The sequence below is a fragment of the Colletotrichum gloeosporioides genome (assembly GCF_011800055.1).
Source record: "Colletotrichum gloeosporioides strain Lc1 chromosome Unknown consensus_74, whole genome shotgun sequence".
Classification (NCBI taxonomy): domain Eukaryota; kingdom Fungi; phylum Ascomycota; class Sordariomycetes; order Glomerellales; family Glomerellaceae; genus Colletotrichum; species Colletotrichum gloeosporioides.
This window is the reverse complement of record NW_025544719.1, coordinates 330,557-872,403: the sequence shown is the minus strand read 5'-3', so window position 1 is coordinate 872,403 and position 541,847 is coordinate 330,557. Positions and strand designations below refer to the sequence as shown.

At 55.1% G+C, this 541,847-nt stretch overlaps 146 protein-coding genes across 146 annotated transcripts; 77 read left to right on the top strand and 69 right to left on the bottom strand.

The window, feature by feature from the left end:
* Positions 1–1,639: 1,639 nt before the first annotated feature.
* On the top strand, positions 1,640–2,676 carry GCG54_00003597 (uncharacterized protein; the record flags this gene model as incomplete). The annotated part of the gene is made up of 2 exons (XM_045403669.1): positions 1,640–1,738; positions 1,795–2,676. The coding sequence occupies 2 exons, from the start codon at positions 1,640–1,642 to the stop codon at positions 2,674–2,676; spliced, it is 981 nt and encodes a 326-aa protein (XP_045259857.1).
* A 2,897-nt stretch (positions 2,677–5,573) lies between these two features.
* On the top strand, positions 5,574–7,066 carry GCG54_00003596 (Secondary metabolism regulator LAE1; the record flags this gene model as incomplete). Its single annotated transcript, XM_045403668.1, has 8 exons — positions 5,574–5,639; positions 5,719–5,765; positions 5,818–5,952; positions 6,003–6,069; positions 6,129–6,169; positions 6,223–6,706; positions 6,782–6,942; positions 7,003–7,066. 8 exons carry the CDS (start codon positions 5,574–5,576, stop codon positions 7,064–7,066), a joined length of 1,065 nt encoding a protein of 354 aa, XP_045259856.1.
* Positions 7,067–8,371: 1,305 nt separating this feature from the next.
* GCG54_00003595 (Aspartate aminotransferase) lies at positions 8,372–10,031 on the top strand (the record flags this gene model as incomplete). The annotated part of the gene is made up of 3 exons (XM_045403667.1): positions 8,372–8,488; positions 8,736–8,805; positions 8,932–10,031. 3 exons carry the CDS (start codon positions 8,372–8,374, stop codon positions 10,029–10,031), a joined length of 1,287 nt encoding a protein of 428 aa, XP_045259855.1.
* A 327-nt stretch (positions 10,032–10,358) lies between these two features.
* On the bottom strand, positions 10,359–11,463 carry GCG54_00003594 (uncharacterized protein; the record flags this gene model as incomplete). Its single annotated transcript, XM_045403666.1, has 2 exons — positions 10,359–11,270; positions 11,323–11,463. 2 exons carry the CDS (start codon positions 11,461–11,463, stop codon positions 10,359–10,361), a joined length of 1,053 nt encoding a protein of 350 aa, XP_045259854.1.
* A 434-nt stretch (positions 11,464–11,897) lies between these two features.
* GCG54_00003593 (54S ribosomal protein L24) lies at positions 11,898–12,710 on the top strand (the record flags this gene model as incomplete). The annotated part of the gene is made up of 1 exon (XM_045403665.1): positions 11,898–12,710. One exon carries the CDS (start codon positions 11,898–11,900, stop codon positions 12,708–12,710), a length of 813 nt encoding a protein of 270 aa, XP_045259853.1.
* Positions 12,711–12,971: 261 nt separating this feature from the next.
* GCG54_00003592 (Tryptophan synthase) lies at positions 12,972–15,343 on the bottom strand (the record flags this gene model as incomplete). The annotated part of the gene is made up of 4 exons (XM_045403664.1): positions 12,972–14,903; positions 14,960–15,030; positions 15,089–15,176; positions 15,296–15,343. 4 exons carry the CDS (start codon positions 15,341–15,343, stop codon positions 12,972–12,974), a joined length of 2,139 nt encoding a protein of 712 aa, XP_045259852.1.
* A 1,129-nt stretch (positions 15,344–16,472) lies between these two features.
* On the bottom strand, positions 16,473–18,656 carry GCG54_00003591 (Plasma membrane fusion protein PRM1; the record flags this gene model as incomplete). Its single annotated transcript, XM_045403663.1, has 1 exon — positions 16,473–18,656. The coding sequence occupies one exon, from the start codon at positions 18,654–18,656 to the stop codon at positions 16,473–16,475; it is 2,184 nt and encodes a 727-aa protein (XP_045259851.1).
* A 1,047-nt stretch (positions 18,657–19,703) lies between these two features.
* GCG54_00003590 (uncharacterized protein) lies at positions 19,704–19,868 on the bottom strand (the record flags this gene model as incomplete). The annotated part of the gene is made up of 1 exon (XM_045403662.1): positions 19,704–19,868. One exon carries the CDS (start codon positions 19,866–19,868, stop codon positions 19,704–19,706), a length of 165 nt encoding a protein of 54 aa, XP_045259850.1.
* A 268-nt stretch (positions 19,869–20,136) lies between these two features.
* On the bottom strand, positions 20,137–20,427 carry GCG54_00003589 (uncharacterized protein; the record flags this gene model as incomplete). The annotated part of the gene is made up of 2 exons (XM_045403661.1): positions 20,137–20,299; positions 20,369–20,427. 2 exons carry the CDS (start codon positions 20,425–20,427, stop codon positions 20,137–20,139), a joined length of 222 nt encoding a protein of 73 aa, XP_045259849.1.
* A 1,982-nt stretch (positions 20,428–22,409) lies between these two features.
* Positions 22,410–24,334, top strand: GCG54_00003588 (Far upstream element-binding protein 2; the record flags this gene model as incomplete). The annotated part of the gene is made up of 4 exons (XM_045403660.1): positions 22,410–22,455; positions 22,519–23,939; positions 23,990–24,170; positions 24,225–24,334. The coding sequence occupies 4 exons, from the start codon at positions 22,410–22,412 to the stop codon at positions 24,332–24,334; spliced, it is 1,758 nt and encodes a 585-aa protein (XP_045259848.1).
* Positions 24,335–29,627: 5,293 nt separating this feature from the next.
* Positions 29,628–30,050, top strand: GCG54_00003587 (uncharacterized protein; the record flags this gene model as incomplete). Its single annotated transcript, XM_045403659.1, has 1 exon — positions 29,628–30,050. One exon carries the CDS (start codon positions 29,628–29,630, stop codon positions 30,048–30,050), a length of 423 nt encoding a protein of 140 aa, XP_045259847.1.
* An 870-nt stretch (positions 30,051–30,920) lies between these two features.
* Positions 30,921–31,831, bottom strand: GCG54_00003586 (uncharacterized protein; the record flags this gene model as incomplete). The annotated part of the gene is made up of 3 exons (XM_045403658.1): positions 30,921–31,306; positions 31,360–31,569; positions 31,684–31,831. Coding segments are annotated over 3 exons (744 nt in total), but the record flags the coding sequence as incomplete, so codon positions are not given.
* Positions 31,832–34,167: 2,336 nt separating this feature from the next.
* Positions 34,168–36,494, bottom strand: GCG54_00003585 (uncharacterized protein; the record flags this gene model as incomplete). The annotated part of the gene is made up of 3 exons (XM_045403657.1): positions 34,168–34,941; positions 35,141–35,836; positions 36,072–36,494. 3 exons carry the CDS (start codon positions 36,492–36,494, stop codon positions 34,168–34,170), a joined length of 1,893 nt encoding a protein of 630 aa, XP_045259845.1.
* A 2,981-nt stretch (positions 36,495–39,475) lies between these two features.
* On the bottom strand, positions 39,476–40,817 carry GCG54_00003584 (uncharacterized protein; the record flags this gene model as incomplete). Its single annotated transcript, XM_045403656.1, has 2 exons — positions 39,476–40,558; positions 40,614–40,817. 2 exons carry the CDS (start codon positions 40,815–40,817, stop codon positions 39,476–39,478), a joined length of 1,287 nt encoding a protein of 428 aa, XP_045259844.1.
* A 43-nt stretch (positions 40,818–40,860) lies between these two features.
* On the bottom strand, positions 40,861–41,644 carry GCG54_00003583 (uncharacterized protein; the record flags this gene model as incomplete). Its single annotated transcript, XM_045403655.1, has 2 exons — positions 40,861–41,146; positions 41,199–41,644. 2 exons carry the CDS (start codon positions 41,642–41,644, stop codon positions 40,861–40,863), a joined length of 732 nt encoding a protein of 243 aa, XP_045259843.1.
* Positions 41,645–42,868: 1,224 nt separating this feature from the next.
* GCG54_00003582 (uncharacterized protein) lies at positions 42,869–44,116 on the bottom strand (the record flags this gene model as incomplete). The annotated part of the gene is made up of 1 exon (XM_045403654.1): positions 42,869–44,116. One exon carries the CDS (start codon positions 44,114–44,116, stop codon positions 42,869–42,871), a length of 1,248 nt encoding a protein of 415 aa, XP_045259842.1.
* Positions 44,117–46,306: 2,190 nt separating this feature from the next.
* GCG54_00003581 (Pepsin A) lies at positions 46,307–47,757 on the top strand (the record flags this gene model as incomplete). Its single annotated transcript, XM_045403653.1, has 2 exons — positions 46,307–47,188; positions 47,248–47,757. 2 exons carry the CDS (start codon positions 46,307–46,309, stop codon positions 47,755–47,757), a joined length of 1,392 nt encoding a protein of 463 aa, XP_045259841.1.
* Positions 47,758–51,333: 3,576 nt separating this feature from the next.
* GCG54_00003580 (ATP-dependent RNA helicase HAS1) lies at positions 51,334–56,222 on the top strand (the record flags this gene model as incomplete). The annotated part of the gene is made up of 6 exons (XM_045403652.1): positions 51,334–51,442; positions 51,531–52,120; positions 52,168–52,281; positions 52,328–52,842; positions 54,314–55,658; positions 55,722–56,222. The coding sequence occupies 6 exons, from the start codon at positions 51,334–51,336 to the stop codon at positions 56,220–56,222; spliced, it is 3,174 nt and encodes a 1,057-aa protein (XP_045259840.1).
* Positions 56,223–61,190: 4,968 nt separating this feature from the next.
* GCG54_00003579 (uncharacterized protein) lies at positions 61,191–61,488 on the bottom strand (the record flags this gene model as incomplete). The annotated part of the gene is made up of 3 exons (XM_045403651.1): positions 61,191–61,212; positions 61,264–61,322; positions 61,378–61,488. The coding sequence occupies 3 exons, from the start codon at positions 61,486–61,488 to the stop codon at positions 61,191–61,193; spliced, it is 192 nt and encodes a 63-aa protein (XP_045259839.1).
* Positions 61,489–64,226: 2,738 nt separating this feature from the next.
* Positions 64,227–64,688, top strand: GCG54_00003578 (uncharacterized protein; the record flags this gene model as incomplete). The annotated part of the gene is made up of 2 exons (XM_045403650.1): positions 64,227–64,491; positions 64,564–64,688. 2 exons carry the CDS (start codon positions 64,227–64,229, stop codon positions 64,686–64,688), a joined length of 390 nt encoding a protein of 129 aa, XP_045259838.1.
* Positions 64,689–66,398: 1,710 nt separating this feature from the next.
* On the top strand, positions 66,399–69,831 carry GCG54_00003577 (UBP9-binding protein; the record flags this gene model as incomplete). Its single annotated transcript, XM_045403649.1, has 6 exons — positions 66,399–66,432; positions 66,569–66,737; positions 66,819–68,070; positions 68,117–68,327; positions 68,375–69,591; positions 69,640–69,831. 6 exons carry the CDS (start codon positions 66,399–66,401, stop codon positions 69,829–69,831), a joined length of 3,075 nt encoding a protein of 1,024 aa, XP_045259837.1.
* A 241-nt stretch (positions 69,832–70,072) lies between these two features.
* GCG54_00003576 (putative mitochondrial carrier C12B10.09) lies at positions 70,073–70,957 on the bottom strand (the record flags this gene model as incomplete). Its single annotated transcript, XM_045403648.1, has 1 exon — positions 70,073–70,957. The coding sequence occupies one exon, from the start codon at positions 70,955–70,957 to the stop codon at positions 70,073–70,075; it is 885 nt and encodes a 294-aa protein (XP_045259836.1).
* A 565-nt stretch (positions 70,958–71,522) lies between these two features.
* Positions 71,523–73,781, top strand: GCG54_00003575 (tRNA(Ile)-lysidine synthase; the record flags this gene model as incomplete). Its single annotated transcript, XM_045403647.1, has 1 exon — positions 71,523–73,781. The coding sequence occupies one exon, from the start codon at positions 71,523–71,525 to the stop codon at positions 73,779–73,781; it is 2,259 nt and encodes a 752-aa protein (XP_045259835.1).
* Positions 73,782–74,070: 289 nt separating this feature from the next.
* On the bottom strand, positions 74,071–76,740 carry GCG54_00003574 (uncharacterized protein; the record flags this gene model as incomplete). Its single annotated transcript, XM_045403646.1, has 2 exons — positions 74,071–75,744; positions 75,823–76,740. 2 exons carry the CDS (start codon positions 76,738–76,740, stop codon positions 74,071–74,073), a joined length of 2,592 nt encoding a protein of 863 aa, XP_045259834.1.
* A 2,290-nt stretch (positions 76,741–79,030) lies between these two features.
* GCG54_00003573 (Calcium-binding mitochondrial carrier SAL1) lies at positions 79,031–81,688 on the bottom strand (the record flags this gene model as incomplete). The annotated part of the gene is made up of 6 exons (XM_045403645.1): positions 79,031–79,583; positions 79,726–79,891; positions 80,001–80,827; positions 81,079–81,286; positions 81,386–81,466; positions 81,526–81,688. The coding sequence occupies 6 exons, from the start codon at positions 81,686–81,688 to the stop codon at positions 79,031–79,033; spliced, it is 1,998 nt and encodes a 665-aa protein (XP_045259833.1).
* A 689-nt stretch (positions 81,689–82,377) lies between these two features.
* GCG54_00003572 (RNA polymerase II holoenzyme cyclin-like subunit) lies at positions 82,378–83,386 on the top strand (the record flags this gene model as incomplete). The annotated part of the gene is made up of 2 exons (XM_045403644.1): positions 82,378–82,537; positions 82,593–83,386. The coding sequence occupies 2 exons, from the start codon at positions 82,378–82,380 to the stop codon at positions 83,384–83,386; spliced, it is 954 nt and encodes a 317-aa protein (XP_045259832.1).
* A 576-nt stretch (positions 83,387–83,962) lies between these two features.
* On the bottom strand, positions 83,963–84,822 carry GCG54_00003571 (UMP-CMP kinase 2; the record flags this gene model as incomplete). Its single annotated transcript, XM_045403643.1, has 4 exons — positions 83,963–84,082; positions 84,153–84,341; positions 84,401–84,717; positions 84,768–84,822. The coding sequence occupies 4 exons, from the start codon at positions 84,820–84,822 to the stop codon at positions 83,963–83,965; spliced, it is 681 nt and encodes a 226-aa protein (XP_045259831.1).
* Positions 84,823–85,158: 336 nt separating this feature from the next.
* Positions 85,159–86,274, top strand: GCG54_00003570 (Radical S-adenosyl methionine domain-containing protein 2; the record flags this gene model as incomplete). The annotated part of the gene is made up of 1 exon (XM_045403642.1): positions 85,159–86,274. The coding sequence occupies one exon, from the start codon at positions 85,159–85,161 to the stop codon at positions 86,272–86,274; it is 1,116 nt and encodes a 371-aa protein (XP_045259830.1).
* A 931-nt stretch (positions 86,275–87,205) lies between these two features.
* On the top strand, positions 87,206–87,985 carry GCG54_00003569 (uncharacterized protein; the record flags this gene model as incomplete). Its single annotated transcript, XM_045403641.1, has 1 exon — positions 87,206–87,985. The coding sequence occupies one exon, from the start codon at positions 87,206–87,208 to the stop codon at positions 87,983–87,985; it is 780 nt and encodes a 259-aa protein (XP_045259829.1).
* Positions 87,986–88,863: 878 nt separating this feature from the next.
* GCG54_00003568 (uncharacterized protein) lies at positions 88,864–89,904 on the top strand (the record flags this gene model as incomplete). The annotated part of the gene is made up of 1 exon (XM_045403640.1): positions 88,864–89,904. The coding sequence occupies one exon, from the start codon at positions 88,864–88,866 to the stop codon at positions 89,902–89,904; it is 1,041 nt and encodes a 346-aa protein (XP_045259828.1).
* Positions 89,905–90,387: 483 nt separating this feature from the next.
* Positions 90,388–91,389, top strand: GCG54_00003567 (uncharacterized protein; the record flags this gene model as incomplete). The annotated part of the gene is made up of 1 exon (XM_045403639.1): positions 90,388–91,389. One exon carries the CDS (start codon positions 90,388–90,390, stop codon positions 91,387–91,389), a length of 1,002 nt encoding a protein of 333 aa, XP_045259827.1.
* A 313-nt stretch (positions 91,390–91,702) lies between these two features.
* On the bottom strand, positions 91,703–92,249 carry GCG54_00003566 (uncharacterized protein; the record flags this gene model as incomplete). The annotated part of the gene is made up of 2 exons (XM_045403638.1): positions 91,703–92,046; positions 92,147–92,249. 2 exons carry the CDS (start codon positions 92,247–92,249, stop codon positions 91,703–91,705), a joined length of 447 nt encoding a protein of 148 aa, XP_045259826.1.
* A 1,133-nt stretch (positions 92,250–93,382) lies between these two features.
* Positions 93,383–93,649, bottom strand: GCG54_00003565 (uncharacterized protein; the record flags this gene model as incomplete). The annotated part of the gene is made up of 1 exon (XM_045403637.1): positions 93,383–93,649. One exon carries the CDS (start codon positions 93,647–93,649, stop codon positions 93,383–93,385), a length of 267 nt encoding a protein of 88 aa, XP_045259825.1.
* A 2,582-nt stretch (positions 93,650–96,231) lies between these two features.
* On the bottom strand, positions 96,232–97,503 carry GCG54_00003563 (uncharacterized protein; the record flags this gene model as incomplete). The annotated part of the gene is made up of 2 exons (XM_045403636.1): positions 96,232–97,031; positions 97,086–97,503. 2 exons carry the CDS (start codon positions 97,501–97,503, stop codon positions 96,232–96,234), a joined length of 1,218 nt encoding a protein of 405 aa, XP_045259824.1.
* Positions 97,504–104,979: 7,476 nt separating this feature from the next.
* Positions 104,980–105,604, top strand: GCG54_00003562 (uncharacterized protein; the record flags this gene model as incomplete). The annotated part of the gene is made up of 2 exons (XM_045403635.1): positions 104,980–105,249; positions 105,317–105,604. The coding sequence occupies 2 exons, from the start codon at positions 104,980–104,982 to the stop codon at positions 105,602–105,604; spliced, it is 558 nt and encodes a 185-aa protein (XP_045259823.1).
* A 748-nt stretch (positions 105,605–106,352) lies between these two features.
* Positions 106,353–106,745, top strand: GCG54_00003561 (uncharacterized protein; the record flags this gene model as incomplete). Its single annotated transcript, XM_045403634.1, is given in 2 exon segments — positions 106,353–106,465; positions 106,484–106,745. The coding sequence occupies 2 exon segments, from the start codon at positions 106,353–106,355 to the stop codon at positions 106,743–106,745; spliced, it is 375 nt and encodes a 124-aa protein (XP_045259822.1).
* A 1,637-nt stretch (positions 106,746–108,382) lies between these two features.
* On the top strand, positions 108,383–108,956 carry GCG54_00003560 (uncharacterized protein; the record flags this gene model as incomplete). Its single annotated transcript, XM_045403633.1, has 2 exons — positions 108,383–108,500; positions 108,739–108,956. 2 exons carry the CDS (start codon positions 108,383–108,385, stop codon positions 108,954–108,956), a joined length of 336 nt encoding a protein of 111 aa, XP_045259821.1.
* Positions 108,957–113,524: 4,568 nt separating this feature from the next.
* Positions 113,525–115,333, bottom strand: GCG54_00003559 (uncharacterized protein; the record flags this gene model as incomplete). Its single annotated transcript, XM_045403632.1, has 2 exons — positions 113,525–114,759; positions 114,817–115,333. 2 exons carry the CDS (start codon positions 115,331–115,333, stop codon positions 113,525–113,527), a joined length of 1,752 nt encoding a protein of 583 aa, XP_045259820.1.
* Positions 115,334–117,147: 1,814 nt separating this feature from the next.
* GCG54_00003558 (putative kinetochore protein spc25) lies at positions 117,148–117,991 on the bottom strand (the record flags this gene model as incomplete). The annotated part of the gene is made up of 2 exons (XM_045403631.1): positions 117,148–117,695; positions 117,766–117,991. 2 exons carry the CDS (start codon positions 117,989–117,991, stop codon positions 117,148–117,150), a joined length of 774 nt encoding a protein of 257 aa, XP_045259819.1.
* Positions 117,992–118,541: 550 nt separating this feature from the next.
* GCG54_00003557 (uncharacterized protein) lies at positions 118,542–119,175 on the bottom strand (the record flags this gene model as incomplete). Its single annotated transcript, XM_045403630.1, has 2 exons — positions 118,542–119,121; positions 119,171–119,175. The coding sequence occupies 2 exons, from the start codon at positions 119,173–119,175 to the stop codon at positions 118,542–118,544; spliced, it is 585 nt and encodes a 194-aa protein (XP_045259818.1).
* A 1,044-nt stretch (positions 119,176–120,219) lies between these two features.
* On the top strand, positions 120,220–120,984 carry GCG54_00003556 (uncharacterized protein; the record flags this gene model as incomplete). The annotated part of the gene is made up of 1 exon (XM_045403629.1): positions 120,220–120,984. One exon carries the CDS (start codon positions 120,220–120,222, stop codon positions 120,982–120,984), a length of 765 nt encoding a protein of 254 aa, XP_045259817.1.
* Positions 120,985–126,217: 5,233 nt separating this feature from the next.
* Positions 126,218–128,788, bottom strand: GCG54_00003555 (Transcriptional activator ptaB; the record flags this gene model as incomplete). Its single annotated transcript, XM_045403628.1, has 6 exons — positions 126,218–126,709; positions 126,768–127,088; positions 127,136–127,435; positions 127,485–128,171; positions 128,224–128,423; positions 128,494–128,788. The coding sequence occupies 6 exons, from the start codon at positions 128,786–128,788 to the stop codon at positions 126,218–126,220; spliced, it is 2,295 nt and encodes a 764-aa protein (XP_045259816.1).
* Positions 128,789–132,868: 4,080 nt separating this feature from the next.
* On the bottom strand, positions 132,869–135,562 carry GCG54_00003554 (Target of rapamycin complex 2 subunit bit61; the record flags this gene model as incomplete). The annotated part of the gene is made up of 1 exon (XM_045403627.1): positions 132,869–135,562. One exon carries the CDS (start codon positions 135,560–135,562, stop codon positions 132,869–132,871), a length of 2,694 nt encoding a protein of 897 aa, XP_045259815.1.
* A 1,101-nt stretch (positions 135,563–136,663) lies between these two features.
* GCG54_00003553 (uncharacterized protein) lies at positions 136,664–136,984 on the top strand (the record flags this gene model as incomplete). Its single annotated transcript, XM_045403626.1, has 1 exon — positions 136,664–136,984. One exon carries the CDS (start codon positions 136,664–136,666, stop codon positions 136,982–136,984), a length of 321 nt encoding a protein of 106 aa, XP_045259814.1.
* A 242-nt stretch (positions 136,985–137,226) lies between these two features.
* GCG54_00003552 (putative transporter C3B8.04c) lies at positions 137,227–144,884 on the bottom strand (the record flags this gene model as incomplete). The annotated part of the gene is made up of 10 exons (XM_045403625.1): positions 137,227–137,833; positions 137,881–137,989; positions 138,040–140,481; positions 140,552–140,588; positions 141,398–141,525; positions 141,574–142,351; positions 142,403–142,747; positions 142,800–143,967; positions 144,032–144,378; positions 144,759–144,884. The coding sequence occupies 10 exons, from the start codon at positions 144,882–144,884 to the stop codon at positions 137,227–137,229; spliced, it is 6,087 nt and encodes a 2,028-aa protein (XP_045259813.1).
* Positions 144,885–145,201: 317 nt separating this feature from the next.
* On the bottom strand, positions 145,202–147,085 carry GCG54_00003551 (MFS transporter fsa7; the record flags this gene model as incomplete). The annotated part of the gene is made up of 4 exons (XM_045403624.1): positions 145,202–145,450; positions 145,511–146,080; positions 146,174–146,633; positions 146,784–147,085. 4 exons carry the CDS (start codon positions 147,083–147,085, stop codon positions 145,202–145,204), a joined length of 1,581 nt encoding a protein of 526 aa, XP_045259812.1.
* Positions 147,086–148,264: 1,179 nt separating this feature from the next.
* Positions 148,265–150,245, top strand: GCG54_00003550 (uncharacterized protein; the record flags this gene model as incomplete). Its single annotated transcript, XM_045403623.1, has 4 exons — positions 148,265–148,508; positions 148,598–148,654; positions 148,732–149,060; positions 149,136–150,245. 4 exons carry the CDS (start codon positions 148,265–148,267, stop codon positions 150,243–150,245), a joined length of 1,740 nt encoding a protein of 579 aa, XP_045259811.1.
* Positions 150,246–152,167: 1,922 nt separating this feature from the next.
* Positions 152,168–153,927, top strand: GCG54_00003549 (uncharacterized protein; the record flags this gene model as incomplete). The annotated part of the gene is made up of 2 exons (XM_045403622.1): positions 152,168–152,614; positions 152,692–153,927. 2 exons carry the CDS (start codon positions 152,168–152,170, stop codon positions 153,925–153,927), a joined length of 1,683 nt encoding a protein of 560 aa, XP_045259810.1.
* A 121-nt stretch (positions 153,928–154,048) lies between these two features.
* GCG54_00003548 (Geranylgeranyl transferase type-2 subunit alpha) lies at positions 154,049–155,689 on the bottom strand (the record flags this gene model as incomplete). Its single annotated transcript, XM_045403621.1, has 3 exons — positions 154,049–154,428; positions 154,479–155,343; positions 155,456–155,689. 3 exons carry the CDS (start codon positions 155,687–155,689, stop codon positions 154,049–154,051), a joined length of 1,479 nt encoding a protein of 492 aa, XP_045259809.1.
* Positions 155,690–156,332: 643 nt separating this feature from the next.
* On the top strand, positions 156,333–158,828 carry GCG54_00003547 (Meiosis-specific APC/C activator protein AMA1; the record flags this gene model as incomplete). The annotated part of the gene is made up of 4 exons (XM_045403620.1): positions 156,333–156,894; positions 156,942–157,303; positions 157,770–158,246; positions 158,307–158,828. 4 exons carry the CDS (start codon positions 156,333–156,335, stop codon positions 158,826–158,828), a joined length of 1,923 nt encoding a protein of 640 aa, XP_045259808.1.
* An 840-nt stretch (positions 158,829–159,668) lies between these two features.
* Positions 159,669–160,653, top strand: GCG54_00003546 (uncharacterized protein; the record flags this gene model as incomplete). The annotated part of the gene is made up of 2 exons (XM_045403619.1): positions 159,669–159,865; positions 160,008–160,653. 2 exons carry the CDS (start codon positions 159,669–159,671, stop codon positions 160,651–160,653), a joined length of 843 nt encoding a protein of 280 aa, XP_045259807.1.
* A 1,252-nt stretch (positions 160,654–161,905) lies between these two features.
* Positions 161,906–162,862, top strand: GCG54_00003545 (putative rhamnogalacturonate lyase C; the record flags this gene model as incomplete). The annotated part of the gene is made up of 1 exon (XM_045403618.1): positions 161,906–162,862. The coding sequence occupies one exon, from the start codon at positions 161,906–161,908 to the stop codon at positions 162,860–162,862; it is 957 nt and encodes a 318-aa protein (XP_045259806.1).
* A 3,096-nt stretch (positions 162,863–165,958) lies between these two features.
* Positions 165,959–167,683, bottom strand: GCG54_00003544 (uncharacterized protein; the record flags this gene model as incomplete). Its single annotated transcript, XM_045403617.1, has 5 exons — positions 165,959–166,692; positions 166,747–166,967; positions 167,015–167,069; positions 167,125–167,550; positions 167,641–167,683. 5 exons carry the CDS (start codon positions 167,681–167,683, stop codon positions 165,959–165,961), a joined length of 1,479 nt encoding a protein of 492 aa, XP_045259805.1.
* A 1,893-nt stretch (positions 167,684–169,576) lies between these two features.
* GCG54_00003543 (uncharacterized protein) lies at positions 169,577–169,998 on the top strand (the record flags this gene model as incomplete). Its single annotated transcript, XM_045403616.1, has 2 exons — positions 169,577–169,765; positions 169,864–169,998. The coding sequence occupies 2 exons, from the start codon at positions 169,577–169,579 to the stop codon at positions 169,996–169,998; spliced, it is 324 nt and encodes a 107-aa protein (XP_045259804.1).
* A 367-nt stretch (positions 169,999–170,365) lies between these two features.
* GCG54_00003542 (Plasma membrane ATPase) lies at positions 170,366–173,508 on the bottom strand (the record flags this gene model as incomplete). The annotated part of the gene is made up of 5 exons (XM_045403615.1): positions 170,366–170,490; positions 170,542–172,762; positions 172,839–172,991; positions 173,051–173,202; positions 173,313–173,508. 5 exons carry the CDS (start codon positions 173,506–173,508, stop codon positions 170,366–170,368), a joined length of 2,847 nt encoding a protein of 948 aa, XP_045259803.1.
* Positions 173,509–192,355: 18,847 nt separating this feature from the next.
* On the bottom strand, positions 192,356–193,483 carry GCG54_00003541 (Citrate/oxoglutarate carrier protein; the record flags this gene model as incomplete). The annotated part of the gene is made up of 3 exons (XM_045403614.1): positions 192,356–192,410; positions 192,468–193,140; positions 193,258–193,483. 3 exons carry the CDS (start codon positions 193,481–193,483, stop codon positions 192,356–192,358), a joined length of 954 nt encoding a protein of 317 aa, XP_045259802.1.
* A 2,246-nt stretch (positions 193,484–195,729) lies between these two features.
* GCG54_00003540 (Citrate synthase) lies at positions 195,730–197,391 on the bottom strand (the record flags this gene model as incomplete). Its single annotated transcript, XM_045403613.1, has 5 exons — positions 195,730–196,028; positions 196,086–196,829; positions 196,886–197,079; positions 197,146–197,210; positions 197,275–197,391. 5 exons carry the CDS (start codon positions 197,389–197,391, stop codon positions 195,730–195,732), a joined length of 1,419 nt encoding a protein of 472 aa, XP_045259801.1.
* A 2,897-nt stretch (positions 197,392–200,288) lies between these two features.
* Positions 200,289–202,985, top strand: GCG54_00003539 (Rpb7-binding protein seb1; the record flags this gene model as incomplete). The annotated part of the gene is made up of 6 exons (XM_045403612.1): positions 200,289–200,408; positions 200,484–200,729; positions 200,991–201,093; positions 201,181–202,255; positions 202,308–202,476; positions 202,527–202,985. 6 exons carry the CDS (start codon positions 200,289–200,291, stop codon positions 202,983–202,985), a joined length of 2,172 nt encoding a protein of 723 aa, XP_045259800.1.
* A 1,836-nt stretch (positions 202,986–204,821) lies between these two features.
* GCG54_00003538 (PITH domain-containing protein) lies at positions 204,822–205,691 on the top strand (the record flags this gene model as incomplete). Its single annotated transcript, XM_045403611.1, has 2 exons — positions 204,822–205,072; positions 205,277–205,691. 2 exons carry the CDS (start codon positions 204,822–204,824, stop codon positions 205,689–205,691), a joined length of 666 nt encoding a protein of 221 aa, XP_045259799.1.
* Positions 205,692–205,863: 172 nt separating this feature from the next.
* GCG54_00003537 (uncharacterized protein) lies at positions 205,864–209,269 on the bottom strand (the record flags this gene model as incomplete). Its single annotated transcript, XM_045403610.1, has 3 exons — positions 205,864–207,025; positions 207,079–209,098; positions 209,149–209,269. 3 exons carry the CDS (start codon positions 209,267–209,269, stop codon positions 205,864–205,866), a joined length of 3,303 nt encoding a protein of 1,100 aa, XP_045259798.1.
* Positions 209,270–209,881: 612 nt separating this feature from the next.
* GCG54_00003536 (Mitotic-spindle organizing protein 1) lies at positions 209,882–210,236 on the top strand (the record flags this gene model as incomplete). The annotated part of the gene is made up of 3 exons (XM_045403609.1): positions 209,882–209,962; positions 210,030–210,107; positions 210,168–210,236. The coding sequence occupies 3 exons, from the start codon at positions 209,882–209,884 to the stop codon at positions 210,234–210,236; spliced, it is 228 nt and encodes a 75-aa protein (XP_045259797.1).
* A 395-nt stretch (positions 210,237–210,631) lies between these two features.
* On the bottom strand, positions 210,632–212,629 carry GCG54_00003535 (putative RING finger protein C2F3.16; the record flags this gene model as incomplete). The annotated part of the gene is made up of 2 exons (XM_045403608.1): positions 210,632–211,521; positions 211,684–212,629. 2 exons carry the CDS (start codon positions 212,627–212,629, stop codon positions 210,632–210,634), a joined length of 1,836 nt encoding a protein of 611 aa, XP_045259796.1.
* Positions 212,630–214,963: 2,334 nt separating this feature from the next.
* GCG54_00003534 (Dolichyl-phosphate-mannose--protein mannosyltransferase 2) lies at positions 214,964–217,306 on the top strand (the record flags this gene model as incomplete). Its single annotated transcript, XM_045403607.1, has 3 exons — positions 214,964–215,101; positions 215,175–216,609; positions 216,663–217,306. 3 exons carry the CDS (start codon positions 214,964–214,966, stop codon positions 217,304–217,306), a joined length of 2,217 nt encoding a protein of 738 aa, XP_045259795.1.
* Positions 217,307–217,739: 433 nt separating this feature from the next.
* On the bottom strand, positions 217,740–218,534 carry GCG54_00003533 (Ras-related protein Rab-2A; the record flags this gene model as incomplete). Its single annotated transcript, XM_045403606.1, has 1 exon — positions 217,740–218,534. The coding sequence occupies one exon, from the start codon at positions 218,532–218,534 to the stop codon at positions 217,740–217,742; it is 795 nt and encodes a 264-aa protein (XP_045259794.1).
* A 1,953-nt stretch (positions 218,535–220,487) lies between these two features.
* Positions 220,488–222,816, top strand: GCG54_00003532 (Choline transporter-like protein ctl1; the record flags this gene model as incomplete). The annotated part of the gene is made up of 2 exons (XM_045403605.1): positions 220,488–220,500; positions 220,562–222,816. 2 exons carry the CDS (start codon positions 220,488–220,490, stop codon positions 222,814–222,816), a joined length of 2,268 nt encoding a protein of 755 aa, XP_045259793.1.
* Positions 222,817–224,817: 2,001 nt separating this feature from the next.
* On the top strand, positions 224,818–225,930 carry GCG54_00003531 (uncharacterized protein; the record flags this gene model as incomplete). Its single annotated transcript, XM_045403604.1, has 3 exons — positions 224,818–224,918; positions 224,983–225,803; positions 225,857–225,930. The coding sequence occupies 3 exons, from the start codon at positions 224,818–224,820 to the stop codon at positions 225,928–225,930; spliced, it is 996 nt and encodes a 331-aa protein (XP_045259792.1).
* A 455-nt stretch (positions 225,931–226,385) lies between these two features.
* Positions 226,386–227,265, bottom strand: GCG54_00003530 (ER membrane protein complex subunit 7; the record flags this gene model as incomplete). The annotated part of the gene is made up of 3 exons (XM_045403603.1): positions 226,386–226,630; positions 226,686–226,778; positions 226,848–227,265. 3 exons carry the CDS (start codon positions 227,263–227,265, stop codon positions 226,386–226,388), a joined length of 756 nt encoding a protein of 251 aa, XP_045259791.1.
* Positions 227,266–228,101: 836 nt separating this feature from the next.
* GCG54_00003529 (Homocysteine synthase) lies at positions 228,102–229,843 on the bottom strand (the record flags this gene model as incomplete). The annotated part of the gene is made up of 7 exons (XM_045403602.1): positions 228,102–228,254; positions 228,314–228,377; positions 228,433–229,025; positions 229,082–229,441; positions 229,506–229,589; positions 229,631–229,709; positions 229,794–229,843. 7 exons carry the CDS (start codon positions 229,841–229,843, stop codon positions 228,102–228,104), a joined length of 1,383 nt encoding a protein of 460 aa, XP_045259790.1.
* Positions 229,844–231,879: 2,036 nt separating this feature from the next.
* On the bottom strand, positions 231,880–232,470 carry GCG54_00003528 (uncharacterized protein; the record flags this gene model as incomplete). Its single annotated transcript, XM_045403601.1, has 3 exons — positions 231,880–232,148; positions 232,205–232,333; positions 232,398–232,470. The coding sequence occupies 3 exons, from the start codon at positions 232,468–232,470 to the stop codon at positions 231,880–231,882; spliced, it is 471 nt and encodes a 156-aa protein (XP_045259789.1).
* A 4,756-nt stretch (positions 232,471–237,226) lies between these two features.
* Positions 237,227–239,450, top strand: GCG54_00003527 (Long chain acyl-CoA synthetase 7 peroxisomal; the record flags this gene model as incomplete). The annotated part of the gene is made up of 3 exons (XM_045403600.1): positions 237,227–237,650; positions 237,707–239,294; positions 239,348–239,450. The coding sequence occupies 3 exons, from the start codon at positions 237,227–237,229 to the stop codon at positions 239,448–239,450; spliced, it is 2,115 nt and encodes a 704-aa protein (XP_045259788.1).
* A 1,380-nt stretch (positions 239,451–240,830) lies between these two features.
* GCG54_00003526 (uncharacterized protein) lies at positions 240,831–244,162 on the top strand (the record flags this gene model as incomplete). The annotated part of the gene is made up of 3 exons (XM_045403599.1): positions 240,831–241,136; positions 241,206–241,340; positions 241,403–244,162. 3 exons carry the CDS (start codon positions 240,831–240,833, stop codon positions 244,160–244,162), a joined length of 3,201 nt encoding a protein of 1,066 aa, XP_045259787.1.
* Positions 244,163–247,998: 3,836 nt separating this feature from the next.
* GCG54_00003525 (High-affinity glucose transporter) lies at positions 247,999–250,509 on the bottom strand (the record flags this gene model as incomplete). The annotated part of the gene is made up of 5 exons (XM_045403598.1): positions 247,999–248,342; positions 248,396–249,108; positions 249,161–249,643; positions 249,706–249,783; positions 249,848–250,509. Coding segments are annotated over 5 exons (2,280 nt in total), but the record flags the coding sequence as incomplete, so codon positions are not given.
* Positions 250,510–254,993: 4,484 nt separating this feature from the next.
* Positions 254,994–257,137, top strand: GCG54_00003524 (Regulatory protein GAL4; the record flags this gene model as incomplete). Its single annotated transcript, XM_045403597.1, has 5 exons — positions 254,994–255,088; positions 255,151–255,446; positions 255,504–256,198; positions 256,264–256,742; positions 256,816–257,137. Coding segments are annotated over 5 exons (1,887 nt in total), but the record flags the coding sequence as incomplete, so codon positions are not given.
* A 30-nt stretch (positions 257,138–257,167) lies between these two features.
* Positions 257,168–257,983, bottom strand: GCG54_00003523 (putative uridine kinase; the record flags this gene model as incomplete). The annotated part of the gene is made up of 3 exons (XM_045403596.1): positions 257,168–257,345; positions 257,401–257,717; positions 257,780–257,983. The coding sequence occupies 3 exons, from the start codon at positions 257,981–257,983 to the stop codon at positions 257,168–257,170; spliced, it is 699 nt and encodes a 232-aa protein (XP_045259784.1).
* A 531-nt stretch (positions 257,984–258,514) lies between these two features.
* Positions 258,515–260,339, top strand: GCG54_00003522 (High-affinity glucose transporter; the record flags this gene model as incomplete). The annotated part of the gene is made up of 3 exons (XM_045403595.1): positions 258,515–258,628; positions 258,682–258,967; positions 259,021–260,339. The coding sequence occupies 3 exons, from the start codon at positions 258,515–258,517 to the stop codon at positions 260,337–260,339; spliced, it is 1,719 nt and encodes a 572-aa protein (XP_045259783.1).
* A 246-nt stretch (positions 260,340–260,585) lies between these two features.
* Positions 260,586–262,219, bottom strand: GCG54_00003521 (Pseudooxynicotine oxidase; the record flags this gene model as incomplete). The annotated part of the gene is made up of 3 exons (XM_045403594.1): positions 260,586–261,159; positions 261,225–261,848; positions 261,927–262,219. 3 exons carry the CDS (start codon positions 262,217–262,219, stop codon positions 260,586–260,588), a joined length of 1,491 nt encoding a protein of 496 aa, XP_045259782.1.
* A 954-nt stretch (positions 262,220–263,173) lies between these two features.
* On the top strand, positions 263,174–263,638 carry GCG54_00003520 (uncharacterized protein; the record flags this gene model as incomplete). Its single annotated transcript, XM_045403593.1, has 1 exon — positions 263,174–263,638. One exon carries the CDS (start codon positions 263,174–263,176, stop codon positions 263,636–263,638), a length of 465 nt encoding a protein of 154 aa, XP_045259781.1.
* Positions 263,639–264,037: 399 nt separating this feature from the next.
* Positions 264,038–265,804, bottom strand: GCG54_00003519 (Choline transport protein; the record flags this gene model as incomplete). Its single annotated transcript, XM_045403592.1, has 3 exons — positions 264,038–264,956; positions 265,084–265,500; positions 265,554–265,804. 3 exons carry the CDS (start codon positions 265,802–265,804, stop codon positions 264,038–264,040), a joined length of 1,587 nt encoding a protein of 528 aa, XP_045259780.1.
* Positions 265,805–266,433: 629 nt separating this feature from the next.
* Positions 266,434–268,083, top strand: GCG54_00003518 (Vanillin dehydrogenase; the record flags this gene model as incomplete). The annotated part of the gene is made up of 3 exons (XM_045403591.1): positions 266,434–266,957; positions 267,041–267,434; positions 267,493–268,083. The coding sequence occupies 3 exons, from the start codon at positions 266,434–266,436 to the stop codon at positions 268,081–268,083; spliced, it is 1,509 nt and encodes a 502-aa protein (XP_045259779.1).
* Positions 268,084–268,721: 638 nt separating this feature from the next.
* Positions 268,722–272,086, top strand: GCG54_00003517 (putative beta-galactosidase E; the record flags this gene model as incomplete). Its single annotated transcript, XM_045403590.1, has 6 exons — positions 268,722–268,753; positions 268,798–269,627; positions 269,681–269,810; positions 269,868–269,976; positions 270,032–271,802; positions 271,869–272,086. 6 exons carry the CDS (start codon positions 268,722–268,724, stop codon positions 272,084–272,086), a joined length of 3,090 nt encoding a protein of 1,029 aa, XP_045259778.1.
* A 321-nt stretch (positions 272,087–272,407) lies between these two features.
* GCG54_00003516 (Mitochondrial GTP/GDP carrier protein 1) lies at positions 272,408–273,724 on the bottom strand (the record flags this gene model as incomplete). Its single annotated transcript, XM_045403589.1, has 7 exons — positions 272,408–272,491; positions 272,552–272,806; positions 272,862–273,039; positions 273,105–273,352; positions 273,426–273,467; positions 273,528–273,565; positions 273,661–273,724. 7 exons carry the CDS (start codon positions 273,722–273,724, stop codon positions 272,408–272,410), a joined length of 909 nt encoding a protein of 302 aa, XP_045259777.1.
* A 510-nt stretch (positions 273,725–274,234) lies between these two features.
* On the bottom strand, positions 274,235–276,392 carry GCG54_00003515 (DNA-directed RNA polymerase III subunit RPC3; the record flags this gene model as incomplete). Its single annotated transcript, XM_045403588.1, has 4 exons — positions 274,235–275,383; positions 275,432–276,172; positions 276,270–276,332; positions 276,384–276,392. 4 exons carry the CDS (start codon positions 276,390–276,392, stop codon positions 274,235–274,237), a joined length of 1,962 nt encoding a protein of 653 aa, XP_045259776.1.
* A 781-nt stretch (positions 276,393–277,173) lies between these two features.
* GCG54_00003514 (Cytochrome b-c1 complex subunit 2) lies at positions 277,174–278,755 on the top strand (the record flags this gene model as incomplete). Its single annotated transcript, XM_045403587.1, has 4 exons — positions 277,174–277,434; positions 277,524–277,698; positions 277,759–278,597; positions 278,660–278,755. 4 exons carry the CDS (start codon positions 277,174–277,176, stop codon positions 278,753–278,755), a joined length of 1,371 nt encoding a protein of 456 aa, XP_045259775.1.
* A 2,608-nt stretch (positions 278,756–281,363) lies between these two features.
* GCG54_00003513 (uncharacterized protein) lies at positions 281,364–284,401 on the top strand (the record flags this gene model as incomplete). Its single annotated transcript, XM_045403586.1, has 4 exons — positions 281,364–281,478; positions 281,530–281,908; positions 281,966–284,136; positions 284,190–284,401. The coding sequence occupies 4 exons, from the start codon at positions 281,364–281,366 to the stop codon at positions 284,399–284,401; spliced, it is 2,877 nt and encodes a 958-aa protein (XP_045259774.1).
* A 3,658-nt stretch (positions 284,402–288,059) lies between these two features.
* GCG54_00003512 (uncharacterized protein) lies at positions 288,060–289,482 on the top strand (the record flags this gene model as incomplete). The annotated part of the gene is made up of 3 exons (XM_045403585.1): positions 288,060–288,529; positions 288,585–289,022; positions 289,083–289,482. 3 exons carry the CDS (start codon positions 288,060–288,062, stop codon positions 289,480–289,482), a joined length of 1,308 nt encoding a protein of 435 aa, XP_045259773.1.
* An 816-nt stretch (positions 289,483–290,298) lies between these two features.
* GCG54_00003511 (putative RNA polymerase II transcription factor B subunit 1) lies at positions 290,299–292,319 on the top strand (the record flags this gene model as incomplete). Its single annotated transcript, XM_045403584.1, has 2 exons — positions 290,299–290,440; positions 290,491–292,319. 2 exons carry the CDS (start codon positions 290,299–290,301, stop codon positions 292,317–292,319), a joined length of 1,971 nt encoding a protein of 656 aa, XP_045259772.1.
* A 448-nt stretch (positions 292,320–292,767) lies between these two features.
* On the bottom strand, positions 292,768–303,257 carry GCG54_00003510 (Spastin; the record flags this gene model as incomplete). Its single annotated transcript, XM_045403583.1, is given in 8 exon segments — positions 292,768–295,774; positions 296,277–297,474; positions 297,523–297,703; positions 297,752–297,892; positions 297,940–298,110; positions 298,159–298,337; positions 298,388–302,527; positions 302,546–303,257. The coding sequence occupies 8 exon segments, from the start codon at positions 303,255–303,257 to the stop codon at positions 292,768–292,770; spliced, it is 9,729 nt and encodes a 3,242-aa protein (XP_045259771.1).
* Positions 303,258–305,106: 1,849 nt separating this feature from the next.
* On the top strand, positions 305,107–305,998 carry GCG54_00003509 (Cytochrome c oxidase polypeptide 5; the record flags this gene model as incomplete). Its single annotated transcript, XM_045403582.1, has 3 exons — positions 305,107–305,338; positions 305,651–305,844; positions 305,915–305,998. 3 exons carry the CDS (start codon positions 305,107–305,109, stop codon positions 305,996–305,998), a joined length of 510 nt encoding a protein of 169 aa, XP_045259770.1.
* A 448-nt stretch (positions 305,999–306,446) lies between these two features.
* Positions 306,447–308,949, bottom strand: GCG54_00003508 (1 4-alpha-glucan-branching enzyme; the record flags this gene model as incomplete). Its single annotated transcript, XM_045403581.1, has 8 exons — positions 306,447–306,485; positions 306,536–307,184; positions 307,215–307,550; positions 307,609–308,288; positions 308,355–308,467; positions 308,524–308,623; positions 308,683–308,807; positions 308,862–308,949. 8 exons carry the CDS (start codon positions 308,947–308,949, stop codon positions 306,447–306,449), a joined length of 2,130 nt encoding a protein of 709 aa, XP_045259769.1.
* Positions 308,950–311,221: 2,272 nt separating this feature from the next.
* GCG54_00003507 (ATP-dependent clpX-like chaperone) lies at positions 311,222–313,031 on the top strand (the record flags this gene model as incomplete). Its single annotated transcript, XM_045403580.1, has 2 exons — positions 311,222–311,889; positions 311,945–313,031. 2 exons carry the CDS (start codon positions 311,222–311,224, stop codon positions 313,029–313,031), a joined length of 1,755 nt encoding a protein of 584 aa, XP_045259768.1.
* Positions 313,032–314,031: 1,000 nt separating this feature from the next.
* Positions 314,032–317,215, top strand: GCG54_00003506 (2-oxoglutarate dehydrogenase; the record flags this gene model as incomplete). The annotated part of the gene is made up of 2 exons (XM_045403579.1): positions 314,032–316,618; positions 316,674–317,215. 2 exons carry the CDS (start codon positions 314,032–314,034, stop codon positions 317,213–317,215), a joined length of 3,129 nt encoding a protein of 1,042 aa, XP_045259767.1.
* A 1,206-nt stretch (positions 317,216–318,421) lies between these two features.
* GCG54_00003505 (ATP synthase subunit beta) lies at positions 318,422–320,387 on the top strand (the record flags this gene model as incomplete). The annotated part of the gene is made up of 7 exons (XM_045403578.1): positions 318,422–318,432; positions 318,513–318,657; positions 318,734–318,755; positions 318,833–318,918; positions 318,988–319,030; positions 319,085–319,639; positions 319,696–320,387. The coding sequence occupies 7 exons, from the start codon at positions 318,422–318,424 to the stop codon at positions 320,385–320,387; spliced, it is 1,554 nt and encodes a 517-aa protein (XP_045259766.1).
* Positions 320,388–323,656: 3,269 nt separating this feature from the next.
* Positions 323,657–326,139, bottom strand: GCG54_00003504 (uncharacterized protein; the record flags this gene model as incomplete). Its single annotated transcript, XM_045403577.1, has 2 exons — positions 323,657–325,467; positions 326,052–326,139. The coding sequence occupies 2 exons, from the start codon at positions 326,137–326,139 to the stop codon at positions 323,657–323,659; spliced, it is 1,899 nt and encodes a 632-aa protein (XP_045259765.1).
* Positions 326,140–328,481: 2,342 nt separating this feature from the next.
* Positions 328,482–329,862, bottom strand: GCG54_00003503 (INO80 complex subunit 2; the record flags this gene model as incomplete). The annotated part of the gene is made up of 3 exons (XM_045403576.1): positions 328,482–328,724; positions 328,790–328,896; positions 328,950–329,862. 3 exons carry the CDS (start codon positions 329,860–329,862, stop codon positions 328,482–328,484), a joined length of 1,263 nt encoding a protein of 420 aa, XP_045259764.1.
* Positions 329,863–331,633: 1,771 nt separating this feature from the next.
* GCG54_00003502 (uncharacterized protein) lies at positions 331,634–332,831 on the top strand (the record flags this gene model as incomplete). Its single annotated transcript, XM_045403575.1, has 2 exons — positions 331,634–331,924; positions 331,977–332,831. 2 exons carry the CDS (start codon positions 331,634–331,636, stop codon positions 332,829–332,831), a joined length of 1,146 nt encoding a protein of 381 aa, XP_045259763.1.
* A 451-nt stretch (positions 332,832–333,282) lies between these two features.
* On the bottom strand, positions 333,283–337,365 carry GCG54_00003501 (uncharacterized protein; the record flags this gene model as incomplete). Its single annotated transcript, XM_045403574.1, has 1 exon — positions 333,283–337,365. The coding sequence occupies one exon, from the start codon at positions 337,363–337,365 to the stop codon at positions 333,283–333,285; it is 4,083 nt and encodes a 1,360-aa protein (XP_045259762.1).
* Positions 337,366–339,718: 2,353 nt separating this feature from the next.
* Positions 339,719–340,719, top strand: GCG54_00003500 (Ras-related protein Rab-11B; the record flags this gene model as incomplete). The annotated part of the gene is made up of 5 exons (XM_045403573.1): positions 339,719–339,739; positions 339,856–339,868; positions 339,957–340,346; positions 340,411–340,491; positions 340,586–340,719. 5 exons carry the CDS (start codon positions 339,719–339,721, stop codon positions 340,717–340,719), a joined length of 639 nt encoding a protein of 212 aa, XP_045259761.1.
* Positions 340,720–342,007: 1,288 nt separating this feature from the next.
* GCG54_00003499 (Ribosome biogenesis protein BRX1) lies at positions 342,008–343,523 on the top strand (the record flags this gene model as incomplete). Its single annotated transcript, XM_045403572.1, has 10 exons — positions 342,008–342,135; positions 342,203–342,253; positions 342,310–342,366; positions 342,428–342,537; positions 342,589–342,618; positions 342,748–342,781; positions 342,850–342,887; positions 342,940–343,043; positions 343,095–343,235; positions 343,302–343,523. 10 exons carry the CDS (start codon positions 342,008–342,010, stop codon positions 343,521–343,523), a joined length of 915 nt encoding a protein of 304 aa, XP_045259760.1.
* A 1,274-nt stretch (positions 343,524–344,797) lies between these two features.
* On the top strand, positions 344,798–346,168 carry GCG54_00003498 (uncharacterized protein; the record flags this gene model as incomplete). The annotated part of the gene is made up of 2 exons (XM_045403571.1): positions 344,798–345,652; positions 345,701–346,168. 2 exons carry the CDS (start codon positions 344,798–344,800, stop codon positions 346,166–346,168), a joined length of 1,323 nt encoding a protein of 440 aa, XP_045259759.1.
* Positions 346,169–347,356: 1,188 nt separating this feature from the next.
* On the top strand, positions 347,357–349,643 carry GCG54_00003497 (Histone deacetylase clr3; the record flags this gene model as incomplete). Its single annotated transcript, XM_045403570.1, has 2 exons — positions 347,357–349,268; positions 349,324–349,643. The coding sequence occupies 2 exons, from the start codon at positions 347,357–347,359 to the stop codon at positions 349,641–349,643; spliced, it is 2,232 nt and encodes a 743-aa protein (XP_045259758.1).
* Positions 349,644–350,377: 734 nt separating this feature from the next.
* GCG54_00003496 (uncharacterized protein) lies at positions 350,378–352,659 on the top strand (the record flags this gene model as incomplete). Its single annotated transcript, XM_045403569.1, has 2 exons — positions 350,378–350,400; positions 350,739–352,659. The coding sequence occupies 2 exons, from the start codon at positions 350,378–350,380 to the stop codon at positions 352,657–352,659; spliced, it is 1,944 nt and encodes a 647-aa protein (XP_045259757.1).
* Positions 352,660–353,500: 841 nt separating this feature from the next.
* On the bottom strand, positions 353,501–355,915 carry GCG54_00003495 (uncharacterized protein; the record flags this gene model as incomplete). The annotated part of the gene is made up of 1 exon (XM_045403568.1): positions 353,501–355,915. The coding sequence occupies one exon, from the start codon at positions 355,913–355,915 to the stop codon at positions 353,501–353,503; it is 2,415 nt and encodes an 804-aa protein (XP_045259756.1).
* Positions 355,916–357,861: 1,946 nt separating this feature from the next.
* Positions 357,862–360,137, top strand: GCG54_00003494 (uncharacterized protein; the record flags this gene model as incomplete). The annotated part of the gene is made up of 3 exons (XM_045403567.1): positions 357,862–359,367; positions 359,418–359,963; positions 360,018–360,137. 3 exons carry the CDS (start codon positions 357,862–357,864, stop codon positions 360,135–360,137), a joined length of 2,172 nt encoding a protein of 723 aa, XP_045259755.1.
* Positions 360,138–360,528: 391 nt separating this feature from the next.
* Positions 360,529–362,367, bottom strand: GCG54_00003493 (Pre-mRNA-splicing factor; the record flags this gene model as incomplete). The annotated part of the gene is made up of 1 exon (XM_045403566.1): positions 360,529–362,367. One exon carries the CDS (start codon positions 362,365–362,367, stop codon positions 360,529–360,531), a length of 1,839 nt encoding a protein of 612 aa, XP_045259754.1.
* A 1,113-nt stretch (positions 362,368–363,480) lies between these two features.
* Positions 363,481–365,273, top strand: GCG54_00003492 (putative transporter C83.11; the record flags this gene model as incomplete). The annotated part of the gene is made up of 2 exons (XM_045403565.1): positions 363,481–363,945; positions 364,002–365,273. The coding sequence occupies 2 exons, from the start codon at positions 363,481–363,483 to the stop codon at positions 365,271–365,273; spliced, it is 1,737 nt and encodes a 578-aa protein (XP_045259753.1).
* Positions 365,274–365,859: 586 nt separating this feature from the next.
* On the bottom strand, positions 365,860–367,460 carry GCG54_00003491 (uncharacterized protein; the record flags this gene model as incomplete). Its single annotated transcript, XM_045403564.1, has 3 exons — positions 365,860–366,840; positions 366,897–367,295; positions 367,356–367,460. The coding sequence occupies 3 exons, from the start codon at positions 367,458–367,460 to the stop codon at positions 365,860–365,862; spliced, it is 1,485 nt and encodes a 494-aa protein (XP_045259752.1).
* A 1,398-nt stretch (positions 367,461–368,858) lies between these two features.
* Positions 368,859–370,412, top strand: GCG54_00003490 (uncharacterized protein; the record flags this gene model as incomplete). The annotated part of the gene is made up of 1 exon (XM_045403563.1): positions 368,859–370,412. The coding sequence occupies one exon, from the start codon at positions 368,859–368,861 to the stop codon at positions 370,410–370,412; it is 1,554 nt and encodes a 517-aa protein (XP_045259751.1).
* A 544-nt stretch (positions 370,413–370,956) lies between these two features.
* On the bottom strand, positions 370,957–379,052 carry GCG54_00003489 (Nonribosomal peptide synthetase 4; the record flags this gene model as incomplete). The annotated part of the gene is made up of 4 exons (XM_045403562.1): positions 370,957–371,962; positions 372,122–372,339; positions 373,219–378,513; positions 378,585–379,052. The coding sequence occupies 4 exons, from the start codon at positions 379,050–379,052 to the stop codon at positions 370,957–370,959; spliced, it is 6,987 nt and encodes a 2,328-aa protein (XP_045259750.1).
* Positions 379,053–380,880: 1,828 nt separating this feature from the next.
* Positions 380,881–381,713, top strand: GCG54_00003488 (Puromycin N-acetyltransferase; the record flags this gene model as incomplete). The annotated part of the gene is made up of 2 exons (XM_045403561.1): positions 380,881–381,268; positions 381,409–381,713. 2 exons carry the CDS (start codon positions 380,881–380,883, stop codon positions 381,711–381,713), a joined length of 693 nt encoding a protein of 230 aa, XP_045259749.1.
* A 1,551-nt stretch (positions 381,714–383,264) lies between these two features.
* Positions 383,265–385,346, top strand: GCG54_00003487 (Acyl-CoA synthetase family member 2; the record flags this gene model as incomplete). The annotated part of the gene is made up of 5 exons (XM_045403560.1): positions 383,265–383,276; positions 383,424–383,859; positions 383,908–384,184; positions 384,235–384,941; positions 385,003–385,346. The coding sequence occupies 5 exons, from the start codon at positions 383,265–383,267 to the stop codon at positions 385,344–385,346; spliced, it is 1,776 nt and encodes a 591-aa protein (XP_045259748.1).
* Positions 385,347–386,144: 798 nt separating this feature from the next.
* Positions 386,145–387,059, top strand: GCG54_00003486 (Methyltransferase ustM; the record flags this gene model as incomplete). Its single annotated transcript, XM_045403559.1, has 1 exon — positions 386,145–387,059. The coding sequence occupies one exon, from the start codon at positions 386,145–386,147 to the stop codon at positions 387,057–387,059; it is 915 nt and encodes a 304-aa protein (XP_045259747.1).
* Positions 387,060–387,294: 235 nt separating this feature from the next.
* GCG54_00003485 (uncharacterized protein) lies at positions 387,295–387,636 on the bottom strand (the record flags this gene model as incomplete). Its single annotated transcript, XM_045403558.1, has 1 exon — positions 387,295–387,636. A coding segment is annotated over one exon (342 nt), but the record flags the coding sequence as incomplete, so codon positions are not given.
* A 1,797-nt stretch (positions 387,637–389,433) lies between these two features.
* Positions 389,434–390,831, top strand: GCG54_00003484 (putative lysine N-acyltransferase C17G9.06c; the record flags this gene model as incomplete). The annotated part of the gene is made up of 1 exon (XM_045403557.1): positions 389,434–390,831. One exon carries the CDS (start codon positions 389,434–389,436, stop codon positions 390,829–390,831), a length of 1,398 nt encoding a protein of 465 aa, XP_045259745.1.
* Positions 390,832–391,250: 419 nt separating this feature from the next.
* Positions 391,251–392,635, bottom strand: GCG54_00003483 (Apoptosis-inducing factor 2; the record flags this gene model as incomplete). Its single annotated transcript, XM_045403556.1, has 3 exons — positions 391,251–391,291; positions 391,354–392,367; positions 392,437–392,635. 3 exons carry the CDS (start codon positions 392,633–392,635, stop codon positions 391,251–391,253), a joined length of 1,254 nt encoding a protein of 417 aa, XP_045259744.1.
* A 2,190-nt stretch (positions 392,636–394,825) lies between these two features.
* Positions 394,826–399,011, top strand: GCG54_00003482 (Leptomycin B resistance protein pmd1; the record flags this gene model as incomplete). Its single annotated transcript, XM_045403555.1, has 3 exons — positions 394,826–394,948; positions 395,003–395,924; positions 395,974–399,011. The coding sequence occupies 3 exons, from the start codon at positions 394,826–394,828 to the stop codon at positions 399,009–399,011; spliced, it is 4,083 nt and encodes a 1,360-aa protein (XP_045259743.1).
* Positions 399,012–399,895: 884 nt separating this feature from the next.
* Positions 399,896–400,594, bottom strand: GCG54_00003481 (Autophagy-related protein 8; the record flags this gene model as incomplete). The annotated part of the gene is made up of 3 exons (XM_045403554.1): positions 399,896–399,953; positions 400,012–400,361; positions 400,406–400,594. Coding segments are annotated over 3 exons (597 nt in total), but the record flags the coding sequence as incomplete, so codon positions are not given.
* A 2,109-nt stretch (positions 400,595–402,703) lies between these two features.
* Positions 402,704–404,954, top strand: GCG54_00003480 (putative oxygen-dependent coproporphyrinogen-III oxidase; the record flags this gene model as incomplete). Its single annotated transcript, XM_045403553.1, has 2 exons — positions 402,704–403,723; positions 404,127–404,954. The coding sequence occupies 2 exons, from the start codon at positions 402,704–402,706 to the stop codon at positions 404,952–404,954; spliced, it is 1,848 nt and encodes a 615-aa protein (XP_045259741.1).
* A 218-nt stretch (positions 404,955–405,172) lies between these two features.
* Positions 405,173–406,332, bottom strand: GCG54_00003479 (26S proteasome regulatory subunit rpn-8; the record flags this gene model as incomplete). The annotated part of the gene is made up of 3 exons (XM_045403552.1): positions 405,173–405,763; positions 405,810–406,081; positions 406,146–406,332. The coding sequence occupies 3 exons, from the start codon at positions 406,330–406,332 to the stop codon at positions 405,173–405,175; spliced, it is 1,050 nt and encodes a 349-aa protein (XP_045259740.1).
* A 1,512-nt stretch (positions 406,333–407,844) lies between these two features.
* On the top strand, positions 407,845–408,929 carry GCG54_00003478 (adenylate kinase; the record flags this gene model as incomplete). The annotated part of the gene is made up of 4 exons (XM_045403551.1): positions 407,845–408,001; positions 408,083–408,135; positions 408,207–408,361; positions 408,470–408,929. The coding sequence occupies 4 exons, from the start codon at positions 407,845–407,847 to the stop codon at positions 408,927–408,929; spliced, it is 825 nt and encodes a 274-aa protein (XP_045259739.1).
* A 1,347-nt stretch (positions 408,930–410,276) lies between these two features.
* On the bottom strand, positions 410,277–413,268 carry GCG54_00003477 (uncharacterized protein; the record flags this gene model as incomplete). Its single annotated transcript, XM_045403550.1, has 5 exons — positions 410,277–410,293; positions 410,349–410,511; positions 410,608–410,694; positions 410,848–413,112; positions 413,227–413,268. The coding sequence occupies 5 exons, from the start codon at positions 413,266–413,268 to the stop codon at positions 410,277–410,279; spliced, it is 2,574 nt and encodes an 857-aa protein (XP_045259738.1).
* A 2,580-nt stretch (positions 413,269–415,848) lies between these two features.
* Positions 415,849–416,242, bottom strand: GCG54_00003476 (uncharacterized protein; the record flags this gene model as incomplete). The annotated part of the gene is made up of 2 exons (XM_045403549.1): positions 415,849–415,948; positions 416,019–416,242. Coding segments are annotated over 2 exons (324 nt in total), but the record flags the coding sequence as incomplete, so codon positions are not given.
* Positions 416,243–417,239: 997 nt separating this feature from the next.
* GCG54_00003475 (uncharacterized protein) lies at positions 417,240–418,067 on the bottom strand (the record flags this gene model as incomplete). The annotated part of the gene is made up of 1 exon (XM_045403548.1): positions 417,240–418,067. One exon carries the CDS (start codon positions 418,065–418,067, stop codon positions 417,240–417,242), a length of 828 nt encoding a protein of 275 aa, XP_045259736.1.
* A 567-nt stretch (positions 418,068–418,634) lies between these two features.
* GCG54_00003474 (40S ribosomal protein S23) lies at positions 418,635–419,187 on the top strand (the record flags this gene model as incomplete). Its single annotated transcript, XM_045403547.1, has 2 exons — positions 418,635–418,881; positions 419,009–419,187. 2 exons carry the CDS (start codon positions 418,635–418,637, stop codon positions 419,185–419,187), a joined length of 426 nt encoding a protein of 141 aa, XP_045259735.1.
* A 266-nt stretch (positions 419,188–419,453) lies between these two features.
* Positions 419,454–420,683, bottom strand: GCG54_00003473 (4-hydroxybenzoate polyprenyltransferase; the record flags this gene model as incomplete). Its single annotated transcript, XM_045403546.1, has 1 exon — positions 419,454–420,683. One exon carries the CDS (start codon positions 420,681–420,683, stop codon positions 419,454–419,456), a length of 1,230 nt encoding a protein of 409 aa, XP_045259734.1.
* An 826-nt stretch (positions 420,684–421,509) lies between these two features.
* Positions 421,510–425,877, top strand: GCG54_00003472 (uncharacterized protein; the record flags this gene model as incomplete). Its single annotated transcript, XM_045403545.1, has 1 exon — positions 421,510–425,877. The coding sequence occupies one exon, from the start codon at positions 421,510–421,512 to the stop codon at positions 425,875–425,877; it is 4,368 nt and encodes a 1,455-aa protein (XP_045259733.1).
* Positions 425,878–426,303: 426 nt separating this feature from the next.
* Positions 426,304–429,744, bottom strand: GCG54_00003471 (Nucleoporin NIC96; the record flags this gene model as incomplete). Its single annotated transcript, XM_045403544.1, has 2 exons — positions 426,304–426,624; positions 426,679–429,744. 2 exons carry the CDS (start codon positions 429,742–429,744, stop codon positions 426,304–426,306), a joined length of 3,387 nt encoding a protein of 1,128 aa, XP_045259732.1.
* Positions 429,745–432,252: 2,508 nt separating this feature from the next.
* Positions 432,253–434,673, bottom strand: GCG54_00003470 (6-phosphofructo-2-kinase 1; the record flags this gene model as incomplete). The annotated part of the gene is made up of 5 exons (XM_045403543.1): positions 432,253–433,110; positions 433,163–433,324; positions 433,380–434,055; positions 434,166–434,502; positions 434,643–434,673. 5 exons carry the CDS (start codon positions 434,671–434,673, stop codon positions 432,253–432,255), a joined length of 2,064 nt encoding a protein of 687 aa, XP_045259731.1.
* A 7,527-nt stretch (positions 434,674–442,200) lies between these two features.
* On the top strand, positions 442,201–443,565 carry GCG54_00003469 (tRNA-specific adenosine deaminase subunit tad3; the record flags this gene model as incomplete). The annotated part of the gene is made up of 2 exons (XM_045403542.1): positions 442,201–442,454; positions 442,509–443,565. The coding sequence occupies 2 exons, from the start codon at positions 442,201–442,203 to the stop codon at positions 443,563–443,565; spliced, it is 1,311 nt and encodes a 436-aa protein (XP_045259730.1).
* Positions 443,566–444,458: 893 nt separating this feature from the next.
* GCG54_00003468 (Ribonuclease H) lies at positions 444,459–445,970 on the top strand (the record flags this gene model as incomplete). The annotated part of the gene is made up of 3 exons (XM_045403541.1): positions 444,459–444,825; positions 444,897–445,317; positions 445,418–445,970. 3 exons carry the CDS (start codon positions 444,459–444,461, stop codon positions 445,968–445,970), a joined length of 1,341 nt encoding a protein of 446 aa, XP_045259729.1.
* A 1,770-nt stretch (positions 445,971–447,740) lies between these two features.
* GCG54_00003467 (putative Na(+)/H(+) antiporter C3A11.09) lies at positions 447,741–449,602 on the top strand (the record flags this gene model as incomplete). The annotated part of the gene is made up of 3 exons (XM_045403540.1): positions 447,741–447,858; positions 447,925–449,087; positions 449,144–449,602. 3 exons carry the CDS (start codon positions 447,741–447,743, stop codon positions 449,600–449,602), a joined length of 1,740 nt encoding a protein of 579 aa, XP_045259728.1.
* A 5,780-nt stretch (positions 449,603–455,382) lies between these two features.
* GCG54_00003466 (Protein MGA2) lies at positions 455,383–459,765 on the top strand (the record flags this gene model as incomplete). The annotated part of the gene is made up of 3 exons (XM_045403539.1): positions 455,383–456,042; positions 456,091–459,555; positions 459,607–459,765. 3 exons carry the CDS (start codon positions 455,383–455,385, stop codon positions 459,763–459,765), a joined length of 4,284 nt encoding a protein of 1,427 aa, XP_045259727.1.
* Positions 459,766–461,527: 1,762 nt separating this feature from the next.
* GCG54_00003465 (uncharacterized protein) lies at positions 461,528–462,991 on the bottom strand (the record flags this gene model as incomplete). Its single annotated transcript, XM_045403538.1, has 1 exon — positions 461,528–462,991. One exon carries the CDS (start codon positions 462,989–462,991, stop codon positions 461,528–461,530), a length of 1,464 nt encoding a protein of 487 aa, XP_045259726.1.
* A 1,537-nt stretch (positions 462,992–464,528) lies between these two features.
* On the bottom strand, positions 464,529–466,228 carry GCG54_00003464 (Developmental and secondary metabolism regulator VE1; the record flags this gene model as incomplete). The annotated part of the gene is made up of 2 exons (XM_045403537.1): positions 464,529–466,009; positions 466,075–466,228. The coding sequence occupies 2 exons, from the start codon at positions 466,226–466,228 to the stop codon at positions 464,529–464,531; spliced, it is 1,635 nt and encodes a 544-aa protein (XP_045259725.1).
* A 9,740-nt stretch (positions 466,229–475,968) lies between these two features.
* On the bottom strand, positions 475,969–478,324 carry GCG54_00003463 (uncharacterized protein; the record flags this gene model as incomplete). Its single annotated transcript, XM_045403536.1, has 3 exons — positions 475,969–476,006; positions 477,920–478,001; positions 478,052–478,324. 3 exons carry the CDS (start codon positions 478,322–478,324, stop codon positions 475,969–475,971), a joined length of 393 nt encoding a protein of 130 aa, XP_045259724.1.
* Positions 478,325–479,701: 1,377 nt separating this feature from the next.
* On the bottom strand, positions 479,702–480,599 carry GCG54_00003462 (uncharacterized protein; the record flags this gene model as incomplete). The annotated part of the gene is made up of 2 exons (XM_045403535.1): positions 479,702–480,412; positions 480,468–480,599. Coding segments are annotated over 2 exons (843 nt in total), but the record flags the coding sequence as incomplete, so codon positions are not given.
* Positions 480,600–483,679: 3,080 nt separating this feature from the next.
* Positions 483,680–487,003, bottom strand: GCG54_00003461 (uncharacterized protein; the record flags this gene model as incomplete). The annotated part of the gene is made up of 3 exons (XM_045403534.1): positions 483,680–484,699; positions 484,752–486,541; positions 486,601–487,003. Coding segments are annotated over 3 exons (3,213 nt in total), but the record flags the coding sequence as incomplete, so codon positions are not given.
* A 3,073-nt stretch (positions 487,004–490,076) lies between these two features.
* GCG54_00003460 (Nuc-1 negative regulatory protein preg) lies at positions 490,077–492,552 on the top strand (the record flags this gene model as incomplete). Its single annotated transcript, XM_045403533.1, has 4 exons — positions 490,077–490,774; positions 490,898–491,418; positions 491,806–492,433; positions 492,489–492,552. The coding sequence occupies 4 exons, from the start codon at positions 490,077–490,079 to the stop codon at positions 492,550–492,552; spliced, it is 1,911 nt and encodes a 636-aa protein (XP_045259721.1).
* A 752-nt stretch (positions 492,553–493,304) lies between these two features.
* Positions 493,305–493,780, top strand: GCG54_00003459 (uncharacterized protein; the record flags this gene model as incomplete). Its single annotated transcript, XM_045403532.1, has 2 exons — positions 493,305–493,451; positions 493,604–493,780. 2 exons carry the CDS (start codon positions 493,305–493,307, stop codon positions 493,778–493,780), a joined length of 324 nt encoding a protein of 107 aa, XP_045259720.1.
* A 3,842-nt stretch (positions 493,781–497,622) lies between these two features.
* GCG54_00003458 (Protein transport protein bet1) lies at positions 497,623–498,628 on the top strand (the record flags this gene model as incomplete). The annotated part of the gene is made up of 4 exons (XM_045403531.1): positions 497,623–497,633; positions 497,926–498,144; positions 498,223–498,316; positions 498,422–498,628. The coding sequence occupies 4 exons, from the start codon at positions 497,623–497,625 to the stop codon at positions 498,626–498,628; spliced, it is 531 nt and encodes a 176-aa protein (XP_045259719.1).
* Positions 498,629–499,444: 816 nt separating this feature from the next.
* Positions 499,445–500,722, bottom strand: GCG54_00003457 (uncharacterized protein; the record flags this gene model as incomplete). Its single annotated transcript, XM_045403530.1, has 2 exons — positions 499,445–500,608; positions 500,687–500,722. 2 exons carry the CDS (start codon positions 500,720–500,722, stop codon positions 499,445–499,447), a joined length of 1,200 nt encoding a protein of 399 aa, XP_045259718.1.
* Positions 500,723–508,919: 8,197 nt separating this feature from the next.
* On the top strand, positions 508,920–515,485 carry GCG54_00003456 (putative glutamate synthase; the record flags this gene model as incomplete). Its single annotated transcript, XM_045403529.1, has 5 exons — positions 508,920–509,044; positions 509,099–509,152; positions 509,211–509,251; positions 509,305–515,284; positions 515,347–515,485. The coding sequence occupies 5 exons, from the start codon at positions 508,920–508,922 to the stop codon at positions 515,483–515,485; spliced, it is 6,339 nt and encodes a 2,112-aa protein (XP_045259717.1).
* Positions 515,486–520,951: 5,466 nt separating this feature from the next.
* Positions 520,952–523,478, top strand: GCG54_00003455 (uncharacterized protein; the record flags this gene model as incomplete). Its single annotated transcript, XM_045403528.1, has 5 exons — positions 520,952–521,056; positions 521,127–522,201; positions 522,252–522,433; positions 522,484–523,328; positions 523,391–523,478. The coding sequence occupies 5 exons, from the start codon at positions 520,952–520,954 to the stop codon at positions 523,476–523,478; spliced, it is 2,295 nt and encodes a 764-aa protein (XP_045259716.1).
* Positions 523,479–523,843: 365 nt separating this feature from the next.
* Positions 523,844–524,761, bottom strand: GCG54_00003454 (uncharacterized protein; the record flags this gene model as incomplete). Its single annotated transcript, XM_045403527.1, has 1 exon — positions 523,844–524,761. One exon carries the CDS (start codon positions 524,759–524,761, stop codon positions 523,844–523,846), a length of 918 nt encoding a protein of 305 aa, XP_045259715.1.
* A 1,032-nt stretch (positions 524,762–525,793) lies between these two features.
* Positions 525,794–527,022, top strand: GCG54_00003453 (D-xylose 1-dehydrogenase (NADP(+)); the record flags this gene model as incomplete). The annotated part of the gene is made up of 2 exons (XM_045403526.1): positions 525,794–525,848; positions 525,905–527,022. The coding sequence occupies 2 exons, from the start codon at positions 525,794–525,796 to the stop codon at positions 527,020–527,022; spliced, it is 1,173 nt and encodes a 390-aa protein (XP_045259714.1).
* A 2,282-nt stretch (positions 527,023–529,304) lies between these two features.
* On the top strand, positions 529,305–530,324 carry GCG54_00003452 (tRNA (carboxymethyluridine(34)-5-O)-methyltransferase; the record flags this gene model as incomplete). Its single annotated transcript, XM_045403525.1, has 1 exon — positions 529,305–530,324. The coding sequence occupies one exon, from the start codon at positions 529,305–529,307 to the stop codon at positions 530,322–530,324; it is 1,020 nt and encodes a 339-aa protein (XP_045259713.1).
* Positions 530,325–531,288: 964 nt separating this feature from the next.
* On the bottom strand, positions 531,289–532,613 carry GCG54_00003451 (uncharacterized protein; the record flags this gene model as incomplete). Its single annotated transcript, XM_045403524.1, has 2 exons — positions 531,289–531,997; positions 532,084–532,613. Coding segments are annotated over 2 exons (1,239 nt in total), but the record flags the coding sequence as incomplete, so codon positions are not given.
* Between the last annotated feature and the right edge of the window lie 9,234 nt (positions 532,614–541,847).

The following is a 541,847-nucleotide window of genomic DNA, read 5'->3' as shown; positions in this document are numbered from 1 at the left end:
ATCCAATCATGAGTGTGGTGAACAATTAACCTGGGCGGTGACATATTTATGAGCAAATGTAAAATACATGTCTCCAGCACCGCGGCCGAATGGGCACATTCGGCGCCGCAAACGGGCACATAAAGCGCTCACGACACCATAATGACGACGTAAACTGCTTGACAGCTTATCGCGCATGAAAGATGCGAACAGCGTTCCAGATTCACGTTCTCCGGCACAGCTGCAGCGTACGCGTAATGATCGCACATCAGCAAGACCCCCTTCCGTGCCTCGAAAAAGGGGATCAAATTGTTCAACTAGCCAGGAATGCACTCAATCCAATAATGGAGGGCGTTCCACGTTTTGAGGGAGACAACAGGAATGAGAAAAGCGCCGTGGGGGACGAACCTTGCCAAGGGGGGATGGATGTGACTAGGGGGGGAAGTATTGTCTTAGACGGTCGGTGGCTTCTAATGGCTTATGTGGGTTAGCCACTTCTTGACTCGATCGCGCACTGCAGCGAATTTAAGCTCCCTGACTAGAGAGATGCGCATGAAGGCTATGCGACTTAAGAGATTGTGGCTTGCTGAAAATGAATGGTGAAAATGGCGCGTTGATGACTAGCCCTCGCCAAGGGGAAAGGAAACGGCCCTGGGACAGCTATGATGATTGAAAGTGAGCTATGGGAATTCACAAAAGCATTTTCAAGCAGACAGGATAGGGACTACTCGATGCTGTTGTTTACCTTGATCATTGCCATGAGGACGACCTTGATCATTGCCATGAGGACGATACTCGGCAAACGTTGACGTACAAATGTACACCGCAAGACTCCTGCTTCAGATCCAAATTAGAGCACTCTAGCCTCTTTGGCTCGGGGGAGAAGTGATATCCAAGATATCGCACAACGGTAGCCGCCCAGGTCTAGACCGGCCAGCCAAGATTGGTGATGAAGTGCCAAAATGAGACAACATCAGCATCGAGGGAGGTCAAAAACAAATGAAACGGTGTATCACGGAATCCTCGAAGAAGATCTCCTATCTTTCACCAGCTCCTTCCAGGCTTTGAAGTGCATTCCTGGACGGTGCCCCACTGCCAACTTAGCTTACATTCTCAGCACCATCGCATTTCTCTCTACTGCTCCAACGCGGCCGTTCCAGAATGCCATGAGCATCCCTCTAGTCCCCGAGACGTGAGACGTTTAGTTCCCGCGAGAGACACCTGGGAGAGGAACACATTTAATCATGTTCATCGCGCAAAGCCACTTGCTGAGGAAGCATTAAGCGTATCGAGAGGGCGCTGGCGAGAGGCCGGAAGCATTTTGTGGCGGCGATGGTCGCGAATGAGATCCCTATCTTTCAGCCTCTGCATCAGCCCTCCATCACTAGACAAACGTTGTTTAGCAGAAACGGGGACCTCGTGTCTTAGTGATTAAGGAGATAATTGAGAACAGGCACCATGGCACGCGCCGGCCCACTTGGTCGTGGGAGTCGCCAGGGCGGGTTCGAATGGCATGTGCCGGGAACCAAGACGTATTTAACGTCTTGAACAGCCCATCAATCCGGCCACACGCGTGCAAATGTCCCCGCTTGGGTGATCTCTTTGTTCTCCCATCCCTCGACTCAATCCTCCCCCGAGATCCCCCCGTCCGGTCGACACCATGGGTCTCGGAAGCAATAGCCGTCCGAACCCTCTCGTCTTCGTGGCCGTCTTCTTCATGTTCCTGTTGATGACGGGAACGTGGGATTTGCTCTTCAATGTTGGTCTTGCCATCTCCTCCCTCGCCTCATGCTCAGCAGCTGACCCGAACTTCAGCACCACGACGGCACCGCGGCACCCTCGAGGGGCGATGACCGCCCTCACGCCGGAACCCAGCTCACCAGCCAGCGCATCTCAGACCTCGACGTAGAACCCCTCTCATACGAGGACCCCGAAGCCGTGAAGCCGCCGCCGCCGCCTCCTCCTCCCCCGGCGCCCAAGTACACCGCCCTCCTCGTCGAGACCGACCCGGCCCACGTGCCCAACATCGTGCCCATCATGATGCACTTCGCAACCGTCATCGGCCCGGACTGGCCCATCTCCTTCGTCACCGACTGGGAAAACTACGCCGCCTGGGAGGCGCCCCCGGCCTTCCGCCGCGCCGTCGACGCCAACCAGATCATCGTCAAGTACCTCCCGCCCAACACCACCTTCCCGACGCACGAGTCCGTCTCCGCCTTCCTCGTCGGCACCTGGCTGTGGGACCAGTTCCAGTCCTACGCGCGCGTGCTCATGTTCCAGGTCGACAGCATCGTCTGCGCCAACTCCGCGCACCGCCTCGAGGACTTCCTCGAGTGGGACCTCATCGGCGCGCCCATCCGGCCCGGCTTCGGGTTCGGGTACAACGGGGGTTTGTCGCTGCGCAACCCGAGCATGCTGCTCGAGATCGCGCGCGACCTCGAGGCAAGGGTGGCGAAAGATCCGGCCGTGGCGGGCGAGGTGAACTACGAGGACCAGTGGTTCTACCACAAGGTCAAGGAGAGGGGCGGGAAGGTGCCGGAGGCGGAGGTCGCGGGCAAGTTCTCGGTCGAGACGTACTATTTCGAGAAGCCGTTGGGGTATCACCAGGTGCAGAAGTTCCAGCAGGATCACCAGGAGGATATCGACATGTACTGCCCTGAGGTGGCGATGATTCTCAAGGGCTCCCATTATAGGTGAGATGGGTTGTGGTAGGCTTGAATATCAATTTCTCAACGTTCAAATATTCTGTCGCATCACATGATTGCTGAAGACCTGGTGGAATAAACATATAGGCCGGGCAACGTCAGGATCCGAGCAACTCGGCATTACAAAAGGCTATTATGTTGCTGGTAAGCGGTTCAGCCCCTACTCCATGTTTTGAGAATAGCGTAGGTGTTGTTGTGTTCGTCTTTGATGTCCCCTTTCGTCTGAGGGATGAGCGTAACCATATGCGTGTTCCTTGATTTGAGTAGATGTTCGCACATAGATCTTTCGACGTTAAGGTTTATTTTCTCTCCTAAAAGGATGTCTTGAGATTTCAAGTGCGAACCCATCACAGGCTATCTATAGTATGTGATATCTTAACGGATCCGTTGCTTCTCAGGTGCTGATGAAGCACTCGTGACAAATTATAACGCCTCAATTGATAGACCCTGAGGGCAGATTCTCATCCTTACCCCGCCCGTTGCGAGACACGTTCCAAATCCGGAAACTATCGCCTGATGTTGTGTAGATGTGGCTTTGGTGATGCGGCTGGCCTGGAACATTATGAATCCTACAAACAGTCGCATCCAGTCGGGGCAACGTTTCTGCGTGTCATAGATTGGCCCGTCTGCGTGCAAAAGTCCCAAGTGAGGCGGATGCGTTGGTTGACCGGACTTCTCGTATATGCACTAATAGTTGAGCATACTTTGCATCGACCTAGTTTCCGATAGGGAAGAAATCAGTATAAAAGCGGCGGTATTTCATGCTTGCCCATGGAAAGAAAGATGACTACAAGACTCTAACAACGAATGAATCAACCTGAGCACAGGTATCAAAGTTCGACACTATGGAACCACCAAAGGCTCCAGTAAAAGTCGGCGAACCAAACTACATGACAGCCAAAAACAACAGTGAAACTCGCAACTACAGTAAGTAACTCTGGTGCCCAATGGTAGAAGATAATCCAGCAATGATCCTTCCATATCCACTTCTCTGGTGCAGCGCTGCATGGATCCTATGAATGACATATTGACAAAAGTTCGTCAACAGTTTGGGCAGAGGTTCGGTCGCGCAAGCCTGGTTCAGACACCTTTGTTTACATCGTACCTCCTCAAATCATCCCATACATCCATACGGCTGGGCCCGAGACACAGCTGAACTTCCTCTGGACACCAAAGCCGGACTATTGCCACTTGACACTGCAGTTCGTTGGTAGATCGTACTCGCTCCGCAATGTTCATCTGACCATTGCCCCCGGGACACCTCTCGGAGACAGACGGACGAAGCTGCAGGTAGAGCGAAGAGATGACAACGGCCAGGCGGAAGGGCCAACGACGACGCCGAATCTCGTCAATGACACTGTGAATGACGAGAAGCTGAGAGCTGCCTTCCGCGGTATTCTCGATGCAAAGATAAGATACGAATGGAAACACCCAATCTTGGGCCATGTCGGATACCTAAATCCGACCTCCCCTAAGGGCTTTGAGTGGCGATCGGGGGCTCAAGCCATCGTCTTACAGCAATGCCAAGCCATGCTCACAGAACTGCAGAGAATCATGGTTGACTTTGGGATAACTGGTGCCATTCCAAACAAACTGAAGAAACCAGAAGATCAGCCGCATTGATCTAAGATCCAATATAGCCAGAATTACCTATCAGTGCAACACCAGACTATGTTAGTGCTCGGTCTGCATAATTCATTGCTCTCCCTCGCCTTGAATGGATCTTTGCTCGTGAAACACATCAGTTAATCATTTAGAGCACGTGTCCTCTGCAGCCTGCAGGGTAGAAAGCTCCCGCGGCGTCCCTCCGATCTAGCTTATGAGGCTTCATTCAAGCTCCCGGTATGTCTAGGCAAAAATAGTCTTTTGGATACCTTATCTTTCTATAAAGTCCTCGTCTCCTTCAGAGGAATTCGATTGATCCTTTTCCTACTTGCTATACACTTGATGCATTTTTTTCATTCCAGACAGAACCTCTTCATTTGACGAAGGCGATCCGTCACGTCAACAACTACGTTCCAGGGGAAGGACTGGGGACATGAAACAATAAGATAAACGATGAATTCTCTGCCTCGAAATGTCGATGTACGGTACCAGCTGCACAAATGGAATCGTTAGTCGGTATGGATTTAGGTTAGAATGCTGCCTTTGATATCGTCCGTAATGAGTTCACAAGAACTTCCGACGAAGGCCAAACCATCGGCCCGACTCGGCGTCAGAAGCCGGTCGATCCAGAGGAGAGAGCGCATCGAGCGAAGACTATTCGACAGCCTATGCGGAATGAAGGGTGGTTCAACTAAACCAAGGTGAGATAATTAATTAACCCAACTTCAAAGCTTGGGTGAAATGTTTTCTAATTACGTAGTAATCAAAAGTCGAACTTGGGAAAGAGGGCTAAAAGCCTGTACCTGAGTTCGTGGCCGTAGCACGTAGCTGTTTGGAAGTATGTCTGTCAGTTCGATTGGGACTGCTACTTCTCGTGGCAGCAAACTTCTCGACGAGCAAGGCTTTGATTTGCTTCGTGTGGCTACGTAACGGACCACCGTGTCGGAACAACCAAACCACCCAATCAACCCAACACCTCGCCATGTTGTCTCGGAACCCACGCAGAAAGCGTTGCAATCAACACCCAATAAGGCTTCGTTCCCCGCTGGCCTTCCCGAAGCGGCTCAAATGCTCCAGCCGAGTGCATGGTCAGGGTTGTGTAATTCGTCCGGGGAATCGGCCTTCGTCTTGGCGAGACTGGGCCCCGGTCTGTAGGATGCAGAACGCCAGAATGCGAACCAACAACAAAAAGAGGGGTTTTTCTGTGCGTCGCGCGAGAGTCTTTATGCTTTCTTCTTTCGCAGTCGAACACTGGAAATCTCAAATCGAAACTGTGACAAGATGATGGCCTCAACAGAGCAACCTGCTGCGGCTACCGGCCCGCCTGCAGCTGAGGGCACGATCGCGGCGGTGAGTGTGAAGACAAGATGAGGCGGACGATGATGTGGTGGTGAGAGGGTGAGGCTGGGCTGACCGCCAATCGGCGTAGGACCCCGCGATTGAGACTGAGGATGAGACTAGAGGGGACGCGGAAAGGTATGGCTCTGGAAAGATCACAAGAACGTTCTTGCATGCTCATCTAATCAAGTGTCGTCACGTCGTCTACGGCGTCGCTCTCTGAGAGCATCACCGAATACCGCCGCCTTCACGGCCGCACGTACACCCAGAAGACTGATTACTACGGCCCCAACGACGAGAAGCACGGCGAAGCGCTCGAAATCAAGTGAATCCCATAGCTCTCCGTGCTGATGCTTCGATTGCTGACCCGAGCAGCCACTACTGGATGACGCTGTTTCTCGACGACAAGCTCTTCCTGGCGCCGATTGGCGACAAGCCGCAGGTGAGCTCGGGATGTGCATCACTTTTGAAGAAGAGCACACTGATGAAATCACGCACCAGAGGGTTCTCGATCTCGGCACTGGCACCGGCATCTGGGCCATGTGAGTTCATCCGCAGATGCGCCAGATGAGAGCATGCTGACTCCAACATCCAGCGACTTCGCCGACGAGTTCCCCTCGGCAGAGGTAATCGGCGTCGACGTCTCCCCCACGCAGCCCACATGGGTCCCGCCCAATTGCAAGTTCCAGATCGACGACATCGAGCAGCTGCCGTGGACCTGGCCGGCGGAGCACTTCGACTTCATCCACATCCGCAACCTCGAGGGCTGCGTCGCGGACTGGCCGGCGCTCTACGCGGAGGCCCTGGCGAACCTGAAGCCCGGCGTCGGGTACATTGAGATCAAGGAGTTCGACATCGACGTCAAGTCGCAGGCGATCCCGGAGCTTGACGATGACCACGTCTTCAAGCGGTGGGGCCGGCTGTTCTTCGAGGCGTTCGACCGCCTCGGCAAGACGGCGAAGCAGCACCGCGACCACGGCATCAAAAAGAACCTCGAGGCTGCGGGTTTTGTGGACGTTGTAGAGAAGAAGTGGCCCGTCCCGATCGGACCGTGGCCGAAGGATCCCATGCTGAAGGAGGTGAGTCTGAATTCCTGTGCATGAGTCTGAGGCTCTTGCTTGATTGATCGGAACAAGTGATGCTAACGGAAACAGGTCGGCGCGTGTCTGTTGGAGTTTCTCGACCAAGGTCTCGAGGGCTTCGGGATCTTCCTCGCCAAGGAGGTCATGGGGTGGGAGTACGCCGAGATTATGGTGTTCATGGCCGAGATGCGGAAGGCCCTGAAGGACTCCAAGCTGCAGCCTAGAGTTGACGTGTAGGTGCTTCCCTTATGATGAGCACAAAATTGCCCATGCTAATGTGATTTCCTCGCCAGACATCTTGTCTACGCGCGCAAGCCGGAGAAAGCCAAGGAGGAGACGCCGGCTGCTGCGGCTTAAGCAGCGTTTTGTCTTGTGCCCAGTGTTGAGGGTACTGCAACGAACTAGAGCTTGCGTGGAGTCAATTGATAGCCACGTTGTAGGCTTTTCTTCCATCACTAAGTGATAAGTGAACAGCAGCGGTGCAATTCTTAGGCGTAGACGTGAACCATCAAACCAAGAAATGGAACCAGAGAATGCCTGAAGTGAATGAGAGCCGCTATATGAGATGCATCGTGACATTAGCGAAACCGAGGCGTTCGGGGTTCATGCCGCGCACACGGAGGGAAGCCGGTGCGTTCGCGCGGGTGCTGGGTCGGCGGACCGGATGGTAAAGTCCGAAAAAGCAAGGTTGCAAACTCCGAGCACGCAAACTCCCATTGAAGCGAGCGAATGAAAAGCGACTCATCTGAGCAGCAGCGCCAGGGGGAGGGTTCACAATCCCGATCCTGGGGGGCATGACGAAGCGCAACCTCGAGACGAGAGCCTCAGCTGAGAACGGTCAAAAGATCCGAAGCCGGACCATGTGTCCAGACAGACTGAGAGAGGAGGGTGCCGGATGCGCTCCAGTCAGGAAACAGCGGCTCAGAGTGGTCGGAATTGGCTCCCCGTGGGCCCCCATGTGGGATTGCGCACAGACCAGCAGGGCAGTAAAGGCGGAAGGCGGCGATACAGAAACTCCGCTTCCCCGCGATTGCACGATTTCAGTGGGGGCACCGCATGACTCGATCCACAGCCGCCTGCTCCAGTGGTGCATCGCTGATGAGAGGTTTGAACACTGAAGCTCCAGCGATGATTCTCCAGCGAAAAGGTGGGGTCACAAGGGCCGGAGTCGCACCGGACCGGTCCCCTCCTCCTTCAGTGGAGGTCACAGTCATGGATGATGGAAGTTCCCCCTCCAACAGCTGAACAGCCAGGCAGGTAGCTCTCTTCTGGCGGTGGTGCTTGCAGTTGCTGCTGGTCAGGTAGTAGGTGGGCTGTGGCCCGACCGACTAGGAAGCACCACGCACCACCCACGGGTTCAGGCGCAGAGTCACAAGTCAGCCCATTCCAACCTACCTATCCACCCGCGCCATACCCGTTCCTTGCTTCCATTGTGTCCAGTTCTTTCAGAGTGACTCCCACCCCCCAGTGCCCAGTGTGACAGAGTCCCGTCTGCAGCTGCTTTTTCGGCACTTCGCTGTCTCGGAGTCTTTTTTTTTGTTCGTCACCCTCCTCCGAGCAAAACCTCGACCTCTTCCCGAACTCCTCCTCCTCTCCATCCTCAACCCTCTTCCCTTTTTTCTCTCTTCATCTCCCGAAAAAGAGAAGAACACCAGATCCAAGATGCTCTCCACCGCCAGAATCGCCACCAGGCAAGCCGCCGTCCGCCGTGCGGCCGCCCTGCCCGTCATGGCCGCCCGTGCCGGCTCGACCTGGGCCAACGTTCCCCAAGGTCCTCCTGTATGTCTTATACGCCCCGACTCCAAAATGCCCCAATTGAGTGCGCCACGATTGCTAACGAATTCCTGCAGGATGTAAGTTGAACACCGGCATTTTGCGAAATAGCTGTCTCCGCCATGGAGAAAAACCGAACTCGTTTGCTGACCGGCCGATTTTTGCTGCGACAAACAGGCCATTCTCGGTATGACGCACCCTTCCCGCGGCTTCTCTTTTTTTGTCCCGCAAGCAGCCACGAACTCAATTGAAGCTAAAACGCTGCCAAACAGGTATCACTGAAGCCTTTAAGGCCGACACCTTCGAGCAGAAGATCAACCTCGGTACGAATGCCCCTCCACCATGACGCACACCCCAGCCGGCGAGCTCTGGACAAGCTGTCACGAGCTTCACCTCCACACACAACCCCACGATGCTCAACCACCCCGACAACCACTAACAACCCCCAGGTGTCGGTGCCTACCGCGATGACCAGGGCAAGCCCTACGTCCTGCCCTCCGTCCGCGCCGCCGAGGAGAAGGTCGTCGCCGCCAAGCTGAACAAGGAGTACGCCGGCATCACCGGCGTGCCCGAGTTCACAAAGGCCGCCGCCGTCCTCGCCTACGGCCCCGACTCCTCCGCCCTCGACCGCCTCGCCATCACCCAGTCCATCTCCGGCACCGGCGCCCTGCGCATCGGCGGCGCCTTCCTCGCCCGCCACTTCCCCGGCGCCAAGAACATCTACATCCCCACCCCCTCCTGGGCCAACCACGGCGCCGTCTTCACCGACTCCGGGCTCGCCGTCCACAAGTACCGCTACTACGACCAGAAGACCATCGGCCTCGACTTCGAGGGCATGCTCGCCGACATCAAGGCCGCCCCCAAGAACTCCATCTTCCTCTTCCACGCCTGCGCCCACAACCCCACCGGCGTCGACCCGACCCCCGAGCAGTGGCGCGAGATCTCCGACGCCGTCAAGGCCGCCGGCCACTACTCCTTCTTCGACATGGCCTACCAGGGCTTCGCCTCGGGCAACACCGACACCGACGCCTTCGCCGTCCGCCACTTCGTCAAGGAGGGCCACAACATCGCCCTCGCCCAGTCCTTCGCCAAGAACATGGGCCTTTACGGCGAGCGCGTCGGCGCCTTCTCCATCGTCGCCCAGGACGCCGAGGAGCGCAAGCGCCTCGACTCCCAGGTCAAGATCCTCGTCCGCCCCCTCTACTCTAACCCCCCCGTCCACGGCGCCCGCATCGCCTCCACCATCCTCAACGACGCCGCCCTCAACAAGCAGTGGCTCGGCGAGGTCAAGGGCATGGCCGACCGCATCATCACCATGCGCGCCCTGCTCAAGGACAACCTCGAGAAGCTCGGCTCCGCCCACGACTGGTCCCACATCACCTCCCAGATCGGCATGTTCGCCTACACCGGCCTGACCCCCCAGCAGATGGACGCCCTCGCCAAGGACCACTCCGTCTACGCCACCAAGGACGGCCGCATTTCCGTGGCTGGCATCACCAGCGGCAACGTCGGCCGTCTGGCCGAGGCCATCTACAAGGTCAAGGGCTAAGCGCTGCCCTTTTGCAGATTGCACAATTTCCACCAAAAAAGAGATATCATGGGGGTTCTGTTGACATGGGGTGCTTCGGTTTCCAAAAGAACAGGGTGTGTTTCACTGTAACGAACACGAAAAGGGGAGAGGCCTTCTCTTTAAGCAAAGCCAGGACTGAACCGGGCCGGCGGATATAGAACGTTGGCGCACCATAGGTAGACCACACACGCATTCCCAGCTGTGTAACAATATAGCGACGTCTTTTGTAATCTGTCTCCCTAGACCGTGACCTCTGCTTCTTTCGTGATCTCTCCAATTTTTGTGTAACTCCAATATCCATAACTCTCACGCCTTCCCCAACCTCTCCAAGTCCCTCATCGCCTCATCCCTCTCCCTCTCCAACTCACGATACTTCCTCGCAATCTCCCTCATCGTCCTCTCCTTCCCCCCATCCCCCCTCCCCTCCTCCCCAACCCCGTACCCCTCCAGCTCCGCCTTCAAATTCGCCACCGTCCCCTCCAACCGTATCCTCGCATCCCTCAAATGCGCCTCATAGTTCCCCAGCGCAGCCACCATCTCAGGCGAATACACCTCCCTCACGACCCCCTCCCGCGCCACCTCCGCCTCCGCCCGCGCCCGCTGCGCCTCCAGCCCCGTCTCCGCAGCGCGCATCTCCAGGCTGCGCGCGACCAGCCCGTGCTTCGCCTCCAGCGCGCGCACGAGCAGCGTCAGCGCGCCGGCGTGCGTGTCCAGCAGCTCCGTCAGCGCAGCCGCCGCGCGCAACCTCTCAGACGCCAGGGCGTGCCGCGCGGCTGCGACGTCGGTCTCGAGTTTGGCGTAGGTCGCGTTTAGCCCGGGCACGGTGCGGTGCAGGAAGGAGGGGTTCGTGGACGGGTTGGCGATGCGTGCGAGGGAGACGGCGGAGGTGTGGAGGGTGGAGGAGACGAGCTCGCCGAGCTGCGGGAGGAGGGATTGCAGCTGGGAGAAGGGCGGGTTGGAGAGCAGGATGGCGGCGGAGGCGGGGTCGAGGGGGGTCGGGGAGGTGAGCAGCGGCGGGAGGAGGAGGAGGAGGTCGAGGAGGGGCTCTGGGAGCTGTTGTTGCTGTTGCTGGGGAGGCTGTGGTGGTTGTTGGGATGTGGATGTGGATGTGGGACGCAGCGAGCGGTGCGCGGGTTTCGGGTCCGGGGGTGCCGTGGTCGAGATGGCGGATGTGAGGAGGTGGTCTTTTGCTGTTGTGTAGGTGTGGTCTGCTAGTTCCTAACATGATGTCAGATTGATTTAGAAAAATCGACGTCAAGGGTTTTCGTACATTTTGGATCGCGGACTGTTCCTTGGTATACGGCTTCTTTGACGATCCGTCTGGGTTCAGGATGGCCGTCGTGAGGGTGTGATGCAGCGCCGCGAACTCGGGGTTATTTTGGAGGACCGACTCCTCCACCGGGGGAAGCATTGTGACTTTCCACCTTCTTCTTGACCGAAATAAAAGTGATTGATCTGTGGTTGTCGGAATGTCACTGGATCTTAGTCTCTGCTCCTCGCTACGTCAGGTTGGCGTGGGGTTTAAGGCTGTACACTGACAGACTGGCTCCCGGCCCAACGATAAGGTCGCGAAACCCACACGCAATCAGCTGATTCCACTTTAACCCAGCTCCCCGTCGCCGCCCCCACCAAACTACCCCTCCAGCCAATCAAACCACCCAATTCCACCAGCGGGCGGAACATCAGCCCGCCCGAACGGAAAGCCGCAACTCCAAAAATTCCATTCCCTGAACATCACGAAGCACCACCAGCGCCGCCCGCCACCCGACGACGATACCCTCCCCTCCCGCCTGCCCTCGAGGCAACCTCCTCCACCGCACCCGAACCTCACAACCTTCGCCCACGATGCGCGGCCTCTCCCTCCTCCGCCCAGGGACGCTCCCCACACCCAGCACCCTCACACCACCAACCCTCCGCCAATTCTCCTCAACCCCCGCCTCCCTCACAAAAACAATCCCCATCAAGAACCTCCCCTCCGACGCCCTCCCGCCGTACCCCTTCGGCCCCCGCCTCATCTACAAACAATCAAACAACGGCCTCTACGGCTCCGCCCGCATCCGCGTCGGCAACAACGTCGCCCCCAAACACAACCAAACCTCCCCGCGCACCTGGCGCCCCAACGTCCACCGCCGCCGCCTCTGGTCCGACGCCCTCGGCGCCTGGGTCCGCACCCGCCTCACCATCCGCGTCCTCCGCACAATCCGCAAGGAGGGCGGCCTCGACGCCTACGTCACCAAGACGAAAACCGCGCGCGTCAAGGAGCTCGGCCCCAGCGGCTGGAAGCTGCGCTGGATGGTCGTCAACTCCGCCGCCTGGCGCGAGGCCGTCGGCGGCCCCGAGCGCGCGCGCCTCGGCGTCACGCAGGAGACGCTCACCACCAGCAACGGCGAGCCTGTGCCGGATTACTCCGCGCTCATCCCCATCCGCAACTGGGCCGCCATCCGCGCCGACAGGGCGGGCGAGGACCCGAACAAGCTGTACCACGACCGCGTGGAGCACATCCGCGTCTCGCTGGAGGTGCAGGAGGCGATGAGGAGGGCCGAGGCCGGCGGGTTCGCGCTCGGCGAGGAGGCGCAGGAGGAGCAGGCGCTTGACGAGGCGTACGAGGAGGTGCACATTGAGGGGCAGAACGCCGGGCCGTCTGACAGGACGATATGATTCGGTGTGCCCGCGGAAGCAAGCAACTTGGCACGAAGAGAGGAAGAATTAAAAAGAACTCATTGTATCATATGTACAAAAACCTTCTCATGAAAACTACGGAGGAAACTCCCCCTTATGTCTTTTTGTGGTCTACAATGCTATATTCCCGAAGTTGCCCATGAAAACCCATCCCCGTAAAATGGATATCCCCTCGTTACGCCTGCAAATGTTTCTGTGTCCAATCGTCGTGAAAAGCTCCCCATTTTTAACACACCCCATCTAAAACCGCAAGTCCCAACCAATCTTGGGTCCCAGCTTCGGCAGCTCGTCCGCCACGCTCTGCACGTCCTTGTCGCCGCGGCCGCTCAAGCAGATGACGATGTCCTCGTCCTTCTTCATCGTCTTGGCCAGCTCGATGGCGCCGTAGATGCCGTGCGCCGACTCCAGCGCCGGGATGATGCCCTCCAGCTGCGACATGAGGCGGAACCCGATGAACGCCTCCGCGTCCGTCGCCGCCACGTACTTTGCGCGCTCGCTGTCCTTCCACGAGCTCAGCTCGGGGCCGACGCCCGGGTAGTCCAGGCCCGCGGACACGGAGTGCGTCTCGGCGACCTGCCCGTGCTTGTCCTGCAGGATGTACGTCTTGACGCCGTGCAGCACGCCCTTGCTGCCGCCCGAGAGGGTCGCGCTGTGCCGCGCCGTGTCGATGCCGTCGCCGCCGGCCTCGACGCCGAGCAGCTTGACCGACGGGTCGTTGGCGAAGGGGTAGAACATGCCGACGGCGTTAGAGCCGCCGCCGACGCAGGCGACGACCGCGTCGGGCAGCTTGCCGCGCTTCTCGAGCATCTGCGCCTTGGTCTCGGTGCCGATGACGGACTGGAACGTGCGCACGATGGTCGGGAACGGGTGGGGGCCGATGGCCGAGCCGATGATGTAGTGCGTCGTGTCGAGCTCGACGACCCACGCGCGCATGGCCTCGTTGACGGCGTCGCGGAGCGTCTTGCTGCCGGCCTCGACGGCGACGACCTTGGCGCCCAGGAGCTTCATGCGGAACACATTGAGCGCCTGGCGGCGGACGTCCTCGGCGCCCATGTACACCGTGCACTCCATGCCGAACTTGGCGCAGACCGTGGCCGTCGCGACGCCGTGCTGGCCGGCGCCCGTCTCGGCGATGATCTTGGTCTTGCCGAGGCGCTTCGCCAGCAGCAGCTGGCCGAGGGCGTTGTTGATCTTGTGGGAGCCGGTGTGGTTGAGGTCCTCGCGCTTCAGCCAGATGTTGGCGCCGCCGGCGTGCTCCGTCAGGCGCTCGGCCAGGTGCAGGTGGCCTGGGCGGCCCATGTACTCGTAGTACGAGCGGTACTCCTCCCAGAAAGACGGGTCGTCCTTGATCTTGTTGAAGCCCTCCTCGAGCTGCGACAGGCAGTCCATGAGACTCTCGGGGACGTACTGGCCGCCGAACTCGCCGAAGCGCTCGGGGATCTTGCCGTGCATCGCGGCGAGCTGCGCGACCAGCTCGCTGTCCTGGTCGGCGGTGATGTGGTCCACGGTCGGGTTCTGGGGCTCCTTGGCGGCGGCCATGGCCTCCACCATGCCGACCTCGCGGGTGGTCTCGGCGCCCTCGGGGCTGTTGCGGCCGCAGAGGTACGCACAGTACTTCTCGACGTCGTTGAAGAGCTCGCCGGGGGCGGCCTTCTGCAGGGTAGTGATGATCTGGGAGCCGACAACGACGCCGTCGGCGAGCTGGGCGACGCTGAGGAAGTGCTCGCGGGTGCTTACACCGAAACCGACGGCGGCGGGCTTGTCGCCGCTGTACTTCTTGACGCGGTCGATGAGGTCCGGCAGGTTGGCGTTCAGGGAGCCGAGAGCGCCGGTGACACCCTGGCGGGAGACGACGTAGATGAAGGAGTCGGCGAGCTTGCAGAGAATCTTCATGCGGGCGTCCGAGGTGGCGGGGGCGATCAGGGGCACGTAGGACAGGCCGCCCTTGGTGCAGAGCTTGCGGAAGGAGATGGCCTCCTCGGGGGGCAGGTCGACGACAATGAAGCCGTTGACGCCGGCGCTCTTGCAGTCGTTCAGGAGGCGCTCCTCACCGTAGCTGAGGAGGGGGTTGTAGTATCCCATCAGCATCACGGGCGCCTTCAAGCCCTGACTCCTTGCGTCCTTGACCATCTGAAGGGTGGACTCGATCGTGACGCCGTGTTGCAGCGCAACCTGCGCATGTTAGTCCTCGCTGCGCCCTCAAAAGCCGCTCGGTGGGTGCTACTCACAGTGTTCGATGTCTGGATCGTGGGGCCGTCGGCAATTGGGTCGGTGAAGGGAGCGCCGAGTTCGATCACGTCTTGCGCGGTGTCAGTAACTGTCCTCTTCGACGACCCAGCACAAGGGGCAAAACTTACCAGCGCCACCCTTCTCCATGGCCAGCAGGACGCCGGGCGTGTCCTGCGGCGTGGGGTAACCAGCAGTAACATAGGTAACAAGCGCAGACTATTCAAATCGTCAGTTTTCCGTCCTTGTGCTCCGTCTCGGCGGTGACGGTGTCGACCGCGGGGTCCCCTCGAGTGCGATCGCGGGGCACGAGACCGGGGGAAACAGCAAAGACTCACCCTGCCCTGGGCCTTGCAGCGCTGGAATGTTTGCCTAAGACCTTCCATGTTGAATATGAACCTGTCAATGGGGTATACGGAAGAAATTGACTCGGTGCTGTCGCTTTGTGGAGGATGAATTGGAGGAAGTTCGAAAGGCGGTGGTTGTTTTATGAACGGTTCCGACAAACGTGGGGGGAGGGGACCGGGGAGTCACTGGTCGGAGGGAGGCGGGACGGTGCTAGCCAGAGTCGATGGAACACGGACGGGAGCTCCGACTTGAGCGCAGGGCTGCTTGCTTAGGTGTGGTATCTGGGGTCCAACCCGCTGGAAAGTCGGACGCTGCCCGCCGTAGTGACGCCAGATACAGCGTCCTCAGAGCCCCCAGGGACCAGCTGCACCCCACACCCGCCACCGCACCGATGCCGGCAAGCGGCCTGTTTGTCCAAATCCTGGCCTCCTGAGTGGTTCAATTGAGCTGCAGGCCCCTGCCCCGTCCTCCAGCGGCGGAGCCCACCACAGCGCAATTCGCCTCGGCGGCGGGGCGGAGATGCCCAAAAGAGGTTCAAAGACATCACTTTGCCGTCTGGCCCATCGCCGCTCCGGCAGGCAATGGCTACGGACTCCAAATCATGTCCCACACATCCAACATTGTGGGACGCCTCGGTACGTCTATCCCGAACAGCTCCGTCTCCGACGTGATTAATGTTATTACTCCAAATCCGCAGGCGAACTTCACGTCTATTTCATCACGACACAGCGGCCAATAGGACACCCGATTTTTTTTTTTGGTTGCAGCTAGCAGTATATTCAATCTTCAACTACCTAGTGGTATATACCAAATAGACATTCTGGTAGCTAGCAAAGCTGCCACGAACCAAATCATTCCGGTGGAATCAAAACGCAAAATATGAGAACCGTTGTAGAATCGAAAACAAACGGTGCGGCAACTGAGCCGTTGGTATCTTTGAGTCGACCTTTCCTCCCTGTTCCCACCATGGGGTAAATTCCACCATGATCCAACGCCTTTTATCTCATGCTCTTCGTATTATTCAGACCTGTCGTAAAATGAGGGGTATCTCTCGGCTAAGGTCCAGCCAGGCCGGAGGTATTAAGGTCTCCAACCTCTTTGTAATTTTTTTTTCTTCTTGTTATGTTTTCTGCATGTTCGATATTCTTTGTCGACATAGATACCGTCTTAAAACTTCGTAGATGACGCCGTGTCAAAGTGGCCGTATGAACTCGACCTCTCGTGGCCTTCCATGGGCTGTGCGCGTCCCATGCTGGTTTTCTTGATCGTCTTTTCGTCTCGGATGTCTCTCGAGTAGTGCTCGTCATCGACCGCAGAGTGATCGCTGCCAAACTGCGGGAACCGCGAGTCGTTGCCGTGGGATCTCGGCGGGCTTCTCGGGCTCATGGCCGGACGGTCGTCCCCAGTATACCTCAATCCACCCTCAGCACGGCCTTTGTCTGGCACGACCATGCCCACCAGCGCGCGAATGACACCAATGAGGACGATGATGACGTAGATGAGGAGGATACCGGTAGAGATGAGGGCTTCCTGGATGATGCCGCGCTCCAGCCAGTCGGTGACGTGGGTGACGGCGCCGGTGACTTCGTCGGTGGTCACGGACGATGGCGAAGCAAGAAACGTGTTGAGGTCCGAGTCGCCCGAGATTGACTCTTGAGCGCCGAGGCTGAAGGTGTCGTTGTCGAACGTGGGGAACGAGATCTGTGAGTGGTCGTGGACCCACGTAAGACCCTTCTGGACAGCCTCGACCTTCAGGCCGATCGTGCAGCGGACAACGTCCTTGATGGGGTTGATCAGGATGGTTCCGTTGAAGACAGTCTCAAGGCCGAGCGTCATGGTGCTTGTGAAGGTGTTCAGGGTGTCGTTAACCGCTGACGTCGCGTTTGTGACGTATCCAAGCATGTCGTTGTTGATCTCGTTCTGGGTGTTGAGGATGACGCCGTTGGCATCGTCGGCCCACTCCTTTGAAACGCCCTCGAGTGTGTTGACAACCTCGCCGGCAAAGTTGCCGACCTGGTTGGCCAGGGCCGGTACCTCCTTCTGGACGGCCTTGAGGATGATGTATTGGCACAGGCAGGAGAAAAAGCCAGCAATGGCAAGAGCCAGGACGAAGAGAGCCGGAAGAGACGTGGCGTAGGCGATGGCCCAGCGAACCATGATCTGGCGCTTGCCCTTGAAGTGAGAAGCAATCTTGACGCCATAAGTCGCAGTCATGGGGCGGGAAGCAATGTAAACGACATCCATCGAGTCGTACTGGCCGTTGGCAATGATCTTAGCCGTCTTGCGCTCGCGTCTCCAGCGCATAATCTCGAGCCATGCCATGGGGGCGATGACCAACACGGCCAGGATGGAGAGGACGACGATGAAAGCGATGCGAGCCTTGGTGATCTTGTCCCTCAGGTTGCGGAAGAAATCAGAAATGTTGTTGTTGTTCGAGCAAAACGTGAGTGCCTGCTTCTGCGCGACGGGAAAGACAGAACGATCGAACTTGTAGCCAGCGTAGGCGTCGTTGACGGTCTGCTTGAGCAAGTTGAAAGGGAAAGAGATGGCCTCGGCAGTCATGTTCTGGACCTCTTCAAAAGTGGGGAGGTCGTCGTTGAGCTTGTTCAGATCGCCGACGAAGCCGCTGGTGTCAATCTTGATATCGCGCAGCTCGTTGACCGGGCCGGTAAAGTCGACCTTGGGAAAGTCTGGGAGAACCTTGCCGAGGACCGAGTCTTCGATGGCACTGGCTGCCTTGTTGATACCGTCTTGCAAGCTCTTAGCCTTGTCGTCGATGGTGTCGGTAATGGAGCCAATAGCCTTGTTCATGGCGTCGGTGACCTTCTTGGTGACATCGGAAGCCACGTCGAGACCACCGTGAACAAAGGCCGTGATGAGGCAGGTGTACATGGAGGTCATCATGTTGATGACGAAGATGATGAGGTTCTGGACACCGGTGATGACCAGACCCAGCACCGCGACCATGCCGTCGAGCGTCTTTTCGATGCCCTTGGCGGACAGTTCGTTGACACCGACGGAAAGGTAGTGGGGCATGGAAGCCATGGCGCTGCCGATATCCTCCACCTTCGTACAGGCAGACAGTGCCTTTGCGTTGGCCTCGTCGACATTGTCGTTCAAGCTAGCGATGAGGATGATGATTCTGAGCAGGACGAGCAAGAGGAGGATCGTCCAGCGGTTGATCCAGATTTGCGAAAGTCTGGCACTGAGGCCGAGATAGGGCGTGATGTAGGGTGAGGTGTCGGCTCGAGCTTGTTGGGTCTTTCTAAGCTCCGACATCTCGAGCGAGTCCGACCTCAGGGAGTCGGGGACGGCCGGGTAGGCCTCTTGTTGTTTCCGCGAGGTAAACATCTTGAGTCTATCGATGGTGTAAGTTTTTTGATGCAAAATTTCGTGGCCAGCAGAAAAGTAGAAGAAGAAAAAAATATGTGAAAAGTCCAAAAAGAGAGGAGGCGGTTGTGGTCGACAAGCAGAGAGGATTATGTGTCGAAGGTGGTGGTGACTGAATTAGGTGAATCACTCGTCGAGGCAAAGACAGAAAAAAGAGGAAAGAAGGAAATTGACAAAGGAAACTCGTCAAGCACTGGCACTGAACAAGCTCTCTATGAATCCATTGTGGGGTCTTTGAGGTGCAGGTGAAGAACACTGAGTTTGGGTTGGGAGAGGTGTAACAGAGAAGGGAGTCGTGAATGGGAAGGAAGTACAATAAAAGGAAGGCACGACTAACACGGCCGAGGTCGAGGCCGCGGGATCACGCAGCAGCCGCGCAGAGCAGCAGCAGCAGCAGGGGGACGGGGATATGGGTCCCGAGATCAAAGAAGAAAGACTGCTTACTTGATTCACACCTCGAAGCAGAAGGAATAAAGCCTGCAAAGGCCCTTTTGGCCGTGGCCTTGAGGAAATTGGACTTGGCCCAAGCCTTTGTTTCGTCCGTTTGGCGGCACCAGGCAAAGGCAGAAGCAGGTGCGGGTGCGGGTGCGGGTGCAAGGTGAGGTGGAGGACTTGGGTGAAGCCTTGTTAAGCGCGCTCAACGGCTGCTCTCAGCCAACCAAAGACGCCGTCCGGGGTCGCGATGAGCGGCTGCCCAAACGCTGCTAAGGCAAAGCGATATTTCCGGAAGACGGGACGGGACTCTCGATGCTGTGTAGCCGTATCAGACCGCACGGAATAGATTGACTCGATCGATGAGGCTCGTATTGCGGCTCCGCTTGGCGACCGAGCTGGAGCTGATGTGAGAGACGAGCTGAGAGTTGAGTCGAGTTGAGCTCGCTTGGCGAAGGGTAAATAATAACTACGGGGTGTGTGCCGAGTTGAGTGTGTTGCTCCTACAAGAGTCTCGTCGAAAGACAAGGCTCGTTGCTTGAAACTTGACTTGCGCAGTGAGGTGGTGTTGTGGTATCACGAGAAGCAGAAGCTGCACCAGCATTCGTCTAAGCCAGCAGTCGACGGCTTCGTGAATGGGGCGAACTCGCGAGTGATATACAAATGGATGTTTGAGTCACTGAGCAAGGGGACACCACGGAGCGACAGACGGATGGTGCCCATCTTTCCAAAAGTCGCCATTCGGGGGTGCCAGCAGAGGGGAATGGCATTTTAACAGAACCCGGTCTCGTTCGTAGGCTCCGGTTCGTTCAAAGCTCTCCCGGCGAGAATGCACTCTGACGCCATTGGCAAGCCGGGGGCATTTCTGCGGAGAGCTGCCCACCTTCAGGGCATCTGCAAGGTTGTTGGGCAACGGCGCTGCCCACCGTGCCACCCTCGCCGGGCGCCCTCTCGACCTCCTCGTTGATAACCTCGTGGACAGACACAGCACAGGCTGCCCAGTCAAGATTCAAGCCCAGTCGCATCCCCGTCGCGAGTCACGCCAGGTGGTGCCGGTGGCTGTGCCGGGCCTCGCGAGATGGGCTTTGGTGCGATGCGGGCGAGAGAAACGGTGAGTTGTCCTGGCTAGGGTGGTCTGGAATTCTCTGAATTTGCTGGATTTCCGGGGAGTTCTGCACGAAGGGTCATGGTGACTGGGAAGAGGAAAGCAGGAACAGAGTAAAGATCGTCAGCCAGCGAACGAAAAGAGGCGGCGGATGGCTGGCGCCTGCAGGGGGACCCCCATCGTCTGAACAAACATTTTGTCCAATCGTCATGCGGATGCCGCCATTCGGCTCACGCCGCTAAAGTAGGACCCCTGTAACGAGATGGCAAGAGGAGAAAAGACTGGCTGGCTGGGCAAGCGACGGGCAAGAATGGGACCGGACCCTTGGTGTTTTGGCGAAAAGTGTGGATGTGTTTGCTGGGCAGACCTTTCCACCAAAAGGCAAGTCGGCCGATGGCGATGGGTGCGGTGCGGGTGGGCGATGGGGCATGGTTGATGATCAGTGCCAAGCATTTGCCACTACAACCACGGCAGGTCAAAAACCGGTTTGCGACAGGAACGGTCTTTTGGAGGCTGATCTTGGTCAGACGGCAGGAAAGCTTAAGGCAATCCCACAAATCGTGCCTCCCTTGAAACGCCCAGGCAGTTCGTCTAGATGGGTTAAGGTACGATAGGGTAAGGCAAGGTAGAAAAGGTACTAGAGACTAGGCTGGTCCAGCGCAGGCAAGTGCAGGCCCAGGTGCAGGCACGGCAGGTACACCTCTGATAAGGCAGTAGTGGCACCTTGACTTCATTCACATTCCGCCTGCCAAGTTTCTTCCTCCAGTGCTTCTGCCCCGTCCAGTCCAACCATTGCCTATCGGAAGAAAGGATGATGGAATGTGTCCGGAGAAAGCATAGGTAGTCGCACAGCCGGTTGCATTCTCCATGGACCTTGCTTGCCCGCTCAGTGTTCCATCGATGCGCATTTCCATCGGAGGGTTCTTGCGGCAACTGGCGATGGACCCACCAAACAAGAACTCACCAGTGCCCCGTGCTTCCTTTTGTTCTGTGGGGTCGTCTCAAGTCTTGACGCTACGAGAGAATGATTGGCCGCTGGTGGCCTGCGCTCTGCGACGTTGGGCGCTTCGCTGCAGACGCTACGGACGACGAACCGCCAACGATGAGGACGGCGCTTGCGGTCTCTGGGACGAGGCCGGAAGACGGGTATTTAGATGAGATATTTGGATGGTCTCCTCTAGCTACCAGGCGTATCTAGAAAACCTCGTATCGTAAGATGATGGTCTATTCAGCCATTCGGTCCAGTCTCCCAGCAGCTATGCGTGGCCTGCTGCACCACCATATGGCTGCGGACTGAGTCGCCTGAGACTGACTGACTGACTGGCCGCATCTTGCATGCGAGGCATGAATTGGATCGTCTGCAGTGTCGCAAACTCACGTGGAGTTTCTTGCTCACTCAGGCGTACGAGTGGCAGTCATCCTAGCTCCTCATGCTCTGAGCCGGAGTTGACTGCGCCTTGCGTGACCGAATCCAGTCAGTCGACGGAAGCTCTGAACAGAGGTGACGTAGGTGCCTAGCTTCCGGAGCACAGAAACTTGGCCGCACTTTTCTCACCGCCGGCCTTGGAAGGCAGCTGCGCCGCTGAAGAAGCGACGACTTGGGCGAGGGCACGTGCGCCTTCCCATCTCTTAGCTAAGCAGATGCACGGGCCAGTATTCAATCTTCTGTCGGCAAGGAGCAACATAAGTCCGCTCCTTCCAAATTTTCACTAGTGGCCACTCTCCAACCTCCTGCCCTGCCTCAGGTCGCCCCTGCCCCTGGACCCTCCTTCCTGTCGCGCATCGCAGCTGAAGGTAGGCGCATTCTGTTTTCGGCAGGCGGTCTCGTTCAGACTTCAAACCTTGCAACTCTCACCCTCAGCTTGCCCTGCCCTCTTCCTCTCCAACCGACAACATCAGGGCATTGTCGCGGGTTTCCAACATCAGTACGGTCATCATCGCGTCGTCCAAGAAGAATACTGCATTGATTTCTCTTCCTCTGATATCGCGACAATAAAGAGATTGCGGCGCTCCTTCATCACCTGACCAAGCCCACTCGTAATCCACATCCCATTTCGTATCCTGTCGCACTGAAAATTCAACTCGCGCACCCACGAGACCTTCAACCTCACGACTTCCTTTGACCTGACAAGTCACCATCCTCTCTATTGATCGTGAAGCGTCAAAGAATCGCCAACATGGCCGAACCGCCCCGCGACATCTCGTCCATCCTTGCTGCCCTAGGTAGGTACCCGAAACATGACCCGCGCCTTGTCTTCATCCCCAACTAACGACTCGCCTCGATAGGCGCAGCACAAAGAGGCACGTCCTCGACACCCACTCAATCCCAGCCTGGCATGCCGCCTGGATACCCTCCTCCTCCCGGCGCCCAACCTCCGTCATACCCTCCAATGCCACAGAGTGCGCCTCCTTACGGCCCAAGCGGAGGGTACCAGCTGCCTCAGCCCTCCGCGAGCGGCAGTCTCGATCTGAGCTCTATCCGGCCCGTCAACTCTGGCACCGTGAGCATCGCCGACGCCATCGCCCAAGCTAAGGCCTTTGCCGCTGAGAAGGGCGTTGCCTCCTACGACCGACCTCTCGTCTACTCCAACGAGCCTCCGCGCCAGGATTCTCGCGGAGGTTACCACCGCAGCTCGCGATCTCGTTCGCCTCCCAACCGTCGCGACCAGTTCCGCGACAACTTCAATCCGTACAGAGATGAGCGACGCGGCGACGAACGTCCTCGCGATTACGGTCGCGAACGGTCCTATAGTCCAGGCCCCCGTGGTCGCGCTTTCTCGCCGCGCAACTCCAACGCCAGAGAACGGTCTCCACTCCGAGCCAGCGGTGGCGGTGGCGGCGATGACAATGCCGAGACTATCCAAATTGAGTCCAGTCTCGTTGGACTCATTATTGGTCGCCAAGGCGAGAATCTGCGCCGAATAGAATCCGAGTCCAGCTGCCGAGTGCAGTTTCTCCCGTCCAGCGACAACGGTCCCTTCCGCCAGTGCAAGATTACCGGCCCCAGGGCTCGACGCAGTGAGGTGAAGACCGCCATCAACCGCATCATTGAAGACAGCGGCATGGGCGCCATCAACCGCGGCGCTGCGAATCCGAAGGGAACTCCTCGCGACAGCCGCGGCGCAAGTGCTGCAGCAGCAGCCGCAGGCGCTGCTGCTTTGAGAGACGGCGAAGATTGTATGCAGATCATGGTTCCCGATAGAACCGTTGGCCTGATCATTGGTCGTGGCGGTGAGACGATTCGCGATTTGCAGGAGAGGTCCGGATGCCATATCAACATTGTCGGCGAGTCCAAGAGCGTTAACGGCCTTCGGCCTGTCAATCTCATTGGCTCGCAGGAGTCTGCTGCTCAAGCAAAGGATCTCATCATGGAGATTGTGGACAGTGATAGCCGAAACGACGGCCAGCCTGCTGCCCCGGCTAAGAAGCCGCCCAGGCAGGATGGTGGTCATCAGAGAGATGCCGGCCCCCAGGCTGGAGGTCCCGACAAAATTCACGACGCTATTTACGTTCCTTCCGAGGCTGTCGGTATGATCATTGGCAAGGGTGGCGAAACCATTCGGGACATGCAGAACGGTACCGGGTGCAAGATCAACGTTGCCCAATCCTCAGGACCAGGGGAGGTCCAGCGCGAAATTGCTCTCATCGGCTCGCGCGATAGCATCGCCCGTGCGAAGCAAGCAATCGAAGAGAAGGTTGATGCCGTGGTAAGTTAGCATGGATACTAAAGGATCATACAGATGCTAACATGTCGCAGCGTCAGAAGAACTCTGGAGGCGGTGGCGGAGGCGGCGGTGGTGGTCGCGGTCGCCAGAACCAGGATTACAATGACAGAAGCTACTCTCAACAGGGATCTAACCCACCAGCATCAGGATCGACTAATCCCCCAGCTGCGCAAGCTCCAGCCGGAGCCGATGGCGCGGACCCTTATGCCCAGTGTGAGTGATGTCGACGTGTTCCGGCACCCGTGATAGTGGCTAATGAATCAACAGACGGAGGCTACCAGAACTATCTTGCCTTGTGGTACCAGTCCCTCGTATATCAACAGCAGCAAGGCGGCGCAGCAGGCCAGCCAGGTGCTGCACCCCCGGGAGCTTCATAGAGGAGGCACTGAGCGTGCGCCCACTTCGTGGAGACCATGCCTACGTGATGTGATTGATCACTTGCCATGGACTCGACATGATGCTTCCTTTCGCGTTGCGTATATTGAAGCGGTGCACATGCCCTTGACTCCGGCGTGTCGCATCGCATTTTACGATTCATTCTCATCCTCGACGACTGATAACTTTCATCCGCTGGACTTGCAACAGCACAGCGTCCTACTTGTTATACTTGGACACACACATCACCAACCGGGAATCGCAAACAAGGAGGAAGATGTCGGACTGCCTATGGTCCTGCTTCGCTGACTTCCGATGCACTGAACTCACTCGACACTTGACGATGATGATGGCACTTCTTCGCTTGCACATGTTCCTTGACTGGCATGACCGGGACCCTCGACCCTGACATGGACACGGTGCGTAATGACGCTTTGCGACGACATGGGTTTCCTGCCAAATGTCCTTGATGCACGCTCTTTTCGCCTGTGTGACGGCTGGAACACTATTTCGGACTTGGACACTCCAAAATCTGACACCGGTGGCGTTCGTCGTTTATCGTGGAATATTTTCCTTCGCAGGTGGCTATGGTGAAGCTCCGAGACTCCTGCTGGTCATGATGCAAGATGCCGCTTGGGCTTTGGTGCCTGAGGAAAGCTGCAACTGCCACTATCGGCGTAAGCGATTACCTCGACTGCCGTTCGACTCGTTCGCCGAGTGATTCCATCACGCCAGCATCGTATCGCGGTTGATTCTCTACGTGGGTTTGCGTCGTCAATGTCACCTCAACTAAGGCCATTTGACGTCCTTCATCGTATGGATGCGTATTCCGTCCAGTGCAGCTCTATGGTCTTTGTGGACATGAAACCAGACCGTCTCTTTTCCTTTCTCATGCTACAGCTGAATTTTTTGATTCCCCATTTCCATGTTATCGGCGGATGAGGTTGGCACGGACAGGCGGGTTGACGATGGAAAAAGAAAAAGCACACTGTATAATAGTAATTCCGCCTCAATCGAGTCTCATGATTTCACGCGTCAACACGCGCTTCGCTCACTCGTCCACAGTGTCTAATGGAACGCAGGGCAACACGTCCGGCTCCTCGGCAGCATCAGAGATGTCGAGGCGGGTTGCCGGTGCGAGATCTAACATTCCTCCCGTGACGCATGCATTCATCGATGCCGCTGCTTCGTAACATTCGTACATGGTCCAGGCCCGGGCGGCGTCTTCCAGCGCAAGACTATTCCGCAATTCCTTCGCGGAGGTTATTCGCGACATTCTGTGGCATCGACGACTACGATTAAAATCAACTCCGACCACCTGCATGATCTGAGAGGGTCTGATCTTTTGTTCTTTCACATGTGAAAAATCCTAGCAAGCACGATCTCGACACGCGCAGACAAACATCATCATATGCAGGTCTCCGATAAGCGACGACGCAAAAACACAGACAACCGGGCGGATCGAGCAACGGGGCATCTGCGGATAGCGATGGCGAGGCAGGCCGCTTTTTCTGTCAGATCTTTTGTCGTTTGATGCCCAGACCCTTACATCGACTGCTCATCGTTTGCTGCACGATTCGATAATCAGGACATGCGACGAACGAAACGCACAGTCTGTCTTTTGTTCCTGTTTATGTACGTGCTTCCAGCCGACAGTCACTTGCAGCTGGAACTGCAATGTCATACATCCGGTGGGATACGTCCGTCTGCTCGTCGAGAAATGGGATCTGTGAGTGAGATAAGGACGTGAATCTTTCTGTGAGTAAAGGCACTCAACCAGAAGCACACTCGGACGGTTCGTCGTCGCGCGGCGGCTATCTTAGCACCTCATCGCTGCATCTGCAAGGTAAATCTGTCAAGCCACGCTCATTTTCACAACCTTAACCTAACCAATCCTTTCTCTCCCTCCCTCTGTCTGTTCTGTCGAGATACACTTTGGTGACAAGGGCGAAAGATCGTGCCCGCGCCCCATACAACCTGTCAAACCGGGATCCCCTCTCGCATGAACCGGCTTTTTCAGGGTAGCTTTTCATCCACTTTGGGCATCCGCGCGCGCGCGCCGCAGCTGTCAAAAGATAACAGCGGAAGGACGAGGCGAATCAGGAGCGAGATGATACGGGAAGCTCAGACTTGGGGGAGGAGGAGTAGCTCTCACATGCCAAACGCTTCAGCTCGTCTGCTCTGTGTGGAACTTCACGCACTGGCGGGATCTGGAAATCATGTTCAAAAAGTGAAGATCTGGCTGATGTGCCCACGCGTAAAGGAAGCACGCCAGCGTCTTGAGTTGGGGAAGCGTGCCATCAACGTGCCCTGCCAATGTGCGCAACATCAGGTTTCAATCCAAAGAGCCATGGTCCATACTATCATCTCTCTTCCTCTCATTAAAGCGTCCTTCACTCCTCTGCATCTCTAACACTCCACCCCGTCCTGACCTGGCCCGGCGTGCATCACGGAACCTGCTCCCGAACGGCACAGACATCTCTCTCACATGCAAGAAACGCGCCCGCCCAGACAGGTGCCCTGCCTCTCCATCGTACAAACCCAGAGTGAGAACTCTATCTAGCATGCACGTAGACACCACGCGAGACGTTGACCGCAGAAGAAGCAAATCTCAAGCCTGATGTTTCTGCGGCGGCATAAACACGATAAGCGAACGAACGAGCGTCTGTTCGATGACACCACGACCTTGGCCCAAAAACAAAAAACGAACCATTCTTTTGACGTGAACTACGAGGTGTCGTTTGTGTGTAACAAACGGCCGAACGACACGACACGGCTTGGCCTTCATCTTTGATGTTGTTTTCTATCGCCCAATGAGAGAGCTGCTCCTTCGTTGTATCATCGTCTGCGGTCTAGACTTCTCATACAACACAAATCCCGCCATCCTCCGACGTGTGCCGCATGCAACCCCAATTTGTCACCAATTCCCAATCCCAATGCCCACCACACGCCCTCTCGCCTTGCAACATCGCCTTGCACAAATTTGCATTGGGAGAATAACAAATTGATCCCCCGCTATCTAATTAGCGGCCGAGAAGGACGGGATGCACAATCAGAGACACAACCTCATCACCCCCCGCAAGACATGATCGAAACAGGCAATGTCCGTGATGCCACGTGCGGCGGCCGACGCAGTGAGCTGCTGCTGCTGCTGCTGCTGCTGGTTGCCATGCGCCGGAAGTGTAAAGGGCGCTCCCGCGCCGCCCCACGAGAGAAGCTCAACCTTCTGCGACGAAATACAGATTAGTGATATTGGGACATGCGCAAAGGTAAAAAACATCATTTTCGGTTCCCAGATGGACATGTGAGTTGCAATCGCCAGTGCGACGCTGCTGGACAGAAGGACCACCACCCAGGTTGATTTAGGGTTGTGGTGCTGTGTCCATGATGTATCCTGGTCAGGCGGCCCGGGCTCAGCCAAGACGGACGAACGAACCCATTGGAATTAAATATAACATTGATATTTCTCAAATTGCTGTGCCGCTCGAGATATGAGCAGGAGGGCAAAAACTGGGGGTTGCAAGCTTGGCTGTCATTCTGGCGGGGGACAGACCAGACAGGGAGGGGGGCGGCGGCACTGAGGCGGGTGGGTGGAGGTTCTCGGCCGTTTGCGAGACAGCTTCATCCTTGTCGCAGCAGCCATGCAAATCTGCCATGCAGGATGGTTTGAAGCATTGCTCGCCGCATGATCCATGCTCATCCTGACATCCGGCCCCCCTTTCCCTTCCCCATCGAACGCGTCGCCCGCCTCACAGTTCCTTGTCCGATCTCTTAAGCTCGCATCCGTGATTACTGTGTACATGTCCAGGCATCTTGCAAACCTTTTCTCATTGCTGTCAGATGTGTCTACCTCTCACGAAGAAGGCGTACGCATTGCATCTGCACATACTTCTGACAGAGTTGGCGAGCAACACTCTGACCGGAGGAAACCCCGGCGAACCAATACCCACCCACCGGAAAGAGGTGCCGCAACGGAGCAAAGGTCCGAAGTCAGAAATAGAAGAAAAAGAGGGTTTAGACGTTTTCTATCGATGAACAGAGAGAACGCTTCGATGGATGGTTTTCCGGCCGTTCGTGGGAAGAGCTCCATTGTCTCAGCGCCGTTGGGCAAGCCCCGTCCGCTGCCACTCTGGCCATAAATCACCTTATCTCGACTCAGAAATGGTATGTCAGTGAGTTTTCCGGGGCAGACAGACAGGCAGGGCTAGGCCCGGAATGTGCCATCGACTTCGGCCAGTGTATCCCGTCCTGGCCTACATTGTCTTTGCCTTAGCTCCAGTGTCTGAGGGTAGGGCTCACGGAGGTGGCTTCTCCCGCGCGGAGATGTCATTGGATCGCCGAGTGGTGGCAGCAGCAGGAAGAGAGACAGAGACAGGTCCCTTGGTGCTTTCTTTCTTTCCCCGACCGCACACATTCTCGTTACTCAGACACACACACACATAGGCCTAATTACATCGAGGTGCTGACTGACACTGTTGATGTACATCCGTCAATGGCCGGAGCAAAAGTCAACTGGCCAGGCAAAAAGTGTATGTCCACGTACCTTACCCTCCGCGAAATGGCCCTAGCATCCCACACAGGGCAAACCAGGAGGGAAAGCTTTTTCATCCTTTCCCTCCTACGGCCAAGTGCCGTGGGCGTGTGCTGCAAGACGGTTGATGGGGTGCGGGTGCATGTGCCTTGCTGCATCCGCGGCCACTGTCCGTCTCCTTGCACGCGCGCCGGCGCTTTTTCTTCTGATTTATTGTGAGAGATAATTACTTTTATGAACCGTAGATTTGCTTTTTTCGACTTGCTTCCGTGTCTTGTGTCTTGCATATTGCTCGATCAATCTTATTCCTCTCTGCGGCTGATCGCGCGATTCCCTCCTCCACTTGCCGACACCCACACACCAACACATGCATCAACACACCCCTCACCCCTGCCACGGCACCCCCCCTGCTCCCGTCCCGTTTTCCGCGAGATGTGCACCAGGTGCTAAGGCCCCCCTTGATGTCGATCCCAGAGCTGGCTGGCCCTTGTCGCGCTTTTTGAAGGGTGCCTTTCGCCCCCAAGTTGAATCGATTCTTCATTTCTTCCGCTGCTGTTGTTTTATCTTTTCGAGATTATCTGGCCAAGAGACGGTCAATTGATACAATTGGCATACCCATCATCGCTTGATCCCCCCTTGATTCCGCCGGCACCTGTCGTCGTCGTCGTCGTCCTACCTATCCTCCTCGACGGCACATCCATCCTCTCTCTCACCACTATCCTCGTATAACGACAGCAACAAGCCATCGGAACACACCAGGCGCAATGTGCCGCCTCATCCTCTTCGCGGGCACATGCACCCGCTGCAACCAGTCCCTGACGTGGGCCGAGCTCTCCCAGCAGCTCTCCTGCCTCGAGGCCAAGAACGCCGACGAGTTCGGGGGCTGCCGCCGCGGCGTCGACGTCGAGACGCACGCGTTCGACCAGGAGTGCGACGCCTGCGCCGGCGAGGACGAGGGCGTCGCCGGGATGGATTTCGGGGAGCAGCAATATCAGGCGGCGCAGTACCACAACCATCAACAATATCACGAGTATGCCCAATATCAACTCCAGCAGCAGCAGGGTCAACAGCACGATTTCGGGTCAGCATCATCACATTCAGCAACTACAGCACCGGGGTCGATGAATAAGCGGTCTGGTGCGAGAGACGAGGGGGAGGGGAGGAGGAAGAAGAGGGCGAGGACGTGAGTTTCGGGAGTACGAGAGGCTCGATTGGGAAGGTTATGATGATGATCTTTATGGAAGTTGGCCGAGAAAAGGATTCGATTTCGGGATTTGGGCGATGGCGTTTTTTGAAGGGACACGGTACAAGGACACCGGCATTCGGAGTACATTGGCAATGGAAGAAAGCGTTTTGAATTAGGGAGCGATGTTGCATTTTGGCATTTCGCATGGATACCAAGAGGACAGGCAGGGACGCATGAAAACCACATCTCGGAGGATAAGCAGCGAGACGGGATGTTTCTCGTTCATTCGCAAGGCAGCAGCAAGATGCAACAGGGAATTGATGAGCTGTTGAATGCGATCAGAAAAGTGTATGGGGGCAAAGCGACGGATACCCTTAGGGCCGCGGTCTAGGAGGCCTAGCCTACGTTAGTGGCGTGGCGATCGGGAGGGGCTGTTAGTGAGGGGAGCCGGCCGGCTTGGCTTGCGGGTGATCCCCACGACATGCGCATCTCGATGGAGGTGAAGTATTACGGCATCTCGCTTGGCGGCAGTAACGGCAGTTGATGAACAGCTTAATCAAAAGTTCGATCCAAAGCCAATGCACTTCGTGCTGATGATGTATGGCCCACTTAGACACGTCTTCAAGATAGAATTTCCATTGTTCTACGGCAAGTCTCTAACAGCACTTCATGTCCCTCCAGATGGACCAGCACCTCCAGGTTATGTCCCGCGACTTTCACTAACCCCTGACGGCCACTGGCTCCAGTCTATGTTTGTGGCATCCAGCAAAGGGTTTCCTTCCATTAAATCCCATTCAACCAGGTCTGGTTGATCATCCTGCTGTTGTGGAAAGTAGTCGTCTTGAACTGAGAACACTGGCAGCCCAGGCACTTGCATCTGTGGCATATCCCAAGACGGGATTCCAACGTTGAACGACGCGCCATTATCATGGTTCTCTAGGACCCCAAGATCCGGATTGTTCGCGTCTGACACATGGGCATCGATATCGACTGAGACCGGTCCATGCGAGGCGGCTTGAGGAGTAGCCACGTCTTGCTCGTCACGTCGATCTTGACTTTGCTGGTAAGAATGCTCCAGAAGTGGCTCCAAGTGGCGGAGGAAATCATGAAGTCGGCCCATCAAATCAGGAACAACATTGTCCAGGGCTCTAGCAGCTTCTGTCTCAAGTAGCTCACGCAGCCGCGGCGGAACCTCACGACGCACGTGTTCAGGCCATGACTCTGCTTGAGAGAGTAAAGATGTGTCTATGTCATAGTCTAGAAGGTATGTCAGTGATAATTAAGGCAGTATACTCCATAGTATCACTCACAAGGGGTCGGAACCTTATTATCCATTACATCAAAGAGTAGCCTGTAGATTTCTGTCCAAAACTCCCTCTCCGACTTTGCTCCTTTGGTCAAAATCTTCAGTCTTGAGGCTGTTTTATGGTTAAACTTGTCACATGGCTTTTGGATGGAGACAACTTTGCAGGGAGGTTCAGCCCTGGAATGGGTGTCAAATGCAGCATCCTCTTTCAGGTCTTGGTGACACCTTCTACATCTGTAGAGCGGTTTTTCGTGACACCGCAGTAAATGTTCTCTTGAGTCATGTTAGACCAAATTCCACAGAAGACTCAGTCACAATAGAAACTTACTTGACTCGGCGGACTGATTTCCACCCAGGTCCCATACAGGTTTTCTCTCGACGATATTTCCAGGGGTTCCACTTGAAGTAGGGGCAAGCGAACAACACTGGTGAAATCCTATTCTCAGAGGGTCTGTGCCGTTTCTTCGATTGGCCATCATCGCCGCTGCTGTCGCCATCACTATCATTTCTCTCTCGGCCCCGATCCTGCGCATCACGGCTTGGATCTCCCTTTGCTTCTTGTCTGGATCGCTTCGTGGTGTTGGAAGACCGATAAACTGCTTTGCCTTTGGCCTGTGACCGACTTGTCCCCGTATCGTCCGTGTCCATTGCGCCAGGAGTCTCGCATGTCCCATATGCTTCCTCCAGATATGCGTCCAAATTCAGGATGAAGTTTCTCATGATATCGTTAACAATCTCTTCCCGTTTCTCGTCCAAGGTTTGGGGCCTTCCAGAAGACGACACAGAAGTACTTTCTGCCGAAGAATCTTCCGTATCGCTTCCGAGACCCCTGTCAACTTCTGTCTCCTTAGGTTTCTCCTCGGGTATCGGGTTATCAGGCAATGATGCGTTCTCATTCACCGATTGTCGCTTGGAGCCGTCTGTCCTATCTTCCGAATACGTCCCATGAATTGGGCCAAGTGGTACATCTGACTTCGAAGCGGTATCTCTTAGGTTACTCTCGCCGCGATAAAAGAATCCGCTTGTACCGTCGTGACTGAGACTTCTTTTGAGTCGTAGTGGACCTTTGGCTGAGAATCCTGGTTGATACTGTCGAATGGGCAAAGACGCAATGGTTTGGTAATCACTTGTCTCGTCGAATTCGAAGCTTGGGTCCAATGTTCGAGTCCCTCTGCTGAAAATCTCCGCAGGCAGAATTCCCAGACGGTCGATGCAGTAATCTGGATCAAACCGCCCGTTTGCCAAACACTTGAAGATGCCCGTGATGAGATGACGGGGTGCAAGAAGCCTCTCACAATTTCTGAGAACTGCGCATAGAAACATCCTACTCGTCTCGTCACCATCGTCCACCAAGCTTGCGTTCTTCCAGATGGCGAAGATTGTGCCGAGAATGAAGGGGTGTTCGTCGACGATGATTCTTTCCAAGAGAACATCATCCGAAAGGTATTTCCAAGCAGGCGTAGACGTGATTTCCGGCATTGAACTGGTACGTGTGGCTTCGATGGCCTCAGTTGCTCCATGTGCCCAACTAAACAATCGCCAGCCGTTTCCGACATGGTCTGCGCTGTCCATGAAAACTTCGCCAGATGCCATCGCCTCTTTCATGTATTGGATCATGAGACGCGTCAACTTAGGATAGTCGGCTGCTGAATCTCCTCTGTTATCATTACTCAACAGATTGGTCTCGTTGAAGACTTCCAACTTGTCCGTATCTTTCCCAGACCCTAGAGAGATGGACGCTTGCGTAGAATTCTCCAGACCAGAAAGGGCCGACGATTCCAAGGCCTTCGTAGTCTCGGGGCTATGAAGCCTGTGGTTGCTCGCTGAGTCTTCCGGGCTCGCAGATGATTCCGGTTCACCTGTATTATATTTTCGCATCTCCCATTTCTCTAATCTGTACACCAGTTGTCTCTTTCTAGAGAATATGTCAGTTGAGAAAAAGGGGATGCTTGCACATATAACTTACGTGACTTGAATATAATGATGGTTTTTCAAAATTTCCCTTACCTCTTCCAAAGTTTTAGTTGAGTACAGCTCAGTAATAATAGGTTTAAGTCTCTCCCACTCGCCCTGAGGCTTCCTGCGAGCTCTTGTCTTGTTATTCATTGGTGCGCGGGGTGTCCTGGCGCTCTTCTCCATCAGAAAAGAATGCGTTTCGACGTTCTCTACCGTAGGAGTAGGGCGGGATTGTACGTGTAGTAGCTCAAGTAATACTGAAAAGTCGTGGCAAACTTCTTGAGATATCACGCTCGCAGCTTGATCGTGGTATATTGGGAAGTGTTTAATGGAGATGGCCATGAATCTATAAGACTGTTATGTGCGCAATGCGTCTTGCGCGCAAAAGCGCACTCAACCGCTTTCTATCCATGCTCAAATCGGCATAGCCAGTCAGGATCCGTGACGTGTTACGGCGCTTACGAGTTTCACGCGGCGGAGATGATTGGTAGTTGTCATCTATGCGGGGACTGAACCCGGGGGCCTGACTGTGCTGTGATTGTAAGGGCGAAGATGCCATTGGATGCAACTTCCTCCAAGAAAGCGTCCTTGTGGATTGCGCCGCGGTTGTCACTGCTGAGAGAGGCTTGGAAGAACGCTGGTTCTTAGTTGAGAGACTTCTACGATTATCCATGGATAGTACCGAGTGGCATGCCCGAAAGCCATCTTGCCTAAGAACATGTCAGGGCAACGATGTAAAAACGGCATCCGAATCTCTCATGCTCCTCTGCACTACCCCTGACTTGAGAAATGCAAGCTCACACCGTCCACCACCCCAAGATGACCTGGCCCTGACATTGAAGGCGCTGGTCTCAGATCATGAAGTCCAGCCCAGCCACTCACAAAACTCCGACCTAGGTCGTGGCATTGGTAGAGCAGGCATTTGCAGTCTAACGATCTCCATCTCTTCACATGGACATGCGGGCGTGGCCCAAACCGCTCGGCCAACAATGCGGCCCTCTTCGTCTACCAGCAGGCAAATGCCGCCTGGGTTGGTGTGAAAATAACCGAGCCCCGGAAATCGATACATTGTCATACCGTGAACTTGCGCACGATCATTCTCGATGAAAAGTCCAGCATCATTGACCGAAGCAGCACCACATGCTGCACATTTGACCCAAACACGGAAGCGGCGCCAAGTAAGGTGTAAGATGTTGCCGTGCCTGCCTTGGAAGTCATAGCGAGATTCTTCTCGCTCTGCCCATGTGTCTAGGATTCCCAGGGCGTCGATTATGTCAAATATATCATAGGGGCTCTCTTGGGGCCATGGCTGACCTAGTGGGACCTTGGATAGCGCGAGTATTGTCTGCTCTAGCTTTTGTCGGCGGTCGCCTGTTGACAAGGCTTCCATCATATTCTCCTCCGATTCAAACAATAGCCGCGAACCAAACGCCTCTGCAAAGCTATCCACGTTCGGCGTTGCAAGATTATAGGCGCAGAAGTGGGCAAGATGATCATAACGCCCATCCCACAACTCGGATTGATACACATTGCCGGCTCTTTGCATCTTGATCAGAACATCTCCATTGTCTGCAACGCGGAGAGCATTGTGGTGTTCTGGCTGTGATGTCATATGTCCCAAGGGAAATGCCTGCGACATATGTTAGTTTCTAATTGACTTTTTCTGCTGGCTTGAATATTGGTAATTGCGTGATGGCATTCTTCCGCTTAAAAATAGATGATGTCGAAATAAAACATCTCAGCGGCTCATGATCTAGGAAAGAGGCATGTGCAACATACAGAAAAGAAAAAAGTAGGAGAAAAAGCCGAAGAGATGCGTAGATACTGACATAGACATCATTGTAGCCCTCGTTAACATTGTTGGCTGGCATGTTTCGGACATCCAAACCATCATCGGGCCCAAACTCCGGCGTCACCAGCAACGGGGTATAGTCGCCATCTCTCAAGCAACGATGTGCCAGATTGAGGTACATTTCGTCCCAGTCGCAGCCGGCTAGCTTCGTAGTCGAGTAGCCGGTGATAATGCCTTGAAGGGCATAAAGGAAATCGTTCTTATCGCGGCATCCCCGACGAGACAGCAGAGCAAAAGCGAGACCGAAATTACGACTTTTCGAGTTCGCACGACACAGATCGAGTGACCCTAGATTCCAGGGCATGATGTTCTTTCCAATCTCAAGTCGCTCTTCGAGATCAGTACCCCCATTCTTCGCAATCTGCTCGCCCCAAAACTGATTCAGCTGCGGCTGATAGAGTTGCACCGAGTCCTCGCCATGCAGTTGCTTCTCTGAGTCCATGACCCGAACCTTGGTGCTTCGGATGTACTCCATTGCAGTCCAGACACGGCTGTACCACTTGGCGTTGCAAATTCCAATCATGCCCTCCAGACGAGCTGCCTCCTCTGTGGCATGGAGGAATTTGTCCACCATCGTCGGCGTGACATCGTCTAGATGAACGACAGTTAAAGTTGAGCTAGCATAGATCTTGTGCACCGCCTCGAGGATGTATGTTTTGAAAGTCGGCGACCACTGCCTTTGCTCATTAGCAAATCAAAGAAAGCTAGCAGGGAAGCTATCCTAAAGAGTGCGACTGGACTGTAGTACTTAGAACTCCAGTCTCTCTAATTTGATCGACCACGAAATTTGTCATTGGCCATGAAAAGCGTCGATTTCTCTGCGTGGGAGCTGCTTGGATATTACCCCGCACGCTTTTGTGTTGCAGTCTGCAGTCCACTCGCACCATGGGATAACTTGTACAACGTACCTGAGGCACGCTGATATAGTCATGCCACACTTCAATGTCCTGGCCTAATGCTTTAGAGATGTTCTGAGCTATCTCCGTCGGAATGCGGAAAACCAGACGCTGCAGATCCGGGCTATCGAGCCCCAAGCACTCTTGGTTTTGAATTTCCGAAATACCCTCATGCCAAACATGGGAAACGGTGGCATATTGAACATTGCCCTTTAGCAAACACGACAGATGACGATCGTGTAGTATCAATTCATGGTCGTCTGGGGTCCTGAGAATCCTGGTTTCGTGTTGCTGTTCCTTCCCGGGTGGGAGAACTTGAAAGGTTCGGACCATTGCCTCGCCAGAAATAATCTGCCAACACGCGCAACACCGGACACCAGGCTCATTGCCAAGGCGCCAGATATCTCTCAAGTCTGAGTACGGCTGGTTCGACATTTTCCGGATTTAGAGCTTAGGCTACTAGATTGTGTATGCTTGTAAGACGATCGCAACGGTCTCGGGCGTACAGAGGTGGACTATGCTTGCGTCAATTTCACAGGCTGTCAGCAAGGCTTCGGGAGAAAATTGCCGCATGCCCATGCTCAACTTCGCGGCTTAGGTATGTTCAAGGATCAGAATCCTCACAGTGAAGTGGGCCCATCGGGTGAGTCTCCAATATCCAGTGCATACGAGGTGGCACGTAGCCTCACCTGGTCACCTTCGTCACATTAGTACCGAGTCTAGTTGGACCGTTTCCCAATTATGCATAATCCGTTCATCCCGAGAGCCTGATACCCCTGCATGCTGACCACCAACAACTCGCTGCCAAGGCGCAGCCTGCTTCTTTCCCCAGCCTTCGTCCTTGCGGGTTTGCTTCCCATGGCAGGCTGTCCTTTGAATCGGGAATCTATTTATACGTTTGATGGGAATTTGAGCTCTGTTGAACAAAAAAGGGGCTTTCGTGTCCACCTGACTCACAATCTTTTCCTGATATATTTTTTCCCAAGTTCATCCCCAAGCAAGATCACTTTTGTTTATCAAACGAATGAACAAAAACCTACTTTTTGTTTCTATACACCGCTCTGAATCTCTACCAACATGGTGAATATAGAAATGAGAAGTCATCCCTATCAAAAGCTTCCCGAGACAGTTGCAAATACTCAAGTCAGAGCACCTCACACATGTCACCAGAACGTCGGACGGCAGCGTTGGTCGCGTCTGATCTCAGAGTGGTATCTTCTCTTTTTATATGCACTATTCTGCGTCGTCTTCGCGTTCAGCATGTGGAAAGGTCTTGATGGCAAGTCTTTCGCCGTTTCTGGACGCTCACTACGACTCGACAGCTCATTCAGACTCACCCAAACCGACGTGTCCACGATAATCTCAGCTTGCCTTGTCGCTGGAAGAGCCCTAGGCACTGCGTGGCAGGGCCTTGCTGCGTGGAGGTGTATCTTTATTCTATTTGAAAAGACTGGCCTCTCTCTCGAAGATGCTAATGTCGTGGGTTCCTGGAAGCTACCACCGTGGTCAATTATACGGTCAAGGTCATCATCCCGGCCAAATGGAGGTACCACGAGACTTCTTGCAATACTGTCTCTCCTTCTTGCCTGGCCTGAACAGCTCGCCAGTCCGCTGGCGACCGGCTCCGTGTCTTGGGTGCCAATCTTATCTTACGACACGGACTCAGTGAAGGTCATTTCTCTGGGCTTGGCGTCGCCTGGCGACGGATGGGCCAAGTACAAAAATGGCCTCAACATCCGCCGGGGCCTGGTCCAAATGGCTGCCGGATTCGCAAGCCCGAAGGCAATGACACCCCTCGAGTACAACAAGGGGTCCTTGACCCAAGCGCGTCGCATGGGAACTTTCCTCGGCTCTTACACCAACGGTACGGTAGTTCAGAATGCCACGGTGCCCATCTTCAAGATTGAGTCCTTCCAATGGATCACCGATGAATCGCAGATACCCCCAACGATTCTCCGGACCTTGCAGGATCCTAAGACCAAAAATCTCAAATTCGCCGAGGACGAGACGCAGATGACAAACGCCTTAGGGGCAGCAACTCTTCTGAAAGACCAGCCCTGGAAAGTGCCATCCACGGAGGCATTGCCCGAGGCAATCGAGGTTTTGAAGAAAGTTCAATATGCCTCAATCTATGTGTTTTCCGGAGGGAAGGAGGAGGAATACGATTGCCATAAAAGCATCGGCTACACCAATAACACCGAATTTGGCCCCCGCCGCCTGAGATCCATCTTGTTAAAAGCCGTCGCGAAGACCGTTCCGATTGCATCGCCGTTGCCAAGCTCAGGATCAGTGCAGGAATAACACACTGCAACTAACCGGGCCCAACGTCCAACAGTTCGCCATGCTTCATTGCCTCGAACATCATTATTTCCACGAGCGAAGAGGTGTTGCCAGACAACCTCACCGGAGAGACATTGGCTATGATGCAAGAGGTTCACACAGTTGTGGCATCTTTACGTATGAATGACCCAGAAACCTACATGGGGGGACTGGAAGATGCCCTGCGCGATTCGCTCGTTCGGATCTACCAAGGAACATGGAGTGCATTAACAGAGGCTTTCTCACCTAGCACCTTCCCGGGAGGGATCGGAAGACTCGAAACCAGAGGTTGGGAGCCAGTGGAGGCTCTTCGGGCGGAGGTTTCGCCTGTAAGGATTCTTTCGTGGTTAGCTACTAGTATTAGTATGTTGTTCATCTTTTCTAGTTTCTTAGCGTTAGTTCTCGACGCATTCTCTGATGGAAAGACGATAAGCAACCCGGTAATTGCAGCTGTTATGTTAGACAGCTCTGGGGTTATTGAAGCGGATGATACTGGTCTTTTTAATGCGGTGGATATCAGTAAGGATCGTGGGAATGATACTAGCGGAGACTGCGCTTAGAAGTCAGAAACGGGAGGGCTGGGACGAGCGACTACAAACATCCGCGATTAGTACCGGAGGAAACGTCGGCGGCTTATCTTAAAGTTAGTTGCAACTGCTAGGAGGAACTGCATGTATCATCCACGTTGATCATCTGTATTTCTTAAGCTTCTGCTCCGGACTCGGTGACTTGCGACAGCTTACTTAGACTTTGAATTCATTCCTACACCTTCTTGCAGCCGAATACGACAGGTTTTCTTCGTGATCCTCCGTCCTGCGAGCGAACACTCCTCTCATAGATGCTTCGAAATCGTCGAGTGATTACGAACTTGAAAAGCTCAAACATATGAAAGTCGTGGTGTTTGGGATCATGGCGGTATCACGAGTTGGTTACGTCTATTCAACCAGAAGAGATAATTAATGCAGCCCATTTCTCCTTAATGATATTCCTCTGCGCATTTTGAATGCGAGAAACAAGAGTAGCGATGCCCCTTAACCACTTCTCTACAGGTACATGAATGATGCTTGCTCACGATCTTCCTCCACGACTTCTACTACCTAGTCGTCATCAAACCATCCGCCAGGAATGCGGAGCGGCGGGTTCTCGATAAGATCCCAGAATTCCCCAGCGAACTCATACGCGTCAGTATCCCAGACAAGGTACCAGTCCTCAGGTCGAGGACCGTATTCAAACGAGACCAGCCGCATGTTAAAAGCCTCGTCCCTGTAGCTCCCTCGCAGCAACTCCGAGCCCCGCCGGTGTCGAAGAGGACAGCTCGAATAAAGATATATGGCGAGTTCCCGCCTACCGTACTCCGCCAGATCTATGCCCACAGACTGCAAGTCCTCTAACCAGAATTTCATGGCTCGAGACACCCCCTGTATCATCCAACGTGGTTCGCGACGTGCGCTCATATATCCACAGTCAAGACGACATTTATTGGACAAGCCGCAGAGAAATGGCGTCACGTCGTCTCGCATGAATGTACCCAACTCAGTGAGCTTCGAGAGAGAGATTCCAGCAAGATACCATCGCACAAGTTTCCGCCAGAAATAAAACTTGTGAAAGCGTCTGAGGCCGATCTTTCCCTCGGTTTTATCTCTACGAACCCACGGGCTGTCCCAACGACCAATAGGCGTCTCTATGAAATACTTCTCTGCAAGCCCTTGCAGACTTAACCCTCTACCTGGATTCAAGAAGCTTTTGTCATAATGTCCTTCAACTGCCCTCAAAGCAGCTGGAGTAATACCAGCGCTCAGGCTGAATTGCTCCAGTAAAACTTTTGGACTGACTTTGGACCACGAAAGGTATGCAAACCGAGCTTGAGGAGGCAACTGCAGGTACTCTTGGTATCGGTCCCCGGCCATTATTTGTATAACACCAGGAACCCTCCAGATGTAATCAGGAAAAGCGTATCTCTTGGACCTCCGAGCGCCAGAGAACATTACGTCAATCTCTTCCTCAAGAGCTCCCAAATTCATCATAATCTTAACAATTCCGGTGAGCGCCGTGTCGGAATAGCCGTACATTCCGTAAATATACTGAGCAGCTGATTGGCCATCATCGTTGGTTTCTTCAGGGCTCACACCCCAGCTTAGTAATGCTTTGAAGGTGTCTAATTTCCCGCCGTATGCTGCAACCTAAGTCTTTCTGTTAGCTTCTTCTGAAATTATGTATAGGATATAGTCATTGTACATGAAGTAGTGTTCCTCCCTGCTCATCACGATCGAACAGGGAGGCGTCTCCCACGGCTAGAGCCTTCTCAACATCCACGAGCTTGCCATATCTGACATCGTTGAATGTTTTGCTATAGCTATGTCGCTTAATCCATGGCTTTAGACAGATTTGCCAACCGACTTGGGCGCGGTACGTCTGCAAGTCAAAGACCCTTTGGGACATCCATCTTGGGAGCTGTAGGCGGACTTGGTGCACTACGGATATGTTAGCGCAAGCATTCATGTCGAAGTTGTGTCTCAATGAGCTTGCCGGTGCTATTTGGGAAAAAGGAATTCTGAGATTGCTTGTAGGTGAAGCCTCCGAAGAAAGGCGCCTTTTGCCACGGAAGAGGCTTCGGGCCCACCTCGTAACCCATTGGGCGTCTCATTTCGAACCGATCGGAATTGCTTGTGTCGGTCTGCCCCTCTTGCGAGTCATCCACAACAGTGTCCAGTGAACTTGGTCCCGAATCTTGAACCAGTTCTACTACAGGCTGAGACTTCATAAAAGCCCTACAAGAGTCAGTTTCTATTCACATTTTGAGCGAAGGTTGATGACACCCACATCATATAGCTGTGCTGCGACAGCGAGATCAGGTGCAACGCCCAACCGATCCGTTCCTGGTACTTCCGAATGTCCTCCTTCTTGAACGAGACCTTGAGCTTCGTGATGTTCCTTCTCGATCGCTTCGCAGTGCTGATCCTGGCCTGCATGTCCTCGGCCAAGCTCTCCAGATCATTGACAGCGTCTCGACAGTATTCGATGCTCGCATACAAATTGGTGGCATTGTTGGAGTAGACCTTGTGTCGCTGCTGTTGCACGAAATCGGCCTCCATCCCCGCCAGGACGGGCTTCAGGATCTCTAGCTGTCTCATGATGCGGTTCATCTCTTCGGGGATGTCCTGGATCTCGTCCCACAACTGCTTCAGCTTCATGACGCTGAGGCCGAATTTTCCCGCCAGCTCGGCGACTGCAATCGCGCTGCTGACAACACCGAGCACTTCTGCCATAGTTGCCGTTTGATTTGCGCAGTCATGAAGGTACCTTTGGGATTTCTCTCGAGACTTGAAACCTTCGACGCGCCTCCGGGGATGCTGCTCCCGACGACGTGACTTTGGAAGATGGCTGGGAAGTCGAACAACGAGTGATTTGGGGGGGAAACCAGTCAATCAGGGCTGGAGGCGGGGTTACGTTCGTAATAAGACCCACGGTAAGGTCGCGCTGAGAAGGCCTACCTGCTGAGCTGTAGCATCTAAAAACCAACAGCATTAGTGTTGCAGATACATGCATGATGCGATTGCATTTATGGCGTGTGATTCGATGGCGGCTGGCGGCTGGCGGGACCAACAGGGGACGTCTGCCCACCTTGTCAACCGATTGAAATTATCACTGGGCAATTCAGAATTTGGGCGAGTTTATGAATACGATATGTTGGTCCTTTATCTGGGTACGTATACTGCGAAGCTACTGGACTGAGAACTTACGGAGATGCTTTTACTGCTTTCCCCCCCAGTGTGAAACCCCCTGAACGGGCTCGAAACTCCCTCAACATATCGATTCCTTATTATCCACGCCGTTAGCAAAGGATTTAGCTGAGTTGTGAGAAACAATGGATAATGAGAAACTCTTGGCATCGTAGTCAGCTTTGACCTGACGGTAATCTAGTGCAGAAACTCAGACGGATCGTGATCCGCTCAATCCCTGTCGACATACCTTGAGTTTGTAGTTCCGACGCAGCCCCCCTGCACAAAGACCACGGCAAATTCACCCTGTTCGCGGGCACAGTTTGGGCAAGACTATGAGTATTTGACCTGGGCCCTCTACCGGTCAAGGAAAACATTACAGAAACCCCATACGCAAGCCCTCTGAAGATCATAAAGTCGATCGCGCGCCCTGGCCGATTGTCTGGAGGCGTGCAGTTAGAAGGTCTGTTGCACTAAGCAGGTGAAAGTCACTGTGGACTGCCAGAGGCCATCGACATGCCTTTAGGCGGCCATATACAGGGGAGTAGTTCTTTTGGTACTCGTTGGGCCCATCCATCCCCTGAGGACATAGGTCAAGCGCATGACGAACCGTCTGACAAGACGTTCAAGTATGCCGTACTTACTGGTGCCTCACACAGAAGCACAACCAACACTGGTGTGGGTAGACAGCTGTATCAATCTAAATTATGTATAAACGAAAGTATGTAGTTCTATGCATCATTCCCAATACACAAACGCAAGTTGCATGGATCACTGAATCGTTGGAGGCGGCGTCGGTTGCTTCTTCCGTCTCGGCGGCTCCACCTTGACCGGCTCCGGCATCTTCGCGACCTCCGCCTCTTTAATCTCGGCCTCCGTGACAACCTCGGGCTGCTTGACAAGATCAGACTCCTCCGCCAACTCGATCTTCCTCACGGTCTCATTCTGGTTGACCTCCGGTTTGACAGGCGTGGGCTGGAGCACTTCAATCTTGGCCGGCTCCGGCGCCTTCGCAACATCAGGCTTGGCCTCGACCTCAGGCTTCACCGGCTCCTTCACAGTCTCCTTCTCAACAACCTCAAAATCAGGCTCAATAACCTTGGTTTTTGTCTCCTCCACCCGGGGCGCCTCCGTCTTCACCTCCCGCTCCATCACAACCCCGCTATCCCTCCGCCCATCCCACAACTCCCTCACAGCGCCCCAGTACCTCTCCCCGTCCGTCCTCGCGTGCGCCACATGCTGGCTGCCCTCGAACCTCTCCCTGCCCACCCTGAACCCGACCTCCCGTGCCTCGTTGGCGTGCTTCTCAACATCCCCCCAGTAGATCATCTCGTCCTCGCGGCTGTACAGATACACCCGCCGCTGCTCGCTCTGCAGCAGCGCCTTCTGCTTCAGCGCCGCCCACATCCTGCCGAGAAACCCGTGCCGCCCGCCGAACGGCACCTGGAAGATCCAGAACCAGCCGATGAAGACGTGCACCAGCGGCGCCAGGAACCGTGGGAACACCGCCGACAGCGCGCGGTAGCTGCGCATCCAGTGGAACCCGCCCGGGCACGAGTCGTACACGCTCACGTGCGGCGGCAGGTTGTCAAGCCCCCGGCCCGCGCGGTCGGCGGCGGCGTAGAGCTCGAAGAATTTCGAGAGGTTTGATGCGCCGCCGTTGGAGAAGACGTGCAGCAGCAGCTGGGGCCGCTTCGTCTCGCCGGGCGGGGTGGCGTCCGCGAGGGCCCGCACGACGGAGACGGCGGGCTTGATCTCGCGCTTGGCGATGCGCACCGAGAGCGTGTGGATGAAGGGGCACTTGACCAGCAGGATGCGCGCCGTCGGGTAGATGGCCATGTAGCGCGAGGTGTACTTTGCGATGTGGACGTCCTGGGCGGACATCCAGGCGAAGATGGCGATGAGCTGCGGGGAGCCCGGGTCCGGGGCTGCCGATGGCGGCTCGTAGAGGAATGTGTTTGGGGAGAGGGCCCTCATCTGTGGGAGAGCTCCTTGGGTGGATAATTGGTTTGAGGCCATGCTGGGTGATGTTTTGGCGCTCGAATGGCGGCCTCGGATGTGCTGGAGTGAGATGGGAGATGATGGTGAGTGGGAGTGTGGAGGGAGTGAGGTCGGATATAAAGTAGTGGACCTGAGGTCATGGACGAGACACTAGTTGCATTTAGACGCTGCAAGTTCAGCCTTAAGTTGTGTCTTCTTGGGACGTGTAGTCATGGCAAGGTTGTTAAGGTTGGCAAGGTTACCCCTTCCGGCAACTGCCTCGGCTTGAAACCCCTGGTCGGCGGGGTTGCGAATCCATCCTCAACGGTAATCTAGAGGATTCTCTGAAGGATCGCTGTTGAGAATGGGTCTACGATTCTAGGCGTTCACTGATTGCAAATCGTAGCGGGGAAATGGCGCGGATTGATATGGAAATATGAACCCAACGGGCCGGCGGCAAGACAGCAACAGCCGTCTCGGCGAGATGGGGTAAACGCTCCGACCACTAGTCAATGCAGGCCGATGAAGCTGGCGATTGAGCAATCGTCAGGCTTGAACGATTTCATGAGTTGACGTTTAATTAATTTAAATTTGAATACGGTGTGGCAGCTCTTACCAAGCCGTTGCATGGCAACTGTTCGTACGAAGATGGCATCAATTGTACCACAGAGACGTGCTGCTCAGTTCAAACCATGTGAAGGACAGACTGTTTCAGCCGAAGTTGTCAACGGTATCCCAGCTAACAAAGTATTGAATCACCAGTCAGCCTCGTTTCCCGTACTAGTCAGTTCAGTTCAGATGAAGTTCCATAGGTGACATGGAAGCAGTCGTGACAGGCCGGGAAGAACATTATGTCTACGAGCGCGGCAGGGGGAAGGCTATGCGGACGATGTGCCATCTCGCATACCGCATGAATGACAAACACACCACACCTCGCGGCGTCTGGCAGGCGTCTATCTTACTTAGCTGTGGCAAGGAATGTTTGTCCCGACATGAGTCTGCACCACGGCCGCCTTGGCTGCAGCTGCCAATGTGCCAGAAGACCCTAGAAGAGGCAGAAACCCCAGGCGCCTCGCCGTTGGAATTCTTCGTTCCAAAATTTTGATTGCCCATGTCCTGACGGCTGTGTCCTGACAACTCGCCCCTGGATGGCACCTCGGACGGCAGCTGCAGGTTCCCGTTGAGCGTGGACACCACAGCTGGACGTCGGACGTAGACATTGAACCGAGATTGAGAGCTGCGTACGCCGTTTTGGACCAAATCCAGGACTGTTTGAAGGTTGGTACATTGTCTGGATTTTCCCGACAATCAATCGACTCCATGGCTGTTAAGAGACGGCGATTAGTATAGATGCCGTTCAGCGAATTCAACATTCACGACCGGCCAGTCGTTTGAGCAGTGATAAGTGAACGGTCTAAACCTTGAGTCGCATCACAGCTCGTGTTGTGAACATGTGCAACTTCAGTCGGGTACATATTCGCGGCCAGCCCCGTTCGTTCCGTGATCCCGTCAGACGGATGAGAGGACTTGAACGGTTCCAAGTCCAAAGGCCCGATTGACTTGGACGAGTTTGGATCATGAGGTCGGGGCGAGTGCGGTGAAGGAAATGAGTCCAATGGCAAACAAACGGGTGATCGGTAGTTGTTGACTCCCTTTAAAGTCACGATGCATCTGATGGAGGAAGACTGGGCACGGGTTAGCTCCGTCATTTGAAGATGAACCAGAGAAGGAAGACGTCTGGGTTTACCTGAGGCAGCAAGGACATGTATCACGACAAACAGGGAAGCAGTTGCCGTTTCCATGAGCTCCTCCCGGATGCGACGAGGTTACCGAACGAGACAGGCGCAGGGTCGCCCCTATCGTGACTTCTGCGACGGCAACCACCCTCTCGGCCCCTTCCCCCTTTCGCGAGCCACGCCTTCCCGGCGACACAGATAACTCAGGAGGAGGAAGCGACTTCCCGACGACTGCCTCCCGTCGTCAGATGCCGCACTGAATCTGACGCACCTTCCATCTCTCTGTCCTCGACCCCTCCTTATTACCTCCCTCCTTCGTTCTAAGATTTCGAATCTCGTCTTTTACAACCCATCACTCCTTTCTCTCCAGCTGCCTCACCCAGAGACTCCAGCTATTGAGCCACTCTTTCGTTCACTCTCTTGTTCATTCTCTCGTTCCACCAGACACTCTTTTCTTGTACATTCCTTCCAGGTCTCTCTGCCATCCATCGCCATGAGGGTCGCCCATGTCCTCTCCTCCCTCGTGGGAGTTGGTGTGCTCACCACTAACGCTGCTGTCATCGACAAGCACAAAACCAACAGCATCGAAATCATCAGCCCCCTCAAGGGCATCAGCTTCCAGCGTCTCAAGGCTCATCGTGAGCCTATCGCTGAGGATGTCCTCGGCCGTACCCAGCCTCTCAAGGCCTTCCGCGGCAAGATTGCCGGCCACAACGCCGCCACGGCCCTGCAAGCTGCTCAGCCCAAGGACCTCTCCAATGCCTACCAGAACATCACTGCCCTGACCCCCTACGGCACCCAATACTCCATCGAGGTCATCTGGGATGGAAAGCCCCTCAACATGCTGTTCGACACTGGCAGCAGCGACACCTGGGCTGCCAGCACCAATCTTTCCTGCGTCAGCATGACGGGTACCGTCGCCTACCCTCAGGAGGCATGCGCCTTTGGCCCTGACCTCATTGACGGATTCAAGTACGGTCCTGTAGAGGACATCCATTTCGCCCTCAGCTATGGCTCTGGCGAGAAGGCGTCGGGCCCTATGGGATACAGTGACATCGAAGTCGCTGGCATCGTCGTTCAACAGCAGCAGGTTGGCCTTGCCAATCTCACACACTGGTACGGCAACAACTACACAAACGGCATCCTTGGTATGGCCTACCCTTCCATCACGAGTGCCTTCACTGGCGATGCCACCGAGAAGCGTCCTGCCTTCCAGGTGCCGTACCAACCCTTCTTCACCAGTATGGTCCAGCAAGGACTCTCTGCAGACTCCTTCAGCGTGGCTCTCGTCCGCAACTCCTCTGGTGTGATTGCTTGGGGTGGCCGCACTGGCGTCACCATCTCGAGTCCCACGGCCTACACAGACCTCATCATCGTAAGTCGCCTTCCTCGTCTTCCCTTCACTGATCGCAACCCCAGCTGACATGCCGAAAGACACAAATCAACACTGAGCGACCAGAATCCGCCTGGCAGTACTCGTACTACACGATTCTTGTCGACGGCATCAGGTGGGGAACAACGACAGACGAGAGGAAGTTCCCCTACATCGTCGACACGGGAACCACCATGATGTTCGTCCCTCCTCCTGTCGCAGAGGCCATTGCCAGATCTTTCTCCCCCAGCGGCATCTACATGTTCCAGTACGGCTCTTACTTCGCGCCCTGCGACGCCGTTGCTCCGCGTGTCGCGGTGGTCATCGAGGGCAACAGCTTCTGGATCAACCCTGTGGACCTCATCTTCCGCAACATGAAGGATCAGCTCACTGGATACTGCCAGATCGCCATCACAACTGGAGCTACTGGTCCATATGTCCTAGGATCCGTCTTCCTGCACAATGTCGAGGCTTATTTCGACGTCGGCGCTGCCCAGATGCGATTCTACTCCCGGCAGACCTTTGGTCCTACGCCCGAGGCCTCAATTGGTCCGGATCGTGTGTCGGTCTAACAAGTTCAAGAGTCCCGGTTTATTTTCTGACGAGTAGAGATAGGTGTGGATGAGATGCATCAGTTATCATGTCGCGCATCAGAATTGTCGAGAGATTGATTTGCTCCAAGCTTCTGGGGTCTGTGGGACCAGGAAAATTGCTTTGCCAGAGATGTGGTTGTCGGTTGCTAGATACTTAGGTTGGCAGAGTTCAGTCTAAGCATGCCACTTGCCTCATGTTTCCTTTGATGAGTGATTCTCTCGATTCATGGTCCATGATGGAGCTCCCTTGCCTCGCTCAGTGACATTTTGGGTAAGTGGACATCATTGTAGCTAGGCAGTGTAGCTTCCCAGATGCATTCACAGAGACGGCAGGCAAGCAAACCTAGCGCAACTGGCGTTCCACAGTGGACAGTGCTGAAACCAGAGGGCGACTCGGGACTTATCGGAGTGGCGACGGAGTGCTTATCGCAGACACAGTAGCCTTATCGATAACGGGTGTGACCTCACCGGTTCATGGGTACGGATTTCTGCCACTTCATTCAACAGTTCGTGATCCAAGCCTGTTGCAACCCTTCGCCTTCACCGACTCGCCCTGCCTGACGACACCTGGAACCCCCTAGAGGACACAGGTACCCCTTCTTTTGATTCCTCCTCTGCCTCCTGACTTTCAATCCTTCCATCGCATCTCTCCTCGCCCTCACGATCGGCCGCCCCTTACCGCCCGGTGTGTGCTGCGGTTATTCGGCACTCGCTGCACCGACCGACACTTGGTGCCCTCCGACATCCTCCGCTATTCGTCGGCAAAAGGAAATTCCAGCAGCATCTGGAAGTTCGACACCGGGGCAAAGCTTCTGACAGCAAGGCCAAGAGCGAAGCGTTTCCAGAGCCTCGGAAATTTTGAAGCTTTCCAAATCGGACCAGCACCTCAGCCAGTATGGGTATCGGAGTAATCCCGGCGGGTGCGCCCCTGGTGGACGGCAAGCGACAGCCCAGGAGGCAGCATACCTGGAGCTTCAGCAAGGTACGATCAGTCTTTGATTTCCTTCTGTTGCTTTGTTTCGAGAGTGTTTGGTTTGAAATTGTATTCCGATTTGTCTTTCAGCTTTGTCACCTTCGGCCACCCAGGCGATCCTCGGTGAGGTGCGGCTCAGTGAGAGTCGTGCAGCAGCCACTTGGCTCTCAGAGCATCAGAGCCTCCGATGTTCAGGGACTCGATTTTCCATCCTTGCCGTCACTCTCGCCCCCAGCAGTCTTATTTTTTCCTCAATTGCGCCCAGGCGGTGTGAACAGTCACGCAGGGGGCTCGCTGGCATCTGAGAGAAAAACGACCCCTGAGAAAAGGCCCTGCTGGTTGATACGATCTGGCAATCGTGCCGATTTGCTGGGCCGCCCCCGTGTCGCGTCCCGGCCGGCTGGACTTGCTGGTTCGGAGCAGAGCCACCCAGCAGCATAGGCCCGGCTGGGCTAGAGTGGGGGTGCAACAACAGGATAAAGGAAAAGCCCCCTGACGCGCGTGGTGGTGAGGATTTACCAGCTGCGCAAGTGCAGCAGTATCAGCGGTGTAAATTCTCAATTCCCATAATTTTTTTTTTCCGTCGGCCCAGGTCAGGAGACCCCTTTGGACCGGATGACCTTTTCCCCTGGCGAATTGTACGTGGGGGGATGTCAGGTGCTAGTGGCCAAGCTTGGCTGGCTTGCTCAATTGAGCTGCTGTCTGAAGGCCTTTTCCGTTCTCCTGGCAGAGTGCTGCTGCTGCCGGCTACATGTTTGCACGGCCGGCGTTGTCTCGGTAGTGGCCGGGAATGATCGGACGGAAGAAAAGAATGCATGTTGGCTGGGAGCAGAAGCAAGAATTGGCAAAGTTGTCGAAGGAACAAGAAGTTCTTATTGTTTCTGGAAGTTGAATTGGAATTTCAGTGGTTTACTCTTTTCTGTTGCGACATGAGGGATTCCTTCAGTTTTCGTTTGCAGCTGTGGCTCCGTCATCACCAAAGGCAATTGCAGCATGCGCACAGTAATGCATCCCGGCATCTCTCCTGACGAACCGGCTATGACTGGCGAGTCGGATGGGAGTGTATTTGGCCGTGGGCTGATCTCCACCTCGGCTGTGTTCGGTGAGAGAGCGAGACTTGAGCAAAAGTGCAGGAATTAGCTGGCCTTCACTGGCTGATGAGCGCTGCGAGACGTCCCGTTGAATGCGGGGACGGGGAGCTGAAGCTTGGAGCTGTCACGTTGTGCATATTTCTCAAGGAGATGGAGGCACGGTAGAGGTTCTGGATGGGCTGCTTAGTGGCTGCCCGCCCACCCCCAGGCTGGAAAAGTTCAGGGACCGGAGAGAAGCGGGCACAGGAACGCCAAAATGAGGGGCATCGGACGGGGGGATTGGAGTTGGCATGGGGTCATGATGGAGGGGCGGGCAGGCCACGCCGAGGCTTCACCTTGCAGGACCTGGACTGCCTTACACTACCTTACCTAAGTTACCTTTCCTAAGTTCATGTCAAGACGGCGGTGCACAGCAGGAATGGGCCAATAGTCAGCAGTCTCTGCAGGGTGGTGATCTGGTGCGTCTGCTGCTGCTCCTGGGAATCCCGATTGCAGGGAAAGGAAACATGGAAACATGCAAGCAGCGCTCTGCAGAGTGCGACAGCTGTGTCCGTAGCTGGTGCGCCTAAGTCTGTGAATCCGCCCCAGTGGGTTTGACTCTCGGTTCCGCCATCTGTCTGACCTGATGAGACACCAGACTGATGCGACGAGGTGGGCTATCGTCTATTATGGCGGCAGCTGTTCCCTTTTCTGCAGTTGCCTCTTGCCCGGTGTCAAGTCTAGAATCCAGTCCAGTCACTGCTAAAGCAGCAGTTTGGATTGACTCTAGCCTAGCCGGTGGTTCGCAGCTACCTACCTTTCCTTACCTCAGTCACTCAGTCACTCACGCTACCCTCGGGATAGCCTCTCGGCGTCCCCTGCTTCCTTTTACGTACCGCTCTCTCAGTCCCCTTCCGTTTCTCCAGACTCGTGCACGCTGCTCGCCCACTCACTGCTCTCTTCCCTCCACCCTCACATCACAGTGCTGCCATCAGATCACTTTACTCTCAAAACTGCCCCCTCACCCCGTGCATCTCTTTTCAACTTCTCTACAACATCAAAACAGCCACACCTGTATTCCCACGCTGTCAACGTATACCGTATACGGCCATACATACGCAAACAGACAAGGACCCTGACCTGCCGTCCTGGGAGTCCTACCTCACGCCAGCGCACATTGTCTTTCCCTCTGTCCCCTGCTAGCGGCTCTTGCAGCACCTGGGAGGTAGCTGTCGTCGGGTCGAGAAGTGCCTCCACCCCGGCTGTGCTCCAGGCCACCGCACCCGCCCCCGAACCTCACACCGGGGGGTTCCGCCTTTTCTGGGCGTAGAGCTATCGCCTCTGCTGGAAGCATCACGCGAGCTGCCTTCCGTGCCCGCCGCAACTTCGCGCCTTCTTGATCCTGCTGTCTCTGTTCGCTTCTGCATGGTCTTCTTCACGCGTCGCTCCTCGTTGTTTCTCTCGTCGTAGCAATATCTCAGAAATAAACGTGCACGTCGACGAGCCGTCAAGATGCCATCAGCCAAGACTAACGGCATCGGCATCCAGGTGGAGGACCTCAAGATATGTGTCGTCATGGTCGGTCTGCCCGCCAGAGGCAAGAGCTTCATCGCCCAGAAAGGTATGTTTACAACGCCATCACACAAGCTTCGGCACGACTCGCGCTTCGGGGCCCCCAACTTTCAGGAAATCGTTACTGACCTTTCCAGCGCAACGGTATCTGGGATGGCTCTCAATCAAGGCCAAGACCTTCAACGTCGGCAGCTATCGCCGCCAGGAAGATGCCCACCCCTCGGCTGACTTCTTTGACTTTCACAACGCCGAGGGCGAGCGGAGACGTCGCGCCGCCGCCGAGAAGGCCATCGAGGACATGCTGGCTTGGTTCCGCCAGGGCGGTGTCATCGGCATCCTCGACGCCACCAACTCCACCAAGGAGCGCCGCAAGTGGGTTCTCGACATCTGCACCAAGGAGGGCATCGAAGTCCTCTTCGTCGAGAGCAAGTGCGACGATGAGAACCTCATCATGGCCAACATCCGCGACGTCAAGCTCACCTCCCCCGACTACCAGGGCCAGGACCCCGAGGAGGCGGCCCTCGACTTCCGCAACCGCATCCGCAACTACGAGAAGGTGTACAAGTCGCTCGACGAGGACGGCGACGAGGATGAGTACACTTACCTCAAGATCATGGATGTCGGCAAGCAGGTCATCATCAACCGCATCCAGGACTACTTGCAGAGTCGTGTCGTTTACTACCTGATGAACCTTCACATCCGGCCTCGTTCCATCTGGCTGTCAAGAGTGAGTCTTTTGTGAGTGGTGAGTGGGACCACACTGACGCGGAACAGCACGGAGAGTCCATGTACAACTTGGACGGCCGCATTGGCGGTGACACAATGCTCTCGCCTCGTGGTGAGCAATATGCCAGGAAACTTCCCGAGCTCGTCAGGAAATCAGTCGGCGTAAGTAAGCCCGCACTCGCATCCCACCCCATGCTCACATCCACAGGACGACCGTCCCCTCACCGTTTGGACCTCAACACTGAAGCGCACCATCGCCACCTCCCGCTTCCTTCCTTCCGATTACAACCAACTGCAGTGGAAGGCTCTGGACGAGCTCGACTCTGGTGTGTGCGACGGACTGACCTACCAGGAGATCAAGGACCGTTTCCCCGAGGACTTTGCCGCACGCGACGAGGACAAGTACAACTACCGCTACCGCGGCGGCGAGTCCTACCGCGACGTCGTCATCCGGCTCGAGCCCATCATCATGGAGCTCGAGCGCTCCGAGGACATCCTCATCGTAACCCACCAGGCCGTCCTGCGCTGCATCTACGCGTACTTCATGAATAAGTCTCAGGCGGACAGCCCGTGGATGAACGTGCCGCTGCACACTCTCATTAAGCTCACCCCGCGTGCCTATGGAACCGAGGAGGTGCGCTACGAGGCCAACATTCCGGCTGTTAGCACCTGGCGCGGCAAGGGCTCCACGGCCAAGCATGAGAACCCGACAGCGGAGTGTACGTGAACCAGAGCGAAATGGATATGAATCATGATGAGAAAGAGCAAGTTTGACTAAGGCTGGATGCAGGAAAAAATAAGTTGAGGCGATGAGCGGATCGGCGTATGGGGGCCATCGGGTCCCACGAGAGCGTGCGGCGGATTTCCTTTTTCTTCACTTGACGACGACAATGTCCTTTCCATTCCAACTCGGCATTCTCTCATCCCACGGCGTTTAAGGAACAACGAAAAGAAAAATACACGCGCAAACAGGAACATTTCCGGCGGTAAAAACGCAGGGAGGCGGCATATCAAAGGCGGGGGTGTCCGACAATCATTCTCACATGGAAACATCATGTTGCTTACTGGCCTCTGAGCGGTCGCCCGTCGTGCTCTGCGATGGTCTCGTAGATTCGGACGTAGTGTGACCCCTCGAAATTGGCCCTTGTCAATGCTTGCTTTTCTTGCTGGAGATCCAACGATAAGTCTAGGATTCATGAAAGTCTCTGGCATGAGGCGGCCGGATGCATATGGTTCTTGGTGGTGGCGGGGGGGGATAGGCATAGAGGTTCTTTTGGGACCGAGGTTCACGGAGGGCTTTCTTTTATGGTTGATCCCTTCGTTTCACCCAGTTTATTTCTCGTCGAGAGTTGCATCTATGTAACAATGACCGTTGCATATCTGAGATGGGCGTCGTGCCTAATGAGAGGCTAGTTTGTTCACTTTCAAGTCTACAATGCCATTAGTGTCATAAAATCAGAGACGTGGGCCTCTGTCGAACGCGACAGGCGACGTCATCTTGTTCGTTTCGTAGTAATATACCTGCGACTTTCGCCATGGAGCATTGGATTTGATTGCCGTGTGTTTAATTGGGCGATCTGCCGGGGAATTATCAGCTTGCAGACAGTCGCTAGCTACGGTGCTTGTCGCCATCTCCCAGCGGTGCATCAAAACGATCCATACACTTTGCAAAGCCGGAACATTTAACCCAATCTTCGCAAAATGGCAAACGTGGAAGAGGATGATGCCTCCCTTTTTTTTTTCTCACGCATCCAGTTATAAATCCAACATAGTTGACCATTGCATACGTAGTAGCTCTGTTCAGTTGAGAGGCTCTCAAGGTGGAAAAATGGGCTTGAAAAGCAGGCAGATAACGGCAGTAAGGTTTCTACTTCCTTGGCCCCCACAAGACAATAAAGGCTCGAGATTTTCCTTCCGCAAGAGTAGAATATCCTCAACTTCCTCAACTACCACCATTCCCAGCTCAACTTCAAGGCCAGCGACGGCGTGATAATTAGACAAGTGAGAGGGCCCTGATTGAGGTACGTACCTTCTCATCCCTCTGATCTGCCCCGCACTTTACCGGACCGGATCAACCACACCCGCTATCGCAAAAGGAGCTCCACTAAATTTTCTCCGCGATAAGAAAAAATTCCCATTGAGACCCTCCAAACCAGCGGCTCGCAAAAGTTGCAGTCCTCCCGCCCAAGCGCAGCTTCCTCACAACCACCACCACACACACAGCCGCAACCATGGACGCCGCCGCCAGCAGCAAGAAGCGCAAGCTCCGCGACGCCAATGGCTCGAAGCCGTCCAAGAAGCGCTCCTCTTCCGGAGCAGCACCCTCCCCCGCCGCAAAGTCGAAGAAGCTGAAGCGCACCGCGCCCGCGCCCGCCTCCGACGACGATTCTGAGAACGAGGATGCCGAGGAGGTCGAGTCAGAAGAGGAGGAAGACGCCGCAGAGACCGCCGAGAACTTCAAGGACGCAGAAGACGACGACGGCGCCGGCTCGGACCTCGACGACGACGTCAAGGCCCCCGCCGCCGCTCCCAAAACCGCCTCCTCCGCCTCCGACCTCCCCAACGCGGACGCCCTCTCGCTGCCCCAGGTCGGCGCCGAGGCGCACGACTTCGCCGAGCTCAACCTCTCCGACAAGACGATGAAGGCCATCGGCGAGATGGGCTTCACCAAGATGACCGAGATCCAGCGCCGCGGCATCCCGCCCCTGCTCTCCGGCAAGGACGTCCTCGGCGCCGCGAAGACCGGCTCCGGCAAGACCCTCGCCTTCCTCATCCCCGCCGTCGAGATGCTGTCCGCCCTGCGCTTCAAGCCCCGCAACGGCACCGGCGTCATTGTGGTGTCGCCCACGCGCGAGCTGGCTCTGCAGATCTTTGGTGTTGCACGGGAGCTGATGGCGCACCACTCGCAGACGTACGGTATTGTCATCGGCGGCGCGAACCGCCGCGCCGAGGCGGACAAGCTGCAGAAGGGCGTGAATCTTCTTATTGCCACACCCGGCAGATTGCTCGACCACCTGCAAAACACGCCCTTCGTCTTCAAGAACCTCAAGTCGCTCATCATCGACGAGGCGGACCGCATCCTCGAGATCGGTTTCGAGGACGAGATGCGCCAGATCGTCAAGATCCTGCCCAAGGACGACCGCCAGACGATGCTCTTCTCCGCGACGCAGACGACAAAGGTCGAGGACCTCGCGCGCATCTCGCTGCGCCCCGGGCCGCTGTACGTCAACGTCGACGAGAAGCAGGAGCACAGCACCGTCGCGAACCTGGAGCAGGGCTACGTGATCTGCGACGCGGACAAGCGGTTTTTGCTATTGTTCAGCTTCCTGAAGCGCAACCTCAAGAAGAAGGTGATTGTGTTCTTTAGCAGTTGCAACTCGGTCAAGTACCACGCCGAGCTGCTGAACTATATCGATCTGCCGGTGCTGGATCTGCATGGCAAGCAGAAGCAGCAGAAGCGGACGAATACGTTTTTCGAGTTTTGCAATGCGAAGCAGGGGACGCTAATTTGCACTGACGTTGCTGCGCGTGGATTGGATGTGAGTTCCTGCTCCCCCCTTTTTCTTGGGTGAAGAGACAATGTGCTAATCGATGCTCGACAGATCCCCGCCGTCGACTGGATCGTGCAGGTCGACCCCCCCGACGACCCGCGCGACTACATCCACCGCGTCGGCCGCACAGCCCGCGGCGCCAACTCCAAGGGCCGCAGCCTCATGTTCCTGCAGCCCTCCGAGGTCGGCTTCCTCACGCACCTCAAGGAGGCGCGCGTGCCCGTCGTCGAGTTCGACTTCCCCGCCAACAAGATCGCCAACATCCAGAGCCTGCTCGAGAAGCTGATTACCCAGAACTACTACCTGAACAAGAGCGCCAAGGACGGCTACCGCAGCTACCTGCACGCGTACGCGAGCCACTCGCTGCGCACGGTGTTCGACGTCAACAAGCTGGACCTGGCCAAGGTGGCCAAGAGCTTTGGGTTCGCGGTGCCGCCGCGGGTGGATGTCACGGTGGGCGCGAGCGGACGGGGGGAGAAGAAGGTGCAGGGAAGGCGGGCGTATGGGAGCCAGCCGAAGCAGGGGACTGGGGGGTATTATAAGAAGAGGTGAGATGAGATATGCTGAGAGATGTTTAGACGGGAAGGGGAACAGATGAAAAGAGGAAGGCAAGGCATCCAACTGTGAAAATAGCACGGCGTCGAGTTTTTTAAAATGGTAATTTGGGACTTTTTCTATTCATGAGACGGATCCTTGCTGATGTGACCCGAGCTACTCGCGGAGGGGGTGTTGAGAGACGTATATAAGGGCAGTAGCTCAGCAAGACCATTTCTTCCCAAGCCAATCTTGTCGGGTGTGAGATCACTGACGAGGGGAAAGATCGAGACAGCTCAGGTGAGCATTGCTCCTTGAAGCCGGCTGCATGACTGCCCCTGCAGGCAAGGACTTCGCGCACTCGCTCGCTTGCTCGCGGCGACGGACGGCATCTCCAAACGTTGCTGCTTTATGTGTATTTCGCAGCGGTACACGAAATAAGTGCATGCTGCACATAAACACAGGTGAGGTACAGCCCTCTCATGCGGCGTATGGTCCATCAGCAGCCCCACGCGGACGCGGCGAGGACTCCAAGTTTCCCTGGCACAAGCAACTGCAAGAGCATTCCTCTTACTTCTGGCTCCATTTTCTGCGTTCCAGGGAGGGGAGGGGCTTTTATCCTCGAAGTCTGGACAGCTGATGAAATCCGAGGTGAATGGTGAACGAGGCTTCGTTTCTGCATATAAAAGCCCGGGGCAACTGGCCGTTTCCATCTTGCAACAATGGACGCAATTTGTGGTAGACATATCCATGCACATTGAGCTTGGAGCAACTTTCCGTAGGCTTCTGTCTGACCTGAAGTCGTGGAGTTAGTCTCTCGGAGTGAGGGAGCAGAGAGCCAGCTCGGTTGGCTCTCGTCGTCCGCCTTGGGCTTTCGGCGTGTATCGTCGGGGAATATCTCAAAAACACGGAGGTAGATAACGGAGGTAGATAAGAGGCCGTACCTGCCGTGGAAGCCCTAATCTGGCCATCGTTAGGAGCCAGAAAAGGTGACATATGGTGCCGTTTCTTTCTGCTACTGGGTGCCGTGGAAGGATTCGATTTTGTTTTGCTCCATCCAATTACGTGTGACTTGAGGTGCTATATATATTCCTCTGGAGTTAAACGTTTTCTGTTAGCTTGTGGACTTGAACGACAGCCGCGTTGACTGACCTGTACCGTCCAGGCATGGGGTAACTGGTATATAAGACGGTTCCTTTTCACCGTCTGAAGAAAGTGAGTAATCGGCACTATTCTAATCAGTATCTTGTTCGTCCGTAAAGTGACCTGTCTCGCAATACCCCAGCACCATCTTTCGAGGCCAGCTTACCCGTGGTAATGAATACTGGTAAGAATACCTACCCTGTAACGGACGCCAAGGGTAAGACTACTTCTTCCATTGCTTTAGGTTTTACAAGTAACATTCGGCATGAGGCATATCGCGATGACAACTGAGTCCGACGACCTTCGTGCGGTGCGGACGATTGCCTCAGACGATGATGCCTGTGTCGTCTTCTTTCTAATGACGGGCTGCTGTTGGATTCATTTATAGCCGATCTCAGAAACAACTAGGTAACGTTGACAAAGCCATTGTCTTATAGGTAGACGCCTGTTTCGGGGGTATAAAAGCGTGTCCGCGTGGCAAAGTCCGTCTATTCTTCCACAAATCCATGTTACCATGATACCCTGCCAAGCTACAAAGGCTAATTCCAGGTGTGCGGCTCGCTCTACATTCCAGACTACCAAAAAGAAACATCGTACTCTTAGTAGTCATAGCGTGACAATAGCTCCTCTCTGTAACCACATTATTCGTCTCTCACATACACGCAAAACGTATGGGACGAGGGACGAGGCACAGGCAGTGACGATTCTGAAAATTGTAATGGCACCTCTTTTTCAGCTCTGGTTATGTCCACGCGGAAGAAGTTGAGGCACAAACAAAGGAGGCACTTCCAACATAATTTAGAGTTCAATTACCTCGCAATTCGAGCGGTTTTTATAAGAATGGTAAAAGCCTTTGACCGTCGTGATTGGGTACGGAGCGCGTCCGGGCCGGCCCCACATCGGCCACCGGAGCCGGATAGTGGCCGGTCTGCCGGATCGTGCTCCGAAACATGTCGGTAAGTTGCTACAAAGATAGTAGTTGTTCGATTTAACATAAAACCTCTCCATCGTCTCGTACAATTTAAAACCCGCAAGTAAGCCACGACCAAAACCAACTAACTCACTGCGTGGCGACAGCGTCCTGCTGACGAGTACCGCAGGCGCTGATCGGGTTCCCTTCACGAATCTTGCTATTTTAGGCAAGAAGCTCACTCCTTTGATTTTGGTCGACTACAGAATGTAGTCGAGATTGACAACCAGTTGTTCGGGGCGGACGGTATGCCTCGCGTGTAAGTCTAGTCCAGTCGACCGAAAGACATGGCTTAGTCTTTACGTCTGGAACCACCATTTGACCTCTATTTCTAACCTTCCTCTCTTTTCTGACGTTCCTGGCTCTACCAGATGGGCTTAATGCAGTGCTACTCGCCCAAGATCGAGATGGGAGAACACGGCTGCCGATTCACTATTTGCTCACAACCAGTTGCTGGTCAGCCAAGACGGGTTCCAGACCGGAGTCGCGGTGCTATCTTTTTATGATTTTAATGGAGCTTTCGGCTTGTAGTGTCAAGTTTGATGAATCCTGACGAGCGCTTTTGCCAGCTGTGGCAGATACGCTTCTAAGCTGTGTGAAGGAAAGACAACCGATGATCAAGATGATGAACAGGTCAAAAGAATGTGACCAGGCTGTCTACTGACAGTAGCTTCGAAGTTGTGCAAGAAACTGCAGCCACGCACGGTGTCATTTGCATCAATTCCGACGTGTTACTTACTATCGTGCTCTCTACGTCAAAATTGGTCACTTAATCCCTGATTATCGTGCAGCGTATTGTTTCTCCCGCCTCAGTTTCCAAGGGAATATAAAGTTGAAGTCTAGATTTGAATGCTGTCACTGCAGCCAAATTCCATCGGAATCAGTCAATGTTAATTCTGCAAATCTATCTTTGTGGCTTCTGTTATCATGGCGTCATCTACTGCCAATTGTTTCATGCATTGAGTCCTCAAAGTGTAGCTCAGAAGCCAAGTATGTGGAAGTCTTTGGTGTCTTGGATGTATGCAGGTAGGTATGGTCAAGTAGATTGTACCAACGAAGACAGCGCTGCAGGAAGGGTTCAGGGCATACACTGAGCCCAATATGCTGGAATATCTGTGGTCATCATGATGCTTTGGCTAGCTATGCTTGTCTCGGCAAATGTCGAAGCTAGATCGTCACATGATTCTTTCAATAACCCCCCGTTGACCGCTGTCGCAGAAACCTTGATATACCAGTAATTACTTCGCGTACTACTTTGAGTTTCAGACTTCTCCTACATAAAACAGACTTTCTTATGCATTTCCCACAGTTGAGCCACACAATATGAGTGCTGAACAAGGCAATGAAGTCTGGTAGGCAGCTAAAGGTTCGCGTATCTCCATTCACTATCGCCGCACGCTGTGTTGTAGCCGCGCGTCCCAGTGTAACATACTTATGGGTTTCTCCATTCTACGTTTATTTCTGTCGGTCTGTGCTTATTTGGGAGGTAATCAACGAAGACTGAGTGTATGAAACTGAGGCAAGATTGAGAGTTACCTAGCCAGGGGTTGCACCGGGACTCGATGAGACGCAATTGCGGCTTCACAGGTCTGAATGATGGAGAATCAACGGCAACAGAAAACCCGGACATCTTTGGTCTGTTGTCTCTTTGAACTTCGAGGTTTCTATATTTATAACTCCCAGAGCGCGCTCGAGCTACGCGTTGCGCACCTCGTGGTTGCTTCAAGATAGCTCGGATGTGAGGTCTTAGTGACCGCCGTCATCCTTCCCTGACGAGCTTGAAAACTTCATTTCACTGTATTATGCCCTCTTTTTGGATGGATTTCGAGTGCAACATAGGCGAATGTAGAGTTCGCTCTGTCCTTTTCGTTCCTGTTCTCACCGCCGGCATTACTGCTGGGAGATCTATTTAAAGCTTCTTGTGAAGCTTCTTTTTGGTGAAAGCAGGAGAAATCTGGCCAAAATCTCGCGGAGTCCACGAAGTCGGTATACACGTTTTTGCTGGTGGCTCAAGAGGCGACCCCAGCAGGGCCGGCGCTGGCCGGGTGCGGAGATTAGCCTTGAGTATGTCATGCGAGTGACCCGTCAAACGTCTCCAGACTCTATTTTTGGTGTATCATTCGACCTAATAGACGACAGATGGTGACGTCTGAGTCTGAGCATTATGTCTTCCCAAAGGTATTCTTGTTCGCCACCCACGGCCACGTAGCGTTTTTGGCTGAGAATATCTGCGACAATGGATTGCAAATCAGATATTTAGTTAGGAAAATCAGAATATCTAGTGAAGTTCTTGTCAAATAGGGCCTCTGCGATAAGGAAGCTAAGTAGACCTCGAACCCTCATTTCTGGCGAGGCTTTCCTATCCCTCTGGCAGGATATATAGATGATTCACTTTCCTATACTTTCAAAACCTCAACAATATTGTGCGATATTACACCCGTCTTTGGACCGAGTGACTTTTCATCAGCCAACCTCGGCCACCTCTACTGAGTCGCCCGAACGGACCTTGTCCATGTGTTGTGTAAGGAGACAGCCAATCATATTGTCGTTCAGTAGCAGTTTTTTCCGCCCCGTATTCATGACCACACAAACGACGTCTCAAGATGGTTGAAAAAAGGCCTCTGTGCGATATCGTGGAGCATCATTCCATGACGCAAACCAGCAGGCGATTAGTATGGTTCATGTCGGCAGCAAGTTCCAACAACGCCGTTCATTTGCGGGTGGCTTGAGTAAAAGAAGCGGTGCAAATCGGGACTTAAATATCTTAGATCATTTGAGTGTGAGATGAAGACTAGGTACAAGTGTTTCACGAAGTCGAAGGTCCTAGTCACACCCTCCCCACCTACTTCGTACCATTCATCAACCACATGTCTCTATTTGCAGTTACAGTAAACGCTGGAGGCAGTCAGCAAAGTCACACAACAAACAATGGCCGGGGAGACTTACTTGGACTGAGCAACACCGGGGCCGGAGCATCCGTCATACGCGCCATCCTGGCTCGAGCACTGTCCAAATTATCAGCAACACATACAACAAGACATTCGAGGTGTTCAAACGCACAGCTGCAGGGCACTCCGCCTGGCACTGAGTCTGAGTGGTGTAAACCTGGCCGGTCCAAGCTAAGACGGCAAGGGGCGAGGTGATGAACAACAGAAGCGCGGAGGATCTCATGGTGACAGATGGAATAGTTTTCGATATGATTTGGAGGAAGAATATGATTTGCGCGTGCAGGATGAAGACCATCTGTCCGAACAGCGACGACGAACGACTCCTATTTATCATCGCCATCGGAATTCCCCTCCCCGAGGAGATCTTGTAAACTCCCCAAACTCCGCAAAGATGACCCGTATCAACAAAACAACGATTCATGCCGCCAGCCCCCGTCCCGCTATTTCCATATTTACAAAAACCCGAGCGGTGTACGAATTCCATATAGTAGAAGGACTGAAAGTCCATCTCCTCGGGGAATAGGGCGGATCCCATCCAATATGACGGGAAGCTAAAATTGTGGGAAGAAGCCCACATGAAATACCGAACGCGACACCGAGCGATCCGATTGATGCGTTGCTGGGGCCGTCGATCAAAGCCGTGACTCGTCTATTTTCTTGAAGATCTTTTCTTCGCAGGTCTTTCTTTGCAGTTGCAGTAACCGCTACAGAGGTAATTAATTAGTACAATGCCCCATACCACGAAAACACAAATGCATAGGAGATGAGAGGCTAACTGGGGGTTCCAACTGTCGGTGCTGATGGTGCAGTTTAGGAAATCATAAGTATAGCTATCACACTAGGTTTCCCCCAAAACCAATATTATCAGTTAAATTCTTTGACAGAGATCTTGAACTCGACTGGATGGGCGTCGTTACTTACAGATGCAGGGCAGGCTTCCTGGCAATCATTGATGGTCTCGTATGCCCCCACGATGAAAGCCGATGCGGCGAGGGGAGAGGCGATGAACAACAGGACGGCAGCAGATCTCATTTTGAAATGTTCTTTGGGGCCTTTTTGGGTGAGGCGATATGATGCAAAAGAATGTAGTAACGAATGGAAACGAGTGTTGGGATGGCGACGAGAGGACGAAGACAATGAAGCTGAGAACGACACATCGCAAGAGACGACTTCTCCTCCTCTTATCTACCAGCGATCGAGTCCCTTCCTGCAAGAAAATGTAAACTAAGTGACTCCTTAATCTACCTATTGTTAGCAACAAATCATGCCCCGTCGTCATTGCCGTTCGAGCGGCGCCACTATCTCGACCCGGCCGGCGAAAAGCTGGAGTAGGTCCCGGTAAAGGGGTCCGGCTCCCACACGGCAGGCCGGCTCCCACACTAAACACGGAAGCTAAATATATGGGACAACGCCGGACCTGATACCGGGCAGGTCCGATCTGAAGTGCGAGAGCGGGAGGGATGATCGGATGGATACAGTCTATCGTGGGACTTATTGTCCCTGCAAGACATCGTCGGAGGGCGGTTGGCAGGGCTGAATGAGCTAGGGTACGTGGCGGCGCCCTAACAGTTCTATAATCTTCAATTTTCGATAGGAATCCTGCTCTGGTCTTCTCTAGAGATCTTTGCAGGACTCCTGGCCACTCACTGAGGGAAGTAGAGTCGCGATAAGGCAATGGCTATGCTGAAGGGCTCACTGTATTCGAGGCGCTGGTGCGGGCTCCGCTTGACTCGTGCCTTTGCGGACAGCCCGCGGGTTGTGGGGACGGGAGTAAGCTGTGGGAGAAGGGACCCGGGGACCGCTAGATTTTCGGGGCTGGTATTGGACCCCGGGCGTGATTGTGAGATTGTGAAATGGCATCTTGGATTGTCGATGTCGCTGCCGGCACGCATCTCAACTTATATTCTTTGGTCGATGAAAAGGCTACTTCGTTCACAGGCGGAGTGCGTACCCGTAAAGCTCTATTAATATCGCCATTTTGCATTGTTAAATTGGTCGCAGGGAAGGGGGCTTCGGGCGCTAAGAGGAGAGTTTGAGCTGTCCAAAGCATGAGGATATAAGCTTAATTCGGGGCGATCACGACATCGGCAGCCAAGACACCATCCAAATGCGCTTAAATTGCTAACCATTGTTGGTAGGGACAACGACGATGTCGAATTTCCTTCGGCTTAGAGAAACGGCCGTTGTTGAGAACACCCGGCGGAATAAGAGAGCATGACGCCATGGACTTTCAGTGTGGTGGACCAGACTCGGACTGTTCGGGTGAATGAGAGTGTGTACCCTCATACTCAAAAATTGTTGGCTCAGAAATGGATATAAAATGAAAGAGTCTGGTCCATGTTCCATTTGCATGCTTCGCCAACTTTTGTCGAAACACATATCTGCCCCTAATGTTCAGTTGGTTCTCGGTGGGAGAGTCGGCCACAGGAGGATCTAAGATCTTTTAGTCAAGGTACTTCAGACTTCATTGCATCACAATAGGTGAAGTCAAGTGATGTTTTCAAGAGTTGTGAAGTCTTCTTTCCGTGTCTGGTTACCTGGGCTGACCTGAGGTGGTTTTCAAAATTGCGACCATCAGCTGGCCTGCCCTTCATTACTTTTTTGTCCCCCCTATGTGTGTCCTGTAAAGAGCTTTTGTAGGCGACAATGCAATGAATGTCGTATGTGAATGAATACCCAGCATGCATTCACAATAGCATGGTCATAGTTCAAGCTCACCTCGAGCTCACCTTGAGCTTTTGCCTGCTTGTCACTCCTTCCGAATTGGCAACAGCGCAACGACAGCAAAACCGTCACCACCACTTCAACAAACCTTTTTGCTTCCCCTTGCCCTCGAATTCCATACCGATCCGGTGCTCAAAAGAAGACACAACAGCAGCTTGAGGACTCACGATACTGACCTCAACCTCCGCTTCCTCTCCGCATCTCACCCGACCTCCTCAGATCCTTCCAACCGCTACGATGTGCATCATCATCTCCACCCTCTACGTGGAGTGCATGCACAAGCACTACCAGAACACCTTCAAGTGCGCCTCGGCCCGGGGAAGCTCCCTCTTCCAGTCGTCGCGTAACTTCACCCTCGAGCGAACGATCCACCTGCCCGACCAGCAGCCGAAGCAGATCCCCCACCCGCTCTGCGACGGCAACATCAAGAAGGCGACCCGCCCCGTTACCGGCCGCTGCAAGACCTGCATTCGCGAGGAGAAGGAGCTGAAGCAGTTGCTTGGTAAGAAGCTATCGAGATACCGTCGTTGAGGCAGAGGAGAAGGCTAGAAGCTGGAGCTGACGATGAGTGCAGAGGACGCCCGCCGTGCCCGGGATGCCGCTCCGGATGATGCGGTCACTGAGAAGAATGCTCGGAACAGCGTGCTTGGACTGCAGCAGCTCGTTGCGGCTACGAAGCGTATGGATCTGGACGATTAAGATGGTCGCCTCAGCTTTGTCGACATCGGAAATGCGCCCCTACATGCTAGACAACGCGGCGTTCGATTACATGTTGGCGGGATAATTACGGAAGCTTGCGATGTTTCGAGGAGCATCGAGATATCGAGCGAAGAATGGCTGTGGCATGGATGCAAAAAGGCATAATTGGAATTCACGATGGAGTTGGGAGTTGGCAGAAGCGAATGTGACACGGACGAACAACGCGGGGCGTCTTGGGCCGGGCTCTCGGGGCAGGGGCGGTTTGAATGACAGCCCCACATGGACCTGCCACTTGCAGAGCCAGCTTTTCGGGGCAGGCAGGACCGGCTTTACGGCGACGGTGGGCAGCTTCCGTTGGAGACATTGATGGCATGGCAGGCGTTGGACCGACCCGAGCAGAAGGAAGGAAGGAGGGGGATCGGCGGTCCATGCTTTTTTGCGGGTGGCTCTTTCCCTTTTCTAGCGTTTATTGGCTGCTCCCCAGCCACTGGCATTTCTGTCATTCGGACACTAGCAACCTGCCACCTTCTAGAGGGACACTAATGAACCGACAATGCGCATCTCTGTGCTTCTGGAACGTGACTGGAGTCTTGGGGTTGAGCTTGATCTAGGTGATTGAATGGTTCGTCGAATGGAGATGGACTAGTTCCCAGCGCCATGTTTTGGGCCACCGATGCATGTTGCACAGTTCTTCAGAGGGGACCTGAGGGGGAGACATTGGGAGGGTCCTGATGCTGATGCAGCATTGGACCGCACCTGACACCTGGGACCATTGGGGGCGCTAGCGGCGAGCCAGGCGTGTTTGCACGAATCCAATGGATGATACGTGCCCCCGGTCATGTCATGCTGATTGATGCTGAGGTGGTGGTGTTCTCTGTAAGGTACATACCTTGCCTGGCTGCCATGCCTTGCTAGCGAACCGCATGAATGGAAACGCAAAGCTTGCATGCAACCAGAACCAGAGCTGACATGTTCGTCCCGTCGAGTCGAGTTCATGCCAGCGATATGCGATCTGAAGGGTCCAATAACTGATGCGTGGGTTCCTGGGGCATTGAGGGTGCAGGCAGACAAACTCAATTGCTCGAGTAGATTGATTGATTGTCCAGGGGAGCGGAGGGAGGAGCAGAGATGCAAATGACGACGTCTCGCTTCCCGTGGAAAGATAAAATCGGTACCTTCCCTCCCCTGCCCACCTCACCTGGCTCCTGCATCTGGCCAAACCCACCCCGCCCACTCCTCCTCCACGCGCACTCACACTCAGAGGTAGCAAGCACGCTGCACCTACCTGGTACCTACCCCGACCTCAGGTCGCAGCGATGGATGGATCCTTCCCAACACCACCAACAGCACTCGACATGCGCCAGCACCTGCACCTGCACCTGCACCAACACGATTATGGGCACCACCACCACCACCACCAGTGACACCGACACCGACACCACACGGGAGGTGCGCCTTGCCTAGCCTCGCCCACCCCATCCTCCCGCCCCGTCTGATGTGCCCATCCCATCCACCCGCCGCCTGCCCATACATCATACCCTACGTACCCTTAACCGCCAAACCTCCATCTTTGCACCATCACCATCGTCATTCCAGTACCATTGCTTCTTCTGCCTGCTTTGCTTTCCATAACCGTGTTATCGCCTTCCCATTGCATCCTCAGCTTCTTGCATGCGTAATCAGTAATTCGGCCCCGCCCTACCGCTCGAAATGGCCAAGAAGGCGCGCCAGAGGATCAGCTACGGTATGTCTCTCTGCCACTCCCGCTGCGCCGGTGCTGTTTCGCTGTCGCCGCTCGTATGCTGCCGCCGCGCTTGTCGTCGCATCAGCCCCGAGCCCGACAACGTAACCCCGCACGTCCACGCGGTCGAGCGCATCAGACCTCTGCAATCGCGAGATTGTCGTCCCTGCCGTGCTCCCACCGTACATCTTGGCAGTCGTGCTAATCGTAGATGTCCCGGCAGTACTCGAGCTTCCAGCTGGTTCCCAGGGCGGCGGCCACAGACTCGGCGTCAACGGCCTCGCTGTCGACAAGGACAATGGCATTCTGTAAGCACCCGATACACGATTTCCACGCCTCGAAGCCCACCTTCCGTCGACAGGCACTGACGGGCTCGATCCGATATGTAGATACTCCGGCGCCCGCGATGGCGTCGTCTGCGCCTGGGACCTCGGCCTCGACCTGAAGGGCGGCGCACCACCGCCCGAGAAGAAGCCCAAGACCACCTTTCGCTCCCAGACCCAGGCGCATATGTCCTGGATCAACGACATTGTCCTCGCAAACAATAATTCCGCCGTCGTCACTGCCTCCAACGACCTGACCGTCAAGGTATGGCGTCCACATTCCGAAACGAACGATAACGCGGCCAAGATCGGCGAGCATGCCGACTATGTCAAGTGTGTCGCTACACCCCCAGGCGGTTCAGTCAACTGGGTTGCCTCGGGCGGTTTCGACCGCAAGATATACCTGTGGGATCTCAACGGCGGTGGAAAGACTCTCGAGATTGATACCAAGGGGGATGAAGTCGCTGAGAAGGGTTCTATTTACGCTCTGAGTGTCGGCCACAACATTATGGCCAACGGCGGACCCGAGTCGGTGGTGCGCCTTTGGGACCCCCGATCTGGCCACAGGGTTACCAAGTTTGTCGGTCACACGGGCACTATTCGCGGCATCTTGCTCAACGAGGCCGGCGACAAGGTCCTGACTGCCAGTTCTGACCACACCATCAAGCTCTGGAGTGTCACGGCCGGTCGCTGCATGTACACATTCACAATGCATGAGGACAGCGTCTGGTCACTCTTCTCAGATGACCCTGAGCTGGGCACCTTCTACAGCAGTGACCGGGCTGGTTTCGTAGTCAAGACGGACGTGCGGGGAAGTTTCGAGGACATTGACGAGGGCCTTTCGGTTGCTGTCGCGCACGAGTCTCACTCTATCAGCAAAGTCGTCGCTGCGGGAGACTACATCTGGACGGCGACCAACACCTCATCCATCAACAGGTGGTCTAATGTTGATACTGGCCCAGATCTGCAACTCCCTGAGGCATTCAGACGGCAGAGAGCCGCTTCGACGGCTTCAAGACCCAGGCAACCTTCGAGCCCGCCTCCCGCGGACACCTTAAAGAAGGAAGTCTCGCCAAGGTCGATTTTGAGAATTTCCAACACGGCAGCTTTCCCTATTCCGACCAATCCTCCCCCTGAGACAGTTCCTGTGGCAGGCGCAAATGCTCCGCAGGGAACGGAGCCCATACCCATAAACCAGAACCCCGAAGAGACCATCGAGGGCCAATTCGGATTAGTCAAGCATAAGCTATTGAATGATAGGAGAAGAGTCTTGACGCTGGATACGGCCGGCGACGTTCTTCTCTGGGACCTGATAAAGGTGCGTTGGCTGGAAGGAAGTTAACGACAACGGCTAATTTGTGTAGTGCGAGCCTATTCAAAGCTTTGGCAAAAGGCATCTTGAAGATGTCGAACCTGAGATTAACACTACGGAGGCAGTTGCACCTTGGTGTTCCATTGACATCAGCTCCGGTAGTCTTACGGTTGTCTTGGAGCCATATAATTGTTTTGACGCTGAGATGTACGCGGATGAGCTGACTTTGGAGGAGCCTATCGAATTCCGAGAAGACCAGAGAAGTAAGATTCACCCAGATCGATAACTGACGGATGCTAACCAGTTGCAGTTAACCTCGGTAAATGGGTCCTCAGATATCTCTTCGCTGGCTTGATCGACGAAGAGATCAAGCGTGACGAGGCGTATCGTCAAACTCTCAACGAAGTCGTAGAACGTAAGCTGGCAGCAAGCCGTGCCAACCCGCCATCGTCAATAGCCATTCCCACTGGCTCTCCAACGTGGGATGAGAACACGGGCACTCCCCGAGCAAATGGCTTGCAGTACCCGATGACTCCCGGCATGGCTATTGGCCTCGCTACACCTGGCGCAGGGGGCAAGCTTCAGGATGTTCCCGAAGGAGTCGCAACCCCTGCTAGCCCCCTTGACAAGAAGTCATCCCAATTCAGCCGTCCGTCTACGGAGAAAGAAGACTACTTTACTAGTGCTATTGGCCCCATAGAAGGTGCCTCAAAGCCTACCGCGGCGCCTGCCACGCCTGCAACAGAGCAACCGCCTGCTGCCGATGCCAAGTCCGACGCAGATTCGAAAGAGAAGGGAAAAGACAAGGATAAGAAGGACGAAAAGGACAAAGAGAAGGATGCTAATGGAAAGGGCCCCAGTACACCGTTTGGTAAGAAATTCCGCATGGGAATGGGGATGTCGTTCGGAAGCAAGAAGATTGGACGTTCGGCTTCTACAACAGCGCCAGAGAAGCCTGCTGTCGTTGACGAGAAGGCAGAGGAGTCTGAAGCATCGTCGACACACGAGAAGGAGGTTGACGACAGTTTCTTGGGGGCTATCCAGAAGATCCGCAACGATTACGACAAGTCCTTGACCGAGAACCCGGACAAGCTCATCGAGACCAAGATTACGCCAAGCTTGCCCAATGACACGCCTGTGTTGAAGCTGCCTCCAGGAACGAAAGTCGTCCTTCAGGAGGAGACGAGCGGTGGCAGTGCCAACATCTATCAAGGAACCGTAGAAACGATTGGCCAAGGAACTGACCTCTTTGAGGAGCGGGGACCGATGTGGCTCGGCGAGGTTTTGCTTCAAAATCAGATTCCTCCGAAGGAGCCTGTGAAGGTTTCCTTCGTCTTGCAGCCGTGGCAAAACAGCCTGCCGGATATTGCGTCCACGGACGGCAACAATCGCCTTAACGCGAACAGGATGCTCCGCGTGAAGAAGATCCTGGCGTATGTCGCTGAACGCATCGAGACACCTGTCGAGAACCCCGAGCCAGACGCTCTCATGCCGCATGAATACTTGGAGCTTTACTGCAATGACCAGGTAAGTTGGTTTGCCTTTGTTAAGACTTGATGTGACTAACAATCGCAGTTGTTACCTATTACCATGACCCTCGCAACCCTCCGCGCTCATATTTGGAAAGGCAGCAGCGATGTCCAGCTTTACTACAAGGCAAACGGGCGCAAGGAGATTCCCAACCCACCGCCTCAGCCTGCTGTAGCCCCTGAACCCGAGCCGGCCCCCTCACAGGGCACTGAGACGCCTCCGAATGCAACAGCTTAGGCTCGAGGCCATCCGCAGAGAGGGAATTGTGGCTCAAGCTTCATCCAGGCATAAGCAGCCCAGCGTTTCTATGACTTCTATCAGCACGGGTATTAGGCGTTTCTAGTAATGTACATAGCGGAAAAGTTGGCAAGCATGGCCTTTTTGGCCAAGTGCTCGTATCATACAAGGCGGGAGGCATGTTGAGTGGCCTCCAATGCATATTCATTCCTTCATCCGCAACCACCATGTCTCCTCCGGCTCACAGCACCGCTCCAGTAAGCGTATTCGCCGCGAACTGGTAGCTTCCCAAGAAGATGGCACCTCCGATGCTGATCCACATGACTCTCGGCCCTATTCCCGCAAAGAAGGGGCGGATGCCGTGCTGTCGATAAATGCCCCTCAAAACATCTCCGACCTTTTCCTTCTCCTTGCTCAACATGACCCTCGTCTTGAGCACATCCAGCGGCGTCGTGATTCCCGCCGCGGCCGCACCAGCGACACTGCCGTACAGCGCGCTCTCGACGGCAGAGACCTCGTACTCGGTCTGCTTCCCATCAAGCTTCCAGTTCTTGTTCTGCTTTCTCTCGCGGCCCCAGCGCTTTAGCCGCTCCCACAGCGGGAACTGGATAATGGTGAATGGCACCTCCCTCAAGACGGTGATGCCCCAGCCGCGATACAGCTCGCGCCACACGCCGCCGAGCCCCGCGCTCGTCGAGTACAGACTCAGGATCCCCCGCAGCGCAGCCGCGCTGCTGCCGCCGTGCTGGCCCGCCTGCGCGCGCTGCTTGACGACCTCGGTGGGCACGCGGATGGCGCAGGCGGCGACCTCGCCGAGGGACGCGGCGAGCATGTGCGAGACGGGGTCGGTCCACTTCTTGTCGCCCGCGGAGGCGAGCTTGCGCTGGATGACGCCCTTGGAGCCCTCGTAGGTGCAGAAGAAGAAGGCGGCGCCCGGGGCGGAGCCGACGAGGGCGGAGCCGATGCCGCGGTAGATGCCGGTGAAGCCGCCCGAGGGGAAGAAGCCGGCGGAGGACTGCAGGCGGGTCTTGAGGGTGTCGAGGGGGAAGAGGGAGAGGTCGACGGTCGTGCCGGCGAGGGCGCCTGCGAGGAGGGCTGTTGTGAAGGGGGGGTTTGTGGACGACATGTTGCGGTTCTTTTGGGGTGGAGGGGTTTTTTTCTGTGTCGCGTGCTCGTGCGCGGGGGAGCTGTTTTCCGGCCGGGTCGTCGAGAAGGACAGGAGATTCGTGTGGTGGTGGTTGAGGGAAAGGCCCGAGGCCTGGTTTAGAGGTCAAGGTCGCGTCGTGTTCATCGCTCGTGGGAGGAGGGGGAAGCAAGTGCAAGCTGGAGCGGGCGGATTCGTCGTTTGCTGCGCTATCGCCGTGATATCGGAGGTCGATCGGTCCCCTCCTCGGGTCTCGTCCCCTGTACGTGAGGGAAAAAAATATCGGCAGGGGTCCTTCTGGGCAAGGTCCAGCTCGGGTGCTGCCCCGAGCGCCCCCCGGGAAAGCTTTCGTCCCACGCTAGCTTCGCAGCGTTGATTCGCCAATTGCAACTGTCAAGCTTCACCATCCCACTTTGCCATTTTTCAACTTCACGATCCCGTCGCGAACGAAACCTCCCTACCGACGACCACACACTCACGAACCACCAACTACCTCACTACACACGTCAGCGCCCATCCGCAAACCACCAACGATGTCATTGCCAAAATGTCGTCCCTCATCACCCCATCCCAGCTCCTCCACCCGGCGGTCCCGAAACACATAACCTTCCTCGAGTTCTTCAACGTCGTCCGCGCAACGGCGCCCCCGCGCTTCCCGCACGCCCGCGTCGTCCAGCCCCGCCGCATCGCCCTCGCCGTCTCCGGCGGCCTCGACTCCATGGCTCTCGCCGCGCTCTTCAACCAGCTGCGCGAGGTCAACCCCCTCATGCGCATCGCAGACAACCCCCTCTCCAAAATCACCGCCGTCATCGTCGACCACGGCCTGCGCCCCGAGTCCGCCGACGAGGCCCAGGCCGTGTGCAAGGAGCTCCGCAGCCTGCGCCACATCCAGCCCGTCGTCGAGACCGTGGCCTGGAAACAGCTCGGCGTCGAGGGCGACCCGGCGCAGGCCCCCAACCTCGAGAGCCTCGCGCGCCGCGCCCGCTACCGCGCCATCGGCAAGGTCTGCCGCGACCGCCACATCGAGAGCGTCTTCCTCGCCCACCACGAGGACGACAACTACGAGACCGTCCTCATGCGCCTGCTCGCCGGCCACGGCTCCCGCGGGCTGCGCGGCATCGCGCCCAGCGCGCCCATACCAGAGTGCGGCGGCGTCCACGGCGTCCACGAGTCCGGCCACGTCGACGACCAGGCCCTCCGCATGCCGATGGTATCCTTCCGCCCGTCGAAGCGCGACTGGCACCACGTCCGCGCCGAGCTGCACTCCGAGCTCGACCTCGCCCTCTCCGCCGCCGAGCTGCGCGCCGGGTTACAGCTCGGCTGGCACGAGACGCCGTACGCAGAGCAAGACCCCGTCGCCGCCACGGCCTCCGCGAAAGCCAGGGCCCGCGCCGCAAGCAGCATCCGCAACCTCGCGCGCATCCCGATCGAGGACGCGGGCGTGATGATCTATCGCCCGCTGCTGGGGTTCAGCAAGGACCGGCTGCGCGCGACGTGCGAGCGGCACAATATCCGCTGGTTCGAGGACCGCACGAACGCCGACCCGACGCTGACGCTGCGCAACGCGGTGCGGCACATGGTCAAGGGGCATGCGCTCCCGCGCGCGCTGCGGAAGGAGAACGTGCTGCGGCTCGCGGCGCGGTGCGATGCGCGGATCCGCGCGCAGGAGGCCGAGGCGGAGCGGTGGGTGCTGCGCGCCGTGGAGGGCGACTTTGAGCCGAACGTGGGCACCCTCGTCGTGAGCCTGCCGTCCATGGCCGTGCCGGCCCCGAGACGGAGACACGCCGACAAGGCCAGACACGAGTTGCGCATATCCCACCGACGGACCATCGCCGCCCTCATCGTCCGCCGCCTGCTCTCCTTCGTCTCCCCCGATAAACAATACGCCCAGCTCTCCTCCCTCCAAACCGTCGTCGCGCGCCTCTTCCCCGCCCTCTACCCCTCCCCCTCCCCCCCTCCACGGAAAGCATTCAACCAAGCCGCAGTCCTCTTCCTCCCCGTCCCGGGCTCCTCCCCTTCGAAATGGTACCTCGTCCGCGAACCCTACCCCTCCCTCCAGCCGCTGCCCGCCGTGACCCAAGTCACAACCAGCGCCGGCGTCAACCGCAACTTCCCCCAATTCCCGCCCGGCCCGCGGCCAGGGTGCACCTGGATCGACGCCAACGGGCAGGCCACAACGCTCCCCGCCAACGGCCTCACACAGCTCGAGTTCCTGCACCAGCTGCACCGCGAGCCCCTGCCCGTCCCCACGCACGCCACGCCGCACTGGCACCGCTGGCGGCGCTTCCAGCTCTGGGACGGCCGCTTCTGGGTCCGCGTCCGCGGCCGCGTGCGCTCCGTCTTCAGGGTCCTGCCCTTCTCCGCGCAGCACGCCAAGGCCTTCCGCGAGAGCCTGGGCAGCGACGAGGAGCGCGTGAGGTTGGAGGGCACGCTGAAGCGTTTCGCGCCGGGGAAGGTGCGGTATACGCTGCCGGCGCTGTATGCCGTCAACAGGGATGAGGATACGGGGCAGGAGGTGTTGAGGATGCTTGCGCTGCCGACGCTGGGTGTGCATTTGCCCGGCATGGAGCGTTGGGTCAAGGTTGAGGCGAGGTATCGAAGGGTGGAGTGGGGGCTGTTGGATAAAGGGGACGAGGAGCGGTTTCGGGGGCTTGTGGAGGTTGAGAAGCCGCGCAGACGGAGGATGACGAGGAGGAGGAAGAGGGTGGCGGCGTCAGGGCCGATGGATATGGAGTTTGGGAGAGAGGTTGTTACAAAAAATGATACCCCCTTTGCGCGAGTGCGTGACTGGTTCAGTGGGATGTAGCTGGACACAGGTTTTTATGAGAATAGGTATATATGAAATGATTTATTTAGACTAAAAGATATCGAGGGTCATGATTGTGCCCGGTATTTCGCAAACCCCCAACCAAAAAAAAAAAAAAAGACTCCAAATCCTGAATCGTTTAACGACTGGTATTATTCACATGATATGCCGCATTCATGTCTGCTTCTTCGTCCAGCATATTTCCCGCATATCTGGATGTCTCCCTCTTCCTTGCGTTCTTTTTCTCGTATGCAATATTACGCAACAAGCCTCAACTCTTCAAGACAGTTCACGCCGGACCGATGATGAGCTCCTCGTTGCCGCTCACACTGTTCAGCGTCGCCGAACACGTCCACGCCTGGCCCTTGTGCGCCTTCACGGACTTGGGCCACTTCGTGTGGCTGTCGAACTTGACGCCCTGCCCGCGAATGTTGATGTCGCCGCTAACGCTCGTGGCATCGATGGCACCCTCCCACGAGGCCGGGTAGACGATCTTGAGGTTGCCGCTGATGGTGTCGTGCACGGCTTTGAGGTGGCGCATGGGCGGGGGCGCTGCCACTGCCTGCCTGATGCGGGAAGAAGAGACCTCGGTGAGAGGAGGGCTGCTTCTCTTTGGGATGAGGTCGCTCCAGCGGCGGTCGGAGCCCGGGAAGTTGCGGTACGGGTCGCGCGCGCCGATGGGGATGAAGGGGATGTTGGGGATATGCGGGATGCGGGGCATCTTGGCGGGGATGTCGGGGACGGGGAGCGGGTTGGTGGGGATGTCGACAGGGAGGTTGGGGTCCGCCCTCTCTTTCTCCCGCTCGCCGCGGGAGAGCGTCTTTGCGATTTCGACCCAAAGGGGTTCTAGGACGGTGACGGCGATGTTAGCTGACTTCGTCTTGGTCTGAAGCTCGGGCTCCGCCGCGGTAGTGGACGGAAGCAGGCTGAGGTCGTAGACGGGGAGAAGAGTGACGCCGATGTCGCCCGAGACGGAGTCAATCACGGCAGCAGTGCTGAAGGCCGCCCAGGCGCGGATCATGCCGGATTTCGTCCCGATAGAGGTGATGTAGTTGCGCGGTGGGATGACGGTGTCGGGCTTGGCGCTCTTGGCGGCCTCGTCGAGGGGCTGCTTGACGAAGACGTCTCCGGAGACGGAGGAGACCTCGAGCCTGGCAGGCAGCGGCCGCGACTCGAGGACGGGCTTGGGCTGCACGGCGGCGGCGATGTCGCCCGATTCGGAGCGGATCTTGAGCGAGTCGAAGAGGGGCCAGCCGCCGGCGATGTCGCCCGAGATGGTGCGCACGACGATGTTGCGAGCATCGAGGCGGTAGGCAGGCGTGTCAGCGGCAGTGCCTCCGGGGACTCGGACGTCGCCGGCGTAGGTGCGGATCTCGAGGGTGTCCTTCACGGAGACGGCGAGGTCGTCGACGAAGCGCACGCCGAGATGGAGAGCGGCGAGCTTGAGCTGGTTGAGCTCGGCGTCGGCGGGGACCCAGACGGTGGCGCGGATGGCCATGCACGGCCGCGAGGACTGGCTCCATTCGATGGCATTAGGGGCCTTGACGCGGAGCTGCTGGATCTTGGCGTCCCACTCGACCTCGACGTTGAGGCGCTCGTCGTTGCCGACAACCTCGAGCTCGACCGACGGGCCCGGGCTGTCGGAGAGCTGGCGGCGGACGACAATGTCACCAGTGATGTCGGGCTGGTAGCCGCCGTGGGAGGGCTGCTTGCCTTCTTGGACGGTCTGGAGGACGCTCAGCCATTTGGACGAGTCGAAGCCGACGTCGAAGACTCTGGTCTCGAAACGGTGCTCGTTCTGGGCGCAGGCGGACTGAGGCCGCCAGGGGAGAGGTCTTGCTGGGCCGGAGCCGGGCTGCGACGGCGTGGTGGGATTGGAAGGCTCGGCAGGAGCTTCGGGCCCATCTTTGATTGGGAGGCCGGTGACAGGGTCGAAGTTCTTGGCGGGCTCCTTTGAGGGAGACTGTGTGTGTGTTAGATTGAGAGACATACTTTTTGATGAAAATAGAAAACAAAAGTCTTGGAAAAGAATGTCACCTACCGAGTGGCTCACGGTCCCGCTCAACATACTTAAGAACCCGACAAAGATGGAAAACATCAACAGGGCAAAGAGCACCATCTTCAGCGTCCTCCTCGACGCCCACGGGAACCTCTTGAGGACCCTGTCCTTCCACGGCAGCGGCCTCTCGTCGTCTTGGTAGGGCTCGTCGCCTCCCATGCTTTCAGGGTCGCGGCCCAGCAGGTGCCGCGCTTCTTCTGGGGCCCCCATGGCTACTGCTGGGGAGAAGGTCTGGTAATTCCTGAACTCTCTTGGGGATGATGACGATAGGGGCGACGTGGGCGAGGGCGTGTAAGCCGGCGGTGCCTCTCGGGGGATGTTGAAGAGGGATGGCGTATGGGAGAAGAGGCTCCTTCTTGGATGTGTCCGGGGCGTGCGCAGCGGAGTATCGGTGGACGGCGAGTACGGCGTATAAGACGACGAGCTCTGGGCGTGGGAGGTGTACGTCGTCGTGTGGGACGGCGTGGCTACGCTGTCGCCGATGGAAGAGAACCCGTCGTCGTAGTGGTAGTCGTCGTTGTCGATCGACGAGATACCGCGGTTGTACGTATGCGGCGAGGTGTTTAACCTCGTCTCTTCCCTAGCCTCGGTGTCCTTCTTGGAGGACTTTTGCTGCTGCTGCAGAGAGGGGTCTTGGACGAGGACGTTTGGTACATGCGGGACGCCGGCGGAGGTGGGCAGCGTCGCGTCGGTGACGTTGTCGGTGGTGTGGTCACGACGGTGATATTGGTGTTGCTGCAGCTCCTGTTCCTGTTGCGGAGGGTAGAGGTTGTCCGCTGACGACGATGAGCTCTGGAAGTAGCCGTCTGTGGGCGACAGGTGTACGTCGAGGTCGTCGTCCGGGACCTCGAACTCGGAGTCGTCGGCGGAGTACAGGTTGTCGGAATACGGGGCCGGCATGGCGACGGCAGCAGCCCAAGAGCAGGGCCTGTTTCTATTTGTGTACCGTTTCGATCTCGCTTCTCTCCCTCTGACTGACTGTCTGTCTGTGCCTGTGTGCCTGTGTGCCTGTGTGCCTGTGTGTCTGTGTGTGTCCCTTCCCTTCAGATGGTTTCTGCTTTACTACTACGCTCCCTGTTTCTTCAATGCCGGGGTCACAGCTTATTGCAGCTACTGTTTGAGCTTTTTCGCTGGGCTTTTGAGACGGCAGCCCCTTACACCCACTCCAGAAATTCGTCCCAAAACAAACTGCGACGGTAACCTCAGGGTCTGAACGGTCAGTCCCGTCTCTCACACCTCCTTTGACAACAGGTTTGACAGGTGCTGAATCGCAACGGGCTTGGCTGATACGCGCAGTGTCGAGGGACGGGTAAAACGGACTGCCAAGACCAAAACGGCAGGGCTTCGACTTGCTCGGAGAATTTCTTGTTGAAGACGGCTTAGCTTACAATGCGAATTGTAATTGTGTACGAAGGAAAAACAATGCGCGCAAGCTGTCGTCGTAAGGCGGGGTCGTTGCTGATGGTGATGGGAAAGTAGAGGAAGACGACGATAGTTGCGTGTTCCAACGTTGGCAGGTACGTAGGAGGGGAAGTTCGGGAGGGAAGAATGTAAGAAAGGGAAAAGAGTCGGCTTAGAGATACAGCGGCGGCACGGGCAGGACCGTTGAATGAGGCAGGTCCAGTCCCGTTCCTTCTGCGGCTAACCGGCGTCGACATCGGTCAACCCAAACCCAACCACCCGCCGTGCGATTGCGAATATACGAGCAGAGATAGCGAGAAACGCCCCCGGTCACCCAGCCGCGGCCGCCGAAGACGCAAGACACACTACGCATACCTTACCTTGGAACTCGAAGAAAAATAACGATAGCAGCACCTGCAGTGTGAACACCGGCGCCTGTACCCGATACGGCGACAGCATGCTCGACATGACTGCTGCAAAGGAGGGGGCGACTCGTCAGCCTGCAGATCAGGGAGATATGAGACCGCGTACCGACACAGCGGTGGACGGCGGAGGCGGGGACTCTGCATCTTAGCAAGACGGGCCCCGCGATGTTTGACTTATTACGCAGTAGCACCACCGCCAGAAAATGCTTGACTCCTGCCGCCTGCGAATACGCTGGTAGGCTTGCGTGATACTGCGACACGCCTGTGCGCCCAAAACGAAACAGGAAGCTGGTTAACGGTAGCATCAAACTCAATTGGATAGAGGTGGTGTGGTGGAGCAGGGCCGCGCCCGACAGCAACTGTGAAGAGGGTACTTCTGTCAGATTGTTGGGAATGCAGTCGACTGGGATTGGATGCCTACGGCAGGAAGAAGCTACTGTCATTTGGTGTTGGTCCTTTTTTTTTTTCCGTCATTCTCTCACAGTTGACATTTCTTCGCAATCACTTCATGTGGAGGTGGACCATCTTCACCCCGATATTACGCTGACAAAAGTTCCCACGCTGGCCGCTTCGGTTATCGCTCCGAGCCGGGGTCGGCCGGCCGGGCATACATAACTTAATGTGTGTTACCCTCTGCTCAGTGCTGACGGTGTTACGAATCACAGTCGTGTGCCCGCATCTGCACCTCGACGGGGCATGTCGTCAATCAAGCTTCCTCGTGGTTGGAGCACCTTGACGCGCGGGGTGACGACGATCGCACGTAAGCTCTTGATGAAGCTTATCCATTGTCGGTGTTAAAATTGAAGATTTCTGGTCCTCGTAGGGCCGACGATGACGCCGAGGTCCATGTCCACGTCACCCGGCCTGCCATCTGAAAATTTGGGAGAGGGGAAATGGGCGGATCGCGAGAAGAAGGTTAGATCTAGGCACCGACCGTCCGGCACACGAGATGCAGGACCCGTTCGTCGTCACGATAGCCTCAAGCATCGCCTCCACGTGGTTCATCCACTTTGCACGATTAGCGCTCATCCGGATTGGGCACAGATCTTTGGTATATCCGACTACCCACGCCATGGTAGTAGCCACCCAAGTCTGGGCAATCAAAATAGAAAGTCTTCTGGTATCTCGCCTCCACATCTTCCAAACGCCATCACAACTGGCCATGTTCCTCAAGCAATTGTATCATGAGCCGCTCTCAAATCGGCGACCAGGCTATTCATTCCTCCTACGCCGTCCCATAGTCTTCCCTCTCCATATGACGCTCCTAGAATACTCCCCGGCTTTCGTGGCCGCTGCAGTTGAGCGTTTCTTTGTAGTGAACCAACCACCCCCTGTTTCCAATGCTTTCCTTTCTAACCGGTACCTCACTCTAATCCGAGGAGCTTCTTTGAGTTTTCATACACAATCCAAGTGATGCTCAGGGCGGGAGCAACCTTGAGGAGATTGGGAGTGAGGCCCTTGTACATGCCTCGCATGCCTTCGTTCTTCAACGTCTTGTGTGCGACGTCCCATATGCCCGTGTAAGTGGCGGGGTGCATTACCGTGCCTTGCGTCTGGAGACGGGTGCGCAGCACGTTCAGTGGGTACACCACCGATGCACCAAAGGCTCCGCTGGTGGCTCCGATAAGCCCAGTCATGATGTTTCCTGGCTTGACATCCTCCTCGTGGATGCCTCGGTACTTTGACATGTACCTCTTGTACGAAGTCTTGAGAAATTCAAATGTGCCCATGTCGATGGCACTGTAAGGGAACATGCCCATCAGGCCCATGGTGACACCGCGGTACGCACTGCGCATGCCACCCGCTTGCCACATCTTCTTGGCAGTATCAAGAACGAGTGCATTGCCGGTGAGGCCGCCTTGGACTGTTGATGTTTGGAGGCGGAACTTTAACGTGTCAAGCGGATACACACAGAATCTGAAAGCCTGCAGTCAGCAAACAAAGCCGGATATAACAATGAAACAGTGACAGCGACAAAAACCAGCACCAATGGGATGGAAACATTTGAGTTGGCAGGGATCGAGCAGCAACAATCGCGATTGAAACGGGCTAGACTTACTGGGCAACCATGCCGGCAACACCACCCGAAACAAATTTCGAGTACCCGTTGATCTGCTTGGGGTCGTCGTGGCCCTCGAGCTTAGCGAGAGTCCGCTTAGCGGCCTCATAAGATCCGAATTTGATGGCGCTCTCGGGCATGATTTTGATGACGTTGAGTCCATTGCCTTGACTCGGTCAGTAAATGCATCGGGCAAACAAACTTCAACGGCGATGCCCTGGGCCGAGAGATGACTCGGGCGCCGGCAGCATCGCCGCGACTGACAAATTTCTTACCTGCAAAAAGACTCCGAATGCCGCCCGCCTTCCACAGATCTTTAACGGCGTCTCCAAAGGGGCGGACGGCATTGCGAAGAGCATCCACTGGTCGCCCTTGCTTTAAGGCAGTGGCAGCCGTCTCGGTGGTGGCTCGCGTGTTGACCAGCAGGTACACCTTGAGACGATCGAGAGGGGCGGTGGCAGTTCGCGAAAGTCCTCCGGCGACGGCACCCGCGATGAAATAACCTGGATCAGGAGCGAAGTCAGTCAGTCTCTTGGTCTTGCGTTCAGCAGTTGCATCGCAGCTGGAGCCTTGCTCGGAGCCAGTGACCGGTTTCGCTTGGGAGGTGCCGACGCCGGGGAGTTTTCGGATGGTCGCGAGGCCGGTGAACTGTTCGTCTGCGGCCTTGGCACCGGCCTGGAGGACCGCCGCCGCCGCCATGTCGACGTCCACGCTGTCGGTGATGGTTGGGTGTTTTGATGTCGGTATTGACGGTATTGTCGCGGTAGGGTCTCTGAAGCTGCTTGGTGAAGTCTGCTGTGCTGGTTTTGATGAGGTAGGAATTTTCGAAATGTCAGGATTGTCCTCTTGGGAACGCACCATCTGGCCGTCCGTGTCGGTGAGGGGCTCGGCCGGAGTCTCACGATCCGAAGGTGATGCGATCCTCAAAATGGATCCAAAGAGGGTTTGCAGAAGGAAGCCGGTCGTACCTAAGCCTTCAAGTGTCTCCTCCGACACCATCGAATCACCCTCAGCCGTGAGAGTGACAATGGACGAATAAAAGTCCAACACTGCCTTGAGCGGCGCATGGCCATTGTGCGTTGGCATAAACAGGAGGAAGTCCCTATCGGAGATGCCTTGTTAGTGAACTGCTCCTCTACCAATTTTGCACAGATGGGATCTGGAAGGGACCATGATGCACGGCGTGTCGGCGAAGCGTCCTGAGATCTCGGTCTCCACCCTTCACCGAACTACACCGAGAACATCACAACCCCTGAGGCCCCGCCATCACATGGGACCAAATTTCGGTCATTTCCAGCCCATCATCTCTGACACGAAAAGGAGAACCCTTGAGGAAAGGGGAATCAGGCTCACCTCCATTCCTCGAAGCTGATGAAGCCGTCGTTGTTCATGTCGATGTCTCCGAAGAAGGCACTGAGCTTGCGCATCGGCACAACCAGCCCGGCCCGCCTGAAGGCCTCCTGCAGCTCAGTCTTGTCCAGCCGTCCATTGTTGTCCTTGTCTATTGACTGGAACAATATCATGAGCTGCCTCTCGGTCTGCTCGACGAAAGTGCGGAACTCTGGCATCAACACCCATTAGCACCTCTCCTCGACCCCCAAGACAGGGGAACCCAGCCAACGAGCTCCAGCCTCAGCTCAAAACTCCATTCGCAGCTCACCTTCGTATTGAATCTTGCCGTCGGCGTTGGTGTCGACGACGGTCATGATCCTCCGCAACATGTCCTCCGCATTCCTCATAGCTGCAGCGCGACATCAGTAACATCCCACACGGGAGCGTCGGACAAAGAAAGATGCTGACGGTGATCGATCCTGTTCAGGCCCTTTTGCAGCCCCTTGAAGTCGAGGTAGCCAGTGCCCTGGACATCCAATTGCTTCCAGAGCTCCTCCACGCGCTTATCGCGCTGGTTCTGCGATTCCTCCATGTCCATCTCGAGCTCGGCAACCCATTCTGTCACGCCCATGGCAGCAGCGGCATCAGGGCGCAGGGCAGTAGAGTCGGGGCTTCGGTTTCGATGCGGGAGTCATGGGGCGACGACGAGGGTTATCGGTAAGGTGAGTCGCTCGCGGGGGGTTCGGTATGTGTGTTTTGTCTCATTCAGACATGGCGGGTTGGGAAAGGTGTTGTCGCGACACTTGCATGCTGCAAGTCACAAGGACTGACGTAGGAGGGATCGTGAGGTGCGGCGTCGACCAAGAAAAAGTAGAACCCGCTCCCGCCTGCCGCAAGTGGTTCGCGCAGAAGCCACAGCGTCAAAAGCTCGGCAACATGGGGGGGTTCAGAGGGTGCCGGGGTCCCACAGGCGAGACAAGCGAGGCAATCAGCTGCCGCCAATTAGCAGTCCTGCCGGAGCTTTCAGTGCTCCAGAGCTTCTGTGGCTGCCCTGTTCAGTGACAGCGGCTTCCTTTATTCCCGTCTGCCCGTCCCGCGGCACATTCCATCTTATCGTTATCGGACGACGCGCACCGCCACACCAGACGTGGGAACTGCCACAACCTCTTGGTGTTCACCAGCCTCGCAACCATTCTCCAACTTCAACCTTCAGCCTTGCATTCCTCCGTACCAACCGGGCACCTCTGTCAACCGGCTGTACGGTGCAATTGAGACGCAAATCATGACATAGGGCTCGAATCGATACTGCTCCAGGTCGTCATGGCTGCCAATTACTGGGAGTCGACCCAGCGTCGCTTCTGGCTCTTCTCGAAAGACGACCTCGGTGCGGTGCGACAGAAGCTGGAAGACGACAATGCCGACCTCGTCCAGATGTTCTCCCTCCCGCAGCAGCGGCACCTGGGCGTCTACTTCAACCAACGTTTGTTCCCTCCCGCATTTATTCGCCGAGATTGTCTCGCTAACTCAAACCTCAGAGGTTAATCGCCTCGGTAAACGAATGGTTGTCCGTCAACAGGCCATGGCCACCGCCCAGGTCTACATTAAGCGCTTCTACACAAAGGTCGAAATTCGCCGAACGAACCCATACCTTGTCGTAGCAACCGCCCTCTACTTGGCTTGTAAGATGGAGGAGTGTCCACAGCATATTCGTTTGATTGTCAGCGAGGCGCGCTCGTTGTGGCCTGACTTTCTCGGACTCGACACCTCGAAGCTCGGCGAGTGCGAGTTCTTCATGATATCCGAGATGAGCTCCCAACTCATCGTCTACCAGCCATACCGCACCCTCAACAACTACCAGCAAGAGCTGGCTTTGACCCAGGAGGACGTTGCGCTGGGCTGGTCCATCATCAACGATCACTACATGACAGACCTTCCTCTTCTGTATCCACCACACACTATTGCCTTGACTGCAATCCTCCTCGTGTTGGTCCTCAGGCCGTCGTCCAGCATGTCAGGATCGAATCAGCCAACGGCGGCGGGCATTGCTGCTGCGAGTGCGGCCCTGGCCCAGGCCCAAGGCAGGGCTCCTGGACTGCCTCCGACCCCAGGCACCCCGAACTCCGCGGACAAGGAGAAGCAGCCGGATCTTAGGTTTGGTCGCGTGCAGCGTTACGGTGCCTGGTTGGCTGAGAGCAGTGTCGACATCGCCGCCATGGTTGACTGCACGCAGGAGCTTATTTCTTTCTACGAATGTCAAGAGCAATACAACGACAAGCTCACTCGCGAGCAGATCAATCGCTTCGTCAAGGCACGGGGGCTTGACAAGTGAAGCGAGCACAGCATCAGACTTGTTCATACAACCAATAGTGTGATACTCGAACAGGAGTGTTACTTGTAAGCATCGCCGTAGCTACATCGACGCAGATGGTATTGCTGTATGGATTTGCCAGACGACCTGTTAGGATGAAGGATATGTCTGTCCTGCAGCTGCGAATCCTGAGTTCGCAAAGCTTACTTGATCGAGACCAGTATGTTCAAAGCGCACGGCATCCGAAATTCGAGGCGCAATGGGTGTTACACGGGTCATCCAGAAACAGGTGGAATTAACGATTTGAACGAGACAACGAGGAATGAATAAGAGACGCATAGTTATACTACATAACGGCCCCCAATGCCATTGTCTGGCACTCTCATGATCTAGCTCTTGTCTATCTATTGAAGCTCAAGCGCAAAGGCGCACAAGAACATTCGGACAGCCGTATCGGCTCTGGTCGTGTCAGGGTACACCTCAAGGCCCGTTCTGCGATTTCATTTAGTCAACTCCAGTGGCAGCCCCCCGAAACCACTAACGGTGCGTACTACCGTCATCTTATCGCCACAAGTCTTTGGAAATTAAGACCATTCCTCACACAACGAACCATGACTTCATCTCGTGATCTACAATTGCCCTTGCCCACAGAGCGCTGGTTTCCAGCGTCTTCTCGACTCCAGTGATGTTCTCTTCCTTGGTACCATTATTGTCGACCTAAGAGTTCTTCAGTGTCGAATCCAAAGGTTCTAATCATAAGCAAGGGGGCAAACAATAGAAGGCTCACCTCAACTAGAAGACCTGCATCTCGGTAGTGTCGTTCGACAGGCGGTCCCTCATTCAGGTACTCAGCATATCTCTTAGTGAACTTCTCCGCACTGTCGTTGCGATCACGGCCTCGCGCAAGGTATCTCCCCTCGGCCTTTTCTTTCGTCACATTGAGCAGCAATACGACATCAGGCTTCGCATTTCCCTCCTATTTGGGTTAACGACCTTAAGTCTGCGGGCTTGCATGCTCGCCTCGCGCCGACTTACCAAACGGAGTCTGTCTTGAAAGGGCCACTTGGTCCACGAGTTGAGTTGCTCCTCGCACCTCGGGAAGCCGTCGATCAAGATTCCCTTCAGACCATCTTGTCGCATGGCATTTTCGATTGCAAGACACAGAAACGGATTCAGTTCCTCAGACGTGAGGAAGCCTTGGTGGTCAAGCTTCTCCTGGATGCGGCCGGCGAGAGGCGTCTCGCGGTTTGCTTGCATCCAAGTGCGCAGATTATCCCCAACGGAAAAGTGCAATAGGCCGTACTTGTGTGCCAGGTACGCGCAGATTGTCCCCTTGCCTGATCCAGGTGCTCCTGTCGAGATGATAAGTATGCCTCCTTGTGCCCAACACAAAAGGACGAACCGAGGACAAATATCACTGCGAACTTCCGCCTGTTCGCGGAGGTTTGGGTGTCCATGGCGCTCGCTTGTCTACCGATCGTGTGTTGGCAAGGTCATGTCCAGTAGATGAGCTGCAGGCAACGTTACAGTACGTCGTCGGCCGGGATATTGCAGTCGGTTTAGCATTACATAAGCTCACGACATTTCCTTTCTTCCAATCACGTGGAAGGTTGAAATGAGAAGCACCTGGCTGAACTCTAATACCTTATCAACAGCCCCATATCCCTCCCTCAACATGATTCTCTGCTCGTCGACAACAGTTGTTCAGAAAAAAAAAAAAAGGCTCAAACGAGCTACGATCAGCTATATAAGTCTCCAAGACTTCGCCTCCTTTGAGAGGTTGCCCAAACAGGATGGAGATATCAACCTCATTCGCCAAAGCGGCGCTAGCGCTCTTCTCCGCCATCCCATACTTCGTCTGGGTCGTAGGCGTCCTGGCAGCTGCAGTAGCTTATCTCTCACGTCGGCGCCGCGCCGAACCATACCAAGTCTGCCCCCCTGAAAGCGAGACGTTGGAGAAGTCAAAGTCGCAGGTGGCCAACGACCCGGACGCCCCGGTCTCCGTGAACTACTTCCCCTCCCGCGAATGCAACTACGCCTGCGGGTTCTGCTTCCACACCAACACCTCAGGCTACATCCTCCCCCTGGACGAGGCCAAGCGCGGCCTGCGTCTCCTCAAGGAGGCCGGCATGCGCAAGCTTAACATCGCCGGCGGAGAGCCTTTCCTGCACCCAAAGTTCCTGGGAGAGCTTCTCCGGTACTGCAAAGAAGATCTAGACCTCGAGAGCGTCAGCATCGTCAGTAACGGGAGCAAGATCCAGGAGAAGTTCCTCCGCGAGCACGGGCGGTACCTGGACATCCTCGCTATCTCGTGCGACTCGTTCGTCCGGGAAACGAACAAGGCGATTGGGCGCGGGGAGAACGGCCAGGCGGACGGAGACCACGTGGCGCAGGTCTTCCGCATCGCGGAGTGGTGCCGCGAGTACGGCATCATGTTCAAACTCAACACGGTCGTCAACATTTACAACTGGGACGAGGACATGGCGGCGCAGATTGCGGAGCTGGCGCCGTTCCGATGGAAAGTGTTCCAGTGCCTGATCGTCGAGGGCGAGAACGAGGACGACACGCGGGTGCGCGATGGGCGGAAGTTTCTCATCTCCGAGGAGCAGTGGAAGACGTTCTGTGACAGGCATAAGCACCTGCCGTGCTACGTGCCAGAGGATAACCAGACGATGGCCGGGAGCTACCTTCTCCTGGACGAGCGTCTGCGCTTCCTCGACAAGGGCGACGGGCCGATGAAGAAGAGCGACTCTTTGCTGGATGTTGGGGTGAAGAGGGCCATGCAGCAAGTTGCGTGGGACAAAAGCGCTTTTGACAAAAGAGGTGGAGTCTACGAGTGGCGAAAACCGCAGAACGTAGATGGTGATGGAGGTTGCGGTGGTGGGGACAAGAAGGAATTGGAGTGGTAGGGCTGCGATGTTGTAATTCTGCTCAGCAGTCATCAAGACCAGCCAAGACTACGTCGAGAGTTTGGGAGGTTGGGAGAGGGGCTCATTTTGGCGGCTTTACTAGGCGTTTACCTGGAGTTCAAAATGCTGCGAATTCGTCATGCCCTTCTGCTGGCGCAGAGCCAAGGGTTTCTCGACCAAGTGGGCATTCTGGGCGTCGGTATTGGAGGCAACGGCTTGGGTAAACTTTAAGAGACAAGTTGATGAGCCACGGGAATTGGTATGGGATGGGTCGTGGCCTTGTCACGGGGCGGAGGCGCACTAGCCTGGCGCCGTCATCAACGTACAAGCCTCACTAACATCTCAGAGAGACTGCGGTTGGTTGAAGCGGAGGAAGCACTTTCTGGTAATCGAATGGACCCCAGGCTTATGTTTGTAGTTGTTAATACAGGTAGGGAGGGTGCGAGACAAAGATTGGCTCGAGGATGGTATTTGGGTCTCGCCTCTTCATGTTGGCTTATGCTGACCATAATTCAACTTAGTGTTCACAAGTCTGTGGGCGTTCTTTGGATGCCACACGGCCCCTATGTAAATGCACATCATTATCTCTAATCACATCTTCCAACACCATAATTTCCTTTATTCACAAAGCGTTGAACATCGGTGACCTTCGAAGCCAAGGCGGTATCAATCACCTTCCAACTGTCCAGACGACAACCAACAGCTTACCCCTGGCCTCCAGCCACCCCTCTCTGTTGGTTCGACCGGCCATACCCAACCAACCAAGAAATGAACAACTGTTCATTTCGACAACTTCCTTTCTGTCAGCTTGCGTTCGAATCTTTCGCGCGGCCCTTAAACTTATAATAGATGCAAGCTGGTTCCCTACCAACATCATCAGCCTCATTTCTTGACACCTTATATACTCATCTTGCTCCGAATATTCTCGAACATGTCCCAGTCTTTTGAATACTCGCACGACGCTACCGTCAAAGCCATCACATCCTTTTATGAATTCATGAAACGCATGCATGGAGAAGAGGAGGCGGTCCTGAAATACCCGCCCCCCACCGGCTGGCCACAAATCACGCACGAATCTTTCGCCGGCCTGGATAAGACGAAGGAGGTCATTGAACTTTTGAGGCACATTCCATATTTCGTTATCGACCCATGCATCCTAGAGTCAACTAGGCCAAAATGTTATATCGACAGTCAGTTCTGTGAGGAAATCAAGAGATGGCCTGCCCTCGAGCCCGCCGAGCTAGACAACGAAGAGGGCAGACTTCCGGGTTACATCATAAGCCTCGCATCAGCCCGGGAGGAGCAGGTTGGGTGGACTCTCCTGCTTGACACCAAGCGTGGAGTTGTAATACTGTGGAAGAACGACGGTAATCTTCCCAAATGGGCCTGGGATTGGGATGCGGATAGGTACGATGTGGATGCAGACCCATACGGGCCTCAGGGATGGAAATGCATGCCGACCTACCGCATCGAGACATTCTTCGAATTCTGCAAGGAGCAGTACAGAATCATGAACTGGACGCCAGATCTTCTTCGGGGCGACGTATGTCAGCCGAACGACAATGACAACCTCTGCGAGGACGACTTGAGGAGGAGACAGATAATGAGTGATGCTGGATGGCCAGGCACCGATGGAGACGGTACTGGATGGGACAGAGAGAAAGCAGAGAAGGCTCTCGAAGAGTACGAGGAAGAGATAAGGTCTATGTAAAGACATACCTCGACATGAGTCTTGACCTTCAAGAGGATATGTAGTGGAGAAAAGTCCGCTTGCGGGCACATAATAAAAGCCCATGCTCACTCACTCTTGACGAGCGCTTCTATTTGTTCCTCAGCTCGCAAAGAACTTTTCCAGGCATACCCCTCAGAGCATTGCAGCAATGCTACATGTTCGTCTTGATCACATACATTTCACAGGCAGCGCCTCATAGTAAGCTTTGAAATCCGCTACCCCTATTTCGCCTATATTGGCAGTGGCAGAATTACCTCACGTTCTTGTCTTTCTTCACGATTATCCGCATCCGACCCAATGTACGGAGAGCGCTTCTGGAAGCCCTATCAGATAGGCGCTGTGGCTCATGCAGGACAAGAGGCTCTTGGTATTAAGGATACACTAGCCAAGCGGGCCGCCCATGACAGCCGGTGGGATGCCCCATTGATGTGCTTCTTGAACAACCGCTTTGAACTTAGCCTAGTGCGCATCGCTAGGGACTTTTCTTAGGTCGACGAACTGTCACTCAGGGACGCGTCCTTTGTTGAAGCCTATTCGCCTATATTTTCAAGGGTACGCTCCAGCCCCGGCCGCTCTTGAAACGGAACGGTAGACATCAAATGATAATGTCGGCGGCCTATGTGATGACAGGACCAACCGGCATTTTCAGGTACAGGTGATGGTTGCACGGCAGTCAATTAGGAGGCTGACAGTCAGAGTCGTATGGAGTGGTGTTCTCTCTACATAACCAAGCAACACCACTGAGATGCCAGATTAGCGTCCTTGTAGTCTCTCATCCTCTCCTGTGCCGGTCAAGCCATTGGCTATCCACTCATTTCCATCCTTTACAGTCTTTTCCATTCCAACTTCACATCAAGATGAGGTCTTCCACCCTCCTTAGCTTAGCCGCTGCCATCTCCAGCGCGTCCGCTCATTACTTCTTCCCCCACCTCATCGTCAACGGCAACTTCACCGACTACAACGAATATGTCCGCGAGAATACCCAGGGCTATATGCCCCTGAAAAACGGATACGACAGCACAGACCTCCGCTGCCGGACTGACTCCATGCGGTACGCAAGCAAGACCGGCATCTACAAGGTGAAGGCCGGCGATGAGGTTGGATTCGGCCTCAACTTCGGCGGGCGGATCCAGCATCCCGGCCCGATGCAGGCATACCTTTCCAAAGCTCCGGGCGACGTGCGAGAGTACGACGGCTCCGGCGACTGGTTCAAGATCTTCGAGCTCGGCCCCAAGACATTCTCCAGCGAGGGCGTCCAGTGGGGTGCCTATGACGTCGGCAACTTCACCTTCAAGTTGCCCGAAGCAACTCCGGCAGGACAGTATCTCCTCCGCATTGAACATATTGGCGTTCACGGAGCGGGAGATTTCGGTGGGGCCGAGTTTTACTTCAACTGCGCGCAGATTGAGGTCGAGAATGCGAGCGGCAGCTCCGGAGTCCCGGGGCCGTTGGTCAAGATCCCCGGATTGTACACCGGCCACGAGCCCGGTATTGAGTTCTACATGTACCGCCCGTGGATTGTGAATTACACCATGCCCGGCCCTGCCGTGTGGCCGCAGCCCCTCGCGGCGAACGTCACGGCTGAGGGTGTCAGCATTGCCCCGACTGCTACTCCTTGGACTCTCCCGGCGATCACCTCGACTCTTGTGGCGGAAAATACGGTGCCTGCAGCGACGACGACTCTCACCTCGAACTCTACGTCTCTTCAACAGCCTGGCGAAGGACTTGTCTCTTCGACATTGAGTGGAAGTGTTCAGACGGCTGAAGCGGTTTTGGTACCGTCCACGACATCAACCTCGAGCTTGGCCATCGTCTCCTCAACTAGCACCTCCAGGGTGTCACGATGCGCTCCGCGAAGCACTGTGATTCAGACTGTCTACGTTACTGCAAGTGTGTAGGAGACCCGAAGTGCCATACTACACCCGGAATTCGATCTTCTCCTTCCACAGTGTAACCTTCCATGAAAACGTGCGAGTACCCCTCAGAGAATGCCAAAATTTATAAGCCTTAAAGACTTCCGAGTGCTTAACGCGTCCCGTCATCTTCGCCCGTGAGTTTCAACGTTCCCCTTGTAGCGGTGGGTTGCCGCACCACCGCCAATGCGCACGGCACATCCGGAGATCTTTTTTGGCTACTGAAGTCTGACCGAAACTTACTTAGAACTTTATTCAGAAGGTTAACACCACTTTTGTGCTGCTTTCAGTCATGACTTAAATTCGACGAACACCTCCATTACAAGACCCGTCATCTCAATCCTTCCTCTGTCACTTCCAATCACGATGTGGTTATCGTCCCTGCTCAGAGGCCCGCCCATTCCCCGTGCAGTACTGCCCATACTCTTTATGCTTTCATTCATAAGCATCTCGTTGATAATAATGAAAATGCGACCGAACACCAATCTCAACTTCACGAGTACAATCCTCCGGGGCAAGGACGAAATACCAAACCAAGTGCACTTTGTTTGGGCACTCTATGATGTTGATTCTGAGCTCAGACTTGCCTTCGAGCAATACTTATCGATGTACTCAGCCTGGTTCTATCTGAAACCACACACTATATATCTCCATACAAACGCCAAAGAAGCTCAGATCGACCGCGCTCGCAACGGATCCTCCGGAAAATGGGCTGCGCGAATCTTCTCGATGCCCGGTCTTCAAGTGAAATGGATGGAAGCCCCGCATGAAACGAATCAAGGAGTCAAGTTGGCATATAAAGAGCATATTTCAGACTTCATGAGAGTCAAAGCCGTCCATGAATATGGCGGTGTGTACATTGATTTCGATGTACAGGTGTTACGAGATGTGGCTGCGCTGCGCAAGAGCGGGTTCACGGCTGTCGGAGGCCGACAGATAGATCAAAACTTGAACAGCGGCACGTTCATGTCGAAAAAGGGTACTAAGATGACGAAGCTCTGGATGGAAAATATGCACAAGTTCTACAACGGCGGGTGGACCACACACAGCAATTGGTGTCTTACCAGAGTTGCGGAGAGTCTTGTTCGCGAACCAGGCGAGGTGCTCATCCTCGACAGTAAAGCTTTTGCGCCAGTTGGTTGGAATCCGGAGGACGCAATTGAGTTATTTGGGCTACAAAACGAGACTCTGGAGCTCGACATTGACGCCGGATTAACAGCGTCAGCGGATGATGGGGAAGTCAAAATTGACTGGACTCCCATCAAGCCATCGTGGCCTCTGGATTGGACAGCAACTTATTTCTTACATGCATTCACTCCAGATTGGAAAGTCATTCCTATCGAAGGGTTCCAGGGAGTCACGCCACGCTATATTCTAAGTCGTCAGAGCAACTACGCATTAGCGACATATCCTGTTGTGAAGCATATGTACATCAATGGTCTCGTGACAATGGAGGATGGGGAGTATTAAAGGCTGGGTAACGATCAAGCAGAGCCATAGCACGTTCGGGGAGTGGCATCTTCATAAGTATATATAAAGCAGGCATGGAAGATGAGATCGTCTTGGTGCTCAAGTGTTACCAAGGAATAGTCCCATTCCTACTCGAAAATGTCGCTGACACACCACTTCTCTTCTCCAACGTAGCCATCTTTACAATTCTCCTAGCGCCCAGCTCGATCGAGACAGCTCCGTGGCTCGCCAAGATCTCACCGCCCATAGATGCTGTCATCTTAGTGTCAACCAGTCCTGGGCAAGACAGCATTCGCAACTCCTCCAACATCTTTCAGTACCTTGACATAGCCGCAGTCAACATGTTGACCGCGGCCTTTCTGGCATCGTAAGAATTGAATGTGAGGTCTTGAAGCGCCAAGGTGGTGTCTAGCGTCGCCCCCATCGATCCCTTGGTAGAGTTGATGAAGACGGTCCACGGGAATTCGGACTTGCGAAGAAGCGATAAGAGTTTGTCGGTCAAGACGACAGTGCCGACGACATTTGTGGCGAAAGTGTATGTCCACTGCTCCCGAACGGGGAGGCTATGCGTCACGGCAAAGTGCACAGCGGCGTTGTTGACCAGAACATTGAGCTTGCCAAATGTTTCTGAAATATAGGCGGCAGCAGCAAAAATGTCTTCGTCGAGCGTGAGATCGAGTTATATCGATGATGCGAGCAGACCACGAGATTTCAGTGAATTAGCTATATCTTGACCCCCAGCAACCCCCCGGAGAACCAATGATGATGTGGTAGCGGTGGTCCGCTGTTAAGATTTCGGCAACAGCACGGCCAATCCCGCCATTGGCTCCTGTGATGAGAGCAACTGTTAGAGATTCCATATTGTGAGGTAGTGCCATGAAATATGTGGCAAAAGTCCTGGGAAACCATGGTATTTTCCATCGCTCGATTGTTCATTCTCAATTATATACATGGTCAAGTTATTTATAATGATGATGCCTCTGTAGAGGGTGACTTATACTGATGATGCCTCTGCAAAGGGCGAGGAAAGATGAGATAGTTAGGAAGGGCTCATTATTCAATTCAAATGAGTGGCTCACCTGAGCTTTGTTGGCCTAAGAGACAGGAGTCGATGTTGCTCATATCACGGCGAAAGCCACGTCCCCCGGCTGCATCTTAATTGGAAGACTACCTTCTGTACCTTTTTTCAAACTCAGCCGTGCTAAAGCAGAGTTTCCAATATCTTCGCAGCTGAAATTTCAGCGTGATGTCTTCAAGGATCAATGTTTCAGAGAGCCCCCGGATGCCGTCGCCGGCGAGACAGGAACCGGCGCCGTGTGGGGCCGTGACTCCGGGAAGGAGCGGGGCGGCCCAAGTATGAGTGATTTGCGGATGATCTGAGTATTTTACATCGCAATAGTGATGAGCTTTGGCATCGAAGTCTATCCAAGTCAGGAGAGGTGTCTAAAGGAGGACAATAGATTCGGGAAAGTTGACTACAGCCCGATTTTCTCTCCTGTCAGGCCAGAGGTGCTCGCGCTGCTTGCGCTTGGTGCGTCATGACCAATCAACCCGTCGACGGCTTCAGCTTTTCAATCGAGTCACTTTGCATGCGGACTTGTGTCGATGGAACTCGTCGTCAATTGAATTTGGAAGTGTGTCTTGGCAAGCTGAAACAGGCCCTTGGCCAGTGGAAGCCACTGTGTTGTCATGAATGTAGGTGAAATCTCGACCAACGACACCGCCTCTCGTAGCCAATCATATAAACATACAGGGCTCAGGGACCCATATCAATTCCTAGAGATAGACTGCTTAAAACAGGACGATCGCCACTCGTCGTGAACCCCGGGACCTATGACTTAACCCCTTACACCCAGCCATCTACCCAACCTCTCGTAGCCACCAATACCGAGTGTATATCCTCATCGGCACGATCAACCACAAGGTCTGCACCAATGTCTATGCAGTTTTGATGCACGTCCACCGCAGACCTAACTTGCTGGGCATGTTATTCCTAGCACTTGATCTTCGAGCCTTTCTGCGGCGTGAAACCAGCTACTTGGCAGCAGTTCTCCTTAACTCCTTTGCCGCTACCCGCGCTTGCCCCGTGGTAGACATCCCACTTATACGAATTGCAGTTGTGGAACTTTTCGTTCGTCGAGCCTGCGGTGTTGGGGTGAGGCCTGGTCCTGCCTCTCGGGACCATCCCGCGTAGGGGCGGGAGACCGAAGCTGGGTCCGATGAGGAGGAAAAAGAGGACGACACTCCAAAGTCTGAGCATTTTGATAGTAGATCTCGATGAGAATATGAGGATCTTAGCAATAGATTGTCTAGATGATGATAGTGCTGATAGTTGTATGCCATTAAAATCTGCGAATAACGCAACTGCCTGCTCTCTTATACCCGAATTCACCTCCATCATCGCCCGCCACGAACGAGGCCTGCGTAAGCCAAAGGATAACTTCACTGATTTCGGAGGTAGTTTTTCCCTCGACAAAAGCATGCCTTGCGTGTCCGTATCGTTGAGTTCAGTCGAGCGCAAAAAGGAAGTCATCTCTGTCGGCGCAAACGTGACTCGCGCGGGGCTGCCGACACACAACTCCCGGAAAAAGCTCAATGAAGCCATCACCGGCCAGGCTACGGCCGGGTGGACGTCGCTGTGATAGGGTCACAAATACCCGCTGCTCCAGAGTATTGGGTTCGCGCACTGCATCCCGCGTTTAATCAGCGCGGGGTTTGTAGTCTGGCGCTAGCGAAACTGCCGACGATGGAATCATGCTTACTGCCCGAATGGGATTGTTGGAGTTTCCCGCCTCGTCCAGGGTCCACGGACAAAACTTCCTGATGCCCTTGATGGAAATTTGTTGTTGAGCTATGGAGGAAGGCATCCGTGTAGAGTTGTCAACCCCGACCAATCAGGTGGGTAGTTCCTCTAAAGATACTTCACGACGGGCCCGTCGCGAGGGGTAGAGTTATGCAAGATGCAATATTGACAGAAGGTTTCGGGGTGGGGGGGGGAAGAGCGCTTCTTCACACTTGAATGGCATAAAATTATCTATATACTCTGTAGCTTCCTATCATCCTGTCCACGCGGCTGCTCCAAAGTACCCGGTCCCGTCCACCGGCTCCTTATTCTGCGCTAGCCCGGCTGGACCAGCGGACTGGTCCCGCGATATCCCCAGCACGATATCCCGCGCGGAGGTTAAGAATACAATTGCAGTAGTTTCGGAAACTTTGAGAAACCCTTGTAGTCTACTTGCAAGATGAGGCCGCAAGTCCGCGAACTCATTCTGTTGAGAGAATTGACTCCGCTTTCCAAGCTCTCATCGCGCCGTGAGAGGTGATGGGGTCGCACAACCGAGTAAGATGAAGGGAAACCAGTCAACTGCGGCTGAATCGGCGGAAAGCTAGCCTGAGCGACTCCGAATCCATGCTGACGGGTATCTTGATAGCTGATCGGCAGCTGAGAAGCGCGCTGGTCACCCCTGTCCACCCTCTTTGGGCAAACAGCCCAGCCTGACGGCTGACCCTCCTTCGCATACTTCCCCGAGAAATACCGCATCCCGGGTTGGTAGCTTCGGACAGAGAAAGTAAATTAAGCGATGGTCTTGGTCTAAGATTCGTTTCCGAAGACGGCGGTGGTGTCTGCGATGACTCCTTACGTTGTGGACCGCAGAGATCATCCCGTTGCGGATGCCGTCACGCCGCTCACTCATGAACGCTCTCTTTCACATACATTCAGAGACTTGGGAGAGAATCACACTTCACGCGCCCGCATAAATACTCGGAACGGGCATCAATCATCCAGACAGCATCACTTCCGGGCCGCATCCACAGGCTTCATCTCCTTGGTCTCGTCCCTTGTCGTCTACTTTGGTCAGCGGCTGGCTCAACCTTGGGCCTCCTGGAAACGAGTCCATATTTGAGCGGAATCTGGTGCGCTGATATTGCCATGAACTATCCCTCATGAATGCTTACGTCCTTAGACTTGGAAACCTCTCGTCTCGGCCATCCGCTGGTCAGAACCAGACGCGCTACTGGTCCTTCTCTTCCTCGCTTTATACGCCGTCTCGACATCTTCATTCCGCAGCGCCAGATGCTGCGATCCCTGGCAAAAAGTGATCATCACACTACTCCTAGCTTTCGGCTTCTGTGCCGTCGTCGCTGTGACCGCGCTCCAAGGTAAACGGGCAGATGTATTTGACGGTCTTTTGATCGTCGTTCCTCCGCTATTACCCCTGGGAATTTGTTCAAGTATAGCTATCCATTCGTTGAGTCTCCGAGTCGCATGTCTCTATCGGAAGTTCCGGAATCAGGAGTCTTGACTTCCACCGTTGAGCATAATAGACTGTGTAGCCTTCAGAGGAAATCCTGAATACAGTAGTTGTTTCCATACTGTGTCTTGGAACCCTCCCCAAAGAAACATCAAAATAACTGCAGAGTTACAAAGCGTGCTCCCCCACACCAACATGCCACCAGACCCTGATCGACAATTCCACATGACATGAACCTTCGGACCGAAAGCTCCATGAACGGGCCGTGGAATGGAAAGGTCCCTTGGTCCCGTGGTCCCTCCGGGCGACCCTTTCCTTCCGTCCGGGCGATGAGACACCAGATCTCTCGACCAAGACACGGTTTTACAAGAAACCTACCCTAGCAATCCTCCCCGAGTACCACACCACATTCCTCTCCACGTGGGTGAGCACGGAAAGGGTCTCCAGCTCAACTCAGCCGCATCTTTGATGACTCTAATCTAAGTACTCTAACAAGTCTAAACAACTCTTTTACACTCGCAACGTCTAGCCAACGAAACACGGCCCCCGTCTAAGGTGCCAACACCCAAAATGTCTATCCAATCTAGCTTCACTCCCTCGCCCACGCCGCCAAAACGCCATCCACAATCTCCTCCCCCTTAGTCACCCCAACCTCATGCCCCGCCTTCAACACCAACACCTCCACCGCGTCCTCCCCCAACACCCTCCGCGCATCCCACACCGTCTCCCCAGGCACCACAATCTCGTCCCGCTCCCCAAGCACAAACAACACCCTCCCCTTCCTCAACCCCGCCCCGGCCACATCCCCCTCCTCCCTCCGCGCCTCCAACACCTTCGCCAGCACCCGCCACTCCTCGTCTGCCCGGTCATACACCGGCGCCTCCCGTATAGTCGACACATAACTCCCCACGAACCCCTCGTGCGCCGCCAGCTGCCACCCCACAACCTCCCCGATCCGTCCCCCGCCCACGAGCCGCAGCTCATCCCACCCGGCCTCCTCCACGCCGTCCACGGCCTCCGCCTCCGGCACATCCCCCCCTCCAGCCCTCTTCGCCGGCGCCAGCCGCCGCCCGACAACCCACCTCCTAAACCCCTCCGGCAGCAGCGGCGAGTTGTACAAGAACCGGCTGCGCCAGCCCACGTGCGCCGCCGAGCGTATCAACCCGCCCGGCGCGACCAGCGTCAGGCTGCGCACGAGGTGCGGGCTGCTCGCCGCGAACGCCGCCGCGACGGCGCCGCCCAGCGAGTACCCCAGCAGATGGAACGCGTCGTCGCCCGTCCACCCGCGCAGCGGCGACGACGCCAGCGCCAGGAGGATCTGCGTCGTGTACAGCCGCGAGTCGTACGGCAGATCCGTCGGCGCGTCAGAGTACCCCCTCCCAAAGAAATCTACCATGCCAACATTCAGCACATGGTTTTTAGAAGAAAGGGCGAGTAACTCACCAAAGGTCATCACCCTCCACCCCCGTCTCACAAACTCCCCCGCCACGCCCCCCAACGCCAGACACGGCGTCCCGATCCCGTGCAGCAGCAGCACCCTCTCCCCGGCATCCTCGGGCCCCCACTCGTACACCCGCAGGTTCCCGTACGGCGTGTCCACGTCCCGCGCGCCCGGGAACACGTCCGGCGGGTACGGCAGCTCGTCCCGCGCCAGTGTCGACAGCCGCGGCAGCACCGTCCACCGCGGCGACCGCGCCGTCTTGCGCCGGTCGCGCCCCGGCGACGGCGTGATGACCGTCCTGGACGCCGCCGGGCTCCGGATGAGCAGCGTCGCCGCCGCGACCGCCGCCGCGAAGCCCGCCAGCCCGAGGCCCAGTTGCGGGAGGTCTGGGCCTCCTCCCCCGAGGAGCCGGTCTCGCATGTTGCTTGGTGTTGATGTTGCGGGCGGTCGCTTTAGTGAGTCGATAGTGCCCGTCTATGAAGTGGGAAATGCAAGGCTGGGGAACACAGGATGTTGCAGGAGAATATTCACGGGAGGACGTCCAGGTTGCGGTTGCGGTTGCGCCGGTGTGGGACGGTCGGGCCCCGTCGCCGCACGGAGGTGCGGGATGATGGGACCCCGCCCTAAACCCCCCAACCTCGGCAGTCTACGGTGCATCTTTGCTATGGTACCTACCCTGAGCTCCCTGACTCGACTCCAAAGACCCCGGCATGACTAAATGAACTCGATATTACCGAATCCCTCAGGGCTTACGCAACGCTCGATTGATTATCGCACGGGTTTGCAAGAGTAAACAAAGAGGGAAAGACACGGGAAACGCTCAAGATATCGTAACGGGTCGGTTGTTCCCTAGTCCCGTCGGCGTCGCCGCCCAGGAAGCGCAGCGCAGCGTGGCCCCTCCTCCGCTGCGCCCAAGAACGTGACGTCGTTCGGACCTGGGGCGCCCCTTGCAGGCCCGAACCCGTCTCACTCGCACGAAAGAAGAGGGACGACCGCCAATTCAGATTTCAGGGGGGCGGACGATGCGCCAGACTCGGAACGATAATGCAGGCCCTTCAGAGATCTGCCGAGCAGGTGCAGCAAAGACAATATGCAAATGAAGAAAAGCAGCGCTGTCGTGTGAGTCGCAGTCGGCGGCAGGTTCGTTCGGCGTTCCGAAGATAGAAACAGAAAACCCCCCAAAGCAGAAGCGAACCAAGGGCGACACCGCCCTCGAACTGCCTGCATCGCGCCGGGGCTCCATCGGATGGAAGCGGAGCGGAAGCGTTGGTTGTTGGTGCTGGTGCTGGTGCTGGCGAGTCGGTGATGGGCAGAGCAGACACACATGGGCTGGGCTCGCCCTTCCCAAGTTCCCTTCATCCCCCCTCTCTCAGCCCACCAGCCAGTCGAACTGCGAGAAAGACATGCTGATGCCGGTGCACTGTGCAGCTGGCAGGTTGCCCCACCACATAAGCGCGGCATGGCTGCTGCTGCCACATGCACCAGCTTAAGGTAAGTTGCTTGCTGCCGGCATGCCAGATGTGTTGTCGGGCGGTTTATGTGTGGTTCAGAGGCTTGTTCGCCGGTCGCCTGGGGGCGCTTCTTCTGGCGGCGCCGAACAAATCGTTAGCATTCCTCTGCTTCTTTGCTTCTTCCTCGTTGGTACAGTAGCATCCTAAGCTACGCTGTTCGGCAACCGCCGCTCCACGCAGCTGCTCCCAGCTGTCTAACAGAATCAGTACGTCGTACTGTAGCTTCTCCAACTACCTCTAGCTCTCCAGCTGTTGTCTTGGTCATGACTCTTGTACACCACATGGACAGAGGAGGGGAGGGGGAGGGGAGGACAAGCGAGCAACGGTGAGAGCGGCGGGATGGTCGTAGCTTCCCCCCCACCAGACCGACGGCAGACACAGACGCAGAACCCGGGGGTTTGACACTGGGAAAGATGGTGGTGAGACAGCAAATCCCCATCCCACGAACTGGACATCTCCCGCCGTCCGCCGCAGCAGGCGATGCACAAAATCTCGCTGGTCTTGGATCCATTGATCCAAGTCTGGTCCAACCTTGAAGCCAAAATGGCGGTGTGGCAGTGGAAACCAACCACAGCACATCTTCCCCCGCGACCTTGTTGGGTGCCGCTGCCACGCATGTGGCTTTCGTCCTCTCGGGTTCCCTGCCACCCCTTTCTCTTCCCTGGGCCCTGATGCATGCAAATGGGCAGACAATGCTCCGTCCTCCGTCGAGAACAATGACCCACGAGAGATCTTCATGGGGTGAGGCCTGTCTCGTGCCGCCGCACAGAAAGTAACGATGACATTCGAACTTCCGGCTTGCCTGCCGTTCAGTCGTACAGACACTCAATGAACCGCCCCCAACGCCGACTTGCACGCGGCACGCTGGTAGTTTCATGCGGGCGTCCGTACTGCAGGTAGCGGCAAGCTTGGTTCGTGGATGGTGGATGACGGGCACGGTCGACGAGCTAGAAGGCTGGGCCTGCCTCCAGAGGCTGGAAACAAAAGAAGGTTACCCGACGTTGTCATCGTTTGCTTCTCCCACCTCCCCAAGAGAAGCTTGGGTGCTTGTAGGTGTAGGGCGGCGAGAGGGGATTGGACGCTTCGCCCATCAGGATGTGAACTGTGTGATAACGAAGTTCGAACTCAATGGCAGTCGACAACGACCATCCCCACACCTCCAACTTTCTTTTCCCAGCTTCCAGACCATGTCCGATGAGAGAGCTGATTCGCTGTGGTGGTTTTGTCCTGCTGCAGGCTGCCAGGCATTGGGCTGTGAAGGCTCCGCTCATTCGCAAGACATGGCCCCGGCAGAATCAACATCAGGGACGGAGCGTCAATCCAACCTCGATCGAGGAACACCAGCCCTCAATAGCCCTGGACGGGGGCCGGTCTTGTCTGCTGCTGGAAGGGTCCTCCGCCTACCCAGGCACGAGGATGACAGAATCCAGGAACCCTTTGAGCCCTGGGCCGACCGCTGTCTTGTTAGTAGTGACTGGCGAGCATTGCACTGTGTCACCGATTAGCACCAGCCTCCCTCCGTCCTAGGCGCCAAAAGCGCGGGAGCCATTGACGAATTACCCCGCGGAACTGGAAACGGTGAGGCAACGGAAGAGACGCCTTGTCACGTCGCATGGGCAAGTCCCATGTTTGTAGCGGACGCCTGATGCCGAACACAAAGTGTAGACGATAGATTGAGGCGGGAGAACAAGCACGCACCACGCAAGGCGAGGACGGCGGCGGCGACGGGACGGGTGAGACGGAGAATGTGACGGCAGAGGCGAGCGCCGTGCGTGGGGTGACGAGGCGGACCGCCTGAGCAGGCAGGCTGGAGCATGGGAATGTTCGCCCCCCTTTCGTCACTGGAATACCCTCCCTTCCCTGACGAGATCCATCGTGGGAGATCACGAAGGCATCGTCAGGTGTCTCAAGATGGTTTCCCGTCCTCATGCCCCAGCCGTGCCTGCCATGCCTGCCCTGCCCGATTGCCATCTTGGCAGATTGGCCTCTCTCCGCAGCGCAGGGGCATGCAGCAAGCAAGCCAGCCAGCCAGCCCAGCACTTTCACAGCCCTCGATAATTGACGAGGAGCAAGAGGGGGAAACAGGGACTCCAGGGAGGGAGATGCTGTGCCACAGTGGGAGAGACAGCCAATTGCGCGGATTCCAGGGTCTGCCCCGGGTGGCTGCTGGCATGGTCGCGCAGGAGGCCCGTCCGCTTCATGCAGCCTTCGATGCGGTGGAAGACACGGGTGCCGCAGCCAATCCCACGCCGGACGGCTGTTGGAATGGGACGTTCCCTGAAGGGCAGATTTGGTCTAGAAGACGTTGGCACCGAGGGTGGAAAGATACCCAGAGTGGAAGCCGCCGTCGACGACCGGAACATTAGGTTGATGCGTGAGGCATGGCTGGATGTCGAGGTTAACTGTATCTTTTGGATTGCATGTCAATCGAATCTTGGTTGCATCAGCGCATCGGTCGGCAGTCGAGTGCCAATCCGGTTGCTCGGCCATGTGCCGTCTCCATGCCCATGATGTATGCCGTGGGATGAAAGTCGCAAGAATGGACAGAAGCGAAGCATGGAACGATAGGGAGTCCATCATGGCATGTTTATCAGTTAGCCACTGACGGATGATGCTGGGGTGAGGAGGGGGAGGGGCAGGCGGAGAGCGGGCGCCGGGCAGGTGCGAGTGACGGTAAGGTATGACGGGGCGGCAGAAAACCTTCAGTGAGATCTGCGTGTGAGTGATGAGTGAGTTGAGGGTGAGTGAGAGAGCCGGTGACGATCGTGTGGTGTGAGAGAGGGACAGAAAGGTGTGCGGTGTGGGCGTGTGTGTGTGACATGGCGATGGTTGCCCCGCTGTTAGTGCTGTCTGTGGCCAGACCCAGCACCTGAGAAGGCAGAGGTGGAGGTGTGTGAGATTCGGTACGTACCGCAATCGAGGGCGACTTCGACTTCGACTTCCTCGTCGGGCGGGTCGCAGGTGCAGCAGGTGCAGGGCAGGTGCAGGTGCAGTGGAGGTGCATGTGGCAAGCGCACACTGTGAGGCTATTCGCCTGATGCCTAAGGAGTCAGGCCCACTCCACACACCACACACAACAAGACAGTGACAGGGCAGGCCGCAACAGCCAGTCGGGACCAGGGCCTGGTCGCTTGAAGCAAGCGTGCCAGCCGCCAGTGTCCGCCACGTTTCCGAATCCAGGCCGCTGGCCAAGGGCCGGGTCATTTCTCAGGTTTTCCCTCCCATCTCTCTCTTTCCTCTCCTTCTGTTATTATTTTCTGCCCTTCCCAACTGCGAACTGCACCGTCGGACCAAGGTCTAGCCACCAGTCATAGCGGCACCCGATCCCCACCCAGTGCCTGGCTGTCAGTGGCTCACAGCCCCCCTCCCTTCACTGCCTCGTTGTTCGTTATGCAGCCCCGGGCTCTAACCACCTGCAGCACAGCAGAGCAGTAGCAGGAGGGAAGCAGGAGAAGCAGCAGCAGCAGGCACACACATGTATACGTACCCAATGAGAGCCACAGTGTGTGCAGTGGTGGGCTGATACAGACAGTGTCGATTCGCTTTCGTTGGGCCAGTCGTGGCTGGATTGGCACCCTGCGCTACCGCTGTTTTTACCGCTGCCGCTGCCGCTGCTGTTCCAAGTGCAGACTGTTCATTCATGAACTGTGCCGTCTGCCCACTTTGCACACTCAGTCATCAGCGGGATGCCCTGTGCTTGTGCCAATGTTTTGCTTCCCAAGTTCCCTCGTCCATCATCTTCGTCCCCAAATGTTGGGATTCGATTCGACCGACCGGGGGTCACCCAGGTAAGAGGGTCGGGAAGGGTTTCAACTGAACCAGCACACACTGTGAGCGGGCGACATGAAGCCAGCCGAGTATGAGGTCCTTGGGGGGAGACTCCAGCCAGCATGGAATGGGAAACACTAGGCTGCGTTTCTCGTGTTTCCAAACATCAGACTGCGCCAGCTTAATGCCCCTGGGGTCACAGTGGCCGCAGTTGACTTCTAGTGTATCAAGGACCAGCGGCCTTTGGCCTTTTGGGGCACTCGATTTCGAGAACGAATGTGCGCTGCGAGGCGCGAAGCAGACCATCTGCAGCGCTTCCCTCACAGCACTGCGGAACCATCAGCATCGAACAAGTTTGCTGAACTCTGACTGGCAGGCCCAGCTCTGGAACAACAACAAAGCCCGTCCGGGGTTGGGTTCTCTGGCGTCCCACCTCAGACGTGGAATCCGGACGACGTCGGAGGGTCTCTGGCGTTCTGCTCTTCCACGCTGGGCTGACTGTCGCCTCCAGCCAGATCGTCGCCAGCTGCATGGCACGATGAGAAAAGAAAGGGACGCCGAAGCGGAAGAGCGAAGACTGGACGAGGGCAAGACATCCGTTGGTCGGACCACACATAGGGCCGAGAGCAGAAGGCGCATGGTCAGTTGATCTCGAAGGAGAGACATGTCGCTGGGAACACACACCACTAGCCCGCGCTGAGGTGACGGGCGGGACAAGGAAGGCGAGGAAGGCTGCACCGCGGGCACCGCCAGTGGAAGGGAAAGCACGCCCAGAGGAGACGAGACGGCGCGGACAAGGACGGGACCGGCGAATGGAGTGCGGACGGTGGGAGGGAGAGGAGGACTCGAGGAGGAATACCCCAAAGGAGGCGCTGCGCCTTCAGCGCCTGGTCTTTCATCTCCCGCTCTCCGTCCACCGTCTCGTACGGCACATTAGCATCCCCATCGCGCTGGCGCCCACGGGGTTCTGGAATGACTGGTGTGGGCAGCCAATTTCTCCAGTGGCCGCAAGCGGTAAACTGTACGGTACCGAACTGGACGAAGGTAAACAACAAGACGAGCACCACCAAGCACAAGCACAGGCACAAAAACAAGCAGGCGGGCGGGCGGCTGGCTCTCGGGTCACAAGTCGTGGCGAGACATGGACACACTACCCACGTACTAAGTGGCTAAGGCAGACAATGTGAAGTCTGAAGAACAACAACAACACAAGGCCCACAGTGCGTCTGCGAGATGCAGACTCAGTACCTGCATGCCACGCCTCAGCTGGCCCTGCGTCCATGTTCCGACCTGAGGAAAAGCGAGAGTGCCTGAAGGAGGGTCCTGAGATCCCAGTTGGCACATTGGTGGTGACTGCCAGGCACCTAGTGCATACGAAGTACCGTCTGCCTCCAGGTCTGCTTCTCTCTGCCTGTGAAGGGTGCGGTGGTTGCAGGTGCAGCATTGTGCAGTGCGGTGGAAAGTTGGAACGCAGCGCAACGGCGCAGCGGCGGTGCTGGGAAAGAAGGTGGGTGGGCATGAGGGAGGTATCGTCGCTGAGATGCATGCAAGTACCTGTCCTCCTGCCATCGCTGCGACTGCCGGCTCACCAGGACCTCCCAGGCTCGCCGAGTACACGCAACAATACTGTGAACACGATGCTTTCCTCCCACCTCTCGCTCTTTTCCGCTGCTCATTCACCGTCCACCCATCCACCCATCCAATTCCCAGTCCCGGTCACAGTCCTGGTCCCAGTCGCTGCTGCCCTGGGTGTGTCCTCGTCCCCCCCAGTCCCAGTGTCCAAATACAGCCAGAGCCAGGCCATGCCCCACCAATACTGTCCGTCGCACTGGTAGGGTTGACGGCAGCCGGCGCCACGCCCCAAATTTACGCCTGCGCACTAGGCCGCGCTAGTCCCCGGCGGCTCTAGCTCGAGATCTACCGGCCAATGGAAACAAGGTGGCGAACTCGCGTATGGCGTCAAGCTGTGGAGCCACAGTGCCGTCCGCCAGAGCACTGTCCTCTGATCATCTCCCATTGGGCACCCTGTGGGTCCACCGCCGCCCCCCCATCCCTCCCACTGCCCAGTGTCTTCCCGGTCTCCTTGCCCTCCGTGCCCTCCTCGCTCCTCTCGCCTGCCTGCACCTGTCCACCCTCCCACCCTTTCCACTGCCTGCTCGATCCAACAAAACCATCGCTTGCTCCGGGTTCCTCTCTCCCGATACTTTTCAACATCTCTCTTCCCCCTCCATTTTACCGTACCTATTCTCCGCTCACCTCGACCACCAACCATTTCACTCAACACCCACGATATACACATACAACAATTTCACACCTCCCAAAAAGACAAAAAAGCATTGCTTTATACCACCAATCTATATCTCTTCAACGCGCACACACACACTTTTACTCGCACAACGTTCATCGACTCGGCGGGTTTCATTGTTTGTGTTTCAAAACTGCAATAATACCGCAAAGCTCGGCTCACCCACATAAGACCACCGCACTTCCGCCACACACCGCACCCTCACGCACACACTCCGCCTCCCCCAACCAACAAAACGGCACCGCTTCTCCAACCTCCAACCACGACGACATCTCTACACATCTCCGATACACCCCGACAGATTCATAGATAATGTCTTCATACTACCAGTTCAACCAGCACGCGCATCCTACCCCTGCCGTCCCCGGCGCCTCGCACAACCACCACGGCGGCCGCAATCGCAGACAGCCCAGGCTTTCCGTCTCTCAAAATGCGCACAAGCAGTTCCGCGGCGTCCGCAGCATGAAGGAGCTGACCGAGACTGCTTCCATCAACGTTTTCCGCACCAAGTTCGAGGCTGGCCGCTCGTTCGATCTCGAGGACGACATGGAGTTTTGCCCTGGCCTGTTGACCGACAGCGACGTAAGTAGCTCGGAGCCTTGGATCTAGGTCTCCTGATCCAGTGACTAATCATGGCCGCCTACTGCAGATGCACTCCATCAGCGCCTCTGAACGCTCCTCCCTGGCGAGTAACTCTCCGGAGTCGTCGCCTACGCAGCAACCCCAGACTGTTGCTCCTGGCTTCTCCCTCAACTCGTCCTCTCCCGCTTTCATTCCTCCCGCCTACCAGCACCAGAGTTTGAAGATTCACCAGCCGTCCGCTACCCGCGCCCGCAACGCCATCCCCATCGTCAACCCTGCCACGGGCATCCAGATGTCCAGCCCACCGCCTTCGGTATCCCCCGCCAGGATGCAGCAGGGCATGCGCAGGTGGTAAGGAAGCCGCGTCTCGCTCTCGTAATAGAGGGTCGGGGTGTGCGCCTCCTGCCATCTGCACCGACGCATGCTGTTGTGTAAAACTACTGCTTATTCGGCATTCTTGCTGATCATCTTGGTGGGCACCGAACAAAAAAAAAAATGGCATCGATGGCTTCTCTTGCGGGCTGGGTACCTCAAGGTTCTGGGCGGACCGCTGGTGTGGTCTTGCTCTTCTGTTGGCTCAACATTTCTCCTGTATAAACAACCTCACACGACATACCCTTGTTTAACCGGCAAAATTCCTTCGAGGCTTTACACGGCGCGACACGAGAAGTTATCGATACCATTTTCCTTTTTGGACTTTCGACTAAAAAAAATTCGACAAAAATCAATTCGGTGTCCTACCTCTCAAGGTGGGGCTGGACTTGCACGAATGGCGTTCCCACACGGGTGGTTTTGCATTTTTACGACATTGCATCGGTGCCTGATGGCACCTCGGCGGAGTTCTCGGATATAATTAATTCTCGGCATCTTTTTTCACGGACAGCGGGGACGACTTCCATTTTTTGATTTTCAAGATGATTTTCAAAAATATCAGTTGCTCATCATGGTGCTCGACGGGTCACGAAGTCATTCCGAAAAAGATTATCTCGACATATAGAATGAGTGTCTTTTTACAGCAACTTATTCGGAGCAGGGGCAACGGGTGTTTCTGTTATGGGCTCACAACATTGGGAAATATCAAACGGGCGGTGGCGGGCAAAGACATGCGTTGCTATTGTTTTGCGGCAAATCTCCAAAGCTTGGAAACGGGGTCCGGGAAATACCTTTGGGAAAAGGTGGAGTTGGTCATGGTTTCGGTCCGGGTGGTCTGCTGGCGGTGAACCTTCCCGGGAAGGGGATCGGGCGGCGCCCATTTGCTTTCTTGTGCCTCTTCTCTCATTATTTTCATTATTCGGAGATGGACCATTCTCATCTATTGCTTGATATTCCTGGGAGGTTTCATTCTCTTGTTACAACGAAACGGGGTTTATAAGCATCTCAGGGACATTGGGGAGTGTTGGGCGGTGGGTTCTCTCGCACCTTGTCTGGGAGCACTTTTTCGCGAGCATATTTTGGAGACGTTGTGTTGTTTCTGGGGAGCAGGCATGACACGATAAATGGCTCTCGTGGTTTACTGGGTCTGGAGAAAGGGATACCTCTTTTGGGTGGTTGTACAGGAAATGCTCAAGACGTGAAAGGGTGTTCAACGGGGGGATCAGACCTGAAGTGTCGAATCCCATGGCGCGAAGCCAGCAAGGCGCAAATGCAATATACGATATGTTCATCTCAACCTCGGCGTTCTTCCTCTCGCGATATGATCGAGCCTTGCGCTGAGTGATAACGTACTTCGCCCCAACGTGCACGCAGATGCGACAAATGCTGTTTGCTGAGAGGATTCGGGAACACGGGCAATGTCAGCAAATGTTCGGCCACCGTTCGACGACGAGGTTCGGATTGTCTTCGCTGACTGACGACCTTCGTTGGCTCGAGACACATGCACAGAAGCAGGTAGCGAAGAAGAGTCAAGACATTGATACCCCACGGCCCCCGCGCTTACGCTACATTGCGCATTTCCCATAGAGGTAACTCGAAACCCGCAGCTCTTTCCCCTGAGATCTGGCAGCGCTCCTCCGTTCATGCAGAGCAGATATGCGGGTGATATGAGACGTTTAAATTGAACAATCGAATATTGCTACCGTAATATGCTAAACTGTACGTCAACCCACCCCGCCCCCTTTTTTCCCCCTTCTGGATGGAGCGTGTTTGTTGAGAGGGGCTGAGCAGCTGAGTGAGGGGTAGCGTAGCAAGCTCAGGCGGAAGGGCAGTTGAGTGACCCCGTCTGTCTCTCCTTGTGCGAGAATGAAAGGAGGGCAGAGAGGGAATCTCCTCGGTTGCCCCGAGCTTGCGTCTTCAACAATGTAGCCGCCGGGGATGAGACAGAGCCGGACGGGCTGGGTATGCACATATCTAGGCTAGGCAAGGCGGTCTGTAAGGTTGGTCGCGGCCTGCTGCTGCCGTCTTTGCTTCTTCTTCATCTGCAAGCTGCCGGCAGGGGCTGGGCGTGGTGAGGCAGGCAAGGGGCGGCGGGCGGCGGCGGCGGGGGAGAGTGCCTGCCCCTGACCATGGGGAGTAATATCACGTGACATGACGCTTCAGCTGAAGAATCTGCCCCGCTCTTGCAAGTCAGCTGTGACTCGTGTTACGAGGACCTCTGTGGCCTGGCCACTGCTCACATGATTTCAGTCACGTGATACATGTGCAGCCAGCTGCCAGGACCTGTTAACGCCGAAGGCCAGGGGGGAAGGAGGGGCTTGCAAATTGCTCAAAGGCAGTTGGGCAGGGTGGAGGACGAATAAACTCCACATGTTTCCCTTTTCCGCATCCGATGGTCAGCAAGGCACAACATTGGAGCTCGGGCCTGGCCTGCGGGGGCACCTCTGGCCTTCTTGCCTGCAAATGGATGTCACTTGCACGGAATGGGTAGCTGCGATGATAGTGACGTCAGTGCTTTCGGGTAAAAGCGATGGGAGCTGTCTTTGCCTAGGTAATTGGCAGCAGCAGCAGAGCTCTTTGACGGAAAGCGCATCATCGTCATTATCGTGGAAACCACATTCCTGTCTCTCTCCAAAACTAATTCCCTCAACTTTTCTTCTTTTTTGCTCACACACCTACGAATTGACACCAATTGATAGGAATCAAGCCTGCAACAGTATTACTGTCATAATCAAAAAGACGACACAACGAAACAGCAACAATGGCTTCCCGCTTCGTCCTCGCTTCCGCCCCCATCTCCCGCGGCGCTTTCGTCGTCGGCAGACAGACCGCCGCCTTCTCGACGACGAGATTCATGGGCTTGAAGGAGTCTGCGAACCGTAAGTTGCCTTGAACTTTTCTTTGCGCCCCCAATCGTCTTGAGGACTGGAGAGGAAAAGAGGTGTTGCTGCCATGAAGGTGTCATGACGAAGCTACCTGCCTATGATGCCCCTCACCCGTTCACGACATCATCACTTCTTCCACAAAGCATCAAACACCCGATTCCCATTCTCAATCTGCCCTTCGTTCTTCGCTCCTTCACCAAGAAACAAGACAAGAGCTGACAGTCCCCCACAGAAACAGAGACCGACCACGAGAAGCACAAGCAAGACTCCCTGCACAAGCAGAAGCAGGGCAAGGGCCACTGGAAGCCCGAGCTCGCCTCCGACAGCGAGGAGGCCGTCAAGGCGGACCGCGCCACCGAGGGCGTCGACCCCAAGACGCTGGCGGAGCGCACCAAGAAGGCTGCCGAGGAGACGAGCAAGGCCGGTACGAGCATGCGCGACGGGTTGTAAAACAGTTGTCGAGGGAGATGGATGTTTTGTTTGCTTATCTGCTTTTTGTGATTCCAGCTTGAACTCTTTGTCACATGGCACGCTCGATGGGCACTGAACTTCGAGAGGGGTGACGGCCCTGTTTTGCCTCCTATCCCATGCCACGCGCGCAGCGGCGAACAGAACGAGACGCATAGAGTGTACAGAATCGCGTGTGGGAGATGACTGTCTGGGATTGCTGGGCTTGTTATGAAAAGATTGCATGCGGATGAGGATGGGGTTCTCGGGCCGGAGTAATTGTATGCATGTTAGGCCTGGGTCTGGAATTGATCAGTTCGAACGACGCTATGTGGTATGCTCGGTGATGTTCACAATTGTCTTGACTTGTGATGCTACCCGACATCTAGCATGTGCAGTCTCTAACTCGCCCTGCTAACAGCGTTGAACGTCAACAGCCAATGGACCAGCTATTTAAATTAGCGTACACGACGACAACCTAAGTCGAGGACCAATTCTGCGGGGAAAAAAGATTATGTTCCTGACAAACAACGCCAATCACGGTTCCCAAGATGGTATAAACTATCGCCACAAGTCAATGCCGCCAGGATGAGTCCAACTCTTGCGGCCCTCCGCTCCGCAGCCATGGTGCGCGAAGCTGGAATACACAAGCAGCAAAGCCCAGTGACGGACGGCAGCACTGACAAGCTATCTCAGCGCTCTTCAAGTGAAGGGGATGCTGGTCGTTCTCCAGTGGAGTTTCACTAGTTCTTGACACAACACGTGAAGGGTTCGACGTGGCGTATTTCGCATGGATCGTACATTATGATGTGATTATCCGCAACTTTTATATCTCCTTCTATGAAGGCGGTCTCAACTCAGAGGTTTCTTGCTGCGAATATATTATGCCCTCTGGCGGAAGATAGAGTCACTAGACGACAAACATAAGAAATTGTTGTCGTGGTTTCTGTCCTCCAACGTGACACGAGAGCTTTGAAAATCTTGTCAAGCTACACATGCCAACGACAGTCACAACTTCTCGATGGCATCGTCCGGCGATGCCGGTTCCTCCCATGCATTCCTGTAATACACGTTTTAGCTAGGTATCTTTCTTCTCAAACAGCTCCACTTCAATGACAGCCTTCTTCCCACATTCATGCGTCTTTTCTGGTAATTGCAAAAGCATCACACTCTACATCTGCTATTTCGGCCCAAACCAAAACGTGTATTTCAACGGGCTTTTATACGTTGTGGACCGATGGGTCATTGCCCATTTCGAACTCACCATTTGATGAGTCTACAAGTCTTGCTGTTCCACCCACTCAGGCTGGGACTCACTTCTCAGTTACTACAAAGCTTTTCTAGAAGTCTTCAGCTACACCTGCAGCAAACAATAAACAGCGTATTCGTACAGAGCGTTCAGAAAGTGAGCCCTTCGTCGCATGGTTGTAACATAAGTCACATTCTAGCATCAAGTCTAAGCAATGGCAATGGGTTCCTGGACACAGCCCTCGTCGCTTTCTTCCTCTTCTTATTCTCTCTGTATACACGGATGCTTCTTGTCTCATCTTATGTCTACCATGACAGACTCGCAGGTCCTCGTGCCGAGAGGAAGGGGATGTCCCGCATCAAGATATTCGCCAGATCTTTTGATGCATCACCGGCGTCTACATCGCGCAGAAGAGTATGATTGTAAATCCAGAGGTGTTTAATGCAGAGCCAGATTTTATCATGCAAGATGTGCGAGGGGTTCCTCTTCGACAATTCTCAGCGCCTGTCCTCTGGCGTCTACTCGTCGCAGCTTCAAAGCCTATATATTGAGGCTTACCAAGCTAGAACCCACTTATCCAAGCCACATAGGGGCCATTAGTATATCGTTGGTTGCCGGTTGACGATTGCTTCAGCTTTGGACGTCATGCTAAGCGAGATCAGGATACACGCCAACTACGAAATTTAGACTCTGTCGGTCGTCGTTATCGCCTTTGTCGAGTCATCATTGCGTCTCCGGAGTATCAGAACGCTGTTCAAATAACTGACCTTGTTCCCATAAGACTTCTGCTTCGGTTGTGGATTGAGATCAAGCATACGAGACGTTTCTTTTTACCTAAAGACTCAGACTTGACGACCATCCATATCTGGCATTGTAGTTGTCTCCCGAACGGATCCTGGCCTATTAAGTTTGCTGGGATGGAGCACACGCATATCGACACCACCATGCCGGAGTTCGTTTCGGCATGAGCTTTTTTCAAAACATATATATGTTCTTCCTTTGTGGAAAATCTATTTTTCTTCCAAGACAAGCACAATACTCTTGCAATCTTGTACTCTCATGTGAATGGTGATAGCTTCTAGACTGGTCATCTATCAGGTGCAAGTGGCTTAACATAGGTTGGGAGTCTTTGCAGGGAGCTTCTCATTCGACGCGTGTCTGCTCTCTGTCGTCCTTGGACATCCTTCCCTATTACGTAGCTGAATAATGCTTTGATGCTTCATAGTCACAAAACCCTCCTTCCTCGGAAATGACGAGGACGCTCTAGTGCTGAGAAGCGGTGCTATTTGTGTCTCGGTGACTTAACGGCAAGTTCTAAGACTCCATGATTGGTGGCTAAATATCATGGCATGAGAGGCATTGAGCTTTTATACTCTCGATAATGAAACCCAGGCGCCGTGTCGCTAGTGCGGGCTCCTCGCGGTATACATGGAGTCCCAGAGTCCTTCCACGTCCCCAGCATACAAAAGGAGAAGAGCGGTGTCCACGCAAGCCGAAAGATCACATCCCCATCGTACAGAAAAAAACGCAAGTCTTGTCATCCCACACATGGCCGCAAATAGGAAAGCACCATTCAAGCTCACTGACACAGGTACCTTACGTTTCCTGAACAGCAACCTGCGTGAGTGTATCAATATGATGGATGGTAGACGCAACAAGTTCCCCCACGACGTGCCAGACTGTCTTGCCAGGAGTTGTGTTTTGAGCCATGCCCGTCGTCCGGTCTCGTCACCTTCTGCGTATCATGACCGCATATTCGCCCAATTCTATGACCAGCTCCTTGAATCATCCGAGTTTCTGAACTTGCCGACATACATCGATCTCATCAGAGATGCTTTACTTTCATAGCATGAATTTTTGTTATCTTTCACAAAGATTGTTCGGACGATTGATTGCCGTCTACGAAATTCAGATAAGCAACGGAAAGCCAGATCTTTATTTACACAGGTTGAGAGGGCTGGAATTTCATTCACCACCCTTCTGCCATGTGCATGTACCGCGGAACTCGGGAGCACTCTAGCCACAACCTCCCTCCGCCAACGTGAGAGTATATATTGGTTAAAGAGCATGAAATAGCCATCTCTACAGGCAATGTGTTCTTCAGTTCTCTTGTGGATTCAAGCTTCATTTGTGAACATAGCTGGTCCTACCATAGCAGCAAACACAGCAATTCAGGAGAACCCTCCTGCGCAGGGATTTCCAAACCTCGCCGACACCAGTCAGCCCCAAACGAATACGCAAAATATCGAAGCAGACCCCAGAGATGATCAGCGACGCCAGCTAGGGCTGAATAGAAAGAATTCAACTTGACGGATTGGGGGGGCGGGAGGCCAAAAGGTAACCTGAAGGGCAGTTGTCATTGAACATAGGTCAACTGATTCTCGAGGAGACATCATTGTGTTTCTTCTGTAAATTTCTGCATGGACAAAGTGTGTTGCCGTGTTTATAAATGGATGTCTTTGCGCAGTCTACGTGATGCTGCCGGAAGCTGCCGGAAGCTGCATAAGGAGCTACTCATCGGGACTTCTTATAAGTCGAGCGATTCCTTCAGCATCTTTGTCAAAGCGCCATTGAGGTGTTTCCACTCAACGGGCGCTTTTACCACAGCACTCGATCTGCCACGAAGTACAAAGACTCCCTGGTGCCCTGTTTTCTCAGCCATAACCATCAAGCTGCTGTCTAGGCACGGTGAAGATTATGTGAATACCTTCAGAATAAGAAAGTCCTGATACTACTGGACGGCGGTTGCAACAGTTCCAGGCGGACTTCATCGAAGCAACCGGTTTCAAGACAATTTCTCCGTTGATGAGCAGGATTCTCTTCAGTATTCCAACTGCGCACCGTTTTCAGTCATTCATGACTTTTGGCCCTGTTGAAGAGAGTAGATAGCCATTGCGTAAACTTATATAGTCGGCTTGCCGGGTACTAGTGGAACGTTCACCACATCCCGAGATGTACTGTCAACCCCTGTTAAGACTCACGACTTGGTTCGATATCAGACCAGATTTCAGTGCCACACGCTCTCCAAGATGACAGTCAACACTCGAATCAATGCCATTTTTACCGTCCTCTACGCCAGAGCTTGAGCTCCCCTCCCTATAACCCACGCTACATTCTCCATAAATGCGAACCCGCCCGCCCAACGTCGCCAGACGCCGCCATGGGGTTACGCCCGTATAATTAGACAACAAAAAACATCATGCCAAAACGCCAGGTATGACCGCCCACTCCCCAGGCGACCCCCATATATCCCTTGAAGGTGCTGTGTGATTCAGGGGTAAAACACCATGACCCCCCAAAATCCCGCCTCTTCCACCCACACTCACAACTTCAAGTTATACGTCCCCGCCAGCTTCGGAAACGTCTGATGAAACGCCTGCCCCAGCGTCCAATTCTCAATCCTCCTCAAATGCCTCTCAAACACGGGGTTGATCACCACCTCGTCCGACTCCGGCACCTGCAGCAGCGTATCCGTGTCCTCGTACCCCCAATTCAGGCTCAGCGTCGTCGTGAAGGGCACGAAAAAGTTGTCAAACAGGTACTCGCGCGGGTTGTAGTCGCGGCACAGCTTCTCGCGCATCGCGGGGAAGGGCACGTGGTCGATCCAGGCCGGGTGCTCGGTGAAGAGCTGCGAGGGCCGCGGGCGCACCCAGTCGGGCAGCCGCTCAAAGTTTTCTTGTGTGGGCGAGATCTGCCAGCGCATGATGAGGAACATGATGTACAGCACGGCGACGCGCTGCGGCAGCGCCGAGAGGTCCGGAAAGGTGGCCAGGATGTCGGTGAAGACTTTCGACAGCGGATGCGAGTACTTGCTGTTGGCCGGGTTGAGCAGCGAGAGGACGGAGGGGTAGCGCGGGCCGATGACCTCGTGCGCGGAGAGGCCGTCGGCGGCGCGCTGGCGGCGCTCGTGCAGGAAGTCGAGGAGCAGCGAGTCGAGCGGGCAGGTGGGGCCGCAGTTCTTCACCTCGGCGGAGTAGCTCGCGAGGGCGCGGGAGGGCTCGGACGGCGCGGAGGACGGGGTGGACTGCGCGGGGCCGTAGTCCATCTGGGAGGAGCGCGGAGTGTGGACGGCGGCGTTGGCGTTGGCGTTGGCGTTGTTGTTCGCGGAGGTGGAGGGCCCGGAGAGGGAGGGGCTGCGGGAGTGGGAGACGGGGCCGACGCCGGTCCAGTCGTGCTTCATGGGAACGTGGTGGTAGTGCGGGGAGTCCTGGGCGCCGTTGGGGCCGCTCTGGATCTTGCCGAGGCGGGCGTTGGGGTCGAGGAGGAAATCGAGGCCGAGACGCTCCGGGCCGAGGTCGAGGCCGTGGCGGAGGTCCTGGCGTTGCTGGTTGAGCATCTTGCCAGCGGCGTACATGTGGTTCGGGGGCGAGAGGTCCGGGATGCCGCCGCCGCCGCCACCGCCGGAGGTCTGCCAGTTTGCGGTGGGGTCCAGGGAGGCGGGCGAGGCGGCGCTGTTGGGCGTCGAGGCGTTGTTGGCGGACATGGGCCCGTTTGGGTGGTGGACCGGGTGGGAGTAGCTTCCGGATGGGGAAGGGAAGACCACAGGGTCTGGCGGTTCTGCGGGTTCTCGGTTAGGACCGTGTCGTAATATGCAGGGAGGGGGAGAGGGCTTACGTTGGACCGCTGGTGTGGATGAGATCAGCGGTTGGATGGAGGTGATGAAAGCCTGCAGGCGGCGTTTGAGGTCCGCATTCTCTGCTTCGACGGCCTCCTTGGCGCGCAAGACGGCCTGAAGTTCCTGATAAGGCTGCTGGGAGGTGAGCTCCTGGATGCGGCGCTCCAGCGTCTCGATTTGGTTCTTCGTGCGCTCGCGGATGGCTCGCTGGGCCTCCCTGTCGTTGGCGCGCTTCTTGGCCAGCTGCTCCGGCGTCAAGTTCGCGACGCCCCTGGACCCGGGCCCAGTCTTGCGCTTCTTGCCCGTCTCGGCGGGCGGCTGCGACGCCGGCGAGGTCCCGGGCCCGGCTCCGCCGGTCGGGGTGCCCGAGTCCGCGGCGTGTCCTCCATGTCCGCCGGCGGGGCTGTAATGCGAGTCCGGGACGCTGCGCTTGTTGTTGCTGTTCAGGACGGTCGTGGTTACCGACGAGGCCACGGAGCCGGCGGGACTGGGGTGGGAGACGGCATCGGGGGCCATATGAGAAGTCGGGACACGGAGCCGGAATGGGGAGGAGTCCGGTGCAAGCAAAGCACAGGTGGGTCCCCGGGAATAGTAAGCCGCGTCCGAAAGGGAGGGGGTTTACCCTGCGGTACCCGTACCCGTAGCCTACTCAGGTCAAGCTCCGCTCTCGGTCAGGGAGCCGGTCTTGGCCGTGATCGCGCGACGGCGGCGACGGCCGTGAGGCATAGAGGACTTATCCCGCAATTGTGGAGTCCAGAGCAGGAAACGAAATGCGGCGATTGGTACCGGGGGGTAAGGGGTTGATTACCGCCGTGTGGGCGGGATGGTTGCTTAACAAAAGAAAGAAATTTCGGGGCCCCTGGGATACCTTCTTCCTGGGTCTTTTTTGCGGCTCCCTTGTTCTGGTGGCCGCCGCAGGAAACAATCAAACGAAACACCACACTGAAGCAAACAGGTCCTAGGACCGGCGGTGCGGTGCAGCGCAGCGCGGAACGAAACGAATAAAAAAAAACTTGGTCAAGGTACGACGAGGGGGTGGGAAAATGTGGTAAGGTATGATCTGGGGGGCGGGTTTTCCGGGGGGGTTGATCGGGGTCGCTAGCTGGCTCGTTGTGCTGGGCTCTCTCACTCACTCAACTCTCTCAGCTCAGCTGCACATCAACTCGCTTGTTTGCTTGGGAGCCTTGAATTGAGCGCAGCAGCAGCGCGACGGACGGGAACAGGCGAATGGAATGGGGTGATAATGAATCATTCAGAAACCGAGGGACGGCGACGGAAGGCCAAGATCCCGAGTCATGGCCCAGCTCGGTAAACGGTGCTGATTTGCGCTAGCCTCGGGCATTTGTCGCGTTGCTGCAAAATGCGGACAAGGGTTGGTGGGCTTGTTGCGGATCTTTGAAGTGTGCCGCCTGGGGCAGATTCCTTCTTTTCTTAACTCTTGGGAACTCCGGATGCAGCTGGCCAGATGTTTAAAGAAATTCAATTTTTTGTTTCTGATCTTTCCGCTCTCTTCCAGCTTTCCCCCTCCACCCTCGTGATTCCCAGACATCAGCTAAAATTCGAGGGCGGGGGAGACGAAAACTCAAAAAAGATGGTTTGGGTTAGAGTTTGTACAGACAGAGCATACTAGGCAGCTGGAACAACGCGACCTTAGCAGCACCTACAACATCGCAGTCGTACAAGTGGCATCAGCTCGACGCCCATAGCGCGAAAACGACACACACACAGCTGCAGAACGTGCCAGGAACTTGCCGGTTCATGCGGTTTGTTCGCTGTCAGGACCGGACTGACTGACTTGTCCGTTTCCTCGTTTTCGCGGGAAACAGGCGGTCAGGACTTAGGTTCAACAGCGCAAGATGGAGCAAGAAAGGGGGGAAGACTGAGAGAGCATTATGCACAGACTTTCATCTGAAATTATGCAGGTCCAGATGGGCTGTACAAGACGACATTGCCAGCTTTATGCAAACGTCTTCGAGGCTCATCTAGAAAGAAAAATCAAGTCAGACATCTGGGAGGGTGCGTGGCGTCGGGATGGAAGCTCCGTTATAGGGCGCAGGCTGGCCGTCCTATCACAAGCTTCCTCTCGCAGCAGTGTCTCACATATGACTGACCCTGAACAAAGAAGCACGGGAAGGCAAGGGAAAAACCATTGTTATTCTAGACCAGCAGCCTTAAATGCTAATCCGCCAAGCGTTCGAGCCAAAGCCAGCCCCCGCCAACCTGGGTATCCATTCAAAGCCAAAAAGCCATTATCGTTATCGTCAAACATCGTCATCTTACTCCAGACTCCCTCCACCCAAGAAACACCAAAAACATACGGCACGACATCATCATGCCTTGACCGCCTCCACGAAGAGCTCCCGCATGCCCTTGAGCAGCACCGCGAGCTCTCTCGTCTCGTTGAGCTGGTCCAGCACCTTCTCCACGCGCTCGCGCTCCAGCTTGGGCCTGCAGTGTCGGATATCGTAGTCCCTGCTCGACGTCGAGAGCTCGAACCACGCCTCCCTGTCCCAGTCCTCGCTGTCGATGTAGCTGTAGATGAACTTGAGCCGGTCGTCCTGGCCTGCGCCCTCTATCCGCAGGCCGAGGTTCTGCTGCCAAAACTCGAGCTCCGGGACGTTGAACCGCGACTGCGCCTCCAGCTGCGCGGCGTGCGCGCGCTGCGCCGCGACCTTCGCGTCGATCTCCTTCTGCGTCTCCTCAATCTGCTTCTTCAGCGCGTCTCGTGTGGCCAGGTGCTTGTCGCGCTCCTCCGACAGCTGGGCGATGGCGGCCTGCATCTCGCGTGTCTCGGCCTTTTCCTTCTGAACGGTTTGTTGGTGTGTGCTCGTCTTGTGCTGGAGGATCTCAATGTCCTTCTTCTTCATGCGCTGGTCCTCTGCGACACAAGTCAGTCAGCGCCCATTTGGGCATCGATACTGCACGAATGCTGCCGCGGCCCAACGTACCTTGGAGTTCGGCAATGTTCATGCGAAACTCGTTCCTCTCCTCCAACACGCGCTTGCGCCCTTGCTCAATAAACCCGTCGAATCGTGAAGAGAACTTGTTCATGCGGTCGCGCAGCTCATCGAAGCCGAAGTTCGCGTTCGGGAGGGTGTCGGCGACCGATGGGGTTGCCATCAGGGACTGGCGGTTGATGCTCGCGGAGAGCGACGATTCGAATGCCGACGACATCGTGGCTGAGATATGATGCTATGCTGTGCAAATCGCAAAATCGTTTCGAAGCGACGTGAGGATAGATTGGCAGCCTTCTGCAATCGCAATCGCATGTGACGGAAGGATGGGGTTAGGTGGGCTTGGGAAACGGGAGGATATTTTTGGTGTTTATGTCACGCGTTGCTATGTCAACAATCTGGCAGGTGCCAGAGGACTGCTGACTAACACTCTTGCTGACTTATCCACCCAGCCCCTGAACAGTTCAATCGCCTCCTTGGATAACATCTTCCGGCAGGATGCTGTTGATACGGCTTGTTGGGGTGATCGGATGGCCTACTATCTGCTCTTTTCTTATTCATCTTCCGGTCCGACTCGCTTTCTGTTTGAAGCAAGAGCGGCTAGTCCGGAAGCATGTGCGGTATTCATGTCCGGAGGTGGCCCCGCTTTCGGCGTCCTAAGCCGGACTTCACGGACTCATTGTAACAAAAACTCTAATGTTCAACAATTGAAAGCGCCAGTTGTTGAAGGTCTGACAATAACTTGAGATGGATAGACTGATCTTTCCAGGCTAACTTTCCCGGTTCTTTGCGCGCACTCGGTCAGAGAAGGCCTTGTATCTCTCCAAGCTTTCCTTGGGCCAGTATTCTTCCATGGGCCCGTACTCCTCAAAGACCACATCCCCCTCCGGAATATCAAACCACCCGTGCCTCTTACTCCCATCTCCAGCAAAGATATGCGCATGCGGCCTCAAGCCTCCCGACGGAAGGTACCTCTCCCCGTCCACAAGCCCATCAATCGTTCCCACCCGCACAATCTTCAGCAGGCTCCTCGTCGTTCCCGAGTAATGGCTCCACACCACCGTAAAGCACTCCGGACACCGCACCATGACCTGACCCTCCGTCCCCGACGTCGCGGTCGGGATGCCTTTCCGCAGGAGCCGCGCCTCGGCCTCCTCGCCGCTTTCACCAGTCGATAGCGTCGTGTGCACGCGGTCCGGCTCGTACAGCGCGTTAAGCGCGAATGAGGTGCCCGTCTCCCGCTGGCAGTACGTGCAGTGGCATGCGTGGACGATGAGCGGGGATGATGAGAGGGTGTAGCGGACGTGGGAGCAGGCGCAACGGCCTGTCAGAGGGCCCTCGATTGGGTTCCTGATCCACGGTCAATTGGGAAACCTGAGCGAATATGAGAAGTACTCACCCCATGGCTGGAATTTCGAAGAGGTTTCAAAGTAACGTGTTTTGCTAATTGACAACTGAGATTGCTTGGGATAAGTAGGTAGCTGTTTTCTTTGCAGGTGAGCATGCCAACCGAGATGCATATTGCGTCATACCTATCCGTGGGGAAACACAACAGCAGCTTCGGCAAGGATACCTTTAAACTGACGTTTCCTCTCCTTACATAAAGCCAGTCTGCTCGACCTCTTCTTCGACTTGCAGGCAATACTGTAAGCACCAGGTTCATGATCAAAGAAGACACGGAGCAAGACAACACCCCAGATCATGCAGGCATGAATAAGCCCATAATAATCAACCTGAACAAGGATGAGAAATCTTTAGCTCAAGTACTCACAGTGGTTCTTTCAAACAGCGGAGAATATCCTCTCTCATTGAGTTCGCTCAAGCTTCACATATCTAATTTACTAAGTTTAACATGGATCTTCTATCATTATCATAGCCACTTTGGCAATCATCTGTGTAGGTTTCTCATATGTTCATACTGTACCTAACAAATGAAAAAACGCCAGAGATTTCCATCTTTCTAGACTGCCAGACCATATGATGGCGGTACGTTAACCCACAAGATGATTGAGAAGAACTCGTTCCCCCTTCAGGGGTATACCTCAGACACCTTGTCGTCTGCAGACTTACTTAGCTGTGAAATACTACCGTACCAGACTGTGTGACTGTGAATGAATCTCAAGTCGATACCTCGCGGCCTGAATCACTACAAAGCCCGTAGCTCCGTATAAGAAGGAAATCTCTCTTCCATCGCCGGGGCGACTTTGTTTACGTGCCTTCAATGATAACTGAGGTAGATAAAGAAGTCACCCTTTTGAAAATCCATTCATTATCATCGAAGTTCCAACAGCATCTCCCAAGGGTTGTCTCTCGGAGTAGCCTCAAACCAAGCACCAACCATCACCACAGCTCCCACATCAAGCAATTCCACACCAATCTCAGGTATCATCATCTCCCTCCCCCTTCACAAAGGCCTCCTTCACTAACAAGACTAAAGTCCAGCTCAACATGGCCGACCCCCACATCATCCTTGAAACCCACCTCTACTCCCTGCCTCCCAACGGCGCTCCCCCTTGGATCAGAAGCTTCCACCTCCGCCTCTGCCCGACCGCCGCCACCAAGGCCGACATCCTCACCCTCGTCCGCAACTCCGTCGTCCGCATAGGCCGCGCCGACCCAGTCGTGGAAGCGCAGGTGACGCTCTTCTTCACGCGCAACGGCCACGTCGCGTCCCTCCCCGGAGCCAGCAACCTCGGCACCAACACCGTCGCCGTCCCGATCTACCAGCCTCCTCAGCTGATCAACTACTCCGTCCCCTGTTTCCCGCAGCAGCAGCAGATGGGCGCTCCCGGCTGGCCTCTGGCTCTCACCTACGCTAACGGCGTCAACTGGTTGCACTCTTACGGCCCCGGAGGCATGATGGGCATGGGGGGTGGACAGCAGCAGCAGCAGGTGATTGTCGGCGGTCAGATTGGCTTTATCAACGTCAATGTTCCATCTGTCAATGTATCTGGGGGCCGTCCGGTTGTATCTGACGTTGTCCGTGAGGCTCGGCTCGATGGAATCGCGGAGGCAGCGTTGGGTGGAATGTTGGAGTGGGTTGGAGGACCGAACGGTCTGAAGCTGATTGTCATTGTGGATGTAGACGGACGGGATGTTCTTCCTGCGGTTATCACCCTGCCGGAGACGCCTGCCGTGGCCACGCCTCCTGCTGCTCCCGCTACTTCGCCTCCTGTTGCGGAAGATGCCCCCGCCGAGCCTGCGGCCGAGTAAACACTTTGATGTTTGCGGTTTGGAAGAAAGACATTGGGCTGTCGAAGTTAACTAGCTAGGTTATTAGCTAGGTTAGAGGATTGAAGCACGCTGGTTTCGAAGAGATTATTGAAGATAAACTATAGTTCCAAGACGCTCGGTAATCCCTGTGACAGCCTCTGTGAGGCAATCATCCGCCCATATGTACTCGGCTTGCACAGAGTATAAATACTAAACTCGGCCACTCATCTGGTTGCTTCAAATGTTCGAGTCGTTCTTCTACTAGCACTAGCTGTACAAAAGCTGAGTAGAGCTAGATGGCAATCCGCCGAGAACACATACCACACCTCCACGGGCTCCATTCGTTGTATGCCTACGTCTCAAGAATCCTGAGAGTATTTTCATCAGGGACGAGGAATATCGGGCAGAAAATACTGGGAGAGGGCTATGAAAAGACATCTCGGCCGGGCTCTCCAGCTGTTCCAGAAGATCTAAAACCCTCACTCGAGACTCGTAGGAGATCCTTTTCTTTGAAAAGTCCTCATCAATGGGCAATTTTTGTGCCACGAAAGACTCACCTTTCTGTTTCTTGAAAGCATTATATAGTTTGAAAGCCAGTCACCGCCTACAGGATTCAAGATCCGTGTGACAACGGAAACGGCCTATCCAAGACCTCTGTGGTACGTCCCTTCCATCATGAAGAAGAATAATGCCCGCGAGGATGAAACTTTTGACTCAACGGAGAACACTGACCATACAGCCCAACAATCAAGCTTTTCGTTTTCCCCCATGGAGCTTTGGAGAGGCCGGATGCACTTAAGGATTACAACACCGCCAACACACGCTCGGTCGTGATAAGGGATTTGCTCGAGCAAAACCCTTGAATTGCATGTAGAATACACTGTCGACTGTAGGGTCAAATAGCAGTGAATGAGGACAATATGGTTTTAGGACTACGACGTGTGGCACGTCAAGGCCATATCCGGTCGCACTCCAACAGCAGCTCATTGGTCTCTTGGAAAATCCTTAAAGATTTGTCAGTGGTTTTTTTTTTCATACCCGAGTTCTCTCACTTATTGCTCCTAAACTGCATCAAGAACATAAAACCCGAGGCATGGTGTCTTCTTGTATACTGAACCGCAATAGAGAGTGTCGGTCACGCTGTGTACACGTCTGATTCGTCGAGATCTGTCCGTCTTACACGTATGCCCACGATCTCAGCAAATCGAGGACAAGAAAATGCGCAATTACCCCGTCCATCGTCGTCGTCGGTCATCACTTTTGCATTCATAAGGCGAACATTGTCCCCATGATGGAGCCAGCTACCCAATGTTACATGCGATGACAGAAGGTCCTTGCAGCTGACTCCAGCTTAGACTCTAGTCATTCGTAAAGAGGGTCCAGTTATGCCCCATTGCTGTTGTTGTCGAGGAATTGGTGGACTTTCATGCGCTTTTATACTGCCCATCACCAAACACAACACGACACTAATCAACTCTATGAGTTCCCTCCCTTTCTATGACGGATGAAGTCCACAAGTATAAGTTTTGCAGTCAAACAGAGTACATGCCACACAAAAATAAACTCGTCGTGAGGCGTTTGGAGTCGTAGACATGCAAGAACGGGTCATAAGGACGCTGATACTCCCAAAAGATCTCACCAACCGCCCAAAGTGTTCGGTCGTGCTCACGTGATTGCTCCAGCAAAATAAACCTGAATAACAGATGGTACGCACTGAGGATCGTAGAGACAGACAGCAATGAAAGAGAATGCTATCATATCTAGTATCTCGACGTATGGGATGCGGGATGTTGGGATCACCCGAATTGCTCGGCTTTACCAGCGCGGACATTCGGAAGTTATTGGTCTGTGGGTTAATTCCATTCGCGGAGGACCTGTCAGCTGCTTTTATCATGCCTTTCTGTTGTGTTGAACCTACCTCTAATGAAGTACGAAAATAATATTAAAAAAACAGGGGCCTTCACTTTTACCAAGCCACAACAAAATAGCGCTATCAGGATGCGTGATGGCATTTAATACAACCGCATAACCTATATCATGTGTATTACGGCGCTGTTACCTGATCTAAAGCAAACAAAGATGCAATACCCAAGCCCGTCGTCGTTCATCATTCCTTGATTATTCGATAATGATAACCAAAGCACTCCGGCGACCTTCATTCCCAACATGCAACTGGCTACTCCTGAAGTGTGCTGAAGAACGACCTTGCGCTTGTCTGAGCTTTTGAAGAAAAGTAAACGAAGCGACACTTTACGTAAATTCTGGCATTCTCAAGAAGTTGAGAGCCTCGGACGCCTTTTATACTACTGCCATATCATGACCACTTGCCTCGTGCTGCCCGCCGTCACCACACACATCTAGAGCGCCCAACCGTGCGGACTGCCCGAGACAGTCTTGCAATATAAAAGCTTTCTCACTGTGAAAATTTTCGTTTCGTTTCGTTTCTCCACGATTGTGATTGCTCTGATCTTGTTGTCCAAAAGAGCGTGGCAGCCTAACTCCATGGACATCAGCACTGACTATGCGGCAACCACCCAACAGTCAGGATAGTCTACGTTTCCTTTACATGCTCAATTCGTCTTCATTTCTATCATCATGAATCTATTTCTTCTGGTTCAAAGTCCACCAACAGGAAACAGACATATCTATCAGCTGGACGCATTTGAGTACACTAATCCTCAAAAGCTGCGCTGGCATTCTAGCAACGAAAATTACCTATTGACTATGGGCCTAGTCACACTGAATTGACATTGTTTGCAATTTTGTCTCAAAACCTAATTGAATTTCTTTCCAGAAATTTATAGCTGCAAATCCTCAGTCACCACGCGTCAGTCATCGTCCGCTGACACCCCATGAGAAGTACATAAGTTGGCATTGCCGTCGTCCAACACCGCATCCACAAGGAAACTGAAATGGGACTCCATTTACGTCTCCGATTTGAATCGAAACCTGATCGTCTTTTTGCTAGAGTCAGCCACATCTCCCATTCGAAGAACACCACCATGCGCAAAATCTTGTTCCCTCGTCCGTCACCCCCAGTCGCATCTTCGTATTCCAGCGGCGACGAGCCTATTCTATGATCACCTTCCAAGTAAGACGCATTGTACGAAACCTACTTAAACATGTGAAACTCATAGTGAACCTTGTGCGGGGAACCGATCGCTCGCAACCGCGCTCGCAAGGATTGTGTTCTTCTTTCTATCCTCCCCTCTTTGGGATTTCGCATACATTTATAGCAAGACATTACGAAAGCCGGCCGGCCCTACGTCAGATGGCATATTTAAACGCAGATCTCCCACCAACCAATGCTCCCGCGATCTGCAATGAATGCCATTGTGAGAAGCTGAAGGCAGGAACGACCAACCTGAAGTCAACGCAACACCGCTCGTACACTAGTCAGCCTACCTACCACCCCCGGAGCAGCAAAACAACCAGCTTCACGAACAGTCTGTCCATTTATACCGGAGAATGCTCGCAGAATGTAAGAGACAGACAACACTGAACTGATCAGACTTCATGAGAGACCCGACCGCGAGGATCCCACAACAAGGACAGCTGATTTCAGATGCTCCGGTGCAGAACGAAGGCCATATCATTCAAGACACAACTCAAGAGGTCTTGATTTTGCCTAAAGAGGAAACCGTTCGCATCACCATCTTTTAAATATTCTCTCAATCCTTCCAAGCACAACCTCAAACTACCAACCCCCATTAGCATATATAAACATGGCCTTGCTCCCTTATCCCTCTCCCGACGAAATCAGCGGCAATACCGCGGAAGTTGACGAAATCAAAGCGGTCGATCTGCTCTCGACTTCGTTCCGTGACTAAACACCCAGATCCCCGGAGGCAAAAACCACTCGAGGGGTAAGACAACAGCCCCATCCCCTCGCCATCGTCCTTCATCACCTTCTCCAACCGAGTAAGTATTCAACCCAACCGCCCGAGCTATCATCCCAAGTAGCCTTGACCCCTGGGTTCGAGCACGTCCAGAGAGGCTTTGGCTTGCGACCCTCCTGAGAAGCGTTGAGCATTTTGAAGCTATGATTGGTCGAAAAGCCTTGCCTGATACATCCGTGTCCCGTCACTAAGAAGGAAATCCAAGTTTTTATATCGGCAGATACTTCAATGCTCAAAGTTTTGATCCATCTCTCGGTGTCGGAACACCATAGCAAGCTGCTCCCTGGAAGCGCGCCTTCGTGAGACTCCCACTCCTGAAATATCCCGTGTCTCCAAGTCACTCAATCTTCCCTTGCAGATTCAATCGTCGGACCATTTACATCACCAAACTAGGTTCACGCATCACCAAAACGCATGTCATAGACAATAACTAATCAAGTTTTCCTGTCAAAAATCTGGGTATGCATATTCCTTTCCGACAAGAGACTAGGTATTTGAGATAAAAACTTTGAAAAAAACCAAAAAGACGAGAGAGTTACGCAGAGCAATTGCGAGAATAAAGCACGTTTGAGACAATAGACAAGAGACACTGCGCCGACGAAACACCAAATCCCTCCGCCGCCCTTTGATAAAACTTCCGCCAGGAAATTCCACAAAACTTTCTTTTTTTAGGAACCCGTCATCTTTCCCTCCCCTTTCTCAAAACTAGTTCCTCGCCAAATACAACTATGAGAAGTTTGCTAAGACTTATCGAGGTTTGGGCGGGAACCAAGGAACAACAGCTTCGCGACCTAAGGTGGTAGGGAAAATAAACATGAAACAGTGAGCCCGATCTGGACAATAGGTCGAGCATGATATCGTACAGGGGGAGGTTGATTTTGTGTGTGTGGAGGCACAAATCGGACAACATTAAATGTCACCTCGGATTAGCCTCTGCGCGTCTCGTTCGGGACGGGCGACAGCTTGCTGCCCTTGCTCCCTTCGACAAATGAATGCGCCGTTGACGTTATTAGACCTCCAAATGCGCTGCAGGCAATTGGTGATATCTCATCTCGTGAACGGGCAGGAACTTGCCTGCCCCCCGAGACTGAGATCTGGCCATCGAACGAGAACGCGCGAGGACCTTTGGTCGGGTATGATCGCCAGCCAGCACCGAACGACCGATATGCTTGCCGAACACCCGCAATATGAACAGCCCTGAGAACCCCAGAGCCAAAAAGCCAAGCACTAGACGCCGCCATGCTGCATAATGATGACATAAAAAAGGCATTACTGAGCCTGGAAAACCAGACTCGTATTAGAGCAGAACCTTGATGACGACGCGATCCTCAAGGTTACGCCGGGTTACCCTTCAGCCTCTTTTGCATCCGCGGCGTGGGCGGCTTGCCCTTGTTCTGGACACCGTTCACCTGAGGGCCGCCGGGTGTAGGGGCGGAGGAACCGTCCTCTTCCATCTTTACACCAGAGGGACGTCTTCGCTTGTTGGAAGCCGGAGATGTGTTCGCACTTGGTCCGCTGGAGCTGGTTCCCTGCTGGCTCTGCTGCATCTGCATGCCGGGTGCCTGCATATGGCCCGGAGCAGGGCTACCGGTGACATGAGGCGACCCAGGAAGCTGCATATGCGGCTGAGCCGGGCTCGCGCCCATTGGGAACTGCCCAAAGCTGGGCGTCCGCGGGCCCTGGCCGGGCATGGCCTGACCGTTCATATTTTGCGGTGCGGAGTTGATCTGGCTGACGTACTGCTCCAGGGCGGCGTACGGGCCGAGGTTGCTGTGAGCATGGCAGTAGGAGAACAGAGGGTTCATTTGGCCGATCACTTCAGCAATCTGCACGTCATCATTAGTGTCGATGATCCGTATGCATGCACGGGTGAGCGACGCTTACCTCGAGGAACTGAAAGACAGCTTCCGTGACGCCCATGCCCCTCTTCACAGCCGACTCTGGCAGGTCCACTAGAGCGTCGGGAGGGGGGTGTTGCGGGGACTTCATCATCCTGGCCTTGCCCTTCTTGCTCATCTCCGGGGAGGCTTTGCTGTCTTGGGAGTTCACCTTGTGCCACTCCTTGACCCAGTTATGTACGGGCTTTGCAGCCTCAATGACGGCCTTGCGTGAGATGTACTCTTCGTGGCTACTTGTCAAGAACTCAAAGAGTTCAATCTTCTGCTCCGCGTCGAAATGAGCTCGGACGGTACCGTTTGCGACAAGCTATCCGAGTTAGTAGTGGCAACGCAGAGAGACGGAACCAGACTTACGTGAGAGCCGTTATCGAACCAGTAGACTAGACTCGACTTTGTGTTCTCAATCCAGTGGCCATCCCCAGGCAGCGGTCGATCCGTGGTGCCCTTCTCCATGATCAATTGCATGTTCTTGACCCCACTGTCGAAGTGCGTGTGGAAGTATCGTGGAAGCGCGGGGTATGTGATTTCGTATTGCTTGTCGGCTTGATCTTCGATGTCCGTGATGTGGACAGAGTGACGGAAGACACCCTTGGTAGAGAAGAATTGGCTCACGAACATGTTCCAGTACGTGAGGTCGTCCTTGCCCTTAGATCCCTAAAAGTCAGTCAGCACGATGCCTGCGCCACTTCCGAATGCGACGTACAGTAAAACCGCTCAGGTGTTCGCTGAACTGCATGAGCTTCAGCAAGCAGTGTCCCTTCATTCCTTCCCTCCTTTGCTGCTGGGCCTGCTGCTGTGCCAGAGCCATGCTGTTGGCCATGGCCGCCTGAGCAGCAGCGGCCTGCTGTGGGTTCACTTGGGGCTGTCCAGGCTGAGGTTGCATCTGAGGGGGGCCTTGCGGTTGAGCCTGAGTCTGGGGAGGCTGCGGCTGTTGATTCGGTTGTGGACCTGGTGTTTGTGACGGAGTGGGTTGACCAGCAGATTGCGGGTTGACGGGCTGCGCGGGCTGCTGCTGCGGTGTCTGTTGAGGGGTTTGCTGGGGCTGAGGTTGCGGCTGCTGAGGTTGGCCTGGAGGTTGCTGACCCTGTTGTTGTTGCTGCTGCTGTTGCTGCTGCTGAGCCTGCTGCTGCTGCTGTTGTTGTTGTTGCTGCTGCTGCTGCTGTTGCTGTTGCTGCTGAGCCTGCTGCTGTTGCTGTTGCTGAGCTTGCTGTTGCGCTTGCATCGAGGCAGCCATCTGCGCCTGCTGCAGCTGCATGTGTTGAGGGTTCATCTGGACCGGCTGACCGGGTTGCTGGCCTTGTTGTATCTGCTGGTTCTGCTGCGCGACAGCCTGCTGCTGAAGAGCGATCTGCTGTGCCAACATCGCCTGGGCCTGGGGAGTATGCGCCTGCTGTAGATTTTTGTCAACATTCTGGTCACCCGCGCGGGCGCGCTATACATACCGGCCGCATGCCCTGCCTCATGGCCGCCATCTGGGCCGCCATCTGGGGGTTCATGGGCATACCCATAGGCATGCCATTGACACCCATGTTCGCGTTGAAGGCTTGTTGAGCCATGAGCGCCTGCCTAGCCTGCTGCTGCTGCTGAAATAACCTCTGCTGCGCCATTTGGGTGGCATGCGCCATCGCGGCCGGGTTGTTGACTGTAGGTCGAGGTCAGCGGGGGGGGAGGGACATAGGACGAAAGGGGACGCGGAGAGCCGTCAAACATACAATTCTGGGCGAACTGGTTCTGCTGGAACATTGGGTTCTGGGGGTTGAGGTGCTGCAAAGCGTGAGCGTTCGGACCACCAGCACCCGGCGGCATGCCGCCCATCAACTGGTTTGGATTGACCTGACCACCAGGCCCTGATACCGCCATGTGCATCTGGTGAGGCATTCCACCGCCCGGCGGGCCTTGCTGATTTGGGTTGTGAGGCATACCCGGGCCCATGGGATGGCCTGGGACGCCTGGATGTTGTTGCATGCCGGCAGGATGACCTGCAAACGATGGTCCCATACTCGTCATCATGTCTTCAGCGTGTCGATAATCCACGGCGTGGATATCGACGTCTCTTCCCTCCGCACTATCTCATGCGCCTGCAGAAAACACCCGAACGTGGCTCTCGTCTCGAATAGAAATGGGCAATCGGCGGCCGCGAAGCAAACACGAGGGCGTTGCGGGCGTGGTGGGATGCGAGCGTGGGAGTTTGGGTTGCGATGGCGCGACGCGAAGAAGCGATGGGGGCAGCTGGCGTTCGGGATTTACGAGACGCGGGAGAGTGGTCTCTCAATCGCGCGGATGCGGGTTGCGTGGGCTGGCGGATTTCGACTAGCGTTATCGGGGTTTGCGATAGGAGAGCAAGTCGATTTTTGCCCGTCGTGATGGTGCAAGTTTTGGGCGGCCGGGTCAACAGGCGAAAGGGGACCGAGAAGGCATCGATGATCGACGTGGAGGACGGAGGACGGAGGACGGGGGCGGGAAGCAGGATAATTTGGGTAGGGAAGTTGGTCGGGGATGCGACGACAAACAAAAGAGCTGGATGGGAAAGGGTTCGGGGAGTGGGTGGGTGCGACTAAGGCAGCCCGATGACGGGGGAGAAGGGTGCTGGGCCTGGGACTGGGAAGCCTGCGGGAGGAAAAGAGAGAGGGAATAGGTGTGCGTGTGTGCGAGAGTGGAAGAGCCCGAGCTGCTGGAGCGAGAGAGACAGAGAGGTAGCGAGACAGACTGACGGGCGACGAGCGAGTCGGGGGGTCGGGAAAAAAGCGTGGCGTGGCGACGGAGAAGGTAAAATGGAGTTGCTGGTTTATCGTAAAGGTAAAGGTTTCCGGGGCCCGTAGAGCAGATACAGTAGAAAGAGAGTGTGCGAGAGTCAGAGATACGACGACGTGGTGTCGAAGGGTCGCGAGATAGCGGGAGCGAGGTGAGGCGAAGCGAGCGGACAGACTGAGAGGGTTGAGAGGTCTCGTGAGAGAGTGGGTGGACGGAAAAAGACGACGAGGCCCAGAGCCTTTTTCTTTTTCCTTCAGCACGCAGGCGCAGACGTCGTCGACGATGACATTCGCAGCGGCGGTGGCGGCGGGTTTATGTTGTAAGGTATCCAACAAGCCCAATTTTTATTGCACACGTCGAGAGACTGGGAGAGAGAGCGAGAGATGAGCACTGCAATGTGCCGCGCTGGCGAGCAGGAACAAGCCTTTTTTTCGCGCGTCGCCTTACCAGGAAGACGGGAGAGCGAGCGAGATGCGGTGCAGTATGGCGGGTGAGGTCCAGAGGTAAGGTAAGGTACTAGCTAGCTGGACCTGATGAATTGCGGATTTTGGGGGGTCGAGTGGGTTGGGCTGGGTACCTAGCGTGGTAAGGTTGGCAGCAGCGTGGCAGCGTATCCGTAGCGTGTGCGGTGCCAGCGCGCTGGGGTCGGCTGGCTGTCCGTCTGTCGCTGTCTGGTCTGGCTAGGTAGCGGGTGGGCTGAAGAAGGGACGCAAAGACTCAAAGTGGGCTGCCCGAGCTTCTTTTCCCCTTGTCCACGTCTTTCTTGCTCAGCGGGCAGACAGCGAAACCGAAAGTCCTATTCCTTCCGTTCGTCTTTTGGGTGGGTGTCGTGTAAAGCTAACGTGGTCCTCTTGTGTCTAAAACGTAACACGGGACGAAGTTGACGTTCGGAACCCCGACAGAACAAAATGAAGCCAAACACTCAAAAAATTCTCAGAGACAGAGAAAAATTTAAATTAAGGAATCAGACACTCGGCCCAGGGGCGGTGATTGGATTGGAGGGGGCGCTCAACGTGGTGTTGCAGACAGGTTGCAGCGTCACAGAGAGCTCTCCCTACAACACCTGCTAGGAGACAGCAGACAGCAGCAGATGGTGGATGGCTGCCCGGGCTGGGGAAACAGGAACAGAGCAGGGACGGCAAGGAAGCGCGAGAGGTGGGCGGGCGGCCAGCATGCCAAACTGCCAATGCCAGACGCACCTCCCAGCCCGAACCCGCCCTTTGCCCTCTTTGGATGGGAAAAGCGGGTTCCTATTCCATTATAGCGGTACGCTACGCATCTATCGAGCACAGCACGCATGGATATGCCGGAATTAGGTGGCGGGAAGCTCCATTTAAACGCGGGAATATGCCTCTATCCACAACGGCCGGCGATCAGGCGGCTTATGCATCAAGAGCAAAGCAAGCTTTGTCTTTCTTCAGCGACCCGCGCGTCCCAAGGGGTTGAAGCATCTGTCGCAAAGCAGGAGGCAGGAGGTTCTGCCTTGTCATGGTCACCGACGGGAGCAGCGCAGCAGCAAGGCAAGGAGAAAAAAAAAATGCCTCCCATCCTCCCCGTTCATTAGATGACAAATGGCCCTCGCAGAACAGACCGCTGGAATCGCGTCGTCTTGCCCTATCCGTTTCTACCTTTTGCGTCCCTCAATGGCAACCACGTGTTCCCCGAACCACCCGGACGCACACCATTCGCACATTCTGTCTCTCGCTGTCTTCGTCGAGTCCTCTCATCGTCTGGTGACATGAACCCAGGAGGGGGCCGCGCGGGATCCAATCAGCTTACCTCATTTTGGAGGAAGCGGGGGATCCATTGAGTCCCCAGTCCCAGACATCGGCTCCTCGGCGCTAATCTCCGATCAAAATCACATGACCTTCGGTCTAGCGAAAATGGTTCAGCCGACCACGTGACACCCAATCTTTCCTTCCCCAAGCAGACGTTTCCAGACCAAAGGCCCGTGCCCCAGAAAAATTTCGACCGAACTTCGCCCCACAATTCCCATCGTGAGCCGCATCTATAAAATCTCTTCTCTCGCATCACAAGCTTCGTTCCTTTCCCCATCATCCAACGCCATACTTCCTCTCCAATACCAAACGGCCAGCGCAGGCCTCGATCGCTCACACCGCCTGACAAAAGCTCAATGCAGAGCAGATCAGAGAGCGCTCGGGGTTCCTGCGCTGCGCTTCCCACTGACAGGTAAGCTACCAGAAAAAAATCCCCTTCACACACACCATCCCCCAATCTCTGAATGATGATATTATATCAATTGTCTTCTTTTCCCAACCGAATCGACCATGAAGAAGTCTAGTCTACTCGGGCACTCCGTCGCAGGAGAGCCTGTTACTTGCCAGTAATCACTATCTGACACTTTCACCTTCACCATCACTTTTCAGCAAATCTCGGAATTTGAGCAATCTCGCTGACAATGTGCAAAGAACAGGAAAACACAAAGCCTTGCCTGGGCAACTAGCCATGGCTCTTCATAAAACAAATATAACCCATGTTTTTTCCACAACTCATCCCAGAATGCATCCGTGACCAATGTGCTTGATAGACATCGTGTGAATGTGCCGTGCCTTGAGAGAATTTCAAGCTTTTCTTCGTGTGACATGAACATCGTCATGAATAAGGATATCCTTACTTGTCATGACAGTCCCCCCAATCTCGCATCACGTACCTAATTGTATGGCTCAATGGGCATCGTCAACTTCGGGCCGCTACAACTTGCCTCCTTGACCGTCGTGACTCGGCGTATAGTGACCTACTACTCCAACGAGGTCGACGTCCGCGATCCATAAGGCTAATTTCACAAACGCATCTCTACGGGAGACCGAAAGATTGGATCACCATGCCCTTTGCAAAGATTCGCTCGAATGATAAAACCTCCATTTCGCGGTCACGATGAAATCGTCCATGCCTCATGGCAGACGACGTCCTTATCATCTCAATTCAAAACCAGTAGCTAACTCACTAACCACGCACCATCTCGCCGTACCTCCCATCACATCACATTACCTCACACATCACACTCAAAAACAACCAAATCATTCACCTTGTGGAATAACCTCAAATTTCATCTATGCCAACCATCCCCAACTGCCATGCATCCCAAGAAACACTCCCAATGCCCACCCCGCAAAATTCCATAAAACAAAAAAAGAGGCAAACACTCTTTCTTTTCGCGAGGTATATCCCGTCACGGGGGCCGTAGCCATACACCGTGTGTTTTGTTTTTGCAACTTTCATCAAGAACGCCAAGCAGAACGAATGACAAGTAAGGCGCGCTGCGACCGCGCGCCATCTGTGAACCACCCCGATAACCCATCAAGTCCATTCCCTCTCCTAAATCACGCGCAAACCTTCCCGTACAGACTCGGGGATATCCCGCCGCCTGCCTCCGACGATACCACGGCGGTTCCTACCCGTCCGCCCCCTGCCAAGCCAGTTGAGCTTGAGCAGCCGGCAGAGCTCCTCCATCCGCCTGTTCCCCTCGTCGTTGCCGTCTCCCGCGACATCCCCGAGGCTGGCGAGGATGCTCATGCATTGCAGCATGCGGCCCACCATCTCCGTAACCTGCTTCGAGTCCTCGACGTTCTGCTCGCGGGTAAAGGGCCGGAGTTGCCCATCGCTACCAGCACTGGCGTAGCTGACATTGCTGAGACCACGACTGCGCCCGCCAGCCCCGGAACTTGCATCGCCGAGCAGGGTCGTCGCGTTGGAGTTGTAGCTTGCCACAGACGGGTCAAGGCTCATTGCGGTCCCAGGGCGCATCATGCTCATAGTGTCGGCGGGGCTGGACGAGAGCGCAGGATCCGGGAGGGGAGAAGCTAGTGCCATTGAGGCAAATGACGACGGGAGGAATTCGAGTGAGAGGCGAGAGAATATTGTCTTGAGTGATTCGTACCGGGGGAGGATGACAATGTCGCGGTACGCGGTCAGAACGATGCGGCGAACGTCAAAGACGGCCGAGGCCGGTCTTACATGCGGTGCATCGGTAGACATCGGAGCCGCCTTGACGCCGCCCCAAAAGTCGCGGGCCTGGTCCGGATTCATGAGGACGCCACAGCCGGAGAATTCGAGATCCAAAGGAAGGAAGACGGCCTGCATGTATGGCAAAATTGACGTGTAGGTGATGAGCCACATCTCCACCAGCGCCGGAATGACCTTGTCTTCCTGAGTGCGCCTGAGGGTGTGGTCCAATGAGGCAAAGCCGGTCGCAAGAAGTTCGCGCAGGTCCTCTAGAATAATATTCGGCGATCTGCGCTGGATGCAGTATTGTATGTGCAGTGTCACTAATTTGTTGAAGTCTTCCACGGGCTGTCGCAAATCTTCGCCTTCAAAGATGACGAGCATCTTCGCCTTGAGATACGGCCATGCATCATCGAGCGCCATGCTGTTGAGGCCGTACTTGCCTGCATCAATTGGTTCGGAGAGATACGACGACTGATGCGTCAGGCTTGGCAGACTGCTTGGCCCAGGCCATTCTGATGGAAGAGAACTCGATTCGACGCCGAGGCCGCTGCTCTCCTTTTCAGTCTTTTTGTCCCGACGTCCCTTGCCAAACGACGTTGCAGTCGGGGCCGGACTAGGGGGTAAGTTGAAACTGTATAAACTCGACGGGGCACTGGGGTCTGTGGGTTTCGAGTTGCTCGATGCGGACGACAGCGGGAGGTGGAATTCGTCCTTGAGCTTGTGCTTCTGCCGCGACAGAAAGTGATGCTTCTTTTCCTTTTCTCGCCCTTCTGGCTTTTCCATGGTGGGCGTTTCGGGCACGGCGCGGATGGTTGCCGAAGACGAGTTGTTGAGATTATAGATGGACTGGCCGCTGGTATCGATCAGACTGCTGGTGCTGAAATTACCGCGCTGTAATGATGCGAGCGCGCTGCCGATCTTGCTCGGGCTCGGGAGCGGTTTGTCCTTGGGATCGCCCTTGGTGCCGATCTTGACAGGGCGGGAGAAGAGCTTCACCTTGGACTTTTCTGGCTTCGCCGGTTTCGGATCGGGGATGAGTTGCGGCGGGGGATGGACAGGGTGGACAGAGTGAACTGGGCTGTGTTGTGATTGTTGGTGGGCGATGTGCTGCTGCTGTTGAGGCTGTTGCTGCTGCTGAGACTGAGATAGACCCGGTGATGTCTGCCCCGACCGTGGAAAGGCGGCGTTCGCAGCTGTCGTCGCGGCCGAAGTACCCAGCAGGCCGTTGTGGTATCCTTGGTTCCCAAAACCACTCTCTCGTGGAGCGCTGGCCTCTGTCAGGCTTAGCATAGGCGGGCTGAGTGGGCCCCTCGCGCCGCTTCCCCTCCTCACGTTGTCGACGGCGTCGCTGCCGTTGGGGTTCGGTACGGTCTGCGACCGCTGTCGAGCGTGTTGTAGTTGTTGCTGGTTCTGTTGGTTGCTCTGGTGCTGCAGTACGGCAGCTTGTGCCGCGATCTGGCTGGCTGAGAGGGCCGGACTCGATTGCTGGTGGTGGTGATGTACCTGGTGCTGATGTGTAGATGACGATGCGGCGGAGGCGGGCTGTGACATGCCCACCTGGGAGAGATTCGAGGTGCTCGTGGACGGGAGCGTCGAGTCGAAGAGGCCGGGCGTCTGGCTATGTTTCCTCGAGTGGCCTTTCGTCAAGGGGCTCGCGGTGCGGGCGGCGGCGGATGCGATGTGGGTGTTGACGCTCAGGTCATGGTTTCTGCCTTCGCTTGCCCCTCCTCCTCCTATGGGACCTGCTGGTCCTCCGGGTGTGGTGCCGGATCGCTGGGCGGTCGGGCGCGAGAAGTTCTGCAGGCTCGCGGTGCTCGAGTTGGCCTGGGAAGTGAATTGGGCATATATCGGCGTCGCGGAGGAGGGGGCGGTGGGCGCGCTCGGTGCGTGGCTCCGGGGCTTGACGAAGTGTAAAGCGAGGTTCTCTTCGCTGCTCGAAGAATCGGCGCGGGCGGGAGGTCGTGGACGTTGCTGCGGCGGCGGTGCGCTGGAGGAGGAAGCTGTCGAGCCCGGCAGAGGGCTGAAGCTGCCCGGCGCTCGGGGCGGGGGTCGTGCTGGTTGCATTGTCGTGGATGTGTTAGGGGTCTGTTACATCTTGGGAGAGTTGGGACGATTCGAGATCGGGCGGGCCTCGAAGGTTTGTTTGCTGAGTTGCTGTCGAGAGCAGGGTGGCGGGTGGTCGTGTTGGTTCTTCGCCTCTTGGTGTGTGAGGTGAGGTGAGGTGGGCGATGCGGGAGGAGTTGGAGGGTGAGAGGGCGCTGACCGAAGCGAAGTGGTGATGTAAGAGGGTCGAAAAATACGAGGTCAGGGAGGAAAGAAGGAAGGGTGGTGGTTATGAGCGATCCAGTACCACGAGTGGATTTTGATTGCGTCCAAGGGCTTGAAGGGCCTCAAGGGCGGCCGTGTGAGATAGACAGGATCGATTAATCGACCAGGTAGTGTATCCCGTCTGCACAACACCAGGCCAGGCCAACCCTCGTCTCGCGTGCGCCTTGGCTGCAAGTCTGCTCCGGTGTCAGCAAGCAAGATGCGGGCTATCCTTCCTATCGATATGAACCCGGATCCAATCCAATGCACCTCAGAGTACGGATAAGCGACCCGTTGCCAAGGGGAAGCCGGCCGACGTTTTCGTTTGCGGTGAAGGACCGACGCCCTGGACGGCTGAACCAACCCAAAACCAAGGCACCGCGACGACTAACAGCATCCCCCGCTCTTAGGTGCTGCTCACCCCAGCCCCTTGTGCTGCTGGATCACTGGCACCGTCGCCGGGTTGCGACCCTGGCCTTCGCTAGCCTGGCTGGTGGGTGTCTGGACCTTGCCGTTTCGGTGCTAAAATCCAGCAACAGGTGAAGGTAACCCCGCAGCGTCATTGCGCGCAAGAAAAAACAAAAGACAGTCCCCATCTTCAGCGGAACATTGGGGACCACCACCACTGGAATGGAGGGAGCCGCACCCGCAAAGCCGCACAGCGCCAGATTTTCGTCATAATTGATTTTCCCATGCTTCCTTTTTCCGACCCCTCCCCCTCCAACGACACACATCACGATCGCCATTTCTCGCCAAACCCCCCTTCCCTGCCCTCGTCCACGCTCCCCTACCTTGACACTCCCGTCGCTCGTCCAAACTGCGAAACTTTGACGTACCACGACTAGACACGACAGAACCATGGCATCAGAAGTAAACGGTGCCGCCGCCGCTCCGGCCCTCCAGTTCACGGCGACCTACAAGTCCCCCGCCAACGACCCCTTCACCCACTCCGAGTCCATCCCCGCCCCGCCGACCTCCGGCGTCCAAGACAAGACGGCCTACCTCAAGTCCCTGCGCGAGGCCATCAACACCGCCCAGGAGAGCATCAACAAGGAGCTCACGGCGCGCATGGAGGAGGACAAGGCGCGTGAGGCCGGCAAGAACGGCTCCAAGACCGCCGTCGACGAGGCACTTGAGGAGGAAAACTACGGCGAGGAGGCGCCTCCTAACGACGACTGAGAGAGAGCAAGAGAGCAAGAGAGCAAGAGAGAAGGAACAAAAACTTTGAAGCTACGAAAAACGAACGCAACGCCTCGTTTCGGAGCGCCATCGTACATTCTTTGCCACCTTATATACGGGGTATTGCTGTATCATGCTGCCGCTTCCCCATTTGCCCTGGCTATGCAAATACCAATATGTACGAAGGAAACCAACTCCCAGCACTAATCAACCCGGCTCCTCATACTCCTACGGCACACCCCTTACGAAAACCTACGAGCCCAACTTCCCGCCCGCGAGCTCTGCGGCCTGTGCGACGCCGTCTTGTTCGAGCAGCCGTAATGGACGACGCTGTTATCGGGCAATACCGAAATGACGGTGCTGCCACCAAGCCTCTTGTGACACACACCGCAGAGGCGTTCCTCCGTGATCACCACTCTTCTATTGCGTCCGCCTTGCCCACCAGGAATTCCGTCGCCGAGCACCAAAAGGGCTTGCGTAGATACCAGTTCCGTGTCTCGCAACCGCGCAACAATGCGCGACTCGTTCACCACGCTGTTGGCAGATCTGATCCTGCCTCGGAAGTAAGATTCAAGGTCTCGGACGGGAAGGTCATCGGGGATCAGCGAGAGGGTTGAGGCTGCTGGGAGACGTGAACCGTGCCTTGAGAGAAGTTCGAGAGCTGGTGCATGGGCGGGTTTGTGAGGTGGCGGCGGCGTCAGGTACAAAGAGAGTAGCGTGTGGTAGATTGATGGTGTCGAGTCCTCGAGATCGCCTGCTGAAGACGGTCTCCGCGATCGATCTGGCGACCGTGATCGGTCTGGCGACGACGACGCAGACTCTTTCGACTTGTGCACCATGTTGCAGTACCTGGGCAGGTTAGCTAATGCAACGACATTAAACGAGGCAATGCCTACTCTTCGGCCTTCGCATAATTCTTCATTTTGAAAACGTAAATTTCCAAAGCTTGCTTGTGCGAACCCATGTTACTCAGCACGACAGCTTGAGCTTCGTAAAAGGCCGGATCTGCGTCACGTCAGTAACCATCAAGTCCGGCAAACAGTGGTCAAACGTACCGTCTCGCGGGATGAGACCAAATGCCTTGCTAAGACTATATTGCCCACTCGTTTTTAGGAACGCAACGAAGCGTTCCATTTCTGCATCCCACTCGTCATCCCTCTTCTTCTCCTTCAGCTGTCTGATGAACAACTCCGCTAGACGATTGTGGAAGTCTGGGGTCGTGTCATCTAGCTCGTTGATGATATGCTCCAAGTACTGGACCTCCAATGAAGGGTTGATGCCGCCCAAGAAGCGGGCTACCCGGCCACGGGGCAAGGTCTCTGCGTTCTCAGAGTCAGCAATAAATATCTCCATGGCCAACTTTGGATCCGCCTTCAAAACCCATTCAGAGTACTGGAGAATCAGATCAATCTCTGACGGCGGCAGGTTTTGAAGATACATCACCGTCCGCTGGGGGCCGTGCAGAGCAGGGGCGGTCTCGTCGGGCTTCTCGGCGGTTCCAAAGCGCTTGAGAAGTTCCAACGCTTGAGAGTGAAGCTTCTTGCCGCTGAAGAAGTCCACCAGCTCGTTGTACCTATTATGAGCGAGAAGCGCTTCGTTCACCACGTCTGGGTCGCAGAAGTTGGGCAGTCGAAAGAGAGATCCGGCCAGAGACGGGCTGGTCGTCATGTACGTTCTGAACAGAGCCGTGTCAACCATTCTTGAAGTCCTCAGTAGCTCTCCCTCCAGTTGGCTTCCCGTCTCCTCGCCGTGGACTGGTGACATGAAGCCCTTCATCGCGTCTTCAGTCGAGCCATTGGTGTTTGATCGCTTCAGCTTGCCGGTACTGGGATCAAGCACACGTTGCAGGCGCGTTCTCGTTCCGACCAAGTACCCAGCCAGCGTTCTGACAGCGGCCAGAAGATCGTCGCCTTCGAGAGGTTTGTCCTCCGCCAGTCTTCCCTTGATGCTGTCGGTCTCCTCGACGTCCAACGCATTGCTCTTAGATATGATGGAAGCCGTGTCCGACTGCGGTGGTGCGGGTGCCTGTTTTCGTCCCATGAAAAGCTTTGCAAAGCCAACACCGCCACCCCTCGCGGGGGATGCTGGGCTCTCGCTGGGTTCGTCCTTGGCTGACTTGTCACCGTTGGTTTTTTCATGGACTTCTTCCTCGCCGTCTCTCTCGTCACTGCCCGATTCCTCCTGAGCACCATGAGCCCATCCCGACATCTCACCCGCGATCGACGGCGGGAAGAGCTTCAGTACGCGCTCAGGCGGGGCGTGGACGTCCTCTTCGTTGAACAGATCCATGGCGTCGTAGTACTTTTTCTGTTTGAAGAGCATCTCTGCTTTGAGCATCTTCACCTCCCGCAGAGTCTCCGTCTTATTGCGCAACAGAGCATCTTCGAGCATGTTCAGAATACTGACAGCCTCATCGTATTTGCCCTTTTCGACCAGCTCATCAATTTGCGAGTCGTAATCGGTAGCACCCATCCTCCACACGCATCGATCGCTGGAAATGTGGAATCCCTTGCCTGCATGCGCCAAACTGAGATTGGGTGGTGGAAGATGAAGCTGTGCCGCACCAGGAAGAGAGATGGTCTGCAACAGCGACAATGTTTCTGGATTCCTCACTTCCAGAGAACCTTTTGAGGGTGCCTGCAGAGCTAAAATGTAGGGATAAGAGTACCCAATCTGCTCCGGCGCCGCTTGCCATGGTATCTGCCGTTTCTCAACCGGTTTGCCTTCGTCGGTGATAAACATCGAGTTGATGTCCTTGGCTAACAACAGCTCGCCTTCGGACAGCTTCGCCGCAAGGGGTTTCGGCATGTATCCTCCCAGACCCATGTACCCCATACCCGCGCTGCTGACCGCTCCGAAGCGACTGGCTTGTTGACCCGACGTTGCAGAGCCCGGGCTGATGATATCCTCAACCTCTTGACTTATAACATCGACCATGACATAGCCGGCGTTCATGCCGCAGACGATCTTTGTCGCGCTGGCCCACGTTACAGTCCGTATTGATTCCGGCAGTGTGATCTCGCCGACGTCGGGGCTAAGCTCGCTCTCCTGCCAGCTCCATAACAACAGCCGCCGACGGACGGCAACAGCCATGCGGCTGATGATTTCCGGTATTCCAGTGGCGGCATCTTTCACGATGTTGGAGGTTACAGCAAAGCAGGTGGCATTCTTCGTTCGTTGGAGCTGCTCGATCGGCTCGTAGGTCTGCAGGTCGTGCAACGAGACGTAGTAATTGGACAGCGATACGATGGTAGTAGCTTCTTTGAGAATAGCAAGCTGTTCGATCGCCCTGGTCGAGAATTTATCTATCTCACGCAGCAGGTCCGTCGGTTTCTGCGGCGGTTGGGCGGTGTTGAGGTTATTGTTGTTGGCTGCCGGCGGCGGGCTCGTCGCGGAGGGCTGGGAGCCATTGGCTTGGGTCGGTGACGGAGGGGGCAGCTCGTTTAGGCGGTAAATGCGGAGTGCACCGCTGTTGAGGCCGACGAAGACGCGGTCGCCTGTGAAATTGTATGTGAGAGGGGGGCGTCATCACGCAGGAGGCGGGCTACATTTGGGGCAACGACGCACCATGCGCGAGGATTGTCTCAATCTTGGACTTATCCCGCTGCTTTAGTTCTATGATCGGCCGCGCTGTAAATGCTGAGAGCATGGCGACTGCCGGGCCGCAAGGCGAGTGTGTGAAATATTCAGTATACCGTCATCAGTAGGGAGGTTCGTCTCGTTTGCGCCGGTTCGTCACTGCAGCGGAGAAGCGTTCATGATGGCGCGCGCGGGAGAGATGTTGGAGCTTCGGTTCGGGTATGGCTGGATGCTTGTTGCTGGTAAAGTAGGTAAGGTACGCCGTAGTCGTCGGCCGTACGTCAGGACGAAGTCCCCACAAGGGAGCCGATGACCTCTTTCGCCGCCCGTTTGGGACTAGCGCCGCTACCCGCTACTACCCTTCCACTTGAAGCAGCGAGGCTCCACCTCCTTCAACATCTGTTGGGAACAGCTGCTGATTGGCCGGTGGTACATCGGGATTTGCTGTACATCCGTCACATGCATTAAGGCACTTTACTTTCGACTGCAGCTTGAATGAAGCTGCAGCTATTGGAGAAATGCTTGGATAGATGAATAACTTGAAATTGCACGCTGCTTCGTAGGAAATATCTCGGCACGCCATTCTAACTTTCCCTCGAAACTATGCGCTGCATACGTGGCAGTCGCAAGGAAATAACCAAATCAAGCCCAGTGCTATCTATGCCAGTATCTATGTGCTGAACTTATCCGAGAACCGATATCTCCGAGTTCATGATCCCTTTTTCCGTGTACGCAAAACAAAAACGATGCCAGATGCACCGTGACACGTGTATGAACGAGCATGTGTATGTGAGAGAAGTGTGTGCGGGATAGCCCTTAGTCTAGTCCAGCGACCCTCATCAACCCGTACCCAAGGGTCACAACAACAGCCAGTGTGAGGATACTGCTGGGAACGCCTCTGCTGATGAAGTGCTTCACTTGCAGATATCTCTGACCGGTCGGGTCTTCCTTCATGATGGCAGCTAATGAGAGTTAGCGCATAATCAGGGGGAGTGCTGCGAGGAACTTACTCATATTCGGGAATCCACTGGTAGGCAGTCCCATTGCGGCACTGCACATTAGGACTCCACCCATGACAAGCAGGTTGGGGTGAGGCTCGTCCATGTTGCTGCCGACATCGAACACCAGGGGCAAGATGATAAGAGCCGCGACCGTGTGACTGATGAAGGTGGCAATGATGAGAATGAGGGACGAGAACACAACGAGAACTCCGTAGAGGCTCATGCCCTCGACCTCCTTGGTGACCACGCCGGCGATGGTGTGCAACAGGCCAGATGACTTGACCGCCTTGCCCAGAGCTAAGCCTCCGGCAGCCAGGATAATGATGGTCCACGGGAAGTTGTTGAAGTCTTCCTTGGTCAGAATGCCAATACCAAAGAACAGAACGATGGGGATGATAGCAATGACACCCATGTCACCGAAGACGCCTTCCAATTGATGACTAGCGCACCACAGGCCGATTGTGACAATCGTGACGATGGAGACAAAGTACTGAATGCCAGTGAACTTCTCCTTCACGGGACGAATGGGGGCAATTGTGGTTCCCTTGCTTGGCTGGAACGTGATGAGGAGCAGAACCCAGATCACGAGCAGCGAGACAACGCCGACGGGAATGACGATGAAGAACCACTGGATCCAGGTAGGCGCCGGCTTCATGATTCCAACAGCAACCACGTTCTGCGGCGACGCAATGGGCGACAGCATGCCACCAATATTGGAGGCAAGCGCAATACCCATGATGACGGCCTTGGACATGTTGGACTCAGAGGGCAATGTGCGCAGCATTGGCTGAAACAGTGTCAGTAAGATTCACGTCTGCACCAAGCGGTTTGGACTGACCTCGATGATGGAGAAGCAAAGGACAGGGGCAGCAACATTGCTGATAAGCATACTGGCGAAGGCAGCGACCAACATGTTGGCAATGAGAACTGTCCGGGGAGTAGTTCCCGCCTTGCTCAGAACAAACGTTGCAAGTCGCTTGTCAATCTTGCATTTGGACAACGCCGCCGCCAAGGTGAAACCACCCAGCAGAAGCATGATGACGGGGGTCCACATGGCCGAGAAGATGTACGAGGTGGCAGCCTTGGAGTCAAGCCTCCTGTGCGGCTTGTCCTCTGAGCGAACGACAGTTAAAACGACGCAGAGGAAGGGAATCATAAGCGAAGTCACGAATAATGGAATAGCCTGTGAAGTGTGTTACCTCTGATTTGCTCCACTCTGTGACCATCGAACTCACCTCTGTAGCCCACAAGATACTGACGAACACGATCAGTGCCAAGCAGTTTTGTTGCTCAGGCTTCTCCATAATGGGAATGAAGAGGAGCAGGAAGAAGATGACAAACGCAATCAGAAGAGTGAGCAGAGGCGTGCTGGCCACCCAGGTCGGGACGACGAAGCGTCCCACGGGAGTAACCACCTCCTTTGTGACGGGGGCGAGCTCGTCGTCTCCTTGGAGTCGTCGAGCGCCGGACAAACCGTCTCTACCCAGCAGTGTTCTGCCCAAGCTGGCAGCTTCAGCACGGCGCTCCATACCGATCATGTCTCTCCAGACAGTGTTTCGCTCCCAAACGACATGTTCGCGAAGGTGAGACCGCAGGTCTCTCTTGGCGAGGTTCTCGTCGCCATTGGTGACAACCTCAGCATATGCCTTTTCCATCTTGGTGATGTTCTCCTCGATCGTCTTGATGCTTTCCACCTTGAAGGGGTAGGCCGAGTCGACGTGGGTGCTCATGTACTTGGGGCGCAGCTCCCTGTCCACGATCTTGTCGAATTTCTTCAACACCTTGCGGAAACCCGTTCTGTTGAGCTGCACGTACGACTTGAGCTCACAGAGCTGGACATAGAGGCTGATGATACGCTTCTTGAGCATGATGCTCGACGAGTAGAGGAAGGACTGGTCCGGAATTTCGTCCTGCGTGGTGCTGTAACGTCGTAACGATCTTCCCAGCGTCAGCTCGGTCGACGCCGTCAGCTCAGTCGTGGAGTGACCGAGGTTGGGAGCTGTCTTGCGTCTGCCTCCACCAAGGCTGGACCGGCTCTTTGTCAGACCGGTGGTCTCGTCGTCGTCCTCGTCGTCATCGCTGTCGTCCAGGTTGCCATCGATCGACTCGGATCTTCTGCCGTTGGTTCCCGACATGCCCGGTCGGTGTCCGCTGCCGAACGACCGTCTAGGCCCGCCGTTCTCCTCCTCATCTTCCGAAGAGAAGTTGCCGACGTCGCCAAGCAGCTGGTTGACCTCGTCCAGAAGCTCGCCCTCCTTGGCTACGTAAAAGGAGCAGATCTTCTCTAGCTCTACGCCTAGGGCGCGGCTGAAGACATCTTCCGGTTCTTCATTTCGGATGAGGGGTCTCGATTCGGCGTCGCCGGCGCTCGTCTGGTGGACGGTCTTCTCGAGCTGGTAGATCCTACAGCGAGTCATTAGTCATCTGAGACCTCGGGGTACGGTTGGGAAAGGCATTGGGATCTCACAGCTTCTTGAGGTTGCTGTAGGCAATGTAATGACTGCTCCAGTCCGGAACAGCATTAAACTGGATGCTATGGGAGAACTTCATGTCGTCCTGCTGCTCGAGCCACTGCTTCTTCCAAAGTCTCTTCTGCTCGCGCCGGGCGGCTTGATCGTCGGCGGTCTTGCGCGCGGCAATGGGTTTGTAGTCGTCGAGCTCGAAGCTCTCGGTGTCCGCAACGGCGGTACTATGGCTGTTGGCGGAACTCCCTCCCCGTTCCCGAAGGCCTGATGATGGGTTATCGAGGTCAATGAGAAGTCCTGGCGGCGCAGAGCCTGGTTGATGGGTAGAGGAGGGATTGCTTTGGGGTGCCTGGGGCGGTATGGTGGCAGAATGCGGTCGCGTGCGACTTCTTATCGGGATGGGGTATCGCGATGCGCGCGGATCAGGGTACCTAGGCGTGCTGGATGGTGTTTAAGCTACTGGAATAGCATCCCGCGTTTTCGTGGTGGCTGCAACACGTGGGGAAAGCGTTGGTCGTCCTGTCTCCCAGCTTGTTGAAAGAGCCGCGTGACGATGTAATTGGTTTCATTTGGGCCTAGCGCAATCCAGCTCAGCGGGTGCCACGTCCTTGCGATTAGTGTCGTTGCCATTGGTTGCAGGTCGCTCGGATGGAGCAGAAATCCATCTCGACCCAGCAATCTATTCATCTATCAGGGTATTATCTAAGACAGTGACGTGACCTTATTTACCAAAGAGATGTAGTGGTGGATGCACCACCGATATAAAGTTTCATCCTTGAAGCGCATATTCAATGCTAGACACTCCAAGTCGCCCGTGATCGTGGGGAGCTCCTTGAACGAAGTTGTTCTTATCATGCTTTCCCGTGGAAATCAAGTCGTATTCCGAGCCCTCTCTATATAATCCTCGGAGAACGACGAATCTTGCTATTACTGCCTGTACTGTCCAACTCATTCCTACACCCTATTCAAACATGCTTCTGTTTCTTCGCAAAGCTTTTTTCCTCTCTCCAAACGCGAGTAGTCATGTCTTGTCTATACGCAAACCCATGCTTTGGATATCTTTCTTATGCTCGAATCCTTCTAATGCAGTGCTCTTCCAAGTCTGGAAACTCGAGTGGGTATCAGTCAAACGCAATGCCGAAAAGACAAACACAAAGAACATATGTCATCCCTCAGAGGGACTCCCGAAGTCTAGCCCGGAATCTCTCGCAGTTGTACTGCAGCCAAACCACAAGTGGCACTGTCGAAACCGCAGCGGCTGTGATGAGCCACTTTGCGGTACTGTTGCTGGTCAAATTCTCCAAAGCTTGCTCCGCCAGCGGAAACAATGCTCCGGAGGGGTATCTCAGAAGAGCAAGCGAGGCGCTGGTCGCCACCGCGTGCTGGGGTGAAAGGTCAATGATGTACACGGCCGATGTCATCTGCGGTCAGAAGTCAGCCGTCATGCCCTGAAAAGAGGCACATCAGGGAGCGCAACTTACAGTGATGGCAAACAGCCCGCTACCAATGATGTAGTCGCCCGACAGGGGCACCAAGTAGGACACGCCCGGCCGAGCAGTCATGTTAAATATGATCATGCCACCCACGACCAGGAGAGCAGCGGCACTCAGCAGCGGGAGACGGTGCTCTGGAAGCCTGTCACCACCCCGCGCGAGTCTGGAAACCACGACATCGCTCAGAAAGCCGAAGATGAGGAGTCCGGTGAACATGCCGACGCCCATGCCGGCAAATGCCAGACCGGCCTCGGCGGTGTTGAAGTCATATACCGTCTTGTAAGTCATCGGCACATCGATGTACAGCCAAACCTGGAGGCCGTAGAAGAACGATGTAACCATGATGGCCGGCAAGATACTAGGCTCAAAGGCTAAGGTCAACGGCCGTATCGCCGCCTTGTAGAGCAGCGACCGCAACGGCTTGGGTGCAACGGTCTTGCTCTCGTCCACCTCACCGTCAACGTTACCAACAATGCCCATTGCGGCGTACTTTCGCCGAAGCACCGGCAAGTACGTCTCGCGCATGAACACCTGCGTGAGGACGGTACTCATCAAACACTATTTCATCCAGTCAGCATGGCTCCATCAAGTTGGGAAACATGAGATGACGCCCATCAGTCCGCCTCATCACGTACGACAAGAACAACTCACCATAAAAATCAAGAAACCAAAGCATCCTCTCCAACCCCAAACCTGCGCGATCCCGCCTCCGAGCGCAGACCCGACCGCAGGACTGCAGACGCTTCCGAACGCCATCACCGACAAGGCCCGCGCCCGCTCATGCTTCAGCATCACGTCCGTCGCCGTCCCGGAGCCCTGCGTGATCGGGCTCGCCCCGGCGCACCCCGCCAGAAACCGGAAGAAGACGAGCCACTCCGCCGACGGCGCGACCATGCAGCCCAGATTACAGAGGAGAAGAAGCACATTGCTGACCTGGTACACCGGCCTCTTGCCAAACACCTCGCTCAGCGGCGCAATCAGCAGCGGCCCGGCCGAGAACCCCAGCACGTACGCCGACACCGTCAGGTGCGCCAGCGAGGGGTCGTCCTCGATGCCGAAATCGCGGATCACTTGGTCTAACGCCGGCGTGTATACGGCGGAGGCTAAGGGACTGTACCCGGAGAGAAAAAAAGCAAGACACGCGGTTAGCGCGGGGGTTCGGGTTTTTGACACCAACGGTGCAGGATGGCGCGAAGTCTAGAGGGCGCTCTGCCGCCCACCGCTTGCATGCCGGCCATGTCTGGTGGAGGTGTGGACTTACGTGACGCATGTAATGAAGGCGACCACTAAGATGTGAGTCCACCGCTTCTTAGCGGACCACAAGATGGGATCGAACGGTTCGCGGCCGGCTAATTCGGACGGCGAAGCTTCTGGCGCGGGGTGGTGATCGGCGGCGGCATCAACGTCCGCCTTCTCAGGGTCCAGAAAGCGGGTAGCTTCGTCGGAACGCCTGTCATCCGATGGAAGCCATTCTGAGGTTTCGATGATGGCGGTGTTAAAGTCCTTCTCGTCCAACAGCCGGATGCCATCATCCACATCTGCCGCCTTGTTGTTGGTGAGCATTGCCAAAACCCTGGTTCGGCCAAGTTTTGACGTCTTGTCCGTCCGGATCGCAAGAAGCTTGCTGATCTTTGATTTGTCTTTTCTCTTCCCTTCTCTTTGACAATCGGCGATGGAGGGGGGCAGCAAAGGTATGTAAACTGGAGTTCGGCCAAAACCAAAGAGCGAAGCTTGATGCCGACGGGACGGAAGCTCGCTCGTCGTTTCCGAGGTTTTTCCTTCTTTATTTCCTTGCTCGCAGGGCGCAGAGGCCGTCTCTGATCTGTTTGGCAGGCTGTTAGTCGTTCTCGTGATGGCGAGTCAACGGAGGGAAGACGATAGAAAGGGGTGAAAGGGTGAAGCCGGTAGAGCATAGCTTCGGAACGAGGCCGTCGCCCGTTCGGCTTGCACGGCTTCATGGGAGACCCCGGCGTGGAGGAAAAGTATCAGGACCGCCCCGCAAGCGTTGCGCTTCAAACTTTATTTTACGAGCTTGAAAAGTGGTCGATGCGACGCTATTCAGCGTTGTCGGTGAGCGACCACTTTTTTGACTTTCAGTAGGCTGCTGATGTGATCGCGTACGAATACAGGCAAACACCGACAGCTACAACACATTGACAGCCATGTCCTGGCTTTCATGGAACCGCCATCTGGTAGGACAATGGCATTCTGCCGTCCTACCCGCCTGTCCGCGCACCGCCGCACTTTGCCTCGTACTAGACCAAGGGACGGTATGGCAATTCGCCTTTACCGTCCGTAACGCATTGTCTCGAGAATACAGACTTTGTTGTAGGTGCCGACTCGGCGGTTCGCCTGTATCACGATGTTGGCTTGGCATTATAGACTCCCCTCGAACCAGAGTAGAGTTCCGATGAGTAACCCCTCCTCTGCCAAAGAGACAACGGCAGTTCATAATATGGCTCGAGTAATGAGAGAATAAATATGACACGAAAACCCCGCCATGGCATACAGACGTCGTAGTGATGCTGGCTCATGCGTTGCAGCTGGTTCACCGCCAAACACCCGTCGAGACGCCGCCTGTGCACGACGTCGTGACAATCTCGGAGTATTTCCTAAAGCACGCGGTCTGGGCCAAGCCAGCCCACTTCCCCTCAGCCATCAGTTATCCCCTCAACTATAGGGGTCCTGAAGATCTCGGACCCGCGCCGAGGCTCGGCTGGGGGTGACCTCTCATTGGAAAAGATGGAATCCGAAAAAGTTCCGGACCCCTCAGGGTCCCTTCCTGAGGTCGTTGTCGATGAGGCTCAGAAACATCACCGTGACATTGACATTGAAAAGTGCGCAAAGGGCCCTTCTGGCGAAGACATTGCAATTGAACCGACCGAGGAGAAGGAGAAGATGCGGCCAAGATATTTTGACGGGACGGCGACGCTGACTGTGGGAGATGGTGTGATTCTCATTCCAACTCCGAGCGCGGATCCGAGAGGTACGTCTTCCATCATTGAGCAATCTCCCAGAGACAAGCTAGGCAAACTCTCGTAGGAGTAACGGACATTTTTGACTGACGATGCGCAGATCCCCTCAATCTCCCAGGATGGCACAAGAAACTCATAGTGGCGATCATCGTGCTGTGTAAGTTAACCCAGCGCCAAAAGATCAAACTGAAATTCGATCTCCGGAGGCCTAGACTCACAGTGTGGTCCTCACAGACGCAATATCCGGCGTTTGCTTAATCACCGCCCTCTCCGCGTTGATTGTGTACATCATGCCGGATTACGACCGCGAGGGCATCACCCCAGACCAAATTTCGAATCTCTTCACGTTCCCTAACCTCTTCCTGGGGCTCGGCAACCTCGTCTCCATGCCCATCGCCGTGGCGGTGGGCAGACGGCCGGTGATTCTCGCGTCCAACGTACTGCTCTTCCTCGCCGCCGTGCTGTGTGCGACGAACCGCAACTACTACTGGCATCTCGGCGGGCGCATGGTCGCAGCTTTCGCGGCAGCCCAGTGCCAGGCCTTGGCTCTGCTCATCCTACAGGTATGGCACACACACGGCATAAAGCGTCCGTGTCCAGAGCTATATTGGGTCGTCGGCTAACTTCAAACGCCTCAGGATATCTACTTTCTCCACCAGCGCGCGCGCGTCTTCCAGGTCTATGCATCCGCGGAGGTGCTCCTCAACTCCAGCCTGGTGATCGCGTCGTCGTACATGGCCGATGCCCTGGGCTGGCGGTCGTGGTACTGGCTCTTCGCCGGCCTCTCGGGCGTCGCCATGGTCCTGACCTTCTTCTTCGTCCCCGAGACGGCGTACGACCGGCCCATTGAGTCTTTCATGGGGACCCAGCCGACCGATACGAGCAACCTGCTACCCGCGCAGAGCAGCAGCCGCAGCACCCCCGGGCTCCTTGACCGAAGCCGGTCGCCGGGGCCAAAGTACACTACGACAGACGACAGGCCGAGCCTGGATCTCGAACGGTTCGAGAAGCGCACCTTTGCTTCGAACCTGACAATCTTCGTCCACAAGCCGACCTGGTCTCGTTGCTGGCTGTGCCTCAAGCAGATCGGGCAGGTGTTCCTGTTCCCTCACGTCCTCTGGGTCGCCATCAACAATGGTCTCTTCCAGGGCATCGACGTTTCCATCCAGATGACCTACGCCGAGGTGCTCGTCAAGCCGCCCTACAACTGGGCCAACACCTCCGTCTCCCTCATCCAGCTGGGCCAAATCTTCATCGCCCTGCTGTGCGTCCCAGTGATCGGCTGGATGAGCGACTACGTCATCCGCGTGTCCGCCCGACGGAACCACGGCATCCACGAGCCGGAACAGCGACTCCTCGCCTGGATTCTGCCCATGGTGACGGCCCTGATCCTGACGGTGCTGTACGGCTACGTCCTGAAGAACCCGGAGAGCTACCACTGGATGGCTATCGTGTCCGTCGTCGACGGCTACCTCATCGTGCTGATGGGCGTCAACACCGTGGGGACGGCGTACCTGATCGACAGCCACCCGAGCTTCGCCGGCGCGATCTTGGTGGCGCTGCCCGTCACCCGCGGGCTCGTCGGTTTCGGGCTCAGTAAGCATACCACGGAGTACATTACGAACCTCGGCCCGGTCCGGACGTTTGGGATCTACGCCGCCGTCAGTGCGGCGTTTTGTTTGCTGGGCGTCCTGCTGTTTTTCAAGGGCAAGCGAGTCAGGAGGATTTGCGCTCAATTGACGCAGTAATGCGATGACGACCTTCATGAAGCATTGAGATATGAGACGTCGAAATGATAGTGAGCGGTCGGGCGCAAGTGTTGGGCCTTGAAACACTTACACTTCTTGTACATATTAAGGAAGATAGCAGAGTGTACAAAAGAATCTTGCTTCTCCAACCTCCCTACGTGACCTTTTTCAGGATTGAGACCACAACTTCAAGCCACAAAGGGTTTGCAGCCTTCAAAGATTATGACAGTCTCAGCTGCTGAGACATCAGACTTTGATGAAGAAGAGCAGCTGATAGGATGGTATTTGAGACGGCACTTTGACTAGTAGGATCGATTTATGACAGACTAAAAGACAACCTCCTTCAAATAACATTTCAGGTTCTCCGCTCTTTCAGAAACCGACAGTGTTGGCCTTGTTCAAAGACAGCTCAGCCGAGGAAACCCTTTATCGTGCATCTGGGTAGTCTTGGTGACTAGATCAAGAGGAGCAAATGTGACGAACTTTTGATGAATCACTCTCGCTCGACATCATGGCTTACAGCTATAAGAATCACTTCAAGACTCCCATTCTCACTTTCAACTGACAGCGATCAACCATCAACAACTAATCTTACATCAAAGCTCACGATCAAAATGAGCTGGCGTAAAGTCTTCAAGAAATCTTCCTCTCGGCGAGAACATCTAGACGACTCCTCATCATGCTCATCGTCTTGCTCCTCGTCATGCCCCGGCTGTTCCTTGGACGAATCCCAGAGCATCGACAGCGAAAACATCTTCCGCGGCGCAACCCCAGCAAACGGCACCGCCGACCCCGAAAGCCGCGCAGCCGCACCGCACCGCAACGTCCTCGTTCACTTCTCCTTCCTCAAAGAAAGCAACAACACCATCCCGGTGCGCCTCACAGATCTCGCCGGCGGCTACGGCATGTACCACTTCCTGTACCTGCTCAGCGAGGCGGCCATCATGCTCATGTGCAACCCCGACACGACCGTCCCGTTCGTCGTGGAGCACCTGCGCCCTGTGCACGCCGTCATACAGGCTTACTTCAAGGTCAAGATCCGCTGGGACCTGGGTGGTGGACTGCTCGGGCACACGGAGCTTCCTCTCATCGACGCCCATGAGACGTGGGACGATGTTGTCAAGATGCTGATGGGATCGGGTGGGAGGGGAGGCTTCGTGGTGGTGGACTTACCGAAGGATAAGGTAGAATACCTGCGGCGGGTGGTTCCGGCGGCTCTCAAGCCGGATGACGAGCCGGAGACGGATGAGGAAGAATACCCGGAGTATGCGGATGAATGTGGGTCTGTGTGACCGGCATTGTCGGAGTGGAGCCCGGCACGGCGCTTAACCAACTCGGCGTCTCAAAAAATTGAAAGCCGAGAGATATCTCCAAATCTGCATTGAACAAATCTGACCACCAAGCGAATGTCCCATCTTGACCTTTGCGAAATCCCATCCCAATTCGAGATTAGGTTCAGTCTGGGCGCCGAAATAAACGGTTGCAGTGGACACGCCCCTGTCCGACCCCTGAGCTCCGCGACCACTCGGCGCGTCCCCTGCCGCACGTGCTGCACGCACCTCCCCACACAAGCTTCAACATCTTTCTCGCCTCCCGCTCATCGGAGGTTGATCGTATGCATCACCGTCAGGACTGCACCAAACCTCCAGGCGAGGTTCCAACAGTCGACAGTACGTCCACATCCACCAGCGGGAATTACAATCCTGCAAGACAATACCGCCCCCGCAGGATAAACACGCCAGTGAATCCCTGGTTCCTGCACGATAGCGCCGCATTATCTATCGGTTCACCACCACCCTCCCGGGAGGAGCCCACGTGGGATACACTCAAGCCCACTCAAGGTTCTCCAATCCCAAAATCGTTTTTATCGTAAATGACCTTGACGAAAAAAAAAAACCCCATATATACGTATAAATAATGGCATGGCTTCCTCACCTTGCTTCCCACGCAGGCCACTAGCCTCCCCCGCCGCCTGGATCAAGTCCCTCGTCCTCGTCGCCAGCTTCATCATCTTCGCCGAGTACACCCTCTCCCAAGTCATGGCGCCCAAGGCAGGTTCCTCCCTCCTGGCCGCGCTCGCCGTCTTCGGCACCGGCTCCGGCGCCGTCAGCGGGTCCGGCACTATCGCCAGCGGTAACAGCTCCGCGGGCGCCGGCGGCGTCGACCTCACTTGGCACGCCCCCGCAAGCTCCGAGGTCAACAACATCACCTCCGTGATCAGCGGCAAGGGCGTCTGGGGCTTCATCTACGACACCTCCGCCACGCCGGACGACAAGTACGGGCAGTACAACTGGTGCAACATGCCCCATGTGCGCAAGACAGAGTACGTCAAGGCGAGCGATGAGTACGAGCTCAAATACGTTGAACTGGTACGTTTCTCTCTCTTTTTCTCTCTCACACTACAAAACGTTCTCATAGAAGCAACGAGCGCTCACACCTCCCACAGATCCATCGCCACCACAAACGCACCCCCTACGCCTCCAACGCCTTCCCCGTGGAATCCTACCAGTGGAACTGCGACGAGCAAGGCCTCTTCTACTACGGCGAGCCCTTCGCCTCCGCCAACAAACCCGCAAAGACCTACTGGAAGGTCTACATCTCCCCCGTCAACCCCTTCGTCCCCGCCGGCTGGATCGGGACCTGCCAGTTCCCGCAAATTACCGCCCAAGGGCTCGACGACTCCTGGGTCCACGGCGCCGACCTCTTCGGCGTCTACCACGACCTGCTCGGCTTCCTCCCGCCAAAGGACGCCGCCGGCTCCGCCGACTGGCTCGCCAAGGTCAAGTACCGCGTCACCAACAACCAGATCACCAGCCAGGTCGCCGGCATGGTCGTCAACGGCATGTGGGGCACCGCCGCCTCCACGGGCCTCTCTATCCAGGCCGCCGGCGTAGACTCCCTCGAGCCGCAGTACTCCTGCCCGGCCGGCGCCGCCCTCTTCTCGCGCATCAAGTCGTCCGCCAACGCCCCCTGGCAGCAGCACCTCGACGCTGCGGCGCCCCTCTACGCCACGCTCGACGACATCTCGGGCGTCCCGGCCGACGACGCCGGCTTCCACGCCAGCCTCGACCACTACTACGACAACCTCTCCGCCCGGCAGTGCCACGACAAGCCGCTGCCCTGCAAGCTCGTCGGCGGCGCGAACAGCACGACGTGCGTCACGCAGGAGATCGCGGACGCGGTGTACCGCCTCGGCCATTGGGAGTATTCGCAGATGTACCGCGACGCGGGCCCCGACGCCCTCGCCGCCAGCGTCGCGAACTGGGGCGTGTGGGTGGCCGAGCTGGCGACGCATCTAAGGGCCGCCGTGAGCGGGCAGAGCGAGACCATCTACTTCCACAACGTCGCGCACGACGGCTCCGTCTCGAGGCTGTTGTCGATCCTGCAGCTCGACAAGATGGTCTGGCCGGGCATGGGCTCCGAAGTCGTGTTTGAGCTGTACAAGAAGAAGGCGAAGAGCTCTGCCGACGGCGCGTCTGTTGTGCAGAGAGCGGCTGGGTCAGACGCGAAAGCCGGAGAGAGCGGGTGGTACGTTAGGGTCCTCTGGAGCGGGCAGGTTCTCAAGTCATCGAACCCGTCACTGGGTTTGATGGACATGGTTCCTGTCGAGACGCTGCTGGCGTATTTCGATGGACTGGTCGGAGAGAATGCAAGCCTGATCAAGGGCAAGTGCACTGCTTGAGGGAAAATGAAATCATGGGATGATGTACGATGGTATTTATCGACATATGACATGTGTACTTATACATCTAGTTCGTTGTAATTCATAATGGTACTTGATCAGTGGTGGCTTGTTTGTCGATTTACACCAAGCCGCACTCTTTCTCAAGATCGCTCCACCGCCCTGAGCGCATGGAGTCTAGTTTCCTCACCTTTGCCATCCAGTTCTTGAGGTCATCAGTCTCGTCATCACTTAACGGTCGTCCCTCAATCTGTGGTAACGTCCTTGTGTAGTCCAACAGTGCCTTGTAGATGCCTACAACGTCGTCATAGTCCTCCGCCAGCTCCTTGATGTCTTCAATCTCGCGCTTCACGTACGTCGCCCTTTCTTCCTGCGAAAGATTCCGGGCGATCTTGGGGCGACGATCTGACTCCGTCAAGTTCAAGATGAGGAAATGATGGTAGTACCACAAGGATTGGTCTTCAGGACCGACATTTAGCGCTTCGCGTACGAGATTTAGTTCTGCCCAGGTTAGCATAGAAACACGTTTCGTCACGTTCCAGGCGTCGCACCGTCTTCGAGGAACTTCTGCCTAGCCTTATCATCGGCGCTGCGCTCATCCAATAGGCGGGGTATCAAGTTTGTGCGGTTGTGCCATGCTGAGAAGTTGGAAAGGTCGCCGTTGATCATCTTGGTGGTGTATGCGAATTCGGACTCGACCATGCTCTTCCCGTCCAAGACCTCGCTTTCCAAGGTGGCAACCACCGTTCGCCGGTAGCCCCAGGCGTGGAAGTTGCGGCGGTCCTTGGTCAGCATCTTGGACACTAAACCTAGCTCCTCCTCCCATATGCGACGAGCTATCGGTTTCGGCAGGAGCTCGATTGCTTTTTGGAGCAGCCACGAACGGTACTTCCAGATCCAGTAGCTCTTGGGGAACTCGAGTAGGAGGGGTATCGTGAACGTCAGCTCGTTCTTGAGCGTGTTGATAACGTCCTCGCTCGAAGCACCCTTGGAGGGTTGAGACGGCGCATCGGGTATCTGGTCAGCTGTTGTACCACTCTTCCCATTCTCTGGGGCCGCTTGGGACGCGGGGGCGGGCTGGGTCGTGGTCGAGGAAGAGGGCAACGAGTCGGCGGAGGACGGAGACTGAGTGCATGCTGCTGATGAACTCGCGGGCGGCGCCGACGGCGATGGCCCAGGCGAGGGTCTTGATAATGATCCACAGGTTAGGCAGCGCCTGCGGACGTTCCATGCCGTGTAATGCTCCGGGTTGAGGCGGAGGAGCTTGGTGGTGAGGGAGAAGGTTTCGGGGTCGGAGGGATCGGGGCCGGCACGGAGGAGGCTGTCTTCGAGGGAACGTAGGTTCGCGATCTTGGCGAGGTCGGCCTGCAGCTGTGCTTCGGTGCGTGGCTTCCGGGCTGTGCGGGCTACGCCGTGCTGCGAGGGTGAGGTATCAGTACGATGGTCTTGGAGATGCGGAGGCGATGGAAATGCTGGAAAGGCCAGCAGGCTAGCATGGGGACAAGTGTTGCAAGGTGGTGAAACCTACGGTGTCCATGAGGAACTCTTGGATGCTCCAGGAGAGCGGAATAGACTTGGGAATGGAGACGACAAGGGCGGATGGGGAGGTGTAAGAGCCCGGAAAGATGTCCCGGTGAGGGAGCTCTGGGCGGTTGAAGCTGATGCGGGCGTTGAATGAGCCGACAGGGATTCCCCACCACCCAGGCGGTGTTTGGCGGATGAGGCAGGCGGACAGGTCCCCAGAGATGTCTCGTTTAGGCATGTCATTTAGCCACTTTGGCCCGAGCTCCCGGTGAAGAAGGCACCGACCCGCGTACGCTGCGCTGCGTCGCGCTGCCATTTTCCTACGTCACCTCCCTCCCACAGTGCAGGTGATGACAAAGAGGAAGCTCCTCTCGTGATTATCCTGCCAGCAGCAACTCCCGTCATCATCTGCACTTCTAGGAACACTTCAGCTCAGGAATGGGTTTCATGTGACACACGCTGGAGATTGTGAGGCGGCAACTCCCTGACCAGCGTCACAAAGCCTCTTGCCTCTTGTTCCTGACTTACCTCAGGTTTGAAGAGGGCACCTTCTAGGCAGGATGGGCTAAGGGACCATCTATCTAGTGATGGAAATTTCCCAAAAATGTCGACTTTTCTCCTTGTTCCCTCCATCTCCGCTCCTAAAACCTTTCTCTCCCCTAGGTACCGTCGTCGACTTGACATCGTTCATCCATCAAATATTCGTCGGCGTGCGTATGACGGCTTCGTCTTGTAGTCCTTGACGACCGTCACCTAGCAGCATCGATCCCCATATTCTTCAACTACGAATTTCTTTTTTCTGATAAATTTTTAGTACTTCCCTTGCATCTTCATTCTCCCAGTCACCAACATTGCGGCCAGCATCTACTCAGAATCGAAAGATGAGTCGATGCCCCAAAGTTCGGGGCAAGTCAAGACCACTAGGTTCCAGCTCTCGGGACTCCGGGTACCTTTCTGACGACTCGCCCGAAGACTATGGTTGGAATATTGAGAATGAGACACCACCCAGGAGTGGACGCCTTCTGGACCGCACCAACTATCACCTTTCTGTAGACGGCTCAGCAGCCGGAGACCGAGGCTCGGAAGATGACAAGAGCACGCATTTGTCACCGTCAACCACCTCACGCCCGAAGTTGGGCTCCGTGTCACTCAATCACCCGAGCTCGCCTTCAGTAACGCCATCCAAAAGGCCACGGGTTTGTAACAGCTCATCGCCCCGCAGCGGTGGCTCTCTGCACAGTCCAGACCGTTTCGTTCCTCGTCGAGATCCTGCCACGCCGTCCTCCGAAAAGATCCGGGTCACCAAAGATCTCGATTCTTTTTCGCCAACAGAGAGGCTGTTGAGGCATCAAAGTGCCACGTCGGATCCCTTCCAGAGGCCACAACAACGTGTCGTTGCTTTAGCATCCAACTTTCGATCTATATCCAACTCGACCTACCCAAGTAAGCAGCAAAACGACCGGCTTCTTCAAGATACTAACAATAATCAGTTCCCACGGTTCTGTCTGTCATGTCACAGAACCAAAACCAGAGGCCGGATGGCCACGGCACAGTCTGGACCGTTGGCGGTCCGGCCCCTCCTCCTGGAACCGCCGTAGATGATGGCCGTGGTCACTATCTCGAGAGTGGCACGAACGCGCGGCTGTTCACTACCAATTTTGCAACTTCTCGCATCAAACGAAGAGAGGACTTTGAGCGCAATCAAGGGATCGTCGCCGATGCTTTGCAAATCAACCAGGTTGAGAGACTGCTCGATTTCGAGCATCCGGTCCCCTCGCTAAGTCGAACATTGACACAAAAGAGCCAGCAAGCACAGCTAGAATCAAGAACGCACTGGACCGGAACGAGATGGGTAAGCCCCGAGAAGAATACTGGCAAGTGTTTTCCTGCCCACGCGTGCATTTTGCCTCACTGACGTTTTATTACCGCCTGCAGTTACACGGCCAGTGCAGCACAATCTACCCACCACGTCTTACAAAGTACTTGACGCGCCTGGGCTCCGAGATGACTACTACTGTTCAGTGCTGGCGTATTCACCAACTTGCGGTTCTCTGGCTGTCGGGTTAGGCAGCGCCTTATACGGATGGACAGAGCAATTTGGCGCAGTTCCCATTGACCTTTTCCATCACAAAGGCTGGGTCACTTCGTTGTCCTTTTCCTCCGTGGGAGGGGGCAAAGCCATACTCGCTATCGGGAGAGCTGGCGGTCAAATAACTCTGATATCCCTATTCGAGAGTCTACCGCGCATGTCGCTCAGGCAACAAACCTCGGTCAGCTGTGTCAGCTAGCGGCCAACAGTAACAATGAGACCGTCCAAGAACCCAAACGGTTCTGGTGGCCTTGTGCCCACGGAAGACCTTCTCGTCAGTAACGAACAAGGCCAGATCTGTTACTACGTTGTTGAGTGGCCACATACATGGGAAGTAGGCCGAGACTCTTGGAGCGGCACGGCAACACTGGTGGCGACTATTGCAGTTCATACTCAGCAGATATGCGGTCTTGTTTGGGCACCGAGTGGCCATGAATTTGTCTCCGGGTCCAATGATAATATGGCATGCTACTTCGAGATTGAGGAGATGCTGAGAACACGCAAGCGCATCAGCAGCACATCATCCAACGAGACCGTCCGCCGAGGTCGAAGATCAGAAGTCCACTCGAGGTCATCAGAAATCGCCGGCAACAGCTCCGCAAGCCGGTTTTCTTGGTTACCGAAGAGCTTGGAGTCGTTTCTTTACGGCACATCTGCGAGCGAAGCCATGGCAGAACCAGACGTCCGAGGCAACGGCGGCCACCTTGTTCAAGAACAGGCAGATGAACTGACCACATTTGTTCGCGGATCAGAAAAGCATTGCTAGAGGCATGGCGCTGCAGTCAAGGCAATCGCCTTTTGTCCTTGGCAAGAGACTCTCATCGCTACGGGGGGCGGATCGAGCGACAAATGCATTCACTTTTGGCACACGGGAACAGGCACCCCTTTGGCCACCATTGCCGTGTCGGCGCAGGTGACATCGTTGATCTGGTCCACGACACGGCCCGAGATTGTGGCTACGTTTGGGTACGCAACGCCGGATCACCCTTATCGAATCGCAGTGTTCAACTGGCCATCGTGCGAACAAATTGGCGCTGTTGCGTTGGACAATGGCGCTCGTGTTCTACATGCTATTCCGTACCCTGGAGCACCAGCTGATGCAAAAAAGGGAAGTCGGAGTGTGAAGGAAGGGAGCATCGTCATGGCTACAAGTGATGAGAACGTCAAGTTCCACGATGTTTGGAAAGACGGAAAGAACGCCCCGATGGGTGGTGTTGGGGTGTTGAGTGGCAGCGATATACTCGAAGGACTGGACGGTATTTTCAAGGAGGGAGGCGTCATTCGTTAGTGCTTGTGAAGGAGTGAAGGAGTTGAGAGTAGACGCATTGATAGAATGAGACAATATGCCTCCTATCAGAGTTGTCTTGTGATGAACAAGTCGTCTTTCTGTGGTTATCCCGAGACGAAACAGAGCAATTCGACGTCCGCTTTCTGAAGTTCAAAGCCAACGTCAAGGCGGAGAAGCAAAGTGACAATCATTGCGGTGTCATAGCTGGAGCAGGCGCGGATGATGAGGACAACTTACGAAGCTGTCTTGGTTACGTACTAATGTGACACGTAGACAAATCAATGACAGGGCAGAAGCAAGCAGTCGAGAAAACAAAAGAAGTTCGAGCAGTGATACATCTGTAAGCATGTGTGAGTCTAGACTTTGTCCAGAGCGGAAGCAATGGAAGCTCCAGGCTGCCCCATTTCATACATTTCATACCTCCAGCTAAGCCCGGCGACCGTAACCCACCAGAAGCGCTACCCCGGTGCGCCCCAGGCACCCTAAATCCGCAGGCGGGCGACTGCATCCCTGTAAATAGCAGGAACCGCAAAGCCGCTGCCTGTACCGCAAACGTAATCCGACCTGCTGGGCGCCGGGCGGACTGTCCTCCACATAGCCTCTCAGCGCTTGGTGTCTCAACCCCCGTCCCCGTTCAGGCGTCGCCTGCATGAACACCTCCAGAACCCCGAATCTTACATCCGCTCTATCCACGTCCGAGTCGTGTTTCGCCGTCCAGATTGAAAGCAAGACCGCATCGTCGAGTGTTGGAGTCGCACAATTGGCATCGAAGCCGCTTTCTTTGTTTCCGTCTTTTCCCTTTAGACTATATACCGAGGGCACAGGCACACGACGGCAACCATGTCCAGCCTGAACCAGCTCTACCTCCTCGCCGACCATATCAAGCTCTCCCTCCTCGAACGCCAGCGCGCCCAGTCGCTCAACCTCGACGCCGACACGCAGGACGGTCACATTTCACGCTCGCTGGACCAGTTCCGCGATGGCCTGGAGTTTCTAGATTCAGAGGTCCAGCGCCTCCAGGGCGCCGGCGATGAGAGGTAACCCTTCCTGTCTTCCCCGACAGACAGAGACCCCCATATCTCCAAAACGTCAAGCGACGTCATGTTCCGGACCTTCTCCACCGACATCACCATCAGCAAAAAAGAAACATGCGCTGACCAGAGATGTGACCCAATGCAGCGCCGCCCAGAACATCACCGACTCCCTCCCCGCCCTGCAAAAGCAGTTCTCGGACCTCACATCCCAGTTCCACGGCTTCTCGAACCCGTCCACCTCGTCCACGACCACGTCCCCGAACGACCCGTCCCTCTCCCCCGACTTCGCCGCCGCCCAGTCCACGAAACCGCTCAAGGGCTCCCTCCGCGGTCTTCCCGCCGGCGGCTCCGCGAACAAGACGGTGCGCTTCACCGACTCGCCCGCCGCCGCCGCGGAGGACCCCAATGCGGCCGCCCTCTTCGGCGAGGGCCGCTACCGCGACGATCCGACGGACTCGGCGGGGTACCGCGACCAGGCCGAGGGCATGGACAACCAGCAGATCCACGAGTACCACTCGCAAATCATGCGCGACCAGGACGACCACCTCGACCGGCTGGGCGAGTCTATCGGGCGCCAGCGGGAGCTGAGTATGCAGATTGGCGACGAGCTGGATTCGCACGTCGCGATGCTGGACGAGGTCGACGGCGTCGTGGACCGGCACCAGGGACGCCTGGACCGCGCGAGGCGGCAGCTGGGCAAGGTCGCGAGGGACGCGGGGGAGAGCAAGCAGATGATTGCCATCATTGTGCTCATCATCATCTTGGTTCTGTTGATTGCTATCTTGAAATGAGTTTAGGAGTCCTTACGAAAAAGGTCTGGCGGGTATATTGGGGTTATCGATTTGAGGGTCAGACATTGTGTTCTGGCCGTCATTGTTTTTCTTGTCTTTGATTCCGAGGCGCATAGCATGGTTTGGCGTTTGGGGAGTCTTAGTACTTTGTAGAATCTTTCGTTACTCAGGATGACACCCAACGGCATACAACTCTTGATCATGGGTTCTTCAGACGTCGCATTTCATAAGACGGTGGGCATCCTCTTACTGGGCTACTCATAGGAGGTGAGTGGCCGATCGGTAGGGGACATGCTTTGGTGTTGCTGTCATGGCGGGACGGTAAATGTCAAGCGTTCAACTCGGCATTCTCTTTGAACCAACGCATAGTGTCGACTTGCTGGAATAGCATGAAGGATTCGGCGTGGACTTGGGCGATACTGGCACTAAGGCTATAGGTTACGGTGTGCCCGCTCGATTTCCAACAAACGGGATTGTTCTCCGTTGATCCTAATGGTCTATTAGTCTAGTTGGTTAGGACGTCGGATTCTGATTCGCACCCAGACTCTTCCGTAGGCCCAGGTTCGAATCCTGGATGGACCTAATCTTTTGCTATTTGCGTCAATTCACATCGCAAAATCGTGGATGTTTGTCTGTTATTGGACTACTTCGTTATCTTTTGTAATTGAATCGGTTCGGCGCTTGGGTGTTGAAGAAGATGCTAATCTCAGCCGGCAGTGACACCCACTCAACCCCTACGCCAGTATCTCACAGAAGAACCCTAAACATCTTTGCCAGATCCAAAGAAACTGCTTGTCGTTGTTGTTCCATTTCGACTTCGTCTGTGTCAACTGAGGAAAGCAATGCTGGCTGACGTCTTCCAAGAAAACGAGATCTTGTGTTCCCGCAGAATTAGGTGATTTGTCACAATCATGTCATAGGCCAGCCCCCAATCAAACGGTCTTCAAAGTGAGAGCACAAAGCCCACCGCCAGCAGACTGAATTGTCTAGAGTCAGAACTTTGTCAAAAATTGTGACTGTTCTTGAGTCCTTTCACGACACAGCCACATCTAGCAATGTACTGCGTGTCGTGGTCAGGAAAGGATCTAGTTGGCTTTATTAGCCGACCAGGGTGTGTTCTTGCCAGGCAACACATCTCTGGCATTGGATACCCATGAAGTAGAAGAACCACTTCGAATACGGAATTCGCATCTACCATATCATCTTACACAAGGTACATCAGCACTCGACCGTAGAGACACACAAAAACACCATGCGCCTCTTCAGAAACCCCCCATCAGGCCTCGACGCAATCCTCAACCGGCCCCCCGAAACATTCTGGGACCGCCTCGTCGCCTCCCCTATCACCACCATCGCACGCTACCTCTCCACCTTCTTCCCCGTCTCCTTCCCCGCCGTGCCGCGCGAAGACGCGGTGACGGTGGTCTGCATCTCCGACACGCACAACACACGACCGCGCCTGCCGCCGGGCGACATCCTCGTCCACGCGGGCGACCTCACCGTCTCGGGGACGCGGGCTGAGCTAAGAGAGACTGTGAACTGGATCAAAGCGCAGGAGCACAGGTTCAAGGTCGTGGTGGCGGGGAACCATGACCTCTGTCTCGACGAGAGGTTGAGGGAAGGAGAAGAGGAGGGAGAGGTGGATTGGGGGGATGTGGTGTATCTTGACTGCGCGTCCGCCACGCTCAAAGTGCCGGTTGCAGGCGGCATCGGGAGTAAGACGAGAGAGATCAGAGTGTACGGCAGCCCGTACACGCCGCAGCACGGGAACTGGGCGTTCCAGTATCCCCGGTCCGGGCCGCTGGACCCGTGGGCGGGAAGGGTCCCCGCGGGGACGGATGTGCTGGTCACGCATGCGCCGCCGAAGGGGCATATGGACGATCCGCAGGGGAACTGGGGGTGCGAGATGCTCTTGAGGGAGTTGTGGAGGGTGAGGCCCAGGTTGCATGTCTTCGGGCACGTTCACTGTGGGCATGGGGTTGAGGCTATTGGGTTCGATGAGGTTCAGGGGGCGTGGGAGGATGTCGTTTTGGACGTTTCAAAGGGTGGAAGGGGAATCACAGCGTTTGCGAGGATGATGAGGGCTTGTATTGGCGTTTGGTGGAGGGGCGGTCGGAGGGGAAGGGGCGAGACGGTGCTTGTGAATGCGGCTGTTGTGGGAGGGATAGGGGATAGGCTGGTTCGGGAGGCTGCTGTTGTGAGAATATAGAGTCGACGTTACTTGAGATAGAGTCATTTTATAGACAAAAGGCAGTTGGGTTATGGTTTTGCGCAGTATTCGAGCGGTATCTGCAAGTCCGGGGCCAACTCAACACATGCTGATGGGCAACCTGCGTCACAAGGAAGGGTAAGTTTACAGTCCTAGAAATACTATAAAGACTCTTTCATCTTCTGCATACGCAAAGTAAGAACGAACACAATACCGGTGAAGCCGCTATCGCTGCCTTCATGTGAATTCAGCATAGAATGGACAGGCGTGTGCTCTTTTCTATCTGTCAGATGACTGCAGGAAAGCATAGTATGGTCCGTTTCGATATGAACGGCGGCATGTATACCGTTCAAATACGTGGAAAATTCCGCTGGTAGTGGAGGACGGTTTCATACAGTACGGCAAACGGCTTTTGCGGATTGTAGATGCAGGCACCGATAATCCGTCCGTGGCTGAGATCTTTTTTTGGATACAAAAAACAACTCCAGGAAGGAAGGTAGTCTGTTTGTTGTCTGGCTCGCCTATTTGACCAGGACAAGAGCCGCTTTAAATCGTACAAACGGAGCTGTCAAGAACTTGCCAGCCTGGCAGTCCAGAAACGTAATAGAGCTCCGCGGGCTGGATAAGTAGGAATCTATAAAACAGATCTCCAAGCAAAGCCGGTTGTGACAACCCACAAATGAGCTCCTGGTCAATACATGTATGCTACTTTCACCAGCAGATTCACGTCTTCGATGTCAGGGCTGCATCTCATGTCGTAACGCTGAACCTAGACGGCAGGCTTGGTTTGGTTTCAGTGGGCTCTCTTGTCCTCGGTATCATCCATGGAATACCCCACAAACAGCAACGGGGACACTGGCATGTACAACGGGATGAAGTCTCGAGACTGCGAATAGGGCATTTTTGCTGCTTGAAATTACGAAACGCAGCAGAATGTAGTCACTGTTGAAGGAGACGGGTGAAGACTGTCTATGATTTGTTCCCTTGAGCGCTAATGACCAATTCTGCCAAGATATAGTTTCTCGAAAAGGAGTTGACTCCGGACTCCAGACTATAGCAGTGGAGGTTTAGAGAAGCAATGGCAGACCGTATATCTGGATCATCTTCTCTGAATTCGGGAAGGACACTCAGAGATCAGCTGACAAGTCTTCTTGTGAGATATACGATAATAGGCCAGTCAGTTTGAGAAGAGTCTACGAAATCGCATGGAGATATAGAAGACAACTCAATCTTTGTCTCTCTGTATCAGAACATGAGACCAGGCAGTCTCATATTCTTGTCAAACAAATCAACCTGACGTTATCATATCTCTTGGACGGTTCTCTCCTGGGTTTAAGTCACTGTCCATGATGACGCGCAGTCTAGACCTCACCGTGGCTGGCCAAGATCAGCTCCAGAATCATCACCCACCCCGCCACGGTCATATTCGGAAATGAATAGCCCGACAGAAAAGATGAGATACAAATCTTATCCCTATGCGGGTGGTGGGCGGATGAATGGCGCCGAATGATCATGATGATACCGCTCTCAGTTGTCGATCGAGGCTCACACCAAAAAGCCGCAACTGCCAGCCAGAATCATTCTTTGCTCGCGAAAATGCAAATTCAGGACTTTACAGCGTACTTATAAGGTTGTCCGAGGACCTCGCTGTCTTGCGAAATACTGATGAGCCTGACCAAGCTCAGAGAGACGACGTGACAACGCTCTAGATCGCGTCTTTAAAAAACCCCGTCGTAAGCTCTAATCTAGTCCGTGGACCTCTCTAGATTTACTTCAATCCTGCGCTCGCGAGACGCAACTGAAGATATTCGAAGAGAATCAGAACCGTTTCTCAAGTTGAGGGAGCAGGCTCTGCATCTACTGCACCAGGGACGACTATGGAAGTTAGAAAAGGGACAGCGCTGCAGCGGCTAATACTTGTCATCATGGCTCTCGGAGTATTATACAGAATCAACATCAGCCAGGAAGATCTTGGAGTAACACATCGTCTGACATCATCAAATAGCAACGAGCAAAAGGCAGCACCTCGTTCAGCCCTGGCCAGGTTTCAACCTCATACAAAGGTCACAAACACTTCCAGAACCATACCAGACTTTTAAGACTGAAGTGTGATCGTCAATTGAACAGTCTCGCGCTGATATCCTTCATAGACCATTACTACGTGTCTCTTGGTGTCTTTATAAGCTATGCCCATGCCCAATAGCCAGTTTCCTAAGCAGTAGGCTTCTTCCGGGCGGCTAGCTTCTCAATGTAGAGCAGGTATCTCCCATCCAACGGGAAGTCAAGCAATGTGATCAGAATGATCCAAAGATAACGACGACCTCAGCCTGTATCGACGCTAGTCATCCTTTCCCAAGTATTCGCGTCGAGGTGCCAAGACACACATAGTTGAAGGCGCGGCTGCATTGTCATAACATAGTTCCTTAGATGACGAGGGATGGATGATGATAGCCTGTCCTCGTGCCATGCCTGTTCAGAGATCCTTCCAGAGATGCATTGATTTGCTCGTCCTCGCCGTCTCCCAACGTCACGTACATACCCATACTCGCCACTGGGACTCATGTACATGCTCGTCCGAAAGACGCACTCGGCAACCGATATAAGGGGTATTTAAGCAGAGCCATGCTCAAGGTTCTGGGTCGACCACCAAAAGATAGAAGTCACTGAAAAGCGTGAGTTTATGACGTCGAGAACAACGATTCTGATCGATGCAAGGGGCGTCACGCCTGATATTGACCGCTGTGTGCGAGGCGGGGCCCACCTCTGACCTTGATCACTCGTGCTTAAGTATTGGCCCAAGAATAGTCAACGACGCCATCACTGCGAAGTTGAAATGGTTCTCGGCCGTTGAACTTGCTATCTTGGTCCTGTGAAGGTTTCTGCGAGTGTGTGACCTTGCGAACACAAAGAAGAACATTGGGGGTTCGGGGGGTTTGCTGCAGAGATGATCATGGTCAAACTTGACATATGTGTACCATGTCTGCATGGTAGGAACGAACAATCATACATCAATATTCCACAACTCTCTCTTGCCTCAGCCCGGCTTCATCCTCCTTTGATCCAATCCAGGGGTATCCTACAACACTCCAAAACCCATCAACACTCATCATCCGCCCCCAAGGCACCAACACTAATCATCTTCAAATTCGGTCCCAATCCAACAAACAAGCTCTTGTGCCGCTTCCCCGGCATAGCCGTGAATCTCAAACTCTTAATCGGCGTCCGTCCCTTGATCCCGTCCACAGCAGGACACCGCAGCCTCCGCCCCGACAGCAGCGAATACATCCCCACGGCCCCGTCATCGTGCGCCGCCGCCACGACCCCGGCGTCCGCGTCGACGGCCCAGCCGATGTGCATGTGCGCCTCGTTCTTGTACCCCTCGAACTCAACCACCGGTCGCACGCCGTTCGGGAGCAAGCGGCGGTACCGTATGTCGAACACGGCCATCCGCGACCGCGGCCCCGCCGCGACGAACTGGTGCGGGTTCACGGCCTCCAGGTGTGCGACGGGCCCGATGGGGAGGAGCTCCCAGTGGTCCCACATCGTGCGCATGTCCATCAGCTTTATGGTGGGATTTCGACCGCCCGCGAACAGGACGTTGGGGTTGTCCGGGAGGAAGGACGAGGTGAAGAAGTCGCCCTCCGGGGGGCCAGGGCGGGGCCGGGGCGGGCCGAGCCATCTGACGCGCTCGTCGCCCATGAGCCTGAGCAGACCGAAGCTGGTGCCGATGACGCAGATTAGGTTGGATGAGGAAGGCGGTCCTATGGTCGTTGAGTTGACGACACCCTCGTGGCGGCCGCTGCGGTAAGAGATGTGACGGAGGTTGTTAGCTGTGGATGGGTCAGTGAATGAGATCTGTGGAGGGCACATAAAGGACAAGTTACCCCTGTCAAGCAACCACTGCGGCCGGTGGTCGTTTGGGGCAGACCGTGGCGGCGAAAAGAGGTAGAGGTTTGTATTGTTACTCGGTTCCCGTGATGTTATGATCATACGGTGTGAGTTAGGGTGGTAGTTGATGGATGAGATCTGAGGGCAGCCAATCATCTCATGGCGATGCGACAGCCGATGCTCCGGACGACTGGAAGCATCTGTACTGAAGGATATCCTGCGAATGTCAGTATCTCGACACCGTAGATCACCAGACCAACATACTCGTCATTCTGGTTGGTGGGTATATACGACCCGATCACAGTCTCTTCGTCAACAGCTGCAAAACTTTAGCATACGCACACCAACCCAAGACCTCACGAGGGCCAACTCACTCGCATACGCGACCCCGAGCCCCGTCTTGTCGTCGTGCCCACCGATCCAAAAGCACGGGATGTTGGGAAACCTCCCCGTCGCGAAGCTGGGCACGAACGGCACATCCCCCTTGTCCGTCAACCCCCTCGCCCACGCAGCGGCAGGGACGTCATTCACCCCAAAGCTACTGCCGCCGCCGCCACCGCTCCGGATCTTCCTCTCTCTCTTCACAACGCCGAGCTCGGCTTCGAGGAATCCGCCGAGGAGGGGGTCCCGGAGCACGGCGGACCGGACAATGTGCCGCTTAAGCCTTTCCTGGCGCGCGGCGACGGCCTCGGCCTCGCGATGCTTGACCTTACGCCGCTTGACGCTCTCTGCGGACCACGCGGCGTTCTGCGGCGCCGACTGCGCCTTTTCGATCTTGAAGTACTTTCCCTTCTCCTCGTCTATAGTCCTATGTCAGCCGGGTTGTTTCTTGTTTGTTCGTGTAAGTCACCCCTGGGGTGGTGGGTGGAGTGGGCGTGCGGGTAGCTCACCATAGTAGAATCCAGGGATTTGCATCCGTTGTTGGGGTGCCATGGCGTCGGTTTTCGGCGCCGTGATCAGCGCTGTGCTCTGTCCGACTCCGAGGCGTGGTGAGAATGAAAACCGCAGCTCTGGGATTTCGGTCCCGAGGTGAAAGGTCGGTGAGTAAGTGCCCGCCCAAGAGATGAGTAGTACAGGATATGACTTGAGTGCTAGTCGTTGGGATGGGAAGGAGGGTGTGCTTTCCCAATAGGTAAGCACCAAGAAGAAAGAAAAAAAAATATCCAACTAGCTTCCTTTGATCCAAACAGGGCGGCGCACAGTTTGTCAAGCTAAGTGAAAAGTACTGTGAGCCGTCTGGTGATGTGAGTGTGAGTGTGTTGCCCATGAGGGTGTGTACCACCAAAGCAGATTCCAGCAGATGGTCACTTGCACATGTGGTTTGGGGGAATTCCATGCATGGGCCTTGCGGCACGATGTCGTCGACGAGCTGACAAAGGGGAGAGCACCCCCGGGAGAAGATGGCGTCGGTGGCGCCGAGCAGGCAGTGTGGTACGGCAATGGGGTCTCGATGAAGTTGGATGAGCGGCAGGAATGGCCGGGGGGGACACCACCAGCAGAGGTGGAAGAAAAAAAGAAGGGAAGGAAAAAGTGGAGGGAGTGGTGGCAGTCGTCGGCACCGGCGCCGGCCGGCCTACAAACCCAAGACAGCAGCAGCTCGGAGTCGCCCTGAAGAGGGTGTGGTACACTGCGTTGAAGCGCTGTAAGCCCGGCGCGGGCGAGCTAAAAGCCGCCTTACTCTAAACCTCCGCTGATGTGACAGCCCCAAATGCCGCGCGTGTGGAGGCGGGATGCAGCCCGCGCAGCACCAGGACTACGAACCGCGGGCGGCCATCGCTCCCTGGGAAAGTAGCGAGCCTAAGAATTAGCTTAGTACACACCACCACCCATCACCAAACCAACACTACACCCAGCTGCGGCATCTCCTCGGTCTCGCTGGAATAATCGGTCGCTTTTGCACTAGAACAAGTTTATTCCCCCGGTCAGCCTCAAAGTCCACTTGGAGAGGCTTCCCCAACCTCCGCTTGTTCCAATAAGCAGCCATCAACGGCCAAACTCGGGCAAAGGCCGCTAGGGAAGGCTTGATCTTTATCCCACACACACCCGACGCCCCGTTGTCTTGAAGTTTTGGCCAAAACGCTAGGCGGCCCCGAGGCGCGGCGCTGCTGGTGATCTTGGTAATACTGGTTAGCTCATCTAGAAGCATGCCAAAGTCTGACAACGGCTTTCGACGGTCAACGACGACGGCTTCCCGCGCCGTGGAACGGGGCTCTCGGCGATCTGGTACGTGACCAACCTCCCGGGACAAACGTCTAGCATGGCATCTCAGTGGAATCGAACGGTCGATTTGACGGCTTGAACTTGCGAATGAGATGTAGAGGAAATGGCCAGAGGATCAGGAGGCGCCAGCCAGATGTCTATCCCCAACCTCCAGGGCGTTCGTCGTGACCTTCGCTATCATTCAGCCTCCTCACATCCGTAACACAAAATTGAAACCATCGCCAAGCCAGCCATTTCCAACAGTTACACACAACCAGCCCAAAGTACCGTAGCGAAAAAAAAAGAAACCACACAATGTTCAAGACACTTACCCGTGAACCAAACACCCCCTCACCCCAAGAGACATTCCAAGCATTCTACGAGAAAAAACGGGTAGAAACCCCATCCACACCATCCAAACTCAAACCCCTCCTCTCCACCCCGCCGCCCCTCCACCTCTGAGGTGCCTCTGCTGAGCTGCCCCTCCACCCCTCCGCCAGACTTCCCGCCAAGGCCAGTGACAGCTATCCCCAAGCTCCCTTTCCCCTTTTCCTTCGCACCTCACAAAGCTACCCAAACCTCTTTCTTCTTCACCAACCCCCATCCAACCACCAAAAAACCGCCAAAATGGTCTACACAATCACCGTCCACCTCCACGCCAACGACCACCCCGACTCCGTCGACCGCCTCAAGGCCAAGCTCGTCGAGGCTTCCCGCGTCTACTCCAAGGACAGGGAGACCGTCAGCTGGTTCGTTATGCAAGACGTCCACGACCCCAGGTCCTTCACTATCGTCGAGCGCTTCGAGACCGAGGCTGTAAGCCAAAGCCACCTACCTCTTCCCCTTCCTCCCCAAATACACGCCCATTGGGTTGTCAATGACCAGCCTGACTGACCTGTCTCCTCCGACCACAGAGCCAAAAGTACCACCTCGAGAACCCCTACTGGAAGACATTCGACCCATACGTCATTCCCCTGCTTGACCGGCCCATGGACTTGAGAAGACACGAGGAGCTGGATACCTCCAAGGATGTCGTCGTTCCTCAATAGAATATACACATGACTAGAGAATAGAACAGTTGGATACACATGCAATACCCGGACCTTGAGGACGCTGATATTTGGTTGGATTGGAGTTGACATAGTGTACCTTGTCTCTTTCTATTCGACAATCCATTCAATCAGACATGTGCGGACGACATCTAAACACTTTCAACAAGCCAATACGAGGACGTCACTTGAAAAGGCTGTGAGGTTTATCATAAATTTTACGAATTTGTATTAGGTCTATGCGCACTACTAGGGTATTCTCCCCCTCCACTCGAATCACAGTAATTACCGTTGAGGTCGACATCAAACTGTTTTAAACAAAGAGAAGGCGATGTCACTCCTCCTCCGGTTGATTAAGGCCAAATGTCTATGCGGCCCAAGAAAGAGCACCCAGAGCCGATGAGGAAGGCTGTGAAGAAACATCCTTCTTTACTGAGACTTCTCGTGCTGGGTAGAGACACGCTGCAGGGAAACGACTGGTGAAACAGTTAGCTAGGGTTCTGTAACATGTCACTTTTTGTGGGGTGGGATGTATAAACTTACCAAAGTCCTCGAGCGAACGCTGCTTCTGGCTGCCCTTGGGGGACTTGCCATGCATGAGGTTGTCAAAGCCCTTGCTGTCCTCGAGCATGTAGTAAACTCCAGCGCAGACGCAGAAGACACCGAAAGAGAAGATCCAGATACGGACAACGGCGACGATGGAGGTTTGCTCGTTGTGCTGGAACCAACCGAAGATACAGAAGAGGGTGGCGAGGATGTCGACAACCAGGATGGCACCAGACAGCTGCCACGAGGGGATGGAGGACCAGAAGGGGCCGTTGGCACGGGTGACGAAGATCAGCCAGTTCTCAGTAAGGGAGATCTCAAGGAAGAGAACCTCATCCATGTTACCGAAGTTCTGGACGATACCGCCGTCGGGGCCGTGAGCGTACATGGTGGTGACAGTAATCCAGGTACCGACAGCGAGGACGACACCGAGAAGAACGGACATACCCCAGAGCTTGGGCAGGTTCCACTTGACGGGGGTCTTGGAGAAGGGGGCGTTGTCGTAGGCGATGGCAAGGGTAGCGATATCAGCGAAAATGGCAATGAAGACGACAAGCTCAATGTTCAGGGAACGGTTGAGGATGGCGATCCAAAGACCAAGGTAGATCTCCAAGTGGATGGACAGGGCGATACGGTAGACGACGTAGGCGTACATGCGGTGGAAAATCTGGCGGGAAGTCTTGAGGGCGTCGATGATGGCACCAAGACCGGGGGCAAGGAAGACAATGTCGGCAGCGGAGCGAGCGGCGTCAGAGGCACCCTCGACGGCAATACCGGTATCGGCCTTCTTCAGGGAGGGAGCGTCGTTGACACCGTCACCAGTCATGGCAACGAGGTAGCCACGCTGCTGAAGGATCTCGACGACGTTGTACTTGTGCTGGGGGAAGACCTCGGCGAAACCATCGGCAGCCTCGACGAAGTCGTAAACCTCGGAACCGGGCATGTCACCACCACCACCGAGACCGAGGCGCTCAGCGTTGTAGATGTTGGTGCCGAGACCAAGCTGGCGAGAAGTCTCACGAGCGATACCGACGGCGTCACCAGTAAGCATCTTGATGGACAGACCGAGAACCTTGGCCTCGTTGACAGTGCGGGCGGTATCGTGGCGAGGGGGGTCAGAGCAGGGCATGATGCCGAGGATCTCCCAGGCGCCGTGCTCACCACGCTTGCGGGCAACACCAAGGGAACGGAAACCACGGGTAGCGAACTCGGCAACCTTGTTCTTGTAGGCCTGGTCGATCTCCTCGGGGATCTCATGGTCCTGCTCGACGGTCTTGAGGACGAAGAGGGGAGCACCCTTGACGCAGGTAATCTGCTCACCGGCGGGGGACTGGACGATGGCGGTGACCTTCTTGGAGACGGGGTCGAAGGGGAAGAACTCAAGAACCTGGTACTTGGACAGGACAGACTTGGCGCGGGGGTAGTAGCGCAGCGACTTCAAGAAAGCCTTGTCGATGGCGTCCATACCCTTCTTCTTGCGGGAAGCAGCCAAGCAGGCAGTGAGCATGAGGTCCTCGGGGTCGACACCGGCGACGGTGTAGGGCTCGGCAAGAGAGAGCTTGTTCTTGGTCAGGGTACCGGTCTTGTCAGAGCAGAGAATCTCGACACCAGCAAGGGACTCGATGGCGGAAAGCTTCTGGACAATGGCCTTCTTCTTGGCGAGGTAGGCAGCACCGACAGCCATGGTGGTGGTGACGACGGCAGGAAGACCGACGGGGACACCGATGATGGTAATGGCGAGAGTGAAGCGGAGGATGTCGACAATGCCGTTGGAGCGGTAGAAGGAGGAAACCCAGACGATGAGGAGAGTGAAGACGACGAGGACCAGGAGAATGGTACCAATGCCGTTCAGGACCTCAGTGAAGTGACCGGTGCCGGAGTTGGCAGCGTTGACGAGAGCGGCAGCGCGACCGACGAAGGTGTTGTCACCAGTGGCAGTAACGATGATGAAAGCCTCACCACGCTTGATAGCGGAGGAAGCGTAGCAAGAGTCGTTCTGGTGCTTGTCGACAGCCAGAGACTCACCAGTGATGGCGGACTGATCGACCTGGAGGAAAGCATCCTCGGTCACGATCTTTCCATCGGCGGGGATAATGGTACCCTCCTCAACCTGAAGGATATCACCGGGAACAACCTCGGGGGCCTCAACCTCCTTCAGGGTGCCGTCACGGAGAACGACAGCCTTCAGGGCAAGAGTCTTCTTGAGTTCGGCGACAATCTTGGGTGGGGGTCAGCAATGCAGTTCTGGGAGACCCTTGGCAACGCGTGCCAGTTGTGGGGCCAAGTTGACTTACAGATCCGGCCTGGAATTCCTGAACGAAACCGACAACAGCGTTGAGCAGCAAAAGACCGCAAATGACACCAAAATCGATCCAGTCCTCAAGACCAGCAGCCAGGACGGCAGCGGCCTCCATGACGAACTGAATAGGTCCGACGAAGAACATGAACTGCAGCCAGGTTAGCAAATGTTTCGTGGCAGACCGACAAGGTACGCGGGGCGACATACAAACTTCAGGACAAGGTTCTCCTTGGCCTCAGCCATCTCGTTGCGACCCCACTTCTTGCGGCGGTTGAGAACCTCTGCCTCAGTGAGACCCATGCGGGTGTCGGTCTGGAGCTGGTCCTCAGGGACGACACGGCCAGTGCCAGGGGTGGTGTCTGCAAGCAATTGGGTTAGCTGATGCCTTTGGTAACCACAGTGTGTGGACCCGGCCAGGTTGACAGCGAGTGCTGCGAACTTGGAGAGCTACACGGGGATGGCAACGTACCCTCTTCCTCCTCATCGATGTGGCCATCCTGACTCTCGAGGTCCTCAATAAGGGCATCGATATCCTCATCCTCCTCCTCGTCCTCCTCGACCTTGGCCTTGGAGGCAGCGGGAGCCTCGACGGGGGCCTTCTCGTCGAATCTGTGGCCCTCAATGGGCGTGTTGATGGCCGGCGCCGCGGCGTTTGACTCGGCCATGGCGACTGGTGTGAGGCAGACGAGCTCTGCTCAGGCTATTATGCGCGAATAGGGTATAGGTCGCGAATACTAGGTGTTGAGGTTGGTAGGTATTCCGTAATACGGCGAGGCGCTGCTGGTTTCTAGGACAAGCCTAAGAAATACTGATTTGGTCGCAGGATACGCGTAGGAAAGGTGATTGAGAAGAGGGAGAGTGGAGAGGGGGGGAGGTTGAGCACCACACGAATGTGAAAGGCGATCTATATACCTAGAGGCAGCCTTCGTGGGTGATGAAAAAAAGAAGAGAAAGGAAGCACGGCTGTAGAGGTGCGGAAGCTTCGCTACTTTAAAGAAAGTGCGGGCTTGGGGGGAGAGACACGAGCGACACCAGAAAGAGGCGACGACTGGGCCATCAAAGTGCATGTGTGTGTGGTGCAGCAGCAGCAGAACTGCGAAGGAAGCAACAGCAACAGCAACAAGCAGCAAGCGCAACCGTGGTAGAGGGGGTGTCTGCAAGGCGGGAGGTGTGGGTCGGGGGAGTGAATTGAGAGATGAGATGGGACCTTTTTGGGGTGGGTGGGCGTGTTGGAAGGCAAGGCGTGGGCCGTGGAGCATGTCGAGCGAGCTATCCGGCCGACGCTGACCCAGGGCAGAGCGAAAGGAAAAGGGAAAGAGCAACCCAAAGGGCCAATCCGTGAATCCACGGCCCAGAGAGGTACCCACTCTACGTACCCGCAACCGACGGTATTGCTAGCTCGCCCGCTTTTTTCTCTGTATCTCTCTCTCACACAGGTCGTTCGGGCACTCAGAGCAACAGCGAGGGAGGAGCGAGGAAAGAGCGACGCGATGGACCGCGGACGGCGGCGACGGCAGCGGCAGCGGTTCGGCAGGACCACAAGGCCAGGTCAGAGCCAGGACAGGACTTGTTCGCTTCCCTTGAAAGCTGACGATTAGAATTATTACACATGACAGGCACAGGGCTCAGAGCGCCAAATGGAAGGAGACAATGGCTCCATTGCGCGAGGCATGTTTACATAATGTCAAGCAGCGCTGCCAAATACCGGACCAGACCTTAACACGCACGCCGTAACGTGAGGAAGGTCAATGGCAGCAACGCAACGGTAGCAGCATGGCAAGGTCCTCCGTAGGGGAGAAGAAACAAAAGGTGCAGGGAAGGTGAGGTAAGGTCCAGGTCCACGATAAAGGCTCCACCTCCAGACAAGGTAAAGTAGGCAGGTACCTGTTGGCCAGGTCGCGGAGAAGGCAAATGAAGCTGGAGAAGCTACACGCCCAGATCGGTTCACGGTACGCGACATCCATCAGCGGCGGGCACAACGCGGCAGGGACAGCACTCGACTGAGCAGGACCCAAGACTGGCCAGACCAGTCAGGATCTGACCTCGCCTGGGGGCCCAGTCAGTCATCCAGACGAGGGAAGGATTGATTGATGATGAGCGCGAGAGAAACCTCTTTGAACGAACCTAGTTAAACTATGAAAAGTTGTATTAGGATACAATGGCCTGGGGGTGCCAGGTACAAGCTTGCAGCACAGTACGGATTGAAGTTTGAGACGATGGACCTGTTTGTACGAGACGACGAAGCAAGATCTTTTTTCCCTCTCTCTATGAGTGTCTGAGGGTACCTCCGGCTTGGCTATGGCGGCAACTTTTTTCCCTTTAGAAGAACCGTCAAGGCCGCAAGCAGCCTGCCCGACGAGAATGATAGATACTGCGGAAAACCATCTACTATGGTAGTAACGGGCCAGCTGAAGCAGCGGGCGGTGGTGGTGACGACGAACGATGAGTGAGCGAGGGAGCAGCGCCTCAAACTTAGCACCCACGGGCCAACAACGCCGTCATCTTGCGCCAGAGCTTGAAGGTGCTGGGGAGTTTTTCCGTGCTGATTCCCCTGCGGTTACGCGGATGGGATGGCACATTTGGGGCAAAGCTCTCAGTCCCAGCGGTCGGCAGGGGCATGCAAACACCCAGACGGCCTGTTTTTCCTTGGGGACCCTTGCGCGCACACACTCGCAAGCCGGCCAGTGTGCGTCACAGTGCGGCAGGCGGGATGGACAAGGTAATCTCGCGAGTAAACAAAGTACAACGCCCCACATGGACTCGCCGGGCCAGAGTTCCCAGGACCAGGTGAGGTGCAGGTTTCCCAGCGGAAGAAACACCGCTCATTGGACAATGTCACTGAGAGCATGGGAGGAGAGGTAAGGTACAGCGGTAGGTACCTGGGCTCAGTGGGAACACAGGTGGAGTCGCCGTGTGCTTGAAGTGGGAAGGTGGTCCCTCATTCACCTTTTTTTTTTTTTTTTTTCCCCCCTAAGAGGTATGGATGCTCTTCTACTGGGCGAACCGGCTTCTCGCCGCACTAACACGACCAAGGCTACGTATCGGTTTTTTTTTTTGGTTTTTCTTCTTCTTTGCTCAGTCACCCGTCTCGCCCACGACGCCGCAACCCCCACAGTCCCGAAGCTTGTGACTGGCTCGCTGACTGTCGGTGATACCTCGCTCATCACTCGTGGGGAGCAGCCGGCCAGCAAAGGTGTGCTCGCGGCTGCTGTTCCTTTCCTCACCTCGAGCTTGTGGAGTCGCCGACTGGGCAAGGTGAGCGTGGGTGAGGTAAAACGCCAGTCGAGGTACGTACAAACTTACGCAGCACTACCTGGTCTCGGTGGTACCTTGTCCAGGTCTCACTACCAAGAAGCAGTGAAGGTTAAACACCAATTTGTAGGTAATTTTGAGGTAAGCTCTTCTTCCATCGTACGTACCTGTTGACATCCTATTCTCCGTACCTTTACACCAGACTGCCTAGCCTCTGCCCTGCCGCGGGATTACTCGATTTTTACTGCGTCTTTTTTTTTCCCCTTTGCCGTCGTCCTTGCCATCCTTCCCTCGCCTTCGAGGCGGCCTTTCCGCGTTGTTTCCCTTCCTGGGGTCTCCGGGACTGCCCAGGCACACGGGCACATTCTGCCGCCTGCGCAGCCTGTCGCTCGCCTGTAAGGGTACGAAGGTCAGCCGGTAGGAAGACGAAGGGCGGCTTGCGCGATTTTTGCACCGTGGCTGCAAATGACGACACTGCTCCCAATCGCAGGCCTTGCACCGTGGAGTTTTTGTCGTCGGCCTCTTCTCGTCTCAAGTCGTTGGATCGTGCGCCGCCCACGGCTGATGGCTGTCATCAGCTTGCCTCCCACTCTGGCCCTTGCCGCCCGAATGGAACCGCACCGCTGCTGTGAGCTTTGACGCCCGCGATGGGTGGCTGATTGAACGGTTTCATGGGTTGACGGAACATGTCCAGGTCGACAACGACGATGACAACAACAGTGACAACCGATGGGCGGACGGAAGGCGGTCAGCATCAGCACGGCAACGGTCCATGTCTCTATCCAACGGTCATTAAGTGCCTCACCCGGTTCAATTGAAACAATGCGACGCCAATTGGCGCATTCGGGCTCCCACGAGGCTTGTCCCGCCTAGGACTTTGTGGATGAAGATTTTGGACTGCAGTCGCTGTTTCTTCACCACACACACACACACACACACACACACACACACACACACACACACACACACACATCGCGGACTACACGCCGCGTGCCATTCTGTCGTCTCAGACTAACACGACTGCTAGTGCAAGTTGTGAAAAAATCGAAGTACGTATCTTCCCTGGACATCTTTCGACATGGGATATTACGGCATCCACACAGTTTCAAGGATAGGACAGCAGCACGGTCCAGACGACAGCTTCTTCCCATCGTTGTCGTCGTCGCTGTCGTTGTCCATGACTCCAGGAAAGTGGATCACAACAAGCTTTTGGCTCTCCAAGACGCTGCCAGTCATGAGCGTCGACCACTCCGGGGCCCTGGCTGCTCGTGATTGAGCTTTGACAACAGGCTTTCTTTGGGGTGGCTGGGAAGATGGGAGTTAGGAGTCGAAGGCGACCGTCATCAACCCTGCCGGATGCCCAGCTTTTTTTTTTTCTTTGCTTGCCCAGCGCCCTGCGAATGCGAACCCCCAATCAATCGAAACCTGCCAATCGTCCCGTCTCTTATCAGGAAACGGCCCTTTCAAACTTTTCCACCGCCGTGCACCGTATCCGCACTGTCGGAGCGCCATTTTCTTTCCAATTCCTGAGTCTTGGCTCGAAGGAGACTGGCCAGTGCCGCCCTGCTGGCTACGGGTATGGCGGCCTGTGTTGGACGATACGTACTGTGTCGTTCATTGGTCTGTCATTTGAATGTCGGATAGATTTTTTCTTTCTCAACTGACGGAATTCTTCCTCTGGTTCTGCAGCAGCAGCCGATGAACGGCATTCATTGTCCAACCACAGACGTTCCGTATACTGAATTCGGCACCTCGGCCATCCCTTGGGCGCTAGACGTGGACGGGAGTGTCTTCTTCCTCCGTAGGCTGCATTGCGCCTCACTACAGGACTGACGAATGACAAAAAGAGCGCTATGCGAGGCACTCCGGACATGCGTGCATTTCAACTCCTGCACCAACGGGTGTTTCTGATGTCTCGACGTTACGTACAGTGACAGATCGCGCACTACCCGTGTCTGGTGGGTGCCCTCATGAGCAACCTACACAAGGGCGGCCTTCCTTACCTTGCGGGTAGAAGCTACCGGCAACCGCCACTATCAAACCCGCCCTACTGCACCTGCACCAGTCTTGCAAAATGCATTAGCATTAGGCTCTTGGGGCGGCTATTCCGCAACGACTTGGTCTTGTCTGCTTTCGTGCTAGGGCAATCGCCGCCAGCACCGCTGTCGCCGCTAACACATCCCGCTCCTCGCTCAGGTCAATCCATCAAGTCGGGCCATCCACAATTCACGCCCACACACAACCGTTGCCTGTCGTTCGACAGACCTCCCCCAGTCTACGGATACCTACCGCGGTGTACGAACGACACGAACGACGACACCGACTTCGAATCCCACTATCGACCCCAAGCCTCTCTCGTCCTGCCACGACGTGCCAGCCGCGTCCATCGCCGAGACCCTGTTGGTCTTCCCCAAATCCCCAATCCGAAACCCTGTCCTCCATGGAGATGGCGTTGGAGGCTGGCAGAGAAGGTCAGGTACACTATCTACCCTGCTGCATGCTGCGTATCCGTCCAGTATTCCCCTCAAGCGGAAAGCTGCAATCCCCACCATCTCGCCCGCCCACCCTTAATCCCTTCCGCTGGCCCATCTAACATCGATCCCGGCGAACGAGAAACCGAGCTTTCGCCCAGCCCGCCCCGCTGTTGATGGGCCAGGACGATGACCTGACAGGCTCGGGATGCCCTCGACGTCGCTTTCCCCAAGGCCAAGACTCGACGCGGTCTCGTCCTGCTGCGCGACTCTGGTCTGGGTGCTTCTCCAGCCCGGGGAAACGTGGGATTCGACTCTCGGCATTGGCTAGGTCCTGCAGCAAGTGCAGCAGCTACCCCAAAATGCCTCTCAAAGACACTCTGCCAGAGGCAGTTGAAGCCGTAATTGCCCGTATCGAATTGTTCTCGATGCTCGGCCTCGTCCATAGACCATCCGCCATCTGGACCGGCGGAGAATAACCTCAGCGAGCTAATACGCATTATCCACGTTGTGTTCTCGACTATCAGGCACGCGCTACGGGACGGTTACCCACTGTTCACCGCACCTCGCATGCATACAGGGTCCCCCATTGTTTGCGGAAAAAACCCTCGCTGATTTTCCACCTCGAGCTCCAGCTCGTCGCTCGTCAGGCAAGAAAAACATGGGCCTCGTGTATTCGTACCTGTCGCACTACCGAATACCGATGCCTCCATTGTACTGAGTATGGAAATGGGTCCCGGCCGGAAGTTCTGCCTTGCCCTGTGCTTTGCTGAGCTGGCATGCCCAACTCAGAATTGGATCACGAACCAGCAGATATGCCGAGTCGGAATCGCACCGATGGCCCCAATCCCTTCTCCGAGCCTCGCCCATCAGGAAGGGTTTCGCGCCTCTACGTCATCCCGACAAGGGCTTTCAATTCCTAACCTCTCTCTTACTCAGTCAGCCGTCGCCGCTCCGGCCGATCCGCACCACACGACAGGTCGCTTTCGCACCCACCACTAAACAATGGCAGCGTGACTAACAAACGCCTCTTGCCTCGCCTCGCGAACCACACAGCTGACCTAAGCTTTCTGGGAATTCCACCTGATCGACGCTTGAACTATCTCCGTACGAGGCGCGCATCTCCAGAAACCAGTTCTCGCCAACCTTGTGATCGGAGCCGTGTCGGTCAGCCTTCGGTCTCGCCGTTGTGGAGGCCGGGGGATCCAGTCTTCCACGCTCGTCCTCGGTCTGCTTGGCCATTTTGCCTTCGCCCGCGCTGGAACTACCGAGCCGCCTGCCCGTTTCCTCATCCGGTTGACAGCCACTTCGATGGGGACTCCTTCCTATCCCTACGGAGGTATAGAACAAATTCGCCGACACTGAAACAGCTCACCGAGAGACTGGCACGAATTACGGATACGCCTCTCTCTTACACAGGGCTACTTCCACTATCCCAGCCTGCCATGCCTTGCCGGTGGCCACGGACGACGCCCGGGCCTACATTGAGCCCTTGTGTTCTCGCCGGGCCTGTCTGGTTCTCCAGAATCCAACGGCGGTAACCTGCTGCGAACCTGGACAGCTGGAGCCTGGAGTTTTCTCGCCTTCGCTCGCCTTAACTCGCCATTGTCCTCGTGGACTCGTGGAGACTCTCGGCGCTTTCTCACCGCCGTCTTTGTGCTCTTCCACATCTCCGTTCTTAGCAATGAAGCACGCAGCGCCTGAGCCGGCAGAGATGAGCCATTTCAAATCTTGCAGCCGGATTGGATGATTTGCATATCGTCCACACATCTGGTCTTGGCCACCTGGGGCACACCACTGTACCGCTGCACCACTACCCACCACCACAGGTCGGAAACGCCCCCCGGCTGCTTGTTCCCCCCGATTTCGTCCCTCGAATCGCCCTCGCTGCACTGTGCCTCCGCTCCCGCATCCTGTAGAGTGCGGGGATTTGACGGCCCTGATTCTCCCGCGCTTGCTACTGTGAGCCTGCCGGTCGAAGCCTCATTCGGCCGTCATTCGGGTCTACATGACCCCCATTCCGAGTCAGTCGGCTCTAGTGAAGTTGGAGAAGGTCGGGGCCTGTAACGAATCGTCTCTTTACAAGTCTTGGCCGCCCACGATGACAGCCTCTTCCGCATTTTGATATGCGCCTTTTTCCACCCACGACCGCCTCGTTTGCAAGTTTCTAAGACACGGCCATTTCCAAGTATAGATGATCCTTCTTGGCTATCGAGTCCCATCCGCAAACTTCCGCTCAACCGTGGGGGAATGAGGGGATTGAGCGAGAAATACCCCAAAGCAATCTGTGGCCATCTAAACGCACTGATGCCATTTACGAGGGGAGAATTGGCCCTCGAATTCTTGGCCGGCGACTTGGCGATGTTCAATCGCCAACCTCCAGCAATGGCGTGCGAGACGGTCTGCTTCTCGTGAATGCGATCAGCACCCCTATCGTCGTTGCACAACTGGCCTCTAGGACTTGGGCCCCTCAGTCATCTCGTTTACTCTTGTGCATTGCTGGTGCACATTTGCACCTAATGACACGCAGGGATTAGTCACGATAAAGGCTCGGTCCCGCCACGCCACGAATCCCGATCCAGCTGCCAGACTATCGGCCATGGTTACACGCGACGCCGTCTTCCCCAGCGCACGGCACACTGAATGCCGCCGTCCAGCAGGGTCTTCTGGGCGTGACCGCTGGGGTTGAACCCAGCTTTTACAGCGTTCATCTGGATTCTTGTGGGTGATGAGGTGATCCAGTATCCATCCCCCTGTCCACCTCCGGACGTGGGCTCGTCGGTGGAGAACCATGGGCTGAGGAGCAGCGGAGCGACCTTAGAATCGATAATGCCAATATTGGACTTGGGAAGTCTTGGATCAAGATCATCCCCCATCAACGCAGCAGCTTCTCTCCTCTTGTTGGATTGAATTATCAACGGATACGGCACGCTTTTGAAGCGCTTAAAGCGAAAAGGGTTAATTCGCTGGCGCCAGACTGTGCTGTCATTGGGGGGCACGGCTGGCATGCTTCCTCATTTGCATCATATCACCGTCTTTGCGCCCATGAACCCTGGCATCTTCGGACATTAACCTGTGGGTGAAATGGATACCATCGCGTTTGTTTACATCAGTCACCACGGAACCGGCGCGTAACCTGATAGGGCTCGATTGGGTCTGGAGTCAAATTTCGAATTCTCTTAATGAGAAGAAGGGGCGATCCTCCCAGTCTGCCGACATGTCGCTTCATCTCGTCCGATTGAAATTGCTCAATGCGTCTGATGCCTCCACGATGGACGTCATAGGTCGCCGCAGGGCTGCCTGGAGGGGTGTGGAAGTGGACTGCTATTGAGCCAAAATTCGAGATTGAGTCTCCGTCTGACTACAGCAAGTAATCAAGTCTGAATGGAGACATTCCAAGCACGCGCTGCACCGTACCTGAATTAACAATGTAGCTGCAGCTGCGGCCAAGACGCTTCGAATCTTTCCGGAAGGAAAAATTGGAATGCTGCTAGAGTCTCTCAGTCGGCCGCTAACGTTGTGCCGTCGTTGGAAAAACGGCGCAACTCGACTCGTCGGCTCGACTCGCTACGCTACTTGGCGATGGAACGTCGAGGACGACGCGCGCAGCACAGCATCGCATCGAGGCGGCTGACTGCGGCCTGCAAGGTCGCATGCGCGCCACACGCGTACGGCACAGCTCACCACCGACAGCTTCGGGGAGCAAGCCAGGCAAGCTCCTGAAACACACCAATGAAAGTGAAACCCGGTCAAGAAGCCGGTTTACAGTTTGTTGACAACGTAATTCTTTGTCGATGTGATTTACTCGGGACTCGATGGCCAAGATGGACGTCCAACGTTGGATTTCTAGCGGGATCTTGCACGCTCAGACAGACCAGCGGTGCAGGGCAGCCCAGGCGAGGCTGGGATGGGGCCGGATTTGTCTTACGAGAGGCGACGGCACCGGGAGTTACCAGGTGACATTCCATACGGCACATCGTCATCAAGCGGTGAGTATTCACATTCACAGCGTGGAGTTGCCGTTGGCTAAAGATTACGGGCCGTATCTTGCTGTGGTTCGTCGCTATGGAGCGTGGCCTATGGGATCCCGCCCGCCCCGTACCGTGAGAAGGCACGAGAAAGGGGACGAGTCAGTGGGCACTGAGCTCTTGCTCCCTGCCGGGAATAGGGCCGGTTTGTGTGCCGCGGTTTCCCTCTTGCGGTCGGTGTTGGGACCCATCGTGAGGATGGCCTGGCCCATATTACGCCGTGAGGTATTCCTACCTTGGGGGAGTGAAGCCCGGAAAGTCTCCGTCCAGCTATCGGTGAGGTAGCGCTCGACGGAAGGAAGGCCATTGGCACGCAAGTCCTGTCCGATGTTCCACACTTCGAGCCGACCTTGCACTTTAGGGCGGTACGGAGCCGAATGCTTTGCTCGCGTTGGACGGATGGGATGCAATGGATCTGGCATTTTGATTGGGGTCTCCATCTTGCAGCGACCGAGCCGCGGCAATCCAGAGACCAGACATCAAGATGGCGCCAGTACCCAGAGATGCAGCCAGCTCCTCCCGGCGCCTTCCTGGTACCGTATGCGACCGTCGCCCATACGGCCCAGATGGACTTCTATTGAATACTGCGTATTGGTCAAGTATTGTTCTCCACAGGCGACGACAGCGATGCAAGCAGAACCCATCCGCCCGTCCGCCTCCTCCGCCGTCTTCCTCATGCTTCCGCCCTTCTAGAAGCAAGCTTGGAAGCGGATTAAATCAGTCATCTTGGGGGATGACCGCTGCGGACACTAATTGCGATCACCTACGCACCGTTCTCGACAGACACCACAGGTCCCTGGGCGCTTCACGCTGGGTACAGTGTGGACACCCAGTGTAGTTATTGAGTGTCAGTGTCATGCAGGTGACCAACCGCTAGAGATCGGTTCGACTCTCGGAGCTTGTGAGAGGTGTTTATTTGCTGTGCAGGTTTGTCTGTGTTGATTTGTTTATCTGTTGACTCAAGCCAGGCCCCTTTTGTAGTCTTGGCCCTTTCTTGGCTTCCCCAGGGCAACAGCGCGCAAGGGGAAAATAGCCTCTTCAGCACTTAGCTTGCTGTTAGTGAGCGGCAGGCGTCGGCTCGGCGTCTGGCGTGAAGGGGTCATTTTGCGACGACACTTCATCCTCTTCCCTCCTTTCATCAACACTTTTTCCTGCGCAGTCACCATCATCGCATCTTGTCCGCCTTCGTGCCTCCCTGCGGACGGCTGCAACGAGACCATGACAGCCAACCGACTGTTGCACCACCGTCGGTAGACTCGGAGCGGCCAAGACGCCTAGGAGCATATTGGCAACATTGGCGATTGCAAATCTGCAAGTCAATCGAGTTCGAGGGGGGAAATAAGCTTCTTTTCCCTGAGAGGTCACTCTTTTCCCCCACGCTACGGAAATGCCCAGCCAAATGCGACCAACTACGGCGGCCTAACACATCATTTTGCCTTTTCTTCTGCGGAAGGCGAAACCCAATCCTAGAGATGTGCAATGCGGCATGTCTGCTGGTTGCAAAGGATGTACATGCCACGCCAGTAATTGGTGTTTACCCCAGAGTTCTGGACTTGGCCGGAGTAACCCAACCATTTGGTGTTCGTCCGGTCTTTTGTTTACAGTTGCAATTTTCCCTCGTGGTGATCAACGGTGAAATTCATGCGTTTCCTTCCAATCTCGACCGTCTTGTTTCTTCGACGCGGTGCGTTTCGAGTTTCATTAAACATTGTGGGGTTTGCGCAAGAAGCAAGAAAGAAACGAGGCGCAGTGGTGGGATGACATGACTTTTGACATGTACACAGTGTCGGGCGCATCTCGCAACATCCATACCGGCAGGGACCTTGGGGTTTTGTAGTTCTTGGTTCTGTCAAGTGTTGGGCACGAAGACGTCTGTGCATTTTGGGTTTCAATGTTTCGAACCGTTTTTTTTCTTGTCCCATTCTCCAGTGTGGGATTCCTTGGATGGAATAGGATGGGATGTTGGGAGTGAGTTGCTGAATGGGCTTGGGCCTGACGTCCGGATAGAGATGCCGCTGTCTGTTGTTTTGCGGTCTGATCCTACGCGGTAGAAGACACTGCGTCTTCCTGCGATCCTGCATGCATGGCATGGCACCGGATCTCTGGTTGGGGGATTTCTTGCCTGTCAGAGCTGTCGGAGCGTGCGTGCTTGCTGAATTGGGGACCCGGCCGGGTGGAATCGCGTAACGGGCTGGGTTGCCGCTACGTGCTTGAAGTTTGATATAATAGTGATGTCGCGGACGGGTAACATGGAGCTCGGAGGTAAGCGTCAATTGCAGGTTGTGCCATGTTCCTTTCCACGGAGTTGAATAGCTCCATGCGAGTGTGCTGAACCTAGACGATAATGATGATGGCGATGACTCCTTCGTCCGATATGGATGACTTCTCCCTGACGAACGCAACGTCTCCCCTTGTTCCTGAGCTACGTCACATCCGGCAAGTGAAGACATTGGCTCGTGAGGCTTTCTGGGCGTGTGTGAGATTGTGTGTGTCTAGATCTAGATCTTACGCGCTCCGGCAAGTAACGTAGCGATAACGAGATCAATCCAGGCGCAGCGGGCTGGGCTGTGAGTTTGTGTGGCTTGTGAGATTTTTTTTTGGGCTGAGTTATTGAAACCTTGGCGGGCATTCATGTGCTTTTCGTCGCGCATATCGGACGAAGTTGATGTCATCATCTTCTTCGGCTCAACTTGGCGGTCGGCTTGGACGGTTGGCACGGCTATCACGGTTATTGGGAACACGCCCCTGCTGCGTTGTTCTGTCTGCCTTACATCTGAACACGGTTTCTGAGGACCAGACGACACGGAAGTAGGCGACGTGATAGTTTGCAGTTTGCTTCTGTGGCTGTGGTGGTGGTGGCTTTTGGCGTGAGCATCCTGGATGGCTGAGCCTCTCTCGCTCCCCGGCTTCGCTCTCGGTGGGTTGCGTGGAGTTGACACGGGAGACTGGGGCTCGGCGGTGAGGGGAAAGCTTACCGTTCTGTGGCTGGGTTTGTGGGGAGACAAGAAGAGGTGGTGAGGAAGAAGGCCTTTGAGTTTGTGGCTGGAGGTTGAGTTTTGGCGGTGAAGAGCAGGCAGGGGAGGTGCGGTGAAGGCGTGAGGTGGATGTTGAGGTGGGCTGGGGCAGAGCCTCATGATTCAGGTAAGGACGGACGGGTCATGAGTGGGAGGGTGTGATGGTGGTTGTACATGATGCCGGTTTGGGCTTTGGGGCAGGGAGAAGGAGAGTGGTTGTTTGTGTCGGACTTTGCTGGATCTAGGAGAATAGCTCCTGAGACCGTGAGGGAAGATGTACATGTATCTGGAGATGTTTGTGGGCTGTATATAACTGGCCGTAGCTGAGGTCAAAACTCTTTCACGGCAATCAATTGAGACTGCTCATCTCACGCGCGATGGCGAGAGACGCCGGCCGCGGCAGAACCAATTCTGTTTCACTCTGTCAGAGGAAACGGTAGGTAGGGTGTAGGTGCGGGTCCGGCCATGTGAGCTGGGCTGTCTGCAATGAATGCTACCTGTTGTCGGTGCTGTATTGAGTTTAATACGGCTGTGATGGTGAAGGGGGCCAGAGTTGAGACACCGCTTCTCTTGACATTCAAAATTTGTGTGCCGTGCCCTTGGAGGGATGAGCTAGTTGTTAGACAGCTAGAATCAATCTTTGCGAATGAAGTGATGAAACAGGACTGATTTGTTTGCTGCTTCAAAGGCCTGGATTGATGTGCGTGGCCTTTCTGAAGATTTTGGAGCGGACAAGCCTTGGAAATGGCGTTGCGAGTTGTTCATTCGATCAGGAGTTGTGTCGATCATCCACATCTTGGACATTCGCCTGTTGGATCTTTAAACCTACCGTCAGTGGCACTTTGGTGTAGAAAACATCTCGTGGCTTTGCCAGATTTCGGACCCTACGGCTGGATACGTGAGTGTATTAGACAAGAGAGGACGAAAGCGGCCGGTATATGAATGCAGCGCGGACGCAATGGTAATTTCCGCGTCAAGAATTCTTTTGAGCTGTCTTGGCTTCTTCATAGAGACTTCAGAGAATGTAATCGGAAGCACACATACGTATGTATGCCTGGCAACCTAAAAGGTACTCGAGGAGGTAAGACACAACTTCGGAGTCTGCTACGAATCTCCGCCTGGCGATTATGCATGCCAGATACACCAGAGAGAGTGATGGGATGCGAAAAGACAAGCTTGGGCCTTGGTTTCTCATAGCTTTGATACATACGAGAGGAATGCGCCGCTCCGTTTGTTAGCTGATTGTGCACAACGCGATCGACCATCGCTTCTCAGCACGAAATTGCTCCGTCGAGAAGACAGGAAGTTGCCTTAAACTCTGATTTGACATCACTATGACCGGCTGCATCTTTGTCACAGCTGCATATATATAACTCATTGAAGACTAATCATATACATCAGTATGCTATCTTCACGAAGAATTTGTCTCATTGATGCTCGTATTTTCAACGCAGTCTATAACCACAGCCACTTACTTAACGCTGTCAACTAGGCGAATGACTTGATGGCTTTGCTTCTCGGAACATAGGCAAATCAGTTCTGGGTTTCGTGGGAGAATATTTCTCCACCCGCTGGATGTACATATAGCAGATATAGGGTATGCAGTGCTTCGTCATAAGGCAGCCAATTCCCTCAAGGTTTAGCAAATTTAGACTTCTGCCGGAAACAGTACCAAGAGCATGTATTTCTCAATAGTAAAGTTTCTCGTCCAGTATGCATAACCGCTTTGCTCTGCGGAGCCTTGATGGCCCAATGCCTTGCTGGTTGACTGGAAGCAGACGAACAGGAACAACCATCGTTGGTCTTCATCTCCGTCCTTCGTCTTCGTGAACATAGAGATATCTATTCGTGGCCCTATCCTGGTCTTAGAATTGTCCCCTGAATGGACGTGATATACAAGCAGGTCTAAGCCCTAGTTCTCGAGAAAATGGTAATTCCTTGAAGTCGAAGAACCCAAACGAGCTTCCATTTGGCTTGAAAGCTTCATAGTGAGTGAGTCTGTAGTTTTATAGTCCAACATTCGAAGGAAGGGGGTGGGGGGGCGGGGGCTCAATCTCGGACTAAACACAACACTTCATCACGCTGTTAGACTTCGGGTTCAGCCGGTCGTCCGGAAGTGCTAGTGGGTTGAAAGTTTGGTCTGACGGCGGGATCTGAATCGGTTGACCAAGAATCAGCCTGTCTTCGAAATATTTCGAGTTGGCTCGGTTCCATTGCGAGAAGAAAGAACTGTCTGGCGGAGATGTATTCACAGAGTGTTATAAACAAGGCGAAAGATCGTGGTATCTACTCAATTCCATTCAAAGAGTGCGTCTTAGTCAACCAATTCTCACTTGCGTCCTCACTTGCACCAACTGATGGATCGGAGTACCTAGGAGCGCACCCGATAACGACATCATGCAGCTCATTACAGTAGTAACGCTTATAAGTGCAGCCGTCCGCTGCTATACAAGATACGACGGTTCAGGCCTTCGATATTAGTTATCAGAGACTCTTCAAAACATAGTCCGCAAATGGACAGGTCTCTTTGCGCGAGAGTTGCACCCGGCAAATGCGCTTCCAGACAATCATCTCGCCATCAGCAAGTATATGCGGGCGGATGAACTTCTCGAATCTCAGCGGCCTGGATCTTGGGACGTAGCCAAATAACATGTGTTAAGAGCCGGAAACCATCACGCCGCCCAAGGCAGGAGCCAGGTCTTCGGATATGCAACTTTGACGCTCTCAATGCTTGAGCGCCAGTTCATCTCGGTTCTTTCAAGCAACTTAGCAGTCAGCGCAGGTCCAGTCACCTGATTCCAGTCTGCTCAACGACAGAGCCAAAGAAAACAATCCAACGAGATTAAATTCGAGGCGCATTGATGACACAAGCTCATTTCCCAACTAAGCATACGAGCAGCTGAGACAAAAGGCAGCCGAGCTCCACCGGCCACAATCCGCCTGGTATGGACAGAGTTTACGTACGACCTTGGACTTTGAGGTGAACGACTACAAGGAGTCCGACTTGGGCAGCTCCAGAATATTCAAAAAGATCACCTGATAATGGTGACTCTATGAGTTGTGAGACAATATTTTCTCAGAATGCTCCGCTTCTGTCCCGAATAGACGTGATAGCAGACCTAGAGCTTCAGATCTTCGGCTGTCCCTTGTTTGTCGGCGGATTAATATGTAGCAATATAGAAAGTATGACTATGGATCATATTGAGCCTGATATTGGTACTCAATGAACATCTCAAAAGCATGGTGGCCCCAATAAATCATGTCTTTCAAATCGAAGGAGAGACGACTCGGAGGGATGATATATATATAGGTCTCGTGAAACCCCTCAAAGCCTGTTTTAGCCGCAAGCAATGACTGCGTCTTTTCGAGCAGTCACGAGATTGGTTTCACAAACCAAGTGGCTCGGCCAAAGGGGTTTTGTGTTGATGGTGCCATTGGTCCTTGTGAACGCAGCGGCTCTTCCCACGTCTCCTCGTATTCAACCTAACGCTGAGCAGAAGAACAGAGCCAGAAGCCACAAGATCATGTGGATACGTTACTTAAGGTGGCAAGGGAAAAACAGCTATCGCAAGATGCATGATTCGCCATGCCTTGCCTTGCCCAATGTATGATTACCTACGGGGTGAAGCTGCTCCCGCCCCATCTCCGGCCTGTGGCTTCAGACTACAAGAGTGGGCGGGGTTTCTGTAGATACACCAAGCCAGATCACTTCTCAAGCCAACGGGATAGGCCGCAAGCTCACTGGTCTACTGCTGGACAAGAAGACTGCTTCCGAAGTAGAGAGGAACACCTTGTCTCTATATGTTGGCTACCACACTGTTAGCTACTACACGTTAAGAGGTTACCCTCTCCTTTCTCATCAAGCTACTATTCTTACAATAATATAACACAGACTGTCAGTAACCGTGTCCATGTAAATGTCCTCGGGTTGTAAGAGCGTATGAGCAGGCTAATGATGTAAAGAAAGGAGGGGGGTGCGGGGGNGGGGGGGGGCAAACAGCCGAAGACAAAACCCTGCACATATTTGACAGTACTTTTTCTGTGTTATGAAACGGAGCCTACACCAGCGCAACACGATAAGTATCTCTTACCTCTGTCAGTAGTCCTCGTCTTGTGAGTATGCATTCCTTGTTCAAACACCACAGACTCCAACCAAGCATAACCCCAGTAGTTGTGATCCTAAACCATTCCAATCACAGAAGCATCCTAAGAGATAGCAAATACACCTGCCCCAGGAAGGATTTTCCATGTGTAAGAAGATTTGTCAGGCTAATTTCTACTTATAGCCCGACTTCTTGTCCCCGACATCATGGAGTACTATGCGTCCAGGTAACACATGGTGGACGCCTAGAAGGAACAATTCAAGTCTTTTTAAATTGACGCATATGAAATCTTCGCTGAGTATTCAACCACCAAAATGGACAGCGTTCTTGCACCAACTGGCTAGCCTCATTGGCAGTCTTCTATTCACTGTGACTCTGGTCAGTAGGCATCACACAACACACAATAGGCTGTCTGTGCCAAGTGAAAGTTCTGGGATATCATTGTCATCCCCAAAGTGGTTGACTAGAATACGCTAAAGAAGGACGATACGTCAAACATCGACGGCATGGATCACGTTGCAGGACCTCATTCCCCGATAGAGACGATAAATGGATGTTGTTCACAGTTTTCTCACTTGCAACTTGCGTTAGTATAAGAACATGATGTTTATTGCTCTCTAGCACCCCCACATGTACTTACCAATCTTACTTTAAATATTTCACCCGTCAACAGATATACATGGGGTCTACTGTTCAACAAAGAAGTTCTGATTGGCACCAAGATCATCATATATATTTGATTCACAGCAAAAAACACTGATATGTCCGGAATTAATCGCATCTTGTTTCTCTGGGGTTTCGGAAAAGCTTCAAAATGTGAAAACCAATTTGACACCAGAAGACAAATGCCATTGATGATGCCTCAGAATCTCTGAGCCAGGCTTTCTTGGTCGTCCATGTAGTATCATCTAAGATACTTCAAGGGCGAGGATGGACAGGCGCCGTATGTCCTTGGAAGATCAGCACTGTCTCAGGAATCGCTTTTAATCAACAGAGGGCAGGCAACGTGAAGTGGAAGCCTTGAATCAGAGTTCAGACTCCACCGTGAGTATACCGTCGAGATTACCTTCGTCCGTGCCGACTTCATAGACGAACTATGCCATCACTTTTATACCACCTTGTCAGCAGTTGGAAGACCTATTCATGAAGCTGACACCTGCATATATTTTCTGTCATTCTTTGAACACTAGGCAGTTGGGTATCTAGCACTGCCCATCCCCCACAGTCTCCTATTAAGTGGTTCATCTCACCACACTACCTTCTGTCTGCTAGCTTGACGATTCGGCCGCGGGAAACATCTGCCAGTGCAAAAATATTCTTTCCGTCGGAAGTATTTAACCCGCTACCACGAGTGCTCAGTGACTAACAACCCCAGGACCAAATCACAGGGATCCACGCCCATATGGATGAGTTTCTTTCGGAACTTGTTGAGGTCAATATGAAAGCCGCCAAGAAACACCACCATTACCGTCCAAGAGACGGAGGCTGCCAGTTCACCACACACACCACAAAGTGCCTCTGCAACTGTCTTGTGGTTGTTCACATCGAATACACCGACGGCACGGAGGATGGAGGACGAGCTCGAGCATCTGTTCCAAAACTGCCTTCATTACGGACGTCAACAAGGCGCGATGGATCCAGACAACTGCACAAGCCCATTGCTAATGTATGGCAACATAAGGCCTATCCTATTGCCCTGCGGCCAAACAAGCCACATTTGTCACGACTTTTGCACCCAGCCATGTCGGCAGTCGAGAACTTATTGTACCCTCGATGCTATCCCCAGACTCGATGCACACTGGCTTCCCTCAGACAGCCCGGGCAATCATAATTGCCGACAAGACTACCATCTCCATCCGTCCGCAAACGCAAATCATCCAACATATCTCAACAACCCGTTCGCGAACCCGCCGACAAAGAACCCCCTACCCGCACCGCCAAGACCACCTCCCGCCAAAGCGGACCCCATGGCGCCATCCGCTTCAGTGGAACCACCTCTCCCCGTCCCGAGATCGCGGGTTCCCGCAAGGACTCGAAATGTTTCACGGGGCGGTGCGGCAAGGATGATCAAAATGGAGTCCGTGACCCCTCAGATGCGCGTGAGCGCGCGGCTACCTCGTCAAGCTTTCTTTCCTTATCTCTTCCCGGCGGGAGAGGCATAAACTCTAAACGCTCGGCCGGCCCGGGAGCCGCGCAGGCCGCGCCCACGCCGCGTCAGGAACGGTCGTCGAACCGGATCGACTCCGTATCGCATTATCGCGAAGGTTGATCGGGAGCGGTGGGGTGGCTCCTGCTGCTACTACGCTACGCCCTTGATCCACCGGCGCGCATGTCACGGAGGAGCAAAAAGGATGGGTCTACACTGTTTCATGGAGCACTTGTCTATAGTTCCAAGGGACGCAAAAAGGAGCGCATCCCAACAAAGCGTATCTCTAAGTGAAAGCAGAAGCAAGATGAAGAACAGATACAGACGCGGAACCCCGGGATTTCACTCGCACGGGGCATCGGCGGAGTAGTCCGTGGTGTTGATGGAGCAGCGGCGGCTCCCCAACACGGACACGGAGTCCCGCCCCCGACATTTTGTCAGCCAGCCTAATTCTAAGCCCAATAGCCTTTCCAGGTATTGTTTCCGAAACGCCGTTTCTTAATGCTTAGCGGTGACCTTGTCGCCGGTGAGCTTCTCGACATAAGTCTTAGCCCTGTAGTCATCGTGGTTAGCTTGATCCAATGTATCTCGAGGAGTCGGGACAACTCACATATCACCCATGGCAACCATGCAAACCGTCTGCCAGACGCCGAGACCAATACGGGGGGCAACGCCGCGGTAGAGACCGGCGACACCGTTGGTCGAGTAGATGTAGCGGAAAGTGTTACCGACAGTCATCTTCTTGGGTCGGTTGGGGTCCTCCTTCTTGCTCTGCATCTCAACACGGATAACCTCGATGGGCTGGTTCCAGGCGGAGAGACCACCACCAAGACTGGAGGCAAGAATCTTCTCCCAGGCGCCGAGCTTCTCACCTTCCTTCTTGCCGGTGACGTTGCGGATGCCCTGCTCAGCGAGACGGGACAGACCGAATCGGGAACCCCAGTTGGTCATCTGGCGGATAGCGACAGCGTTGACACCCTTGTTGATACCGCGGATACCCTCCTTGCGGTAGATGTCCATGAAAGTGGCGAAGGTGCTCTGGGGCGCGACGCCCGCGGCGGCCATCTTGTGCTTGGTAATCTCGACCGTCTTCATGCAAGTGCAGAAGCCCATGGTGGCATAAGCCTGGGCCACACCACCGGTGATACCACCGACGATACCACCACCGAACTCAGAGGCACCGTAGCTGCGGGCGTAGAATTCGGCTTCGGAGGCGACGAAGAGGAGGACGGCGCCCTTGGTGGAGGCTTCGATCCAGGCCCAAGGGATAAGACCCTGGTAGACTATGAGGGGTCAGGTCAGCATTGGATGCTCAAATGGGTCGATTCGAATGTGGTTTTGTCGGGCTCAATTCGTTGGTGACGGCGATCGAAGAGACGGAGGGATTGGGTGTTACTCACAACCAAGGACACCACCACGTCCCCAAATGCGGCCCAGGGCAGTGCCAAAGCCGTCGCCACGGTTGGCAGCCATGGTGGTCTTGACGACCTCGAGCGGCTGGCCGAGCGTGGTGACCTCGAACATGTTCAAACCGGCGCCCAACAGCAAGTTGGAGAACTTGATGGGCTTCTTCTCCAGCTTCTGGGGCTCCCCGATGGGGGCGGGCATAGTGGCGACGGCGACCATGGCTCTGCTACTTGTGATGACGGAAAGGGGCCCTGACCAAGGGAAGAGGGTGCTTCTTCGCGGGGGAGGACGGCGGCTGTAGTCGTCGGTTTATGGGTGGTATGGGGTAATGCTTGTGAATGGAGCAAGCTTTAGCTTGGAATGGGGAATGCGGTAGGTTGCGGGATAAAAGCTGGGAAAGACCTCGGATATCGAGCTGTTCGGGGCTTGTCTCGGGGGAAGACCGAGGCAAAGGGGGAATTTGTTAGGTGTCTGTTAGAGAGAGAGGCGAGCGAAAAGCGTCGGGATTGGCTTTAGTCGGGGTGGGAGTTCTCAGTAGGGGACTTGGAACAGTGAACGGGAGAGAACAGAAGGACTGCTCCGGAGCTGGGAGCGAGGGAGAGGGCGCTTTTTGCACGTGGGAATTGGGTGGGTTCTGGAGGGAAACAGTGAACCGGGGGGACACTTGGAGCTCCTCAATTTTTTTTTTTTTTGGTGGCTTTCCTGGTTAGGTTCCCAGATGGCCCCAGGGCGGTCTAATACTGGGCTGCTGAGCTGCTGCTGAGGAGGAGTTGCGCTGCCAATGCGCGCATACGCAGGCAGCACGTATTGCTGAGTTCAGCGTAGCAGCAGCAGATCACATAGCCACAAAAAAGGAACAGATATGTCCTATCCAGCCAGTTGGTTGGCTCCCTCGAGGCAGGTGGCCGAGCCCTTGCTGCCCTGTCCCCCAATGGTTGCAGCAGCGTAGGTCAGCTTGGCGAGGATGACTCCCGGGTACTTTGCGACTGCCTGTGAAGAAGCCTATTGTCGTGGTATCGGCTACATGAAGGGCTGCATTGGAATGTCAAATTGTGAGACTGTCCTCGAGCGTCGAGAAGAGGCCAATTGTCTTGACACGCCGTAGTACCTAATCATTATAAGACGAGAACTCCCTTTCCTTCTCCCTGTGCGTCTCCCGCCGTCTCGGATGCCTCTGCTAACCTGGACAATGACAGCACTTGTTCTATTGCATTCCCTGCTGCCTGCCATAAGTACTTGCCGCCGAGATGCGGTCTGATGTCAGCTCAAGCGACAGGAAGCAGAGAGAAGTCATCAGCAAGTCCGTCCATTCTTCTTACGTCGTCGGACTTCATCTCAGGAGACACTACCACAACCACTCGCAAAAGAGCTGTGAAGCTGAGCTTCCAGCACCAATCCCAATAAATGAATAAAAAAAGGGTCCGGCGGCGCGCGGTTCCATTTGTTGCAGTCGCAGTGCCACGGACTGGCCCGTGGGTTCTCCGCCAACCACACCAAACGGGCACTAGAACGCTCCTCCTGGAGCTCAACCTCCCCAACAGCTCCAGCCTTGTCCCCATCTGGAGAGCTCAACGCAAAATTCCGTGGGGATCTTCCGAGCAAGCCACGCAAATATTGACCGCAAAGCCTCAACCTCATACGCATGCATCTCCATGCAGTCGTCCACTTTTGTGCTACCAAATCGGCCATTTGCTCCAATCATGCTCTTCGTCGCCTCTGTCTTCGCCGGCGATTCCCTCGGGGGTGCTCTGTCGTCGTTGTTAATTGTCTTGCTTTTGCAGCTTCGACAACCGCCTGGAAGCCTTCCCTGCCCTATCTGTTTGCTTCGTGTTTGCTGCTTCGGACTCGCTATGGGGACATTTCCGTATGCTGAACTCGATGGCCAACAGGCCCCGCCGCCATTCTGAAGTGAGGTATCCCGCGCTTACCTTAGGTAAGGCGAAGGCGTATCATGTTAGTGAGCCCGGCGCGTGCGTGTGTCCCTTGCGCTCCTGCAGGAACTCCGACCCGTCTCCAACAAGCTAGGATAGCTCCTCAGTCCGGCCGCGTCCATGCATCGCGGCGCCGTCTTGTCACTGCCGCACGAACTCCATCCCGTAGATCGGCAATTGTTGCCGCTCACATCATCCCATCTTCACACGTCAGCTCCGATTGTGCTCCAAGCTTCGAGAACAGACAGTTGTAAAACTTCAAAATAGCATTGGTGTATTCGGACAGCCTGCCTCGGCCAAGGTAACTAAAACAACCCAGAAAAACCCGGTAAAAGCAGCACGTCTCGGTATTGTACAAGCGCAGTGGATGGTATCGCCCATAGCCTTTCTATCCACCCCGACTGAAACAACACGCTGCCTGTCATGTCTATTGTTGATCGCGCATACGATCCTACTGCCTTTTCCGCACAGGCGGTTCTACCCGCGCATGCGTCTTCTCCATTTTTTGTATCCTCTACCTCTAAGCGTAAATGTTTAGAGCTTCTTGGCGAGCTCGGCCCACTTCTCGGTAGAGAAGGACTTGGGGCGCTCGATGGGGGCGCCGAGGGCGCGGTCGATGATGAGCTGGGGAAGGACACCGATGGCGCGGGAAACACCGAAGAGGACGGTGTAGTAGTTGGCCTCGGTGAGACCGTAGTACTGGAGGAGGACACCGGAGTGGGCATCGACGTTGGGGAAGGGGTTCTTGGTCTTGCCGTGCTCGGTGAGAACCTTGGGGGCGATCTTGTAGACCTGGGAGACGAGGTTGAACATGGGGTCGTTGGGCATCTTCTCTGTGGGGCTGTTAGCTTTCCACACTCGCAATCTTCACATTGGCTGCAGATACGTACCCTGGGCGAACTTGCGCTGAGCCATGTAACGGGGGTCAGTCTTGCGGAGGACGGCGTGGCCGTAACCGGGGACGACACGGCCGGCGTTCAGGGTGGACCAGAGGTAGTCGGTGATGGCCTTGTCAGAGAGATCGTCGCCGACGGACTTCTTCATCTCGGTGAGCCAGTTCAGGACCTCCTGGTTAGCCAGGCCGTGGAGAGGACCGGCCAGACCGTTGAGACCAGCGGAGACGGACAGGAAGGGGGAGGACAGGGCAGAGCCGACCAGGTGAGTGGTGTGGGCAGAGACGTTGCCACCCTCGTGGTCAGTGTGGATGGTCAGGTACAGACGCATCAGCTCAATGAAGTCGGCGTTGTTGCCGAAGCCGAGCTGGTTGGCGAAGTTGAAGGAGTAGTCCTTGTCCTTCTGGACGGGAGCGACCTTTCCGCCCTTGAAGACGTTCTGGTAGATGCGAGCGGCAATGGTGGGCAGCTTGGCAATCAGGTCCATAGAGTCCTCGAAGGTGTATCCCCAGTACTCCTTCTTGTTAACACCCTTGGCGTAGGCCTTGGCGAAGGAAGAGGTGTGCTCGAGAGCGGTGACGGCAAGGGAGAACTGAGCCATGGGGTGGAGGTCGGTAGGGCAGTGGTCGATGAGCTCCTCGACGAACTTGGGGATGTCGGAGCGGGCAGCCCACTCAGCGGACAGGTCGCGGACCTGCTGCTCGGTGGGAACCTCACCGGTCAGGAGAAGCCAGAAGAGACCTAGATGTCTCGTCAGTTGGATGCGAATGCGCCACTATCGCAGCAGTCAAACTTACCCTCAGGAAGGGGCTCCTTGCCGCCGGGGGCCTTGGGGAGAAGCTCCTGGCACTCGGGGATGGTCTTGCCGCGGAAACGGATACCCTCCTCAGAGTCGAGGACGGAACCCTCCCAGACGAGGCACTTGATGCCACGGGCACCGCCGTAGACCTGGTCGAGAGTGACCTTGTCAATAACCTTGGAGCCATGCTCTCTGCGACGACGAGGTTAGTGGGGCTGCCCAGTGTTGAGATAAGGGACACAATGGGTGTTGGCATACTTTCTCAGGGCCTTGACCTCCTCGATCTTCTCCGGGAGGAGCTCAGCGAAGCGCTCCTTGAGGGTCTAGATGCGAACGTGTCAGCTTCAGGATACCCGAGGTATTCGGACAGACGGGAAGCTGTGTTACCTGGTTCTTGGAGGAGTAGCAGCGGGCGGCGTTGAAAGCCGTCAGTCTGGCATTGAAGGGGGAGGCCCTGAGGGAGGTCCTCAGAGCCGAGGAGGAAAGACGCGCGACAGAGGCCATTGTGAGAATACTGAGAGGTGAGGGACTGGTGAAGAGAGGAAGTCGGGAAGAGGAAGGAAAAGTCCAGGTCTTGAGAAAAAGGCGCAATGGCAAAAAAAAATATGAGGTAGGCGTTCCCGGACTTGACCCCCCTGCACGAAAGTTACATCACTTTGGGCGGCAGGTGTGGACGGAAATACCTACCAGTGGATTGTGGAAGCCCCGGGCATACGGGACAGCCGCTGGCGGTGAGGTATCTGCGCTGCACATTTCGGCGCACGAGGTACCTTTTCACCCGATTGACCTGCAGCGATTGAGCCCTTTGGCGCGATCCCCAACGTCCCGCGGCCCAAACGTCCAACAAGACAGCAGGACAGCCTGTCCAGCCCAGACCAGACCATTGAACTTGATGTAAGGTAGGCACCTAGGAATGATTGAGAGACTCACTCAGCCGCCATCTGACACTCTGTCTACAAACCATCCCTCCCAGTGGCCTCCCTCACACGGTGATGCCTGGGATCCCATATTCGCACAACATCGTGTCCCCTACCTTACTCAGGGCTGGTTTCAATTGCGACGGGATTCCTCTAGGCCGTCGATACCTGAGGTAAGGAGCTCGAGGGAGAGAGAAAGCCCGACTGGTACCGTTTCATGCAGCCGGTGCCCCCCCAACCGACTCCAATCAATCTATCCTGTCAATCTCTGGATCTCGACTCCCACTAAGGAGTCCCCGTCTTTTTACGTACCTACTGTATCCACACATCTTGTAAAATCTGTCCTGCCCACGCTGTCTCCAGTTTCCTCTCCGTATCAAGCGCCCCGTTTTTGCGCGCGAAAAGCCGAAAATTGTGGATGTCTGGGCGGCTTCTCTCGGAGCACCCACCCCATCGTCCGAATTTCGGAACGCCAGCCAGCCAACTGCATTGCACACAACAGTGTGCCCAACGTACACATCGCAGCCTTGACCTGGGCCTGGCCAAGAACAATGCGCCTCACGGTGAGACTGGACGATATTTACCAGGCAATATTGACTTGTTGGGCATCCGGGGCATCTGGGAAACGGGCCGTTCCCCCACGAATCGTCCGCCCACCAACTTGTGGGTGAGAGGGCGAGTTACTGTGCTACAGACGCCGGACTCGGTGCCTGCGTTAGTAAGGAGTAAACAGCGTCGAGGCGCTTTGCTGATCCTCGCCGTCCGCCCAGAGCTCCGAGCTTGTCTCGCACATCTACCGCCAGCTCCGAGCCTCCGTGACCCGCCGCACGCCTCAATGCAACCTATGGGAACGAGAAACCAGCCCTCCTGCCCGTCTTGGAGAGAACTTCCATTCGTGGCACAGCAGCTTCTTAACCGCCTCATCCGAGGATGCTCTTGCTTGGCCGCGCGGGATGTTGGGGTTTCCGTTCGCCCACGATATTGCAGTCGACGACATAGCCGGCCATCACACAAGTTGGCCGGTCATCTGTGTGGCATTGCCGCCTGTTTGCCCGGATATCGTCGTCTCCGTGCCATTGTTTTCGCAACGATGGCACCTAATCCAATGCTTGCATGTAATGACGATCAGATAGACACGTTGCTGCAGCGGCAGACTTATTGGCCAGTACTCATCATTTCCAGTGGATGTTATCTGCATGACCAGCTGTGCGTACAGGCTCCGTTGTTGTTATCGTGTCTGGCCCGACGACGCAGAACTGTTGACGGGAGCTCTGGCCAATCCGAGCGCCGAGCAAAAAAGCATTTCCCATTATTTCCATATTGGCGCGCTAACGAATGGAAGCGAGCGCAGGGACGGACCTCTGGCGAGCGTCGAGTTCCGATCGCCTTCGCGGGAGAACTTCGGCGGTGGGCCGTTCATCTCGCCTCGGGTCGCGTCTTTGCAGGTACGTCCCTATGAGGTGGGCACCTGGCACCGTCAGCAGGAATCTCTGCCAGCCAGCTGCAGGTGTTATTTGCCTGAGGCTAGAAGGCCAGATGACAAAGCTCTTAGCCATTAAAAGGTCTCCATCCAGAGGTGTGACCGAAAATAAAGCGGCATCAGCGCTGGCTTTCTGCCACTTCTCACCGCCAACCGTAATGCTCTTGCTCAGCAGCACCTTCCATTCGTCTCCAAAAAGCGGCCCAGCTCCCGCCCCCTCCCCACTCTGCAAACTTTCTTTCTCTCACCACGATCTCCCTTCCCATCTAGTAATCAACACCAAACTACTGACAAACCGCAGCGCAAACCTGCACCACGCCATCCGTCCCGAAGCCTGATAGCCACGTTTCCATCGAGGCTGCCATCGTATTTTGACGAGTTTCGTACTTCTCCGTGGACCGCAAAGTCCGACCGTGGGTAAAGCCAGAAAAGTAGTAGTCGTCGACGACTCCTGCCATTTAGAAATCTCTTCCGTGACCTAGGACGACTCTTCAAACGTGTCGCACGCTCTGTCCGTACAAGTAGAGAGTCATCCAATCCAGAGACTCGCATCGTTCGTACTTTGAGAGAGAGGTCTGGTCTGCGACCTGTGGGATTTACGGTCTGCGGCTTGTAAAATCACAGAAACTACACTACCTACCTACCTGCCTACCTACACTTTGACTGGGGAAAGAGCGACGAACTCTCGTTGAGGTGCTGCTGCTCTTGCTGTGGAAGGAACGTCGGGTGGCTCCCAGTTGACTCCTCGCCTTCCGCTTGGGACTTCACGTACACGCAACTTCTTCCCACCCACCAACCAGTAAACCGCCCACCGCGCACTTCTCGCGCAGACCTTTTCGGCTGCTGGCCACTGCAGGCTTTCTCTCTTTCCTCTTGTCTGCACTCGCCTGCCTTCCTCCGTCCCTCGTATTTTTGCAACTGGGATTGGATTCACTTCTACTCTTGAAAAACAACAACACCACGCCCAACATCGCCATCGCCATCGTCGCAACAACGCCAGCACCATGGCTTCCGCACTTGCGGACCTAGAAGAGGGTCTCCAGACCATGCTCACACTCAAACCTCCTGGTGTATCGGGAACCCGTATTGGTGTTATTACCAAGATCTGTGTCGAAAATGTTCAGGTACGATTGTTGACGCGCCTCTCGCATCGCCAGTGCCTGGTGACTTGGAACTAACCTCAATATTCTTTCCCGCAGTCTGAGTCTATTATCGTTCAGAAGCTGTTCATGCATTTCAAGAAGGCCCCCGTCTCCCACAAGCTGGGCGTCCTCTACGTCGTTGACTCCGTGACTCGAAAGTGGGTGGAGCAAGCGAAGTCTGCTGGTCAGCATATTGACGGTTCTGCTTCTGATGGAACCTTTGCCGCTGGTGTTCACCGGGTCACCGAGCTCATGCCTGTCCTTATGAATGACATGCTGCAGCTATTGCCTGAGGGCCAAAAGGTACGCTTAATTCTTGAGAACAGATGGAGTGCTTGTCCTCCATGACCAATCTACGCATCGAACGTTGTAGTGCTGCGAGCCGAGTGCTTTCCACCAGCTACCTGCGCTTTCATTGTTGTCTCACACTTGAGGGCCTGGATCTACAAACACAAAGACCGCAATACTTGTGAAGATGCGCACACCACGTATTGCTGATACGCTGCTGCTCGCTCCTTGTTGACCTTGAAGAACAACTACTTACATGAATTACGTACCTCATAGGATAAGATCTCTAAGCTCCTGGACATTTGGGAAAAAGGATCAACGTTCCCCTCTACAATGCTCGAGTCATTCCGCCAGAAGTTGAAGGCCGCCCCTGAGCCGAGTATGTCTTCCCACGAGACGATGGGTATCATTTCAAACTCATCGTCAAAGCCTAAATGCCATTTTACTAACATCTTGTCACCTGCAGCCCAGTCCACCACGCCGGAGGGTAGTCCCCCCCCAGGCTTGGTCGCATTCATGGGCTATAACACCAACCGACCGGCCGCTCCCACTCAACCTCCTCCCCCTTCTGCTCAGAGCAGCAATGCCATCATAGCAGCTCTTGCCAACTTGGCCAAACAGAACAACGCAGGTTCTCCTCAACCTCCTCAGCCGCCTGCTTCGGTTCCCACTGCCGCTCCAGCTGCTCCCCAGACTGCACCTCAGGCAACATCTCAGAGCGCGCTCCAAAATGCATCCAGCATCCTGGCCAACCTTCAGAATGTTGCTGCTCGGCATCAGCAGCAGAACCAGCAACAGGCTGCTCCTCCTACGAACTACGCTCAGCCTTCTTATTCCATGGCAAACTACTCGCAGCCTGCAGCTGCTGCCGCAACTCCTGCCCCTATGGCTGCGCAATTCCCTTTCGCGATGCCTCAGCCCCCTGTTCCGCCCCAGATGCCATTCGGCATGCCGTTCCCTGGTGCTGCCGCGCCTCAGCCGCCGGCTCCTCAAGCTCAGGGTATCCAGGCTTCGCAAGTGGCCCAGCTCCTCAAGATGTTCACTGATGCCGGTGTGTCTGCGGACAAGTTGCCTGGTCTCCTGGCTTCTTTCAATGCTGCTCAGCCTGCCCCTGGTGCTTCAGCCACACCTGCAGCGCATAACCCCTACGCGAACGCCACCGGACAGGGATGGGGCGGTCCCGTCCAATCCAACGACAGCCGTGACCAGCACCGATACGGCGAGGGTCCTCGTTCCCCCGGCGGGTACGGCCGCTCCCGCTCTAGGTCCCCTGGCAGCCGTTGGGATTCTCGCGGCCCCGTTCGTGGCTCTCCTCGCGGCAGCCGTGACGACTACCGCCAGTCGCCCAACCGTAGTCGCCAAGACGACCGAGACAGCCGTGGACGAGGCAGTGACTATCGTCAACGCAGTCCTGTCGGCAGAAACGGCCGTAGTCCCACTCCCCGCCGCGACTCCGGCGATAAGTGGGTTGAATTTGATCGATCCCTTCCCAATGGAAGAATCAAGGTTCTCAGCCGTACTCTCTTCGTCGGCGGAGTAGCGTAAGTACCGCCTTCTATACTGTCACGCAACCCATACTGACACCTCAGGTAGCTACACTGAGCGCGAGTTGCGTGAGGTCTTCAGCAAGTACGGTCAGGTGCAGACCTGCATCGTCAACAAGGAGAAGCGCCATGCATTCGTCAAGATGATCAGCCGTGAAGATGCTGTTCGAGCCAAGGAGGCCATGGAAGCCAACCGTGATGGCGATCCTCAGCTTCGTGTAAGTTCACTGCATACTCCATCCCTTGATGTCCAAGCTAACAAACACAGACCCGTTGGGGTGTTGGTTTCGGCCCGCGTGACTGCAGTGATTACCAGACCGGCATTAGCATCATTCCCATTGCCAAGCTCACAGAGGCTGACCGCAAGTGGATGCTTACTGCCGAGTATGGTGGAAGCGGCGGCAGACCCATCGAGACGGGCCTCGTCGTCGAGGAGCCTGACATCGAGATTGGTGCTGGCGTCTCCTCCAAGGCCATCAGCCGTCGCATGCAGACTGACAAGAGCGGCAACCACGGACCCCGCTCCACTCGCCGTCACGATGATGGCGACGAACGCGATGACTTTGGCCGCGACCGCCGTGGCCGCGATCGCCGTGAGGATGGCAAGGCGTCCGGAGCCAACGCTCAACCCCTTCCTCAGCAGTTTCCGTTCGGCATCAGCACCCTGCCCAATGGCATGCCCCAGTACCCTCCCGGCTTCGTGTTCCCTGCCCCCGGCAGCAAGTAAAGCAGCATTGGTATAGCTTTTGGCCATCTTGCATACGGGACAGATTTGGCTTTGTATTTTGGCGTCCTTTTTGGCCTTCCCATCCGGAATGGCCTGCCATGATGTGCATTAAAATCGGCGTTAGGAAGGAAAAAAATCCGGAAAGGGAAATACCACACCAGTAACAATTCTGTCTCTTTGGACAGAGAAGGGAGAGGCACATTTGGCTCAATATGATACCACCGCGACTGGCTTTTTAGGCTTTGGGATGGTTGGTAAATCGGTTCTTGATTGTAGAGTAACTCGATCCTGTTTGTAAATACGGGAATGCAAAGGCAATGGAATGACCACAAAAGGCGTAAAATTTCGTCTCATCTATTGTGATGTGTGAGCTGTGAGCACTTGGTGCTACAGCGCAATCCATAATCATACTACTATTGACAAAATTCGCTACCTCAAGTGAACAAGCTGATCTGAGTTCACCTTGGCTTCATTGGCAGATGGTTACAAATCGACGCCGCCAATTGAAAGAGAGACTACTGGCGCCAACAGAAGTAGCAGAGCCATAAGCAGCGATATAGGACAGCGCAGTGCCTTCATCTACAGCCCAGTGCCTTCATCTAGTTTGAGTGACTGACTCTGCTTCTGGGCACATCTTCCTTGTTCAGAGCATGTCTTTGTGCTGTGTCCGTCCTCATCGCACTCACTGTGCACATATTCATGCCACAGAAGCCACGCAGGTTTTGCTTCTGGGACAAGATTCCGCAAAAGAGGTGATCTTGTGAGTAATGTCACACTGATTCTCCCACAAGGTTTAAGACTAAATGATTGACCAGGGAGATACCATATTCTGATTGTTCTCCTCGATTTTGAGGAGAACATTGGTGAAGACTTATTTGAAGAATGAGCAAGGATAGATGTGTATACTTAGCTGGCTTCTAGCACATCAATCAGGCCAGCAGCTTAAAGGAGCATACTGTGAAATGAATCATACCTAATACAGCTCACCAAATCCATCCCACTCTGGTTCTACCAGATAAAGGATCAAAGTTCCATCGCAGGCCCGTCAGTAAGGATCCACCAGCTTGGTGGTCAAGGCTGGCGTGGAGCATGGCTCGCACAAACTCTTGATGCTACGCATCTGCCCCGTCCACGTGTTATTGCCTCGTGAAATACTCATGATGAGCCAATCCTAGAACTAGATAGCTTCACCTGACTAGAACTGCCCTTGTTGTAAGACCAACATGAGTCCCGCCAATTTCATATGCCCAGCAATACATTATTTTTGAAAAGGCTGTAGAATGTCGCACTCCGCCTCTTTTCATAATCTGGAACTCAAAAGCTTCCAGTAGCTTCAAGTAAAGCATGTCAAGCCGGGTTGAAGCATGGACGTCTTACATGATTGTCCTCGCAACGAATTTCTGTTGAAAGACACTCATCTTAGAAATAGAGCATGTGTGTTTGAAATGCTAGGAAGTGTAGGAGAAAATGTCAATCAATTGAAACTTCTCGATACTTCGTTTCCCTAAAAGCTGATCTGGTCGTTCAAGCACGTTGCCCATTGTCTGGCAGCACTCGGATACTCAAAGAGGAGAGCAGTGGCAAACCAGCCAATCAGAGGCCAGCATTCCAACCTTTCACACATGGCGGGGTCCGTTTGTCACTGGCGTCTTTCAATCCATCATCCAAGCAAACGGACAAACGTCTTTCGCACACCCTTTCCTGCCTCCGAGTCGTCCAAAGTCAAAGCCATTTTGTCACATCCATCCTAACTGCAAGTATCATTCAACTACGGCGTCACGTTGGAAACCCCAACAAACCATCTCAGCCGCTCTACCCCCACCTCGTCCGCCAAAAATGTCCCACTGCCACGACGAACACCACGACCACAGCCACGGCGGCCACGATGAGCACGACCACTCAGACGACATCACGCCCGCCCTGCAGCACTCTCTTTACAGCCACATCAACTTCGACGACGTGACGGCCCTCAACGAGTCGCAGATCGGCAGCGCGCGCAGTGTCGCGAAGAAGACGTGGGCTGAGAGGCTGGACGCAGAGCCGGAGGTCGTGAGTGATGCGGATGAGCAGTTGTTGGTCAACATTCCGTATGTTTTACTATTCCTTTTATCTTCCCATACCTGATCTCATAACCTCACTTCATACACCTCTAAATCTGAGCTTTGACGGTGGCGAGGCCAACCGCCTGCTCACCCTCACATTCCACACATCAGCTTTTACCTCATCCTACCAACGCTCACAATCAACTGCCATATCCAAAACTCACCAAACTAACACACTTGACCCCCCAGCTTCACCGGCCAAGTAAAGCTCCACGCCCTCCTCCTGCGCACCTCAGACTCTCCCTCCGCCCCGCGCACCCTCAAGGTCTTCATCAACCGCGACGACCTCGACTTCGCCTCCGCCGAGGACGCCGCGCCCACCCAAGAGTTCGAGCTCTCACGCACCTCCCAGGTTCAGGAGATCCCCGTCAAGCGCGCGCTCTTCGGCCGCGTCCAGCGCCTCACCCTCTTCTTCGTCGACAACTTCTCCGACGGCGACGAGGACGAGACCCGCGTCAGCTACCTCGGCTTCAAGGGCGAGTGGATGCAGCTCGGCCGCGCGCCGACTAACATCATATATGAGGCGGCGGCGAACCCCGGTGATCACAAGCTCAAGGGCACGGGGATCAATCAGGTTGGCGGGGGTATCGGAGGACGGCAATGAAGCAAGTAACGCGAGGAGTATGAGGAGGGCATTAAAAAAAGAATTGCGTCGGGGGTATTATAGTAATCTCCAACAAGCCTAGCCATCGCTACGGTATAGAGTCAAACATTGAATAATGAAGCAAAACACCTTTCCCCCTCAAAAATAAGTACCGAGGTAAATATCCGCCGCCTCAGAAACCGGACTTTCTCTTGCCCTTCTTCTTCGGGGACCGCATCGCGTGCCGTCCGGAAATCGGCTGCGACATGACCTGCGGAATCTGCGACGACATGACGGCCTGCGAGGACCGCATCGGCGAGACCTGGCTCGACCCGATGATTGGCGGCGCAGCAAACTTGGGCAGCGGCTGCGTGGCGGGCGCCTCCGACGGCAGCGGCACGCTCGCGCTCCCCGCCGGCCCGGAGTCCTCCATCTCGGACTGCGTGGCTGCTGCCGCCGTCTGCGACGAGGCGAGCTGCGACTTGCGCCTGCGGCGCTTGGATTCGATGCGCTCCTTGCGCTCTTTGATGGCGTCCATGTGCTTTGTCGAGGAGGCGAGCACGGAGGAGACGTAGTTCTCTGTCGGCACGCCGCGCCTGGTAGGCCAGTAGGAGAGGACCGTATGCTGGCGGGTCGGGCCCTCTGTTGTGTTGATGTCTGCAGCGAGCATGCTTAGGCGTTGGAGGGCGCTCGAGGCCGCCAGTGCTGCGTCGGCGGAGGCGGCAGAGGACTGGGACTGTGGTTGTGAGGAGAAGGGGTTTGAGGAGTACGGCGCCGAGGAGGAGGGTTTGGAGGGGGATTTCATGGGGGACATTGAGCGGCGGGGTTTCAAGGGGGACATGGAGAGCCGCGGCTTAATCGGCGACATCATCGGCCGTGATGCTTTGATCGGAGACATCGAGTCGCGTGGTTTAAAGGGCGACATCGACAGACGTTGGCTTCCTAGCGAGGATCTCTGGCTGGACATTGAGAGGCGCTGAATCGGCTGTCTAGATTGCACCTCGGGTGGCGTTGGGACCCAGGTGGACGGCTCGTCTTCTGCGACTGGGATGTTTTCGTCGAGGACCGCCACGCCGAAGAGGGATCTCGCGATCGCTTCTGCGGTTTCGGCGAGCACGACGCTGCGAGAGTGCTGTGCGCGTTCAGGGAGATCCGGCGAGTTCCATAATTCTTCGAGTTTGTGGCGGATGTCCGCCAAAGGTGTCACGTTTCCCTGGCGTAAGAGTTGGGATGTAAATGGCTGAGCGACGATGCGTTGATCGTTGACATCAAAAAATTCCTGGAGACGCGCGTCCCAAGCGGTGATGGCTTCGTTGCCCATTGGAGGTGCTTCAAATGTCGCCTCATACTCGTGCCTAATAGATGTTAATAAACCGAGACTTATCATCTTGCTTCATGCTGGACTCACAAAGTGTGCAAAGGGATGTAGCCCCCCTCCGTATCAAGGCAGTTAACCGTCGCATCTTGGATGGCGTCGAAAACGGATAGGGGACCCTCAATACTAGGCGTTTCAGCAGCCATGACGACTGAATCGATGGACATGGCGACCCGAGACAGGAAAAGGTCAAAATTCTGGGTCCTTGGCCATCGCTGCTGTAGTTGCTCATCATCTCCTCCCTGAGTTTGCTGCAAAATTTCTTGGTATCGAGTGGCACGACGCTGCACGAGCTCGTCCATGTCTCCCAATCCATCAGGCACCACAAACGTATCTCCAAAGTAATGTAGGAACTGCTTCCGCCTCCTTTTGTGGGCCCTCCTTCGAGCATCTTTGGACCAGTCGCGACTGTAGTCTGGCGAAATGATCTCAAGGTCGGGTTTTGATGTGACAGCCATGATAGTTTGCTCCAAAGCCAAATCCCTCCCGAGAACGAACAACTGCTGGAAGCCGACCTGCTGATTTAGGTATTCCGCACCGAGGCCCTTGAGCGGTTCTGATGACTGGCTAGTGAAGAAGGCTGGAGTTGGACACAAAGTCTGTATCTTCAGCGGCTTCTCGCCGGGCCCCTTTTCGAGCTTCATCATAAAATGCTGAAACTGGGGCAGGCCCGTCTTCTCGGGTACGGAAAACCAAAACAGCTCAACTTCGGGTGACTTCTCCGAATAAAGATACGCGATGCAACTCTCGTTGCCCAGTCCATGTCCACTATGATGGACCGTAAGCCTCAAAGAGTCGGCATCTGATATTCGAAGATGCTCGAATGACTGAAGTATGGCAAGGCCCCCAGTCTTGACTGCCGTCGGTGACGATGTTTCAATCCAGAACAGAGCCGACGTTGTGAGAACGACCGCTTGACTGCGATTCACCGGATTTGGCTTTACATCGAGGATGTGATCCGGCACATCCGACTTGAGTATCGATAAGCTGTGCCGGTAACTTGGGTCTTTCGTGTCAATCACCTCGAACCTTGTGCGGTTCCAGATCATGAGCTTTTTGGACCGTGCGGTCATCGCCGCCAAATCATTCTCCATTTCCAGGTCCTCGATGGCGGGGATATCCCAAAGATCCACGCCAACGCCGGCGGCACCGATCCACAACAGCCCGTGAGGCTCTGCGCGGAAGGCTGGCGAGTCTTCGTCAGGCAACTGTTCCGTGATGCCCAGCTGAATGTGACCGCAGTGTCTCAACTTGGCACGCTTGCTTGTTGACCCAACCATGTCTCGGCCCTTGACATCCCAGACACTGTAGTAGCCACACTCGTCGATGATGGCCAGCTGTGGAGGCTTCCTCTGAGACCCGTAACTGAAGGAGACATCGGAGTGTGGAAAGCCACCCGTCTGATCCGACGTGATGGTCAAGATGGGCTTTGGGTTGATTCGGGAGGGGCGTTCAACTGCCTTGTCAATGCCCGGCCGACGCTCTGAAACTGGAATTCTGTGGTACTCCGGCTGGAGGACCGTGGTTGATGTCCTTTTTTGCACCAGCAGCCACCGAGTGGGCTCGAATCGTACCAAGCTAAGCGCAGGCTTGAGTTGCAGAATAGGAGCTCCGCCACTGGACCATAGCACAGTCTCCTCCCTGTCCTGCTGATCGACATTCAAAAGACGAAGCGTAGGGTTCTCGTCTTCACCCCACTGCCATTTCGTCTCATCCAGCCTAGATAGCCGGAGAAGCTCCCCAGACTCGCCAGTGGCCATGGCCAGTACCGGAACCGGGGAGATGCGAGTGTGGTTACTAACGTCTGCCATCTGGCTAATGGTCATGAGCGGTTGTGCCGTGGGGGTGGCGTCGGGGCGCATCATCTGAGAGAGGCCCTCAGCCAAGAAGCCGGCAGCATCGGAGCTTCCGATGAATGCTTCCGGGTGGGCGTTGAACAGCCATCGTCTCTGCACACGTTGCGAGTCCCACACAGTCGAGGCAGGTGCGTTCTCCGTAGATCTGGCTGAGGGGTATAGTGTTTCCAGAGGTTGAATGATGCGAAGGGCTCGAGCTGGTCCGGCGTCAGTGTCGTGAAATACAGGCTTTCGGCGGCCGACCTACCTAGGCTTGGAACACGGCTGACGTGCAGCTGAGGCGGTCCTTCCTCGAGGCCATCATGAGGAACGATTGTGATTCTCGGGGGGCCGTACAAGCGGCTGGTCTCTTCCCGTACGTCAGCCATTAGACCCAGTTGTTTCCCTTAGATCCAAGCAATATGTCCGTGAGAAACTGAGCATATCGTGAGAAGACGACGGCGTGTGTTGCATCATGCGATGGTTGGTTTTAGTGGACGGTGACGGACTAGGCACAGTCGGTGACCATATGGCTGCCTGTTGACGGTAGATATCCAAGAGAGCAGGCGTCAAAAAGAAGCAAATGCTGGCATTCGCAGCAAGATCGGTGTCATAACGAGATATGACGGGTGAGACATGCGACTGACACTGAGAAAGAGGAAAAGTTCGGTCAATCGCGGCTCACAGGCGCGAATGCGACGCCCATTTCCGGTAGTTGCGGTGTCCACCTTGGGACCCAGCCAATCCCTGCACCGCGCAAAGAGCTTTCTGCACCAGCGCGTCCGACGCGTTTGGTTCGGCCCACGCCGACTAAGGTGGCCCCGCTTCCGCTAAACACTAAGGTAGGTAGGTACCTTGGGTACACTAAGGTAGGCGGGCACCTTTGATGGCGGTCACTGAACATCACCCACCTCACTGCATCTCGCCGCGCCTCGACGTCTCACTCCCCTGACACATTGCCCATGAGACTCCGAGGCCGACGATAATCGCCATTTCACAAAATGCCCGCCGACGACAGGACCGGAAAGCAGGCTGCCGCACAGCAGGCCGTCGATATCCTCCATGAGATCTCTGTTATTCTCGTAAGTCCTGGCCGCCGCGCCTGGCTCACGCTTCCGGGGATCTGACTCTGACCATTTTCACGTGAAGAACTGCCATCTGGACCGCCGCACGCTTTCAATCTGCATCTCCATGATTGAGAATGGTGTCAACCCCGAGGCTCTGGCAGTAAGTAGCAATATGTCTCGTGCAGTGCAAACGCCCCAAGCTCATGTGTGTACTTTTCAGACCGTCGTCAAGGAGTTGAGGAAGGAGGCCCAAGAGGTGGATGCGCAGATTGCTTCCCGTCGTCGATGAGAGAGGATACATGACGGTATACCCGAGGCGCTTGATCATGATGGTTATGAAATTAGGAGACGGTTAGGGCGGACGGAAATAGCCACTTCACGGCGTTCTTTGGCGTTGGTTTTGTTCAAGATCGTTCATATTCTATTATGGAGACTTCCTAGAACCCAGTCTCCATGGGTGTACGAAATTCAATGTCCCACTCCAGGGCTGGCGAATTTGGCCTCCTGAGAACGCCGGCATCCAAAACCCAACCAAAGCTATGCCCGCCACCCAAACCATGACCTATGAAACCCGTATGTCCAGACTATGATACCGTCACATGCCCCTTTGCGCCGTTCTCGATTCCGTCGCACAGCCCGAGCGATATACCTCATCATTCATAATACGACGGCATGTCTGCCAGATCAACGGTGACCAATGAGCATGAAGTCATTGTCATCGTCGTCGTCGTCGTCATCGTCTTCCTCATCATACTCATCGTCCTCTTCCTCCAAGTCGGTAGACATGGAATCGCTGTCTTCTTCAGACCTACGTTGAAACCGACCCCAAAGGTTCAGTATATCGTTGTCTGATTCCTCCTCCTCGATCGCGCCATGCAAAGGGTTTCGTGCAAGATTCGGTGGCAGACCGGGTGTAGGCGCTGGAGAAGCTGATCTTGCCAAACGATCTAGCACCAAGAACCGTGCCTGTGCCTCATTTGAGGCGTGTGAGGAATGTCGGCGCCTTCCAATGGCGGTGCTCGTGGCAGTCCCGTCAGTGGCTATAGTTGACGAAGGGTCAAGAATCCCTGTACTGCCGTCCGTGGCTCCAACCAACGGACTATCCAAGATCGCAGCCATCTCCAATATGGCAGCAGGCGTTGGAGGGTCGATTGGAAGTGGCCGTGTGGTAGTTGCCCCGTCCCTTCCACCGCGGCTGGGAATAGCTTGCGCGGTAGCTGCACCTTCTCTTCCGCCGCTGATCTGCAATTCTACCGTGTTGTACGAGGTGCATATGGCGCACTTGAGGCCTAACCAGTGATAGGGTACCGAGCTTCGACCACTGCAGTCATTGCAAAGAACTGTGGCGCGCGTGTCCCTGAACTCTGGAGGCATGGGCTGGCTCAGAATCGCCAACTCCAACTGGCGAAATTGGCTTTGCATGTTCAACAAACTCTTGTTGCAGATGGGACACTTGTATGACCGCAACATGTGTTCGTCATAGCATCTCTTGTGAATGCTGTGACCGCAAGGCATGAACACGACAGGCTTGGGAGAGGTGAACATGTAATCTCCACAAATGGGACAGTCGCAGTCTGTCGAACGTTCGATACACTTATGTGAGTGCTGGATCGATATTGAGATACAAGCACAACATTTCTGAGCTCGGGGTCAGCAGTAGTTAACAGCGTGGCGCGAAAAGAAGGCAATCACCTTGCAATGGAAGAAATCCTTCCCGATGCCTCTTCCTTTCCTACAAATGCCGCAATCGCCGCAGTGGTAAATACTCTTGGTTGGATCATCGTCCCACAGCTTGCACACGTTGCAGTAGTAGCGAGCGGCGGTCACGCCACAGTTGACGCAAACCTCTGACGCCCTTTGAGGACAGGCACAGAGCATGCAAAGCATGTTTTTGGTTTCCTTCCTAATGAGAGTGTGATCCTCGACGGCGTCATGACAAAACCGACATGTGTACCACTTGTTGCAAGTCGAGCATTGCAGCTTAATGTTGCGCTTGTAGTGCTGGCAGCCCAGAACCCTTGCGCCCTCGACCTCTCCAGGAATCGTGGGCTTTGCCGGGGCGTAGGTTGGTCTGACATCTTCCGCCGTCAACACAAACTTTTCCGGAGAGGATGGCTCCCCTGGAGGATGCTGCCAGAACTTCAGGGACTCCAGGGGTCCCGATGGGAGTGTTTGTTCCCACGCTTCGCCGGCCGGCAGAGCATCCACAGGCGGGTCGCCTTGCTGGGGAGTACCACGGGACTTGCGGTAGCCCTCCATCAGCACCTCGTGCATGAGCCTGGCTTTTTCCTCCCCCCGTATCTCCTGGCCTTGGATTTCGATAAGGCGCTTTCGCAATGCGCCCATGCCATCGTCGGCCGGCAAGGCCTCACGCTTGGGGACATGCATCGGGACGGTGATGGGGAAGGATTCCGGGGGCGCACGTGCTGGTTCGGACGGGGGCTGCTCGGCTTCGACGGTCGGCGATAGAGTATCTGCGCTGAGAGGTCGGTCCGGAGGAGTCACCGCAGGCGCATCGGTCGCATGCCGAGGGGCGGGGGCTTCCGAGTCGCTGGCAACCGCGAGGTTGTCGGAGGACGAAGCGTCGGCTTCGGGGACGAGAGTGGTTCTCGAAATCTCAGAAAAGCGGCGTGCTTGCCGGAGGACCGGGTTGATGATGAACTCGGAGACCAAAGAAGACATTGGGAATGGGGCGTCTTCTAGATCTAGGTTCGGATGACCGAGTTGGCTATGCAGCAAGTGACACTCGGTTGTATGACAAGGCGTACATCCAGAGCGACAGGCAGCAAGAAGAGGAGGAGTAGGTTGGCCGGGGAGGCTCGCGAAAGATATACAAAGGAGCGGTGGTGGTAGAGGCGGTGGTAGTAGCGGTGGGAGAGTTGGTGTCGGGAGTGGTACGGTCCCGGTCGATTGGATGCAGACGAGATGACATAAGATGGTCTCGAACTACAGTGCGCTGGCTTGTCGTCGGCGGCGGCGGTCGTCGGGGTGGACGCAGTGGGGATGAACTGCGGCAGGACAAGACAAGACAAGTGCAGTCAGGCCAAGAGGAGCGACTGTTTGTCTAGCACAAGTGTCGGAGAGCCGAAGTCTGCACCGCAATGGGGTCGGTCAGAGCCAACAGCGACTAAGACTTCGATTTGACGACGGATCAACCCAGACCAGACGGGGCCAGGAGGGGGGACGGAGCGGACGGGAAGGGACAAAAGACATGTGATGCGCCTGGCTGGCGATTCCGCATGCGGCTTGAAGTCGAGAGGCTTGACCGGCGGGGCTGATTGGCCGCGACCGGTCCGGCACAGGCAACGACCCCCTTTTTTCCTGAGGGTGGTGGTGCCCGGGTGAAGAACACCGCTGGACGGGTATTCCTCGCTGCAGTCTGCGCAGTTCTTTACTGGGTGCCTGATTATCTAAGACACCCGACGGAGTGCCTTGCAGAACCTAAGGTATCTAAGGTACTGCGGTGACTACCTACGTTACGGAGTAAGGCACGCAGAGGGAAGCTGAACATTTGAAAAGGAAGAAAACATATTCTTGCTTCTCTGTCCACGCACGACTCAGCACCCCGCCGCCCAAGACTCCGCCCATTGTCGCGACGCTGGAGGTTGCACACACCGACGCCCGAGTTCTGAGCCCACCCTCCGCCGACTTTCGCGTTGCACCGTACGGCAAGGAAGACGCGGTGGATGCCCATCGATGTGCACTGGCATTTCCGGCAGGGTCCGAAAACAGGGACCCCATCCAGAGGCCCGGAAGGGTTAGCGCCGCCAGAGCTTCGGCCAGAGGAGCCACAGCTGTCAACTTGAAGACAAGACATTGTGCTTCTGACGCTTCTTACGTGGATGCTGGCCTGTGTGTCTGTTCCGCATCGCCTGGCGGCATCGTGTGGCCTTGGACGGGACGGGCATCCCGTTATGGCTTGGTGCTAGGAAGCAGTAGGAAAGGCACGCGTGCCTGGAGGCCTTAGTCAGCTCGGATTGAGGACAGACAGACAGTGATGGCCAACTACACGGCCTGCCGTCACCATGCGTCTCATCAGTATCCGTGCCGATGAGTAGTATCTGTAGTCGGGGCCCAGAACTCAGGATGAGATGCAGCGTGGGAGGATGCTCGATATAGGAGGCTGATCACACAGCGGGCGACGATGCACCGTGGGGACTTTAGGGGGAGGCAGCTGTGGGGGCAGGGGGTAATGGAGGGGCCATTTTGTGAATTAGGGCCATTCAGGACCATTCCATCGAGAGGGAATGCGTGTCCCGTCCGCCAAAGGACGCAGCTTCGTCCAATGGCAGCCCCCAAACCGATTGGCCGGCTCCCGGGGACTGGATTCGCGTAAAGTGCGGGTTGGTCTGGAAGGGAGGGATACCGTGTCGGTTGGTGCATAGGTGGCATTTATTTCGTGTGTCCAGCAAGGGGGCGCTCCTACGCTCCTCCAGCTGGGTACGCTCCATGGCTTCTACCTTGTTGCTTGCTCTGCCACTGCCTGCCTGCCTCTACGGATACCTGGCCCTTGCCTTAGATGCTCCCGATTTAGCAGGGCCTCACCAAAAAATTCCCCCGTCATCCAATTGCCCAGGTCCATATTAATTGGATGATTCCCTTTCAGCTGTCCACTTCTCGAGGTTCTTCTTCCTTCAGCAACCCCTTCACGATCTTGTTGATGAGGAGCTGGACATCCCGTAGCCCCAGGAGCACACCATTCACTTTTGTTTGAGGTGCGGCTTCATTTGGCTCTGTGGTCCTTTCTTACCGTCTTCTCCAGTCCGGAGAATTTCAGGTTCCTACTTTTATTTTTACACTTTGAGTCTTGACTCGTCCGATCCTTAACGCGGAAAGCTCAGAGCTCCTGTTCCTGTTCTTGGAGCTTGACTCTCTCGCCTTCCCTACCACACACCCCCTAAACCGCGTTCGTCGAGACCTCTGGTCTTTCCGTCTTTTCCAGTCAGTAGGTTGCCCTTATACTGCATTCCTGCCCTCTTCAGCCCTTCCGTTTGCTGACCTTGCCTTTGCGCAGGCATGGCTGCCGAGAAGACAGTGATCGCGTCCGGCGCAGACGTCGGCGATGGCGTCAGACGAAGAGCCGCCCCTCAGGGCCAGTCAGTTCCCGTAACGGCTGCCCCTGAGACCGATGACAAGAAGAAGTACGCCAAGAAGGTAATTGGTCCCTGTTTCGAGCCTGTTCTTTGTCCAGACGAAAGAGCTCCATGCTGACGACACAACCCCCCAGCAAACATCATTTTTCGACGAGTGGGAGGTAGTCATTGCCCCTCTCATCTTCACGGCCGTCGCAATCTTCACCCGACTCTGGAAGATTGGCATTAGCGATATTGTCACTTGGGACGAGGCGCATTTTGGCAAATTCGGAAGCCACTACATCAAGCATGAATACTACTTCGACGTCCACCCGCCCCTGGGCAAGATGCTCGTTGGTCTGTCTGGAGTTCTCGCTGGCTACAATGGATCTTTCGAGTTCAAGTCTGGTGAGAAGTACCCCGAGGATGTGAACTACACCTTCATGAGAGCTTTCAACGCTTTCTTCGGCATCGTCTGCATTCCCATGGCCTACTTCACTGCTCGCGAACTGAAGCTGAGACGCCCCGCCGTCTGGCTCGTCACCCTCATGGTCTTGTGCGAGAACTCCTACACCACCATCAGCCGCTTCATCCTCCTCGACTCGATGCTGCTCTGCGGAACTTTCGCCACAGTCCTCTGCTGGTCCAAGTTCCATAACCAGCGCCACAACTCATTCGAGCCCGAATGGTTCTTCTGGCTGTTCATGACGGGTCTCAGCATTGGCTGTGTCTGCAGTGTCAAGCTCGTCGGTCTCTTCGTCACTTCTCTCGTCGGTCTCTACACCATTGAGGACCTCTGGACCAAGTTCGGCGATGTTCGCATGCCCGTCACTACCCTCGGCGCGCATGTCGCTACTCGTGTTGTCGGCCTCATCATCCTCCCCTTCCTGGTTTACATGCTCACTTTCGCCATGCACTTCGCCATTCTCGACCACACCGGCCCTGGCGATGCGCAGATGAGCTCCCTCTTCCAGGCCAACCTCAAGGGCACCGAGGTCGGCAAGAACAGTCCTCTCGAGATTGCCTACGGATCTCGCGCCACGATCAAGAACATGGGCTACGGAGGCGGTCTGCTTCACTCCCACGTCCAGACCTACCCCGAGGGTTCCGGTCAGCAGCAGGTCACTTGCTACCACCACAAGGATGCCAACAACGACTGGTTTTTCTACCCCAACCGCCACGACGAGGACTACGACGCGGAGGCTCCCGTCCGCTTCATTGGCGACGGCAGCACCATCCGCCTGATCCACGCTCAGACCGGCCGCAACCTCCACTCCCACGAGATCGCCGCCCCCATCACCAAGGCCGACAAGGAGGTCTCCTCCTACGGCAACCTGACTATTGGCGATGACAAGGACCACTGGCAGGTTGAGGTTGTTCGCGATGTTGCCTCGCGCGACCGCAGCCGCATCCGCACTCTCACCACGGCATTCCGCCTCAGACACCCGGTTCTCGGCTGCTACCTTCGCGCTGGAAATGTGAACCTGCCTCAGTGGGGTTTCAAGCAGATCGAGGTTACCTGCACCAAGACCAACAATCCCAAGGACACCTACACTCACTGGAACGTCGAGGCTCACTGGAACGACAAGCGTAAGTGCTCATCAGTGTAGACGACGATACAGCCCTTGCTAACCTAAACCTAGTGCCCCCCGCCGACGCCGGTTCCTATAAGTCTCCCTTCCTCCACGACTTCATCCACCTCAACGTCGCCATGATGACCTCCAACAACGCCCTTGTCCCCGACCCTGATAAGCAGGACGACCTTGCTTCCCAGTGGTGGCAGTGGCCCATCCTGCACGTTGGTCTGCGCATGTGCGGCTGGGACGACAGCATCGTCAAGTACTTCCTGCTCGGCAACCCCCTCGTCTACTGGGGTAGCACAGCCGGCCTTGGAGTCTTCGGCCTCGTCGTACTCTGGTACCTCGTCCGCTGGCAGCGTGGCTACAGCGATCTGAACGAGAAGGAGCTTGACCAGATCCACTATGCGGGAGTCTACCCCGTCGCCGGTTGGGTCCTGCACTACCTCCCCTTCATCGTCATGGCTCGTGTCACCTACGTCCACCACTACTACCCGGCGCTCTACTTCGCCATCCTCACCTTCGGCTTCCTGGCTGACTGGTTCTTGCGCAACAAGCAGCAGGCCATCCAGTACGGCGTCTACGGGGCGCTGTACGCGGTCGTCATTGGTCTCTACATCTTGTTCAGCCCCATCTGCTTCGGCATGACGGGCCCCAACAAGCAGTACAGCTACATGAAGTGGTTCGATACCTGGAGGATGTCTGACTAAAGCACTCTCGGAGGTAATCTGTGGTGGAGGCTTCTTCTATCAACACGGTCCATGGATGGACCCTGTACTTGAAAGGGCGAAAACAAACTTCCATTTTCCCCACCCAACTCTATGTAAGGATATGGGCGATGATGAGCGCGTCGACGTTAAGATATACATCTTGAGATAGGGGAAGATGAGGAGGAGGAAGAAGAAGGCGGAAAGAGATTTCCGTACATAATGCAACATGAACTGTTTCCTTGCTTCCATTGAGGATTGTCCGCTTTGCTTGCGTACGTGAACGTGTATTAAAATTATAGTAATAGTACATTGATGGACGAACAGAGAAGTCACTTGGGGGGTTTGCAAAAAAACTCATACTTGCTGATGACCTGACCTTGGGTATCACTGTCCTTCCCGTGTACGATTTTGTTTTCATCTCTTGCGGCCCTATCTAACAACAGCCGCCGCCGGATCCCTTGCTTGCGTCGCCCCCTAGCCTGACCTGCCTGTTGCCGCCGGCGCTGGGTCCTTTGACGCCGGATCGTCTGTCATTAAGGTCGTATTTGCCGGCCTGGATGTTGTTGTATATCCTCTCGGCAACTCTCATAAAAGCCTTTTCGACATTCTCGCCGCTCTTAGCACTCGTCTCGACGTACTCAAACACGCCATTCTTCTTGGCCCAGTCCTCGGCCTCCTCGCGAGTGACTTCGCGCTTGTTGTCGGCCTCCTGGGTCAAATCAGCCTTGTTGCCGACCAAGATCACGACAATGTCAGGCTCGGCGATCTGTCGCAGGTCGTTGAGCCAGTCGGTGACGTGCTGGAAGGTCTGTTTGCGGGACAGGTCGAAGACGAGGAGGGCGCCGCTGGCCCCGCGGAAGTAGGAGCGGGTAACGGATTTGTACGTCTCCTGGCCGGCCGTGTCCCACAGACTGAGCTTCATGTGCTTCTGCGGGGCGTCGGGGTCGAAGGGTTCGGGTGCCAGGCGAGGGGGCTCGGGCAGGCCGTTCGAAACCGAATCATCTGTTTTGTTGGTCTTCTGGGAGGAGGGGCGGGCTAGGGGCGGCGCGGGCTGGGTTTTCGGGGGGCCCACGGGGACGATGCGGGAGCCGAACTCGACGCCGATTGTCACGTCGTGGTGCGGGGAGAAGCGTCCCTCGCAGAGACGGATGGTAAGGCTGGACTTGCCGCAGCCCGAGTCGCCAATGCAGACGAGCTTAGCGATATAATCCCATGGTGGAGACGACATGGCCCTTTGCAATGATGCGTGTGCGGGTAGGGTCGAAGGGTTCGGGAGCGAAGAAGGAGGGGGTGGAAAAATGGTGATGTCGTCCGTGTGAGATGTACTATGTAGGGGGTGAGCTCTGTTGCCCGCGAGACCGGGCTTTGCTGATGGTTCGGAGGGGATGGATGGGCGTTGTTTCGTTGGTTGGTCTGATGTCGGGAAAGCTTCAGAGGCCGTTGTAGCTATCGGGTGGTTTGTCGGAGCACGTGTTCAGAAAAGGCCTGGCTGGCAGGCTGACAAGGGGTTGAGAGCGGGAGCGGGTTTGAAAATGTTCCACGGCTGTCGTCTGTTCTCGTTGATGCTGGTCTCCCGTCTCTCCACGAGGAAACGTTAGGGGGTAGTTGCCGGCTTAGGTCTATGTCGGGGCAACTTTGAGAAAACAGAGTACCAAAGAAAGATAGTCTGGTTGCAAAGTTCGTGTAGGATGGCGTTCCAATGGAGATTGAAATGGCGAGGTATGTATCACGCTGGATGATGTTTAAGACGGGCCCCTGTCACAGGCTAGCCAGAAGACGACAGAGCCCCAATTAAAAGGTGGACCGATGACCAGGGAGTGGATTGCGGCAGGGATGAGCATGGTGTTATCAGTGACGCAAGTGCAGGGCGATAAGGAGAAGCAAGAGGGCGGCAAGGGCAACGGGTGGTGGCTGGCAGGAACCAAGCCGACCGTCGACGTCTACCCGCTTGGTGCGGTGCAAAGGAGTGGCAGCGGACTCAGCAGTCAGTTGACGATGGTAGACTGGCCATGACTGAATGGAATGACTCGGGATGCGGGCTGGTCGGGTTGCTGTGTCTCACGCCGGGACAGGTCAGTGCCATGCAGCGGCAGCAATAGCGATAGCAACAGCAACAGCAACAAAAGGGGCAGCCCGGCATCACCAAGAACCCGAGAAGAAACGGCAACAGGTGCCGCAAAGCTGACCGTGATGGACCTGGGGCTGATTCAAACGGTCAAAGACTGAGCGAGTCCTCTTCTTTGCATTGCGCCTTTGTTTGACTTTTAGTTGGATCTCTGATGCAAGTCAACCTGCATGCAACTTTACCTTGAAGGATACCTTTCCCTCCTCCTCCACTCACCACCGGTTTTCGGGATTCCCAGCCGGGAAGGTCATGCTATGCCATGTACGGTACTTGTTGTGGTAAGTAAGCAGTCAAGCAGGAGCCTGGGAGATGCTTTTGATGTTGCAAATGAGGCGGACGCAAAACCAGGGACTACCTTATGCAGTAAAGCGGTCCACAGCCGTCTGCGCTGCGCTGCGCAATGCGCCAGACGTGACGCCTTATCGCCATCGACAAGTCCGATGAGTGCCGGCGGTGGGTGTCTCCCACGTCCCCTCCGCTGGAAACCCATGTTTTGAGTGGCTGGATTGTTAGCGAGAAAGGTACCCGTGGGCGGTGTTGGGTGTCGTGTGCTACCTGAGTGCCACTGTCTAGGCTGCATCAGCGCCCGCGCTGCCTAACGATCCAACTAGCCCGCCTGAGGTGGGTTGCTTGTTGCCCATCCATGTTCCCCCATGTACTCCTTCCCTCACCGGTCCACTCATTCACCTGCTTGGGTACTTCGGCTCGTCCTGCACCGCATGACCTCCGATTCATCTCTCCCGACACCATGGTGCGGATGCCCTTCTCACGAGCACCCCGGCCTTGTTTTCCATAATCCTTCTTGGAGGTCACTGATCTCGGTGCACGAGACGTCGTCTGCCCGAAAATTTGCTGCTCTTGCGGCGTATTCTGTTTGCGTATACCATTAGCTTCTCCGCCCGGCACCTCAAACATTCCTCCCGTTAACTCTGTCCGTCATCGTCATTCTCCAACCTTCGATACCCGGCCTTATTTACCCATCAGCCCGCGTTCCGACTGATCCAAGAGCACGCGAAAATACTCTGAGGGGACGAGGTCCTCGCTAACCGCAGCACCATGTTCTCGGAATGTACGTCCTCCGTCCACCGCTCATTCTCTGCCATGCGGTGAACTAACAAGGTCCTCCTCAGATGCGTCCAGGTTCCTGGCGCAGTCACAGTCGCGGCTTTCCAACTTCGCAGGCCAGCAGCCCGACGGCAACGAAAACCCACCACGACACCCGAACGACTGGTCATCATCACGGCCTCCACGAAATGGCGGGCGCTCGTTTCTTGGCAGAGGATACGCTGGAAACCCTTACCAGCCGGGTGGCTCCCGCTTCGGGCAGTTAGGCTTCGCCTCCCGCATGTCCGCCGCGCAAGATGCGCCGCTGTTCCACAGCACGCTCGATGAGTACATGGAGGAAGACGACGAGGACGAGAGGGATCGTGAGGCAGCGGATATGGCCGCCCTGCACATGTCACGGCGCGTGGCTGCCGCAACCAAAATGGCAGAGAGCTCTGAGACGGAACCGGACGCCAGCCGCGGCTCGCTGGAACAGAGCAGCGAAACACCCGGACGGAGGTATCAGGATAGAGGGCTGAGGAGAGGCATTCGCAGCAGCTGGAATGGGGCTAGGAGCTTCGGTGGGAGGAATCGCGGACGGGACGTCATAGACGAAGAAGCAGAGGACATTCCCCGCGAGGACTCCGACCGAACGTCGGACACCAATCCTAAGATGGTGGATATCGGGCTAGACTCTCAGATCCAGGACGACGACCCGTCTGCCTCTTTGCTGAACGAGGCAGTGACAGACTCAAGCCCGGCCCCGTTTCAGAAGTTCCAGCCTAGGTCCGGCGATCGTAAAGTCCAGCTCAGGAGGGAAGCTACGCAGGAAGACGAGTTCGACGAGGCGCGTAGGGCCAGTTCTGATGACGAGACGCTGCCGGCTACCGTCCCTCTTATCGAAGGGGAAATTTTCAAGTACGACTCCTTTTTCGCATGGATATTCCTGATTGCGCTGGCTGGCTTGGTATCTACGTTTGTGCTCGTCTGGCTTCACACTGGCACACCTAAGAAGGGTTGGGGCGACACCATCTACACGACATTACAAACATCTTTCCACATGCTGGCCGTGGATACGCTCATCTCCATCATCGTGTCACTCGTATGGCTCGCGGCGCTGCGGTCATTCGCCAGACCACTTGCGATGCTGATCCTCGTTGCGGTGCCCATCATCATGTTCTCTTTCTCTTTGTATCCTTTCATTTCCAGCTACGAGGGCTCAACACACGGAGCGAGCTTCCAAGACAGGGCCATGCGATGGGCTGCCTTGGTTCCTGCCATATCAGCGTTCGTCTGGGTCTACACGGCTTACAAGGGCCGCCACGCGATCCGGCAGGCCGTCGAGATTCTCGAGTTCTCGACCAGGATTCTTGCGGCCAACCAGGCTCTGATGCTGCTGGGTTTCGCTTGCCTTGCCGTCATCGTGGTCTGGACATGGGTGTGGATGTGGATGTTTTCGAGGATCTTCTTGGGCGGATACTTCTCAAGAAGACTGGCCAGGTTCATCATCAGCGTCTCTAGCTGGTGGCTCGGGATTTGGTTTGTCCTGATGTACATGTGGACCATCGGGGTGATCAACTCTGTGCAGAGAGCGACGACGGCTGCTACGGTGTCTCAATGGTATTTCCACCGTAACGCGGCGCCTGCCCCGACGTCGAAGGAGATTGTGACGGCGGCGTTCAACCACGCTTCGACGACCATCTTTGGAAGTATCTGCGAGTCTACATTGCTGGCGCTGCTGATCCGGGCGCCTCTTCTTGTGCTGCCTCGCAGGTTTGCTAACATCCTCCAACATGTTGCTGCCATGTGGATCCCAACCCCTATCGCAGCGCTCACGAATCCGATGACCATCACGTACGGTGCAATCCACTCGCAGAACCTGCATACGGCTGCTCGAGGGTTGAGCCAGATGGACTTCATATCGCCGCAGCGGCCGACCACAACCCTGACACCGCAAGTGTTCAGCTCACGGCGGTCCAGCCACTCTCCTCTACTTCCGTACCGGTTAGCGAAGATGTTGCTATACGCGACGCGGTTCATTATGGCCACGGGGCTCGGTTTTGCGGGCTGGGTTATTACGGCAAAGCAGGTCCGGATCGCGCTGCCGGACGGTATGGGAGTGCGAGGGTCGGCGTACGCCTACGTGGTTGGTCTTGTTGCCAGTTTCATTGGGTTTTCGGTTATGGGTGCTATGGAAGGTATTCTTAGCGGCATCCTGGACGCGGTGGTTATTTGCTATGGCAGCGAGCGGCGGATGGCCAGCGGAGGGGGCGCCTACTGCATGGAGGCGGCCTACCTGTTTGGCGAGAGGAATAGGCGGGACGAACGGGGCCTGCCTTGATATATTGATTATTTGCTTACGGTATTGAGTAGATTGTATAGCTGCCAGGATGCGGGACGTAGTTTTGCCCACGCAGCGTGTTAGATGGTATAGATTGTCTGGTTGCAGACACTGATGCTTGGCTTTTCAGTTTGGCGCTTTGGACCTTTAGCTCATGCTCAATCAACCCCAAGGTTCATTCACTGTGCAAGAGAGACAGTCGTTGTCGGGAGAGTGCCAAGCTCGACAATAAGGCGTGTGAGTGGTGGAAGGCGAGGAACGATGTGACTGCGCCACGACCTATTCGCAACGGGCAACTAGCAAAACGCCCGGCGATTTGGTTGTGTGACGGCGGAGGATGTCTTGGCACGGCGGGCGGAGCAGGATTTTATCACGCCCGGTAAGTGTGTCTCGCTGTGCATACAATGTTTCCCGAGCGGGCCCAGGGGTGGTTTGTCGGGCGGTAAAAAAGAACAGTAGCAGCACCACGACGCGGAAATGTAATGTGCACCGCCACGCGGGAAGAATACTTGTTGACGGGATGGCGGTTGTCATCTGGGCATGTAGCCTGGCGCGTGGACTGTGGGACATCGCCACAGCCACTGGCCGCTGTCGTCAGAACTTCCAGAGGCATCTGGACGAGACCGTGGGAGCACCAGCCACGATATTCAGCTTGTTACTTAAGAATCCGTGTACGTTCAGTTTGCATGTCGCCTCTCGCCCCCCTAGGCTGGGCTATCGCGAGATGCAGAGACAGACAAGCAGTCAGGCAGCACCAGCGACTGCGAGTGTGATGACACTGAAGCTTGGCATTGGCTGGAGGTCGTCGGAGGGGTTCAAACTCGTGGATCCCCGCGGTGGGGGCATGGCCCGTGCGAGACGTTTCCAGTCGAGCTTTGGGGGGAGCATGCAGCAGGGTTCCTGCGATGACGTATTTTGCCGGTATCTCCTCTGCGGGAGACCGCGTGCGAGATACATGGGCGAGACTTGCGGTTTCGTGCCGGCTCTCCGGCGTCCCGGGTCGCAGTAGGAAGCAGCAGCACCAGCAGCAGGTGCCCAGGCGAGTTTACCTGCAAGCGAAGGGGCCAGCTAAAGCAGTCAATCACTGGAGAGGAGGGGCAGCAGAGAACTCCAGGCCGGTCAGTGTCGTGGCGGCGGGGCCGGTAGGTAAGGTTCCCAGCAGCGAAAGAGGGGCTATGCCATTTCGCAGCATCTCGCATCACGTCCGTCGCAGCGGAGTGAGGCAGCCAAGACTCGGTCGCAGCTCAAGCAAAAGCCCGGAGGGAAGATGGGCGGGGGGGAGACAGCGGCCCCGATCACATACATAGCGCGAGCGATGGAAGGCAAATGGCGACGGGGCCGCTGGTTCTTTTCGCGGCCGAGGACAGGACCCCTACAGCTCCATCCATGACCGTGTCTCCCGACGCTCCGTTCCAGAAGTTGCTAGGTGCTGTTTTGTTTGGTTTCCACTGAATCCAGTCGGGCCAAATCAAAATCAAATCAGTCAGAATAGCAGGCGAAAGCTAAGGAGGTGTGCTGTGAGCCACAGCCTCATCGCCTCCTTCCAGGGCTCCCTCCCTCCCTACCTAAGGTACATGTATGGATGGAAGGTCCATATCATAAAAGAACCTTAGACCGGCTGCCGCGGAGGGGCGCCATTGGTTCGTGTCCATACGTAGGCACTATCCCGTACAAGCCACGAGGGTACCGATCTACCTGGACCTTAACTGCGTTTAAAACTGAAGACGTAATCCCGGTCTCCCGCGCCAGCTCAAATACCCAACCTATTGCGCCTCCATTACACACCTGACACTTGACACCCCGTCCTCTTTTTCCCTCTTTCCCATCCAAAACCGAAAAAGAACCCTTCCTTTAAGCCTTGGTTCCTCCCCCGAAAGCTTAAAGCTCGCCTCTAACTTTTCTTCCCGCCTGCGACATCAGACATCCATCCTCGACCTCATACACACACACATACAATCACAGACGACACATCGCAGTCGCAAATCAAAGCCTTCAGTACACATGGCCGACAACTTCGCTCCCCCGCCCGGCCCCCCGCCTCCCAAGGCCCCAGAAGTCCCTCCCGGTTGGACCGCCCGCTGGAACGACCAGTACAAAGAATGGTTCGTCCTCAATCCCCTCAAAACGAAGCAAACCACGCCAAACTAACCCCGCGCCTATCACCAGGTTCTACGTAAACCTCCACACAAAGCAGTCCCAATGGGAAAAGCCCACCGAACCAGCCCTGCCCCCTCCCCCTCCTCCCCAGGACGGTGAGCACCCAGACGGCCCTCCTCCGGGCTACGCCCCGAGACCGGGCGACGGCCCCGCGCCACACCCCGTCGACGCGAAGCCGAACCCCTACGAGAACCACAGCGCGACCCCGCAACCACCCGGCGGCGCCGGCGGCCCCTCTAACGCCATGTCAGAAGACGAGCGCCTCGCCCGCCAGCTCCAGGCCGAGGAGGACCAGCGCAACCGCGGCTCCCACTCCCCCATGCCCCCCGGCTACGGCCTGCAGCAGCAACAGCACCAGCAGCCGCAGTCCCCCTTCCCCGAGCAGCTGCCCCCGCGCGTGCAGGAGCGCGGCAAGAGCGGCGGCTTCCTCGGCAAGCTGCTGGGCAAGACCAAGACCGGGAGCAGCAGCCAGGGACAGTACGGCGGCGCCGGAGGCTACCCGCCCCAGCAGCCGCAGTACGGGGGGTACCCCCAACAAGGAGGCTACCCGCCCCAGCAGGGAGGCTACTATCCCCCTCAGCAGGGCGGCTACTACCCCCCGCAACAGCCGCAATACGGAGGCTACGGCGGCGGCGGGTACCCGATGCAGCAGCAGGGCTACGGGGGTTACGGCCGCGGACAGGCAATGGCTGGCGGCAAGAGGCCCGGCGGCGGCGGTATGGGCATGGCCGGTGGTCTGGCTCTCGGTGCCGGCGCCGGTCTGCTTGGTGGCGCGCTGCTTGCGGACCACATTAATGACGAGCAGCACGAGGCATACGCTGAGGGATACAGTAAGTTCTAGCCCCTTCACGCCTTTGAGAACCACTCACTGACGATGGTGTAGATGACGGTAATAACAATGATGATTTCGGCGGTGGTGATGACTTTGGCGGAGACGATTTTGGTGGTGACTTCTAAAAGATCAGACCAGAGTGGTGTCTCTCTGGATGGATTGGGAGGGGGGCCAGGATACAGAAATCTTGCATGGTAATAGCTTGGTTTTCTTGATGACTCTGATATGAGACGGCTGGCATAGTTCTACATTCATATGTTCATAATATGTTGCATGTTTTTTTGCCCTGGGTAAAGTAATCTTACCCGTATGCGGAACTTCTGCAAGGATTTTTAAAGTCAGCGGCCATTATATGCCATGGACCCAAGTTCAAAACCCATTGACCAGTCAATCAAAGTGCCAGGGCGTCGGCCAGGACAACAACTAGATCAGATGACCAGTCTCAGATAAAGATCCATAGGTATCAATGTATAAAGGAAATACTCCTATCCCATCTCTTTGTCACTGTTGCCAGCGTTTTCGGAAGTCTTGCGGTCTTCCTCTCCTCATAACCTCCCTCCCCTCTCCGTGTAGTAAACCACTACCTCCGCACGCCCTTCTCCTTCTTGCCGCTACCGCCGCCGCCGCCGCCGCTCGACGGAGCAGGCGCAGAACCCTCGCTCTTCTTCTCACCGCCCGATCCCGCAAGGAAGGCGGCCATGTCGAAGTTGCCCATGGGGTTCGCACCCGGCTGACCGCCACCGCCGCCGAGGAGGGAGTTCATGGGGTTGCTCTTCTGGCGCTCTTCGAACTCGGCGCGCATCTCGGGGTCCACTGCAGGTTTGCCTCCGTTAGTGATTTCTGTCCGTGAAGATGTGTCATCAATTGGGCGTGAACGTACTGTTGTCCATGAGGTAGGGCATGCCGATAAAGATTCCCATGCTGACGAGACCCAGGAGGATCATGGGGTTCTTGAGGATGGTGAAGACGGAGACTGCGGGCATTTCTCATGGTTAGCCTTTTTGCTTTGCTTTCTTCGGGGGAAACCTGAGAGAAAACGTACACTTGCTCCTCTCGACAAAGTAGTTCTTGCCACCCAGGACCCGCACCTCAAAGCCCTTGGCGCCGTTCTCGAACTCCTTGGAGGCGTACACTTCGCCCTTGTTGTCCCAGTCATTGCCGCGGTACGTCTCCCACGCGGCGAGGGTGCCGTCCTCGGCGACGTCGAGGCGCAGGGGCGCGAAGGCGTGCGTTGCGCAGTGGACGTCGACGAGATAGGACCCGGGCGCCGTGACGTTGTTGAAGACGAAGGTGTTTTGTACGGAGAGCGGCGCGGTGAGCGAGGCACCGAGGGCAGAGAGGCTCGCACGGGTCGAAGGCGGGAGGGTGTACGGGTTCGGGAGGGCCGGGGAGGAAGGGATCTGGAGGGTCAGGGAGGCGGCGAGCGCTGTCGGGAGGTAGAGGAGGGATTGGAGGCGCATTTTGGCGGGTTTTTGGTGGTGATGCGGTGGGAGGTTCTTCGGGTTGTTTGCTGCCTTTCGTATCGTTGGTATAGAGTGACGGAAGGACAGGAGAGTAGAAAAAATCGCGAGGAGGTCAGAGGAGGGGCAGCAGTTCGCAAGGCCGGAGGAGGGGGAGGGGAGGGATTTCTGAGGTTGAGGTCGGAGGTGCAGGTGGAAAGGCGGACGAGGATTGAAGCTTGAGGATGTATGTTGGATGGGACCCCAGCGGGTAGGTGGTGTGTGGTGGTGGTGGGTACCCTTGCTTCCTGGGGAATGAACGGTGGCCAATCACGACGATCCCGTGGCTTTTTTCATCGTCGTCTATCGCGGGCTGGACTTTCACATTCTTGAAGCTTGTGTCTTTTGGAGAACGGGTGGAGGGCGAGCTAAGGTCTGTCGATCGCTGTCTATTTACCGCAAGCTCTAGCTGGAGGATTTCCTGCTTGGATATGGCGGGAATTTTGTGGCGTTGCGGCGGTTAGATTGTCAAATGCCCGCGGGGTCTTAGTTGCTACAGGAAGTGAGTTGCCACGCCCGGGAGTCTCCCCTCTGCCTTGCTCCCCGTTCACTCGGAACATGAGGTGTCTATGGCGACGACAATCCTGTTTCAAGAGGGAGAATTTCTCCTATTTTGCCTTGTTACGAAGAATGCGGAATGGTGCCATGTTTCAAACGACAGAGATTACGTTGCTTTTTCTACGGGTATTCTTCATACAATTCATCCAGTACAACAACGTTGGGTATCCAAAATGCTCCCCTTTTTTTTTCGCAGGAGGCACGCTATGCTTCGCCTTTTTGGTGTTAGAGCATCACACCTACGGCGCCAAGGGTGCGTCGTCCTTCTTCGTCTCCGCGGCGTCCGCAACCTTGCCGTCCTTGGTGGCCGCCGCGGCGTTCTTGAAGGACTGCTCAAAGTCGGCGATGATGTCGTCGATGTGCTCCGTGCCGACCGAGATGCGGATGAGGTCCTGCGGGGCGGATCGTTAGCACTGAACTTGTCGGCCTTTGTAGCATATGAAGGACTAACCTCGCTGACACCCGAGGTGATCTTCTCCTCGTCGGAGAGCTGCTCGTGGGTGGTCGTCCAGGGGCTGCGGCGTGTCAGTCTTCATCTTCCATGGTAAGTGTCGCGCGATGGCAACTCACTGGATAGCCAACGTCTTGGAGTCGCCAACGTTGGCCAGGTTCGAAATCAGCTTGAACCCGTCGACAACCTGGCTACCGGCGCTGCCGCCGCCCTTGACGCCGAAGCTGAGAACACCGCCGAAGCCGCGCTTCAGGTACTTCTTGGCCGTCTCGTGGTACGGGTGGCTCTCGAGACCCGGGTACGAGACCCAGCTGACGTACTGGCTGGCCTCGAGCCACTTGGCGAGGGCGAGGGCGTTCTGCGCGTGGCGCTCGGCGCGGAGGGACAGGGTCTCGATGCCGATGATGAGCTGCTGGGCGGCGAAGGGGTTCAGTGAGGCGCCGAGGTCGCGCAGGATCTCGACGCGGGCGCGGATGATGAAGGTGATGGGGCCGAAGGTCTCCCAGAACTTGAGGCCGTGGTAGCCGTCCGAAGGCTCCGTCATCTGCGGGAAGCGGCCGTTGTCCCACTTGAACTTACCGCTGTCGACGATGACGCCGCCGATGGTGGTGCCGTGGCCGCCGATCCACTTGGTGGCGGAGTGGACGACGATGTCGGCGCCGTGCTCGATGGGGCGGATGAAGTAGCCTCCCGCGCCAAAGGTGTTGTCGACCTTTGCATCGCCAGGTTAGTTCTCTGGGCTCTTTCGCAGTGAGGGTGATGACTTACAATCACGGGAACGCCCTTCTCGTGCGCAACCTTGGCGATCGCCTCCAGGTCGGGAACGTTGTACTTGGGGTTTCCGATGCTCTCAACGTAGACGGCCTTGGTCTTCTCGTCGATCGCGGCGGCAATGTCCTCGACACGGTCACCGTCGACGAACTTCGTGTGGATGCCGAGGCGCGGGAGGAAGACCTTGAACTGGTTGTAGGTGCCGCCGTAGAGGAGAGAGGTAGAGACGATGTTGTCGCCGGCGTGGGCGAGGGCGTTGATTGCAATAAACTGTGCGGCCTGTCCTGAAGAAGTGGCCAGGGCGGCAACACCACCCTCGAGGGCCGCGATGCGCTTCTCAAAGACATCGACGGTGGGCTGGGAGGGGAGCTTGTCAGAGCGGTCGTCATTGGGGCTAGAACAGGAACAAGGCGCGACGTACGTTCATGATACGGCTGTAGATGTTGCCAAACTCCTTGAGGCCAAAGAGCCTCGCGCCGTGGGCGGAATCATTGAAAGTAAAGCTCTACATCGCGATTGACGTTAGCTGTGCGAAGCTTTACAGACCTGCTCGTCGCTGGGGGTACGAACAGTTGTTGCGTAGATTGGGACGGCGCGTGAGTTGGTCGCGGGATCCGGCTCCTGGCTGTGTGTAGTTCGTCCGTCAGTATCGATAGCTCCAGAGCTTAAACATCAGGTAGCTGAGTCTGCAGGGAAGACATCGACGTACCCCGCATGGAGCTGGAGAGTCTCAAAGTTCTTGCTCAATTCGTCGGCCATGGTTACTTCTGTTCTGTGAAGGGTGTGGGAGGATGAGTACGTAGGAGGAGGGGAAGAGAAACTTTCTGGAGCCAGTGTGTCTCGTTAAAAAAGCAACGGCGGCAGCTTTTCAGAGACACGACAGGGCCGGCAACGGAGACAGGACCAGAGCAACGATAGACGGGGCACCGATTACCCGAATAGACTGGGAGGGCTGGGCTACGATGATGCCATTGAGGGGAGATCACACCATAGGTTGGTCTGTTTACATACAATATTGACCTCTACCGATGAATCTTCTTACTCTTTGCGCAAGAGGGAATGACATGGGGTAGGTACTTACACCCCCTTGTCGGGCCCTCCAATTGCTGCTCTTTTCCCAGACGAGGTAGCAGCCGGTAGCTTGGGTGCCCCATCAGAGCTCAACCATTGCTTGGGAAAAATCAATTGGTCATTTGCTGCTATCGCAATTGGGGGTGCTGGGCGCAACGAAAAAGTATCCCGCGCAAAGGCGAGGGTGATGTTGAACGGGGCCGGTTTAGGCAAAGGCCTGTGGGGTTTGGCCAGAGCACGCAATCGACGCTCAAATGTCACTTTGCGGGGCAGAAGGCAGGGGTCGCGCTCCCACTGAGGGGCTTTCGCCCACACGCTGGAGAAAGTTTGGGTTTGCTCACCGGCCGCGGAGGTTCTCGTGGTGGGTGAGCGTGGTGGGTGAGCGTGGCTGACCGAGCTGTTCATGCAGATTGTGTCTGGAAGAGCGAGGTCAGATGTGATCATTGTGGCTGTCTTATGTTGGAGTACGAGAGCATGATGCGGTCCGATGTTTGCATACGGGTGCTTCGTGTCTTTTTGCGGCTCGTCCCGCCTGAGGGCTTCTGGAGACTGAGCGATCCGGCGACTTGACAACGATCGTGTCCGGTCACCGGCTACCGCAGTGGATCCACGATGCCGCGATGCGGTTGTCGGTCGGTGGCTCGGTGGGTGTTGTCGTGGAAGAACGCCTCCCCACAATAGCTTCCTAGCCTGCCCCGAGTTCCTCCAGTGGGATAATGGGATTTGATCTTCTATTCCGGCGGAAAAAAAAAAAAAAAAAAGTTGGGTCACCGGGGTTGGCTTCGCATTGCCTTCGTTTTTAAGTCTTAGGATGAGGTCTTTAGTAGGGCTGATTCAGGACACGTCTTCAAGTCGGGCAATCATGCACGAAGACGAGGTATGACAGGCCTGGACAAAAAGAACAGCTGACACCGTTCCCCTGGAATAGGCTATCAGGGTCACTGGCAGAAAAACGTTCCTTCTCCTGAACGATCTACGCGCTGCCCGGCGATGATGCTTGCGAGGCATGAGAATGTAGACAACGTCAATAACGTGCATTGGTGTTCGTCCGCTCAGCCACCGATTGTCGGGATTCTTCCAAGCGCCCCCACAAGCCCACCGTTGCACTGCAGATGGGTCTGCAGCAACAGGCCGGCCAATTAGACTTCGGTCATTGCAATAGCCGCTGGCTACCCTGTCAGGTTGTTGACGTTGATCCCTTTTACATCGACTATTCGATAAGTTAGACATAGTAAGAGGTGATAACTTTAGCGGCTATAGACAATGACCCCTCAGTCTAACCATTGGCATTATGATGGCCTTGGCTTTCACTGGCCGAGCAAAACACACTCAAGATCGGAAAAATGGGAAGGAATGAATACAGGCCGGAGCCAGAATAGTAATAGTAGCATCTACGTCCTTGTCGAATCGATAGCCAACCCAAAAAAAAAAACCAAGTATATCCATCCGGGTCGCACATAATTTTCCCAATAAAGTGTCGTGCTGTGACACATAAAAGTTCTTCTCCTGAACCCCAGTCCGAGTGTAGCCCGTCATCTAGACAAGGCTCACTTCACTAAATCCCGGGCCGTAGATGCGCTTCTGATCGGTTTCCCAAATTTGCTTGCGATCGCTCTTCCGGTCCCACGATGGCATCCTCTTTGCTCTGATCAGCTCGACGGACGCCTCACGCCTGGCCTCTGCCAGGGCGACGTGATTAAACTTGAAGGAGTCTGAGTAGTACTTTACGCAGACTCCTTCATTTGAGGAGGGGGGCCAGCGGCGGTGGGCTTGCGGAACCCCGACTTGAAGACGTCCTTTACCATCAGCAGCGCGGTGACGGACCACAGGGCGAACTGGAGGGAAGCGAGGACGGTGTCGGCACGGGCAGCGGCGCAGACGGCTCCACGGCAGAAGAGAAGCTTGCTGAGGAAGACGGCGAGGGCAATGAAGCCAGCGAAGTAGAACAGAACGTTCAGGAGCTCGAAGGCAACAGCGCCCCAGGGGTGAGAAGCTGCCAGAGGTGTTAATTTGAGTGTGACCCCCTTTTTCTGTGTAAGTGAACTTTACCTCTGGGAGCGAACTTGGGGACGACCTCGAGGTAGGCAATCGAGATGAAAGACCAGAGAGGGACGAAGACCAGGAAGTTGATCTGAGAAGGCGACGATGTCATCGTGTCCATGTTGTACCAGTTGGCGACTACACGCACACAGTCAGCTCTTTTAGTTCCAGCCACAACAGCCACCACTGTTCCATCACGTACCATAGGCCGAGAGACCCAGAATCACCAACGAGAAGACACCCTGAACAATGCGGAGAGGAAGAATGAGACCCATCTTGTCGGAATTCGTTATCGTTTCGTTGAAGTAGAGTCGTAGGTATCGTTAGGAAAAGGGTAGTAGAGAAAGAAGGGAAAGATAAAAATGGTATAGTTGTAAAATCTAAGCTGCCCCCAGTGCGCTGTTCAAGAAGAGAAGTAGGTTGTGTGAAATAGAGAGAGAGTGTGGAAACGGTCAAGCGGGAAAAGCACCAAGAAAAGGCAACGCAGCATGAAAGAGGGGAAATCAGTTATGCTTTTGTATGGACAGGCAGTCCCATCTTGCTCCCTGTCTGGGTGTTTGAGAGGCGGGACATGTAGTCGCGGCTCTAGTCATCACTGGACGCCCAAGGGTCGGGTTCTCGCTGGGCAATGCACGGCCTGAGACTTTTGAAATGCATCTGAAACGGGACTCCCCTGGACCGTCGCCATGCACTGCGAGAGAACAAGATGGTGTGTAGCAGGGTTCCCAGGCTAGCGCCGGCAGCCAATCCTGCTGCAGGAAGCAACAGAGCCTCCCTTCGAGGGCCGGACTACGGCTTGGCGCGAGGCAGTTGGTTGGACGCTGGTCTTGAAGAGGTGCTCGCAGGCCTCGTGGCGGACTCGTACGTGGTATCGTAACCTCCGTATCCACGTAGTGTATCTGGGTTACACTACCGTTTTTTGATGGAGACGTGCGCAATACGCTTACAACCCACACATGTCGGACGACAAGAGCAGCACCTCTGACTTTTTTGGCGGGGATGATCGGCGATGCGAGGACGCGATGCGGCGCAAGAGCGGCTACGTCTGCGTACGGAATAGAGGAGACGATGTGCAGCAAGGGCGGGATTGGGCCGGCCAAAAGCGTCAGCAAAGAAGCCGAATTAACCTTGCATGGCCTGTTCGTGAGTTGCTTGCGCCTTCTGAGCAGAAGTAGTTCGTTCCTCTTGCCATACTTTGCATCGGCAGCACACTCCGCGATGGTGTGCTGCGGATGAAGGACCGCGAACTTGGGGCGGATTCAGAGGGCTGAAGCGAGTGATGTTCAGATTGAGAAACGCGGGCAGCGAGAGAGATTCCCATCCCAGAGACAGAGGCAGGCTGCAAGTGTGCACGCAGTAAGGTAGTGCTGTCTGCATTCTGCACGCTAGAGCGCCAGAATGGTATCCTCGTCGGTCGGAGGGTTTGAAGCTGAAGACCAGCGAGTCTCAAGATGCCAAGCATGATTCGTCCGGGACCCAGCATGTGTCACCGAACTTTCGACGACAACCATCTCGTATTGTGGGCGTTGAAACAAACAAGACTAGCAGAGGGTACTGGTGATCTCGAGATAAGGCAGTAGGTCATGCTTGCGACGACAAGGTGCAAGTACAAACTCGACCAAGGTAAGGTGTGTTAGGGGAAGAAATGTCCGAACGGGCCATGTTTCCTCGCTGCCAGGTCCACCCCCCTTTGGCCAAGGGCCTAAAGGAAGCGGATTCGCAGAGGCGGGCGGGTTGTGGGCTGTCAACCCTGTCAGGCGCGTCCGGGGCAGCAGGGAAGAAGCCAAGACAAACATGCGAAGAGGGTGGAAGGCTGCGAAGAAATCGAAGGGGCCTGCCTGTTGGCGACGCAATAGCTCCGAGGATTCAGGAGATGCTGCTTAGTTGTTGCCGTGGTGTGTGTTTGGTGGTTTGGTGGGATCGTCGCCCCAACGCACGGCGGACGTTACACCGCCAAGGGTGCCGCCCAAGTTTCCCACGCTCGCTTCTGCCCGCTGCTTCTTAAAAAAGCTTTTGAGACGCCGCACAAGACTCCCAGTCTCAGTCCGATACTCAGATCGCCAAGGAACCTCCCTCGACGTCGATTCTTCTTCCCTTTTTGCCTGGCTGGCTTCTTCCGCTGCTTACACATACCAGACACTGGCTAGAGCCTCCTTTCTGACTCCCTTCCAAGACCATTCCCCAGCCGTGTCACGACTCGTTGCAACAGCGGCTCTGTCTGCCGACTTGGCCAGCCCCGACATTGCAACTCTGCCAAAGCTTCGCCTCACCATTCAACATGTCAAACGGTCTTGGGAATTGCTTAGCATGCACGCTCTCCGCCCATCGTCCACCCCTGATACCGATTGTATGGGGTTTCTCAACCGAAGCGCAAAAGTATTGGCATTCCTCGGACTTGCTCTCCAAAGTCTTGGCCACTGCCGGAGCGTCCACTTCTGCCACCCGTAGAGCCTCAACGCAGCACTCGAGCTCTTGGCACCTGGTCTAGAGTCTGCCTTGCGGCTGCAGCTGCTGCAGCGAAGTCTTTGTGATGCATTGCAGACGAGTGGGTTCGGTCTGCCCAGAACTGCTTCGTGCTCATGTTGCCAACCGAAAAGAGCCCAGCTCGATATCCGAAAAAGTTTCGCGAAGTATGCCATTACCTGCTCCCACCGTTTCAATATCACCTGAATCGGAGCAACACGCAAAAGGAAACGAGAAAAGCTTCCACGGAGATTTACCGCTACCGCATACCATACTATGGCAGCCCTGGCCTGGCAAGGCCAACCGTCAGCCTGACATGTCTGGTTTTTCCCGCCATGCCCCTCCCTTCTTTGGCACGGGACCCCGACTCTAGGTGTTTCCGACTTTTGGCAGAAAACTGGCCGGCCGAAGAGAACAGCTGGCCTACGCTGTGTCATCCCGAGGCGCTCACGAGTCATCCCAGGCCTGAGGCTCAGCGCGTATGCATCAATACCTATCACTTCCTGATCAGACGCTATCCAAAACGCCGACACTTGTCTACTGTTTCTTCTTCGCCGTCACAACCGCTATCGACGTATCACAGCCATCTGTCGCCGCTGATAGTCCACGTCGGAGCGAAGTCGGCACAGCGTACAAGAGTGCAGCCGCTCCCGTTTGAGGTTGCTGCTGATGGCGCAGTCGTGGATCGCTCCATGTATATGAAGAGCTGTCGCGTCCGCGGGCGATGACGACTCTGCTGAGGACGTCGTTTTGCTGTCGTTTGGCACTTGCGCATGACTGTCAAAGTCACACATCACGGCATGCTTTTGCCAGCCGACTTATCCATTGATGAGCCAAGCAGCTCTAATTCGGTTTGGACGAAGATGAAGAACGTGGCCAATCGGTGCAGCCATGTGTGGCCAGCCAAGGTGAGTAATGCCATTGGCTGAAAAGCGAGCGCAAATCAGCATCCAAAATGTGCCTCAACATGGACATCGTCTTCCGTGCATTCCACCCGGAGGACGGCCAATGACCAGCCGCAAGCCACTTTCAACAGCATTCAAATGGCCTCCACGAGACGCAGATCAAGCCGCACGCGCACCGTCAAGGCGGGATTGAGGCAGTTGGAGCCCGGCCTTTTCGGTCTGTTCGGGTACGGCGTCCAATGGCCTCCGCCCGGAATCAGATAGGTGAACTTGGCCGGCATGACGGGCTGCACCTGGCATGTGACAGGCGACGCTAGTCAGTGAGTGCTTCTTAGAGAGCTACCGCGGCACTGTTAGCGCACGTAGGTTGGCTTGATCTCGTCATGGAGATTTGGTCAGTGAGGTTCAGTGTTGCAGACATAGGAATTTCTGCGTGCTCCAACATCAATGCCGTGAGAGATGGCAAAGTCGACAATTCGGCTTCCTCGGCCCAGGTGTTGAGTAAACGGGATTTGGACAAGCCCGACGAACGGAGACGGACAAGACAGACGCGCAGGCGGGGATCGGCTTGTCACAATCTCTCGTTAAATGACGGGCTCCCCATTTACTGGCGGTGCGGCCCCGCCAAATGCGAATAGCCGCGATGGTCGTTATTCAGCGCCCTGCGACGTTGTATTCGATAATGCGATATTAACCCATTAAAGTGCATGGGGACGCTGCATGATAGCTGTTGCGCCCAGCTCCTGTGCAAGCCAGCATCTATTGTGATAATTCAAGTAATGAAGGCTGTGTTGTGTTGGATCGCCTCGAACCTGTCTCCGAGAATATGTCCTGCATGTCTAGATGCTTTCCACTGCGTACCAACGCGCATGTACAGACCCAACAGCAGCGCGTCAACCCACGTGGACACTTCACTGTGAGGTCATCACGGGTCGTCGTCCCCATTTTTTCTGAATGTCCGACCCAGCACCCCAGCTTCAGCTCCCAGTGCCTCCGCTGCGGCCTGCCAGCCCCGTGCTCTCCCCCAGCGCTCCAGCGCCCCCGCAAGCCACAAGAGGTCCAGCGCCCCCCTTGGCGGAATCCTGCGACCTATCAGGCGCTGTAGATGCCCCCTTAGTGCAGCATCGTCTGGGGTTACCGAGGGCCTTTGGGTCACCCTGGCCTTTCTAGGAACCTGTGCCTCGGTCCACGCTCTCAAACTCGGCCTCCTCCATTGGATTTCTCCCCAATTCTCTGCTCTATTGCTAGCTAGACACGACCTAGGGGAGCTTGCAGAACCGGAGGAACCTTGGTGCTGCTAAGAATCGGCTTCTTTTACTGTGTGCCAAAGCCTAGAACGGGACAAGACAGGTCCCCCCCTCCTTGGTCTCAACTCTCCTGCTCGGCGCCTTTAACCTTTTCGTCTCTTCCCATCTTCAACTCTTTTTTTGCTTTCCACCTCCTCCCTGCCTCGACCTGCCTACGTCGTCTTCACGTGTGATTGCTTCATCTAAGAAGGATCCCAAGGGCCAGAAATTCCATCCTTTCTGATACCGCGTTTCGCCAAACCGTCCATCTCCACGAACTGGCAGCCAGCTCCTAGCGGATCGACGCACCGCGTAAGCACCGAATTGCTACCAACCACAACCAACACTACCACAGATAGCAAACATCCGCTGCGAAGATGGCTCCGAAAGACACCGCCGCATACATACAGGAGCTGGCCACTCCGCCGCCGCCCGGCTCCCCCTACGGAGTGCCCGTCCCGGGCACCGCGAAGGAAGGCCGCAGCGCCATTTACCGTCACTGGCGTTTCCGCGACGGCCCTCTCCTGTCCACCTTCGACCCCGCGATCCAGACTGTTCACGATTTGTTTGAAGATTCCGCACGAAGGCGCCCAAATGCGAAGTGCTTGGGTCACCGGGCCTGGAACCCGGCGACAAAGGACTGGGAGAACAAGTACACTTGGATCACCTATGCCGAGGTTGCCGAGCGTCGCAAGAACTTTGGTGCTGGTCTCGTAGAGATTCACAACAGAGTTGGTATTACTAACGACAACTACGGTGTCGGTTTGTGGTCGCAGAACCGCCCAGAATGGCACATTACCGGTACGGGAATTGAGCGATTGGTTGCCAAGCTTGTATGCTGACTCTAGAAATCGCAGATCTTGGCGCTGCGTCCCAGTCCCTTTTCACCGTCTCACTGTACGAAACTCTCGGCCCCGACACGACAGAATATATCATCAACCACGCGAGTCTGGCCTGTGTCGTCACCTCCCTGCCGCACATCCCGGTTCTGCTGAAGCTCGCCCCGCGCCTGCCTTCCCTCAAGCTCATTGTCTGCCTCGACTCGCTCGACGATGGTGAGCAGGCCGGCTACTCGAAGCTGTCTGTCCTGAACGGCATCGCTGCCGAACATGGCATTCAGATCTACTCCATGGCCGGAGTTGAGGACATTGGTGCCAAGTCTGGCCGACCCATGCACCCCCCTCGCGCAAACAACTTGGTCACCATCAACTACACCTCCGGAACGACAGGCATGCCCAAGGGTGTCGTCTTGACTCACGGCAACGCTGTCTCTGCTCTTTCGGCCGCCAGATCTTCCGGAACTGTGACCTACAAAGATGTGCACATTTCTTACCTGCCCTTGGCGCACATTTACGGAAGAATGATTGACCAAACGGCTCTCGCTGAGGGTGCATGCATTGGCTTTTTCCGCGGCGACATTGTCGGTTTGGTTGACGACATGAAGATCCTCGAGCCCACGGGATTCATGTCCGTCCCCCGTCTCTACAACCGCTTCAACTCGGCCATCCGAGCTGCAACGATCGACGCCGATGGCATCAAGGGATCCCTGTCTCGCCAGGTCATCAGCACCAAGAAGGCCAACATGAAGCAGCCTGTCGGCAAGGCAAGCAACACTCACTTCCTGTACGACCGCATCTGGACTCCCAAGGTCCGCGCTGCTGTCGGCCTGAAGAAGGTGCACAGCATGGTCAGCGGCAGTGCGCAATTGGACCCTGATGTGCATGAGTTCTTGCGGGCCGCCTTTGGCAACAACTTTGTGCAGGGATATGGCCTGACGGAGTCATATGCCGTCTCGACTGTTCAGCTGAAGGGCGACTACACCTTGGGCAACATTGGGCCGCCAGCAGCATGCAACGAGGTCTGCCTCGAGTCCGTCCCTGACTTGGAGTACCTCGTCACCGACAAGCCCTACCCGCGTGGCGAGATTCTCCTCCGCGGCCCCGGTATCTTCCAGGAATACTACAAGAACGCGGAGGAGACCGAGAAGGCCATCGATGCCGATGGCTGGTTCCACACTGGTGATATTGCCGAGGTCGACAACATGGGACGCTTCAAGATTGTCGATCGCAAGAAGAACGTTCTCAAGCTGTCGCAAGGAGAGTACATCTCTCCTGAGCGCATCGAGAACGTCTACCTGGGCAGCAGCAACTTGCTTACCATGGCCTACGTTCACGGTGACCCGGCCCAGTCTACCCTGGTCGCCGTCTTCGGCATTGACCCGGAGACCTTTGCGCCGTTTGCTAGCAAGGTCCTCAAGAAGACGGTTGACAAGACGGACCTCACGGCTCTCAAGGTCGCTGCGAATGACGCCAAGGTCAAGAAGGTCTTGCTCGCCGAGCTGGACAAGATTGGCAAGAAGCACAAGTTCAACAGCTACGAGCGCGTGCGCAACGTGTACCTTGCCATCGACCCTTTCAGCATCGAAAACGAGCTGTTGACTCCCACGTAAGTTGACCATATAGCAACGAACTATGTGCTTATGCTAATCACTTAAACAGTCTTAAGTTGAAGAGACCGCAGACCGCCAAGGCTTTCCGCACGCAAATCGACCAGATGTACGAGGAGATCAATGCGGAGCCTTCGACCAAGGCCAAGCTGTAGAGAGTTGTTAGATACAGGACAGGCGTTGGCTTTTATGTTGTCACATACAAGGGGGGCTATGTTGTACTATATTACTCCATTAAAGGGCTTTCTAGAGTTGAATTAAACGGGGCAACGTTTTTGAAACTACAGTCTAGAACAAGCATGTGGTTTGCAAGACTCACTTGCTGGCCAGTAGCTCCTCAGTAGGACGGCTTGATTCTGAGCTGAGGAACCTGCTCGCTCGCTTATATGCATATAAGGCGTATGTGCATCTCCGGAATCTAGGTCCAAATTAAAACGCTTCCACTATAGTTAAAGCATTGCAATTTGCATGTAGGAGTTACTATAGACATACTAATCATTTCTGCGACTTTTCATGCAGATTTGAATTGCCATCGCCTAGGCTGAAGTTTCGCTGTCCACGTCGCTCGTGATGTCGCGTTCTTGTCGCGATGCGACCGGCTTAGTGGGGCCGATGACGGACCGCTGGCCGTGCTGGCCGTCCCGGGACAATGTCGAGCGATGCGACGCGATGCGCGACCGAAAGTGGTGCTCAAAGGGTTGCTTTTTCGTGGTAATATGCTCCGAGCGACTTTTAGCAGTAATTAACGCTGTTTTAAACCAATAACGGACATCCAATGTAGGCCGCTGTTAGTCGGGTGTACCGTCTGGACGATGTTGAATGAATATCAGAAACGCATGCCAGAGCGCATTCTTGAAATGCGCTTACTAGTGACATATCGCAATACTACTAGTTGAGTTTTGTACTTTAGGGTCTGAATACGACGTTATCAACGAGTTTAATAGCCTGGCACTTCATTGTTTGCATCTTTCAGCTGGCTGTCTTGAATGCCACCCAGGGAGTGTTGTTAATAGGAAAGCTGATGTTCAATGACAGCAAACAAATGTTAACACACGTCCACTCGAACGAACGAACAATCAATCAAACGAACATCATTCGAAAAGACTTGCGATATTGTTTAAGATGAGCATTCCTCCTGATTTCAACAGCTTTTAAACATGTTAATATCATGTTTAAAATGTGTTTTTTCTTACTTAACTTATCTAACTAGCTCTCTATATACTTATAATTGTTAGAAATTATATAATTAAAGAAATAATATCTAAAATAAAAAAATCCTAGTTCCTAAGATAAATTCTTAAAATATTAAGCTAGTAAAATTCTCAGTATATAGAGAGACAACTTGAAAAGTTATTTTAGGAAAAAAGCACGGACCCACTCTACCCGCTTTCCCTTCCCGCCTCCCCTTTCGGTTATAGCGCCTTTGAAACTACTAACTTTCAACGACGACCTCAACCCACCGAGCGAATCGCGTCACGAAGCTCTTTACGCGCCGCCAGCTTGCGAGACCTCCGTGGGCGCGTTCTGACGCCCGTATGATCACCCTTCGGAGCGCAACCGGGTTCATGGCCAGCAACTATCCCGTTGTCGATCTCACTATCGACAGTATTGAGCATATCGACCTCACGACTCTAGACGAATCCCCTCCGAGCAGCCCACGCGCATTGAACACCACGAGCGAGCCGCCTCGCAAGAGGCAGCGGCTTGGGGACGATGCCTCCTTCCAGAGTCCTTCGCGGAACCTGGCGGCCTGTCTGAAGGCGCAGGTCAAGCCGTACATCGACGCATGCCTGGCTGAGATCCCCCAAGGCCAGGTTAACACCACCGAGCTGGGTCGAGCGGTAAGAACTACGTGCCTCTCACACCAGAACCTACCTGAAAGAAAGCCCACTCAAACCTTCTGCGGCTAGGTGCTCTGCCGGATTGGCAGCATCGACAAGTTCTCGGCTGAGTTCACCCACAAGAGGGGGTTTCTGTCGTCGGCTTTGGAGCAGCATCTGGCCAAGACGGCGCGGTATCTTATCACGAAATACGCCGCCGAGCCGGTGAGAATATTTGGGTGTGACTTGAGGCAGGCGCGAATTGAGGGCTAACTTGCTGTTGCTAGGAGTTCCAGCTCAACGCGAACACGACAATTGCACCTGCCTTGTCCAACGGCGGAGCTTCGACGCCAACGCCTGTGCCCGCACCTGGACCTTCCCATACGTTGTCAAGGCCTGCGCCCACGGGTGTTACCGCGACTTCCACGACAGAAATCTCCCCGAACGCCGCTACGACATCGACTCATTCTGCGGCAACACCCAAATCCAAAAACCGTCACTCAACTCGAGCGCCAAAGGACACCGTCTCGCCCGCAAACTACCGAACAAAGGCGCGAGCGAAATCATTCAAGTCATGGAAAACACACAACCCCAGACCGGGTCCTGTCACAGCCCGGCACAAGGCACTTAGCGCCTGGGTGCACATGGAGAGACGTCCCTACACGACCACCGAGGAACGCGAAAAGATACTTAAGGGTGCATCCAAGCTCATTCGGTCAGCTGAAGCTGTGGTGTCAAAGGAACCTGTCCCGTTTCATGTCGATTTCACTGCAGAGGAGATGGAGGTTGTCCGCAGGAAGATTCGCGAGTTATGCAACAAGAAGGCTAAGAGCAAGCGAAGTCCTGACACGGCAAAGGAGCTTGGGAAGCTTCTTAGAAAGAATCCCCATCTCCTTACGATTATTCCACCCGACCTCGAGCTCAAGGGAGATCTTGCGAAGAGAGATCAAGTCGCGATTAGGAACCTACTCGATGAGCTAGTCGACCGCTATAAGAAGCCGGCCCGACAAGCGAAGATCCTTATGCTAGAGGTGGACGAGTTCGACAAGCAGAACGAGTCGAGACGTTCTAGCCAGATCTCTTCACTCCTCCTTGCGCGCGAGATTGACGGCAATCGGGGCTTCGGCCGCATGCGCCGTCTTGTCAACTTTACGAATGAGTTTCGAAAGGCCCATGAAGATGACATGGAGATGCGTGCGGAATGGGTCAACTGCGCAGGCGATATCATGACCATCGTCTGGACTTCGGACCACAACTTCATCTGCGGAACGACGACTCATTCAGACTCGCACAATCAGCAGTACAACCGCGACGGGAACTTGCTTCTTTGCTCCTCACAATCCAAGCAGCTGAAGGCATTTGCTGACCACCGAATTCCTCGACCGGTCGTCCAAAGCGGCGAAAACTCCACGGAAGCCATGAGAGAGTCACAGAGCCCCTGGCTTTACTCCTCTGTTGTGTCTTCAGACTACGACAAGGTCAATGACCGCGCCTACACTTCCAGCTTCGACAGGACCGTCAAAGTGTGGAAGGTGACGAAGGATGGAAAGGACATGTCGGCCATTGGCACCTGGCACCACACAGGCAACGTGAACTTTGTTGTCGCTTCGAAACACGAGTCCGGTATGGTGGCTACCGCTGCGGACGTGGCCAGCTACGCCGTCCGCGTCTACCAGATCAACGCCGAAGACGTATCCGCGAGCCCTTTCCATGCGTACAACAACCTGCGAGCTTGGAACGAGGGCAACGAACAGACAACCGAAACCCAAAAATGGGCATACTTTCCGGCTACGATGCAATGGGGCTTGGCTAAGGGCGTTCAACACTTGCTACTTGTCGGATACTCGCCTCGAAGCTTTACTGGAGACGACAACGATATCCCAGAGGACAAGCGGAAGACGGGCGAGATTTGCCTTTGGAACTGCCTGACTGGAGAGCAAATCAAGGTTACGAACAGTTCGCAGAACGTGTTCGAAGTGACTTGGCACCCAACGTTGCCGGTATTCATTGTCGCCACATCCCCGCATGCCACGAACTTGGACGTCAAGACAAAGGGTACACAAGTTCGAGTCTTTCAGCCTGGTCAAGACCAGGATGGGAGGGTTATGTTCCAGGACTATCAAAAGCTTGACTGTCCAGCTGAGGACATCAACGAGGTCACCATCAAGCCCAACAGCAGGTCGCACTCATACGTCACAGCAGCTTGCACTGATGGAAAGGTCTACGTTTGGGATACGGCCCGTGGCGATAAACCCATCCACTCTCTGAAGCATAAGGAGGCCCTTGACAAAGAGAACGAGGACATAGGCGTCAAGTTCACAGCGTGGGGAACTACTGCGGATCGCTTCTACACGGGAGGTGCTGATGGAAGGGTCAAAGTCTGGAATGTCAGGGACCTTCGCCAGCCCCTAGTTCGTGATTTACTGGAGGCCCCCGGCTGTGTGACCAGCGGTGCCTTCTCACCGGACTTCTCGAAGCTTGTCATCGGAGATGCCACCGGACGTGTAATGCTGCTGTCACTGGACGAGGAAGACGAGCCACCTGCGAACTTTGTCCAGCGAGGGTCTCGGCGCGTCCGCCGCCCATTGGCATTCAAGGCACACGACGAGCCGCCCCCGCCCGGCTCGAACGCAGCGTCGGATTCAGGATCCGCGCGTGGAAATCACTGGCTATCCACGGGCCAGCTAACCCGACACCCGGACCCTACGATCGGAGTCATTCAGGGACCGTCTTACTCGGAACTCGGATTTTACCGGAAGGAGTTTCATTTTGAAGAGGACCCCTCCCAACCCCTATTAGCAAAGAATGAAGAGGAACAGCAGGAGAATAAGAAGATGTTCAGGCCATCTTCGAGAACTTCTCGCATTCGGCCACCTACGGCATCTGCTTCCGCCGCACTTCAAGTCAGGCACTACGATAACATAGCCAAAGACTTGGATTTAAACATGCTGGACGAGATGACCAAGTTAGACTTGGTAATGGATAACGTCGACCTTGACGACCCCGTTGAAGACCTAGGATTCGACTTTGACTGGGAAGAGGAGTAGCAAAGACTACTCTACACGCTTTTCGCATTAGCTAGGAGTTACGAGGTTAGCCACTATGCTACTACAGGTTGCTTTAAGGTGCCGGGATGGCCCAGGATGTAGATTAGTTGTATAACGAATATAAGAACTTACGAACTGAATGTTTTTTATCACTTAATTTTATGATTATCTAACTGCTTTTTAGCTGCTCCTTCTCTTCTAATCCTAGCTATTCTTTTATAAAGGTAACTTAATCTAAATAAATAATATTAGCTAGCTTATTATTAATTATTAGTTTTCTTTTCTTTCTTACTTATGTTATATAAAATGTGATAATGTATTATGTAGAATCAGGTAGCTAGCTTTCAAGTTTTACTCGTTCTGCATACTATAACTAGCTAGCAAATGCTATGCTGCGTTATCTTAGCTGTTGATCTGCTCTGCTTTATGCACTCCCTCTCTAGATGCCTGGTCTTTTGTGTTGGTTTGCACACGAAACCGGTGCATAAACTACAGGTGAATCAATTCTTAACCTCTGAATTCATCAATCTTCGCCTGTTATGCTATCTAGACACCTATTGCTTTCAGGAGTTCTCGCCTTACCCAAACGAGCCTTGAGCGTATCATTTTTGTGTTTCTCATATTCAGCCTTAAGTCGCATTCTGTTACATATAGATTTCTGCGTCCCTAAACCGTTGCTTCTGCAAGATGCTGCTCTTACGAAGCCGCTCAGCTCACCAGTCACAAGTTGCTTAATAAGTATGTAGGGAACTATTCGAATACGTGAAGTAGATCTGCTGTTTTCTTTCCAGCAAGAACAATTCTTTCTCTTGCGGGTGGATGGCCTGAAGCTCGCCGAGTCGATTTCTACTGTGGACCTTGCGGACCCTGGCGTCCTGCGTATATGAAAGACCGGGAACAACAGGCAGGTGTGCAATAGCCTGTGTCGGCCAGGGCTCTTGTCGTATTCATGTGAAATCATCTCATATAAGGGAATACGATCTACCGCTTCTTAGAACCGATGGGTACGCACCGATCAGGCAGGTAGTGGTACTTGAACAGCCCTCAGACAAATTGAGCAACCTAGACTTCTACATATACACACTAAACCCCATATTGGCATTTTACCTATTTCGCCTGCGAGAGTAACGCCCCATGTCAGGACTCTCAGTCTTTGGGTCTTCATCTGCACTCGTGTCTATATAACGCAGTATGTTAGCAGAAGCACGCACATCAGAACCAACCAGATGGACGCAGCTGACGACGTGACGACACTTGCTGCATAAAGTCAGTAAATTGAAGCAAACCTTCTCCTAGAAGTTACTCGAGGGTTTCTCAGGATTTCCTCATTCATGACGTCCCAGCATGACAAATAGTAACCAGAGAGTTGTCATGCTGGGACGTCATGAATGAGAGTATTCATGAGTGAACGTACGTGCGAAAGACGACAGAGGCATGGGGTGATGTCTGGACCCGTCCAGGTCTGCTTTAGCCCGTACGGTATGCTATTTGAACAGAGGGATTGCTTAAGAGACGTATTGCCTACTCTTCGCTGGCAAGACCGGAGACATCTCTCTGGGTCGTGATCTTTTGGAATCCTTCAGCACAAAGTGAAAATGAAGCGATTTAAACTGCAAGAAGCCAACGGAGGGCCATGTCACAGCCAAGCCATGGTGAAGCCAGTGTACTACGTGAGATTCCTTCCCATGAAGGAGGCAAGAGATCTGAGGCTTATCAACTTGCTTATAATACATAGCTCTCAGAATTACAGGTCAATAGATTAGGATACACAAATCAGTAGCCGCCCAGCACCCAGTACTTGATGTGTTGTGTTCTGTCTGAGCGTTTGATCTCATGGGCTGAGCATGTTCAGCATGAGCGAGGTGTCACTGCTTCTCATTTTACATACAAGAAGCCATGGCTACGTTCTTCAGTGTCTCCTGTTTATTATTTAGGGGCACTTTCAAGGAAGAAACAAGAGGTAGACCTATGCCTGAGGGCGTAGGGAAACAACCAAAAGTCTACAACCATCAGCGACACAACATCTGGTGATGAATCGCATCACTTCAATCGATCAAGACACCCGTGCCATGGTCGTTTAGGTTGCGTGCGGCTATGACTTGTTCCCATTTGAAGTAGGTATTACAATTGGACACAGACAGTGAGACTGCCACAGATATCATCGCCACGCTGAGTAGTCAGTGTCTCCCGACGAAGTCATCTCATACATACCCCAACTGCCACAACATGTCTCTCTCTCTCCAGTGCTGAGAGCATAAAACATCCCGCAACATCCTCAAGGCACTATCTGCAGCAGTCGACCGCTCCATGGTCTTCCTCAATTGTAGTCAATTGGGCCATGGTTCAAGCTTAAAAGCACGCACCATGCCTTGCGTGACAACTTCTTCAGCTCAAAGGACACCAACATCACTTCAAGGTTTTCAACAACGACCTGCAACCCCTGTTGCCCGTCATCCGCGCGGTCTGCAACCCCTTCCTTCATATTCACCCTCTCGCAACTCACTCCATTCACAGCTTAAGACCTCTATCTGCTCTAAAAAATCAGCCTCAGAGGGTGGTGATGAAACCTCACAGTTCAAGTACTCAATGAACTAGAGAAGAAGTTTCCTTCACTTCAAACAACATTGTTGTGGCGGTTCTCCAACTCTGCGCGGGTGAACAAAGACTTGATGTAAGAGAAAGAATAGGTCGGGGTTGGGGGTGAGGTTCCTCGCCTGCCATAACAAATGCATCCTCATGAGCTGTTACACCTTTGCGCACAGCCACCCTCGAAGAACCCATCACGGCCAGGTTCAAAGAATCTACTTCAGCCTCCTCAAAGAACTGCCTACCAGTAATCAGTACCACAAGTCCCTATGTTCACAGTATCGGGTGAACTAAAGAAGATACTTTCTCCTAATCCAGCAGTCCGGCCTGCTCTGGACTTCATCTGCTTCTCTGCACGAGAAAGGATAGATGAGAGACCATCTGGTTTTCTTGACTGCTCAAAAATAAACATAAGATGATGATGAGAGACTAGGATGAAGGCAGGTAGAGGTCAAAGGGACGACAAAAGAGATGACAACGAGGACAACAGATCTAATGATATAGACAACAGGAACAGCAACGAGGGTAACAGGGACAACGACGAGTATGAGGACGACAGAGACTACAACAGTAACAACAACTACAACAACAATAGCAGGGTACAAATATGCGCATAGGGAAACCATGCAGTCTAACTCAGAGTAGGAGGGTGATGGGGGTTCCTGCTGTGACCACCACGTTCATGACAATAATCACACTCCAAATCTTAGCATCAAGGCCTCCTCTCATCTAGCCTCAATAATTGACAACTTCACAGCTTGACTTCAGGATCCAGATGGGTAAGAATAATGTCTTTCTGTCATGATTGATTCCGATGCAGAAATCGCTTCCTGTAGACATACAGTTTTATGTACAGACGCTCACACAAACACACACACACACACACACACACACATAGAGAGACCACTGAAAAAGAAATGACACTCCTGAACAGATACACATGTACTCTCTCCTCTCTGCCCGCGGGTATGATGCAAACCTCGCGTCTTCGTTCTGAAACGCTGCTCTTGATCTTGAGTTCTTCTCGTCTCTCGGCTCGGCTCGATGTCCTCGTTTTTCCCCCTCCACATGCCCATAAGACATCACCTCTGGAAAAATAAATTCAAAAACACCTTGTGGCTCGACCTTTCCGTATCCAGTCCTTGGATTGGGGGGCCCTGCGGCCGCCGAGAAAGAGAAAAAAAGTTGCCGCCATCTATATGCAAAAGTAACCATCTAACTTCTTGATGCGCATGCGCGTGAAATCCATCTCAGTCGTCTTGGTTGACTGGAGCATATCTGCCGCTGCCACTGCTGCTCTGATTCCGCGTGCGGCTGACGACCCTCGACACCCATCCGCTGATGGTGCTGCTGGCCTCGCCGTCCTGGCCCTTGCCGTCGGGGATGTCGGGCGGGTCGAGCGACAGCCCAGGAATGGCGTTCTGGGCTGTGAAGGCGGGCCGTCCGCGGTACGAGCCGACCGGTGAGCCGGGCATGAGAGAGCCGGTCTCGGCCGCATGGACGGACGGGGTGCCGATGACCGTGCTCGCGTCGCCGAAGAGTGAGTCCATCTCCTCCAGACGGACTCCACAAGTCTCGGGGTAGATGAAGTACACTCCAGATCGTTAGTGGGGATGCTTATTTTGCGGGTCACGATGATCAACTTACCCACGACGAAACTGACAGCGCAGAAGAAAGCGTGCACCAAGTACAATCTCCACTTGATATAATCTTGCAGGATGGGCGTCAGTTCTCCTACCAGCCAGTTGAAAGCCCAGTTGGTCGCGGTAGACAAACTGGCACCCTTGGAGCGAATGCTGAGAGGCAAAATCTCCGGGGGGTACAACCAGGGGATAGGGCCCCACGAGTAGCCGAATGCCGCGTTGTAGATCATGACAAAGATGACAACTAGGTTGGGCGTTGCGGGAATGTCCAGGTAGATCCAGTACGAAATCAAAGACAACGAAACCGACATGACGATTGCACCGCTGAGCAAAATGGGACGTCTGCCCCACCTGTCAACGAGGTACCACGGAGGGATGGTGGACAGGAAATAGGTGATTGAGTTGACACCGGCCATGAGCACAGCATTGCGCCCAACCCAGCCAGCAGACTCGAAAACCTTGGGAGCGTAGTAGCTGATGACGTTGATGCCGTTGAGCTGGGCAAGACCTTGGGCCGACATGGCGATGAACACACGGGTGCTGTATCGTCGGAACATCTCGGCGTAGGTTCGTTCGCCTTCCTGGCGCTGGAGCAGGACGTTCATCTTGATCTCGCGGTATTCTTCGCGGGCCTTGGGGTTGTGGATATCACCCTTGCCATAGAGGTTGGCAATGACGACAATGCCCTCCTCGTCGTGGTCATTATCGAGAAGCCATCTGTTCACGTGTCAGGCAAGCAGCAAAAAGTCACATGAGACAGAATACCAACCTTGGAGACTCTACGATAACCAGGCTGCCGAGGCCGAGCAGAGCACCCATCACGCACTGCATCAACAGAGGAATACGCCACGCCATGTCACTTTCGATGAAGCTGCAGAAGTAGTCGACCCAGACGGAGGTGGCATAACCGATGATGTTGCCGGAGAACTCAATGCAGGCGAGCTTTCCACGGTTATGGGGAGGGGAGATCTCGGACTGATAGACAGGCACAATGGTGGACAGGGCACCGACACCTAGACCAGCAACGATTCTACCCAGCAGCATCATGGGCATGCCGTTGGCGAATGTCTGGAAGGCACCGCCAATGAAGAAGATGATGGAGCCGTATAGAATCGTCTTGCGGCGGCCGATGATGTCTCCGACCTTACCAACAATGAGGGAGGAAATCAATGCACCAATCTCGAGAATGGCAACCATGGTGCCAATCTCGAGACTGGAGGGGTGATTGAAGTAGTTCAAGAAGTACGCGCCGCTGTAGACCCCATGTGTTAGCGATAAGCATCGACGGGGGAGGGTGGGCGGCAGAAGACGTACGTGATGATACCGGACATGACTCCTTGATCATAGCCGAACAGGAAGACGCCTAACGATACGAAAATACTCGTAAAGTAACTACAGCGTGGTCAGCCATCGTGAAGCAAAGCGCGATAAGGGTGTTTTGGAGGGGGGGACGCACATCAGCGCCTTGCCGGTAAGGCCGTGGATTGATTGACCGCCCGACATGATGAGGCCGATGACTCGCTCCGCGCGGGTCGGACGTGGTTGGGCAATGTCTGGGACTTGGATGGCCTCCTTATTAACGACTCCACGGCGTGTTGGCGATCTATCGTGGCGGTTGGGAGAGTCGAGTTGGATGCGGACACGCTTCGGTTTTGTCTGCTTGTGGGAGGGATGCCTCTTGTGGACGCCGGCTAGCAGCTCGTCTTCGATGTCGCTGCCGAGCTGGAGGCGAAGAGGGTCTTCCTCGTGGTCGAGCTGCTCAGCAATGTCCCCCGTGTCGGTCCAGGAAGACTCGTCGGAGGCGGAGCGGGAGGAATCTTCAGATGACCGCTGGCCGTGATGGTGGTGTTTGTCGTATGAAGAATCAGTGTGGGTGTGGCGGTGGTCACGGTGTTGGTGGCCGTTGTCGTCCCGATCAGATGCAAGCAATGACGTCGATTGCTCGGTCTGGTCTGGGCGGGACTGCAGGGTCCGCAAGGGGATGTTGGACGGGAGTCTTCTGCCGTTTGAGGAGGGAATCTTGGGCGGTTGATGGGGCTGATTAGCAGCAGCACCCTTCCGCTCACGAAGAATTAAAAAGGTTGGGGGGGAAGGGGGGATAAAAAGAATGCGTCGAGTCTAAAAACCGGTCGACACGGACAGCGAGTAAGAGGCAGCAGGATGACGGATCAGTCAGGGTCTGTCTGCAGCAGCGGCGAGGAGCCGTATCGGCATCTACCTGGGTCTGTACACGGTAAGGTACCTCCAGTGGGTAGGTAAGGTAGTGTACTATGCAGTACAGCAGGGCAGGGTGCAATTGACCTGGTGAGGACGGGAGTGTGAGGTGAGAGAGCGTGCGTGCGTGCGACGTGCAGGCGGGCGGGCTGGCTGGCCGTAAACCGCTAGTATGTATGCGGTACAGCGAACTGGCACTCTCTGGGGATGATGATTGGGGATTGGAGGGGAAAAGATGGTTGGGCTGGAAGGGAGGGCCCAGGCCAGGCTGGAAAGACAGGCAGCGGGTGGCAGGGGTACAGAGTAGAGGGCCGAGGAAGTGGAGGAGAGGAGAGGAGGCCGAGAAGGCAAGCGGGATGGGGACGGGATGCAGCTGGAGAGGACGACGGCGTCAGTCAGTGTCCCGGTCCGGCCTGGTTTGGGGGTGGAAGCCGCTTGATGCTATGGATGCAACCTCCTGCACAGTGACACACAGTGATCCTTGGGAAACCACTGGAGAGCAGGGGAATGGCTGTTTCGGCCCACTTCAACTCGCTGGTGCAGTGTGAGCACGACTGGAAGGTCTCCACTGTGGATCCACAGGTGTCCGTGTCTGCTGCTGTCTGCCTCACCCAGGTCAGGTTGCTCGTCGTCCAAAATGCGTGGTAAGAGACAAGTTATGCCTTCAGCTGTGTCTTCAGCTTGTTTTTCTTGTTTGCTTGTCTGGTATTAAACCCAAGACGTGGGCAATTGACACAGGACGGACACAACAGGGCTGGTCTGGCCTGATATGACGAACGGAACTGAACAGAAGAAGCCCGGTCTGGTCTTCTTTGCGTCGTCTCGTCTGTATTGCTGGGCCTTTTTTTAGCCTTCCAAAGCAGGAATTCAGGTTCCCAGCTGTTGTTGTCTGATGCTGGGCCGCGCTGGGGGCACAGGTATTCTCGTACCTTTGGGTAAAGCGCACGACTCTGACTGGACAGCTCAATTGGGGATTTGGGGGAAAACTGGCCGGGGGGTCTGGTCTGCAGATACCGATACCAAGCAGATGACCAGATGCCAACCTTTTTTGTTCGAGAGCCTGTCGGTCCAAGGGTTGCAGCGGCAGCGGCAGCAACAGCGACAACAGCACGAAGCAACACGCTGAAAAAGTACAGGCGCCGTTGTACTCCTAAGCAGACGAGTCCACCTGATGCTGCCTTACGCAACGGTGCAGGAGCCGATGGGGATTCGGGGGCGGGAGAGAGGCAGAAATGGAGATGCGGATGCAAAAGTCTCGTTTCTGCTGCCTCGCTGTCTCTCCGTTTGGGCTGTCTTTCCCTAAACCTGCTGGTTTTCGGGTCGTTCCCTGCGCTTGGCGTCTAGCGTCTCTGAGGCAATCTGTCCAGTAGCGCAGATCTACCGACCTATGCCTTGGCACAAGGGAATTGAAAGAGAGAGAGAAAAGCCCCCGTTCGTCGAGACGAGTGAGCGAGCAGCGATAACAGCAGCCACGCGCAGAAAAGGGCGATGACGAAGTTGAACGGAGCTAGACAGGCCCGGTACGAGGCAAACGGTAGCGCGCCGACACCGTCGCCGTCTCGCTGGATCTGCTGGCGTCGCAGCGGTACGTCTTGGATACCGAACAGAACAGATGATGGGGGAAATGGTGGTCAATGGCAATTGCAGGCATAAAACGAGAGGGTCAAGACGTCGGTCATGTGCCCTTTTTTTTCGAGGCGGCGAGTCGGGGATGTATGGCCAAAGGAGTGTCAGATGGTCGGAATGGTTGAAGGTGGTTGACTTGGGAGCCTCCCTCGGGTGCAGCACGAGACCTCCTTTTCTTTGCCTTTCGGCTTCAGAGTTAACAGATGTTCCCTTCCCTCTTCCCCTGAAATGAGGATTATCCGAGCCTGGCGCAGGGGGTAACGAGAGCTGAGGGCGGGACACCGGGACTCTGCGACTCTTGGGACAGCTGGGATCTGGGTGCCGGACGGGACGGCGTAGCCAATCTGCCAACGCAATCAAGAGATGAGGCCGTAAGAGATTGGCGGTGCAAATCCATAGGTACTATGTAGGCACAGTACCGCAGTACTGATTACCTCACGTTCAGCACACAGAAACACCCGCCTACTGATGGGAGGTATCCGTCAGATAGTAGGTGCTCCGCCAGTGTGCTACGCGTCCCCCGTCTCGTCTCTCATCTCGTCCAATCTGCTTCAGCCCACTCGTCTCCAGATTCACAATCCCTCCACTCCCTTCCCACTCACTCACTTTCCAACCCGCCATGGCGCCCCCGACCACCTGTCCGCCGTCGCCGCCGCACGCCAACCACACGCTACATTTCCTAGCTTGGCGGCCAACCTCAACTTTACGTGCCGCAGCATCATTATCTAATTATGTGAGGCCCCCCAAACTTCAAAATACGCTGACCACGCACGTGAAACCAAATGCTGACTCGATTTGTGGGTAGGTCCAGTTATCCCCCATCGACCCGGGGGAAAGGATCAACCGCCGTTTTCCAGTTGCAGTCGGCCCTTCGGACCATCTCTCTCCAAGGAGTTCCTGTGGCCGACGACAACCGCCCATGCATGTTTTCTGCTGTAGGGTAGGAGGATGTGCCCAATTGACATTGAGCCTCCGTTTGAACCAATTAATCTTTGAGGTAACCGCAAAGCTTCAGAACACCCTCAGACGAAGATCATTCGCGGCCCGATCGTGGCGGATCGCCTTTGAATTTCGCCGGTGCGGCTCGCACATGCCAAAGTCAATTGACGATGGAATTTTCATGCGTCGCCCGTTCCCGTTCCCGTTCCCCCCGCCCGCCGTTCAGCACAGGCGTTTCCAGCGTCTTCCAACGGTCGCTGTGGCGAAGCACACGGCCCCGTTTCGACGACGACGATGCCGAAGCGCTTCGCCGTAGCGGACCCGCAACGGTCGGTTGGCCGCTTCCGACCCTCGACGTCATTTCTCTCAATCCCAGCGTCCTATTTTCGGGATCATCCCTCTCTGCGCCCCAAAAAATCCCAGCACGTTGTCGCCGTTGCACATTGAGGGTTTATCCTGCAACCACCGCCTTACCCCAGACAATGCAACCGACTTCCAGATCTTGGTATTCGTTGTCTCTCGCACCTTTTCCTCTTCCGACCATCAACCGCGATAGCCTCGACGTTTTGACAACTCATCATTCGTGCACTGTACAACAACCTGGACCCTGAAATGATGGCTGTCATTTTGCCGGAATCTGGCTCCACCCAACGGTCCACCTGATTCAGATTCCTGCGGGCATCGTTTGCAATCACCGTCAATCGTGGGCTCGTGGCCATACGCGGGCTTGAGAGCTGCATTGGAGCGGGGTAATCGTCCAGAAAATGGTTCCTTCTCCCCGCGTCTGGTGCTCACGAGTTGTATTCCGACATGCAACTATTCTGCCTCTGTGTGGAGGGGAAATTCATACTTTTGACTAAGAATTGAAGAACGAAACGTCCCGATCTAGCTTGTAAAGTGGACGACGTGGGGGGTTGTTACCTAAGTACCCGAGGTGCAACATAAGCAAAGGGTATCGACTGCCTTTCCTGCAAATATTCGTCTTACAGGTACGGAGCATACACCGGCCAAACGGTAAAGAGCAGGGTGTCGCGGACAATCATTTGCCAATTGCATCCAGCGCCGCGCGCTATCGTGACCGGATGCGCGTCTCAGAGATATCACGGCCGACGCGCTATGCGTTGCACAACAGCGTTCGTCTGCCATGTCCCTTCCATCAGACGTCATCAAAGTCATTCAAAACAAAAACAACCTTGACCATTTTGATAAGGACCCTTCACCGCAAGTCAAGTTGCATGGGCCAAATCCAGGGTTGTGGGTCTGGTGGCGGGGATCCCCTTCAAGCGCAGGCATCGTGAGGTTGTGGAGTTCACTGACACAGCCAGCCAGCAAAAACCAAAAGAGCACACAACAACGGCCCCGGATTACACCGGCCCGGATACTACTTCGTCCCTCGCTGACATCTTCTAGACGGAGCGAAGAAGACCTTGCTGGTGATGGCTTCAACAACCTGAAGGGGCGCGTCGCGCCTTCGAGATGGACGGAGTGGAATATGTAATAATCCCGATTTAGATACCTCAATTGACACCTGACACCGCCGAGGTTTTCACTCCTGACAGGTGACAATTTCAGCCACTCTCACGCCCAGATGAACCTCACCAACAATGAGCGAATCAAGATCATTACCAGGCCTAGCTGTATGAATGTTTCAGTTTTATTATGTTCAATTGTTTATTTGCTTCCTCAAAGCAGGAGTGTTCAACTCGACTCCGAGACTAACATCTCTAGTGTGACTACTGTCGGGTGAAAAAACTCAAGGTTCGTATACATCCCGGAGCGACATCAAATCTCCCCAATAGTATAAGGTCTGACATTTTCCGCAGTGTTCCAAAGAGAAACCCAGATGCGATGCCTGTATCCAGAATGCAAAATCATGCCATTACAGCGGAAGAGTCCAACGATCGCCTCTCACTCGCGCGTGAGCCTCTGCCATCCCACAACTTCCTGGCCCTGGCTGGCTCGCTAACACCAAATTCCAAGTTATTTGACGAGCGTGGAGAGCCGTCTCGCCAGTTTAGAGCATGTCTTCAAGCAAATGCTTCCAGATGTCGACATTGATCGAGCACTTTCTGCAGAAAGCCGCACGCGAAAGGCCCCTGAGCCGCCTGCATCACAATCGCCACAACCAAACACAACGACATCTAGCGGCGATGGTAACGCCATGACGGAAGCCATGCCGGAAGAGTCTGATGGCTTTGATTGGCAAGAAGATATCAATGCTCTTGCGGACGGAATGGCATCACTCTCTGTCGAGCCCAGAGGCGCAGGATACCTAGGTGAGCAAGGCCCAATGAGCGAGTATGGATAGTGCAGTAGGGCTAACGCAGATTCAGGCTCAACCGCAGGCGTGTTTTTCCTCCGCTCGCTGTTGACTTTGACTGGACACACGAAACCGCTCCTCGAAAACACGCCCAGAGCAGACGAACGCTTCAGCGCTATTGCGGCCTCCTCCCAGCTGTCCGAGGTGATCGCCTCTAGGCAGGTTATCGATCGGCTCATCGAGAGCTATTTCTCGATATACCACCGCGCTTACCCGTTTGTCCACGAGCCTACCTTCAGGGCTCAGCTCCACGAGGTCATTCCGCGGCCGCAACGGCGATCATGGCTCATGCTGCTCCACACCATACTTGCACTGGGCGCTTGGTGCCTCAACGATCCCCAGGGCGAGCTAGATGATGAACTATACCACCATGCCCTATCCTTCGGCGAAGACGAGTCCCTATTCGAAAGCGCAAACCTTGAATTCGTGCAAGCCCTCGTTCTTCTAAGCAACCTCAGCCAGAAACGGAACAAACCCAATACAGGCTCTAATTTCTTAGGGCTTGCCACTCGCATGTCGCTCAGCCTGGGTCTCCACCGAGAGCTGCCAGGCTGGCGCATCAACAAGTTGCAGCGGGAGATGCGTCGGCGAGTTTGGTGGGGTCTCTACATATTTGACAGCGGCGCCTCAACCACGTTTGGGAGGCCCATTCTCCTTCCGGACACTGAAGCTATGGATGTTCGACCAGTGCTCAACATTCACGATATGGTAGGTGCCCTTGCTGAGATGATAGGGTGGGCTGCGTGTGCTTCTGTTTCTGACATTCTATACAGAGCCTTACAAGCAGGACGACGGAACTGCCTGTGGAAGTCGACGAGCCGACGCTGTACTCTGGCCTGAAGATGCAGAGCCACCTCCACGTCCACTCCAACTTCATTTCGAATAGATTACTGTCATCCTCGGGCATATCTCCCGAGAGCGCGCTCTCCATGGATGCAACGCTGAGCAAGTGGTCCGAGTCGCTACCCGCATATTTCCACTTGGATTATGACGGGCCCTCCGCCGGGCCCTTCTTTCTGTTCACCAAGTCACGGCTCTGGTGGCGGTTTTGGAATCTTAAAATCATTCTTTTTCGACCTTTGGTGCTGCAGCAAGCCGTCAGCAAGAGCAGAGGAAGCATTCAAATCACTTTCAGCTCGTCTGATGAACGGTGCAGAAGCGTCGCCGTCCATGCCGCCATCGCATCAATCGCATCCATCGAACATTACACCAAGCACGGGGACATCACCAGGCTGGTTACATGGTATTCAATGTAAGTCACTCTCTGTCACGGAAACGCAATGTAGCCTTGATCGCGAGAAAGCTCTAACGGTTGTGAACTACAGCTTCTTCTTGTTCCATGCGTCCCTGGTGGTTGCACTCGTCCTGATTGTTGACCCGGAGTCGCCCGATGCGCCCCAATGGCAAGTCCATCTCGACACAGTTCGCCATATATTTCGTCATGTCTTTGCCAAGGACCAGCTCGCCGCTCGCTGTGCCGCCATTCTCGATGAAATCCTAATGCCCGGGTATTTTACTGGGTCCGACGACTTGCCGACCGTTGATCCAGACTCCTGGTCGATGAACTTCTCCACGTGGCCAGCCGAACCGAACGACGACTTTTTCAGCTTTCTGGGGTGGCCCGGACCCGAAAACTTGGAAATGTAGATGTTCGGGAGCTTATCTAGGGGACGATGCCTAGTTCAGAATGCGGACTGTTGGCTCAATCAGGTTGGAGCGGATATGATCGCCATTCGGTACGTCGTTCTCTTCTGCACGCAAAAGGGCCCGTTCCATCGTTGCCTCAATCCCAGCCCTCAAATGTCGGGACGCGAGGCGTTCTCGTGCCACGTCTGTCGGGACGTCGACAAACCACCTACATTGCATGTTAGCGTGAACGGGACCAGCAACCTCTCAGCGAGGGAACCTACCTGTCGTCCACGAGATCGGCGATGCTGTTCCATGGATCCTCGTCGAGGAGTGTGTAGTTGCCTTCGATTATGACCACCTTCGTCCGAGACGATATCGTGATGCCGTCTGGCAGGGGATCCTTCACTGCATGGTCGAAGCTAGGAGCGCTAATGACGATCTGAGGCTCATCACATGTCGTCACCGGCACCGTCTTCAGTCGCCGTATAAGCTTCAAGAAGCCGTGCGCGTCAAAGGTGAATGGTGCGCCACGTCGCTTGAGGGCCAAATCAGGGTCGTCGAAGGAGGAAAGTACGGCGCGTGGGTAGTGAAATCCATCCTATCATCGACAACATGGTGAGCACCTGGGAAGTAGTCGTCAAGAGAGGAAGGTTGACGAACCATCGGAAGGATTGCAGCCTCGTCAACTCCGTGTCTCTTCAAATCGTCAATGAGTGTGGCCGCGACGGTAGACTTGCCCGACCCCGGAACGCCAGCCAAAGCAATCAAAACCCGGCAAGACGGTCGGGAACGCCTCTGCTCAGAGAGGAGATTCTCTACGCGCTCGCGCAGTTTGGCAACTGTTCTCGTCTGGTTTTCATACATGGTTTTGGACTCAAGGCGACGCGTCCTTGAAGTAAAATAAGGCAAGCACTCGATCAAACACGGCGTGGGAACTTGAGTTGTCCCGTCAAATATTTCGGCAGGGGAGATCTAATCATGGAGACTTGTATTGTGCTGGGACATCCACCCAACCGGCCGGTGGGAGTCCATCGTAGCACATCGTTATGTTGCATTGCTATTACGCCGGATTCCTGCCGTCCGGGGGTTGAGCAGAGGTTCCATAGGCCGAACCATTGTTGGCCGACAAGTGGAGAAAACCCATGCTGCCTCTAGCAAAATCCATCAAGATCTGCGTCCGTCTACGGAGGAGGAAGCCAGCCTCGCATTGGCCCGGACTGCTGCAGTCCGGAGCCACCTGCTCACCCACAATAACTGGGACTGCGATGGAGTCACCCCTCACTCGCGGACTGCATATAAGTACCCCAGAAAACTCTCCGCAAAAATTCCCCGGATTCGACAACTCGTGTCAGATCGGGCGTTACTTTATCTCTTCAGCTTAACCTTCGTTCAAACATGGCAGGTGAATTTGTCACTGCTGAGGGCGGCACGACCCCGGACGTCGTGATGCCCAAAAAGTCTGTTTGGCGGGTGCTTCGCGAAAACCCGTATGTCTTTGGACTTTCAGCAGTAAGCGACTTGAGATATCTTCTGTAATGGAAAGGTGCTGACACAACTTTCAGTTCGCGTCCCTTGGCGGGCTTCTCTTTGGCTATGATCAAGGCGTCGTGTCAGGCGTAATGACCATGGAGTCGTTCGCGGCGACGTTCCCCCGCATTGCTATCGACAGCACATTCAAGGGCTGGTTCGTCTCGACCTTGCTGCTTTTTGCCTGGTTCGGCTCTCTCATCAATGGCCCCTTGGCCGACTGGCTTGGCAGAAAGGGCTCGATGCAGCTTGCCGTGGTCATCTTCATCCTTGGCGCCGCCTTTCAGACAGCTGCAAGCGACGTCCCGCTACTTTTTGCCGGTTCGTACCGAAGTTGCCTGCTTGATCTATCCATATAGCTAATCAAGACCTAGGTCGTGCCATTGCGGGACTTGCTGTCGGCATGCTGACGATGATTGTCCCCATGTACATCTCTGAGCTATCTGTGCCTGATATCCGTGGCACGCTCGTCGTCTTGCAGCAGCTTTCCATTACCCTGGGCATTCTTGTCAGCTACTGGCTCGAGTACGGCACCCAGTATATTGGCGGGACCCGGTGTGCTCCCGACATCCCCTACACCGGTGGCACCTCGGAGCTGCCCACGTTCGACCCCCGCTCTGATGTCGGACCTGACGGATGCACTGGTCAATCCTCTGCCTCATGGAGGGTTCCGTTTGGGCTCCAGATCTTCCCCGCACTGGTTCTGGGTCTCGGCATGGTCTTCTTCCCAGAGTCCCCACGGTTCTACCTCATGCGTCACAAGGAGGACAAAGCCCTCGCAGCACTGGCCAAAGTACGTGGCTTGCACCCAGATACCGAGTCTCTTCGCGCCGAATACCTTGGGATTAAGGCCGAGGTCCTTTTTGACGAGTCACTAAACCGTGAGAGGTACCCCGGCAAGAAGGGCCTCTCACTCTTCATCGCACAACACCAAGCTCTGGTATCGTCATGGCCAGCATTTAGGCGTCTAGGGTTAGGGTCAGGAATAATGTTCTTCCAACAATTTATTGGATGCAACGCGGTCATTTATTACGCTCCTACGATGTTTGCCCAGCTTGGCCTCTCTGGAAAGACATCTGGGTTGTTGGCAACGGGGGTGTACGGCATCGTGAACACGCTCTCAACTTTGCCCGCCCTCTTCCTCATCGACAAAGTGGGCCGCCGCCCTCTTCTCATGTGCGGGGCCGCTGGAACCTTCATCTCACTTGTCATTGTGGGCGGCATCATTGGCGGGTTCGGCGAGTCCCTCCGCACGAACAAGTCGGCAGGCTGGGCCGGAATTGCCTTCATCTACATCTACGATATCAACTTCTCTTATTCGTTTGCGCCCATTGGCTGGGTCTTGCCTTCCGAGATCTTCAACCTTGGCAACAGATCGAAAGCTATGTCTATCACCACGAGCGCAACTTGGATGTGCAACTTCATTATCGGACTTGTCACCCCGGACATGCTCGAAAAAATTGGTTACGGGACCTACTTATTCTTCGCCGCTTTCGCTCTCATCGCCTTCGTAATGACATACTTCTTCGTCCCCGAGACACGTGGAAAGAGCCTGGAAGAGATGGATTTGGTGTTCGGTGACACGGCGGCACACGAGGAGAAGACTCGCCTGCTCGAAATTGCGGCCTCCATGGGACTGACAGACGTGTTGTCGGATGAGAAGCTCGGCACAGACGTCAAGCACGATGGATGAGAGACGTGCGTGATCTCACCTATCAGAAAGGTTAATAATTCAGCTGGGCATATGTGATGATGCAGCTTTCACAAGATGCTTATATACCCAGAAGCAGTCGTGGCAACAATCCAACCCAATGACTTACACAAACCATCACTAAAGCTAGTAATGTTGCTTTAATTAATATCAGGCGGCATATACCAGCAAACTGCTGTATTTATACAAAAGTCTTTCTCTTTGGTTATCGCCTCTTGGTGCATGTTGTCACAGGTTCGCATGAAGTTGTCGGCGACGTTCGCCAAGACACCCGGCAACCTGATGAGCCGCGTTCTTTCCCTGCTCAATAGCCCCGTCAATAAACCCCCTCCAACCATCCGCGCTATCTGAACTGGCAAAGAAGACTCTACCATGCGTCCTCTGAAGCTCTTGCAGGTATCTGCTCATCGCAGCCCCCTTCCAACAGCTCCACTGGCCACCAGCCATGGGGTCGTTCGACCAGTCGTGGCTGAGGTACGCCGTGATCTCCGCATCCGGCTTCACCGCGCGCTTGAACTCGTCCATCACCCTCGCGTGGTCCTGGAGGTTAGGGTACACTCCGCTCCGGAGCGCGGCCAGGCAGTAGGTCCCGTCGGGCCCCGTGCTCTTCGTGCCGTTGTGGTCCGAAAACGCCAGCAGGTACGGCGTCGAGCCGTCGGGCGCGGTCGTGGCGAACCAGCCAGATTCGATCTTGTCGAGCCGGAAGTGGACCTTGGCTCCCTTGTTCTGGTGGCCGTAGTCGACGGCCTCGCGCCGCAGAGGGCTCAGGGGAGGATCAAACGCAACTCGACTCAGGCAGTTGCTTGCGAGAAGTGGTTAGTTCAGCCTGAAGAAAATTGAGGCGATGGCCCGCTGCTGCCGACTTACAGAGGAATCGTCGAGACGACGAAGCCGGCGCTGAAGACTCGGCCCTCTGCGGTGGTGATTCGCACGGCCGAACTTGTCTGCTCGATCGCGGTGACGACTTGCCCAAACAAGAGGTCACCCGTGAATTCTCCCCGGATCGCTTTAGCAAAAGACGTCATGCCCCCGTTGCCGAGCTTGAAGAGACCGCTGAGGTCGTACGCTCCCGCCATCGAATGACCCCCCAGAGCGTACCACCGGAGGACCTCCGTGAAGGAAGTGTCTGCGGCGTAGTTGCACCCGAATAAGTTCACGAGCGAACTGAAATAGTCCTTCTCCAGATCCGTGATGTCCAGCTGGTCGAGTCGGTCTTGCACGCTCAAGCCGTCGTACTGCTTCCAAGGCGCGGGCTCTAGGAAGGGCTCGTGTGGGAAGGGCATCAGGCTCTGGCTCGTGTTACCGTCAATGCCGAAGAAGAGGGTAGCAACCCTCTCGGCCGTGGCCCAATTCATCTCAGACGTCAATTTCTTGACCGTGTCATTTCGAGGCTTGAAAAATGCCTTCGCGTCGGAACAAGCCCCCGCGGAAGCCTTGAGGTTGCGATGAAGTCCGTACCGATGGAGTTCGGTGTAGACGTGCGGTTGGCACCTAAGCTGCCTCAGTCATTCCGCTTCCATTAATCCCAAAAGAAAGAGAAAAAGGGGCGAGCCGTTGCTGATCACGTACCAGTGCATCCAGGTGCCGCCCATCTCAAACTCCTCGCCGAGGACGGACGCGGTCCAGGTTCGCCCGCCGATCCTGTCGCGCCCCTCGAGTAGCAACACGTTTACTCCTGGTTGCTTCGCCAGATCACGAGCTGCGATGAGGCCTGCAAAGCCTCCGCCAATGACTACGACGTCATAAGATTGCTTGATGTGCTGAGAGTTCGGCAGCACAGCTGCTGTTGGTAGTCCTTCAGTTGTGCCGTCAGGAGTCCATAGATAACCCTCCTTGGACCGTGACATGGCGGGAAACGACATCGTGTAGTTATATTGGAAAGATTTTGCATGAAAAATGCGCAAAATGGACACAACCTACGGCAGCGAGAGCAACCTATTTGACAATATATTCAAAAGCATGTGGAGTACGATGCCGTCAAGAGACAGCTCACCAGCTCGTTTTTTCAGACATGCTGCGAGGCAAAGTTTCCCGTCTTGGAAAATGTTGCCGGTACCAAATGTCTTCCTCCAAGCCCACCGGAACCTAGTGGCTCTCGCCCCCATCTCATGACCCTTTCCTGGAAAGTAGAGCGGCGGGACAGACGGCGTGGCAGGCGGCGTTCCGGAACTTGACGGAATGCCTCTTACCTTGAGCCCATTGCCGAAGAGGTTCGAAAACGCCGATCGACCATTTGTTCAGTTTAGGATTATGGACTACTCAAAGATCATTAGCAAATGCGCAGTGTCAGGAAGAGTATTCGCGGTGATAAGGCAATAGAGACATGGATTTTGCCGGGCCACGGAAAATGATGCGGAAACGGTCTATTCAAGTAAGAAATCTCCGACTAAACCCCTGGCTCAGTTGGGCATCCACCAGCAACCAGCAAGCTCACGTCACCTGACGTATTGCGCAGGGACTAGATGAGATCTTTTCGGAGACGGAATCTCAACCGGAACTCACCCGGAAGCCGGAGACTCTCGTACGTCAAAAACTACCCTAATAGGAAGGTTTTCTCTTCATTTCTCGATGCCGATGACAAGTCACCTCCCATGTCTTCCTTGTCGAAGACTAGCGTAACAATAGCCAGCTTCACAATTAGTAGTATTCCTCCTCTTATCAATCGGCTCTCAGTCATGAATATTGCTTAGTCAAGTCATAACTACTATTCTCTATCAATAAACGGAGAAACTGAGACGTCCTTTAATCACGCGGCTAAGGTTCTTGTCTTGTAATCATTACATTCATCTCCCAAACATCAGAAAACGAACTTCGCAATGCCCGTACGCGAACAACTTCTCAACGCTGCCGCGGTACACTTCTCAAGTCCGCCGGGGGCCCTCTCTGCCGTCGGATCCGAGCTGGGAATCTCTCAGGCGGTCTGTCTGCCCGCCAACGCGTCGATTGTGATCACTTCGGGCCAGTGCGGTTTCCATGAAGATCTCTCAATATCGCCCCGACTTGATGAGCAGATTGAAATGACGCTGCTCAACGCTCAAAAGACACTGCGTGCCGCTGGAGTCGACGATGGTCTCATGTCTGTGTATCAGATCACGCTCTACGCCCTTCAGATTGATGGCGAACTGGTTCGGATATGGAGAGAGATGAAGAGGAAGTATATGAGCTCCCGCGCGCCGGTGGAAACCGGTGTCACCGTTCCAGCATTGTATGGAGGGGCGAAGGTGGAAATGACTTTCTATGCCGTGGGAGGTCGAGGGTCTGGTCCAAGCCAAAAGCTGTAGTTTTCATTCGCAGAAAAATGAGTACCGCTAGTTACTAAATAAATGAACGAGCGACGGAGAACTGAAGTATTTCGTCAGTCCTCAATATCTTTCAAGCCTCGCATGACTAGATGGGGAAAGTAAGTCTTAGACGCTGAATTCGAATGACGTAGGGCACGACACTGCATTTGCAATGTATCATAATGTACTTTGAGCAGTGTAGCTCCAAAGAAAAGAAGTGAAACACAACCGATATGGATGTGACATATAACATTTCCAGCAGGTATCTTCTACGCGCTGCCCTGGTGGTAGCCGTCGCTTTTCCTAATAATCCCTCATCACCTGGACAGTGTTAGTTGGTTTTGTTCATTCAAAGAACGAGATTGCATTGCAGAAGTCTCTGATGATGTTTAGTCCTACCTAAGCACTACCACTATGTCCTGGAAACTGGCCATCCAAAGGTGTCAAAACAATCGGGATCCGGAACTGTTTTCTTCCCTTCCAAATGTAGTACAATACCCCGAAGACTGACCACCCGATCATGACCCCAGTTGAGTAGTTCATCGTTTCCCAGCTGACAGGTATTTGGCTGGGGAGCGCGCTGAATGCGATGGAGAGTACCATGAACGCAACAGCGATCACGTTGAGTATGGGCCCAACACAGCCGCGCAGTTTGAAAGGCCCATACTCGGAAACGCTCAACTTTCTGCGGCCATTGAGAAGCATGCCGACGATAGGAAGAGCATATGATGTGTATGTACCGATGATGGCCATGGAGAGCACAGCATTGAAGGCGGTAGAGTTGCCCAAGTAGATGAAGCCAATGAGCATCTGCAAAATCAGAATAACATAGATCGCATTTGCTGGAATCTGACTCCGCTGATCCACTCGTCCGATCAGTTTCGAGTAAGGTACAGCCTCGTCGCGAGCGAACGCCCATAATGTTCTTGATGTTGATGTTAACGCGGCACAGCAAGCGGCTCCGGCTAGAACAATGAGCAGCAGCGACATCGTCGTCGCGCCTGCGGCGGACTGGGTTGCATCAAGGTAAATCTGCATCACCGGAGAACCGAGAGGTGTGGCGAGAACACCCTCTAATTTGCTCGTGGAGAAGAGGAGTATGATGGCGTACACAAGCCCCATGAGCCCGTTGAGTACAATGCTTCCAATCATCGCAAGCGGCACGTTCCGGGCAGCGTTGGGAAGTTCCTCTGCAAGATGGCAAGCAGCATCGTATCCGAGGAATGGGTATACCGTGCTGATCAAGCCTACGAGCCAGGCAACGCTGTCACTCGACCAGCCGGTTTCGTTGTAGACCTCGGTGAAGACGAATGAAGCGCTGTTCTTGTCGGACATGACTGATAGGACGACAAGTATAGCCACAAAGCCGACAACATGCATTACGCCTGTTTAGCAAAGGAAAAAGTCAGAGGCTGGATCTCTAAGTCAGTCATGAAGCCGTCGACTTGCCTGAGATGAGGTTGGCAGTAGGCAGAAGCTTGCTGCCCCAAAGATTCATGGTAGTTCCGTAGAACAAGAATGCCCAGTATAGTAGAAGAGCTTGCCATCGGGTAGGTCTGTAGCTCTGGGAGTTCATGGTGATGAGTGCCTGGGTCATTAGCCCACAGGCAAAGGCAATGGACGCTGTTAGAACGATCTGTCCTCCGATGGTGGTCCACCCGGTCATCCAGGCTATGAACTTTCTCCCTCGCACCGGATATAATGCGGTGACCCAGTGGTACTGTCCTGCGGTGAAGGTCAGGGGATGTTGCTTCCGCGATTGTTCATCTGTAATTCGGAACTCACCACCAGCAGTAGGATAGATGGACGCGATTTCACCGAGAGATAACCCAATTGCGATAGTACATAGAAAGGTGAAGATGCTAGGAGCGACATCAGCGTAAGCTTAGCCAGCGTGATAGAATGGAAGGCCTACTAGTTGTACAGAAGGCATGGCGCCCCTCCACTTGTCAACGCCTGAGCGATGACACTGGAACATCCCTCCCAAGTGCCCATCAAGCACAAACAAAGAGCTATCAGCGAGGGGAGGGAGAACGAGCGATCCAGTTGGCTTTCGAACCCCAGCTGGCCTAGACGTTCGTCATCAATACTGGTAGCCTTCTCTGGTGCCCTTGGCGAGGTTGCCCGGACGAGACTGTCCCCATCATGTCGTTTATCTGTCTTCATCTGGACTGAAAACCACAGCAACAAGAATTGGCTGCCGAAGAGTATTTGCGGAGACAGGGACTTGCTAATGCTCAGGAATCCATTCAAGCTTTAAATAGAAATGTGTGTCGTTAGACAGCGATTGACATCAACACTCGTGTTACGTCTTATGCCTGCTTTTCCTGTGAAGTTTCATAGACATAAGTTCCTTTCCTGGTCAGATAAACCTCAGTTCGGTGCAAAGTAAGACTCAGATCACGTTCCTCCTGGGCTCTGCTGTATGCTTCGCTAGGTATCGATGCCTTCCTCTCCTGCCAAGCTACTAGCAGTAATGCTTGGACCTCCTTATCGAAGCAGAATAGGAGGAACGGCAATCGGGAAATGGTGGCTGGCTATATTATCTTAGAATGGAAATAACACGCGATCGAAATGCTACAGCAGCTAGACTAGTGTAAATGCAATCCACGGCAACGGAATGATCCTGATATCATCGGAAACACCCTCGGAAGGTGGGGCCACCTGCATCCTACCCCATGCACGAGTTTCCAAACAATGCAAATGCAGTTCCGTTGGTCAGATTATCCGATGACGCTGCTGCTGTAGTAAATAGAGGGTGTATACTTCTGTCTGTTGAACTGGCTACTCCAGGTATGTTGGGCATCAGGTCTCACACAATTATGCTACGCCTTAGAAGAATCTCACGGATAAGTCCCTCCAGCCGCAGGGTTCTGGCGAGCGAAGGTCGGCGATGTTTCGCAACAAACACAAATGTTCCATTGGTCATCGACGGCAAGGACATCGAAACCCAAACTCGATTTGATGTGATAAGCCCTTTGACTGGGACAAAGATCTGGTCGTACACTTGTGCTACGAAACAACATGTTAGAGACGCAATTCGAAGTGCTCAGGATGCGTTTCCTTTTTGGTCTCAAACTAAGGCATCTCACCGTCGAGATATTTTGCTCAATGCTGCGAACATCATGGATAATAGAAGGAATGAGCTGGGAGATTACATGCATCATGAGATTGGTGCTGAGCAAGATTATCAGAATTTCATTCTGGGCTTGGCCATCGAAGGATTCAAGGACACAGCCGGAAGGATTTCAGGAGCAGTCTCAGGCGTTCTACCAGAATCTAGCCTGCAAGGAATGAAGGCCATGGTATGCAAAAGGCCGTATGGCGTTAATGTCGGAATCGCTCCATGGCAAGTTGATTCTATTCGATGACTCCATCCCCTGCTGACTTGACGGTCTCTAGGAACGCTCCATATCATTTGGGATTGAGGTCCGTTCTTTTTGCCTTGGCAACAGGAAATACAGCCATTTTGAAGGGAGCAGAATTGTCGCCTAGATGTTACTGGGGTATTGCCGACGTCTTTCGTGAGGCTGGTCTTCCTGAGGGGTGTTTGAATCTCATCTTTCACGCGCCCTCGGACGCCCCAGCTATCATTAATGAGCTAGTCAGTCATCCGGATATCAAGAAGGTCAACTTCACAGGAAGCAGTCAAGTTGGGCGCATCATTGCGGAGATGGCTGGCAGACATCTCAAGCCTGTCTTAATGGAGCTCGGAGGCAAAGCGAGTGCCATCGTGTTGCCAGATGCAGACCTTGACCACGCTGCGCTACATTGCGCAAAAGGTGCCTTTATGAATGTAAGTACTCATGTCGCGCGCAAATCGGGAAGTAGTCGCTAAGAGATGGAAAATTTAGGCGGGCCAAATTTGCATGTCAACTGAGCGTATCATTGTTCACGAGTCCGTAGCGGATGACTTCCACAAGGCTCTTGTGGTTGCGACCAAAGATCATTTCGTATCTAAAAACTCGACTCCTGTGCTTGTCACAGCGGCGTCGGCGCGTCGAAACCGGGATCTGGTTGCGGATGCAGTGTCGAAGGGCGCAACCCCCCTTATGACGCCGAAAGAGCAGCTCGGCGGACTGCCCGAAACTCGAATGGCGCCGACGTTGCTGAAAAATGTAAACAAGGAAATGACATTATACAAGACGGAATCATTTGGGCCTAGTGTGTCCCTTTTTACCTTCAAGTCCGAAGACGAGGCAGTGAGTCTTGCCAACGACACAAACTACGGCCTCAGCGCGTCCATCTTCACCAGAGACATTGGAGCGGCATTTCGCATTGGAGAGTCCCTCGAATCTGGTGCGGTTCACATCAACTCAATGACCGTTCATGATGAGTATTCATTACCTCATGGCGGAGTAAAGCAGAGTGGCTTTGGTCGCTTCAATGGATATCAAGGGCTGGATGAGTTTATGTACTACAAAACTATCACTTGGATGGAGTGATTCGTCTCACGCGCTCTATCATTAATGTCATTCTCTTACTGTTAATTGGCGTTTGGAGTTAAGACAAAGCAGAACTGGTCTCTGCGTATGTCGTATAAGACTTTGGCGCGGAAAATACGTTTGTAGGCTCTTACACCGCGTTTCGTGTCTCTGAGGTAATGAGTTGCCCGCGTACAAAGACAGAGTTCGTCCAAGTTTGCACCGAAAAGAACGACTTCTGAGTAGCTTGTGGACCCCAAAGGTCAATAAGCAGCATGTATCCGAATACGCGTATGGCTTCAAATGCCGACATATACTCGTAAATTCCCGTGCCAATCACTTTTACCCCGCAATTTCATCTCCAGACTTACACCACAATCAAATGTCGAGTAATTGTGAATGCGAAAGCGAACCGCTTTGGTGGCTGAGCGAGGCATCATTGCTTCTCGGGGTAGACTATGACGAGGTACAACCCTCAGTCAACCTCTGAGAAGCGCACCAAGGCGGAGCCAGCTCTTCTCATCGCACGGCATGATGAATATAACCCTCGAGCCATGGTCAATGAGAGTAGCTAGCTGTACGCGGATATTCTTCCTGATTTTTCGATCCACGATCGAGAATGCCCGTCTTGAACATGGAGAGAAGACAAGAATTGCACCATGCGAGGGAAAGAATCAGCAAAACCTCTCAAGTATAAGTGTTCGCCATCTGCAACCCCCGAAAATGGTTTCTTAGAACGTTCTCTTCACCTATCACCTCATCGCCAATCTTTCGCCGTGATATCGTTGAAATGAGGCCTCATCTCTTCAGTTTGCTTGCTCTCCTGCTACTCCCCTGGGCCCAAGCTCTGATCACCCGAGCAAACAGCACGGCCCCAAGTCAAGATGTAGTGACGTGGGACAACCACTCCCTATTCATCAATGGCGAAAGAATCATCATCATGTCTGGGGAGTTCCATCCTTGGCGCCTCCCCTCTCCAGGCCTATGGCTCGATGTCTTCCAAAAAATCAAAGCTCTGGGTTACAATGGAGTTTCCTTCTATGTCAACTGGGCCCTTGTCGAAGGTCATCCTGGAGAGGTTCTCATGGATGGAATCTTTGACCTGCAGCCCTTCATAGACGCCGCCGTCGAAGCGGGGCTCTATCTCATTGCCAGGCCCGGGCCATATGTCAACTCGGAGCTGTCTGGCGGCGGATTCCCTGGATGGCTCCAACGAAACAAGGGCGAGTTGAGATCCATGGCGCCTGACTACCTCAACGCTACTTCTACCTATGTTTCCAAGGTTTTGGAAGTCATTTCTGCAGCTCAGGTCACAAAAGGGGGCCCTGTCATATTGGTCCAGCCAGAGAACGAGTACAGCTTGGCAAACATACCGAACATCGCAGAGTCTTACAAAGTTCTCGACCCAAAATACATGGAATTTATGAAGAACCAGTTCCGGGAAAATGGTATTGGACTACCCCTGATCAGTAACGACGCCTTTCCTTTGGGAAACTGGGCACCTGGATCTGGCGAGGGGGAATTGGATATCTATGCTCACGACACATACCCCCTTTACGGGGGATGTGAGTCTGCCAATATGTGAGATAATAGACTCAAAAGCTGACTCGCTTCCCAGGTGGCGACCCGGCGAACTGGACATCCCTGACCCCATTGAGTCTTACATACACCTACCAGAACCATTTCCAACAAAGCCCGAGTACGCCTTACGCAATCTTGGAGTACCAAGGCGGCGCACCCGACCCTTGGTAGGTCGAACTCATCACTGCCACTTTACAATCGGGAACACAGCTAAACAGATACAGGGGTGGCGTTGGACTCGACAAGTGTGCAGCGCAAATCAACCAAGACTTCGCCCGTGTCTTCCTTAAAGACCTCATTGGTCGATCTATTAAAATCCTCAACCTCTACATGGTAAGTCAGTACCCTCAGTCTATTTCCTTCAGAATAGACCTGACAGACCGAGCAGACATTCGGCGGCACAAACTGGGGCAATATGGGACACCCGGAGGGCTACACCTCCTACGATCATGGCGCCTCTATCCGCGAGAACCGCGGCATCGATCGCGAAAAATACAGCGAGGCGAAGCTCCAGGCGCATTGGCTGCATGTCTCCAAGGCCTACCAGACTTCCATACCCGAAAATGCTACGACGTCGGAGTTTGTCAATACCCCTGAATTGCAAGTCATCCCAGTGTCAAGCAATGACACGCGGTTCTATGTGCTCCGTCATGTCCAGTACGACACCTTCGAGAGAACTGGTTACACGTTCAGTGTGCCCACGACTTACGGCAATGTGACAATTCCAATGTTGGGCGGTGAGCTGTCCCTCCACGGGCGCGACTCAAAGATCCACGTCACGGATTACGACGTCGGCGGTGTCAATCTGGTTTACTCTTCTGGCGAAATCTTTACTTGGAAGAAGTATCAAGACAAGAGGCTGCTGATTCTATACGGCGGAGACGGCGAAGAACATGAGTTTGCCGTACCGTCGTCGTTGGGAGAGCCGACCTTCGAGGACGGGGCCGATGTGACGAGCTACGAGATTGACCGACTGCGTATTGTTCACTGGAAAGTCCAGAAATCTCGGCGAGTTGTACACTTTGACGGTCTGGAGGTTCATCTTCTTTGGAGAAACGACGCTTATAAGCACTGGGTTGTTGATCTCCCCGACCCGGCGACGGGAGTCATCTCGCCAAGGGAAGGCGAAGATTCTGTCATTGTCAGAGGACCATATCTCGTGCGCAACGCAACCTTTTCCGACAACACTCTCCATCTGACTGGAGATGTTAACGAGACCACAACGCTGGAGATCCTCGGCGGCGTTCCCGAGAATGCCTCTCTTACCTTCAACGGCCAGCCTGTTGAGCCTCTCCGACGAACTGGCGGACGAATTGAGGCCGACATCACCTTTCAAACACCAGACCTCGCACTTCCGGACCTTCAGTCCCTGAAATGGCATTCCATCAACTCTCTCCCTGAGATCCAACCCGACTATGATGATTCCGCCTGGCAGCCGGCGTCCTTGACCCAGTCCAACAACCCACGAAATCTCACAACCCCAACGTCTCTCTATTGCAGTGAATACGGCTACCACGGCGGCTCCCTCATATACCGCGGTCACTTCACCGCTTCCGGCGCCGAGTCCCTCTTCAACATCACCACTTCCGGTGGACAAGCATATGGACATTCGATCTGGCTCGACAATAACTTTGTCGGCTCGTTCAATGGGGACCCGCACGTGTCCAACTTCACCCAAGAATTCCAACTTCAACCCCTGGATGAAGGAAGCGATCACATATTGACTGTGGTGATTGATCACATGGGTATGCCGATGAACTTCTACGTTCACTCCGAGGCGATGAAAACGCCCCGCGGGATCCTCGACTACTCTCTCGCCGGGCACCAGCAGTCTGATATCAAATGGAAATTGACCGGGAACTTTGGAGGCGAGGAGTACGTTGAAAAGACGCGAGGGCCGCTGAATGAGGGAGCGATGTATGCTGAGCGGCAGGGGTATCATCTCCCCGGCGCGCCGTCTTCGAACTGGACGGTTGCGTCCCCCTTGGAGGGTATCACGAGCGCGGGCATTCAATTCTATACGACGACATTTGACTTGGATATGCCGGCTGGTTACGATATCCCGCTTAGCTTTGTGTTCGAGAACGTGACGAGCGAGGGGAAGCCGGCGATCTTCCGAACGCAGCTGTTTGTGAACGGGTATCAATTTGGTGAATACGGTAAGATCATGGCCTTTACAACCTCCGCATCTTCTGGGAATCTGGGATAACTAACTTGCTGTGTAGTCAACCATCTCGGCCCGCAGACTCGCTTTCCTGTTCCAGAGGGTATATTAAACTACAACGGCATGAACACTGTCGCAATCACCTTGTGGGCATTTGAAGCGACTGGAGCTCGCCTTCAGGGCCTCCAAATCTCCGCGGACCATATCATTCAGTCAGGCTATCGAAAGCCGAGCCAGACGAAACAGCCAGGCTGGGAGGCAAGATTGGGAGCTTATTGAGGACCAAGTCCTGGCGCGAGGGCTTCAAGATCAATCTCCGGGGCAATGGACGTCGTTATTTTGATTCTTGTATTTATTAAAACAGAGGTGATTTTTCTTCATCAGATCGGATCCTAATTGTTGTACATTATCTGGCCGCGAACCCACCTTCTTTTGGGCGGTCGCTAACGCAAGTCTCTTGTCTTCTCATCTATAACCCTTTTGTCGTTGAAGTCTTTGCCGCAACCGACCGTTTTGTTTTTCAGGCTCAACCCCAGACTCCTCGTCTATCCATCAAACGCCGTGCCTCGTCGAGGCTCTTTGTATGTAGTTTAGTGTTATTTATTTAAGCATGTTGTCGAAAGCAGGGATAAGGGTCTGCGCCAGCCAGAAGGAGAAGACCAGCTTGGGACCAGTCATGAGGAGCTAGAGAGGCAAGTTATTAGCTGATGCACAACACCAGGCACGAACGGAGTGTCTGTTTACCTTGGGGACCAATCCCTTGAAGAAGGCGGTAGCACCCTCGTTCTTCATCATGTTGGAGATGATCCTGAAGCCGGTCTCGGGGTTCTCGAAGTTGCGGTTCTGGATACGGGTCTTGATAACATCGAGGGGAGCGGAGACGAGGAGAGATGCGGAGGCACCGGCGATGGAGGCGATGAAGTTCTGGAACCACGAGGCCTTGTTGTAGTCGCTTAGGCCGAACATGTACTCCTTGGTGAAGGCGGAACCACCGAACAGCTGTTGTTGCGATTAGCCATGTGCCTTGACCATGCTAGGTTTGTGTTGTACATACCGCGAAGGAACCAGGAGCGTTACGGGCGGCAGTCCAGCCCCATCCTCTGTACAGGCCGAAGCCCTCGTCGGCGACGATCTTGAGGACACCACGGCCGCGGAAGGCCTCGGGGTTGGTCTGTCTCTTGATCTTCAGGACGTCCAAGGGGAGGAGGACAATCTCTCCAATTCCGATCAAACTGTTGCCGTCGGCCGTCAGTCGCCAAACTTAAATTGCGCAATGGTGGGGTATCTGTCGACTCACCTGCCGGCGGTGGAGTGCATGATGGCCTTGCCAGTCTTCTTGCCGAAGGCATTCTCAAAGTCCTTTCCGTAGTGCTGGTTCAGGAAGTCCCTGGCGACGGGCTGACCGCCGTACTTGTATATTCTTTGCAGAACCTTGTAACCGGCGGCGTAGCCCAGACCGGGAAAAAGCGACACGAACTTGCGACCGAGCGGGGCAGAGGCCTTGTCCTTGAAGATGACGGCGTTAAGCTGGTCCATACCAGAAACCTTGAGGTGGATGGTTGTGTCAGCTTTGCGGCCTCAACGTCTAGTTCGGGGATCCTTCGTTGTGTTGGTGTACCTTGGTCTGGTTGCTCATCAATCGCTTCGCGATGGTGTCGACCTAGAGCTCCATGTTAGTTCCCCATCCATCATGATTGCTGTTTGGTGAAGAGAAACTTACGGGGTGGAAGACAGCCAATTCGGCAATACCAGCGGAACCTGTGAGAATCGTTTCGTCAGCGCGGCCGAGCTTTCACCTGTGTCGAAGACACGGGCGCAAAGGGCCAAAAAAAAAAAAAAAAAAGTGCTCGTACCGGAACCCAGGAGTCGCGCAGTGTTCGACTCCTTCTCCTTTCCTCCGGCCATAGGGGGAGACATCTTGAATTTATATAAACAAAAAAGGTTACCGAAGTAGTATAGATATCCCTAGTTGGAGATGTTCAGGCTCCGGAGGTTTGTCGTCGATTGGCACGGCGCTCGAGGGGAGGAGGGGATGGGTCGCGGGGAGCAAGACAAGTTTTCGACGACTGCTGGGAAATTTTTACTCACAGGTCACCACACTGCCCGAACTCGCAGCTTAATTTTTGGCCCTGCAAGGACAGGGACCCCTGTTCGCCGAGCGCCGGGAAGTGGAGACGGTACTAGCACGCCAGCTCTCGGTACCGCACCTAGCTCCGACCGACCCCGTCGTTCAATTGCGACGCCGACTTTCATCACAACTGGGATTGGCTCATAATTGTGCTTCAGATAGATAGTTCAGAGCCGAAAAACTCCAATGTACTAGATCGCGACCGTCAGAACGGCGATGCTTCGTCTTTTTTTCGGGGGTATCTATCTTCTTTTCCTTACTGTAACCCTGAATATACATGTACCGATGCAAATCCTCATCTAATAGTCTCTGAACACAGACACAAGGTCATCCAGTCTCATGACATGGCCGAGGAGCTTGCTCTGCAGGTCCAAGAAAGTGCTGTACTTGTTGTAGTGCTCCGCAGTCATGACCTCTTCCTCTTTACCCTTCACGTCCCGTCTTTCCACGAAAGACAGAATGTTACGCTCGCGGTATCGGTGCACCTCGAGATTCTGGAGGCATCGAAGCATCGTCTTGTAATAGTCGTCGACGAGCTGACTTTCGATCCTCTCAATATCAAAGAACCAGAAAAACATTGTTCTTGTCGCGGTCCTGCTGGCATCTTTGGGAACTTCCTGCACATCGACGAAACCAGCCATTTGCATCGCAAGCATTTTGCCCTGGACATCTTGCTTCTTCATGAGAGCAAGCGAAGGGAGCATCTTCTCGTCCAGCTTGCCCTTGTCACGGAGAATTCGTGTCAATCGAAGTCCATGCCTTCCGAATGACTGCTCAATAACAGCATCCACCTCCGTTTGTTTCAACCCTTCCATCAAAGGCTTGAAGTCCACCGTCCATTGTCCTCGGCCTTGACTACCGCAGTGACGCAAGAAGCCCTGTCTGCTTTCCGCCAACAGTAGTAGATGCTGCCGCATTTGATCAAGTCGGTTGCCACCAGGGACATCTTCAAATTTGACCTTGGTTTCTCTAGATCCCTCGCCATCATCTTCAGTATCGCTGTCGGAGCCATCTCGCCGAGTACCGTTCGTCTGTCCACGAGCAGGAGCTCGCGCGGCTCTCGGGCTTTCGTCAAATGAATCATCCGAATCATACATCAATGGGCCTGGTGCTGCCCTGATCTTTTCGGCGCTTCTAAAGTCGATCTGATCCTGTGTGGCCTTACCAACTCCCAGAGAAACGTCAACGGAATCGTCGAGATTGTCGAGTATTTCGAGACTCGTTATGGTGACTTGTCGTGAGTTCGAGCCAGGACCGTCACCCTCATTATCGGTGTCGATCCTTGGGTCGAGCTGACATCGAGACATTTGCTGTGTCAAGAGACGCAGTGCGGTGTGGTAAACCTGGCCGGTGATTTCACCGAATGCATCGGCAGCGTACTGGGCGAGTCGCTGGTTTCGCAATTCAACTAGACACTTTTCGGTGTTGACTCTGAGAACAATGTGCGGCTATTTCAGTCAGCAAGATGCAAACTGAACGTCAATGGGACAACTGACCTCAAGCTCGGAGACGTCGTCATCGTACTCCGACGCCTCCCTTTTTCCCTTACCATTCGCGAGCCTCCTTCGCTTGGTCGGGAACATGCCGCCTCGGCCGATTTGGCGCTTCAGCTTCTTGCTCTCTTCCCGAGCTTCTCGAAGACGCTTCGAAACTTCAGTCTGCATCAACTCCTTGTTGCGCGCTGTTGTTCTCTCGCCCGGGGGTGCTTTCGTAACTTCCTCCTCGATCTCCCGATAAACGTCCTCCGGATTTCTGAATGTCTTCGGCCCGACCTGGTCCACAATCTCTGCTGCAACCAAGCGGTTCAGGATAGCGTGAATATCGACGAACGAATGCGAGTGGCCATTGGTCTTCGGCTTCGGTCCATCTCCATTGGCATGGCCGTTTGTGTACTCGCCATTTATGCCTGCCCCGTTTCTCGCCTCGAAAGCTTGCGCGAGATCCGATACCCTTGCGTGTCCTAGTTGCATGATCGTCTGTACTACCTCCTGCTCGGCGGCGCCATACTCGATTCCGACCATCTCGATGATCTTTCCCGTTCTGCAGAGGTTGTAACATCCATCGGGATTGGCTTCGTAGATGCCGGTCGTGTTGCTGGAATCGGATTGATGATATACAAGGCTCTGCTGCACAAGAACCGCAAGGCCGTGTCGCAGCTGACGTGGGTTCAATCCGGTGGATTGGACAAGGGTCGCGATATTCGATCTGCCTTTGCTAAACAGGACGGCTAAAATTCGCTGATGCAACACCACATGTCAGCACGATTTGCGACGCATTGCAATGGAGTGATGCGATTGATGCACTCGCAGCAAAAATCGATAGGAACATCCTTACCGCTGGCAGCTCACCGCATATGTCGTTGACGAGGTGAGCGCAAAGCTCCGCGCCGTGTTTTGTCTGAAAAAGAGGTCAGAAACGGGATTATGGCGATGGGATGCAAGGACTTACCACCAGCATTGTGAATGCGGTTCGGTTCGATCGACTCTAGAGATTCTCTCACTATCCCTAGAGCTGCAATAGAGGCTACCTCGAAGGCATTGAAATAATGCAAGGCCGGTGCTGTGGTAGGAATAGCACTCGGCTGGAGTAATGCTGATATTGCTGTCGCAGAGTATGTCGCGTCCGGGTGACAGAGAGACTGAATAGAGTATGGAACTTTTTTTTTCTGAGCGGCGGGCCACTCAAGGCGGGGTGGGGGACAAGGTCGAAGGAAAGCGCCGAGTCACCGGCACAGTCATGGAGCTTGGTGGTGCCTGAGTCCCAATGGTGACTCTGATGTGGGTGTGAGTCGTGGCTAGAACTCAGGAACGGACAAGGTACTTTTAGTGCGGTGCCACACCTTGCGATGGAGGCTTATGTAAGACCCGATCTTCGTCTGCACCTAAGAAAAGAATTGCAGACGTCAATTGGCTTTGAGATGACGGGAGCTGTGTGGCTGCTGCCAGCGCCCTCTGCTCACCAGCCTCATGCCGCGCAGGGTGCAGTCCTTACATAATGCAAATCTACAACGTCAAAAGCACAATAGTGGGGTCGGCGGAGGTAATCAGCCGCACGCTCATTGGCAGCTCGGGAAGAAGGCAAGTTTTTATCACGTGATAAGAAGAGTGACCCGTAGCTAACCTCGTTCGATGGATCGAAAATTGGTCGGGATTGTAACGAGGCACTTTCTGTTGAAGCTCCGACGAATTGAGCGTCACGCAAATCGGAACTGCCAATTCACGGCAACCCCATCACCGCAATGATTTCTAGACCGACTCTTGCGAGGTCTGCGCAGCAGGCTCTCCGCAACTCGAGCTGTGCTCGCACAATCTCGGGTCGCCGCTTCGCCAGCGCCTCTGCTGGTTCCGGCGCCTTCGAGACCTCCGATGCTGCTGGTCTCAAGGTTGCTGCCAGAGAGTCTCAGGGCCCTACTACCAAGCTGGCTATTGTAGCCAAGGCCGGTACCAGATACCAGCCTCTTCCCGGTCTGGCCGCTGGTCTTGAGTCCTTTGCCTTCAAGGTATGGATTCATTGCGATACCACCCTTTCAACCCGTCATTGGACCGGGCAATATAGACAAAATGCGCTGACATGCTTTCCGATCGACAGAACACACAAAAGCGCTCTGGACTGCGCATTATCCGCGAATCCGAACTCCTCGGCAGCCAATTGGCCGCTTACCACACCCGCGAAGCCCTGGTCCTCGAGGCCAGCTTCTTCCGCGATGACCTTCCCTACTTCACGGAACTTCTCGCCGAGGTTGTTTCTGAGACCAAGTTCACCAGTGAGAATGGCCGATATGCTTGGTAAATATGCAGCGTGCCTTGGCTAATGGCTGTTATAGCGCACGAGTTCCACGAGGAGGTCCAGCCCGTCCTTCGCCTGAAGCAGTCTGGTGTCAGCGCTGCCGCCCAGGCTCTCGACAACGCCCACTCCGTCGCTTTCCACTCCGGCCTTGGCTCTCCCTTCAACCTGACGCCCTCGATTCCCATCAAGCCCTACCTGAGCGAGACCGCCGTTGCCGACTTCGCTGATGCCGCCTACGCCAAGCCCAACATTGCCCTGGTTGCCGACGGTGCTTCCGCCGCCAATGTCTCCAAGTGGGCTCAGCAGTTCTTCAAGCAGGTCCCCGCCGCCTCCTCCGGAAAGCTTTCCCTGAACTCCGCTGCCACCAAGTACTTCGGTGGTGAGTCGCGTACCTACAGCGCCAACGGCAATGCCCTGGTCATCGCCTTCCCCGGTGCCGTCAACGGCCAGGCCTCCCCCGAGCTCGCCGTTCTCGCTGCTCTGCTCGGCGGCAAGTCCAACATCAAGTGGTCCCCTGGTTTCAGCTTGATTTCCAAGGCTCTCGGCCCCGCTCCGGGCGTCTCTACTTCGACCACCAACTTCGCCTACTCTGATGCTGGCCTCCTGGCTGTTCAGCTTTCCGGATCTGCCGCCGGCATCCGCAAGGCCGCTGAGGAGACCGTCAAGGCTCTCAAGACCATCTCCGAGGGTACCGTCAGCAAGGAGGACCTGACCAAGGCTATTGCCAAGGCTAAGTTCGAGGCTCTGGAGGCCACCGAGAAGCGCAGCGGCAGCATTCTGCTCGCCGGCTCTGGCCTCGTCCACAGCGGCAAGGCTATTGACGCTGCTGAGTCCGCCAAGTCTGTCGAGTCTGTTACGGCTGAGAAGCTCAAGGCGGTAAGTATACCCGCAGCTCAACTGATTGTATGTATGACTTAGAGACTAACGAAACTCCTTAGGCGGCAAAGACGATTCTGGATGGCAAGGCTAGTGTTGCTGCGGTTGGTGATCTGTACGCTCTGCCGTATGCTGAGGAGCTTGGCCTTCGTGTGTAAGGGGCAAATTGGCCTGGCCTCGCGATAGTCGAACGATCCGTGTATCAACAGTCAAGCATTTGCGGTAGATTGGGGAAATGTATCCTTTGTGAACATATGTAGTAGAATTTTCTTGTGTCTGCCTAGCTTGTCTGATTCCCCCCCTATGCCATATCCCACATTTAATGAGCTCGTCTGAAATTTCATCCGACGAATGCACTCTACTCAGCATGCATCTTTGCCAGGAGCGAGATGGACAGTGAAGTATATTGTTAACGGTGGAATCCTTCATTTTTGAGTGAAATTACAGATGGGATGATCCCACAGTGTGAAGTTGTGTTTATAGCGGGTGTGTCGATCTCGTTTGTTTCGCTCACGCATGGTTGACGTAATGTACGCGGGAGGCTCCTTCATGGATGGACCCCGAGTGCAGCACAGTTGCCAATCCAGCGCTAAAGCATCCCAATGTTGAGCTGTAAGACATGGAATTGAACAGGCCGCGCTGGAATTGCAAATGGGAATTCTCTACTCTCCGAGCGAAGAGAATCGAAAGGGAGGAATGGGCACAGTCGCCCACCCAAAGCCATTTAGCGGGGGTCTATCTCGAGGTAGCACCGAAGATTGGACGGGTTGCAAGGTCATAATTGAGTTGGAGAGTCACTCCATGTACTTTGTATCAATTGCCCTGCCAAACACATCGTATAGCAACGTAACCATGTTCTAGGGTAAGTCAGCTGCTGTATCGCACTTAAGGCTCTGTTGAATGGCCGTCTGACAGGTTTCCAGCAGACTTTGGAGTTAGTACGGTTTGGTCAAAAGCCACGACGTCTCAGGGAGCGAGGGCAATAACACGGCAGTCGAGTCTTAACAGATTGTTGCTCGAAACACTGCTTTGACGTGAGGGGACGGCACAGAGCACGGTCCCCCCAATTGGGGGTTGAAGTATGTTCTTAAGTCGTTGCAGGTGCAGACGTAGATTGGCAGAGAGTGGAGGCGGCTCTCATCCTAACTGCGGCGAGGGAACAAGGGAAGGAAGAAAGGTTGAACCAGTACTTGCAGGTAAGAGAAGACATGGGAACATATCCCACAACTCTGATGCGCTTTTGATTAAGGTAGGCAACCAGCGTCACATACCTTACCTCACGGCGAAGAGGGAACCAACCCAACCTGCTGTGCTGTGGCACTGGAAGTAGAGATGTCTCGTGCTTGGTAGATTGTCCTGGCTGCAGCGGATTGGCTCGCGGGCCCGCAAACGACCAAGGGGCCACTCATCTGTGACCATCCCCCGGGAGCACTATCCGTCCCACACCACCACGCCCGCGCCTTTTCCTTCGCTAGCCCCCGTCCCCGACCTGAAAGTGACAAGGCACAGGGTACACCGCACCTCAGGGCACTTCCAAGGGCAGCAGATGTATGTACCTTTCCTGGGTTCCCGCCCTCGGTATTTTACCTACGAGGCAAGTACCAGGGATCCAAAGTTAGCATAAGGTATTGGGGGACTTTCAGGACAGGAGGCTCAGCAGGCGAGCACAGTGCACTGGAGCTGGTCACCTCCAGTGGGCACACTCGCACACACGCACGCAGTCAGTAGTGTACGGGTACCTGTGGACAGGACACAGCGGTGCGGTACCTTTACCCTCTCGCAGAGCCCACCCACCCGCCCGACCAGACGCCAGCACCGCACCAGGGAGTTGCGGTAGGGGACTGGCCGGACCGCACTGGGAAAACAAAGCCTCACCTCACCTCACCTCAACCTCCACACCCAATGCCAACTCCCTCCACGTCCTCGCCCTTTTTTCGCCCACGATCGACGCTGGTCTTCTGCGCCTGCTTCCTCCCCTAACCCTCCATTTCCAGTCGCCCAATTGCGATTTTGTTCGTGCCCTGTCTTTTTGTGCCTGGACGAAGATTTGGGGAAGCTTTCGTTTCTCTCCCCTACCCCTAAGGCCTTCGTGGAGCCTTTTTCCCCAGCACACATTCGGAGAGACCTCGACCAGGTGAGACACACAGCCCATCCCATCCACTTCCTCCCATGATTCATTCCTCTCCTGTTCCTCGAGCCCAACTTCGACATCTTCGCGACAGCCTCCCTCCTCTTCTTTCTCGCTTGTCGTACTATCGGACCTGCTTTCCTTCATCCTACGCCGCTGTCGTCCACATCTCCAACCGCTCTTGAGCTGCGACTTCCAGCTACCTGTCCTTGATGGGACTTCCCCCGCTATTCCACCAGCGAAGCTAACCCGCTCAACCTGCTCTCAGTTCAATCTGCCGAGAGCTTCGAAGCCAGTGGCAACCTTTCTGTCCGATTACACCGCCGATTTGCAACCCTCGGCAACTGTTTTCTTTCGAGCCCAACGAACCGAAGACCATCCAATTCCCGTCGCAAGGTGCGTGTTGCTGCGGAAATACCCGCCCACATCCCTCCTTCCGTGTATCGACACATATCCATCAGCTTCCAAAAGTCTACATCCTCCTCTAAGCCGCTGGATTCATCGTCGGATTATTCAAACAAAACTACAAGGAGCCGGGCTAACCCTACCTGCAGGGGACTGGAGGTCATTGGTAGTCAAGGTGGCACTGCCTTCGAAAGATCCCATTCTGTACTACCTCCACAGCCCGAGGCTGCAAGATGGTGCCCCCCAAGAAGCTGCAGAGTGAAATTGGGAACAACGGCAGCAAGAACAATATGTCCTACAACAAGAGAGATGCCGCTATGGGTAAGGCCGACGGAAAGGGCCAGAATGGTACGCACCCCTGCTCAGACACCCGACATGACGAATCTAACAGCCAACAAGGCGCTCGGTCTGGATTTCGAACCGACACCGCCATCTCCACCAACAACCGCCTGGGCAACGAGCGAGCCCTTCAGCCGTGGGTTCCAGACGCCGGCGATGGCATCGATGGGAGCTTGGAGAAGTCTTCCAGCGGCGGAGCCTGGGACCAGTTCGCCGAGAACGAGCGACTCTTCGGCTTGAAGACTGACTATGACGAGAACATCTACACTACCACCATTGACAAGAGCCATCCTCAATACCGCGAGCGCATGGCTGCCGCAGACCGCAAGGCTCGAGAGATCGAGCGAAGCCTTCCTACAACGGCTCACGTCGCTGAGGAGCGTGTGATGGACTACGTCAGTGGTGGTGGTAACGATCAGGGTGGTGACGAGGAAGACAAGTAAGAACGCTTCCTTCGCCATGTTCCGCTGCAACGTTCAACTGACAATCGATTTAGGTACAGTGGAGTCCGGCGCGACAAGTACACGCCCCCAGCCAAGCGAGCTCCTTCGTCTCAGTCTACGGTGACTGGCGCCCCTGTCGATCCCGCGATCATCTCTTCGCAGCTGAGAGCGCCGGCGAAGAAGCAAACCGCGGTCAAACCAGAGGATGCCAAGCTCCTCAACCAACTCGCAAACAAGGGCGGCGCTGCGCAGGGAGGGGAAGCTCCCAAGCCTGCTGACTCTAAACCTGCCGCCAAGCCGACTCCGAAGCAAGAGCCAGCCAAGTCAACCGAGTCGAAGCCAGCGGACGCGAAGGCCACTGCTGCGAAGGCCAACGATGCCAAGGCCGACAAATCCGCTGCTGCGGCCCGTCCCTCGGCGGCCACCAGTCGCACAATCTCTCCTCAAGTCAAGGAGGGTGCACCAAGTGCTGCCTTGACTGTGGAGCGCGATGTTCTCAACTCTTTCAAGTCGTTTGCGAGCCAACAGCGACAAAATGCAGAGAAAGTTCGGAGCAGCAAGGCCAAGGCCGACAAGGAGGTCAAGTTGACAGAGTTGAAGAAGTTTGCCGACACCTTCAAGCTGTCAACCCCCGTCCCATCCGATCTGATTGGTATCATCGCCAAGGACCCGTCCAAACAGAAAGAGATCCAGGCAAAGGCGCTCCAGAACGCTGAAGACATCGCCCGTGCCAAGGCAGACGCTGCCACAAAACCCAAGGAAACTCCGTCAAAGGATGGTGCTTCTAAGTCGGCTGCCGACACCCCGGCCACACAGTCTGCTACTACAGACACAAGAAGTGCCTCACGTCCGACTCCCACCCAGCACACAATATCTCCCTCGAATGTACCGAATCGCCATCCGAACGCTCGCCAATCTTATGCTTCTCCCCAGTACCACACCCAAACGTACCGGAACGACAGGTCAGGACAGCACATGGCGCAGCAGAATCGTCAACCGCTGGCGCAGCGTCTCCGCAACGTCGAGCAACAGAAGATGTCGCAACCGCCGGCACACCCGCATGGTGGCGGCCAGGATATGCGTCTCCCTCCAACTGGGCCGGCAAACAACAACGAGGCGTTCTCTCGACGCATCACTGGCGTTCCGAGCCACATGGGTGGAAAGTTGAACCCAAACAGCCATGAGTTCAGACCCAGTCCCTTCGCGGCGTCTTTCAACCCCAATGGTCACCCCAGTGCGGGATCTAGCCCTCGCTCCTCCGCTGCAAACAACGCGCCCACGAGCGACGCAACGACTATCGTGAGCTCGGCGCCGACTGGTCAGCTAATTCGCCGCAAGACGAAGACGGTTGATGTCAAGAAGTGCTACATCCTTGCTCACGTCAAGACATACCAACCACCCCAGGGCCGCAACTGGGATGACAACGAAGGGTTGAGACCGTCTTACGACACCCCGCCTACGTGGAGACAGGTTCAAGATAATGAGAAGCCCGATTCCACGATGCACATTACGTCCAAGGAATTTCTGGAGCGTCAATCATTCGCCTCCTCGTCCATCGCCACGCCGAACCACACGCACGTTGTTCCCAGTGCCCATCAGCATCAGCTCCCTTTCCATCTGCAGCAGCCTGCGCATGGTATGGGCCCGCGCCAGTCACCTCATATGCCGCCAATGCCGATGCAGAATCAACATGGAGGCCACGTACCTCACGGACCCTACCAAAACATGGACGATCACAGGATGATGCACTCCAACTCGGCACAGTCTTTTGCGTCGCCTCGAATGGGCCAGGTCCCTATCACCTATACGCCAGCCATGGGCTCCGCCGGTCAGGTGCCCTACAACCAGCCGATGATGCAGCCATTCGTGCCAGGCACGCCAAACATGGGCGGCTTCCGCAATTTCTCCAACAACCACCAGTACATGCCGCAACAGCCTGGTGCACCTATGGGAGGACCGATGATGCCGCAATTCATGAATCCCCAGGGGATGGTACCGGCACCTCAGATGCCAATGTACGCCGGAGGCCATGCGCAGTTCATGCCTCCGAACGCTGCGCCGCCCCAGCCTATCCCGGGATCCAACGGCTATCCTAGTCCCGGACGACCAGTCGCGCCCATGATGGCCCACCAAGGTTCGCAGCAGGGTCAACCGGTGTACGGCATGAGTCCCAACGTGCAGTACCAGCAGCCGGCCTTCACCCCGCAGCAGCCTGGCGGTCAGGGTAAGATGGTACCTGGCGCCCGCTTCCAATAAGTTGCTAACGGTTCAACTTAGTTGGCAGGGGTTACAACGGTCCGGGTCCCCAGCACTTTGGGACGAGTCCCTCCCAAATGCATTCATACGGAGCCCAGCATCGAAGTGGAAGTAACACCTACGGAGCCAAGCCCTTCAACAACCACGGACAACACCAAGGGTCTCAGCAGGGCGCGGCAGTCTCAGCCGGTGGCCCCGGGCGCGGTCCTGATGGCTCCGAGGAGGCCAAGTGAATGGTGAAAACAGCACCGTGGCAGAGGTAGACCGTCGCCGTCTGGAATGCCGCCCTTCCCAACATTTATGCCTGGTCAGCTCCCGCTGTTAATCGAATATCGTTTACCAGCTGGACTTGAGCGGACACAGGCACTTGGGCATTTTATGGCGGCAAGGGGGATTATGTTGGGGGGCCCATCCAGCGGCTGGCAACGGGGTCGATCCTGTCGCCCGAGCAATGGATGGAGGTATTCTTTCTGTGCGCCATACCATTTATCGGCAGAAAGTTACTTGTTGGCAAGAAATGATCCAGGTTATTCTTGCAGGATAGCTAGGTGATACGGAGGCGAGGGAGATGCTGCCGCTTGGATGTCACCGAGGGGGGAGGTGACTGGGTCTGGCCAGAAGTAGGAGACGATTGAGGACCAGGGAGAACGAACGTGGGGACGTTTGGCCAAGATCCGGATGCGTATCTGAAGGCTGGGTGGTGCGGACAGCTCAGCAGAGATGTGAGGGGCAGAAGCGTGAGAGCTGGCAGTTTAGGCTAGAGCCATCTATCATTAGGTGGCTTGAACATGATAAACCATTACTTCATACGCGTGCGTGTCCAACGAGTGGCTGTCGTCTGTCGCCCATGTCGGGAACAATTAGACTCTGACTGAATGCTTGAAATTTGACCACGAAGAGCAGTGTTCACCTCGGAACTGGATGGGTGGTCAAGAGAGAAGGGAGAAAAGAATGAGGGCTTCACTAGTGTTGCAGCGACAACTGGGGCGGAAACTACGGCATCAAAGCGCGCCCTGGGGCGGCAGACGAGTTTGAAAATGGAACATGATCATATGTAGTTGCTGACAATTACATGAGAGAGATCCAGGCTCACGTTAGCCGCAGGATGGTCATATTTTTGGGCGTGGCAGGGTTGAGATGACGCAGGCGGCAGAAATAAAGACAGAGTCGCATTGTGCGGGTTAGATATAGCACACACGGACAGAGACGGGGAGAGGGCTGATGTGAGAAGGTTAATGACAAGTTTATCCAATGTCAGTCGCCTGATGTAGCCGGCTGGGGTTTAAGGTATGATCGGTCGGGGCACGGCGGGATCAGATCACAGGAGAGAGGTTAAGGGACGCTCGTGGAGTTCGATTTTCGGTCAGATGTGACTACCTTTTTGCTGGGCGGCAGCGGTGGTGGGTGGAGGATGGCAGGAAACATTCTTATTCGTGGCGGCTGCACGGGGCATGCCATTTGACGGCGCATGTCGCATGTTTCAAGTCTTCACCTTTCCTAACCTGGCTGGACGTTTTACCTACTTAGCAGAGCAAGAAAAAAAAAAAATCCCCGTCACGTCACAATCGGTTCCCGGGGGAGGCTGCCGCTTGGGGAGGCGCCGGAGCGGGGACACCTGGTCAAGGAAGGGGATGCTGAGGGAAAATCGCAGATCCTGGACGATGGGACCCTTTGGCTTGGCCCACTGCGATTCCCTCATTTGCTGCTGTTCGATGTTCAGATGCCTGAAGAGCGCAACGACAACCATGCACCTCGCGGTGGTGCAGTGCTTCCAACAACACGTTCACTGCGGTGGTACAGCTTGATATGAGCGCTGTGAGGTGGTGCCACAGGGCAGGTTGAGTAAACGGGCTGAGCCAATCAGGGCAACGGGCGGCTCACCGATGCCAGGCACGCGGGCCGTCTGATTGGATCCGGTCTGGATCCGAACCGTCGAACCCGTCGTGGTGCCCCTGCTCTCTTCAGTGAGGTGCAGTGTGTCGTGCTACTTCCAGGGCAGGGAAGGAAGCTGCCCAAGGTCTCTTGGAGGGCGGCGGCGACGACGGCCAGAAGGTAGGTCGGTTTGCGCCACTTGCGCTTCAGATCTTTGGCGCGCAACTGCCGCTGTGGCCTCCCATTCGTGCATCCGTCCCTTCGCCAATGACTGGGCTGGATCAAACCTCACGTCTAGTTTCTGACCAGTGACTGCCGCTCTTTCCATGTTCATCCCACCTTTTATCGGGGCAGAAAATCAGAGACAAACGCGCCTGTCTCTGTCTCTCCTCTCTGTCAGTCTTAGCCTTAGCGTAGGCATCTTGGGCGCCCTCCCGCCGCAGTCCCCGCCGTTGGTACAAATGTGTGTGTCACTAGAGACCACGCCTTTGTGGAGCGACGACGTTGACCTGGGCCCACAATGCGGCGGCAGGCGTGGTTGGGCCGTTCTGTGCTAGGGCGCAAGGGGTGAAGACACAGGAATCTTGCGGTCCCTCTAGGCGCAAGTCGAGTTTCTCGAGGTTTTCTCGTCTGTTGGACAGGATTAAAGGGCACGGGAGAGCCGAGGGTTGCGCCCCGACGTTTGCATGGGAAAAAAGAATCCAGAGGGAGAAGGAAAGGGAGGCTTAGATTCAGAAGTATGTCGTAGGTCGTAGTCCAGACTGGATCGGCCGGCCTGGGTACAGATACTCTGAAGGGATCATGAGGATAGAAACGGCCAGCTCAGTGCTGCCAGCATCCGAATAGCCGATTGTAAGAACAGCTTGAAGCTGAGGTAGATGTACAAGTCTCTAGGAGGTATCCAGCATGCGAAGATGAGGTATCTCAAAGTAGAAGGTGCCGAAGAACCTGAACAGATCCTGAACAGTGCAGGGCAGCAGCAGGTCGACAGGGGTCGTTCCTTCCCGGCGCGAGAAGACCATGAATGGTAGGAGTGGTGTTGGCCAAGCGCAGCGCACCCCGCGACCGCCAGCCAACCCGCAGGCGGGATGGGATCACCTCTCCTCAGGGCAGAATGCAGACAGCCTGGTACCTGCACTAGAGCGGGATATCTGCAGAGTCTGGGAGGCAGACCGGCCCTTCACCCTTGCCTTCTTCGCCCTCCTCGCCCTTGACCCTGGTCCGGCGTGCCTTACCTTCCTTCGACGGGCTGGTTGACTGCGGATCTCATCAACGATAAAGAGCCCGTGACAGCCTCCCGCCTTCCTGAGTCTCTTGCTCCATCCGCACCTGACATCAACAACACCTCGATCGGGTCTCGGCTTCTCTTTCTCTTCTCTTCCCTTACCTCACTTTCCATTCTCTTGCTTCCTGACCTTCCCTGATATTGCGTCACACACGACACCAAATTCACTGTTGCTCAAGCAAAATCCAAAATCCAAACTTTTAGCCTGGGTACCTACCTTGCCTGGCTTACACACACCTTCCTTACATACACAACACACACACCTGCGCACCAAAGCAGCAGACCCACGAAGAAGGCACGCCGTTCCTTCCCTGCCTCCTTCCACATCGCAACGGTTACGTACTGGGCTTTCCCGACCAACCTTCTTGCACAACCAACACATTCCTTCCTTACTCTTCATTGTCAGTCCTTGGACTTTTGTTCTCCTTCGAGCTGTGCTCGAGTCTGCAATCCCCATTTTCGGATACAAAAAAATCCAAGACGCCCGTCTCAGTCAACTTGACTTGAACCGTCTCACCCCCATTCACTTCTTTCACCTTCACAACAACAACAACAACAACACAACCCCAAGCCCGGAATCACACCTGACCCGCGCACGTATCAGGACGAGGAGCAAACTCACACTCATTCAAGAGCCAGGTTTCCCCCAACCTTCACCTACACCCTTCCACCTTCTCGGCCTTTCCTCCAGATTCTTTTTCTTCCTCTCTCAATAACCTCAAGAAAAAGACATCATGAAGTCCTCCTTCGCCGTCACCATGTGGTCGCTGCTGGTCAGCCAGGGTATGGCTCACATGGCCATGACCTACCCTCCTCCCCTGCGCTCCAAGGAGAACCCGTTTTCCACCTCGGCCAACATCGACTACAGCATCACCAGTCCTCTGAGTGCTTCTGGCAGCGACTTCCCGTGCAAGGGCACCCTCAATCTTCTTGGAACTGCGGCTGCCCAGTCGGTCGCTACCTGGCAGGCCGGTCAGCAGTACAACATGACCATCGCCGGTGGTGCCAACCACAACGGCGGTAGCTGCCAGGCTGCTCTCTCTTATGACAAGGGCCAGACCTTCACCGTCATCCACAGCTACATCGGTAACTGCCCTCCCGCTGGCACCTCGTCCTTCAAGTTCACGGTTCCCGCCGACGCTCCTGCCTCCTCGGATGCCCTCTTCGCTTGGACCTGGTTCAACAACGTTGGCAACCGCGAATTGTATGTCCCCCAGTCTTCCCCTCGAGCAATCCTGAGCCTTGCTGACCCTTCGCAGCTACATGAACTGCGCCGTCGTGACCGTCACCGGTGGCAGCAGCGGTGCCTCGAGCAGCGCCACTTCCTCGTTCAGCAGCCGCCCCAAGATCTTCGAGGCCAACATCGGCAATGGCTGCAGCACTGCTGAGGGCTCTGACGTCGCGTTCCCCAATCCCGGCCCGGATGTCGACAACACTTCCAGCAAGACCGCGCCCCCCTCCGGCAACTGCGCTGCCGCTGCTGGCGGTGGCTCCGGAGGTGGCAGCTCTGCCGCCCCTGCCAACCCCGTCGCCTCCAGCGCTCCTGTCGCCAGCAACCCTGTCACTGCACCCTCTTCTCCTGCCGCGGCTCAGCCGAGCGTTGTCGCTCCCGTCTCCTCGGCTATCCAGAGCGCGCCTCAGTTCAGCCTTGCGCCCACCACTGGCGCCGCTGCAGGCTCTCCCGTCGCCACTTCTCTGTAAGTAGCTTTCCTGCTCACCCACTCACTTCTGTAGATCACATTGCTAATCGTCTACAGCCCTGGCGGCGTCTTCATTCCCGTGTCCAGCAGCAGCGTCTCTTGCGACCCTGAGGTGGAGACCAAGACCACCCTCGCTACCATCAGCAGACCGGCTCAGACCAACGCTGCTCCCACGGCTAGCGACATCGTGCCTGTCCCCACCCCCACTGCCCTTCCCTCGGGTGGTGCCAACGCTCCAGGCTCCATGACTCCTGGTCTGGCCTGCACCGATGAGGGTCAGTGGCTCTGCATTGAGGGCACTCACTTCCAGCGATGCGCTTCCGGACGGTGGTCGGTTATCATGAGTATGGCTGCTGGTACCAAATGCCAGTCCGGAACCACTGAGTTCGTCACCTGGGCCAAGAAGAGAAACCACAAGAGAGCCCACATCCGCCGCTTCCGCTCTGGACACATCTGATTCTTCCAAGGGATGCTTCGATGGCAACTAGCACGACAGGCCCTTTGGTCTAGAGTATTATGTCGCTTCCGAAGACCTTTACGTTTTTATGCCCTTTGGATGATCAATCACGTGGGCTACGACATTCTTATGAGAACTGTATGAGATACGCGGGATGGGGGTCAAACATCATAGACATGGGAACAACCTGGTCTGGTTTCGCAATTTCGGCGTTGAGGTTGACATTGAATCTCCAGGACTGGCTCTTGGTTGGCATGGTATGGTTGGCTGGCAGGAAAAATACGTCAGGTAAAACAGATAGCAACGCGCAATTCAACGATCGTTGTAACAGAAGAAAATAGCGATGATGATATGATGCTGTGACGTTGATGTTAAAGTGAAGAGAGTTTTGGGGTCTTCTGCAGGTGGAAAGCGCCTCAACCCCAGGCATTCGCCAGCTGGCGCCAGCTGGCACCAGCTGGCTCAGAGCACAGTGCACCTGCACGCCACCGCAGGCAACATCAGCACCTGTTCCCTTTTGTGGCTGGAGCTTTGAACCTGAGACTTCACATTCAACTAAAAGGCGGCGCTCACTCACGAAGCTCACCAACCAGCGACATAATTATCCAAGAGATCGACTAGGCTTGGGACGGGCAATTGCTGGACAAATTTTGACGACGTCGCGTTGGCCTATGCGGCCGCGCCTGACACATTTGGTCCCTTGTAGCCAGGGTAGCTCTCACTCACGTCGACCGCATCCTCAGAAGGCTGGAGCAGGAAGTGATGACTGGCGAAACACGTTCATGAGGCTTGCTCAATAACCCCAAAAACGCGAATATGGCGATACCATCCGGCAGAGCGTCGTTCAAGAAGAAGGATGGTGTCTTGACGTTGACGCCGGATCAGCAATCCGTCATCTGGACGCCCGCGCCTGGCAATGGCCCGCCCACCGTATCGCTATCGCTTGCCAACATCACGAGTGAGTCTTTAGAGTTCATGAGCCGGCGCCGCTCGCTGACGTGACAACAGACTTGCAACAAACACCAGACACCGCCGCCAAGGTGATGCTCAAGATCTTTGAGAAGCCACCTGACGCCACGGACCAGGTGCCGTACCTCTTCCACTTCACGTCAGAAGAGGCCCGATCCGAGGCGAACGCCATCAAGGACCTCCTTTCAAGACTCCTCGCTGACATACGATCCGGCGACCCCAACCTGCCCAAGCCAGCCGGGACACCAAACCCTCACGCAAATGGTGGGAACTCCACCCCCAATCCTGGGGCAGGCGGCTCAGGCTCCGGCTCCATGGCTTTCGCAAGCTCTGTCAACTCCAAACCCAGCACAGCGCGTTGGTTTGACGACGCCCATCTCAAGGGCGACATCGAGTTACAGCAGTCCCTCATGAAGAAGGACCGGACCCTGCACCAGACGTACATGGACGCCCGCGCCACCAAACCCGAATCCATCTCTGACGCTGCGTTTAACGCGCAGTTCTGGTCCACCCGCACCAACCTCCTCCGGGCTCACGCCATCGAGGTCAACCAGCAAAAAGGAGCCTACAATATCCTGCCCGCCATCAAGCCACGCCTCGAGAACGATGTGCTCAAGCTTGACATCACCGTGGAAATGGTCCAGCTCATTATGGCACAGCACCCGCTCGTCAAGCGTCTGTACGACGAGAACGTGCCCAAGGTGCCCGAGAACGAGTTCTGGTCGCGCTTCTTCCTCAGCAAGCTCTTCCGCACCCTCAAGGGCGACAGAATCTCGGACGAGAAGAAAGAGGGCATCCGCCGCGACGCGCTCTTTGACGCCCACGATGCGAGCGAGAATACGGCCACGTTTCAGCGCAAGAGCATGGCCCAGAGCGTGCCGCACATCATCAACGTCTACGGCAACGAGGAGAACCAGGGCGGCTTCCGCAGCGGAAACCAAAAGGACGTTGAGATGCGTCCCCGCAAAAACGTGCCCATCGTCAACACCCTCAACTCTCTCAGCGAAAGGATGTTGGCCAACGTCGCCCCCACAATCGACAGGGAGAACGGCGACGACCCAGAAGACTCAACCTTCCAAGAACTCGCCCTTCGCGACCTGCAAGGCGACGCAAAGGAAAACAAAATCATCCTCAACGTCAAGGAACAGAACCGCTTCTTCTCCAAAAAGCAAGACACACAATCAGCAAACAGTCTCGCTTTCGCCAAGCAGAACCCAGCCGATGTCATCTTCGAGATCCAGTCGGACCTCGAGATGATCGAGACGGATGACGCCGACAGCCTTAACCTCCGCGCCGGCATCGGCATCATCGACGACAGCGACAGCGACGAAGAGACCCAGCGGCGTCCGCACGTCGGCTCCCGCGCGGCACGTAAGGCGGCCGGCGAAGACATCATGGCGGGCATCCGCCAGCGGCGCGCGGAAAAGTACGGCGACGCCTCGGCCGACGCGACCAGGCCCATGGGCCTCCCCGCCGAGATTGCGGAGCGCTGCCAGCTGACGCACGCGACGACCGTCGAGTTTCTGCACCAGTTCTGGAACGCGTTCCTGTCGGGCGACCCTGACCGTGCCAACGAGCTGCAGTACCTCGTTGAGTCTCTCAAGCGCTCCGCCGAGCGCATCCACGCGGTTGCTGACGAGGCAGAGAAGGCCCGCGACGACATCATCGCCGCGAAGAAGAAGGAGATTATAGACCACTACAAGGCAACTGGCAAAAAGATTCGCGGTTGGCGGCCGGAGCACGAGAAGGGCGGACGCAAGGCCGTGCTGGCGGTGATGCAACCCACGCTGGAGGCGTTGAAGAAGGCCCAGGCAGACTATCAGCGGGCTCTCGCGGCGGAGGGTGTCCAGCTCTCTACGGAGGCCTGAGTTACATGACCCTGCCCATATTATTAAATTGCTCCCGAGTTGAATACGTCATGGGGGAGGGACATGGCGCGAATGTAGCAACACTATAGATCTTTACAGCAAAAAGCCCCTTTTTGATTTCACCAGTATCATGCAGCCACACGGCTATCATCGCTTCTGCAAACTATGTGATGCAGCCAACTACCTAGACAGATATCTCAATGTTGATACACTCTTATCCGTCCACTCTCCAGCTTCTCTACATTCGTATAGACCTTTCACGCGACGGGACCTATCGCGGGTTTTTTTATGGAAATCATACAGGCCCAGGGAGAATATAAGATGACACCCTCTCTGGTCTACTAGCAAGAGGTTGCCCTCTTAAAACGAGGAAACAGACAAAAAGAAAGATGGAAGTAAGAAACAAAAAAGGATTGGGTTTGAATTTTTTAAGAATGGTGTGGTGGTTTTACACTGCAACAGCCTGCCGTACCCTAGCCTCCTCCGCATCGCTCGGCGTCGGGATGACGCCGAAACCCATACCCTTGCGCTTCTGGCTGTTCTTGGACCGCACGTCGCCGTACTTCTCGTCGAAGCGGCGTATGCTCTTGAGACTGTCCATGTCCTCGCTGACGCTGGCGGCGATCATCTTCAGCGCCTTGTCAAAGTGATGTTTCCTCAGCGTGCGCTTGGAGGGGAAGACGTAGGGCTCCGGGCCGGTGTGCTTGGCAGCCTCCTCGGACTCCTCCTGCACGGCGGTCATGGCGGCGGCGACGCAGAGGTTCTTGAGGTCGGAGCCGGAGTAGAGGACCGTCTGGCGCGCGACGTCGTCGATGGAGACGGAGTCGTCGAGGTCCTCGCCCTTGAGCAGGATGCGCAGGATCGAGGCGCGGTCCTGCTTGAGGGGGAGGTCGACGAGGATCTTGCGGGGCAGACGGCGGAGGACGGCATCGTCGAGGTCGAAGGGGCGGTTCGTGGCGACCATGATGAAGGCCTTTGTGTCGTTCATGCCGTCCCACTCGCGGAGGAACTGGTTGATGGTCTCACGATGGGCGGCGCGGTTGCGTTGGCCGCGGGCGGCGAGCAGGGCGTCGGCCTCGTCGATGAAGATGACCAGCGGCGAGAGCTTCTTGGCCAGGGAGAAGAGGGCGCGGACGTTCTTCTCAGACTGGCCGACATACATGTCGTTGATGCTTGCGCCCGAAACCTCAAGCATGTTCGCGCCAGACTCCTTAGCGACAGCCTTTGCCAAGAGAGTCTTGCCGGTACCAGGGGGTCCGTAGAGAAGGCAGCCAGGGATCCTGTCGGTGGCGAGAACGCCATAGGTGAAGGCTTCGGGCCTGATCAGGGAGAGGGATGTGAGGAGCTTGAGGGCGGACTTGGTCTCCGGGTCGGCGTGGACATCATCAAAGGTCGTCTTGATCTCATTGGAGTTGACTAGGCCTGCCAAGAGCTTCTTCTCGTAGTCGTTGTAGCTGCCGGATGCACGAAGACGTTCGGGCTCGGCGCGAGTGGAGTCGGCGGATGATGAAGAGGGAAGAGAGGGTTTGGAGCGGGTTGGTTTGTCCTGGACGCGGTGCAGTTGGGCGGTGCTGTAGGAGCTCGACTCCACGACGTCGAAAAGAACGCGCCAGGACTGGTCTGGGGAGACGGAGCCCTGGCAGGCGTAGAAGAGGCGGGTGATGTGGTAGACGTCCGGAAGGGGGAGCACGGAGGTGGCGAGAACGCGGGGGATGAGAGAGACTTCCATGTAAGAGCCCTCTGCGTCGTCGAGAAGGAACTGTGGTGGGTGCGACTTAGAGACGCCGACGATGCGAAGTTTGGAAGTGTCCGGGGAGGACCCGGCGATGGTGCGAAGCATGTGTTGGATGTTGCGCAGGTTTTCTTGGAGGTAGTCGTTTGCCTCGTAGATCTTCTTCGTGTTGCTTGCGTTGGTGATGCGCTGAAAGTTCAGGGGGAGCGGAACGAGGCATTCCTCGGCAGCAATATCCTTCAGTGCTGTGGCGTACTGCTCCGATGGGTTCTCGTTGGAGGAGGTGCCGACGAGCGTCACTCTCCTGCCAGACCGCCACATTGTGTCAACGATGGAACGCAGTCTGCCGAGGATGAGAGCCCCCTCAAGAGTCATATTGAGCTCAACAAAGTCATCAACATGGATGATCAGGTTGCGATCCGGTTGCGAAGACGTCTTTGTCGTCGCGTTGGCGATCTCCTCAAGAGCAGCATTGATCTTGAGGTTCTCCCAGCGGTCGACGGAGGGAAGCATGTAATCCTTTGCGCCCTCCTTGATCTTCTGAAGCTCATCCTCCATGGGGTTGTTGAAGCCGTTTCCTCCTTCTTGTTGGTTAATATGAACCCACGCAGCCTCAATTTCACCAGCCACATCTTCATCGTTCGGCTTGGCAGGCTCCTCCGATTTCGCCAAGCGGCCGTTCATCTCTGCCGCGCGGTATCCCATCATGGAGATGGGGCCTCTGGAGTATGCGCAGTCCTGGCCGATGTAGTCACCCACGAGCATGCCCAGCTCCTGCGCATCAAGATGGATGATGTCCGCTTCTACGCACGAAGCAACATGCTTCATGAGTTTCCTCGTATGGCTCCGACCAGTATAATTCGGGATGTGAACGACCGTAAGAGGCCTCTTGAGTTCCCTACCCAGCATGTCCGTTGTTGGTTGCAGCGCAAGCTCGGCGCGCACCGCCGTGACGATCTCACCCCGAATCCTAGGATCAAACAAGCGCAGACCGTCACGTTTTGGTAGCGGTCGTCCCTCCTCGATATACTGCTCGACAAGCGTCTGGAGTACAGCATCCTGATCCGCTGTCTGCTCCTGTATGGGATCGCTGTTTATTGTGTCTCTCGTGTGTTGCGACAGAAGGTTCGACAAAACAAACTTGTTAGAGTAGCGAAGCATATCGGCGAAGTCCGTCGTGGGAAGCGGCTCTCGGGAGCTTTGCAAGTTGTTTGAAGACCGCATCTCGTCAATAGAAAGGCTCAGCCACTGCGATGCTTCAGCAAGTATCCTGTTCCGCCTCTCAACAGCCTCGGTATTGCCCTCGCGCAAGTTGCGCAACGCATCCTGCAGCCTCGTTTCGCTCCATGAAGCCTGGCTGAACACTAGATCCAAGTCCTTCCATAGCAGGTCGTGCCAGCGGGCGCCCATGTACCGGTGGTGCCAAAGGTCGTTCGTGAGGGTGTTAATTCGGTTTTCGGGGTCGTAGAGCGACACGTTGCTGTCGAGGAAACTCTGCGGCAGCTTCACGGGCGGAAGCTCGTCCGCCGCTCTCGGCCTCGAAAGCCGCGCTCGAGCAGATGCAAACGCGCCGCCTCTCGATCTGCGGAAAGCCGACTCATTCGTGGGCTGTTCGGTCTTCACACCGTCCTGATCTCTACCGCTGCCGTCATCCTGCTCGCTCGCGGGTTTTTCTGGTGGCTTTCCGTCGTCTGCACCGCCTTCGGACGGGCCTTTCCGCAATCTGAAGGACGGATGGAAGTGTCGACACTGGCGGCGGGCCGAGAACGCTGCTAACCTCGACGACGCAGAGACTCGAGAGGCTGAGGCAAGGGCCCGTGGCCCTATTGCATGCATTCGGAAGAAACAAGGGCGATATGCCAGTAATTGGCGGTGTCGTTGTAGGGCGAAAGCACTTCTCGTTGACAAGCTCTTTGAGCCGGTGCTGTGCTTAGTGAGGGCGGCGGAATCTCGGCAGACTCTTCACCGAGCCTCACCGAGGACCACACCGAATGAGCTCATGATTCGATCAAGAAATGGGGCCCAAGACCCAGTCAAAGTGGACGTTACGTCAATAGCAGATGTACTAGAAACAGCACGCGGATTTTACATTTGTGCATGTTTTCATTTGTGTTGTTGACGCTCCTACGCCTCATCTGAGGGACTTTGAATTTCGCTCCTATGCCCTTTGCTGCCAACCATATGTCATACACTCGTAACGCTATTCGTAGGATATTCAGAATAACGCGAAATCTTCAAAATCAAATCCTCCTTGGGCTCCGAACTCCTTCTTTCCCCAAGTCCACCATTGGCTCCATATGCGAAGTTGGTCATGCAAAGTAATGACAAGCTCCTGAATGTCCCAGTCAAGTTTGATCGTGCCATGTGCGGGTTGCGTCGAAGTGTTGTCGCAAGTACTTCCTGGAACCGTCCACACCGGGCCCTTGACCACCCAGTTCCTCTGTACGTCATCTACAATAACTCGAGACCATTCAAGAACCATGGCATCTTGAATCTTGAAATTCTTAGCCTCTCTCAGGCGCCGGAAGAGGCCTGAGGGAGATAGAGGCGGAACCTGTGATCTCTCAAGTTGAGTATCCAGATATTCTTCGGCTCCGTTGACGAGGACGCTGAACCAATCAAGTTGTTCCATGACTTCATCCCACCACTTCACCTCACCTTGCTTCAAGGAATAGGACTCGAATGTTGGCTGAAGGGTGTTGACGAGCCAAACGATTTTCCTCAACGCGTGAATGTGCTCTGCGCTGACGGGGGTGCCTCTCAAACCAGTCGCCCAGTCAAGCGTAGATGTGATGAGAGTAGACATGGCGGTCAGCACATCATCGTTTAGTTGGCGAGCAACGACTGAACCATTCCACTCCAGCTCTAGAGCATCGCAGAATACATCCAGCAGAGCGTAAGCTTCAGGGCTAGACTTCGTAGCATGCAGAACTGCAGAAAGCATTCTGAGGGTAAAGGCTACTACGGCGTCGCTCTGCATAGCTGTCTTCAGCAGCAGCACTTGTTGTGGCAATCTGCCCAGCTGGAGGGCTTTCTTGAAGTTGTTGAGCAAGAGATAAAACAGGCTGCTGGCGATTCCAGTGTTGCCCTCCGCAAGCTTCAGCCCATAAGACAAGATTTTCGCCACTTGCAGCTCAGGGTCCTCAGCAGGGGGGGAGTACACCTTGCTCACCTCCTTGAAGAAAGGGGGCACTTTGCAGATATCCGTGCCGTAGGTTGTGATGAGGGATATGATGTTGCGAACAAATCTGACATAGGTTGAATGCTCTGCCGAATCATTTGTTGAGTCGTTGGCCGTGACTTGAAGATCGGCTCGCATTTGCTGCATGGCATTGTCCAATGCCTTTGAGAAGTTGGATAGTTCTTTCTTCTTTTCGGCAGCATTCATTGTCTGCAGGGACTGCCGCATCCATTTCATTGCGTCTGCAAGAATTAGTCGGCCGGCCCTCAAATTCGGCTAGGGGCACTTACACTCGAAGAAGTCGCGATTAGACATGTAACCTGGATTGGCAACAAACCCTAGTGTCCTATTGGGAACATATGGAAATCCCTGGCGTTGCATTTGCTGGCCAAGCTGATTCTCGAATCTCAAGCAGTGGTTTGGTTGAACAATAATCAGTAACCACAGATGGAGGAGATCGATACCCATGTCCTTTTTCGAATCAGCAATGGTCATGTCCAGCGAAATTCAGTTTCTTACGTCTAGCTTCACATTCCCCGGCCTCTGCATGACGGTCGAGAGAAAAAGCGGAAGGTATGGTCGTTGTTCCAAGCTGAGCTTATGAGGCATGTTGTCGAAGAGACCGAATCTATGGTTGCGTTTGAAGATTTGAGAGTATTGCTTTGGAGGTCAGCCCATTATTCTGTGAAGGGGAATCTAAAACTTACCATCATTCGACAGCGGACAAACAGGCTAGACATCATGCCAGATAAAACAACGCATTGCTCAACGCAGGCACTTGAGACAGACTTGACCAAGGGTTTGCCTCTGTTGGCTTGGTTGGCCAAAATACAACGTGACATGGAGAAGAACCCAGCGGCCAGCTCTCGCTCGAGCATCTGGGAAATTGTCAGACCCGAAGAGAAAGAATGGGTGATACGGCTTACTAGGATGGCTTCTTCCGACTCCACGCCCACCATGCTGTCTTGGCTGTCCCCGTCTTCGTTGAAGACTGTCTCAATCCGTACAATGAGTCGTTCGAGGGTCGTCAGGGAGGCTTGCAGAAGTGCCGACGGGAAGTCTGCAGGGAGGGCGGAAAAGTGCTGGAAGACGTGTTGCAATTGGACTGACAAATGTTAGTGTGTATTTTCAGAATATGAATTGGCTCTAACTGACCAGTACTTGAGGCAAGTCTTGATAGCTCCAAGCTGTTTGCGTATTGCACGACGTCCATGGATGACTTAACAGAGAAAAGCATGATCTCCATAGTAGCAGCCTTGTTCTTTTCTACGATTGCGTTCATGAAACTTTCGCTGATTCTGTTTGTCGCATCTTTCGGCATTGCCAAGAATTGTCGTTGCATATCAGCTGCAGCGGAATTGTACTGGTCAACCAACTGCTTGAACACGTCTGCTTGCCAGTTGGCCAGGGGAAGGAATGACAGAGAGGACTCTTCGTGTACCACGAATCGTGCGAGTTGGTTCCAGGCCCGCAGGTTGATCAAACAAGCTTCCTTGTGAGAGCTAGCGGGGATGACGAGCTTCTGCAGGTTGTGAATAGGAGGCCGAAGATCGGGCGGCGCGGCCCAGAACAAGGTGCAAAGAAGATCGTGGTGGTTCCTGAGAGCAGCCAAATCATGTGCGTGAACGTCCTGTTCCTTCGAATATTGTCGGTCGTGATTGGGAAGAGTGCGAGTCACCAGGTTCCGAATGTCGTTGACCATGTCCTTCTTCCTCAGCTTCTTGATGACCAACGCCACCAATTTGAGGAAAATGTGGAAGCAGCGATCCTCTGCTTCAACCTTCAACGACGGACTAGTGTGGAGGTTGTCTAAAAATCGAGCAGAGCGAAATGCCTCTTCGTTTCGCAAATGAGACAGATTTTGAGAACCGAAGAAGTCGAAAATTGTGCCAATGATGCCACTGCATTTCTTCCATCCCCATTGTTCCACCAGATAGTGACATCTGGCCACCAGCGTTCGGCAATAGTCATTGAAGCTTGGAGATTGACGGGGGTTGTCGCGGTATAGCTGAAAGACGCGCTTCAAGACTTGCTGAGGAAGGCTCCAACCTTCCACCGGGGTGTGATGTCTCTTGTCGGCAATGAGAACGCCCAGATTATCGAATTCGCACAGCGGCAAAAGAGTGAACATGTCCTTCCATAAACACTCGAATTCTTGTGCATCCGACCCTCGAATGATAGCCGGCTTGATAAGACGAGGGAACGTGACGTCCCAAAAATTCATCCTCGGTATCCGAAGACTTTCCAAGACCCTCATCAAGACTACCCAGGCGTGTGGAACAACCTTGTCAGAGCGTATACCACGCTCACGATACCTCAACGTTTGAAGGTCATCATAAAGATTGGTGACCTCGTCCAGTCCAGACGTTAGAAGGCTGCTGACTAGTGCTTCGGCAGCTTTCCTGAGGAGATTCTCCAATGTGAAAGTTTCCGAGATCAGCGAGGCACGGTTCTGGCAAAGACGAACTGCAGAAGAGATGATGAGCAGCAGGTTTGAAAGTACGTCCGTCAGCTCTAAACGTCGGTCTGAGTCTAGAGACAACTCGGAATCCAGGCGAGACAAGAAAGCTCCGGTCACATCGCCTAGACGTGTGACAAAAGAGTGAGCGCCATTGTCGTCGGTGAAGCTCATTGACTTGAGAACGTAGTCCAGAACAAAATGCGCTGCATCTTTCGCGTTGAAGCCAGCTTCTGCTGTAAGCACAGGCTTCAGGACTTGATCGAGCATTCCATCCATCAAAATGCCGAATTCCGACGAAACCTGCTCAGTCCAGATGTCCCAGCGAAGAAACTGTTCTCCCAGATGGAACGATACTCGAGGCCGAGACTCCCAGAGCTTGTCTGGAAACCGTTCATCAACTGCGGAATCAACCTTGCCGCTTCCTATGAGAGTACTCTCGTGGAAGAACACTCCACGATCGAGTGGGAATGTGTCAAAGTGCTGCGTGTAGTGGGTACCAAAGGGGCCGAGGCCAAGCAGTTGGTTATCAGCATGCGTAGTTCTGGGCGCCTCTGCTGGGGTGGACACTTCAGTCGTGGGCAAAGGATCATTTGCGTAACGAAATTGGGCAGCGGCGACATCGATTCGAACGGGCGGGACAGCTTTCCTTGAACGTTTGGGGCGATGCTTCTCGGCAACCGACGGCTCGGGGGATCCTCTGGCTGCAGTGACCCGCTCTGAGACAACGGAGCATGCATCGTCAATGACAGAGTCCAAATGCATACTTCGGGCGGATAGCGACTGTGAACGACTTCGACGAAAGAGGGCATCAAGTGCCCTTTTCCTCGCTTGGAAAGCAATCCTGCCCGGTTGTTCTGCCAGATCGGTCTCAAGCTGCGCTGGTCTATTCGTGGCGCCATGGGGTTGTTGGCTAGCGAATGAACTTTGCCGCGAGAGTGGCCGTTGCGGCCGCCGAGCACTAAGGGATGGGGTCGCAACTTGGTCATTGTCTTCTATCGCTCTTGCAGGCTGGGTGACCGTCCGACTCTTGGGGGAAGCTGCCGGAGCCTGCGAAAAGACATTCGTCGAAAGCTGAGCGAGTGGATTTCGCGCAGTGGATTTGGTTCGGGTGCTCCTTTTGCGTTGCAGGCCCTGGCGAGGCTGTATTTTATTTCCTTTCCACTTTTGCAACACTGTCCCAGCATCGACATTGTCCTTCCTTGTTGCTAGACGAATTGTCTTGTTCCTCGGGCTTGACCTTCCCAGATTGCGTTTGCTCTGAGCTGCCCGCGCCGCAATCTTCAAGAACTGCGGCGCATCTGACTCAATGACATCCAGAATACTCAAGCGCGGGGGTGTCTTTGCCCTAGCGATAGCTTGAGGTGCACCAGGCGCTGATTTCTGAGTGGTTACCCAGGGATCCAGACGAGGTGTTGTGGTGGATCGGCTTGCGCTTTTTGGAGGCCTTCCGCGTTTCTTTGGCTGAGCATTTGAAGTCGATTTGCTTTTCTTGAGTCTCTTTGCTGGACGGAAGGACTCCTTGAGAGTCATCTGGCGTTTTCGGCTCGGAGCCATCTGATCAACTCCGTTATCTTCCATAGCAGAAGAGTCCCCGTCATCAAGTTCAATGATCGGTGGTCTACGTCGTTGCGGGGACATCGTATCAACGTTGACCTGAGCGGTTCCAGAAGGCCGTGACACAGATGCCGGTTCTTCATCCGAGTCATCAAAAATGAACGACGCCGCTGTTGTAGACATCGAGCGACCGATACGCCGGACGGCAACCCCACGTCTCTGCGTCATTTCAGGCGATGGCTCGCGGTGATGCTGTTGTGCGGGCTTCGGGCGGCTTGCTTGTTGGTCAAGTCTAAGCCATGACGCCGGAAGAACGCCTCGGATTCTCCGACCAACGTTTCTGAGGGCTTCCGATTCGCTCTCTGGACCACTGACAGCGCCATCCTCGGATTCTGGTGCAGACATAGCAGCAAAGTCACCGGAATCATGTTGATCGTCCTCTGCGGCAGAAACGTCGGCCATTGTGATATCGACAACTTCATGATTTGCAGGAGCTGACGTTTGTCTTAGCGGCGACGGTGACCGGAAAGGATCATCGTCGTCGTCATCGTCAAAGAGGACTTGGGCAAGGTCCGTTCCAGGCGGTGGGATAGAGCCGGCTCCTAAATCGATGGGGGCATTCGGTAGCTGTGGAGGTAAAGGAGAAGAGGAGAGGACGCCGTAGATCTCATCATACGTCTGAAATATCGGACCTGAAGGCGGCTGCTCGGTCGTGGCCACCTCCTTCCCCGGTTGAGACCTGGCAACGCCTGTGCCCATAAGCCTTCTTCTCTTTTTACTCTGTGCTGTCGTCGATTTGCGGAAAATCTCGTCAATCGAGGGAAGATCTCCGTTGTCGGACAAGCTGGTATTATCCGTTTCTCCATCCTGGCTCGGTTGACTGCTCGGACCACCTTTATGCTTGGGTGATGAGGTTCGAAGCGGAGAAGGAGACGGCGACAGTGACATTCGCAATATGTCGTGACTCAACGGTTCCTCCAATCCATGAGACTGACTCTCGTCCGTTGTCTCGTTCTGTCCATCCGCTACGCTCTCTTGGCTGGCCTCGAAATCCTTCTCCTGAGAATCCTCATCGGCTCTCTGTCGCCTGGCGGCCGGCTCATTTGGCATCCTTACAGGCCGTAATCCGTGGGACTTGAAGACTTTGCTGTATTGTGCATTTTCGATCAAATATGGGTGTTGCTGGATCGGCTTTCGCGGCCTGAAGGAGCGGGCATGCTGGGCGGCAGTTTCCCTCGCAATTTGTTCGTCCCTGCTCGTGTCCGAGTCTCTCTGTCTGACTGGTGGCCGTGGTTGACTGCTCAAAGAGGATAGTCGGTTTCTCGGCAGACTTTCTGGACTTGTCCATGGACTCTGTTGATGCATTCGTGGAGCTTCTGGACTCGTTCGTGAACGCTGCGGGCTCGATGGTGGGCTCTGCTGACTCCTGGGAAGGCCTTGAACATTTTGTGCTGGACTTCGTCCTCTCCTCAGCGAGCTAGATGGCATCCTGGGTGGACTTGCCATCAGAGCTGTAGGGGGTGACAGGCTTCGGGTATCGTTCTCGCGGGGAAACGCAGGAGGAGGGGCTGTGATCTTGACATAGCTCGTAGATATGCTGTCGTCACCTCCGAGAGGATCTGGGGACTCGTCTCGGCCGCCAACTGTATACATATGCCTCGTCGGCGGAGGGGCCGCAGCTGGCAGGTCCTCCAAGTCGAAAATATCCGCGAGATCGTCCACATCTTGCGCCGAGGAAAGGGGCGAAGAGGCGGGTTCGTCTGCAGGAGGTCTAGTTTCCTCTGGGCTCGAGATCGGGGGTATTGTCTTCGCAGTTGCATCTGCCTTTGCTTGGGAGGAGGGGGGGACATCCCACACACTGTCTTCGGGGGCTTGCGTCGACTGCAAGGCTTCATCGGGTTTGTTCATGGGAAGGTTGACATGTTGATGGGTTCCCTCGAATTCCTGGCTATCGAAGTCCTGTTCGTCGTCCGAGTCTGGGACCTCGCCCAGTTCTTTCCAGTTCGCCATGGCGTGAATCATTCATCATAAACAACTAAACATGGTATAACCAAGGTTTCTTGAACGACGCGCTTGAGGATTTCGTGTGAATAGAAAAGAAGTCCTGGGATTTGATGCTTGGTCGGGAACGAACCGTGCATTACCTAAGATTCAGGTACCCTTGATCGCTAGCTGTAGCGTTCGATGTGTGTTCAACCCAGACGCGTCCAGACGGTCGGTGAGCGCGTTTGGTGGGGTACGCGCTGTCGCGCCGTGGCGGGTGGCCATGGGGGTGAACCACTTTAGCTCGAATGCGTGCACGGCCGGCCGGAGCCGATCTTTTTTTGGGGGGAACGGCACCGAGAGCTTCAGCTGGCCGCCACAGCTACCGATCTCGGTATTCAATTACATCACATTCGACTTGACCTCTGCGACTGGGTCAAGCTGGAGATATTCTCCAATCACCTACCTTCGCGCACATCTTTCCGCATCATCAATCACAGGCTCCAGTGGTCCCAAAGCTCTAGACATGAGTCTGACCAAGAACATTCTTCCACTCGTTGTGGCCGTAACAGCTGGCGTCGGCATATGTTCGTTCCCTATCCCTGCAAGCGCATTTCAAAGCTCGTTCTTGGCTTGAAACTGACAGTGGTGATCGCTGCAGCCGTATACACTCTGAAGCCCGGACTAGAACAGCAGCAGAGACTGCGGGAAGAGCGCGAACGGGACCAACTCCAGGCCGCCGCATCCGGAGCACCCAAAACTCCTGACCAGCCAATTCAAGCCAAACGGTAGCGGAGACCAACTCGGATCAAAAAAAAACACCACGAGAACTCATGAGCTACAATAGCTCCGAAACTTAGAGCGGACACTGCCGGCGTACAATATTTCCAGCCTTGCTCGTCTGTGTTCGACGTGGGAGGCTGCAGGCATTGGGCAGAGTGAACAAAGGTTCCCAAGAACAGCTTAATACAACAACAGGGCTGGCACGTATGCTCAGACTCGTAATAATTCCATCGACCTCTTCTAGTTGCGCCACACACTACGTGGTCCATCTACAGCATACTCAGGGTCGAACACACCGGGAAAACGGCTATCAGCTGTCGAAGCTGACTTTTGGGGGTTGCTGAGCTAGAAGTTGCGCTGTTGTCTTGCATGGTCTCAAAAGATGGATCGATGAGCACCACGCAACCTCTCCCGAGGCCATTGGCTGTAGACGGCGAAAATGTGCTGCCCAAGTAAGCCAACCGGCGGAGGCATGCATTAACAACATCTTTACGCTATCCATGCTGTCTGTTGGTGGCCCAGTGCAGCAAGTCAAGAGCCACTGCGGTAAAAACGGAAGCATTCTTCGATAGACAGCATGGTATATGAACAGAAATGTTAGCCAAATTCAAATGAAATGTCTTCGCGTTGAGCCGCAGCCTCGCAAGTGACGCCATAAAGATCCCGGTCAAACGGCGACGGCGGTATTCGGAATGGACCGACAACCGAGCTTGCACTTGCACCACCACCAACAGGGGAAAAAAAAGCTGTCAGCCCAGACACCGAGGTGAGCTCCTACCTGGTAACCCCGGCCATTCCATCGATCCCATTGGAAGCCCAGTCTGTGCACGGACCATTTTACATCACGTGATGTCCCCAATCACCCAGTCGCAGCCGGCGTATTGCAATCGAAATTCCTATCATACGATTGCCCGGAACTTCTAGGTAGCCAGAAAAACCCTCTTTTCCTCTCGAACGGAACAACCACCTCCTCGACCACCGAACCCGCGAGCAACATCCACCCGACCGCCCCCGTCAATTGACAACCTCTCCCCTCCGAGCCCAGCGGTATCTCGATTTTCTCTCTCGGACGACACATAACGAACCCGACACGATGTTCAGAACCCCCACCGTTTCACTGGCCCGCGCCGGCCTGCGCGCCGCTACCCAGCAATCCGTCATCCGCCGCGCCGCCACCACCCACGCCATCTCCAACCCTACGCTCGCCAACATCGAGAAGAGATGGGAGGGCATGCCTCTCCAGGAGCAGGCCGAGCTCTGGATGGCGCTGAGAGACCGCATGAAGGGTCCCTGGGCTGAGTTGACCCTGCAGGAGAAGAAGGCCGGTGCGTTCTTCCCCCGAAAATTCCACACACATTTTCTTTTGTCGTCGATCGCCAGGTGGTCCGATGTTCCGAGAGAGGGTTCGAAGCTATTCGCGAACAGCTCTCGCTTCCCGTCCCCCCTTCCCATCCCAATTGCCCTTTGACGGGCCCGGGTCATCCATATAAATACCTCTTGGTCAAGCTCCGGATGGATGCAACGCCAATTGGATTGGCACGACCGTCCAATGTGACCGGGCTTCATATCCCTGTGCATATGCATTGCGTCACAACGAGAGAGCCTCACAAAAAAACTAACGCAAATTGTCTCAACAGCCTACTGGATCGCCTTCGGCCCCCACGGTCCCCGCGCCGGCCCTGCCCCCGGTGAGGGTGCCCGCGTCTTCTGGGGTGTCATGGCCTCCATCGCCGCTACCTTCGTTATCTTCGGCTCCGTCCGCATGCTCGCCGGCCCTGCCCCCGACACCATGACCAAGGAGTACCAGGAGGCTTCCAACGAGTTCCTCAAGGTATTACCCCTCCGCACCGACACAGACGGCCTCTGTCTGGCTGATCAATGGCTGACCCCCCGCCTCCTAGGCACAAAATTCCGACCCCATCACCGGTCTCTCTTCCGAGGGCTACTCTGGCAAGGGCATGGTCCAGTCTCCTCCCAAGAACTAAATCGATACCATCTTTCCCTTTCGTCTCTAGAATCACAATCACAATTCGACCATGGCAGTTTGCCCATGTATAAAACTAGTAGAGCTGGCATGGGCTGGGGGGCTTGCGACGTGACTCGAGGACAACCATCTGCTTGGTGTAAATACTGTACCAAAAGAGCTGAATTCCAAGCAAAATTCCATTTGTTTTTTAATACGCAGACCATGAATGAATTAGAAATTACATGCCGCCGTGACACCTGTCACCTGTGAAGCGTGAAACATCTCATGACACCACAGAAGGTAAACAACTAAATAATCTCTTGATAAGTCTATTTAGTTTCGGTCTACACATGATTTGCTTTTGCGTGGTTCTCGTTACAATAGCTTCAATTAATTTTCGTTTCCGTCTCATCTTCTTTTCAAACGTTTCCCGGTACGATGTCCTTCAGTCATTGACTTCCCCATATCTAAGAGCTTTGGGTGACAGGAGACTCCAAACCAAGCACCTAAACATCGTTAGTTATTTCGCAAAAGTCCGCTTCATTACTGTACGTACCAGAGCAGTTCGGTTTGGGATGTACACATGAGTCCAATTCTTGCGGTTGTTCCATTCCATGGGTGTGGTGAAAAAGCGAGTGCTTTCATCAATGCGCCCGTGGCCGCCTACATCCTTGTGGTCGGTGTTCAGAATGACCTTGTAGGTTCCAGACACCTCAATGCCGATTCGGTAGTCAGCGTAGCTCTCGGTGGGATGGAAATTGAAAATGAAGACAACGCCGGCCCTCTCAAAGACGATGACCTTGTCTCCCTCATGCTTGAGAGAGATGTATGCTTGTGGCGCCGCCAGCCAACCGTAGTTCTGCTCCGTCGTATTCATGAGACGGTCAAAGTGGTCGAGGAACTTGTAGCGAAGGAGGTGATCATCAGTCAGGTTCAGCTGGCGACGAGCGTACCAGAATGAGTTCTGGTTTCCTTCACGCGGGAAGTCGAGCCACTCAGGGTGCCCGAATTCGTTACCCTCAAAGTTAAGGTATCCTTCTCCGCCGAGACCGTGGGTCAACAGACGGATCATTTTGTGGAGGGCCATGCCACGATCGATTGTTGGCGTCAAGGGGGTAAGGGTCGACATGTTGGTGTACATCTCGGCATCACAAAGATGCATCATCAGAGTTTTGTCGCCAACAAGCCTAAAATGGTCAGATTGCCTGGAGAGAGGGAGAGAGGAGAAGACTTACGCCTGGTCGTGACTCTCGCAATACGCAATCGTCCTTTCGCCATGTCTCCTGTTCGTGAGGGTAAAGCAGATGTTGCCAATATCCCAGTCCTCGTCCTTCTTCTCCTTGAGAATCTTGATCCACATATCCGGGATTGCCATGGCAAGACGATAGTCGAAACCAACACCACCAAGGGAAAGGGGAAGACAGAGAGCGGGCATGCCAGAGACATCTTCAGCAACGGTGATAACTTCTGGGTAGAGAGAGTGAAGCATCTCGTTGGCGATCATAAGGTAGACAATGGCCTCCTCATCAGCGTCGGAGCCAAAGTACTCGTGGTAACCCCCAGAAAATCCACTGTTCGTGTCAGTGTGCTCACCCTACGAAAAGAGTCCGGATGCTTAAAAGTACTTACGTGCCAATACCATGGTGTAGATACAGCATGCTGGTCACTCCATCAAAACGGAAACCATCAAAGTGGTACTCATCCATCCAAAATCTCAAGTTACTGAGAAGGAAGCGCATGACCTCGTGGTGACCGTAGTTGAACAGCCTACTGTCCCACAGCTCATGACGACCGCGGCCACCCTCATGGAAGTACTGATGGTCTGTTCCATCAAATTCGTTCAGTCCGTCCAACACGTTCTTGGAAGCGTGACTGTGGACGACGTCAAGAAGCACGACGATGCCCATGCTATGAGCAGTATCGACCAGCTCCTTCAAGTCCTCGGGTGGTCCATATCGGCTACTCGCAGCAAAGAAGTTGTTGATTTGGTAACCAAAGCTGGCATAGTACGCGTGCTCCATGACCGCCATGAGCTGGATGACGTTGTAGCCAAGGCTCTTGATTCTAGGCAGCATGTTGTGGGTAAACTCTTTGTAGGTCGCAACTCTCAGCTCAGGAGAGGAAATTCCAACATGTGCTTCGTAGACGCGAACGCTTCTAGGCTTCTGCGGTCTCGGGTGCTTGAACTCGTACTTTTCGGCTGCAGGTGGGTTCCAGAAGCGAGCTTCGTACGCCGGGGATATGGACAAGTCTTGCGTCACGTATTTGATCCATGCGGGAAGACGGTCGACGCGCTCGCCGCTCGGGAGCTGCAAGGAAATCTAGTCGCCAATGAGCCCATGTGCAATCCAGCGCACTAACATTATGACACTGACCTTGATCTTGGAGTTGTGAGGGATGGCAGCTTCGCCATTGACGGCAGGGAGGGTGATTTCAAAGACGCCAAAGTTGTTCTTTGTCATCTCATGGGAGTTTCTGTCCCAGTTGTCTTGAGGATTCCAGGTAAGTAAGTTTCTAGCAGGAGACGCAAGTCGTAAGTCTTACTGAAGTCGCCAGTGAGGAAGGCCTGGGTGGCATTGGGAGCCCACTCGCGGTAGACGATGTTGTTATCCTTGTCCACATTGAATCCGAAGATGGACGTGCCCTGTTCGAGCGGTCGGTCAGTTCTAGATCGATACACTGGGTGAGATGAATTGGCGGTACCTTGGAGAACTTTTCGATCCCGCCCTCGGTATCATTGATCTTCTGGATCCAGTCCTGGGCGCGGGCGTAGCGCCGCTTCAGGGATTCCTGAAAAGGCGACAGCCAAGGATCGAGCTTCACGACACCTGCACGCGATTAGCCAATGCCCAAACAGAGCCTCAAGGTCCCGTGTTTCTCACCAGTGCCATCGTTGGGGATGCCCTCGGCAGCTCCCTGGTTCCCGTTGAGGGTAATCGAGTTTGCCGAGTTCTCGACAATGGCGGCCATGGCGAATGATGTCGATTGCGCTTGGGACGGCCAGATGTTTGAATGGCGGGGGAGGGCTCGCGGCAGTTGGTTGGTATTGGTATCTATCAATTGCAGACGCAGAACGTCAGATGTTGCTCAGGAGGGAGTTAATGCAGGGTAAGGTAAGATGATTTAGAGGAAAGTCGATTGGGAAGCTACCGTGCCCCGCGTGTGAAATGTTGAGGTCGGGGAGAGCTTAGAAAGCTATGGACAAGTACCTGTGCTAAGCCGGGAATTCAGACCTTTCCTAACGTAGGACGGTAGGGGTCTGAAGCTAGACAAGGAATGCGCAGATTGGTAGCAATCTCGTCAGGAATTGGGCGAGTCTGGAATCCTTAGAATCTCGATCAAACGTTGGACTCGTCCTCACTTGAACAACAAAGCAGGTGGGAAAGGCGGGGAGCAAAACAATCGAAGATGGCAGAGTGATGTCGAAGGCACTTGTCGTCATGCAGCGTATGTCAGTGTCCAAGATAGATGGTTCCCCCGCACTACTAGGGGCAAGCTTGGGATGGATTAGACTTTCATTTTATCAGACGCGACAGAGGGAAGAGCTCAAGGTATATTATCAGCGTGTGCATATGGTATGACGTCGTGGGGCAACGCACTTGGCTTGTCCGATTGTGATGGCGAATAGCTCGCAGCTCCAGGCAAGCAAGAAGTAGGTAGGTACCATTCCGGTCAATTGCGCTGGGCTGTCACGCTCTCCAGTGTCTCTTCTCTCCGCATTCTGTGCAGCCCTTCCGCCTGGGGATCCGTTGGTCTGGGGCGACCAATTCAACGAGAATTGCTGCATCGGAAGCCATAGGCCGCTAGAGAGGGACGAGAAAAACACGATGCCGCCACCCGACCACCTCCCTGTCGATGCCTGCGTCTCAACACAAACAGCAGACCGAATCATCAGGTTGACAGCCTTCCAGCGAGCCATTCAGCAGCTCGCCACCTCCGAAGTGGTGGTGGGGGATGGTACGCTGAAGGTTGGGGTGCTTTTAGCGACCAATGTCGAGCTCAGCTTGTTGGACATGAAAACTCGAACTCGGCTCCCCCGTGGTCTTGCTTGGTGTAGCCTGTCCTCCGCATGCTTTGCTCCTTTTCAGGCAAGGATGAAGGGCGAGTGAGGTGCGACAGGCCACTTCCCCGGCCAGTACCAGGCCAGGCCAGCAGGGTATCCAGCCAGTACGAGCAATCTACATCGGTGCTGTGGAACCGGTTTGTCGTTATCGTGCCAGATTGCCATCACAGACACGTCGTGGGCCCTCTCAGAATCGCATGCCAGACGCACAGTGGTGGAGCGCTGGACGTGGAGTTGGTACTGGGCTACACCGTATTCGTACCAAGCTAGGTAGGTGGGTGAAGCATTCTCTCATTCACCATCTCAGTGCACATTGCTATGAGGTCTATCCAGAGAATACGAATAAAATAAATATTTCCTGCCGTTGAAATTCATCCAAGACAGCGCCCGGCCGTTGAAGGCGATTTTCCGGATGAAGCAGCCGTTGCGTTCACAAAACAAAAACAAGATCTGTCAATTCACTGCCCCACGTCCGGAAATGGTTGGACCCAATGTGCTTATGGTCTCCTGACCCCAGCCTGGAGGTTTCCAATGTACCATAGGTGAGCTTTGCCGGGAGTCTGATCTGTGTTTTACAAGCCTACAGGCATATAGGACATGATCTGATCTGTGAATATCCCGCAGAGCCGCCCATTGCCCGTCCCCAGTTCGTCTGCGAGTGGCTGGCAGGAGACGCCGCTTGTAAGGAGACTGACTGTAAGGAGACCAGGGGAGCTCTCCGAAATGCCAGTTAGGTCGGCACTAACACTGCAACGCACGCAGCAGGGTCTGCGATTGGAACATCGTAGACACGATGGCAAAAGTGCTGCGTCATGCCTCGCGTTGCGATAAGCTATTTCCCATCAATGTCAATTTGACTTTGGAAAGGCAGCAGCAAGTTATGTCAATGAGCAAACAAACCATCTGATAACAATCAACTGCATCCCCAATCTTAGCCGGTCCTAAGCGCTGGAGCTTGAGCTCCTCAACCCCGCATCCGGGCCACTGCGGCGGACAGCTCTGACCAAGCTTCCTTATCCGGCCAACCAGCCACAATCTCACGACATCCGCCATCTACTCCGGTAACCGGACTGTCAGCCCGCACCACCAACGTCTACTCGACACAAATCCGACAGCTACCTCCCTAACGATCATCATCCTTCGGCCAGGCTATGGTTCCCTCGTCGGGTCGCCTGCACCATGCCTCTACCCGTCAGGCCATCGGCCTACACCTGTGCACGCTGCTTTCTGCTTTCCAATGCTAGGCGCACCTTCTCCGTCTCACCCGCCGCACGAGTCGCACCGAGGCGCACTCAGGACTTCAACTCCGGCTTCACGAGCAGCTATGATCCGTCTACCGAGACCGGCCGAGGTCCCATGTTCAACAAGAACAAGTTCGGCGTTCCGCAGTTCTATCCCCGAGACCTCAAGAAGCGCGTCGACGATTACGTAGTCGGACAAGACCGAGCAAAGAAGACGATATGTTCTACCATCTTCAACCACTACCAGGGTGTTCGAAGAAGGACGAACCAGGACCATGAAGAGAGGGTTCAGAGGGAAAAGGCCGAAAGACAGCGATATGCTCGGGATAGGGATTTGCCCGAGAGGCGGGACGTTCATCCCGTCCAAGGTCAGCGCAGTCGCTACTCGCCCTTCCAGCGCTATCGTGCTGATGAAGAATGGCCGCAAGATGAGTTCCCTGGCCATGCTGAATCTGTACAGCACATGGACGAAGGTTACAGTTCGCCGACCGGCTTCGACGGCTCTTACCTGGTCGAGGAGCCCATAACCCCGCCTCAGGTCAAGATTGACAAGAGCAACCTCCTCCTCATCGGTCCTACCGGTGTTGGCAAGACCTATATTTTAGAGTAAGATGAGTGCCTCCAGTCGGTCTTCATGGTTCGGTTTGCTAACTTGCTGCAGGACTCTAAGTAAGAAGCTTAACGTGCCTTTTACGATAGCCGACTGCAACTCGTTCACCCAAGCCGGTTACATTGGGCAGGATGTAGAGACGTGCATAGAACGATTGTTGATCGAAGCGAATTACGACATCAAGGCGACCGAGCATGGCATTGTCGTTCTGGACGAGTTCGATAAGCTGGCCAAACGGGACAGCATGAACGGCCGAGATGTTGGTGGAGAAGGCGTCCAGCAAGCTCTCCTGAAGCTGGTTGAGGGCTCCAAGGTGACCGTCAACGTCAAAGACAACAGGTCATCGAGGTCCGCTTCACCTATCACGACGAACTACACATCTTCAAGTTCAACGTCGGCCCCGCAGTCCACTCCACCGCAGGGCAAGGTCGATCAATACACGATCGACACCACAAATATTCTATTCGTCTTTTGTGGCGCATTTGTTGGTCTCGACAAGGTAGTTGTACGAAGAGTGTCGAAGCCCTCGATGGGTTTCGGCTCCGAGTTGCGAGCTTCACAAGGCCTTGGCAACACCCATGCCATTCCACGCCAGTTGTTCTCGCACCTACCGCACGTCGACGCGGAGGCTCCGGCGTCTTCGTATACACCACTCGATCTGACAACGCCTGTGGATTTACAGGCTTTCGGGTTCATTCCTGAACTGATCGGCCGAGTGCACAATATCTGCGCTCTCAGCCCGTTGTCCCTAGATGACCTATTTAGGATTTTGACGGAACCGCGCAACAGTCTCGTTGCGCAGTATACCGCTCTGTTCGAAACATATCCTTCACGCTTACACTTTACCAGAAAAGCATTGTACGCTATTGCTGAGAGGGCTGCCAAGTCTGAGACTGGCGCTCGCGGCCTCAAAATGGAAATGGAGAGGGTTCTGGCTGAGCCCATTTTCGACGCCCCCATGCCGTATGTATTGATCACCGAAGCCTGTGTTAAAGGTTCCCAGAAGGCAGATTACTGGGGTAAAGACGGAAGACTGGAGGTTGAGCGTCGAATGGCTGAGGAAGATGTGGACAATGCGCCACATACTCCAGAGGTGACTTTCGAGCAGTACCGAGAAGCTGGCCAGAGCGGCGCTTGAAGGCCATGGCATACATATATACCTTGATTTGTTTGGGAGCATATACCTGTGCGCGGTATGGAGTTGGGGAGTAACATACTTAGTTAAGATAATGATGCACCCGCATGCGAAGACTGCTGAGTTTGCAGATTTGTGCTGAAAGTTTTTGCTCCATCTAACAAAACACAATGCGTAAGGTGAAAAGTTGGAACACATAATTCTGTTTTGTTCACTGGAATAAATCATATGAATCCAACATATTCACAATATCGTAGCGAATCAGCAAAACGTTCGTAGAAATGATGCAGCATTCGTCTGGTTCTCAGTACAATTGATTGTGCTGGGCCATGATTTTCAACCAGCGTTCTCACAGATCAGAATAGCGCTAATCACCACCGGTGCTTGATCGCTTTTTTGAAAGACACGATCCAGAGTGGAATGACGGAAACGGCAGGGTGAGAGGTAAAGCCACAGCTGAGGTAATCTATGTCTTATCACCTAGTGGCCCTGTCAGAAATGCGCGTTGTGCCCAGGGTGGCCCTTCCCCCAAATGGAGTTCACTGTGAGGTTCCCCGTGATCTTGAGAAAGTGATTGATTGCAAGATATCTCTCGGGGCTTATTAACAAAAGATCAATCGGCTGTTTTGAAAAAAGATGTAACAAAGGCTTAGAAAAAAAAGAAGAAGAAACAATTGAATATCGTTACGTACATCAAGTCCCGGGAGGCGGCGCTGACTGTTGCTGCCACAGGTGACCGCCATAGGTCATCCCCACAGATGACAGATGACCACTGACCAGCAACCAATGCCATGACCAGGATATCCCTATTCTAAGAAACCTACAATTTTTCTCCACCAGTCCCAGACAGATTTGCCGCAGGCCCGTACGAACCCGACCCCCTTCTTCCGAGGACCGACTCAACCCCGGCCCCGTCATCGTACAGCTTCAGTTTTTGTTTTCCTTTTCCTTTCCATGTCCATTCGACTCCCTACATTCCCTCCCATCAACCCCAACCGCCACCATGTTGCGAAGCTCCGTGTGTAGAGCTGGCACTCGGGTGCTCCAGGCCTCGAAACCCACGGCCTCGTCGAGCTTCTCGACGATCGCGTCGCGAACCTCTGCGAGGAAGCTCGCCTCTGCCCGTCGCCCCTTGGCCTTGACCAGCCAACGTCATTATGCGAGCGCAACCGACTCGGCCCCGAACCCCAACGACAACTTCCTGTCCGGCAACACCGCCAACTACATCGATGAGATGTACATGCAATGGAAGCAGGACCCCAAGAGCGTTCACGTCTCATGGCAGGTCTACTTCAAGAACATGGAGAACGGCGACATGCCCATCTCCCAGGCCTTCACTCCTCCCCCTTCTCTGGTTCCCGGTGCCATCGGTGGTGTTCCTGCCCTCGGCGCCAGCCTCGGTGAGGGCTCTGAGATCACCAACCACTTGAAGGTCCAGCTTCTCGTGCGTGCCTACCAGGCTCGAGGCCACCACAAGGCCAACATTGACCCTCTGGGCATCCGAAACGAATCCACTGGCTTTGGTAACATCAAGCCCAAGGAGCTTTCCCTCGAGCACTACCAGTTCACCGAGAAGGATCTCGACGCCGAGTACGAGTTGGGACCCGGCATTCTCCCCCGCTTCAAGAGAGAGGGCCGTGAGAAAATGACGCTCCGCGAGATCATTGCCGCTTGCGAAAAAATTTACTGCGGTTCCTACGGTGTCGAATTCATCCACATCCCCGACAGAGAGAAGTGCGACTGGCTGCGCGAGCGCATTGAGGTTCCCCAGCCCTTCAAGTACTCTATCGACGAGAAGCGCCGTATCCTCGATCGTCTTATTTGGAGTTCGAGCTTTGAGTCTTTCCTCGCCACCAAATACCCCAATGACAAGCGTTTCGGTCTCGAGGGTTGCGAGACCCTGGTTCCCGGTATGAAGGCCCTCATCGACCGTAGCGTTGATTACGGCGTCAAGGACATTGTCATCGGCATGCCTCACCGTGGTCGTCTCAATGTCCTCAGCAACGTCGTCAGAAAGCCCAACGAGTCCATCTTCAGCGAGTTCGCCGGAACTGCCGGTGGTGAGGACGAAGGCTCCGGTGACGTCAAGTACCATCTTGGTATGAACTTCGAGCGCCCTACCCCCTCCGGAAAGCGTGTCCAGCTTTCTCTCGTCGCCAACCCTTCCCACTTGGAGGCTGAAGACCCTGTCGTTCTCGGCAAGACCCGTGCTATTCAGCACTACAACAACGACGAGAAGACTCACCGCACCGCCATGGGTGTCCTCCTCCACGGTGACGCCGCCTTCGCTGCTCAGGGCGTTGTCTACGAGTGTCTCGGGTTCCACTCTCTGCCGGCCTTCTCGACTGGCGGCACCATCCACCTCGTTGTTAACAACCAGATCGGTTTCACCACTGACCCTCGTTTCGCTCGCTCCACCCCATACTGTACCGACATTGCCAAGGCGATCGATGCCCCCGTTTTCCACGTCAATGCCGACGACGTCGAGGCCGTCAACTTCGTTTGCCAGATCGCCGCTGACTGGCGCGCCGAGTTCCAGCAAGACGTCATCATCGACTTGGTCTGCTACCGTAAGCACGGCCACAACGAGACCGACCAGCCCTCCTTTACCCAGCCTTTGATGTACAAGCGCATCCAGGACCACGATTCCCAGATTGGCATCTACATCAACAAGCTCCTGGAGGACGGCAGCTTCACCAAGGAGGATATCGATGAGCACAAGCAGTGGGTCTGGGGCATGCTCGAGGAGAGCTTCTCCAAGTCCAAGGACTACCAGCCTACCTCTAAGGAGTGGACCACTTCCGCCTGGAACGGCTTCAAGTCCCCCAAGGAGCTGGCCACTGAGGTTCTTCCCCACAACGAGACCAGCGTCGATGGCAAGACTCTGGAGCACATTGGCACCGTCATTGGCAGCACTCCCGACGGCTTCCAAGCTCACCGCAACCTGAAGCGTATCCTCTCCAACAGGACCAAGTCGGTTGTCGAGGGTCAGAACATCGACATGCCCACTGCTGAGGCTTTGGCTTTCGGTTCGCTCGTCACTGAGGGCCACCACGTCCGTGTTTCCGGCCAGGATGTCGAGCGTGGTACTTTCTCTCAGCGTCACGCTGTTTTCCACGACCAGGCGACTGAGGACACCCACACTCCTCTCCAGCACATCAGCAAGGACCAGGGCAAGTTCGTCATCTCCAACTCCTCGTTGAGTGAGTTCGGCGCTCTCGGTTTCGAGTACGGTTACTCTCTGTCCTCCCCTAACGCCCTTGTCATGTGGGAGGCCCAGTTCGGTGACTTCGCCAACAACGCGCAGTGCATCATTGACCAGTTCATCGCTTCTGGTGAAGCCAAGTGGATGCAGCGTACTGGTCTTGTCGTCTCTCTCCCTCACGGCTACGACGGCCAGGGTCCCGAGCACTCCTCCGGTCGTCTGGAGCGCTGGCTCCAACTCTGCAACGAGGACCCTCGTGTCTTCCCCTCTCCTGAGAAGCTGGAGCGCCAGCACCAGGACTGCAACATCCAGATCGCCTACATGACCAGCCCGTCCAACCTGTTCCACGTCCTCCGCCGACAGATGCACCGTCAATTCCGCAAGCGTAAGTTTCTATGGTTCCAAATTTTCGATAAAGTATGCCTGCTAACATGGATCAGCTCTTATCATCTTCTTCTCCAAGGCTCTCCTGCGTCACCCTCTTGCCCGCTCCAACATTGAGGAGTTCACTGGAGATTCTCACTTCAGATGGATCATTCCCGATCCTGAGCATGAGACTGGTGCTATCAAGTCCAAGGAGGAGATTGACCGTGTCATCCTCTGCTCTGGTCAGGTCTGGGCCACTCTGTCCAAGTACCGCGCCGACAACAAGATCGACAACGTTGCCTTCACTCGTCTTGAGCAGCTGAACCCCTTCCCCTGGCAACAATTGAAGGAGAACCTCGACCAGTACCCTAATGCCAAGACTATCGTCTGGTGCCAGGAGGAGCCCCTCAACGCGGGAGCCTGGAGCTTCACGCAGCCTCGTTTGGAGACCCTGTTGAACCAGACAGAGCACCACGACCGCAAGCACGTCATGTACGCGGGCCGTGGACCCAGTGCATCTGTTGCTGCTGGTAACAAGGGGCTGCATAACAAGGAGGAGCAGGAGTTCCTGGAGATGGCTTTCAACGTTAAGCAGGACAAGCTGAAGGGTGAGTAAATTCGATAACAGACGGTCACCTTATGACTGGAGCGACTGGCGAGGAATAGAAGATGGGAATGGAAGGGATCAATCAGAATGGCGGGCGCAATTCCTGGCTTGTACAACTGTAAAACTATACCTATGAGTAATAACCACATGCCCTCCATGACGGAGAGATTGTGCAAGTTACAGCAAACGGACGGGCAGGGAAAGCATCCTAGATACACTAGCATCAGGGCGGGTCACAGCGCCGCCTTTTAGCGATATACCTGCTATCTACTGAATTTAAGTTATGTTTAAAAGATGTTCATGAGAATGAGAAGGGAAAAAGATGTGACAGTTTCGATAAACTCAAGTTTATATACAGGATTAATACGTAGTCACTGAAAATTGTTATTGCCGTCATGAAAATAACATCTTATAGATGTCATGAAATAGAAAATTGTGCTTCGTGAGATACTCAAAGAGAGTAACTAGGATTCAAAGGCTTACGGAGGTTGGGTTGGAACTTGAATGCGTGTAGTTGCGGTATCGCTGTCCAGTGTCGGCGGAAAGTCCTCGGCTCGGGGGCGGATTTGGTGATGTTCGGAGAGCGGAGAGTGAGGAGTCGAGCCGTGGTGGCAGGCGCTCATCACCGGGGAAATCAGGGACACGTACTCGGGGACACTGGACCTGGAGGGCATTGGTTGCTGGGCTTCTCTGTCTTTCTTCCCTGGTGCCTGGGGCTGCAACAATTGCCAGGAAAAGAGGACCCAACATTTGCGACATTCACCCACAGTACCCACTGCGAGTGGAATCTCTCAATGTGTGTTTTTTTTTTCTTTGCTTCCAACATCGGGCTAGAAGGACAGAAAGTTCCCAGTCTCCCAGGAGCTGCCGGGCTCAGTGGGAAGGCTAGAAAAGTGCGGTCCAGCGGTTGTCAGTGGTGTCCTTGCGGCTACGTCCAGGGCGTCCAGTGCTGTGTGTCGCTGTGTGTCATGCTCTCCAATTGAACCCGAACGTGGACCCGGTGTCTCCCGGAGGGACCAGGACGCCTAGATCGGGATTAGCGTGACGAGGTAATTTTTCCTGCTCGATATCCGATCACGTGACGCCCCCAGCAAAGCTCTAACCGACGAAGCGTAGATTCCGAGCAAAACTGCTCACTTCCTCCTAAGTCCTCCCCCAAACCTCAACCATCACCTCTCCACTCCCATCCGAAGTCGCCCTTTTTCATCTGTCAAGATGTTCAAGAGGTTCGTACCATCTTCCTGATCGACTCCTTGAACCGTCCCGCGTTCAATTGGCCCCAATTGAGCTAACCATGCCCAAATAGCGGCATTTCCTCCTTCGCCAGGGCGGCTCGCCCTTCTTTCGCGGCGAACGCTACCCGCCGCGCCATCAGACCTGCCAACTTCAGATTCCCCGCGAGCAGCAGATTCGCCTCTACTGCCGGTGTCGGTGATGGAAAGATCTACCAGGTTCGTGGACCCCTCGTTGCTGCTCCCTTCCGTTAACCCGAGGGCCATGTCGGTTACTGACAACATACTTCCACAGGTCATTGGTGCCGTCGTCGATGGTTCGTAAACACCGAGAGAAAAACTTTCATGGGGCCTGCCTCCATCTCAACGACCTCGATACTGACTTACAACGCAGTCAAGTTCGACACTGCCAAGCTCCCCGCCATTCTGAACGCCCTCGAGACGACGAACAACAACCAGAAGCTGGTTCTTGAGGTGTCGGTACGTACCTTGACGGACACCGAAAAAAAACAACTGCCGCAAAGTTCCGCATCTAACACATGTTAACAGCAACACTTGGGTGAGAATGTCGTCCGTTGCATTGCCATGGACGGTTAGTACTATTGCCTGGGAAAAGTTTTCCGCACTGAAACTCACGCTATTCCAGGTACTGAGGGTCTCGTCCGTGGCTCCAAGGCCACCGACACTGGTGCCCCCATCACCATTCCCGTCGGCCCCGCGACTCTGGGCCGTATCATCAACGTCACTGGTGACCCCATTGACGAGCGTGGCCCCATCAAGACCGACAAGAAGCTTCCCATTCACGCCGAGCCCCCCGAGTTCATCGACCAGTCCACCACCGCCGAGATTCTCGTCACTGGTATCAAGGTCGTCGACCTCCTCGCCCCCTACGCCCGTGGTGGAAAGATTGGTCTCTTCGGTGGTGCCGGTGTCGGCAAGACCGTCTTCATCCAGGAGCTGATCAACAACATCGCCAAGGCCCACGGTGGTTACTCCGTCTTCACTGGTGTCGGTGAGCGTACCCGTGAGGGTAACGATCTGTACCACGAGATGCAGGAGACTTCCGTCATTCAGCTTGACGGCGAGTCCAAGGTCGCCCTGGTGTTTGGTCAGATGAACGAGCCCCCCGGTGCCCGTGCCCGTGTCGCCCTTACTGGTCTTACCATTGCTGAGTACTTCCGTGACGAGGAGGGACAGGATGGTGAGTTGTTTCTCGTAGCAGATTGCGCCACCAACGCGTAGCTAACCAGTTCACAGTGTTGCTCTTCATTGACAACATTTTCCGTTTCACCCAGGCCGGTTCTGAGGTGTCTGCCCTGCTGGGTCGTATCCCCTCTGCCGTCGGTTACCAGCCTACCCTCGCCATTGACATGGGTGGTATGCAGGAGCGTATTACCACCACCAAGAAGGGTTCCATTACTTCCGTCCAGGCCGTCTACGTCCCTGCTGACGATTTGACTGACCCTGCCCCTGCCACCACCTTCGCTCACTTGGACGCCACCACTGTCTTGTCCCGTGGTATCTCCGAGTTGGGTATCTACCCCGCTGTCGACCCTCTTGACTCCAAGTCTCGTATGCTGGACCCCCGTATTGTCGGCCAGGACCACTACGACACCGCCACCCGCGTCCAGCAGATCCTCCAGGAGTACAAGTCTCTTCAGGATATCATTGCCATTCTGGGTATGGACGAACTTTCTGAGGCTGACAAGCTCACCGTCGAGCGTGCCCGTAAGATCCAGCGTTTCCTGTCCCAGCCCTTCACCGTCGCCCAGGTTTTCACTGGTATCGAGGGTAAGCTCGTTGACCTTAAGGACACCATTGCCTCTTTCAAGGCCATTCTGTCCGGTGAGGGTGATGCCCTTCCTGAGGGTGCCTTCTACATGGTCGGTGACTTCGCCTCTGCTAAGGCGAAGGGTGAGAAGATTCTGGCGGAGCTGGAGAACAACTAAACGACTCCTGACGAAAATACCAATGAGCGTCGAGAGGTGGGCATATAGCCTGTGTATAGAAGAGGAACGATGGAATGGGGAGGTTTCTTAGCTCAATTCAAGTCTCTTTTGTGAGCTGTGTACCAAGAAATCTACTTAATTCCTCTTGTAGTTGAGAGAATCTCCTTATTTCTTCAAACGCCGTCCCGTGCCAAATGTGAGAATACGTCCCCCCGCCCCAGTGATACCTGCCCCTGCAACGTTCTAGGCTGTCACTTCCGTGAGCACCCCGCGCCAATCGATTATGACGTTGGTTAGCCCCCTGCCTCATCGGTGTCTCCCATGCGGGTTCCCCTTCTGGGGTAGAATTGCCCAGGAGCGGATACTGATTATCTCAGGTCTGTCGACCGGACCATTAATTCACTGCCACGACCATTAAACGCTAATCAACCATGAATCTCTAGACTTGATTGAGCCGCTGCTCCAGAGTTAAACGGCCGTTCTTCTGTTATCTGTCGTCTTGTAAACTCCAGATCACCATCAGTACGTGTTACACACGTACAACGCCATCCTCCCTCGACAGTGGTCAAAAAGGATGGACAATCTAGGAATCGAACCTAGGACCTACCCCATGCGAAGGGGTCGTTATACCACTAAACCCATCGCCCGTTTGCCTGCTTTGGAGGCATGATGTTGTGGTGGGAAGCATGGTTGTAGATTGGAATATCAAAGGCGAGCTGATGGGCTTTGAGGGTTGACGCATGGGGTGTAGTTGTGTCTCGCGGGGATGAGTGGCTGAAGTTTGGGCGCGGGTGATTGGTGTTGAAGCCGGGGCTGGGGTGTCACGTTCGGAACGTGTTTTCGTGTGTTGTGGTTTGTGGGAGACGCACTCTGTGTGTGAAGCTGCGTCGTCCTCGATAGATGTCTGGAATGTTGCTAAGTTCTGCATCTGAATTCCGTGTTGTATCTCGGTGGTATTAGGGCCAAGGATCTCTGCTCAGGCGAGGATCGTTGGTGGCAGAGGTGACGTTTGACTGTAGATAAAAGAGCTAGACCAAGTGAGAATGAGCAGGCTTATTGTTTCTAGAAAACCGGATGATGCTCGTCTTTGGGTCTTTGTACGTGTCTAAGTTTGCGAAGAGGGTCATGTGGGTTTCACCATGGTCAAAATTCGCTTCGTTACAGTCGTGTGTTCTATTCGACCAAGGAAGAACACCGGTAAAATAATTGGGTAGAAAAGTCGCGAGAACACGAAATGGACGTCGTGTCGAAAGTGAAGCAGACTCAGAGGACCGCAGCGTGACACAATACAGCTGCGCCGTTTGTTCTTAAGGCTACCTATTCGAAAAAACAAAGTCACCAGAGTTGTATTTGGAGACTACTCGCACGTTATCAGCCGCCTTTTTATAGGATAGAACGAGCAATGCCTATTGTGTCTCTTAGATAAGTCAGGTCAAGGTCCTCCCGCCCGAGGCCATGGATGAATGGTTGAATCTCGAAATGAGTCGATCGTCATGGATGGCAGTCGCGATATCCAAGTCATTACACTGGAGGAGTTGTGTACAATAGCCTGTCATTAAGGACTCATTCGTAAGACTACTATATCTCTTCATTCCCGTACAATTATCATTCATTACACGGCTCGGAGTACTCTTTCATTTTCGACGCCGGTGGCGCCAGTGTACAGGTGTTTTCACATAAAGCTTTCCTGATAAGGGGCTGTTTTTTACGTAGGAAGAGCACCATCAGCGGGCGATTCCATCCCGGGAAAGAATCTCAGACGAGCTACGTTGACTCGAGCTATTATATGTAGATCTGAAGTGCAAAGCTGGGCGCAGTCCAGAGATGTGAATTGCTGAAATATCATAGAAAAGAACCAAGCATACATAGCACTTTCGGAAGATAACTCCCAATCTGTCGACTCACATTCGGGTCACATTCGGGTCACATTCGGGATATATCTTCCTGCACGATTTGGATGGATGTTGCGTCAGGTGAGGCGTTATCCGTCAACATCTGTAGGTCCGTATTCTCAACGATACAGGTACATAGGCTCTTCTGCAACGAGGGCAAAGTGTTGACCTTGCATTTTTCTGTGCGTAAAACTCTAACCAAACACAGGGCATGAACTTTGTGTTGTAGTTGGTTTCCTCGGTAGGTAGGGCTCTTATCTTCTACGATGGCGCTGAGACGTTAGTCTCTTGCATTCCATACTTATTCTTTGAGGAAGGTCTAGATTTTGAGTCAATAATTCATCATTGCGCACGAAGACTTACCTTCGGCAATCAGAGGATGTACTGGATCTCATCGAGATATTATAAAAACAGACAGTTTTCTGCTTCCTACTCGCGAGGCAAACATACTGAGGCTCACGACCTTGTTGTCAAGCTACATATAATTCTATCTGAATTTATCTCACGACTTATCGTTTTATTCCCTTCATTATAGGACTCCTTTCATGATCAAACTGCAAACCAACTGCTTGGCAGTGCTATGGGAGTATTCCCAGGAAATAGGCACTTCAGAACATGATAGACGTCACTGAAAAGAAACCGAGACTAGGTAGCATTATGTGGGAGAAGTATGCGCAGGATCAGCGGGCTGGCTTATACATAGCCTCACCATGGGGCTCCATGCTCGCCATGGCGTAGCATCATAGACCGAGGGAAAGCGGGTGGCAAGAAGTCAACAGTTACCGCCAGAACAAAGTTCATCAAATGGATAGGGCGACCAGAGCCTTTTCAAGTTGATGTACAGCCAGACATGGCAGGCTTTTGTTCCAACCAACGCCCCAGGGATCAATCCCCATACATGATTTCCCAAGCAACGGTTCGTATGTATGATGCCCAGACGATAGTCCATACAGGCCAGATAAATGCCCCAACAGTTCACCCACACACTACAATGGCTGAGGATAGCCTTGGTATCGTAAAGACCGTCAAGAGGAAGGATATCGCAGGAACATAATATGAAATTTCAACATGATTCTGTGCTGAATTGTTCATGTACACATTTTCAACTGAAGAGACGAGGACTCAACACTACCTACGCCGGGGCAATTGTCCTACTGAAAAAGAAAACGATGCAGTCTGATGCTGGCATTTAAATCGATGTCTCTACATCATATGGGTATCAGAAGTCGCATGAACCACTTTCCCTTCTCGGGTCGCCCAAGACCCTTCTCCAAAGTCTCTTCCCGCCGGCGAACCTCTTGTCGCCCACAAGGCCCCCGGTCAAGCTCAACGTAACCAATTATTTCCATCATTATCATGTTTTTCATGGACCTGACCCTATGCAGCCGTCGCTTCTTTTCCGTTTGCCGCCCCGTTTCCATTACCCGCTCCTGTGGCGGGATGGTGTTGTCCAAGACCGAGGACCCTTTGCAGGCTTCTTCTAATGCCCTTACCGGTTCCAGCCTCGTCATGGCCCTCGGTCTTTTCTGCCCTGCCCAAGAAGCCGAAGCTCATTCTACGAACGGCGTTCTGCCCTGCACCATCTGTCGCGGACTTCTTCCTCCGCCGCACAGCGACGATACCAACGTCAGCGGCCGGCTTCGGAGGCCACTCACCGTCTCGCTTCCACCCTACAACACAGGCTCTAATCATGTCTGACAAGTTGACGGGGCATGAGGGCGTCAGGGCGTGTACAATCACCTTCTCGTACAACGAGATGTACACTGAAGGAGTGATGGATGCACGCATTGGGTTTCCGGGAGGAAGCAGGGGCGCGGGAAGAGGAACCAGGGTCTCGACGGGGTACGTCACAGCCGCGGCCGATGCCGCTGACCGTGCGGACTCCTTAGACTTTGACGCAGTGAGCTCTTTGGTGAGCTCGGAGCCATCCGACACAACGGCCGAAGCATCGTTGCTCGGCCGCTGCTGCAGAGAATGAGGCGGCGACGATGGAGACGCACCGAAAGGTGCTGGCGAAGGCTGGGACATTGAGGAGCGGAAGAAGAGGCGGCGGGGCGACAGCGGCGAGAATGTCTGCGTGGGAGAAACGGGTTTGGCGCGAACGCGCACCGTACGTGCGCCTGTCCAGGCATTGCGCCTCGCCTCGAAGCAGGCCAGCCCTTCATTCCACTGCATTTCCTCACGTAGAGCCCGCCTCCGCGCCGTACGCTTCTCGGCGACGGAGGCTTTTACCGCGGCGCCGATCGCATCGGGGCTGTCGAAGCGGAACGGGGAGAGAGACAGTGGGACGGGCTCCTCGTCGGAGAGGTCAGACACCCATTCCAAGCGAGGCTTGAAGCGTGCCGGGTCTTCTGAGACGGTGCTGTAGACGGACTCGGCATCGCTGTCTGAGAACCCCCCTTCCTCGTCGTCGTCGTCACTGCTGTCCATGCTTTCGACTGCCACATCGTCGTCATTCGTCGCCGTCTGCGTCGCTTCGGGCTTGGGCTCGGCGGTCTCTTGAGTCTGTTCTACGGGTGCTTGTACGGGCGCATCAGCCTCGGTTGCTGGCGCTGGCGTCGGTTTTGGTGCAGCCACAGCATCGCCGTTCTGTTTTGGGGGTGGGATGACTGGTGGCCAGGCAAACTCCCAGTCGTTGCGGATCTTGGAGGCAAGGTACTTCTTAACTGCCTCCTTCTGCTTGACCTTATCCTTGCTCAGGAGGTCTGGGTCGTAGTCGGGCAAGTCCAGCGTCAAGGGCTGCTGGGACATGGAGTGCCTGAACTTGGCGAGAGGCGAGCGTGGGGACTTGTAAATGTCTGAGAAGATCATCTTGGTGGTGGACGATGAAGAGGCAGCGGTGGTGTGCTGTGGCTGGCTCTTTGGCTGGGTGTTGGCCTCAGGCGCAGCAAGAGAGGAGGATGGAGGGGGGGAGGAAGAAGTAGGCATGGGAGGCGACAGGTCTGGCTGGGAGCAGGGCGTCTGCTTTATTATATCGGGATGCGCAAGTGAAGCTCCCGGTCCAGCAGCCGTGACCGGGGATGTAGTAATAGTTACCGCAGCTGGAGTAGTGGCAGCTGGGTCTGGAGTAGCAGCGGTCTCCGTCGCAGTCGCGTGCGGGGTGGGCTGGTGGTGCGGGTGATGGAGCGCGCCGGTTTCTGGGGTGGTGGCCGCGGCCGCGGGTGGCCTGATGGTGGCTGCCAAGGGGGCTGGATTTGGTCAGTTTATAATTCCGTCATATGTAGAATAAACAGGCCTGGTCGATGTTTGTGCAGCGAAGTATGTGTTGTGCACCTAGAAATCATGCATTGAAAGTCTGGGGCATCGGATGAATAAGAAGAGAAAAGCAAGGCGAGGGGAAGAAACAGGAGCGGAAAGCGAGACAGTCAAGAGGGGGGATGCGAAGTGCGTGCCACTCTCAGGCATCGTGTAAGGCAAATGGCTGTTGGGGAAGCAAGGTAGTAGGTGTGTACGTTTTGTGTGCGTGTGTGTTGCGTGTGTTATGGCGGGCGTATGGCAAGGTAGCCAAGCCCGGTCCAGAACCTTGACCTCTTCTGCGTCGTCGAGCGTCTCCCGTCAGTTTTCCCTGAAGGTAGGTTCTTCTTTGCGTCGGGTGCCCGTATGTAGATAGGTAGGTATGGGGAAGGAGAATGCGGGTGGATGCAGAACAAGAGGAAGAAAGGCCGCATACATGAGAACAAAAGGAAGCAGCCCGGGGGAGGGGAGGGAAGGCAAAAGCGACAAAGCGAGGCTAGCGGCCCTGTGCCCGGTGTGGTGTCTCTCACCTACCTACCTTGATCTGATGTACGAGAAGCGGTGTCGTTGGCGTTGGCCTTGTCGCCGCCGGGGGGAGACGCAGCATCTTGGCCGGACCTGGACATGGATGCAACAGCTGAAGGATCTGCCGTCGCTTCTGCTGCTGCTGCTGCTTTTGCTGTTACTGCTGCTGCTTTTGCTATTACTGCTGCTTGAGCCATTGACGCTCCAACCGACGATGTAGATGCTATGGTTTTGGCTGCTACTTCTCGTGCTCACTTTTTTTTCCCTCCTTCCTCTCACAAAACTAGAAGAAACTAAAAAGCTGCCCAATGGCAAGCACAAACCGCCTGGCCCCCCAGTTCGTGAGGGCCATTTTTTCTTCGGGGCGGGCACAGGGTTCCATCACTAAAACGTCGGATGCGCCTCTGTGGCGGCTGTCTGAGCCGGTGAGATGAGAAGCAGAGGTGTCCCCGCTGCTGAGCCCGCTCTGCCCTGCCATTGCGCACCTTCAAAGTATCGAGCATCAGAACATTCTGGAGGGGGTCGGTTGCCCTCTCGTGGTTTAAGGTTCGCCATAGAGGGAACCCGAGGCTTAGCAGGTTCAAAGTATTCGTAACCAGGAAGCAATCCGAAGTGTTGAATTGTCAGGCCAATGAAGTGCGGCAGTCTGTGGCTCCTGGTGTCTCTGTCTTTCCGTGACTCTTCTCTCAAGCCCAGGCCCTCTCCGAGTTAAGGTAGGGTAGAGGACGGGGAACACTGGAGACAACTGGAGAGCGCACGAGGGCAAAGTGGGGAGAGATGGGCAATGCTCCCGTCCACGAGACATGCCATGTCTGCAAAAACTTTGCCTTTGCAAGTGACTGACTGCGCTCCTCTCTCGTGATCGGACTCCGGCCAAGACGCATCGAAGGCTCCATGACCACGACGGCTCAGCCTGCCGCGCTCGGAGTCTTGTAGGAAGTGCTTCAGATCCTTCGGTACCTGACGACGCCCAGATGAAGGAATCCTGTCTGTCGTCGCCGCCGCCTGTCACTTGCTTAGCACAGACAATGGACAAACCGCCCTAACGCAGTCCCAATCCGTCCAGACCACTGCCCGGCTTGCCAGTGACAGATCTAAAGGAGGGAACAACATAGTCTCGCGAGCTAGACCCCAAGAAGAGTGTTGCCGCCTCCGGTGTCGATATTCCCGGCGAGCTGCAGCAAGGTCCCCTTCTCGCCTGCTTTGCCAGCCAACCTCACATGCTACCACGGCTGCCAACCATTAGGCTCCCCCCGCCCGGATTCTTGCAGGGTGCAGATCCGGGGTTTTTGGTTGGATGGCTGGCCCTGGGGGTTTGAAGGATGCGTGGATGGAGCGTGTTTGGCCCAGTAGGGACGAACTGTACTCAGCACAAAGTACCAATCTCACCAACACGATCACGAATTATACACCTGGATACCTGTTCTCGGAACTCATCCATGCTGACCACGAGAAGGGGAACATGACGCTCTCAACGGATTGATTACCAATACGGAATTGGGCTGAGTGGTTTCCCACAACAATGCGATAACGGCGTGGAGCGCCCGTCTCTTACCCTAGCTTGCGTGTCCGAGATCTTCTCGTCGCCTACTCAATCTATGCTCGACCGTGCCGGCATCGCACCACTCCCACATATCGGTGCTCAACACCCACGATCCCGCAGGCGAGATACAGCCCACGACAAAATGATGACAAGCAGACCAACGAGGGGCAGCCAATGGCATGGCCCTGCACAGCAATGCTCTCTGTGATTCGGAACCGGACTGGGAGAATGATCGTCACGGCCATTGACAAAGGCAACTGTCGCGGACTTGGCTGCCACCGGCAGGGTGCCCACCACCACTAATACAACCAGCAGTAGCAGCAATAGCAGATGAAATGTTGTTTCCGATCGAAGGCCAGAGGAACTGCGGAGAACAGGAATAAACAAGCTCCTGCGAGTGACAGGCCCGCGCCCGCGCACCACATAACTTGTCCTCCAATTGGCAATGCAGGGTCCTTGGTGTGTTGCAATTTTGCTACAGTGCCTATGTGCCCCGATGTGTTGATTACATAAGACATCTCGGCCGACACTGTCACGTCACCCCACAGCCATCATCAGTCGAAAGGGCATTAAGAGCCGACGGCCATCTCCGAGGTTCTCAGGCATCGACCTGTGGGTACTCGTTAGTGAAGCAACTATGACAATCACCCACGTGAGCGATTTAGTTTGCGACTTGCGCATGCCGGTTAGACATGCGGGACGGATGATGGCCGGCGCAGATTTATGCCAATTAACCAATTCTGTCTAGAGACCTGAGAACCATTACCAGCTTCTGCTGATCTACCTATGTGCTGCGTACGATAACAGTCTTCGCCCAACGCCGTTGTTGTCAGATACAAGTGCTCCGTGTTTTTATGATGAGTTTTCTCTTAGTCGTGAAGACTGGCGCGGGCCGTCGTCCTAGGCGACTTCCTCGACCATCTTTCCGGACTTGAGTCCTCCAGGAACAAACACTTTGCCCGCCGGTCCGCCGATCATCTCCTCCGGCACGGCAACAATGCTGCCCTTCTTGGAGTTGACCCAGCGGACGAAAGCTACATCTGCCTTTGGGGGCTCGTTGCTGGGAGTATCGTTGCCAGCGGCCTGACCTTTGCCCTTGGTCTTGGGTGCCTGCTTCTTTAGAAGCTTGTTGATGGTTTCCATCTATGCTTGCATTAGCTCTCGCGCTCGAATACTATTTCAATATCAGGGAAAATAAAGCATGTTACCTTGACTTCTTCGTTGCGCTTCTCAGACAAGTTGCGTCGACGACGAGCCATTTCCGCTCTTCTCATGGAAAGCTCCTCCGCTGTGAAGACCTTCTTTGCTTGAACCTCTGTTACACAGTTAGCGCGTTTCCTCGATCTCATCAGTAGGCATATGAATTACCATCCGAGAGCTTCATATACTGCTGAGGCTCTTCCTCAAAACGAGCACGTTGTCTCCTCGTCATCTTGGTCAAGTCCGGCGTTCCCTCTCGGCTGCCAAGTTCGCTGTCTTCCTCACCCTCGGCATCTGCGACCTGAGTTTCGTCGGCAACTTCGATCTCCTCCTCCTCACCTTCGGCATCCTCTTCCTCACCCTCGGCGTCCTCTTCTTCGCCCTCAGCGTCTTCCTCTTCGTCTTCTTCGTCCTCCTCATCGTCATCATCACCGGCGCCTCCAACGTCGATGCTCATGTCCATCGTGTTCTCCGGGTCACTGACTTCAATCTCACTCAACTCCTCCTCATCGTCGTCGTCATCGTCCTCGATAACTCTCGCCGCCGCCGGTCGCCGAGGCGTAACCTTACCAGCTTTCGGCAATGAGATTTTGATCGTGGAAGCCGCAGGGGTGTCCATGTCAGCGTCGCCATCGGCATCGTCTTCACCCTCGGCGTCGACATCCATGTCGTCCTCATCGCCATCGGCGTCCTCATCGTTGGGGTCCTCCATCTCCTCGTCCTCTTCCTCTTCCTCCTCACTGTCGGACTCAACAACGTAGCTCTTCTTGGGACCACGGTTGCGTTTTCCAGCAATGATCTCGCTGCCTCCAAACGAGCCCCGGCTGTTCACAGAGATGCTGTTTCCGGTGGAATTCCTGCCTCTGCTGGTTGCCTCACGTAGCTTATTCGCGGGAACTTTGACGGTAAGGTTGAGGTGCTCACTGCCCGGCGACGAGGGCGGGCCGCGAGACACACCGGAGGTGCGACCCTCTGAGCGGCGAGCGCGGGTGGACATATTGCTGCTTCGTTCGCTGTCGGCCCAGTCAACGAGTGCTTCGGAAGCCTTCTTGGCCGCTGAGCGGCGCGGTCGAGAAGCCATGGTGTGTGATGGTCAAGGATATATGAAGCGCGTTTGCGGATTGCTTGGCACGGGGGGATGTGGCTTAATGTGAGTGTTGTTGCGCTTGCGGGCTGGGTGAAGTGTGATGGAGAAAGGGATTTGGGGGGTAGGCATGCAACGGTGGTGTTTTTGGGACGATCGGTGGGGGATTTTCCCAAGATTGCGAACGTGGGAGGTTGAAATAAGGTAAGCTCGGGGGGCGGAAGTCCAGACAAGGAAGGGTTAAAGGTGAGGTGGCACTGCTGCTAGGAATCTGATCCCCTAGATACGGGAGATGAGGTAAGGCAACGTCCTTAGCAGCGGTAGTAGTGGCAGGCCGAGATGCATGGGAAGTTATTAAAGCGTGCGACTTGCGGTAAGTTTACACCTTTTTTTAAACCGTCCACGTGCGGGCGCTTTTTTGTTTTTTCGCCTTGTTTTTTGCTTCTGCTGGCCGGCTACTTTCCATCAACCTCTCTGGATCAAATCAAGTTGCATTCTTGGCGCGCAGAGTGCCGTGCGTGTACCTTGCTCTCCTTGAAGATGTTGGTTTTGGGCCTCGAGGTAATTTGCCGTTTGTTTGCCTCACTTGAGTTGGCAAACTTGCCTCAAGAACAATGTGATATGTGATGAAGTGATGGTGTTGACAATAGATGCAGCGCAGAGAAAAGGTTCAAGTCGAAACAAATGTCGCAATTGCGATAGAGATGATGGCTTACCGATTGTTGATACCCCTTCCCGGAATAGATGATAGACGACGGCTAGCCGCAGAATACGCGCAGCGGCAAGTGGAATAATTCGCCCTTCTTCCCCTTTGGTGGCCTATCGCCTCTCGGAGCAGGACCCAAGCACGACAAGGCAAGGTACAGAGCAGTAAAGTAAGAAGCGGTGGCTGTGAACCAAGCCAAGATGGGCAGAAAACAGGACCCCCTGAACTGAGACTTTCTGGCTATTGGATCTCGTGTCGCCTCCCGCGTCGCTACTCTGCGTTTTTCTCTCCCTCTCAGCGCCTCAATGTCTTGCGCGCTTCGAGAGTCTGTCCCCTTTAGCGAATCCACTCGCTGCAAGTCCCCTTTCGAAGGGTTGTAACGCAGCAGATGAGAGCTTACCTTGATTGACTGTGGCTGGAATTGGTTGCTGGGTCTGCCAATCGCTCGGTCGGTGAAGCAAAGCGTCGAGCGGAATGGTCAGAGATCGTCGGTGACAGGAGAGCGACCAAATCGGGTGATGTCCTGGGTTGCTGAAACAATAGATACCTCGAGCGATGAACAATACTTGTGGTATAGATGAGACGGATAAGAATGAGATGGCTTCGATATCCAACCCTCTGGCGTGGTATTGCGCTTTTCACCAGGCTCACCTTGAGTTCAGCGCGAGGCAAGCTTCACTCTGCAACAGGCGCTGAAGTCCGCTGGAGCACCGGAAGTTGAAAACGGAGACCCATAATGTGTGGATACCATGGGCACCGTGCATAGCAATGCCCCACATCCCGCCACCCCAGACGCGCTGCAGCTTAACGGTATCCCGCCGTAACAAGCCAGACGGACTCCTGGGCCGCGTTTTGCTCGGCTACAGGTGCCCGTAATGAACGTTTCCTTGTACCAACCTCTCCGTTTTCGCGGTACTTCCAGCCGAGGCATGTGGTTATAGGTCCCGAACGCCGATGTTATTCACCACCTGAGGATAATCAGACCGGCTGCTTTCCGGTGATTGACCACGCGCCGTTCCCAACGTTAGCAATTCCTTACTTGCGCTTCTAGTATCATCAAACATGAGTGACTCCGATGACAACGGCAGCTCGTCAGGCATTCCTGCCTGGCAGCGCGAACCACAACAGAGCGAGCCCCAGCTGGAAGTTGGGTCTGAGCCTGCATCGCAACAATCCCAAGATGATACCCCCACCGATGACAAGCTCGAGGTCGCGCGCCGCTTCCTTCAGGACGACGAAATAAAGGACGCACCAAGAGAAAAGAAGGAAGAGTTCCTTAAGGGCAAGGGGCTTGGGCCTGCAGAGATAGAGGAGCTACTGGGCAGCGGCTCGGCACCAGAACCAGCGCAACAGGTAAACCTCGCTTTTCACTCCTTGCCCGTCGCATCGCGACTAACATCCCCAGACTGCGCGAACAGAACCCGTTGAAGCCGAGCCAGCAACGATCCCAACACCAGAACCACACGCTCCTACTCCTGCTCCCGCTACCACACAAAACGAGATCTCTCTTCCAAGAACAAACGATAATCCTCCCGTTGTTACATACCCCGAATTCCTCACCAAGCCAACCCGCCCACCACCACTAGTCACAGCAAATGGCATCTTGAACACCCTTTACGCCTTTGCCGGCATTTCAACCCTTCTATACGGCACAAGCAAGTTCCTCGTCGCCCCTATGGTCGAGAACCTCAACGAAGCCCGCACAGAGCTCCACGACGCAACCAACAAGAAGCTGTCGGCCATTATCGAGAAACTCGAAAGCACCGTCTCCGAGATCCCCGCCCCCAAGAAGACCGGCGCCGAGGCACCAAAGGACGACGGCACAAGCAGCGACCCGGACGTCGAGGATCCTTCAGAAATGTTCCACCGCGACATCGGCACCCAGACGTCCAACCCGCCGACGCCACCACTAGACTCCTACATGAACCAGAAGAACGGAAGATGGGGCACCGGTTTGGCTGGACAAGGGAACAATGCTAGCGCCGACGCCAAGGTGAAGAGCCTTGCGCAACACGCGACAGAGATCAAGGATAAGTGCATCGCCGAAGCGGAGGATCTCGCGCACGTCAAGTCTGAGATGGACTTGCTCAAGGATGATCTTATGCAGCTGGCGTATCCAGCACCTAAGGAGTTCACGGGCGGTCTTTACGGCTTCCGTTCCAACGAGCCTGATGATGAGACCAAAAAGGCCAAGGACAACATCCGACGTATCAAGGGTGTGTTGCTCAGTACCAGGAACTTCCCCGCCTCCGTCAGGTAGGGAGTAATCCTACATTTCCAAAGACGGACATAAAAGCGCGGTGTCTATCAATATGCATATGGAGTGGCGAGCAATATGATAGGGCTCGGCATGTGAATGAAGCGTCGTCACTCGTCAGCCACCAAGGGGGACCTCATACACTCTAACAAACGCTAGAGAGAGCCGCTGAGTGCCGTAGTATGATTAGTTGTGTTCTGCTCTGCAATATGTCTTGGTTTGGCTCTGGCGCAACTTTCTAATTCTATGCCCATTTGTTATGCCAACTTGGTCTCGATTCAGGAGCCCTAATTCTCTGTGCAATGTAGCTATCTCAGCTGTTTGGACATCGTCCAGAGGTGTTCAGATACAATATTCGTACAAAACCATATTCCGTCTCCCGTGAGGCAAGAGTTACACGCCTCGTTCTGCGCGTTCCCAAACCCCATGATCCCTTTCTGCCGGATCCATAACATCATCTCCTGCTATCCTCTGCTGTCTCTTTTCTGTCCTGGATGCGTTTATACGTAGTTTCCTCGGGGATTCGCAACCAGTCAAAGATATTCTTCCATGAGCCAACGTAGATGTGCTCGAAGTTGCGATTCTCCGCTAGTTGCTGTCTCTCGTACCACTCCACGGTTGGCGTAAACGTGTAAGAGAATACCGACCGTGATGAGTCTCGCCTTGCTACATCCTTGACCCATTTGAACAGCAGGTTCTCGCAACGACTCGCTCGAATCGGCCTCGGGCTACGAGGCGGATGAAAGATGGTCTTGCTTTTGGGGTCATCTTCCTCGGCAAACAGATCTTCAGTCGGGTCCAGTTCCATGTCGCTGGGGGAACCGGTGTGGGTTTGCGCATCATTCTGAGCCCGCAACACAACCGGACGGAAACCATTCTCTATCAGGTCTTTCTCCTCGGGCATCGTGGCTTGGTCGGGATTCATGCACATGGCCTCCAAGGCATCTAGAGTCGCGTCGAGTGGGAGAATATCTCCAGGCGGTTGTTCACCCCCAAGCCAGACTCTGGTAAGCGGGAGATCTGGATTGTTGAGTCTGCCATGCTCCTCCACAAATCCAATCAAGTATTGCTGAGCGTGATTCAGCCGAGAAACTGGAATTTGGCTTTCAGTTGGGAAATTGATCCTGGCCGAAACATCCCAAATGACAATTTCCGAACCTTCCCAAGGTCTGATGGTTGGGTGCTCTGGTCGATAAAGTGCGATCCAGGGATGCCGACCCTCCCACTTATGTTCTGCCACCTGTCCTTGAGGAGTATAGAACAGTGAGATGTAGGTATTGAACAGCTTTGGTACATTAAGCTCGGGAGTGTGTTTGGGCGCGTGGACTGGATTCATCTTGGAGTAGAACGGCCACGGAAACTCGAGCCACTGCTTGTATGTTTTGAACTCTCGGTAAAAGTCCCTGAAAGAGTCGGCCGTTGCCTCGACATCTTGGTAATAGCCGACCGTGAAGCCGTAAGCTTTGGCGATGATCTTGGGGGGTTTGCCGGTCCTAATAGTGCCCATGCGCTTCGAAAGATCCATTAGAAAGGGGGTTATCGAACGAGGGTCCCAAGAGGTCAGTCGTGTAGTCCCCATGGGCAGTAAACGGTCCACACTGCTAGGGCCATCCCCAGGTTGTGCTGCTGGGTTCGGCTCACCCTCAGCAGCCAGATCACGATCCGTTCCGGGCGAGTACAGAGGGAGATCTTCGTATTTGATGCTATGTCGGGCTTCGAGGCGGCGGTCAGTCCCGAGCACAAAGAATTTCCGGAACTGGTCGTATCGAGTCTGCGACCAACAGCCGAACCAGTTCACCAAGCTTTGCTCGTCGTTGGCGTCGATACACTCTGGAGCAAAGATGATCGGCTCGAGCTGTTCGTCAGCCTCAATGCTTTCCATGAAAGATTGCCGGAAACTTTCGACCGCTGTCCAGGTCTCAAAGCGAGCCATACAATCATCATAGCCAAGTCCTGCTCTCTCTACGGCGTCTTGTGTACTGCCTCCGGCTAGCATGCTCCTCATCTGGTCCGCCCTGTCCAATGCAATACCTTGAAGAAACTTGGATAGACTTGCGGCTGCCACGATCTTCGTATTGGCACTAGGCTTTGCATGTGTCTTTTTGTACCAGTCAAAGAGTTGCAAGGCACGCTGCGGCTCAGCGACGAGGAAGCTCGGGGTGACGAGGATCGAGCTACCGTGCGGAAACAGTCTTGTCAGTTCAATCGCACCGACTTCGGTGATGTCGTGTGCAGAGCGAATGGACGGATACGCTGGACGCAGTCGAAGAGACTCGCCCAGGCACCAGAACGTGTGAGCGGGCTTTTTGTTGACGAGAAGCTTCAAAATGCTAGGATAACGATGGATCACGTCGACGGTTGTTTCGTGGAATATGACAACGCCATGGTTCGCAATCTTTGGGTCTATGAAGGCTCTCCAGTCCCCTGATGTCTTTGACGAAAAGACGCGGCAGTGTGGATTTTCCATATGAAGCCACTCGCTGACAGTATCGAGCATTGCTTCTCTGGATGGGGGAAATGCCAAGTAGAAGTTATGGCGTACGTCCTTCAAGCCAGTCGGCATGAGCCGATGATAGTCGAGGCCAAGCAGGGTTTGTAGGATTGACGCGCGCTTATCTGTCAAGCTCGACGCAATGGGCCTCTGTTCCGGGATAGGTTTGTGATGTGGTTTGTATATGAGATACCTGAGGGCGACGTCAGACGGGCTTGATTCGTAGTTCAGGTCATCGACCTCTTTCATGGCAGACTTCCATTCGTCACAGCTCGCAGGATAGACAATGATGGAAAAATCCTCATGTAAGCATGCAGCCCCAAAAGATCCCACTTTGAGTTTTTCAGCAGCGCTTTTGATCGCGCCTTCCCCTTCGGACGATCTTGCCTTCACAGCTCCCTGAGATAAAACTCGTTCGAAGAGAACTGGGCGTTGTGCAACAAATATGCGAACGTGGAATGTGGTGGAGAATTGCAGGATGTCTTGTGCCTCCACTTCAGAGTACCATTTCTCGGGATCGATGCGGAGATTATCAAAGGTCACCTGAATTTGTCTGCTTCCTCTGGGTCCCATCTCAATATTCTTGTCCAAGCTGTGCATAAACGTTTTCCCTCGGGTTTGATAGTCCGCGATAGACAGCTTCTTTAAAGTAGGCTGCACCTGTTGAGGCTCAAGAGGCTGGAGCTGATGAGATGTGGTTGGTTGAGGGGGAGACTTGAGCCGTTTTGGTCGGCTAGTTGAAGAACTATTAATGTCCATGTCCTCAGGCTCATCAGTAAAAGGGATTTGAGGGTCCCACTGAACAGATTTCCTCTTCTTCGCTGGCGGACGCGATGGCTGCGACTGCTCTGAAGTTGAGGGGACCGCTTCCGATGGTGTGATGCTCGACTCACTAGCAGACCTGGGGGCAAGGTCATCAGCTGGGCGCTTCAACACTGATTTAGGCTTGGCGGTTGCGTTGTTGGTGTTGGACTGGGGCGGAGGACCGCCGCTGATGCTGAACAGCGTAGACGGAATAATAGGCGGCGCTTGATCAGCCTTGTCCCGTCCTTGCAATTCAGCTTTCCTTCTGATACGGTGGTTGGTGAAGGCGCGGGGGGATTGATTTGTGTCGGCCGCATTGTCACTCAACCGGGATCGCACGCGAATGGGCTTCCCGCTTGTGAATATATTGCCTGCGGCCTTCACCATCGTTCTCGCGCCCGGTTGAGTCTTCTTTGCCGTCTTGGCAGGCTTCGAGAACTTTGCAGCGAGTGTTGTGAGGCTTCCGGTTGACTTGGTACTGGAAACTCTTGTCACTGTGGGTTTCCTTGCAGTGCCTTGATACCCAGTCGATTTTGATACAGCGGATGCTGTCGGCGGACGTTGCGACGCCAATGCGGGCGACTTCTGTTTGGTCGGTGACTTTGACTTTTCGCCTGACGAGGCCCGTTTGCGAGGAAGGGATGCATTTCTCTCGGCTGCTTGCTTTAGCGACTGTTTGGGCCGGTCCTCGATCGAAGGGAGAGCTTGATCGATCTGTCGTTTTGATGTTTTCGGAGGAGGGAGAATGTCGTTGAAATCGTCTTGACTGACATCGTCGTCGCTGGAGTAGTAGTCCTCTTTGGATTCCCCTTCCCAGAGAGTAGGCCGTAGGCCGCGCCTAATGCGTAGGCGATTGCGTTCTTGATGCCGGTCGAAACGATTCCTCTGGAACTCCTCACAAAGCTCGTACCAGCCCTTGATGTCGAATTCTGGCTCTTCGCCACGTCTTTGCTTTTCTTGCGTTGCTTTCCACTCGTCCAGCAGAATGCTTGACGCATTTTCGGGCGGCTCCCACGTAGCTCTCTCAAGAGGATATCCTGTCCATTCTACCAAATAATATTCTTTACCATCTTCAGTCGTTTGATAGAGAATCTGCTCCACCGACCATTCCTCGTCCGAATCATGTTGTGATTCTAATGAGGACGTGATGGAGATGTCGTCGTCGTCTTCGTCGTCTTGCTTGATGGTGCTGCTCTGCGGTCGAGGGGAGGCCTCGTTCACAAACAAGCCCGGAGTACCCATTGCGAATTCAGAACACGAAATTCATCGCATCTTCGGAAGACAAAAAGCGCTTTGACCGCGTGGATGGTTGCGTTGGCACACGTGCGTAATGCAAGCTGAGTTGACAGACTTGCAGGACCTCGTTTGTTGAGAATAGCGCACTGTATTTGATGGAAAGGTCTGAAAACCGAAGATCCCACTGAGAAAAGACGCTTAACCGTATGCAATGTGGCGAAAAGATGGAAAAGTTGACAGACAGGAGTCCTGGGGATGTGTTAGACTCTGTGATTTCTCTTCATCGCGTAGGAAAAAAGGAAACGTCGATGAGACTGCCCCGGAAAAGTCACCGGATGAGCCGTCACAAATTGTTCACTTACCGGCGGGTATCGTTCGTCGTGGGGTTGATTGTTTGAGTGAGGTTGGGTATGTGTGCGAGTCCGGAGAAATAAACAAACGGGTGCTGATGAGAGCAGCCCTCAAAGTCCAAGGTATCTCGCGTTGAACCGTAATTATCTGAGTGAGGATGTAGTTTATTGAGATGAGGCAGGGACGATAGGCACAGAGGCTTTTGGCCCGTGCTTTCTGTCGCCAGGTCTGATGGGGCCCAAGGAAGGAGGAGGGGCCTGACAAGTGCCATCTTAACGGGAAAGCGCGATCTCCCCCACGCTACTCGGTAGCTAGCTACTTGTTCGAAGAAGAGCTCGACGGATCGAGCTACCTCATTGACGTATAGAACTTTAAAGTTGTTTAACCTCAAGTTCCTGGTCTGGCCGACATGTTCGGATCATGCCCGAGTGTCTTTTCAACGCCGTTTGTCTGTTTCTTGTATCAAGGGCAATTACTTACCAACGACAGAACGGTAGGCAGTGACATGCAAGCATCATACCATGTTTCGGAGCATGAGAGAGCAGTCCAAACATGGGACCTCACCCATATGATTTGTGTAATCCGAGTCTCCCGGCTCTTTTGATGATCACCTGCGGGCATGCCGACGGGAACAAGCCTCTTGCTATCCCAGCTCGCGAACATGCGGGGAAGCAAGCTTACAGGTAGAGACGACCTATTTGCAAGGTAGTTCGGCATCCGAATAGAAGAGCATCACCTCAGTCGCACAACCAGGTTTGTGGCTCTACGAGGGTCATCTGGCGCTATCAGAGCACTGCCGCCTTGCCCATGTTTTTCGTCTTACCTCATAGAAGACGTCAGAGTGTGAGATGTGAGATGTGATGCGAAGCATTGAAGTAAGCACATCAAGCTCCAGTGCGGGCAAGGAAGACGTTTCTTAGATCGGGCCACGGGTTCGGCACACGTGATCCTGGATATGAAACGCGACACTTCCGGATACCGACGGCGGAATGCCATGACGGACACTGCATTTGACCATATCTCAGATACCTTACGCTAGTTCTCAGGCAGCCAGACGGGACGGAGAGGGAGAAACAGATAGGTGACGGGTGGTGGTTGGTGCATGTCCTGCGGTGGTGTGGCTCAGCGGGTCGTTGTCTTTTCGGAAGGTGGAGGATCCCCCTTCGACGCTGATGAAGGCAGGCGAAGAACCAGGCAATCTGAATAGGCACCTACGTGCGGATGGAAGGCATTGTACCTAAGAAAGTCGTCCTCGTGCAAAGACATGGAGTGGCCTTTCTTCCTGACCAGTCCCCATCTCCACAGCCCGGGCATGATTGTACATAGGTAGATACGCAGGGAGCTTCTCATTGATGATGTTGACAACGTCACCTGAAATGCCTTGTTCTTTTTGAAATGCCTGGGTAAACACCGCCGCCGTTCGTCTTTCTTCTCTCCCAGTCAGTCTATTTGAGGACTTGTAAGCCTGAAGATACATTCTATCCCATTGCTTCACTTAGACACCTTCCATCTCACAAAGGTGTTTTTGTGCTACAGCAGCCTCCCTGATTCCTCGAGCGCCCCGGTGTTCCGTCTGCTCCATGCCTTGGTGGACACCGCAGCCCTTTTCAGCGCTGCCCTGTCCCTTTCCCCCTTTGCCCAACTTTTCCTTTAGTGGCTGACCACCTCCAGTACCAAGCCCCAGCCAATCCCAGTGACCCAAAGCTGCTGCGCCGACACCATCATCCAGCAACCTTTGCTGCCTCACCTCCACGCTCCTACCTACACCTGCACCTGCACCTGCACCTACCTAGACCAACCTGCACAGTCCACCTTTTCTAGGTACCTACTCTCCAGTGTTCTGTTCTGGTTCAGTTCTAGGCCCGTACACCTTGCCTTCGCCTCAACTCAACTGCTTTATCTCTGGAGGCCGCGCACACCTCCATCGAGCCGCAGAGTTCTGGTTTCGCATTACCAACTATTCTACATCTCCAGCACTCACCCACCGCATCGCATCCAAACCGTCAACATGGCCAACGACGAATATGACGTGAGTTCTGCCATCCGTAATCGCCCATTGTCACTTTGGACTCCTTGGACGGCTACTCACCCCTCTCTCCCTCCAACTCTCTTCCCCCTCCTTGCGCTAACCTGTTGCCTTCGCAGTTCCTCTTCAAAGGTGCGCCGACGACCACACGACCTCCCGATCCCATCGCGAAATGGCCACGACGCCTCCGAGTAGCAAGCTGACATTTTACCCCTTTTAGTGGTCTTGATTGGAGACTCCGGCGTCGGAAAGTCCAACCTTCTCAGTCGATTCACCCGCAATGAGTTCAACCTGGACTCTAAGTCGACAATCGGTGTCGAGTTCGCTACCAGATCCATTCAAGTCGACTCCAAGACGATCAAGGCACAAATTTGGGATACCGCCGGCCAGGAGCGATACCGCGCCATTACCTCCGCCTACTACAGAGGAGCTGTCGGCGCCCTCCTTGTCTACGACATCAGCAAGCACCAGACATACGAGAACGTCACGCGATGGCTGAAGGAGCTGCGGGATCACGCCGACGCCAACATCGTCATTATGCTTGTCGGAAACAAGAGCGATTTGCGGCACCTGCGAGCCGTGCCCACGGAGGAGGCCAAGTCTTTTGCCAGTACGTTGCGGTGAACGACCAAGAAATGCATCCTGAACCCTGGGTTGGCTGACATGAGTTTCAGGCGAGAACCACCTCTCCTTCATTGAGACGTCTGCCCTCGATGCCAGCAACGTCGAGCTCGCATTCCAGAACATCTTGACCGGTGCGTTGCTTCGCCCCCACCCATGCAAATGAACTACAAAGCACCCACCCCCTGAATTGACCCGCGTTCTAACATGGCTCCCTTCTTCCCACAGAGATTTACCGAATCGTTTCGAGCAAAGCCCTCGACTCGGGCGACGGCGCCCAGGCCTCGATCGGAACCGGTCCCAGCATCGCACTCAGCAAGCCCGCGGATGACAGCGCAGAGAAGAGCGGCAAGTGCTGTTAGGCATTTTGTCCCCCACCCCTGGAAAACTTCCTTCTTCACGGCCTTTCGGAGGGCCGCTACGGTCGATATCATGGCGTCTCTTATATGCCCCGGAATCTGTATGTCACTTGGTCAAGGAGGGGTTGTTGCATCGAGGAATGACTAGGAATCCAACGAGTCTTTTTATGATTTCCGAGGGGACGGAGTACAGTCTCGGCCTTTCCTTTTTTGTCCATTATACGGCTCAGTGCGGCCTGTCTGGGATTTGACGTTTCTGACGATCGCTCTGCCATGCTTACGTAGTTGAATGAATCCATCTTAATGCCTTGGGGTTGCTCTCCGTATACTTCCTGATGTGAGATGAGAGTCGAAGAAGTCGATCGTTGCACGGCGCTGCCGCTTGCTCCTGCGCCTCCTTGCGACGAAACCTACACCGAACAGCAGACCTTGGGCTCACGATATTGCAAGGGACATATGGGTCGCGTCTTTGGCCGCGTGAGCCTGAAGGGGAATACTCATTTTGTACCTACATTACAGCCTGTTCTGACGTACCCTGCCCACACCCACACTACTGACTGGCATGTGCCATGACTTGACATTGCGATCCTCACAGCTCCTAAATGCTCCCCCTGAGCCGCCATAAGTGTCAAAAGACCCAGTTACTGTAGCACTCACAATGCGAAGAAACACCTAGGGTTCCGTACGGTCGAATAGAATCTTGTCATTGCATCTTGTACGTAGGTAGGTAGTAATGACAGCACGCATAATGAACGGAAGTGGGCTGCAAGCTGCTGCGATCCACAAACTTTCTCCCCCCCCAGGTGCAGCCCGCTCGGTCTCCTGGCGCGAAGCGCAGCGCTCCTCGCACTTGCTGAGGTGAGGTGCAGGGGGGGTACTACCCCCGCCCCGCTCTGCCACTAGCGATAAGCCTTATCTGTCGGAGAAAAGTAGCCTCCGACCAAAAAAAAAAAAAAAAAAAAAAAAAGTCTGGGCCGCAAAGATCGAAGAACGAGTTGGATGCAGCTTTCAACTACCGTACCTGCTGACTCTCAGAAGGCTTTGCGACCGCGCTTTGTCTCTCACGCCGCCAGAACGTTACGGGGAGCTTTGGAAGGACTTTGCGACTAACAAGCCGAATTTTTCTGGGCCGGAATACCTTTTCATCGTCCGATTGCCCCTCCCTCGCAACGACGCGGTTGATCCTCCTCGAATCTGCGATCGCGATCGTCTCGACGGTTTTGCACCAACAAGTTCCTCGAACCGAACTTAACCCCTTGGATATAAATCCTACGACACAACGACAGTCAAAATGGCGGCCGTTTACAAGAGCTTGTCGAAGAAGACCGACCAGAAGGAGGCAGCGCCGGTAGATGGAGCTGTGAAGAGCGTCAACAAGCAGCGTGTCCTGCTGCTTTCGAGCAGAGGTGTGACGTACAGGTAAGTTCAAAGATATATTGTACCCTCTGAATGTCATCTGAGCACTTGCTGATCCTTGATTGTCCAGACACCGACACCTGCTCAACGACTTGGCGACGCTGATGCCCCACGGGAAGAGGTAAATTCGGCACGAATCATCTATGCAACTGGAACTTTGGGCTAAGCTTGGGCTAGAGATGTGAAATATGACAAGAAGGGAAACCTCAACGGACTCAATGAGCTGGCTGAGTTGTATGCGACCTGTTTTCCGAACGTGCGCCGGGGCAACGAACGCTGACAATCCCCTCTCTAGGTATAACTGCAACAACATCGTCTTCTTCGAAGCAAGAAAGCACAAGGATCTTTACCTCTGGATGGCAAGAAGCGGCAACGGATGCAGTATCAAGTTCCATGTTCAGAACAGTATGTTTGCCGTCTGAATGAGGTCCGACGCGGCGACTGACATGCTTCTAGTCCACACGATGGAAGAACTCAACTTCCCAGGTATGAACTCATGCTATTGAGTATTTTCCTACGCCTCTCTGTTCTCTTGCCATTCTGTCCACATTTGAGGCGCATGGAAGATCAGTCCATAACATACTGAGGAGGGAATCATGCTAATATCGTCGAAAGGAAACTGCCTCCGAGGTTCAAGACCGATTTTGTCGTACGTTCTCCACCCCTATCCCCTCGTCAACTATCTCCTCGTCCCACAACGACTGACAGAATTCTTAGCTTCGACCAGGCGTTTGAGAATGATGCTCATTTGCAGTGTATGTTTAGCTACTTACCCCTGAGTACTCCAGGCTGACAACATGGCAAAAGTGATGAAGAAAATGTTCATTGCTGCTTTCGGAGTGCCTCCCGGGGCGAGAAAGGCCAAGCCGTTCATTGACCATGTAATGAGCTTCTCGGTGCTGGATGGCAAGGTGAGATCTGCCCGCCCAGAACTTGCGTTAGAGTGACTAACGTAATTGCAGATCTGGGTCAGGAACTACGAGATCCAGGAGAAGGAGGGCCAGGAAGACGATGGAGAAAAGACTGTGACCAAGGGTGGGAAGACGATTTCCACCTCTCTGCAAGAAATCGGCCCCCGCTTCACCCTCACGCCTGTCGTCATTGTAAGTTGACACCGTCCCGAATCCAGTAAGAGAAGTGCGAAGCTGATATCGTTTGCGCGCGCGCAGTTGGAGGGGGCTTTTGGAGGGCCAAAAATCTTCGAAAACAAGGAGTATGTCAGTCCCAACCTGGTCAGGTCTGATATGAGAAGGAAGAAGGCGGTCCGTCACACGGCGAGGGCTGAGAAGGTTGTCGAGCGGATGTCCAAGAAGGGTGACCTGGGTCTTCGATCTACAGGAGGCAAGCCGGCGGCCAAGGATGAGCTGGATACCAAGACTTTGTTCGCTTAATAATGAGATATCCACCTTCTTGGGAATGATTGCGGAATGGGAAAAAGTTGTTTGTTTTGTAAACTAATTGTCCCCGACTGGAAGTCTTGATGAATTCAAGACTGTGTTAGTCCAAAGTTTGCAATGATTGGCCGGTGAGTCCCATAATAATGTGCCCAAGCTACAAGCACTGATAGCGATAAAACACCCCTGTCGATTGGCGCTGACGCCAGCCAGGGGCGGGGACCCACTGTGAACCGTACCTGCCTCCTAGAGTCACTCCGGTCCGACGTTTACTAAGTAAAGTAGGTCAGCAGGCAGGGGCGACCTGCATGTCCTCTGCGTCACCGTCGCGTCCAACCTTCGTCCGCTGCCTTTTACTCCTTTGCTCTCACATCTCTGAGTCGCACTTGAACTTCCCACACCGCAGCCCTCAACTAGGCAAGGCTCATCGGGAAGCACATTGGCCTACATCGATGACAGCCTCTCCATCGAAGTAAACAATGCCAGTCCGCGTGCTCGCCCTCTTTGATAGCCCCAACGCCGGGGTGGTTAGAAAATAGGCCTTTCGATCTTAGACCTCGCTGGTGAATTGATTCGCCCGCTAGGTTTGACGGAGGTTTCGTCGCCTCTATTGTTTCAATCTCATTTCCTTGGCTAGACTTAACTTGAGTCTACCGGTAGAAGGTTCGATCTCGACATTCTACGACGGCCAACGAGACGATCGCTCTCATCTGCCTTTCTGGTTGTGCCATCTGTCTGCAATCATTGCGATCCAGGATACTGGTTACCAAGATCCAACGAAAGGGTCACACACAAAGCATAATGCTGCAAATCACCGGTGAGTTCTACCACATTTGAACGATGTAGTCTTGTTCTAATGTCCCAGCAGAATTCAACCGTCTCAATACCGCCAACGGCGTCTGTTTGTGCCTCTGACACATCGAGTTCACTTTTGAGAATCAACTCCATTCAATCCGCAATTCACAGCAATTTGTTACCCTAATTCATTCGATTGCTTTCTTCGTCAACCGGTGTCTCTTTGTGGTGCTATCCGCCTTATCACCACTTACTTTAACCACACCCCAGACACTAAGGCGAAACCCCGTTCACCAACATCTTCTTTTCAGCAGTCTAGTCGTATCTGCTTCGCTGCTGCCACTGAATTCTAAACGACTTGTGCAGTTTGTTGAGCCCCCGAACAATTCAGTCGTCTCGTCGCCACCTACCAGACAGCATCGTCATCATCGTAGTCCACGAATCACCTCCACTCCGCGCTGCGGTACGTATTCGAGATGGCATCCACGTTTTCATCGCTGTTCATTGCATCCCAGCTGCAATTGGATGCTGAGCGCAAGGTTTTCGATGATGGCGGCAAACTCGAGGGTCTGGAGGGCCTCCCACTTGAGATTATCTTCGACATTTACCAGCAACTTGACGTTCGCAGCATCTTTTCTTTGGCAAAAGTCAACACACTATTCCATGGACTGCTAAAGAAGAACAGGGCAGTTATTCTGCTACCGGTTTTACAGCGGGAGTTTAGTCCATTTGACGAGCTTCTCCAGGTCTACACGGCATCGGATCAGGATCTAGGCCAGTACGGTGACACTTTCCAGCCCCGACGAGTAGTGTTCAGGCGCTTTCCAGGCGACGTGTCAGGAGTTACTCTGTCACAGGGTGGCATCCGTTCGGATTCCGCGCTATCTCCCGAGCAGGTTCTGTTTACCAGAATTCTCAACAACGGCAAGCCGCTGTCTGCGACCACACTACCGGCGCCGCGATCAGTCGCCGTCAATGACCGTGATTTTGACTCCTTGCTCAAGTATTGCCTAGTAGTCAGACGGTGGGAAGAGCTTTTTCCTCAACTTCACTGGTTTTCAACCCCAGAAGACTGTCGTCAACTCAAAGATTCAGAAAAGTTCAGATTCCGTAGGGCTCTCTACCGCTGGTGGTTGTATGCCTTTTACTTTCATGGCGAGCTTCCTCGACCTAGAGGTGGCCATCCTGAGGCATTTGTCAACGACGTACGAATCAGCCAAATGAGACTCTACCCTTCGACGGAGTTGATGGAGCTGAAAGACCTTTTCACCTCTGTGAAGCAGCTTGTGCGACATTATGTTTATCCAAACCTAGAGCAAAACTTGGAGCCTGTAAGCGACTCCTTGAATGATCTTCTGTGCCTACTGCTGACACCGTAGCTGCAGATCCAAGACATGAGCTCCTTAGATCGAATGATTGAGAACACCATTCGCGAGCGAATCGTAGATACCTACGCAAAGCTCGATCCGCGAGATCTCATGTTTTACTTTGAAAATCTGTTCAACTATCCTAGGAAGCGTCTTGTAACGGATGTGAACCTCAGGCACCCCAACTTCTCTCGAGATCAAGAATCACTCGAGGCAGCCGTGCAGGCCGTAGTGGACGAGCGCCCGTGGCTCTACGAGGTCGATGACCTGAGTACTGTGGGAAGTATCATTGATGTCGACAAAGATTATGAGGATCGCCTCGACCGTGACGGTAGCCATGACGGTGCGATCCCGGCACCCGGAGCCTTTCAGCGGCCCCTCAGCGATTGGGCGCCTCCAGGAGATGATGGCCGAACTCTTGCTGAGCGAGATCATTTCCATCGGTACGCGCGGCGCGTGTTAGGCAACAACTTAGACTAGATTCGGCAGAGATAGACTCTGGCAGTATACACGTGGTTCTCTGCTACAATCATGCGCACTGCAATGACTTGAATATCGTGTCATTTTGAAAGTGTCTGATGAAATGAGTAAAGATGGGGCCTGGAAAGTGCACTGATCCAACTTGCCTGAAATGGGTGCTCCATACTTAGTGTACGGTGTGTCTTGGTACGAGGCTGCGGGTACAGGGGGGCTGCTGTGCTGTGGCGGGTGCACCCTGCAAGGCGGCAGGTTTGTGGCCAGCTCCCGCCTTGTCAGTGGCCCAAGCCTCCCATCTTGCTCTCACTCACACCCGGCTACCCATCTATTAATCCTCTATACAAAGGTCTTTGCGCAACAACACGGCGTCTCTCTGTTGCGCATATTCTGCCGCTAGATTTATGATTATTCTTCAGGCTCCTTCGATTCGTCTGACTCGTCAATCTTTACAGAACGGGGCCGCGCCGGTGTAGGTCATCTTACGCTTGCTGGCGGTTCTCAAGCAAACAAGCTCCTCGACCTCTCTGTCGCATCTCGACATCAGCCATTGTTCACCCTAGATTGGTAAGTGATATTATCTCGCATGTTACCCATCAATAGAAGGAAGGAACAGAAGGCCAGCCAAGGCGCGGTGTTTCGTGACCGAGTGAACGGCGGAGACCGTACGTCTCTTACGGCACCTTCCTGGTCTGCACCTTTCATCCAAGTTGCGAAAGAAGAGACGAATGCGGCACTTGGAGGTTCCAGTGCTCTCATATATGTCCATCCAGAATTACCTGATCCGCCAATCTGGATAATGCTTCGTATTTTGGTTGATTGAGACGTCTCCTGCCTCACGCACTCAACATGTTCCTGAAGTACATCGTTGTATACTGACTTGCATTAGATATTCGGTCTCTCTGTTGGGAATCGCAATAAACCAGGTTCTCTCAGTTTAGTTTGAGAGACTGCGCCTGTCTGATTCATATTCCAAGCGCATCGCCTCAGATAAAGCCCGGCTGCTTCTCTCTATCGATCGAGTCACGTCTACTCCAGCGCGCGAAGATCGTCACGCAGTCAACGAGACAAAAAGTTGATTTGCTTTTCTCACCGCACGCCAAACTGCTTGCGCCTCTTAGTTCCCCCAAGATTGGTTCTAGATTAGGTTGGCCAAAGTCCTAGGGGCTAGTCAACCCAGCCCATCTTCGCACCATGGACGGTGCCGACCCAGACGTCGTCATGGGCGGTGACGACGGGCCATCAAATCACACGTCAACCCCCAACGGTGTCGCCTCGGCTGTGGCTGGTGATCCGAAGAGTGGAAACCCGACACCATCTGACGAGGAAGAAGAAGAGGATTATGAAGAGTATGATGAGGAGGTAGACATCGTCGACCAGACCCGCAGACGCGGTCTCCTACCCACGGCGTGTTGCTACGACGACCGAATGAAATTGCATGTTAATGCTGACTTCGGCGCCACCCCTCATCACCCTGAAGACCCTCGTCGCATAGAGGAGATCTTCAAAGCGTTCAAGAGAGCCGGACTGGTCTACACAGGCCCCGAGGCGAATGTCGCTCAGGTGTTGCGAGACACCCCTACCAAGTACATGTGGAGGATTGGCGCGCGCGAAGCCACCAAGGCTGAAATCCTGACCACCCACACACCCGATCACTACCGCTGGGTCGAAGACCTGTCCCGAATGGACTACGCGACACTGCGAGAAACCAGTAAGCAGTACGACCAAGGCCGAGCCTCTCTCTACGTCGGCAGCTTGACTTTCACTGCGTCGCTTTTGTCTTGCGGCGGTGCCATTGACACTTGCAAACATGTGGTCGAGGGAAACGTCAAGAATGCGTTCGCCGTCATCAGACCGCCTGGTCACCACGCAGAGTACGATCAACCGCTCGGGTTCTGCTTTTTCAACAACGTACCTGTTGCTGTCAAGATTTGCCAACAGGAGTACCCCGCAGATTGCCGGAAAGTCCTTATCCTAGACTGGGATGTCCACCATGGCAACGGAATTCAGAACATCTTCTATGATGATCCCAACGTGCTGTATATTTCTCTTCACGTGTATCAAAATGGAATCTTCTATCCAGGCAAGCCTGACAACCAAGATATCCCCGACGGAGGCTTGGAGCACTGTGGCACGGGGCCTGGCCTGGGCAAGAACATCAACATCGGATGGCATGATCAGGGAATGGGCGACGGCGAATACATGGCCGCATTCCAGAAGATCATCATGCCCATCGCCAAGGAGTTCAACCCGGATCTGGTTGTCATATCGGCAGGTTTTGATGCTGCCGCTGGGGACGAACTGGGTGGTTGCTTTGTGACACCTACCTGCTACGCCCACATGACGCACATGCTCATGTCTTTAGCGGACGGTAAAGTTGCCGTGTGCTTGGAAGGAGGTTACAACCTTCAAGCAATCTCTACATCAGCCGTCGCCGTTGCTCGCACCTTGATGGGAGAGCCCCCACCAAAAATGGACATACCCATGCTCAACAAGGATGCGGCAAGAGTGCTGGCAAAGGTACAGAGCTACCAGGCGCCGTACTGGGAGTGCATGAGACCTGGCATCATACCCGTTCCTGAAATTCAGGATCTCAATGCCACCAGATTGCATGACCACGTCAGACTCGGTCAACGACAGGACCTCTCGCAAAGACATCAGATGATTCCCCTATTCATCCAAAGGGACCATCTCTTCAAATCGTACGAAAACCAGGTCTTGGTGACACCCGACATTCAATCTGCGCGCCAACTCCTCGTCATCATCCACGATCCGCCAGAGTTCCTCGCCCAGCCCGACGTCATCGACCGTCACATCGAGCTTCACAACGCATGGATTGTCGACAGTGTATCCCAATACATTGATTGGGCTGTTAATGAAGATATTGCGGTGATGGACGTCAACATCCCTAGCAAGGTTGTGCGAGACGAGGACATGGATCCATACAACCCCAGGATAGCAGACAAGGAGCTCCTTGCTGAGCTCCAGGAGCTCTTGAACTATCTCTGGGACAACTATATTCAGCTTTACGAAGACGCAAACGACATCATTCTCATGGGCGTCGGCCGTTCCTACAATGGGGTCAAACAACTCCTCACGAGCCGAGGTATGCACCCTCGATAAGAGGTTTCCCGGTAATCATTGCTAATTCTTCTTGACAGACTGCAAGTCACGCATAGCCGGAGTCGCAAGCTTTGTGGAAGGTATGCTGCGCCCAGTGAAGTCTGACGTGGACAACGAGCTTTCGACGTGGTATAAGGACCACTCGCAAATTTACGTGTCTCACGACCACCCTTGTTGGGACAGCGAGGACACAGTTCGCCGAGTTTCTAAGAGGCGCTTTGGTACTGTTATCCGCAGCGAGACAAGTGGCGTCAACAAGATGATGCAGACGCATGCAGCGCAAGTTCAGAGGTGGATGTTAGACAAGCTAGCGGCTCGTCAAGGTGGCGATACAACTGACGATGAGAAGATGACTTGAGAGGTTTCAGGGGTGCGCGACTGGGCTGGGTGGAACATCTTTGTGGTGTGAATGGACAAGAGCTGAGGCAGATGGCACAGTCGCAGCTTCTGTCAATTACTACGGCTGGCGGCAGAGAATCATTTGGCGGGTAGGATACCAGGAGCTTCCAGGTTGGGAGGGCACACGATGAGTGAGCATGGAAGTTATTTTGTCTGGAGTTTTGTGAGCGCAGGACAGCAGTCAACGACGTAAATTTCTAGTTGTCCATAAACCCTGACATGGAACACTCTGCTGCCTTCTCGTGCTTCTGTGTGAGAATGAAATCTTTCACATCGTGTTCTTGGAGTATCATCTCGAAAGTCGTTGATTGGCTGATCGTCCGGCGACGCTCTGAACATCCTTGGCTGTCAGTTGAAATCTGCAGTTGTGATTGGCTTACGCCCGGGACGACTATGTGGGTTAAGTGCATGCAGCGCTCTGACTTTTATTGGCTAAACATTGTCTTATCCGGACTAGGAATATGGATAACGCCGTTCTCAGCGTCCGAAGTGGGTACCCTTACAATTTTCAGGGGCCGATCCAATGTGCTTGCCAGCAACCAACCCTGCTCCATTAGACGTCGGCGTTGGCGCATGCAGTGGTAGCTGACTCTCTCAACACCACGACCGCGCGCATCACGGCTAGCACGAGCTGTTGCCAGCGCGTCTGTACTCAAACTACAATAACTTCGCGTCAATTAGGCATCATTGACCATGGATCGCGATCGGCGAAGCAGGTGAGTTCATGTTGTTTGTTGTTCACAACTTTGCGGACTGTCGACTTCAGCGACTGGTCAACGACATCCCCGGGTCTCGCAGACTTGTGTTTTCTGCCTTCTGAGTGAACCGGTCCACCGGTCTGGACCTTTGCCATGGGCTGCCTGCACATGAAGTCATCAAAGCTGCCTTGTTGTTTCCTCCTGTATCGCGCTCCATGCCGGGGGCGTTGAGCGCAGATGTTCAGAGAGCGAATGGATCCCGCAGCCTTGCCCATTGACTTCTATCGCCAAGGCATCCCACCAAGACGTCATTAGCAGCTTCAACCACAGAGTTTTGCTAACATATAAAATCACAGGTACGAGGACGGCGAGGTCACTAGGTATGGCGCCGGCGAGTCCTGGAGACCCTTCCCTAGAGGGGAGAGGGGCGGAGGGGGAGACCGCTCTCCTCGACGAGCCCGAAGCCCCCTCCGCGACCGTGACAGAGATCGCGACCGTGACCGCGACAACCGCGACAACCGCGACAGAGACCGAGACCGAGACCGTGATCGGGACCGCGACAGAGACAGAGATCGAGACAGAGACAGGGAGAGAGACCGCGACAGAGACCGCGCTCGCACTCCCCCCTTGACCTCCGACAGCTACGTCCCTGGCAGATCTCCTCGCCGCAGGTCTCGAAGCGGTGACCGCTACCGACGCGACAGGTCCAGAGACAGAGATCCGCGCCCGCAGAGCGACACATGGCGGAGGCGGGACAGAACCCGAAGCCCTGTGAGGCGGCCATCGCCGAGACGTAGTCCGTCAAGGCGTCGCAGTCCCATTGGCAGGTCTCCCGCCATCAGAGACGAGCGCAGTGACCGCGCCAGATCCCCGCGCCGCGACAACAGGGACAGAGACAGAGATCGCGACCGCGATCGGGAGAGGGAGAGGGAGAGGGAGAGGGATAGGGACCTTGATCGACGGGACGACAGGTACCGCTCGTTGCCCCCCTTTGCGCAGAGCCCAGTCTCATCCGCTCCCTTTAGAAGACGGTCGCGCTCGCCGTTTGGTGGACGTGACAGGCCCCCGCGTGACAGAACTCCTCCGAGGAGATCACCGCCTCCTCCGGCGGCTAGAGGCAGCTATCGACCCCGATCTCGTAGCACGAGCCGTCGCGGCGGCGAGAGATACCTCGGATCCTCCTACAGACGAGCGTCACCGCCTCGAGATTCCGGCATCTCGTCGGCCATCACGTCTCGATCAGCTTCAGGCAAGTCGTCACCGCATCCTCCTTCCTCCATACGAGCACGTTCGCGGCCGCAATCGAGGGAGCGGGAACAGCGGGAGCAGCGGAAACGGGAGCGGGAGCGCGAGCGGGACCCCACACCACCCCTCCAGACCGGCGGCGCTTCTGCCATACCGTCGTCGTCATCGTCCGCGACGGCGAGGGAAGCACCGCCGCCCTCCTCGAACTCGAAGCCTGCCGCCGTCCCCCCTACCGCCGCCGCCGTTGTTGCCCCCCAAGAGCCGGCCCCTTCGCCGGTTGCAAAGACGCCTCCCCGAGGCCCCGCGGCCCTACGTGCTCCTCCAACCGGCCCTGCCGCGACCCGAAACTTCTCTGCGCCCGCCGGCTCACCCGTTGTCCAGCCACCTAGACACCCGCAGACCCCGAGCGTGCCGCCCCCTCCCTCCCGATCGGACGCTACGAGTCCCACGATCCCGCCCGCTGGCCCTCGAGGTTATGTAGCTCCTGCGCGCGGCGGCGGATACAATGGCCGTGGTGGACGAGGCTCTTGGTCTGCCGCGCCTCCTCCTCGTCAAACCCCCGTGCCCACGACATCCCCTTCTGCAACCGGCAACGGACCGTCGACCATACCAACCGGTCCGCGCGCCAACCCCTCCAATGCCACCCCAACAACCTCCTCATCAGCACCCAAGGCGTTCAACCCGCCCACAGGGCCTTCGTCCCAACACGGAGCCCAGGGCCAGCGTCTCACCCTGGCGCAGAGCATGCTCTCTACTCTCCCTCCTCTCATCCCGGGAGGCAAGATCGACCCGTCTTTACTGCCGACAACTACGGGTATCACCAGAGAGATCGAGCCGCACTACAAGAAGCTCAAGAGCGAGGAGGAAAAGGCACGAGCGGAGCTTGACGCTAAGCAGGACAAGCTGCGCCAGAGCCTGCAGGTATGGGATAAGCTTGAGATGGAGTCCAAGGCATGGAGGACGAGGGTCGATCTTAGCGAGCAAAGCCTCAAGAGTTTGGCCGGAGAGGGCTTGGGAGGTGCCGCGTTCTGATGGGGTCGCCAGCAACTGTTGAGCAGATCATGGAGAGGAGGGTTTCTGCCACTATGTGTTTTGCTTTCATTTTCCTATTCTCAACGGAGGATTACGGTTTTGGTGGACGAAAGGGATTGACGATGATGATGTACTATTATTAGCGGCGGGAACCATCAGTTCACCCGCGCATGTACGAATTGAGAGGGTACTTCGACAGTCATAGCATTCAAGTCTCTTGATACCCATTTCATGGTTGTAAAGACACGTTGACTTGACATGGCCCGGCTTGGCTAGGCAGTTGCACATGGACTATGCTATTCTGACTGACAATTAGTAAGATGGGAATGTTTTTGACCCTTTCTTTTGACTTAACACACAAATACAGACGTGGTCAGATGGTCACTTTAATAGCAAAACGAGCGGTCATATGATGAGATCCTGGCTGTGCATCGCGGCATCTTGAAGCAGTGAGTGAGTATGATCCGGCAAACCCAAGTTTATTCCCTGCTTTAGCAAGTATTTTTGTATCTGAGCTATCCGAGCACGCCAGGTAGTGGTAATGATAGATGCTATGGAACGCACATCCTTGCTAGCTTCCCATTTCATCCATGTCGTGGCGCGTTATCTTGCCCACGAATAGTCCGTATAGCCTTCCAGGCGAGTCCCTCTCAGCCTAAGATTCCCATAAACGCCCCAAGAACCTGCCGAGCCGTATAAGCAAAACGACGAGTCATCCCCACCGCCATCTCCCACAGAGTATACGCTCAGGATCTCATTAAGACACTGCTGAGACTATACAAAGCCTATAGAACTATTCTGCCTTCGGAATTGACGATGAACGGGCGGGGAGCTAGTAGTCCTACTCAAAGTCCATGTCACCATTCCACTCATCGTCGGTCTCGAAGTCACGCTCGTCGTTAAGAAAGTCCTCCATGCCGTACTGATGTTCCCTTGGCTTCTGGTTGTCGATATTGATGTCGACGAAAGTACAGAGGCCTTGTACAAACGTGCCGTCTGAGATAGCGGCGTCTCCTGTTTCTTTTGTGTCCTGCTCGGAACCGTCCTCGGATTCCTCCACGGTCTCATCGGCATCATCTTCGTCCTCGGAATCGAATTCGTCGCTGTCCGGCTCGCGATAGGATTTTGGCTTCTGCTTGTTGGTACGGAGCCCTCTCGACGAGCTACTTCCGCGTGAAGATCGCCCGGGTGCATCTGGAACGACACGGTTGCTGCGACGAGTCGGTTCTCCAGGAGCCTTCCTGGTTCTGCGCTTTGCGGGCGCCGCCTCATCATCCGCCGGCATGCGCAGCGAAAAGTTCGGCTCCGGATCCGTGGTTGGCCGCAGGAAGACCTTTTCAAACTTCTCCTGCCATGATTTGCGGAAGTCACTGCGTTCCCGCCAAGGGATATCGAGCATGGCTTTGATGGACAAATATCTGAGCATTGGCAGTACGGGGGCACTGTCTATCAAAGAATGGAGGAACATTTTGGCGGTGTTCATGTCCCAGTTCCGAAGGTTTTCCAAGTGAAGTGTTTCGAGAGCCGATGGCCAGCTAGGTACTTGGTCAGAGAGCAGTAGATGATCGTAAAAGGGTTCGTTGTCATCGACAGTCTCCAACAGACTGAAGTATTTGAAGTTGGCACGTAGCTCCTGAAGGTGTGGGCAGGCACTCCCCAACACTGTGAGAAAGGCTAGACTCAAAGAACGATTGTGGTTGAGTACCAGCGCTTGCAATTGATGGCCGTTCGAAATCAGGAACTCCCCGAGGTTGTCGGCCGTTACCTCCGCACAGTTTACCAGCTCGAGTCGCTTCAACTTGATAGGAAGAAGGGGCAGAAATGCCGTACAGACAATGGTTGAAGATTCGAAGACCAGATGCTCGAGATTGTCCAATACCATAAGAGACTCGGCTAGGAGCTTCATAGATCTTTCATCTTCAGCAACCAGCTCGGGGTCATCATCCGGATCTTTGTCAAGTCTGACTGACGGTAGTTGGTAGTTGACAAGTTTGATCTTTCGCAGGGAAGTAAAGCTTGGTGTTTGGTGCACTTCCTTCATTCTGACAAGGCTTCCCTCCCAATCCTTGTCCATGAGTCTCGAGCTCCACTGCCAGCTCTGGAGCCGCGTGATGCTCGTTTTGGCACCAGCTTCATCGTCTGCGGTGGGCGATGGCTCGAAGGCTTTCCATAAGTCAGCAGGGTAAGTCCACTTGATTTGCTCTTTCAGCTTGCGGTAAGGCGCTTGGTCGTAGCCATGTGACAGCAGCACTTCAGACAGACGAGGCAGACTTTGCATTAGGCTGGTAGCAGGCGTGTGGTTTTGCAAAGACACTAGCCGGACATCGATGTGGAGTGCCTCAATTTTCGCTCGATAGTTGATGGCAGTCATGTAAGGCGGTTTCTCGAGGAGCTCCGCAAGCCTTTGAGCCTTGAACTCATCCTTGACGGGCGGACGTCGGTAAAGAACTGTCAGAGCAGGTTCCACAAAATCTCGACATACCCGAGCTGTTGTGAGTAGCCAGTTGATATCTTGAACATCCTCTTCTTCGCCAGAAATAGCGGCATATCGAAAGACCTGAACCCAAATGGCGTGTTCCATGCGAGGGTCTAACCAGTTCGGTATGATGGAATTGTCTATTTCCGATGCACTGGGCGGTGTTTTCCCAGCAGGCGTGACGTTGTTCCTGGGAGGCCGTCCGACCTTCTTCTTAGGAGGCCGTCCACGGCGTCGTTTCGCTGGGGAAAAGGCTGGCGGAGACTTCATCGCATCATCCCCGTCGGGCTCATCGTCGGATCCATCTTCGCTGGTCTCGTCGGGGGGTGATTCGTCCTCAGGAGTTGATCTTCTCGGCTTCGGCGGGCGGCCTCGCTTCCTGGCTGTCTTTCCATCAATACGGCCAGTGGCGACTTTGTTTAGCCCAGCACCCTCGGCTCTGGTTTCCCTAGCAGTCGCGCGACTTGCTCTCGCCTTCGATGCAGCAGTGGCGCCGGTGGAAGCAGCCGCACGCGCGCTCCGGCGGCTGACTGCGGGCGACGTCTGGGAATGCTCCTCGAAATCGTCCTCTTCCTCCTCCATTGGTTCATCGTCATCGGAGCTTTCACGGTATTGCGGTCGTGACTGGGTACGTGTGCTCGATCGGAGGGAGTGTACTTCTTTCGCGGAATCAGATCGACCACGAGGTTTTGTGACCCGCATCTGAGAGGAAATGGAGGTTGAACGGTTGGAGGTTCGTGACGAATTGCGGCGGGAGTTCGATGCCCGCTGGGAAGCCATGGCGCAAGGATGCGTATGCCTGTGTCGCAAGGATGCACATGTTAGTGGGCGTTGAGGGTGATGCCGGGTACCAAGGATCAAGGGCAAGACCAAATACCTGACGCGATCTTTGCGCGAGAGCTATTGCTATCTCGAGGAAGGTGGCCTGACAATAGGCTAAGAACAAGATTCAGAGTCGGCGCATCGCCTCAAGCCGTCTGGCTATGACGTTTGCGACAATGCGAATGCGCCAGTGGATCGGAGTGCCGAAAAGTGCTAATTAAGTGCAACGCAGTTACGAATGTGCGAAGAATGCGTGTGCCAACGATGGGAGGAGGGCTTGGTGGAGCGAAATCGGTGTGGGAAGGAAAGAGAGAGTTTTGGCTTTGAAGAACGGTCTTGAGATGGTGCGGTGCATTCACCTTTGCCGGCGACTGGAGTTGGAGTCGGATGTGGTGGGGCAGGAGCGCGCAACACTCGAGTCGAACCAACACAACAGAGTGTGAGAGCTTGTAGCCTTGCACTAGCGCGCAGCATTCTCAAGGCTGCCACGCTTGCCCAGGCGCTTGCCGGAAAGATGCCTGGCTCCACACAAACATCTGGCCCGTGCGCATGTCGCCAAAACCTCAGTGTGAAGGTGGCTGCAGGAACTTTCTGTCGTCAGTCGTGGCTTCCATTCCCATTTTGCCTTGCACTGAGTATTACGACCAGGTATGAGAATAAGTAAGGTACGCCGTAGGATGCTACGCTGCCCGAGACCTTCCTGAGGGCCTGGATGGCCAAGGTATCAAGTAATGCGTGTCCCTAGTCAGATCGTTAGAGGCTCCGTTGGTAGTCGGCATATCGATTTGACATACTCATGCCTGTTCGTCGTTTTGGAGCAAATCGAGGGGAAAGTTGGCCCCGTGAAAGCTCCCGTCCTCAGACAAAATTTCAAGACGGAGACCCTCTCCAAATGGGAACACCAAACCAGGCCCAATTCGACTTGGCTGTTGCACCGTCGGGATGCCTGCCGCGTTCGCCTGAGAGAGTCCCGCCCCAGTTTAAACCCATTCAGCAACCAATCCTGTGCCATGGCTGCCTTTGTTCAATGTTCAGCAAGCTGCGGATTGCGATCAGTCCCCTGTAAGGTAAGGTAGCGTAGCGGGAAGGCGCCAGTGGCATTTGCTGATTGCTGTTCCCTGTTCCTGGGTGGAAACAGCCCGCCTACTGGCCCCTGGCGACAACAATGTGAGCGAGTCCCACCCCCAAATTCACTGTTCCTGGCCCCGGGGTGTTTGGTCCACGCCCACTCCCCTTGGGCCAGGGCATCCATCAACGACGCGCTTCAGCTCACACGTCGCTCTTTCCCAGCTTGACTTGACCAGAACTTGCGCCGGCTTCTCTCCCAAAGCGCCACTATTCCCACCTTCTTGACGCGCGACGTTCATTTCGCGCTGGACTCGAACTCACTTTTTCTAGCTTCGAGCCCGCTTCCCTCTGACACTCTTCTTTCTCGTCAAAGCGGCTACGTAAGGTACTTCGGTCTTGTTTCCCCTGTCTCAGCCAAAAATCGCGAGTCGCGTTCTACCGGGTTCCACCCCGTATCTTGGCCATCCGCCATCGCATTGCTTTCACAACGCCTCTTTCACGCACCTCACAAACGCCTGCTTTTGCGCGCCGCCAAAATTTTTCTCCCGTCACCAAGCCCAAACGGCCGCCGTTCATCGACCGAACGGATATTCTGACGGGTGCGCCTCACTTCGCATTGCCATGGGAAGTCACCTGCAGACCACTCGCATTCAATGAGCCTTGGACCAAGCCAACGAGACCTCTTCTCCGGCTCACCCCGTCAAAGTGGGCTTGACGAAGTAAGGGGCGACCGCGCCTGCCTCCGGGTGGACTGAAGCCGTTCAACACTTAGACTTTCCGGCGCACCAAGCGGCACTCAACCTCTATAAACCTCATATGGTCCCCCTCTTCCAGCTATGACGGCTCACTCGCGGCGTCAGCGCAGCACCCCTTTTCTCCAGAGGAACATCTTGCAAGGCATGGGAAACTCTCAGTCGTCGGCTCAGAAGGCCGCTGCTGCTAGAGACCCCCCCATCGATAATGATGACAACCGTGCCACCAAGCGTCGACGGACCGAGGCCAAGATCCAACCTCACACCCTGCAAGACCAGCTTTTTCATGCCCGCGAGGTTGGCGATGTTCAGCGCAATTTATGCGTCCGCATAGGCAAGATCAGCCACAAGGAATCAAAGCGCGTCAGCCTACCTTCGGACGCGTACGAAGATGTCATTAAGCTGCGATCCAGGTGTAAAGTCAGCCTGTGGCACTATGAGACGATCCTCTACTGCAACAGCCAAGTCTGCGACATCACGTCCTTCAAGGACCCTGGCGGACCCTTGCGCATGGCCCGCGTGAGCCTGCCGCGCCCTTTTTACATTCCCAAAGATACCATGCGCGTCAACAATGAGAGAAACAACTCGTTCGACCTGGCCGATGAATACCGCCTCTGCATCGAGTTGGAAGCCGCTGCTCCGACTGTGTGGCCTCCTATCATCTTGAACGGCGAGGAACCGGGCCGCTCGCACAAGTCTGAGTCACATCGCTGGGTTTTCGTCGCCGCTATGTCCAACCTGTTCTCAAGCAAGCCGGCATCGCTGATTCTTAAAGTGAGGACGGGAGACTCGGAGCTTGTTGCGACAGATTATGTGATCGAGGTGGATACCCTGTGGACGTCAGCATTCGAGGCATCTGCTATCCGCCCTCTGGAAGACGGAGTCAAGCCATCCATTACCGTCCACCCGGAGCTTACCGGCGATGCCTTCCCTGCGGACTTTCCGCAATTTGAGAGTCCGCCTGTAAGTCCTGTCAAGGAAATGAGGAATGGCCTTACAACACCTGTGAAGGGTCTCAGGAATGGTGTGGTCAATGGAGACGCTCATGATGATGACGAGGCAGAAGAGGAGCTCACTCCTAATCGGTCTCTCCGGGTTCGTGGCGCTACTAAGAACTACAACCTCAAGGTTCTGAGCGACAAGGCTCAGGGCAGAGAGAAGAAGCAGAGGAGACGCCGAAACACAAACGCCGTTGAAGACGGAACTGTCCTCTACAAGATGCCTAGTGAGCAGGTGCAATTGGACAGCTTCCGCTGCGTTACCTGCGGTGCGGCCCATGATCAACTGCAGCAGCTGCAGGCCCATCTTGTCAACCAGCACGCCGAGTACGACTTCAAACCAAAACGTTCCGCTCGGGGCTTGGAATGGTTCGAAGTCGAACATCGTTATAAGTCGTACATGTTTGGTGCGGAGCCCTTCACACTGCGCCGTCCGACGAAGGTCTTTTCTTTGGATCAGTTCGCCGATGGAAACATTTCACAGGTGACCTCACGATTGGATGCTGATGACGAGACTGCCTCATCTGTCCAGCCCCGAGGCCGAAGTCGAGGTCGAAGCAGGCACTCGGCGACTAGAGCCCCGCCTCCAGAGGTTTGTGCTCTGTTGTTTCAACCGACATCTTTTTGACTAACTAGGCACAGGCACGTTCGAAGCTAATCATTCCGGATATCAAGCAAACACTGTATGACCCGATCACAAGAGCCACGTTAGACCCGGGCTCGGAGTACAGAAAACCGGAACCCAGTGACCAATGGCTGATTCAATGGCACCGGGACGCATTAGCGGACTTCTCAGATGTTCCGCCAGATGAGAGAGAGTACATGCAGGAGTGGGATAAATTCATGCTCACGAAGCGTATTTCATCAAACATCTACTTCCCTCGGGCATGGCTGAGCTTTGTGAAGCTCAAGGCGGACTGGCTTCTCTCGTCTCAAAATCGCATGGTCGAGTTTGGAAAACACTTCACCTACCTCTTGGCCAGGAGCAGTCTAGACCATGCTACCGTGGAAGAAGCTCTGGAGCACATTTCAGTCTGCAGAGACAAGCTCGGTGTGCAGAATGGTAATAACACAACCCCCAAGCCAAAAGAGTCGCCCAGGGGGCCTCACATCCGCAAGAGTGCCGCTGGCTGCCAGGTGTGTGGGCTCGCCGTCTTGGGTCCCAGACTGCTGTTATGTTCCAATGAGGTAAGCCACCCTGTGAAGAACCCTGTCTCCTTCCGTTACTGACTTGAGAAACAGGAATGTGGGAAGCGTTTGTATCACTCGGACTGCATCAGCGAGAACGCCAAAAAGGACGTTGAAGCCCCTGACTGGCTCTGCAACGAATGCGTCGGCAAGCAGGAACAGCAGTCTAGGTAGACTTGTACAAAAGGAGAGAGGGCTCGAACATGAGGTCGAGCACAAAAGGCGGGCGGGGACATACTTGTTTCTTTGCGAAGCGGACGCGTTTGCATGGGCATGGGCATGGCGTCATCTCATGGGAGGCGTCGATAAAACTGGATAAGCTTAGACAAATCAGGCATATGACCCTTAATATGAACACCACACGATAGCATACATTTTGAAAGAACGAGATGAAAACATGTTCATGACATGATCGCAGTTTTGTAAGGGAATAGCAAAAATGCATCGAATTCTGTATGCCAGCCCCGGCGCCGTTCCTATTGCACATGAAATACAACACCCAGGTTGGGAGCCACTGCCCATTTTTCCAGCTACCATTACACATGGGTTCAGTTTGCCGGGTTCTCTAAAACCTGTACTTGCTCTCCTTCTTCTCCTTGTTTCGCTTCTCGTCGACCTTTTGCCTCTTCCTCGACTCCTGGGCAATCATCTCCGACAAGTCGTCCTCGTATGCCCACTTGGCACCGATGCCGTCCTCGCGCTTGCCCTCCTCGAACCGCCGGCGCACCTCGTCCTTGCTGAGCCCGTCGTTCTGCTGCAGCGAGTCGACGTCGATGGCAACGTCCACGTCGCCGGGCTTCTTGCGCTTGCGGGTATCGTCCTCCTGACCCAGGACCGGCACGCCGTTGTTGCCCTTGAGATCGTAGACGCGATCGCTGCCGAAGAAGCCCTCGGCGCGCTGCTGGCGCTCGGGGATGACTTGGTACGCGGACCGCGGGTGTGAGCTCTCTTCGGTGTCGAAGCCACGGCGCTGTTTCCGCAGGTCCATCTCGCCGGCCACAGACGTCTCGACGCCGTGGCCTGGGTAGTCTGTCGGTACGGAGGAGACCATGCCGCCTGATGTCTGGATGCCGCTGGGCGTCTCCAGGCCGCCGGGGACATCGTCGTCTTCCTCCTCCTCTTCCTCGGACTCCTCTTCTGAGTCTTCTTCCTCGGACTCTTCCTCGCGGGGTTGAAGCTCACCCCACAGCGTCTTTTCGACGGGCTCGCCACCGGCAAGCGGCGCCGCGACCTGCTGTTGTGCGGGGGCGCCGGGCTGGTTTGTGAGTCCGAAGACATCACCGCCGAACAACGGGCGGTTGAACTCGTCGACTGGAGGCTTGCCCCAGCCACCGGGGGGGAATCCCCAGGAGCCGCCTGGTGGGGGCGGCGCGTTGAGGCCGGGGATCTTAAGGGTGGGATATGACGGGGGAGGACCAAAGCGCTGCTGGTTGATGAGCCATGGTGGAGGAGCACCTGGGGGCATGCCTAGAGCTTCCTTTGTGGCCTCGCTGAGCTCACCTGGTCTAAAGTGTTGGAAATCAACCTCGCTCTCCTTGCCTTCATAGTACACCTCGCCGAAGCGAGTGAGTTCCGGCTTGGTCTGGAAGCGGAAGAACGCGTCGTAGAGCTTCTGGTAATCGATGTCAAGCTTGCCCATCTTGGGAGCGACGCGCTCGCGTTGCTTCTGCTTCAGAGATTGCTGCTCCTGCTTTTCAAGAACCGCGTCACGCATCTCTGTAATGCCCGTCTCGGCGATAAACTTGGGTAGCCTGAAAGGCGGCTTCTCGATACCTCTCTTGGAAGAAAGGTACTCCCTCTTGAGCTGCCAGTGGCCGGGCACAGGTACGACGTTTCTTTGCGCCTTTATCTGCACCAGCAGACGTGGGTCTGTTGATGAGACGTCTTGCCATTCGACGACGTCGGGGATCTTGACCAGAGCCTTGAGCTCGGCAATGGACAATTTGTTCATTTGCTTCCTCTTCTTCTTGGATAGTTTGGTCTGCCCTGAGGCCTCCTCGTCCTCACTGGGGATGTCGTCCTGGTCCCAAATGACCTCACCAGTGTTTCCGGCGTTGGCTTCCTTGGCGACTTCGTCTTCCTCTAACGACGCGCCGAACTTTTGGAAAATGTCTTTGAACATGGCAAACGCCTCATCGTCGGGGTTGATATCGTCGACCGGTCCGTCAGCCTCGTTCTTTGCGCTAGTCTCGGCATCCTTCTTGACCTCGAGGTCCTCGGCGGGCTTCTCCTGGTTCTCGGGCTCTTCGGAATTCTGCTCGTCGGGCTTCGCGGCAGCCTGCTCCTCGTCAGCGTCGCGAACACGTGCGTCCGAAGCAAGAGCGCGTACCTCTGTCTGCGCCTTCTTCTGCTCCTTCTTCTTCGCCCGGCGCATCTGGTTCTTCGTCATCTTTGGGGCGGCCATTTTGAATCGAGTTGCGCTGCTGAGCGGAACGACTTGGGTAGTGCTTGAGCAATGAAGTAGGTAAAGACCACAAGACCAATGAATCGTACAGGGTCTGGGCGAGGTCCCATGCTTTGGCGGCGCAAAGCAGCAGAAAACACAAAGTCGCCGACGGCGGAAGCGCAGTCGGGTTAAAAAGCCTGATCACGAAGCGATGGCGATGGGTTGGTTCGTTTGTCAACCGATGGAGAACAAGTCCATTGGTGACGGCAACTTGCGATGCGTGACAGCCGCGCCAAACTTTTGGAGGCTGGACGGACAATTAAGTGGGTCTACGACTCTGCAAGCCCGTCGAGGTCTAGACGGTACGTACCGCTGGGATTGGCCTCTCAGCATGCAAATGGAGCTTTGACTCGCCGGCTCCATCGGACCAGGGTGCTGCACATCCAATTCTATCGCGGTCCAGCAGTGCTTTTAGGCCCAGTGTCTTCGGAAGCACGGCATAACTCTTAATCCAGCTGCAGCATCGCCATCGCGCAGCTGCCAATCCGTAAAGCTGGTTTGCTGCAGTGGATTTCCTCTGGTGGACGCGGTGGGCTTCCCGTGGGGGCGTATCTCCCCTGGGTATGCAGGGATGACAGCCACCGAAAACCAACCATTCCCAGCTGCTGACGCTGCACCGTGGTGATTCCGATTGATTGAGATGAGGACAGCTTCCCTCAAGCACAGATACGGCCTTGACATTGGTAATCCTCGCCCTTTGATCTCAAGACCTCTTGGTTTCTTTGTTTTTCTTTCCTTTCCTTTCCTCATCTCCTCGCAGGAGCCCACAGACGACCGGACCTACCTTCAACCTCAGAGCGTCCCGTCCATCTGATTTTCTCTCTATGCGAACCTACCTCACTCTAGAGACAATGCTTGAATTCCTTCAGCTCTAAACTTTTGTCGCGCATTATTGCCGCTTCTGTCGCTCGTTTATTCCACAACTTCAGGCAAAAGTAAAGGTAAGGCGGACGAGTAATCAATTAAAAGCGTTGTGATTCGCATTACCAGCGAAGCCTGGGAAGCTGGGTTCCATTTGATACCATTCCTTGACTTTGTCCCCGCCAAATTTCCACCCCCAGTATTCGCGTCATGCCTCGCTCCACAGCGTCCAGCTCTTCCATTGAAACCTCCTCAGCATCTGCTGACCATCGATCCTCACAGCACTCGCCCAGACGATCAAGCACCGGCGACGAAAGTGATAGCGATAGCGACAGCAGCGCTTCTTCTGCCACCGGCGGCATGGAGAAGTTTCCCGACCACATCGACTCCCACCTCACCAACGGCTCGAGGGGGGCAAGCCCCGCGAGATCCAACGGCTACGCGCTCCCAGGAGCACCCAACGGTGGCGACCGCTGGCAGCCCAGAAAGGAGAGCATCCAAGGTCGCGCCTCACGGTGGACGGCGCCAGGACAACCGGCGACTCGTTATGGCCACGGTAGGCAGAAGAGCCTCGGCGACGCCATCCACAACATTAGGACTAGGGGTGGAAGTGTCAGTCAGAATGCTCATGAGATCGCCGATGCGCTGCGGGCTCCCGTCTCTCCCAAGCTGATTGTGAGTGCTGCTGTGAGATCAAATAGTCTATGCTGGCGCTGACCCTCGCATCGCAGGGGCTCTGCGTGCTGTGGTACACTTCGTCCGCCCTCACGAACACCTCCTCAAAATCCATCCTCACTGCGTTCGACAAGCCTGCGACACTAACACTGATCCAATTCGCATTCGTGGCGACCTACTGTATTTTGTTCGCATGGCTGGCCAACGTCTTTCCGAACCTCAAGACAGCGATACCCGCACTCAAGCATGGGATTCGCTACCCTTCGCGCGATGTCATTAAGACGACCATGCCCCTCGCAGCGTTCCAAATCTTTGGTCACTTGCTGAGCTCGACTGCGACATCAAAGATCCCCGTATCGCTTGTCCACACCATCAAGGGTCTTTCCCCCTTATTCACGGTTCTCGCATACCGATTGATCTTCAATATTCGATACTCTGTAAACACCTACTTGTCGCTGGTGCCCCTGACAGCAGGCGTCATGCTAGCATGCTCAGGCAAGCACAACCAGTACAGTGGCGAAATGCTCGGCATCTTCTACGCCCTGCTCGCCACCATCATTTTTGTGACGCAAAACATCTTCTCGAAGCGCCTGTTCAATGAGGCTGCCAAGGCGGAGGCCGAGGGCATGTCAGCCAGGTCTCAAAAGCTCGACAAGCTGAACCTGCTTTGCTACTCTTCCGGCATGGCGTTCATTTTGACAGTTCCAATTTGGTTCTGGAGTGAGGGAACCGGCATCATCCGAGACGTCCTCCACGACGGCGCCGTCGATTTGAACGAAAAGGTCGGCTCTTTCGACCACGGCCGCCTGACCGTCGAGTTCATCTTTAACGGAACCTTCCACTTCGGACAGAACATTTTGGCGTTCGTCTTGTTGTCGCTGGTCTCCCCGGTGACCTACTCCGTCGCAAGTCTGATCAAGCGCGTCTTCGTCATTGTCATTGCGATCATCTGGTTCCGAAATCAGACGACTTTCCTCCAGGGCGTCGGTATCGCCTTGACCTTCGTCGGCCTCTACCTCTACGACCGCACGCACGACCGTGACAAGGCGGACCGCAAGGCTAAGATGATGGAAGTCAAGCAGGAGCCCCTGCTGCCCCTGAACACCAAGGACGCTCTGAATAAGAGCCAGAACGCGCCTGTGTTCGAGAGCCCCATGGTCTCCGCTGGAGCCTTCCAATCCCTTGCCAATGGGCACGGCGACGATGCGAAGAAGTCCGACGGGCCGAGTAACGGCCGTTCCCGCGGCGCAAGCAACGCCGCCTGGCTGGCACCGGGTACGAAGCAGGAGGACACCTGGCGGCTGGGAGACCGTCAGGCCGGCATGTAAAACCCTATGTATCGTTGTTTTGTTTTGTTTTTATGCGACAACTGTTCAATGTACTATCACGACAAGCGCCAAATATGGGATGGATGAAACAACGCACAAAACTGATGCTCTCTCATTCGTCTCGATGTAACAGAAGCTCGTCTGCGCGGGGTATAGATCACGCCTGCGGTTGCACAAGTGAGGTCACCCTCTAGGGCCAGTCTGATAGACGAAGGACACGAAAGATGCATGCACAGGGAGTGAGGGCAAGAGGCGAAGGTAGGGGGTTCAGGTATATAGACAGGGCTTTGGCGTTTGGCTTACAAGATTCATGGCGCTCTTGCTTGAGGACTCCGAGGGTCCCGTGGGTCACGCGTCCGCGCTACATCGTCTGCGGATGCGCTGGATCATCGCAGCTAGATGCGAGGTGTTGGCGATATGATGTTGGGCAGATACCCCCGGAAACCCACAATGAGCGCATAGTTTGGTCTGGCACTACAATCTATAATGTTTCGTGATGAAATCGGGGACAGATGATCGTATGAAATCCCATGTTAATGTGTCTAAACATCCCATGTTAATGTGTCTATCGTGAACATTCAACAGCTCAGTCGATGAGCCACTCCTCGACCTCGATACCGAGACTTCTCCCTACGCCCCTAATGATATCCCACCCTACGTTGATCCTCCACTTGCCGCCCCTATCCATGGGATCACCAGCGGTGCCGACCTTCATCAGCAGTCTCAAGCTAGCGAGGGTAGAGAGCGCCATGCCGACATCGCCGTCCACGACGCTCGCGGTGCCACTGCCGAATATGCTATCAGCAGCCCATTCAGCTCGCAACGCCGCGAAGATGGCCAGCATGCGCTCTAGAACAAAAGCATGAGCACCAAGCAGCTTCCGCGAGATCTTGCGGTGCTTGCTGGGGCGTCCGCGCTTCGGCGCCACGAAACCGCCTCCTCGACGCTTCTTCCGGCCGTGGTGGAAGGTCGAGAAGAGGACCAGATCGTGCTTCGCGGCGTTGTGAGAGGCTAGGTATGCCGCGAGAAGCAGCAGACGGGCCGTGGTCGGCAACAGCCTTGTCAGGTCCGTCGTCGGCGGGTTCGGCACCTGCTGAGCGGCATGTTTTGAAGGAGTGCCCGGGGGTGCGCCGGTGCCATTCACAGCTGGCCCTGAGGTCGTGGCTCCGGGTCTGATGGAAACGATGCCCGGGTTCAGGAGAGATTCATCCTGAAAGTGCACGCGGGAAGCGATGAGGAGCTTGGAGAACTCGCGGGGGCCGTGAGTCCTTGCCAGGATAGGGGCTACGAATCGCGGCCAGAGGGCCTCGCAGCTGTGTCTGCATGAGGGCAATGTTCGCGCCGCGGAGGTTGTGAGGGCATCGCAGACGGCGCCGCAGAAGCGCGTCCACAGGAAATTTGTGTCGTCTTGCGTTGTGGTCGGGGTCGGTGGCGGCGGGGTTATGGACAGAATCTTTACGAATTCTTGCTTGGTGTAGTTCGGGAACTGGATATGTGGTGTGAAGGAGGAGCGCAGAAAGAAGGGAGTTGGTGCGGTGACGATGAAGACACACGTCAGGCATGGTATCTGGGCGGAATGTTAGCTTGCGCATAGTAGAAAGTGAGAGGCTTAGAGAGACTGACTACTTCAGATAACCTTGCCAGTGCGGGCAGAAGGGTGCCAGGGCCATCTCTTTGGCGGTCAATTGAGTCGAAGACAAGTACGAGTCTCCAACCTTCAGGCCTTTCGGTGTATTTAAGCATCTTGCAAAGCTCGACGGTCAATTGAGCCATGGACTCGCACTTCTTCGGGGGCGATTCCCATTTTATCGCGTCCACAACCGCCCCTACAGTCCTTTCGAATAGATGTCGTCCAGTGATGCATTGTATGGAGTTGACGATGGCATATTTGAGAGAGGATTCCTCTTGCGACTCTTCGTTTGGGGGTTCGGAGAGACTCTGGAGAAGTGACTCTACGACGGCCGATTTGCCAGTGGCTTCGGTGCCGTATACCACCAGGTTCTGGCATGGCGCTGCGGTAGGCTAAGAGTATTCGTGAGCCTGGAATCTTGCGAACAGTACGGAGGCGCATTGAGGACTTACATGAAGGAGAGTGGCCAGAGACCGAATCTGCTGTTCGCGACAGGGGTAGCGCTCAAACAGAGGCGACAGCAAGAGCTCCTCTGGAAGCTGAAAGAGTGAGGCCATGTCTGCATGAAGCACCAGAACCGACACCGCCTCCTGCTTCTCGAACTCTACGCGTGCTGCGGCTGTCACAAGCTATGATCCGAAGGGAAACAATCGGAGTGTCGGCCGAGAATACGGGGTGTCGCGTACCTTTCAGACGGAAGAACCAATCTGAGACGCGCAGTCACATGATGCGCAGACAACGGCGGCTCCACTTCCTAGGCTGGAAGCAGTGTGGAGCTCTGGCTCAGAGCCACCTTAGTGGAGGAGAGCCGGAGCAGCGGCGCATCTCTCTAACCGCCTTCGGGCGAAGCTCTGGCCAAGCCCGTGATACGGCCCAAGCGTCCCCTCAACAGCTGTGCCGGGGCTCCCCACCAGCTCCAGGTGTCCCAGCCCGCCTGCCTGGCCACCCGCCCCTCACAAGCGTCCCAAAGTTCAAACGTGCTCTCGCCGAATTCAAACCATGCTGCCAAAATCCCCGATATGGAACAACGTGCAAGGAAGGGGGCGCATGAGGGAGGGAGGGGCGCGGGCGGTTGGTGTCATTGCTTGATCTCGAGGAATGGATGGATGGATGGATTGCTCAAATCAGGCTGCCAGACGCCAGCTGCGTCAGCCCTCTTATATCGCTGCTGTCGTTCCTGTCGTTCTGCCTGGCGTGTCCACGTACCCGCCATACGTGTGATGCGATAGAGAGTGAGCTGCTTGTCTTTGCTTGGCTCATGTTGGTTTCCCTTGGCACTTGTAACGCCGTACTTCTACGAAGGATTTCCCCAACCCGGCACTAGAACCAACTGTCAATTCTACCGGCGAGTCTTACCTATCCTGCGGTCACGGTTGAGCTCAGCTCCAAGTGGGGTCACGGCGGTTGAATCACACTCCATCATTGTGGCAGTGAACTCAGCCAGCATCGGGTTCCGGCCGCTGCTCTCAAACCACAACAACACAGCACCTACTTATTTGGATTGACTTGAAGAGCCTCCTCTCTGGTACTCGGCAGTTCCACTGTTGCAACTCTCCTGGATCAAAAGGCCCTTAGTCGCGGACTAGCGGGCGACTAATCAACGCAAAAGAGGACGTGTTTTACGGCCCTTCATCCGATCGCTGGGCGTCTCATTCCGTCAGCAACGTCACCCACTCACTGAACTTTGTTTCAACTCCGACGACGCTCTTCTGCCGTCCGGCCGTTGACAGCGTCCCTGTAAAAGAAGGCCCGAGCATCCCTCCTGCACCTCCGACTTCACACTATCCTCATTACCAAAACATCCATCGCCACTGCCGAGCTTCTTCTTCCTTCATCCTCCCTCACACCTGTCCGTCAGCAGCCCACCACTCTTCACACAAACAAGCTTGTCTCCTTCTCCCTGGGGTAACGTAGTCAGCCCCATCAGAGCCACCAAAGGACCACTCAATGACACGATGACCGTCCTCTCAAACCCCGAACAAGCGAACAACACCTCATCCTCTGGGGGCTCCCCACCGGAGGACAAGCCCTACCACTCAAAACGGCCTCACAAGAAGTCGAGGACAGGCTGTCGGAATTGCAAGACCCGCAAGGTTAAGTGCGATGAGGCTCGCCCGACGTGTCGCAACTGCGTGCTCCGCAAGGCCGAATGCGTCTACCCCGGACCGGCCCACTCCCACGGCGACCACGCTCCGGGGTCGCCCTCATCCACCTCCGGCTCAAGCTCATCGCGTGCCCACACGCCCGGCCAGAGCGGCGATGAGGACTTTAACGCGATGGTCGTCAAGGAGCCAATGTACATCGCCTCGAATCAGCATGACGCCATCGATATGAAGCTGCTATGGTTTTACACCACGAATACCTTCAGCTCCTTCGCCACGCAGGCCGGAAGAGTGAAGCGGATCGATGACATTCTGAAAATCAAAATTCCGGCTCACGCTTTTGAGAGCCCTTTTCTCATGGATTGTCTGTTGGGCACGTCGGCTCTCCAGCTCCAGCATCTCGGACAAGACATCGCTCCCTCGCGAGCATTGCGCTACCGGGCTCGCGCATTCGAGGGGTATCGCAAAGCTGTCGAAGAGTTCAAGCCGGAAACATTCCCCGCACTCATCGCCACTTCACTTCTTCTTACCGCCTTATCATCGCAAATGTTCCGCGAAGAAGGCACCAAGGATTTGTACATCATCGACTGGATGATAGTCTGGCGTGGTATCGGTCTCATGATTGACATGGCCACCCCGCAGACGGTTTGGGAATCAGGCATGGCAGAGCTCTTCTTTCGGCCGCCAATCGATCTCGACAAGGCCGCACTGCATATTCCGAACAATTTACTTTTCATGATCTCGTCGATCAAGCCCGGCGATCCGGACTACGAAGATGTGCCGGTTTACTACGACACGCTCAAGTACCTGGGCTCACTCTACTCCGAGCTCGTACACGGCTTCGGGCCAATCATGACCCTTCGTGTTGTGACATGGTTCACATTTATACCGAAAGGTTTTGTCGAGCTGGGTCGGCAAAAACGGCCTCGGGCTTTGGTCATCTTGGCACACTACCTCATGTTTATGAAGTCGGTACAAAATTTATGGTGGATCGATGGTATCGCGGACCGAGAAATTGCAGGGATTGCAAAGTACTTGGGCGAGAATTGGGCAGACGAACTCGCGGCACCACGCCTGGCATTACTCCTGAACGACCGCACCGACGTTGCGCGCCTTTTACTCAACGACCCCGAGTGGGAATCGCCCGGCGACTTTTACAGCGAACCCACAAGAGACCCCCGCGCAGAGGCTCTCACATGGGTTGACGACACCGGTAAACGGTATAAATCTATGCCCAAGACCGTGGGTGCCTTGTATCCGTCAGATCCAGCACCGAGAACGAGGGCGTGGGAAGGGGATAATTACTATCCAGATAAGTTGTTGCTTTCAGCGCCCAATAGAGATTACGCGGACTCCGTTTTGCAGGCCATGGACTTGGGGGTTCAGGATATGGATATGTCCAGGTGACATTGAATGGGACTGGGCTTTGTTGGCAGGCGGCGTTCGGCTACAATACCCAGTTGAATACTTCACGTGCCGATAAAGAATACTGAGACCTCAACTAGATAGCGAATTCGAGTTTGGGACATAGCCAGGCAGTTCCTGTAAGATCTCCACAGTAATAACTTCGGATTCACAACCACTTCAATTGGGCCCAGTGACGAGCTTTTGTAGCACCGTATGTAGGCAAGATACATACGTCTCAAGTTTCTACTCAATTTAAACAAGAGGCAACCGCCCTCTCATCACCAGCAAAAATTCAGATTTGGTGGATGGGTCTATTTAATAGACTTGCGAGGAGAGTTGAAAGGCAAAGGCTACCTGAAAGAGACATGGCTGAAAGAAAGGCATTGTGGAATTGAGCAGGCTGGATGAGAGGGAGAGGGGCAAGAAGAAAAACCTCTGCAACTTGGTCAACAAAAACAGAAAAACAACCGGCCCATGTTGTTTCCCTGACTGGACCCTTGGTTCGATCAGGTGCTTCTCGCACTTCCAGCGCAGCCTCCTCCCATTAGTACCAGCCCTTGTGCGGGTGCCAATGCAGGCTGTTAAGCCCCAGGAGAGCGCCGCATCCCGGGAAGCGACAAGCAATGCGAACATCTCGGGGCTTTGGCACATAAGGGGCTGCCTCAGAGTGCTCCTTCTTCCGGTGATTGATAAGATCCTTCTCCCGACTGTAGCCCTTCTTGCCGGCCTTAATACACCCGGCAATGTTGCAGGGAAACGGGGTGAAGTCATGAGCTTCCTTCATGTGCTTGGTGTAATCCGCCTGGGTAGCAAAAGGCTTGGTCGAACGCTGCTGCTCTGCACTGAGGTGCTTGAAGGAATCTCCCCGATGGAACTCGCATCCTGGGTAAGGACACACTTGAGGGATTCCATATTTCCCGCGGCGAGAAGGGAGGATATCGCCGAGCTTTTCCTCAGCCTCGAACTTGTGGTATCCCCTAATGTGTTGAACAAGGTGGTCCCTTCTCTTGAACCCATTCTTGCCGCGGTGCTTTTTGCAGAATTGGCATGGATATTTCGGCATTTGGTTTCCGAAGGAGTCAAGGTGTCGATAGAGGACATCTAGTCGTGCGAATCCTTTGCCACACACACAGGCAAATGGTGTGTGCTGTGCTTCGATAGCATGCTGCTGTAGTTGTGCCCGACTTTTAAACTCTTCTTTACACTCTGCGCAAGAGTTCGGATGGCTTGTATCTGAGCGCCGATGACCTTCGAGATGAGGCCTGCGCTGGTGAGCGTCTCGTTCGGCCTCAGTAGCAAATCGCTTTTCACATCCAGCGGCGTTGCACCAGTATGTCTCGTGACGTAGCTGTCTTGCGTGGTCTTTTAGGCTCCAAATACCATTTTCGACGTAGCCGCACTCCGCACATGTGTCCTGCGATGAAGGCGTGGCGTCCACCAGGGAATCGCTCTTATGTGAGGCTGACGAAGTTGAATATTGAGGCCCAGCAGAGAAATCATGAATCTCCTCTCCGATTTGCATCGGAAGGGAGACATGGTCCATACCCGAACTGCTTCATCACATGAGTAAATAGATTGGATAATAGCACATATAATAAGTTGACTTACAGCCAGTCTCCACTCATGAAAGGGTAGCTTGGTATTGGGTATGAGATATTCCTCCTGACACCCTTTTTGTTAGTAAGAAGTAAAAAAAAAAAGAATCTCACGGATCCAGGGGCGCTGCAGGGCCAGGACCGCTGTCATCAACGTGGCCATCCTCGTAGCCAATGGTGTCGACAAGATCCATGAAGCCCATGTCAGTGGCGCGGAAGTCGCTCTCCCATTCGACGAGGAACTTGTCGAGGTCGGTGGAGTTGAAGAAGTCAGACATTGCGACGAAAGTGTTTGGTGCGGTGTTGCGTTCAAGCGGCGAGGGAAAATCAAGCTGTGAGGAGTTGTGTGCGAGAGACGAAGGTGTTGGTGTTGCTGCTTTTGTTGAAAAAGGCGAGTAGGGGGAAACACCATGCTTATCTCTCTCTGAGAGGAAGCCCGTCGCTGCTTTAACACAGTAACAGCGAGGTGCAGGAGCTGAGCAGGGTGGTCTTGTTGGTGCTGTAAGTCGATGAGAGTCGATATACGTGATAGGCCAAGCCTCCTTCCGCCCTATTTGTTTGGATAAAGAGAAAATGACACCCTTTTTGTATGTCTGTTGGGAAATGAGGCTGTACAAACAGAATTGAGAGTTGCGATTGGCAAAATCATGCGCAGCTGTTAGGATCCATCAGGAGGTGGCCAGGCAACGATTGAGACCGCGGGCGCTTCTACTCTTTGCATTGGTCAGTTACTGGATACAGAGTAAAGGGTGTTTTCGTAGTCCTTGGCCCATGATGAAAGATGTCTCATTCACCCGAAAACGAAAGAAAAACGACGGCGGCAGAAGAAAACTGATATGCCTATTTGAAGTATTGCCCATTGAGACAATGCCAAGCTTCAGAGCTCCCCATGCATATGGTAAGGAGGGCAAGAGTGCAGATATATGATAGAGAAAAGACGGACTGGAGAGCGAGGTCGACAAACAAAAGCACGGTTGAGGACATCTTCGGTTCTTCAAACACAATCAGACATAGGATATAATGCATTCAAATACCAAAACTCCAATCCAAGACATGCAAAAACATTATACCTTTTCCAAGCCAATTTATCATCCACCTATGGTATTTTCAACAAACTTCATCACAATCCTCCATGCAGTGTTAGCACAAGAGAATACATGTACCAATCTCTACTGCTCAAACAACGGCGCCGCGGGGTTACCCATGAGCACCTTGAATGTCTCCTCGATCTTGTCCAACAGGTCTTTGGCATGTCCCTTCCACGACTCGAACGTCACAATCTCGATGGTCAGCTTGTCGCCCTGGGGGAACGCCTGGATCTTCCACTCGCGCAGCGGCTCCTGGTGCGGGTAGATGGTCTCCATCCTGCTGCTGGCCGACGAGAAGCCGAGCGTCTCGACGTGCTCGACGTCCTGGTGCACCACAGTGTCGAACCAGTCCACGGACTCGGGCCAGTCGGTGCACAGCTTCGCAATCTCCTTAAGGCCGATGCCCTCATGCGCCGAGCTGGAGATGTGCTGCTCCTGCACGAGGTTAAGCAGGTCGAGTACGGTCCAGTCGTCCTCGAACTTGACGCGCACGGGTACGTACTGCCAGCAGGGGCCGACGACCATGTCCGCGTTGGGGAAGTCGATGTTGCGGCCGCTGACGACCTCGCCAAAGGTAACATCGCGGGTGTTTTGCAGGCGGGCCAGAGTGAGGGCCCAGGCGGCAGTGGGAAGGGTGGCGATGGTGACGTCCTTGGAGCGGGAGGAGATGTCGAAGGTGCGGTCGATGGCGTAGTGCTGTCTCTCTGTGACGGGGGTGTCGGGCTTGAGCACGTTGACGGAGGAGCCCTGGAGGAGTTCCTTCCAGTAGTCGATGCTCTGGGGGATGTTAGACTTCACGACGTGACTGACGAAGGAAGAGAAGGGAAGAGCCTTGGGGACAGGCTTGCCCTCATGCAAAGCGGAGAGCTGATGGAGCATCAGGGGCAAGCAGATCTCGTCGTACTGAGCGTGGGAGACGCGGAAGATCAGGGCTGATTGGCCATTGACGCTGTGGACGAAGAACCACTTGACGAAGATGGAGCCGAGGGGCATGCGAGTCTGGACGTCGAGGTTGCAGAGCTGGTGGGTGAAGGCCTCGACATCACCGTCGATCTCGTACACCTCTACAGGGGTCTTGACGTCCTCGAGCACGACGCTCACGCAGGTACCGTTATGCTGGACAAAGACTGAGCGGAGGACCTCGTTGCGGGACACCAGCTCTTGGCAGCTCTGGAAAAGACGCGGGCGGTCAACATCGCTCTCGAAGTACATGGCCTCGTATCGTGCGGAGAATCTAGGGATCTCAATAGTTCCCTTGACGGCGACCTCCTGTAGTGGTCTAGCCGGGAAGGCATCGACAATCTTCCATGACTGGTCAGCCAGCAGAGGGCGCAGGCTCTCAGTCACATCGGCACTAGGATTCTCCAGCAATTCGAAGGGAACAACAGCCTTTGTCTCCTCCGAGCTCTGTGTGGGCTCCGAGTCCTGAAGAACGGAGGCCATGTCGTAAAGTGTCCTCTTGGAGAAGACTTGGTTGACAGTCAGGGTAAGGCCGGCCAGACGAGCCTCGGAGACGAGCTTCATGGCACCGATGGAGTCACCGCCAAGCCTGAAGAAGCTGTCGTTGAGACCGATATCATTCTCAGGGAGCTTGAGGACACGGCTCCAGAGAGATCTCAGGCGTCTCTGCTTGGAAGACGTGGCAGAGATGCGCTTCGTAGGAGCCTTGGGGGCTACCACAGTCTTCTTGAGGTCGCTCTTCTTTCCGGCATACTCGATGGTTCCATCTGGGTTGAACTTGGCAAGACGATCGGTCTTGTAGAATTTGGCACCATCTGTCTTCTCGGCCCACGAGGCTTGGTCGAGCGTGGGGAGTGCCAGCTCGGTCTTGCTGACAACAACGAGCTCACCAACGACTCCGGGAGGAGTAAGAAGAGTAGAGTCGCTGGGGTTGACAATCCATGCAGCCTCAGCCTCAGGGTACTCCGCCTTCACGGCAGAAAGGCTCTCGGTGCTCAAGCGTGACACTTCAGTCTGGTCCTCTTGTGTAAGGTACTTGACGTCAGCAAGGGGAGTGTCAGTAAGCTGGCACATTTGCTGAGCCACCTGGGAGAACTGAGCCAAGGCCTTCTCCATCAAAGGCTTGCCAACAGTCTTCGAATCGAAACTGGCCATCACCAAGAAACCCTTGGGGTCAGTAGAGCAGACCAACATGAGGGCGTAGGTGTTGAACTTGAGGGCCTCCTGAGCAGCCTCAGCGTCACCGGCAGGGACCAGGCGGTTGGCAGGGTACTTGTTGAACTCTTCCTGGTCGAGGTCATCGGCGCTAGGGTGGAGAACGATACCAGTGCGGAGCTCACACGCCTCGAGGGCATCAGGGCTGAGACGGCGAATGTGCTGCAGACCAGTGTGCTCGTAAGGAATTTGCTGGACGGTCTGATCCTGAATATCGTGCAGGAAGTCGTTGACGGAAGTCTCCCCGTTCACCTGGACACGGAAGGGAACAGTGGTAATCATGGGACCCTCAATCTCCTCGGCACCCCTGATAGGGGCGTTACGCCCAGTGAGTGTCTCGCCAAAGACAACATCGGAAGATCCGGTGTAGTGGGAGGCAACGTACGCCCACGCACTACGGATGACAGTTGCAACGGTAACGTTAGAAGCCGGGCGGCCAGTCAGGGGGACGTAGACCTCAAGCAGAGAGTCAGCCTGGGTCTGGTAGCCCTCGTAAGGCAGAGCAGGGAACTGAGTGCCCGTGGCTCCCTGAAGTTGTTCGCGCCAATAAGTTTCGCCAGCCGTGCGGTCCATGCCATTGAGGTACTTGATGAAATCCTTGAATTCCGAAGGACGCTTGATCTCCTCGCCGTCAAAGGCCTTGTTGACCTTCTCGACAACCAAAGGCATGGACCAGCCGTCGTAGAGAGCGTGGTGCATGGTCAAGACGAAATGAACCTTGCCAGTCTCCTTGTCGGTGATCATGGCGTATCTGACGAGAGGCTTGCCCAGATCCGTGGACTCATCGCGATCTTTGACAAGATAGTCCTGGAGGTCGTCGCCGACAAACCAGGAGATGTCCTCCTTGACAACGACCTGTGCAAGGCCGCGACCAGGAACCTGGACGATTCTGGTGCGGAGAATAGGGCAGTCTGCGGAAGCGACGTCAAAGGCCTTGCGAAGCCTATCTGCAGTCTCGGCGTCAGGAAGATCGACGACTCTCTGGGCGGTGTATGCCGCCTTGACCTTGGCAGAGAGAGCCATCAGACCCTCTTGAAGGGGCGTGCAGGGGTAGATGTCCTCGATCGCAGACTCTTCAATGCCGCAAAGCTTGGCAGAGTCGGCGCGGGCATCCTCAGGGGTCCATCCTTCCTCAAGGAGAGAGAAAGGAGCGATGGCGACATCATCATCCTTGGAGACCTTCGTCGCGTTTTGGGCCATCTCCTTAAGCGTAGGGAAGTTAAAGATGGTCGCAATAGTAAGAGCAATTCCCTCTTCTCTGGCAGCAGCAACAAGCTTCATCGCTCTCAGGGAGTCACCTCCAAGTGCGAAGAAGCTGTCGTGCAGGCCGATGGTGGCATCGCCACCGAGGATCTTTGTCCAGACTTGCTGCAGCGCCTTCTCCATCTCAGTCTCGGGTTCGCTCTTCTCCGTAGGAGCGACACGGAGGCGGGCGACTTGCTCGCGGGTCATGGAAGCACCGAGTTCACGAAGCTTCTTGCGGTCAATCTTGCCAGAGACGAGAGACGGCATCTTGCGGAGAGGAATGTAGGCGGAGGGAACCATGTAACGAGGGATCTCAGCGCCGAGGGCGATGTCGATCTCGGCGATGGCTTGGCTGAACTCGGGGGAGAAAGTGGTCACATCACCATCGGCATCGGCAGATTCAACAGGATTCTGCTCGACAACGAAGGCGACGAGAGTGGGCTCGGTGCCACCAGGCTTGATAACTTCGGCAACGATTTTGACGCCAGAGGGCATCTTGCCCCTGAGGTGATGCTCGACTTCGGCCAGCTCGATTCTCTGGCCACGGAGCTTAACCTGCTGGTCCTTGCGACCGACGAAGGCGATGGCACCAGTACCGTCAGGGTCGTAGCGAACCAAGTCACCAGTCTTATAGAGACGACCTTGTCTGCCACGGGCGGGTCCTCCACCTGCAAGGAGCCAGGTGGGATCCTCAATGAATACCTCATCGGTCTTGGCTTTGTCGCCGAGATATCCAGGACCGACAACGGGGCCTTCGACGAGAAGTTCACCAACGGCGCCGACGGGCATCAGGCGGTGGTGGTCATCGGGGTCGGTAATCCAGGTGAGGCCACCAACACCCTTTCCAATGTTGGTGGACAACTTAACATTGTTGTTGATGGTGCAACCCACGGTACACTCTGAAGGACCGTAGGCAATGACGACACTAGTAGTCTTGCTCCATGTTGAAGCGTCACCTGCTGAGACGGCCTCACCTCCGAGACCAAGGACCTCGAGAGAGGGGATGACGTCCGCGTCCAGAACACGAGCGACGGAAGGTGTCATGTGAGCCATGTTACACTTGCTGTTGCGGATGGCCCCGCTGAGATCGTTCATGCGCTCCTCATCAGAGGGGATGCAGAGGCAGCCGCCTGCGGCGTACGTGCAGAGCATGCAGTCAATACTGACATCGAAGGCGTAGGAAGCGAAGTCGAAGCAGCGAGTGTGGGCGCGGTAGCCTACAGCATCGCCACGGGGAATAGCACCGCTGGTGAAGTTCTCGTGAGAAATTACAACACCCTTGGGCTTGCCCGTGCTACCGGAAGTGAACTGGATATAGAGAGGGGAGGTAGTTGGCACAACGGGCAGCTCAGGGGCAAGCTCGAGAGAGTCAGACTTGATGACCTCCTCGGAGGCAATGATGACGGTTCCGTCTCCCGCAATACGACGGCCGAGCTCGCTTTGAAGCTGGGAAGTGACAATGATGGTCGCCCCAGTTTGTTCCACGATGGTGCGCAGGCGGGCCTCAGGCTGACTGGGGTCGGTGAGGGCAAAGGCAGCACCGGCCTTCATGACGGCGAGGAGAGCAACCGTCGTCCATCTTGACTTCTCGAAGCACATGGGCACCGTCGAGCCGACGGTGACGCCGCAATGCACCAGATGGCGCGCCAGGCGGGTAGAAAGCTCTTCTACCTCACCGTAGGTGAAGTTTCCGTCCCATGACTCGATCGCTGGCCTGTCCGGACCGTTCGCAGCCACTTCTGAGATGATATCCTGCATGCACCGTTGAATGTTTGGTGGTAGCTCGGCGTTCCAGGTCCAAATCTGCTCGAGGTCCTTCGCGGTAGGGCCGACAGTGTCTCCAACGAGGCGATCGGGGTTTTCGAAGATTGTGGTGAGGATCTCGATGAAGGCGTCAAGTTGGGAAATGGCGGTGCGGTACGTCAGGGCGGCGCGGTCCCATTGAGCCTTGATCACCATCTGCTTCTCAAGGACTGTCGCTTCGATCTGGTACGTCCACTGAAACAACGGATCAGCATACGTACATCCAGGAAGTTGGTGAAATTAGGACTATGAACGGGTCTACATACGTCATGAGATCTTTTGGAGGGCGTCTTGTCTGCGCCGTTTTGCGCAGGTGTTCCATTATTGAAGTATATCACCGGGACAGTCTGCGCTTCACCGTCCGTCTCGTTCGCGTCGAGGTCTTTGATGACCTGAAGGGCTTCGGCTATCGAATTTTCCTTGCTGAACGGTACTTCACTCAGGTTTAAGCTGTTGTGGGTGGCAGAAGACGGTAGTTGGCCTTCGCGGGTTCTGAAGCCCCAGTTTACACGACTAAGGCCGTCATCGTTGTTCCGGTAGAGCACAAGGAGCCAGGCAAGAAGCAGCTCGAGCTTGTAGGCGGCGACATCGGTCTCGGCGCCATCACGGGGCGCAACAGCAATGGTCCTCGTCGAGGACGGGTCGACGGTGCCGTTGGTGAGGCCGTTGGTACCATTGGCATGGTCAGCCTCTTGGTAGGCGGTTCCGCCACCTTCGCCGTCCCGCAAATGCATGGTTCGTGTCTGATTGTCTTTGATCGGAGGCGGGGGAGGGGTAACGAGCGTTATGAGGTAAGGTGAGGACCGACTTGCAACATTTCACAAGCTGACAAGACGAGAGCTTCCTCTGGAACGGTTTGGAGTTGAGGTTCCTGAAATTTTTGTGACGAGATCAACCAGCAGGGTGGAGAGCTACCCTATTCCGCGCGCGAAGTTCAGTTGGATGAACCATAAGAGGCTCTTATGTGCAACACTGCAGGTCTTTGGGCGGCATCCTTGCACGGCGCCCTGGAGAGCTTCCCGACTCGTTCTGGATCGACGAACCCCATGGCCGGTACCGCGGCCGAAGCGACGTTCCCTCGCAAACCCGAGCTGCGGCGGGGAGGGTCAGCAGAGAGCTCGTGGAAGCGCAGGACACACACAGGCCATTCATTTCGCGATGAAGCGCAGATGCGAGCCACAACGGCGCAACGTGCCTAATCCATAAGCAGTCCGGGTGGGTAGGGTAATGTACCGAGTTGTAGATACTATGTAGGTACCGAGCAAGAATGGACGCGAACGAAAGGGCCGTACTATGCAGCATTATGCCATCGTGCTAGACGATGCCACATTAGCGGAAGAACGTCAGATGCGAATGAACAGAGCACACCCTCGCGTTACCAATAGGGCAGGAGTTTCATGACGGACCTTTTGCACTAGGACGCCATCTCATCATACGTTGGGGGGAAGGGGGGCGTGTGGTGATGGTGTCGTGGGTCAGAATGCTACCCTGCAAACGAGAAAGGAGGGGCTACAAGTACAGGACGGTACCTGACAAGCGGGCCCGGGGGGTGTGGATGTTGAAGAACGGATCTGATTAGCAGCGCCAAGGAGCGTGTCCGCTTGTGGGCCGGAGGCGAGGGCCGGGGACAGCGCCGTCATGGAACCGTCCACGGCATCTATGATCCATCCGTCCAGTGTCTGTGTCCAGTGTCTGTGAGAAAATTTCTCGCCGTCGACGGCTCCCTGTAATTGCGCACAAACAAAAAGCCTCTCGCTCTTCTGTCCATCGCGGATCTGATAACTTTAACGGATCACGGCGGCGCTTGGCTAGGGTGTGCGACCACACTGCCACACACTTTGGTCGTCACATCATTGATTCCCACGCCGTTGTGGAGTGGAAGGAGTTGGTGATTGTGACCCTACCATAGGACGGCTTCCGAGTCCGGCCAAAACCTGTCCAGCGCGGGCACACACAACGGCTGGCAGTGCTGCTCCGGCCAGGACCAGATTCCTAAGCAGGTCATGACGCCGTGGGGGAGAAGCGAGTCGTGATTGCGGCATTTCCTTAGCCCCCGTTGCGTAGCAGCAGCTGGTGCGAAGTGCCGCGTCAACCCTGAAAGAATTGTGTGAAAACCAGGGCTCGGCACTCGAGTCCACTTCTTGTCGAGCATTGCGGGACGTCCTGCTCCAGTTTGTAAGGAAAAGTCTTCAAGCGCGGCGCCAGCCTAAATATCCAGAAACCGCTGTATGGTCGACGGAAAACAGAAAGTGGGATGCCGCTTCGTCTTGCCTTGCTGCTGGTTCCGAAAATACCGCCTCTCCCCTTTTACGCTATCAACTGGCTATCAGACGCACAACACGAGCTGTTCTCGTCGGATCGAAGCGACCCTCCACTCCAGCTCATCGGATCTCAGCTCACATTCTGAGTTTACCTTGCCTCACTTGCGCCTTGCCCTGCCCTGCTCCCGTCTCTGCCTGCTGCGGAACAACAGACCGACGCAAGACACACGCACAAGTTCCAACGCCACAGCCAGTGATCACGCCCTACCGCAGTACATCTCGGCTCATTCCTACAGACGCAATGGGTCTTACCGTCCTACCCGCTTTAATCCCCGACCTCCCCAAGGTATACGATGCATACTTTGCAGCGTTCAAGGGGGACGCCATCCTGAGTCTCCTGTTCCCGGGGGGCACGGAGGGCGAGGACTTCCGCGCAGAGCACACCAAAAACACGGTCGATTATTGGCACAAGAGCCCTACTCAGTACACCCTCAAGTGCGTCGACTCGGAGACCGGCGAGATCGTCGGTATGGCCCTGTGGGATGTATTCCTTAAGGAGCGTACCTACGATGAATACAAGTTCCCTGGAATTACTTGGCTCAAGGGCGAGGAGAGGGCGAGAGCTGAAGAGTTGATCACCCCCATGTGTGATGTGAAGGCGAAGCTCTGGGGTGGCCGACCGCACGTTTGTGAGTGGAACCCGTGACTGTTGTTTTCATCCTTCCCCTGCCCTCGCTAGTCTGTTCAGCTGCTTTCACCGAGAGAGAACCTTTGCGCCCCCCATGCTGTCAGTTTGCTGATGCCGTACGTTTTTTCACTCGCGATGCAGACTGCCATGTTATTGCTGTTAGGCCAGAGCACCAGAGAAGAGGTGTGGGCGCGCTCCTGACAAAATGGGGCCTCGATATGGCTGAGTTGGCGGGGCTTCCCGTTTACCTTGAATCGTCACCGGTCGGTTACCCGCTTTATCAGCGATTAGGTTTTGAGACGCTGGACGATAAGGTCGTCCACCGAGCGGCGTTGGTGGGCAAGGAGAAGGACGTCGAGATCCCTTTGATGGTTAAGATGCCATCAAACGCCAAGGGAATGTCATTCAAGGAGTGGCGATCTCAAGGATACCCGCCCTTGAAGTGAGTGGCTGGACTTGGCTTGGCGACGGTTTGGGGGTGGCTGCTGATGGCAGGGCGATCTCTGTCTGCGTACTGTATCCGTACCGGTATCGTACTTCGCAGTCTGTAGGGCAATACCAAGACTCACTCCTGTGTCACGTACTCCCCGCCCAGATTGTTTGAACTTTGGTGTGTTGCCGGGTGTGGTGCGAATCTGCGAGCCAGGCTGAGAAGAGAAAAGGTTCTGTGCCTAGATTCTTCTGAGGACCTGCATGTCTTGGCTTTGTATATTAAATGGCAGCCAAGCCAAACCCTTGTTAGCATGAAGATCAGGGTGCCCCGCCGACTGAAACGACGTGTCGCGGTGACGAGTCTAACAGCGCACTAAAACCGGAGTGTGGGAGGGAGTGTGGGCTTTTATGGCGTGTTGAGGAGGAAGAAGCCACTTGAGCCACCATTGTGGCAGCAGCCTTAGGGGACAGTCCGTCTTCCAGAGTGGGCGACGAAGTGGGCAGATGGTAGACAATGCAACCTGGCGTCCTGGGAAGCGGCAGAATCGACGACGATCCGTGGACTGTTTTGGGGTTTTAGGAAGGTCTGTAGGTTGAGAGGTGAGCAAGCGACTTCGGAGGGGGGGAGCGGAGGCATGTCGGAGGGAGTTGAGGTTACGTTGAAGAAATAAAGCGGAAGGAGGGATGAAGAGGGGCGTGAGAAGGGATGCGATGCAATGCCTCGGGTGAAGAAAAATTTTGCACAGGGAAAAGCGAAATGTTCCTTCCGTAATCTTATCTGATCCAAGATTTGATTGATTAGATCAAGTCCCGAACCTATCCGAGGAGCCACACGGTCATGGTGGGGTCCATGCGCTAGCATGTGGGGTCAGCCCGTGTCTCATTGGCTGGCGGCCATCAGGTAGCTGCAAGTCTTTCAAAACAGGGGACGGCGGCAGGGGGCGGAAAAAGAACTGCAAACGCAATTCACCAATTCCCGCGTCGCACATGTCATGGACCATGGACGACCAGTTCTTACACACCACACCCTCGCCCGATCCATCGCATCCCACTCTGACACTCCAGCATCATGGGTGAAGGTGTGGGCATTGGCGCTGCTGCAGACTGCCATTGGCATCAACTGACACGATGCCCTGGAAGGCTCGTGGCCCATCTGCTCGACGCGACCTCCCTTAGCCGAAGTATGTGACTGACTGTGAGTGCAAGTCGCCAGTTCAAGCCTTGCTTGAATGACGCGAGTGGCTCTAAATCGGTCGCAAAAGCCCCTCATCCACACCTTCAACAATGGAATCGAGGCCTCCCTGAAGCGAAGCAGTTGCCAGTTCGGTATAGGCCGGGCTTACTGCATGCATTGGCCAAAGGGAGGGTACCCTAGAAGCCAGAGGCGCGCGACTTCGCAGCGTCCCGCGGCGTGACGCTTGTCTTTGGAAGCTCGGAGTCGGAGATCGCATGGCCAGCAGAGCGAAAGCTTGGCCGGTCCAATTCGGTGGAGTGGAGGCGACTTTGCTCGCTTCTGGCTGGACCCAGACGATCCCCGAAAGCCGTTCTCCGGTGCGGTGACGCAGATGCAGGGCCCAGTACATGGGTTCTCGCTCCAGGCCAGTTATTTCTGCCACGCGAACCCGACAAGGCGGCAGCGTTGTAGGAAGATCGCGGAGTTTCTCCCACTTGCCATTGACAATCTTGACGGCGACGACGACCAACGACGCATCTCGCTCCAGTAGAATATTCAAGAAAGTCTCCATCGCTCGCTCGTCAACACAATGGCCACTGAACCATCAACCACACCCGTCGCGGAGCCCTTTGCGCCCACGCAGAGGCTGTCCATCCTTCACGGCCCTCGCGATCCACCTCTGGTCGACCTCAGTCTCGGTGAACTCTTGGAGCTCCAGACCTACCAACACGGCACCAAGGAGTGCTTGGTGATTCCCTGGACCGGCGCACGATGGACTTACAATGAGCTCAACCAGCAGAGCTTGCTGCTCGCGCAGGCTCTGCTGAAGATGGGCATCAAGGCCGGAGACAGAGTTGGTGTCATGGCTGGCAACTGCGAGCAATACGCCGCCATCTTCTTTGCCGTCGCAAGAGTAGGCGCTATTCTTGTCATTCTGAACAACACGTACACGCCCAGCGAGGCTATGTACGCTGTCCAGTTCTCAGGTAGGACCGACTGGCGCCAGTAGGAGTTCCAAGCTCACAGTTTCCTAGAATGCAAGATCTTGTTCACCACCAAGCAGATCGGCAGACTCGACAATCGGAGGTTCTTGGAGCAATTGGCGAACGAGGTCAACGGGCCAAAGGTCATCATGATCCGAGGCGACACCAGCGGTTACGAAACATACGACGAGCTCATCAAGTCGAGCTCGCGCCAGAGCCCGAGAGAACTGCACCTGGCCATGAGCAAGGTTGTTCCTCACCAAGTTTGCAACCTTCAATTCACCAGCGGAACCACCGGTCGTCCTAAGGCTGCTATGCTCACCCATCAGTAAGTCTTCCGGGTGTAAACAAGGTCGACAGTACTGACATTGAAATTAGCAATGTCGTCAACAATGCCCGATTCATCGGCGACCGCATGAGGCTTACCCCCGACGACTGCCTCTGCTGCCCCCCTCCACTCTTCCACTGCTTCGGTCTCGTCCTCGGCCTCCTGTCCGTCATCACCCACGGTGCCAAGATCGTTTACCCGGCCGAGGTCTTCGACACCAAAGCAACTCTCAAGGCCATCCTCGAGGAGGACTGCACAGCACTTCACGGCGTGCCTGCCATGTTCGACTCCCTGTTCCAGGCTGCCCCCGACGACTTCAAGTCCTCCAAGATTCGCACCGGTATTGTGGCCGGCGCCCCTGTTCCCCGTTACCTGATGGAGTTGATGGTCAACCGTCTTGGCATGAAGGAGTTCACCAGTAGTTACGGTTTGACCGAGGCATCCCCTACTTGCTTTAATGCCTTCACCGACGATGCGCTTGGCAAGAGACTTACGACTGTCGGTACGCTGATGCCCCACGCTTCGGCCAAGATCGTTGACAGAGATGGCAACATTGTGCCCATGGGTGAGCGTGGTGAGTTGTGCATGGCTGGTTACCAGCTCCAGGCCGGATATTGGAACAACTCGGAGAAGACCAATGAGGTTATGGTCCGAGACTCCGCCGGTGTCCTGTGGCTGCACACCGGTGACGAGGCTGTCTTCGATGACGCCGGATACTGCTCCATCACTGGCCGTTTCAAGGATATCATCATCCGAGGTAAGTAGAACATTTGTTGCTCGGGCCATTTTTGTCGTTCCCATTTGCTAACAGGAGTTAGGCGGTGAGAACATTTACCCTCTCGAGATCGAGGAGCGTCTCATGGCCCACCCCTCAATCTCCCAGGCCATCGTTGTCGGCCTCAAGGATGAGCACTACGGCGAGGTCGTCGGTGCGTTCGTCCAGCGCGCCGAGAACAGCGAGAAGCCGACGTTCCAGGAGCTCAAGGACTGGGTTCGCCAGCGCCTTGGTGGCCACAAGAGCCCCGCACACATTTTCTGGCTCGGCGAGGACGGCGTCCCTTCCAACGTGCCTCTGACGGGTAGTGGCAAGGTCCGCAAGTTCGAGATGGCCAAGGTCGGCGACGAGCTTCTCAAGAAGAACAAGGTCTCCGCCAAGTTGTAATTTGTAATACCGCCTAGAGATGGGATAAAGATTGTGCATAGAGCGATACCATACAAAAGTGCTTTTTTTTTGTTCATGTTTAGGGCCAAAGAGATGGATAGAATGCCCATAGCCAGATATTTGCAGTATTTAACACGACGTTGAACAGAGTTTTGATATTAGTGGAACTGTCGAAGCTTAGCATCTATTGCACGGAAGTTTGATATTTGTGTCTTTCGAAACTTTATCGTGCGTGTCGCAATCGGGTCAATCCATGTTATTTGCTCAAACTTATGCTTACACTTTGGCTTGTTTACTCATTTTCCCCAAGTCTTGGCAGTGGAATTGCGGAAGAACAGCGGGAGAAAAGCGGCTGACGGGGATGCGCCCGCCACGAGGGCCCCAGTGAGGCCAATTCTGCAGTGAGGCCAAAATCGCCATGACTCTTGTGTCCCAACACGGCAGCTCAATGTGTTTTTCGCGCGCAAGTGCGACAAAGTGTCAACACTGGCTCAATGCGCGAACTATCATAATTGGTTCGTTTTGTAACACCCTGCCCTTTCGGAGAGGAAATCATTCCTGAGACTCAAATGCTAAAACTGTATAAACGGGTGACTCATGAGACGGCCTTACGACAAGTAAGCTTTCAGCGACACCTTTTTGTTCGACAAGCTGGTGAGAAAATTTGCTTGACGACATTTCTAACATGTGTATAAAAACACCAGACATCCAGCCTCAAAATTCAAACTTTAACACCAGTCTCAACCACATCGCAATCGAATCACTAAATCTCCAAAGGCCATCGCAGAGGTTTTGAAGATGTCTCAATCAACAATTGCCACTCTCGCGAAAGCGTATCCCCACGACCCAAAACACCTCCACTCGGTCATCGTCCCCCAACTAACCCACCGGCTCCGCCTGGCATCTGTCTGGTCCATCGCCCCGTCCTCCCGCGTCCTTGACATCGGGTGCGGCCAGGGCGACTCCGCCCTCGTCCTGGCCCATGCGGTGTCCGGGTCCGACGAAGAAGCGGGGTCGGCGGTGGCCGGCCATGTGACGGCGCTCGACCCGGCCCCAGGCGACTACGGAAGCCCGTACACGCTCGCGCAGGCACAGGCACACATTTCCTCGTCGGAGTACGGCCCGAGAACCACATTTCACCAAGCTGACGCTCCGTCGTATCTGTCTTCCCACCCTGAAGACCAATTTGATGTTGCGACGCTGTGCCATTCCTTATGGTACTTTCCCTCCCAGAACGCAGTCTCGTCACTATTCACGTCGCTTCACTCGTCGGGCCAGGTGCAGAAGCTGTGTTTCGCAGAATACTCCCTCAAGGCGTCCAAACCATCCCAAGTCCCCCATGAATTGGCGGTCGAAGCCCAGCGCCGGTTTCACACGCTGCGAGCCGATCGCGGGTTCACTGTCGACCAATCCAACGTCCGCGGCGCGCTCGCGCCGGAGGAACTCATCCGACTGGCCGAGCAGGCCGGCTGGAAGCTGCAGGAGAAGGGCTCGGTTGATACGCCGGGACTGTTGGATGGGCGGTGGGAAGTTGGGGCTGTGGTGGATCCCAGCTGGACGGAGGAGGTTTTGGGGGAGAAGTTGGGGCAGAAGGCGGAAGAGGAGTTGCTTGGTTACGTGGGTAGGATTAAGGAGGCGGTGGATGAGTTGAAGCAGAAGGGCGAGGGGACCGAGACGCTGGATGCTGTTTGGGTAGTCATGCAGCGCTCATGAAGTGAGTCTTTTCTTGCCTCGTCTTCAAGGGAACCAACCCATTATGAAATTCAAGTACAATATACAATCCGATTGTTAGAGGAACTTAACTCTAGCAACTTCTCATAGTCCTCAAGGAGTTGCGAAGTTACCTGCTGGAGGTGCATGATTATTACATTGTTTGAGACCATTCGTCAAAGAACTTCAACATCATCCTCGAGATGGCGGGATCTGGTCTCCCTTCGAGCCGCGGCATCTAGAAAGAGACATTGAGATGGATCCAACCACTTTGTTGGTACGGCATCGACTGGGGCAAGACCGATGCCGAGCTGAGAGTCGTCTTAGAAATCAATGTCCGGTCTGAAGCCTCCCTGCCGACAATGCCGTCCGAGAAGAAATCATCGATCTGCAGGCATCCAGGCTCGCTCTCAGCAGCCCCATCGCCCTGACCGAGGGACAAAAATATGCACTCAGTTGGCAGGTACGGCAGATCCTGAGTCACGGTTTCCAAGTTTATCAATCTTGGCGGGTCCCAGGTCTTTGTACATGTCCAAAGTGGATGACAACCCGTCGAGCTTGAGTCAACATTGGAAAGTATTGCACTGGGGGTGGGAAAGGGCAGACTTGATGATTCTACCGGTGCCGTACCGGCAGCTCCAAAGACGTTTCCGCGTCCCGAGTACGGGAGTCTCCGAGTTTAAGGTTGATTCCAGAGGCACAGCAGATAGCGAATGCCGGACGCCCGTTGAGCACAGCGGGCGGCAGATGAGACTTGGCAGGCGGGGAGAGAGCCGATCGAGGAGACACTGAGATCATCTCGAGAGACACGGCGTCTTCTCAGAAAGGGACGGACGAATCCTGAAAGCTTGTCGCTTCGGCAACAGAGACACGCAGGAAGCCACATGTCTGAGGACCAGCAGCAGCTGCTGCTGCTGCGCCGCTGTGCCAGACAAAAGGGCCCCCCCGTTCGTCCCACCTGCGATGGGCGAGTGGTGTGGTGGAGATGATGTGAAGGGGAGGGACGAACAAGAGTCGCGCACACCCTGTGATCTGCGATGCTCTGAAGATGTTCCTCTGCGTACCGCCAAAACAGGCCACTTCGTCCGAGTTCGACCCCACAAACCCACAAATGCACACGCCCCCCTCTCCTTCCTTGAAGAAGAAGTGCAGGGACCGCGGGCGGGTTCGGGTTGCGGTACGTACCGGAATATCGGAGCTTGGTGGAGTCTATCCTCCCGCAGCCCCACCTTTGAGAAAATTTTTGATCTTATCTGATCCGGCTGGTGGCCGTTTCTGTGTGGATCGAAAGGCGCCTCCGACGCCGGAGCCATCGCTGGACCGGGTTCTAATAAAGTTATCAGATCCGCTAAGGGTCAGCCAGTGCAGCCACCTTCCCTGGAACAAGAACCGCCTCGCACGCAACTGGCGGCATCGAAATTGGATCGAAACATCGACGAGGGATGAACATGAGCCACACACCCCTTGTTCTGTCCCTCTCTTAACGCCGAACTCTGCTCAACCTCTCTTCCACTTTGCTCCGAAGCTGGGCTGGGATCAGGGTGGAAGAAAGTTCGTTCGGAGCATTTTCGTTGCGCCCCGTTTCCCATCGTCTTCGACCCGAGGTCTTGGCCGCTGCGAGTGCACGCCATGGAGCCGTCAGATTCACACGAGGGATCCCTCCCATGTCCACATGTCCACATGTCCCATCGGCGACTCGTCCCCCTACTCGCCTCCTCCGGTACTCACTTGTATCCATCTAGATGTACCCCCCCCTGGGAGCTGCCAATGGAACCAAGGCCAAGCGTACCCCGCCGTCAACCTCTCTCTCAGTCTGTCTCTGACCACCACCCCCGGACTGGACCAAGCTGATTGAACGGTGTGCTGGAACGATGTCATGGGCCGGCCCTGGAAGCTGCAAGGCGGCCCGGTTGCTTGCTCGAATACTGTGTCGCCTGCGGCCTGCAGCCTGTTGAAGAAGAAGCAAAAAAAAAAGAAAAAAAGAAAAAAACCTGAGCCATGGCATGGCATGGCACGGCACGCCATACAGCCACCCACGAGCGGCGGGATTCCGACGAGACAGAGAGGGCGACCAGGGGTATCTGCGTTGTCAGGGTGTTCAATGGCTGTAACTCGGCATCTTTTTTACCCTTGCTGATTCCAAAAGAGTAGGCGGTGGTGACATAGCCTGCGCGTGAAGCTCCGAAGCTCCAAGCTCACCTTCTCTTCCAATCTTCCGTCATCTCCCATACTCCCAAGAAGAGCTTCAAGCTGTGATACCAATTGCGTCAAACTCGAGGACATCTCATACGCCCAGATCCTCCCGTCGCATACTTTCTACCCAATTGGACTTTTCGAGAGACACACTTAGAGCTTCGTCACGAGCAACACCGCAGCCATGTCGGCACCAGTCTCCCTCGCCGCCCTCGCCTCCTCCAACGAGAGCATCATCAAGCTGCCTCACCCGTACCACGCCGAGTACGCGGTCCAACGCGCCTTCAACCACGACACCTTCGCCGGCAAGACCGCCGAGGGCGGACTTCACTTCTACCGCCTGGCTCCCCACGCCTCCAACGCCGGAACCTCCAAGCAGGTCGCCGTCCCCGAGCGCCTGCACAGCGAGAACCTCTACTTCACCGAGCCCGCGGATCTCAAGTCCAGTGAGCTTCCCGCCGACTCAAACAACAGCGCCTGGGCCCGTTCCCGCCGCTCCCCAAGCACTGTCTTCTCTTGGGACGGCAAGACCGCGCCCACTCTCGCCCAGGCATGGCTCCTCGTCTACGTCCTCTGGGTCCTGCGCCCGGCCGACGAGCTCCAGCGTCTTGAGCTCCGCGGCGCCGGCGCGGCCGTCCTCGGCCAGCAGCTCCGCGACGTCCTCCTGGCCATCGAGCACCCCGTCCAGAACGACTCCCAGAAGCCCGCCGCCACGGAGGAGCAGGCCACCGTCGTCCTCCTCCGCAGCGCCTTCTGGCAGGGCGCCGGCTCCCCCTTCGGCCCCCGTCCCGTCTGGCTGCCCGCCGAGTCACCCGCCAGCCTCGAGCGCCCTCTGTCCTCCTACCCCCTTACCCCCCTCCAGCACACCATGACCGCCGTCCCGGCCTCGGACCCGGCCAACCCCAGCCTCTACCAGCAGGCCTGGCACCCCATCCGCCCGGCGAAGCCCGCGCCGGGTTCGACCGTGTACAGCCGCTGGATCCCTCACCTGCGCGAGACCTTCTCCATGGTCGCGCTGGATTACCACAACGAGGAGCACCTGCGCCTCTTCCACGAGTGGCAGAACGACCCGCGCGTCTCCCAGGGCTGGAACGAGACCGGCACCCTCGACCAGCACCGCGAGTACCTGCGCAAGATCGATGAGGACCCACACCAGTTCGCCATCCTCGCGGCGTGGGAAGACACCTTCTTCGCCTATTTCGAGGTCTACTGGGCCAAGGAGGACAAGCTGGGCGGCTACTACGACGCGCAGGACTGGGACCGCGGGCGCCACTCGCTCGTCGGCGACGTGCGCTTCCGCGGCCCCCACCGCGTGAGCGCGTGGTGGTCCTCCCTCATGCACTTCCTCTACCTCGACGACCCGCGCACCACCTGGGTCGTCGGCGAGCCCAAGAAGACCAACGACACCGTCCTCATGTACGACTTCATGCACGGCTTCGGCCTCGACAAGTTCGTCGACCTCCCCCACAAGCGCAGCGCCTTCGTCCGCTGCTCGCGCGAGCGCTTCTTCCAGCTGTGCCCGCTCGGCGAGAACGAAAAGGTTGTCGGCGGCATGCGCCTGGGCCTCGTTCCCAAGTTGTAAATTTGTCCATCCACCAGCGTCCTTCCTGAGTGGAGAGTGAGCAGTGTGTGTGGATCTAGGTACGCGCGACGTGGAGTGGGGTTTTTGTACGTAAAAAAGGTGCCAGCAGCTTTCAGGAATACCTCTGCTGTAGAATTTATTTCCATAATTTGAGTAAAGATCTGATAAGCACAATGTCTTTTTTTCTTGACATGCAGGAACATGATTCATAGCCTAGTCTAATTCGGATCACACACCCCACATATGGGAGAAAATTGGTTGAAGTTCATAAAAGATCATTGCATTTATGTCTAGAGGTAGGCAATTTATTCTAAACCACCGGATGGACGTTGCGTCATCATCATTGCGCCCATGAACACCGTTGTAACCCAAAAACAAAACAAAAAGTCCAGAGAATTTTTTCAAAGCAAAGGGCAGATTCAGTTGTCGGCCTTGCCAAGCTTCATGTGGTTCCAGCAGACTAAGAGAACCAGGGTTAGTACCGTTGCGATCAAGTAGACAGGGGTGTTGGGGAGAACTTACTGGTGAAGCCGAGGTCGTCACGGAAGTAGGAGTGCATGACGTCCTCGCCCCACGTGGTGCCCTCAGAGCTGCTGGCAACAGCCTTCTTGCCGACAGCGAGACCGATCATGGGCTCAACGAAGCCGAGCTCATAGAACTTGGGCTTGTGCTCCTTGTTGGTGAGCTTGACCAGCATCAGCTGGTGGATGTTGATGGCGGCGACGTGGCCGTGGTGCATGGCGGTACCGCAACGCTTGATACCGGGCCACTTGGCAATGTCGCCGACGGCGATGTGGTCCTCGGCGTTGGGGATGTCGGAGGAGAAGACCAGGTTGGGGTGGATGGGGACGTAGCCCTCCTCGTCCTTGGCGGCGGCAGGGACGAAGTCCGTGGAGGGGGTCTGGCGGGAGATGGCCATGACAACCTCGCTGGCGATGAGCTTGTCGCCGTTGGTGAACTCAACCTCGTAGCGCGCGCGGCCGTTGGCGGTGGGCTCAATCTTGCGCGTCTCCTTGACGCGGGTGTTGAGGAGGACCTCGACGCCGGCCTCCTTGGTCAGCTCCAGAGCCTTGTCCTTGCACAGGTCGGACAGGCCCTCGGAGGAAAGAAGCTGGTTGCGGGAGTGCACCAGGGTCACCTTGGTGCTGGGCTCAACGAGCTTCAGCTCAGCGGCCATCTCGATACCGACGGCACCACCGCCGACGACGATGACGCCATCGGGGGCATTGCGGACGGCGTGGATCTGCTCCTCGGCCTCGAGCAGGAACTGCTTGCGGGTGAGAGACTGGGGGACCACGGGGAAGGCGCGGCGCAGGCCAGTGGCGCCGATGAAGAAGTCGTAAGAGAAGTCCTGGGGCTGCTTCGTCTCGTGGTCGAGGACGGTGGCGGTCTTGGTGGCCGGGTCGACCTTGCTGACGCTGCCCTGGACGAAGCGCACGTTGGGGCGCTGCAGAGAGGGGATATCTTGGAACTTGACCCAGGACTTGGCGGCGTAGGCAGAGTCGGCGAAGGCAAGCGGCGAGCCGATCAAGTGGACTAAGAAAATAGGTCACGGGTGAGTTGATGGTCAGACAAGAGGGGCCGCGCCGGGGTTTTCGTTCTTACAGAAGCCGTCGCGCTCATCGGCAATGGTGATGTCGAGCGGGATGTTCTTGAAGTCGGCGTGGTGCTCGTACGGCGAGTGAGCGAGGCGGGGGGACTCGCCCTTGCTGAGGTCGAGCAGGTTGAGGGCCGTGGACATGCCAGCATACGAAGTGCCGGCGATGAAGACCTTGAAGGGAGGGACGGTAGGAAGGGAACCCATCTTGTCTTTTGCTGCGGGGTCTGACTGGGAGGAAGATTCTACGTTGAATGGAGGAGAGGACAGCGAGGAGAGGGAGCGGCGAGAGCAAGTATTGAACGACTCAAAGGAAAAGCCGCGATGGGGGAGACAGGTTGAGGCAAGTGAAGAGAGCGAAGATGCAGTTGCGGACGGGAACATGTGCATACTAGAAAGCAGCAAACATAAAGATAGCGTCCGCCGGAAGCCGAGCGGGCCTGGATCGGAACGGAGTCCTGGTCGGTTTGCGCGAGGGGCACGACGACTGAGACTGGTTAAAGTTGCCCAGAAAATCCCACCAAATCCCCCCAACGAGGACCCAGAACCACCCCTCCATGGAGAAGGTGAAGGGCTGGAGGGCAGGTTCAGCCGAGGACGAGCTCCTCGGAGGAAGCACGCTGCAGCCGAGACGGCAGGGCGAAGGGCAATCTGGATCCGCTGGGTCATGGCGATCGAGGGGGCGTCCGGCGGGCAGGACAGCGAAGAAGGAGGGGGAGCGCCAGCGGAGATGACGGCATGATTGGGTGGGTTTGGACAGTCACTTTGGGCTTTGGGAAAGGGATCCTAAGTATCTATTAGTGCAACACTGGCGATGTGCCGGAGAATCATTAATATGGGTAGCAACGGTGCCGAGGGGGGTGATGGACCGAATGGTTTCTGGAATACGTAGACAGTAGAAAGGAGACGTGGTGGCCATCCCGCCGGAGGGGTTTTGGCTTGGTTTAGTTTGGTTTGGCGTGTTGGAGCATGGAGGGGCGATGTGTGTGTGGTTGTGGTATGCCCTGCCTTGAGATTATCAGATGGTGGAGGAGTTAAAGTTATCAGATCCGTTCAGAGACATGCAAGCCACTCCCAGCGCCGGGACAGACCGGCTTTACTCGGTGACTCCAGGGCTCGAGGCTCAACGCGTACTGGCTGAAAAGATCAACCAGTTACCTAATGAGGACAAGTCAAAGGCACGCGTTCCAGGGCTGCGCCTCGTTTTCAGTGGGCGCCTGGCGTTCGTTCGTTGAATGCTAAGTAAGGTGAGTGGGCGTGAGGAACAAAAGGTCGGAATTCGAGTTTGGTTTCTCATTGCATGTCGGGTTCCTTGGGTGCCGTCTGACCTGACCGGCCGTTGGGACTAGTGCGTCAGGAGGAGTCCTGGGGCGCGCGGGACTACTCCGTATTGCGAATTCGAGATGGATCAGACTGGAGTGGGTGTGTAAATTGTGTGTGGGTGGGAGTGACGGTGGGTGGGCGGGCAGCGGCAGCAGCAAGCAAGTCGAAATGCGCCATTTTCCCTGCCTGTGAAAATTTTTGGGAAGGCAGAGGGAAATGTCACAGTGAGAGAGAATTGAAGGCTGAACAGGGCAGGTTCGTAACAAGATCCGCAGAGGAGCCAGGGCCTCCGTACTCGTACCGGCGAACGCCTTTCCTCATCCGGAAGGGATTCACCGGGCTCTGCCAAGACAAATTATCAGATCCGCACCCACACTCCGGCATCGGCCCCACTCTCGTCGCCTGCTCCACGTCCCTCGCTCCACATCCTCCGGGCCTTCCAACTCCCCAACTCCTACACACTACTGCGTACAGGGCACTGTATTCCTAGTGTAGCCACCTACACCTATCCCACGGTGTTAAAGGTTAGCGTAGTACTTGGAAAGCCCCGCAAGAACCGCACTAACCTTTAAGACCGTGGGATAGGTGTACCTGCCGCATGTCTCGCCCACAAACAGTGCACCCTGGCTGGGATCCCACAGGTACTTTTCACGTGCCGCTCTTGTAACGAATGTCACTGCACTCACGGCTCTGGAGACACGCTAAACGAGCAAGAAGAGCGACGGCCACTGTCACGCAGCATGCCTCTTGCGCAGTACTCCATCGAATACGCGCCATGATGGTCGATACTTCAGCTCTACCGCGACGACGGGTTTCTTAACTCCCCGTGGCGGGGTCTCGGCGAGCAAGTTACGCTGCCGTCGACCCCAAACCACCTGAAAGACCACTCTAAAGCGGATGTTGATGACAAAAGAACGCCTCTATGATGCAAATGTTGAGCCGGTTCGCCGAGACGGTGGCTGTAACGGCCGCGCGCCGATGCTTTGGTGAAGCTACTTCATGTCTGTCCCAGCCAAATGAAGACGCTTGCTCGATGGACCTGGTCGTCAAGTGGGATGCCGTACTACCATTACCATGGTTGTAGAGCGAAATTCGAATTCGGCAGCAGCCGAAGAGCCAGTCAACCACGCGCCCAATGTGACTGAGGAGCAGCAACTGCAACTGCATGAGCAGGCCCCAGAGAAGGCGGGGTCAAGCGTAAGTCAACTTCATGTGTGATCGTCGTCCACCGATAAGCTTACATTCGATTAGTGCTTCGAGACCTTCTTCAGCTTCTTCAGTCTCTTATTCTATGCCGAACCAACATGGATCGACATTACGCTATTCGTCGTGGGCGGCATCACGGCCGCTGCTGCCGGCGTGCCTTTCCCCTTGATGGGAATCTTATTCGGCCAACTCATTGACGACATGAACGGTGCGACGTGTACCAGTGGAATAGGAGATGCCGACGTGTACATGGACGCTGTTGACGATAAGGTTTTGAAGCTCGTATACATCAGCATCGGTGCCTTCGTCTTGATTTACAGCTATACCACGGCTTGGAGCATGCTAAGCCAGAGACTGGCACAGCGCTTGCGGGAGAAATACTTCCAGAGTTTGCTCAGGCAGGAGGCCGGTTTCTTTGAGAATCGACAAGCAGGCGAGGTTTCATCGCGTTTGAACTCGGATATCCAAACCATTCAGACTGGAACGTCTGAGAAGGTCGGAATCTTCATCGCCACTATTTCGTTCTTCATCACCGCCTATGTCATTGGCTTCATCAAGTATGCGAAGCTCGCAGGAATGCTGGTTTCCCTTATCCCGGCGTTCCTGCTCATGTCCATCATCTGCGGAGGACTCGTCCAGAAATGGACAGGAACTATGTCGGATGGTATTGCAAAGGCCTCGTCCATTGCATCCGAGGCGCTGTCCCATGTTGCCGTGGTTCAGGCTTTCGGAGCTGGACCCCGCCTGGAGGCCAAGTTCTCATCGCACATGCTTGTTGCCCAGAAGGAGGGCATCAAGAAGGCTGTTGCTGCCGCGACTCAAGCTGGGTTCTTGTACTTCCTGGCTTACTCTGCCAACGCCCTTGCCTACTGGCAAGGAAGCAAGGCCATCTCCCAATCTGTCGCCGGAAGAGGTGACGGCACGTCCGTGGGCGACATCTACACTGTCGTGTTCCTCATAGTCGATGGTGCGTGGTTCCAAAATCTCCTTTCTTTTCAAATTCTGACTGTTTACAGCTTGCATCATGCTCGGCACCATCGCACCCCTCTTGCCCCTTTTCGGATCGGCCTCTGCGGCATTCGTCAAGCTCCGAAAGGACATTGAATTTCGTTCGGCCATTGACTCTGTCACCGAGGACGGCGAGAGACTGTCTTCGACTATTGAAGGCTCCGTTGAATTGAGCGGCGTTACTTTTGCATATCCTTCCCGACCTGACCAAGACGTGCTCAATAACGTATCTCTTGTCTGCCCTGGAGGCAAGTACACCGCCATCGTTGGCCTCTCGGGAAGCGGCAAGTCAACCATCGCTGGCCTGACCACGAGATTGTACGACCCCAAGGAAGGCACTGTTCTTCTGGATGGTCGAGATATTCGGAACTTGAACGTGAGAAACGTGCGCAGCTATATCAGTCTAGTCCAGCAAGAACCATCACTCCTCGACCGATCCGTTCTCGAAAATATCGCTCTCGGCCTCGTCAACTCTCCAAAGGAGGAACACCAATGGCTAAGAGACACCCTCCACGGACCTCAGCTTGAACAGCTTGCGGAAGATCTGCAAGGCGGAGCCGAGCTCGATGTTGCAGCCCAGGCATATGGCCCCGAGGTCGTCGAAATCGCCAAGCTCGTACAGCACGCCGCTGACCTTGCCGACGCAACTTCCTTCATCGACCGTCTAAGATATGGATTCGGAACATCCGTCGGCACCGGCGGGAAGTTGGTCAGCGGTGGTCAGAGACAGAGAGTAGCCCTTGCGCGGGCTCTCATCCGCGATCCCAAGATCCTCATCCTCGACGAAGCGACCGCCGCCTTGGATTCAGCCAGTGAACATCGAATTCAACAAGCCGTAGAGAGCGTCTCGAAAGGCCGCACCCTGATCTCCATCGCCCATCGCCTCTCTACTATCAAGAATGCCGACAACATCATCGTCATGAATGCGGGAAACATCGTTGAGCAAGGAACCCACGCCGATCTCATCACTCGTAACGGAGCCTACGCCAACCTGGTCAACCTCCAGAACATTCACACAGCTGAAGAGGACGTGGCCCCATCTCGTGCCAGCACAGCTGTTGAGTCTCTTGATTCCAGAAATACCATTGAAATTGAGAAGGGCGGCGTTGACCCAACAGACCTTGCTAAAGCCATTACGGAAGCCGAAGGCAATGGCACCAAGGAGAAGCCCAAGAAGACAGCGGCAGAGGAACTCCAAGCTAGCGGACTCGACAGCAACAAGTCAGCCTGGCAAGTGATTAAGCAGATCGGACCCATGGTTCGTCCCCATATGCTCTGGCTTGTTCTCGCTCTTGTTGCCGCCTTCATCGTGGGCTGCACATACAGTGGTTCCGGAACAGTCTTTGGATACGCCATCGGCTCAGCGAGTCCCTGCAACACGCCCAGCTTCATTTCCAGCAAAGGCGCCTTCTACGCCGGCCTCTTCTTCATGATCGCCTGCGTGGAGCTCTTCGCTAACCTGGCCAGCTGGTCCGCCTTTGGATATCTCGCTGAGAAGCTGCTTTACAGGATTCGGGTGCTTTCCTTCCGATCCCTTTTCCAGCAGGAACTCGAGTGGCATCAGTCTGAGAATCGCAACCCTACAACCCTCTTGTCCGTCATCACGAAAGATGCGGCTGCCATCGGAGGCTTTAGTGGCTCCATCATGGGCACGATATTTGCCGTGGTCGTCAACCTCCTGGTCGCAATCATCTACTCTCATATTCTCGCGTGGCGAATCGCAATCGTGTGCCTCGTGATCCTGCCCATTCTCCTCGGCTCAGGGATCATGCAAATCAGGGTCCTCTCGCGGTTCGAGGAGAAGCATGCCGGCGCGTATGCCCAAGCTGTCGGTATCACCGTCGAGTCCGTCAACTCTATCAAGACCGTGGCCACCCTGTCGCTTGAGCATGAAGTGCTGGGTCAGTACAAGCGTGCTCTCAGGGGCCCAAAGAGGGAAATCATCTCGGCCAGCGCCATCGCTAATATCTGGCTCGCTGTCGCAAACAGCACAGGCAACATCATCTATGCGTTTGCGTACTGGTGGGGCTCGAAGCAGATTGTCGAGGGCCGCGCGACCCAGACACAGTTTCTGATCATCCTCGTCGCGATGCTCGTGGGAGCGCAGCTCTGGGGACAGATGTTCAGTCTCGCACCCGAAGTGACACGCGCTCGCATGGCCGCGTCGAGAATCTTCAGCCTCCTCGATCTGGATAAGTCGGAAACCGACCCGTCAAGCAAGACCGGAGATTCTAAGGGAAAGGAGAAGGACGTTGAAGCCCTCGCCAACCCCTCGCCACGCCCGTCGCCGGGGAAGGGAGGCGTGTCAATCACCTTCAAGAACGTATCGTTTTCCTATCCTGCCCGCCCCGAAGTCCAGATCCTCGACAACTTGAGCGTCACGATCCAACCAGGACAGTTCTGTGGCCTCGTGGGTCCCTCAGGTTCAGGCAAATCAACCGTCATGTCCATAGTCCAACGAATGTACACTCCCTCAAGCGGCACGGTCGAGATAGACGGCCAGGACATCTCAAAGTTCACCACTACCTCCTTCCGCGACGACATCGCCGTCGTACCCCAAGACAGCGCCCTCTTCGACGGCTCCGTGAAATTCAACGTCTCCCTCGGCGCCCGCCCTGGTCAAGATGCCTCCGACGCCGAGATAATCGAGGCCTGTCGCCTTGCAAACATCCACGACACCATCGTCGCCCTCCCGCAGGGCTACGACACCGAGTGTGGCCCTAACGGCTCCCAGCTCTCGGGTGGCCAGCGGCAGCGCATCGCCATCGCGAGGGCGCTGGTACGGAAGCCCCGCCTGCTGCTCCTGGACGAGAGCACGAGCGCGCTCGACGCCGAGAGCGAGAAGGCGCTGCAGGAGGGCCTGGAGCGCGCGGCCCGCGGCATCACCGTCATCGCCATCGCCCACAGGCTGCACACGGTTCGCAAGGCGGACGTCATCTTCGTCGTGGAGGCTGGTGCCGTTGCCGCCAAGGGTCGGCACGAGGAGCTGATGGAGAAGAGCGAGAGCTATCGTCTGAACGCCATGCAGCAGATGCTGGGCCACTGAATTGCTGCTCCTTCTTTCGGATTTGGGGTGTCTATTGGTCTGTATTGGTCTGTCCGGAGTTCGTATGCATTTACCAGGTGTAATTTAGCTACATTTTAGGAGTTTTTACGAGGCGATTGTTGAGACGAAAGATCGGGTGCATAAATACAAACGTCAGCTTGCGATCTGTTCCCGACCTGCCTCAAATTTTGGTCTCTTCTAGACCCGGGTTTTTGCACATGTCCGTCTCCGCGACCGATCCTTCTTGGAATCATCATGCATAGATCCCGGGACCGAAGTTGCTGGCGGGTTCGCGGGCTTCTGTGAATCACCGCATGGGTCAGACGAGCTCTTTGACCATCAGGGGCTGCAGGTAGGCTGATGCGTTTACTAGCTAGCATTCACTCAGATTACACGCCTTCGGCTGCAAGGCGTCTAAAAACTGCGCGTTACAAGATATCCCAAGTTTCAGATGACATGTAGACAAGAAAGCGGCCCGAAAGACCGATTCGACAGCACGTGTGTGACGAGATCATGCTATACGAATGCTTATAGGAATCACCGTCAATGTAGGGAGAGAATAGGCAGAAGGCAAATGAGTATGCGATCTAAGGAAAACCACTTAAAATTCATAAGCCCCATTTCCTTATCAAAAGTCCTCGCAAGCCTTCATCGCTTGGTTGTGATACCAAGCCGCGCGAAAAGGGATTCAATGATGTCGACCAGGGTCGCACCTGACCCCGTCCTGTGACCCCGCGCGATAACGTGACTGCGTTTCTTCATAAACCCCTACTTGCGGGGGCACCCAATATCCGTGACAGAAAAACCATTCCTAAAAGTGCTGGACCGTAGCAGACCGAAACGCCGTGAACATTCTGAGGTGATGTTGTCAGAAGTTATGGAGCTCACGCCGTCTCGAAACCGCCGAAGGTGTTCTCGCCCGAGTAGGTGATGTACAGGAAGCTGCAGATAGATTAGCATGCCGAGAATAATCACAGCTGTCTCAGCGGAGAGCACGTACCCATCCTCGTCCTTGTGCTCCTCGTAGATGCTGCTCATGAGAGCGGCGGTAGGGGGCAGGACCTCATCAACGAAGATGAAGATGGCCTTCTCCGGAGAGAGCTTGATGCGCTTGCGGATGACGTAGACGAACTGTCCGACGGTAAGGTCCGCGGGCACGAGGTACTTCTTCTTGTCGATGGTGGCGATATCTGACTTCTCAACCTTCTCGCAAATGACCTGGGTGAGGATGGTGGTTAGCTTGAAGGTGCACGACGGGATGATGGGAGATCGGCGGTGACGGTCGGGGAACGTGGGGCACCAGCGATAACGCGCGAAGCTGACGAAGGCGGCTACGACGATGGCGCCGTGCTGCAAACTACTATCGAGGATGCAGTGATGTGAAGGCAACTTACAGGAATACGGTCAGAATACTTCTGACGGATGCGCTCGGCCTCAGCCTTTCGCTTCTCGAAGGGGTGCTCGTCCTTGAACTTGGATCGCATGATGAAGGTGTTGGTAAGGGGCGATGGGGTAGTTGTGGATTCCTCAGCAGTCTGCAGCTGGTGGAGTGCGGGCGACAGGCAAGTTATAGATGGCGAGATGCTTGTGCGAGAGGTGATGATGACAGATGCGGAGGAAGAAGTGTGTAGAAAGGAGAGTTTAAGCAACGAGGGGTCGTTTGCGAAGGCAGATGAGGTGCTAAGGTAAGGTATGGAACGACAAGGTAAGGCAAGCAAAGGTGGTTGCCGCCTTGGGGGTGTCGGTCAGACACACGGGGAATGCAATGGGCGGTCACTGAGTGAATGGTCTGGAGGAAGAGGCGGGTGGCTCAGGCGACGGGGATGCGTGCCTGCCTGTGCTGCCTCCATGTACCTTTCTAGGCAGCTTGATATGGAAAGATACCTGGGTGCGCGGCCCAGGTTGGAGAAGGCTTGGAATGACTAAGCCGCATGGAAGATGCTCCCCGCCCCCTTGCCCTTGGTTTCCACACCTCCTACTGGTCCGGACTGCCTCAGCAGCAACTCATCAGTCCCGTCGTTATCCTTATCGGATTATCGGAGCGGGGCAAGACACCGATTTCACATAGCCAGTCAACTGGTGCAGGTGCGTGCAGGGTGCTGGGGCAAGATTGGCAGCGTCCAGCGCCCAGTGTCCAGCGTCAGCTGGGCAGGTGACCATTGGGAACCAGCGACGGACCACAGCCACTTGACGCAGGCTGGCAACCTGGCACACCTACCTTCTGGATCTGGCCTGAGTCACAAGAGGTCCTGGCACACAGTTATTTGTGACCATTCTGCTGCAGAGCACTTGCTGAAAATTTGGCAGAGTCTCACGGGGTCGTGGTAGAGACGACCTCCTGATACGTGCACACTGATTGTCTGTGCTTGCTGCTGTCCTGTCACCCAAAGGCTTTGAGTGCTTGGTCGTCATCGGGGAGCATCACTATGCCGTTTCTTATCGGCGATACTCTGCCTGACGTCATTTGTCCCCAGTAAGAGGTGACTCTGAGGACTCTCAAGGAGGGCGTAGCACTGAACTCAGACTGAGGCAACGTGGGGACAGTCGCCGACCGAATGAGTAAGTACACATAGTATCGATAGTATCGTCGCCTTGCTTATCTGGCAGATAAGCAGGCTTACTTAGGTAAGGCAAGGTTGCAAGACCCCGCTCTGGACCTCCGATAGCCGACGATGCAGGTGACAGAATGAACTGGGCAACAGTCCCTTAAGCTTAACTACCTGCGCATTCGATTCGTCTCACGAGGCAGAGGAGGATTGAACCGTGTTCTCAGAAGCGGATGCTGCAATCAGTATTGAATTATCATACGATCGTGGTTGCCAGATATGTTGCGCCATCAATGTAGTATTGCTCCCCAGCTTTGGACCCCATGGAGCTCGTCCATTGCGACGCAGCTCTGCGCTGAAAGCTGACGGCCCGACAAGCTGGAAAGGGTCGCTCTGGGGCTGGACCGTGGGCACCTCAGGTATTCGCAGCAGGGCAGCTCTCCCACTGGTCAGCCGTGCCAGCGACTCGGGAGGGAAGGCGGTAAGGCGCCTCCGGCGTTCGGCGGCAATGCGACACCTCATCCCACCTCACCATGGATCAATTGGGCCCTGCGAAGGCGGGAGCTGTCCAGTCCCACTGCTTATCCTCCGTTGCCGTGACCGGGGTTCCGCCCATAGAACGTGGAACGATTAAGTTGCCGAATTTACTTTTACAGCTGGCCTGACTGGCTCGAACGACTTCCAGTCAGTCCATGATCGCTACTTGGTGGTCTTATGCCTTTTGCCTGGGAATAATCATCCGATTTTCTGTACTCTGCACCCGAGTCACTCTTTTCTTGCTATTCCCTTTTAGATTTCTATCTGTATTTATATTTTCTGTCCGGCCGCATCATGGCGTCAATCAGGCATTCGCAGAGGGTGCTCGCACAGCTCGGCAGTTCTCGCACCAGACTCGCAACAGCAACCGCAACCAAGCTCCAACAACCTCAATTGGGTCGCAGACTCGTCTCATCATCCGCAAAGTCTCATTTCAAGGGTCACCAGTCTAACCCGGCTTTCTCCCGACTTCTAATTGGAGCAATTGGTCTTGCTGCTGCAGCACCCCTTGCCTACAAGATGGTACTGCAGCTTCACTCCGCACCACCCACCCATGCCGGTGCTTCCGTCACTTTGACAACCAATTGCTAACCTTCACCTTCTATCAAAATGCAGGCCGTTCAGGAACCCTTCCAACTCGATTCGCCGTCCCTGGCCGAGCGCGATGCCCTCACCAAGAAGGAATCCGACATCACCGAGGAGTCTCCTATGCGCCTGCGCATGGAGAAGTTCATCAAGGAGCAGCAACAGATCATCGTGAAGGAGCTCGAAAAGGTTGACGGAGGAAAGTTCCGCAAGGACGAGTGGACTCGTAAGGAGGGCGGCGGTGGCATCACCTGCGTGCTGCAGGACAGCAATGTCTTCGAGAAGGGTGGCGTCGGTGTGTCTGTCGTCTACGGCACCCTCCCCAAGCCCGCAATTGCTAAGATGCGCGCCAACCACAAGAACCTTGATGACAGCGTCGACGCCCTCCCCTTCTTTGCCGCCGGCCTGAGCATGGTTCTGCACCCCAAGAACCCCATGGCCCCGACCGTCCACCTCAACTACCGCTACTTCGAGACAGCCCATCCTGATGGCACCTCCAACGCCTGGTGGTTCGGCGGCGGCAGCGACTTGACACCCTCCTACCTTTTCGACGAGGACGCAGTCCACTTCCACAAGACGATCAAGGAGACATGCGACGCCCACGACAAGAGCTACTATCCGCGCTTCAAGAAGTGGTGTGACGAGTACTTCTATAACAAGCACCGCGGCGAGTGCCGTGGCGTCGGCGGCATCTTTTTCGACGACCTCGACGAGACCGAGAAGGACCGTGACAACACCTTTGCCTTCATTCAGGACTGTCTCAAGTCCTTCCTGCCCGGCTACCTCCCCATCCTCGAGAAGCGCAAGGACATGCCCTTCACCGAGGCGGAGAAGGACTGGCAACAGATCCGTCGCGGCAAGTACGTCGAGTTCAACTTGGTTCACGACCGTGGTACCGCCTTTGGTCTGAACACCCCTGGCTCAAGAGTCGAGAGTATCCTGATGAGTTTGCCCCTGACTGCAAGCTGGAAGTACATGCATGAGCCCGAGCCGAACAGCCGCGAGCAGCGCCTCGTAGACGTTGTGAGGTCGCCCAAGGAATGGGTGTAGATAGGGCAATATGAGGGGTAGAATAAATACCTGGATATGGAGCAATGGGATGCGAGCGATATTTGCTGTACAACTATCCCCTTTTACGGCGGACATAATGAGATTAGACAAAAGCCTTCAGGCGGCAAAACTCAATAAGAGATGTTTTCTTCTGTTCATTTCTGCCGAAACTTGTCTATATACTTGCATTGGTAACTTCAAAGGGTGGCTGCGTCTAACTGAGCGGGAACTATCAGGGCTCCGATGCTCCCAATCTCATACAGCATCTTCAACCACGCATTTTCGCACACACCACGCCACCAAATCAATCACACTCCGGCGAACGATTTATTTCCCAAATAGAACCTCATAAACCAAAAATTGCCCTCCAAATGAAGCCAACTCATGCTGCCCAGAGTACACCATGAGCCCATCACAACCAACACCTCGCGCTGTCCTCACGAGCCTCATAAACACTCTTACAGCATCACCGCTACCCCCGCTGCCACAGCCCGGCAGCAATCCGCTCAAATCCCTTCCTCAGTCCCAGCGTCCGATACTGGTAACCCTCCACGTCCTCTTCCCTTCGCTCGTCCTTCCCGCTCTGGATCTTCTCGACCGCAACCTGGTAACCCGGGTCGTAAAAGTCGACGCACTTCCCTACAACAGCGATACCGATACCGACGACGAGGACCAAGTCCCCAACGCCGCCGCCGGCGGGGACCCCGCCATCAACCCCGCAGACCACCACCACCACCACCACCACCACCACCCGCCGTCCTTCACCTCCAATTCCGACGACCAGGATGCAAACGACCGGGATGAGGCGACAGCCGGCCCCAACCGCGACGAGCCGGCAGCATTCCACCTTGTCCGCTCCGTCGCGTCCACCTTCCGCCGCAACCAGTCGGGTGCCATGACAACTTCCACGGCGACAACATATCTCGTCCAGCTGGACGCGTGGAACTGCACCTGCGCCAATTTCGCCTTTGAGGCGTTCCCCGCCGGCACTGAGAGCGACTTAGAGATTTTGGGCGCTGATGCGGTGGAGGATGAGATCGATGTGTCGCCTGATTGGCAATTCGGGGGTCTAAGTCTTGATGGGAAGGATTCTGGCGGGGTGCCGTGTTGCAAGCATCTGCTTGCCTGTTTGCTGGCAGAGCAGTGGTGTGACGTTCTCGGGAGCTATGCTTTGGAGAAGAGGTTGGATCGGGAGGAGATTGCGGGAACAATTGGGGATTTGTAAATCATCACGCGATGTGAACCATGGATAGTATCAGTTCAAAACATGCTATCATTGTACAAGGCACATTCTTTTCTTGTGAATATGCCTGTTTCCCGCCCCCGGCCTGCCCTCCTGGACGCCGAGATATTATGACATGCCACACGGTCCCAATGTCTATCGCGGGTATCAGTCCCGTGCGTGTGTGTGTTTCCCATCTGTCTCCGTCGTAATCAAGTCATCTACTTCTTCTTCTCCTTCGCCTCCTTATCCTTGTCCGAAGACTCCTTAGACTCGCCGTTCACGCCGTTGGCCTTATCGTCCTTCTTCTCCTCCTTGCCGTTTGCCTCGTCCTTCTTAGCCTCCTTCTCCTCTTGCTGCTGTCGGTTCTGGATCTTGTTCTCGATGAGGTCGTGGAAGGCCGTGATCGCACGGATCAGACTGCTGAGATAGATGGCCATGAGCTGGTCGTTTGTCTTGATGCTCATGGCATGAGAGAGCTCGCCGCCGCTCGACTTGCCGTCACCCTTTGGCGGCGTCGACAGGTTGGGCAGAAGGTTGAAAACGTCTTGGAGATTGCCTAGGATGGCGTGGTTGACCGGGAGCTGGCCATCGAGGACCTTTTGGAGGTAGGCGCCAATGTCGCGCAGACGGAGGTGCAGCCCTTGGAGGGACTGGAGCTGGTTTGTTATCCGGGTCGACAAGGTGCCGACTGCAACGTCGCGAATATCGCGGAGAAGGTGCTCGACACCAATCTCCTCTGCTTCCTCAGCCTCGATGATTGACGGAGTGTGGACAAAGGTTCTTGAGGTGGTTGTGCCGTCCTGAACATACTACGTCAGTGATAGTTCTTCGCTTGAGGACCAAAGCAAGACTCACATCCTTGATCTCCTCCACGGCGAAGTATGCGTCTGTTGGCACGCCCGCCTCCTTCGGTTGTACATCAATAATGACTAGGAGAGGGTTCGGGGTGTAGCGCTTGAACAACTCGTTGATCTCGAGATCCGACGCCCGCAGCTTGGGTCCGGAGTGGTACCAGCCGATCAGCTTTTCCCTTGCATTGACCTTCTTGAACATGTCGTTCATGCCCTCGACGTAGTTGTGGTCCAAGAACCACACTGAGGGGTCCTTGTCATCCTCCTCGAAGGGTACTGTAGGTTAATGTCAGCCTCGCGGGCAAAGCCTACGGGTGGTGTGCCGTCGGTGTCATCGTACCTGCGAAACTGTTGGATACACGGACGTTCTTGCCATCATTAGAGCCCAAAAGGACACCGACCACTCTGCGTTTCGATCCCTTGACTACCGCCCGGTTGTAGTGATCGACAACGGAAAGAAGGACGAGAGGGGCAACGGAGACGTTCCGTGTGACGAGAGACAGAGTCTCTGCGGTGGTGGCAGGCATGATAGAGGTGGTTTCGTAGCTTCGTTAGGTCGATTGGGTCGGCTTCGTGGAGGATGAAGGGTTGACGAGGCGGCAGTGATTTTTGGATGATGGTGTAGTGAGTACCGTGAGGTAGTGGTGCTGTCGTACTGCTGAGGCTGCCTTCCCGCCCAGCTTAGCTACGAATCGGGCTTAGGCGTAAATGAAAGCTCGAGCCTCGCCAGATCACGTGGAGCCATTGAAGTGCCATTATCTAAGCAGGGACCTCAAAGGTGGTCAAACAAAAACATTGGAGTAACGGAGTGTTCAGACGACCTTACTTAAGCACAAGCCCTAGCCACTTGAGGCTCAGGCAGTGGCTTGATCTGCCTGCCACCTGCCACCTGCCACATCGGCATCTCGTTTTTCGCGATCAAGATCTCCCGACAGCCAAGTCCGGCGTCGGCCCCTGCTGTCTCCATCTGTGCCATGCTTTCCGTCCTCACTGACTAAGGAAATTCAACAACGGATTTATTTCCATCTGAGAAACGGGTACTGCGGTATGCGCCTCAACAAGTGACATCTGAACACGAAGCCTCCTAGCCTTCTCAAGCCTGCAATGGCTTTCTCGGAGAATTGCGGGTGACTGGGATGACCCTAAGAGACTCACATGTCGCACGGCACTAGAAGCCCTCAAGACCAACACCTGGGCCCGGTGACCTCATAGCAAGGCGTGCCCATCCGGTGCGCCGGGGGCTGGGTCTTCTCGCGAGAGCTTCTGATGCCGTCCGCCGTGCCTTATCCGCATATTGCTTAGCGGTGCCTCTCTAACAGTCACATAGCGCAATTTGGGTGTCTAGGTCTTAGGAGGGCTAAAGGACGCCTGTACCTGCCCGCAATGGACCTCGGCGGAGAGGGAGCGGCGAGGACCGACCAATGGCGGGCGGAGCGCTGTAACGGAAGCGCACTCAATGGCACCTGGGCGGAAATATGGAGATTGGAGAGAGAGACCTTTGGCAGCGAAACAGCCGAACGAACGCCTGCCACCCTGTTCCCCCAGCAGAACCAGAGAAGGGGCCCCAGTAGATCTACCCAATCACGTAATCCTTAGCCGACGCCGTGGCCGCCAAACGGTCTGTCACCTGCCTTCACCCACGCGCAAAGCTCGGTACGGCGCAAGTACCCCCAGCCAGAGGTGCAGCAGAACCCAGCGCACTGCAACTTGCCGGGCAGTTCCAGTTCCAGTTCCAGGGCATTTTAGGTGGTACATCCGTGCCTGGACACCGCTGGAGGCGGGAACCCGGGCGACCTTGGCCGTTCACTAGGACTTCGGAGCAATTCTCAACCTCTTTCGCGACTATTTTTCCCGCAAAGCTTTGTTGCTTCTTCTACCCAATCCTCCAACCTCGACAACTCTCCTCTCTCCCCTCCCTCTCCCCCCTCACTCTTGTCCTTCTGCTCTTGAAGTAGCTCTCTTCTTGCATCTCTTTGCTCACCACTCACCCCTCCGAAAGCCTCGGTCCGGCCCTAGTTCACTCTTCACAAGCCGTCAAAATGAGCAGTCTCGTTGAGGAAGCAGTCAAGAAGCTGACCAACACGGTCGAGAGCCTCGAGTCTAGAATCAAGGCTCTTGAGGACCGCGCGGCTGGCGGTTCCGGCAAGCTCTCCACAGAAGAGGTTCGCATGATCCTCATCGGCCCCCCGGGTGCTGGTAGGTGTCTCCAATTGAGCTTTTTGGCTCGCATCGCTTGCTCGTCGCAACAGCCATGCTGATTCTTAAACTCCCGCACAGGCAAGGGCACCCAAGCTCCCAAGATCAAGGAGAAGTTCAACTGCTGTCATCTGGTAAGCCAATTGACATCTGTCTTTTATGCCGCTTGCTTTCGATCAGCTCTAACGGCGGTTTCCACATCTAGGCCACTGGTGACATGCTGAGATCGCAAGTCGCCAAGAAGACTCCGCTCGGCCGGGAAGCCAAGAAGATCATGGACCAAGGTGGTCTCGTCAGCGATGACATCGTCATTGGCATGATCAAAGAGGAGCTTGAGAACAACAAGGAGTGCAAGGGAGGGTATGTCGAGTCTATCTGTCGCGAAACCTGCCAACGGACACCGTTCAGCAGCTGTGGCGCACCAGTTGCAGAGCCAACGTAACGCTAACCTACGGACCAACCTCACAGCTTCATCCTCGACGGCTTCCCCCGCACAGTCCCCCAGGCTGAGGGGCTCGATGCTATGCTCAAGGCGCGCAACCAGAAGCTTCAGCACGCTGTCGAGCTGCAGATCGACGACTCCCTGCTCGTCGCCCGCATTACCGGCCGCCTCGTCCACCCTGCTTCCGGTCGCTCCTACCACAGCACCTTCAACCCTCCCAAGGAGTACATGAAGGACGACATCACTGGCGAGCCCCTCATCCAGCGCTCCGACGACAACCCGGAGGCCCTCAAGAAGCGCCTCGCTACCTACCACGCCCAGACGGCTCCCGTCGTCGGCTACTACAAGCAGACCGGTATCTGGAAGGGTCTCGACGCCTCCCAGGAGCCCGGTCAGGTCTGGAAGAACATGCTCGAGATCTTCGACTCCCAGCGCAAGGGTGGTCACGCCTCCGGCATCCTCAGCCGCATCACCTCCAAGAACTAAGCTAGCAACCTCCAGAGCCCGTGGCTGTTGCTGTGTCCACGCCCGCCACCACCCCAGGGCGCGCATGTCACACACGGACACACGAGGAGACTTGATCAGAACTCCTTCTTATCGGCTGTCGACCCTTTTCGTAAACCGCGGCCAGCAAAGGAAGAGGAACGTGGATCGGAGGAAACGTTTTTATGGAACTGTCATTTTATGGATCATGAAAGGACCGGGAAAGGGGAATACCGTTTCCCAACCGTCGTCCACGCCTTTACCAAGCAGGCTTATATTTTGCGAATGACGTTTTGGCCATTGGGAGGGGAATTCGGAAGCTTCTCGAGCTTCTTCCACGACGACCCGCAACACACTCTCACACACCCGAACGAACCCTATCGTGTAGAAATATCGCACGCTTGTATGTACCACAATTACTGTCTCACTAATAACCAAAACCGGCGGTTTGCAGTTGGATGGGCACCGAATACAAACAATTCTTCAAAAAATGATTCTCCATCGTCTCTTCAGCCCCTGACTGGACCTGCAGAGATGTGCGTCAGATCGCCCAAAAGCAAGGTGAGGAAAAAAAAAAAAGACGCGTTCGCTACACTTCGGTTCGCGTGGCGCCGAATTCGGGCACCCTCGGCATTACTGTCTTACCTGGCCTGTACAAGAAAAAAGTGAAAAAGAGGAAAATTATGGGGCCGCTCTCCCCGATTTCCATTCCGTCTCCGACGACCGCGGCCCTCGCGGGTTCGTGAAAACTGGACCTCTTTCATGCCCCCATTCCCGTCGAAACCCATCCTCTCCCAGGATGACGCAAGACGGAGCTGCCGGCTGTCGATGGAGGTAGATGCTGTCGGAGGGGCAACGTTCGGGTTACCCCGGCCGAGGCATTCGCTTGAAAATCAACGCCGATGCGCGAAGGGGGCGCGGAACTTCAAGAAAAAGGCAACGAGATGATATCGATAGTTTGGTCCATTCTATAACACTCCTATCAAAAGATGAGAAGAAAGGCTTGCTCCTGCCCATACGCGCTAGCAACTATGAACAAAGAAAATATAAGGAGGTCGAACACAAAGGGGGCCCGGAATTTGAAAGGTAAGTAGGGACGAGAATAAGCCGTTGAAAGGAACAGAGAGTGCCGCCACCATCCCCGCGATGCAATGCAATGCTCCCGAGATGCAGGCCAGCCAAGCCATCCCCTCCACTAAGACAAGAAAGATGCCAACGCCAACGATGCTTTCCGCTACTCCAAAGCCAAACTGCTAGATATGGTGAGATAAGATATAGTGGGAGTTGAAGAGAGGTCTAGATGCTTAGGATGGGTTCCCGCTCCAGGTGAATTGGACACTTCGGGCTGCTCTACCTCCTAGGAGTGGCTGCAGGGAAAGCATCAGCACTTATGTTCGTAGCCTTCACTAGCAAGTTTCATACCGTTGACCATTTGTCTCTGCTTGCCCAGCCAGCTTTTGGGCACTTCGTTTCTCCTCTGCAACACCACGTGATTGCTCTGAATACGACTGGTAAGATCGTACCAGGCGGTGGCGATGAGGGCGTTCTCGCGTTGAAGATTCTTAATGATCTGGTCACTCGCAGCCTTTGCAATTATCGTCAGTCACTGGACAAGCATGGGAAATGAGAGGAGAGACGGTGATATCCAATTCAACCGCATCACTAAAGCATCAAAGCATACCTTTTGCGCCGCAGCCGCTTCGCCGCCCTCCGCTGCCTTGAGCTTACGCTGCAAGTCGTACTTTTCTTGCTCGGACTTTTCCAGTTGCTATAAAGAGATTTCCCGTCAGTCCCTACTGCCCGTATGCGTTGATCATAAATTCAAGTGTCAAAACTCAGCTCTCAGCCGACGCCATGACGAGGGAGATAAAGCCCTAGGGCGCGGTGAAGACCTTGATTGGCCAAACACCTTGCTTGCTACACTCTTGATCCAAGCCTTCTTCTGCACGGGTTCTTTGTGCCTTGGCTGGCGTTCTGAGAACGTGTGAGGATGGCAAGGGGGAGCCATGAGCCGGGGCTTCGGATCGCTGTCGTACAACATTGATGCCCGCGGCTCGGCAGGCAGCTCAGGTGACTCAGGGGCGTCGGGCTCGGATTTAGGGGAAATCTGGAGAATGTGTCTAAAACGTACCGATTGTCGCTCCTTGAGTCTCGCCCGCAGCTTCTCAATCTTGTCTTCGCGCTTCTGGCTAACCTCGCTGGACTCGGCACCATCTTGCCGGCCCTCCTTGACTTCGTCGAGTTCCTTTCGAAGTTTGTCCTTCTCTAGCAGAGCGTTGATTAGTGAACTTTGGCGGTTTTCCAAGTCAGCGCTGAGGTTCCTTATTTGTAGGCGCGCTGCCTCAAGCTCCTCTCGCACCGAGGCTGAGATGAGCTGGTCAGTGGATTTGAGCTCCTCGAGGGCAGTAACACTGTCTTTGGCAACAGCAGAGAGGTCTGTCCTGGCGCTGAGGAGCTCACGATCCTTGTCGGCGAGCTGAGCTTGCACTTCTGTGAGCTTCCTCTTCTCGGCTTGGAGCTCGTGGGTCATCTGGGCAACCTGAATCTTCAAGTTGGCCAACACCTCGCTAAAGTAGTATTCTTGCGTTAGCACTCGTTCCAGGCCAAGTGGGATAAGCATATTAACGAATTCGACTGACTTTTCGCCGCCGCCCCCAATCAAAGCGCTGACTTGAGCCTCTGCAAGCTGGTGCTTTTCAAACGTGTCGTTGTACGTGCTTTGGAGACGCTCCCGCTGTCGTCGTTCGTCCTCGAGTTCTTGACGCAACCGAGCATTTTCTGAAGCGGAGCCCATGCCGCTACGAAGCAAGTTGTTCTCAGCCTTAAGTCGAGAGACCTCGAGGCTTAGGTTGGGAGGAGCACTGCTGCCAGCACTGTCAAGCTCCTGCTCCAGGCTGAACCCGGCAGAAGCTGCGTCTGGTGACATGGCTGATGAGCCAGCCCCAGTGGCAATCTGCTCCTGCAGCTCAGAAATGAGGCGCTCATCTGAAAGACGCTGAGCGTCAAGAGACTGAAGGCGAGCCCTCAACTGCATGGTGTCATCGTGAAGCGCCCTTCGCTGGGCATCCAGCTCGACGTACTGTAGCTCGTAGTCTCTGAGCTTTGAAGCGTACTGCTCGTTAGTCTGTTCCAGCGCCTGATTCCTCTTTAGAACCTTCTCGTATTCAATGAGGTCACGCTGCATCTGCTCCTTCTCGTAAAGCAGGTTGTCCATCTCTTTCGACAAGGTAGATTGGGCCTCGAGCTTCTGCTTGTATCGCTCCACCATGTTTGCCTTGCGAGACAGCTCTTCATTCTTGAAGCGCAGTTCCTTCACTTCATCATCGAGAGCCTCAAGCTTCTGAGTCTTGGCCTTGAGCGCCGAGACCTCGCTTTGCAGCCGTTCTTTCGCGATCCGATCGTCCTCAGCCTGAGCCTCCTGGTTGGCGATGAGCTCATCCTGCTCACGTAGCTTCAACTCAAGCGACCTGATGACCTCCTTTCCGGCACCATCTTGAGCGCTGTGGAATGCTTCCAGCTCCCTTCCCTTTGCAACGACTTCGTCCTTTAGATCGTCATAGCTCTCTTGCAGATGGCCCAAGCGTGTCTCCATGTCTGCGAGGAGCTTTCCTCTTTTGTCTAGTTCGGAACGAAGACGTATATTGTCAGCCTCCATAGCAAGGTCGGCATCGTGGCCCTCGTGGGTGGCGTCGGAAGTGTCGTCGAGGTCTGCTGCGTCAGCTTCTTCCATGGCTTGCTTCATATCCTGAGTGATTCGCTGGAGCTGCATGAGGACCGACTTGTCGGAGATGTCCTTGGTAATGCGCATGACGTATCGTTCGTTATTACTCCCGAGCATCGCGATTGCAAAGAGAACGGCAATGAGCTGTGTGAATTTTCGAATTAGCGGATCCATGGGCCGAAAGAGAACGACAGTGTCCGTCATAATGATAGGTACCTGGGCGATAGCTTCTGGCTGCGCTTCTCTGGCTCTGGGTCGAATGTCCGCAGACTTCACCTTGCCCACGAGCCCGGGGCACTCGCGATAGACCAGCCTATGGATGCCCTTGTAGACATTGTAGAGGGGGCCTTCGCTGGTATTCGCGTCGAAGGAAGGATCGAGGTCCTGCAGGACCTGAGAGAGTAGGATGCCATCGAGATAATCGTTTATTGAGTCAGCCTTCTTGTCGAGTGGAAACGTGTTCGCCTAAAGACACCAAAAGTTAGCATTCTACTCTCTGAGGACCTGGGCCGAGGTCTGCGCCTGGCCAAGGAAGTGAAGTTCCACACTAAAGGCGATCCATATTGACTGATGACCTACCCATTGGACCAGCGCGGCCTGCGCGCTCTCTGAATACGGCATGATGCTGCCCGTCTATGGCGTCGTGACTTCGTGGTAGTCGTCGTCGTGTGTCGTCTTCTTGTCAAAATGGCAGCCCTCGCCTCGGATTTTGAGCAGCACGTGGGAAAGAGGCCGGGTTGGGTTCGGGTTCCACTAGGTTCGTCGTGGTGTTCGTGCTTGGTGCAAGTCAAAGCGGCAGGGGATGTTGTATTGTGGTTCCATGTGCTCGGAAAGCTCGCATCGCATATAGGCAAGGTAGTCGGACGGGATCAGACACCTAGGGAGAGTGCGGGAGAAGAAGATAAGGTGTATTAAAGAGGGTTTCGACAAAACGTCGTGTCCTCGGTCGAGGAAGGGCGGTGAAAGGCAAAAAAAATTGGGAGGAAGCCTTGTTCGCGCACAGGTGGTGGTTGAAAGGGACCTGCAAGCGCTCCTCAGTGCAGCAGGGAAGGGGAGAGGAAATGGAAAAGTGTCTTGTCGTCCCAAGACAGACGCATTGTTCAAGTCCAATGCTCCTGCTTCCTGCCTCTCTTCTACCGAATCCACTCCAATCTTGCATGACTGACTTGCATCGTACATAGCTCCTCCTCCCCTTATCGATTACCAAAGGTACAAAGGTAGCTAGCTAGGCTAGGGGAAGTCTAGTCGAGGCACCTTGCCGCGACGTGCGCGCCTAGCAGCTTTAGCATCAGCGTTGTGATGTGTACCAACCTGCCGCTTATTTCGAGTCGAGGTACCTGATTTCTCTTGCCCGAGTAAGGTAAACTAAAAGTACCTCACTCGCTCAGGTGGGATCACTCAGTGAAAACCACTGCCGCCCGACAGGTACATCCTTACATTAAGGCATCTCCCGCCCCCAAGCCCGAAACTCCAAGTGACGCGAAGCGGGACGGATGTCCAGGGGCCCTGATGCTATAGTGGGGCGGCCGGTTCTCGAGGCCACTGACAGCGCCCTGTTTCCCTCTTTGACCCTTTGACCATTGTGGGAGACCAGCCAAACACAAGCCTCAACGGCTAGCCTTTGAGTCTCCAGTGATTTCTGCATGAGATACCAGCCTGATCCTGCCGGGTTTTCCATTCTACGAGGGTGTCCTCGGAGTACCTTTGAAGAAAGCCTTTTGACCATCTGCGGGTCTGCGAGCAAACAATCGACATGACACGGTGACATAAGGCCTGCTGGTCGGCATCCCGTCATTGTCCCAGACCTCCCTTGCGATGAACAGTAGATAGCGGGTTTCTTCTGAACGATACCGAACACGGATCAAACAGCTCTATTTCCATAGGCTCAAAACTCGTCGCTTGCTGGAGCACAGACTTGTCCTGGATGTCCCTTGAGTGCTGCCTTGGCCAACCCCTCCAATATCGCTCCCAGCGTTCCAGTCGCAATCGCCCACGCTCTTGGTTCTCAGGTCCTCACGCCTAGATCGCCCACTTGGATAGCTCCGTAGACGCTTGGGAACGTTGGTTCGGCACGGTCGCTGCCGTAGGGTTGCTTTGGGCGTATTGTATCCCGCTCAGCATAGATACAACCCGACGGCACTCTCCTCTTGCTTCCAAAAACCTCGCATTTTCTTCATCGCGATTCCTGAAATCGCATCTTCCCCAAAGTGACACTGGCGTCTGGAGCGTGGCTTGCCAATAAATCCCCCACAGCGCGCTTTGACTCGTCTGTGACATGACCTTGTTGTATTCTTCATCAGTAGTCCACACGCCCAACTGGCAGACTGTCCGAGGAACATTAGAAACACCGGCCTTCGTCCCACAGAGTACCCCCTTAATGATACAGCATGCCGCACTCTTCTTCAGCTGCTGAGCTGCACACTGGCGGGACGAGGGCACGAGAGAGCACTCTGGACGATACGTAAGCTTGGCAGAAGAGAAATTGCGCCGCATGGTGACATATCCATTTCTCATCAAGTTCAATGGGGATTCTGGACCGTCCAGTGGGGAAGCTGGAACCTGCAGGAAATCCGCTTTTGATCTGCGAATCTGCGCCGCACACGATTCGCTCTCCACTCCTCAGGCACATCGTCTGCTGTTTGGACTGTCATCGGGAGGCTGAAGGAGTTCCCGTACATAAGGCTTGCTGTTGACGTCGCTCGCCATGTGGTTCTCAGCCGCATCCGTCCTGTCTTCGGCGACTGTTCATCCACCGGGCCGCTGTGTTGGTCTCGTCGCTAATGGCGAGAGCCTGCATTCCATTCACTCTTGGGAGCAGCTGTGGCTGATTCAGGCAAAGCGTATGCTTAGTATTGATTTTTTGGTTTGGGGGCGTTGGGGAGGATTCAGCTACTGGCGGTCTGAACCCGTCTCCTGGCCTTATTTGATACTAATGGCGTCCGGAAACGCTTTATAAAAGGGCGGGAAACTCCTGACTCCGTAGCAAAAACCCGTCTATGACGAAAATGGGGGATAGAAAAGTGCCTCCTTGCTTGTCCCTGTCGCAGCCGCCGGGAAGGGGGCGGATATCATTTGCCCTCGTGACCTAGTCCAGCCAAAGTCAAAGTCCTTTTTACTGGTCGAATCTTTCACACAATAATCGTATCGCAAGTCGTATCGTCGGTGTTGGCATCTTGAGTTTGATGGAGCGACACGTTGAGCTTAGCCGCTGACAATCTGGTCCTCGTCGACATTCATGTCATCGCCGCCAAAAGCCTTGATGTCGTCGAGAGCCTTGGCTGGCGCAATCGCAGCAAAACCCCTGCATAGAAGAGTCAGCATGGAACGCAGGTCACGGCAGACCGCGCCCTGAGGACTCAGATGAGTCTTACCTGAAGTTATCGAGCATGTTGTAGGTGTGGGTGATTTGTCCCTGAGCCTCAACAATGGCGGCCTTCGCACGATCAATCATGTCCTGGGTGACGGACTTCTTGTCGGTCCAGATGATGACGGACTTCATCTGGTCGACGGCAACGACGCCGGAGGCGACGGTGAGGACGGCGGTCAGGAAGGCGGAGAATCTCATCGTGGCGGGTAGAGGTCGAAGGTCGTCGGACTCGAAAGGTGTTTGGTATTGAGAACTTTGGAGTTGAAAAGTGGGCGGATAGTTCGGGCAGTGCAGTCAGAGCGACTTTGTATCGACCGATTTCGAGGGGTTACACGAACTGGCGGAAATGGCGAGGGCTCTTCGTACTAGGCGGTAAATGAAGCCACCAAGGGTCTGCTGGCAGCTGGGTGGGGGATTCGCGGGTGTTAAATGGTTGTTTGCTGGGGACGGAGACGGAGATGGAGCGAGGCGAGTAGTGTAAGGGTGGATGCAAGAAACAGGTTAGACAGTGCAGTTCCTGGGTACAGGTAGGGAGGAAGGATAGCAATGGCTCCTGCTGCTTGGACAGTACGGTCCGGTGGCGGAATTCTGTTTGTTACTGGCCGAGCTGCTTAATGAGGAAAGACACTCCATCGCTGCAGTAGGCAACTAGCAGCCAACCTCGCTCTCCCACAGGTACCACCTGCCCTGAGAGGTGCAGTGGGCGCGGCGTCATTGGTTCTGGACGTGCCCATCACACTGCACTGAGAGTGGGTGGAGCCGGCAGTGATGGGACAACCCGTCCACCCGTGCTCTAGGGGGAGGGGAATGGGGGGGGGCCAGGGTGCCAGATTGCATGACCATCTGCCCCCAAACACTACGAACCACCTCTTGGCAGTTCCGTCCACTCTCCAACACTTCCGCATGAGTCACGTGTGGACGGTTTCGTTCGAGGCTTGCATGTTCCAGTTTCCTGCTACCTCCATCGCGTTGGGCGCATATTTATGTGCTGTGGATTTAGCCGCTGGTTGAGGATAGGGACGCAAACGATTGCGATTCATTACCAGTACAATTGCCCTGCTGGCTCTCCAAGTAGTATGCATTTGACTCCTCAACGCCGATTCGTGTCCTTTGACAAACTCCAAGTCGTTCAAGTAACCCCCAAAAACAAGTTGTTGGTGCAATCCGTATGCCAGATACCGTGTTACTGGGAGCACCAGATCGCTTGCAAAACCCATGGAGGCCTCTATCCCTTTGCACTACCGGTCGTACTGTCGTTCTCGGCCCAGATGTCCTTAGTCTCCTGCTCGACAGCCCGCATGGCAACGGCAACATCCTCAAGCTTGGCCACGACATCCAACACGCCCTGGTTGACTCGTTGGAAGTAGCGGTCGTTGGCCTCCCGTCTCTTCCGAGCAAGCAGAATGTCCACTTCCGTCTCTTGCTCAAGCTTCGCTCCGAGACGCTCCGTTCCCCCACTGCTTCCCGGTCGAGCGCTACCGGTCCCCGTACTTCGCGGCCCGTCACCGCCATCCGACCCCATGCCTGTCTCTCCTAGAACGGCACTCTTCAAGTTGCGAACTTCTTCCCCTGCCGCGGATGCGTTGGACCGCTGTCCCGTCTCAATTGCCTCGTCAGCCTCGCTGCGCGCCCAGGCTTGGGCCAGGGCAATCTGAGCGGCTCGCAGCTCCTCAAGCTTGCGGTCGTGGTCCGGTCCAAAAACATGAGTTCCGCCGGATGCTGATAGCTCCACCTCCTCCAATGTCGCTTGCATCTCAGCCCACAAGGCGTCTGTCCTGTCGGTACTGCGAGCACTGTCTGCCGTTTTGAGGTTGCGACCAGCCGGCCTTGCGACGGACGGCGTGACCACTGAGCCAGTGTGAAGAGACCCGTTGCGTTGCAGGCTCATGACTTGGGGCGGTAACGGTGGGACGCCGGTAGATGTAGTTGCTGCCGGCGCACCTGGCGCGAGGATGCCTGGGAGCGATGCATGAGAGGCAGCTGGTGAGGGATGGAGGAAGAGGGATGGCGGGGGATCCCGCTGCTTTCCTTTGCTTTTGGCCGATTGAGACATGCCTACATTTTGCGTGTCGTCGTGAACATTCCACGCCCTTGACTTCGCGCCTGAGACAGCATCTCTTGAACCTGACGGCATCTGATCGGATTGGTTGAGAGACGGGTAAGTTGCGGACCTGGGGGCACCCTAGTCAAGCCTGCAGAGACGTGGGGTTCGTCGATTGTGGTGACCTGGCCGATGCATGATTGGACCAAAGAAGTGGCTCGTTCAGCCAGCACCAGCCACTCGGCTCGGTCGAAGCTCAGACCATCTTGCACGTGACTGCAACTTTTTGCAGTCCGTCGACTGACTCTAGGGCCACCAAACCCTACGAAAATTCCCTTGGGCCAGCTCAGTTGGGTCAGGTCAACTTTTTCGACGTACGCAGGCCCATACCGTCACCACCAAGTCAAGACTCGCGATACCCCCAATCAAATCGGTACGTTCGCCATCATACCCAAGCCCTTCGCATCCGTTGCCGACGAATCCCAATCAACCGACGACGACGAAGTTCCCGAATCCACGCCATTTTTATAAACCTCTTGTACAGAACTTCTGAACTGACGATTTGATCTTCAAGCAACCATGCCTCGTGGACTCAACGCCGCGCGCAAGCTGCGCCTTAACCGCAAGGACCAGAAGTGGGCCGATCTTGGATACAAGAAGCGTGCTCTGGGTACCGCCTTCAAGTCCTCTCCCTTCGGTGGTTCCTCCCACGCCAAGGGCATCGTCCTCGAGAAGGTCGGTGTCGAGGCCAAGCAGCCCAACTCCGCTATCCGAAAGTGCGTTCGTGTTCAGTTGATCAAGAACGGCAAGAAGGTCACTGCTTTCGGTACGATACCCCACCCCGTTATTACTGGATGCGATCGGAGGAAAAGATGGAGTGGACAATGGCTTCGCATAACGAGAAGACCCTGTGGTAGAGAGCCCAAATTGCTGACATTCCATTCCCATGACAGTCCCCAACGACGGTTGCTTGAACTTCGTTGACGAGAACGACGAGGTCCTCCTGGCTGGTTTCGGTCGCAAGGGCAAGGCCAAGGGTGATATTCCCGGTGTTCGTTTCAAGGTCGTCAAGGTCTCTGGTGTCGGTCTGCTCGCCCTGTGGAAGGAGAAGAAGGAGAAGCCCAGATCTTAAGCGTTCGGCACGACAATTTGGGAGGCAGTGGAAGAAAATTCGGCACTCGGAGTTTACGCTTGCATTGGCATCACACGGTTATGGATGGTCCTGACTACTACTGCGGGGTAGACTTTGGTCGATGAAATAAAACATCATGAAAGTCACCAAAACGGACATGAGGCATTGCATCATCTACGCAAGACACACAAGAATGGGGCTGCGGGCGTGATGAAAAGGGTATTCCGATTTCTATGTGCTATGAATACAGGCAATGTTGGTACACGTTACTGCGCTACGATCTTCTGCTCCTCCACCTTTTCGCCTTGAATATATCGTACAATGTAGTCGGCGAAGAGACCGATGCTAATGGCGCCGCCTGTGAGCCAGCAGCCATTGCAGAACCACCACCAGCAGTCTTTGACGCTCTTGAGGTTGACGCGCCTGATCATGATGCCAAGCGTCAGTGCAGCACCTCCACAGCTTCCGATGTAGAAGAGAGGTCCGGCACCAGCAGCGAAGCCTGCCATGCCCAAAAGACCAATCTGGACTGCCGCCAGGCCTGTCAGAACCTGCTTCGTCTCGGCGTCATGTTTCAGTGCGATACTCTTGATACCCGCCTTGGCATCATCCTTGATATCTTGATGGGCGTAAATCATGTCGTACAGCACCGTCCAGGCAACATTTGAAGAGTAAAGACAAGCGGCCGCCGTCAATGCTGCGCTGTTAGAGAGCAGGTCGATACCGAGGGCAGGGAACCCCATTATTGCTCCCCAGGAGAACGTCAGTCCGAGGACGGCCTGGGGATAGTACGTGACGCGCTTGGCGAGAGGGTATGAGGCGACAAAGAGCAGGCTTGGAATGCCGTAGAACAGGCAGGCAGTTGGAAACTGTACCAAGACTCCCAACCCGGCCAGAAGCTGAGCACCCGTGAAGACAAGTCCTTGGAAAGGAGTGACGGCGCCTCGCGCAATGGGTCGAAACTTGGTTCTCGTGACGTGGGGATCAAGGTTGCGGTCCCAAAGATCATTGATAGTACAGCCTGCGCCGCGCATGATAAGAGCGCCCGAGGCGAAGAGGAGAGAGGTTCCAATCACTGTGCCGGGAGTTGCCATGGCCATCGGCGCCGCCATGAGTGTCGAGAAGACGCATGGAAAGAAGAGGTAGTACGTTCCTACTGGCTTGTCGATTCGGACGAGCTCGGCGTAAGGGACCCATGATGCAGGCAGGTAGGAGAGGAGCCCGGTCGTGGGCGGTGTGTAGACAGGCTCGGCAGGGCCTGTTGCAGCAGCAGCAGCAGCATCTTGCGTCACCGCGGCCGTGAGACACTTCGTAGATGTGTGAAGCGCCGTCTGCTGTTGGCGGACTGAGCTCCGGACGATGAGGCTCGTGGCAGGCTTTTTGTGGGCTTGAAGTCCGAGCCGCGGCGAGCGCCTTATGGGCAAGAGTGCCGATGTCCGTAGTGAGGGCTTACATGCCGTTTTTAAGGAGCCGCTCAAAATGCTGACTTGCCTCATCTTTGTGGACTGGAAAACGTCAGTATGAAGTTTTGGTAAGGGGGTAATGCGCGTCGTAGACTCCCATCGGACATCACCAAAAAAAGAATGATGGCTGCATTGCAACGCCACAACGAAATGAGGGTCAGCGTTACATAAGTACAAACTTTTAAGCAAATATAAAAAGAGCAGGATATCAATCATGGACAAGTTGGACGGCGTATATGACGAGACAAAGGCCGAGCAGTTTCTCATGAGCCTTGCTCATGGGAGACGGTTACGCTTACACATTTGAATGTAACAATGTCAACCACCGCATGAAAGGCAAGGACGAACTGCCACTTGCATTCTCACGACGTATGAAAATAATCGAATCCGGAGAAGAGACACATAGGAAGGAAAACAACTCACCGACTACCAGAAATAGGCTTTCGCGTTCTACCTACCTTTCTCACTTTTTCCACCGAAGAAACCGAATTTTGGAAGCTCCCAGTCAAAGACCCTTCATTGAGCTAGGTGTGGTCCGTGCTCCCGCCTACCTTATGATTGGGCGCGCATTTGAGTTTCCTCCCATCTACCTAGGTAAGTTTGGATAGCCTTGTCCGACGCCACTTTTCGTCCTTTCGCGACACGCCTGGGCGCTTTCCCACGATTGCCTGGTGTCACTTGCGCCTGCCATCACTCACGACGTGAACCACCGCTTCTTGACGCGCCGAAAGAGAACCGAACTCACTCATTGCCTACAACTTCATCGACGGCAGTTTGCACTCCGTGCAGCCCGAATGACTTGCTGAACGACGCGTCTCGGAAGAGACACCACCTGGCGCGGTAATCCTCGATCGTCAAGATGCCTACCGCTCTGCATCCCCAGGCGAAGTTCGATCCGATCTCGCCGGACCTGGATCTCCATAGCCTTGTCGACAAGACGCCCAACTTTGAATGGGTACTCCGAATCTCGACGGCACAGATCCAAGGCCTGGGTCCCCAAGAGTTTGAGAAGTTGGTGCAACTTCAGGTCATTCAGGGTGGAAAACCTTTAGTTATTGAAAAATGGAACGATGTTCTCCCTAAATGGCTTTTCGGCAGCGAATGGCTTGAGAAGACCTACGACAAGAAACGTCAGTCTATACGCCTCCGTACGACATCGGGTGCTAACGCGTTTGCAGAGGAAAATGTCCGTGATATTGGCAGCCAAAGCGAGATTCCGATGACCATGGGGCACTACCTGAGAGCGATGAAGCAGCTCACGAATCAGTGGACGCCGAACAACTTCCGCGACGAGCGACGCCAGCGACTTTACCTCAAAGATATCGACTGCCCACCCGAGTGGCACGAGCACCTTCAGAAGGTGATTCCTCCGAACCTGTTTTACATGAACGAAAACATCACAGAGAAGGGAGGGTCGGATAATCGGGTCAGCGATGTCTTTCGTGGCTTGGGCGAGAAGACGATCGCTTCTGCCGGAGATCTGATGTCAAGCCTGCCGGAAGAAATGCGGGCTCAGAACCTCATGTGCTACATCGGCCACGAGGGAACGTACACTCCAGCGCATCGCGAGATGTGCGCAAGTTTGGGACAAAACATCATGGTGGAGGCGTCAGGAAGTGAGAACGGAGAGAAGCCAGGCAGCTCCATTTGGTTCATGACGGAAACCAAAGATCGAGAAGTTGTCCGCGAATACTTTCTCTCTATGTTGGGACATGACATTGAGATTGAGAAGCACTTCGCACAGATCAACGCCTGGAAGAAGGCGACCTTCCCAGTCTACATCGTCGAGCAGAAGCCCGGCGACTTCATCCTCATCCCACCCCTGGCACCTCATCAAGTCTGGAACAGAGGTACACGTACCATGAAAGTCGCCTGGAACCGGACGACAGTTGAGACGCTGGATATGGCACTCCACGAAGCTCTTCCCAAGGCTCGTCTAGTCTGCCGTGATGAGCAGTACAAAAACAAGGCGATAATCTACTATACCCTGAAGAAGTATTACGCGCAGATGTTGCAGGCGGAAGATAACAGCGAGATGGGTATCCTTGGACTAGGCTCTGAACTCTTCCGCTCATCTTCACGGTTCAAGCAGCTCGCCAAGGATTTCCGACATCTGTTCTCCCTTTTCACCGAGATCCTTGTCGACGAGATGTTCGCAACCAAGGAAAACAACATCGAGTTCGTCGAGTATGATTCATGCGTCACCTGCTCATATTGCAGATCAAACATTTTCAACAGATTTTTAACCTGCAAGCATTGCGTGCGAACTCTCGTTAATGGCGATGAGGATGCATACGATGTTTGCATGGAATGCTATGCCATGGGACGATCTTGCCTCTGCATCTCCAAGCTGCAGTGGTGTGAGCAGTGGAAATGGTCGGAGCTCACTGAGAACTATGAGCTCTGGCGCTTAATGGTCATAAAAAATGATGGCTTCGTTGACATGGAGCTGTCTCCGCAACCTCTCGAGATCGCCCGCAGCCGACGTGGCAAGAAAGCTCTCGCCCAGATTTGCCAGGAGGGCTTGCGTCGACGACCATTCAAGGACATTTCCAAGATCGAGGAGGAGAAGCGTCTGTCCGAGTCCGACGACGAGCCGGATCTCGATGACAACGGAAAGCCGAAGAAGAAGAAGTATAAGCGAAAGAAGAAGCAGGGAGACCTTCGCCGTTGCCACGTCTGTTGTCACAAGGACTACGCCTACAAGGTCCAGATGTGCTCCAATCCAGAGTGCAAGGAAGGATTCTGTTACGGAGTTCTCTACCGCGCCTTCGACATGATGCCCCAAACGGTGCAAGAGAACGAGAACTGGCTCTGCCCCAGATGCTTGGGCATTTGCAACTGTGGCGCGTGCCGTCGTGCCGGGACGACCAAGCCGTACACGCCAAAGAACACTCTCCTCGGCCATGACACACGGCCAATCGCTGACGACCGAAGCGTTGAAGCGCTTGTCGATTTCCGCGTGCATAACTTGAACTGGCTGAAGGCGTCAGGCGAAGAGGGCCGAAGTACGAACAGTAAGCGCATGAAGCAATTACGAGAACAAGCCGACACTGCCAAAGCCCAGGAGCCGGCGGCTGCTGCCGCCGAGGATATTGCGAACGGCGCCAATTCAGCGTCGAACGGTGCGAATGGCTATGGAGATCAGAGCCATATCCTCGACGGACACGACATGCAGCAACCTAATGGTGAAATCGGCTTTAACGGCGATCTCGATATGTCTCAGCAACATGAACAGTCCGTACCGTCCGCCGACATGGGTATGAACGGTAACTGGGACCAGTCGGCTTACCCAGACCCCATGGGAATGGGCGGTCAACGCATGCTTGGAATGGGTTATTACGAGCCATCCGGGCCTGATCAGATTCTGTTTGATCCGTTTCAAATGCCTTCAGCCGACGCTATGGTCTTTGATGAGGAGGCTGAATTCCTCAAGAAGACCCTTAAAGCTGCCAAGAGGAAAGCGAAGCACGAGAACGATCTTGATCCGGACTTCAATGCGCCACGCAGTCACCACAGAAAGAAGCCGAAGAAGGACAACGTAACAGACGAGTCTGCCATGGACCCTGCGTTGTTCGGATCCGCCGTTCCTGATGTCGCTCCCGCAGTCGCCAGCGGTGAGTCCGGCGAGGCAGGTGAAGGCGGCATGGCTGTCGACGACGATCCGTCGGCTCAGCTGGAGAGAGAGGCGCAACAGGACATAGAGGGTCCACAGCGCTGGAAGGGTGGATGGGCTACGCCTTGGCCTCCGTCCTTCCCTGCGAACGTTCCAGAACTACGACATGCAAGACCTAAGGTGTCATACGCCGAAGTTGAGGAGCCCGTCATTGACGACCCGGAGGACATGGTCCCTGCTTACAAAGCTAAGCCTCTGGTCGAAAATGATGAGCCGCAACCTGGCGACAGTAGCACTGATCCTCTGGATCTTGCGTCAGATGCCATTCGCGCCCTCATCCAGAAGGGAACCGATGCTGCTGCCGCGGCTGCTACCGAAACGCCGAAGGTGCCTAAAAGACGTGGGAGGCCGCCAAGGGATGCAAGCTCAACTCCGGCCTCGGCTACGAGAGCGGCTGCTGTACCGAAGCAATCTGCATCAGACGTTGCAGCCAAGAGACGGGAGGAGCGCGCTTCTCGGAGATCAAGGCTTAGTGGTGTTGTCACCATTGATGGAGCTAGCTCATTCAACCCCCGAAACAGCATGTACGCTGAGGACGATGATGATGAGCCTGGAGGACACGATGTCACCGAGGCTGAGCTGGAGGCCGATTTGGAACGGGAGCTGGCTGGCGGGGACACCCCTCAGCAATCTGTCACGAAATCCATCGAGGCAGGTGCGAGCGCACAGCCAGTCAAGAAAAGGCGTGGCCGGCCACCCAAGAATAAGACCACTGCCCCGGTTGCTGTGGAGGATGACAGCGATAAGTCCCCTCCACCTCCTCCGGCTGGCGCAAGTCAGATGATGTCCATGGCGGCCCGCGTCAGAGCTCGCGGCAAGAAGTTCAGGATCACCTCTCGCAGAGATAGCGCCAAGGGCACACCTTCCGCTACACCGGCCCCGTCAGAGAGACCAGCTGGTGAGCAGAGCAATCAGCCGACGCCGAATCGAACGATAGAGAGTGCGCATGTTCCATCTGAGGGTCTGTCTGAGCCTCAAGAAGTCGCTGTGCCAGCCAGAGAAATGTCAAAGGAGCCGACTCCAGACATGACGCCGCCGCCGCCGCCGCCGGGCAACTCAGCTAGAGATGCGTCCAAGGAGCCAAGTCCAGATATGACGCCTCCCCCGCCAGGCAGAACGAGGAGGGATTCTACGCCTGACCTGACCCCTCCCCCTCCAGGCAGAGCGAGAAGAGATTCGACTCCCGATATCACGCCGCCCCCTCCAAACACGACGGGCAGACGGTGGCAAAAAGATGACGAGAATGACGGAGACTTCGCCGCTCCAGGAGGCTCACCGTCTTCCGCATCTTCCTCCGACTCCGGTATTCCAGGTGCGAGCCCGAGTCCTCCACGGCCGCGACGAGGCAGACCTTCCAATGGACCAACAGTTGTCAAACTTGGCGGGGCCGACTCAGAGTCGGAGAGCGAGATTTCTTCGTCGTCTGAATCCGAGAGCGGTATCGGTTCTCCTGGCTATTCACGAGGTTCTTTGACGGGCAGGGGAGGTGGAAGGGGTCGTGGTCGAGGCCGCCCCCGTGGGCGCCCCCGTGGACGTGGACGCGGTGGCTGAGCTGTCCAACGGACAGCATTGGGCTGGATTTTCTTTCCAATAGATGAAGGGATCAGAACGGGCGTTTGGGCTCAAGGTTTTGGCAGTTTGTATCGTATCATACCCACAACCAGTGAAATTTAGTAAAGACGCAGGCAATCAACATTGTGCCTTTTAGTCACTGCAACTACTTTCTGCAGGTTCTCAGTGATGCCACCACATACGATAAACTTGGGGCAGTATTCGTCGTAAAGGTATCATCTATTCAGCCTCATCTGGTTGCTGTATTACTCAAAAGCGAAATCACGCCACTGAGAGCAGTTCCATCTTCATTTCTCTTTTCTCCTCCCTGGAAGCAGATCTCGTCGTCTGCGCATTTTAACCCATGCTAAATGTACAAAAAAACAAAAACAACGCGTCAAATGCATGCTGCGTTGAGCCGCCATTCTACTCTGCCGAGGCCCTGGCAAGAGCCTCGTGCAGGTGGGGTGGGAAGCGGTAGCGCAGCTGGCTGGTGTAGGTGGTCAGGTCGAGCGTCATCTGCCTCATCTGCTCGACCATCATGCGGCGGGTACCCTCGTTGCCGCTGAACTGGCCGCCGGTCAGCTGGTCGCGCTGGCGGGTGCAGCAGATGATGGTCCACATGAGCAGGTTGGGGACGTTGATGGAGACGGGCTGGGATAGGCCCGAGAACTTTGAGGCGTAGGCGCGGATGATGCTTGGGTCGCCGCTGGCGTTCAAGGGGAGGATCTCCAGGGAGCGGATTTTCTAGTAGCAGATGTTAGTCTGGGGGTTTCGCGAGGAGACGAGTTTGTTACTTACGTCAAGACACTGAGCCCACTGGCCGGCTTCGACGAGAGACTTGATGGTGCTCATCTCCAACAGGACGCGGCAGGCGACCTTGTTCTGGTCTTGGATCTTCCGATGGAACATGGCATCGCGCTCGTACATGGACATCATGGTACGCGCTAGCTCGACGGGGTCGTCGATGGACGCCAGGCTGAGGCTGCTGCCGGCTGCGGCCTCCTGGCCAGCGGCACGGGGCTTGACGGGCATCAGGCGCATGGGGTCCTCACCAATCTCGAGAGAGATGGCCTCGCTCAGGGCGCGGCTGACAATGGATACGACGGTGTCGTACTCGCCAGCCAAGTGGTACAAGAGGACGGAGTCGGTGGTACGGCCGTTCTCGTCAGCGAAGCTAGCTGCCTGTACGGTGACGGTGTTGATGAAGTCGTTCTCCTCCGTCAGACCAATAAGCGGGCCACGCTCCTCGATGATGCCGCGAATCCGCTGGCCGTCGGGCCGAATGTCGCCAATGAGCTTGCTAAACTCTCTTGTCTCGAGGACGAGCTCGCGGAGGGCCTCCCAGCAGAGGTTGGCGTGGCGGCGACCAGCCTCGCCTGCCAGGTCCATGTTGAGGCAGATGAGAGTCAGATAGTCCACTGCGGAAACAACGTCGGCGGCACGGAAGTCCCTAGTGTAGTATCCAATCATTCTGCCAAAGTTGATCTGGACCAGGTCCTTGACGTTCAGGCTGCGCAGGTCGTTCGAAGCGCTGAACGGATCGGAAGGCCGGAGCAGACCGTAGTATTCGAGGGCGATGGCGAAGTGAACGGCATCAACGTACGAAAAGGGATAGAGGTAGGCAATGGCCTCCTCGAACATGCCGGAGAGAACCTGCAGGTAGAAGAACATGCCAAAACTGCCGCTGTTGTCTTCAGACGAGGACTTGGGGAAGTGCTTAGCACCAATCTCCTTGATGCTCGACTGCAATTCGGAGAGACCGTACGCCTCACTGGCAACCTCAACTGAGCGGTCGCCTTCTCTAGCAAGGTTGAACTGAAGCCAGATCCAGTCATTGATGTCGGTGTTGAGTCCGTCAAGGCTGCGGTTATTCAAATCGCAACGACCGATGATCTTGTAACAAGCCATGCGGAAGGGATCGATAGAGTTATCGGGAGCATTACGAACTCTTTGAGTGTACTCAGCGTTGCACCTGTCCTGCAGCGTCCTCTTAAGTCTACGGTCTTCGTTGGATGCGTAGCCGTTGAGATAACTCTGGAATGTCCGGTCGATGCTGCGGAATTGGTTGCCGTTATCATTAACGTACTTGGCCGCTTCGCTAACGTTACCAGACCGCAGCAGGTAGAAGACGATTGCCCAGACGTATTCTCCACCGACTTGCTGAAGTTCCGTGTTGTCAGGCACCAGATCCTTTCTAGCTGACCGCAGGCGGATATACGCTCTGATCTTGCTGACGATATCGGGACGACCGCCGAGGTTGGCCTCATGGGGATGTTTTGAAATAAGACCTTCAACTTCCTGCAAGAACTGCTTCTCCAAGAACTTATTGGCACCCTCGAGTAGCCGCTTCCGCATGGCTATCGAGTTGGAAGAGTTGGGGGACTCGTCCAAGTACATCTTGGCAAATTGTCTCTCCTTGGCCGTGGCACCATTGATGGTGGTCTCGGCTTCAGGATCCTCACCGACAATCTCTCTAACGGCATGGTATGCCTCGACAATATGCGGGGCGTACGGGTCGAGAGAGCGCTGCTCAACGTCTGCGAGCTCTGAAAGAATGGGGTAAGGGTGGTTGATAAGGCGAGCTGAGTTGAGGCTGCGAACCTTCTCGGAAAGCTTGCTCTGCTTCTCGCGCAGAGACCTGTCGTCAGTGTTGATGTGGCCGGTCAGAGATCCGCCGTTATCGGTAGAGCGGTCAACATCGGAGAACTCGGGCTGATGCGTGCCGATCTTGCTGGCGTTGCCAATGACAGAACGGTGCATGCTGGACTTGCCCAGGACACTGGCTCTACCGGAGCGAGCGCCAGCCGCCTGGCTCTTGGTGCGGCGCGAGCGACCAAAGCCGCCGGTTGACTCCCTCATAGACGCCGCGCCTCCAAACGATGGCTCCTCGCGAGGCTTGATTCCAAAGTGTTCGTAGATACGCTTGCGCTGGTTCTCCCACTCCATCGTCACGTTGTCCTCCAGAAAGTTATCAAAATCGCGAACGGATCTCTCGAGACCGTCGGCAATCATGCTCATCGTAGTCTTCGTTTGGAGGTTCGCGAGGTAAGTCTCGACGTCGATCTCGGCGGGCGAGTAGCCAGTCGGTCTCTCAACACGACCGGTCTGAAGGTCGAGGGATCCGAGGTCCCTGGCAGCCGTTCCGGGGTCGACACCAGACGCGGCGAGGAGGTAGTGTGCTCTGCCATCGGAAGGGCGCTCCTGGGCCTTGGTTCCCAGCTTCTTCAGGCGCTGGCGCAGGTCACCCAGGCCGAGCTGCAAACTGGGGAGGTCCTCGACGCCGCTCTCGCCATCTCCCTGCCTCTTGCTCTTTGCAAAAAGGCTGTCGAAGTATGCGCCAGAGGTCTGGCCCTGCTGGGCTTGCGATTGGTTATTCGTGTTCTGGTTCTGCTGTTGCTGTCCCTGCTGAGGGAAGAGAGAGCTGGCAAGGGGATTGGTAGTAGTCTGGCCGAGTGTCGTGCCGGCCTGCGTTTGATTCTGGTTGCCGCCGAGACCACCACCGAAGAGGGACGGCTTCTGCGCTGTCGATGCCCCGAGACCTCCCAAGCCGCCCAAGCTGAGGCCGCCCATTTGTTGCTGTTGTCCTTGTTGTTGTTGTTGTTGCGCAGGCTGGCCGAACAGAGAAGACTGCTGCTGCGCCGGTTGTTGTGTCGTCGAGGCGCCAAAGAGTCCACCGCTGGTCTGAGGCTTGTTCTGATTCAAGTTGCCAAAGAGCCCACCGGATGCAGGCGTCGTGCTCGCGGGCTGGGCACCGGGTGTTGCTTGTCCAAAAAGACCTCCGCCGGTCGTCGCTCCCTGCTGGGGAGTGCTGGTCGAGCCGCCCAGGATGCCGCCACCCAAGGGCTTGTTGCCAAAGAGCGACATGGTGATATCGTGAGCGCGTCAAGTCGGATTCGGATTGAGCGCTGCGATGGGGCGTGAGAGTGAAAGTAGCGAAGATGGTGGACGCGATCCGATGGTGACCAGGCGCGTTTGGGGATGGAAATTTTGAGGTTTGGGAGAGCTCTCAGCAACAGCTCCACTGATTGGTGGGGAGCGACCAGGCAACGGACACCGTTCTAGGTTCCGAGTACAAGCGTCTGCGGCATCGCAAACAGCGAATGAAGGTAGACGCTACTTGATGCTTGCAGACCCATCTGGGGCACTCACCGAGAAGCAGCGTCGGTGAGACGTTGACTTACAACGCTGGCTTTGTGTGCCATTCACATAGCGATTGCTCCATATGAGCGAAAAGATTCCCGTTCTATATTCTTTACCATTAAACTGGGCATTCATTGACAAAGATTACGAGTGTCTTCTTTTCAGGCTTCGACCAGTCGCTGCAATAAGTTGAATACTTACTGTCACAGGTTGCCGATTTGTTGGCCGACTTCCTATCAGGACCAAGTACAAATCAATGTTCACAGAAGAATGGTTGGTTACCACGGACTACATGATTCAACGTGCAACACGATGCTCGATGGTATTTTCACTTATCACAAAACTCGAAAGCATTCTGCCTGGTGCGTCTTCGGTCCGCATCATTGTCTATTGTTGTATCGAAGAAACAATATCGTATTTACAGAGGGCAGTCTGCATGAACTATTCTGTTGCTCAGATTCTTACCGCAAACAGTTTGTTCTGTTTGCAAGATATGAAGGAAGTCTTTGACTGCGACTTCACCTGCCTCTCGCTTCGAGGCTTTGACACGCTGGAAGAAATAATCTCCATAGTAGCACCAAACGGTCCAGAACCACCCCTGAGAAGCATTCAGAAACGGAAGCCTTTGGACACTACGTAATCTATAATCATACAGATGCAGAATACCCAGGAAATGCCATCAGTCCTTGAAGATCACTCTGTTGACCACCGTGAATAGCCTGCCTCGCCGCTGAAAGACCTGCATCCCGACGGTGATGAGACGGTGATGATGCCCCCTATCATCTTAGACAGTTGGATACTCTCCAACTACAGTGTATTCCCCCAAACGGATACTTCATTGCCTTTACGAGCCATGCCAAAAATGGAGGTACATGGAATTGCAGACGAGGCCCATGAGCGATCCGTTTATTCTCAACTCTGTCCTGACCCTCGAACATAGCAGTCAAGATCAACTCAATCTGATCACGATCATCACACCACATCTAGGAAGATACCAGAATAGACTGAAGTTTGGATCTCCGACGGATCTCGGCCTTCCTTCGCCCTTCGGAGACGAGCCGTGCTGTACACCTCAACCCGCTCCCCTGAAATTCGCACCGAAAAGGAGCCGCCGCAATCATCATACCACAGGATCCATCATCGCCACCCCTGGATCTGCTCTTTCCCCCATCATCCTTACTCAAGATAGCCCGCCGTTGGGGAAAATTATTCCCGCCAGCCTCAATTCAACTCGTACATCTCGTGACCTCCCGGTCCGACCTCGAACAGCCTAATCATACACCCACACACCCCGTTGACCTGGAATCTTTCCATCAAACTCCTGCAGAGCCTCACCGGAGATCCATACAGTACAATCTCGCAGTATTTATCGCTGAACCAAACCTTCCGTCTCCTGATCCGCCGGCCCGACTGCAGAGCCTCATCTCTCGGCGCCTCTGCCATGCCGATAGTTGAACACGACCTCACAGATCCACGGCCAAACAAGCATCTGGTTCCTCGGCCCGTACAAACATCCCACGTCAAGTGTGACAAACCACCCGACATGTCAAAACCACAACGTCGGTCCTGCCAATCACGCCACCCCCTAACCCACGGAACGGGAACCGAAGCAACCTGCCATGTCTGCGCCGCTAGTGCACCAGAGCGGAGCCCTTCAGTCTGTCATCACCTGTCAGCGCCGAGCCCATTGTTGCAAGTGATGCCTGTTAGTCAGGCCAGTCGTGCCTTGTTACATGCATCTTCTGACGACGTCATTCACATCTGGCAGCTGCTGCACCTGGCTAGATTATCAGATATGATAGACTTCTTTTGATCTACGTTGCTAGCTAAAGGCCGATTCAGGCTCTAGTGTGTTGTGTTGTGTGTATGAATGTTTGTTTCTGACAAAGCTATTGCAAATAGTAGCAGTAAGGAGCCGCGAGGCTTCCTTGTATCGTTGTGCGTCATATGGGTATCTTTTTTTGACCTCTGTGCTGTGAGACGGTCTTCTTCGATTCCCAAACGCCTTGCAAATGCTTCGACCCTTCCACTAACAATGTCGAGAAGTCCGTGTGCTGAAAGACAATGATCTGCAGGAACCGTTTCTATCCCACACTCCCAAGCAAAAAAAACATCATAGTCGTAGTTGAGTTGACCTCGAACTCCACAAACGCCCCAACGAAACATTACCCATTATTGTTGTACAAGTGTCGTCGTAATATAATACAGTTCAGAGTGCCCTGTTCTCTGAGTTCAGGCAGCGCGGTCGACGGTGCGCTGCGGGCGGTAGTTGGGAATTTCGGAGAATGTCGACTTGTCCGCGCTGTAGCGGTATGCGTGGAAATCGTATCCGTAAGGCTTGGGCTCAATCGAGTACAGCATACCCAAGGGAACATCCAAGTCCGCAATCTCGTTGCGGGTAAGATCCATGAAGTAGGCCATGAGAACTCGGCAGACCGAGCGGTGGCCGATGATAAGGACGTGGTCCTCGATGCGCTCGATTTCGCGCACCATGTCGCGAAGGCGGGCGATGACTTGGAGGTATCCCTCACCTCCAACACCCGGATAAGTGTAGTGAAGCTTGTCCTCAGCGCGCTTCTTGTACTCGCCGGGGAATCTCCTGGCAATCTCTTCGTACGTCATGCCCTCAAAAAGGCCTGCGTTAAGCTCGTTCAACATTGCCCAGTTCTTTACGTCGTAGTCGTCATCAGCATCAAAATGCTCCGCTGTCTGGACGCTACGCTTCAACATTGACGTCCACACACAAAAGTTCTTCTCCTCCAGCTCGCGGTTGAGCTCAGGGTACGGCGGCGTATGGTCACCAGCCTTCGGCGGGAACGACGATTGGGCGATTTTGTCCTTCTGCTCAATGAGCCACTCCTTGCGCTTCTGTGTAATGAAGTCATGGAGGGCCTTGCCATATCGCTCTCCATCGGGAGTTAGATCCGAATCTCCGCCGAGCTTTCCGAGGCGGTTGTCAACGCTTTGTCCGTGCCGGGTGAGCCAGATCTGCCGCGGCGCCAGGTTGAAAGTTGTCAGGTATGAGCTGATTCCGCCGCTCAAGAACCCGCGCAGTCTGTATTGGACGAGCTTACGACCGACATCAATCATCTGCAGCCGGGGTTAGTGATTGACGCGATGTTGTAGATGGGTGTGCACGTACCTGAATGTATTGCATGTCATGCTTCTCCTCATAGTCTCCGATGGGTACGTAGGCACTCTCATAAGCCGCAACACGCTTCTTAAAATCCGCGAGGGACTGGTGAGGATCCTTGTCCTTGTAATCGGGGCCCGAAAGCTTCAGGCGCATGTTTGCCTCCAAAAGCTGCATTACTGTTAGATGACTTCAAACAAGGGGAATAATGCGCGTCTCTACTCACGTTCTGGTCGTGGCAGATGCTCTCGATGAAGAGAATACCCAGCTTGGGCTCCCTCTCCTTAATCCGATCGACCAAGAGCTGTCGGCGGTGAATTGTGCTGTTGGTCGCATCGAGGATGCCCACAGAGCCTCCCTGGTGAAGGAGATAGTCCAGCAGCTCGTCCAAAGTATCCAAGGCAACCTGCTCGCGGATCTTGGATGCAGTCTCGTTGGTCGGCTCGAAGAACCTGGCGGACTGATCCATAGTGTCGGCGTCGGGTGTGTTGAGGTTCAGCTCAGTGGGCTCCTTGTTGCCCTGCGCAGGGAAGCCGTTCAATAGGATCGAGGCAGCTTGTGTCGGGGGATCAAATTTGAGTGGCGAGGGGGGCCATGGCGACTTCAACGGCGACTTCATCGGCGAGGAAACGCCAGCAGCTACACGTCTTCTGTTTCCAACATTGAAGATGCGCGAGTCGTACTGCTGCCATGAAAGGTATCTTTGCACCTTCTTGGTGATGTATGATTTTCCTCTCGCAGGCAGTCCGACCATGATAATGACTAGCTTCGCGGCAACGTCTCTGTCGCTGATCTTTCCATCGGGCGAGGCCCTCGACACGGTCATGCCGGGTACATTCAGTGTGGCTGGGTGCGGGCGAAGTCGTGGGGTGGTTCCTCCAGAATTTTGTCTTACAGGCGGGCTGTTCAAGTAGCAAAAGTTAGCTAAACTATGCAATACCAAGCTATGAAGGCGCCAACTCTACGACCAGCTTTCTTGAGGTGGCACAGAGAAATCTAGATGTACACATACATTCTAGGCGAGTTTGGGGCGGTTGAGACGACGCTTCGCATGGCTGGAGGGGTGTCGGAGGAGGCGATGAGGGATCGGTCGCGCAGGGCAATGGGCCCGCTGAGGTCGTTCATGGATCTCAGAGCATGCGCCATGGCGGGGGGAGGCAGCAGCGCATCGTGGAGGTGAGGATGGGAAACGGGCGGTGGTGGCAGTTCGCCGTTGGTAACCGCGATCGTGGGCGACCTGGTATTCGAATGGGTTGGGGGCGATGACGAAGGCGCGCGGGAATCCCTGGTGTTGGAGCTCATTGCCAGTTTCGCCAGAGCAGATTGCTTGGCCTGTATGAGACCAAGGTCTTTTTCCGAGGGAAACAAGAAATGTTAACGATTATATTCTGGACAAGAGCGATTTCTCCGAAAGGTCGGGTGGAAGGGAAGTTTTTTGGGGGTTGGACCTCTTGGGCAGGAAGCATGAAAGTTCAAGGAATCTACGAACCTGGACTGTATGGAAAGACCGCGGAAGGCATGGGGACGGATTTAGGGTGTGGAAGAGTCGGCGACTGGGTCTAAAAGGTGGAAGGAGTCACAGGGTGCCACTGCTGGCAGCAGCTGCTACTGGACTGGTGGCTACCAGGTAGGGTCCCAAGGTAGGTAGGTAGGTACTGGAGGTAAGGTAGCCCGCGGAGTGAGACTGGGCCTGCCCCGTTTAGAGCGTTGGCCGCTTTGTTCAAGGAAATGTCGTTCGGTTCCAGTGTCCCAAGGGCTGCACCCAATGGAGGTGCAGGGATGGGGAAGCTGGTCGAGCTGTCCGACGTGGGTGATGAAATGTGGCGTCGAGGATGGCCTAGCTCGTGCCTTAGCGCGCACAGGGGTCCGGGCGACGAGGGAAAAAAAGGGTTTGTTGAGAGGCCGGACAGGGAAGGAAGCGCGTGTAAGTGGACTGCAGCAGCCGGGCGCTGGAAGCGAGGGTATTCTGTACGAAATCGGTATGACGGACAGGCTGGCTGGTCGTTTGGAGGTCACCGTCGTTGTTGGAGAGGTGATGTAAGTAGACGGTGATGTCGATGTTGCTGGTATCCGGAGTAAGTAGAGGTGCCCGACCTGCTATTGATGTGTATTCGGCAAGCTGTCGCAGGTAGGTAGGTAGACAGACAGACGGAAGGATGGGAGACGGAAAAGATTGCAATGCAATGCGACGGGCTTCAGTTTGGTTAAAGTATAGAAGAAAAAAGAAGAGGGGAGGGGGAGGGCCAGAGCGATGGAGCCCCGAGGTGGTGGAAAGGACCGATAAATATCTCCAACTTAAGGTAGGCAGGGACTCGTTGGTGGATGGGACGGGATGGGATGAGATGGGATGGGCGTACGAAGTCAGTCAGTCAGTCCCTGGGTCTACTTGACTTGACTTGGGGCTCAGGGCTGGGCTCCAGCCTGGCGCAGGTAGGTATCCGTCGACACCAAACACCAGATTTTTGATGGGTTCTGATGGGGGTGAAGATGAGAATGGCCGATGAATGAGGTGACTCTCACTCGCTCTCACCCTCACCCTCACCTTCACCATGCACCATACGGATACACATCCTGCCTTCCGTCTCTCCCGCTTCTCTGCCTGCTCTGCCTTAGGTCTTGACTCTGCCTCTGACTGACTCCTACTAGGTACCAGGACGGGAGGTGCGAGGCCGTCGGGGAGTGAGGCGTGTCAAGGCCAGATCCGAACCGAACCTAGGTGACCTCCAGCTGGAAATAACCACTAAACTCGACGTGTCGTAGCATCTCCAAGGGCTCTGGAGCAATGGACACGCTTGGCACCGATCCAGGACCTGGGACCTTTTCACCATGCACTGGAAATTGCCAGAGGAACTCGGGCACACAGCAAAAAAAAAACAAAAAAAAAAACGCACCCCTCCCCTCCCCCTCTCCTCCAGTCCCCTCCCGCCTACGGTATGTCGCCCCCCATCCACCACCGCCCTGCGGCCAACGGTCGAATCGGCGCAAGCAGACGCAACCACCTCGCCCACGCCCACGCCCACGGCCATGCTGCGGCGACGGCGCGGCGGCCTTCTAGAGGCGTTCCCTCAGTGGGGATTCGCCCTTCCAGCGTCTCCCCCAAGATGGGGCACAGGAGCCCGCGCTGCTGCATGCTCGGTGGCCGGTCGCCGATGCGCGAGCGAGCAGCAAGTCCACCAAGCCCTTTCTTTCCACTGCGCTTCCCTCTCACTGCCCTGGTCCAGGGCATTCAGGCACACCCCCGCTATCAGAAAGAAAAACCCTTGTCCAGCGCCTCGAATGGCACCAGAGTCCTGGGATCGCTGGACTGCGTGCCGTGGGAGTCAGACGCGGGATGGGGGTGTCGGGGGTTTTGCCTCGAGTCGTTTGATTTTTTATTTTGGCTATTTTATTGTATTTTGGTTTTTTACTCTCTCATGTCCGGAACAGAGCCTTAGAGTATGGTTTTGGACTGAGAGTGGTGGGCTTTCCTTGTCAAACACGGCGTCTGGGCGCCTTCGGCAAGCCACCCTTTTTTCCTGTCAAACCTATCCGTCCGACGGTCCGTTTGAGAGGTTCGGCGCAGATATGCCATGTCTAATCATACCAATCCCAGCGAACCAGTTCCAATTCCAATAGACAAGAATGCGGTGTACGAATATGTCCTCTTAGACTCTCTGCCAAGGCAAGGCAAAGCGCAGCAAGGCGGACGGGAGGAGCACTGCACTGGGTTAGGCTGGGCGACGTGGACGGCGGCAGAATATCCACGAGTGCCTGTGCCCCTGCTCGCACATGCTGCCTGCCCTTCTTTCGCGCGTTGAGCGATTGCAATGTCAAAGTGGACTCACTCTGCCCCGGAGGTGAGGTGAGGTTCAACACTCCGCCAGCAGGGGCACCTGGGAGCTCCCAGCGATCGCTCCCCCAATTCCGTTCGCGGCCCAGACAATTCATACGCAAAGCCTCTAGCTGATTGCCAGCATTCCACTTTCCACCTTTCCTGAGGTCATTTCACGTGTTTGCCATGGGAGGCACGTACGTGTGTGTACTGTCGTTGCTGGGCGATATACCTTATTCTATGATTCTCCCGCAATCACTAGTCGGCAGGCAGGTGGTTGTCCAGCGGATGCCAAGGTCCATCTTCCGCGACTATGTAGACGCCATGCAGCAAGATGTAACTCAAAGACAAGATCGTCTGGGTACGGCCGAGCTGAAGTGAAGCTGTAACACCGTCGAGCTGGGCATCTCATCTCATCTCATCCCCTTCAGTGAGCCGCTGGCACGGTACATGGTAATTATGGGTGTAATTCCGGCCCCCAATACCTGTCAGGCCCTGCCTCAGGCCGGGTCGATCTGATGCTGATGCTTAACAAACAGCCCAGACGGAAGGGCCGCTGTAAAATCAGTAACATTTACTTTTTTTGTACCTTATTCTACCGCCTTTGGTCCTGATAGTCGTTGCCGTTTGGTGTTTTGTCCATCTCTGGGGGTCTTGGCCAATGCCTGGAGCCAGTTCATCCACGCCCTCCTCCCCCCATGTCCATGTCTACGTCCAAGCCCTCCTCGCCTTGTCCACAGTCCTAACGTCCACCGTCTGGCCATGTCATGGATGTCAGCCAGTGAAGCCACCCATCCTCCGTGCACCATGCCCGACGGAAACCTCAACAATCACCCTCCTCTCTCCTTTCCGTCGTCCAAAATAAGCCAAAACATAATCTTTGACGGCCGGCCCCATCTTCTGCCTCTCCCCGTCCTCCCCGTCTGCCTGGGTCAGGTTCAGTGCTGTGCGGTGCCTTGCCCGGGTCCCGTCGTGTCCATCCCTCGCGTCTGTGTTGTGTTTCCCCAGGTACATGCTCCTGCCACACCAGCCTGCAAACCTGGAAATAGCTGCAGAACGAACTGAAGTGCCGTCTTGGCTTATCGAGGCGTTCAATGCTCACTTCTCCCCCATCATCTCTCGGCGCTGGGTGAGGTGGCCTTGCCTTGCTCACCGGGCATGTCGGAGATACCCCGTAGATCCATCTTGCCTCTGCTGCGCTTCCCACTTCCCTTCCCACTCAAATGTTTCACGACTCAGGTCTTCATGTACCAGCCCGCCAAGTCTACCTCCTGAATCAACTGGTGCCGGCACCGATGGCTAGTTCTATGAACCATCTCAACTTCTCAAGCATTCCAGCCATCAGCCAAGAAGAAAGAAGAGACCACTCACGTTGAGCCTCGTCAACACGCCTTCCAGCCCACCCCAAAGCTTATCCTTACCTTAGGCTACGGCTACCGGCTACGCTGTGCCGCCCTCCCTCCCCTTCGCATACTTTGACGGGTTATGTGACTTGGTTAGCTCTGGTTGGCGAGAAAACTAATGCTTGGTCAACACCTGGCCCTGTCATCTGGCTTTCTGCTGTGCTGCAACATGTCTCCGACAGCCCTCTCAACAAAGTCGCACACACAAGGAGGATGAGATTCACAGCATACTTTGACACACCATCTCCTGCGGTCGATGCGGTCGCGTGTCGATGATATTCCATTACATATTCTTTTGGCGTTGCGACAACTCAGCTAGCGCTTGGGCTGACCTCGGAACCACCCCGAAGTCCGGAGGCTGGCATGAGAACCTCCACGCCCCGGAGATCCGCTCTAGAGCATGGCTCCGCTGCGTCTCGGTGAACCGCGGGCGCGAACCCCTCATCGAATCCCTGGCCGTTCTCGACTCGATGTGGGGTAGGAGTTCTGGAGACTCCAGGAAGCTGTCTGTCATTGTCAACTGTCAACTGTCGATCGATGAATGCCAGCCTTCTGTTCGACGTCTCGTCACCGCGAGATTGTCAATCCTTCTCCCTTGGTCTGGGCGGTGATGTCAGAAAAGGACTTCCCTGGCGCATGGCCGCCCTCAACCACAACGAAACACCGTGCCGAGCCCGCTTGCACAGCATGCAGAAACGGCAGGATATCAATCCGCATGTCCCGCCAAAGTATGGGAACGCCATGTCATCGGCCTCGAGACGAGCGAGGCTTGCGTCCAACACCACCATTTCTCACTGCCTGGTTGCACCATGCCATTGGCAGAGCCAATCACCTCTCAAGTCGTAAAGCTGCCAGGCTGTCTCCATGTCTTCCTTCATGCTTCCGTTCAGAACAAGGTCTGGGCATGGATGACGAAGGGGAGGAATCTGGCGCAGAACCCCCACCCCAGGCTCGTTGCGAAGGCTGTGGCGCTGTTACACTGCAGGATGCAGACTGCAGAAAAGACATCGGAGCTTCCCTTCCAAACTCCTCAATATCAGATTGTGGGGAGCGAAGATTCGTTTGATTGATTAATTGCTTCAGGCGCCGGCGGCGCGGGCCTCATTAGCACCTTTTTCCCCCTCCTATGCTGACGGATGCCGCCGCGCGCTTTGCTGCCCCTCCTTGTCCTCAGATTGAGCAGCTGCAGGCGTTATGTGCAAGCAGGCTATTCCCTTTCTGCCGCTGACTCCGCGTTCATCATGAGGGGTCCACGGCAGGCCGTGCCGTCGCTTGCTGAAAATCCCACGATCTGCTTTGGACAGGGGACCAACCAGAGTGGCTGTATTCTCCAAGAATCTAGGAGCGCCTGCTGGATCTGCAGATGCGACGGCGTCGCCCCCCGTCGAGTGTCCTGGGGATTCGCGAGGGGAAGTTGCCGATAGTCGGTGCAGGCTGGTGCGTGTCGTAGACAAGCGTGAATTAGCAATAAGATGCGGTCGATGCCGGCGGGGGGACATGTGCAATTTCGCCGCATGGCGTGCCGTCATCGGAGATTGAGGACTACCTTAACTTAAGGCGATGGGTCTCCCACACGTGGGGTTGAGTTGCCGTTGGATGATTGCATTTCTAAGCTGCCCGCGGCGCGGTGTCTCCGGAGAAAACAAGAGTTTGTCTGGCTTGCGAGACTTTGCACCGAATGTTGGATAACCAACGAGACACTTGAGGATCAGCGTGACAGGTTCTGCTTGAAGGTGTTGTGAGACACTCTGGGAACGGCAAACAGCGATGACTGGCAGGACGGGAATAGCTCCTGCGCTTGTTGGAAGGCCTGGAGCTCAACCATTGCAGCCGGGGAATGCAAAGGCCTCCAATAGCTAGAGCTCAGTGCAAGGACCGGTTGGAGTGTATTTTTGGTGAGGCTCGGTGTGTCTTGGCTTGGTGTTGTTATTTTGTCCATCATCTCGATGGGCTAAGTCAGTTTCAGCGACAACGACAGCGACAGCGATGCGAACCGTCCCCAGCCTCCGCCTCTTTGCCCTTCCACTTCCCCCATCTCAGCCGGCGAGGTTTAGGCGCCGAAGTGTCTCCTTTACTCGCAATCCCACACGGGGAAGTACGAACCCCTGGCCGAAGCCCGGTATCTTGAGAAAAGAACCTCCAGCGCATCCCAGGCGCGAAGGAAGTCCAAAAACAGAAAGAAACACTTGCAACGTGCAGCAGGTTTGTCCAGGTGCAGTTACAGGAGAGAACTGCCCCACTACGAGGTGAGCGTTCGCACCGAGATGCTTTAGCGAACCGCTAGATGCCTTATCGATAATGGGGTGGGTGGCACCGGGGGACGGGGACCCGCCAGAGGCTCTGCTCTGCGCTACGATTCGATGCAGGGTCGTGCCTGGACGGCGCCGGGGAGCTGGATCGTCAAAGGAGTCAAATTTTCTGATGCCTCACTCCCGTTTCCCGTGCCCGGCGCCGCCCACTACACTGTCCACTGTTCGGACCGTTTCCAGAAGCTCTTGGCTTTCAGATGCATTGTCCATTCATGAGAGACGCCAGATGATCCGATAGGGCCTCATTCTTTTGTTGTTTCTTTGTTTGGTCCCGATTTGGCCCCTTTCGTTTCAGGAACCCGGCTGACGACGACGTTGATCTTCACGTCCCTGGTTACACTCGCTCTTGGCCCAGCTAAATGGAAGGTTGTCGCTGCGGCTGAGACCGAGACTGAGACTCTGACACCGAGAGATATCAGACCCGCTCACCGTTGATTCCAAGAATAACTGCATCGCAGATATCTTGGCGGAATCTCTGAACAACTCTCAAACCAACCTCCTGAGCCATCCAAGCGAATTGGAGCTTTGGTCTGAAGACTGCGATAGATTACGAAAGAGTGACTTCGAGGTCTGGCTTGCCTCAAGATTTCTGCCTGTCTTTGTGTCAGACGCTCAAGGCAGCTTTCAGAGAAGCCAGAAAGACAAAGAGGACAGAGGAGGGTGAGGAAACAGAAACGGGCGGGAGCAGGACTGCTCATCGAGGGTGCAAGTGCCTTCCATTGCTGGCGTACACTTTGGACAAGTCCAGTCCTGCCCTCCACGATAGTGGTGCTTGCCTCACTCGTCCCTCTTGCTGGCTTTCACCCCGTGACTGCCTGGGTGACTTCCATTTCTAGAAGGGCTACACGAGACGTTTCTACGCCACCTTCTTCCTGCTGTATCTCCAGCCAACTGCACCTGCCCTCAGCATCTCCTGAGCCAACGGAGAAGTCTTCAACACTCGGGGAAGAGGCCATATTGTGACATTCCCAGTAACAGCAAGAAGCTGTTCCTAGTTTGTTCAGGGTAGGAGTCACTTATCGTGCTACTGCCACCCACGGAACGACGCGCAGGAACCGGTCCACGTCCTTTGGGGCTCTTTCTTGTCGTTCGTCGTCTACTTCTCCGATCACTCGACCAGAAACCACAACATCTCCCGACTCCAGGGAACCCCAGCTTCGACTCTTTTTTGGCGATTTGTTCCATCACCATAACTCAAATCAGGATTGAAACCTTGTCACCAGCTTACCAAGACAAGCGTTTTGCCAGTTCGCAGACGGGAAACCAGTATATTCGTCCTTCTACGAAACCGACGTTTCCTGCCCGGTTCGGTGGTGTTCTGTTTCGTTGCGTCAATCATCGTCGAACATCGCTGTCAGTCGCTCGGTTTACCTGCCAGGCCTTGCCTCGTGTCAATGTGAGTCAGAGCATCAATCGTCACGGTTCACGCCTTGTATCCCCCAGTCTATTAACACACCCAAGACTCCCCTCTTCCACTCATTCCAGCTACGAGCTCAACGTTGTACAAAAAAGAACACCGTCAAAATGCTCGCAGTCGAACGCTCTACGCTTCCAGAGGCTGTATCTGACAACACAGAGCTGCGATCCGAGGAGAAGCCGGAGCACACTGGACCCGATGTTATCCAGCCGCATCCCCTCGTTGACGAGCTTCTGCCGCAGCAACTCGGCCGTGGCGTTCTCATCCCCTTGAAGACAACTCTGGAAATCCGACAAGACCACACCATTGTCCAGGCCTTGCTTACCAGAGCTCCAGCCAAGTCTACCAATGATGTCGTCAAGTAAGTTGAAGCTACCTGCAGTGACATGAAGAACCAATGTTAACATCATTGTAGTCTTCTCCGCTCGATGCTTCCTGAGGGCGTAGCTAACAGCTTGCCTCACCTGCGTCGATGCGCGAAGCCGGCCGATATCCCGGCTCACCTCAAGACGCAGTTCATGAACGACTCCCCAGAGGGTCGCCAAGTTCACACCGGGAAGTCGACCTGGATCTACATCATGCTCGGCGAGGAAAAGGACTTCGACAGACAGAAGTTGGTGGCATCTTTGACCGCCATCGACGGCATGGAGGAGAACTTCTTCCTCACTAGCATCCCCATTCCCCTAGTCCCGCCCACTTCGCAGGTGCAAGCGGCCATGTGGACTTCGCAGTTCTGGCCTACGGTGTACCGGAAGAACAACCCCCTTGGACCCCATCCTAGCATGGTGGGACGTTCTACCGATACCATTAGAGATGAGACATCTCTGTGGATGTCTCTCGCTCATCGTGCTGCCATCAAAGCAAAGCAGACGGGTATTGGCGAGCCCATGGGAGCCGTCATTGTCCAGCGCGAGGGCGGAAAGTCCGAGCTGGTGGCGATTGCCGGAGATGCTCGTTGGCACCAGGAACCCAACAGACGCGGTACCGGCAATCCCATGGGACACTGCGTTCTCAGAGCCATCAGCATGGTTGCACAGAAGCTTGTTCGCCACGAGAGACGTGCATCTGGTCGATCCAACAACTCCCCTTTCCTCGAGTACGACGCTTTCCAAGACAAGCCCCTTCTTGACGACGAGAAGATTGTCTTCGAAGACGAGCACCCCAACGCAGACGGCTACCTGTGCCACGGCATGGAGATGTACCTGACCCATGAGCCTTGCGTCCAGTGCTCCATGGCTATCCTTCATTCGCGCATGGGCAAAGTCGTTTTCGCACAGCGCATGCCGCTTACCGGGGGCATGTGCTCTGAGGACCGTGGCCACGGTCACCCTGAGCTGGAGAGCTGCGGTGGTGGCGAGGGCCTCGGTCTCTTTTGGAGACGTGAGCTGAACTGGAGCTTGCTGGCGTGGGAGTGGGAGTCGAGCGACTGTGTGGGACCTTTGCCGCCGGTTGATCACAGAGTCCATGCTTAGTCCCCATGGGACTTGACGACAATACCTTGGTGCTTATGGCTGGGAAACCGGCCTAGGCTTAAGCAGTCTTTATGTGGAAGGAGGCCATCTGAGAGGATGGAAGCTCTCGGCTATCTCGACGCGCCATTATCAATATCACCTGTACGCAGACCTTGCGTCGGCTCTTTAACAGCCTCTGTTTATCTCATTTTCCCTGGTGTAGTTGGTTGAGACATGGGTTTGGAGGGCCAACAGAGGGTTTAGATAGTCCTCTCAGCTCCAGTCGGAAATGCGGCGTTAGGAGGAAACCTCAAGAGTAGGTCGATGGAGGTACGGGCAGGAATTATACCCAGGGCTGTCTCATGTGTATTATGCAGCAGCCTAACAATGAACAATGTTTCTTTTTCCACCTATTCTTGTTTGGACAAGGTCTACAAAGAGTGAAGTTGAGATGAATTCAATTCAGCCGGCCGCCATTGTTCGGCCGAAACGGACCGCCGCTATTGACGAACAGACGTTTGGCTGACGGCAAGGCAAGCCGCGCTAAGGCATGTTACCTTACCTTAAGCTCTGCTGCTGTGCTGTGCCGCGATTTTACTGCGGGGAAAGGCGGATTCTTATCTTATCAGCCAGTACGATCCCACTGATAGACACGCGGTGAAGCGCCGTGCGACTCTCTTTTCGCAACACCAGCCGCTGTGGTCCTTCCTCACAGGCCTTTGCCGCCTTCCTCATTCTTTCCCGTTGCGCTCAGTATTTCGGCATGCGCGCGGACGAAAGGAGTTGCAGAGAAACGATTTCTGATTTCGCATCGCTCAAGTGTGTTATTCCGCGACAAACGCGCATGCAATGACCCGCCTTTGACTCCTCCACTCCCACGCGACTCGCACATGGGTAGCTCTCGTACCAACTGAATGCGATTCCAAGCCTCCCCGGCAAAGACCGTTGACCGAATCCTCCTCTGCGGACAAGCTCTCAAAATACTCTTACCGCCTGCGACGCAACCAAACCGGGTTATTAAAAGAGACCTGAGCTCAGGGAGCTGGTGGAAAAGAAGGGCCGAAACGGACGGGCAACCGGAGAAACTTTTCACGATCCTGCGAAACCTACTCGACGACATGCCAGCCAAGAGGACTGCATCTGCAATGGCCGATGCGACGAAATCCAAAAAGCGCAAGGATGAGAAGAAGTGGTACGCTGTCAAGGTTGGTCTCCGACCGGGCGTGTACGAGACGTGGGAAGAGTGCTCAGAGAATACCAACCACCAACGAGGAGCCGTATGTGAGTGAACCGTCCATTGTTCTGCAATCTAGCTGGTTGGGACCATTGGCTAACAACGGTTTATGATACAGACAAGTCCTTCACCTCTAAGGAAGATGCGGAGGCGTTCGTGGCGGGAAAGAAGATTCCGAACAGAGGCGGCAAGGCGGAACCCATCAAGTACTACGCTGTAGCGCGCGGCAACTTCACTGGCATCTTTCACGACTGGGACAAAGCCAGCAAGGCGATCTACAAGTCAACGAAGCCCAAGTACAAGAAGTTCGACACCCTCGGAGAGGCAGTCCGATTCATAAAGGAGTATGGCGACGAAGACACAATCGACAAGGTTCAGACCCTGGTCGATGGTGATTCTGAGTTCGAATCCGAGGTCGAGGAACATGATGAACTTGAGCCAGGCTTGGTTCATATATACACGGACGGCAGTGGTCTCGGCAATGGATATCCCAAGGCCCGGGCAGGCATGGGCGTGTACTTTGGGCCCAGCGATTCCAGGTATGTCGCCCTGGACTTGACTTTCAAGCGCCTACCCGTGTAGAAAGTTCCAAAATTTCAATCGATACCGCAAATCTTAGTAATGCTGATCTCTGTCTAGAAATATCTCTGAACGTCTTGAGGGCGAGTACCAAACGAACCAGCGCGCCGAACTTTTCGCAGTCTTGCGTGCGCTGGAAAACGTTCCAGTCACAGAGGGAGTGCAGATTCTCACGGATAGTAGATATGCCATCAATTGCATTCAGAAGTGGGCTCCGATTTGGGCAGGTCGAGACTGGAAGACGGTAGCCTCTAGTAGCGACGTCACGAACAAGGACGTTGTCCAGGCCATTATGAAGAAGATTGTTGAACGCGAGGCCAAGCACACGAGGACCGTATTTACCTGGGTCAAGGGACATTCGAAATACCCTGGAAACGTAGAGGCGGACAAACTCGCTGTTGCAGCCGCTTATTTGGAGCAGAAAAACCCTGTGATGGAGATTAAGGAAAGGCAGCAAGCAGAAGCTGCTGCGGAAGCTAAGAAAACCAAGACACGGAAGAAGCTGAAGTCGGAGAGACACGCAACTTTGAAGAATGGAGAGAGTCCCGAATTGGACCTCAGGTTTGAGAAGGAAGAAACTCCTGACCTCGACGACTACTCGAGCATGCCTTAGGTTGCAACGGAAGATGAACCTGAGGGTGTAGCCACGCCTATGCGCTGGCAATGGACAGAGTCGGTGACCGACATGATGCAAAAGGGTTGCTATGCCTGGCTCGATGCATGGATGCAAGCGTCCCTTCCTAAACCATCGTATCTTCCGCTCTTGGCAGATACGAGTCTTGGTGTCTGGATCCCACGTTGAAAGGTTTAGGGGCCTGCTCCTACGCAGTCTCAAGGCTAGCCCTAGCCTCTGCTTTCAGCGGCTAACGGCTTCGGGTTTCTACTGAAGGGAGGAGCTGTACACTGCACACGATAGGGAGACGGTGAGGATGTTTGACTTGTTTCTATCATAGCGGCAAAGGGTTTGCGGGAAGGTTCTTCTAGTTCATCGTGGAAACGGAGTATCCGGTGCTTCGTTTTGGCGGAATGATAGTCTTTTCTTTGCAATGGAGATATCCCCTCAGTAACCAGCGAAACCTCTATAAGCTTCACGTAGTTCTATCCCTGACAACTGAAGTGCTGCGACCATTACTTATGCAGTATGCTCAACTGTTTAACGCACCTTACAACCCTAGTGTCGGTTGTAGTACGTAGCGGTCTGTCTGAACATGTCTCACGATTCAGACTCGTGGCGCTGCAGGTTCATATTTTCACGAATATCGCAAACCGAATCTCGCCCGCATCTTTCCCGACTTTCCAGCCGCAGTCTCCAGGTTCCCCATCCGCCCGGGCTTGCTTGCCGAAGACTGATACGGCCAGCGTTGTGCATTGTCGAGTTAGGCAGAGATACATTAAATGCGCCAGGGAGTTTACAAAGAAAGACAATAGCCAGACAGCTGCAACTGAATGTATCTCTGCCATCAAACCGATACCGCCTAGCTTCCTTCGGAAGACTACAATAGACAACCTTGCGCCAATCCTTCTGACCGGGCGGCTTTGCTGCCCCACGTGTCAAGCCTGAGCTTTGCGCGCGGGCAGAATCGGTTTACAGGGACGTAAACAAAGGGACCCCTACTATCCGTATTCCCCCCCCCCCAATTAGAAAGCGGTGATGATGCACTGATCGCACACACGTACCTTTGGAAAAAAAAAAAAAAAAGGCTGCGGCGTTCGTCCCGTCTACCGACCTAGTCGTTCCCTGTCGCCACGCCACTGTCTCCTTTCTTCTTCTCTTCTTTCTCCTCTCCGCCACTGTCGCAGACCTGCCCAGACTTACTTCTTGATACTTGTAACCCCGCCAATTCTGGCTCACTGCATCAATATTCCGCATCTACTGTCCAGATAAGGACCATTGTGCAGTCGCCAGAGATCGCTGCGACCCAATCAAAAGGCCGACGTCATCAGCAAGGCCCGCCTCTTTGACAGACCGCCTCGATTGTCTCAGTCCCCTTGAGGATCCTCACACAGCGAAGAGGTCGGCGACAGCAACGAGCAGGACGCAAGGGAGAGCGAAAGACGGACGGAACGCACCCCAATGACAGTCAGCCACGCAAGCGCCGCATTCCTCGTCGTCACTCTGAACCACGCGATTCGATAACAACCTACTACCCTTGAATAGGGCAAGGAGACAAAACACACACCATTTTGTTTGCATATTCGAGATTGACCGGTGCAGGGCCCGGTCTCTGTTTGCTTGGCTACGTGGTAGTGCCCGATCGCGACTCTCATTGGAGCATCTTGCAGAAGATCGCGGGGTCATCTTGGGCTGCCATACGTAAATTGTGGGCAAAGGGCCCTTGGCAAAAGCTTGGTTGGCTAGTTTTGCGACCGAAACACAGACGCGATGCCTACTTTGGCGGTTACCAACTTCAACATCATTGTCGGTGTGCTGGGAGGATGGATATCGCTGTTCGGACTCGTGTCGTACCTCTGCAAGGAGAACTACTACCTGTCTGAAGCTCGTAAGTTTTGCCATTCGACTGCACATCTCCCCCACGATACTCAAGGTGGCTGACAAGACTCGGCAGTGATTTCCCTCTTGGCAGGCGTAGCCTTCTCGCCCCCAGCCGCCAATCTTATCAGACCGCTGGAATACGCCGGCACCGAGGAAAATGTCGACAGCGTCACCCTCGCCTTCTCCCGCCTCGTCCTCGGCGTGCAGCTCGTCCTCGCCGGCGTGCAGCTGCCCAGCCGCTACCTCCGCACCCAATGGAAGCCCATGGCCCTTCTCGTCGGGCCCGTCATGACCTGCATGTGGCTCGCGACGAGCCTGCTTGTCTGGGGCTTGGTGCCGCACCTGCCGTTCCTGCACGCGCTCGCCGTCGGCGCCTGCGTTACGCCCACAGACCCTGTGCTGTCCAACGTTATTGTCAAGGGGCGATTTGCGGATCACAACATCCCCAAGGAGCTGCAAAACTTGATCATTGCTGAAAGCGGAGCAAATGACGGACTGGGATATCCATTCTTGTTCTTCGCGCTGTATTTGATCAAGTACATTGGCGATGGCGGCAAGCAGCAGTCTGGAGGGGCTGGCCTCGCGATGGGCTTGTGGTTTGGAGAGACGTGGGGGTACACCATCATTCTGAGCGTCATTTACGGTGCCGCTGTGGGTTGGCTAGCGAGAGTCTTACTCAGGTGGGCAGAGAGCCACAAGTACGTTGACCGCGAGAGCTTCCTGGTGTTTGCGATCTCGCTGGCGCTCTTCATCGTGGGCACGTGTGGAATGATTGGTAGCGATGATGTGCTGGCGTGCTTCATTGCCGGCAACGCCTTCACCTGGGACGATTGGTTCCGTCTCGCCACCGTTGATGATTCACTACAGCCCACCTTGGACATGCTTCTGAATGTCTCCGTCTTCTTGTGGTACGGAGCCGTCATCCCCTGGACCTCGTTCCTTCACAACGAAGTTATCCCGATCTACCGGCTCATCCCACTGGGCATCCTCGTCCTGATGCTCAGGCGGCTTCCGTTCGTTTTTGCAATCCACAAGATCATCCCGCAGATCGAGGAGGTAAAGCAGGCCATCTTTGTCGGCTTCTTTGGCCCCATAGGGGTGTCTGCCGTGTTTTACCTTTATGTTACACTCGAGTTCTTGCACACCCTCAACGAGGGCGAAGAGCCGCGATCTGACGTCAAGAATATGGGTGAGGTCGTCCGAGTTGTCGTCTGGTTCCTCGCAGTCTGCAGTATAGTAAGTGACCCGCTACCACGTCCACGCTGAGAAGAGCCGGTATAATATAAACATAGGTGGTCCACGGGCTGAGCATCCCACTCGGCAAGCTCGGCTACTACGCGCCCCGGACGCTATCCCGAGGTGTCTCATTCATGAGCAGTGACGGTGACGAGCCGCGCTCGTTCCGCATCCGCGGCAGAGCTGCATTCCCGTTCAGCCGGTCCAGGTCCATGGCATCCAATGGAGTCGCGGATGCCGAGTCCGGCACCCCGTCCGACAACGAGGGTGGCCGGACAGTCTACAGGATTGGAGGTTCCATCATCCCCCGAAGGATGGCTGATGGTGCTACTTCAGGCACGTCCACGCCGAAGCGTGCCGATGATCCGCCCCGTCCAGGTCCCGAGGCCGGAGATGTCCGGACTGAGGGGGTGGCCGACCAGCCACCGCCACTCGAGCTTCCCAATCGCACCATCCGGTTCCCTGACGAGGCGCCTGCGGCCCAGGAATCTCCCCGGGAGCCGCCGAATCTGTGATATGAACTAGCAATATTGCAGCAGCATGCAGCAGTTCAGTGAAGAAGACTCCTGCGTGTAAGTGTTTTGCGTAAGTTGAATATGCGGACGCCGTTTTATGACGGTCGTGTAGATTGGCTGGATAGCCAGCCAGCCATGTATGGAGATGTCCGTGTTTATAAGGAACACCCGGGCAGAGAGGCTTTGAGGCTTTCCCGCTTCCCGCTTCCCGCTTTCCGCTTTTTGCCGCCAATAAGGTCTCATGGCGTTCAGAGCTGGACCTATTCCTGTTTTCTGAACCCAGAGAGTCTAGACCCCAATCAAATTTGTGTGTACATCTGCATTTAGATAGTTGCTTTTCAATAATTAGACATCACTTTCCTCTGATCTGTCGTCGTCGTTGGTTCGGGCCGCCCTTTTCTGCAGTGCGCTACTATTGGACTGCCACCTGCGTGCGAGAGATGTCCGGGGTCGGATTGCTGTACGACGCCAGCCGAAGCCTGCTCATCGGCGGTTCCTTCGATAGCTGATCCTGGATTACGAATGAACTAGGATAACCGCCGCCCCCGGGTCCAGCTGATAACTCTTTCTGGGTTTCGTTCTAGGTCAGATGAAGGCCAACTTTCATGCGCCGCACTCTCAGAGGCGCAAGGTTTACATAATGAGTTTATGCAGGCTGTGCTCATTCAATCATCTTTTTGCGCGTAGAAGTAAAAATCCTTCTGTGCCAGCAGGTTGCGGACGATTATGACGGGTGATACAGAACGGCAAAAGGCTGAAGGGGGGGGGCGATTGCAATTTGGGTGTGTGTTGAGGGCGGTTTTTGCGAGATTCGGAGCGACGTCGGGGCTGACAGGTTCAAGCGTTGCATCATTGGGGATGAGGAGGAGGTTAGCTGGGACGGCGGCGTTGCGGTAAAGAAAACCGCTCAGACGGGCGAGGCGAGGCGTGGGCTGGAAGCTAGACAAGGCCGCCACGGAAAGGAACATGATCGACTTTGTTGAATATTTTCTTGCTGACAGCACCGAGGAACGATAATGGTGGTTGGTGGTGGTGTCGTGTGTGGGTTGCGGTAGTGGTGCAGCTTGACACCATCCTGCGGAAGGGGTTGCATTCATCGCCAGGTTCTGGTTCCTGACGTTGGGGAAAGCGCTGCGGGAGCCTATCAGTGCATCCCGAAAGAGTTGACATCGGATATGCAAGATGCACGACGTCGCCCGCGTCCGTTTTGATATCGTGCTCAGCCCGTCATCTGCCGGTCTGCCGTGATATTTGGGGCCGCTTGCCTGCAACAAACCACTAAGAGATGCGTACCAGGTAACTGCGGGCTTGGGTGTAGATCAGCCCGGCGTGTGTTGCAGATAATATCAGAGTGTCTAGTGTATTGTGTATATGGGGAAATGAGAGAGGTAACAGAGCCAATGGGATGCATGACTCCCGAGCCGTGAGTCGGGGGAGCAGAGAATGTCTTGGACCGTGTGAAGAAGATCGAGAGGTTTCTGGAAGAATGGGTAAGTAGGGAGCTTTCGTGGGTAGTAGAACGGTCCGGCCGAAGTTAAGTTTAGGAGACGCCGCAAGGTCGCATCATCTGTTGTTGAGGAAGGTGCTTGAGGAGTTGCTGCATAGTAAGAGCAACTAAGGTCTGAGGCACCTGGCCTTGCAGTTGTATGGTACACTACCTTGCAAGTACATGATTAGGTTCGCCGGGAACGCACCCAGAACATGAACCGACCACTATAGCCCGTGGTGTTTTATCCGTCGGCTTCAAGCTTGCTTAGCGGCAAGAGGTAGCTAAGCGCTCAGCGCTGAGACGGCCGGCCGTGTGTTCGGAGGTGGATGACAGAGTCCGTGAGAGAGTTAGTTTCTGTGCGGCAGTGGTTGGTTCGGTGTAACTAGAGTCCAGAAGAAAAGGTCAAGATGCTGCTTTCGTCCACAACGGAGTAACGGCCGTCAGTCAATATTGTGTGAGAAATGAGAAGTCATCTGTACATTATTAGAATAAGCACGCCACCTAACCCAAAGCGTCTCTGTTGGTGGAGCAAGAGAAGGGGAAACCTGGCGATGGCTTCCACGATGGCGGGCGATGAATGTCTGCGTACGAACAAGAACGAGATCGTATCCGTACTCTTTCCGTGTCGGAGTCGGCCGCCGTTGTTGAGTTCGGTTGCGAGTTGAGGCCAGTTCTCAAGATTGCCTTGCCTTGGTTGGTTTGCAGAGAATATGCTGCAAGATGAGGGAGGACTGACGTTGGTTGTTGGCCAGGTGCTCGTCAGCGCCGGGGGGAGGCAAGTCAGAGCAAGGAAGGCAGTGGCGGGATTGCGACGCTGGTGCATGGCCATGCGCACCTACTTCCCAACCAACCACACCTACCTTGCCTAGTTACCATAGGTAGGTATTCGTAGGTAGGTCCTGTTGGCCACACCTCGGTCAGCCCAGTGGGACCCGACTGATCAGGGCCTTGGGAGGCGCCTAGGCAGGCAGGCAGGCATGCCGTAAGAGTTCTTGGACGTCTGGATTGAATGAAACAGTGCAAGTGGAATGGGGGGAGGGGCCCCGAGGAATGAGGGCGATCCTCTCTGGGCTGAAGTGGGTGCGACATTGGCCAGCGGATTGGCAGAAATACTGCGCAAACGAGAGCAGAGTGAGTCGTTCTTGAGGGCGGTCATCTCAGTCACCTGCGGTAGTGTAATGTCGCAATTTACCAGGACTCCGTACCCGTGGATTCGACGCGTGTGTTTTAGATGCCCTGGGCTGCCGTGCATCTCAGAGTTGCCCTGAATGGAGCAGGTGTTGCGCTGCTCGTTGCCCGTTGCATGCTGCACAATGCGGCTGCTTATCAGTTGGAGCTGACGAGCCAGACCCCAACGATGGAAGGGAGGCGGCTGTGGTCTTGTTACTCATCAGCTTATCCATACCTTAAGGTACCTACCTTAGGTACCTATTTGAGGTCGCACTGTATTTAGACCCTCCAGTCGAGTTTTGTGCTAAAACAAGTAAAATGCCCATTGGACCAAAAAGAGAGTGGCTTGAGCGAAGTTCGGGCACTCGAGTGGACGCTCGGAGGAAGACTGCCATCTGTCTTGGCGGCGCATGGCGCAGGTGCCACACGGTGCTTTCGCGTAAGTCTTCCGCCGCCTAGCACGGTACGTACCTACCTTAGCTGTCTCCCTTTCCCACATAGTACTCAGCACGCAGCAACTTCTCAAGAAGCGCGGGGGTTTTTTTTTTTTTTTGGCTGCCCACGAACCCACGCCCCTCTCAAACTGGATCTTTCCACTGTGCTCGAACACTGAGCTGGCCATTTGCGCGCGTTGTTCCATGAGCAGAGTGGACCGTAACTGCAGCAGCAGATGCAGAGGACAGGATCAGGCAATGAGAGAGAGGTACGCAAAAAGAAGAAAAAAAAAGACGTCGTATCAAAAGGGCCCTGGGTAAGGTGTACGCATCCAAGTGGACACCTCAGATGAACGAAGGGTTAGGCAGGCAGGCATTTATCACTTCCACCCTGAGAAAGTAAGAAGAAAAAAACGCAGTTCCAAAACAAAAAACCAACCTACCTAAGGACCCAAGGGCAAGGACTGGCGTTGGAACTTGGCACTGGCGCTGGCGGTTCGGGAAGCACAGGGCGTCAGTCAGTTCCAGCTCCTTCAACACGACCCGGTGAAGGTTGCTTGTCTTCCGTGCCCTCCCTCTGACCTTCTTGCAGCAGAGCATTCGCCTTCATCTTGCCAACTTGGGAAGCTTGAGCACTGGGCACCCCGACGCCACAACGCCGCCGTGTAGCTTCACCTCTCTCGGCTGCGGAAACATGGCCCGGAAGCTTTGGTCTGCCATACTCTGTGTGCCGATGTTTCGTTCCAACCTGCCAGTCCCTGCCAGCAGCATGTTCTTTTGTGTGTTTTCCCGAGGACGACGGGGGATGTAGATACAGACGCATGCTATGCTACGTAGCTACACCACAACGTCCTGCAAGGTAGATCGGAGGAGGGACGGGTTGATAGCGGACAAGATTCAGACCGGACATGATCGTACTCGTTCAGTCCTGCATCCCAACCTTGCCCGAGCTTGCGTCAGGTCGCTTCCTATCTTCGGCCGCCTCTCTACTTAACTCGATGCTATTGCTATCCTTGACGCCGTACGTAGACGCCGCCGCTGCGTCTGGCCCTGCATTTGGCTGATGTACAAGCACACACAACAACAACATTCAGGCACACATCACCGACTTTAGGCTCCGTGGCTACCAATTCACAAACAATCAAAACGCCTTCGCTCCACATTTCCTTCCATTTCGCCATTATTGGTGCTGTCGACGTGTCTGTGCCTGTGTCTTTGATTCGGCTGCTGCCCGGGTTGCCGCACCAGACGTACCAGAGTGGCTCTCTGTAGCTCGCTCGTTGCATACGGACCGACCTCTGTTTCTGAGTCTTTTTCTTGAGAGCAGGTTCTGGAGGGGCGTTGTTCTTTGCGCCGCTCTTCACTCCAATTGAGCCAAATCCAGCGAGAGTTGTTGCCTCTTCTCTTCATCCCAGAAACCTCGCCGGTCACCGGGGGCCAAGGTTGCACAACACCGATCGGCATCCCGTCTGCTCGTTGATACCACCACCCTCTCTACTCTGTACCGCACAGCCGTCTGGACATTCCTATCTTCCATCTCTCGTCAACGGCCGCCGCACCACCACCAACACCATCGGTCTGGACGCACTGCAACTGGCATTGGCACGACGGACATTGGCTAGACTGATTGGCATCATCTATGCCCCCGATTTGCGTCGCCCATTGTGCCCCTCCCCCTGTTCAGTCCAGTCCAGTCCAGGGCAGCATTTTTGGAGTCACCGCTCAGAGGGACAGGTTCGTTTTTGAGACATTGTTACCGCCTCGACTGTCCGTCCATACGTACATGCGCCCAGCACCAAGACGTTTGTTTGGTGGGATAGCTGGATGCTGGCGACGAATAGACCAGAGAAGCCACAGACCAAGACACGCTGCCTCCGATTCTGGGCGTAAAATTTCCGTGCAGGCTTTTCCTGCCTCCCTCCCTCTGCCCATCCTAACCTAACCTAATATTACCACTCCCCTTCTCGAACGGGGGAAACAAGAAAAAAAAAAAAACAATCTAACGAATCCCTCGCACACTTTCTCACTCCCCTACTCTCCAACTTTCTCCGGCGACAATTCTCTCGGGCAGAAAGAAAGAAAGACAGACAGACAGACAGACAGACAGAGAAGACATTCGCTTCCCGGCGCCACGATGGACTCCTAGGTCGCCCTACCCATCTCAGCTCCGCACCGTACAGATTGCACTCTGCAACGACGCAAACCTACGAACGACAGGCACCAGGCCGCTTTCCTAGGTGACAACCTACCGTGCCTACCTTACCGCACAATTCCTCCGACGGCATTTCCTCAGGGTCTGTTGCACCGTGTATCCGCACCGGCCGCACCGCCCCCCGCGACACTCACCTGCGCAGTGTGCCCAGCCCAGCCCGGCCCTGCCCAGTGCGACGCACCCGCTTCCGCACTCCCACTCCCACTTTTACTCGCACCTTCGCCCTCTCGCAGTCGTGGCCTCCTTGCAAAACTGTGAACTCGCGACTCCCACGTCGGACTCGCATTAGAGGGACACAGTGCTGTGGGCCCCCACTCCACCGCCTGGGCTACACCACTTTACCACGAGACGCCCTTTTCCCCACAACATCCCCAGACCGAGCTTTCACCACCTCCCCTTTCGTCGCCATCTCCGTCCTTGTCGCCGTCGTCGTCGGCTTCAATTTCCATCCTCGATCATTGCTGCTGGTCAAGGTATGACGACTGCTGGTGCCGCTGTCGGTGCCAGCCCTATACCACACGCCACGGTTATGTCCGCCACCATCGACTTCGAAGAGTTCTTGGAATACGACGAGGAAGGCTTCGGTGCCGCGAACTCGATGCCCAACTTCGACCTCTCCAATCCTAACGCCCTCAAGTTCCTCGAATCATCGCAGTCGCTGCACGAATCCAAGTCTCTCGAGCCCCAGGCCACCCTGCTGGCCAACGGCACCGTCGCCGCTGGATCACCCGACTCCCTCGTCGACTCATTCCGAGACTCGTCCTCCGATTCCGCCTCGTCAAAAAGGACCGGTAGCTCCGCCTCCGGAAAGACAGCTTTGACAGCGGGCGACGTGATGATGACAGATGGAGCCGATATCAAGCCTGACTGGGAGACTGCGGCCTTCGCCGACCGTCCGGAAGACAGCGTCTACCTTTTTGGCGGGAACGCCGACGCGACGCTGCCCGGCCTCGACATGGGCGACGACAGATTCATGGAAGAGTCGTTTGACTTCGAGAGCGCGTCCAGCAGTCCGGACGCTATCAGCGCTGTCAACATGGAATCACCCGAGATGCCCACCATTCACACCAATGGCCCGCAGAAGGCTCCGCCTCCGAGCAGTACCAGAGCCGGAAATCACGCCAAGAGGAATTCCGTGAGTCTTACGCTAAACGATATCGTGAGATTCGACTAACGTTTCCAGCAATACTCCATTTCGCAGCCCATGAACGGACTGAAAATGACCAACTCGAGGGAGTGCTCACCAATGTCTCAGAATTTGATAACGAGCCATGAGGCATCCCCTTCAGCCGCCTTCTTCAACAGCTCACCATCGCCGCGAGGCGCCGGTCAAGATTTTTCGAATGCCGCCACAATGAACGCTATGAACCCGAACGGATTTTGGCCGACGAAAATGGACCCCGCGCAACAACAAATGTTACACAACATGTCTATACAGTCTCAATTTCACGCACACGATGGTCTGCCAGTCATGCCACAACAGATGCCGATGTTCACCCAACCCAGCTACGACTTCCTGAACCGTGGGTGTCGGTTGACGATCCACCCGACACCAACAAAGTCCCGCGTCGAGACTCAGATTCCCATCAAGATGACTCTCTTCCCGCTTCCTCACGGCATCAAGCGCCTCCACCTGCCCACACATACCATTTCGAAGCCAAAGTTACTAGCGAAGCCACCAGTCGAGCGTTCTCAGGACACATTGGAGCTCTACACCATGCTAGTGTGCACTAGTGCCATGGTCAGCGAGGATAACAAGCGCAAGGCCTTCCAGCGCGCCGCAGCCGCCACCCACAGCCCTTCCTTGAACGCCCGATCTGCTAGTGAGGACGATGATGAGGAGAACAAGCCGCAGAACGGAGGCGAAGTTCGCATTTGCAACGGCTGCATCACGCGAGAGAGAAAGCGGGCGGCTAGAAAGAAGATCAAGAAGGTCGAAGAGGAAGAGATGTGGAATCGGGATGAGAACCGGCGCGTGATCGTCTTCAACACCCAGGAAATCAAGGAGTGGCAGACGCCCAATGGCGTCGTGTCTGACTCCACCGTGACAGGGCGACCAGAACCGGTAGCTCCTCCTGGAGCGATGCAGGTAGACGCGCCTATGCGCATTGCCTGTTACTGCCGCCACCATGCAGAGAAGCAGGGTTTCCAAGTCATCTTCACCATCAAGGACTGGCAAGACCGCGTTGTTGCCCAAGAAATATCTCAGTCGATCATGATTACCGACGATCACAAGACGCACCCATTGCCGTCATTGCCACCCGCTGCCTCGACCTCCGAGAACAACCTCGTGCCGATGATGAACACGCCGCTTGATACCAGCCCACTCAGCTCGGGGGCTGCTCCGTTCCGTCTGTCGCATTCCAGCTCCGATCTTCAAAGCTTGCAGCGTAACGCACCTCCGGCCCCGGCTCCGTCGTTCCCCGCTGCGAACGCCGTGGCTAAGCAGCCAGCCCCCGCACCTTCGACAACGAACGCTCGCTCTTTATCTCGGCCCCCGTCCCCAAGTTTACACGCCGGGCCGATGACAAAGAAGCGCAAGGCCAGCGGATCGAGGGTTCCTGCTCATATGACGATGACTCGCTTGGATACGACCCCGCCACCAACTCAGATGCCTGTCAATCCAGTGCCACCGGCAGCCTCTGCTTCCACATCGCCGTTCACGCCTAACCTCACCAACTTCCAGACTCCCCCTGATACTGTGTTCCAAAATGGAGCTCCGTCGAACATCCCACAGCCGTTCGCTACCGGTCCACCGACACCCAACAGTAACGACCAGACCTTGTTCACCAACGCCAACCGATCTGCCAGCATGGAAAATATGGCGATGCCCATGTTCTCAGCCCCTGCATCAGCCCACCAAAGTCGCGCTGCAAGCCCAAGTAGACTGGCAAACGGTGTGAACGCTGTACAACAAAGTCAATTCAATACCATGCAATATCTTCCTACTGCGGTTGCTCCAACACGGCCTCAGCCAACCATTCACAAAATCATTCCCAACGAAGGACCTAAGTGCGGTGGCATCGAGGTGACCATTCTTGGCGCGAGCTTCTACCAAGGCTTGGAGGTGCTATTCGGAGACCAGAAGGCCACAACCACCACCTTCTGGGGCGAGTCCTCCTTGGTGTGCCTCTTGCCACCGGCGCCTGTCGCTGGGCCAGTCGTGGTCACTTTCAAACAAAGCCAAGCTCAAGCCGGACAGCCCTTCAGTGCCCTCTCCAAGCAGAATCAAGTATTTAAGTATATTGATGACGACGAGGAGAAGCTCATTCGCACCGCGCTCTCGATTCTTGGCCACAAGATGTCTGGTCAGTTGGTTGACGTCAAGGAGCTTGCTCAACGCATCATTGGTCAAGGAGATTCCAGTTGGGGCGGTCCTGGCCCCTCGGGCAACGGTGGGTTTGGCGGAAACACTTTCAACATGAGCACGGAATCCCAGCTGTTGAAGTTGCTTGAGTTGATCGACCTTGATGACAACCCGAGGATGTCTCGCCTGGATCTTAGGAGAAACACAGGTCACACTATGCTGCACATGGGTTGCGCTCTGGGATACCATCGTTTCGTTGCTGGGTTGCTTGCGCGTGGTTCTAACCCGGACCTCCGGGACAAGGGCGGCTTTACTCCCATGCATCTGGCGGCGATGAACGACAACGAGTCCATCGTTCGCAAGCTCATGCAGGCTGGCGCTGACCCTACGATCCGTAGTCTTTCGGGACTGCGGCCGGCTGACGTTGCTCAATCACGCAAGGTGGTTGAGCACATCCGTCGCTGCGAGCGTCACATTCGGTCCCGCAGCGGAGGTTCTCTTCACAGCAGAGCCAGTAGTGCCGCTTCGCTGCGGTCTCTTTGGGACCCTCTCGGCATGTCCAGCGAGGAAGAGTCTGCAGACGACGGTGAGGAGAGCCCCGAATACTCATCTGGCGACTACGAGGACGAAGAAGAGGAGGAGGACTCATGGCTCGACATGCGGCGTCGTTCCAGTGGGCATGCGTTCACCCCTCGTCCAGACCGACAAGCACTGCAACGAGGTCACGATGAGGTTGAGCCAGGTCTCGCATCACCGACCACCGCCATAGCCTCGGCCGTGAGGGATCAGTTTGCTGCTCAGATTCAGCAGTTCCAGCAAGCGATGGCACATTTCCCCAACCTACCTCAAATGCCGGCATTGCCAAGGATGCCCATGTTGCCGGACTATCAGGCGTATCTTCAGCAGAACCCGTTCATGGGTAGAGTCACTTCGCTGATGCCTGGTATGTCAACCTCTAGACCAGGATCGTCAGGCGACGAAAACCCGAGACAAATGGACGGGCGTTGGTGGGATCTGTCAGCCTTTAGAACCACCAACAACAACTCAGCTCCGCCACCGGCGTACGACGAGATCTTCCCTCAGGAGGAGCTGGACCGCAAGCAAGCCGCGGCTTTGAACTCTGCTGCTGAGGCTGTTGCGGACAGATCTATCGCTGTCGGAACACAAATCACTGAGACCGTCGAGATATCGGAGGCTTCATCAAGCGCGACGCCAGTGCCGAGTGTGCTCAAGATCGGCCGCAAGAGTGCTATCACCAAAGAGCAGCAACAAAACTTCCTCAGGGCGCGCGAGGCCAAGTTCAAGGGGATGCGCAGCGACAAGAACTTGTGGTTCGTCTGGGTAAGTAAACCAACTCAATAGTCTCATCCAACACACGCTAACGTCCTTCAGATCCCGCTCCTCACCTGCATTTTGGGTGTGATGCTGTACAGTCGATTCCCTCAAAACTTCGCCATGCTTTGGGCCGTCATCCTTCGTTTGGCTGCAAAGTTTGACCAGGTGCCCGAGATGGTCAGAAATGTCCAGGACCGCGTCGTCGAGGTACTATGAATCATTTTATTGCATTGCAACCGCTTCGTTTTTACGAGAGACACAACAGAGTTCCTCCTTTATTCGCGCTTTCGGATCTACGAGATGGGGAGAAAAGGAGTTGGTGCGTCTGGGAAATGAGGAGCAATGTTCATTCAATTCCTCTAATGAGCATTGGTGGGGGGGACTTGGTGCGGCCGGGAGTGCCGTACCTTTCGTTCTGTGCAAGGCGGGAAGTCTCGGATATCGACATCGCACAGCCAACAGCGCGGCTTGTAGGGCAAAAAGCCAGTTTCCTTATCGTTTTCACGGAACCAGTAAGCCTCCTGACTGGGAACATTAGCTTCCATCTTTTCTTGATTTTTCTTCTTTCTTTGAGCTCTTCTTCAATCATTGGAGTATCGCGTGGGAAAGCCTCGGTCGACCGTTTTGCTGGGACGGAGGAGTAGATATCCAAGGAGGTCTTGATGACCTTGGGTAGATACGGGCGGTATGTAGTATATACACAGCGAAGTTACTGACGAGCTGCGTTGTCTTATATATATAGAGAGGGCGTAAATGTTTGTCGGTACAGGCCGTGGAATAATGTCACATTGGTACATTCAAAGAATCGTTTCGTTGCCGTGCTCATGCATGCAGGTTTGCTCTGTAAATGAAATGTAGCCATTGCACACACATGCAGATGGGCGACTTAGAATCCTTCAACGACAGGGGGCTTGGATGTGGACGTTTACTGGCCTTGAGGAAATGCTCACTCACGCTCGAAGGGTTGGTTGGTTGGCTGGTTGGTTGTGGCCTGGTGTTGTGGAGTGGAATATCAATGTCGTCGACGGGGTCAAGTTCGCACATATTCAGCCGAGTCATCCATCCCAATCCATACCACACGTCCCTATTCCATGACCAGACAGGCCACGAACAGAAACTCTACACAACTCTCTTCTCTCTCGCGCGCGCCATAGCATCTTCCGTCTCCTCAACAACACCAACACGTTTCACAAACGAAGACGGCACACTTGCACAAAACTCGAAACGTGTTTTTCCATAACCCCATACACATACACACAAACCCGACTTATTCCCTGTCCCGTATCGACACGTGCCAGTCATGTACAGCGAGCGCATCGTTACCGAGGGGGACAAGTAAAAAGACATTCGAAACCTCGTCAACCCCCATCCTGCCATACCCTCTCTCTCACTCTACTCCTCTCGGCGTAGGTGGGAAACTGGTGTAGAGGGAAAGAAAGGAAGTCGAGACCGCCGAATGTCGCTACATACACGAAGAGAGGAAGAGCCGTTCGTTCCTCCGAAAACATAAAAACCTCGCGGAGAGGTGCGGGCCCCAGTTACGGGATGCCTCCTCCTATCCCTCCCCCTTTTTCTTTTTTTTCCCTTTTCTCACACCACCGATCGTTCCTTTCCGAGTTTCATCCTGCCTCCAATCTGTCTTGTCTCACTTGGGATACCAACTTCCTCCTCATCATCATTGCGTTTACCGAGGGTCTCCCGCAAGGTCATGGAAACACACAAGATTGATAAAGAGTGCCTTCTCCCGATCCGAGGGACAGCATGGCAAAACAATGCGTCGTACTACGCGGTCGAATGCTGATTTCATAAAAAAGCAAAAGAAAGAATAGAGAGTGGTCATTTCATGTCGTCAAAGTCGTAAAGCTCGTTGAGATTCAAAGAACGCCAGACGCCACTTTCCACATCCAAATCCACCACATATGTAATGGGCCCGTCCACCAGTGCAAGAAGGCAGCAAACACTTCGCTTGCCTCTCGACTTAGGTGAACCGCATGCCTCTCCAGCGACCGGGAAGCTCGCGCTCCTGCACAGGGATGCTGTGGTGGTTCTCCCCCTCAAAGCCGAATGCGCCGTTGCTCTTGTACTGCTCAGGTACGCACGGCACGGAGGGGACGCCGTGGTTCGAGTTGGGTCGGAGGCCGAGAGGCTCTGCCGCTCTGCGGATGCCGCGCGACGTCCACGCCCGCGCGGACTCGACAAAAGACCGCCGCGAGTCATTCGAGTCGATGCTGCTACGGGTGCTGGCGGCGTAGAGCGGGTTCGGGGGTGCAAAGTCCGTGTCCATGGGGCCGGAGTACGAGGCCGACGGGGCATGTTTGGCGAGCTTGTTGCTCGCGCGGGCCGAGTTGCTGAATGATCGTCTGACGAAGACTCCACTGCGAGGGGGCGGCGGGGGCATGTAATTCGGCGGGGGAGGAGGGGCTGCGTAGTTGGGCGGCGGGGGAGGGGCCATCGATTCGGAGTGCGAATGCATGTGAGAGCGCGGTTTCCGTAGACCGGGGAGGGAGAGGTCGACAGAGATGCGTGAGGCAGACTTGCGCAGCTTCTTGACGGCAGACATCTCCTCCTCGTCTTCGAAGCCGAAACCGCGCTTGCGGTTGCCGTCGCGAGAGTCTGGCAGGGGTTCCACCTCGTCTTGCGTTGGAGGCAGGGGCCACTGCCCCGACATGCGCTCCGCAAACGACTTCTTGTCAACAGGGGGTTTGGTTGAGTACGTGGTGCTTGACGGAGCGATGTTTGGCGGAGGAGGCTGGCGCGTGGAGCGGATGGCGTGCGCGTCAAAGAAACCGTCCTTCATCAGCTGCTGGTAGCTGGCCATGATCTCCTCCCTAGAAGGCATGCCCGCACCGTTGGCTGGGGTCGGCGCCGGGACCGCGTTCGCACTGCCGAACCCTCCTGCTCCGCCTCCGGTGGCGAGAAGCTTGCCGTCCAGGCTGAGCGGGCGCTTAGCCCCCTTATCCTTATCCCTGACAAAGCTCAGCTTCTCGCGGAGACCACCCCAGAACCCCTTCTTTGCGATGTGGCTGCTAGCCGAACTGGCAGGCCTCTTAACCTCGCCATATGTGACCGTCGGCTGGTTCACGGAGGGGTGCTGTTGTTGCTGGTGGTGGTTTTGCGACGACAACAGCGACTGAGAAGACTTGTGGTGTTGAGGCTTGGGCGGGGAGAGGACGCCGGCGTCGGGGGCCTCGACGTAGAAATCCATGCGGAAGCGACGGGCAATCTCGGTCGAGTCTTCAGGGCCGAGGAAGTTGGGAGGTGGTGCGGCGGAGGTACGGTCGTTCATGGAGCCCTCGACGAAGCGGGAGTTTGCACGCTGCGTCGAGTTTGCGCGCTTAGCCGTAGGTCGCTGCGCAGATGCAAACGCATTCGTCGGGGGAGGGGCCATGACTGGGTGCGAGTTCAGAGGACCAGGGGGTTGAGGATCGTCGATTTGCATCATGGTTGATAACGGACGCGATTCGGTTGTGCTCGGGTTGTGAGCTGATCTGGTTCTCTTACTCAAGGTAGAAACAGAGCCCCCTCTGCCCTAGCTAACAAGATTGATCGTGGTCTCGCGACGAGAAGGGGGGTTGAAATGCGATCAGATGGTAGGTATTGAGAGGAGGGTGATTGTTGGTGGCAGCAAGGCAGCGAGCGCCCTTGGGTTTTTGTTTACTTGCCCGTGCCGTCGCACCATCCGCACCCACGCGCTCCCGCAACAGCAGCTTTTCGACTTCGGGCTTCTTCCTTGCACGTCTGGGACAGCAGCGGGTTGCGAAGTCGCAGAAAAAGGGATTGGAAAACCTGGAATTGGGTGAAGAAGGTTTATGAAGGGTGAGGCGAAAAGTGGGAAAAGCCAGGTTGAGAGGGAGTGGAAGGTAGGTGCGAGAGGGCGATGCGATGGGCTTGGGGTTGAATGTTGATCTTGTAGTATCGGCACTATTGGAAGGGCAACGCGCGATGGAGTTTGCGGTCGGCCGGGGATCGTTGCCCACAGCGAGGTACGCCGGACGCGAGGCCCAAAAGGTAGCGTCTGCCATTGGATTTGGAGGGGAGAGTGGCCCCCGTTGCTCGGGCAAACAAACGCGCCCACCACTGGCTGCGCTGCTAGACCCAGACGCGACCCTCCCGCGCTCCACTTGGCTTGCACCCGCAACTGGTGCCGCCCTCTTCCGCATCCCTCACCTTGCAATTGAATGATGGGGACTGGTCCGAGCTTGCATCGTTGAAGCACGTGACGCTTGGACCTTGGCCAGATAATCTACAAGTAAGCCATATCATGCTTCACGTTCTTCCAGAGGCGCCGCACAATCTTTGAGAACATCCTTACCTAGGTACCGTACGAGCACTGAATCACAGCCAGATGGGGGGTCCAACCCTCCCCACTTCGTTTATAACCTTACAGAAAAAGGGTTCACGTTCAAGATCGAGAGCATCAAGTTTCAAACGATATGCCTATTTTCCCCATAATGGATACCCAACTGTGACTGCTGCAGCATATCCATACCGCGTGATAAAAATGGTACAATACCCCAAAACCCTTTGACAGAGGAAATCAGGTCAGCAGATGATACATTACAACCACATCAAGTGTGTCCGCGTCTTCATTGCCCCGAGTCGTTTCTTTTTGTAATCCAATTTGAACCATGCCGCAACCCATTCCTTATCAGCCAAACCATTGTAGAAACACACAAAAGGGAAAAGGAAAAGGGGAAGCAATGCATAGAGAACATCGCCAACGTGGTGAGGGTTTTCGTGTATAGGATTGGGACACACAAATGAAAAGGCGTGTCGGAGACGCCACGTCAAAGTCCGTGATATTTACAGTCGAAGAGTAAAAGAAGTTGAAAGATCCTTCCGAATGCCATGGGGTGCCGGAAAACGCCTCGAGTCCAAGTACTCGCCCGCCCTTGGTGCCGATCATGCCGTATAAGCCAAAGTTCCCGTCCGCATTAGTCGTAGTCAAAACACCGTTATTTGTATGCATTCGCCCCCATCTATTGCTCGCTGTAGCTGCCATTCGGCTTGGTCACGGTTGTACCGCCAGCACGCTTGTAAGTCATGCTCTCGGCGTCACGGAGGCCGTACATGGGTGCGCGGTGATGAGGCTCGGACGGGCGCTGGCCGTCATACAGAGGGCGCTGATAGTCCTGGAAGGTGTCCGAGTAGCCGCGCTTGGAACCGGCGCGAGCCAGCTCCAAAGGAGGGGGCAGGTTGGGGCTGGCCTCGATAATGTCACCACCGCGCAGCATATGAGCTGGCAGAGGCGGAGCTGGCAGACTAGAAAGAGGAGGAAGAACCACGGGAGACCTGGTGTTGTCGGCCAAGGGCGCCATACGCGGGTAAGAGTACGAGTCTCTGCGGGGGTCGGAATCGCGTCTCATGTAGTCGACATCTCTGGGTACGTGGGTGGACGGGGATTGGGGCACCATCATGGAACCTCTTCTGTCGTACGAGCCATGGGGAGTCGGAGGCGGGTTGCTCGGAGCGTATTGCGAGCTAGGTCTGCTAGAGTAGCTGTGGCTAGGGGCCTGGTGGTACGGCGAGGGCTGATTGGAGTAATAAGACGCCGTAGGAGAGGGCGGAGGAGGCTGAGCCATGGGCTGAGCGTGCTGGGGAGGGTACGGCGCGCTGGACGACGAATCACCGAATCGGAGGTACGAGTTGGAAGCCGGGGCAGCACCAGCGACGTGAGGCGGAGGAGGGGGAGGCGGCGGCTGGAACGACTCCACGGCAGACGGCCTCCTTTCTGGCACTGCAGGTGCAGGTGCCTGTGGGTACGCGGCGCGATGCTCGCTGCTGTTGCTCACTGATCTGGCGCGGTATGGATCTGCGTTGCTTCGTAGTTCTGGCGTCTGTGTCCTCCTACTATTCCTATACTCGTTCTCCGGGTTGCTGTTCTCGAATTCGTTGCCCGCCGGCTTGCCCTCACGGCGTCTCATGCGGACATCACGTCTGATACGGACACGGCAACCCTGTTCTGAAATAGTCTTGCTCAGGTGCGTGCTCTCAGTGAGTCCAGGGAACTTCTTGGCACTGTAAACGCTGAACGGGATGGATTTGACGGGCATCCTCCAGTTGAAGCAGGGCTGGTCGTCTTCGGCAGGATCGCTGTCATGGTCCCGGTCTTCGGGGTTCTTAATCTCCTCATACAGGTGGAAAGCTAATACGTAGCGGCCCTCGTGGCGAACTGAGAGGTCGGGGAAGAGGAAATAACCAGCCTCGGAGGGGCGGTCCAGGTAGGCCATGCCGGAGACAGGCATACCGGTCAAGACAGGAGTCTGACTGCTGGTGGCAGCAGGCGTTTGGACGCGACCATGAGCAATTTGACGTGCCGGGGCAAGTTCAGCGAACAGAAAGAAATTGCCGTTGTAGGCCATGGTGACATCCTTAGCATCCTCCCTGTTGGGAGTTGGCCCCTTGGCCACCTTCAATTGGACAACTGGAGGCGGGTCGACAGGGCGGCGGTCGGCGGCAGCTGGTCAACAAGGTCAGCAGAGAATTCATCAAAACTGAGAGGTCGAGATTATCAAGGTGTCTTACACTTGGAACCGGAACCACAAGCGCGTGCGCGCTCGGGTTGTTGCAATACGTTCATTTCGTAGAAGAAATAGCTTCCTCCGCGGGTGCGTCTCTCAACCAGGGATCGGGTTTCCGAAATGTCCTCGATGGACGTCGGTGGTGCGGCGAACATCATCGTGGCGGTTTGCGGACTCGAAGTCGTCAAATGGTCGGTGCAAAGTTTGGTCAATGCGGCTGGGGGGGGAGTCACAGCAATGTTGTCCGATACTGGCAGAACGTTAGATTTTGTTTTCCAACCGATGGGGGCTGCAGCAGCCCAGGCGTTGGCAAGGACGCGATGTGCTGATTTACAAGAATCCGCACAGCTGGAATACTCCGTAGAACGGAACGCAGGAGGGCGTCTAGGCTGCTTCCACCAGGCGGCAGGAGGCAACTCACTTTATAGATGACGGCAGGGTGCAGTGGCGGCGTCCCTATTGCGATCCTCCACTCTGTACTGATCCAGCCAAGCTCTTGTTGTTATTGTTGTTGTTGGGGCGGTGTGTCGAGGTTTAAGGAACGGTGTCCAGACGAGGCGAAGGCGACGACTGCGTTGGGGCGGCTGTCGAGTATCGCAGACGACTCGGTGGTGGTTGAGCAAGAGAAGAAGGGGAGCGGTGGGTGGGAGGTGAGATATGAAGAAGGAGACGGATGGTGAGCGAGTGGGACGACAGGATAGAAAAGAGTGGGAAGCGAAGGAACGCAATTGGCTTTGAGGGGGGTGTCAGTCTCTGATGGCTGGGAACCGGGCTCGACCGGGTATGGGTAGTATGGCAGGACTGGGGACATGGGTGGAGGGGAGGAAAACTGGGTCCAGTGGACAATGGATGGATGGCCCCAGGACAGTGAGAGCTGCATCGTTCACTGTGGACTGGGAGATACACACTGGACATGCTGAGTGAGTGTGTACCATGGAACCTGGGAGGAAGGCCAGGTATCGTAGGTAGGGGTGGGGTTTGGCTGGGTTTGGCCTGGCCTGAGCTGGCACGACACTGGCGCACCGCCAAACTTGGTCTTGGAGTGAACCCAGACACCCAGAGTCCTCACATTTCCCGTCTCTCTGGCACACTGTGAATCTGGAAAAGTACCCCGAACGCCTCTGGTCTAGCGCAAACTCAAGGGGGGTGTGGGTGTGAGGAGGAAGAATCTGCAGAGCCAGCACCAGAACTCAGAAAGGGACCCAACGCCTCGGACTGGGGCCCAGCTGACTCGGCGGTAATTGGTAGGGACGAAATTTGACAATGATGGCGGCCGCTCCTGGCTCCGGGCTGCGCTGCCTTGTTACTCCTGCTCCTGCTCCTGCTCCTGCTGCTGAATCACCTATGCGTAATTGTCTCCCTGTCGTTTTCTCTGGACCAAAGATTGTGTGCGACAAACATTCTGGTGTATTGTCGCGGGACGCACAGCAAGGTACCTTAGTGAGCGGCCTCCCCGCCCGAAAGCCCATAAACCATACGTACATACCTGTCCTCGGTGGACTTCGTATCAAGCCAACTCAGCGTATTCTTACCTGGGCACGTCGATATCGTTCGGTGGGCGGCGCCTCAAAAACTCCACATACCATTGCGGCGTCACTGGTCATCGCTGTGAGGTGACGGAAGAGGACGACGCGGCAGGAATAGCTCTGCGTCCCCGTGGTGGATGAGGACGTGAATGGCCAGGGGGCAGAGTGCGAGCAAGCACGACTTCGTTAAGCGGCAGGGACCAGCAGCAGACTGAGCGTCGGGCAGGGGGTGGGGACACAGGAAAGAGGACCACACCGGTGATACTGTGGAAATGGGTGGGAAGCGAGCCCCGCGGACACCTGCGAGCATGCTGCGTATATACCTTGGTACAGATACCTTACTGCGGTAAGGTACTTCCCACTCCTGCTCATCTCTCTGCAATCTGGCGCGTACCCAGTGTCCGCCATATCGCGGACCGCGAGAGAGTGAATGAGAAAGGTCTTCCAGGTCTGACTGACCGCAATAAACGATGGGCACACAAGGCAGCGGACGCTAGATCCAGAATCAGAAGCTCAGAAGCTCAGAACCTACACCTGCTAGTCCCTAATTGTGCTGCACTTCGTCGTGCGCACATGGGACCGGCAAGCCAGACACAAGCTAGAGCTGTTAGCGCTGGCTGGCTGGCTCCCCCGTTCCCTTGTTGGCGGTTCGCTCGAAACCCGTGTCTACAGTTTGCCTGTCCTGTCCAGTGAGCGACTGCGAATGCAAGAGGTGGAGATCGGTGTCATGAGCCGACGCAATCGCGTTAGCAGCAAGCCACCGTCCGTTCCAGCGCCAGCACTTCAGGAGCGAAACCCGTACGGGCAAAGAATCTGGAGCCGCGAAGAGCGTAGGGGAACCTTTGGGGCTTCTAAACAACGCCACGCCTGCCGCAATACCTTTGCGAGACCCAAGATATTTGGAAGGTTTGGCTGATTCTTGATTCCAGGCGACTTGGGCGATGATCACTGACCATCCTTTTCCAGCCGGGTGGTTCGTTCAGCGTGCGTACCGGGCAACTGTTGGCTGTGTCCCAGCCAAAAGGTCCTCGGGTGCCTTAGGTCGGGGCTGCTCCTCCACTCCCCATGAAATTCCATTCCCTTTTGCCCGTGCGTGCTCACTGCCCGCTGCACACTTGCCAGTGCGAACCCAAACCCAAACCCACACGGACAAAGAGCCGGAGACTCGGGCTCATCGTTCCTGTCAGGCTGGTTTTGCTGGCACTGTGGTCCCGTCCTGCGAGCAGGCGGACTGAGTCCGAGTCGTGCTGTTGTCCTGCAAGAATCGTGTGGACTTGCCTCAGGCCATCTGCGTCGCGGCTACAGGCCTCTCTGTCCATTCACCATAGCACTTCGGAATGAAGGCCTGCACAGGAACAAGCAGGCGAGGATAAGAAAGGACTCGTCCCTCTCTGGACTGCTGCCACCTGCGTACGCGGGCCCGGCTGTCGCCCGCCAAACCCGCCCATCCATCATCCGTTCAGCCAGCCAGCCAGCAAGCCAGCAAGCCCAGGGATCTCTCTCCTGTGACGCCCCCGTCCCTGCTGCTGCATCGCCATCTGCAGCCGCCTTCTGTTAGCTGCAGCTTGCGGTCCCCTCGATGCGCCTTTGGGTTCTTTGTACGTGCCTCGTACCGCTCTCGGCCTTCGCGCGATGTGGCTCATCTCATTGACCCGGCCTATCACTCGTTATTCCCGATCCCACCCCTCTCCACTTCCACCTCGGAAGGGCCAATCCCGTCTCGTCGTCCGTCCCAGCCCTTTCCTCGCCCCCCTGTCCGCACCACTACCCCATGCCCCGGTCCATGCCCAGGAGCTATCCAAGCCGGAAGTGCCCAGATGCCAGCATCTCCAGAATCGCTGCCAATGGGAGATGAGATTCTGGAGACGAGCCCTGCCCGTTGGGTTGCGTCCAAGTTACAGTGCGAAAGGCCGGCCCACATCCAAGGGTATGGAAAAAGATATGCTTGTTGCCTCTGATGGGTAGTGGGTGCCACACGCACTTGGTACATTTGCCGCCTTATGTAAGATTGGTTGTGCCCACAGAGTATGCCTTCGGTGCGTGCTGATTCCCATCGTTCGAAATGCAACTGATTTGACGAGGGAGGTGGAAGAAAACGCCCGTCGTTGTGAGACATTCTGCACACATTGCGAGGCATCTGCTCGTGGACATGGAGACGTGCTTCAGCGGCATCGCGTCGGCTGGGTTGTTCGACTTCCAAACCGTTCCACCCGTACTTTGGCTGCTGCAGACATTCGCCAGATGTCTGCTGTTTTCAATGTGCGTTTTTGATAGGCAGCCCAGAGGGCGGTAACAAGAAAGCCGCTGCCATTGTTCGGTGCACCACCACTCGGTGCGGCTTCTACCATGCACTAAATTTATGTGCCGAGCCGTCGAGATGCAAGATCGGCGCGTCGAGAGGCTCAAGTCTATGGTGGCCAGATCTCCTCACGGCCACGTCGGTAGGAAACAAGCTCTTCTGATATGCGAGCGCCAAAATGAAATCAAGCACCTTCGTTCCTTGTCCATTCATCTCTGAGGAGAACAACAAGGCCAGGAGAATTTGCGTACAGCAACATGGGCAACGAGATGAAGGTCGGTTTTGGCCTGCCTGCCTGCCTGGCTGCCGCACCAACAAGAGACATCTGCTGGAACCTTGAAGAGGGGAAAGTCGAACCATGGTGCTCAAAACGGGCGTCCTGTAAAGTGCGCCTGCAAGGCATCGGATGGCCTTGCCCTCAATTTTCTACTTTACCCCCCTCGGTGGACAGCAGACCCTGTACGACGGGGTCTGAAGAGCTGAAATCCCCTTGCTGCGGTACTGCATAGTAAGCAGTATCCGTCTCATCGGCACAGCCCGCGAAAAGGCCAAACCCCAGCATCCGGACGTCATATCTTCTCCTTTGCTTCAAATTAGGCTTGGCTCCGGTCTGAGTTGGCCAAAGTTTAGAAACAACATCTATCGGGGCCCAGAGAAACGCCGTAGCACCCGAGCAACCGTTCCCGGTCCTCATGCGAAGAGAAATGGGATTTTTCGTTCGCACTTGGAAACCAGAAACTTAGGACGACCGTCGACGTGGGTGTCGCGCCTCGTGTCCGTGACGCTCGTCATAGGGCACAGATTAGAGTTTCTGAGGGATCTCACAAGTTGTCGTGAATACCGATAACGCGTGACCTTGTTGGCTGTAGCGGGCAGCCACCCGAGCTTCTCCGCCGGGCGCCGCTTCTTGGTGTTCCTTTGATAGTGCTCTCTGGAATCCTCGAGGCTTGAAAAAACGCGATTAAGCCAACAAGGAGTGTCCGAAGAAGACTGAATCAGTTGCGCACCTGGGCAAGGACGATTCCGAGTGATCAGCATCAACCGAATCCCCTAGACCCCACACAGGAGATTTATTTATATTGGTATTGGCCGGGCTAAGAGGTCAAAATGAGAATGGTCCAGTGTCAGGGTCAGGGCAGACGGGGGGCTGTGGGGGACGGGCGGACGGGAATGAGGGACGATTTGAGCCAACGTGCCAGGACGAGTACTCCGTGCCAGATGGGCTTTTGAACGGACAAGTTTGTACGGCCGTGCATCTGTGAGCGTCGCGGCGGGCTGGCGGGTAGCACTCGTAAGGTTGAGAGTCTCGACCACGCTCGGAGGAAAAAGAAAAGGGGTGGGGTTGATCGTTTCCCATGTTGAATGCTGGAGGAAATGGAGCCAAGGCGCGATAAATGTTGCGGCGTTGTGAAAGCGTCGTGGACTGGGAAAGGAGGTCAGCTTCAGACAATTCGTTGCACAATTGATGCCAAGGCTGCATTGGCAATGCGAATGCTTGCCAACGAATCGCTCACAATTCGGGCTGGGGTTGAGTTGACTTGACGAGCACACGAGTTGGTTGCTTGCCTGCCCTGGCCTGGTGCTCTGCATTATCGTGTGCCTCTGAATGTGTCGTCTCAGTGCATCCGTACCATCAATTCTGCGCCGCGGTGTCGTAGCAGTGCGGAGACGAGTGGATATGTCGGGACCGAACGTTTAAGTTGCCAAGGCCCTGGAAGAGACTCATCCCGTCTTTTTTCTCTCTTTCTCGGGCTTCGACCGGGCGGCGCTTTGGAGATGGATTGCCAATGCAATGCGCTGCAGCCGCGAATCCTAAGTGCCATTCCAGACGTGTGATCTCATGACGGGTGTGAGAGAAGCGTGACAGCGCAAGGCACGCAGTATTGTTGGCAGCCTCGTGCTTTGGGCGTGGAGGCAGGGAAGGGCAGGCGGCGGGAGGGAGCTAGCGAGGATTGTGAGGGAAACGTCTCGTCGGGATCTGAGTGAGATGAAAGCAGCTGGCATCAGATCCCGAGTCTGGGTGTGTTTGCCACTTCCAGCATGCGTACGGTACGGTACCGCAGACATGGATGAACGGCGGCGCTTTGTCCACGTCGAGGAGGGGAGACTCAGAGGAGCCTGACTACTGCGTCCAGACAGACTCCAGGACCGCAGCTCCGGGTGTGCTGAGTGAGAAAATGGGACGAGGTGAGTGGTCAGAGTGTGTGAGGAGGTGTCTTGGATTCGTTATGCAATCCATAGCATCGGGTAACTGCCATCTCAAAGGGACGGGGGAGGTGATGACATGCTAAGGTAAGGTATTGGCAGCCCGGGCCTGTCGCAGGTGTGGTGCTGACGTTTGAGCGTGGCCTTGTCCGCCTATCACAGTAAAAGTGACCCCCAAAGCAGTGCCTTCTCCGTCAGCCTCCCCACTCACTTGCACCCAACGTGAAGGAGAACCGTCCCAAGTCCCAACACAGGCAACGCCAGCGGGCAGCGCAGCGGGCAAGCGGCCCAGCGGCCCAGCGAGGAAGCAGTGGTCAAGGGCCTTGCCATGGGCCTGGGTGCCTTGCCCTGTCGAGGGAGCTGCAAACTCCCTGAATTTGGGGGGTTTTGTCACCGAAATGCCCCAGTTGGCAATGAATGGGTAGGTAGACAGTGGAGCGGTGGAGCGGTGCGAATTCTGGGAACTGGAGACATAAAGACGGAACGGATGCGCTACGGGAATCGTCGCTCACCCGGCGGCCTGAGCGTCCCAAACCAACCGACGCGGAACAGGAAGTGAACTGCTGCCCTGAGATGGAAACCACCAAAAGGCGGGTCCACATTACCTTATGTAAGGTGGGTTACTCCAAAGGAGCACGACCTCCCGCCTGGGACTTCGCGCCTTCGCCTTTTGTCCCCATTGGCCCTTGAGGGGGAGGAGAGATGAGGAAGCCGCATTCACACTGCCCCGGACCTGTAACCTTGACACCCGACGGGATTGCTCGGGCAGTCCCCACCTCCAACTGCCCCCACCTGCCAGAACCTGCCCTGTCCTCGCACGTTCGTCTACCCGCCCAATCAGCCTCTCGTTCAGACCAGAGAGCCTTGCGTTGCGGCCCTTGCCAGTGCCTGCCGGCTAACAGTATCGACACTGTACCTGCATCCCCCCTGCTTCCTGCCTTGCAACCCATCCTCCTTCACGAACCCACTCTAGAAGCAACCTCGACCCGCATTTTGCTTAAGCGAGCAAAACGTGAATCCACCTCATGATCTGATTCCACCTTGCCTCCTCACTGACGCATCCGGTGCCCATCACGGCCGCCCCAAAAATCAAACTCTAATGGACGACGTGTCTATGAATATGTTAAAGAGGCGCCTTCTTATTCATCCTCTCGAACCATCATGATATCGTCCGATGCCTTTGCTAACGCAACGGTCCTGATGAGGGGTCTCCAATACCCAAGATCCAGAGTGAAGTGAGAACTAACCATGCAGGAGAGGGATCATTAACCGTCCAAGCGAGGCAAATCCGTACACTTCTTGCTTCATCCCCCAAACACCCACGGTCCGATTCATTAGCAACCAAACCTGTCAAAGAGGAATGGACAGGGACGCCACGCGAAGCTAGAGATCCGCACCTCTCCCCGTTGCGAGATGACTGACTGCGCCAAATATCAAATCCGACGGAAAGGTTCACCCTTTACCGTACAGATACCCAAGCCGCCGGCATGGAAAAACGCCTATCGAGACACACACACACTTTCTCCTTTTCATCACGCACTCCTGCGGCACAGGCGGCAAGAGCCCATGCTTGTGCTTGGCAATGTTTGCCTGTCTGCCTGTAAATAATTCACCCGCAAACTTCGGTTCTGCTTATGGCACAGTGAGCCACCGACGCCCGCAATTCGACAAGATACCAGTGATCGACCGTGATCACAAACTCATCCAGAAGGCCACGGGGAACCTTTTCACCACGCGTGATTGTCGCGTTTGCCCACATCGAGCCTGGTCCAGGTTCTTTCTCTCAATAGCGCTGCAACGTACGGTGGGCAAAGTAGCAATCAGCCTTCACTCTGTGAGACACGGCACGCAAGGGGAGAGGAATTCGCCGTTAAAGGGCAAATGTCAAGTCTGCCAGCTGGGAACACTTTCGAAATCCGCCAGGAACATACCACAATCGAAAGCCATCTCGCATGTCAGCCACATCATCTCGATTTACCATTCCCTCTTACCGCCCCAATCGGCTGCTCTAACTCGCCAGTGGACTGCCGCTGCTGCCATGTAACGCGACACATAATGGAAGCGTAAAGGGTAAGGAAGCTGCTGCCGAATTCACTGGTGGTGGTGAGGCTGTGAACTGGCTGAGTGGGTGACTGTACGGTTGGTTGGTTGGTTGGTTGGTTGATTCCTTGGTTGGTCGCGTCTACTGCGGTCTACCGTTGGACGACATGTCCCAGATCACCCATTCCCATCCAACCATCTCGTATTCCTCTATACCATGTCGCGGCGTGCGTTGGCCGTCCTGCCTTATCGAAGCTTCAAGACGTTTGGTCGCCGGTCGCACGGCATGAGGAAAACCCACCCCGGTCGGAGAGCTCCTACGCAGAAAGGGCAAACAGGTAGAACAATGGGCTAGGTGAGATGTGATGCCTGCCGTCATCAACCACACCGGATCTCTACCTGCGTCCTGCACGTGTTTATCGTCAGCCATGCAGGCTGGGAGCCTCCATGCGCACGCAACAGCGCTTGCACTTGCAGCCTTCCATCTCTGTTGCTCTATCTTTCTCACACACACATACACACACACAGGCCCCGTCTCGTTTCTCGTCTTTCTACAACGGTTGAGGCTGAAGCATTTCTTGACATCTCCACGCCGAGAATCAACGGGGGCGCAGACGTCGAGACACACGTACCGCCGCCCCTACATGGGAAGGGATGGCTTGACCTTTGCCCTCCGCCGTCAAAGGCACAGGCATGCAACGCCATGTCGAGAAAGAGAAGCTGCACGAACCCGTGCCTTTAAACAAGGGTTCCCCGAGCAGAGCCGGGCCTTCTCATCCCACGATTGCCCAGTCGTGCCTCAACCCACCAAGCCTCATGAAACCTCCATGGCCCCCCAAAGGGATTCTCAGCTCAGCTATCCTCGCCGGCGCCCTCCTCACTGGGTCATCCACAGACGCATACACACAAACAAGGATCCGAAGCTTGGTGCAGAGAAACCAGAAACATGCCCGGCGCACATACATACCTCTGTCAAGACAAGACACCATCAATGACATATGCCCTCCAGCTTTTCCCTCCTGCGGGCCTAATTCGGGCGCGCTGCACACAACACCACCATACGCCTTCAAATGCCGAAGCCGGGGAGAGGGAGGGGGCGAGGGTTCACGCCTTCCTGTTGTCTTAGTATCATTCGTTTTTGCCGGGTAGTAGCAGGCGCGGGCAATGGTTCCACGAGAGGGCAAAGACGGTCCATGTCCAGAGCCAGAATGGCATCATGGTTCCCTATCCTCGTTATTCTAGACGTTCGAGATCGCCGTGATACCTGCTGGTGCCGGAGGGCTTCCTCAACCACCTCTGCCAGCCTTTATTTTTCTCCTCTCGGCACCGTGTGACGTGATCTTTCACAAATGCCTCCCTTTCCCCCAAGATGCTACTTGCTTACAAACCGTTCTCCTCTCGTCAGGGTTCTCTGGTTCGCGCCAGTAACAGAAATCGGTTGACGCGAAGAGCGAAGGCGTGTGGGTGAGTGGGTTGGGTCGGGTGTTTGTGTGTGTGTCTCCCCCGTCTCAACCTATTTACCCCCATCCCAACATTCAAAACGTAAAACGGCCCTCTTTGTAAAAAAGACATCTCATCCCAGACACCCGTCGCGTTTCTCCAAGTTTTAGCCCGCCCGGTGACACCAAACGAACTTGTCGCAATTACTCGTTCATGGCTTTCGAAAGAGGGATCCAGGGGGTTTCTCTTCCAGCCTTCTCGCTGTGTGTGTGTGTGTGTGTGTGTGTGTGTGTGTGTGTGTGTGTGTGTGTGTTGTGTGTATTGTCGGCGACACTGCATGAAATCCTGTACTGTGCCAACACATGAGACTCTCTTACTCTCTCACTCTCTATCTGCAGTTCTGCTCCGGGTCTGCGGCTGCGGGCTCTAAATTGTCTTTTTCTCGATCCTCTATCTTGAGGGAAACTCTGTACCTTATTCCCGTAATCTGTGTTGCAGTATCTGTACGCTGTACGCCGGTATGTGTGTCCTCGACTAGACTTGCCGCCGAGAACCAGAAAACGAAAAAGAGTTCGCCGAGACAGGAACGCGCAAAGTCTCGTTTTCTTTTCTTGGGGTTTCTGCTGCTAGACGTGAGCCAGCAGTACTTGTCCTGTATGTGTGCGATGCGGCATGCGCCATGGTCCGTTCGTCTTTTGATACTGCAGTATAACTCAGCGCGTGGCGCGACGGTCATGTGCCCAGGAATAACTTACGAGCATTCCTCCCTGCAGCTCGCGGAAGATAAGAAGAAGGATCTAGGGGCTGAAAACCAATCTTAGACCCGGAGACATATTGGCCACGTGGTGAGGATTGAAGGATTGAAGGAGGACGAGAATGAGGCTTGCCGCCAACGACCAGGTTGCGGTTTTGAGAAGCTGTCCCCGGGTTCATCGGTTAGAAAATAGAGACAGAATGCCTTTCGTACGAGCATTGCAGCATCTCGATTTGTGACTGCAGCAAGGTCATGTATTGGATTTTTCTTTTTCGTGAAAGTGACGCATGTCTTGGTGATGTTTGGGCCACCTCGGTGTTTGCTTCTAGCTGCTTCTCGCTACTGCATGTCTTGCTTCGAGAGGCGGGTCCTCGGGGAGTTTGACGTTCCCGTTGATTCTGACGGCGGGCAGCAACGGGATATGGACAGGTGTCCGGCGTTTGGGTTTCTGGGTGTTGGCTTGGTATATCCTCATTGCCGATCATTGATTGTTTCTCTGATAAAGGGGGATGGTGTGATTTGCTCTCTCGCGGAGTTCCGCTACCATATAGTTGCTTCTTCCGTGTGCGTTTCGTCAATGCGCTCGTTCAATGAAGTCGGGACTGTAGAGGTTTTATTGCTTTTCGGCTCCGTAGGCTGGTTCTACCCAATATCTCCCTGTGTCAGGAAGGCTTGTTATTTGGCGCTCTTGGGGCATCTTGTGACGTTCAGAGGACAGACAGTCTCCATTTCATGAAGTGCGTTGACATTGCCGAAGCCGAGTGTCGACTCCAAGGTGTGACTCCAAGGTGTGACGGTAAGGACCGTAGATCAGCAGCAGGGCGTACTTGCCAAAGGCACGCAGAAGAGAATACAAGTCAGTCTCAAGTCTCATGTGTGGTGCCTCATGACATTGTAATTCACGCAATTCAGGGCTTAAGGACACTAGAGGTAGTCAAAGTGATGAAGCCACTAGATACAGTTCATTCCTCGTGACTTCGGGGACCGATATCTTACATATTATCTTCATTTGGGAGCATGTTTACGACATGGGAATCTTGTTCATATAACTTCGAATGAGTGTGAGATGTTCGGCTCATCGGACCACTCACGTAGTTTTGTTCTTGAATATCGAGCCAGGACTCCATGGTATCTGCCCCCAATGAGGCTGATTTCAACCGAACGAACGCTCAGTTGTATCTTCCGGCCATTGATGATGAACAGGATCTCACACTTGGATGGTAGTCTCATTTCTTGCAATTACTGGCCAGGCACACACTCTGGTTGATAAGAGAAGATACTGCAGACCGGCCAATAGCGCTGTAATTCTGATTGAAAACTTGTTTGCAATGACTCCTTTGAGAGTCTTTTAGGTATTGAACAAGTGCCCGTTTGAAAATTTCCATCTAAAGCTCTCGATGGTCGTCGGGGTTGGGCGCTGAGGTCTGATCAGACTCGCTGTTATCTAAAGGCTGAACATTCTGCGACTGAAGTCGAGCAACTGAATCCTGTTAGCCAAAAAGTCTCCAAAAAAGCATAGCTTGTTTCGTCTCAACCCTATACGGAAGACGAGACCTAGAAACGGGAGTATATCCTACACACTTACCCTTCCTAGCACACTCACAGGCCTGCCCCTCGGTGAGTGAATTTTGATGCACCAGGGCCGTGGTTCCTTCAAAGAACAGCTGCTATCAATATCATCAGCAATTGGACCCGAATGACTCAGGCCGTAACTTACGTAGACAAATATTTCCATCTTCTCCAGCTCTAGTTCGAATCGTCGGACGATGGCCTCGTCGACGCTGCTGTTTTTGAGTTGCGTGATGAAGGCGGCCAGCTTCTGAGCATCGCCCTGGCTGTACCGCGTCACATTACGAATGCTGTCGAGTACGACCTGTTTGGCGTGAATGTTATCTCGCAGGTCATGGAGATACGTGCTGATTTGATCCTGGTCAAGTTCCCCAGAGGGATATCTCGGGCGGGCGGTTCGGATAGGGCAGTAGCCGCGCATGATGACTCTTTGTAGTGACCAGTAGGCTAAATGAGTTGTTCTGGATGACGGTTGATGTTAACTGATGCGAGGGATCTCCTATATAACGAAGAGTTTTGCTAGTCGGGCAGTGTTCACTAGCTATCCGGGCAGTATCCCCTATGATCCGATTATAGAGAGAACGATAGAAGGAGTAATAACGATAACAAAAATAATAACAATAACAATAACGATGACGATAATGACGACAATAAAGATAACGATAGCAATAACAGTAATAACAGACGACGATGATAGATAATAACGACGACGAAAGCGAGAATAGGAAATATGATAGTCGCTCTAGATATAGACTACAGATTATATACGTGTATATAGATACTGCCCGGATAGCCAAATAACACTGCCCCACTAGCAAAACTCATAAAGAAAGGTCCAAGGGAGAGGATCTGTCTCTGGAGTCTCTGGAGGCAGAAAGAGGTGAGGCTTCGCTACCCTAGTCGACCTGACAATGTTACCCCTTTGTTCAAGCTTATCTTGTACAGGCCGTGACCCTCAAAGTTGAAGTTCTTTGACAGCGAGGACACAATCACCGGCCTTTGATGAAACAAGGCAAAGGGTCGTCACTTGTCAATTTGGCAACAGTTTCATTCGAAACATGAATCGGAAGAACTGCTATCAAATCCCAAATTTACAATTTCACTCGGGGGAGCTTAACAACCGTAGAGTGCAATTGGGAAGTCCCGGGGGCTGCTTGGGTCTCCATTCACCTTGATATGGCCAAAAGTTCGGCTTCCTGAGACTCTTGGCTGTGGATTGTTCGCATTCAAGTGTGATTGCGATACAGCAACAACGAGAACTGAACAATCAGAAACAATGAAAGCTTCGACCCATAAAAGACCACCATCATACAAAGACAACAACATGGAAGGTGACGGCATTATAGACAAAAGGACCACAACCCACCAGATGCTTTCATAATACAAACATCGCTATAAAGAGTCCACGTGAACACGACATTCATTGTCAATATGAGGGACTACCATAACCAATTTATTACACATTAATGGGTCTTTCCTTCAAGTGCTCCCGCCCTCCTGCCACCTCTTCAAATGAAATGGGAATCATTCATATAATCAAGCGAGTGAGGGTATTTCCAAACGAAACTCCGCCTAGTCTATGCGCCCGTCCGCACAGTCAACTACTGCGTCAAAAGAGTGTGCTCCTTTCCTCTTGTGGGACTTCATCATTTTCGACTCCGTATCGTCGAAGCGTTGAAATATTTGTGTCGTCCATGGCGACTTGATGCCACATGCGTCGGCGACTCTTTGATATGACTGGGCTCATCCTCGTCATTTGACATCGACAAGCCCTAACATCGGAGAGTCCAAATGCCACTTAGACAGCAGCCGTAGCGGAAGGTGCCGCCGGGTTATCAGCGGCAGACTTCTCAGGGAAGTGTCCTCCCTGAGGAACGCGGCCGTACTGAGTAAAGTAGAGGTTCAAGGCGTTGTAGTCCCACTTCCTGGACAGCATGAGAAAGAGCGCGGAGCCGAAGGGGATCATGAAAACGTCCAAGATGCCGAAGAAGATGAAGTGAGGGGTGACGCCAATCTTGTTGCCGCCCTCGGAGACACCAAAGGCGATGGGGTAGAGCAGCCACAGGAGGTTGAAGTAGCCGGCGAGAATGAGGTAGTCGCCCGTAGTACCGACGCGCTTGGCGCCCACGGTGCCCTCGGTGAAGGTGGAGGCTGCCATGGCGAGGTAGGCGATGGTGCCGAAGACGAAGAAGCCCCACTTGTAGACGGAGGGCGTGTAGGCGGAAACGAGGTAGCTGATGACCCAGACCCAGGAGAGGAAGACGTGCCAGGCGATGGTGGCCCAGGAAGAGTTGGATACAAGGCCGAGGAGAATGTTGACGATGGGGAAAGAGACGACCCAGTTGATGTACTTGTTGAAGAAGATTTGGCGATCCGAGACGAGCGACCAGCCCAGGTCGGAGGCATTCGAGAAGTAAGTGATTGCACCGACGAGCAGGGCGATGTTGAGGAGATAGTGGAAGATCTTTTCACCGCTTCTAGGCTTGAAGGATAGAGCGAAGACGCCGAGCTGCGGACATGTTAGGGGGTTGTTGAGGTTTTGAGATGGATGAAGGCCGACTCACGAAGACGAAGGAGTAGATGGCCACGCAGGCCCAGAGCCAGTTTGAGCCGTTGACACTGAGGCGCTGCTCGACCGCAGGCGGCGGATTGATGTCGAGAGCCTCGTTTACTCGCTTCAGAAGAACACCCATGACTACTTGTGGTAGTCGGAGACAGTGTATGGATTCAACGGGATGAGATAATAATGATTTTTGTTGCTATAAGATCTGGATAAGATTGTCCCTAGCGATGCTTGATGGTATTGTGATGAACCAAAACAAGGTATGACAGGAGGGAAAGGAGGAGTGGTCTTATACTTTTCGTCGTGCAAAACTTCTCCCGTCCTACAAACACTGAAGTCACCATGAGGTTCCAGAACATGAAGCACACATCACTCCTGCAAGTTGACTGTCACGTCAAACTCCGAGTCCGCCGACGTCTGCCCCCGCCCGAAAGGAGACCTACGATTCGAGGCCGAACTGCAAGATCCCCCGTCCAATGATCTGAGCGAGCCGCACAGGTCATGGTCTCCTAGACGGATGAGACGGGCGGAAGCTAGGTGAGCCATAGAAGGTTCCGCTACTGTCAGAAATCTGAGAAAGTCAGAAGACCTTCTGACTGAAGTCAGCCAAGGTCGGGGTCTGGATGCAACGGTCCTGCACGAGGGAAGAAGACGAAGTGGGCCATTGTGCGTTCCCACGAGAGGTCCGCTCCCAGGGCTGCCGGGGAGCAACCCTGGACCAGAGTCGTAGCTTGTTTAACGTTGTTCCAATCCAGTGTGTCCATGTGTGAAGGTGCCGTGGGGAAGTGTGATGAGTCGATGATCGGACCAGAAGTGACAAGGGGTTATGTGAGCGCCAGAGCCGCTTGCGCCGGAGGTATCCCGGTACTCACCTGCGGGAGTGCCTGACCATGACACCGAGAATGGTGTTGACAGGGGTCAGGCTAGGCAAATTGTATCGTTACTCCATCTCACTCTGGCATAGCAAAGGTCTCAGTTCTTAGATGAAAAGCATGGTCATGATCGGAATCTAGTATTGAACGGTAGTTGTCGCAGAGATGTGGCGCGCCGGCTCTCGAGCACAGGCGCACTTTGTGATCCTCATGACATGTAGGGGTCCTTGGGTTGTCAATCAGACTTCGGACTACTTGCTTGGTAACTTGAGTTTTGAAGCCAACGGGAGGACTAGCGTGTACGCAGTAGTCATGTTGCTTCGAAGTGTGGGAGACGAAACCAAATGCCGACCTATGGAGGTGAATGCACAGACGCACCGCTCGCCATTTGCTACCCAAGATAAGAGACACGACCCTTGTCGCGACTCGGGAGTGACCTGATGTTCGTGACAATGGAAAGTGAAGGAAACCTTGCAATGGGAAAAACTGCAGAATGGCGCTTCCCGAGACCCAATCATTTCCCGCGTGGTTCGGCATTGGTGGGAGGTGCTGCTACTGGAAAGATTGATAATCCTAGAGGACAAATGAAAAAGAATTTCCAAGAGGAAGCTATGACATCGTTTTGATGCCAACCTGCATGCCAATCGCACGTGGTTCTCGATATCCAAAGGATGACCCGCTCCGGGATCCCCGGCCGGCCTCAGCCGGCGGACGTTCGGGACTATCGGAACTCGCCCACGTCCTCTTTGTCCGATGACTAAAGGGTGCATTTTCTAGACTCATAGCATCCATTGCCTTCGGTCGGTGACCCAGCGGCGTCTACCCCCCGGCCATCGTGCTCCGGCTGAGACGAGGCTTCAAAGTTGAATCCTGTGATGGGGGGTCGACGTTGCCTTCCACCATCTCACCTCACGAAACTCGTCCCACCACTGCCACCCACCAATGCTCTCTCTTTCCCCTCCGACCCGGACGCTGATTGTTCAATTGACTTGTAGCATGCGACCTCGAGCTCAGAGCTCTCGAGTCAACACGTAAAAGTTTCGAGATGATGGCGGGGTATCAACGAACCCAACAGAGCCTGTCAGATGAAGGTATCGCGGCGTACCTTCCAGCCAAACCATCTCGGCCTCGCGCGCTTATTCGTTTCTTGCAACCGGGTAGCACACGGGAAGCTACACCACCAAGCGCCATGGCGGCAGGTAGTTGGGACGCAGCGGGCGCCGCACCACAGATTCTGCAGGCGGTTTCTCGATGAGTCGCTCCTCGTTCGCATGCAACTATCCCTGTCTGTGATGGGGAGGTCCACACCCTCACGTCATGCCACCAAGACCCCTGCGCGCCCCGAACGACGACCCTGCCGTCGATCGTTGGCCCGGTTTGGACCCTTGCACATGCAGCGCCGCCCACTGAACCTCTGGTGGATCCCCCGCCCAACGGCTCGAATCCCACTACCGATACTTCTCCTGGGTTGTTGGAGGGCTTTTCCAGAGCTTTCTTCTCTGTGTCCTCTCGTGATCATCAGATCACATGGAGGAGATGAACTCATCCGCGGCTTCCGGCACACCGGTCGTCGAATAGCATCTTGTCACCAGTGACAGCTTGGATACAGCTTGAATAGTTAACAGCGATGGTTAGAACACACATCGGCTAACAAGCTCAATGAACGTCTTTCGGCAGTCACCGAAGAGTCCTCGAAGTATATCTCGCCATCGTGTGGCCTGGGAGTTAATGATCAGAGAACTTTTTCACCTACAGGCGTTGACGTCCGAAACTCCGCTACCGAGTGAGACAGCAGCCGAGATCCCCCGCAAGATGTAACCTCGCCGTAAGATGAGTAAGAACTCAATTCACCCGCACCGAACGTCTCTCGGAGAAATATTCTCTTGAGACTTTCTGATGTAGGTCTGGATAGCTCGTCAAAATGACGAAGAAACTCCGAGATACGCAGCAGGGCTGGGGCATGGATACTAACTTTCATTACCCTGTCTTTGTGACCATATCAGTACGTGGGAAGGAAATCTCTTGGTAGCAACCACCTCACCCTCAAGCGAACGACAAGATGTAAGGCTTATGTCCTTTGGCACGTCTGACCACAACACCAACACAAGTTCACATTCCTTAGTAGTCGAAGATAATATCATTACAGTGCTCTGAGTGACTGATGAAAGGTACCAATTATCCTAGACCATGGACTGATGAATGTTTGCAGAATCCGAAGTATGCCTGTGCTTCATTCATCATGTACCGTTGTACCGTATACAGTATCCCTGTAGCAAAACTCTCCATGTACAGTCTATCGTACATTCATATGAACCGGCCGATCCAACACCCTTTCCTACTTCTAATAACTGCTGACCTGCTTCATTTGCCAAACAGCGCTCTTAGCCCTTTCCCTCACGTCTAATTCACAATCGTCCTCTAAGCCCTCAAGTTTGGTAAGGAAACCTAACTTCTTCAGCTCATACGCTCTCTGCGCGCATGCGCGCGCATCGCTCTCATCATCCTGCCATGTCAGGTTGCTGATCAGATGGCAGAGAGCCACCCGTACCTCCTTGTCCTTGCTGTTAAAATGGTTCGCAAGGAGTTTGAGTAGATCTGTCTGGGCGATCACCAGCTGCCGATGCTTTGGGATACTCGCGGCCATATGAACCAGAATAAATACAACTGCTTCGATGATCTTTGCCTGAGGGTAGAGCACCCGGGCCTCGCGTCCCGCGGCAGATCCTCCCGAGCGTCTCGACGTGGGATGGAGGACCTTGGCCTGAAGTTTTCTGGCCAGTATGTCGAAGAACCTGTCCTGCCCAAGCTCGCTGAACAGGTAGTCAATCATCTCCGTGGTCTCGTTCGCCGACTCTGCGCTAGAGCCAGAACCAGCCGCCCCGATCAGGTTTCGGATGAAATCAAGCCCCTGCTCCTGGATGGCAAGATCGTCATTCCGTGCTTTTCTGAGTGGGTTGAGTTCAGCCTCGCGCAAGGCTGCTAGCCTAGCTGCTGTTTGCCGGAACTTAGCGGGTCGCTTCCCATCTACGTCTTGTGGTGGGATGCTGGAGCTCAACCAAGACCGAGATAATGAATCCGGCTGATCCATCTCCACATCGCCATCCATGTCGTCGCCAACGTCTATAGCATTCTGCTTGTCCATCTTTGACCTCGCGAGGAACAGTGCATCGTCCTCGGTATCATCGCAGATGAGCTGCACAAGCCAACCGGATTCAAGCTCCTCTAGACATTGCTTCTTGGTCTCGGGATCAACGGCATGGACGAAGTGCTTCAATGCCCATAGGGCATTGAGTCGTAACGCAGCGTTGAGCGAGTGTGCATGCTCACACAGTATTTTCATTACGCCCTTGTCGGCCAGGACCTAGAACGACCATTAACACCGACTTTCTTAAATGTCTCGGCTTGCAACTTACTTCTCTCATTGGACTCACTTCGGTGACCAAATTGCAAATCGCAGCGGTTGCAGCAATTTGGACGTCCACGTTCGGGTGCCTGAGGAAACGGTATAGGGGGACGGCGACTGCGTAATCGACCAGGGAAGTCCTCAAGATACTCACGGAACGCGACAACATTCTGACTGCATGACAGCCAGCAACCAGCACAGACAGGGGATTGCTTCCGTATCCAGAGTTGTGATCTGATGCAGAGGCGTCGGGTACAAGTCCATCTGGCTCGCTATTCTTCGAACGGTCCTTTGGATTTGAGGGCTTTCCAGGTGTCGGTGAAAGGGACTGAACAATATGGGCTACGACGTCCTGTTCAACAAAGGCTTTGCGATACTCGTCCTTGCCTGCCGCAAGTGCCCCGATCGCCTTGAGTGCGCTTTCACGCATTCTTACTTTGTGCGCCAGGAGCGGAGGTTGCCCTTCTGGCCCCAGAGCAAACGACGAATAGGTACTTTCCAACTCCATGCCCGTGTCCGCCTGGGGTGACCATAACTTAGCGTATGCTGACGGTGGAATCGGCTCATACGCATCTTTCAGAAGCTTGCTGAAGGACTTGACAGCGCCGCAATCATAGGTCGCTTTCTGGAGGTGTTCGCTGTCCGTGATCATGCGAGCCAGTATCGCCGGTGTTCGCTCCAGGATCGTCCATTTCATAGCTGTGTCCGCGTCAACCAAAGGAGACTTAACCACTGGTGGCGATGCCTGAAGTTGATCTAGCATGTCCATAAGCACAGGGACCACGAGGAGGCCAAGACTGGTTTCTCTTAGATGCTTGCTGCCAAAACCGGATCTGAAGAGCGTTGTCAGAAGGTTGGCGGCCATCAATCGTTCCACGTTCTGACGTGTCCTGACCAAGAGAATGAGCCATGGGATGAGTGGAGTCTCCTGGTCCTCCTCGGATTCGCCTTCGTTGCCGAAAAGCTCAAACCGTGAAGCCTCCCAAACTGACGCAGTTGAACTGTACTTGCTCGCCGCAGAGCGGGCGCGCTCTCGGGCATCTGAAACTCCCAGAGAGGGGAAATGTGACTGCTGAGAGCCATAGAGTCGCCCCTGGTGTATTGGGATAGCAGGGAGGAGATAATCCATAGCACTAAGACTTTGCTGGCGCGCATACCCGAGGCCGCTGATTTCGAGCGAGTTCCAAGGAGCTCGAATCTCCTTGGACGGGGTGAACTTCAGAGACGGGAAAATAGCCATAATGGCCGGAGAGCATAAAAGCATACAAGCCCTGAAACGCGAGTCCGAAATGATGGTAGCTAAAGCCTCCAAGATAGGTACCAAGTTGGAAGTCGAAGGCTCCGGTTCGGGGAAGAAATCAGACGTGTGATCCACTCGCCCAAATACTTCAGCGTATGGAATGACATGCCCTTGACCAACAGCGATACTCGCCAGTCTTGTTGCGAGTGAGTCGAGAACATCAGAATTCGCCAGGGCAAGCTGATGCCTTTCCTCTCGACAAAGCTTACTGATTATGTTCGCTACCAACGCGATTTGGGTCTGTTGTGCCGCGGTGTTAGACGCGCCTGACAATATCGCATTCAAAGACTCGATGTGTTCGGGCGCAAAGACGGCCTCGGCCAAGGCCTGTGTATCCACTGGTGAGTCGGGTGTTGCAAGTGCAGAAGACTCGACGATATTGAGCAGCGCGCGGAGGGCCGTGGTAACGAGCAAGGGAGCATTCGAAACCGGGCAGACGTTCGCTAGCAAAGCAGGTAGGGCACCGGCAGCCAGGATTGGCTCGACAAACGCAGTTCCTCCTGAAAACATTGAAGTCAGCATGCGATTAGAAGACGAACGTGCCAGAATGGAAACGCACCATTGGCGAAGCTTGCCAGAAGCTGAAGAGCCTGGAACCTTACGGTCTCCTCCTCACCTATCGATCGCGGGCTGCCATGGGGGGCACCGTCCTTGCCATTCACCTTGGCTGGTGACCGAGCAGCGTTGAGTATCTTGACGATGGGTTCCAGCACGCCGCGCCGAGCCCACTGCTCCTTCTTTTGCGCATGGCCAACAATGTCATTCTTGAGGGCCCGCAGCGCACTTGTCTGTTCGATATAGCTCCTCGCGCTGAGGATCTGGGAAAGAATCGGAGGACTCGAGGACCGGGCCATGATGGAAGTATTTGGTGATGATGTGGGGAAAGGACCTCGGCTCTCTGCTGTCAACTTCAACCAGCACGTCGTGTGCTTGCAAGGACGAAGTGGTGCGGCGGCGACGGAGCTTGCGTCAGAGGCCAAGGTCCATGCAAATGGTCGAGTGTCAAGCAGAAGCGGTTTGAGCTTCGCACAGCGTTGCCAAGCGTTTTCTCAGAGCGCCTAGAAATGCAATAATCGATGATTTTCTCGAACGGAGGGGGGGATGTCGTGGGAGAGTCGTTGACAGTGGTTACTCAAGATGCAGATGAGCCGGGAAGTCGCCCGCGAGACGGAGCACGATTAATCACGTCAAGATCGATAGGTATCGGTAGGCTGGGAGACTGACTGGTTACCAGTGCCAGTTGGCGGCACCGGGGATGGCCAAGGCACGTGCACTGCACATCGTAACCAACCGTTTTCAGAATCCTCACATGCTAGCTGAAGCTTGGGGCAGCGTGGCAGCGTTGGTCAACACCGGCCTATCGTCAATGCAACGATTCCTGCCACCACCTTTCGACTCATGCCGGATCGGTGCTAATGTAGCATAATCCTCAGAACGAACATGCTGGAGGCTGCAAGCTTATGGGGAGTTCATCTTGACTATATGCACCCTCCCGCAAGCTCCATTGAACCACGACTTTTATTATATGTTGTATGCAGTTCCCAATCTGTCTCACTCTTCCAGTGTCTATCCAGTGTTATGATTCACACAGAGGATGTTTCCGGAAGGAGACGAATTAAAGTTTACTGGCCCGTCCCCCCAGCTGTCCAGAGAGCGTAAGCCAATATGGAAGACCTGAACAGAGCGAGGGTCATCACGTGATGGATGTGTGTCTTGCCGTCCTCATTGGCGCAATCGGTTTAGCGCGTCCGACTTTTACGGCTGGTCCTGGCCGAGGAAATCGGAAGGTTGTGGGTTCGAGTCCCACATGAGGAGAACGTGTTTCTTTTTGCTTGTTTAATAGCTGTTTTCTTGAAAACTTTTGCTCATTCTTGCCTATTTTTGTTTCTCTCTTCTCTCAATATTGAATTAGCCTCACAATATCATCTCATTTAATGAGCAAAAATAGTATAGAGAGGTTATTGAAATTCTAGTAAACTGCGAGACTCGCAGATCAGATAAGAAAAGTGTGACGATTCGTTGTCAAGCCCTCAGCGGAAGCTTAGTCGCACAATACAACGGTCACCGCGATGCGTCTTCCTGGTGCAGAGAGTAGAAGCCGCCGACCACTGTAGTTTTCGTTTGTGAGTCGCGCTGGTAAGTGTGGTCCTTTACGAGGCGTTGTTCAACCCACGCGGAACGGAACGAGTTATTAACTTCCACACAGCGGAGTTGCTAATTTCTCTATATGTGTGAGACCATGAGAAGCAGCGCTGGAGCGGGGCATTCCACAGCATGTCGGACGTTGTGTGGCTAGTCTCATTGAAACAACCTGGCCTGGACGTTATCAGGGTTCCGTCATCGTGAGAAAAGAGAAACATCGAGCCTCTGTGTCACTGTACAGCGCGTGAGCAATATGCTACTGCGTACAAGCCGTTCACTTGAGCGGGCAGACGTGTTGGCCGCCGCTAAAGTAAGGTCAAGCAGATTGAGAGTAGGTAAAGGTAACTTGGTTCCCATCGTGTCACCCGAGGCGGCGCATCGCGGTATTCAGCCAAAAGCACCGTGATATCTGACGCAAGATAACTGACAACTGACGACTTCACAGTGACTTTGGGACCAGGGCCTCCGTGACAGCGGCAAGCAAAGCTGGGGCATCGGAGATCAGCAGCAGGGGTGTACATGATAAGGAGAGAGCGCGAAAAAATCGCAGCGGCAGCTGCCGGCACGTTGTGTCGGTGAGGGTTCCCATACGTGCAGTCGGGTCTATGGACCTTACCCCAGGGCAGATACGAAGAGGAAGAAGTTTAATCCAGAGAGATTCTCCTACGTGGAACCCTATGTCAATGCAGATGGACGTATAATGGAATACACAGTGTTGTTGTATTAGTACCTTATGGAGGGTAACTTGACTGGCATCTTGTTATTGGCATCTTGTTATTGTGCACAAGGTACAGAACACTAGGGAGGAAGGCGAGAAGAAAAGGGCAAAGAAGATTGAGCCTCCCAAACGGCGCGTCCGGCTCCAGACCAGGCATCGCAAGCAGCCAGAACCTTGTCAGCACCTGGCCGGGAGGCTGTAGAAGGGTTGCACCGCTGGCCTAAAAGCGACTTTAGCGGCGTCTCTCGGTGTCCAGAACCAGAAGGGCGGCCCACCATCAGGGCCTCAGTGCAAAAATGGTACAATCAGCGGCTCCCAAAAATTAGAGAAAAAATCCTCATGGGTGTCTTTTACCTCAATTGTCCCCTCCCCCTTCACCCCTCTTCCATGCTGCATGGCGCAGATAAGTACTGCGAAGTAGGTACTACCTTAGGTACCTACCCAAGGCAGCGAATACCACTGGCACTACTGGCACGTTTTGCGTGTCCAGGTGTCAAATCCCCCCCACCAAACCCACCACAGACAACTGGTCGGCACCAGAGGCGTCAATGGAAGTCTTGGCTCCGGTGCCGAGACCGCAGAAAATCAGATTCGCGCGTCCTCCTCCTCCTCCTCCTCCACACATGGCATGCCAATCCCACTGACTGACGGCGGCCAGTCCAGTTTCCCGATATTTGGGGCCTTGCCTCACTGTTCCGCTGGTACCTTGCCTGTTACTGCTGGTGCCGAATGCCGTCTACACTTAAGGGACCTTAGCTGCCTTTGACGGTCTGAACCATTCACGCGATTCAATCCAGTGCATCCGCGGAACCTGGATCTGGAACCCAAAGAACCACCAAACCACGTACCTTTGCAGGTCGACAAGCGGCGAATACCAAGCGTCGACCACTTACTAAACCATCCCAGTTCCATGTGGGCAAACGATGCCCCCCTCGTCCCGATTTTTCGACGTGTGGTAATCTGATCTTGGCTTTGACAATCTGCAAATCTGAGCCGACCCCAGCCAAACCTATCCAACCCAGCCCGTTAGACTATCAACCTAACCTTACCTACATTGCCTTCCTACCACTGCCGAACACACCTTCTCGGCCTGCCTCCTCAGTATCCATCGACTGGCGATTACGGCTGTCGACCCTCGCCCGCCCGCTTCTTCGACCCACGATGCGCCCGGGACCATGTTGACAACATCTCCCATCGTGGCCAGCTCCGCCAATGCGTCGCCCAGCAGCTTTCATTATGCCCCTACGCGCTCCTCCCCGCACTCGTCTCCTGCCCGGCTTTCGGCCCCTTTGCCGCGGCGGCACTCTGCATCCAGATCCTCCCCGTCCACCTCAATGACCTCACCCTCCCAACCACGCCCACGACAATATGTAGCTGTCGATGCCGGCACTCAATACTCTCCCATGGAGTCTCCGAATCACCAGCCCCAGGCACACCCGACAGAAGGTGTCGCCGATGCCCCGCGCACCTCAGTGCCCGCTACGCCTGCCGAACCCCCACCAGCGCCGCGTCCTCAACCGATAGACCCTTCCGCGCCTCTGCCGCGACCTCAACCTCAGCCGACAACGCAAACGCAGACTGTCGTGCCTCCTGCCGTACGGCAGTCATCAGTCACCATCGCCTCACCTGGCAAGCGACGGAACTCCCAAGACCCCGCCATCGCGCAAGCGAGCGCATCCGGCGCCGGCGAATCTTTGAGTGCGGCTAAGCGCCCCAAGCCAACAGCTGGGCCGGCCAAGGTACTGCCACAGCGGTACGAGCTGTGCGGTGTCGAGGATATGGTTGTTTTGATATCACACATGCTGTCTGAACTCATCGAGACCAATGACGCCCTGGCTCTTCGCTCTGGCAGCCTGACTCGGTTCCATTCGAGGTAAGCAAAAAAAAAAAAAAAAAAAAAAAAAAAAGGNAAAAAAAAAAAAAAAAAAAAAAAAAAAAAAAAAAGGCGCTTCGCACGCTTTTGATATCTCTGTATGCTTACTGATATGTTGCGCAGGACGACACCGAGCATTTCTGTCCTTGACTACCTGAACAGACTAGCCAAACACGCGACACTGACACCGCCGCTGCTGCTGTCCATGGTCTACTACATTGACCGACTATGTGCCTTATATCCAGAATTCACCATCAACACGCTCACTGTACATCGCTTCCTGATAACGGCGGCCACTGTCGCGGCCAAAGGCTTATCGGACTTGTTCTGGAACAACACTACATATGCGCGAGTGGGAGGCGTTAGGGTCGCCGAACTCAAGCTGCTGGAACTAGAGTTTCTGTACAGGGTAGACTGGAAGATCGTGCCAAACCCAGAAGTACTCGTCGCATACTATCGGGGCCTAGTTGAACGCTGCCCCGGCTATGCTCTGCAGGACGAGGATGCGGTCGTCGAGGATGAAGGCTCTGACGAGGTTGACGACGAGGAGGGGTCAACCGAAATTTCAGACGGCGGCGGTGACGACAGTGGGGACTCGCCCGATGATGAGAGTCCTGCGAAGTCGCCGCCGCCTGACGCAGCAGGTGCGGCATCATAAGCTGCTCACGGGATGTCGGGGGTTTTGATCTACAACATGAGGCGTGATTTTCTTTGATTGTTCCTTTAAAAAGGGGTGGGCATCGCTGCTGCCCTTAGAGGCATGGCAAAGTGGCGTTTGGACAGGCGGTATCATTTTAACGCTCAATGAGTGATAGCGGTAATGAAATACCACACTTTTCTGATTTCATATGAGAATGCTTGCGGCGTGTAGAATTCTTCAGGTTGTGCATGGGACTGCTTTCCCATGGTATTTCTTAAAATGTTCCCCGTGTCTTAGCCACAAATCCGATGCCGCCATCGGTTGTTCATCTAGGTGCTCATTTCTGTGCTGCGTTAAGCTGTAAATCTGCCGGACTAATCCCGCATCCGAGGCTGGGTCCCCCAGAACCTCCCCTCCCACAACCTCCGTCTCCTTCAATCGGCGTCATCACCCAGGCCACCGAATCCGACGACTGAACGGGTGCAGAGAAATTGGAAAACCATGCGCGCGACATCGTTCCTGTCGGCGCTCTTCGCAGCGACCCTCGCCGCCGCAGCTGAGGCGCGCCTCGCCAAGATCTACGTCGAGCCAGTCTCCCTCGCCGCGAGCAAGTCGCCCTCCTTCCTCGCCGAGGTCGAATACGACGCAAAGCAACCCGCCGAGGCGACCGTCTCGTCTTTCGAGTTTCCCGAGCTGCCCGAGGACGGCGCGAAGCTCGTGCGTGTAGGCGTCTACGATACCGCGACGAAGCAATGGACGTCCTCCGTGTCGGTGGCCTCGACGGAGAACTTTGCCAAGGGGTACCAGCCCAACATCCTCCTGAGCGTGGACGCTGACGGCAACGTGGTTGGAGCGGGCTTGAAGGGCGTTAGGATCGATGCGGGCGCGACGAGGGACTTCGGGCCGCAGGCTGTTGTTCGGGTTGCGGGACAGGGCAAGACACCGGAGCTGAATAAGCCGGTTGTGCTGAGTCCTGAGGGGAGGAAGGTCGTCCAAGAGGAGAAGACCCTCTTCCAAAAGTATACCATTCTTCACAATCGGGTGTTCTCGAGCTTGAGGCTAACGTCGGCACAGGTACTGGTGGTTGATTGCGATCGTTGTCCTCATGACGGTCACGGGCGGCGGAGATGGGAAATAGACGACGATATAGAAGATGGCAGCATTGATGAATACCCATTAATTGATGTTTTACTACTGCATTAGACCGCGAGGTCTGTTCACGCGAAGCTGTGCTTAGGTGGCCCGGCGGTGTTCTCACCCGATTCGAATCCGTAACTTCCCTTCTGTCACTGTAAAACTGGCTGACTTGACGCATCGGCGGGTGCAGAAGAAATCCTTCGTCCTGAGTCTAGCGGTGTACTCTTATTGGGAACCTTGACTCAAAGCCCAGGCTACAGAGACTTGCGTGCACTAAAGATGGGGATGTCTACAAGTCCAATTGCCAAGGGTTGGACAGGAAATAGAGCTTTAATCCTGTCTGATCCCGCACCTCATATCGATCGCTCAGCCTGGAGCCTTTAGTTGACAGCCTACCGCAAGCCTTCTATCGCCTTCCGTCTTCACCACAGCTCTGACAGGTACTGACACGGCACGTGTGGTGTGGCTTTTGTGGCGCTAATCCTGCCCGGGACTAGCGCCGTTGCTAAGAGACATGCAAACCACTGCTAAAAGCTGGGACCTGCTGGGGAAGGTACGATCGAATTGATAAAATCCGCCGCCTACCTTGCCTTGACCTACGCAGCTTCACCTCCACTTTCCATCTACACCCACGCTATCCCACCCGATTCTTTCCACAACCGCAACACTTACGATAGCTCAACGGCAATCGCCTTTTCGTCGCCTAAGCTTTAATTAACAATCTTCCCTCTCTGAACCTTTCAATCAAACACAATGGCCGCCGAGAACACCGTCACCGACCCTACCACCGAGCTCGAGAACAAGGGCAAGGGCAAGGCCGTCGCCAGCGAGGAGCCCGTCGAGCAGAGCGAGGCCATGGACGAGGATGATGACTCTAGCGAAGAGGAGGAGGCTAACGAGGTACTTACTTCCCAATTCTGCCCCTCGGTGTTTGCGCGCAAGCTAACGTTAAAAAAAACAGACCGCTGAGCCTGGTAAGAGGACTACACGTCGCCTACAGCGCAAGACTTTCTCCACGACCACGACTAACGATTGGATTAACAGTTGACGAGGACGATGGTATGGACGAGATCGACCTGAACAACATTGTTGAGGGTGGTCGCCGCACCCGTGGCCGTGTCATCGACTTCGCCAAGGCTGCCGAGGAGAACCCTGCCGACGACGAGGACGATGAGGAGGACGATGACTTCCAGGCGCCTGCCGACGATTCCAAGATGGAGGAGGACTAAGCGATTCCTCGCCACGCCTCGACTCGTCTTGCTTGCAGCCACCAACACACAAGGTGGCACGGTTACGGTTATGGAAACGAACAGCACATCAGAAAACGGAATGGGGGGTTATACAAAAGTTTTACGTGGGCTTAAGGGTTGCTCGCTTTTGATGACGGCGTGTCCGGTGATTGGACACATGCAGCAGGCAACGGTGGATGGATATTGCCCGTTTGGACGGCGTTTAGAGACGAGTTGGTCTGCTGTCTGGCCCGCCCGGGGACCTTAGGTGGGATGGAATGTCTCTTATCCTACCTACGCTGCTCTGCCCGTGGGCGTCAATACCCCGACCATGAGTGCTATGGAAACGAATACATGCAAAACGCTGAACGGCCCTGTGCGAAGTAGACGTGATCAGATCAACAGTGGCTAGTAGCTAATGCTGGTGCGAAGGAGGGCCAGCGTCATGCAGGTCCCGGCAGCCGTCCCTCGCAGCAGGTTTTCCATTAGCTGTTCGACGGGGATCTATCCACATGAAAACTGCCAGCTCGATCGCTGTGTCATGCATAAAGCGGCCTAAATCCGATCGAGGGACCAGCACTGCCTTGGCAAATGGCAAGTACGTAGTCGCGTAGCTTTCCTTTCTGTAAATAATTCTGCAAGGCACCGCATAGCAGACAGGACGAACCAATTCATCCTTCGCAGGTCGAGTTCGGCACAGCTGATGCGACCGAGCATTAAGACGCTTTTCTAAGCTCTAGGGTCGTTGGCAGGACCCGACGAAACGCGGTGCGGCCACTGACTGCGCTAGAACCACCTCAAAGTGCTGGACGAGTGCTGCTAGTAGGCAGCGGAGGAAAGCTGGCTTGTGTCAGACGGCATGCAATTTAGGGGACTTTACCACAGACGGCGAGGGGCACTGGTTCAAGGAACCCGCCCGCCGCTTGCACGTTCTGGCCCTTCCGCCATCGTTTTTTAGGTTATTGTCACTGCTTTCGATTGGACAACGGGACGACACGTACAATACAATCCTTGAAAGTTTGTTAGCGCGGTACTTGGGCGTTCGGTTCTGCGAAAGGGAGGCCAATTGTATTGCGTATAATAAGGAGTGAAGCCCTACGAGGTATCGAAGCCCCTACTTAGCGTTAATATAGCTGTATATAAAAAACAGGATCTAGCTACCTAAAAATAGCTCTACTAATATAGCTTAATATCTAATAAAGCCCCCCTATTGCTCTATAACCTTCTTTAGCTTACTAAGTATTAAGTATACTAACTTTAGTAGGTAATCTACTAGAATAGTAGCCTAAGCTGCTAGTATTACTTCCTATAATACTTTACTAGTTAGCCTTATAAGGTATTAGTAATTAATCTAGTGCTTTATCTATAACTAAATATATTTAATAAGGTTTAAGTCAGAAGATCAAGTAGGCTACTTAATAAAATAAGTAATACTAAAGTTCTCTTATATCTAAGCCTTTATAGTAGTAGCATTATAGCATAAGGTATTATCCTACTAAATAATAAATATATTAGTAAACTCCTAAAAAGACTTAAAGACTAGTAGTATATAGTAAATATATATAGCTAAAGTTATAATCCCCTACTTCTTATTCTAGATAATACCTAAGCCCTTATAGCTACCTATAAAGTAGTCCTAGAATATCTAGCTATAAGGCCTAGCCTATACCTTAGAGAAGGTATAATAATCCTCACTAAGTAGTAGAGTAATAAACTTCCTTATAGTAGCTATACTATTATACTAGGTCTTATCAGAGAAGATCTAATGCTCCTAGTTAGTAGGCATAAGGTAGCCCTAGCAAAAAGCAAATTCAAAGCATAATTAATAGTTTTTTTCAGGTAAAAAGATAGAGATAGGTTATAATACTTAATAAGCTCTAAGATTAATAAGGGCAAAGCATAAGGCAGAGGCTGAATAGGCTATAAAGGCTAGGATATATTTACTAAATTATAGCTAAGGTATAGTCCTATTATAAGGTAACTAAGCTAAGAACTCTCTTAGTAAATCCTTCTATAAGGTCCTAATAATAGCATAGTAGCCACAGTTAGTATACTAAGGCTTAATATTACGCTATAGAGCGTATTACACTTACTATATTATTAACCCTATAGTAGTAGCAATCTCTTAAATACTAAAGCTAGCAAAAAGGGAAAGAGAGTGAATAATAACATATTAATTATATATAATAAGAGGGCTATTAATAATAGAGAGTAGTAAGCTTAGCAATATAGCAATCTTATTAGTTAAAATAGTGCTAGCTAGGAGGGATAGTTAAGAAGGAGAGGTAGGGCATAAAATAGCCTTATTATTAGTTAGGTTATACTCTAAGATGCTAGTATTAGGGTATAAGTTAAAGAAGTTAGTTATCTCTATTTTAGTGCTAAAATCTTAGAAAAAAGATCGCTTAAATAAAGAGGGTATATATACTTAGCTGTTTAACTTAGGTAAGAAGGTGAAGGGCCTTAGTAGCTATAATAAGGCACTCAAAGGCCTCATTATTATTATTATCAATAATAATAGGTCGCTAATATATACTTATGCCTAAAGCCTTAAGTTTACCCTTAGTAATAAGAGATTAACAGGCTGAGGCTAGCGAGAGGCGCTTAGAGGGGCTAGAGGTACTAATCTCAACAGCATTATTATCACTCTTAATATCAACCTTAAAGCCTACAATATAGTTGTTAAGATTAGTATTAAGGTCTTTAAGAAGGGCAGAGTAAGCATTATTAATATTAATAGATAGGCTAGGCGTCAGTAAGGCTAGCTGAAGGCTAACTATATAGCATAGCACCTCCTAGGGTAATTTTCAGGCTATCTTAAGGAGTAAGATAAAGTCAAAGTAGGTAAGTAGGTAGAGTAGTTAGTAAGGGCAAAAAGTAGTAAAAAAAATAGTATTTTTAAGCGTTTAATACTATCTTAATAAAATAATAAAAAATTAGACTCTTTTAAAATAGAAAAAAAGGGAGGAGTGATTATAATGCTACTAGGCAGTTACTATAGTAAGCTAATAGAAAAATTTGCTATAGAAGGGTAGTTTTTTTAATGTAGAGATCGTAGAGATTATGAGGGTAGTAGTAATAGTAAGAGGAAAAAAGTGCCTATAGGAGGCTAGTAGAGGCAGGAGGGGCTAAAAAGACGCTAACCTAGCCTAATCAGGCCTAGTGGCAGCTAAGCGTCAAGGTAGAGGGTGTAACAAACTTTCAAGGATCATATTATACAAGAGCCTGGAAAGCACTTACCTTTTGCCTCCGAGAACAGGACCTCTTGGAGCAGGACAAATAGGTTCGCATCCAAATTGACCACCTTACACGCTTTCTCCTTTCTCCGTTCCCACGAGGGCCTCTTACAACTGAACATACTTGAGCTACGCATCTCCTTCGTCGATCTCGACTCCACGACCCGGGCCATCTCTCGTCATATTTCCCCTTTCCCACACATTAGCTTGCCTTTTTCAACAGGGGTGTTGACGGATCAAGAGGAAAGCCAAAGACGTCAGTGGACAGGACTGCCGCTACGGAAGCCTTGCCAAATAAAATTAAAGATCTCCCAGCCGTCATAAACATACCCCGGCACGCACCGAAGCGACGACCCAGGCTGACCGGGCCATTCTACCTAGCAACAACCAGCCTATTTTTCTTCGACGATTGGAAGACGGGGGGAAAGAACTTCTTGAATTTTTCCCCTTCCCTGACATAAGACACCCCTTTTGGCATTCCGCCTAGAGACAACCCGCGATCCGAACGACGGCGCCCGGATTTCCGTGTTGCGCGCGCGACACATAGGTTTCCAGTAGCTTAGGGGTCCTCTGGACACGCCGCGACAAGGCGACGGTTCAGACACCATGGCTTCAAGGTTAGTACCCAACGGCTGGTACATCTGCGCCCCTTGCTTCGTACCCTGGCATCACGAGCTTGCGCATACATCTCGAGGTCATCTCTTCTGCTTCGGAATCGTCCTGGCGGCTGTCATGTTTCGAGTCCGTCAGCCAGAGCGTTGCGGATGAGACATTGGCGCCTCCCCCCACCACGTCCTCTAGAACGCCAGACGAGCATGTCACGATGCGATTGCGAAGACCGCCATGGATCACCTACAGCACGAAAGAACATCAATCGAGCATCTGCTAATGTTCATGCGTGAATAACAGATTCGGCGCGTCCTCGCTCCACCAGCGCGACTCCCGCAGCGCCTTGTTCGAGGGATACACCGGCGACAACGCAAGGAGGCCAGTCAGCGCCTCGCCATCGCGCCTTGGCGGGTATGGCTATGGCTACGCCGGCGGCAGCGCCTCCCCCGCGCCCACGGGGAGCCACCTCGGCGTCGACAACGGCACCCGGGGGTTCCGCCCGGCGACGCCCAACTCGAGGTACGCTCGCTCCATCGCCAATTGCATGACGGCGGACGCTCCGGATGTGGGAACGACTTGCTGATGGGTGTTCATTAGGGGTCAATACAGCGATGCAGTACTCAACGAGCTCGAGAGTCAGAACGACGAGCAGGTGGAGGGGATCATGGGCAAGGTCAAGATGCTGAAGAGTGTACGTAACACCCTGGCGACAGCCTGCCACCGGCGCGTCGTGAATCACAGACCGCAAGACAGTGAACCGGCAGATGCGAGACCAGTCGCTGACGAGACACTTTAGATGACGGTAGCCATCGGCGACGAGATCCGCGAATCCTCTGCCCTTGCCGAGAAGATGAACGACACCTTCGACTCGACCCGGCTGCGCCTTCGTGGCACCATGAACCGCATGCTGGTCATGGCTCAGCGCACCGGCGTGGGCTGGAAGGTCTGGCTCGGCTTCTTCGCTGCTGTCTGCTTCCTCTTCATGTACGTGTGGCTGTTCTAAACTTCAAAGAGTTGGGAATACCACACCCCCCCCTTATGGGTCACGATGTCAGGGCTCGACAAAGGCCAATGAGTTGACCTAAAAAATGGCATGCTCGGAGACGAAGTTACGGCAAGCGGGAGGAGTCTGGCAAGAGAGACGATCAGACTACAATCCTGGTCCGCAAGAGCACAGGAAATGGCGTCTTTTGTCGCGAGGTTGTGCTTGATCTTGCATGGCCCAGGGTCGGCCGCGATTGATTGATCTTGCATCGCTCGGCGTTACTAGGAGTACTTCATTCATAGGCTGTCTTACATCTCAACCTGTTTGTATTCATCACAGGCACGCAAAGATTGGAAATTGCGAGCAAGAGCGATGCATTTGAATCACTGACGGTGAGAGACGCGACGAAGAGAAGAAGCCCCCCCCCCACAACGGCAGGCCTTTTGTGTCTTGCATGTGTCTACGTTTGAAAGGACGGAAAACGAAACGAAGGAGTCTGTTGCCTTTGGCCAGTATAATAAACACTTTTTGTAATAACGGGGTATACCGCCTAATGCTACCACCTTTTTCTTTTCCCCGCCCCTCGATGGAGTAGGTTCGTTTTGTTTTTCCGACTTTGTAACTGATACATTACTATGTCCCCTCCATCCCCGTGATAGGCTCGTGAAGAAAGAGGGGGATGTCTATAAGAGAATGTGCGCTTCTTGCCCCGTTCGCCTCGTCGTTCGCCGCCATCCGTGATGTGAAGTGCTTCGTTGTGCTTCACAGGGTATCTATCGTTCATGAATCTGTTCTATCCGTCCGCCTCCCCCAGCCTGCAATGTAGGAACGCATCTAACGCCTCTGGGCCCTCACGTTGGGACTGCTATGCAACATGCTGCTGTCCATCATGCTGCTGTCCGCAGACAGCAGCCCGCTCAGGTCCATGCTGCTCCTGGGCCCACGCTCCCTCGTCGGGCTCAGCGGCGCCCTCAATGGCGCGGCGACCCTCGGCGCGAAGCTGATGTCCCCGTCGTCTTCCTCCTCGTCGCTGCTGGCCCCGCCGCGTCCGTCGTCGCTGCTGCTGCTCAGGTTCACCTCGGAATCGGTCTGCTCGTACACGCCGCTGAGCTCGCCCGCCTCGGGGATGTCGTCGTCCAGGTCCGCGTCCATGTCCATGCCCATGCCCATGTTGTCCTCGTCGCCGGCCGCCAGGAGGTCTTCCTCGTCGAGCATGCGGCCCCCGCCCTCGGCCTCGAGCTCCTCCTCGCCGCCGTAGATGTCCTCGCCATCCGCGTCACCGCGGGCCATGGCTTGCCGGTACGCATCGTCCGCCATGCGCATGCGCGCCTCCACGAGGTCCTCCCGTCTTTCCTCCTCGTCTTCGTCCCCGCCGCCGGCGCCGGGGCCCTGCGTGGTATCGTCGTCATCATCCTCCTCAGACACCTCCTCAACGCTGCTTGTCATTCCGCTAAGACCATCCTCGTCAGAGTCCTCCCCGCCGTCGAAGCCGAAACTGCCGTCCGCGTCGGGGATCTCGTCATCCAAGTCGCGCGGCTCCTCGTCGCCGTCGGGGACGTCGGCGTCCAGGTCCGGACCGAGGTCATCCCCGCCGTCCTCAAGCACATCCTGCCCCGCGCCGCCGGCCTCGGCGAGCTCCTGCACGAGCGCCTCGCGGCGCATGGCCTCGGCATGCTCCTTCTGCTCCTTCTCCTCCTCGCGCATCTGGTGCAGCGTCTTGGGGATGCCGGGGGGTTTGAGCCAGCCGCTGCCAAAGTTGCGCACGTTCAGCCGGCGCCGGTCCATGTACTGCTCGTCGGCGCGTAGGCGCGCGAGGGCGGAGCGCTCGATGAGAAGCTGGCCCGCGCGGCGGGATGATGAGCCATGTTGTTGTGCTTGCTGCTGCTGCTGCTGCTGCTGCTGTTGTTGTTGGGTTTGCTCGCCCGACTGTTCGTGGGCTTCGAGGAGGGCGGCCTGGGCCAGAGGGTTGCGGGAGGAGGTGTACCAGATGGAATGCGACTGTTTTGGTTGTTCCCGCGTTAGAAGACGTCACGATGGCGGGGTACACTTTGGAAGCTTGGGAGAGGGAGAGCTTACATCTCGAGGTGTCAGGTCGGGTAGGAGGCCGAACATGATGGAGACTTTTCTGAACGGCGGGAGGGCGGTCGAAGTGTAGGTGGGTTGGATTCGCCAAGGTTCGTCAACGTCGTTGTGTGCGGGTATCACGCATGGCCAGGTGCTATTGAAAAACGAGTTCTCTTCCCTATTGCGTAGCTATACCTAGCTGCAGGCGCGCCAGAGTGGTTGCGAGAGTAAACATTTGACAGAGTACGTACTGGCAGCAGCGACGGGGGTTAGGGGACCTACCCCACACTCGCAGACGCGCCGCGCCTAGCGCGCTTGATCCCTGTCGCAAGAGTTCACGATGCTTCACTGTGGGCGGCAGAAAATGTGGTCACCTACGTATTCATTCAACGACATCCCGTCTCGTCACACGCGGTCTTCACGATATCTCAACGCGCACGACGAGGTGTGTGTGGCACAAGCCTGGGGAAACTCATGTGTCCCCGCCCCTCCCACGACAGCTGCCAGCAGACAACACAGTCGGACAAAAGGGTGCATCGGCCGTCGCCCACCGCCAAATTGCTCTCGTCTCAATTTCTGGCCGAGGCGTCGAGGCTGTCTGCTCTGCCCTGGCCTGAATGCCAGGTTTCACTGAGAGTGAGGTGTCCGTGGTTACCCACGGCGCCTACGTCTCCTTGGGTTCCAATATTTCTAGTTTTTGTGAGGTAACAAAAACAAGGGTCCGGCACCGCTGCCGCCTGGCTCCCGCCTCCCGCCACGGCCCACGAATGCTGCGTTTCTCTCGCATTCTCGACTCATCCGCAGCGGACGGGGAAATGAGGACCAAACCCTCCCTCGCACCCCGCGACGGACGCTCTGATGTGTCTCTTCGGGAAAAGTCGGAACCATCGCTGACATCGGAGCTATTGGCATTGGTTGTGTGTGCTCTGGTGGAGGTTTCAAATGCCATATTTCCGCAAAGTGGGATTTTTCCCCCCTTCCTTGCGCGGCCATGGGCTGACTCGAGTGGACACTTTTTTTTTCTGCCGCCTTTTTGCTCTCGCTCCGATGTCCCTGCATCACTGTGGCCGCTCCGATATAGGGCGGTCTGAGAAACCGCAGTCCAAGACCGCTCCGCCAGGGGTTGCATCCGCCCGGCCCTAGTTGGGAGGAACCACCGAGCCGACTTCGGCGGGGCTCTGCTAGCGCTATGGAAATGGCAGAGGCATGCTATGCAGGACATAGGTCCGCTTCCGTTGTCGTACTCCACAAAGCGGTGCGGAATTCGTTCAAAGAAAGCCGTTGCCAGAAAAGACGCAGCTATTTCTAATTGCAATTGATCAAGTTGCTGGCCTGACAGTAGCCGGTGACACAGTCTAGGCATGGGGCTAAATAGGCTCAGTCTGACCATCTTGTGTGCCAGCATTTAACGCTTTGTTGATTCGCCCGTGCTGTCATGCCCAAATAATTCGCCAGGGGCGCTGCAGACCAGCACCAGGACTTAGGCAGTGAATCCGAGCCTTTGTCATACCTCGAGGCCGGAGTTGGAGGGTGGCCTCGAGAGGGCATAGGTGATCAGCCGCTCCCAGTATATTGGGCACAGTTACATATGCGTCCATCCAGATCCAGGATGCTAACACGTGCTTGCTGTGAGGGATGATTTGGGAAACCCTAATTGTCTCTCCGAGTTCAAAATTCATCAGGGTCGGAAACTGCCTTTCCGGGTGCGCGTTCTGACAGGCATTCGGCTTATGCACCTCGACAGCATCTGTGACGTAGGAACTGCGCGGCGCCCAGGCGGTTCATCACCGAGGCGTGAGTCTCTCGTCTGGCAGCTGTGCTGTCCATGCCTGTGCCTCTCGTCTTCGGCAGGCTAAGCGTTTGATTCCCTGGGACGAGAAAGGCCCCTCTCCTCTCCTCTCCTCCCCTCCAGCTCCAATAGCCAAGAGCGAGAAACGTCTGTGCGTGGACGCCAGCAGGGGTCACACCAGCAGGGAGCTGTGAGATCTCGAACGCCTCCGGCCGGCGGGGTTGCATTTAGCATGGGTGAGACTAGGGGCTGCCTAGCTTCTCTGTAGCTCAGATGCAGATGCAACAAGTCGCCGTCGTGGTTGGGCCGAGATAAGACGGTTGAAGATGCGGCTACCATTGTGATTGGCCGACTTCTCCAATTTCACGTTGTCGATTTTTTGACAGCAACCCTTTTTACTCTGGGCGACAACATCTCTCAATGCTGCACTGCAGTCTGGTCACGCGCCAACTTCGTTTCCTTGCGCTGGATGTGCCGGACGACGGCGAGACTTGTTGCCTTATCCGTATGTTTGCGGCCAAGGAATACGTTCCATCCATCCATCTCATCTTACTACAGCAAGCCTTCCCTTCGTGCTGCCCGTGACGCATGTGCTCGGTGCTGCCCGCCATTGGCCAGCCTTCCCATTGAACCCGTATTGTTTGCATTTGTGGTGCATCTCGTCGGGAATCTCGCTCTTCTGGGCCACGCGCAACGCTGCTTGTCTGACGAGCAGCGCAGGCTTGTCTCTGTCAGAGACTTTGTCCGTACACTCCTGCCACTACCCATGATTGATTACGCCTCCGGCGCTTTCGAGAAATGTGAGAGGTTGCGCTGCTGACCGATCCCCTGGTCTCCCGTCGGCCTCTGCCGCCGCCCAGCCATCGACACCACCAACTTCCGTAGATCGGAGGGGGTGATGGGCAGAGGATAAACACCATCGATTCTAATTCGCGCTTGATCTTCGGAGTGAACTCGGTTCTTGTCGTTCCATGACGCAACAGACTGAGATTATCGGACGTTGCTTGGGGCCTTGAGCCTGCTGCCGCCACCACCGCCAAACGGCGTATGCACAACCGCGAGAGATGGATTGAAGGACCCTAGCACACACTAGACAAAGCCTTCGGCACCAACGCGCCCCCCAGCAGCAGTAGCATGTGCAAGCGCACTTGTAGCTGAACGATGTTGTACACCATCACCCCGTATCCCCAAACTCCATCCCCCAAATCACCCGCATCGGTGCTGGATTCGCCCTGGTTCGCTAATAAGGGTCCGGGTCCAATTTCTTGGGGGGTTACTGCGGCCTGTCAGGGGCCCCCAAGCGGAGGCGACATCGGCCAAGGCCTCTTTGAAATGCATCCAGGTGATTGGCTGATGCCGAAAGCTTGCTCGTCGATGACATTAACCTTTCAGCTATTCAGTTTCGCAAGATGCAGAGGTCAACTGGGTGACCCCTGCTTTGCCTGCATGTGGTGTGTGGGGTGCATCTCTGTCGCTGGATTTGGCCGAAGCGCTGGGTTTCTCTCCTGAATTTCTCTTACACCAAGCTATTGTCGCAAACAACACTTGACTGGAAGACAGCTCGCTAGGGACAACCAAACGAAGGTTATCAGGCAATGGCTCTGCCGCCGGGGAAGAACGCGAGAGGCTGGCTAAATCGGCAGACCCTTGGCATGCGTAGTCAAAAGCCAAGTTGCTGGCGGTCGCGAAGAGAATTGTGCCAATTGTACGCAGTTTGAAAGTCGTCTGTAGAGGACGGTGGGAACGAGCTGGGCGTTGGTTGTCTCGACCTCTTCAGTATCAGCCCACGGGAAATCTTAGCCACTGCCAAAACACGCGGTCTGAATTATTCCTCGTGTCGACGGCTGAAATGGCAGACAAGGCGGTCTAGCTGATTTACCGCTAGCTCGACCTGTCAAGTCGTCGTACCAAGCCGCCGGCGGCCCGCGGGTAAACGAAGACCAGGGAAAGAAAACGGCATACCCGCCCATGAAAGACCCTAGCGAGCGGCTGTGAGAATTGCTAGCAAGTGACGGATCTTTTCTTGCTGATCTGAATTGGCAACGTCTCCGTTGGTCACGGAGTCTTGGAGGGCAGGCGGCGATGTAAGGAGCCCAAATGGCTCCCGAAAGATGCTATGTGCCGAGTTTAGCGCACAGCGCTGGTGCGGGCGACGTCGCAAACCGAAGCAGAAGCAGAAGAAACCACTGTCGTCCTAGGGGCTGGCTGTGGATCGGGCATTATTTCAAGACGAGTCTTGCAACATCAACCTGGCGGGATTGGGCGCGTTGCAAACAACATCCATGTTCCCCCAGACGAGGCGGCCAGGTAATACGTCAGGAAGTCAGTGTTATGCTGGTGTTATGCCTCGTGGTTGCGGTTAGGCCCCGTGTCGTTCAACTGATGAGAAAAATGGGAGTAATAGAATATGGGGCCAAGCGCTGCGAGACTGGTAGCACGGCGTGAGGGAACCTCAAACGGTCAGGGTTGGACCCCGCAGAGCAACATTGGCACGTCCGTTGTGGTGGATGAGCCAGTTGTGGTTGAGGAGGTTGTTGCGGCGCCTGGGGACACAAATTACCGAGACGTGTTGTCTATGGAGGCGTCTGGGGACTAAGGTTTTCGGAAATCGTGTACTGTTGGAGAGGAGAGCATCGACAGAGAGGGCAAGACATGGCGAGGATGGTAAGTCGAATCGAACGAGTGGATATTGTCAGCCAAATGATGATGGGTGAGTCGACGTGGAGGAAAGTCGATCGAGGTTGACGTGGCCAGAGATGAGCAGAATGCATGCTGAATGGTGGTGCACCGGTATGTGTGGTGTCGTTCCGTTCCTAGCCATCCGCGGCAAGAGTCTGAACCTTTGAGAAGGAGGGAAGCAAGAGCATCCCGGCGTGCAGGTTGTTGCTGCGTTCAATACGGCGGTACGTGTGCTGCGTCCAGACGTAGTAGGGCATCTGCGGGATGATGGGCAGAGGTGTGATGCTTGCTCCTGGCCGCTCAGCAGATCAGTGACGGTGGTGTCGTGTCGATGAAGAGCGCCTCCCAGCCGATGTGCGCTGTTTTCTGGCATGTGGTTAACAGCAGTGTCCTCCTCCTTCCTCAGCGCTGCACTGCGCCGAACAGCACCATGGAGGGGCAAATCGTGCGCTGGACGGTCCACTTCCAGGCCGTCCTCGCCATGGACAGGCCACTCGAGAGGGAGCAATTCCAAGGTTCATTGCAGGGTGGCAGTCCAGCAGCCCTGGATTGTCTGGGCAGTCCATGGCAGACAGGGAAAGCTAGCAAGGTAGCATGGGCGAAAATGGCAACATCAGAGGCAGGGGAGCGAAGAGAGGTGGAACAGCCCACTGAAGAGACATGGACCGAAAAACGGAGCATTGAAGATGGAAGCGACGCAGCCACCGACCGGAGGCGGGGCGGAGAGGAAGAGTCAGAGATGCTGTTTGGACCCCACCAATGAGAGACGATGCTGTTGGATTGAGCCCATGGCTGATTGGCCGTCCCCGTCCCCACCGACACGGCAGTCTGGAGGAGAGTGAATCAGAGAAAGACCGACTCGCCCGAGTGGGAGGAACAGCACCACAGCAGCTGCAGCGCACAGACGTCAAGCGCCGTCCACGGAGCCTTACCCAGTGTATACGTACCACCCTTCAGTCCCCCTCCCCCCATCCCATCCCGTCCCATCTCTGTCGCTTTCGCAGCATTCTGCAGAAGATACGTACCGTTTCCGTCCCACCCACGCACGCTGCAAACAACCCCCACTGCCCACCATTTCGGCCCCTCTTGCCAGTATCCAGCGAAAACGAAAGCCGCAGCATATCTACACCGGCACAATCAGTACCTAAGGTAGTGTAGAAAGCATGAGCCTTTGCTGGCTCCATCTTCCGTCTCGTCTCGTCTGCACCGCAAATTAGGAGGGGATGAGGCATATGGACACTTCAGGAGGCGGACGTTCCGTTGCACTACGCCTCTAGAGTCCTCTCAGTATACTTGCAGCAGCGGACCAGTTCGGTTTGCATTGCCACGGCCCATTCCGATTCCGAATTAAACCCCCCCAATGGCCATCTTGCGCTGGGTTTAGAAAGAAAAAATTGTGTCCAATATCCCGAGAAATGACCTACTCTTTGCCGGGTGTTGTCGTTCTCTTTCGGCGCCTCATCCGTGGCTCGGCTCTTAGCCCGCCTCTTGCTCCCGCGCTCTCTTTCCCTCCTTCTCGTGCTCTCTGTGCCTCCGCTCTCCAGGCTCCAGAATCGACAGTGTCCACCCATTGTCTCCATCGACAACAGTCTTATTCATCCAATTTACCTTAGCTCCGTGTGGTCTGTGATCCCTTGTGGTCTTCGTCGGGTGGTCGCTGGCGAGTGAGAGTCCTTCCCTTTCCAATCCGCTCCTCTCCCGTCCAGTCCAACCACCCCCGGCTTGGACCCAGCGTTGCCAGCGCCGACTCAGGACTCCATCAACTCCTCTTCTGTCCATCCCACCTTGCACTCACACACACACCCTCTTGGGCTAGGACCGTCCCTTTCATAAAAGGTTGCTCTTCTCCCTCCTCCCACCTCTGCTCTCTTTCTCTCTCTCTTTCGCCCTCCCATTCCTCTCGCGCGGTGCCTCGACGGTAGTAAAATAAACCCTCTCGATACCATTGCGCATCCAGCTCGACCATTTGGTCCTTTCAAATACACAACGCTCGCCGGTAAGTGATTTATGCTCACAGATAGACACGCGGAACTCAAGCCCAGCCTTGATATCCGCGCCTGTTTCCATGCCACTTCCACGTTCATTCATCCCACCTGCCCTTCAAACACACAAACACAATCGTTCGAACAAAGCAGCACCGAAGGTCGCATAGAGAAGAGAACGAAGCCAGAGAGGAAACGCCACACAGACAGAGACACACAGATTCGGAGAGAACGACAAGAGAGACAGAGACACGGCATAGGACCTGGGACCAAGACACCGAGTTCCACAGAGACACAGCTCCCGAGACGAAAACGGCGGTTTACACACCGATACCCAACAATCTCGCGCAAGCAGCAGCAGCAGCAGCAACAGCGGCAGAAAAAGCACCCACTGCAGTCATGGCAATCAGATAGCAGCAATCCCAATCGCGTGCCATTCCCATCGGGTTGGGCATCCCCGTCCGCACTTTTCTGCGCGGCGCCTGTTTCCACATGCTCTTTTTTGGGGGGCTTGCGCTTGCGACTGCGAGACGACCCCACACACCCCCAGGTCCAGACGTCGACCCCTGGTCGCAATCCCTGTGGCAGTGATGTAAGGTCACCGCGGGAATGGAGCTTGCAGTCGCCTATCAACCGAAGCCAAAACAACACCAAAGGAGAGGGAAAAAAAATTCTTGGAGGGGCAGTCGGCCGGTGGCGGCCTAGCACGCAGCTAGCGCAGCTACATAGGCATGGCAATTTGGGTGTGTCGCCTGTCGGGTGTGTGCGATGCTTGTCCGTCTCTGATAGACGGGCACTGGCGTCACGCATCGTTAGCCGCACACTCTTTTTTCCCATTAGCCCGCCTGCCATTGGCCACTGGCTCATGAGCGCCGCGGGGCCCGGTCGGCACCGCGGTCTGCATTCTGCAATCATCCCAATGTCTCTCTGCAGTCTGCTGCAGTCGGCCTGGTCCAGTGTAGGGATGTGCAGCTTTGCCTTCTCTTCTCTTCTCTGCAACCTTGTCTGAGCTGAGTTGTCTGACGGATGCTGCTGATTGTGGCGTGCTCTGGAGCTTGCCCCTCCCCCTCAATCCTGGTCCGGCTTGCATATCAACAATGCTTCGATGCTTGCTCCCGATGCTTGCTCCCGCTGCTTGCTGCTGGCGCCGTCATTCCTGGGGCCATTGCCTGCTTGCTTGGGTACAAGTGCGACTTGCTGCTTCTGCCTTGCTTCTGTCGGAAATCCCATCCGGAAACCTTGAGATTACGGCGATATCGACCAGAATCTTTACAGGCACCCTCATGTCCCGGAGCTGCCTCTTCTCGGGAGACGTTACACAAACGCCGGTTCGAGAGTAGAGTTTCCGCTACTCCAAAAAAAAAAAAAACCCGACTCCTATCTTTCACCGTGCGTCCCTGGATCAGCTCGAGCCTAATTGAAAGAAAACCACCCCGCATTTGATCTCTCCAACATTATCCTCCGCCATCACTCTCTCTGTCGCCAAAATCTCTGTCAATCACTCGCATTGGCTGTCTGCTACCTACCTCTGTCTCTCGCATGTGCGAACATCTCTTTGCTTCCTCTGTGCGATCCTCCTGCTCAACGTCGGACATTGCCCTTCACTTCGTCTCTTCGAGCTTCCCAAAAGTGTCGACTTCGTTTGTCACCTTACTGACTTGCGTTCGCTGCTTTGAACAGATCAGTAACCGAGCCTTTGCTCCTGCCGATCGCCTGCCGACGACTGGACTAGTCGCTCCCTCACCGACCTATACCAGCCTTTTCATTGATATACAGGCTCGAATCCTCGCCTAGCATGGGCCTGCCCGAGGATTTCGACGACCGACAAATCCACATCGAATCTGAAAAAGAGCAATACACTCCCTATGAGTATCAGACGGAGAACAACGACTCATGGGCGGGTGCTCTGCCGGTGAAGCAGTACGTGCGACCACTCGAGGTACAACTTGGATGGAGGCTGACATGAGATTGCAGAGGATTGTATGATCCGAGCTTAGAAAAAGATGCATGCGGTGTCGGCTTTGCTTGGTATGTTCATGTTCATGACTTCTGACTCTCTTGGAACGTTGCAGCTGACCTTCTGCAGCCACATCAAGGGCAAGCCTAGCCACAAAATCGTCAGCGATGGTAAGCTTGACGCTTCAGATATCCCCAGAACCTCCAGCTAACCGCTCCTACAGCGCGCAACCTGCTTTGCAACATGACCCACAGAGGTGCTGTGGGATCTGATGCACGAGACGGTGATGGCGCTGGCGTCATGACTTCGATCCCCCATAGGTTCTTCATCAAGAACTTTGAAAAGGAGGAGGGCATTAAGCTGCCCCCTCTGGGACAATATGCTACGGGAAACCTGTTCTTTAAGCCAGACGAGGAGACTCTGCAAGAGTCCAAGAGGCAGTTGGAAGATATTGCCGAATCGTTAGGCCTGCGTGTCTTGGGATGGCGAAGGCCTCCCGTTGACTCGACTCTGCTTGGTCCTGCTGCCAAGTCTCGTGAGCCCATTATCATGCAGCCCTTCGTCGTCTTGACCTCCGCCTACGGCCAGGGCAACGCTCCCGAGAACACCGACCCCGAGCAATTTGATGACAGACTATTCGAAAGACAATTGTATGTCCTCAGAAAGCGAGCCACCCACACCATCGGCCTCCAGAACTGGTTCTACCTCTGCTCCCTCTCCAACAAGAACATTGTTTACAAGGGACAGCTGGCCCCCGTCCAGGTCTACCAGTACTACTATGATCTGGTCAACGCCGACTACGAGGCTCACTTTGCCCTTGTCCACTCTCGTTTCTCGACCAACACTTTCCCCTCATGGGACCGTGCTCAGCCTTTGAGATGGGCTGCCCACAACGGTGAAATCAACACCCTTCGTGGAAACAAGAACTGGATGAGAGCTCGTGAGGGTGTCATGCAATCTGACATTTTCCGCGAGGAGCTCGAGGGGCTCTACCCCATTGTTGAGGACGGCGGCTCCGATTCCGCTGCTTTCGACAACGTTCTGGAACTGCTGACCATCAACGGTGTTCTGTCCCTCCCTGAGGCTGTCATGCTCATGGTCCCCGAGGCTTGGCAAGGCAACACCCACATGGACCCCAAGAAGGCTGCTTTCTACGAGTGGGCTGCTTGCCAAATGGAACCCTGGGACGGTCCCGCGCTCTTCACCTTCGCCGACGGCCGTTACTGCGGTGCCAACCTCGACCGTAACGGTCTCCGTCCTTGCCGTTTCTACGTCATGGACGACGACCGCATCATCTGCGCCTCTGAGGTCGGCACCATCCCCGTCGAGCCTGAGAAGGTCATTCAGAAGGGTCGCCTCCAGCCCGGTCGTATGCTTCTCGTCGACACTCTTGCCGGTCGCATCATCGACGACAAGGAGCTCAAGGAGGCTGTTTCCAGCCGCCAAGACTTCCGCGCCTGGATTGACCAGGAGCTCATCACCTTGCCCAAGGTTCTCGAGACTGTGGGCCAGACCGTGGATGTTGCGGCCAAGCCCGACGCTACGCGTCTGCAGGAGGACCCTCTTCTCCTGGCCTTTGGTTACACCCACGAGCAGGTGAGCTTGTTGCTGGCTCCCATGGCTTCTGACGAGAAGGAAGCCCTCGGGTCCATGGGTAACGATGCCCCTCTGGCCTGCTTGTCTCAGGCTCCTCGCCTTCTGTACGAGTACTTCCGCCAGCTCTTCGCTCAGGTCACCAACCCTCCAATTGACCCTATCCGTGAGTCGATCGTCATGTCTCTGGAGTGCTACGTTGGTCCTCAGGGCAACCTCCTTGAGATGGACAGCTCTCAATGCGGTCGTCTCCTTTTGCCCAGCCCCATTCTCTCCATCCCCGAGTTCAACTCACTCAAGAACATGGCCAGCATCCACCCCGAGTGGACTGTCAAGGTCATCGACCTGACCTTCCCCAAGAGCGAGGGCACTGAGGGTTACCTGCGCCACCTCGACTACATTTGCAACGAGACCACCGCAGCCATCGAGAACAAGGACCGCATCATTGTCCTCTCGGACCGCGCCACATCCAAGGACCGCATCCCCGTCTCCGCCCTTCTTGCCTCTGGTATGGTCCATCATCACCTGGTCAGCAACAAGTGGCGTTCCATGGCTGCGATTGTCGTCGAGACTGCCGAGGCTCGTGAGGTGCACCACATGTGCGTCCTTCTCGGCTACGGTGCCGATGCTGTCAACCCCTACCTGGCCATGGAGTGCATTCTTAAGTTGAACCGCGAGAAGCTAATTAAGAAGAAGCTCTCTGATGAGGCTCTCATTCACAACTACAAGCACTCTTGCGATGGTGGCATCCTCAAGGTCATGAGCAAGATGGGTATCTCCACCCTGGCCTCTTACAAGGGTGCTCAGATCTTCGAGGCTCTCGGTCTCGACGAGACCGTTATTGAGCGCTGCTTCAAGGGCACTGCTTCCCGTATCCAGGGGTCCACTTTCGAGCTCATTGCCGAGGATGGTTTCCGCTTCCACGAGCGTGGTTTCCCCTCTCGCTACACTGTTGGTGTCTCTGGTCTCCCTGAGTCTGGCGAATACCACTGGCGTGATGGTGGTGAGGCTCACATGAACGACCCTACCTGCATTGCCAACATCCAGGATGCCGTCCGCACCAAGAACGACAAGTCCTACGAGGCTTACTCCAAGTCTCAGTACGAGCAGATCAAGGCTTGCACCCTCCGTGGCATGCTTGACTTCAAGTTCGAGGACTGCACTCCCGTCCCCATCGAGCAGGTTGAGCCATGGACCGAGATCGTCCGTCGCTTCTGCACGGGTGCCATGTCTTACGGCTCCATCTCCATGGAGTCTCACTCCACCTTGGCTGTTGCCATGAACAGACTCGGCGGCAAGTCCAACACTGGTGAGGGCGGTGAGGATCCTGAGCGTTCTCAGCGCTTGGCGAACGGTGACACTATGCGTTCTGCCATCAAGCAAGTTGCCTCTGGCCGTTTCGGTGTCACCTCTGCCTACCTCGCCGACTCTGACGAGCTCCAGATCAAGATGGCCCAGGGAGCCAAGCCCGGTGAGGGTGGTGAGCTTCCTGGACACAAGGTGTCCAAGTCCATTGCTCGCACTCGTCATTCCACCCCTGGTGTCGGTCTCATTTCTCCTCCCCCCCACCACGACATTTACTCCATTGAGGACTTGAAGCAGTTGATTTACGACCTGAAGTGCTCCAGCCCTCGCTCTCGTGTCTCAGTCAAGCTTGTCTCCGAGGTTGGTGTGGGTATCGTCGCCTCCGGTGTCGCCAAGGCCAAGGCCGACCACATCCTGATCTCCGGTCATGATGGTGGTACCGGTGCGTCGCGCTGGACCGGTATCAAGTACGCTGGTCTTCCCTGGGAGCTTGGTCTTGCCGAGACTCATCAGACGCTGGTCCTCAACGACCTCCGTGGTCGCGTTGTTGTGCAGACTGATGGTCAGCTCCGCACTGGTCGTGATGTTGCCATGGCTTGCTTGCTCGGTGCTGAGGAATGGGGCTTCGCCACTACTCCTTTGATCGCCATGGGCTGCATCTTCATGCGCAAGTGCCACCTAAACTCCTGCCCTGTCGGTATTGCTACCCAGGATCCTGAGCTTCGCAAGAAGTTCACCGGTACTCCCGAGCACGTCATCAACTTCTTCTACTACGTCGCCAACGAGCTCCGTGCTATCATGGCCAGGCTCGGTTTCCGCACCATCAACGAGATGGTTGGCCACGTTGAGGTTCTCAAGGTTCGCGATGACCTCCGCACGAAGAAGACCTCCAACATCGACCTCTCCCTGCTCCTGACTCCCGCTCACAAGCTCCGCCCGGGTGTCGCCACCTTCAACGTTCGCAAGCAGGACCACAAGCTCTACGTCCGCTTGGACAACAAGCTTATCTCGGAGGCCGAGTTGACTCTGGACAAGGGTCTGCCTTCCAGAATCGAGTGTGACATTGTCAACACCGACCGTGCCATGGGTACCTCGCTCTCGTACCACATATCCAAGCGCTACGGCGAGGATGGTCTGCCTCTGGATACTGTTCATGTCAATATCAAGGGCTCCGCTGGTCAGTCCTTCGGTGCGTTCCTCGCTCCTGGTGTGACCCTGGAGCTTGAGGGTGATGCCAACGACTACGTCGGTAAGGGTCTGTCTGGCGGTCGCTTGATCGTCTACCCTCCCCGTTCTGCCGTCTTCAAGGCCGAGGAGAACATCATTGTCGGTAATGTCTGCTTGTACGGTGCTACCAAGGGTACCTGCTTCTTCCGCGGTGTTGCCGCTGAGCGTTTCGCTGTCCGTAACTCCGGTGCCACCGCCGTTGTCGAGGGTGTCGGTGACCACGGTTGCGAGTACATGACAGGTGGCCGCATCGTCATTCTGGGCAGCACTGGTCGCAACTTCGCTGCCGGCATGTCTGGTGGTATCGCCTACGTTCTCGACATTCACAAGGACTTCCTCTCCAAGCTCAACACTGAGATGGTTGAGGCCGAAGCCGTCGAGGAGCCTACTGAGATTGCCTACCTGCGCGGTCTCATTGAGGACCACCACCACTACACCGGATCCGAGCTTGCTGCCCGCATCTTGGTCGACTTCAACCGCGCTCTGCCCCGCTTCGTCAAGGTCATGCCCGTTGACTACAAGCGTGTCCTGGCTGAGGAGGCCGCCAAGGCTGCTGAGGCCAAGCGTGCCGAGTACAACCTTCCCGTCATCTCTGGCGTTCCCGCCAAGAAGGAGGAGAAGGCCGCTAAGCTCCAGGACATCGAGGAGACCATTGGCGACAACGCTGCCGAGAAGAAGCGCGCTCTCGTCCTCGACAAGACCAAGGGTTTCATGAAGTACCAGCGCCGTGCCGAGAAGTACAGGAACCCCAAGACTCGTACGAAGGATTGGGCCGAGCTCTCCTCCCGTCTCGACGAGGACGAGCTCAAGTACCAGTCTGCTCGTTGCATGGACTGCGGTGTACCCTTCTGCCAGTCAGAGACGGGTTGCCCCATTTCTAATATCATCCCTAAATGGAACGAATTGGTCTTTCAAAATCAATGGCAAGACGCTCTTAACCGTCTTCTCATGACCAACAACTTCCCTGAGTTCACTGGTCGTGTCTGCCCTGCTCCTTGCGAGGGTGCCTGTGTTCTTGGTATCAACGAGGACCCCGTTGGTATCAAGTCCATTGAGTGCGCCATCATTGACCGTGGTTTCGAGATGGGCTGGATGATTCCTCGTCCTCCGGATGTCCGCACCGGCAAGAAGGTTGCCATCATCGGTTCCGGACCCGCCGGTCTGGCCGCTGCCGATCAGCTGAACCGTGCCGGCCACACCGTCACCGTATACGAGCGTGCCGACCGCCCCGGTGGTCTTCTCATGTACGGTATTCCCAACATGAAGCTTGACAAGCGCATTGTCAAGCGCCGTACCGACTTCATGGCAGCCGAGGGCGTCAACTTCAAGTGCGGCGTTGCTGTCGGCGAGGACATCCAGCTCATGGACCTCAAGGCCGAGAATGACGCCGTTGTTATCGCTACTGGTGCCACCGTCGCCCGTGACCTCCCCATCAAGGGCCGTGAGCTCGAGGGCATCCACTACGCCATGGAGTTCCTTCACAAGAACACCAAGTCCCTCCTCGACTCCGAGCTCGCCGACGGCTCTTATATCTCCGCCAAGGGCAAGGACGTCATCGTCATCGGTGGTGGTGACACCGGTAACGACTGTATCGGTACCTCCGTCCGTCACGGCGCCAAGTCCGTCATCAACTTCGAGCTGCTGCCCCAGCCTCCCCCGGAGCGTGCCCGTGACAACCCGTGGCCCCAATGGCCCCGCATCTACCGTGTGGACTACGGCCACACCGAGGTCAAGCAGCACATGGGCAAGGACCCCCGTGAGTACTGCATCATGTCTGAGGAGTTCGTCGACGACGGCTCTGGCAAGGTCAAGGGTATCAACACCATTCGCGTTGAGTGGACTCGCTCCGCCTCTGGTGGTTGGGACATGAAGAAGATCGATGGCTCTCAGCAGTTCTTCCCTGCCGACCTCGTCCTCCTGTCCATGGGTTTCCTCGGCCCCGAGGCCCGCATCCTCGGTGACGACATCGAGAAGGACGCTCGCAAGAACGTCAAGACTCCTCCCGGCAAGTACAGCACCAACATTCCCGGCGTTTTCGCCGCTGGTGACTGCCGTCGCGGCCAGTCCCTTATCGTCTGGTAAGTTTTATCTCGTTCTGCATCCAGGTCAGTCTCGATTAATCAGCTAACAAACTTCGCAGGGGTATCAATGAAGGTCGCCAGGCTGCTCGCGAGATTGATCTGTTCCTCGAGCAGTGCACCAGCCTCCCCGTCACAGGTGGTATCGTCAAGCGCACCGCCGGTGAGATCTTCAGCCGGGTGAAGCCTGCCCAGGCTTGAGCTTTCCCCAAAAAGCACAAAAGTTGTCGCAGTCGTTGATTTTGAGGAGTATGAAGAAATGATTCAGAATGACCGCAAGGTCGGGTGGCACAACAGCGGCGCGGGAGCGGGAAACCGGAAAGGGTTCTTTCATGATACCCGATTTACTACAAAACATGCCTTTTCAGCGATAGGTCGTTTTCCTTTGGTTACTAGAGTGGTTGTTTGGATTATACCATATTTGTACATATCTGAAATGTTAACAGTGTGCATACATACATTTTGTGGTTGCTTGTGACTCTTGATCGTTTTTGCTGAATCCTGCGGCCAAAATTGTGATACTCATGCAACAGCTCTTGTTGATGTAGTATTAGACACCGATGCTTTTTAGGTAGGAGTGCATCCAGGACAAGTTGTTTCGAGCAAGAGTGGTATTGCTGTCGTCGTCGTTGTCGTCGTCCTTGTCGTCGTCGTTGTCATCTTCGCTATCATCGCTCACTGTCGTCCTCAATCGAATCATTCCATTGTTAGGTAGGCCGGAGGCTCTTTTTGTTTGTTGGTTTTTGCCGGCCATGCTACAGACGAGCCAAAGGACTGAAGACCAGGACAACTAGGACGCCTGCAGCATTTTAACGGCACCGAGTCCGACGACGGTAACGGAAGCTCATCCCGATCCCGATCCCGTGTTGCTCTTTCAGGCGATCCTGCTCACGCCTTCAAGGTGTCGTTCGCCCCAACACCGCTCGCGAGTCAAGGCAACTCTCACCGCAGCTATTCGATCCCAGTCTGATGGCAACTCTCCCCGACAAAAATACCATTAAAGAGCCCGGACGACTTACACTGCTGGCCCCCCTTCGACCGTCTGCTTATGCATCTGAAGCCCACGGCGTAAGGTGATCGAGTGTATTCGTGTTAGGGGCCATGTACGGCAATGGAACCCACAAAACCCCATAGCGTACTACACTGTACCTTGCTAGCCCCTTCCCTCCACTATCATGGCCATTCCCGATTGAGCATCGCAAAGTACCCTACTTAAGCTGATTGTTCGGTTCCTGAGTCATCAATCCGGCATAGTGTAATGGTTAACATACTCCGCTTTCAATCAGATCGCATCTGAAGATCCGGAGAGCTCCGAGTTCGATTCTCGGTGTCGGAACATGAATATCTTTTTGCAATTTCTTCGCATCGTCATAAAAATCTTTTTAGTCAAGCGATTTGCATGCTTCTGGATACCAGCACGGGTAGAGTGCCAACACGTGTGGTTTGATACGCCCGAGTGATTTTTGACGAATACCATGTTGTTTCGAAAAGCCAGTTGATTGAGGGTGGTGGGTTTGGTGTTAGTGGTTGCACCGGAGGCTGCATCGCCATAATGGCCTTCAATCTTAATCGAGAATTTGTCGCCATTCTCAATCGAGCTTAGAAGGAAAGATGCTGATGACCAAGGTCTAGCCGCAGAAAAGATCCATGAAACTATGCGAGTTGATCCTCTAAAACATCTCTCAGTAAATACTAGATTGTAAATGTAAGCGCCTGTTTCGCTGCTTGTACATATATTCTCAAGATGTTGAAGAAGGCCGAAGTACACCTAATTGCATGTTGTTGGGGAAACAGCCTGGTATGAGATTTCATGAGACCGATTTGCTCTTTGTTTCCGTGACGTATCCTGCCGTGTTTGTATTTCAAGTTTATATATTATGGTCATGGAATGGAGAACTTGCTGCGGTGCCCCTGAGAAGCCTAGTGCAGCTGTAAACCCAGAACGGAGTGATTCAAGGGCTTTCGATGGCAATTCCGATAGCCTGGACTGTCTCTCGGACAGTTCACCGACCGAAAAATCGACTAACACACTCCCGCTCTCCATCATGACATGCTTCTCAGCCAAACTAGCCTATGACAAAACACGTTCCGCCATGGACACCATCAAAAATTGAAAGCTCCAGAAAACGAATGGTAGACAACACACACAAACACAGAAGGACGAGGCAGATTTTAGACTCAAAGCTTACCAGCCGCGTGTGATTCAGCCACCGAAAGACATCATGTAAGCTTCATCTGAACGCTTCCTACGGCGCTTGGTAGATGTCGTTGGTTTGGTGGTCGTGTCGGGGGGTGGCAACCGGAACACCGAATAGCATGCCCGAGTACAGTCTACGCCTTTCTGTGCCTCGAGGTATCAAAAGCAACGCGGTCCAGCTTTGGGCGTAAGTTTGCAGAGGCGAGGCTCTCACCAAAACCACGTTAGAGACTATCCAGCGGGGCGACGCAGACCGGATGAGAGGTATCCGCCATGCGAGTCCGAGCAGACAGTGGGATAGCAGGTTCGCCTTGGGGAGGTCGAGCCTCGTCTTTTCCAGAAAGCGCCTAGTATCTCATTAGATACCATCCGGCCGCACTTCGCCGAACACATCCACGGCTACGTTGAGTTCCGTAGGTCTAGAGATGTTCACGACGGGTGTCACGACGGGTGCACCTTGGGTATAAGAAAGCGCTCGTTATATAGCTCAGTTCAAGGCATGAACTGCATGCTTGGTACTATACCTGAGGGCATGAACTTGGCGGCATGTCGCTGAGCTGTGGATCCCCACCGGAACAAGCTCCGGGCAAGCTTGGGTCAAGGCAGAGGGGAAAAGAGACCTCCGGGTGAACCTCGTGAGTTGAGGGGAACGGACGCAGCACATGCGAGAATTGCTATTATCGTCTGTAAGGTAAAGCTCAGGGTCCAAGTGCCTGCCCACCGGTTATCTAGACTGCGTCGCAAAACGAGCATCCTGGAGGGTCCAGTGCGCTCAGAGAGTTGCGCTGATGTTCAACCCGGGTTAATTAGCGTGTAAGCCAGCAGCGGTTTTCGGGGCTGTTCTGGGGACTTTCAAGATTATCTCCGGTAATAAATGCCAACTTCGATGATGCCCATATTCTTCGGTTCTCGACAGTCGACAACGGCCTTGAGCGACGTACTCTATCGGGGACATCAAAGGGACCGTCCAGATATGCCGCAGTAGTATGCAGAGCTATTAAGCGACGCCAACTCGCCATTGAGGATTGGAGGTATACCAGACCACCGATATGGGCTTTAGAAGATCAGCATCCAAAATACCATGGACCCTGAACCTGGCTGTCACACCACCTGAGCGACAGGTCGAAACACCAGATCCAGAGTTACACCAGGAACATCCATCAGATCGAGGAACCGGTCAGGCCACTGGTCCACTGAGGGGAGTCACATCGTTGGGTCGCAAGAACACGTCAAAGTCAGACGCGTATATTAGCCGCGGAGTTAATATTTGGAGATGGCGAGGGGCAGAAGATTGCGGTTGTCCATGACGTAAAAGCCGTTCCTGATAGTCTGAGGCAATGGACGTAGGGCGGCTTGGGCTATGCGGACGGGGCGGGAGTCGGAAGTGTCGGATGTTGGTTTCTGGGAGCGAGAGAGTTGTAGTCCGGTGGCGGGCATCCGAGTGAGTTTGGACGGATGGCGGGTATCGCGACATGGAGGTTGACTCTGAGCCGTTGTTTCGTCCGTGATGGATGTACCTGAGCGGTCTGCGCAGGTCTGGGGAGGAGGTAGGTAGAATGCTGGAACCGGCTCCGAAGACTGAGTAGGATGGCTGATTGGCCAGGCGGTGGTTCAGCAAGACGGGGGCTCGATCTCGATCGAACAGTGGTTTATTATCGGGCGTCGAACTCCCAGAGTGTCATCGGACGGTGGATTCGCTTAGTGACGTGCATGGACGAGGGTAACAAGAGACCGGGCAGGGCGGTTTGTTGTTGGCGGTAACGTTGGCCAAAGCCAGGGTTAGGGTCCCAATATCGGGAGTGAGCCGGGCGTCATGTCATCCAGGCCATGGGGCAGAATTAAGAAAAGAAGGCCGAAAAATGAGAGACGAAGAAGCTCGGGTAGAAGCCAGGCCCCCAAGTTGGTGGTATGCGAGTCAGAGAACGTGGAGAGCGCGGGATGACATACGACGTGGCAGGTTTGGATTTCTTGCATGCCGGTAAGGGAGACTGGGGTGTTCCTTCCTGGACGGCCGAAGATGCAGGCTCTCCCATTCTTTTGGTTTCGGTCGTTGCGGCGCCGCGTCCTATCACAACGGGCCTCCCGCATGCACGCGCTGCAGCATGCTTTTGGCCACAGCCACCCGATGCTGATCCCCCTCGCCAGAATTACTTGGTGCTGAATGCTGCTGTAAAAGGATAACTGCAGCTGTTCAAGCCACCTCCCCTTAGGTAAGGGACCTGAGGCGATTCGATGTGGGAAACCAAGCGCGGAAGGTACCGCCCTGCTTGAATGAAAGTGAGGCAGGCAGCACCCACAGCATTAGTGGCACCTGCCGGTCTGGCCAGCCCACCAGCACCGGGCCAAGACAAGGAAGGCAGGCCGTGTTGGCGGCGATGGAAGGCGTAGAACGAACTATGAAGCAAGGGACCGACGACTAAGAAACGAGAAACAGCGAGACCTGCTGCAGCAACGCGACGTGGAACCGCAACTGCGCCTGGCGACTGCGACTGCGACTGCCACTGCAGCCCTGCTGAGAAAATTTGACAGTACAGGACAGACTTCCATTGCACCAACCTGCACTAATAAGAGCTTGGAAACGTTCAATGGAACCTGAGGTACCTTACCTTACCTCACCTTGGGCGGTGCAGCATTCGGGTTCTAAACCGGCCCCGTTCAGTCCCTTCCTCTTCCGTACGAATACCGTGCCGTGCCTGCCTTACCTGTCCACCCACCACTATCATCACCACCACCACCACAACGACGCCTGTCCACGTCCCGCATTCGCCCAAACCCAAAAACCCGCCCAAGAGACCCGCCGCCGCCCGAGCTCACTCCGTCATCTCATGCCGTTGCGACAGGTGAACGACCACCTTGAATTGAGGTGAGCGCCATCACTGGTTCATATTTCTCAACTCAACCTTACGACCTTACTGAGCAATCTGTTGCGTACGGGCCACTGCATTTCTGTCTTGCAACAGTCAACGGTTACGGTTACGGCTACGATTACTCCAGCCCATCCCACGGCCCTTACCCCAACTTTACCTGACCTTCCCTTGTCGTTCTCGACTTTGAGATGCATCTCTGATTTTCAGACAACTCACGGACGTTCACCCACAGACACCCGTTTCTCATCCCTCCGACGACAACGGCTGGGCTTGATTGATCCATCCTCGCCGTCGCTAATAAACAACCGCCGCCTCGGAATCCCAAAAATGCGTCAATCGCTGCCTTGAGCCCCATTATCCTTATCGACCATCCCGACATTCATTCCTGTCAGACACGAGCTGATGCCCGGCGGCTTGCTCTGTCTGCGACAGGCGCATTCCCCGTGACACACTTGTTGCGCAGCCACGCGACTAACGAATTCACTCACGCTCGCCCTCGCCCGGACCTCATCGCATTCCCAAATTCTGTTCTTCTTCATCCGCATCGCAATCTTTACCCGGGCTCCCTTATCGGGTTCCTCAATCCTAATTCATCAATGAGACATGGCCGACGTCAAGGAGGGGAGGGATCGAGAAAGCCGACCCGAGAAGAAAAGTTTCTGGGGTAGCATCTTCAGGAACAGGAGCCTCGCGAGGAGAGGAGCACTGGTGCGCTCTCGCAACCGTCGCGTTCATCGCGCGCTTCACTTCCGCGTTTGTTGTGCTGACTTAATCACAGGACAACCCCGAATCGCGCAGGGCGAGTGATGGAGATGTCATTCCACGGAGGCGTCGGTCGTTACCCGACATGTCCGGCGGCACTAGAACTGTCGAGTCTCCAAACGGCCATCCACCACAGCCCAGCTCTCGTCGCAGGCCAAAGAGACCTGATCCGGCGCGAGCCAAGGGTAAAGGCCGCGCCCACCCAAACGGCAATATTTTTGAACAGGGACCACTGACTGAATGGCCGCCGTCTGGCATGTCAAGTAATGAAGAACTCACTCTCGGTGATGCTGTCGCCCTCGTATCGCGAGGTGTGCCTGCTCACAAGGGACATAAGCGCCCTGTTCCTCACGCTTCAGATCATTACTACGCTCTCTTTACGACGTCTTCCAACGGAGACAAAAACGAGGAATCCGATGTGGTCAACTTACACGACTCCATGACCCAGCTCATGACTCTCCGTATGCAGGGTCCTGGTCTCGCCGACTACCCTTGGGAGACATTGGAACAACCCAGCTATGCCTTCTTTCACGGCCAACGCCCCGGCACCATCACCCTTAACCAATGGGCTGCCATGTCAAGCATACTGCCACCGAGGATTGCCTTGAGAGATTCCGGGGTGACGCCTCGGGAGGTCGACTTGGGCCACATATTCAGGCGTCTGAAAGAGCTGGAGTCCGGCCTCGAGGACGACGACGAAGAATTTATGTACAGAAGTCTATACCGCCGCTTTCTTCGCGATCCCGAAAAGCTGCTGAGTCCGCACAAGACGCTTGACAAGCAGATCACTGATCTGATCATGGTTTTAACACGGCCGGATTGGATTGACTTTACAAACCCCAAAAACCAAGTCGTCACGCGGTTTATCTTCGACCCAAGTAATTCCAGCCAGGCTCAGTACCTCAAGTTCTGCCATCAACTCCTGCTCAGCATGGAGCTTGACCTCCGCATCAACTCAAGTCTTCATGCTGACTCGGCAAAAGACAAGTTGGTACTGCAACTTCCACCTACCATTCAATGGAATCTCGCACTTGCGAGACGTTGGCGGGAGCATGTCAGGGTCGAGAGCTATGGAAAGACGGTCGATCAGAGTAAGTCAATGAGCGCAGCACTTTGACGGCATACGCTCACGATGTCGCAGTAAGCCTCCGCTTCAGATTGAAGAAGCGGCAAATCAAGATGCTACGACGATTCGCTCAGATGATGAAGTGGCCAAACCTTGGCCAAACCCTAGACAGCATGAAGCAGCGAGACATCGAGGCGAGTCTCGACATCATCAGCTCTGATGCATTGGCCTTCTTCAGCGGGCTTGTGCTGCCGGGTGTAAGTCTCCCATTTCCCAGGTCATTGCGCTTGAGCTAACCTCTGACGAGCCAACATTTCCGTTTTTGATTATGAATACCCTGATCGACATCGATCCTGACAAGGCTACCGATTCCCTTGCCCTCCTTACACATCTCCATCCTCACTGTGGATTCCAGTATAGGAATAGTTACACGTACTGGACTGCTTCATCAATTGTTGGCAAGGTCCTTGCTCCCACTTGCAGGTCTTTGGCTGGCTGGGTTGGGCCCGCTCGACCAACGGCAGACCTCGGCCGTTCTCAGATCGCGAGAGTGCGGTCGCGCCGACCCCGTCAACGAATGACGCCTGAAGATGTCCAGTCCATGAGCGAGCGATCCGACCCTCTTGGCCCTCCGGCTGAGGTGTTCCCCGTCAAGGAGTACAAACTCGTGGGGCCTGATGCCGACGACATTGTCGACACGGTGCGCATTGAGCTCCTCAGCTTCAAAGCTATCCCGGACCGATTCCAGGAACCACCGCCTGCGCCGAAGGTGTACGATGCCACGATTCAATTCGCTGTTGATGGGGTTTCGTGGCCAATGCGTCTTACCTACGACGTGTGCTTCATTTCGGCATGGCCTTGTTCAGACGGGCCGCACCCACTGTTTTTCGATTACGTCTACCAAACTGTACGGGCGGACGACATCATGAGCATCAAAGATTGGGGTGGGTTATACGGACAGTCTCAGAGTGCGCGCAGCTCCCGGACCAGTTCTAATCCGGGCCCTCACACAGCTTCAAGCCAGGAACAGATTGATGAGGAGCAAGTCTTGGTTGTGGAAGCATTCGGGGTAAGGGATAACGAGGTTTTGGTCAGAGCTTGGTGTTCCCACTGGGGCCTCAGCGCCATCGTTGCTGATCTCCGCAAGACTTGGTTAGTTTTACTTACCGTCCCATTTTCTTTGTTTGCACGAGGGAAAGCTGACCTTTGAACAGTATGGCTTGTGCCATTCGAGAGGCGTATGCAGCAACTTTGACCGTTGTGGTTCTGGTCGACAGTCGAGAATACAACGACGACGATTAATGACAATTGATGAGCCACGTTTGTTATAATGGCGACTCGGCAGGATAGAAGGGAAAAGTCGAGGGATAATCTGGCCGCCATTGATCAAAGCTTTCTTTCAAGTTTCAAGATACCACTGCGAGTATACTTTACGAGGGCGCCAACTTCACAGTGGGACGCCGGGATGACGTCGAGGAAGGAGGATGTATTTTGCATGAGGGCTGGCTGACAGCTCTGGCGCGTTTCTGCGAATTACGAAATACCCCGTGGCAGAATGCATTCTTGGGCGTTTCGTCACGAATGCGGGAGAGGTACCTTGCTCTCCCTATGAATACACTATTGCCGGATAGTCTTGGCGCATGATATTCTCTACCATTCTTCTTCACTCACTTGGTGTCTCCCAGAATAAGTTTGAAGGCTTGCAAGCTTTGCTCCCAAAGTGCTGATCCCTCGCCCGCAGCCCAAGCCGTCACCTTCTCCACGCCCTCCAAATCACCCTTCATCCGAGATTCGTTCGTTGTCCCGTCCAGAACACTCACGCCTCCTAAGCCTAGCACGAGTCCGTACATGGCGACCTCGTTGCTCACCCCCACCGCTGCAGCAATCCCCCCCACCAGTTCACTCTTGACAATACCTGGATTCGCCGTCAAGGTCCAGAAAGACTGAAAATTGATACCGCGCTCGCGGCAAAAGACGCGCACGGGGGTGTTGTAGGCCTCCTTTGGGTTCAGGCGATTCTGGACGACGACGGGCTTGACGGCGGCATCTTTGCAGAGGGCCTGCAGCTCATCCAGGTCGACGTTGGATATGCCGATAGTGCGGATACGATGGGGCACGTAGGACTCCAGGGCCCGCCAGGCGAGGAGAGTGTCCTCGTGTTCTCGGAATGGCGAGTGGAGCAGCACGCAGTCTAGGTAGAATTCGTCGTCCGCGGTGGCGGGCTCTTTGGCTGCGTCTGCCGACTCAGCAGCCGTGTCTTTGAAAAGAGACTTGGGAACAGACAGGCGCTTGAATGAGGTGGCGACTTGCTCGTGGACCTGGTCCGGGATGGGGAGCTCGGACGGGGCCGGAGAGAACTTGGTCTGGAGGTAGAGGGATGAACGGGAGATGGTCTTTGGATTCTGGGTAAGCCAGGTGCGCAGGCCGGCGCCGACGCCCTCTTCGTAGTAGTGGTGGGACGCCGCCGTGTCGAGGCCGCGGAAGCCGGCCGAGAGGGCGGAGACCACGAGAGGGGCCGTCTGGGCCTTCTTCCAGGCGGTGCCGTAGATTAAGCGGGGAATCGGAGCGACGGTGTTTGATGCCATGGTGGTCAATAACGCCGGTGAGTCAGGCGGTGAAGAACGGCTTCGATAGCTGTTGCTTGGCAAATTGTCTGGGGAGCGGGAGATCACGCTGTGCTTTGGTGAGGGGTTGGCTTGCTTGAGGAGATGCAATCAAGCGACGGGGCTCAAGCGGCGCGGGTCACGGTCGGTTCCCAAGACATGAAGCCCTTGCCTTTCAAACATGCAAGACTAGCGTTGAGATATGTTGCAGTCGGGCTTCCAGAAGTTCGATATCGCAGGAATAGCCTCATGCAAACGGCCGACACTCCGCGGTGTTAGTTTCGGCACGCCCATTCCCGCCAACGCGCGGGATTAATACCCCGCCGCCGGAGCTCGTTTATGACGTCTTATCAGTGGCCGATAAGAGGTGGAAGACCCCGCCGCGGGGTAAGTCCCGACTTTCCCCCGTGCGAATCCCCAAAGCTCTCTAGGAGCTCTCGCTCATTACATTCCTAGCTGGCCCAAAAGGGAAAGTCTAGGAGTTGAACCTGTACATTCCTAACGTCTCAAAGTGGGAATCGTCGTTACCCAAGGCGCGTGTCTAGGGCGTCATCCATGATGTTTCGAGACTCGGGGTTTGCACAGGTCCAATTTCTGAGCATCACCCACCGAGCAATTTAGCCGGTGCTTGGGCGGGACTGGCGGAAGCTCCGCTCGCTCGACTTGAGCATCGTCGCTTGCTGTCATGTTCCAGTAAGGTACCTAGATATTTCCAGAGGCAGGTAGTTTCGTGTTCAAGAAGGTACCCATGTTTTCCCGCTCTCGTACCCCGCAGCAGCTCCCTCCGGACTACTGCGCCTGGTGGTGTGTGTGTGGAGGGGGCGCGTATCGACGTGCAATTGAAAAAGGAAAAGACACCCTCGCCGATTCGCTCCTTTTTACCATCCCTTGTTCTTCAGCCAACTGTCGTTTCCTCTCTCTATATAGAGTGCTACTCGACTTCCTTCGAATCTAGTTGCACCCTCAGTCTTGGTTCAGCTCGCAAGCACTGTCAGCACCCGCATCGACTTCACAATGGCGCCGCACACTGTCAAATGGGGCATCATGGCCACCGGCTGGATCGCCGAGAGTAAGCCCTCCTTCACAACAGGCAAAACATTGGCGATTGACGACTGATCACTCCAGCCTTCTGCAAGGATCTCTTGACCAACCCTGCCGCCCGCGATGTGACCGATGTCGCCCACAAGATCGTCGCCGTCTCCTCCTCCCGCGACGCCCAAAAGGCCCGCGACTTCATCAAGAAGATTGACGGTCCCTCGGACGCCGCCACCTACGGCTCGTACGCCGACCTTGTCGCGGACCCCAATGTCGACATCATCTACGTCGCGACTCCGCACAGCCACCACTTCCAGAACGCCATGCTGGCCCTCGATGCCGGCAAGAACGTCCTCTGCGAGAAGGCCCTGACCGTCACCGCCGACCAAACCCGCCGTCTCGTCGAGACCGCCCGCGCCAAGAAGCTCTTCTTCATGGAGGCCGTCTGGACCCGTTACTTCCCCCTCAGCATCAAGGTCCGCGAGCTCATCGCTACCGGCGCCATCGGCAAGGTCTATCGCGCCACCGCCGACCTGTCCTTCAACAACAACACCGAGGACCCCAACAAGCTGTCTTTCCCTGACTCCCATCGCATGGTCAACCCAGAGCTGGCTGGCGGTGCTCTGCTGGACTTGGGCATCTACTCTTTGACGTGGATCTTCCAGACCCTGTACCACCTGCAGGAGGGTGAGAAGGAGGCGCCCCAGGTTCTCGCAGCCGTGCAGAAGTACCCCGTCACCGGCGCCGACGAGTCCACCAGCATGATCCTCAACTTCCCCAAGCACCAGATGACCGGTATCGCGACCACCTCGATGCGCGTGGCAACCGACCCCGATGGCGCCGGCAAGTCAGCACCCGCCATCCGAGTTCAGGGCTCCGAGGGCGAGATCCAGGTCGCCCACCCCGCCTATAGGCCGCTGTCGTACAAGCTCATCAAGAAGGACGGCACGGTCGAGGCCGTCGACTGCCCCATCCCTACGGATCCGAGCCGCAACAACTGGGGCCACGGTATGTTCTGGGAGGCCGACGAGTGCGCACGCTGCTTGCGTGACGGCAAACTCGAGAGCCCAACGCTGCCGCTGTCGGAGAGTCTCGTCATCATGGAGACGATGGACAGCGCCATCAAGCAGGGCGGCATCAAGTACCCCGAACTCATCACCACCGACAAGTTTGACCCCAAGAGCCCGCTGAACCTTGGAAACGCCTGAGCCAGTCAAAGTGTAGCAGATTGGAGCGAAAATGTGTAACTAGATGCAAGACAGCAGATGAGGTACACAAGGTTCGGAGTCGACGGCCGCCTCCGTGGATCCGGGACCGGCGCCCCGATCCCCCATCTTGGAACGGGACGGAGGCAGCCGCCCAAGAACCTTTCTAATAGATAAAATAAGCAATTGCCCTACTCCGTCTTCCTTCGTGACCCAAGAGTACGTACTCGTCGTGGAATCCTGGAACGCAAGCAGGAACCGGTTCGTCAGTTTGATTCTACTCTTACACCCACCCCCTGCCGCTATGCATCCCTCCTTCCCGAAGAACCCTGATGAGGCAGGCTTCCTTCCAAAATAACGTCAGCGCCCGGCCAGGTAAGGTGTGGGAACTTGGAAGGAACCATCCATCCCAAATCATGCACCCCGTGCAATTCTGGATCTTCTACAGCTAACACTCTGCGAGCCTCATCTCACCCTACACACTCATGCAATTACCACACGTGGCCTCGGAGACGACTGTGTAACTCGGTCAGCGGCACAGCGCAGACATAATCTCGCCTGACAGCACAATTATGGTGCTGATCGGAGATTGAGTAGGTCCCAAGGACTCGGGAGCGCCGTTGGTCTTTTGGACAGTGGTTCCGGCTGCATGTGACGACATGGTCTGACGAGAAAGGAAACGGCGCAATGCAACGATTAAAGCGACGTCCCTTTTTCTGGTGTAAGTGAAGCGTTACGAATAGAGACTTAATTAACCCAGGGATGCAGAGACCCATCGTTCACCGATCGAAGCAAACATCGGAATCACACACTGATCCCCTGGTCACCGCTCGCCCGCGGCCCGCCTTGCTCTCTTCCTCCTATTCCGTGTCCCGATGCATCAGGGGGAAGAGATGTGTATTTCCCGGAATGGACTCCGGTCAGCAACGTTGCCGTTCGGGGGGCGTTCGCAGGAACCCCAAGAAGGGCTACCAAGATCCCTGGCGACAATCACGCAAGAAATCATCCAGGGTGGTTCTCCATCCGTTCATACCGAGTGATCGGAATTCCAAATTTCGTTTCGTGCCCCGGTCGAGCAATGCAACCTCTGCTCTTTCCTGCCCGTCTCCTTTTGAAAGCTTTCGTGTCTCGATCTGGTTTGCTCACACGCCGCACCACACACCCCTCTCACCCCTTTTTTTTCTCAATCAATCGCCAAAGCGGCTGAAGAGTATGCAGGAGGACCAGGGTGAAAATAAGACCACAAGCAAACACAACGATCCATGGGTCGAATGCCGCCGGCTCTCTCAGCCCCTCAAATGCCGCTTCTTCATCAATGCACGAACGAACGAGGGAGGAATGCCGTCATTGGAAGCCGTTGCCGTAAATACGGGCACACAACGGGCATTGTTTAGGCGGCAGGTTCGTGATCATGTACGACCCCGGAGCAATACTCGGCGTACCCCGAGCCGGGGATTAAAGGGCCCTAATCCCGGAACGCAACCCCCGTTCGAGGCGCGGCGTTCGTAGCGCTAGTTCTGAGGTGTGCCGCACCGTATCCGTGCCGCATTTCCCATTCTGCGTCGAGGACCCACCGCACACAACGCCTACACGTTTTTTTCTTTCTTCCTGTCTTTCCCTACCTACGGATACCTTACCTTACGTTAGGGTCCTCCAGAGTCAGCAGCCAGCGCAAACTGGCGGGGTGCAGTCCAGGAAGGCAGACAGACGCCACAGACGCACGCTCAGACTGGTTCGTTTTCTCCTCTGGCTCCAAGTCACCGCATCGTCTCTTGGTTCCTTTCCACGTCCCTTCTGCAACCACACCCGGCGAAGGAAAACCATCTTCCAAGTCCTGCAGCCCGCAGCGCACGAACCCTCCGCAGTCCACCCATTTTTCTGCGTCCCTTTTTGTCTTCGAAACCTACCCCTTTGCATTAATTATATTAGCACCAAACGCCTGCGCGCAGCCGCCCGGACGAACAGAACACACGCCCAGACAACGGGCGCTGTATTAACGCTTACCAACCTTAACGGGACCGCAGACCAGGGCCCTGGCTGAGATTGCACCACTTCACCTCCTCTTCTTCTGTCCAACCCAGGACAGAAACTTGCTTCAGCGTGGGTGTGTGACTACAACACTACCTTGTCACACGACACCGGCTACCTAGACAAGGGGAGAGAGCTTTGTTTTCGCTCTCGCCGCAAACACTGCCCTGTGAAGCTCGAACCTCCTGAAAAGGGAAATCAGCTGTAGCATACTTTGCTGCATCAGCTCTCAGCCCAGAAATCAGCTAGCCGCCCACATGGGAGCATCATCCGGCCCCCAACTCGGCGCCGGCACGGCCGTGCCCGCCTCCGTTCCCCATTTGCCGGGGCACCCTTCTGCTCTCGGCGACTCCTCCGCCGCCGCTTCCGCCGCCGCAGCCCCGTCGGCAACCCCACATGCCCGAACTGAGACCGACGGTCAGCAGGAAGATGCTGAGTCCTACGAGTCTCGCCACGTCCACACCGTCTACGAGGCCATCGCCCCGCACTTCTCATCCACCCGCTACAAGCCTTGGCCCCTCGTCTCTTCCTTCCTTCTGTCCCTCGCCCCGGGCTCCGTCGGCCTCGACGCCGGCTGCGGCAACGGCAAGTACATCGGCGTCAACCCGTCCCTCTACATCATCGCCTCAGACCGGAGCGCGAACCTCGTCTCCCTCGCACGGGACTACCAGCCCCCGTTCTACAATGAGAACGCGCCTAAAGGGGGTAAGAAGAAGGGCGGGAGCAAAACGTCAACTACCACCACCGCTGCTGCTGCTGCTGCTGCTCCCGTCGAGACTGCTCCTCCTCCTCCGCCAGTAGCAACCCCAAAAAACCAGGTTCTAGTCGCAGACTCGCTGGCCCTCCCCTACCGCCCCTCCGCCTTTGACTTTGCCATCTCCATCGCCGTCATCCACCACATGTCGACCCGCGACCGCCGCCGTGCCGCCGTCGCCGCGTTGCTGTCCTCCGTCCGGCCAGGCGGCGGCCAACAAGAACAAGGAGGCAAAGTGCTCGTCATGGTCTGGGCCCTCGAGCAAGGGAACAGCCGGCGAGGGTGGGACGCCGGCGCGGACCAGGACCAGCTCGTCTCGTGGGTCACCAAGGGCAGCAAGACCGCTGACACCGAGGCCGCCACCGAGGAGGAGAGGAAGCCCAAGGACACGACCTACCAGCGCTATTACCACCTCTACCGCGAGGGCGAGCTGGAAGAGGACGTCGTGGCTGTGGGCGGCAGAGTTCTCGACAGCGGCTACGAACGAGACAACTGGTGGGCCATATTCTGCCGGGACTCATAGTTCAACAAAAATGAAGCAGCAAAACAAAAGGGAGGGCGTCACTTTGGACAGGATAGGAATGGCGACAAAGAGGCAAGGGAAAATAAGTGATCTAGGGACCTGCAATTCTATCATGACCATATCCCGTCTCTTCATATCAAGTGACGTCTTTCGGAGCTCCTCCTCCTCTCCCTAATACACAAGGAGACAATACGTACAGACGAAGTTTCACCCACGTGCCCACATACACACACACACACACACACACACACACCCGACCCGACAACACCAAACACACCTAGTTATTTACCCATGTTTACTTGTGACACAAAAATATCAATGACGAAAAACTCCCTTGATTCCATCCTCCTTAACCCGTTCCTCACTCCGCCCCGCCCACCCACCTGCCGGGTACCGTGGAAACCCAACGGCAAATAAAAAGTTTTGTTTTCTCTTCGCATACCACGTCGCCGGCTCAGAAAATGTGTTTCGAACATGAGAAAAAGGAGAAATGAAAGTTAAATGACATGAAGTAGAAGTAAAGAGGCGGGGTAAGGAAAGGTAGATGGTTGTAAAGGACACACAAAATCCCTCCTCGCTTGGAGCGAAGGCGGGGCCCAATTGCCAAGATTTTTGACTGACTGGCGTAGAATGGGGGGAAAGCTTGTCAAGCCCGCCGCGTGTGCGTGGTGGTAACGATGTTGTTGTTGTGTATGAGAAGAAGTAAAAAAGATGGAAGACAAGATTTTTGCTCCGATCCCGATGCAACATGCCAGTGTTTCCCATTTCTCGTGCCCCTCGCAACACCACGAGCAAATGAGAGAAAAAATCAACACAAACCCCGGAGGTTCCCCATGCTATCATGAAAAAGAGGAAAAAGGGGTGCGCACACGATGGCCATGCCGACCTCCTCTACCCCTTGAAATAAAACAGGATTTTTTTTCCCAACTCCAAGTTCGCCTCGCCACCTTTGCTTGCCCTACAGTCATGCCATACGTCGCCTTTCCATCTCCTCCTGGCGAGGATTCAAGTGCCGTCGACGGCTCGTCTCTCGTGCGCCCATCTCAGTACCCGGGCTCGCTCTTCTCTTGGAGCCGGCAGGCTCGTGAGGAGGGTAGTGGAGGGCTGGGAGTAGCGGGCCTGGACTGGCCCTCGCGCTGGGTACGGGGCTAGCCGTAGGCATGCCGCCCATCGCGTACGCTGGGGTGCTGTACGGGCTCACGCCGGTTGTCAGTTCGGCTACTCCCGGAAGCATCCCCGCACCTCGGCCCGGCGGTAGGCCTTGGATCGGAGCCAGGCCGGGGCCGCCCGGGGGCCCAATGCCCGCCAGCTGTACACCCTCGTTCGGATCCGAACCCATAGGTGGCCGTCCAGGAATGCTCTCACGCCTGGCAGCAATGACTCGGCCGCCAGGAATTGGCGATATGCCGGGAGGCGGTCGGCTGTATCGTGGGGAAGGTCCGCCAATGTCCCGAGGTAAACTGCCCTGGGATTGCGAGTGCATGTGGCCGCGAGAGGGCGAATGTCGGTGGCTACCGCCTGGTTGATCGACGTTGACCGCTGTGAGGGAGAAAGGCACCACGCCAGCACGCCGGGCCATGTCGGCCTCGCCCAGCTGCCAGTGCATAGCTTCCGCAGCACGCCAAGGGACTGCCATCTCCTCTGCAACTTTCGCCCACATCTCCGGTTTGAATCTGGACACCAGGTTAGCTCATCTCTCCGCGTTGTCAGGCGAGGGAAGACCGCATGTCTTCCACGATCTCGACGGGGCGATTCATACCTCTCGTACAACCGTGCGAGCTTGTTCTTGCGCTCCTCGTCCCATTCGCTTCGTCTCTCGAGGTAATTCTGGTAATGAAGTCGACAGCTGATGGCACTCCGTCCCGGCAGACGTTTCGAAATGTCCTCCCACTTCATCCCGCTCCCCCGAAGCTCGATGATTAGCGCATCCTCCTCCGGCGACCACTTGCTCTGCTTCTTTGCCGGAGACTCCGCGACGTGCGGCGGCATGGCGCGCTTGCCGCTCGCAGCCAAGCCCGGTGCTACGGGTGGCGGGACATACGGAGGTAGTCCGCTGACAGGCGCCGTGGCCGCCGTGGTTGCGGTTGTGGAGGGGACTGACGAAGATCGAGCGTGTTGAGGAGGAGCAGCGGAGGACTCATCTGAGTCGGGGGCCTTCAGGAGAGACGCGATATCCACGGTGACGGTTTTGCCGCCTAAGTAAGTGGGATACGGCCTTGTGTCATGGGCGCGATAGACGCGCGCCAGCTTTTCGGTTTGCGGAACGCCACCCAGGAGGCGGCCGGATTTTTCTTAAAAATGGAGCTGGAGGGGCGATGGTCGGTGAGATGTTCCGACCTTTCTGAGGGGCGTATCGAGTACTCGTGGGCTCGTTGGGAAGTGCTCCCAGCTTCGCAGGCAGAGATCCGAGCAAGGTCGACTCGCTGGAGAAGGCAGCAGGATGGAGTTGGAGATGGACCGGAGAGTCGTTGACGAGTGGGTATTAGTGACAAAGGAGTCCGCAGCTGCGGACGAGAGGAGCAGTGGAGGTATCGTGAGTGTGTTGTATCAGGACAATGGACGGCTCTGGCCTCGTGAGATGGGAAACGTCCCGTGTATCCTGGTGGAGAGTGAAAAGGGGGAAAGATCTGAAAAGGAAGGAGGACCTGAGCTCAGATCAAGATGGGTGCGTAGCTGGCGGTGTTTTTGAAGGAAGTCATCAACATGATTGGGCCAGTCCGAGAGGCCGGTGACCAATGATCGGGGAAATGAGCTTGCCTGGTGATGAGGCAAGCAGGCAGGCAGGCGGACAGGGCAGGGCAGGACGGGAGGGCGTCGGCGTAAGTATACGTCAGTCAAACTAGGCTGCTAGAAGTCTTCATCAGAAAGCGAAGCTTTGCCAGAGTCATCGTTCTCCTACGGAAAGTCGGTAGAGGCCAACGAAACAAGGTACAAGCCAGTCTACGTCGGGAACTTGCGGTGCTGCAGATTGTGAATGGAAGAGAAAAGAATTAAAATGGACCAAGGAAGCAGTAGTTGGAGGGACGGTGATGGGTTGAAGAGGTAGTGGAGGTAGAGAGGTAGAGGTGGGGGACGGAGACCGGGGTCTGATTAACAAAGTGACAGCCAGGGCCAGGAAGACTTCTCTTAAACTGACGAGAGGAAAGTCATCGAAGAAGAAACGAGAGGAGACTTGAGTGGGAGCAAGGGAGGGGCGTGTGGAAGGGGGTGAGTTGAGGAAAGAAAAAAAGAAGAAGACGGCGGGATGAGGTTGACGAGCCCAGCAGCGGCACCACAGCGGCAGCAAGCCAGCAAGCAGTCCAGCAGGAGCGCGTGAGAATATGTGTGAGAGAGGGCCACCGAGGCTGTGGAGAAGGGAAAGAGACGACGAGGAGCGGTAGCGTAGCGTGTGCGTGTGTGCGTGTGTGGTGTGTATGGTAGGTATGTGGTATGTGTGTGTGCGTGTGTGCGCTGTGGGAAAAGAGGTGTGAGAAGAAGGAGAAGTGTGTGTGTGTGTGTGTGGTGTGTGCTGCTGTGTGTTTGGCAAGGGCAAAGGTTGGTTAGGTTTTGGAAAGCAGTTCCCAGAGTGAGAAGAGCAGAAACAGCAGTAGCAGTGAGCAGCAGCAGCAGCAGCAACAACAATACGGTAGCTAGCCGGCAGACGCAGTGGCAGCTACAGCAAGAGTGTACGTAGCGATAGGGCAGAGCATATATGTCAAGGTCGCATATAGGGAGGCACTGCGTGAGTGCTGGTAGATGATGGGATCTTGTTGGTGCCGCCGGTCCCTTGCCTTGCCTGGGCCAACCCGTCTTTTGCCCTGCCCTCATTGAAGAATGCGATGCGGTGGAGGTGGTCGAATAAGGCTCAGGAAGTTGACCTCACCCAGGCATAGTTTGGGAACCTACATGGATGGGCTAGTTGAGCACATGTTTGAAAGACACACGCCCCCCCCCCTCCCCGCTGCGCACACACAGACACCAGGTGGCTTCCATGCTTTCTTTTCCAACACACACCCCCCCTTGCCCAATGCCTTGTTTAGCGGCAGGCCTGGTGCTGATGTTCTCCCGCACGTCGACACCCTGGACGCTGTAGCTTAAGAGGGGTCTCGAATAGGGGACGAGGACGGTGAGGGATTGAGAGAAATGCAATGGTAGGAAAACGGCAAAGAGACTGCTTGATTTGTTGGACACTGTAATCCCATGAGAAACCTATACTCTAGCTGCTGGTAGTTTGGGTACAAAGTCATGCAAATGGCTTTTGCGCCGTAGTCGAATAGACAGTCCGCCGCCCATGGCCAACGCGTGTAATGCGAAGCCCAAGCCAAATTCACTGGTGGGCCTGGCTGGCTGGATGACAGCTCCGAAAGATGGAATCCGAGAAACGCAGACAATGGGATTTGCCTGGATAAGGGTATGTTCGTGTCCGTGTCTGATGGGCAGGCCTGGTCACAGCTCCTCGCAGGTCGCAGGGCATCAGTTCCGAGTTGGAGGCGGGTGAAAATCTCATCAATGTGGGCAGGAAAAGTTCAGAGACAGAGGGAGGAGGGGGGGAAAACGAGAGGTCGTCAAATGTGCAGGGCCCATCCATCTTCCTAGAACCCGACAGGGCCGAGCGACTGGCGGCGAGAGTGTGTTTAGGGCAAGACAAGCGTAGCGTGGGAGAGAGGAGAGACTGCGTGGGCGGGATGTGGTGGGAAAAGACGCAGGTGTCACAAAACCGCATACGGGTGCTGTGGAGTCTATGTTTGAAACCTGCTGTTGCTGATGCAGTGAAGAGTCGAGTGGACTTTGGCTACTAGGTAGGTTGGTTGGTAGGCAAGCTTGGTGGGTTGTCTTGTGTCTTGTGGATGGGATCCTCCTCGCGCCCGGCTGACGATCTGGCTGGCAGCTGGCGGGGGGAAACCTCGCAACGCTGATTCTTATGACTCTCCGGAGACGACGGGTAGCTTCGTACTCGCGGTCCCGTGGTTGGTTGGTGCCCTGAATCCGGCACGCGGTCGTAGAAGTCAAAAAGCGAAAGTATGACGGCGCGCATAGTCGAGCAGCAAAAAGGCGAGAGCTAAGAAACACCTAACGAACCGGAGACTGGGACACCGGCGGGAGCTGTCGAACAAGAGGGATGGGCCAGTCGGCCGAGGGGGGAAGAGCGCCAGTGGGCTCGCGAGGGTTCCGATGTTTGTTGGTGGCCGGGAGGACAAGCTTGAGGAACCGAACCTGAAGAGAAGGTGAGCTGCGCGCTGAGCCCTTGCTGCCACCGCTGTTGATGTTGCTGTTGTTGCAGCTGCTGCTCCGCCATTTGGGTGCTTGCTTGCTTGCTTCGCTTTGGTTTGGATGGTCCCGCCGTTACCAGTGCCTGAGCCTGTACAGATGATACCTGCGCCTGTGCGTGTTTTGGCAGCTTGCTCAACTAGGCGGTACCAATCCCCATCTCAATCCCAATCCCAAATGCGCATGCCGTTCGATGCCGATCCTAACGACGGGGCCCTGCTCGATCAAGCAATCAGGCTGCATGTCTGTCCTTGTGTTGTCTTGGGCGGCTCCTCTTCCGCGGGTTAGCGCCTGGTACCACTGACACTCGACGGTGCGATTCGGTTTGATGAGCTGAGCTGGGCAGTCTGAAAAAAGCGCCGGCAGTGCACTTGAGTGCTGTGCTCTGCATATGGCAGCGGCAACGGCAGCGGGAGAACAAGAAGGAAGAACAGTTGCAGTGAGCCCCGACGTCTGTGCGGTTGACAATGGGCGGCGTAAGACGAGGCTTGTCCCGACAAGGCCGGACAGCCAACAAACCACGTTGACAATGCGCCACTGCCGAGCGAGTCGTCGAGAGCCGTCGACAGTCCACAAGACGGGCTGAATGAGCTGGGTTGGCTCGAGAAACATTCATCAATGCCCTTCATGCTCTCGTCGAAATTTCCTGTACACGTCCCAGTTCGACGAGCCTTGGAACATCCATGACCTTGGCCACAAGCCAGGGACAGCCCTCACGAAGCCGGTCTGTCTTGTCTTGTGTTGTCTTGAGGAGGGGGGCTGCTCGCTCACCCTTCCGCTGCGTTGGCCGGCGCTTGGCTTGCCCTGCTCCTTCTCTGTGTGTGTGTTTTTTTTTTTTTTTTTTTTTTTTTTTTTGGGGGGGGNTGTTTTTTTTTTTTTTTTTTTTTTTTTTTGCTGGTGTGTGATGCTCTTCGGCTTGGCCCTTGGTCTGATGATGAACTGGCGGTCAGATATGCAGCGCAGCGCAGCTTGCAGCGTCCAGCGTCTGTCCAGCAAAAAGAGTCCCAGGACCGGGGCGGCAACGTTTTTCCCGTGGCGGCAATCCAGGTTGCGAGCTTGTGCAGAGACCTGGCTGCATCAAGTTGCCATGAACCATGATCGCCATGCAAGCCTGGGACATGCTTGCTGGGTGCTGTGTTGGCTAGCGGCTTTTCCAGCAGCCCTTTTTTTGCGGTCGTCGCATCCTTGAAGCTTGCTGTTCCCTTTTGCCGCACCACCATCACCCATGGTGATCAACCCACAACCACCCACCATGCGGACAGGGCGGCGGCCACGACGTCCTTCTGGTGGTTCGGTGTCCGTAAGCCACATATGGCTTGATTGGGCCGTTTGACGTTTGTCTGTTGTCTCCCGGAGCCTTGAACTGCATCAGCCACACGGTGTCGGTGCCTGACATGACGACGGGGCGGTCCATAAGGGAGCAACTAAGGCCAGCGAAAGGGAAAAGAAGTAATATCGCGGCCATTCGGGTTCGAAGGCGTGTACAAGGAGAGACACTCTGTTGTACAACAGCACCGATAGCGAGGACGCGGAGCTCTTTTGGGTCTTGGGAACCGACATGCAAGATTGAATATTGGCTGCTGGGACGGAATCGTCTTCCCCGAGGGCAGGTACCCAGCAGGGCGATGTACCTCAAGAGCGGCGCGGTGTGAGGTCAGAAAATCGATATTTTCTCACTTGTTCCGTCGTTGTTTCTTTTCCTTTTTGCTTCCTTCCTCCCTCCCAAATCTAGAGTGCCTTCCGAGTAAATGTCCCGATAGGCAGGCGAGGACTAGACCTCAGGCTGGCCGGGTACGTACCGCGCAACAGGTAGCTAGCTACCTTAGCTATCTACCTGCCGAAGCTACATGTCTACCTCATCTTACCTAAGCCGGTTGTCCGCGGTGCTACGACGTCGACGTCCTCTGCTGTACCTGTTTCGCGGCATTTCCTCCTTGCGCGTGCCCATCCCACTGCTGACGGAGACCTGGCTCTGGTCAGGCAGGGCAGAAACGCTAAGACAACATGAATCCTCACAAAGTTCCGCTAAACTAGCACATAGGTAAGGTAAGGTGAGTCCGTCTTGGTCTTAGTCTGCCGTCTTGCTCGTGGTCTTGTAATGAGGGGTGCACACGGAGACGGAGGCGGAGGCGGATGCGGACGGTCCACGGCATCCATCCACCACGACTTGTGCACCTAGGGTCGCAAGCAGCGTCCCTTTAGCTTCCCGCCCCAAACTGTACAGGAAAGCGTACATCGCAGGATGCCATACAAGCTACCTCATGTGCCTCAACTCCCGGAAGGTCGCAGCCAGAATACTCCCACGCTGCCTGGCCCAAGGCCCGGCGTCGAACTAAGTCAAGGTAGCTTCGTGATTAGCTGACGACGGCTGGTACCCAACGGCATGGCTAGTAACATGGACACCGTTGGGAGATGTCGGTCAGCCATCAGCCCTGATCTGTGGGTGGGCGAACATGGAGATTGCTCTAATGCTGCCTTGTCCTGACTTAAACGCCCGTTTCTCTACATCGACGCAAATTATATGCGTCCAGCTTGAATCGTCTCAAGGCCGTCGACGACATGACTAAGACAGCTCACCGCTGCTTTGATCAGGCATTGACTTTCTCATTGCCTTGACTCGAAAGAAGGAGCATATCGCCCTCCCTCACGAAAGCATCGTGACACGCGCAGCCGGTGCTAATGATATGCGCCTGCATCCCCAAACATACACCAGAGCCTCGTCGAATCCCCCGGCTCAGCTCCAGACCCTGCCTATCACTCGGTAGATGACATACATACGGCTGTGGATAGAGCGGCCGGCCTAGTGCCCGACCAGCCAGCTTCGGCGTCCAGGCACTCATTAATCAGGGACCGGGGCTTCATTGCGCGGGGGGAAGGGGGGCAGCAGCGCCGAGACTTGGATTCTACGCATCTAGACATCGCCATACAATGGCAGCAAGATGACAGATCGCCGACACCGGGCGGGCGGGCGGCATGTTTGGTCTGTCGTTGTCCGAACAAAGCAATTAAGAACACGACCTTGTCCCCCCGCACGTGTCATCGTCTTGTCTTTCGTTTGCATTTCCAATGTGGCTAAACACCCCTCCCCCCAGCCGCCCGCAAAGTAGCCAGATCTGATATAATGCCATTTATCGTCATTGGGGCCCGCCAAGTTCTGCAAGCCCTGTTCATATTGAGGCCTGTCGCCCTTATATGCGCGAGGGCTACGGACATATCCAACACGACCGCCACATTGTCGTCGACAAGTAAGCAGGTCAAGTGAGCTGAAGCGTATGTATGTCGGTTTCCTTGTTGGTGGTGCCGAGTGAACTCAGAGCCTATCAAACAGCTCTCGACGTACGTCGCAACCGCCTGCCAATCCACCAGGCACCACTCGGCTGGGGTCGCATCCCATTTCGGGGCTGACGTTTAAAAGAAATACTTTCATTGGAAATTCTCCTTGCTGCACCCCCCTCAGAATAATATTTTTTCATTCGCTCGCTGGCCTTGCATCGTGGCTTTGTGCGATGAGAGCGTCGTCTCAGGGGAACCCAGCCTCAGGGTTCTCATCCCATCAACAAGGCGAGACACCAGACTTTGCTGCGTTTGCAATGGTAGTCTGGCAATAGACTGGAAACAAGGGCCAGGGTAACAACGGGCGATAGGACTTCCATCTTTGTCGTCGGTAGGTCTACCGACCACCTTAACACCCTGTGCTATAGCCAGACCAGACGCGCTGTGCTGGCTATGCGCCTCGCCAAATCCCTGCTCCGGAGCTGCCTCACCAGTTATCCCGCGCCATGACTGGTGCCGACGTCATGAGGGGATCTGTGAGAACGAACAGATTGACGGGCATGCCCACAACAACTGTGCGGATGGCACATTGCCAATTGTTCAGGTTGCGAGCGTTGTGAGAAGCTCGTACGGCTCTGGGGCAGAAAAGCTGCCCCATTGATGTATGCACTCCGCATATCCCTGTCACCATCATGCCCATCCTGGGGCCGACCTAGCTAAAACAACAGCTCGTCTTCTGCTTCTTCTTGTTCTTCGTTTTCTGTCACTAGTGCTTCCTTCCGCGTCGGGGCGAGTGCCAGAGATCGGATTCGCACTACTCAACCAGAACAACGAATTGTCGGTGACACGAAGAAAACCCAACGTGGCGGTGAACGGCAGCCAACATTGCAGAACCGGATCTTCCTTGGGCATAGCGGCAGGCCATCGGCGGATCGGGTAGCAAGGATAGATCTGGCGTGTGGTGGAGGCAGTTTGCCCGTGACGGATCAAACATCCAGCATCGTCCAAGGATTTGTCGGTTGTCACTGCAGTCTGGGGCTGAGCTACCCTGAGTTGACGGCCAGTGAGCAACAATCTGACGTCGCTAATATGTCGTTTTTCCTTCTTCCCCAGGCCCTCACAATAATAATTCCACGAGAAATAGTCTCGATTGCTCTGGGCTTTTGTCGAGTTCGGACCGACAAGTGATTTGTGACGATGTTGCATAGACGATTAGGAAGGATTTTCCTTTCCCAGAACGAGTGCCAGGATTATTCTGGAAAAGCAAGCGCTTCACATCAAAGGGTTTGTCCATCCCGAGTCGAACAGAGAACGTGCTCCTTGCCGTGCCCGCCCGCGAGCGACTGTCCCATGCTCGCCTAACTAACCAAAATGGAGCCCGAAGAATGTGTGTGTGTGCGTGTGTGTGCGCGCGCGGTCTCGCAGGTGTGTGTGTGTGTGGGTTATCATGATTCTGCAACGAACATGATCGTGGATGTTTCATCTTATCCGTTTGTGCTGCGCGCGCTCTCACTGGCTGGAACTTCTGTTCTGGTTGCTTGTCGGCCCTGCACACAGGGTGGTGCATCTTTAGGGGGTGATGAAATCATGAACGAATATGCACTGTGGTGATTTGTCGCTGCTGGCCGGTTACACACACCAAAGAAGTAGGATCGCGAGGGGCTCTCTGGTTGTATCCGAATGGTTGCGAGATGCCTTGTGTGTCTGCCCCATTCCACCCACCCACCTTTGGGCTCTCCCAGGAAGTCCCGGGCGAAATCCGTTTGTTGCGGGCTGGTGACTGACATGCTTGATGATACTGCATACCTTAGCATATGTAGACAGGCCAGGATTGGGCCGTAGGCCAGGCTTTGTCAGACAGACAGACCAAAAGACCAGACCAGACCAGACGGGGCTTTGCATGCGCGAAATCTGGCGTTTGACTGCATCGATGCCGCTGTTGCCATGCTGTGGTTCCCGACCAAACGGTTCCCGTAGATTGTGGTCTGCAAACGGAGACTCGCCAATCATTGTCAATAGCGTTGTTCCCATCGGCCGAAGGTTAAACTTGTCTGAAGCGGCCTCGGACGGTTGCACCTGGATTTTGTGCGACTGTGCCACAAAGCCAGATTCTTATTTTCGCGGGACGAGCTACCCGTCAATGAGGAACCGGGCTGACATGTTTCGATCTCGTGGTATCGTGGATGACCCAGCTTCAGACTCGCGTCGAGCAGCCGCCTGGTAGGCCCCTGGGCAGGAATGAAGCAAGGCGGGATTCAGGTTCGGATACCTGCCAGAGGTTGGCGTGCCGCAATCGCGCATGGTAGAGTCCTCATTCTCTTCCCCTTCCCGTTTCTCTCCCTCACCTTCAAGTTCTTGCATCGAAGGTTGTCATCTAGCGGTGTACAGCCAGAGATCGGGCGAGGATGAGAGGGTAAGAGGGTGAAGTGTGGATGGGTTGACAAGTCATCATCGCAGAGAGACGTACCCTTTCCATCCAAGTTTGGGGGCGGGAGGCACCAACCTACCTAAGGTATCGTACGCTACGTACTGTGGCTGGAGCATGAGTTGGCGTGTGGGGCTGATGCTGGTAGCTGCACCAATAAGAGAAGCTTTGGAGTGCCCTAGGTGCACGCCCCCTCCGTTACCCACTTCCTGGGTAATGGAGGTAGTGAGGCTTGAACCGCCTCCACGTTCTCGACCGATTTTCGCCCATTTCACTCATTTCAGGCACACGACAAGTCAACCACACCTCGTCAACTCATCGAGGCCGAACCCGACTGGACCTTTGCTTTACAACAATACCCAACGTCACCGGACAGGTTTCCATACCCTCCCTCCCTGATTAAACCCGGTACAAAAGCACCACCAGCATCAGAGTGCCTCCAACAGCCCAACAACCGACTGGGTCGTGCGTCTGACTTGCATACAACGGGACTATCCAGCCCTACTGTGCATTGCTCTCGCCCCAGCCAACGAAATAATTGTCCGGTTGACACCCAAGACGCTTGGTTCCTGAACCCT